Source organism: Phocoena sinus, chromosome 12, assembly GCF_008692025.1.
Source record: "Phocoena sinus isolate mPhoSin1 chromosome 12, mPhoSin1.pri, whole genome shotgun sequence".
NCBI classification, from domain to species: Eukaryota; Metazoa; Chordata; class Mammalia; order Artiodactyla; family Phocoenidae; genus Phocoena; species Phocoena sinus.
Window position 1 is genome coordinate 58,499,386 of NC_045774.1, and position 576,716 is coordinate 59,076,101.

General features: G+C 40.9%; 7 protein-coding genes and 1 pseudogene across 32 annotated transcripts; 5 read left to right on the top strand and 3 right to left on the bottom strand.

Annotated features, from left to right (window-relative positions):
* Positions 1-88,825: 88,825 nt before the first annotated feature.
* PRDM13 (PR/SET domain 13) lies at positions 88,826-97,540 on the bottom strand. Its single transcript, XM_032651695.1, has 4 exons — positions 97,195-97,540; positions 95,529-95,660; positions 95,110-95,230; positions 88,826-91,384 (listed from the first exon to the last, which is right to left on the bottom strand). Exons 1-4 carry the CDS (start codon positions 97,336-97,338, stop codon positions 89,637-89,639), a joined length of 2,145 nt encoding a protein of 714 aa, XP_032507586.1. The 5' UTR covers positions 97,339-97,540; the 3' UTR covers positions 88,826-89,636.
* Positions 97,541-133,761: 36,221 nt separating this feature from the next.
* CCNC (cyclin C) lies at positions 133,762-159,930 on the top strand. Of its 4 annotated transcripts, XM_032651748.1 has the most exons (13): positions 133,762-134,042; positions 139,123-139,229; positions 140,079-140,163; positions 140,365-140,434; positions 143,086-143,137; positions 150,209-150,264; positions 151,172-151,207; positions 151,883-151,974; positions 152,749-152,816; positions 155,610-155,689; positions 156,523-156,641; positions 157,505-157,599; positions 158,141-159,930. In XM_032651748.1, exons 1-12 carry the CDS (start codon positions 134,011-134,013, stop codon positions 157,554-157,556), a joined length of 849 nt encoding a protein of 282 aa, XP_032507639.1. In that variant the 5' UTR covers positions 133,762-134,010; the 3' UTR covers positions 157,557-157,599; positions 158,141-159,930. The 4 variants fall into 4 exon arrangements, with proteins under 4 accessions (XP_032507639.1, XP_032507641.1, XP_032507638.1 ...); XM_032651747.1 differs by lacking the exon at positions 157,505-157,599 and having other exon boundaries at positions 133,886-134,042; positions 158,141-159,385; XM_032651749.1 differs by lacking the exons at positions 133,762-134,042; positions 157,505-157,599 and adding an exon at positions 136,045-136,375 and having other exon boundaries at positions 158,141-159,385.
* Positions 159,931-162,275: 2,345 nt separating this feature from the next.
* TSTD3 (thiosulfate sulfurtransferase like domain containing 3) lies at positions 162,276-171,529 on the bottom strand. The gene is made up of 5 exons (XM_032650875.1): positions 171,033-171,529; positions 167,100-167,302; positions 163,639-163,812; positions 163,383-163,542; positions 162,276-163,080 (listed from the first exon to the last, which is right to left on the bottom strand). Exons 1-5 carry the CDS (start codon positions 171,527-171,529, stop codon positions 163,008-163,010), a joined length of 1,107 nt encoding a protein of 368 aa, XP_032506766.1. The 3' UTR covers positions 162,276-163,007.
* On the top strand, positions 166,606-237,254 carry USP45 (ubiquitin specific peptidase 45). Of its 9 annotated transcripts, XM_032651744.1 has the most exons (19): positions 166,606-167,349; positions 176,089-176,198; positions 179,626-179,798; positions 181,236-181,339; positions 184,023-184,123; positions 186,864-186,948; positions 197,087-197,226; positions 197,660-197,755; positions 200,485-200,629; positions 203,581-203,711; positions 211,196-211,283; positions 217,445-217,526; positions 221,408-221,464; positions 222,169-222,312; positions 223,608-224,280; positions 225,901-225,998; positions 229,336-229,422; positions 232,718-232,871; positions 233,459-237,254. In XM_032651744.1, exons 12-19 carry the CDS (start codon positions 217,500-217,502, stop codon positions 233,587-233,589), a joined length of 1,371 nt encoding a protein of 456 aa, XP_032507635.1. In that variant the 5' UTR covers positions 166,606-167,349; positions 176,089-176,198; positions 179,626-179,798; positions 181,236-181,339; positions 184,023-184,123; positions 186,864-186,948; positions 197,087-197,226; positions 197,660-197,755; positions 200,485-200,629; positions 203,581-203,711; positions 211,196-211,283; positions 217,445-217,499; the 3' UTR covers positions 233,590-237,254. The 9 variants fall into 9 exon arrangements, 8 of the variants coding, with proteins under 8 accessions (XP_032507635.1, XP_032507629.1, XP_032507631.1 ...); XM_032651738.1 differs by lacking the exons at positions 166,606-167,349; positions 186,864-186,948; positions 200,485-200,629 and adding exons at positions 171,161-171,230; positions 219,434-219,525; XM_032651740.1 differs by lacking the exons at positions 166,606-167,349; positions 186,864-186,948; positions 200,485-200,629 and adding exons at positions 171,161-171,230; positions 219,434-219,525 and having other exon boundaries at positions 179,629-179,798.
* A 6,512-nt stretch (positions 237,255-243,766) lies between these two features.
* PNISR (PNN interacting serine and arginine rich protein) lies at positions 243,767-270,107 on the top strand. Of its 7 annotated transcripts, none has more exons than XM_032651626.1 (13): positions 243,767-243,896; positions 250,440-250,520; positions 252,286-252,404; positions 253,849-254,037; positions 255,408-255,631; positions 257,080-257,251; positions 258,570-258,760; positions 261,653-261,790; positions 262,950-263,049; positions 263,779-263,832; positions 264,896-265,066; positions 266,545-267,631; positions 267,878-270,107. In XM_032651626.1, the coding sequence occupies exons 3-13, from the start codon at positions 252,317-252,319 to the stop codon at positions 267,906-267,908; spliced, it is 2,445 nt and encodes an 814-aa protein (XP_032507517.1). In that variant the 5' UTR covers positions 243,767-243,896; positions 250,440-250,520; positions 252,286-252,316; the 3' UTR covers positions 267,909-270,107. The 7 variants fall into 7 exon arrangements, 3 of the variants coding, with proteins under 3 accessions (XP_032507517.1, XP_032507516.1, XP_032507518.1); XM_032651625.1 differs by having other exon boundaries at positions 252,290-252,404; XR_004352572.1 differs by having other exon boundaries at positions 243,795-243,896; positions 252,290-252,404; positions 263,766-263,832; positions 267,878-268,219.
* A 138-nt stretch (positions 270,108-270,245) lies between these two features.
* On the top strand, positions 270,246-312,935 carry COQ3 (coenzyme Q3, methyltransferase). Of its 3 annotated transcripts, none has more exons than XM_032651635.1 (9): positions 270,246-271,375; positions 280,710-280,836; positions 283,744-283,896; positions 286,402-286,501; positions 289,718-289,960; positions 292,904-293,063; positions 294,283-294,477; positions 297,977-298,080; positions 298,166-299,221. In XM_032651635.1, exons 1-8 carry the CDS (start codon positions 271,264-271,266, stop codon positions 298,042-298,044), a joined length of 1,158 nt encoding a protein of 385 aa, XP_032507526.1. In that variant the 5' UTR covers positions 270,246-271,263; the 3' UTR covers positions 298,045-298,080; positions 298,166-299,221. The 3 variants fall into 3 exon arrangements, with proteins under 3 accessions (XP_032507526.1, XP_032507527.1, XP_032507525.1); XM_032651634.1 differs by lacking the exons at positions 297,977-298,080; positions 298,166-299,221 and adding exons at positions 302,140-302,238; positions 312,854-312,935 and having other exon boundaries at positions 271,249-272,246; XM_032651636.1 differs by lacking the exon at positions 297,977-298,080.
* Positions 302,192-388,341, top strand: FAXC (failed axon connections homolog, metaxin like GST domain containing). Of its 7 annotated transcripts, none has more exons than XM_032651632.1 (8): positions 302,192-302,238; positions 307,475-307,596; positions 309,873-309,947; positions 312,854-312,989; positions 329,903-330,099; positions 339,254-339,477; positions 371,374-371,490; positions 380,166-388,341. In XM_032651632.1, the coding sequence occupies exons 2-8, from the start codon at positions 307,490-307,492 to the stop codon at positions 380,453-380,455; spliced, it is 1,146 nt and encodes a 381-aa protein (XP_032507523.1). In that variant the 5' UTR covers positions 302,192-302,238; positions 307,475-307,489; the 3' UTR covers positions 380,456-388,341. The 7 variants fall into 7 exon arrangements, 5 of the variants coding, with proteins under 5 accessions (XP_032507523.1, XP_032507524.1, XP_032507522.1 ...); XM_032651631.1 differs by lacking the exon at positions 302,192-302,238 and adding an exon at positions 306,843-306,999; XR_004352576.1 differs by lacking the exon at positions 302,192-302,238 and having other exon boundaries at positions 307,311-307,596; positions 380,166-385,742; positions 387,449-388,341.
* LOC116763632 lies at positions 356,561-356,973 on the bottom strand (annotated as a pseudogene).
* Positions 388,342-576,716: the final 188,375 nt, after the last annotated feature.

Consider the following 576,716-nt stretch of genomic DNA (forward strand, 5'->3'; position numbering starts at 1 on the left):
TAATTTTTTTAAAAAATACACAATGTTAGAAGCTGAATTAAATAAAGGTTTGGGGGCTTATGTATCTTAACATGTACACAACACATGTATTTGAGGAGTTTGATTACATTGGTATCTTGATTTCTGAGACCTGTCTTAGAATCTGAAGCCGTTAAATTCGAATGTTAAAAAATATAAAAACCAAGCAAGGGTCTGTTCTCTTAAGCAATGGCTTTGTTCTTCCTAAGTTATGTTGTTGTATTAAGCTATATTGTCTTTGCATGCAAGTGGGAAGGAGAAAGAGAGATAGCAATTTTCCCTGGAGTATTTAATACCTATCCCCCCCTCAAAAAAAAAAAAAAGTAACAATTTTAAAAGGAAAAGAATAGGAATTCCCTGACAGCCCAGTGGTTAGGACTCAGCGTTTTCACTGCCATGGGCCTGGGTTCAATCCCTGGTCGGGGATCTAAGATCCCGCAAGCTGTGTGGCCCAAAAACAATAAAATAACAATAAAAGGAAAAGAATAGCAGTGGATTCATAAACTAAATATTCTTAAACACATTCATTTACTTGCATTATAAACATTGCTCCAATAAACTAGATCTGATTGACCGAAGGAAACATAAAGTATCCTTATCATTACTGTATTAAAGGGTATTTTTCTTACAGAAAAACACGAATTAGTTTTATACAATAACCTTAACAAGTTTCACAAACATCGTTCCAAAGTCCATCATCCAATAAGAGAAAAAGTAATTTTCTTTTTCAAGGTGGTGCACATTTCACTCTGGGAGGGGTCAGCAATTTCTGGCTCCAAACACTAAGGCACATTCTGGCTTGTGCCCCAAAAGGCCATGTCATTCTTACACAACTTAATCACTGGCTACACGGAGGAAAGCAACACTGCAATCTTTCTCATCATTTTAATGAGGACCCCTGGCTATTCAGTCATTGAAATATAATTGATTTGCTCCCCTCTTATTTTCATAATAGACACTCCAACCTAGACCACGTTTATTGGCTATAAGAAATGTCAGGAAGAATTGGAACTTTTCTATGTGTCCCCATTAAAACTGAAAATATGCCACCCTGTCTTTTACATGAGCTGCAATCATTTTGCGTTGGTCTCATTATGCAATTCAAGATGCAAATGTTCCAGTCGCCCTTCTCACTGAACTGCAAGGCCAGGAAAATAAGCACACCAAAAATGCCTAGTTCTATCTGTACCTTTTTCTTCCAGTTTAGTGTTACTTGCTCAATATTTTAGAAAACAGGAAATAGGAATAATAAGTATAAATGTTACCAATGTTACTGATTTTTACTAATATTGCAAAGTAGGACTGATATCTTTCTTCTTAATAATTAACCTATTTTTATAAAAATGCAAAATTTTCTTCCTCAAAATTACATAATCTAAGGATTAAATAAATGTCATCTGCAAAATAACATTTATGCTGAGAGTCTGAGTTTGCAAAACTGATGTGCAAAATTAATTACTGTAATCTTTAAAACTATGTGAGCCCTGTGAATTATTATTTTATATTGTGGAGCTTTTAAACTTACATCAGTTAAAGCTTAAACAATCAAAAACTATTTGATAATGTAAAACTTTATATAAATACAAATTTACTAGTTAGTCCACCATAGAAAATAAACCCCTATAAAGGAAGCTAAGCATCTTGCCATCAGAAATGTTTTTCTTAACATGGAATGTTCAGAGTTGAGATGTCATTCATCAGATTAAGTAATAATTATTCCATTTAGTTCTATTTCAGTTAAGATAAATTCCTACTCATTATTGGCAAAAGTGTTGGGGGAAAAAGACTGCCATATTGTTACAAAATTTTGGAGGGGAATTTAGTAATATTGGTTATTTTAATGGTCATTCTTTTTTACTCAGCAATTCCACTTCCATGAATATATCCTTGAGCTGAACAATTGCATACATGCATACACACACACATATACACAGATGTTTGTATACACAGATACATATACACAGATGTTTGTTGCACCATAGTCCATATTTGCAAAGAAAAACATTGATAACAAACCAAATGTACGGGCACAGATATACTGTTAAGTGAAAGATAACGTTGCACAAAGTACATGGAGTGTAGTCTCTTTTCAAAAAATCATGTACAGGGCTTCCCTGGTGGCGCAGTGGTTGGGAGTCCGCCTGCCGATGCAGGGGACACGGGTTCGTGCCCTGGTCTGGGAAGATCCCACATGCCGCGGAGCGGCTGGGCCCGTGAGCCATGGCCGCTGAGCCTGCGCGTCCGGAGCCTGTCCTCCGCAACGGGAGAGGCCACAACAGTGAGAGGCCCGCGTAACGCATAAAAAAAAAAAAAAAAAAAAAAAAAATCATGTACAGGTAAATGTATGCATTAAAAATCTAGAGGAATATACAACACATTGTTACCAGTGATTATCCCTATGGGATTAAATTAAAGAGTTCTACTCCATACTGCTTGAACATTCGTGATTCATTCATTCATTCAACCAATATTTATTAAGCACCTACAATGTGCCGAGTAATTTTCTAGGTGCCAGGGATATAGCAGTGAACAATACAAAGTCATGAGCTTATGTTACTATTAAAATCAAAAGAAACAATAAAAATAAAGTTTAGGAATTTCAGTTATTACAAGAAAATAAAGGGACTTCCCTGGTGGTCCAGTGGTTAAGAATCTGCCTTCCATTGCGAGTTGCGGGGATGAGGGTTCGATCCCTGGTCAGGGAACTAAGATCCCACATGCCACAGGGCAACTAAGCCCTCGTGCTCTGGAGCTCGCGCGACACAACTAGAGAGAAACCCGCGCACCGCCACGAAAGATTCCAGGTGCCGCAACAGAAGGTCCCTCATGCCGCAACTAACACCCAGTGCAGCCAAATAAATGAATTTTTTTAATTCTTTAAAAACGAAAATAAAGAAGTAATAAACATTCATCTCATTATTCCTGTTGAAATTCTTTACCCTTGGCTTTTTGTTGTTCAAAACTTTTTTTCTAATATTAGACTAATTAATGGCCAAATCTTAATAATAGAAGCCATCATTAAAATAATCTCTTCTAGGGACTTCCCTGGTGGCACAGTGGTTAAGAATCCACCTGCCAATGCAAGGGACACGGGTTCGAGCCCTGGTCCGGGAAGATCCCACATGCCGCAACTAAGCCCATGCGCCACAACTGCTGAGCCTGCGCTGTAGAGACCGTGAGCCACAACTACCGAAGCCTGCTTGCCTAGAGCCGGTGCTCTGCAACAAGAGAAGCCACTACAATGAGAAGCCCGTGCACCGCAACGAAGAGTAGCTCCCACCCGCTGCAACAAGAGAAAAGCCCACGCACAGCAACGAAGACCCAACGCAGCCAAAAATAAATAAATAAAATTTATTTTTAAAAATCTATTCTAGGTCCAACAATTTTATTTAAAAAAAGATTGCATAATATTTTATCATCCAAAACTTAAACAGTTTTGTTAGTAAATATCTGAAAATGCAATTATATGAGTAATGAAATACACTTGAGATTTCATTAGAAATACTTTATATGAAAGTGATAGGATAACTAAGATAGATAAATATGACTATGTAACCACACCTGTGAATATTTTAATAAATCTTAAATAATAACTATAGGTATTTTCACCTATATAACCACAAGATAATATTAAGTTTATGGGTCTGTAATATTTCAATACCCCCTTAACTTACCACTAACATACCTTAGAAATTTTTAAGACCGATATTAATATTGCAAGAGTATAGACAATTTTATAAAAACTATTCTAAGTTTATTGTAAAACGTATAAAGGTTTTAAACATATTAATTGAAACATATTAATTCACATGTTTCAATTTTATTAAAATCTAGTAGGTAGTCCCTCAAAATTTTCCTAATGTCATATTTTCCCTCTTAAATTAATAAAAAGTATCTAAAGATTTATTCTCATAAGTTATTTGATTTCAGTGAAAACTCATTACACTTACTAAAGATAAAATTTTTAGAAAGCACCTAGGATTCATATTCAAGATGTTCTAAGCAAATTATAACCAATCACCACCAGAATGGCCTAACAGACAGATACAACATACATAAAGGGGGAAAATCAAAAAACTCTAAATACCTACTAAGCAACCTTGTAATATAATGCCATGGTCCACTGACAGTGAGACTAATAAATGTGAATGGAAAGGATTTTACACTTAAAACAGCATCTATTCAGCAAGCAGATTCATTTGAATAAGACGAATTACCTAGCCATAAACTCCCCTAAATTCAAATACTTGTGCTGCAGCTAGCTGTAATTGAAAGAATTGTCACTAGATGGCAGTGTGGGTCGAATAGCCAAATGTTTACAAGTTAGCTCTTCAAATTTGGTACCAGACTCAGAGGGTAGACTCTTTGTTATCATCAAAATTAGATCTCTTTGTGAATAAAAAACACATAACCAAAACATAAGAAAAATAGTATGTAAAAGAGCAAGATTTTAAAGAAAAAAATACTCTACGCAAGTTGGCTGTGCTGTTTGCCTTTCTTAGTGTCTCAAACTTGAGAATGTTTTTGACAGCCCTGAGAAAACTGTTTAAAATTTTCATTTCAAGTCCCTGCTTCTACCCTTGAGATTCCTAATCAGAGGTCTTAGATGTAACAGAGGCTCCATTTTTAAGAACCATTTAAGGCCATTCTAACACAAGTGATCCATGAGAAACACTGCTCTAAAACTTGAATCCCTAAAGAAGTGGCACATTTGCATAATGAGCTCCAATCTAGTCACTCAGGAGGCCACAATCTCCAGCCTCAATCCCTTCCTGCATTGTCTACACATTTGAAATATTGTATTCAAATGTCAGCAGACCAGAGAAACGACCCTGAAGGGGTTCTCTCTGGCCAAATTAGAGATAATTTGAACATTAAAATAAATCATGATAGTATGGGATTTTAGCGTTCTAAATAATAAGACATCAAAAGTTCCTACGTATTTAAATAAATGAATGAATAAGTTGGAAGTCTGAAGAAGAACAGGATATTTACTTTGGTTCAAAGTTCCTCCATACAAGTATTTATTAATCACAGAGGGGACAAGAGTAACTTTATAATGGATAAGCCTGGCAAACACCACCATCACTGAGTGATCAAAGAGAATGTCACTGTTGGACAGCAAAGGAAACCATAAACAAAATGAAAAGACAACCTACAGACTAGGAGAAAATATTTGTGAACAATGTGACCAACAAGGCCTTAATTTCCAAAATATACAAACAACTCAATAACAAAAAAAAACAAATAACCCAATCAAAATATGGTCAGAAGACCTAAATAGACATTTATCCAAAGAAGACCTACAGATGGCCAATACACACATGAAAAGACACTCAATACCATTAATTATTAGAGAAACAGAAATCAAAACTACAATGAGGTATCACATCACACCAGTCAGAATGGCCATCATTAAAAATCTACAAATAACAAATGCTGGAGAGGGTGTGGAGAAAAGGGAACCCTCCTACCCTGTTGGTAGAAATGTAAATTGGTGCAGCCGCTGTGGAAAACAGTATGGAGGTTCCTTAAAAAACTATAGGGGCTTCCCTGGTGGCGCAGTGGTTGAGAGTCCGCCTGCCGATGCAGGGGACACAGGTTCGTGCCCCGGTCCAGGAGGATCCCACATGCCGCGGAGCGGCTGGGCCCGTGAGCCATGGCCGCTGGGCCTGCGTGTCCGGAGCCTGTGCTCCGCAACGGGAGAGGCCACAACAGTGAGAGGCCCGCGTACCGCAAAAAAAAAAAAAAAAAAAAACTAAACTAAAAATAGAGTTGCCATATGATCCAGCAATCCCACTCCTGGGCATATATCTGGAGAAAATTCTAATTCGAAAAGATACATGCACCCCAATGTTCATAGCAGCACTATTTACAATAGTCAAGACATGGAAGCAACATAAATGTCAACAGACAGATGAATGGATAAAGAATATGTGGTATATATACACAATGATATACAACTCAGCCATAAAAAAAGAATGAAATAATGCCACTTGAAGCCACATGGATGGACTTAGAGATTATCACACTAAGTAAAGTAAGCCAGAGAAAGACAACTATCATATGATATGACTTTTATGAGGAATCTAAAATATAATACAAATGAACTTATTTACAAAACAGAAACAGACTCACAGACACAGAAAACAAATTTATGGTTACCAAAGGGGAAAAGGAGTAGGGGAGGGATAAATTAGGAGTTTGGGATCAGCAGATACAAACTACTATATATAAAATAGATAAACAACAAAGTCCTACTGTATAGTACAGGGAACTATATTCAATGTCCTATAATAAACCATAATGGAAAAGAATATGAAAAAGAATGTATATATATATATATATACATATAACTGAATCACTTTGCTGTACACCAGAAACTAACACAATACTGTAAATCAACTATAATTCAATTAAAAAAGAATTTTTAAAGAGCATATCACCAGTGATAATCAAAATTGTGTGTCGCTCAATAATATGCAGTAGGAAGAACACTGTCACCGTTCTTCAAAGAGTATCTTTGATATTCCTGCCAAAGATGCACAACTTGAATCTAATTATGAGGAAACATCAGACAAATCCAAATTGAGGGACCTTCTACAAAATAACTGTCCTATAATCCTCAAAAGTTTCAGGTCATGAAAGGAAAGACTGAAAAACTATTACAAACTGAAGAAGACTAAAGATACGACACTAGATGCAACATGTGATTCTGAACCAAAGGTTTTTGCTATAAAAGACATTATTGGGGCAATTGCTAAAACTTGAATATTGTATGAACATTCAATGTTGTTATCTATCGATGTTAATTTTATGATATTGATGGTTGTATACTGGTTATGTGGGGAAATGCCCTTATTTATAGAAAATACACACTAAAGTATGCAGAAATGATGGGTCATCAGTTTGGCAACTTATTCTCAAATGGTTCAGGACTTTTTAAAAAAGTTATTTTTACTGTATTTCCAACTTTTATAATTTTGTGATTTTTTCAAAAAAATAATTCATCAATCTTTTTTTTCCAAGAAGAAAATATATGCACATTGTAAGCAAAGATGTATAAAGTAAAAGTTAATCATCTTCCTTGTTCTTTGTCCCTATGCCCCACAGAAACAATGTTACCATTTTGATATTTATATGAACATATATAAACATTGAGAGAGAATCCTTCTTTTAGAAAAAATCTCTAGATCCCTGGAAGTAGCAGAAATTAAAAGATACACAAAATAATCATCATGTACATATCCTATTTAACAAATAAGATGGGCCTTGAAACCTTGAAATGCATAACAAAATTCTAAAGTCTATCTGTGGTTTCCTTTAGGTTTTCCCATTAAGGGCATTGAATTATGGGCCCAAACACACAGAATGACTGCATGGAAGCTCCTGAGATTTGGAAAGGAGAGAGGGACACACAGCCTTCTGAAAATGTGGAAACTGGAATATAAGACATTCTCCCAAATGGGGTCTGGCCAGGGCCATATGGTAAGGTGCTCTCTCTTCCCACTTGCTAAAAGTAAGTGTATTCCTATTTCTATTAATGTGGTCTTCTGCTACTTTCACTTTTTTCCCAGCTACCTCACCCTGCAGATTCAAAACATACTGATTTCACTAAAATGCCTACTTCTTAGAAATACATGCTGCTACCAAACCACCGTACTCAACTCCCATCCTCTAAGCACAATTGGTGCTAAGGATTTTTTTTTCCTCTGTCACGCTTTTTTTTTGGATTCTGATTTTGTTATGCCAGTTTTACATTATCTCTGACTTTAATCAGCGTGACTTCGTCACGGCAATGACAGAACTACTGAAAAGATGGGTCTGAGGACAGAGTCCTGAGGCTTGCCCCTGGAGACCTCCCTTTAGTGGACAGGTAGTCATCCAGGCACGTAAAAGTCCAATAAATGAAAATGTCCTGCAACCCATATTTCTCTATTTTTGATAGCAAGACTTTTTTAAAGATATATTAATGTCAAGTGCCAGGCTAGAAAACAATTAGACTATGCCTGCCATATTTTTTCTGACCAATTTGTGTACTAACTCTAACAAAGTTAAATGAAATAGTCTGCCCCAGCTTATTTTTAATGCAATGCATTTTTAGTGATGCCTCGTAAACCCTGATTCTGTTTCTAAGTGCAACTATGTCAATTTTACAAAAACCTATCGTAAATCGTACCCAATCTTCTTAGTAATTAAAGAAATGTAAATTAGACAAGAAGTGATGGGACTCCCCTGGTGGTTCAGTGGTTATGAATCCGCCTGCCAATGCAGGGGACACGAGTTCAAGCCCTGGTCCAGGAAGATCCAAAATGCCACAAAGCAACTAAGCCCGTGCGCCACAACTACTGAGCCTGCACTCTAGAGCCCGCAAGCCACAACTACTTAGCCCGAGTGCCACAACTACTAAAGCCTGCGCGCCTAGAGCCCACGCTCCACAACAAGAGAAGCCACCACAATGAGAAGCCCGCGCACCGCAACGAAGAGTAGCCCCCGCTCACCACAACTAGAGGAAGCCCATGCGCAGCAATGAAGACCCAACACAGCCAAAAATTAATTAATTTTTTTAAAAAAAGAAAAGAAGTGATAATGCATCTTTCACCTACTAAATGTTCAGAGTTTGTGGTAAATTTCTAGTGTTGTTGAAAATGTAGGGACATCAGACTTCCGTGCAACTAAAGGTGGCCTCTCTTGATGGCAATCTGGCAGAAGTATCTAAAGCCTTGAAAATGTAGATTTGCTTTGTCCAAAAATTTCCTCTTCCCAGAATTTATCCTCAGGTCATCATGGATATGCACAAAGATACAGCTACCAGTACATTTACTCAGCATGTTTAAAATAGGGAATACAGGATGACATGCTAAAAGCCCTAAAACAGAAGATTCGTTAGATGTACGTCTATACAATGGAATACTAGGCAACCACTTAAATTGTGTTGTAAAATGTTTAATATCCTAGAAAGGTGGACACAATTGGGGGAAAAATGCAAAACAGAATACCTAATATGATCCTATTTTGTGTGTGTGTGTATGTGTTTGTGTGTATGCACGCACAAGTGACTAAAATACATGTATCAAAACAGGCAGAGTGTTTGTCTATGGATGATAAAGTTAAAGGAAATTTTTTATTTCATTCCATTTGATTACCTATGTTTTCTAAATATTCAATGCCCATGTATTTTATAAGGAGAAATCACAATTAACAGCCACTGTCTATTGTAAACACTGTCTATTCCTACAGGCATGGCTGAAACTAATACAGGGCCAGTGACCTGTTCCTCTTTTTCTCCTCTTACTATCCCTTGTATTTTGTTCTAACTTTCTTATAGCCCTTTCACATCCTGCTTCATATATACCTCAATATAATTTTACTTCCTTCCTAAATAGAAGAGTCTTTGAAGTCTAAAAATGGATTTTACATCTCTTTATATCTCCACCACCACGAAGCATATTATCTTATTATATGAGAGAAGATACATAAATAATTTCTGGAAAAGGGAATGAATAAATGAATACCTACTGAAGTGCAGATTAAATGGGGTTAAACACTTTTCCAAAAGAAAAATCCACTGGTAGTGTCTATGGTGTCATGGGTGTTTGACATTCAAAACTGTTGAGGGGGCTCAGCTCTCTAGAAAGAAGAGGGTTAAGCAGATCTGAACTAGGGGGCTTCTGGACTGCTAAAGAACAGAGGAAAGGGAAGGGGGCTCTGGCGGTGGGCGTTTTACCTCCAGGGTCTCAATGAGCCTCCCAGCATAACTGCCTGATAATCCACTACAACTCCTGTTTGCAGACAGGTGAGCCACAGACATTGGCCTACTCTTGCCTCAGGTGTTTCCAGAATCATCCCACTGGTAAAGCTATGGACCTGGGATACAACTTCTGTGCATGTGCAGTGAATATCCACACTCTCTTGTTTCATGGCGAGCTCTTGTCAACCCAGGAAAGAGAGCTCCACAGTGAGTATCTTATGACCAAGCACTTCAACTCCCAAAAGATCTCTTTTACTGTAGCTCACCTCTCTTCCACGTTCCCAGCTCAAATTAAAAAAAAAAATTGTAGTTCTTGTTAATTTTTTTCCAGGCACCTTTTTTCTATTTCAGGCATTCTTATAAAAATAAGACTTCAGTTCTAAGGGCAGGCATTTGGTCCTTTCTGGCAGGGACTCCTGCCCTGGGCAAGCACACTTGATGATCACACAGTACATGGTCCCTTCTCTCATGACCATCTGCTAGACTGGCTTTCTGCCCATTTACAAGCTCACTGAATTGTTTCACTAAGACACAGGTGCCAGACTACCATGGGTCTAAATGAGCAGCCCACATAATACAGCAAAATGTTCCTCTCCCCTTCAGGAAGATCCTTCCTCATGAGAGCCTTAAAGTAGTGTCACCACGTGACTTCTGAAGCTTGATTAAAGCCAGAGACATGGGGGAGCCAAAGAAAATATTGTAAGAATCAAACCCTGAGAGATGAAGGGTCACAGAGCAGAGCAACAGTGGCTGTGCCAGCTATGGTGCAGGTAGAGGTATGGGGTGGACAAGAATCCGAGGGCTCTAGAAGGAGTCGCTCCCACACCCACCCCTGAATTGATTTAAAATCAAGGGAGAAAATATGAATTGTGTGTGTGACTGTGCCTTAACCTACAGCAGAGAGAAGAACAAGTATCATGGGAGTTAAAGCCAAAGACATGAGTATGTGACCCAACTCTGCCCCTTGATGAGACTTTCAGGCAGCCTCTGAATCTCAGTGTTCTTAACATTGCCTTTTACGATCTTGCCCTTGGAAGTCATATCATGTCACTTCCACATATGCTACAGGTAGATGTAGTTACAAAGCTCTACCCCAGTGACTCATGTTGACTCATGTCAACAATGAATTATAAGAACATGAGGGATGAAATATAGTTTCTCCATCTTCAGAAAATACAATCTGCCATGCCATACAAGGTGGATATAAGGACTGAATGAAATCATTCACGTTCATTTTATAAGCTGTAAAGCACCGTATAAATGTTAGTTATTTTTATTACAATAGTAGTAATAAAATGTTATATCTTTTGTTTCAGCTTACTACAGGAATTAATTTCTAAAGATGGGGTGAAATGGACGCAGTGAACTTTAATTAAGAGGGAGCTAAGGCAGGGCTTCCCTGGTGGCACAGTGGTTGAGAGTCCGCCTGCCGATGCAGTGGACACAGGTTCGTGCCCCGGTCCAGGAAGATCTCACGTGCCGCGGAGCGGCTAGGCCCGTGAGCCACGGCCGCTGGGCCTGGGCATCCGGAGCCTGTGCTCCGCAACGGGAGAGGCCACTGCAGTGAGGGGCCCGCGTACCACCAAAAAAAAAAAAAAGAGAGGGAGCTAAGGCAGTAGTAATAGCACAGGAGGCATCTTTACTCAAAGACCAGTGGGACATTATTTAATACCAAAATCTTAAAAGAAAGGTTAATACATTTCCTTTGTCCCATTTCTTAAAAAAGAAATCACCTGGCCTTATTTCTATCTCTTCCTTTCCTGCAATTTAGTAGAACCCAAATGCAAGTCTTAGATTTGCTGCTAAATCAACAGGACGCATATGAGGGAGTTGCCTTACTTGGGAGTCCAAATGACCTTTAAAGTTTCTGTAAGTTCTAGGAAGTGGAAGAGTCAGTTGGATTCTCCTTGCTTAGTCAATGCATCAAAATTCTAAGGCAACCATTTATACAGGTCCAAAATTCCAATTTTCTTTTTTTTTTTTGGAAGCATTAGTATAGTAAATCCCCATGAATCCATTAATTAGCTTCAAGAATTATCAACACATAGCCAATCTCATCTCATCTAGATCATTCTCTTATTCCCTTTCCATTTTTTTATACAGTAGGTCCTTGTTGGTTATTTATTTTAAACATAGCAGTATGTACATGTCAATCCCAAACTCCGTAACTATCCCTCCCCAGCCCACCCCTGTAATCATAAGTTCATTCTCTAATTCTGTGAATCTGTTTCTGCTTTGTAAATAAGTTCATGTGTATAATTATTTTAGATTCTTCATAAAAGCGATATCATACTATATTTCTCTTTGACTTACTTCACTCAGTATGATAATCTCTAGGTCCACCCATGTTGCTGCAAATAGCATTATTTCATTCTTTTTCATGGCTGAGTAATATTCCATTGAATATATGTACCACAACTTCTTTATCCATTCCTCTGTCGATGGACATTTAGGTTGCTTCCATGTCTTGGCTATTAACAAAATTCCAATTTTCGACTTACAAATGTCCTTACTGGAAGAGTGGCAACACAGATTAAAGAGGATGAAAGAAAGGAGAGAGAAATATTGCCCATACCCAAATGCTCCCTGGGTGGGTGGATGAGAAGGTTTGCAGGGTGTGGGGTTTAGGTCCCATCTAAGGTGAATCCTACAGAATGGACTGATCAAGGGGCTGGGGGGGGGTCCCATTAAGTGCACCTAATTAAAGTTGGGATCTGATCCCTACCTGAGATCCAATATCCTCAAATTATTCTCCTGTTTCCTTGGTAGTCTCTCTTCCCACCTCAGCCCCCTCAGCAAGATAAGTATTGGAAAGATAGAGGTTTCCTGAGGCTGTAATTATTTGACTGTCACCACTGTTAGCATTAGAGAACTCTGCCTATCAGCTGTTAGTAATCAAAATGACGCAGGTGGTATTTCTCAGTGAAAAAAGCAAGCTTCAGAATAGAGTATGCAACCATTTCTGTACAAAGAAAATAACATATATTCGTATATACATATTTATTCATTCAATCAATAAATACTTGACAAGTGAATGTACATGCGTCCATGTGCCTAGAACATCTCTCTGAGAGGGCACGTAACAAACTGGAGGCAGTTGTGCACTCTAACAAGGGCAACTGGGAGGGCAAGGAGACAGGGGAAAGGAGGGAGACTTTGTTTTCCCTAAATTTACTTTTGTACTTTTAGACTTTGTATAATGGACACATATTACCTATTTTTAAAAACTGTTGGAAGTTACTCTGGGATAACTTGTGACCAGTGTGGTTGCACATGTACTAGCACAGGCCTCCCTGATAGGAGAAAGAACCCCAGGCTTCTCATGCCAAAGTTTTCTCTCACGGTAGTTTTGTACTGGTTTCTATTTAAAGTGCCTCATAAAAAGTAGCATCATAGGGACTCCCCTGGTGGCGCAGGGGTTAAGAATCCGCCTGCCAATGCAGGGGGACACGGGTTCAATCCCTGGTCTGGGAAGATCCCACATGCCTCGGAGCAACAAAGCCCGTGCACCACAACTACTGAGCCTGCGCTCTACAGCCCGCGAGCCACAACTATTGAGCCCGCGTGCCTAGAGCCCATGCTCCACAGCAAGAGAAGCCACTGCAATGAGAAGACCACGCACCGCAACGAAGAGTAGCCCCTGCTCACCGCAACTAGAGAAAGCCCATGCACAGTAACAAAGACCCAATGCAGCCAAAGATAAATAATAATAATAAATAAAGTAAAACACTTTAAAATTTTAGAAAGTAGCATCATAAAGAGTTTTTAATTTGTCTTAGCCTGGGTTATTCTGAAAGCAGAACTTAAAACAAAAGCTTAAGTGTAAGCAGTTGAATTAGGAGGTGATCCCAGGTTGCAGAACGCAGGAGAGGGCAGCTAAGGACAGGAGGGGAAGCCACTCCAACGATGAGCTCCTAGTTGGCCTCAGCTTGGACCACTGTTCTCCGTGACCCTGTGCAAACGTCTAAGAAGCCTTATGAAGAGCATGTGAGAACCAGGCTGGGAGATGAGAGAAGGAAGTTGTTAGCCATCAGCGCTCATCCTTCCTGGTCAAGGTTTGCCCCCAAAGGCTTCCTGTACCTGCACATGGACACTTACAAGCACCTACAGGATTTCCTAAGATTTCCCACCTGCAGGTGTCAGCGAAACCCCGGACAGGAAGCAAGAGGTGCTCACCGCACAGGCCTGGGGTGAGGCACTGTTGGGATGCACCCGAGTGAGGCTGGCTGATGCCCACTCAGAGCTGGTCAGCACGGCAGTGGCTGGAATCAGAGGGGAGGCAGAGAGGTGTCTAATACACTCTTAAGAACCTCCTTCATTGTCAAACTTTGTATTATTTTCATGTCCCTGGCCAAAAAAAAAAAAAAAAAAGCATTAATTTTGTACTTTTGAAGAGGAATATAATATATAAAAATATTGCCAATTGTTCATATACATAAACAGTATTTCTGGAAGCGTACTCAAGAACATTTATACTAGTATTTCCATGCAGGAGAACTGGAGGTCAGGGATGATTTGCACCATGTATCTTCTTACATCTTGAATTTCAAGTCATGTGAATGTATTATCCATATTACACATTGAAAATAAAATTACTTTTAAAAGATAAAAATATAAAACACATAAAATTAAAACATCATATTTTAGAAATTTTGCACAGTAGTAAAAGAAAGAAAAATACAGACTTTTTATTAAAAATGGAAATTTGAATATATACGTTTATCCCCACTCTATCTGAAACCCTATAAAATGAGAGTAAAGCGCTGTTTTAAAGCATAAACCAACAAAACAAAGGCAACAAAAGAGAATAGAACATTAACAAAATTTTGGAAGCTGGACAGTGGATGGATAAATGATAACTGACCTATTCGACTGGAGAAAGCTGAAACCTAGGTTAGCAGAGGGAGAAACCAAAATGTACACAGATTTGCATCATAGAATTGCAGACATACTCAGGAATTAGAGGAACAGATACCAATGAAAGAAGAGTGAAGAGGGGCTAAAACCAGGATAGTGGGTTTAAGTCAGTTTAGGAAGAAGGTGACCTTGGATTCCCCTCTCACTCCATGCAGCTAGGGCTGCACCCTCCCATCCCAGTAGAACAATGGAGAGGACGAACCGGAGGGACTCTGTCTGCTTTGAGGGACACGGGGCAGAGTTGGGGACAGAAATATCTATTAGAAATGAGGGACTAAGTCTATATACTGAAAGGTGAAGCCCCCAAGCCCCTTCCCCCACTCAGCTCTGAAAATGCTAACAACTAGGAATTTCTCTTCTTGAGGCAGGAGACAGGAAGGTTCTTCTCCAGAGAATCTGAGCAACCTAACAGAAAAGACCGAAAGATACTGACAGCCAAAGATTCCTCCCAAGAAAGAGCTGAATTAGATCACCCAGAAGGCAAGCCAACACAGCCACAAGCCCTTCTTCCTCCCTACCCAGAGCTTCTAGTCAGCTTTGTGGTGGCCCTGTTTTCAATATGAGAGGACTGCTAAGAACCATCTAACACTGAGGAAAGCCAGAAACCAAAGGAACTCAGGAGAAACAGACAACACTAAAGAATTCTTTTTTAAAAATGTAAGCATAAAATAAATCTTTAGTATCCTCCGAGAAATCAGAGAATATAATATTGTATCCACAGAACAAGAACATCGTGCTATTAAAAAAAAAAAAATATTCAGAGAAATTTCAAGAAAAGTGTTCTTGAAATTAAACGTTATGATAGCAGAAATGAAATTTTCAATAGAAGGACTGAGACTCAAAAGTTAAGACAATCTCCCAGAAAGTAGAACAAAAAGTCAAACATTTAAAATATTAGAGAGGTTAAATTAGTCCAGGAGGTCCAATATTCAAATAACGGAAGTTTCAGAAAGAATATAGAGGGCTTCCCTGGTGGCGCAGTGGTTAAGAATCCGCCTGCCAATGCAGGGGACACGGGTTCCTGCATTCGGGAAGATCCCACATGCCACAGAGCAACTAAGCCCGTGTGCCGCAAATACTGAAGCCCTTGTGCCTAGAGCCCGTGCTCCACAAGAGAAGCCACCGCAATGGGAAGCCTAGCACCACAACGAAGAGTAGCCCCCGCTCGCCACAACTAGAGAAAGCCCGCGCACAGCAACAAAGACCCACCGCAGCCAAAAATAAATAAACTTTTTAAAAAAGAAAAGAAAGAATATAGAAAATGGAGGGGGAGAAAATTATTATTAATAATTCAAGAACAATGCCCTAAACTGAAGGATAAAAGTTTTCAAACTGAAAGGGCCCACTATGTGCTCAACATAATGGATTTAAAAAAAAAAAAAAACTCAAGGCATATCAGTGAGAAATTTCAGAAAACTAGAAACAAAAAGAAGATTAAAAAAGCATGAAGAGGAAAATAGAGGAAATTAGATAGGCACTAGATTTATTTGACATTAACACTGGAAGCTATAGAGTAATAGAGAAACGCCTTTGAACTTCTAAGAGGAACACAGTCCCAATCTAGGTTCACTCAGCCAAATTATCAATAAAGTAGGAAAGGTAAATAAAATACTTTCATATACACAAGCTTTCAAAAATAAGCCTCCCATGCACTTTCTCAGGAAGCTGCTGAGAGATGTGCTCCTCCAAAATGAAGACATATACTTCTGGAAAGAGAAGTCCACCTCAAGAAAGAAGAGAGGCAGTCCCCCAGGTGAGGATGAAGAGGTATCTGCACACAGGCCTAAGGTCAGTACAGAGGTCCTAGGAGAGAAGTTCTTCAAGAACACAAAACAGAGAAAACATATGATGTGTTTGAAAGTATTGAGAGAAACTTTAGACTTACGGTGAAGGGGTTAGGCATAAATTAGTGAAGAGTACACAGACAGTGAAATGAATGAAAACAGAGAACAATGATCAACTCCAAGAAAAACAGAGTACAACCAGAAAGGAAATATAATCACAATACCATGTATCGTGTCATGGCTCAACCGTGAAAAATATTTGTTTACATGGTCATAATAATATAAACAGTGAATGCTGGCCTAACCAAAAATCTTAAATGACTACATTGGGGCTGGGAGTGGGGGGACTGATAAGTAGCTGAAGGGGTGGCCATTCACAAAATTTAATTAATTAATTGGCCAGATTTTTTTATTCCTCCATGGTAAGACTATAGACAGTGTTTAAGCTGAAATATAAAGATTCTATTCATAGATATAGAGGTAAATATCAAAAGGAAAACAACTGAAGTCATTACCTCCAGACAACAAGAAAATAAAAGGGAGGGGGGAAGATTGAAGAGAACTGATGTTTTATTTAATAAACCTTGCAGAACGTTCTGAATGATTAATCTATTCGTGCGTTAAATTTTGATATATATTACTTTTTAAAAATTAACAGAAAATCTCTATACATAATTCTTTAACTCAAAGACAACTATTACTGTATTTTATGCTTCCTTCCAGCCTTTTTTAATATAGTCTCATATTTTTCACATATTTCACACGTACATGAATTTTGTACTTTTACTTAAAATATTTTGAGAAATTTTTTTCTAATTCATTCTTCCCATTCTTTTAATAACAATTTCAAGTTATCTTACAAATCAAGCAATAATCAAGTGATAATTACAAATTTAATTTGCTTAGGATAGGGCCATGGACTGAATGTGTCCTCCCAAAATTCATATGTTAAATACTAACCCGCAAGGTGACGGTATTAGGAAGCGAGGCCTTTGGGAGCTCATTAGGTCACAGGGCAGAGCCCTCATGAATGGAATTAGTGCCCTCATAAAAGAGGCCAAGAAAGCTCTGTTGCCCCTTCCACCGTGTGAGGATACAGTGAGAAGATGGTCTAAGAGGAAGCAGGTCCTCAGCAGACACCAAATATGCCGGTACCTTGATCTTGGACTTCCCCAGTCTCTGGAACTGCGAGAAATTTCTGTTGTTTATAAGACACCCAGTCTCTGGTATTTTATCATAGCAGCCCAAATGGACTTAGATTTTCAGATATGAGACTTACTGAGTTAAAAGGGTTTAACATTTTTATGGTTGTTACACCATATTTTGCATCAAATTTTTGATGGGAAACCATTTAATATCTAAATTAACAATTTAAATTTTTTTAGCTCAGAGAAAACCACATCTCAATTCTTTCATAGCTAACATGCTCAAAAACACAGCCACAAGGAGTTCAAGAAAGTAAACCATGAAACTTAATCAGAGAAATACAATAAAATTACAGACCGTCCCCAATTTAAGACGGTTTGACTTAGCGATTCTCCGACTTTACAGTGGTGCAAAAGCAATACGAATTCAGTAGAAACCATACTTCGAATTCTGAATTCTGATCTTTTCCCGGGCTAGCAATATGCAGTATAGAGCTCTCATGTGATGCTGTGCAGGGGCAGTGAGCCGCAGCTCCCTGTCAGGCAGACAATCACGAGGGTAAACAACCTATACACTTACAACCATGCTGTACCTGTAGAACCATTCTGTTTTTCACCTTCAGTACAGTATTCAATAAATTACATGAGCTATTCAACACTTTATTATAAAATAGGCTTTGTGTTAGATGATTTTGCCCAACTGTAGGCTAATGTAAGTGTTCTGCACACATCTAAGGTAGGCCAGGCCAAGCTATGATGTTCAGTAGATTAGGTGTATTAAATGCATTTCAATTTACAATATTTTCAACTTATGGTGAGTTTATTGGGATGTAACCCTATCATTAGTCAAGGAAGATCTGTGTAAGTCTGTAGTTGTTACAGAACAGATATTTTTTGCAAATGAATGTTTCAAAAGGTATCAAAATATGTTTATTTTTACTTAAATTGAAACGCATATATTTTTCCAAAAGCAACAAAGGAGATTCGTCATTGTCCTTCAGTAGTTCTCCAGTTTCTTACCAAAGATTCCCTGTGACATCTGTCCTGACCTAGGTCTGTGTGTGGAGCTGCTTTCTGTATGGGAAGAAAGGAGTCTGCTCTCACCTGGGAGATGTATAGGTGATGACAGGTGAGGAATACCGCAGGGATTGGCCTTTCCCTGTCTCTACAGACAGGCTCCCCCCTAACATTGTGGGGCTCCGGGGTAAGAGTACAAATAGGGACCCACATATCACACGTCCAAATACTTAAAACTGTTAAGTCATGCTAACACGTTGCTAAAATGAAATATATTCTATATTCCCATCTAGTTAAATGTAACAGCAAAACAACCTGGAAGGCCAAGTTCAAGTTTAGAATTCTCAGAACTCTGCACCAGAATGTGGTGCTGAAAGGAGAGCAGACACCCAGCCCAGAGCCCACCCTCCTCTTCACCACGCTTTGCTCCTCCACACACCCAGACCAGGCAGGTCTCACATATACAAGGTCCAGGCTCTGACCTCCACCACCCCACACAGTCACCTGGCCACCCTTCGGACTACATAACAGCAGGGACCCACCCTTGGTAGAATGAACCAAAGTAAAGTCTTGTACATACCCTAAAAGCAGGCCCCAGCTATTTAAAAAGGGAATTCCTGAGAGAACCAGGGTCTGGATGATCATCTCCTTGGCCCCCGCAAAACTCCTCATCCTGGCGGGGAGGGACAAGGCCAGAGGAGGACCAGAGCAGGGCTATCTAAAGCACGGGTCCAGAGTACAGAATCCTCTCCTTATGGTCTGGGGACAGTACTGGCCACAGACATGAACTTCTTACCTTGGGAGAGATTTCTCTGGATTAAAATATTGTCCTCAGATAGCATGTGTTGAGGCTATAAGTACCTTCTTTAGGATCAGTTTACCTGACTGATTGCTTCTCATTTAGGAAAGTAGAAAGAGGACTTTGGGAGAGGATGTACAGAAGAAAGGGCTGCCTGAGAAGCCAGGCCAGTGGGCATGGGGCAGCAGAGTGCAACCTGGGCTCCCTGTGCTGCAGGAAAGGAAAAGAGGCTTTGACTACAACTGGCCCTGCCTCACTAGTCTCTTCCTGACCGCCCTGGGAGATGTAAGCCGATTAAAAAACAGGAAGAGAAAAATGAAACTGGGAGGTGGGGAAATCTCCACGCTTGTATCCAGATCTTCATCTCACATCCACCTGCACAGCAGGCTTATCTTACACCTGAGTAAAATACAGGCCGACTACAGTGGTGCTTCCCAGCCGATATTTTTCAAACCCCTAGAGTTTAAAGACAATAATGGCATCAGTTCTGTTTCTATTTTGCAAGAATATCAATACATAAAATATTAATCTAAATCGTTTCCCCAATAAAACAGAATGATTTGAGAGCCTGTGAGTATGCATCAAATGAGCAAGACGGATAGTGAATACTGTTGCTAAAGTCCTAGTTAGCCATTTATCATAGCTAAACACCAACCTTGAGGTTTTGACTATTACTCAGTTTTAGATACTTTCAATCTTAGTCACATATTATTTAATTTATAAACAAAAACCAGTCATTAATAACAAGTATAAAGGATACTGCCATTGAATACAATGTTGATACAAGGAGCATAAAAATGAAAGCAAAATTGTACAAAGATGATTTTTACCCAATAAATAAGTTGCAACCATCTGTTCATAATTCTCAAAACGCACATCAAGATGTCCGTAAATTTTTTGTTTATGTCAAAGGGATAAAACAGTAACTATCAATTTGTCTTTGCATCTGTAGGAAATGAAGGCTAGTCACACCATAAATGTGCTCTTTGAATTGGAAAACTTAGAGAAAGCAGGCTAAAGCATTCTGCCTTATTTTATCTCTCAGAAATAAAATTCAAATTATTAAAAACAGGTTAAATGGTTTTAAGTCCAAAATACAAGAATTTTAACAGTCATAAAAGGAGTTTTACCTATTTTGTTTTTTTATTTAATTTTTATTTTACATTGGAGTACAGTTGATTTACAATGTTGTCTTCGTTTCTGGTATACAACTAAGTGATTCAGTTACATATATACATATATCCATTCTTTATCAGATTCTTTTCCCATGTAGGTTATTACAAAATATTGAGTAGAGTTCTCTGGGCTGTACAGTAGGTTCTTGTTGATTATCTATTTTGTGTGTGTGTTCCAATAAAACTTTATTTATAAATAATAAAATTAGAATTTCAATAAATTCCATGTCATGAGATATTCTTCTTCTTACTCACAGGCTGTACAAAAAAAGTGACAGGCTGTTGTTTGCAGGCTGCTGCTCTAGGGTAGCCACTAAAAGTTTTTTGGTTTTTTTTTTTTTTTTAATTTTATTGGGTTGGCCAAAAAGTTCCTTCGGTTTTAAAGTAAAACTAAAAGACACATTTTCACCAAGAACTTTATTGAACAACGTATTCACCATTTTGTTCCACTACCTTCTGCCATTCTTCAGGCAACTTCATAATTCCATCTTCCCAAAACTTTTTATCTTTTTGAGCAGAGAACTGTTCCAGGTGCCTTTTACAGTCTTCCAGGGAATTGAAATTTTTTCCATTAAGAAAATTTTGTAAAGACTGAAATAAATGGAAATCCGAAGTTGCAATGTCTGGTGAATATGGCGGATGAGTCAGAACTTCCCAGCCAAGCTATAACAGTTTTTGCCTGGTCATCAAAGAAACTTGTGGTCTTGCATTATCCTGATGAAAGATTATGCATTTTCTGTTGACTAATTCTGGACGCTTTTCATCAAGTGCTGCTTTCAGTTGGTCTAATTGGGAGCAGTACTTGTTGGAATTAATCGTTTGGTTTTCTGGGAGGAGCTCATAATAGAGGACTCCCTTCCAATCCCACCATATACACAACATCACCTTCTTTGGATGAAACCTGGCCTTTGGTGTGGTTGGTGGTGGTTCATTTCACTTGCCCCATGATCTCTTCCATTCCACATCACTGTACAGTACCCACTTTTCATTGCCCGTCACAATTTGTTTTAAAAATGGAACATTTTCGTTACATTTAAGTAGAGAATCACGTGTGGAAATACGGTCAAGAAGGAACCCAAACGTCAAAGCAATGAACATAACCAAGTTGGTGCAAATGATTTTTCAACGCTTGATTTGAATATTTTGAGTATGACAGCTATCTCCCGTGTGGTATAACATTGATTGTTCTCAATGTCTCGATTTGATCACTAACAACTTCAACTGGTCTACCTGACCGTGGAGCATCATCCAGCGAGAAATCTCTAGCATGAAACTTCACAAACCACTTTTGACACGTTAGATCAGTCACAGCACCTTCTTCGTATACTGCACAAATCTTTTTTTTGCATTTCAGTTGCGTTTTTAGCTTTCTTGAAATAATATAGCATAATAGGCTGAAAATGTTGCTTTTTTTCCATCTTCAATATTAAAATGGCTACACAAAAATTCAACAATTTGGTAAGTTTTTTTAAATGCACGCTGATATGACAGCTGTCACAATATAATCTACAAAAATTGTTTCAAATGAAGTTAAAGACAACTAAGGGCTACTAGAGCCATCTTATGGAAAAAACTGAACGAACCTTTTGGCCAACCCAACACACTGGAGCGTAGTTGATTAACAATGTTGTGTTACTTTCAGGTGTACAGCAAAGTGATTCAGTTATACATATACATGTATCTATTTTTTTCAAATTCTTTTCCCATTTAGGTTATTACAGAACATTGAGCAGAGTTCCCTGTGCTACATGGTAGGTCCTTGATGATTATCTATTTTATATATAGTAGTGTGTATTTGGTAATCCCAAACTCCTAATTTATCCTCCCCCGCACCTCTCCCCTTTGGTAACCATAAATTTGTTCTCTAAGTTTGTGAGTCTGTTTCTGTTTTGCAAATAAGTTCATTTGTATCATTTTTTTTAGATTCCACATAAATGATATCATATGATATTTGTCTTTCTCTGACTTACTTCACTTAGTATGATAATCTCTAGGTCCATCCATGTTGCTGCAAATGGCGTTATTTTATTCTTTTTAATGGCTGAGTAATATTCCATTGTATATATGTACCGCATCTTCTTTATCCATTCCTCTTGTCAATGGACATTTAGGTTGCTTCCATGTCCTAACTATTGTAAATAGTGCTGCAGTGCACAGTGGGGTGCATGTATCTTTCGGAATTATGGTTTTCTCCAGATATATGCCCAGTTTTATCTATTTTGATGCTTTAAGATAAAGTTAGATTTTCATATACAAGTAAATACATATTCAGTACCTTAAGCCAAAAGTAGTATGTCACTTATTTGTCAATAGATCATCCTTTTGTCACATAATTAATTTAAAGTAAATTTATACAGTTACCACATACAAAGAAGAAAGATGCCAAATTTTTCCTTTACATAACATAGTCATGAGGATTAAGTTATAAATGAACTTTATAATCTAATCTTAAATAATATACTCTTCAAAATTAACACATTTTTACTTAAAATCCTTTCTGTAGAATATCCATGTAATAATAACAAAAAAAACCCTGAAGTTCTTAAAGGGATTTGCCAGATGATAAGTGACTGTGAAAGGGATTCATAAGTCAAAAGTATTCAAGAGACAGTTGTTTATAGGGTTAATGTCAGGGGTTCCAGAGACCCTGCCACTATGTGCTGTCTGAAAGCCCCTTAACAATACCAGTCTTTCTGTCCAGCATTAAAGTCATGTGTGGTCAGTCAGAATTGTGTTCTATTAAACTGTCTAAGCTTCAGATTCTACATTTATAAAATGAGATCTCATTCCCAAGATTGTTATACCCATTAAGCGAATGGAAGTGGCTAATAGTGACTAGGCATATGATCAGCATTCAATAGATTACAAACACTTGTGTGTATAAAACTTATACACATAGATATAGATCCCCAGAAGAAACACACTAACTCAAATTCTCACTATGGTCTAATTAACTGATATCACAACTTTCCTGAAAGAAAAGAAAGCAGAAAGTTAAAAGATAAAGATATTACTCATTGGGAGGAAAAGGCTCAAAAGTGAAGACAAAACAGGCCAAACACGTACTCTTGCCTAAAGAATATTCAGGATAAACAAAATATCTGCAAATAACATAAATACACCTTCCCCCGTCTGAACCAGCATGAACCTGAGGGCCTCGCACCCAGGAAGTAGTCTAATGGAATAAGACATGAGAAGGAAAGACTGAGTCAGCACCAACACCCAGAAAGTTGCTGCCATGTAACCAAATACAATCACTAACTAAAATACAACTAACTAAACACAATCACAGAGCCACAGGATGGTGCAGCTGAAAGGGACCCAAGAGGCCACCTAACCAGCTCCAACACTGCACAGAAGGCAAAATTAAGGGCCTAGGTGACCTGCCCAAGGTCACACCTGATTAGAGGCAGAGGCCAAACCTGAATTAGGATTTCCAGTTCAATGCCCCTTTTTGTTTGAAAAAAAAAAAAGCTTGTGTGTATGCATCAGGGAAGGAGGGGGATAGTGGTGTGGTACAGCTTCTGGAGTGTACAAAGCAAAGGTTTCTAAGGCTGCAAACACCGTGTGCTTGGCTGGCAATAAGGTCCGAGGTTGGCAGGCAGCAAATCTTTCCCCTAAGGACAGAAAACATGCTACATTCTTTGTCCTACAGAATGCAAGACATCCCTGCTGTCAAAATGACCATTGCTTTCGAATATGTTTTCCACATACCCTTTAGAATAGAAATCAGCCCAGATCCCTTCCTCGGAAGAGTTAAGCACAGAATCGTCACTCAAATGGAGCAAGCAGCTTGCAGAATGGCTGCAATGAGTTGGTTCCCTAGTAAACAGATTGAACATTATCACTCTACTTCATACCCTCAATGGAACTCCATCCCATGAATGGAATGGTATATTATAACTGGCAAAAAATAGGCCACCACTTTAGTTACAACACAGGATTGTCCAAATAAACGGGCATTAATCATGCACATTATGTAGAGCATAATGCCTCAGAGAGCTTCTGCAAGCAGCTCCAAATGAACTCGACCAAATTAGACCATCTGACAGCTGTTCCGTGACCTGTGGGAAATGAGTTGGTGGTCTCAGTCCAGTTCCTAGTGGACAGGTGTCCAAAGCACAAAAACTACCTTCACAATTGGGCCTAATTAGCAACCTGGTTGTTGCAGCCGCGGTAGAACCTGGAGCCCATATCAGCGCCGTGCTGTTGAAGGCCCTTTTTGACCTCAGGTGGCACGCGCCAGCAGCTTAGTGCAGAAACGCATACCGCGGGGCCTGCACAAAGCGTCGTTGCTTCAGGAGAAACACAACTGGGTCCAGGACTGGCTCTCTGCCTCTCGCCTGACTTCCCCAAGCCCAAGACGTCAGTAACAGGGCACTGCTTTAATCCATGAAATGAACATGTTTGTAACGCTTAAGTGTTATGAGCTCCCACCTTTCACAAGAGCAAGAGACTCATCTATCACACAAAAACTTAGATCTCACTGGGTTCCCAACCATTCCTCAAAGTCTCTCCCTTCGCCTCTTTGCCTTCATTTAAACCTGCCTGCTTCTGAGGATACTGTCTCTCCCGCAGCCCTCCCAAGCATGCAGTTGCTGTTCTCTAAGAAGAACACAACTCGGTACCACGTATGGGGAAGGATTCTCCTCGTTCCTAAATGTCACTTCCAAGGTCATCCATCCCCAACCCCTGCAAACTCCTTCTCTAACACCCAAAGTATTCGGCTCTGCCCCTATCGATTGACCTTCCATTCAACCATCCCGTTCAGAAAAGATGTTCACTCCTGGCTTAGAGTCTTCCTCTCTGAACCTCTCTTCTGAAATCATTAGTGGTGATTTCAACACCCACTTGGGTGAACCATAAACACTCTGGCTTCTCAGCCACACATTCCCATAGCTGTTCTCCAGACCTTGTCATTACCAGAAACTGCACCACCTCCAAAAACCTCAATTCAAATATTACTCTCTTGGACCACAACCAGTCGTTTCTAGCTCACTGTGATATAGGGCCCTTCTCTACAACTCTCCCACCACATGTAGATCAATCCATTGGTGCATGGCCTTCTCACTATTGACTCCCCCTCCATCCTCTTCTCTCATGTCATTATTGGCGCCTCACTTTCCCTCATCCTTTACATCCAATCTAACATCAAGTCCTGTCAACTTTATCTCCAAATTATATTCACTTATTTCTTAACTCACCACTGTATCCCCAGCTTCTGGCTCACAATACAGACTCAATATAATATTATAAATCAACTACCCTTCAATAAAATAAGTTTCTGGCACCGAAAGGGGATTGATTCCATTTTTATAACATTCTGAAAAAAAACAAAATTACAGGAGAGAAATCAGTTACCAGAGCCTGGGGAAAGTGGGAGAGGATTGACTACAAAAAAGGCACAAAGAAATTTTTGAAAATGATGGAACTACTCCCTATCTTAAATGCATTGTATGACTTTATATTTGTTAAAACTCATCAAACTGTATATCTAAGGGTGAATTTTACTGTAATCTCTCTAAATTCATGTATATTTTTACATTTTCATAATAAAACATTTTTAAAATGAATGCCAGTATCATGCAAATGTTCTTCAGCTTCTATTTGTAACACACCCGTATACTTAGACTGCAAATGCAAGAATGCAATGCAAAACAAGGCACAGATTGGCAGCAAATGTTTACAAAACACATTCTGATAAAGGGCTTGTGCTAGAATATATAACGAATTTTAGGGACTTCCCTGGTGGAGCAGTGGTTAAGAATCCACCTACCAATGCAGGGAACACAGGTTCAAGCCCTGGTCCAGGAAGACCCCTCATGCCACAGAGCAAATAAGCCTGTGTGCCACAACTACTGAGCTTGAGCTCTAGAGCCTGCGAGCCACAGCTACTGAGCATGCATGCCATGACTACTGTAGCCCACGTGCCTAGAGCCCATGATCCACAACAAGAGAAGCCACCACTCAGCACAACTAGAGAAAGCCCATGTGCAGCAACGAAGACCCAGTGCAGCCAAAAATAAATAAATAAATTTATTTTAAAAATAAAGAATTTTACCACTCAATTATGACATATATGTTATACATATTTTATAAGTATATATACATATGTACATGTTTATGTGTATATGAAATCTTAGATGTAGGAAAATGCTCTAATGAAGGTTCGTGGAGCAAGAAAAATCTAGCAGAAAGCTTTTGCTAAACTGAGATTTTAGTTTCAATATTCTCTTTCCATTAACAATAATTCATGATATCCCAAATAATTCCAAGCTTACCCCAGTCCTTATTCAAGAGCTGTGAAGAAGATAAAAACTTTTCAACTTTATAAAATGCATTTGGATACCAAGGCATCTTGAGCTATAGGGAACAATTAAGGAAAATAATTATATGAAGTTCATTAATTTGCATCTGCCCCCAAATTTCCACACCTAGAACAATACCTTATGTACAAGAGCTACTCAGTTACGTTTTTCTTAAAAACATGCATCATATATGAAAGGGTGAGCCGTAAGGCAAATCTGAGAAATTATACACTGTTATTAAGTGAGCTTTAAAGAATTAAGTCTGGGGACTTCCCTGGTGGCACAGTGGTTGAGAGTCCACCTGCCGAAGCAGGGGACACGGGTTCATGGCCCGGTCCGGGAGGATCCCACATGCCGCGGAGCAGCTGGGCCCGTGAGCCATGGCCGCTGAGCCTGCGCGTCCGGAGCCTGTGCTCCGCAACGGGAGAGGCCACAACAGTGAGAGGCCCGCGTACCGCAAAAAAAAAAAAAAAAAAAAAAAAAGTCTGTCAGCTACGAATTGGCATTTTACATTGGTACTCGCCATCTACCTCTACAAGGATTAAATCATGCGCTGCTGCAGCTGCTTTCAACACCCCCGGAAAGGAGCTCAGGGTGGAGAGCAGAAATGAGGCACTGTGCTCTGGGAAAAACTGTCAGAACAGGTCTTCAGATAGTTAGATATTTTCAGGAGCCAATTTTATGAGCCTAATTCTCGTATCTCCTCGTATCTAGAAAAGCACTAAAATCCTTCATGGTGACGTCAGCTCCTCGTGACTAGCAGTAACCCACACAAGACTAGCAGAAACCTTCTGTAAAAAATATGTGCTTGACTGCATGTATTCCCCCCTTCAACAAAATCACATATATACTGACCTTCCCCACTGCCTCTCTGGAGCAGTTTCTCAGAGCTATCTGGGATGCTGTCTCCCGGGCTGCCGTTCTCATTTTGCCCCAAATAAAACTTAACTCGCAAACCTCACGTTGTGCCTTTTTTTAAGTCGACAAGTCTTATAAATGTGTGCCTGGGGCTTCCCTGGTGGCGCAGTGGTTGAGAGTCCACCTGCCGATGCAGGGGACACGGGATCGTGCCCCGGTCCGGGAAGATCCCACATGCCGCGGAGCAGCTGGGCCCGTGAGCCATGGCCGCTGAGCCTGCGCGTCCGGAGCCTGTGCTCCGCAACGGGAGAAGCCACAGCAGTGAGAGGCCCACGTACCGCAAAAAAAATAAAAAAATAAATTTAAAAAAAAAAATGTGTGCCTGTAACAAAAGGTGCCCACTTTCTTGAAGACGTATGTAGTATCTATAATTTTATCTTAGTGTAAAATCATATAACTGTGTCAGTGTAAATAAAATCATGCCCTTTCATAATTTTATTGAACTGTCTGCAAGATTACCAGGGCCAACACATACAGCTGTGTTAGTTGCATCTTCAACAAAGGCATGCGGCCCATGCAGAAGCGCTTTGAAATCTAGTCCTTACTCTGTTGCAAGCCTTGTGTCATCACTGATGGGAAGTGGCACCTTTTTTCCTAATTATCCTCCTAAATAGGAACCTTTATATAATTTGTGAGCTCAGAAGGTACACCTTTTTTAACACACACAAAGGTATTGTGAATACTTGAAGTGGTCCTAAGAACCATTACCCTTTCTTTAAAAAAATCTCAGAATAACCACTCACGCCAAGAATTAAATACTCCAAGTTCTTCTCCATTCTTTCAATATATCATATATAGAATATCTCTGACAAATATAGGTAGAAGAGAACATTAATTTTGCTTAAGAAATGACTGGCAATCTTTAAATTGCCACGTAATCTATTTCATGCCAGTCATTAGCATGAATGACTGCACAAATAAAACCCCTCATATACATACAAAATTCAATCTTGATATAAGATCTTCCCATCTTCCCTAAGGATGGCCAAATTTTTATTGCTGTCACTGAGCTGTGAAAAGTTGATCATTCTGCGTACACAGAAAAAAGCAAAAAGCCTGAACTTGTAGCAAAATAAGATTATACAGAGAATTTGCAGCCAATTGCAATTAATAGTACATTTTGCTTTGGGAGACCAGATAAAAGTATTACAAATATATGTCACCACTCTCATCCTGCCTTCAGCAACTGTGACAATAACTTCTAAAATCTTTTCTTCTGATGTATCTGTAAACAATTAGCATCTCTTTGTTAAACTCTAATTGCTCTTCTTACACAGCTGTGCCACTGTACAGCTCAAGAAAGAGGGTCCAAGTGTTAAGGCAGTTATTAATAAAATAGTGCCATAACAAAATGAAAGGGTTTGGGGAGTTCAAGAAAAACAGATCTCCCTCACACCCTTTGGAAACCCAAACCACAGACTATATCTTAAATGCTGAGTTTCTCTTTGTTCCTGCTCTCTTAAATATATATCCTTTTCTCTTAAATATAAATCCATATTGGGAGGCACAAGAATGTAGAGGTTGACTCCTACAGTGATGGTGGGAATGTAAATTGGTGCAGCCGCTACAGAAAACAGTTTGGAGGGTCCTCAAAAAACTAAAAATAGAATTGCCATATGATCAAGCAATTCTACTCCTGGTGCATATATCCAGACAAAACTATAATTCAAAAAGATACATGCACCCCAATGCTCATTGCAGCACTATTTACCACAGCCAAGATATGGAAACAACTTAAATGTCCATCAACAGATGAATGGATAAATAAGACATGGTACGTATATACAATGGAATATTACTCAGACATTAAAAAGAATGAAATAATGCCATTTGCAGCAACATGGATGGACCGAGATTAACATACTAAGTGAAGTAAGTCTGAAAGAGAAAGACAAATACCATATGATATCTCTTATATGTGGAATCTAAAATATGACACAAATAAACTTATCTAAGAAACAGACTCACAGACATAGAGAACAGACTTGTGGTTACCAAGGGGGAGGCGTGGTGGAGGAGGGTTGGGAGTTTGGGATTAGCAGATGCAAATTATTATATATAGAATGGATAAACAACAAGGTCCTACAATATAGCACAGGAACTATATTCAACATCCTGTGATAAGCCATAATGGAAAAGAATATGAAAAAGAATGTATATATATATATATATATATATATATATATATATATATATAACTGAATCACTTTACTGTACAGCAGAAATTAACACAACATTGATTTCAACTATATTTCCGTAAAATAAATTTTAGAAAAAGAATGTAGGGGCTTCCCTGGTGGCTCAGTGGGAATCCACCTGCCAATGAACGGGACACGGGTTCGAGCCCTGGTCTGGGAAGATCCCACATGCCGTGGAGCAACTAAGCCCATGCACCACAACTACTGAGCCTGTGCTCTAGAGCCCGCAAGCCACATCTGCTGAGCCCATGTGCCACAGCTGATGAAGCCCACACGCCTGGAGCCCATGCTCCACAACGAGAAGCCACCGCAATGAAGAGTAGCCCCCGCTCACCTCAACTAGAGAAAGCCCATGCGCAGCAATGAAGAACCAACACAGCCCAAAAAAAAAAAAAAAAAAAAAATTGTGGAGATTGAGAACATGGTCTCTTGAGTTAGACTGCATGGGTCTGAATTCCAGCTATTCCACTGACAACTGTGTGACTGGGGCATGTTACTCAACCTCTCTGGGCCTCAGTTTCTGCATCTATAAAATGGAGCTAGTGAAAATTCATAATACTGTGAGAATTACATGTCTTAACACCTATAAAGAGCTTAGAAAAGTACCTTGCATATATTAAATGCTCAGTATGTATTAGATAAACAATGTTTGTTTTTATTTATTGATGTATACATTCCCTTTACCAGTTTGTTTGGTTTTTTTGTTTGTTTTGTTTCGTTTTTCAAATTTTTAACTCACACTTGCACACTACCCACATCCTCAGTTACTGGCAAACCTGAGGACTAATATTCAAGTCCACACAAACTACTCATTAGTACTTCAATATCACTATAGCTAAAGCAAAAGAAAAGATTTTTTTTTCTGGGAAATAGTTGCAAAGGGCTGGCAATATTCATTGAAAATCCCAAGTCAGTTCTAAACCTTAGAGTTTTTCACCCTTCAAAGTGATACAGTATAGAATGACAACATTCCCATCCCTTTCTACTTGAGAAACTCCAAAAACTGTTCCAGAAATATCTTGACATGTTGAAGTTTTCAGCTTCAGGAAATGAAATGTTCTACAGTAGAGGATTGAGATATCTGCAAATCTGACATGAAATTACTTCAGTTAGTATAGAAGAGAACTACTCTTCAAGAAGAAAAGGCTGAGATGAAGCCCCTGTATATTTTAACCCACATTTAGTCTCTATTTGTATGCCCCACAGTCACACAACTTATTTGGCAAATTCAGTAACCAACAATATAGTTTCCACACTGAATCACATAGGCTGCCTCTGTGTGCTAGTAACTAAATCCCTAGCCAATAGTGGATTAACAGGAAACATATTTAATTTTTTCACAAATAGGCTGTAAGTAGGTGGCTTACTCCTTCCTCACTTTCTGCCATCCTCAGCAGGCATCTCCAGCCTCAGGTTTGCTGCCTCATGGCCACAAGGTGGCTGCCTCTGCTCCAAATCATGAAATCACATGGCACATTCCAAAAAAGGAGGGAAGAGAAGGAGCCTCCCTTTGGCATTTCTCTATCTTTTCCAGCAGCACACCTCACCCCAGTCCAGCAGATTTGAGCAGAACTGAATCATATGGCCACCCTCTGCTGCAAGGAAATATGAGAAAGTAAATTCCTGGTATTCCCAGCCTTTCATGGGAAGAGGGAAAGAAGAAGAATGGCTATTGAAAAAGCAACAACAGTATCTACCACAAGTGCCTATAATAGTCTTTCCCTGATTTTCCTTCTGGAAAATTCTTATTCATCCTTTAAGACACAGCACATATGCTACTCCTTTGGCAAACCTCCCCTGACCCCATCCCAGGCAGTGCCAAGTGTTTATTCCTTAGTGATCTGACAGTTCTGTATACATGTGTACATAAATTAGAACCACTTTGCATTGTGATTGTCATTAATGTTTGTTTCCTCACCACATAGTGAACTTCTGGAATGGGAAATATATATGGTAACCACTGTATCCCAAATGTCTATGACAGTATGGTTGAAAAAATTAGACCTAATTATTTAAACTATGATGATAAAACTAGTCCCAAATAATCACACATATTTTGTGCTAGATTAGGCAGCATATGAAATCACCAAATAATGCTCTGAAAGACAGGAAAGAAACTAAATGTAAGGGCAAATTGTGTTCATGATCACCCAGGTAATTAGAGTCACTCTTTTTCGATGGGATTTGTCTGGAATAACAGACAAAAGAGATAGAACATCCAGCGTCAGCCCTGGCTCTACCCCAGGAACAGGGCTTTTAGAACTTGAGAATATGGACCACATGACTCTCATAATGCCTGGGCTCATGATACAAGCTTCTGTTACTGATGTCTCAGAGAAGAAATATTAAACACTCCTAGAGCCCCCAAAACAACGACCAAACCAGTAGCACAAAAAATCCAGGACTCCTTCCAGGTCTAGGGCAGGAAAAAAATGTAAGATAAGTCTAGAACCTCTTGTCCTACCAGATAGAAGAGAAGCTATCAGGCACTACTAGGGCCACATCAAGACAACTCAGGATCCAACTTGAAATGACTCACTGGCCAAAGGTGGGACAATTTGAACATCAATAAGAAGAATAATTGCAATAGATTGAAACACATCAAATGTATTTAGAATTACAAACTCCTAATGATACTTTAAATAAGTCATCTTTAGAGGATTCTAGGGTATCACTGTAAAAACTGATGGGAAAAGAATCAAGTATTTATCTTGCCTTTCTTACAATAATTTCTTTACCACTGGGTACCAAGTAGCAGATGAGGGGCAGTTTCTCTTTATAAAAGTATTAGACCCAATTATAATTCCCTTAATTAATTTTTAAAAGATTGATAGGATTAGAATATCACCACTTTGCAATCCCTAATGAACTAACGACCTAGGCATTAATCATCCACAGCTGTTAACATTACAAAGTGAGAGGACCAAACATCACGTGCATCCTAATGGAAGAACACCTCTATGAAATAGTATTGTCACAAAGAAAAAACATTGAAATGGAATCTGATCAAGCCTCTAGATATAACTTCAAAATTTAGCAAAAATACAGAGGAAGAAGGACAAGCTACTTAACACCTTAGAGACACAATCAGCAAAATATAGACCATGGGAAAGTCTATAGGACAAAACAGTTTCTTCAACCAACAAATTACAGGAAGAAAAAGCAATGGAGGAGGAAACTTGTAGATTAAAAATGACTTAAGAGATATATCCACTAATTGCAACGTATGGATCTCATGTGGATCCTGATTCAAAGAAACAGTGTTTCTTTTTATTACATTTATGAGACAATTGAAATATATTTTAAACACTGGATAGATGTTTATCATATTAAGAAACTACCGCTTTAAAATATTAGCTGTTGGGCTTCCCCGGTGGCGCAGTGGTTGAGAGTCTGCCTGCCGATGCAGGGGACGCGGGTTCGTGCCCCGGTCCAGGAGAATCCCACATGCCGCGGAGCGGCTGGGCCCATGAGCCATGGCCGCTGAGCCTGCGCGTCCGGAGCCTGTGCTCAGCAGTGGGAGAGGCCACAACAGTGAGAGGCCCGCATACCACAAAAAAATTAAAATTAAAATTAAAAAAAATAAAACATTAGCTGTTGATAATGATATTTGGTTGTTTTATTTTTTTTTAAGTTCTTGTCTTCTGCACATACGTACTTAGATATCTGCAGATGAGGAGGTATTACGTTTGGGATGTGCTCTCGGGTGATTTGAGGAGGAAGGACGCAGGGGTGGATGGAGCCGACTGGCTGTGATTTGCAGGCTGTTGCAGCTGTGTGGTGAGTGCATAGGGATCCGTTATAATGGTCTGTCTACTTTTGTATATGCTTGGAGTCACCTACAGTGAAACATTTTTAAATGCTTTCCTAATTCAAAATATCAGTAAACAACAACAACAACAAAAAAAAAAAACGATTTAGCTGCCCTAGTTCACTAAGGTAATAGAAATTAGACAAGATTGGGCAAGACAAGGTGTTAGATGGAATTTGACCAGCAGTCTATAAGGAAATGACTCATTTTCAAAGGTGGGTAAAAAATCAATACATAAGTTACAGCATTAGTTTGTTAGGGCTGCCATAACAAAGAACCACAGACCAGACGGCTTAAACAGCAGAAATCTATTCCATTACAGTTCTAGAGGCTAAAAGTCCAAGAGCAAGGTGTCGGCTGGTTTGGTTTCTCCTGAAGCCTCTCTCCTTGGCTTGAAGATGGTGCCTTCCTGCTCTGGTCTCACACAGCCTTTTCTCTGTGCGTGCATCCCTGGTATCTCTCCATGCGTCCCAACTTCCTCTTCTTTTATTTTTAATTTTTAGTTTATATTGAGCATAGTTGATTGACAATGTTGTGTTAGTTTCAGGTGTACAGCAAAGTGACTCAGTTATACATATACATGGATCTATTCTATTTCAAATTCTTTTCCCATTTAGGTTATTACAGAGTATTGAGCAAAGTTCCCTGTGCTATACAGCAGGTCCTTGTCGGTTACCTATTTTAAACATAGCAGAGAGTACATGTCCTCTTCTTATAAAGATACCAGTCAGATTGGATGACGGCTCACCCTAATGACCTCATTTTAACTTAATCATGTCTTTAAAGCCCTATCTCCAAATATAGACACATTATGAGGAAGGGGGGGCGGGGATTGGGGCTTCAACATACGGATTTGAGGGGGTCACAATTCCGCCCATAACAGCTGCCATACGCAGCAATCCTACATCATGAGCTAACATTCTGGGAATTGGTCTGACAAGTCAACCTCCCTCCACAGACCTGAAAAAATGTCAGGCATTAAGTAAAGGGGGTGGAATGCTTCACTTCAATTAGCTCCGTAAGGATTCCAGGCCTCCAAGAAATCAAATCAGGTCTAAAAGATATTCTGCCTAGAAGAAAATAAGAATATTCCATGGAGAAGGATTAAAAAGGAAAGTCTCAAAAATATGGTGTGCAGTTTCCCATCCAAACCCAATGAACCTGCCAGAGCTTGGATAACCAATGTCTTTCTGCCTTTGCTTGAAGCACCTTATCCCATGCAGAGAAGGGAGGTGTGCAGAGAAAACATCTTTGCCTGCAAACAACGCTGCAAATAGTCAATACAAACCCCTCTGTGCACCATCTGCATTAACAGGGAGAGACGCAGGAAACTTCCCGCCACGAGCAACAACAGGGCTTACCCTCCAGCACCCCACAATCCCCCAAATGGCCCCCATACATGTTCTCTCCACCCGGATTCCCTGCCCACATCTTGTTCAAGGGTTTGGCCAGAACAAGCAGGGCATTCTGTTCACAGGTGGTTTGGTTTGTCCCATTCCAAATTTTCTAGGCGCCTAAACAAATCACAGCACTCTGCCCTCTTTTACCCTCTCTCTCCCATCAGTCTGCCAATGAGAGACAAACTGTGATGGTTAATTAAGGTGGCATTGTTTTGCCACTTTAAATTAGGTTACATTTCCAGGGACACACTCCCCTAAGCCCTCCACTTCCCTATCCTTTATAAGAACTTACATTACTCTAAGGTCTTAACTAATCAAACATACTGGCTAAGCTGGCATCATCGTCAGCGCTAAACCAACCACTGAAGCCTGTCAGACCTACCTGCATAGTGCTTTACCTTCTCACATCAGCTGAAATGTAAGAAGAGTTTTTTCTAAAACAACTCTGCACAAGTTTGTACCTTCATGTAAGGACTTGCCCAACCTTGTTCAATCCCTGCTTTCAGATATGCTAATTCTTAGGTTTCTCCTTCGTGGCACTTACTGCCACAAAAGGGTCCTTGGTCCTTCATTCATCAGACTGACATAATAAGTTACATATTCCCCTTTTATAAGACCACTGGCATTCCTGCAGCCAACAACCCCCAATCGTTTTGTATTCCCAAGTTCCCCCAAACTCCTAGTCTAAATCAATCCCACCAAGTAATATCCTGAAAAAGCTAAAATGCAAGGGAAATATGCAATATGCACTGGGAAAAGGCTAGAGCAGAGGGCCTCACAGACAAAGCCATGGGGAAAAGGAAGAAACCTGAAGCCTGCAGTATTGGAGAGAGCCACACATACCCCAGGAGTTCTGCTGGAGGGAGCAAAGAAAGGGTTGTGCAGGAGAGGAACTGGGGTGATGAGCCAGGGGACCCTCCACCGAGGTGGGGCAGCAGAAGGTGTCCTTGTCCCCAACTTCCCCAACCACACTCTGCTCTTGAGACCTTTCCCCCCATGCTGTCCAGATTGGAGCACAGACTCTTGGAAATCAGGAATCTGGGCTTTGATTGGGGCACTATCAGCCAGAGCAAAGGACACCGTGGGAAACCATTACATACCTTCCTTCTGGGTACAGTGGAAGCATGGAAAGGACCTGCACTTTGGAATCAGGCAAATTTGGTTTCCAACCCAGACTCTTCTACTTGCTATCTCTATAGATTTGGGCAAATTACTTAACTTCCCTGAACCCCCATCTTCTTATATGTAAAATGGGATAATACCATCAAAAGGTTACTTAAAGGATTAAATGAGATATGTAGATAAAGCACCTGCCACACTGTATGGTTCAATAAATGATTTCCCTTCTAGAAAATCTCCTGACAGCCAAGACTAAAAGGGAATAATAATTAACTATGATATCTCTCTCATTATCTAATAACAGGAACATATCAATATCTCAGAAGAGACAAACGTTCCCTTAATCCTAGAACGCTGAGATAAATGATTAGATTAAAATGTATTAAATTAGGGGCTTCCCTGGTGGCACAGTGGTTGAGAGTCCGCCTGCTGATGCAGGGGACACGGGTTCGTGCCCCGGTCTGGGAAGATCCCACATGCCGCCGAGCGGCTGGGCCCGTGAGCCATGGCCGCTGAGCCTGCACGTCCGGAGCCTGTGCTGCGCAACAGGAGAGGCCACAACAGTGAGTGGCCCGCGTACCGCCAAAAAAAAAAAAGAAAATGTATTAAATTGAACCAGACATTTAGTTCTTCCGTCTGCCACATTCCAATGGAAGAGTTTCAATAATTGTGGAATCGAACCAAAAGCTTAGTGGGTAAGGGAAATGTAGACATTTATCTTCTGCAGTGTTCTTTGGTTCTAGGTGTCAACAACATCAGTGTAATATAATGCACCAGAACTAAGATACAGCCCAGCTATCCAATTTCTTGCGGTAAGACCCTGTGTGACTGCCATAATGATCAACCATGGTTCTGAACTGTGACTGCACAGGCCCCACCCCAGATCAAATAATTCAGGACCTCTGGGGATAGGACGTAGGCATCAGTCTACTCTAAACCTCCTTAGACAATTCTAATGTGCTGCCAGACTTGAGAACTTCTGGTCTACAGCATCAGCAGAAATGTGGTTGCAGAGGTCCCTGGGAGGCAAAGAAGGCTGTGCTGCTATCTGACACCAGGGCTGCCAAGGGATTGGGTTCTAAAGCTCGAAACAAGTTCACAGCAGAAGAAGGCTCAGAAGGGCTTGAGCAAAGGGAGAGATTTACTGAGAAGTTAACTGACCTACAAAAACACCTTTCTAATTTTATAATTGACACTCTATTTAATGCTAAAAGAAAAGGTAAAAATAATTTTGCTAATGAAAACAACTAAATGTCTTTCAATAGAGAAATTGATAAATAAATTATGATATTTTATAGAAGTTAAAAATGAATGAATTAGATCTCTGTGTGTTAACATGGATAGATCTTGAAAACACACTGAGTTAAGAAAAACTGTTCAACGATACATAAACTATAATACCACTTAAGTAAAATTTTAAACACAAAACAGTATTATATATTATTTTAGATATATAACATATATAGCAAAAGAAAAAAACATAGATCTGACAGGTAAAAAAAAATAAGATATTGATTACTTGCTGGGCAGAAAGGTACTAGAAAGAACACTTTTCATCATAATGCATAAACTTTAACTGGATATTTGTTCAGGGCTGGGGACACAGATTAGCCATAAAAGTCATTCTTGAACAACTAGGGGAAGTTTAACATGGACTGAATGCTAGATAATTCCATCAAGTTACTGTTAATTTTTTTAGAGATGATGTTATTACGATTTATGTAGAAAATAAACCTTAATAATAAATCTTAGGAGATGCATACTGAAGTCGAACGATGTCCATGACTTACTTTCAAGTGGCAAAATATGTGTCATATATATATATATACACACACACACACACACACACACACACACACCACACACTCACACACCAAACAGATAAAATTGCCCTAGGGCTTAGTAAGCTAAAAAGAGTAGACAAGTCCCTATGCGGCTGCCTGAAATAACTACCACAGTGGTTGTTTCTAGGAGATCTGCAGACGCATGTTGATGTTTCCAGACCCCAAATCCCCCAGTAGGAGAGTGAAGGCCAGAAACCCGAGGCTTGTTTCTCTAGTCGAGCCTACGCTTGGATGATTGCTACTACCTGCAGGACCAATCTGTCCTCTCAGCACACTCTGCTCTCTGCCATTACAGCTCCAATTAACACACAGAGCAATTTTCTGTTTATTTGTCTCTCTCCCCAACAAGTCCGGGAGCTCCGTGAGGACAGGGACCATGTCTGTCTTTTTGCTGTTGCCTTTCTGGCACCTAATACAATGCCTGCCACATAGTAAGTACTTAATAAATATTTGTTTAATTAATCATCTTCCAAGGGGAGGATACCCCATCGCTTCTCCTTGTCTACCCATCCATGCCACAAGACACAACAGATTCCATAAACATGCCCCTTAGAGTTCATTTCTGATCAACAAATGCTTGTTAAAGTGCTGTGTGCACTGAAGTCGCAGGTGAAGCTGCCACAATCCCTGTGCCTGCCCAAAAGTTACTTTAAAAGGTGTTTATTTGCAGCTATAGAAAAAGCTTGCGTGACGTGATTTGATTAACCTAAATATTCTTTACTCTCCTGCTCATCCAGAGCATTTACTATCTCTCTGAAGTTCTAAGGACAGTGCTAGGCAGACACAATCATCTGCTCATTTACACATGTAAATTAATTAGATTCAGGAATTTTTTATACCATAAGTGAGTTATAGGCTGAGTAACCAGACATTTCTCCCTTGTAATGACCTAATGCCTGGTGCTTGTATCCTCATTTAGTGTTCACAGTCAAATACTGTATCTTACTGTATGTACTCACAACTTAAGTACACGTATTTCATTCAAAAAGTTACCTGGAACACTCACAGTTGGGTAGCCAGGGGTATTCTCATTCCCTTATAGGGGCTAAGAGAGTGTCCAGAAAGACCAGCCTGGCTGACCAGGAAGGTATTACTAGAGAAGAGATGAAATAAGGGAGAAAAGAGAGATGAAATAGGTCAATAATGAAATTCCCCTAAAAAATTAGCAGGTGAGGAAATATAAGAGCTATATTTCAGCAAGAAATATGATTCTCCAGAAATATGGAAAGACAAAGGACAAACGGAAGAAACAAAAGGAGGAAGTAAAGAATGAATAAGCAGAACTCATGATCAACACAATGAGCAGGTCAAAAATACTACTTTGGGCTTCCCTGGTGGTGCAGTGGTTAAGGATCCGCCTGCCAGTGCAGTGGACACGGGTTCGAGCCCTGGTCCGGGAAGATCCCACATGCCACGGAGCGACTGGGCCCGTGCGCCACAACTACTGAGCCAGTGTTCTGGAGCCCGCGAGCCACAACTACTGAGCCCACGTGCCACAACTGCTGAAGCCCATGCTCTCTAGAGCCCGTGCTCTGCAACAAGAGAAGCCACCCCAATGAGAAGCTGGCGCACCGCAACAAAGACCCAACACAACCATAAATAAATATTTAAAAAAAAAAAAAAAAAAAAAATACTACTTTGAGGGATTTCCCTGGCAGTCCAGTGGTTAAGACTCTGCACTTCCACTGCAGGGGGAACAGGTTTGACCCCTGGTCCGGGAACTAAGATCCTACGTGCTGCATGGCCAAAAAACAAATACTATTTTGAAAGACATGTCAATAGGTACAGGAGGTTGATACACCAGGCCTTCCTAATTCAAACCTTTCTACCTAACACAATCAACGTGTGAGTAAAATCTCTGTCAATTGCATTATTTATGAATGTATGAGTTTACCACTTAAAGTAGTCCTTTTGGTAAACTATAATTTTTTAATAAAGAATCACTCAGCGGGCTTCCCTGGTGGCACAGTGGTTGAGAGTCCATCTGCCAAGGCAGGGGACACGGGTTCGGGCCCTGGTCCAGGAGGATCCCACATGCTGCGGAGCGGCTAAGCCCGCGTGCTACAGCTGCTGAGGCCTGCACGCCTAGAGCCGGTGCTCTGCAGCAAGGGAGGCCAACGCAATGAGAAGCCCACACTCGCTGCAGCTAGAGAGAGCCCGCGCACAGCAACAAAGACCCCACGCAGCCAAGGATGAAATAAGTAAACAAATAAATTTAAAAAAAAAAAAAAGAATCACTCAGCAATTTATCTTCCATGCTGACACATTTTCGTCAATTCATTTTGCTGGAACTCTAGAACACCTGTAATTTCGCTATTCTCTCTGAATTTGTAATCAAAATATCAAAATTCTCTTCCCAGAAATCCTGAAAATTTTTTGAAATTTTCTTTTGGTTATTTGACATGAGGAAATTGACACTATTTAATCCCTTTCTTAAACCACTGAATTACAAACAAGCCCTCTTAAAAGTTAGAGAGATGTAATGTTCTTCATTTTAAAAAATAAATATTGCCCAATTAACATAAATACCAGATGCAACTTATGATTTCCAATAAATCTTCATGGAAATACATGTCCAGTATATTTACTAGCTCCATCACCTGAAAAAACTTTAAATCTCTTATTTTCTATGTTCTTAATTAATAGTCTACTTCCCTTAGAAAATAACTTTTGAAATGTAAAACTAATTACATTACCTAGATTAAAAACAAGAAAGCATTTTTTTTATTTTCAAAAGAGACTTTTGAACATAAGCTACAGTAGCAATAATCTTTTGCCCCCCCCCCCCAAAAAAAGCCTCATAGCTATCAGGCTTCAGGAAAGTTCCTCTGTAGCAACCTGTGGCCTGCCCACGAAACTTAATTAGTTTGAGAGATCATGATATAGAACCTCTTCAAACTGGATAGGAGTGGTAGCTCTCTGTGGAGAAATACAGCAAGCTTTTGTACCAGGTAATTTGAGGAGCAGCAACAGGCTAATATGTAGACAAGAGAGGGTGTAGCATGTGGTGTGTTCTCAGCAGAGCAGCAGGCCTCTAATGAGGCCCAGTAGTGGATAGCAGCTGGTAAACTTGGGGCTCAAAATAGGAGGGTCTGAGGGCCTTTATTTGCTAACAAAAGACTGAAAATTGCTCAAAGGCCTGAGCAGGCAATGAGAACATGTTCATATGGTGAGCCAGTACATAAACTTTCAAAACAAATATTACAATATATGAATTTACATTGCAATGAGAATCAGAAGAGTTCCATGATTGGAGACATTTTGGTAAGAATAGGTACCAAAATTGGCTACTAAATTTTGTATAAGAAAATCACAACCTGCTCTTCCATTTATTCTGGAACACCCAGACTAAAAGGCACTCAGTGTGTGTTGTAACAATTTGTGTAACCACACCGACACTCTGTCTGCTCCCTCAGATGAATGACAGTGAAAGCACGATATGGTTTACAGGGCATTACAGAATTAATAGAATGTATACATGATGGAATTACTTCCCAGTTACCCAATAATAAATTAATAACGTAACAAATCATATAAACCACAAGAAAAAGCTCAAATATCTTGTGAGAAGAGCGGGTGACCTAGACTGACCTGGATCTTAGGAACTGATCCTAAACAGGTTCCTATGGATCCTTCACACAGTTTTCTTTTCTTTTTTTTTTTTTTGCATTTTATTTTTTTAACTTTTTAACATCTTTATTGGAGTATAATTGTTTTACAATGTTGTGTTAGTTTCTGCTTTATAACAAAATGAATCAGCTATATGTATACATATATCCCCATATCTCTTCCCTCTTGCATCTCCCTCCCTCCCACCCTCCCTATCCCACCCCTCTAGGGGGGTCACAAAGCACAGAGCTGATCTCCCTGTGCGATGCAGCTGCTTCCCACTAGCTATCTATTTTACATCTGGTAGTATATATAAGTCCATGCCACTCTCTCACTTCGCCCCAGCTTCCCCTACCCCCTCCCCGTGTCCTCAAGTCCTTTCTCCACTTCGCACAGTTTTCGAATAACAAGCACTGACTTCAACAGTCCTGCTGCCAGGGAAGCACAACCAGGGATTTCCAAAGGAAAACCATTCATATGAATATTAAATATGCTAATTGGGTAAACACTGAACTCTTTCACTTGTCATTTCCTAGCACCACTGTGAGAAATCTCCAAAGTTTGTTTCTACAATTCTGTATCTCCTGAGTAAACATTTTTAAATTTTGAAGAAAAAGCCCCAGTATAAGTAGGAATCATTCTGTGTGTGCTCTTTTAAGTTAAAGGAGAGCACTTCTTGCCTCCAATACAGACCCAAAGCAAGAAAGACTCCTACATAAAAACACTGTCACAGGTCACTCTTCTCCATTCTCTTATAATAACCTGAACTGCCATTAATTGCAGAGAAACCCCCTTAGCAATTCCTACACAGGCCCTCACTGAAGGGCTTTTTTCTTCTTTGGAACCCTATAATTGTTAACTCCATGATTTCTAACTGGTGGTTATTTCTGACTCACATTTTTCCCGTCCTCCCCACATCTAATGCTTCACCACGTTTTTCCAATCCTTCATCTGAAACCTATCTCACGTTTGTAGCCATGCTCCCGTTCTGACCCCACCATCTCAGCTCTGGAGATGGGAGTCTCCATCTTGTCCTCATCTTGTCAATGCTGTTCTGCCCTCGAAGGCCTCAAACTCTCTGCTCTACTCTACTGCGTCACTCCTTGACCAAGGGCTTGCAGGGGCTCCTTACTTCCTGAAGGAGCTGTCTACTATTAAAGCCTTCTCCCAACTGTCCTGGAGTTCACACTTGCCATTTCCTGGCAGGCACTGCTTCCCAAGGAATCCTCTGCTTCCTCGTGTAGTCACCGCATACTGCCTAATTCCACCTCCATACCTTGCCTCAGCCCATCTCCCATGCAGTGGTTTCCTAACTGTTGCACGTGTCTGATATTCAAACTAGGCTGTAGCCAAGAAATTAGTTTTCTGCTGGCACTCAAGTAATTTAACAAACATGTATTGAGGGCACTGAATGAATCAAGTATGATGTTGATAATTCCCAGTAATCCAGATAGACACATATGAAATGCAAGTTACAACCCACATCCTATATCAGATACAATTTTTTTTTTTTTTTGGCCGCACTACAGGGCTTGCGGGATCTTAGTTCCACAATGAGGGATTGAACCTGCACCCTTGTCAGTGAAAGTGCAGAACCCTAACCACTGGACCACCAGGGAGTTCCCTCAGTTTCTTCCTCCATTTGGGATGATTCCTGCACAGCCTCTGTCCATTAGAGAAGATAATTACATTGACCAAACAATGACTAATTCTTTCACCTCACCCAATACACACCCGTTTGCTCAACCCCTCTCTCTCCCCTCCCCTTCAACTATGCAATTCATTAAACCTTATTCATTGTTCACAATATTGTATGCAACAGCCTCATTGGAAAGTATCTCATCATTCATTGGTGAATAGGGTAAGTATTCGATCAACAGAAAATGTAAGCAATAATTAGCTTAGGGGAAGAAGGCGAGGACATGTAGGTTCACCCTTTTCCTGTTCACGCCAGTACTCCCTACCCAGGCAGACACTGCTTCCTTCCAGACAGATCGTGGTGTCCATGACAGACCAGGAGGAAGAATCCTGAGATCCAAGGAGAGTTGACTTCTATACACAGTGCACACAGCAAGCTGCTCTTTCCAACCAGGAATTTTTTCCTGCTTTCATTCATCATTGTCACTAAGCACACAAATTTTTGTTTATAATCTGTGCAGCAGTAAAACTGATAAGACCCCTTGCTTCTGATTTGCTTCAGCAAATGGCTGCAGAAGCAGAGAGAGAAGCCAGCAAGTGTGGTCCACGGCCGCCATCTCAGACCCGTCCCCCACCATCCACTCTCCCTCGTACAGCCCTCTTCAAATCCTGATGAGATGAGCCCATCAAAAGTCTCCAGTGTATGATCCTCATTCAATTATAAAGTCCATTCGACGTTATTATAGATCATAATGAAAATACCTGCCTCGGGCTAGAGGAGTGGTCCGGTCGGAAGTGAGAGAATAGGAGCCACTCGGCAGGGGTCAAGCAGAGCACCAGGCAGCCAGGGTTGGTGGCCCAAGGGGTCAGTCATTTGTCACAGTGAGCTTCTGGCGACATTACCTAACCTCCTTGATGTCACACTGCAGTTCCCCTACTGACAGATGGAGCCCTTGGTTAAAATATTCCTGGGCTTTGGTAAAAAGACTTATGTCTGGTTTTTATATTAGCAACTTGCTTTGACTCATAAAATGATCATTTCTAAGATTGATTTTGCTCCGCGATGGTCTTTTATATGCCACATTTTACTAGGAAATCCCAACATTAATGAGTGTGACCTCAGAGTTATTAGCTTTTACTCCAGTGTGAAGGGTAACACTCAGCTCACGTCTTCTCTTGGGTGTATGAGTGCTCAGACGGCCACTGTTATTTGAGAATAACATTGCTAAGCACACTCGTACTCACATACTAGTTAGAATCCCCTACTGTGCATAACACAAGTATAATTACCTTTATAATTTCTTCCTTCCCTCGTGGATAAGAAACTCCCGGGGGGAAACGGGATAAGAATCACCTGATTTGTTCATCAACATACACACAGCCCCAAAGACAATGCCTGCCCATGAAAAAAGATGTTTGCTGAATAAATGGTTAAACCATGTAAATCACATATTAGCCTCAATCCTCATTTTCTACCATCAGGATATCTGTGTCCAGTATTTGGATATAAGATAATGCCTTCCAGGTGTTCCTTAGCTTAATATCTAGTAGGACGAATCATCACCAGGAAATATACCTTATTCAAATATAGAGGAAAGCCAGGAAAATTCCAGGGGAATGGAGACTCTCACCCACATCCTCTCGACTTTCTGTATTGTTATCTTTTTAAACAACAAGATCGTTTTCCTCCTTGCCACCCTTGGGTTTTGACAAAGATAAGTTGTTCCTACCACCTTTCAGGAAGTCATGCAGCCTTGAGTTGAGTCTATGTGTGAATAGGATACAGAGATGCAGCTTCAGCCTTTCTTTGGCCTCAAAGTTCATACTTCAGCAGTACCAAAGTACCTATAGTTTATACCTCCATGCCTATGTCCTTCTTTCCTCTGCCTGGAAAACCTGCCCTCAATACCATGTCCCTCTTCATCTAGTTATTTCCTGCTTGTCCTTCAAGTCTCAGTTCAGGTTACTTCCTCGAGGAAGCCCTCCCTGACTACACTAGGCTAGGTACGGCAACCCTCCCTATACTTCCCATAGTGCACTGTGCTACCTCTATCATCACACATCACATTATATTAAAATGATGTATTTGCCTGTCTCCCCTAGATTATTAGCTCTGAAAGTGCAGGGATTATGTCTTACTCTTCTTAATTTCCTCAGTTCCTAACACAATGCTGAACAAAACGTAGGTGCTCGATAAATGTGTAATGAATTGATCAGCCCAATAACTTTTGCTTAGGAAGACACAGAGATAATAAGGCAGGGGAATATCCATAGGCAATACACTTAACATTTGTCTAGAGCAGCAGCAGGGCATGGGTAACAGTGAAACTGTGAAGAGGCAGGGCAAGGTCAAAAAGGTTCTGAAGGCCCCAGGGGGCAGTGGGATTCTGAAGAGGGGGAGGAAGAGGGACAGAAGACATGGCCCTGACTTTCATCCATTGAAGGCATGAGCTCAGTCTAGCACATTAAGAAGCAGACTGAAAATATAAACCAATTCAGAAAAATTCATGAACAACAAGAGGTTAGGATAGTCACTCAGATTATATAACTAACTTGTCAAAAAGAACATACTCTTGGGACTCCCCTGGTGGTGCAGTGGATAAGACTCCATGCTCCCAGTGCAGGGGGCCCAGGTTCCATCCCTGGTCAGGAAACTAGATCCCACACACATGCCACAACTAAGAGTTCGCATGCCACCACTAAGGAGCTGGTGAGCTGCAACTAAGGAGCCCACGTGCTGCAACCAAGACCCAGTGCAACCTAATTAATTAATTAATTAATTTAATAAAAAAAGACATACTCTTGCCAAGAAAGACCCCTGGACTGGATGGGCCACAATAAAACACTGTGGAATCTGAAACTTGAAGCACATTTTGATGGTAATGGCACTTTTGTTACTGTGAAACTATGCACCTCAGATAGGAACTTGAACCCACGTGCCGCCGGGACACAAACCTGGCCAAAACTCACGGTCTTCTGACTGAGATCACACACCTGGTTTCAGGACTTAATGAAGCTCAGGTTCTTGATGTCTCATGGCAGAAAGAATTCGGTGAGAGACAAAGTGGTAGGTAAGAAGTGGATTTATTTAGAGAGAAACACACTCCACAGAGTGTGGGCCATCTCGGAAGGCAAGAGAGGCACCAGGGTATGGGGTTGTCATTTTTATAGGGGTGGGTAATTTCATTGGCTAATGAGTGGGAGGAGTATTCCAGCTATTTCAGGAAGGGGCAGGGATTTCCAGGAATTGGGCCACAACCCACTTTTTGATCCTTATGCTCGGCCTTGGAACTGTCATGGCGCCTGTGGGGGCGTCATTTAGCTTGCTGATGTGTCACAATGAGTGTATACTGAGGCTCAAGGTCTAGTGGAAGTTGACTTGCCTGCCATCTTGGACCCATTTGGTTCTAATCAGTTTATGTCATGTCCTCAGGCTCTGTCATTCTTTCAAAGGTTGTGACCTGCCTCCTTCCCTCCTGTTTCCACTGGGTGATTTTCCATTTGAAAGTCCTGGCTTATCAGGAGAGAGTGAGAGCATCTCATTTTTCACTTAGCCACCACCACCTTTATTCACCGCCATAGTCACATTCTTACTTCTGCGTAAACGGGCAGAATAAAGTCTGGAAAAAATTCAAAGCATTAAGTATCAAGATCTCTATCTATTAAGACAACCTAAATCAGAAGTTACATACAACTTACATTATCTCCACGACTATGAACTCTTTTTGCTGACTAATTAGCACCCAGTACAAGAGGTTCATCATAACAACAGAGAGAAAATATGCTTTGCAAAATGTATTTGTTGTTGTTTTATCTTTTTGTTTGTTTGGGTTTTTCTGGCCATGCCATACAGTTTGTGGGATCTTAGTTCCCTGACATGGATTGAACCCGGGCTCCCACAGTGAAAGCGCTGAGTCCTAACCACTGGACTGCCAGAGAATTCCCTGCAAAATGTATTTTATCATGAAAAGAAATAGCTAAGTCAGAATTTTTTTAATGTATTATTTTTTAATACAAATTCCAGAAGATGTTAGGAAATAAGGGTTACCTGTAGGGTTCTGGGGTCAAATAAATTTCAGAAATACTGAATTAAATACAGACAGACAGGCTTCTTTACTGAAGGACTTCTCAGAGTAGTTATTATGTTAACATTCATTATAAATCTCTAACAGGATAGTATCTTCTGCAGTAGTTTGTCAACTTACTTGAAAGCCCTTTTTCATAGCATATACTTTGGGAAACCTAAGCTAAATTTCTTGAAAGGTGACTGGATATTCCTGAACCAGTTAGTTGGCCAGTAGCTAGCAACTCACGATGTAAATGGTAGATACCAGTCTCTGAAACCATATGCTGGCTTCACAGCTGTCAGTTCCCTTACAATACATGATAACCCTGGGCATGGTCTGCTCCCAGCTTCCCGGAAACCCCACAGAGTGGCAGATGCCAAGAAGAATCAGCTGCAATCAAGTGACCTGCATCCTTGGGCAGGAGGAATGGGAAGTTAAGTAGTGCAATCAAACACACTAATATGTCAATATTGCCAAGGAAATCTTAACAGATATCTATTATCCAGTCACCTTTCACTAGATCGAAATATCAAAGGAAAGCAAGACTGCACCAGAATTTTAAATAGATCATCTAGTTTTATTCCAAATGGAATTAAATTGAAATTATGGATCAAAAGCGCCCTAAGGAAAATCTTCTAAAAATTCTGGGCACATAAGTTAATTTGGAGGAAAGAAAAATAAGGAAAGGCAGCAGCACTAGAAAAATCACAGCCGATTGCAGAGCGGGTTGGAAAGTTAGCCAACAGGAGCTGGAGATAAAGCTGTAAGAGACAAACCACGGTAGACTCCACTAATTTTCTGGGTCCTGCTTTACACAGAGCTCCGTTGTAAGAAAAGCAGCCACTGCCGACTGATCGCACACAAGTTGCTTCACACTGCAGGGCAAGTGACCCTACCACAGCTAAATGGACTGGAGATGGAGCTGAACTCAAAGGTGGCCATCTGTAGACCAGCCACAGTGAAGACAGGCCAGGATCGAAATCTTACTCCCGCTTGCTTTCTCATCTTTCGGATGGAAAATCCGATCTTCTTAATGGAAATGCCTCTAACTTTGAGAGAAGCTATGTGAACTGAAAGAATATAGGCATGAATAGAGAAAAAGATTTACCTAATTATACCATTCTACTCTATCTTATTTCTCTTCGAAGTCTAGAAATTCTCAACCACATCTACTGATTTCCTCTATTCAAAATGTTCAGTTAATGCACTTTGTATAATGAAATTCTCAGTTTTCTCATTCCCCTTAATAAAGGGTTAGTATCTTAAAAATGTGGAGTTGTAGAAAGAGACACATTTCACAACTATTAGCCATGGGGGAGGGGAATATTCTTACATGATTTGGTTTCTTATTTATTCTAAAAACAGATAAATTTTTCAAACTCAATTTCCCAAAAGTTTCAAATATAACCATTGATTTCAATTTTCTTCTATTCTTTATCAAGCTTCAAAACAGAAGCTGACTGCCCATCCTATGTCTGGGTGGAAGATGGATAGCCAAAATAAATAGAAGCCATGGATAACCCAGAGCCATATGCATATTCCATTTTTCCTAAAATTTCAATTGTCCATGAAGTTACTCTCCAGGCACAATCTGGTCATTGATACATGAGGTAAGATGATTACAACACTACATCAGTGGAAGCCAAAATTAGACTCGGTGTAACTTAAAATAAAGCATTGTTTGTAATACATCAACCTATATTTTTTTGCATTCTGTAAGTACCATGATAATATGCAGTACCTCCTCCAAATTTATTGGAACTGTGCATCAATTTTCAAATCACATTACATTTTTAAATAGGCTTTCATAAAAATTAGTCATTTTCCCCAATGAGGCTCTTTCTTTATTGCTAATTCATTTCAAAAGATTACGTAAAAATAGATATATTACCCCCAAATTTACAAAATGTTGCCGATCTCCAGATGAGTAGCTGCACACACTTGCAGTTCTAATGCGGCTTCTCTTGCTCTGTCCAGGAACCAGTTTCTACTGTTGGAAGCCAGCTCCAAGCAGCCTTTTGTTTGTTCGCATCTGCCAGAGGCAAGGCCAGAGGGCCCGGATGTATAAAAGTATCTCACATTCAGAAAGAAGCCCTCAGGCCTTTGTGCCAGTAGATGTGCAAAGAAGCTTAAGTAAGTGTGGGAAAACAGCAACTGTGGATCAGAATTTGCCATAAGGCAAGACGTAACACAGTTTTTTGTTGTTGGTTTTTTTTTTTTTTTTCTGGTTTTCCACAGACAGATGGAATAACAGCATAATAGGCTAGGCAAAGGGTCTCCTGAGCTATTCTCTCCATTGTACACACACAACGGAGACAGTAGAGACACAAAGACACAGTACTTAGGAAGGAAGTGTCTCCTTAAGAGCAAAGCCCTCTACTGTTCATTATTTTCATCAAAAAGTTGGAAAGAGGATTGGTGCAAAATGCTACTATGCTTCCCCCTGGAAAGGCAGTACATTTGTTTCTGAGGGTCAAACTTGCCCCATGGGTACCAGTCTTCACTCTCTGCGCAAAGACAGGCACTAGGGAAAGGACAGCCAAGATTTTTGTAAGGCTGTATCTTAGCTCAGTGTCACCTAAAGACCTAAATCATGCCCTTTGGAAAAACAGCTGGATATCAGCCGCTGGACATCATCAAGGCAAAGGACAACCAAAAGAGCCACAAGAAAGGTTTTGGCCACACCCCTCCAGATGAACCATAGCTTTACAAGAAAACTGATTTGTCACCTGAAATAACTGAGAATAAGGACAGAGAAAGTTCCTAAAATATTCTCTATGGCTGCCTCACCAAGTATGTATTTTTTTTAATTTTATACAGCAGGTTCTTATTAGTTATCTGTTTTATACATATTAGTGTATATATGTCAATCCCAATCTCATAATTCATCCCACCACCACCACTCCCGCCCCCCGCTTCCCCACCTTGGTATCCATACGTTTGTTCTCTATGTCTGTGTCTCTATTTCTGCCTTGCAGAAAAAATGGTTCATCTGTACCATTTTTCTAGATTCCACACATGTGTATTAATATACAACATTTGTTTTTCTCTTTCTGACTTACTTCACTCTGTATGACAGTCTCTAGGTCCATACACGTCTCTACAAATGACCCAATTTCGTTCCTTTTTATGGCTGAGCAATATTCCATTGTATATACAAAGTACATTTTTTTAAATCACTGTTAAATTGTGACTGCTAAACAAGTGAAGAAAGAATGGATAGCAGAAAAGACACCCTTTTCTCAAAATGACTTAAAAAGCTGAAATAAGATTGGCCATGAATTTGTCATTGTTGAAGCTAGGAAATGGAGGCATGGGGCTTCAGTATACTATTTTGTCCACTTTTTTGTACATGTTTGAAATTTTCTATGATGACAATTTTTTTATTATTTTATATTTGTATAACTTTTCAGTTTTTCAAACAAAATATAGCATTGCTATACATACATAGTATAATGCTCATTTTAAAGTTTTTTTTTTAATCTGAGGTTAATAGCCTGATTAAAATAAGAATCTACTCTCAAACACAATTATTCCCATAAAATAAGTTGCCTGTAGACACCTAAGAGGGAATAATGTAACTATATTATCCTTTCAGAGAGGTTTAAAAGGAATTTGGGCAGTTCTTCTAAATTTTTTCTAAGTTTTTCTAAGGAATATGATCTTAAGTCAAAATCTGTGATACGGAAAGAAACTAAAAATCACTATACTCCTATCCACTGAGAAGCTCTGCCCAAAAGCAAATGTCTCTAAGAAAGTCATCTGCTTTCTAGTGTCCACTAATGTAGACTGATATATACAAAACACACTGCAGCATAATTTCAATTTATTCTTAGCATAAATGTTTCAGTTCGAAGAGGAAAGCCTTTTTTTTTCTCTTTGCCAGCCTACTTCTATATGTCTGTACATACTCTGAGTGTCGCGTATATGATCCTTTTCTTAATTAGATTTTTTCCCAGCTTTACGGAGGTATAATTGACAAATTTAAATTGCATATATTTAAGCCATACAATTTGATGTTTATACATATATATAAATTACCACAATCCAGCTAATTTTGAAGTTATTTAGCAGTAATATTCAAGCACTAAAGATTTATTTTAAAGCCCTTATTTGTTCAAGCAGGTTCCATTTACATCGTTCAATTGAAGAAAACTTTTATGATTTAATGCTACCAATATATAGTAATGCCTGTGGGCCAGGAACTACAATAACATGGCTTTATATAAGACTAATGAGACAAGATTTCCAGTTAAGCCTAAAAGTGATATTTGGAGTGAAATACATAATAGTTTAGAGAAATGGCTGGATTGGTTTTGCCTAGGTTAATTAAAGTAATGAAATAAATAATAAAATTTTTTCAAGAATAGGTAGTGACAATTTTCAGCACATCAACTTAAACAGTAACGAAGAGATATCCTCCACTCTGTTAAGAAGGGGAGGTAAAAATAAAAATTGTCATTAGAAATCTTATCTAAAACATTAGAAAAAAATGAAAAATGTTGCCATTTACAATCATCAGTACAATAAACGCATTGTGTCCAGCAGAGGAATCCGAACCAAGTATTCAGAAATCAGAAAGACAATACTGTTGCCTGCATAAGTACATTTGACGGTGAGACACTGACAATCAGTGCTCCCTTCATTAAAAATACAAAGTTGGGAGAAGATTGAAATGTAGTTTCCCTGGCAAGCTCCCTATTCATTACTATAAAACTTAATATTTTAAAGTTCATACACCAGGGGTTCTATGATTATGATTTCAATTCTAAGAATATAATTTTAATAAATAATAACATTGCTATCTATTAGTAATGATTTAAAATATGTAATCTATTTGATTTGTTGATTATTATCTGTATTTTCTCATAAAGCAAAACTGAAAAATATTCACATCTGTTTTCATTATAGTCGACTTCATTTTTTCTCACTATATTGAGAGCATCCACACCTGAGTATCATTCTCACCATCTTCTTATATTTTGTAAAGAAGAAAGAACTAAGAAGTGGTCAGTCTAGTAGCTCCCTGCAAACAACAATAACTCCCCGTGGATCCAAGTAGGGGAGTTCAGGGGAAACAGCAATAGATGTACCACTTAGCCACACAGCATCACAAAAGTAGTAATTACCTACGAAATCTGCTGCCTCCTGCTCTTCTTTCTGGTTTTTTTTTTTTTTTTTTTCTGTCTTCTGACATTTCCAGTGGTGTGGACGGTGAAACAAACAAGCCTCCCACTAGACCAAGGAGAATTAAAACAGACTTTTATATTGACATCTAAAAAAGAAGGGGAAAAAACAAAAAAAGAAAAACAAGGTAACATGAGGGGAAGTATTTCTATCATTGTGACACGAAATACAATAATAGATATAACTAAATATATGTTATTAGTTGAGTTGAGCATTAACTTCCATTGGTGTATATAGTGTGTGCTTCACTATATATAGTGCCATTGTCACTGGCAACAGACTTCTGATAAAAACCAAATTCCAGAAGCCTTCTCCAAATGCAATGAAAGAGGTTTCTGAATGGGATTCCAGTATATCTGTATCATTCCTCTCCCCCCAAAATGATGGCCATAATTCTTAATAATAATGGCAAATATTTACAGACAGGATCACAAATATTAATGCACAGTCATCTTACGAAGTAGGTACTACCATTATTCCCATGAATACAATGTTATTACTATGTGGTGTGACAGGTTAAGTGTGGCATCACTCAGCTCTTCCTGGAGGAGAGGAAGGACAAGGGAAATCTCCAGAAGATATACCTTGAGCTGAGACCTGGGGGGTAAGTCAGAACCCAACAGTTAGATGTAGGATGGGTGAAGGACATCCAGTCAGAGGGACAGCACGTGCAAAGACAGAAAGGTACAGGTAGCTACACATGGCTGCAAGAAGTTATGTATGGCTGGAGCAGAGAAGAGCACTGGGGGCAGTGACTAGAAATAAAGTTGAAAAGAATGACAAAGACCTTGGCCCACCAGGCTAAGAAGTTTCAGTTTTACACTTCAGACGCTGGAGAGTCACTGGGGGCCCTACAGACAAGTAGATGATGAGATCTACATTTTAGACAGATCACTCGTAGTATAAAAAACAGATTTAAGTGAAACAAAACTGAAAACAAAATAAGCAATTGAGAGTTTAATAGTCAGTCCAGGGTAGAAATGATGAGGGCTTGACTAAAGTAGGGGCTGGAGAGACAAAGAAAAGAGATCCTTAGGAGACATATGATGGAGAAATTCTATATAATTTCTCCCGTTCTAACATCATAATTGTACTTTAAATGTGTTCACAAAGCACTTTTTTTTTTTTTTTGCAGTACACGGGCCTCTCACTGTTGTGGCCTCTCCCGTTGCGGAGCACAGGCTCCGGACGTGCAGGCTCAGCGGCCATGGTTCATGGGCCCAGCCGCTCCCCTGCATGTGGGATCTTCACAGACCAGGGCACGAACCCGTGTCCGCTGCATCGGCAGGCAGACTCTCAACCACTGTGCCACCAGGGAAGCCCCCACAAAGCACTTTTTTACATATTGTATCACTGATCCTTAAAACAATCCTATGAAATAAGTATGGAAAGTATTGTTATCTGAGTTCTACAGATGAGGAAACTGAGGCTCAAAGAAATTAAGTGGCTTGCCCAAGTTCCCATGGCCAGAAAGCAGTGGAGCTGGGGATGGAATTCACGTTGTCTCCTTCCAAAGCCCCTTTACACAGAAAACTCAAAGACTTAACGGAAGGGCTCTACACAAAAGGGAAAAAAAAAGCATGCCGTTAGAGTTGCGCATCAAAAAAAACTGTCAAATCATCGTGTTAAGACAAAGCACGTGTTTTGTCACAGGGTACAGTGTAAATTGCTCACTGAAATTCTGACCCTGAGAGGTGGGGGTCAAGCCTTTCACTGTCTGAGCACCTTCCTGAGCTTCAGGAAGCTTCTTTAGGAGTATGGTGCGAGCTCTTCATTATCTCAGTCCTGCTAGAAGTGGGAGACACATGACTTGGAAAGCTTAATGCTGGGCTCTCTTGTAATTTCCTCAGACCTCTAACTTGACCATAAACGTGAAAAGGGTTTAATGTCCTATTATTTTTTTTTTTTTTTTTCAGTATGCGGGCCTCTCACTGTTGTGGCCTCTCCCGTTGTGGAGCACAAGCTCCGGACGCGCAGGCTCAGCGGCCATGGCTCACGGGCCCAGCCACTCCGCGGCACGTGGGATCTTCCCGGACCGGGGCACAAACCCGTGTCCCCTGCATCGGCAGGCAGACTTTCAACCACTGCACCACCAGGGAAGCCCTTTATTTTATTCACCTTACCCAAACACAATCTTTTGCATATTTGTGAACAATTCTGCCCTCAAACAAACATACAGAATATATTATACACAGGGACTGATTTCCACCTTTGAAATACAATGTTTAATCTACTCAGATTGTCATCAATCTCTTCTTCCTATATGCATCGTTTCTGCCATATGGGTCACATAAAGACACGAAAGACAACTCTTTTAAATTACAACCAATTGATGTATTTTGTGTTGCTTTCCAGCCTTTGTGATTGATATCCCCTCTTTTAATTCTGAGAAGGGAGGTCTTCCCACTTGGCTACAGATTTCTTCAATAGCTGGGGAGGGGGAATTACTTTTTCTTGTCTCTGTTCATCTCTGTGCCCCACCCAGCAAGCACAGTTTTTGGAAAAAACAGATGATACATATTTCACTTAGTTAAATGTAATTGTCCTAATATTCTTTTCTGACACATAACCTGTCCATGGTAATCATTAGCCATGGAAAACCACTGTCCTGAACTATCAGTAAATATTGTTTTATAATTTTCACCTATATAGGAAAGATTCAGAAAGAAAAAAAAAAAAAAATATATATATATATATATATATAGTCCCTTTCTCAAGAGGAAAGAGCCAAAAATAAATCTAGGTTAATAGCAAACTTATCAGAGCTCGAACAGAAGCAAGAGGGGCTGGTACAAAGCAGACATCTCCAAAACAGAAAGCTCTAAATAAATGTTAAATTAAAAGATTAGGGCTTCCCTGGTGGCGTAGTGGTTGAGAGTCCGCCTGCCAATGCAGGGGACACGGGTTCATGCCCTGGTCCGGGAAGATCCCACATGCCGCCCACGAGGCCCGTGAGCCATGGCCGCTGAGCCTGCGCGTCCGGAGCCTGTGCTCCGCAACAGGAGAGGCCACAACAGTGAGAGGCCTGCATACCGCAAAAAAAGAAAAAAAAATTAAAGATGGATATTTAGGGTACTAAAATCACTTCCATCAGGAAGCACCCCTGATTAGTTTTAGGACCTTCTAAGAGAGAAATAGTATTGGGGGCTTTCATTCCTATGTCAGAGAAACAAAAGGATCAAAAACAGAAAGAGTTTCTGGTCTTAATATTTTTAAGACATTAGCTGACTTAGCGATTTTTACCTTGCATTTTTGCTATGATGAAATTGATTCTTATACTTAGCTTAAGTATAGATTATTAAAGTACAAATATGTATATTGTTTAACAGAGATGTCACTTTCATAGAACAAGCTTAATTGTGATTTATTCATTCTTAATTAATTTTTTATTGAAGTATATTTGATTTACAGTGCTGTGTAAATTCCAGCAAAATGATTTGGTTATACATACATAAACATTCTTTTTTTATATGCTTTTCCATTATGGTTTATCATAGGATATTTCATACAGTTCCCTGTGCTATACAGTAGGACCTTGTTGTTTCTCTATTTTATATATAGAAGTTTGCATCTGCTAACCCCAAACTCCCACTCCATCCCTCCCCCACCCCACCTCCCTCTTGGCCACCACAAATCTGTTCTCTATGTCTGTGAGTCTCTTTCGGTTTCACAGATAAGTTCATTTGTGTTATATTTTAGATTCCACATATAAGTGATATCGTATGGTATTTGTCTTTCTCTTTCTGCCTTACTTCAGTTAGAATGGTAATCTCTAGTTCCATCCATGTGGCTGCAAAAGGCATTATTTCGTTCTTTTTATGACGGAGTAGTATTCCACTGTATATATGTATCACATCTTTATCCATTCATCTGTTGATGGACATTTAAGTTGTTTCCATGTCTTGGCCATTGTGAATAGTGCTGCTATGAACATAAAGGTGCATTATAGGGTTTTTTTTTGAATTATAGTTTTTCCAGATATACACCCAGGAGGATTGCTGGATCATATGGCAACTCTACTTTCAGCTTTTTGAGGAAGCTCCATACTGTTTTCCATAGTGGCTGCACCAACTTACATTCCCACCGGCAGTGTAGGAAGGTTCCCTTTTCTCCACACCTTCTCCAGCATTTGTTATTTGTAGACTTTTTAATGATGACCATTCTGACTGGTGTGAGGTGGTACCTCATTGTAGTTTTGATTTGCATTTCTCAAATAAGTAGCAATACTGAGCATCTTTTCATGTGCCTATTGGCCACCTGCATGTCTTCTTTGAAGAAATGTCTATTTTTCTGCCCATTTTTCAATTGGGTTGTTTTTTGTTGTTGTTGTTGAGTTGTATGAGCTGTTTGTATATTTTGGAGATTAAGCCCTTGTCAGTCGCAACATTTGCAAATATTTTCTCCCATTCCGTGGTCGTCTTTTTGTTCTGGTTATGGTTTCCTTTACTGTGCAAAAGCTTGTTAAGTTTCATTAGGTCCCACTTGTTTATTTTTGCTTTTATTTCTATTGCCTTGGGATACTGACCTAAGAAAACATTGGTACAATTTATGTCAGAGAATGTTTTGCCCAGGTTCTCTTCTAGGAGTTTTATGGTGCCACGTCTTATGTTTAAGTCTTTAAGCCATTTTGAGTTTATTTTTGTGTATGGTGTGAGGCTTTGTTCTAACTTCACTGATTTACACGTGGCTGTCCAACTTTCCCAACAACCCTTGCTGAAGAGACTTTTTCCCATTGTATGTTCTTGCCTCCTTTGTCGAAGATTAATTGACTGTAGATGTGTAGGATTATTTTTGGGCTCTCTGTTCTATTCCATTCATCCATATGTCTGTTTTTGTGCCAATACCACGCCATTTTGATTACTGTAACTTTGTATTATTGTCTGAAGTCTAGGAGGGCTATGCCTCCTGCTTTGTTCTTTTTCCTCAGGATTGCTTTGGCAATTCAGGGTCTTTTATGATTCCATATAAATTTTAGGATGATTTGTTCTAGCTCTGTGGAAAATGTCATGGGTAATTTGATACGGAATTGTAATTTGTTCTTGATTGCCATTGTATTTACATAGAACCAGCTTTACTCTCTGCCTATAAAAACTAATATGACCTAATATGGTATAATGCTATTGCCCAAATTTAAGATTATTCTTTTTTTTTTTTTTTTTTTTTTTGCGGTACGCGGACCTCTTACTGTTGTGGCCTCTCCCGTTGTGGAGCAACAGGTTCCGGACGCAGAGGCTCAGCGTCCATGGCTCACGGTCCTAACCGCTCCGCGGCACATGGGATCTTCCCGGACCGGGGCACAAACCCGTATCCCCTGCATCGGCAGGCAGACTCTCAACCACTGCGCCACCAGGGAAGCCCAAGATTATTCTTTTTTTTTTAATTTTTTCATTTTATTTTATATTTTTTTTATACAGGAGGTTCTTATTAGTTACCTATTTTATACATATTAGTGTTTATATATATCAATCTCAATCTCCCAATTCATCCCACCGCCAAATTTATGATTATTCTTTAAAGGAACAGTCCAAACTGAAATGGGTGTTATAAGGATCATTAGTATTCCCTGAGCTGTTAAGAGATGTTCCTGAAAGAAATGGCTCCATGGTTAAAAGAACTGCAAAATGCTGTTACTCCTTCCACTAAGAAAATCATATTTCAGCTAAGAATTCTATTTAACTATGTTTAACTCAGTGTTTCCCAAAAGTACTTGACCATGGAAACATTTTTGTCAAATAACATCTATTAACATCCTATGAAATCTTGGATAACACAGACTAAAACAATTCCCCCTTATTTTAGTAAGTGATTCAAAGCACAATTCAAGTCAGGTGCCATGTGCAAATAATTGAGTTACCAGAGTTAGGGGGGAAAAACTACAGACATAACTCAAAACTTATGCACCAGATTCAGGCACTCAGGGAAATTGACTTAGCTGCCAAAGAGGCCAGTGAAACACTATGTCTAACTATGAGAGGTAGAAGGAGATCTAGACTCCAGGTAACACTAGTGGAAAGGGAAATGCAGAACTGACCTCAAGTCACTCTCCCTGTACACTAGACAACAATAATTAGGTCAGATACAAAGGAAATCTCCAAGCCTGAAAGACAACTGATGCCAAAAGGACAAGGTAAAGAACAACAGGGTCTCTGTCACCAGGCTAAGCTTTAGGGCTGAGTTACAATTCTACAAGGGAAACCATGGTACTCATCAGAAATCATGACCAACACTGGGTAGGAGAGAACTTTATCTACAAGGCAAAATTAGCACTCAAAGCTCATGGCTAGGATGCCAAGTCATAAAGATGATCAGCAAAGTAGTCACTAAATCCAAAAGCCAGGAAGGTGCACACGATGGCACGGCCACGTTTTTGATAGACATTCCTTGTCTCTGGAAGAACAGGCTCATGTGGTTAAGACTCAGCACAAAACTGAGAGGCATCAGTGGTCTAGCTGTGAGAATATCAAAAGGCAGAGGCAGGAAAAATGAGGTAGAGGCTGGTATTTTGAGATTGCCATTCATTTCTTAGAAAGAAAAGGGGGGAAAAGTTGCTATGATTCAGAAAAGATTGACAGCCCTGTTCCTTTCTTCCTAAACCATTCCTATTCTTCCTTCGCTATTGTTCCCATTCTGCTCTCAAAAGACAATGAAAACGAGAACAAAAACATAACCTTCTCCCAAATTATCCATACAACGGAACAGAACATCTCAAAAGCACTCTGGCATGTGTTATTTTAGCAGAAAACCCTATTCCGTGGAATCACTGGCCTATCATGCTTACCAGGTCACCTAGTTCCACTGTCTTTCATTTAATTTAGTAGTCATTTATTACCTGCTTACTATGACCGCAGCACTGTAAAAGGCACAAAAGGAGAACCAAAGCAAACATAGGCTCTGGAAACTTAGAGACTAGTGACAGTCAAGAATTTATAAAAGACAACTTACAGTCAAGTGCTAAATAGTCTCATCATCATTCACTGTAAAAAGGTGAGGAATTCCTTCCTAAGTAAACATAGAAACCACAGAAGTTACAGTAGAAACTAGATATACCAACAGTTTCTACAGAAGTTACAGTAGAAACTGCTGATACATCTAGTTTTATGAAAACATTGATATATTTCCCCATATTCTATAATCCAAATTGCAAATGTAGGAGAAATAAGAAAATAATAAATTTAAGCTAGAACAATAGGAAAGAGTTTCATGAAAAGTAGTATTTGAGCTAAGCTTTGAAGGAAGAGCAGAAGACATTCCAAGTGGGAGACTGACTTACTGAGTGAGAGACTGAAAGCGCATGGCACGTGCAAGGGACAGAAAAGATATTAGCGGAGGTTTCATTTGGGGGATTATGGAAACAGCAATAGATGAGACCAAATTAGGAAGAACTGTTTGTAGAAGAATGGGGAGTTGGGAATTGAGAGGCAGCACAGTTGTAAGTTCTTAAGGATAAACTCACAGAACCATTGAATCAGAGAACCTCAGGGTTATAAAGGACTTCAGAAATCATGTAATACAATTTTCAACTCAGTGCAATAATAATACCCACACGTGATCATATAGCCACTGCCAGAAAATTTTCAGTGAGAGAAATCAAATGTTCCATCTCTCAAGAGAAAGACTCAAATTGTTAGAAATGTCTTCTTTGTGGAGTTATCATTGTTCTCTTAAATTGATCTATGAAGAGATATAATATTTTTATATATGTCATCCCATTTGCACATGACAGGTAAGTGCCAAGAAGTTGGTACTGGTCAGCAGAATATATTGGATAGTGACTGTCAGTTCCAAAGAGATCCTAGCACACAGCTCCAGATCCACCTCAGTCCAAGACACCACTAGAAATTGGGTCTATTCAGACAAACTCATTATTATCATGAGATAAATTCGTATCCGAACCTCTCCAAGTTGCCCAGAATTAGACTGAGTTTGGTGTCACACAAAACATTAGGATTTTCCCCAAACGTAATCTAATCTCAAGAAGTAAAAGATGTAAGCAGCCTTTGGTCAAAATATACCTAGTTACAACATTCATGGACCATGTAACTTCTCCCTGCTGGTGAAAGAACGCAGATCTATTAAGGAATCTGTTGGTGATTCTGAAGCATGTCAGAGTTTAGCATATTAGTTCCATTACACTTCTGCAACACTAGGCAATAAATGAGTTTCTACTTTAATTATAGGAAGACGGGTTGTTTTACATTTTTGTTCCTTATTTTTTATCCATAAAGAGCCCCCATAGCAGGGCATGGAAAATCCATTTTCTTTGCAATACCAATTTTTCTACTGAATCAACTATTCTCCAAACCATATAAGTAACTGACTGTTGAGGAGGGAGAAGATTAAATATGCCACAGTGGTCCCTTCATAATCATATGAAGTAGGGTTTCTCAACCATGGCACTATCGACATTTGGGGCCAGATAATTCTTTATTGTGAAGGATTGTCCTACGCACTGCAGGACGTTTAGCAGCACCCCTGACCTCTACCTACTAAATGCCAGTAGCACCTTCCCTCTCCAGTCATGAAAATCACAAATATCACCAGGCATTGCCAAATATCCCTTGGGAGTCAAAACTGTCCCCTGGTTGAGAAGCACTAATATAAAGATATGGTCTTGGTTAAAACCCACTCTGGGCTCTGCACTCCAGACACATTTCAAAAGTGATGGTGGCTGCCTTTTCTGGCTCACATCCATAGAAAATCTGCTGTTTATTCCAATCTCTTCATAGAAAAGTGTTAACACTCCGTTTCTTGACAAATGACTTTGATTATTAGATTGCACCACAATGTGCATCAAAGTACAAGGTCAGAGCTTTAGCTCCGCTGTCAAGACAACCGCTGCCTCTTCAAGCAAAAGGAAAAGCAAAGACTTGTAGGATGCCAGTTGAGTCAGAACCTTGAGCCAAAGGCAAGTGCGGTGGCCACGACTGAGCACCTGGCACTTCCCTATGAGAGCTGAATACTCAAGAAAATTGAGACTTCAAATGAGATTCCACCTAACAAGCTGCAATTTTGTTTCATTGGGGGAGAGTCAGGGATGAGTTAGGGGAAGAAACCAGAGGAGAATTCAACATGACAGTCCATTTGCTACTTCAGTGAAGAGGAGTCCAAGACAATCCTCAGAATTCAACAAGACAAAAGCATCATTATCTGTAATTACTGCTTACCAGTAGCACGGATTGATAACAAGCTTCCTCTGCCAATCTTACCCCGCCATTATGAGAAGAGGTGATTAAACTAATTAACAAATCAACTTTTCTGTGCAACAGTGGGTTCAATAGCAGAAAATAATGAGAAAAGCTAGTTATTTGAAGGGATGAAATGAGATAGAAATCTGAAGTTAACAACAATATGGATAGGGACCTTGACTAATTGGCAAACATATACATTTTGACATTAGAAAATCTGCACATTGGGAAATACTGGACTATCTGTTTAAAGCCACAGTTTAAATAGAAAATGCTTTATTTGAACATGAAAAGTATATTAATTATAACAATCATGCACAGCTCTGTATATGTGACACACACAAATATAAAATAATACCTCACTATCGAGAAGTCAGATTGTCAGGAACCTCAGTCACCTTGGTCGTGGATACTAAGTCAACAAGAATCCAAAAAGTCCTTTCAGCCATAAAGTCACACTACTCTATAGGAAGAGGCAAACAACTACTACTCTCAGACCATTTGCTATATTTTGTACTCCTCTCAACTCCCTTATTCCTTTTTTTTTTTTAATTGGAGTAGAGTTGATTTACATTGAGGTAGGCAGGGACACCGTGTTTTATAGCCCTGTCTCTAGTCTAATGTCTTTTATACACCATAGTAGGGGCTCCATAAACATCTTAAGCAGTGTTGACCAATGTGACAGGCACAACTACATGTGGCTACTGAGCACCTGAAATGTGCCTGGGGCAATTTTATTTAATTTTAATTATTTTAATAAAAAACTGATAATTTTCTCATTGGGAAACTTTAAAATGTATTTGGCTATGTGAATCTATTTTTTAACTATAAAGTTTATGAAATCTAAGTAAAGAAAAAGTATCTAATAAAAATTTTAGCACTGGAATGGAGATGTGCTGTAAGAGTAAAATACACATCAGATTTCAAAGATTTGGTATGAAAAAATTAATATAAAATACATTATAATATTTGTACATTAATTACATGTTGAAATGATAATACTTTTTACATATTGGGTTAATTAAAATAAATCATTAGAGATAATTTCACCTGTTTCTTTTTGCTTTGTTTAACTTGACTACTAGAAAATTTTAAATTACAAATTTGGCTATTCGATAGGACTAGTCTATAGAGTGAATGAATGATATACAACATACAGCAGCATAGCAGAAGCAGTAAGAGAATACTCACAGCAACCAAAAATAACATCTACTACTTGAGGGAGACCAAAAAAATCAACCAAGCACAGTTATCTGGAGCCATTTAAAGTTTGAGTATATATCTCAACCTATTTCAGAGGGTCCTAAGGGTTCTACAGTTATTTATGTATTATAACTCAACCACAAAAAAAGGGAGGGATTCTATCTGCCTACTGTGTTTAAGAAGACATGATGCTGAATCTTGTAAATATTTTAATATTTAACAATAAGCTCCATTTATCTAAATATTTCACTAATATTTAACAACTCATCTAATTCCCACAACAACCTTATAAGATAGCTATTAGTATCAACTTTCTCATTTTGTAGGTAAGGAAACTGGAACTTAGGTTAAGTATAATTTGTCAAGGCTATATATATTTACTACGATATTCTATTACCTCTATTACAATTCTTTTCCAGTATTTACATATATCTGTGCTTGACCAAAGTGCTGTTCTCTTCTGTCTTTGAATATTGTTGCCTTTAATGGCCTGGAGAGGTTTAGCCAAATCAACCCTGGGGTTGAAAGTTCTGCCAGATGTCTCATGTAGACCTCCATCACATCCTCAAACATTAGTAAATTAAGTCCTGTTGATGGAGGGTCCATAAGGAGACTGCCTTATAAGGTCTTTCTCTTAATTTCTGGTTAAGAGTTGCAAAATTTCTAAAATTCTCTATGCTTCTTCCACATGGTGGATAATATCCTTAGCAAAGACTTAACAATGACACGTGAAACTGTGAATGTGATATTTGTATTGCATTACCTGGTAATGACATACCAAAAAAAAAGATAAATATTGTGATTTTTTTCAGGTAAGTAAAAATTATCCTTAATCTCTGTGGCTTCCACTAATATATAAAAGGTTCCACTCAGTGAAAGGTTAGTGAGAAGAATTAAGATGCTTTAGGACACCTAAAAAGATAAAAGGCTGATTGAGATTAGAAGAGGGTGACAACTAAGAAGGCTAAATAATTAAGCCAACAGGTTGAATGAAGAGAATCAGGAATCAGAAGGCAAAATGCTACAGAAAGATCAAAAGATTTAAACCCCATGTGAAATACAAGGGAAGTGAAACTGAGCAGCTTAATAAGGAACTGATCTAGAGGAGTAACAGCAGCATGCAGTGGAGAAAATGAAGCACTTTTTAAGTGTGAGCATTGTGTAACATAGTTTATTAGCACAGAATGCTTAATGTGCTATGTGTTGAGCTGTTTAGTTTCTCTATTTTCTATTCATGGCTTTGTTTTTCCTCTTTGATGGTTGTTTTCTTTTTCTAAACAAAAACAAATTAATACACTGAGTCGAATATTGTAATTTCAAGACATGGAAAATTAAGCAGTTGGAATCAAGATTCTTAGTTTTTGTAAAAGGAACATCAGAACATCATCTCTTATTCAACCACTATCTGTTTTTAACCTATTTGATATTATGAAGAGTGAGAAGAGCTATTCAACAGGTTTGTGGACTACTGAATACCCAGGATTCTGTAGATGGTGACCGCTATTCTGCCTTTTTCTGTTGAGTGCCTTGGGAAACATCATCCTATGTATCTTTAATTTTCTTCTGGTAATTTCAGGATCACTTCTGGGGAATGAGCCTGGAGAAAGGAATCAAGTTTCTCTTTAATCTCATTAGGTCCCCACAGTGCAGACAGACTTTCCCAGAAGCTGTTTAGTGATTTTTATTTGCTGTGTTTTTCCAACAGGAGATGCTTTAAAGGAAAGACGTACTGCTGGCCTGTCAATTCTGGACACTCTACCACAAGGCCTGGCTATCACCACGAGGGTTTACCCAGCTTGCTCTGCAGGGCAGGTAACCCAACCAGAGTCACTAAAGAACCAATACCTGAGAGTCCAGCAAACACCATGACACAGAGCAAAATCTGGTATGACCAACAATTCATGCTGTTCTCAGATCCTTTGACAGAAAAGGCTGGAATCAGAAAAAATTGCTCTATGGAAAATTTAACGTAAAGGACTTTTAAACCTTTAACTGAAGTTTTCCTATCTTGAAATGGTATCTTTCTCAAAGTTCTTTTTATTACATAACTTTCACAGATCTCCTTATGGTTTAGTCCCTTGGGAAACAACATGTATCTTTAATATTATATGATTTTTTCAAATCTGTTGTTTAAATGCTAGAAACAAGTTATTAAAGAGTCATGACAGCAACTGCAATTCCAAACAACCTTAACAAAAGAAATCCACAATTAGAGATATGTTTGCATTTGATTATTTGCTATTTCTTGGTGCTTATAAATATTCTAAATCCTTTTCATCTTGTTTCTTTTAAATTAGCTTTTGGGCCTTCAGAAAGAATATACTTTTTTTGCTTTCTTTTGAACATCTTTTCTGGTTTAGAACTTGTCTCAAGGGAAAACCTTGAAAGAAAATCAAACCTTCTTTTTTTAAAGCCCGCATCAATTTATTAATATTTTAAAGCTTTTCAACAGAGTTGTATTCACAAATTGGATTTGTACTGTTTGATATAAAACAATTGTTTTATTCCCACTTCAAGTGCTCCATGGTTTTCAAGCTTGTTAATTAAATGTTTTATTTTAAAAAATGCTGCACAAGTTTCTCAAAACTTCATCTGCACCTGCTCCGTAAATGAAAAGACGTCCTTGGAACAAAGCCAGTTTATTAAGTGGAAAGCCATTTATTTCACACAAGAATTCAGTCTTTTACCTATAAGCTTTAACATGAGTTACTAAGCATTGTATTCTTTCACCTTTTATCTTCTGTCAATTAATACAAGCATTTTCAGTGCATAGAGGGGAAAAATGACATGTCGTTTGGAATGTCACGTCCATTGCCTGATGCTCCTATGTGTGTGCTCAGCTGACATCTCTGTAAAGCTATTTGGTGGATTTATCCTTTGGCCTGGCCCTTTTGGTCTTTCCCATCATCCTTTTCCCAACAAAATTGTGTAGTGTGATCTGATGAGATACAGGGATTGTGTGGAGCAGTAAAACTGCTACAACGTCTCAGAAATTTTCATAGCAGAGCCCAAACTAATGAACTGCTTTCTAGCATAGAAAAGAAATGGGAAAGCTGGAATAATTTGTTTACAGATTGGATCTGGAGCATGAGAGAAAGACAGGAGCTATGGATGACCCCCAAATATTGACCTGAGTATCTGAAAGAAATGCCATTTACTAAGGAAAAATGCAGGAGGAGCACATTTGGGGGCAGAAAATCAGGACCTTAGTAAAAGAAAAAAGAGAGAGAGAATAAAGAAATGAGACACAGTGAATCCTATAGGACCACTAAGGCCTTATGCATTCTTGCCAGAAGCATTTGAAATTGATAAGATTAAACACCACTAAAGACAAGTCCTCAGTGAATGAATTTTTGTCACAGATCAATTTAAGATGTCTGAATATCACAATTCCAGTACCCATCTACCCTTACTTAGCAAAGAAGGCTCAGAACATCTGCTGAAAGAACTGCTAGGACTCAAAAATATCAGCAATATACAATTGTCCCTTGGTGTCCATGAGGGATTGTTTATAAGTACCTTTTAGAAAATGGTATAGTATTTGCAAATCAATTGTGACCATCCCCCCATATACTTTATTTATTTATTTTTAAACATCTTTATTGGAGTATAATTGCTTTACAATGTTGTATTAGTTTCTGCTGTATAACAAAGTGAGTCAGCTATATGTACACATACATCCCCATATTCCCTCCCTCTTGCGTCTCCCTCCCACCCTCCCTATCCCACCCCTCTAGGTGGTCACAAAGCACTGAGCTGATATCCCTGTGCTATGCAGCTGCTTCCCACTAGCTATCTATTTTACATTTGTTAGTGTATATATGCCAATGCTACTCTCTCACTTTGTCCCAGCTTCCCCTTCCCCCTCCCCGTGTCCTCAAGTCCTTTTACTATGTCTGCGTCTTTATTCCTGTCCTGCCCCTAGGTTCCTCAGAACCATTTTTTTTTTTTTTAGATTCCATATATATGTGTTAGCATACAGTATTTGTTTTTCTCTTTCTGACTTACTTCACTCCGTATGACAGACTCTAGGTCCATCCACCTCACTACAAATAACTCAATTTCATTTCTTTTTAGAGCTGAGTAATATTCCATTGTATATATGTGCCACAACTTCTTTATCCATCCATCTGTCGATGGACACTTAGGTTGCTTCCCTGTCCTGGCTATGGTAAATAGTGCTGCAATGAACATTGTGGTACATGTCTCTTTTTGAATTATGGTTTTCTCAGGGTATATGCCCAGTAGTGGGATTGCTGGGTCATATGGTAGTTCTATTTTTAATTTTTTAAGGAAACTCCATACTGACTGTATCAATTTACATTCCCACCAACAGTGCAAGAGGGTTCCCTTTTCTCCACACCCTCTCCAGCATTTATTGTTTGTTGATTTTTTGATGATGGCCATTCTGACCGGTGTGAGGTGATACCTCATTGTAGTTTTGATTTGCATTTCTCTAATGATTAGTGATGCTGAGCATCCTTTCATGTGTTTGTTGGCAATCTGTATATCTTCTTTAGAGAAATGTCTATTTCGGTCTTCTGCCCATTATTGGATTGGGTTGTTTTTTTGATATTGAGCTGCATGAGCTGCTTGTATATTTTGGAGATTAATCCTTTGTCAGTTGCTTCGTTGGCAAATATTTTCTCCCATTCTAAGGGTTGTCTTTTCATCTTGTTTATGGTTTCCTTTGCTGTGCAAAAGCTTTGAAGTTTCATTAGGTCCCATTTGTTTATTTTTGTTTTTATTTCCATTTCTCTAGTAGGTGGGTCAAAAAGGATCTTGCTGTGATTTATGTCAGTGTTCTGCCTATCTTTTCCTCTAAGAGGTTTATAGTGTCTGGCCTTACATTTAGGTCTTTAATCCATTTTGAGTTTATTTTTGTGTATGGTGTTAGGGAGTGTTGTAATTTCATTCTTTTACATGTCGCTGTCCAGTTTTCCCAGCACTACCTATTGAAGAGGCTGTCTTTTCTCCATTGTATACTCTTGCCTCCTTTATCAAAGATAAGGTGAGCATATGTGCGTGGGTTTATCTCTGGGCTTTCTATCCTGTTCCATTGATCTATGTTTCTGTTTTTGTGCCAGAACCATACTGTCTTGATTACTGTAGCTTTGTAGAATAGTCTGAAGTCAGGGAGCCTGAGTCCTTCCAGATCTGTTTTTCTTTCAAGATTGCTTTGGCTATTTGGGGTCTTTTGTGTTTCCCTACAAATTGTGAACTTTTTTGTTCTAGTTCTGTGAAAAATGCCATTGGTAGTTTGATAGGTATTGCATTGAATCTGTAGATGCTTTGGGTAGTATAGTCATTTTCACAATGTTGATTCTTCCAATCCAAGAACATGGTATATCTCTCCCCCTGTATACTTTAAATAATCTCTAGATTACTTGTAATACCTAACACAATGCAAGTGCTATGTAAATAATTGACAGCGTGCAGCAAATTCAAGTTTTGCTTTTTGTAACTTTCTGGAATTTTTTTTTCAATTTTTTTTCAATTTTTCAATTTTTTTTTTTTTTTTGCAGTATGTGGGCCTCTCACTGTTGTGGCCTCTCCCGTTGCAGAGCACAGGCTCTGGACGCGCAGGCTCAGCAGCCATGGCTCATGGGCCTAGCCGCTCCATGGCATGTGGGATCTTCCTGGACCGGGGCACAAACCCGTGTCCCCTGCATCGGCAGGCGGACTCTCAACCACTGCGCCACCAGAGAAGCCCTTTTCAAATATTTTTGATCTTTGGTTGTTTAAATCTGTGGCTGTGGATCCCACAGATACAGAGGGCCAACTCTATTGTTAAGTTTTTAAAAAGTAGATTACAAAAGTACATAAAGTCTATTTTTATATAAAATCACATTTGTCCACATACATGACAGAGAAGAGTCAGGAAACTAATAGACCAAAGCATTAACACTGTTTTTCACCAGGTAAAGTGACACTGTGGGCATTTTTTAATTGTCTTCTTTTTGCTTGTCTGAATTTTCTGATTTTTCTGCAATGAATATGTACTTCTTCTATGAATTAAAAGAATGAGCTTTTTAAAAATGTTTTTTAAAGATGTATTAGACTGTGTTATATGGAATACAAGGAGTATATAGTAGAAAAACTTCTCTATATTATTAACTGAATCAATGAAATAAATCAAGGAAATTCCATTTTGGAAGATATGCATATTACTTAATAAACAGCTTTAAAGATATTTTGATAATCATAAGAAATTGTATTATGAAGTGTTTAAGGATATGAAAATATCCATGTCTCATTATCTTCCTTTTTTTCTTTATGTCATAAGTAACTGATATTGTTTTATAACTAAATGTTTTTTACAACTTGCTAATCCAGATATCTGAACCCATCCTGGACTCCCCAATATCTCTTCATTTTCTATACCATTACATAATCTAAAAAAAAAAAAAAAATCAGGTATTACTTCTTTTAAATATTCTATCTCAAAGACAGATGCATCTTTTCCATTATTAAGTGGGGAGACGATTTTTCTTAAAATTAAGAAAAGAAAAGCTTCATGTGGTCTTCCTGAACTATAACTGATACTGTAGTTCTCAAGGTGGTACTCTTATTACAAGGTGGGTCCCTGTACCAAGATCATATTGCCCAGAGAAAGACTGGAGGGTTTTTTGTTTTTTTGTTTGTCTACATTTTAAATTTTGTGGTTGTTGTTGGAAAATAAAATAAAATGTACCATATAATCGTTTTATTCTACTGTCAATAGCGTTAAGTATAATATATTCTCATTGTTATGCAATAAATAGCCTGCATATCTTTCAGAACTTCTCCATCTTGCTGAACTAAACTCTATACCCTTTAAACAACAACTTTCTATTCCCTCCCCACAGCCACTGATAACCACCATCCTACTTCGTTTTTCTATGAATTTGACTACTTTACATACCCCATATATGTAGACTCGTAAGTATTTTTCTTTTTGTGACTGGTTTATTTTATTTAGCATATTGTCCTCAAGGTTCATCCGTGTTATCGCATGTGACAGTACTTCCTTCCTTTTAAAGGCTGAATAATATTCCACTGTGTATATAAACCATATATTGTTTATCCATTCATCTCATGATCAACATTTGGGTTGCTTCTACCTCTTTGCTTTTGTGAATAATACCGGTATAAACATGGGTTTGTACATATCTCTTTGAGGCTCTGCTTTCAATTTTTTTGGATATGAACCTAGGATTTGGATTACTAGGTTATACGGAAGTTCTATTTTCAATTTTTCAAAGGACCATCATACTGTTTTTCATAGTGGTTGGCTCCATTTTACAGTTCCAGCAACAGCACACAAGGGTTTGAATTTCTCCACATCCTCACAAACAGTTGTTATTTTCTGCTTTTTTTTGACAGCAGCTATCTTAATGTGTACAAGGTAACAGCTCATTTTGGTTTTGATTTACACTTCTCTAAAGATTAGTAATGTTGAGCATCTTTTCATATGCATATCAGCCATTTGTGTATCACCTTTAGAGAAATGTCCATTCAAGACCTTTGTTCATTTCCTTTTTTTTCTTTTAATTTATTTATTTATTTTATTTATTTATGGCCACGTTGGGTCTTCGTTGCTGCGGGCGGGCTTTCTCTAGTTGCAGCGAGCAGGGTCTCGCTTTGCTGCGGTGCAACAGGCTTCTCCTGGCGGTGGCTTCTCTTGTTGTGGAGCACGAGCTCTAGGCACGCAGGCTTCAGTATGTGTGGCATGTGGGCTCGGTAGTGGTGGCTCATGGACTCTGCAGGGGCTCGGCCCTGGCTGACAGGGGGCTGGGCAGCGCCTGGAGGGGCAGGAGCGCCATGCCACCCAGGAGCCTTCTCCTCTCCACCCCCCTCCTCCTCCTCCCTCTCCCTCATTTCTTAATCAGGTTATTTGGCTAATGTTGTTAAGTTGTAGTAATTCTTCATATGTTTTATTAACACCTTATCAGATATGTGATTTACAAGTATTTTCTCCCAATCTGTAGATTATCTTTTCAATCTTCTGATTGTGTCCTTTGATGCACAGCAGTCTTTACGTTTGATGTAGTCTCATTTGCCTATTTTTGCTTTTGTTGTCTGTCCTTTTTGGAAATCATTGCCAAATCCAAAGTAAAGAAATTTTCACCTGTTTTCCTCCAGGAGTTTTATAGTTTTGCATCTTATGTTTAGGTCTTTAATACATTTTTGAGTTAATTTTTGTATATGGTGTAATGTAAATGTCCAGCTTATTTCTTTTGTATGTGGATCTCCAATTGGCCCAACACTATTTGTTGAAGAGACTGTCCTTTCACCATTGAGAGGTCTTCGCATCTTTGTCAAAATCATATACATGATGGTTATTTCTGGGCTTTCTATTCTCCATTGCTCTATACGTGATCCTTGATTGGACCCTGGATCTCTCTATTATACAACAATCACTTCCCTCTTTCTAGGGATATGGGGACAGTATTCTCCAGGATTCTCCAGGATTGCATCAGGTCAACTCCACTTCCATACTCTTGGAAAGCCATGCCATGCCATGCCTCAGTACCACCCTCTAAATCTCCTCCTAAGTGTCATCTGCCAACCGCCAGATCTTTCCTCCCATGATCTTGGCACCTGGTTACTTTCTTTCCTCTGCCTTGGCTCCTTTCATCATTCTTTGGGACTTCAATACCCATATTTAGAAAACAAACAAACAAACTTTTCCAAAGCATGGCCAAAATGGCAGAGTAGGAAGACCTTGAGCTCACCTCCTCCCATCAGCACACCAAAACCACAACTATTTACAGAATAACTATTAATGAGAACAACATGAAGACTGGCAGAAAAGATCTGCCACAATTAGAGATATAAAAAAGGAACCACGATGAGATACGTAGGAGAGATGGAGATACACTATAGTCAAGACCCACACCCCCAGATAGGCAACCCACAAATGGGAAAAACTTCAAGATTGCAGAGGTTCCCCCAAGGATCAAGGGGTCCAAGCCACTCACAGGGCTCTCCAGCCCAGGGGTCCTGCACCAGGAAGATAAGCCCTCAGAATGCCTGGCTTTGAAGGCCAGCAAGGCCTGCACACAAGAGAGCTAGAAGAAGGTAGGAAAGAGAAACTCACTCTTAAAGGAAACACATAAAATCTCACACACTTTGAGACCCAGAGAAGAAGCACTAATTTGAAAGGATTCTGGCTCAGACCCACTCACTGATCTTGGAAAGCCTCCCAGAGATGCAGGAGACAACTAGGACTCCCCCCTGGGGACACAGGTGCTGGCAACTGCCATTTTCGGGAACTTGTTCTACCATGAGAACACTGGTACTAGCCAGCACCACAATGGGGTCTTCCCTCCAGCCTATTAGCACTGGGGGTTTACCCACCCTGACCAGCTAGTCAGCAACAGCCTAAGGACCCCCCAGGCCTCAACAGCCAGCCACACAGGGAGCTGGCCCTGCCACCCCAGCAGGCTGGCAGCCTGTGCAGAAGGAAGGGTCTGGCAGCCAACTGGGCCGGGGGCCAGCCCCACCTACCAGTGCACCCACACAACCCACACAGGGCATACCCCTAGAGCATATAGCTCTGGTGACTAGAGAGGAGTGTGCTGCTGAGTCCCACAGAACATCTCCTATATAAGCCACTTCTCCAAGACTGAGAAACATAACCATCCTACCTAATATACAGAAATAAAAACAAAGAATTAGGCAAAATGAGGTGACAGAGGAACATATTCCAAAGGAACAATATAAAACCCCAGAAGAAGGAATAAGCAAAGTAGAGAGAAACAATCTACCCAATAAAGAGTTAAAAGGTAATGATCGTAAAGATGCTCAACAAACTTGGGAGAAGAATGGATGAATACAGTGAGAAGTTTAACAAAGAATTAATAAATATAAAGAACCAAACAGAGATTGAGAATATAATAACTAGTTTAAAAAAAAACTAGAAGGACTCAAAAGTAGATTAGATACAGAGGAACAGTCAGTGAACTAGAAGACAGTAGTGGAAATTACCCAAGCTGAACAGAAAAAAAAATATTTTTTTTAAAATGAGGACAGATTAAGAGAACTTTGGACAACACTGAGCATACTAACATTCTCATTATAGGGGTCCCAGAAGAAGAAAAGAGAGAGAAAGGGGAGAAGTTATCTGAAGAAATAATAGCTGAAACAAATATACATTTATGACTTACTAAGTTTTCTCATCGGCAAAGTGGAGAATAATAACATTACCTAACTCACAGGATAATTATAAGGATCAAAGTAGTTAATATGTATAAAGGGCTTAGAACAGTGTCTGGTACACTGTTTGCTATTATTATGATTTGTTAAATGAATGAAATAACAAAAACAAAGAGTTACCAACCAGTAGAAAAAACTTTGCCAGAATAACCACATACTGACTCATTAATTTCATTTTTAAAATATGTATTACTTGCCTACTATCTTTCTGTTGCTATAAGTGGCACTACAGATATAAAAAACAATAGGTAGTTTCGGTCCTAGAAGAGCCCACATTTTAGTAAAGATGACAGGTTCATAAATGAAGATTTAAGATGTGTTACATGGGGCTTCCCTGGCGGCACAGTGGTTAAGAATCCACCTGCCAATGCAGGGAACACGGGTTTGAGCCCTGGTCCGGGAAGACCCCACATGCCATGGAGCAACAAAGCCCATGCGCCGCAACTACTGAGCCTGCACTCTAGAGCCCGTGAGCCTCAACTACTGAAGCCTGCACGCCTAGAGCCCGTGCTCCGCAACAAGAGAAGCCACCGAGAAGCCCGCACACCGCAACGAGGACCCAACTCAGCCAAAAATAAATAAATAAGTAAATTTATATAAATAAAAAAAAGATGTGTTACAAATACTGTAATACAGATATGTACAAAAGGCAGTGGGAATAATTACTACTGCAAGGAAAATCCAGGAAGTCTTCACCAAAAAGATGACATTTGAGCTGGACCTTTCTTCCACACTGAGGAAGGAACAAGCATTTGAAGCAGAGGTAACAGCATTAGCAAATATCAGTCCATGCCTCAGTTTCCCTGCACTCCCCATCAGTCCCACTCATCTTGCCATCTTTAAACCCAGTCCTACTCCTTCCGCAGTAATGAGGTGGCTCAGTGACACCACGTTGGGTCCAAGGACACAAGAGACCAAGTGGAACCCTCTCTGGGTCACCTACTCATTTCACACTGAAGCAGGTAAGTGTGTGCCTGCCCAGGCTCCCAAGCACTGTCACCACAACCATGCTGGACCCCTGGGATCCATCCTGCCATCTAATACACGTGGAACAAATGAAAGCCTCTCTCATCTTACTCTGAAAATAAATCAGTATCAACACTAAGTTGAGAACTGGTTAATCACTCCTTCGTTTTGTACTCCTGTGACACTTCGGATTTCTGAAATCCTCGTTTACCTGCCTGGGTCCTCTCCCAAACTGTGTACTCCTTAACAGCCTCCCACATAGCCTTCCTGATTCCACTCTTGCCTCACTCCACAATACTTTCTCCACTCAGCAGCCAAGGTGAATTTTTGACCATCCATGTCTTTGTAGCTTTTGTGACTGTGCAATGCCTGGCATTAACCAGGCATTCAGTGAATATTTCATGAATGAGTGAATCAATGAGTGAACAGAAGAATCCACAAATGAATGAAAGTCAGACTTTATAATACATGTACACATGCTTTTATTTTTACAAATAATAATGTGTATACATATGCAAAGATACTGTAATATATATAATATCCCGCATATCAATATTATTTCACATGAAAAATTAGAAAATATTAGGAAGAATTTAATAAAAATACTATGGTATATGATACCTGAACATACTAAATATAAAAATAAATTATGTTAGCTAGCTATAGATAATAAATCTATGAAAGGAGAAAAAGCTATAAGTTTGTTTTTAATTAAAAGAAAAATTATTACTCTATTATTGCTCTTGCAATGTATAGACAGTAGACATATAACCACCTGATGCCATCACTGAACACGAAAAAAACCTCTGTTTTGTGTCTTCTGCCTTGTTTTCAAAGGATGTTTTATAAAGGATGAAATAACCAATGAAGCCAAAGTTAATGGGAAAAAAGTACATGTTTATATACGATGTGTTATTATCTGCCAATCAGAAGAGTTGCAGGTAATTAGAAATTGTTGGCTTAAAGATACAGTGTTTTGTTTGTTTTTTGTTTGTTTGTTTTTTGCACAGGGTGTTTTTCCCAATTTTTATTTGTATAAAGATACCACGTTTTTTGATTAAGAGTCACTTCTCCATGTACAGACAGATTTCCACTAGTTTGCCCAAATTCTGTTTGCTTGCACTGGGTCTGACAGGCGAAGAACACAGCCAGCTGGTTTCCAGAGCAATACGCTCCCTGGTCTGAGGAAGGCCTGTGAGACATGTCACAAAACAGCTGCCTCTGTCTCCCCAACCAGCCAGAAATAAGCTGAGCAGAACAAAACCTGGAATAAAAAAACCTCGACTTTTCATGCAAGGACAAAAGGTGGTTATTAGGCATACCAGAAAGGTTCTTTTATAGCTGGTAATTACAAATAAATTGGGGACGTATAACAAGAAAAATCATTTCCCTCTTCATTTACTTAAAAATGTGATTTCTGCAGTCATTATATAATTACTGGTATTTTTCAGTAACATTATTAGGAATAAAGGGGCTACTGTTTCTGAAATTATCATAAAGATAAAAATACTGAAACTTCCTTTTTAGAACTGGTTGTTGGATAGGTGGAAAGGGAAAATGGTCCATTTCTTTAAAACAGCAAACTGAACTTTCTTCTTTGGCAAAAGGGATCAATCTGCTATTTTCCACCTTTGAAAAAGTGATTCCTCCTATTTCTCACATATTATTTCAAGCCCTCCATCTTGCTTAAATTCCGCCTTCCAACTTCTTGTTCTTTATTACTGCTGACCTGTAAGGAAAACTCCCCTAGACCCTAGTATCCCTCTGTTTCGTGCTTTCCGGACAACATGGTTAGTCAAGAAGAGAATAGGAAACAGAGTCTTGCTTTTGTTTTCTAGGCTATTTCAAGGGCTTAAGCAGAGTCATCCTCAACAAAAGTACAAAGCAATGATTTGTTTTCTCACATCTTTCAACATTTTTCTTCCCCTGCCTTCGACCCCCTCAACAGTCTTCATCCTTGGAGACCCTCACAGAAAAACCTGAACCAAGCCCCAGGTATGCACAGTATCTGTACCAATGGAAACCTCCTTCCCTCACCCAAGCTAATAGTTCCTTCCATTCCCAGCTATGTGCTCCAGACCCAACTACAGAGATGACAGGTGGTAAGCAGCTAACAATAAGATAAACAAATTCCTGCCAATAGGTTCATTCATGTGCTGGTCCCATCCTCACTCCCAGATAACGTCATACCTTAACCTGGTTACCATTCACGAGTCTGCAGAAGGCCCTTATGGGAGAATACCACTGCTGGGGGTGTCAGACACTACAGCCAGAGAAGAGGAGAATATTTTCATCAAGCCGTCCTTTCAACTCTTCTCAAAGCGTGCCACACAAACATCAAAACTATGCCACGGCATGAAGCTGACACTGTTCATAATTGTCATTACCTCAAAAGTTTACAGTTTTCAGTGAGAAAGGAGGAAGGGAGGAAATCTCCCTCTGACTCCAGGCTATTTCTCAAAGCAGCATCAGAATTACAGCAGCCAGCGTACAGCTGTGCCAAGAACTTAGCCACAGCTCCTAGGGGAAGTGTGAGTGAACTGGCTAATGCAACCAGCTACAGAGACTTGAGATTTAAAAGATAACATAAGAAATAGCACATGCAGAAGGAATGGTAGAACTAGAAAACCACTATTTTGCACCCCTAACGAAAGAATGGATCTAAGCAAGTTTCATCAACGGCTGCGGAAACCATTAGTTGGAAAGATGATGACTACACCTGGGACTTCACTGCAGTGGTTAAGACTCCGCGCCCCCAACACAGGGGGCCCAGGTTCCATCCCTGGCCAGGGAACTAGATCTCACATGCCTGCCACAACTGAGTTTGCATGCCACAACTAAGGAGCCCGCCTGCCGCAACTAAAGGAGCCCACATGCTGCAAATAAGGAGCCTGCCTACCACAGTGAAGAGCTGGCACAACCAAATAAATAAATAAATAAAAATTTTTTTTTTAAAGATGACGACTACACCTAAATCCAATCATCGATCTTCACATCACTAAAAGTGGGACATGCACACATTCCACACCCCCCGATGTGATACAATAAGTATGTAGCATCACCTATGAATTATTCCTGCCCCCTCCCCCAAATAAAAACACTGGACCCTAATCTAATCAGTCCTCTAGCTGTAACTTCCAGTTTATAGAAATTATGGGGGATAGAGGAAGGTGTTAAATAACACACTGGGGAAACAACCCGGCAGAAGGCAGATTCAGAACGTGGGAAATTATAAAGGACAAATGACCTGATTTCTTCAACAAATGAAAGCGATGGAGTGGGGGTGAGGGAGAGAGAGGGAGAGCCATTATAAATGTAATAGGACCATAAAACCGTAAAGCAATGCAATGAGTGGACCTAGTTCAGATCCCAATTCAAACATATTCAACCTTAAAAAGACATCTTTCAGAAAACTGGAGAAATCTGAACATGGACTGGGTATTAGATGATATTAGTGGAAAACTGTCAATTCTGGTGGGTGAACTGATACAATGCTGGGAATTTATTTTAAAATACTCAAAGCAAAAGCAAATGAAACTAGGTTGGTAAAACATCTGAAGGCTCAATTTACCATTCCCTCAACTTTGGGAAATTTTAGAAAACTTCCATAGTGAAATGTTTTCCGGTTGCTTGTTTGTTTGGGGTTTACCAAGTTACTGTACAGCCTCATATCCCTCATTGTCATTTTTTTAAGGCCTGATTTAATTCAGAAGATCCAGATAATCAAAAAAAGAGACAGTTCTTTGCACAAACCATAGAGAAGGTAAATCAACAACTCAGCCAGGTGTTTCAGAGCCAGCAGCAGCAAGCAGAGTAGGGAGGGCTGTGTGAAATCTTAGGACCTTCCACAACTGGCTTGACGAAGACAATGTTTCAAAGTTTCCCACCCTGAGCACAGACCTGCTGGCTGGTTTCCCACTCCTCATTGCCAGCTGGCTGCAAGAGTCTCAGCGCCTGTGCCCCCGGCTCCCGGGAGCAGAGGGCAGGAAACAAGAGGCAGCTCTACTTGCAGATGGAGCCGACCATCTCTGAGCCAGCTGCCCTCCTCCTCCTCCTAGGGCTCCACACAGAGAGGCCCAGAGGGCTGACAGCTCATCGCCCCGAGCCCGCCAGCCTAGGGACACTCACTGCCATGGCACCAGGGGCCTGGGACCCAGCCACTCTCCAATCAGCAGTGAACAATTCCACCAGACGGAGCAGACTGATCAAGTTATTTCTTTTTTAAAAGAAAATATGAATTGGGAAAATAAACGTGTCTGAGTACTAGATATTAAGGAATTAATTTTGCTTGATATGATAGTACAGTTATGGAGGAAAATGTTCTCAGTGCACACTAAACTATGAAGGGGTAATATGTCATGATAACTATAATGGACTTTACTTCAGCAACGAAAAATACCAACATGTTAACAATTATTAAATAACATCACAGAACTAGACTTGCTAAAGTAAAATCAGAAAAGTCAGGGTAGTGCACGTGAGAATATGTATAAGCACAGCACAACTACTTTCATATTTTGCATATTACTTCCAGGCTTTATCTAAACAAATGCATATTCTGTAATAACTGCAATCATAATCATATTCAGCTTTTCTCAGTTAATATTGATATTTTCGTTAAGAGTTTTCCACTGTTTTATCTTAACAATTATTTTTAACATTACTTCATAATATGTCATAATATTGATGTTCCCTAAATAACCATATCTTAATTTGAATACTTCATTGCTTTTTTTTTTCTATAGGATTTATTGTTGCAGTGGAAAACCACATGCATATATAACTTTATGCTTTTGTTAAACTGTTCCTCTAGAATAAATCCTCAGAAATGAGTTCTGAGCCCATATATCGACATATAGCCCTGGCAAATTATCCACGTTGCTGGACCTTTAGTGACATCAGTAAAATGTACATGTATCAGTTTCAGAAGATTACTGGAATTTTCTTAAATTTTTATCTAATTTTTATATTTAAGGAGCTTTTCATGTGCATCTCTGATTTCTACGAAAAAGAACATGTTTGTGCATCTTTGTTTACCAGAAACTTGGTTTATTTTTATCATTTGCGATTTAATTACTGGAATCATGAAGCTTTCTCATAAATTTTAATGAGCTATTTATATATTGCTATTACCCTCAGTTATTGGGAAAACTAATATCTTCCTTGGACTACAACTGCTGTCTTTATTTACAATAATTTATATATTCAAATGCATTGGTCTTTTTTCTTTTCTTTTTTAGGCTTTATTTCTCAACAAAACAGAACACCTCTAAGATCATCTTGACCTAAAGTGAATTTGCCAAAAGCCCATAGACAGTGTGACACTACTGAACACTTTGTAACCGTCCTATCATTAACACTCTTGACTCTCTCTCTTTCTCACGCTCCCCCATCCAGTCACAAAATCCTCCCAATGTTACCTCCTAGATATTTAACTTATCCTCTCCTCTCCATCCCTTTTCCCAATGACCTACATCATCTGTCACCTGAAACGCTGAATGCAACTGCCACCTAACTTGTCTCCCTGCCTCCAACACAGTTCTCTTGCAATGCAAACCATCTGTCCACATGGCTTACATCTTCCACAGACCCTCCTTTTATGGCCCCTGCACAACTGTCCAGTCTCTCAAAAACAATTAGCCAACATGCTTTGAATGTTTACTCTGTGCTAAGCACTTTGCAAACATTACTTCAATTAACCCTCACAAGAACCCTTTAAATACAATGCCGTCGTTGTTCCCATTTTACAGATGAGTACACTGAGGCACATAGAAGTTACATCACTTGACCAAGTACCCATGGCTGGGAAGATGCAGAGCCAGGATTGCAAACTTAACTCTGCCTAACTCGTCCAGGCTCAGCGGCCATGGCTCACGGGCCCAGCCGCTCTGCGGCATGTGGGATCTTCCCAGGCGGGGGCACGAGCCCGTGTTCCCTGCATCGGCAGGCGGACTCTCAACCACTGCGCCACCAGGGAAGCCCCCAGAAATACCTTCTTAACCACTGCACCACACTTCCTCACACATGGATCCTCATCTCTCAGCAATACTGCCTGCTTGCTGCTCTGCCCACCAGCAGCGCTACACTGCCTGGAATTTCTCACATCTATCCGTGCTGCTTCTCCACTCAGTCTCTTCCCTCATGCTATCCTGTCTGTTGGAAATGTCCTTCCATCTCTCTTTACACTTGACCTATATGACTCTTATCCATCTTTTAAGACTTAGTTCAGGCGTCACCTCCTCTGGGAAGCTTTTGCCTATTTAACTCCTTCCCTGCCCTTACCCTCTTCTTTATTTGATCAAAGAAGTGTCCTTCCTCTGTGCTTATCTCCATCAATATGCCCAGAACACCGTGTTATCAATTTCTGTTCCTGCCTTTGCTTCCTCCAGTAGACCACCAGCAGCCTGAGACAATCTTAACCATCCTGTGTCCCCAACCAGTACAATGCCTGGTATGTAGCAGGCGCTCAGTGCTTCAACATAGTGTTCAAAAGAATGAGAAATTCAGAGTATTTAATCAATTAATTCTCGAATATTTGTTGAATATCTATGCCTAAGTATTATACCAGGGATATTTTTAAAAGCAAATGACATATTCTGTGTGCAATATATGCCTTTGACAAAATAAGTGACAAATAAGTCCCATAGAGCACTTGCTGTGGAAGTTCGAGAAGGAAAAGACCACCTTGGGCTGGGACAGTCAGAGAAAACTACAGAGGACAGGGGAGATTTTAAATAGGGGTTGAAAGATGAATGAGGGTCAGAAAGCAAAGCCACATAGCAATCATCTAAGTCTAATGCTTGAGGAAATGTCTAGGTTGGGGACCACGGCTAGCAATGAAAGACACAGCCGAGAAGATGTTCTTCCTCTTGATCCTCTAAGTTCAGCTCTGTAAGTTCAACCATTCCCTTACCTAAGCGCAAGATGCCAGATTCAAGTTTTATTGCAGGACACTTAGCCTTTCGGTGATGAGCATCTCACAGAACTCTCAGATCATCTCCTAGGACAGAAAATCATGGAAATGTTTCTAAATAAATTAAAAACCTAGAGATTGTTAGAACGTGAGATACACCAATAATGATAAAATGTCAGAAACATGTGCAAATCCAGGTAATGAATTCAGCAACTATCCTAAGGTCATGGATGTCTTCCTACAAAACACATGTCATTCTGTTTACATCAAACACAGAAAACTCATTTACAAGTGAATGTCATTTTCATCTTTGTTCCATGGCCAAGTGCATCTCAATTGCCTTCGTTTGTTTCCCTACTGGAGTGCTTGCCACTGTTCTACAGCTGGTGTGGGTTGTGCTCTGTACGTGCTACTTACCACAGGCCCACACTGCAGTCATCCAGTTACAGATGTGAATCATAATCCCAAAGATGGTTTTGCACAAGGTGTTTTTAAATAATACACATCATAGGGAAATCAAAATCTGAGGGTAGCGTAGATAGAAAAGAACTTTAAAGATTCAAATGCAAGTACACACAAACACATGTTTTCCATGTTAGTGTAACATTAGGATTTCCATGTTGCCTGGCCTGAAGAAGTGCAGTCCTATAGCTAAGGTCTCCCACGGATTCTTTGCCAAATTCCCAAGAGAATACAAGAATGGGATGGAAGCTCCGCTGCTGTCTCCCTTTGAAGAATATGGTCAAGAGCTAAAGGTACTCTGAGTTTTCTAACCACGGAGAAAAGGAGCAAGTTGGGCAGTCAGCTACTCATCCATCTCCTAGAGGTTGGTCTGGTTCTGATACTATCCTGGCCAGCTCAGTCCTCACTGACCACCTCCCCACTATAATCAGAGTAGTGACACCTTCTGAAAAATAACTGAGTCACACCTACAAAATCACTTAGCACAAGTTATTCATTGAAGCATTCTTTATAGAAAACAACCCACTTGTCCATCAACAAAACAATGGTTGAATAATCTATGAATGTCTACACACTGGAATACTGTGCAGCAGAAAAGAAAAAAGAATGAGAAAGCTCTCTTTGGACTGCTATGGAAAGACCTTCAGAGTATACTACTAAAAGAAAAAAATCCAAAAGGTACAGGGGAAAAATCTTCAGCTTAAGAAAGGGAGGAAAATAAGAATACATCCATTCTTGGGTGTTTATACTTATAAAAGAAACACTGGAAGTACACAAGAAATCAAGTAAATAGTTACAAAGTAAAGATCCAGATTTCGTACCTTTTTTGGGGAGGGGGATCACTTTAAGAAAAAGAAGACAAAATTAAGTACAAGTCTTGGAAGGAGCTTGCACCAGAGAGCTTCACAATAAATCTACCCCTGAAATTACCTCTAGGACTGGAGTGCACAGTAATGAGGGAGGACTAAGACTCCTAAATATAAACCTATTTATACCTATTTATCTTTGAACATGTGAGCATATTACCTATTTAAAAACCAAAATTAATTTTTTAGAAAATACCGATATCCAGGCTCCAGTCATTCAAGGTCTCACTCCTTCTCCACCTCCTTCATTCTACACCAACCTTCTTGTTCTAGTTTGGTTTCATTCTGCTTTTTATTCTGCTGCCTGTATCTACTGAGATTCTGCCTCAGCCTGGCTCTTTCCAGATGGCAATGTGCCTGACATTCTATTTTGATTTTGCCCTTGTATTTCTCTCTTTCTGATCACCCTTGGTTCTACCATCATCAGAGCAGCTTCAGGGCAGCCCAGTGCCACCCCTGCACCCCGCGTGGCCTAGACTCCCAGGAATCTAGCCTGCTACATGTGAAAAAGTTTGAAAATTGACTGAAGTACACCAGAGGTGATCAGTCCCAAGGGATGCTAGGAGACTGGGAAAAAATTTAGGGACTTACTTGGGAATTGGGTGATTCTCTGGCAGTACATAGTTGGTCCTGAAATTCTAAACAGAATCAAATTATCATACCTTCCTTTCTAGGGTCCTCAGGATCACAGGTGGGACACTCTAGACTCACCTCTGTAGATACATCTTTGTGTTTAACAAGACCAAGCCAGGTTAGACTAAACGGAACCCAGACTTATAGGGATTTACCAGAATTCAAATAATTTCAAATATATAACAAGGCAAAGATGGTCTCTAATTTAACTCTAGTTCCAGCTGAAAAAGTCTAGGCACCATTGTTCTTTCAGCTTACTGCATCACTGTCCTAGTAAAACATTCACTGGATCCAGTTAAAGGATTCAAACTGAATTTCTGGACACTTCCTACAGCAGATGACTGTTTTAAAGAGGACATATAGAATGCTGAGAGTCAGGCTTGGATTCGACAAGCCTAGGAATGCATTCTAGGACTAGTTCTAGCTGGCTGAGCAACATAAGCTTCATTTCCCTTATCTGTAAAATAGGTTGTTACAAAGATTAAATGAGATAATGAAGATGTAATGAAATGAGTTCTCTCCCAAAACATTCTCAAGGCAAAGCTAATTTTTTTTCTCACTTTATAAGGAGACTGCTGGCCAGTATGTATATCAGGAAGTCCCAAACTACCAATTCACGACAGTAATACACACATTGATTTTGGAAACAAACATAAGGCACAGTATATATACAAGCACCTACAGTTGCAAAGCCAGTATCCTGAGCTCACATTTCAGCATGTTAACTTTAAATAATTCAGAAAGTCTACCCTATAAAGCCCCTAATAGATTTTCTTTTCTCTGTGTCTTCTTGGTTGCTAAGGCATTTCTTTCTCCAGCTTTCTGAAAATCACAAATAGGCTTATAAAATGCGACATCCAGCATTGACTCATTTCTCATTGGACTGACTTTTAGCATACCTGAAAGCATTTTGTTGCTCACAGACGTGTTCTGCTATGGTCCGATGCACTCAAGTAAGCTTAAACCTGACCTGGTCATGTCTCATTATACCTTAAGGTGGTAATTCAGGAATCAACTGTTCAGTGTCAAGTATAGAATCTTATCTTTCTGCCGGTTGTCAGGGATATTTAAAAAAAGGATTAAAAACTATCTTTGACCTTCACTACGTTCTTATGTAAAGCCATCTGCTATTGCATCTCTCTTCACTGTATCTCCTGTCACATAAGACATTTCTACCTAAGACTTTCTACTCAAATCACTGGAATTGAGTGTCTCCCATTCAAATACAACTTGCCATGAAAAGCTGGATTTTAAATCATTCGCTACTTAAACTAACCTCCAGGAACATTCCTGTACTGCCAACATCAAAAATAGGAAATATGTATAGAAAGCCATTTCCTACAATACTGAATTATGCAAAAGTGTATGTGGATACCAAAAAAAAAAGGAGAGGAATATTCATGATATTTGGATATCGGATTTATTTTATTTTTAATAAAGTTCCCTCTGTATGAAAACGTTCCTCTCAATCTATTTGATTCGAATTACCAAAAAAATCTTTTATGCTATCACTTTTATATTGTTTAACCAACTTGTGCTTTAATTTTTATCTACTTACATGATATGCTTAAAACTGAAATTATTAAAACATACTGAAATAAAATCAGTCTTTAAAGGGTTTACACGCATACATAGAGTCCACCCAATCTCAGTCACTTTTTGAAGGGCCCTAGGATCGTTTGCAAGGCAAAGGCATTAACAAGTTGTCTGTCTTACAGCGGTTACACCTAATTTGAATTAAACTACAGTCGCAGAGGACAGAAGCGCTGCTTTCATCTTTTGTAGGAAGGTCACCCAGCCCAGAGCGAGTGCCACACTCCTTCTGGAACTAAACACATTGGCCCCGCCGTCTGTTGAGTCCTCCCCTTCACAACCCACACCTGGGTGGCCAAGGGTCAAGGCTGACCTCCCGACGGCGCCAGCGCCTCTTCGCTCTTCCCTTGGGGGAAGCAGCAGATGGCGAGGGCGCGCAGTGCTGGTGCCGCAGCTCCCTGCCACCGCAGGCCAGGGACACCGAAACAAGGACTAGTTCGGCGCCTGCGACTCCCCGGGCCGCCTGCTGGGCGCCGCGGGGTTTTTCCCGCGTCTCTCTCCCTTCTGGGTTCCCGGACTGTACACCCAAACGCGGCGAGACTCACACACACACACACACACACACACACACACACACACACACACACACACACACACACACACACACACACACACACACACACACACACACACACACACACACACACACACACACACACACACACACACTCGCAACACTCACCCAAGCGGCGCCTGGGCCCGGGGTTCTCGCGAGCCTGCCCGGATCTTCGCGCGCGACCAGCCCTCTACCAATAGCAACCCTGGCTCCAAGGGATGAGCCAATGGGAGCGCTCGAACTAACGGGAGCAGTCAATCACCGCCCTCTCGGCTCTGGAACCCCGCAACCAGTACCACTAAGCTCTTCCAGCTCACGCGAACTACAGTTCCAATCTGGAGGCTCGCCGCCGCCTGCCTTCTTCTCTCAATCTAGGCGGTAAATAAACTTTCCCCACAGTACAGCCTTGGGGAATTGCAGCTCCTGCCTTGTACTCCGCTCTCTGCTCCGCTCAGGAGGGAAGATGTACGCACGGTCACCTCCTTTGCATTCTTCTGCTAAAACTCATGGCTCACCGCAAGCACAGCCAAGCATTTAAAAAATTAGTGACAGCAGACGAAGAACACTTTTCTTCCCGTTCACGTAACCACTATGAACCATTTGAACCAGTGTCTGAATTTTAAATGGAAAGATGGATTAATAAGGAGCTTGAAGAAATTTCTCTTTAGCAAAAGTGTGAGTCCTTTACTGAAATTGTTGAGAGTTTATCGGGGCTAGAAGTGAACCAAGGGGATAGCGAGTGCCCTGCAAAAAGATGCTAATGCCTATGAAAGGGCATCTCCCCTTATCTCGTTCGTTGATGTCTTCGAAATAAAACCACAAAGAGTTGCTAGAGATTTGTAAATACTGTTAGAGAGCTCACTGTCAGGCTTGATTCTAAAAGGAGTTTAACTGAATTAACTCATTCAGTCTTCATAACTACCTTATGGCTCATTTCAACCTGTTTTACAGATGAGGAAATTGAGAAAGATTGGCCCAAGATGCCAAGCAAGTGAGAGAAGGTAAGCCTAGAACCCATGTCTGGATGATTTATCCAGCTTAGCAAAACATTTTCATGTCTGAATTAACTAGACCTAAGCAATCTAGAGTCTTTCACTTCTAAAAGGTATGAATTCTCCTATTTTTTAAAATATCTTTTGGGACTTCCTTGGTGGTGCAGTGGTTAAGAATCCGCCTGCCAGTGCAGGGGACATGGGTTCGATCCCTGGTCCGGGAAGATCCCACATGCCACGGAGCACATAGCTACTGAGCCTGCACTCTAGAGCCCACGAACTACAACTACTGAATCCCGCGCGCCTAGAGTCGGTGCTCCGCAACAAGAGAAGCCACCGCTTGCTGCAACTAGAGAAAGCCCGCGCGCAGAAACGAAGACCCAATGCAGTCAAAAATGATTTTTTAAAAAAATCTTTTGTTACAAAATATTCAGTTAAAATCTCAGGAACTTCCAGTGGCTTTAGTGTAACCTTCACAGTTAGCTGTGGATATCAGGATGAGAAGAATTGAGTGTTGGGGGCTGGGAGTGGAGAGAAAGGGATAGGAGACTGAAGGAAGTGACCTGAGAAACATTGTCAGCTGAACCACTTAAAATAAGTAATATTGTTACTGATTGTACATCACTGATTTGATTTCATCATTAAGATAAATAATTGCATTAATTATGTATGATAGTGTGCACACCCGCGGACAAATATAGAGGTTATCTGAGGCAACCTATGGAGAATTATGAATGATCTACGATTGAGAGCCTTTTAAATCTGTATTCAATTTTCATTTTTATGTTGGAATTTATTCTAATAACATAGTAGATATCAATTATAAAGGGGAAAACAGAAGGCTGGAGTTGTTTTATTAAATATTTATCAATTTTAAATGCATTTCCTTTCCAAACTATTTTTAATTTATTTCTTTAAAGGCTATTTTCACACAAAACAAGTTATAGGACTGAGTACTGAGCTAAGAAATGGGAGAAGGAAACATGACTTTTATAGCTGTTAAAACTTCCTGTGTTTCAAATCTGGGCAGCCTTTCTCACTTTCCTTGAGGACTTACACGATCTGATTTCAGAAAAGTTTTCCAATATTTCTCTGTAAGTGTGGATTTGGTTTTAAGCTTTGCTTCAAAGGGCAGGACCATAATACTAAGTAGGCAGTGATAAGCCCTGGGATCCTGGAGCCCAGGCTGAACTGGCAGATGCTTGGGTTCACTTCCAATTCTGTGTGGCAAGGCCATCACTAAACCTTGTTCCTCTGCAGAGAAGAAAGAATTGCAAATAGCATAAGGATCAATGGTAGTATCATTGTCACCATATGTAAATGTTAATCCACACGTATATTTTGTTTCTCTTTGGGCTTTCTTTTACAAAGCAAAACATTTTCAGGTCAGCTGACACTAAAAAGCCTATAATTCCCAGCATAAGTTTTCCCATAGAAGAAATCTTTTTTGCTGATCACCGCCCATAGAACTTAGATGCCCTTCATCTCCCACCCATGCCTCCTGCTGCGATGGGTTAGAGAAAGTCCCTGCCTGCCACCCAGTGACTGAGGCCGTGTTCCCAAATGGAAGACAGCAGGTTGGAGACTGCCACAGTAGTCAGAATGCAGAAAATAAAGGACATTTTTAACTGAGTTAAATCATCAGGGTCATATCCAAGACCCTTTGGTGACCCACTAGATACTTCCCACCAACCTCTGGGAAGAGCGCTGCAGACCTGGGCTGTTAGGGTACCTACCCTTAGCAGAGGAGTGTGACTTGTCCTCCTCTTCCTAGTAACTGCAGTGAAACCCCAGAAAGCATGTGGGGAGAGGGAATGGGAGGTAGAGGAGGTGTTTTCCAATTTTAGCCCACAAAATTATATTCTTTGTGATATCCTTCCATTAGTTAGCATTAATTTTTTATACCCATAAATAAAGTCACTGCTTCTAACTTTTCCTTCTAATTATGGGCCTCCCAGTAGTGACCTTGAAGAGTATACTTTCTCTTCTGTAAAATGGGACCCATTCAGACAGCAGGAGATTGTTGAAAGGTGTACATGGGAGGCGGGGGACCTACATAAAGCAGATAGATCAGCACCTCCAACAAAATAGATCCTCCTTCAGTATTTGTTGAATGAATATTAAAGTGTACAAATCATAAAAGCACTATTCAAGTTTCCTTTTTCTTGCTTCCCATGGGAAGTTCTGTCGAAGTGTACGTAACAAGAAATAGTGATTCTACAGTTCCACAGTTCTTTTTGATGAGAAATATTGTGTGTGGGTGTGTTTTTCCTTGAAGGTCATTAGCTTTTTTCCATAAAGATGAAAACACTTAGCATGATTAACAATGGTTTCAGAAAACAATTGTTTTGCCTGCTAGCTGGGAGCCTGTGAAATGCACGTATTAAAAATTGTATATTTTCCTATTACAACAGTACTTAAAATTTATTTAATGAATAATCAAAGTATTCAAGTGTCCTCTAATTTATTGTATTATGGAGTCTCCTTGAAAACCGTTTTCAAATTAAACGATTTCTTTAAAAGATCTGCTGAAATTGCTAAGTGAACAAACTCTCATTCTTATCTTTATTTTTATTAAAGATTGCACAAACTGGAACCAAGACGAAAATACTGAATCCACTGTACATCATTCATTATAAAACAACATACATCACATTTGTACTCTACCAAATAGGACATTTTCTTTAAAATTATATATTGTGTGCTCTTAGATTCATGCTTTAGATATTTTACATTTGTCACTATTCTCTTATAAATAATTGCAACTTGACCAATTTGTACACCTGCTACCACTATATCTTCAATGCAGCGAGGCGCAGTCCTTGACACGAAAACAGATGAAATGGAAACAAGTGTATGGATGTCACATCTACCGAATTGTGACTACTGTTTTGCCTATGCAGTGAAATGCTAATGTAAAATACACACACAAAACGTCGTTTCAAAAGGCACAATTTTCTCCACAAAAAAGAACAATTTAAAAATACGTGGCGGTTAAATTCGGCACCCTCGAGGGCGCTGTGGCTTCACATTAATGTGATCCTAAACTCCGAGAGCAGACCGCCTGGCTTGGGGGGTGACGGAGCCTATCTGCGGAGTCCAGGAGCCTGGAGCGCGCTGGGACCCGCGGCCCTCGGTATGCTCGGAAGGCAAGATTTCTTTAAGCCACCTCGAAACCTTTGCTCAGAGTTTCAGCATCGGACCAGCGATTTCTCACCGTTCCAAATGCGGCGCCCAACCAAAACAAAACCGGTTTTGTCCGCTGGGCCCTTCTCACCACCAGCAGTTCCTCTTCTCCCAGAACAGAAGCCCCTTTTCTCTCTGTCCACGGCCCCATACTCCCCGCTTCCCAGGAAGACTCGTTACGAGTCGCGCTCGCCACCGCCCCCGGCCTCAGGGTCGCTCTGGTCGTCGGTGAAGCAGACGTCCACGTCGCTGTCGTTGTCGCTCTTGGGCTCCCCCGGCTCCGGGGGGTAGTCAGGCTCCGCGCCCGGGCCGTCGGCCGCCTTGGCCAGCAGGTTCTGGCCGGGGTGGCGGGACTTGACGTGGCGCTCCAGGTCCCGGCGTCGCACCAGCACCTTGCCGCAGAACTCGCAGCGGTAGGGCGTGTTGCCCTCGGCGTGCAGCCGGATATGCTTGTTGAGATTGCTGGGGTCGCCGAAGGGCCGCAGGCACACTTTGCACTTGAGCGGCTTGTAGCCCGTGTGCGTTCGCATGTGGATCTTGAGCCCATACTTGCGCGAATACAGCTTGCCGCAGTAGAGGCACAGGTGGCCCGTCTTGGGCTTGCCCGCGCCGCCGCCCCCGCTGCCGCAACCCCCAGCGCCACCCGCCGCCACGACGGCCGCGGGCAACGTTCCCGCGTCCAGGCGGCCGCGGCCTTTCCCGGCCGCCATCTCCGACAGTTGCTGCGTGTGCATGGCGATCTCTCGGTCGATGGTAGCCAGGGAGCCCAGCTCGGCCGGGCTCAGAGCGGTCGCCGCCGCCGCCGCCGCCGCCGCGGGCCCACTGAAATAAGAGAGGGACTCCGGATACTTGAGCAGCCCGCCGAAGTGCAGTTTGAGCGGGTAATAAGTGGCAGCGGCCGGTGAGCCGTAGAGTAGCTCCCCGTTGTAGACGGTAAAGGCCGGCATGACGGCGGGCAGGTGGCTGCAGTCGCCACCCGGGTAGCCTTTGAGGCCGCCTGCGTCGGGGGCGGGCAGCACGCAGCGCTCAAGGGGCAGCCCGGCCGCCGAGGGCAACTGCGCGTAACGCGCTCCCGGCAGCTCGGCGGCTGCGGGAGGGGCGCGCTCCACGTGCTTGAAGGCGGACGCTTCTTCTGAGGGCCCGGGGAGCAAAGGGAAGCCGCGCAGAGCCCCGGAGCAGGGCAGGCCAGGAGGAGGCGGCGGGTCCCCTGCGAGCAGGCATTTGGGGTGGTGGTGGTGGTGATGGTGCGCGTGGTGGTGATGGTGGTGGCCCGCTTCGCCCGCCGCCGGGTTCTCCCCGCTTCCCGGGCGTCCGCCCACCCGGCCCCCGCCCAGCAGCCTGCTTAAGGCCAGGCTGGCCCCAGGTTTGTCGCCGCCCTCCTCCCGGTAGGGGTCGCAGTGCGCGGCCGCGGCTGCCCTGGCCAAGCCAGCGGGCTTGAAAGCCGAGCGCACGCCAGGATAGAAAGCCAAGCCGCCGCCCCCCGCTGGGGAACCTCCCACGATGCCGAGGAAGTGGCCGTGTCCCCGGGCAGCACCACTCATGTCCAGGATGCGCTCCGGCTGCTCCTTGCCCTTCTTGGACGGCCCCCACTTGGCCAGGGGTGGCGAGGTGGCCGAGGGCGCGGAGGAGGCCTCGCGCTTGTTGCTCTCCCGCGCTCCGCAAGCCTGGAGGGCCGGCGGCACCTGCGGGTGGGCCCGAAGAGTGCCCGCCGGGGCGGCCGCAGCGAAGTCTGGCGCCGGGGGTTTCGGGGAGAGGCGAAGGCCATCCGCGGCCGGGGCAGCGCCTTGGCGAGCCGTGTGCTCGTGGTGCAGGTAGGCGCGGCCCCCGCCGCTGCTGAGCACACAGTGGAAACGTAGGTGCGCCTTAAGGCTGTTGGGGTATCTAAACGTCCTCCAGCAGTACCAGCAAATGTAGCGCTCCTCCCCTGGACGAGAAAAAGTGAAAAAGCGAAAAAGCGACCCAGTGAGAAGCAAGCAAGCGAGAGAGAAAAAAAGCGCCAGCGCGCCCAAGGCAAAGCCCAGGTTTTGACCAGCGGTATGGGAAGAAGCAGGAGTATTCTTGAGTTCCGGCGAATAAGTGAGTTCGGTAGCCCCATTGTAGCGAGGACTCCGAGAAGCCCCAAATGGCCAACTTTGTCACCATCTCCATCCTCTGAGACTACTCAGGGCCGAGAGGGGTGACCTGGGCCTTTCCAACGAAGACTTCCTCCGGGCCATGCGAGCAAATCTTTCTTGAGAGGGCAGCGCTCAGGCAAGCTGGCCAGGGAAGAGCCGAGAGCAGCTGTTGCTTTAAATCAAGTGTTTGGGGCTGTGGTGGGCCTGGGCCCATCTGTTGGCGTTTGCAGAATAGGTGGCGTATGTCAAGGAGTTTGGGTAAACTGAACAAAGGCCAATCTAATGGTCGTGAGCGCCTCATTACCAGGCGAGACAATATCCTGTATGTATGGGCCATATGTAATCATTCCTTTTCATAGAACAATGTCTTTTATGTCCACTACCCACCCTCCACCACCCCCTCCCAGCCTTAAACACTTTGCCTGAGGTTTTCCTGGAGCGTGACCAACTGAAGGACCACATAGGGACTATGATTTGCTATTCTTCAAAATTATTTGTATCTTTATTTCCTCTTTAACCCCATTTAATTTGATGGGAGAAAAGAAAAAGTCTTATGTCCTGATATTCTAAAAACAGAAGGATGATGTTGCATTACCTTGTCAGTTGTTTCACCTGGTAATTAATTAACTCCTAGATAGCTGCACAAATCCAAGCTTAGTAAAGTCCTTATAAAATATATATGGTGTGTGTGTGTGTGTGAGAATAATACACTCAACTTTTGATAAGTGCACCATTTTATATCAGGGACTATATACATGCTTTTGGCATCAAACCTTTTTTGTGTGTTTAATATTATTAACAGTTGTTTTTAAATTTTGCTAGGGTCTATGAACACAATCAAAAGACACATGTATGAAACAGATTTTGATCACATGGTAGAAGTTAATTTTCACTCAAAAAGGTCATGTTACATCCCTACAGAGAACAACGAGCTTGCAATTGGATGTCTTTTTTTTTTTTTTTTTTTTTTTTTTTTTGCGGTACGCGGGCCTCTCACTGTTGTGGGCTCTCCCGTTGCGGAGCACAGGCTCCGGACGCGCAGGCTCAGTGGCCATGGCTCACGGTCCTAGCCGCTCTGCGGCATGTGGGATCTTCCCGGACCGGGGCACGAACCCGCGTCCCCTGCATCGGCAGGCGGACTCTCAACCACCGTGCCACCTGGGAAGCCCTGGATGTCTTTTTAAATATTGTGGTTGATCAATAATACTGAAGGGAAGGATGTCTGTGAGAAAGAAGTTAGTTGAGCCACAAGGAAGTATCCAAAGTAAATGTCAGTTTCATTAAATGTAATGGGAAAGTTAAATTTTTCCTCCTTGCACACAAGTAGCTTAAACTTCTAAAACATTACTACAGAAACAACAATGGGGGGAATTTTCAGATATTCCTCCCTTGATGTATTTTGCTTCTGAATTTGTATAAAGCAAGTAGTCCTCCCAGATAACTAAGGTGGAAGTTCAAGTAAGGAGCAGATTATTCCAGCTGAAGCCAAGGTAGATCAGAACGAAAAAGAAGGGAAGAGGATTTGCCTATGTGCCCTATCCTAATTATTTATGGAAGACTTAAATAAAAATCAATTCAATATTTCTGTTGTATTGAACAGCCATGTAAAATAAATCTTCATAAAAAGAGAGAGAGAAGAGACTACCTGAGTTCTCTTGGTGGGTATGTTGATTTAATATATTAAGTAACCTTCTTCCTGCTAAGTTCAGAACCTTCCTCTCATCACCCCTTTTTAAAGAGGGCATTTTCAGAGGCTGCCCTAGAGTGACTCAGCTCAATGCAAAGCCAAGTAAGCTTTGTTCCTAAAACAAAGAGTCAGTATTTTTGTTAATCTTACTATGGAATTGAAACCCACTGGGGTTAGTCAATATTGGAAGAATAGCAGCCATCCCTACTTATTTCTTCCTCTTTTCAAGGTTTAAGCAAATGTATGTTTTCTGTTTCACTGTGTTCTTCTTGTTTGTTTGTTTATCCTAATGAACTGACATGTTCTCTGGATTCTGAAATCCAACCTATGCCAAAAGTACCAAACACACTTCATAAGTGATTTTGCCTCCTCTCCTGGATGTAACTCTAAGGTGGTCAAGATTTCAAGCACCTCAAAGCTGTGGAAGTCAGGGTTCAAAGTAACCCACACATTCCCCAAAAGGAAAATGGTGTCTCTTTTGATATCTGTGACCATATGATGTTTATAGGCTCTATTGACTGAAATGAAAACATGAGGGCCACCACTCAAAAAAGTTGCTTTTGTACTATTTGAGAGTGTCTAAAGAAGGGTGTTCTGTGCAAAAATTCCTGGCCCCCAAAGGCCAGGAGTCCTTGAAATTGTTCTATAGTGGCAGATTTGAGAGTTTTCCACTATGGGGCTTTTGTCATGTTTCCCTTTTACTGGAAGAAGTTGACAAGAGGATGTAATGTGATGCAAGGAACAAACTAAGATAACTTTTATGAATACTGTACATACAGATCTACCCACAAAATCAATAGAATTAGTTTACAGAAGACAGTGACACTCTGAAGTGAAGTGATTCATCATTTTGAATTAACTTCATTCTCTTATTCATTAATTGTTTCCTAAGTCCCACACTAGTATTGAGATCTTTAACTCTATTTCTGAAGGAATGAGATTGAGCAGGAAATTCAGGAGAATGTGTTAAAATAGTTGACGGCATCCATGATGTTGAGTTTAAATAATATAACTGTGTCTTTAGGAGAAATTACAAACAAAAACAACTGGCAAAGAACAAAGAAAGTCATGGAAGTGTTGTGCAATAACAAGGAGTCTCAAGATCTTAACTATTTTAGCACCTCCCAGCCTTTTTCCACAGGAAGTGTTCCTCAGTGTTCTAGGGAAGGTTTGAAAATGTTTTTCTCTTTAGTTACTGCACCTTAATTTGCATAAATCCGCTCTTGGCTTTGGAAGGGGTCAAATAAATCTGAGAAGAAACTGGGATACATCCCAGTTTCGATTTAAGTAGGGAGAGGGAAATGAATAAATACCATTTAAATGGAAGGGCCTCAGTACCTGCCAACTGACCAGCTGTAAGTACCGTAATGCTTCTAAAATGCTGTAGAAATACATTACTTTCCTCCAAACCAGTGAAGAGATGCCCCTCGCCTTCAAAAGCATTCCAGGTTTGAGTTACACTTTTTGGAGCTCATGAGGTGGTTACCCTAACACTACGTTAAAGCATCTTTATTGATTCTTAGGTGAGTAAATAACTGTCTCTATGGGTATGCAATCAGAAAGGATGACCTGCATGAAATTCACAAAGAGTATTTTTTCCCTGCCATCAAGAGCCAGATTATTATGGTTTGTTTTTATCATTTACTGTTGGTTTGTTTTTACCATTTACTGTTGATTTAAAGGAGGTAGTGATGACGTCGCCTCTGCCCACTCCGACAGGGAGTATGAATTCAGTTTTACACAGCGCAGGAAAAAGACCCTTCAAGTCTAGGGACGGGCCCAAAGACCGGAGGAGGGCTGGACTCTCGCCTACCCGCGCTGACCCGAAGGCTTTCTCAGAGGCGGTACCTTTCTCGTCATGCGTCGGAGTTGCAGTCGTGGGGATGTCAAACCACTGCGCCAAGGAGTTGGAATACCACACGGTCAGCTCCTCCCCTGGCTGGACGTCTCGCAGCGCTCGGTAGAAGATCTGGGACGCAAGGAACAGGACAGCTTGCTGTCATTTCCTGGGTAATCGGTCAAAAAACAACTGAGAGGAAAGGTTCGATTCCGCGCCCTGACTCTCTGTGACGCTGGGAAAACTATTGGACCTCTCTGAACCTCAATTCCCTCATTTTTCAAACCAGGAAAATAATAGTATCTACCTTATAGGGTTGTTCGGACGTTTAAATGAGACCTCTAGCTAAAGTGCTTTGCTCTTAATATCAGTGACTGTTTGGTAGATAGAACTGGCAGTGGGGTGGGGGGGGCGGGAAAGCCCACAGTACCTGTCCTCCGGGAAAGTCTGCAATAGCTTCGAGAGTCTGTTCCTGGGGGTTCCTGGCTGCCCGGATTAACCCTATCCACTCCAGGGGGGAGCCCCCCGACTCGTCCACCAGCTCCCCTCTCACCATGCGCACCTGCAACACAAGCAGTGGTCGTTCTCCCCCGTGCCACGACCAGGCCCACAACCCATCGGGCAAGTGTATCCTCCACCCCCAGCCGACTCAGGAAAATGGTTGTGCTCATGTTGGCCAGACTGCTGTGGGCTGCTGGGAGGAGAGTAAGTCCTTAGGACCCTTGCTTGGGGGAGGGAGGAAGAGGGGAGGCTGGCTACTATAACAGATCCCCCCCCCCGCCGACCCCACCCGTCTTGTCCCACTTTGACAGCACGAGGAGTGAAAGCATCCTGCCCAAGTGCCTGGGCACATCTCGTGCCAAGACGTCTCCCACCCCCACCCCAGCTCTCCGTCTCGCAGCTCTAAGAGCAGACCCGATACCGGGCTAGAGACGTTTCTAAGTCAGTCCCAGAACGCAGGGTGTCCCGCGCCTCTTCTCTTGCCTCCGCATTCCAGCGGCACCGCACCAAAACGCGGAGGTGCCCGCGAGCCCCGCGGCGAAACTGTCTGAACAAAGCGGCCGCGCGCTGGCCGGCCATTTAAAAGCAATTAAAGCGCGTTTAAAGAAGATGGAGCGGTGCACGGCGAGCCTGGCTATACTACTCTGGAGAAGAGGATGATTGCGTCATGAGCCAGATGCGGGTCCCGTCGACCGGGCCCGGAGCAATTCCTTACAAGAAAGCTGTAGTCTAAAGTCCTCTTCCCAGTCACCCCTGCCCACGCCACCGGGCTCCTGCCTTCATTCCTGGTGTCATTTGGTCGACCTTCGCCCGCTGAGACGCCTCGGGGCGGGCGGGGGCCTGTTAGAACCTCTCTCTGGTCGGGGTTCGCGACGCTGTTCGGGAAGTCGGAGCGGGCGGGTTGGCCCTGACGCCTCCCAACTGCGATTCTGGCCCCTCCGAGCCCGGCTGCAGGCGCTCAGCCCCGGTGCCCCTCGTGGCTGGGCGCTCCTCGTCCTCGGAGTCTGCGTTAGAGCCACCACCTGGGGCACCCTCTCTCCATTCACCCCGAACCCCCAAGCAGACACCCGCGGAAGGAAACACCTGGGGTTGTTCTAGGAACTGAGAGTCCCCAAGGATAAATTTTTCGGAGACGATGAGATCAAATTATTTGAAGGCAAATTTAAGCCTCAAATTAGCTCATTGAAGGGCAGAAGGTAAGAAAAGTCCTCAGCGCCTGTGAGTTGTATAAAAGAGAAGAGGCATATTTGCCAAGAGAGGAGAGATGCGGCGGGAGGAGGGGTCGCCTCTGCGAAGAACACCTCAGCGCTCCGGGGAAATCGGGGGTTCCGAGTGGTCCCGGCACGTAAAGAGCCCCACGCACCCCACCCGGGGGCTGTCCCCTCTCAGCCACGTCCTCTCCCCTAGCCCGGCCCACGTCCAGCTCTCGGCTAGTGCGACTTGTGGGAAATGATCGGAGTCCCCTTCCAACTGGCAGAATTGGCAGGTAACGACTCAGTCACCCCTTTCCTCCCCTGGCCCTATCCACCCCTTTCCTGGAGAGGATAAGGGGAGGCGAACGAACGGCAGGGGGCGGAGGTCGGAATGGCTAATACCTTTTTCTTGGGCCCGGGTTCCCTGCGGTCTGACAGGTACTTGCCCAGCTTGAAGGTTCCAGGCACCGGCCCGAGGCGCAGGCCGGCCGGGATGCAGCAATCGGCACTCACGCTGGTGGCCGGAGCGCGAGCGGCTCCGTGCATTGCTGCCGCCGCCGCCAGGCAGGCGCTCGGGCGCACTGGGTCCTCGGCAGGGCGCGAGCGACTGAGCCTGAGCCGCGCGCTAGCTGGCTAGCCGCGCCCCGACGTGCGTTCTCCGCCCTCGGAGTGACGCGGCCGGGCCGGCACTGCGCCTTTTCAATCTGGGCGGGCGCCTTTTGGCACCGCTAGCGCAAGGGCGCGGAGTTTGGTGAGAGAGTTGCGCTGCAGAGCAGCTGCAGAGTCCCACCCGAGAGGGTCACATGGAATGGTTCCCTCAGCCCCCTGCATAATCGAGGCCTCTGAATGGCTGGCGCACAATGGTCCAGGCGACCTTCCCATTCCTAAAAATCCAATTTGTCAAGGGCGAAGAAAAGGCGCTGGTGAATCAAAGGTCCGGCGGGACCATTAATCCTCAGCATGGGGCATTGTCCTCGAGACAGTTACGATATTTTAAGTGACAAATCCACTGTATAATTTCTCCATAAATTTTACTTCCTTTTATTGTTCACCGACAAACCAGTTTTGGGAAATAAGTGACTACTTTAAGTCTACTTGGCTGATTCCTTTGAGCCTTGGTCTACTTCAAAGATTTTTAATTCTCTCCCCTTGGCTTTATTGTAAAGGAGATTAAACAAAGAGATGGGGACTGTTTGGAGGACTTGTTAACTTCTATTGATTTCTGGCGTGTGCCATACAGAAATTAGGCAGGTACTTGATGGGAAAACACCAGAAAATACCTACACTTTTTAAATAACGGCCGTATTACCATTTCAGGGGATTGGGTTCAGGCCAGTCCTCTATTTAGAACCGCTTTACCGTTCCCTCTGTCCCGTTTCGCCCCGAAGTATGAAGCGTCCGGACTAGTTTTGGGAGACGAGGTCAGTTGTTCATCTCTGCTCCCGGGTGCACCCCAGGGCCGCACTTTCTCTGGAGAACGGGAAGAGGCCGCAGGACCGGACGCTGCGGGGGTTCGCGTGCCCTGACCGCACCCGAGGTTTGAAGAGGGGTTCTGCGGGCTGGGTTTTTAATCATGTCTCCCCTGCACACCAACCGACGACTCAAGTCCTGCACGCTTTTTTTGTATTTTTGAATTTTATTTATTTTTTATACAGCAGGTTCTTATTAGTTATTTATTTTATACATATTAGTGTATATATGTCAATCCCAATCTCCCAGTTCGTCCCACCACCACCACCACCCGCCACTGTCTCCCTCCACCCCTTGGTGTCCATACTTTGTTCTCTACATCGGTGTCTCTAAGTCCTGCACGCTTTTAAGTTTAAAACGAGGATGAATTCCTTGGGGCTAATTTCCCCAGAACCAACACACCAGACTTTTCCTTAAAAAAAAAAAAAAAAAGGAAAATACTATAGCAAAGGTCACAGAAAAGAGGGCGAGGTGGGCGTTGATAACCTCTGCCTTTAGCCCAGTTCGTAAGCCAGGAGAACGAGTACTTCGTTAAACTAGAATGTTCCTCGTTTTCTTTTAGGGAAACCTCCGATTTGCGTGGGGACAATTATTTTCATAAGTTAGGCGAGTGATCAAATTCATTAGATATTTGTGACGGTTCTGCCCTCACCTGCCACGTGCTGCTCACCCCGAGCGCCACTTCCCAAATCCAGTGGACCGGGACTCGAGCCCGACGTGGTATTCCTGGAGAGGACTGAATGACTCTGTGTTCGGGCCTGGTGTTGGAGGCCCAGCCACTGTACAGATGGGCAGAGGACTCCCCGCTGCCGCCACGCCGAAATCTCCACCAAGCTCTGCCCGGGAAACTGCGGTTCTCAGGCCACTGGCGTGGATGACTCTGATTAACAACGGCAGCAGAACGCAAGGTGGCGACACCTGTATTTTAACAGTTCGTCCCATGAAGCCCTCAAAGAAGCTACGTGTGGCACCCTTCGGTGGAGACCTGCGTTCGCAGTACTGGACAAAGTCAAGAGGATGGGGGTCATTCAGTCTGTGCTCCGTCACTCAAGCCTCGAGGAATTACTTCAGAGCCTCAGTCTCCTAATCCGTAAAATGGGAATGATGATGCAGACTCTTGGCTTCCATTCTGCGATTCACTAGCGTTTGTGCGAAGGTCAACAGCAATGATCTGTAGAGTGAATGAATTTAGGGCTCTCCAAAACTCGCGGTTTGCCTAATAGGGGAATCCAAGCCAGGTCAAGGGTCTCAAGTCTAAGCATCACAAGTCAGGCGGGGTGGTGACACACGGATGGCCGCTAGGTGGTAACTCCAAGGCCTGTGTAGGCGCGGCAGCTGGAGCAGAAAAGAGCCGCTCGGCGGGTCTGGGCGATCATACGCTGCGGTCCCTCTATCCGTGCATCCACACCGTGCCCAGGGCCACTTTCTGAGGGAGCTACCACTGATTTTTTCCCTTCTTAACTCTCCAATTGCCTCTCTTCGGGCCGCGAAGGCTGCCTGATATGGAGAGGAGGGAGCCTTTGATCCAGCTGCCATGAATGGCAAAAGCCGGGGGAGGGGAGGAGAGGAAGCCGCTCCGAAGAGTTGGAGGGCAATAAATTTAAGCCATGAACATGTCCCTCTAACCTCTGGCCTGGCGACTCCAGGATGACACCCAGTTTAAATTACCAGCACTGCGAGCGGGAAGGGGCGAGTGCGGGGCCTGGGTTCGGGGCTCCTCCCCGGCCCTCCTTAATGAGTGAAAAAGCGTGAACGACACGCGAACAATTTTATCAATAGGGCCATGTAAAGGCCGACTGTGAGGAAAGTTATTTATTAATATAGCCAATTGTGGCTGGTTCCCAGCTCCACCAGAAGAAAGGGACTGCGCCAGAGGCATTCACACCAGCTCGCCCAGTTTTATTCTGTCCTGTGGCTCAGAGTTGAAGTCCCCCAAGTGAAATAAATTGTCCACAAAGGAGGAAAGGAACACATTTTCTTTTATTTTTCCTCCCCTAAAAAGCAAGGGTGAAACCAATCTAATGTGCCCAGTGGAGCAAGATGGGCCGTGAAAGGCTGGGTGTTAAAAGTAAAAGCGGACTGTGCAGCAAATGGGATGGAAAATTAAATGAAATTAAATAGCTTGAACGGCCGTATTGTCCCTTATTAAAAAGACACATTAATTACATGGTCTCAGCCTTATTCAAAGACAATGTTGAGACTCAATCAAAACATTCCACTTGGCTTTTTTATGGACTGAAAATGGACGTCCAGAGGCCCCGTTAAAGCGAAATCCCTTCTGCGCCGAGGTGCGGGGCCAGGAGGGTTTGGGGGCGGCCCACCGCGGAACCGCGCGGCCAATGCCGCCGCGCGGGTAACAGGTTGCCCCTAAACAGGCGTGGGCGCGGGAGAGCAGCGGCCCTTCCGCCACAGGGGGAGCCTGCCTGGAGTCCAGTCCCACCGCGCCGCTGCGCTCAGCGGGCCTGCGCCAGGGGGCGGCCCCCGCCCGCGCCTGCTGGCGTCGGAGCGCCGGGCTGGAAACGCTGCCGCGCCGCGCACGTGTGACCCTGCTGGGCTCCGCCTAGAGGAAAAGAGCCCCAGCAGGACTTCTCGCTGAACTGCAGGTCTCCCGGGCTCAAAGTCCTTGGGCTTCGGATCCCCAATCCCCAGGGCGGCGGAGCTGGCTGCTCACCCTCCTCCGTGGCGCTTGGCCTTGAGGACTCGGGTGTTGGGGAGTCACCAACCTCACCCCACTCCTTGGCCCGCGCGCAGAGTCCCGAACCCCGGGTTGGAGGGAGCGGTGCGGGGTCAAGGACAGCAGGCTAGACCCGGGCGGAGGCAGAGGCCTGGGTCTCCACCGAGTTTGGGCCGGAGGTGGTCTGGCCGCGCCCCCCGATGGTGTCCGCGCCGGCCGGGCGGGCGGGTCAGCGCGGACCAGCTGCGCGGCCCCCGAGGCGCGGGTGGGACATTAAGGCCGAGTCTGAATAGGGCGGCGGCGACGACGGGCTCTGGGAACGCCACCAGATGACACGCCGGCGACGGGGCCATTTTCCCCTTAATTGCGAGGCCGGTGGGTGCGCCGCGGCCGGGAGGCTCCAAACGCGCGCCCAGGACTCAGCCGGGACGCCGCTGGTGGGTTTTGTGGTGCCTTTTTTTGTTGTTTTTAAAGTCCTTCATTGGAAGCGGCTCAATAAAAGTATTCAGAGTCCCTCTCAAGTTGCCTTTTAACCGGAGTTCCCCAACTTATTTCTTGGTTCTTTCGGTTGACATGGTGCAAAGAAAAGTCAGCGAGCTGTGTTGCTGAATTGCAATGTCTCGGGGCACCTTCACATTCAACGCTCCTCTGCCTGCCGCTGCCGAATGAGCCCGCACTCAATTCGATTTTCCTTGCTGTTGGGCACATTTAGGAGCGCCTCTATTTGTGAAGTTCATTTCTAGGCAAATGTATTCAAGAGCTGATGGGAATGAATAGGACCGTGTGTCAGCCGCCCCTAATTGGGATTAAAGCACTTAGGAGCATATGCAGAGAGTGACAGAAATTCTCAGGTTGCATTGTGTTCAGACTTCCACCCGCTTGGACACTCCTCCTCCAAAGGAGATTTATAAAGCTTGCAGGGAGAAACTGAGGAAAGCAAAGCGAAATGGAAAAGAACCGGGCTAATGGCTCAGGATGGGGCTGTGGTTCAGCAAGTGGTGGTGACAGCTTCTGAGAAAAGATGCTGGGGGATAATTGAACGCGGGCGGGGGAGCGGGTCTGAACTCTAATCAGAAAGGCGGAGAGTTAAAAGGCAAAATAAAGATGTTCTTGAGATTCCCAGACGGTTTTCCCCCCTTTCCCCCCGGCCTTGAAGAGCTCGGCTTTCTTTCTCTTTATCTCTGCCTCCCATCCCCAACCCCAAAGAACATACCCTCTCTTGGGGCAATAATAAGAACAATTTGGTATTTGAATGGGGGGGAAGAGTCAAAAGAAACAAAAGTATCTTCTTTTGTATGTTAAAGAGAACTTCACACCCAAATAAGTCAATGAAAATATTTGCTGATGTATGTGTAAAATATACACACACTATGTTAAAACACAGGCATAATGATAAGTATTCTTGTACATTCAGATGTGTATATAGATGTATATTCTCTTGTAAATCTCCACTCCAAGGTGGCCGCTTGGTTTCTGAGCTGAAGGAGACAAGGCCTTTTAAAAGCTGAAAATCAGCCTGAGTTGAGGCTGGGACAGTTGTCTAAGAAGAGAGCAGTGACAGCCTCTTTTAGCCCCTGAGGAGCAGGGAAGCCAGAAATGACAGATGAACACTACACAAAAGAATAGTGAAGGGGAACACAGATTATCTGAATTTCCTTGTTTCTAAGCTCAGGGACAGATGGGGACCTCTCACTTTAGGTGTCATTTTGGTACCATAAGAATGTATCTCCCCCCCCCAAAAAAAGAATGTGTTTCCAATTAAAAATTATTTTGAGATTTAATTTTTTAAAAATCTGCATGGGGCAAGAGAAAAAAGAGGGAGAAAAGAAAAACAGTTGATGTGTGGACCTCAAGAAGGAATAATAACCAGTGGTTTTTGTAATAAATTTCTACTCAAAATTAGGTTCCCAAACTCAATATCTCTAGGGACACTTCCCCCTCCCTGCCTCCTGCCTGGTGGGAAGGTGAGTTCTCCAGTTACAAGGAGGCTGTCTGGGCCGAGAAGATGACCATGTGACAGCTGAACAATCCCCATTGGTGAGCCGTAGGTCAAACATTTTTTCTCTCTTCAGTTCCTCCACAGGTCTAAAACCCCTTCTCCCCAAGCGAGCCCCCCTCCTGAAGAAAGAACACGTAAACCTATGTTCAGGAGACACAGAATTTTCCTTTAACCCATGACCCAGTGGTGCATAATGGGAGGAAACTATCCTAGCAGATACCTGTGTAATCCCTAGGACAACCTGTGAGTGATAGAAGTTCATCAAATGGTCATTATGATAGCAATAGGAAGAGAACAATAAAAATACCCAGCTCAATGTCACAACTAAAAATCAAACTCAGGTTCATAACCAGCATCTCTGAATAACAATTAGTAGGTTCACTAGTAGGATCCTGTGTACTCTCCTAATGTCACCACGAATTATGTGTTTGATTGAAAATGCGATGCCATCGCTTGTGTTATTCGTGCTCACGTTATTGTGTCCATGACCAAATGGTGATACCTTTTAGTTTCCTGAAAGCATGTTTGAATTTTATAGTAGGGACTTCATTTTATGGTAGGGATTCACATTCAGAAAAGCTTTCAAATATATATATGATCACAACATAAAAATTAAGTAAGGTTATGAAAGGTACGTTTTTATACATATATACAAAACATTTTTCTTAAACAGTTTTATTGAGATATAATCCACTTACCGTACAATTAACCAAATTAATTCAATTGTACAATTCAATGTTGGTGGGTTTTTCTTTTTTTAGTATGTGCACAGCATTGTGCAACCATCACCACAATCTGATTTTCGAACATTCTCATCTCCCCTCCCCAAAAGAAAGCCCATACCTATTTCCTATCACTCCCCATACGTTCCCAAATTTCCTAGGTATAGGCAACCACCAGTGCATTTTCTGTCTCCAAAGGTTTGCTTATGCTGTAAGCATAAGCATTTTATATAGATGGAACCGTATGATATGTGGTCTTTTGCAACTGAATTCTTTCACTTAGTGTAATTTATCAAGGTTCATCTATGTTGTAGCATGCATCAGTATGTCATTCCTTATGTATGGATAATATTTTATTGTATAGATATATCATATTTTATTTATCTATTTATCAGCTGATAGACCTTAGGGTTGTTTCTAATTTGCTATTATGTATAATGCCACTATGAACATTTGCACACAGCTTTCTGTGCGCATATATGTTTTCATTTCTTTTTGGATATGTACCTATGTGTGAAATTGCTGGGTCTATGTTAAACTCTTTGAACAACAGTTTAACTGTTTTCCAAAGTGCTGCACCATTTTACATTCCTACCAGTGGTGTATGAGGGTTCAAGTTTCTTCATATCCTCCAACATTTCCTATTATCTACCTTTTTTTACTATACCCATCTTAGCGGGGGTGAAGTGAAATCTCATTGTAGTTTTGGTTTGCATTTCCCTAATGACTAATGCCCAATCATCTTTTCATGTCCTTCTTGCAATTTGTTTATCTTCTTTGGAGAAATGTTTATGCAAATCCTTTTCCCATTTTAACTGTGTTGTCTTTTTATTATTGAGCACACATACATTTTTATAACTTTTAAAATGCCCAACACAAAACAGGCTGTTAGGTTTAACCATCATAATAACACTATGAGATAGATTTTTTTGTGAGGTAGATTTTTTTTTTTTTTTTTTTTGCGGTACGCGGCTTCTCACTGCTGTGGCCGCTCCCGTTCCGGAGCACAGGCTCCTGACGCGCAGGCTCAGCGGCCATGGCTCACGGGCCCAGCCGCTCCCCTGCATGTGGGATCTTCCCGGACGGGGGCATCGGCAGGCGGACTCTCAACCACTGCGCCACCAAGGAAGCCCTGTGAGGTAGATTTTATTATTTATATTTACCAATGAGAAAAGTTCAGAGGGGTTAAGCAGCTTGCTTAGAGTCACATAACAAATAATAGACAGAACTCCTCCCACACCTTCTGAGTTCAAAGCCCAGTCTATTTTCACTTGACCACATTATATTCAGAAGTTTTAATTGACTTCACATATCTGCTCTTCTCCATGAGGATCATTAAATTATCATGGGATGTCCTAGTGATTGAGAGAGTGGGCTCTAGAGTCAGACTGCCTGGATTCAAATCCTGCCTCTGATACTTACTAACCGTGTGATCTTTAGCAAAAGGAAACTTTCTATTCTTCAGTTTCTTCATCTGTATAATATGAGTAATAAGGAGACCTACTTCACAGCGTTGTTGAGAAGATTATGAGATGTTGATGGAAAGTGCTTAGCATAGAGCTCAGGACAGAGGATGTACTCAAGAATGTTAGTTAGTAATATTTTTTAATGATACTTATGGTACTGTACTGCTAGGCTGGGAATTGTACATGATAAATTAAATGGAGCAGGACTTCTGACACCAGAGGCCACTTAGGCAGGCAGTCACATAAGATATAGATATGCATATCTCAGAGCAACAAATAATGCATGAGGGGAAACCTCACTTTATAGACATATTCCACCTAATAAAGGAAGAGTTCAAGAGCTCAAATATTATTGTTCTGCAACCCTTCATGGAATAATGGATGCAGGCAATGATCTCCAATGATGACTAGCATCGCAAAGAGCAAGCCTCCAAATGGAAATATGCAACACTGCCTATGAAACAGACTTGTCAGTACAAGCAAGCAAGCAAACGAAATGAAACCTGTATCTGACTTCTCTGATAATAGGAAATAGAGAAGACAGATGAACTTGATCAACAAATCCTCAGGGATACGGTCAGAAAAACAGACTGTGGAACGCTCTACTGGACAAATGACCTGTTTTTATTTTTCACAAATAGGTTGCAAGGGGAAATAAGAAAGAGAGGGGGAATAAAAAGATTTAAAGAGACTTAAAGGATATAATGGTTTTAAAATATGTCCACAGATTCTTTGACAATCCTCCCCTCTAAAGGTGGAGCCTCGAGTGTGAGTCAGATTTAGTAACTCGTTTGTAATGAAGTGACAGTGTGTGATTTTCAAGACTAGGCCATAAAAGGCATTGCAGATTCCACCCTGATAATCCTAGAACTGACTAAATATTTAATGATATGAGAGAGTAATGTTAATTACAAGTGGAGTAATTATAGTATGTTTAATTTTTTAGTCCTTATTTTTCAGAAATACACACTGAAATATTTAAAGATTAAATATGATGTCTAGGATTTGCTTCAGGTAATTCTAAGGTTGGGAGCAGCGGGTACAGGTATAGATAAGGATTTTTCAGTCTCAGCACTATTGACATTCTGGACTGATAATTCTTTGTTGTGGGAGCTGTCCTGTGCATTGTAGGATGTTTAGCAGCATCCCTGGCCTCTACCTACTAGATGACAATAGAATCCTTCCCCTAATTATGACACCAGACATTGCCAAAATGTCTGGCAATGTCTGAGGGTCAAAATTACCCCAGGGAGAACCACTGGGTATGGATGAAACAAAATTGGCCATAAATTGATAACTGTTGTATTTGAGTGATGGTAACATGGGGTTCATTACGCTATTCTCTCTACTTTTGTATGTGCTGGAAATATTCCAAAATAAAATGTTATTTTAAAGTAAGATTTAATTAAAAGAAAAAACAGTAAGGCAGAAGAGATCAGAGGCAAGCAATGGGTATGTATACGTTGCTAATAGCCCACTGAAATCCGTGGGGAAAAAAATAGGTTCTTTGGTTCTATGATCTTTTAAGAAGCTGTACGAGGGATGAGCCAGAGGGAATGTGTTGAATTGCAGAGTCTGTGATCTAAATGGCCATCTGGAATCTTCACAGCTACAGTGGTGCCCCACCAGGCTTAAGGAACCCACAGGCACAGTGTCCAAAGCTCTCACAGTCAAAAATGTTAATCCCGTGGCACTAAATAAAACTCTTACTCCTACTCTCAGTTGAAACAGAAACCACCAAATATGTTCTGCACTTAAGACAATTATAAATGGCCTACATTCATTCTATTGGTACAAATACCTTCTCTTAAAAGAAATCAGGGGCTTCCCTGGTGGCGCAGTGGTTAAGAATCCACCTGCCAATACAGAGCACACAGGTTCAAGCTCTGGTCCAGGAAGATCCCACATGCCACGGAGCAACTAAGCCCATGCGCCACAACTACTGAGCCTGCGCTCTAGAGCCCGCGAGCCACAGCTACCGAAGCCCACGTGCCTAGAGCCCGTGCTCCGCAACAAGAGAAACCACCGCAATGAGAAGCCTGTGCACCGCAACGAAGACACAACACAGCCAGAAAAAATTTTTAAATATAAAATAAATCAGTGAAGTTATTTTACATCCATCCTTGACCTTTGAAGTCTTGCAGTTCTGTTTTGGAGAGCAGTAGAAGGAAAGAAGGCAGCGGGGAGGAGGAAAGTCTTCTGTATTACTACTGAGTTTGGGGGTACTGTGCCCCTAACGTGATGTCCTAAGGCATACCTTCATCAGTGAGGGTTATGTATTGTCATGGGTTGAATTGCTCCCGTCAAAATTCATACGTACCATAGAATGTGACGTTATTTGGAGATAGGGAATTCACAGAAGTAATCGAGTTAAAATGAGGCCATTAGTGTGGGCCCTAACACAGTATGACTGGTGTCCTTATAAGACGGGGAAATTTGGACAGAGACATGAATATAGGGAGAACATCATATGAACAACCATCTACAAGCCAAAGTGTAAGGCCTGAAACAAATCCTTCCCTCACGCCCAGGGTTGTTCAGAAGAAACCAACTCTGCCAAAGCTTTGATTTTAGACTTCTGGTCTCCAGAACTGTGAGACAATAAATTTCTGTTGCTTAAGCCACCCTGCTTATGGTGCTTTGTTACAACCACTCTAGCAAACCAATCCAGGTACAAACATCAGAAAGCGTGTCTTAGTGGTTGAAGCAGAAAAGGATATGTGGTGGTTTCGATTCTAAGCAATACCAGGAGTCTAGCTTGGAGGCTACTTCCCCAGGAAAACTACCCAAATTAGGCCACTTGGATGGCTCCATTGGAGATACAACAGCCCATACACAGGACACAGGCCCCACAAACTGTGCTGTCAGCTCTTGGTGTGAACCTCTGCCACCGCTGCCTCAGGAAGTGTGCTCTCTGCTGCTACCCTCACAAATGGATTCCACATAGGCATTGGCTTTTACACATTATTTACTTCCAAATTAAAGTCCTGGGTGGTGGTGTCTGACTTAGATTCTAAGCTGCATTGCTATGCCCTATAGATTCTAAGCTGCACTGCTATGCCCTAGATGCAAAAAGAAGGCTGAGAAAGTGAGTTTTGACTTACAAACAGGGAAAGAATGGAGCCACAAAGTAGGATATTCCCGGTCACAGTTTCTCGTAGAAAAAATAATGGTAATAATAATAATATGCAATTTCACTACATTGCCTTATTCATTGTAGCAAAGTCTTCTATTTGTCTCCCAAGTATCCATTCTCTTCATCTTCTAAGAGAACTCTGATTACATTACATTCCAGCTGGTTACAGTGCTGTGGCACAAAGGCTGTGTGTCCCAGCCTCTTTGTAGCTAGACGTGGTTATGTAAAGTTCTGGTTAATGTGATGTAAGCAGAGTGTTATCTAAGACTAAGAAGAAAACTCAGCCCCCTTTTTCCTTTCCTCATGCCTGAATGCAGATGCAATGGCTGGCACTACAGCAGCCATTCTTGTTTATGAAATGACCTTGTGTATGGAAGCCATGTGCTGAGCGTGCCCAAACAAAACATAGAAGCAGCAGGATCCCAGATGACTTAAAGGAACCACCACACCAAACCTGGATTACCTATGTCTGGACTTCATTTAGGTGAAAATGAACACTGATGTCTTTAAACCATTACTTTGGATGTGTGTGAAGGAGGAGGAGAAGGGAAGAGGGTCTTATTACTCACAGCTGAAAGCAATTCCTCAGTGGTACTACGGACAACTGGAAGATGTTGGTTTGTCTCCTTTGGGGTTTGGGCTTTGTGTGTGTGTGTGTGTGTGTGTGTGTGTGTGTGTGTGTGTGATCAATGAATTGCCTTTTTAGATTTACTTGTAATTTGGGTCAATTTTTTTTTTTTTGCAAAGGGACTGCCTTTTTAAATTTTATTTATTTATTTTTGCTGTGTTGGGTCTTCGTTTCTGTGCGAGGGCTTTCTCTAGTTGTGGCAAGCGGGGGCCACTCTTCATCATGGTGTGCAGGCTGCTCACTATCGCGGCGTCTCTTGTTGCGAGCACAGGCTCCAGATGCGCAGGCTCAGTAGTTGTGGCTCACGGGCCCAGTTGCTCCGCGGCACGTGGGATCCTCCCAGACCAGGGCTCGAACCCGTGTCCCCTGCATTAACAGGCAGATTCTCAACCACTGCGCCACCAGGGAAGCCCCTGGGTCAATTTTTATATTCAAGAGATATATAAATAAATAAACCTTTTAAACTGAAACACCATTGATTTTATTTTACTCAAAATAACTGGACAATAAAAACAAAACTTCAAATTATTTTAAAACAGGAACCATTCTCCTGAAAACTGCCACTTAATATTTTTAAATTAAGACATCCTTTGAATCCAGTACCACACTGCCATGCATTCATGGATTTGTGGTCTGTGGTATAAATTATGCACATTGTCAGCTGAGCCAAAGTTTAAATATATTTTAGTAGCTGTTTAATAAAAGACATCTGACTATTTGCATAGCATCTATCTTCCTCAGTTTCTTATTTTTCAAATTTTACTTATTTATTCCTAACATCAAACAGTTGTGTGACAGATTTTAGGCTTCTCAGGGAAAAGCAACAAATGCAAAACTGTGTTAAGTGCAGGACGTAAAAACAGGTTCCCATCAATGAACAATGAAGGAGATACTCTTACTGGTTTCCAAGATCAAACCAAAGGACGTAACTGTATAATTTACCACTGATCGTGACAACAGAGGACTTTATTTAATTTCAGCTGCTTCACTTTAAATCATGTGAAGAATTGAGTTGATTTGAGAGAGAGGAATAATAACAAAGAGAAACTAGGAGAGAGAAGTAGATGATAAAGGGGCAGGAGAAAGAAAACGGAAAGAAGGGAGGGAGCGATGGAGAGAGAAAGGCTGTTAGAAAGAATTCTTTACATTTGAACAACACAGACAGAGGAAATGATGTGCTGATTACCAGGACTGAAAACACGGCGAGAGATGGATTCTGCCAAGACAGCATCTGGATTTAGTACTTCATAAGGAAAATATAATTCAGCAAATATTTTTCTCTTCTATGGTGACTTAGACATTTCAGTGGCCACAAAAAAAGTGGTTTAACAAAAGAACAGCAATCAGAAGCTACTTACTCCCTCATAATTATACCAGAGCAGAAAGGACATGTCTTTTCAGGAAATGTAGCCAGGTTATTAATGAAGTTGACAAATTGAAGACAACTTTCTGGTTCTTGTTTTAATAATGACTTGACTTTCGTTTTCACAACCCAATGATTCTGGGTAAAATAAAACCAATAGACAGAGAATAAATTAGGACAAAGCTTGGTTGCTTTTGTACATGTAAAATATCTAGGAAGATGCTTCATTTTTATCCTGTCCCTGATTCTATTGCCTTCATCCATATTTGAATTCAGTTTTAGATAATTAAATCTTATTAATTTTAAAAATATATAATAAAGCATACATAGCAAAAGTTTTATTCTGCAGACTTGGCCCTCTCATTTCACTCAGTCAGAGCTGAGAAAAGTTGTATAGCAGACCCAAAAGAATGGCTCTTGGATTTTCACAATTCCTCCAGTGATGTTTCTTTTCTCTTCAGTGGTTCATCTCCTGTGCTAAACTGTTACATCTTCATCCCCAAAGAACCAAACCTCCTGGTATCCATACTCTTGAATAGTGTCCTCTCACAAAAACTCTGGGCTTGGCCATGTGACTTGCTATGCTCAATGGGACATCAGCAAATGTGACACGAGCAGAAACTTGTTAAGTATTTGCACACTGGAGCTTGCCCTTTGGGTGCACTGTTGATTACCATGTGAAGAAGCTGATCTAGTCTCCTTAAAAATGAAAGATCACGTGGAGAGAGAGACCCAGCCCCTATCTGCCCACCAACGATTACAGCCACTTGAACAAGCCTAGGTGACACCAGCAAAGGATTCATTCAGATAAGTCCAGCTCAAATTCTGCAGAACTGAGAGCAAAAAAACAGTTGTTCTATGCCACTAAGTTTCAAGGTTGTTAGCTATTCAGCAACAGATAATAGATAAACATCCTGTAAGTGAATACAATTAAATACAACAGAGACAAATGGGGGGAACTGCCTTGAGTCAAATGATCAGCTGCCTAGAAATGTGAGAGCACAACCTATAAGAGATGGCCAAGAAAACGGGGGTTTTGGTGGATCACAAGGGTGGAAAACACTATTAAGACGTCCACCCGACAGCCGTTGTCTCTACTTCTTTTTTGCTAATAGAAAAAGTGGTCAAGTACTTTTGAGTATAAAAATGGTCAAGTACTTTTTTTTTAATGTATTCTTTCAGTCTTTTTTTAAAAATTGAAGTATAGTTGATTTACAATGTTGTGTTAGTTTCTGGTGTACAGCAAAGTGATTCAGTTATATATATGTGTGTGTGTGTGTGTGTGTGTGTGTGTTATATTCTTTTCCATTATGGTTTACTCCAGGATATTGAGTATAGTTCCCAGTGCTATACAGTAGGATCTTGTTGTTTGTCTATTATATATATATATGTATATATATTAGTTTGTATCTGCTAAGCTCAAACTCCTAATTTATCCCTCCCCCACCCCCTTTTCCCTTTGGTGACCATAAGTTTGTTTTCTATGTCCGTGAATCTGTTACTGTTTCATAAATAAGTTCATTTGTGTCATATTTTAGATTCCACATATAAGTGATATCATATGGTATTTGTTTTTCTCTTTCCGACTTACTTCACTTGGTATGATCATCTCTAGGTCCATCCGTGTTGCTGCAAATGGCATTATTTCATTCTTTTTTATGGCTGAGTAGTATTCCATTGTATATATATACCAGATCTTCTTTATACATTTATCTGTCGATGAACATTTACAATGCTCCCATGTCTTGGCTATTGTAAATAGTACTGCTATGAACATAGGGTTCATGTATCTTTTCAAATTATAGTTTTGTCTGGATATATGCCCAGGAGTGGGATTGCTGGATCATATGTCAATTCTATTTTTAGTTTTTTGAGGAACCTCCATACTGTTCTCCACAGCGGCTGCACCAATTTACATTTCCTCCAGCACTGTAGGAGGGTTCCCTTTTCTCCACAGCCTCTCCAGCCCTTGTTATCTGTAGACTTTTTAATGATGGCCATTCTGATCAGTGTAAGGTGGTACCTCACTGTAGTTTTGCATTTCTCTAATAATTAGCGATGTTTGTCTCCCAGTCCATAGATTGTTTTCTTGTTTTGTTTACAGTTTCCTTTGCTGTGCAAATGCTTATAAATTTGATTAGGGCCCATTTGTTTATTTTTGCTTTTATTTCTAATGCCTTGGGAGACTGAGTGGTCAAGTTCTTTAGAGAATGCTATGTCCCTCCAAATCCCAGGAACTAGGATTAGTTTACATCAAATCTTGGAGTGAGTCAAGATTAGTTTACATCAAATATGGCAGTTTCTTTTCTCTTGCTTGTGATTGGTTTAGAAATGTGCATGTGGAACAATTCTGGCCAAAAGGACATGAGGGTAAGTTTTCTAGAGATACATAGGAAAGGTGTATCTTGATCTTTAAAAGGGTGTTCAAAAGATAAGGGCCCCATTAGTTCTGTCTTTGAATGTGTGAGGATGAGATTCCTAGAATAGTTACAATCAATCATGAGGGAACAAACCTGAGGACAGAAACCAACATGGTAAGGAGGCCAGAGACTTATCATTAAGCCATTCTGAGACACTGAGTTAACCAATCTTAGAGCAGTTCTGCTTTTAGATAAATAAATAATATCTGAGATAAGTGCTATGAAAAAAAATAAAGCAAAGCAAATGGTGAAAGACTAATGGAGGAAGGTGTTATTTTATATGGGATGGCTAGGAAAGGTCTGTCTGATAAGATGAAGTTTGAGACTCAAAGGAAGTGAGGGAGAAGGCTATGTGAGGTATCTGGGGGATATGCAAAGGCCCCAAGGTAGAGGTGTACCTAGTAACCTCCAGGTATAGCAAGGCCGGTGTGACTGGAACAGAGTGTGTGAGGGGAAGAGTGGTAAGAGACGAGATTAGAGAGAAAATAATGGGGCCAATTCATATAGGGCCTTTTGAGTCATGTTAGGGACTGTGGATCTTTCTCTGGTGATATGGGGAATCATTATAGGATTTTGAACAAGGGTGTAACACAACTGGAATTTTACTTTAGAAGTATCACACTGGCTGCAATATGGACAATAAGCTAAAGGGGACAAAGGTGGAAGCAGAGACCAATTATGAGACTCTAACAATATCCAGGGGAGATGATGGTGACTTGGACCAGGGTGGTGGTGATGATGAGAAGAGGCAAACTTCTGGAGATGTTTCTAAGGCGGAACCACCAAGATTGGGTTAGGATGTGAAAGAAAGAAAAACCAAGGGTATGTCCTAGGTTTTTGGCATAAGCAAATGGTTAGGATGGATTTGCCATTTACTAAGATGAAAAAGACTGAAGGAGCAGAAACTTGGGGAGAAACACGAGTTTTTATCAAATTTGAGATGTCCAGTAGCATCCAAGTGGAGGAGAAGTTAAGAAGAAAGTTGGAATATACAAATTTAGAAAAGTAGTCAGGCTAGAGATGTCGTCAGTGTAGATACTGGGAAGTCAATGGGGAAGTCATCAGTGTACAGTATGCATTTAAAGTCATGATAATGATAATGGATGAGCTTGTTAAAGGAATGAGTGCATATGGAGATGAAAAATCCAAGGACTGGGCAATGGGGCACTTCAACTTTTAGAAGTCAGAGAGGTGAGCACCGAAGACAGAAGGAACAACTAGTGAAGTAGGAGAACTAAAAGAGTAGTGTCCTGGAAGTCAAGTGAAGTTTCTAGAAAAAAGAATTATGATCTCTTCCAAATGCTGCTGAGAGATCAGGTAAGTTGAGGATTTAAGAGTTGACCATTAGATGTGGCAACATGGTGGTCACTACTGATTTTGGCAGAAGTTTCCATTGGACTGGTGGGGGTGAAAGTCTGATAGGGTGGGGTTCAAAAAAGAATGGGAGAACAGGAAGCAGGGACAGTGACTATAAGCTACTCTTAGAATGATTTTTGCTATAAAGGGAATCAGAAATATGGTAGTAACTGGAGGAGGATATGGGATCAAAGACTTTTTAACAGTTGGAACAGTTGGTAGATACTACAGCAGGCTTGTACAATGACGGTGATAATTCACAAAAGAGGAAAATATTAATGGTGCAAGAAAAAGGAGAGGACAACTGCTGAGTTAATTAAGAATTAGATCAGAATGGTTGATAATATATCCCTGAAAACTTGTAGCATACTGGGAGACAGGCTCAACAATTCAATCCCTAATACTATTCCTCCTCATCTCTCATCAAATCACAAAACTGGAGGCTTTAACCATCATCTAGTCCAACCTCTTTTATTTTATAAAGGGAAACCGTGGCATAGGAGGTAGCCACACTTGCTCAAAGCCATATAACCAATGAGAGGTGCAGCCTGCCCTTTCCATCTCACCAAGCTTCTTCTAGTGTAATTTAAAAGGGAGGAGGTCAGAGAAGCAATGTCCCCTTTTCATCTTGGTCCTCTCATGCCTCCTCTTGGAAGTCAGAGGGATTGACCCTATCCCTTGCAGTCCCCTACTGCAGGGACTGAGGCTGACTGCATGGCCCATCAGCTCTCCTGCAAGCAGCACTGCGGCCCCAGTCAATTTGGGTGATCTAAATGAGCTTTTAGATGCATTCATATAAAAACTTTTGATTCTGGGGTCTGAAACCAAGATAGTTTATGGTCTAGTTTGAACTGATCATTTCCTCTGAGCAATCATTAATTTTTCTCCCAAGCCTTGCTGAACTCGCAACCATTAACACAGCCTTACCAAAACACTGACATAACGTAGTTACTAGGCAACTCCTAAAAGCCATTTATATTGTGTTTCATGAAGCCAAGGATCTCCGAACCTTGGGAGATCTAGAGATTCCAGGTCCCAACCTTCATATACTTTTATGAAATAAAACATATATATAGAAACAAATACATCTCTTCCAGGTTTTAGGTTGCTGAATTAAATAAAAGCCCACAGGACGTCTTGAATTTATACTTACTGATACTGGAACAGGTGACCATCTCAGAGATACAGGTTCTTACTTCTGTTCCCCTCTTCATTCCTCTTCTCTAGGCACATTTGATCTTCCTTGATCTCGATATGTTATGGTCCAAGAAAAGAGAGATACTTCCTTTCTCAGTACAACATTTAAGTTATACCAAAAATGGGGGGAATCCCATGCAAAGTCACTTTAAAGGCATCAAAGCACAGGCATAAATTCAGGACAGGTTATTATTTCCAATAATATCCCTCTATAGAAACACTTCAAGATCCTGGTGTGTTTTAGAGAAAAACAATTTAAAGGCTTAACTTGAAAACAACTGAAATATTTAAAGTTATAAAATGTGACAAAATGTTTACAAATGAGAATACTGAAGATACAAGGTACATTTCTTGAATTTTATTCAATTTTAAGGAACCATAGCTACTCAGTCAAGGCTAAATTGACCAGCTATCCAAAAAATTTTTTAAATTATTGATATTGTTTAAATGTTGGATAGCATTACCCTCAAAATTCTAATTTTGATAATTTTACATGATGTAGATGATAAGAGTAAATAAAGTAAATTCAGTATGTGTGTTGACCACTGAAACCATTCCTACTTCTTTCATACTGTCTATATAATGGAGAATGAATTTTCCAGGCTTCCCATTATTACAATGGAAGGCCAAGGATATAACATATGGAAAAGAAGAGTAAATATTGCTTAATCTCAGGAAGAAAGTTACACCCTCTTCCAAGTTGGAAAGAATCTGTGAACTAAAGATGGTTGTGATTTATTCAAAGCCCTAACCTATTCTCGGCACCCAAGACAAAAAACATGGGAGAAAATGAAAAATAAGAATATACAAAATTGGGACTTCCCTGGTGGTCCAGTGGTTAAGACTCTGCGCTCCCAATGCAGGGCGCCTGGTTAGATCCCCGGTCAGGGAACTAGATCCGCATGCTGCAACTAAAATATCCTGCCTGCTATAACTAAGACCTGGTGCAGCCAAATAAATAAATAAATATTTTTAAAAAGAATATAATCAAATTTATTAATAAATTTACTTATTACCAAATAAAGACTAAAGATATTTAGATCTGGCCAACTGAAATATTCATTTTAAAAGAAGATATTTGCATAAAATGGTGTTACCGTGAAGAGGAAAGAACACCTTTTACTCTCAGCATCATAAACTTATTCCTTCCAAAACATATTCCTAATTAGGCTTGGTAGATTTGTTTTATTTTGCTTGGTATATTTGTTCCATCTGAGAAAATCAAGGAAGGTTTAGCTTAGATATATAAATTTTAACGAACCGGGGTTTCTACTGTTGAAAAGTCCTGTCCTAAGGAAGGTTTCTGCCAAACTATTTAAGCCTAGGCAATTAGACCTCCACATCAAAGAAAAAAGAAATGGGTGTTTGAGTAACTTGGCAACAATATCTGTAATCTATCGAAAAAAAATTTAATTAATTAATTTATTTTTGGCTGCGTTGGGTCGAGTGGGCTTTCTCTAGTTGCAGAGAGCGGGGGCTACTCTTCTTGCCGTGCCCGGACTTCTCATTGCGGTGGCTTTTCTTGTTACGTAGCACGGGCTCAAGGCATGCGGGGTTCGGTAGTTGTGGTTCGCGGGCCCTAGAGGGCAGGCTCAGTAGTTGTGGCGCACGGGCTTAGTTGCTTCCGCGATCAGGACTCGAGCCCATGTCCCCTGTATTGGCAGGCGGATTCTTAACCACTGCGCCACCAGGGAAGTCCCAATATCTGTAATCTAAGTGTGAGATGTGGGTATTTCGCTTTTCTTCTTCCTCTTGCAAACTGGGATTGAAATGAAAGAAAATTGCTGGGAGAATATTTTTAAAGGGGGACCAGTTTTCATTTGCTGTTTTAACTAATTTTTCTAATAGTTTCCCTCCTGCGCTTGCAACTAATTTACCTTTCGGCATTGTTTGGTCTTTCAAAGACTAACTAGAAATTTGTAACAACATTGCAACTCTTAGAAAATATATTCAAACAATCGATTCTACATTCTGGCTATACCAAATGTTACAGTGAATGCTGGAATCTCAAAAAGTTTTTTCTTTCTGGAGCAGTGCATTTAGCCGGATTTCCAATGACTAAATGGGTCAACTCCGACAAGAAATGATTGATTGCTCAAGGCATGAGATTTTACTTTATTCCGTCAAAGTGACGCTCAGGTTCAGAAAGCTCTATACATGCGCCCTTTGACAAACACTGACGTGAGAGTGGAAAGAAACGTGAGACTCCATCAATTCCCCCATGTGGTCCTTCAGCCCCCTGGAAAAACTGACCTCGGGCATCGGCAGAAAAGCAGAGGGATTTTTGGAGGAACGCTGGGGACTTTTGCGGGTCCGGCCAAGGCCGCTCCCCGGCCGCCGAAGAGGGACGCCCCAATCCCTGGTGACCCGAAGGGCTCCACCCGACAGCCGGACTCAGGCGCAGAAGAACGGGAGGTCTGGCTTCTGCCCCACGTCCGGCGCCCCGGGGAGGGGGAGAGCCCTGGTCTCCTCCGGGGCTTGGAAAGGACCGGGCGCCGGAGTCCTTCGGTTCTCCTCCTGGGGTTGGACCCGCCGGCGAGCCAGGCTCTTTTCCGGTGCAGGCGAAGAGGGAAGGCTCACCCCAGACCTCCGCGCTGGACCTTTGCCTCTTCCCGTGGACGTCTCACGCCGCCCTAACGCCTTCTTAGTGGTCGGCTTGCGTCGCGGTGGCCCTGGGACTACGCGCTCCTGGAAAGTCGCGCGCGACAACAGAAGCAGTGGCGGAAGCGCGCGTACCCGCGCGCCTCAGGGCGGATTTCTGGAGCTGCAGGCTGAGGGCGGGCGGAGCTGGGCGGCAGGTCTTGCGGACCCCGCCCGCTCCTTGAGCGGAATCACCGTCCAGCCCTCGCGCCCCGCATCCTGCTCTGCGCCTGCGCACCGCTCGCTCCCCAGCCCCGAGTGCAGCTAACCTGTACAGCGCAAGGCGCAGCAAGCCGGGCCTCCGGGTTCCGCGGCCGCACAGCTCCATGAAGGTTAGGATGGGTTTGGGGGACTTGGGTACCAAAATCGGAGCGAGGCAGGTGCCGCCATGACTGTACCGGGCTGGCGAGGGACTTCCAAGGTAAGAAACCTTTTATAATAATTCCTGTAAATGCTTTTTACTGCTAAAGACATAAATGATAATAAAAGAGAAGCAGGAGCTCAGACTTGTCTGTAAAAGTTGGAGTAACCGTCCTCTTGGTGTGAGCACCCTAGGTTAATTCACGCACCACTCATGCTGTAAAGAGCACGTACCGTGGGGCAGCTCTACTTGTGCTTGACAAGCATCAGCTCCCAGGCCCGTCAAATATCATCTTTCCCCACGTTTTCAGGAGCACTGCAAGGTAATTGTTACATAGACAGTTTTCACGATGTCTGGAGAGCTTCGTGACCATTACAAAGGCACGATCACGCACAGGAAATGTTGTCCAATTCACTTGCAGGGTCCCAGGCTCATGTCTGTCTGGCACAGGGTTTTTTTTTTTTTTTTGCGGTACGCGGGCCTCTCACTGTTGTGGCCTCTCCTGTTGCGGAGCACAGGCTCCGGACGCACAGGCTCAGCGGCGATGGCTCACGGGCCCAGCCGCTCCGCGGTATGTGGGATCTTCCCGGACTGGGGCACGAACCCGTGTCCCCTGCATCGGCAGGCGGACTCTCAACCACTGCGCCACCAGGGAAGCCCTGGCCCAGGTTTTGATACTTCGAAAAAAATGGACCAAAGTCAAGGGCTTGGTGCTGCCTGGAGGAAGACCAGGAATCTAAATCAAAAATGACTATTTTTGTCATGATTGCTGTTTACTTAAAAAAAAAGTTTGAATGTAAAATTAAGTCCATTTAGTCAAAGAATTACAACTACAGCTGAATAAACCTGTAGTCGATATAAATATTCATATCCTAAGGAAAAATACAGAAAATTGATGAAACTGTGATTGTAAAAGGTAGTGATTGGTTTCCTGTGCCCATAGTAGGCAGGCAGTATGATTCTGTATATTAAGCACAAGAAAGAGTGCTTACCAAGACGGAAGACTTTTCTTTTGGAAAATTTTGTAGGTGAAAATGTTGAAATTGTCAGGTGATGTCCAACATTATCTTTAAGTAAGGCACAAGTGGCAGGAGGGTACAGATGCAGTATTCCCGGTGTGAGTTTAACTCTTCTGGTAGTCCTCCCTCCCATTGCCCGACCCCACCCGAATTCACTACACAACAGTGGCAGAGCTGGCAGTGTTTGGGGCTGTCAGGCAGAAGTAACAGGGCTTCAGAGCTCTTTGCTTAATTAAAAGATGGTTAGTACGTTCCCGAGTGTCCGAGGACGGGCAGGTTGGAGACACACATACCGCCCAGCTTTTGGCTGCTGCTACTGCCGTTGCTGTCCCCCTGCCAGCTCCGACGCGGCAGCCGCGCTCCCTCCTCCAGATCTCTTGCAGCTGTTGAGGGTTTAAGACACAAGGGGAATTTCAAGTTCTCTCTGGAATTCCGCCCGTGAGACTGGCCCCTGAGCACTGAGGGTTCCTTTGGCTCCAGCTAACCCTGGCCGGAAAAGGAAGCCGCGATTTGACCCTGCCCGGACCGAAGTGAAAGCACCTCTCGGAAACACCACCGTCCCCTCCCCCCCCGACCCCTTGCACCTGGCGCGGGCCGGCGGGAAGAAGCGCGGTGCGGTGCAGCGCCGCCGCTGCCCTCTAGGCTGCGTCCCACGCACTTCCCCGGGCTTGGAACCCGCAAAGCGGAGCAGGTGAGGTCGCAGTGAAGAATTTGGGGGGTTGTTGGGGACTCCGCCGCTGTTCTGGTTCTCAGCCTGGGGATGGGGGGAGCATCGCTCCCTGGAGTCCCGCAGGCCTGAGACGCAGCTGGGACGACGGGTGTGTGCTGCCGAACCCCGGAGCACCGGGAAGCGTCTGGGAGCGAGAGAGGAACGTCCGGGCGCTAGTCCGTCGGGAGGAATCATCTGGCATTCAAGCAGCTCCCGGGTCCGTTGCTGGAGCTGCAGATCGGTCCGCGCCGCTGGAGCCAGAGGAGCGCCAGGCCAGACCCTGCAGACGCGCACGCCACCCAGCGCCGCCTTGCGCTGGTCTCAGCCCTGAGTTCTTTCCCTCCGTTAGGCAGGACACTTAGCGCGTCTGTTTTTGTTCTCCAGTGCCCGCCTCCACAGGAACCGCAGTGTAGTCGTCACCTCCCTGTTCGTAGCTCCTAGAGTGGTACCGGCACACAGAAGCTCAATAAAATTTAACAAGTATTTGTTGAGCGCCCACTATGTGCCCATGTGCCAGGTACCGATACAGAAGTGAACAACACAAACGAGGCATCTGGCCTCAGCAAGCTTTTATTTCCAGTTGGCTGAATGAATGAAAAAAAAAATCAGGTATCAAGAGCAGCGCCTCTGAACAACCTTCCCTTTGACCATCTGAAAAAGGACAGGAAAGGAAAACAGGACCAGGGAGATAAAACCAGAACTATCCCCTCCCTCTTGGGTCTCTAGGGATGATTGAAGGGATCTTCTTTAATGTGTTCAATGGGCAAATTACCTACTTTCTCATGGTATTCAGTGCTATGGTCTGAATGTTTGCATCCTTCCAAAATTAGTATGTTGAAACTTAATGTCCAATGTTATGGTATTAGGAGGCGGGCCTTAAGGGAGTGCTTAGGTCATGAGGGTGGAGCCCTCATGAACGGGATTGGTGCTCTTATAAAAGATACCCCAGAGAAACCCCTTCCTCTTCTGCCATGTGAAGAGAGACACAGGGAAAAACTGCTGTCTATGAACCAGGAAACAGGTTCTCAACATACATCAATCTGTCCCCAGTCTTGATCTTGGACTTCTCAGGCTCCAGAACTGTGAGAAATAAATGTTTGTTGTTTTTAGGCCATGCAGCTTATGGTATTTTGTTACAGCAGCCTAAGTGAACTAAGATGTTCAGTATATTTTCCATACTGAGGAGAGAGCTTTGTATTGTAAGTTCTAAACATAATCTGTCATTCTAGTCTCATGGAAGAACACCCAAAGAAGACAAAGACTTAATAAATAAGGTGAATAAAAGGGGGGGTGAGTACCCAAGCAGTTCAATGATTAGAAACAAACAAAAAGAATATTGGGGTTAATTAACATCAAGTCCTATTTTCCCTTCTCACAAAGAAGCATTGTGAGTTTAAGTCATGTGAACTCTGCACTGTTTTTTTTCTTTTAACATAGATCAAAATCTGCCAAGTAAAGGAATTAGAATCATAAAATAAATATATCCTGATAACCTTGCCCTGAAGTGGAAGTCATTATTTGATAATACTAAGTACTCTTCTCTTAAGGTACTTTAGCTTCTGGCTTTGAAAAGACCTGCTGGCCTGTGTTCTGTGCCTAGGTCTTATTTATAAAGGGGACTGAGTAACGCCACAGAGAGGTCAGTGCCACTGAAAGAAAAGTTTAATGTTACTCACTATTTCCCTAGAAACAAGAGGGACAGCTCACCACACAGGGCCACAGAAGCAACACCAGATCTTGATCATGAAGCAAAGGCAGGAGTGAGCAGTATGTTTAGGACAGACTTTTTATTAGGGTTCCTGTGAGAAAGGTAAGGCAGGGCAGGGTGAACAATTTAGGTTTGGCTAGTTTGAATAGTTTACTTGAGTTTTAGGCTATAGCTGAAACCACAGAATGCGTTTCTGGACTCACTTGAGCGTAGGTTCTTCTGTGTCGGTGCAGAAAGAATTCGGCGAGAGGCAGAGTGACAGGTAAGGAAAGAGTTTATTAGTATAGGACACTTGTGAGATTTACAAGCAGGCAGGCAATGGAGTGCTGCCCTGAGAACCAAAGGAAAAGTGGGGAGGGGAAGAAGACCACCTTCCTCCTCATTATTTTTTTTTTTTTTTTTTTTTTTGAGGTACGCAGGCCTCTCACTGTTGTGACCTCTCCCGTCGCGGAGCACAGGCTCTGGACGCGCAGGCTCAGCGGCCATGGCTCACGGGCCCAGCCGCTCCGCGGCATGTGGGATCTTCCCGGACCCAGGCACGAACCCATGTCCCCTGCATCGGCAGGCGGACTCTCAACCACTGTGCCACCAGAGAAGCCCCTTCCTCCTCATTATTGAGTAGACATCAATCTTCCATCATCAGTTCCTCCTCCACATCGGGCAGGGGAGTCTTCTTGTCCCTACGTGGTCAAACTGAGACTGTCACGGCACAATGGAAATGACCAAAAAGGCGGTAACATATACTAAAATATGGTAAATCATCTCAAATTTCAGTATAACGTCACCTTTCCCTTATATTTTTGTTTTTTGTGTGCGCAGAGGAGCATGTCCTAGGAATCATTAACTTACTGACCTCGCTGGGCAGGATGGGGGTCTCATTCCACCACTGTTTTATTGTTTTGGGGCATGTCTCATGCTTCTGCTGCACAGGTTTTGTTGCTAAGCAAGTCTGCTTGGTTTTGTTGTTAAGCAAACCTGCTTTCTTGAGTGATCATTAACTTACAGGGGTCTTCCATACTTTTTTCTTTACTTACGATTCCCTAGGGGGATTAACTATTTAATCGCTACTTTGTCCTTTACTCTGCCCCTATCATAGGGGTGGTCCCTAGTTGCCTGGCACCTAGCCCTGTGAGGATTAAGACAGAGGAATATTGCCTCCGGGGGTGTACGGGCCAGATTGCAAAGGTATGATGGCTCTGTATTCGTTAGTTTACATATCAGAGGCATGCGTCTCCTTGGACCCTTTGCATTCTCTAAGAACTGGCTAGACCTGATAGGGGCAGTCTCTCTCCAGCCAGAAAGATTTTTTAAGATGTCAAAATGTCATAATATACTTTCTTCTCTTCAGCTCCAGAAAATGACTTTGGAAAAGAAGCTGATTAGTTTGTGTAGAGAGGTGATAGAATCAAATAAAAAATTCGGAGAAATAGGTTCAGAGAAGTAGAATCCAACGAAGGGATGAAGTTATTAGCTAGACTTATGGTGGGCTGTTGAGCTTGGTTTACACCATGATCAAGTCTGTGTAGCAGTGGTTGAGCTGACTTTTCCAAAGGAGTGGGTTCGCTATCAAATGGGCCTGTTTGAACTTAGAATTTGAGACTGTAAAGACTTTCATTTGTTCAACAAATCACGTTTTCCAAAGATCGCCTCCATATGTGGTCCCAACATTGGAAAGTAGGCCCAGCAGGTATTGTTATTCTGGTTTGTTCCTTCTTGGCACTGTTGGTATAATACAGAAGTCATACCCACTCTAGACTCACAGACTGGTATTGCATCCTGCCTGGCTCCACCATACCACACTTGTAGATCTGGGCTCATTGTTTAACATTCCAGCCCAAGTTTTGCCATCCATAAAAAAAGCATAATAATAACTACTTAACAGGCATGTTAATAGGATTAAGTAAAATATGTACATGTGACTATTATTAACTATGATTTCAGGTAGCTGAATTTGATTTTATTGAGATAGAAGATCAAGAATTGATTACCCGGCAGCTGAATAAGGATTTCTGTATTCAAAAATGTGCATTTAAAAGACTGCTCATATTAAGTGTTTCTAATCATTATTAAATGTACAATGTGTACGGAGAGAGAGCAATAGAGCATGAACTCACCAAATTCAAGTATTTTACGATACTGTGTTAATTTCTGCTGTACAGCAAAATGATTTAGATATAAATATATATCTTTTTTATATTCTTTTCCGTTATGGTTTATCACAAGGAAAACTTTTTTGGCTGCGTTGGGTTTTTGATGCTGCGTGTGGGCTTTCTCTAGTTGTGGCGAGTGGGGGCTACTCTTCGTTGAGGTGCGCAGGCTTCTCATTGCAGTGGCTTCTCTTGTTGCGGAGCATGGGCTCTAGGTGCGAGGGCTTCAGTAGTTGCAACACGTGGGCTCAGTAGTTGAGGCACGCAGGTGCTAGAGCACACGGGCTTCAGTAGTTGTGGCACATGGGCTCAGTAGTTGTGGCTCGTGGGCTCAGTAGTTGTGGCTCATGGGCTCTAGAGTGCAGGCTCAGTATTTGTGAAACATGGCTTAGCTGCTCGGCGGCATGTGGGATCTTCCTGGACCAGGGATCGAACCCTTGTCCCCTGCACTGGCAGGTGGATTCTCAACCGCTACGCCACCAGGGATGTCCCACAAGGAAAACTTTTAAATCAGCTTACCCAAGGCATTTCTCTTACTGGCCATGGATGCCTGAATCTCTTACCTCCAGTGTTGCCACTAATCTCTTATTAAATAGATAGTTTCCATAAGATCATTTAAACCTTTTCACTATGCTTTGTATTCCTTGATTTCCTCCCTCCTCTATCACATTAGAAAGAGAAAAAGGAAAAGAAAAATATGGTAATGTTTTTCTTTCTCCATTTTTTCCTGCTCCCATTGTTTTAATAATTAACATAAAAAATTATTTTCCAAGTTCAGTTCCTACAGTTTTTCTAAGTTGCAAATTTAAAGAGATCATGCTATTTTTTCCCCTTTTCAGCATTTTCAATGTCTTTGAACAGAAAAGTTTTGGAGCTGTTTCCTCAAAGAATATATAAAAAGTATTATAGAGGCCCGCGTACCGGAAAAAAAAAAAAAAAAAAGTATTATCCATGCTTCCTAACTTCAAGTCACAAATAAGTTTTATTCTATTTTCTGAGAAGTAGAACAAATAAAATCAGTGCAGTTTAATGTGATGGAAGTGCCCAACTGAGCAGCTGAACGACAGTTGGAACTTGTTTTGGAGGTCTTCCCAGAGCAAATAAGATTTCAGAGTCAGTACAAGATTGGCCATTTCCTCCTGCCCTGGGAAACTCTGTGCTTACAGCCACACCACATTTTTTGTCCTAATCCTTCTCTCTCCTTCAGTGTCAATTAGGATAATCTTGTCTGTGGATATCAGAAATGGCAACTGAAAGTTGTTTAAACAATGAAGGGACTTATTATTTCCACATAACAAGAAGTCTGGAGGCAGGTTCTTGAGAGTGGGTTAATTCCACAATGAACCAATTTTTTCCCCGTCTTTTAGTTTTGTCATTCTCAGTCTGACAGCCTTGTCCTCATAAGCATAACACACCTGCCACACATTCTTCACTAAGGAAGACATCTCTTTTTACCCATTTACTTATTGAAGTAAACATTTGTATCAGTATGGATTCAGGATATTTACTTTATTCTTTGGGTTATAATAGTACATGATTTTGTTGTTGTTATTGCTTAAATATTTCCGCCTTAGGCTATCGGGGTCTTTTTCAGGTTGACTCCTGTGTCCTTTTGATATATTTCCATCCTTCTGTATTTTTGAGCACTTCCTTCCTTACTGGTAGTGTGACTCAGGATTATCTTGTATTTCCCCTGCTCAGCCTTAGAATTAGCCGTTTCTCCAAGGATCCTGCGTTCCTTTTATTGGAGAATAGTATTTAGAAACCAAGATTTGGTGTGAGTGAGCTCTTTGCAATTGGAGTGTCACTGCTTCTAGCTTCTCTCAGTAGGCAGACTAGGAAATATATATATGCATACTAATCCATGGGTACAAATATGTATATGTCTGTGTATATAATAAGCTAAACAGAGTTAATTCTGTGATCTCTGACTCTCGTTCATTACCATAGAGTTCAGTCTAGCCTTCCTCCCTTGATTGTGTGTAACTTCTTTCTCTGACAGTAAGAAACCTGGCTCCCATTATCTACTATCCATTTACTTATTTGTTCAACCTCAGCATACATGTAAAGCAGGTTCAGAATTGTTAACCTATATTCTTATGAGAAACCAGAGTACAATGTTTCTACAGTTCTTTTGTTTTTAACCTTACAGTTTCCAGTGGAGAACATCTTTTAATCAGAATGTTAATACAGAAAGAGGCCCCACAAAAAATTTTGCCCAAGACCCCATATCTTAGCAGTGGCCCTGTTCTAACTATCCCACTAATCCCATTATCATTTTAATGTCAAAGCATATTCTTCCACGTTTCTCTCCTTGCTCAAACAGGCATATAAATACATGTATGTGTACATTCGTTCTACAGAAGATTTTTGTCTGGAAGTAAAGTTTGAGAAATACAATGTTTTAGAAACCCCCCAAGTAACTCTAAAATACAGTCAAGATTAAGGGCCATCCTCCAAGCCAATCATGGTAATTCTAATCAGGACTGCCCCTAGCTGTGTAGAGTCCCAGAAAAATATTTTGTGTGTGCGACCTCTATCTATATAAACAAACAAATAAACAAAAGAAATAGAGAATGAAGTAGAGTGGAAGTGAAGCTCAAACTTCATGATGTAGAGAAAAGCTGAAGAGCACAAAAATTAAAGTTACAATGAGCAGAGACTAGGAAGTAGACACAGAACGGGGAGATAATACAGGCTAGCTGGGAACAAGGAAACAGAGAAAACATACAGAAAGAAGTATGCCTCCATGAAAATATGTGCAACATTGCTATTATTAGAGAAGTGCAAATCAAAACTACAATGAGGTACCACCTAACACCAGTCAGAATGGCCATCATTAAAAAGTCTATAAATAACAAATGCTGGAGAGAGTGTGAAGAAAAGGGAACCCTCCTACACTGGTGGTGAGAATGTAAGTTGGTGCAGCCACTATGGAGAACAGCACGGAGGTTCCTCAGAAAACTAAAAATAGAACTACCATATGATCCAGCAATCCAAGTCCTGGGTATACATCCAGACAAAACTATAATTCAAAAAGATACATGCAAAAAAAAAAAAGATACATGCACCTCTATGTTCATAGCTGCACTACTCACAACAGCCAAGACATGGAAACAATCTAAATGTCCATCAACAGATGAATGGATAAATAAGATGTGGTACATATATACAGTGGAATACTACTCAGTCATAAAAAAGAATGAAATAATGCCATTTGCAGCAACATGGATGCAACTAGAGATTATTATACTAAGTGAAATAAGTCATAAAAAGACAGATACCATATGATATCACTTATATGTGGAATCTAAATATGACACAAATGAACCTGTCTATGAAACAGAAACAGATTCATGGACATAGAGAACAGATTTGTGGTTGCCAAGGGGGAGGGGGTTGGGGGAGGGATGGAGCGGGAGGTTGGGGTCAGCAGATGTAAGCTATTATATACAGAATGGATAAACAACAAGGTCCTACTGTATAGCACAGGGAACTATATTCAATATCCTATGGTAAACCATAATGGAAAAAGTATTTTTTTAAAAAGAATGTGCATATATATATAGTGTGTGTATATATATATGTATATATAACCGAATCACTTTGCTGTACAGCAGAAATTAACAGAACATTGTAAATCAACTGTACTTCAATTTAAGAAAAGTATAAAATGAAACTTAGCTCAAAAAGGCAATTAAAAATTGCCTCAATCCTGTATAGTTTTCTAGTTACAATTCTGGTGTCAATCCATATTTCTTTTTATATTGAACTGTAGATTTCTGGAAGTAACATTAGCAATCAAAAGCATCTAATTAAAATGTACAGATTTGAAATAAGAATGACTGAAAAGATGGAAGGAAATTGGTCAGTGTTCCAGGGATAAAGGATGTGATGGGAGCAGTTAGGAGAGCATTCAGTCCACAGCCAGATAATGAGATCCATTTTGAGTATCAGTTTGAAGAGAAAAGTATATTAAAGTCAGATTTCAATCATTTGGGAAGACCACTGAGACAGATGGATTTCCTCAGGGTCTGAGGATCTGCCTTTTATTCTTGCAGATTCAGAAACCTGAGCTGCCAGCTTACCAAGTCTAGACCATCTCTTAGGTTTGGACACACACTAATCAAGCACACAGAAATTCATACATTAAAAGGCCACTATATATTTATTAATGTGTGAGGATAATAATAATTACCAAATTGACCAGATACTTCTGTTCACTGCTCAGAGTATTATACTTCTATAGGCAAATCCATGTGAAAAGCCAAATTATTATTGGAAGATTGCTTGGTAAGTATACAGTCAGATCAATAGGAGTTGCTATCAAGCTACATCACTCTGAGGCATTCACTTCTATTCTAAGCACATACCTCTTGAAGAGCCTAGATATTTAACTCTGTGAGCCAGAGCCTTTGAACAATCTGAAGGCACTGCGGAAGTCAGAATAATGCACCCCCTCCAAAGATGTCCACATCCTAATCCCCAGAACCTGCGACTAGGTTAGGTTACATGGCAAAAGGAAGTTAAGGTTGCAGATAGAGTTAAGGTTGTTAGTCAACTGGATTTAAAATAAAGAAATTGGGACTTCCCTGGTGGCACAGTGGTTAAAGAATCCGTCTGCCAACGCAGGGTACACGGGTTCAAGCCCTGGTCCAGGAAGATCCCACATGCTGCGGAGCAACTAAGCCCGTGCGCCGCAACTACTGAAGCCTGCGCACCTACAGCCCATGCTCGGCAACAAGAGAAGCCACCGCAATGAGAAACCCGCGCACTGCAACGAACTGTAGCCCCCGCTCGCCAGAACTAGAAAAAGCCCCAGTGCAGCAACAAAGACCCAACACAGCCAAAAATAAATAAATTTATTTTTTAAAAAATAGATTATTCTAGTTTATCCAGGTGGGCCCAATGTAGTAATCACAGGGTACCTTAAATGTAGAAAAGGGAGGCAGAAGAGTCAGTGTCAGAGTGATGCTATGTGAGAGCCAACTGGCCATTGTTGGCTTTGAAAATGAAAGGGGACCATGAGCCAAGGATTGTGGACAACCTCTAGAAGCTGGAAAAGACAAGAAAAACAGATTCTCCTCTAGAGCTTTTAGGAAGGAACACAGCGCTAGTGACACCTTGATTTTAACCCAGTGAGACCCATGAATTTAGGACTTCTGACCACTGGAACTAAGATAATAAATCTGTGTTGTTATTTACATCACTAAGTTTATGGTAATAAACAAACAGAAACCTTGCCATGTTTGATCTTCCTGACCTCCAGTTATATATTCCACAAATTTCCCTTTCTTAAATACCTTCTTTTTTAAGCAAAGTGATACAATAACTTGATGTAAACTTTTGGTTACAATCACAATTCAGACAAGCTTCCCTAGTTGGTTCACCTTGACTGGGCTTAAAATGTTTATTAATTATTTGGAAATTTTTTGTTCTGGACAATCTTCTTGGAAATGTTCCATTTCCTGGTCCTGGGAATTTTCAGACAATAGGGATATTTGGGCTCTGACTCTAACATTTATAACTGACACATTGTGTTCTCTCAAAAGTCATTCCAGACTAACTGAAACCAGACTAACTGAATTCCAGAATCCCCCAAATTGTTTGGGTGTTCCAAACCTAGGAGTGTACAGGGCAGAACAAATGACTAATGATATGAGTAAACTGGCACATTGTAAATCAGCACATTTGGTTCTTTTCCCTGTGGAGTACAAATGCATTAAAATGTTAAGGGTTAGTGTTAAGAGATAGAGTACATCTTTCTTTGCATCAAAGGAGCACTATTTTCCTTAACTCTGAAAACAAAGTTCTTTATAGTCCAGCTTGTAGAATCTAAACTTTTTTTAAATAATAAAAACTGAGTTTTAAAAAAAGGTAAAGGGCTTTCCTGGTGGCGCAGTCGTTGAGAGTTCGCCTGCCGATGCAGGGGACACGGGTTCGTGCCCCGGTCCGGGAAGATCCCACATGCCGCGGAGCGGCTGGGCCCGTGAGCCATGGCCACTGAGCCTGCGCATCCGGAGCCCGTGCTCCGCAACAGGAGAGGCCGCAACAGTGAGAGACCCGCGTACCACAAAAAAAAAAAAAAAAAAAGTAAAGGGTAAGAGTTATTGAGCTCTTACCATGTACCAGGCACTATTCTAGTTTCATTTAAGGTTCATTTAAACTTCATCAGAACCCTATGACTTAGGAACTACAATTAAACCTGTTTTTACAGATGACGAAACAGGTTAGAGTGGCTAAGTAGTTTGACCAGTAGTAGTTACTTTTATAGACTGAACATATGTGTTGCCCCCAAATTCACATGTTAAATCCCTAATCTTCAGTGTGATGGTGTTTGGTGGAAGGGCTTTGTGGAGTTAATTAGGTTTAGATGAGGTCATGAGGGTGGGGCCCCGTTGATGGGATCAGTGTCCTTTCTCTGCTATGGGAGGACTAAGAAGGTGGCCACCTGCAAGCCAGAAAGGTGGTTCTCACCAGAAACTGAATCTATTGGCAGCTTGATTTTGGACTTCACAGCCTCCAGAATTATAAGGAATAAATGTCTCTGTTTAAGCCATCCAATCTATGGTATCTGTTATAGCAGTCAAAGCTAAGAGAGTTACACAACTAGTTTGTGGCAGAGTTATTACTTGAAGGTTCAAGTAATCAGTCTAGTTTAGAGACTGAGTTCTTAACTAGTATGTTTACCATAAGTTAGAGGTTTAGCCATTGTCTACAAATGCAGATATCCATGAATTAAAATAAAGGGAGGCACAGTGAATGACTAGATAGAGGACATTTTCACAATAAAGACTGTTAGTACCAAAGCAAATTACAATAGTAATTTGGTTAAAAGTGAGCGGATAGTCTCCAATAATAGTATTTGGGAAGAGAAACCTCCACTAAGAACCTGGAATAATGTGGGGGTTTTTTTAATATAAATTTATTTTATTTATTTATTTATTTATTTTTGGCTGCTTTGGGTCTTCGTTGCTGCGCATGGGCTTTCTCTAGTTGCAGCAAGTGGGGGCTTCTCTTGTTGCAGAGCACCTGCTCTAGGCACGTGGGCTTCAGTAGTTGTGGCATGTGGGCTCCGTAGCTGTGGCTCGTGGGTTGTAGAGCGCAGGCTCAGCAGTTGTGGCGCACAGGCTTAGTTGCTCCGTGGCATGTGGGATCTTCCTGGACCAGGGCTCGAACCCGTGTCCCCTGCCTTGGCAGGTGGATTCTTAACCACTGCGCCACCAGGGAAGCTCTTAGAATAATGTGTTTACAGTACTGTTGGTCATTACAGTTTTATTGACGCTGTATAGTTGAGTGAAAAGCTCATTGCATTGGGAATCAGAACTGTATTCTAGCTGTTCTTGACACTAACTAGCTAAGTAAGCTTGATACAGCTGCCAAATTTCTAGGCTCTAGTTTCCAAGAAATAGTATTCATGCTGCTGGAGAAAGCACTACAAGATAAATGATAAATACTTTCTTGTCACAAGATAATCAGTATTAGTACCAAGAATTTACTGTTCACATCCCTATGTGAAAAGCACAAAGCATAAATTAGAAGGGACCAGATTGATTGATTTCCGTGAGTTTAAATTATATAGGTAGTGAGGACTGAGAAATAATACTCCTAAAATCATAAAGAAAAGTTTTTTTAAAAGTATCAGAAAACAAAAAAGCAAACTAACATGGCTCATCATCTTTTGCATCCAGGTAAGCTGAGGTATCTAGGCATTCTAACAGCCTTTGTAAATTGCTCTATTCCACCAGAGATATCCTAAAATGAATTTGCTTTTGGTTCAAGTCAATTCAATCCAACCTACATTTACAGGGTCCCTCAGAGATGATTTACTTTGAAACTAATGAAGCCTAAGCTTCATGCCCCTGACTTGCACAGCCACTGTGTGCACTGCAGGCTGCTGGTCATTTGGAGTTCTGGGTAGGAAGCAGACACCAAGTTGCACACAGGAAGCATTTCTATGTAGCATTTCTGGTAAATTGCCTATAAGTTCACAGAAGGAAGCGACCTGAATCTCCAAGGCTCTAGTACTTTGTTGTGATTTCTTTTTCTTTCATTCTTTTGCACTCACTTTTCAACCTAATTTTGTCCATAATATTATATTCTTTTTTCTTTAAGCACACAGCACCCCACCCCCCATTGTATAAGTCAGGTTCAAATGCCAGTATCTGCTGTGTCTAATAAGTGTTATGCCCAGAACTAATGAAGATACAAAAATGAAGGGGCTCACAGTTTCGTGGGAAGAAGAGTGCAGAATTAGGTATGAAACAGAATGCTAGTCTAGTGGTAGAAACAAAGTGTTACAGGGGCACACAGGAAAAAAACATTGAACAATGCTATTTTGTTGCAGTATCCTTATCTTCTAAAAGACATCAGGCTGACCAAAAATTCAGAGAGTTGAAGAAATTCTGAACTTCTGTAAGTAGCCTGTGGCCTGGCGTTTCTTCAGCTATTGCCTTTCAAACTTTCTTGACTATGATTTGCAGTGTAGCAGACAGTAGTGTTAGCCACGCTTCACGCTCCCTACATCTCTCATCCTACTTTGAAGTTAAGTTAGAGGCATGTGCCTATTCAGGTCAACAGGTCATAAGAGAAGGTGAGTGCGTTGTTTCAGGTTCAAGTCTCTTATCATTGATTAAAAGCCCCACTGAGAGTCCCCTGCACTCTCTCTAGAAAGATTTTAAACCTGGAATCAAAGATCCAAGATGGAGTATTGTTGACCCTTGAACAACTCAGGGGTTAGGGGCCCAGAGCTCTCCCACCCCCAGCCCAGCAGTTGAAAATCAGCATATGACTTTACAGGAGGCCCTCTGTATCCTCGGTTCTGCAACTGAGGATTCAACCAACCTCAAACAGGTTCCGCATCAGAAGCTTCAACAAACCGCAGATCATGTAGTACTGTAGTATTGTTTTTTAAAAATCCACCTATAAGCAGACCCCTGAAATTCAAAGCCCTGTTGCTCAAAGATTAACTGTAGTTGAAAGATGGAAATATACTAGATCCTTGAAGATCTGGAGGAGAACCAACAATGAGAGCAGTCTAATCCACATCAGACTTTATGGGAATGACATGTGACATAAAATACTTTTATGTTAAACTACTAAAATGCATTTCACATCTTGACCTAATACACATATACATATATAACTGAATCAAAATTTTCAAATAATACCCTTGCTATTTCTGACATACCTGATATTTCATTTCATTTAGTAAAATGCGTATCATACTCAATTTCACAACCTAATTGGTTCCCCCCCCCCCAGTGTGGAAAATACTCTTAAGCTACCCCAGAACACTGGTCGTCTGTGAAAAACGTTCAGGTGTGTCAACTTATTAGATTAGCAGCTTTACAATAAATGCAATGTTACGATAATAGAAATGTGAAATATAGATTACATCGCGTAAAATTAAATTACTGCATTTTTGGCTCTATGTTTCTCCATTTGGTACACATATGTGAATATACACACATACATATATATCTAATAAAGGAAAAATGTTTTAGGCTGTTCTGCAAAACTGTTAGTCTCTAACATTAAAAGAAAACATTGCTGCTCTAAAAGTTTGCGCTTCATTCCAAAAGAACTCCATTAAGAACGTATCTGGCTTGGTGCCGGTAGGTTTTGGTAGGTCTTTGAGGCCAAAATAATCTTTATGTCTCTTTCCAAACACAGGAGGAAGAAATGAAGACGGGAAATCGTATATTTTAATACAAAGCCATTGTGCTGCTTTGGAAGCCTGCAACCACGCAATAATAAAAGCCCGAACAGGGCGTCGGCCTTCTCCATTTCATCCCTTCTCAACGAATTGGAGCTGCAGCAGAAGACCGTACTGCGCGGGGTCGCGGCCGAAATCCACGCGAAACTCTCGCGAGAGCCTCCCGATAGCCGCGAGCCTTCGTGGGAGCTAGTTCCCGTCTCCTTTCTCAGGGCTCCCAAGAGCTGTTTCCTCCCCGCCGGCTTCCTCCGCTACCGCGGGGCGGGCCGGAACTTTTATGCATAGGAACTGATTTACACAGTAGAGTGTTGCCGGCCGGCGTCAAGGAGAATAGGGTGCCCTCCTCTTCCTCTCACCGTCGCTGCCGCGGAGCGGAGCCGTGCAGATCAGATCGAGGAGCGCGGTTACCGGGAGGGCTGGGTCTATGGTCGCTCCGCGGGCCGCTCCGCCGGCTGGTGCTTTTTTATCAGGGCAAGCTGTGTTCCATGGCAGGGAACTTTTGGCAGAGCTCCCACTAGTAAGTGATCTTCCGTCTTCTTGTCCGGGGCTGGCTCTTGGGGGTGCTGTGTGGACGGGGCCTGCGACTCCCCTTGGCCTGGATCCCGGCCCATGTCCCGAGCGCCGCGGAGTCTCCCGGGAAGCGGCGGCGGCCGGAAGCGTGATGAGCTTTTTCGGACGACTCCCCTCACCCCGCCCCCTGGCCGGGTTTCTTTGGGGGGAAAATCTGTTGCGGGGAGGGAAGGGGGTTCAGTCTCCGGAGAAGGAAGGTTCGGGAGTTGAACTTCTGATTCTTGGTTTAGCTAGGCCGGGGGGTGGTGGGGGGAAGGAGGAGCGGAGCCGGTGAGGGTTGGGATGGGATGGGCACAGGTATGGGAAATGTGACACAGTGTAGAGTTGTGAGGCTGGCTCTTCAGGACAGTTGTGGTTCGCTTTTGCCTGGTATTTCTAAAGTTGGTCGGCATCGTAATCTTTTGTCATTCATCTTCTGTCTTGTGCGGATTTAATATTACTCCGAGGAGAGGAGAGAGTCAGGCTTGTTTCTGCTCATGAACCGCTTTCTGCCACTACCTTAAACCTAGATAGAGTTTTATGTTTGTAAGGTATAGGACAAGTGCTCTCAACATTAGTCCATTTCGTTAGTCTGTGTCTCATATTTTGTTTTAAAAGTGTATTTTCCAGGGACATTGACAATATCTTTAACGTTTTTTCATGAATTTTTGTTTCTGTCAGTACCATGGAAGAGCTAGAGTAATATTGAAAACATTTCTCCCTAAATACATCTGTTTAAGCAGGTAGGACGGTGGGTGATAGGACTAGTTGAACTTTGGGTAGGCTGTACACTGTATACTTGAAAGATGAACAGAACCTTATAAAGATGATATCTTAGTGTAAATAATTTTTAATGTTAAGAAGAGCATTAGTAACTAAATTTTGAGTGCGAAGAAGATGGATTCCTATATTGTTCATTCGGTTTTTTAGCCTTTTGCACTAGAAAAAAGAAACAATGGGCTTTGAAACCTGTTTTCAGAAAAGCAGGTTTTCTTCTTGCTATAAGTGATCCTGTGGAGATGTGATGCTATAGAAGCTTCACTTCTGATCATATTTTTATTTTGCACTGTGTTCATTCACTGAAATATTTGCTTGGGCAAAATTAAAATATGGAAAATTTCGGTAGTGAAGAAGAGGTATTCTGGAAAACTTTGAAAGAAGCTGAGAGAATTGACAGGTAGCTAGCTGTTGATTATCAGAAGTTACAGCCCTTTTTCAACTTAAGAAAAGGTCCTGCCCTCTTTTGATAAGCATTTTCATTATGCTTTCATTTACTGTCGGCTTATCAAAAGGGGGCCAGGATCTATTTTATAAAACCAACTGTTTTTTCACTTTTCAAATATAAAATACTGTAATATTAAATGTGCTTTTTTGGAAAACTGTCCTTGCCTCCCAATTCAAATAGCCCTGGAGGAAGGAGCCACTTTGCCTTACTCAGATCCCTTGAGAATCACGGAGTCCCTCATCTGCAAAAGGTGACAAATATGAAAGACAAGACAATCAATTCAGTAAAAACAAAAAGATTATGAAAGCCATTGTTTTAGGTGATTTTGGTGAAAGAGGAAAATTGACATGAAATATGCTGTTTTCATGGCTTTAAATTGCCCATTTTAACATTTCTGCTATGAGCATGACAATTTTTTCTTAGTAACATATGAAATAATGGTGAGTCTTACAATCAGTGTAATCTTTTTTTTTTTAATAAATTCTTTTACTTATTTATTTTTGGCTGCATTGGGTCTTTGTTGCTGAGCGAGGGCTTTCTCTAGTTGTGGCGAGCAGGGGCTGCTCTTCATTGTAGTCCATGGGCTTCTCATTGCGGTGGCTTCTCTTGTTGCGGAGCACGGGCTCTATGTGCGCGGGCTTCAGTAGTTGTGGCGCACGGGCTCTAGAGTGCAGGCTCAGTAGTTGTGGTGCACGGGCTTAGCTGCTCCACGGCAAGTGGGATCTCCCCAGACCAGGGCTTGAACCTGTGTCCCTTGCATTGGCAGGCAGATTCTTAACCACTGTGCCACCAGGGAAACCTGATCAGTGTAATCTTAAATTTGGTGATATGTGGTGTTAATTGGTTTATCTTCCATACTGCATGCTGTGAGGAAAAATTTTAAATATTTGTGAAATTTATCTTTTTAAAAACATAAAATGACTGTGGAGAAGAAATTGATAATTCTGGAACAGAGAGAATCCTAGTATCTTCCAGAAAGTTAAAGTAGAACACAACACATTCTTTGATCGTGGTGCAGTAAAGCTAGAAGGACACTAAACATTTGCTGGTCGACTGACGACTGACGTAATGAACAGGTAACAAAAATTAAAACTACAAAAGCAACTCTGGATACTTTATTGTATCAAAGGAAATTGAAAACAGTTACATATTATCTAGGAAATAACATAATGAGATCAATATATATTCATGTTTATGGCAGGTGGTAAAGCCAAATTTATAAGAAAACATTTTGAATAACTGAAAAAGAATAAAAATTAAATATTTTACTTAAGAGTATTAAAAGGAAACAGTGAAATAAACCTATGGAAAGCAGACTTATTAAGTTAACACTGATATTAATATATTAAAAGGGAAAAAATAGTCAGAAATTATAAGAGCTGGTTCTTTGGAAGGGAAAACCAAAACGGTAGACTAAACTATGCTAGCTGAATAAAGGAAAAAAGGGACGATACAGAAATACAAAATTAGGAATGAGAAAAGTAAATAATCGCAGATATACCTTTGGGTTAAATCCATTTAAAAAATAAATTTGAAAGCCAAAACAAAGTTACCAGAGAGTTACTTCTTTGTTTTTTTGTTGTTTTTTTTTTGCGATATGCGGGCCTCTCCCTGCTGTGGCCTCTCCCGTTGCGGAGCACAGGCTCTGGATGCTCAGGCTCCGGATGCGCAGGCTCAGCGGCCATGGCTCACAGGCCCAGCCGCTCCGCGGCATGTGGGATCCTCCTGGACCGGGGCACGAACCCGTGACCCCTGCATCGGCAGGCGGACCCTCAACCACTCTGCCACCAGGGAAGCCCCCATACCAGTTTTTAATTACTCAATTTTATGTTTTAAAATAGCATCTCAGGGACTTCCCTGGTGGTCCAGTGGTTAAGACTCCACGCTCCCAATGGAGAGGGCCTGGGTTGGATCCCTGGTCAGGGAACTAGATCCTGCATGCCGCAACTAAAAAGATCCCGCATGCTGCAATGAAGATCTCGCATGCTGCAACAAAGATCCCGTGTGCGGCAGCTGAGACCTGGTGCAGCCAAATAAAAATTAAAAAAAAAAAAAAAAAAAGGATGGCACAGGAACAAGAAAAACAAATTAAAAATAGGAAATTATAAAGAAGATCCAAATATAATGATAGAATTATATTTCTTGAAATTCTTTGGTGACATTTGGATAACCATTTAACAAAACATTTAGCTGGATCCCTACTCTACCCTGTATTAAATTCCAGATTGATCACAAATTGAAAGAAAAAAGCCTTAAGGTTATTAGAAAATATGAGGGAATTTTGTTTTTAAATCATTTTGTGTCAGGGAAGGCCTTCCCATGTGTGACAAACACAAATCAAAGTAAAATATAGATTTGAATAAATACGTGATTCAGATTTCTGCATTGCAAATCATTAAATACTGAGAGATCATGCTAAACTTGGGGAATGTCTAGAGCATATTTGACAAAGAAATTATTCTTTTATCCATAATGCACAAATTTTAGATCATAAGATTATCTTAATCATAAAATGATGACCATCCCATTAGAAAAATGGTCATGTTAGAGTTAACGATGTACCAAAGAACTATATTTGACCAATAAAGGCATGGAAAAATGTTTAACCTTAGAAGTAAATTTAAAAAAAACAGGTACTAATTTGCCTTTAAGTTGTAAAGTATTTAAAAGATTGGCAGTGACCTGTAGGGTTAAGTGTTTTAAGACACCCTTATGTGTCACTCCTCTGAATGGAAATTGGTGTGGAAGGCAAGCTGACAATGCATATCAAAATTACCAGCAAAACTGACCCATTAGTTCTAGGAAATGATTCCAAATATTAATCAAATGCACAAGGGTGAATTACAAAGATGTTCATTAAAGCATTACTTGTAATAGTGAAAAAGATAACTTACATGCCCATCAACAGGAATTAACTAAATAAATAATGATCCATCCATAATGCTGTGCAGCAGTTTAAAAGGATGCTGAATAACAAATTCTTTGATGTAAAACTTCCAATACATACTGAGTGACAAAAGCATGATGCAGAATATTTTTGGGGATCACGTCAATTACATGTCTGTTTAAAAATAGACTAGACTAGGCAGTAGGTGGAGGCTATTGGTAAAATAAATTCTGAAGCAGCTTTTTTTTTTTTTGGTACGCGGGCCTCTCACTGTTGTGGTCTCTCCCGTTGCGGAGCACAGTCTCCGGACGCGCAGGCTCAGCGGCCATGGCTCACGGACCTAGTGGCTCCGCGGCATGTGGGATCTTCCCAGACCGGGGCACGAACCCATGTCTCCTGCATCGGCAGGTGGACTCTCAACCACTGCGCCACCAGGGAAGCCCTGAAGCAGCTTTTAACATGATTGGAACTTGTGAAGTAGGAATATTACTGTAGTTACTCATGAACATCTGAGAGAAGATATACTTCAAATCTAAGGCATCCTCAGTCAGTGTCAATTTCACCATTATTTATCACTAAGAAAGTGTAAACATTACTGCCCATTAAAATGCTAGGCATCACTGAAGATGCATCTTGATTTCAGTCTTAAAGTCAATGAAATACACTATAATAGTGACAGAGGTCGGAGTGGGGGGAGAGATAGACTGAGAAGGAAGAGAGAAAAGATTAGAGCAGATCTTTTTCAGGGCATATTTACATTTATTAGTTAGGTAATTCTCAGTGTCAGAGTTTCAAGAAATGTGAAAAATATTGTCTTTCAAGGTTACTTGTATTTTGTACTTCTCAGAATATTAACAACCTCTTCAATCTTAGAATATTTCCTGTAACTTTGTTAGTTGATTTTCTGTAGGATGTCTGAATCTTTGCATTTTTTAGTTTGCAGTGGATTTTGGATAAACAAGATCTGTTGAAGGAACGCCAGAAGGACTTAAAGTTTCTCTCAGAAGAAGAGTATTGGAAATTACAGATATTTTTTACAAATGGTAAAGTTTTTTTTTAATTGGTTGAATTGGTACAGTTGGTTACCTGTGAATTAAAACGTTTTTCTTTAGTAATTTGTGATGAACTGTTTTAATCCCTACTTTACATTTTTATTTACATGTGTATTCTTTTTACAACTTATATATCTTTTTTTAAAGTGATTTAAAGTCTTTTGTGAATCTTACGTGTCAGAGACACTCAAGATGGTCTAAAAATATTAATCTCCCTAAGCTTTATAATGCATCATTAAACCTAATTTAAGATTGGCTAAAGCAAAGTACTTTGAGGATAAATGATTCTTTGGATTGACATCCTGTATTGGTCACTCCTATCTTACAAGTTTGCTTTGGATGGAAGAGTTTTAGAGTTAAAAGATCCTTGCTCTGCCACATGGTAACTTTGTCACAGGATCTTTCTCACCCTCAGTTCACTTCTATGCAAACCTACCTCTCTGTTGTTTTGAGGATTCATTTTGGGTTTTTTATAAACTTTATTAAGCAGTAGTTATAACGCTGATAGGGGTCTAATAATAGTAATAATATGAAGAGCATTGAAAATACTTGGAAGATAGAGGGGAAATACCTATCATTCAACCTCCTTGATTCAAGAATAGATTTTACTATGAGGCAGTTTCTGTTTTTTTGTTATTGTTTATGCATACCTATATATTTTTTGACAAATTTGCAATCCTAGTACTAGACCACTGTGATCCACGTAGAGCTTTATAGCATGTGTAGGTTTTTCTCTTTGTTAAAAATGAATATAGTCATGATTTAACTGCATTGAAGTTATTATTAAATGTTAATATAATGATTTCAGAAATACATTTAACTTTATTATTTTTCTTTTAGTTATCCAAGCATTAGGTGAACATCTTAAATTAAGACAACAAGTTATTGCCACTGCTACGGTCTATTTCAAGAGATTCTATGCCAGGTAGGGCTGTGTTATTTTGGGAATATGTTAATGCTTATTTGAAACTCTTATCTCATGTTGATGAACCTTATATAAGTGAATCGTGTGTTTGCCATAGAGTTGTCCTGATTTTTTTCCATATAAATGTTTTCTATATGAATTCTATTTTCATATGTGTTTTTCTATATGAATGACATTTAAGTTTGTTTAATCATATTTTAGGTATTCTCTGAAGAGTATAGATCCTGTATTAATGGCTCCTACATGTGTGTTTTTGGCATCCAAAGTAGAGGTATGAAATAATTTTCTTTTTTTTTTTAAATTAATTAATTTATTTATTTTTGGCTCTGTTGGGCCTTCGTTGCTGCGCGTGGACTTTCTCTAGTTGCGGCAAGCAGGGGCTACTCTTCATTGTGGTGTGTGGGCTTCTCACTGCGGTGGCTTCTCTTGTTGTGGAGCACGGGCTCTAGGCGTGCGGACTTCAGTAGTTGTGGCTCATGGGCTCCCGAGCGCAGGCTCACTCATTGTGGCACATGGGCTTAGTTGCTCCACAGCATATGAGATCTTCCTGGACCAGGGCTTGAACCCATGTCCCCAGCATTGGCAGGCTGATTCTTAACCACTGCGCCACCAGGGAAGTCCTAGTTTTCTGTTCTTTATCAAAGTATAGTCAACGTGTATTGGTTAATCTGCCCCAGTTTTCACATTAACTGTGTAAAAATAATAACGGTGATTTATATAAAATATTGAAATATATACAAAATCAAAGAAATATATACATATTTCTATATATTCAATTAACAAACATGTAGCATTTTACTATGTACCATGTGCTATTCTGACTCCTCTTACAAATTATGACTTAATCCTCATAACAAACTATGGGCTACATAGTTGTAATCTCATTTTATAAGTGAGGAAACTTAGACACAAAGAAATTAAGTTCACATAGCTGATAATTGACAGAGCCAGTATTTAAACCCTGGGAGTCTAGTTCCTAATCCCATGCTCTTAACTGCTTTGCTCTTCTGCCTCTGAGACATTTATTGTTTGGCACTAAGAAGTATTCCATGAATGCCACAGCTTGTCTACTATAACCTGAGAATGTTCTTCCGTCTCCTTCATATGCTTCCTGTGTTCTGCTGTCTTCCCTTCCTGCCTCCTGATGATTGGCTGCCTAGCAAGCCATAGGGAAAGCAAGGGGGAAAGCAAGGATTGGGGTGGCTATAGCAATATATGTTCTAACGAGGAATGGTTTGGGTAGTGAGGGTTGAGAAATTAGGTGAGGGAGAGAAGAGAGATGGGAACTTGCAGCTGAGACCAAATCTCTGTTCACCTTATTTACCTTTTTAGTATTTTTGAGAGAGCTCTGCTAAATCCAGATAATAATAGCTGATATTATTAACTGGTCTTCATAATAATCCGTGTAATCTTCAGTAATATGAATCCTTTGTATTATGTTTCTATTTTTAGATGATGTCTTTAGATTAGTAATTGTATTCCTGAATATTAAATGTAATTTAATTGTAAGTGGTAATTTAAGGAGGCAGAACCAGCTCTGTTGTTTTTAAGTTCTTTAATGGAAAAGAAGGTGTTTATAAAAGGCCCGTATTATGGGGTGGCTTTTCCAAATATTGCCATGTAATTTTATGTATCTGAAGGACAGCCAGTATGAGAAACCAAGACAAAATCTTTATAAACTTCTACTCCTGTAGATTAACTTGGAGTTTTAATTTGTCTTGTGTGTTAAATATCTTTTGTTACGTGATTTACTGAATAGAAACCTATTTTATGATTTATTAGGTGAAAGTTTTTCCTTTAAGAATTTGGGGTAAAGAATTATTCCTGGAAAGAGATGTATCCTTTCATATTTGGTTGTACCATTTTTTAAAATCTTTAACTATGACCAAATCTTTCTGTGTATTGTCCAGTTGTGTGAGAATTGTATTGAAATGGCATTTAAGAAGATGTCTCAGGCATTTAATTTTCAGTGTCAGTTATTATGGTGTGAGGTTTAAATGTAACTATAAATACATACACAGGCATACATATCCCCCACCCCCACAAACACACACAGTTAGATAAGGATTCAGGTTGAAGGTTTTTGAACAGACTGTATTCAGTTTAGTTTCTTCTGTTGGCTAAGGAACCAATTCTTGATTTTTCAGCTTTAAAAAAATTAAGGCTTTGGGGAAATCCCTAGTGGTTCAGTGGTTGGGACTCCACACTCTCACTGCCAAGGACCTGGGTTCGATCCCTGGTCAGGGAACTAAGATCCTACAGGCCACACCACACCACACGGCCAAAAAAAAGAAGCCTTTAATAACTTTATAAGGTTAATCAAATTAAATGAGACTATGTGTAAGGTGGATCACCTCATAAATTTTTACAGTGGCAGTATATTAAGTTCAAAGAGGAAATGGGAACTGACATCCGAAGTCTTATGCTAATCATTCTTGTCTTCCTGTTCCAAAAAGAAAAATAATTGTTTGTACGGTCTTTTGAGTTCTTTTGGTGATATTAAAGTTTATTTTCTTCAGCGATTCAACTGTTTTATTATTAAATTCCCTGAAGTACCTGTTTGTTAGTCCAGGTTCAACTGAAAGGAAGCATACTTAATACTTATTCTGGCAACTAAGTGTAGAATCTAAAAACTCTTGGAAACTAATTTAAGTGCAAAAAACTGGCACTGTCACTTTAGGGTCTGGTTTCTAATTTGGTACCTTCTAATAATATTAAATTATAAAATTATTTAAGCATGTGTGTTAAAGTGTAGTAATTTTAAGGAAAGGTCATAAATTTAGAGATTTAAGTACATCATTCCTCAAGTAGGTAGATAACTGCAAACATCAGAGGAACATAGGAAATGCTCTGTTTTGAATAGACCTCAGATATACTTAGGTTCATTGGGTTACCTAATCTCGTTTACTTTTCTTTTTCTAGGAATTTGGAGTAGTCTCAAATACAAGATTGATTTCTGCTGCTACTTCTGTATGTAAGTGCAAAAAATATATCCTGCTTTAAGATTGTAATTCTAAAGAAAGCTCCGTAGGACATAGATGTTTTTCAGTTTATGAGACCTATGAGAGATTAATTGGGTCTATTCAATCTTCTGAGGTGAGATCACCTTTATGCCTAATGTATTTGGCTAAAAATTTTAAAATACAAAAAATTTTAAAACCACTTAAAGTATTATCTCTAAGACATTACTTTTTTTTTTTTTTTTTTTTTTTTTTTGTGGTACGCGGGCCTCTCACTGTTGTGGCCTCTCCTGTTGCGGAGCACAGGCTCTGGACGCGCAGGCTCAGCGGCCATGGCTCACGGGCCCAGCCGCTCCGCGGCATGTGGGATCTTCCCGGACCGGGGCATGAACCTGTGTCCCTTGCATCGGCAGGCGACTCTCAACCACTGCGCCACCAGGGAAGCCCTAAGACATTACTTTTAATGCTAAAAACGGGTAGTAACTATTGAGCCAAAAACATCAACTCTGTGGCTCTTAATTTTATAATAAGGTTAAGAAAGAATTTTTATTCTTCAATTTTATTGTACTTTATTGCTTCATAATAACTAGCTATTGTGTCATTCTTGTGGGTGCAATAAACTATTTCTTTAGCAATTGTAATTATGTCTTTGATGGGAATTGTGTTTTTTCCCTCTTTATGGAAAACTATGGCACAGAAAAATATTCTGACTCTTTAGTCCGTAGAGCTGATTCTAAGCACCAGTTCTGTCTCTAAGCAGCAGCTGTATAACCTTGAACAAGTTGCTTTACCTGTTGGCCTTAGTTCTTTACCTACAAACATGGGGTTTACGTGCCTATGAATCATGGCATTAAAGGAAATAACATTGTAAAGTAGCAATCGTAAAGTATTGTACACAAGGTAATAATATTATGCTGTGTTCCATCTTCATAGGTTAAGCAAAAAGATATCACCTAACAAAAGATAATTAAAATTATTATTTTTTACTTCTGTGATCTTACACAGAAGAGGCAGAGGCATTTTGTATTAAGTTTCTGAGCCAGAATTTCATGTTTTTGGGGTCATTTCCCTTTCTGAAAGGAGTGTAATAATCTAATTCAATCTTTTTCATGTCATATCTTATTTTGAGGATAGAAGAGTAATAATCAGTTTTGCCATAGAATTTAATATGTCAAATATATCCCATTGGTGAAGTATTGAATTGCCCTCTGGAAAATCAAAATTATTAAAAAAATTGAAAAATGACTGCAAGGAAATGTACCAGAATGTTAGCAGTGCTCATCTCTGAGTAGATTATAGATGCCTTATTTTCTTCTTACTTTAGTTTCTGTTTTCCAGATTTTTTAGAAGGTGTATATTTTTGAAAATGTAAAATACCTATTACCAGGGTTTGTTTTTTATTTCTCATGCAAAGGCTAAAAGGCACACTCATATTCATTTTACCAATGAATAGGGAACTTTATAGTAGACTATTTTACTTATTTCATAAATTTTACAGTGTATTATATCGCCCAGACAGCTTAGTTTTCAAATTTCAGCCCCAGTGCTTTTGACATGACAAATTAAGCAAAATATACTCTCTCTGCTGTATGAGGATATTAATAACATCTATGTCATACGGTTGTTGTGAGGATCAAATAAATTAATATCAATAAAGCTCTTAGAACCGTGTTTTGTCCAGTGTGTTAGTTTGCTAGGGCAGCCATAACAAAATGCCAGAGCCTGCGTGGTTTAAACAACAACAGTTTATTTTCTCATGGTTTTGGAAGCTGGAAGTCCAAGATCAGGGCGTCAACAAGTTAAGTTTCCTGAGGCCTTTCTCCCTGGCTTGCAGATGGCTGCCTTGCTGCTGTGTCCTCTTGTGGCCCTTTCTCTGTGTGTGTGCATCCTTAGTGTTTCTTCCCTTTGTAAGGATACCAGTCCTGTAGAATTAGGCCCCATGCTTATGACCTCATTTAACCTTAATTGCCTCTTTAAAGGCCCTGTCTCAAAATAACAGCCACATTGGGGGTTAGCGCTTCAACATGTAAATTTGGTGGGTGTTGGGGGGATAATTCAATTCATAATACTCAGTAAACTGTAGTGGTTACTATCATTGTCATCAACAACAGCATCATTATCACTGGAAAACACCAGACTGGATGCAGTGGTGGATATAAAAATAAAAATAAAGAATTTAAAGACAAGAAAATAAGACATCAATATACAAATATTAATACAGAAGGAACTAAGTGGCATAAGAGAGTAACAGAGGATGTAATGAATGTTTTGAGTGGGAAAAGTTGATTTGTTAGGTGAATTCAAAAAGGCTTAAATAGAATTTGGTGAAGAAAGAATTTGAACCTGGGGAAATGCAGGGGAAAGATAGTCTAGGAGCATTGAACAGTTTGATCAATATAAGAAAAGCTACTGAGTTACATTCAGTGAATGGTGAGTAAGGAAATAGTGGGAAATAGCCCCCCTACCTGGCTAAGGCCAGATAATGGCCTTCAGTGAGGAATCTGCAGCTTGTTTTGTTGTCAGTGGCAGTACCTATGAAAGCTTTATTTTTCAATATGAGGGGGATGCCAGAGTTGTGTATTAGGAAGATGATTCTGGCAGAATTATGTAAGATGAATTGGAGGAGAGTGTGAGTCGAAGTATACAAAATTTGAAGTTTTTCATGTGATACAGCATGGATGAACCTTGAGGATATTATGATAAGTGAAATAAGCCAGTCACAAAAAGGTAAATACTGTGTGATTCTACTTATATGAGGTACTTAGAGTAATCAAATTACTAGGCATAGAAAGTAGAATGGTGGCTGTCAGGGGCTGGAGGGAGCGGGAAATGGGGAGCTGTTGCCTAATGAATATAGAGTTTCCGTTTTGCAAGAGGAAGAGAGTTCTGGAGATGGACGGTGGTGATAGTTACATAACAGTGTGAATGTAATTAATACTACTGAGCTGTATATTTAAAAACGGTTAACAGCAGAAACTAACACACCATTGTAAAGCAGTTACTCCAATAAAGATGTTAAAAGAAAAAAATAACGGTTAAAGATGGTAAATTATATGTAATGTATATTTTACCACAATTTAAAAACCACCGGGAGTTCCCTGGTGGTCCAGTGGTTAGGATTTGGTGCTTTCATTGCCATGGCCCTGGGTTCAACCCCTGGTCGGGGAACTAAGATCCCACAAGCCGTGTGGCATGGCCAAAAAAAACCCCAAAAAACAATCAAAAAAACTCATCGAAAAAAACCCTTTCCGAAATAGTTTTATATATACGGCAAACTGTAGTGAGTACTGTCACCACTGGGTGCTGTAAGAAGTAAAGCTAACTATTTTAAGGTAGGAAAAAACTTTTAAGTTATTGAAATAATAAGGTAAACACTAATGAAGCCTTAAAATAATGTTTTGGTAGCCAGCAAGGAGAATAAGCAAGCTAGGTTTGAATGATAGAGTCAGCAGGACTTTTGAAAAGAAAAGATTTAAGAAGAGTCAAAAATGATATTTGAGGTTTCATACCTGGGCATTGGGAGGTGAAGGTGGTACTGGAAGAGGAGAATGAGTTGGTTCTGAAAAGAATTAGATTTACTCTTCAACATTCTGAGTGTAAATGTATCAGTAGAACATCCTCTTAGAAATGTGAAGCCAGTGATAGAAATTTGAGACTTGATACCTTTTAAGAAAGAGAGCTGCATAGTGTCTTTCGCTGCACAGAAGATGTATACCAGATAAAAAAACCAGACCTTTGGGTTTGTGATCAGGCAGGAAACATACAAGGTGGACCTAGAGCATCTTATAGTGCCAATAAGTAAGTAAGTACTCAAACAAAACAAAACAAAACAGGGCTTCCCTGGTGGCACAGTGGTTTAGAGTCCGCCTGCCGATGCAGGGGATACAGGTTCGTGCCCCGGTCCGGGAGGATCCCACATGCCATGGAGCGGCGAGGCCCGTGAGCCATGGCCGCTGAGCCTGCGCGTCCGGAGCCTGTGCTCCGCAACGGGAGAGGCCACAACAGTGAGAGGCCCGCGTACTGCAAAAAACAAACAAACAAACAAAACAAAACAAAACAAAAAAACAAAACCCCTCATTAATGGGGGTATGTCGAAGACATATAGGAGCCAACTGAAAGAGCTTTCAATGGCCAAAGCTGGAAGAATTTGAGCAACAAAATAAAAAAGAATAATATACATTATAACCCAAAGTATAACCCAAGTATAAAATAAATATTCATGCATCCATACTGATATAAATAAATGATAGCGTAAATAAATAAATGGGGGGGGGGAGACAAATCTCCCATACAGAAGAATTTCAAATAATTTATATAGCCAACTCCCCCCTCAAGTAGAGGAAGCATAAATTCCTACTCCTTAGGTGTTGGCTATGCATAGTGACTTTCTTCTAATGTGTATATTATGAAAGAAGATGGGAGTATAATTTTACAGTGGAGAAACCTGACAAGCACTGTCTCAGCCAGGTGATCAAAGTCAGTATCAACAATGATAAATGACATTAATAGTATGTACTTTTGCTGTAATATAATGAATGACACTTCCCCTCTGTGGTCTTCTTTCTGAAAACCCCAAACCCTGGTCTAATCATTAAACATCAGATTCCAATAGGGAATCAACCTACGGAATACTTGACTGGTTCTCCTAAAAACTGTTAAAAGTCATCAAAAATAAGTTATGTCTGAAAAACTGCCACAGCATACAGAACCTAAGGAGACATGACAAGTAAATGTAATGTGGCGTCCTGAAAGAGAGCCTAAAACAAAAAGGACATTAGGTTAAAAACTAAGGAGATCAGAATAAACTATGGATTTTAGTTAGTAATAATGTATCTATCTTAGTTCATTAATTATAATAAATATACCATACTAATGTAACATGTTAATAACAGGATTCTGGGTGAGGGGGCGTCTTGGTCTGCTTCAGCTGCTATAGCAAAACACCAAAGTCTGGGTGGCTTAAACAAGACATTTATTTCTCACAGTTCTGGAGGCTGGGAAGTCCAAGGTCAAAGTGCCTGCCTTGATCAGTTCCTTGATTGGCCATGATTAGCTTCCTGGCCTCCAGACAGCCTCCCTCTCAGTGAGTTCTTACATGGCAGCCTACTCAAGAGTCTTACTTTTAAAAAGTAGAGGCATATAATTTGGTAGAGGTTTCATTTGTTTTGCTTTTAAGGGAAATTTGAGCATATTAGTAAGTGATAGGACAGATTTATTGGAGGAGGAATGGTTAAAGGTGCAAAGGAAAAATGTTGACTGTCAGTTGAGTAGATGAAAGCAAATGTACAAGTGGTAGGGGTAGCAATAGAGAGGAGAGATGCATTTTCCTCCAGGTCAGAAGAAAAGGATTAGGAAGTAGAAAATCAAAACGCAGAGCAATTTTATCATGGAATAGGAGAGAAGTTGACAGCATCAGGTAAAATCTAATTCAGTAAGTTAGGTGTCAAGGTCCAGGGGTTAGGGATGTAAATTTGCTTTATATACAGAGATAATTTTACCTTGTTAATTGGTTAACATTATGTAAGTACCTGTTTTGCTTGGACACTTCATATCTTGCTTACATTAAATGGATTTGTGGGGACTTTCCTGGTGGTCCAATGGTTAAGACTCTGTGCTTCCACTGCAGGGGTGCAAGTTCGATCCCTGGTTGGGGAACTAAGATCCTGATGCCATGCAGCATGGCCAAAAAATAAAAAAATTACAAAAGGGGGCGGGATTTGTAAAACTCAGTAACCTTGATGGGTACATTTTTAAATTAACTAAAAGGAGAGGAAAGGAAAGGTTAAGTAGACATTTCCTAATGTCAAGTTTAAATGGCTTAGGTTTCAAATCTTGGCAAATGTTACCTATCTAAATTAGCTGTTAGAATACTTAATTCCGGGACTTCCCTGGTGGTGCAGTGGTTAAGAATCCGCCTGCCAATGCAGGGGACACGGGTTCGAGCCCTGGTCCGGGAAGATTCCCACATGCCGCGGAGCGACTAAGCCCGTGTGCCACAGCTACTGAGCCTGTATGCCTAGAGTTCACGCTCTGCAACAAGAGAAGCCACCTCAATGAGAAGCCTGCACACCACAAGGAAGAGTAGCCCCCGCTCACCACAACTAGAGAAAGCCCGCATGCAACGAGGACCAAACACAGCCAAAAATAAATAAATAAATAAAAATTTAAAAAAAAAAAAAAAGAATACTTAATTCCTACCATTTTTGAGGAGATAGAGGATTAATTAACAGTTTTTTCGTTTGTACTTTCTTAGTGACTAAGAGTGTGTGTGTATATATTTGTGTGTGGTATGAAGAAAGTCCTAGAGACCTTTGCACATATATTCATGATTTTATTAAAATATGTCTTTTGGTAAAGAAATACCTATTATAAAAAGCTTAGAAAGTTCAGATTAGTAAAAATCCTTAAATCTCAGAGATAACTACTGTTAACATTTTTTGGTTGTATTATCATTCCAATATTTATATATATAGTTGACCCTTGAACAACACAGGGGTTCGAGGTGCTGACCCTCTGACTCTCTGCAAAGTTGGAAAATCTACATATACAACCTTGGTTCATGTAGTACCTATTTATTGGAAAAATATGTGTATGCATGGACATGCATAGTTCAAACCTGTGTTGTTCAAGGGTCAACTGTATATATTTACAAATATAAACATATATATATATATATATATATATACTTGTGAACACATATATAACCCATGTTCCTTTTAAGCTAAGTTACTAAATAGAGCAATACCATTCTAGAGCTGGAAAGATTTTAGAAATGATAAAAGCCAGTGGTTTTTTTCCCATTTCCTTTAGTTTTTAAGCAGCAGAACTCTTTCTTAATATATTAAATATATCATTGAAACTCTCTAATTGTAATATAGATGGGGGCCTAGGGCTTTCTGCCACTGTCTTTCCCCTTGCCTGAAAACAAAAAAATCTGCATCCCTAATCATATTCAAGAGCTCCTACTAAAAATTAAAAATGATTTAGCTCTACCTCTAATATTTTACATTGTATTAAAGAAGTTTTGTGTTTATTCACTCCCCATTTTCTCAGTTTAAGGTTTTTTTTTGTTTTGTTTCCTGCAGTGAAAACTAGATTTTCATATGCCTTTCCAAAGGAATTTCCTTATAGGATGAATCATGTAAGTATATTGTAAAAAATAAAACTACTTGTTAAAGCTGTATGTAAACTAGCAACATTTTATATTAAAATAAACTGAATAGTCTCCTAGGAATGGCAGTTTCAGATTCTACGAGAATATGGATTTTATTTCTAAATTAAAGCTAAAGTGCTTCTACCATTTAAAAAAATACTTTGTAGCAGTGGTTATCAACCCTGGGTGCCCATTAAATCACGTTGGGAGCTTTTTTAATAATACTGATGTCAGGGCCTCTCTGGATCAACTAAATCAGAATTTTCAGGCTTGAAACCTGGACACTGGTATTTCCTAAAGCTCCCAGGTGGCTACTAATGTGCAGCTGGGGTTGAGAATTACTATAATGGAACAGAAAGAAAAAGATACTTGAAATTTTACATTATTTTAGAAGATGCATTTCTATTGCCATTTCAATAGGCATGTTTTTCTTTTTCCACTTTGCAAGAGATTTTTTCATTCTATTTAAATTGTATTTTTGTTTCATTTTCAGTATTCTCTTCTATTATTAATTTGTAATATAACAAGAATAACAGTTAAGTAGAGATAATTACATTTTTGCATTTGTTGAGTGGGAAGTATATTGGAAAATCTGAAGCTTATACAGGATTATTTTAAATAAAAATAAGTAATAAGAAAAAAAATAATAATAAGTAATAAGAACACTTATATGAGGCTGGCTTTTCCTTACAAGGATTAAAATGTTTCATAATCACAGTTGCATGCATTGTATAACAAGTAATTGTTTATAGCATATGTTCATTCTGATATAAGCTATTGTGTTTTCTTGATTTAAAAAAATTTTAGATAAATCCTAATTACATTCTTATGTTAGACTAAGTAGACTCATCTAATTTGGTTTCATGTTGACATTTATAATCTTTCTTTTTAACAGATATTAGAATGTGAATTCTATCTTTTAGAATTAATGGTAAGTATATTTCTTCCTTGTGATTAATAGAGTAAAACTTACTTTCAAATTTAGTGAAGTCATAAATTTAAAGAAATAATTGTAGGGAGGTGCATTTTAAAACCATCCAAGTGATATGTGATGGTAAATCATAGTACCTAGTGGCATCATCACCTATATGCTCTTGGAAGCCTGTAAAATAGTTTGTATATACTACTTAGGATGGGAAATTTTTTCTGTTCTATAGTAACTATAATAAGAGGATTACAAGCAAACCAGTCAGGACATTAAACCACTGTAAATTATTTGCACAATTTGTGTATGTGTGTGGTGTTATTTAAAGATAGATTATGTCTTTGGCAGAATTCTGCTCCTCCAGTTGGGAATTACGGATTTATAGGCTAATAAGAGGTTTCAGTGTGTTGCAGATGTGACACTTTGAGTCTCTAAGGGAATGGATGCTGACTGACTGCCAACCGATTTACCAAGGTATATTTCAGAGAGAGCACTGCCTTCACTATTACAGTAGAGTTTAGGGCTGCCATACTGCTTGCTTAAGACAATAAGAGGGAAGCAAGCATGAGTTAGAAAAATACATTTTGAAATACACAATTAAAAATCAGTTGGGTAATGGTAAGGTTTTTGTGTTATAATAAATCTGTTTTTATACATACACATTTTTTAAACTGTTTCTAGGATTGTTGCTTGATAGTGTATCATCCTTATAGACCTTTGCTCCAGTATGTGCAGGACATGGGCCAAGAAGACATGTTGCTTCCCCTTGCATGGTAATTAGAACAGAAGTTATTCATAGTGTAACATGTTATTAGCTAGGAAGGTTGACAATTAAATATGAAGTTTAGTATTTTTAAAGTAATTAAACTAGTGCCCCAAGATATTTTATGTTGAGTGAAATATCTGCTTGTTGAATTCTAATAACTATACTGGTATAAATGCTAAAATGATAGATCTTTAAATTATCTATTTGATGAATATTTCCAGTAAAATTTGATTCTTATGAAAAACAGACTGTTTACATGAAAATTAAGATTGTTATCTTTAAATTATAATGGAAAAGAATATGAAAAAGAATGTAAATATATGTATAACTGAATCACTGTGCTGTACAGTAGAAATTAACACAACATTGATTTCAACTGTATTTCCGTAAAATAAATTAAATGTTATCTTTAAAATAATCAGAATATTTTTGGTGATATTCAACATATATATTAATTCATTGTATAATTTCTGGTTTCCTATCTGATTTTCTAATTTTTGGAAAATTAGAAAAATGTTTATCTTATATTAAAATTTATTGTGAGGTTTTAAAAATTTAAATATATTTAGCTGTAATTTTATTCATTAAAATATGCTTATTCATTGTCACATTCATGTATCCATCTTTTTCCTTTGTTGTTCACCTTTGTTTCTGTGTTACGGTAATATAAAAGAGATATAAATATATACAGATACGGGAAATCTGGCCCTCTCTGGAGGGTAATGTATAGTCATATTAGGTAGTTCTGCTTTCAGTAATAATATGATTTACATTTCTATAGGAGGATAGTGAATGATACCTACAGAACGGATCTTTGCCTACTGTATCCTCCTTTCATGATAGCTTTAGGTATGTAAATGTGGTGTACCTTTAGCAGCTAAATTGTTGTATACCTATTTAGGTCATCCTAAAAGAAATTTCACCCTATTGTACTTTATGTTTTTATGTTCCTTGAAGTAATAGACTATTCCTTGCATGTGAACTTTCAATAATATGAACTGCAATATCACAAATCAGGATTATTGTCCCCCCACCCCCCTTTTTTGGTAAGTTTTTTTTTTTTAATCGTTTAAAATAATTTTAACCAGTGTCTGAATAGAACATTTTTGTTGGTTTAGTGGGATGAGTTTGGAATTAAGCCTTCTAATACTAGTTGTAACTTATATAAAATAACTAGGTCTTTTATTTCCTGAGCCCAATTAGGTCCTCAGCAGTCAAGTAAAGGAGCCTTTTGTGGTCCTTAATGCCTTGCTAGAGGGAAAGTTAGCCACCATTCTATTATCTGTGGAAGGCAGTACTGTCATGAGTTAGAACAGATGGTCCTAGGTTTAAACTTTTCTTTCTTTACAATCGTGGGAAAATTATCTAACCTTTCTGAGTTGGTTTCCTTAATTGTAAAATAGGGGGAGGGTACTAAAAACTCAGTATAGAGTTGTTACAAGAATTAAACGAGTTATCTTTTAAATAATGCCTGCCATATATTAGGCACTTGTTAGTTTCTGTTCCCTTTCTGTCTTGTATTCCTTTCTATGACTCTGTCTTCTTGATTTTCCCCCCATTCTTTTACCCGTCCAGACTAATTTTTGTTGGTTTCTCTTTATTCAGTTACCCCTTAAATGTTAGTGTTTCTCCACCTTCTTACATGAGGGGTGGTAAATAGGTTATACTTTTGTAGTACTGGAGGCTCCCTGGAAGGATTCTGAAGTGTCATCTGGGTTCAGTGGGAAGGAATACTGGCATCTGCATGGGTAGGAAGGCCATGTGCCACATCTTTGTCATCCTTGCTGTTTTTGTTCTTCCCAGGCAGTCTCACTGAGGCCCATGGGTTCTGCTATCTCTTATGTGTTGGAACATTTCAATTTCTTTATTTAACCAAGATCTTGCTCCTGAACTGGCCTTTATATCAATCTCTGCCTTTTGGATAGCTTCCTTTGGCATCTCACTGGCCTTCAGACTCATGATTAGGACTGAACTCATCAGTGTGCCCCCAGATATACTCTTTTTAATGTCTTTGCTATGTTGGTGAATAGCACTAGTTACCTTAGTTGGAAACCCAGTAGTTAGGTTCTTTCATCTTCCTCGATACCTACATCTAGTTGGTAACCAACACCTGTTGTGCCGCATTCTTTAGTAATCTCATAGCCACCTTCTCATTTTTATCCAGGTTATCACAGCAGTCTCCTTCCTGGCTAGTTGGCCTCCAGCATCCCTGTTCTCAGAGAGCCAGTCTATCCTCCACACTTGAGCAAGGCTAGCAATTCTCAACCAGGGATAATTTTGTTCCCCACAGGATTTTTGGCAATGTCGGGAGATGGTTTTGGTGGTAACAACTGGGGTGGGATGCTACTGGCATCTAGTGAGTAGAAGCCAGGGATGCTGCTAAGCATCCTGCAGTGCATAGGGCAGTCTCAAAGAATTGTCCAATTCATAATGTCAGTAGTGCTAAGGTTGAGAAACTCTGAGCTAGAAAGAGCTTTTTAAAATGCAGAATTTGCACTTCAGTTAAAATCTTTCAGTGCTCCTCCCAATTTCTGGGTAAAATCCATAGCTTCTTTTTACCATTTATGTATATATCATTCTCTGCTCCCACTCTCACCTTTTTTAAAGACTTGGCTCAGATATCATCTCTTTAGTGACACTGTCCCCAACTCCGCACTCTCTACATCACCTCAGTCTGGGTTTAGGATGTCTCTTGCCCTAATTTACTCTATGTATGCCCTGTTGTGGCATTTTCCACTGTATTTTTATTACCTGTTTTTATAATTTGTCCTTTAGCCTCTCAATCCTTCCTGAACCTAAGCCCTACTTTATAGCTTTCTTTAACTTGGGGCAACCAGAATGTTCATGCACGTTTGAGTTGCTGTTTGCCTAGAATGTCATTCTTAGCAAAGTCATATGGGTAACCAGACCAGGGAATATAACATTTAACAAGCTTGTGTGGGATCAAGGTAGGCAGGCTGCTTGGGAGGAATTATATTAGGCAAACTTATGATGTAGACTGTTGTCTTTGGGCTTTTTCACTATCTTTGTTAGTTTATGTTGTAAGTAATGTATATAATTACATTGTATGCAGTGCATTACATTTTTTTTCCTCTCAGCTCTGTTTGATTACAACACTGAACTCTGTACTAGGGTGCCCAGTTTTCACCTAACTTGATCATTCGCTAATAACTTTAAAAAGCAGAGGCAACACTGCTTTTAATTGAAATACCAAAACAGAGTAGTGTTGAAATTTATCAGTATATTGATTTGCTGGTTTTTTGGTTTGTTTGTTTTGTCACTCTGACTTTTGGGTGCATTTTGACCACTACTGTGTACTGCTATGCAGGGATCCTTTCCCTGCTCTGATTTCCTCAGTGGACTTCTTCCTCTCTGACGTGCCCTCTCAAGGCACCTGCATCATGACTAGCTCACAGTGAGAGCAGATGTAAGGACCTTAATATATATATAGCCCAGTAACTTTTCCTCCCTGTAAGATTAAGTTGATGGGATGGTCAGTGGTAACTATTATATGAATCTATAGAATTTTTAAAAAGAATATAAGAAAATACACATAAAAATTTAAGTGAATATCTTGTTCTGAGTCAATACATTCCATGTTTGCAGTTAAACATGGACCTTTGTGTCTCATTTTCTCTCCAGCTTGCCTGCATGTAGCCTGTGTTGTACAGCAGAAAGATGCCAGACAGTGGTTTGCTGAGCTTTCTGTGGATATGGAGAAGGTAATCTTTAAGATTCCCTTGACTGAACATAACTTGAACATTTTAAAGTTAATGTCATATTTACTTACCCTGAGCCTAAAATTCTTAGCCAGGCTAAGAATATTTTCGGTAAAGAAATGTTAAGAAATGTGTTGGCAAGAAGAACTGATGTTGACCATTTAGGTTATATTTCTCTTCAGTTTAGGATTAAACAGAATGGTAAATATATGTTTGATTGGTTGCAAAGTCACCTCCAATTGCCAGGGCTATTTTAAAAGCTACCTAGTGACTACTGTAAATTCTGTAACACAGACTATCTCCTGACAAAGTGATTTTTGTCCTTCTACCTTTTCTGCTGAAATGTTCTAGAATCAATCCAAGGTTAGGTCTACTCAGATGCAGAAGAAGGGCTAATTTGGAAACTGGATTTGACAGATTTGTATAGCTGCCGGTTTTTGAGCACCTTAACTCATGTGCAGAGTAGTTAGTAGAGAATCAAAACAGTCTTTTGTGCACTACCTCCCATTAAATTGTTTGAAACAATTGGTATTAGAGGAGTGTACTCTATAGTGACATACTCTTTCATGATTTAGACCTCTATTTCTAGTACCTCACTATTTTGTTTTGGTTTAAGGTATCAGTAGGTAGAAGGAAACCAACTACAGAGATGGATGAGGATAGACTGAGCATACATATACTTTCACATTTATCAGGATTGTCTAACCTAATCTGAAGGATAGAGACTATCTTTTCATTGTTTTCTAAGGGATGTCTAGGATATGATGTGTGTTCCTTGTATACTAAATGTTGCTTGATAATTTGCCATTGAGAACTTTTCAAATATTTTCTTCTAGATTTTGGAAATAATCAGGGTTATTTTAAAACTGTATGAGCAGTGGAAGAATTTTGATGAGAGAAAAGAGATGGCAACTATTCTTAGTAAGATGCCAAAACCAAAACCTCCTCCAAACAGGTACTTTGTAGACTTTAGTTATTTATTTTATTTAATTATATATTTCATATGCATTATCATAATTTTTCATAGATTATGTTGTTTTGTTTTTGTAAAATTTCTTCCGAAACTTCATGACATATTTTTTCTTTTTTCTTAATTTGTGACTTGATAGATTGAGAACATCTCATTTAAAAAAATACATTAATCTGATCATCTGTTAAGTAACTTTTCCTAATGCAATGGCAGGTCTATTACAGGTATCCCTCAACATATGATTATATACTGTACATAAATTTAAACAGAACAGAGAGAGGCAAGTTCATCTAAAATTTAGGGATAAAGAATTCTGTAGTAGTTCCATGTCAGTTTGACTTTTTCCCCCCACTACTGGCTGTTATCCTATTTATAAATTTCAGTAACATTTTTCAAAAACATAGATGATTGATCTGATATTGTAAAGGTAAATAAATAATTTTGGCTTTTGAGTGACTCAAAGATCCATTGCAAACAGTAACATAATTTTGCTAAGTATGAGTCACTTGTCCTAAAAAGGTTTTTTTGTTGTGGTGGGTTTTTTTGTGTGTTTTTCTGTTTGTTTGTTTTTTTTTTTAATAGGATCTGTTCATTTAAGTTCAGTGGTTCTCAGCTCTCACTGTACATCAGATCGTTTGGGGTAGGGAAAAAAGGTCAGAAGGGAAACAAAGAAATGCTACCCATCTTAATCATTTATTAAGAAAAATAAATAAGTTATATAACATTAAGATAGATTTGTAGATCTGATATGTTAATGTTACCATTTGGAAAAAATTAATACTTGACTTATACAAGGAGCTGTTTAAGGCAGTCATTCAAACAGCTGCCTTTGGATGCATTTTTTGCAGAAATTCCCTGAGTGATTCTTCACTAGTGGCAGGGCCTGAAGCTGCAAGATGATGATGGACAAGATAAGGCAATAATCCTATTGCCACAGTTACTGGTATCTTCAGTTTTAGTTTTTATTTTAAATATTCAGCGTTTTCCAGGAAATTACCATATTTCTTTCTGACTTTTAATTATAAAGGTTTGCTGTACTTACATATGGTTTTATTACGCCTTTGGACAATAATTTTTTTTGGAAGAACACTTCTTGATTTTCATAATTAGTAGGAATAAGATTTTCTATGTACGATTTAATTTTATAGGAAATTTGTCTAGAAGAAGCTCTAATCTCTATGTTGAGTGATACCTGTAATGACAACAAAATCCCATACCCTAATTTAAATTTTGGAGTGTAATGGACACTAACTTCCAGAATGCTTGTTATGTGTGAGGGCACTAAGTTACATAAGAATAAAAACATAAAACCAAATGTTAGTCTTCTGGATTTTAATTTTTCCACATCTGTGTCTTATAATTGGGAACGTCTTTGTTTTGTAGAGTTGTAGCGTGGAATAACTTTAAAAATTAGTAGGTTTATCAGGGTGTTGAAAACGAGTCTTTTAATTGGTGTAAAATCTCTTTCTTCCCCACTTGAACAGTGAAGGAGAGCAGGGTCCAAATGGAAGTCAGAACTCTAGCTACAGCCAATCTTAAAACATTCCGAAGAATTCTGTAGTGGACCAGTTGGAAATAAACCATTGGACAGATTTCAATAATGTCTTCAATGGAACACAAATGAAAATGAATAGCTTGTTTCTGTCAAGCATGTTGGGAAGTGATTTTATTTTTGCAAAATAAGTTTTTCCTTACTGAATTTGATTCTAGTACATGATTGATTAAAATCTATTGTTTATGAAAGTTTGGAAAGGTTCTAAGGGGACCTACAGACAGACATACATAGACATTTGAAAGTTAATAGCTTTTGATTAGTATAATTTTTCTTAATTTGGATAATAGAAATTGTTGCTTTTTATTAAGCCAGGAAAGATGAAGCATAATTTGTTTAAAATTCTCTTTGGTCATTGAGCGACCAAAAAAGGAAATAAAAAGTCAAATATATGAGGGTTTTTTTTTCCCTCCTTAAGTTAAACTTTGAAACTGTATTTAAGGAATCAAATCTTACAAAATCCTGGAAGGTTTTGATAATGATGATGATAATTTCAGGGAAATTAATCAAGTACCTATTGATTTTAAAGCATATTTTATTCAATAGTTTTGGTATCTTGCCATGGAGGATACTAGCCCAGCCTAGCATAAAAGTGCAATATGTATAGCATATTTTGACATTTTAAAAGTTATATTCCATAACCATTTTGAAATGCTGGGCAAACATAAAAAAAAATCCTATACAAAGTTATTTGCATTTAATTCAGTTAATCAGGCATTTTGAAAGCGAATTGGATAAAACACCGTAATATGATTGAAATTTGGTAACATTTTTATGTTATTTTTACTCTACTGTGAAAAGTTTTTTATATGACATACACACCCTAGTTTATTTTTGTGTCTTAGTGTGGACTTACAAATTTACTACAGGTATCCTGAGCCAGGAACACAGTCAGGTTGCAGGCCAGTTTGATACTGGCTATTCTTAATTCTCATATGAGTGTAGGACTTCAGACTAAATGTTATGTCAGTGGGACTGTGCTGTCTGTGGAAGTTAATCAATTACGTGATCATTTTCTTCAGACTTGAAGGAGAGTGATAAATAAGATTTGGAATCATAGGATATTGATGTACAATTTAAGGATTAAAATTTTTTATAAATCAATTGTGAACAATGGATTATTAAATGTTGACTTCCTAGTATAAAACTGCAAGAATAAAAGTAAATTCTCCAGCTATATTGACTAATGTCTTGAATTTATCTTTTTGAATCTGCCTTATGTTGTCTTCTGGGTCTTTCTTCCTTTGGATAAGTATTAAAGCCTTCATAGTTTATCAAGTAGGTAATTAATTTCAAATGGTTTATAACCAGACTTTTAGAGTTCTGCTTCCTTGTGGATAGTATCACATAAGCTGGAAAGAGATTATAAAGTCAGTACCAGTGACAGAAGTAGGTCTCCTAGGCTTATGAAATAAGAAAAAAAAGCTCTCCTCAGGTCTGAAGGAATTAAGATTGGGCTTGGGTTGGAAGGGCAGAGTGATTATATATTGTAATCATTGACTTAACCCTAATTTTTCCTTTAAGCTTACCTATATTTCTAAAAAAATTTTATTTTGAAAATACATATGCCTAGTAGTTTTATTTTCAACCTCTTATTTAAGTAGAAATTTTAACACAACATATACAAGAGTAGATAAAATATTGTAATGAAAAAAAAAAAAAAAAAAATATTGTAATGAACCTCCATATACCTATCACTCAACTTTAACAATTATCGACACATGTCCAATTTCATTTCATCTAAACTCCTACCACTTCCTCCACATGCATATTATTTTGAAGCAAATACAAGATATCATTTTGTCCATAATTATTTCAGTATGTATTCCTAAGAGATAATGGCTCTTTAAAAAACAAAACAAAACCCCCCAAAAACCCAATAGAAGTCTTACTGTACCCAAAAGAGTTAGTCAAAATAATTATGTAATATCAAATATCCAGTGTTTACATTTTCAGTTATCTCAATATCATAAATATTATTAAATAATTCTACTTAGGATCTAAATAAAGACCACACATGCAATTCATTGATAAATCCTTTAAATCTTTTAAGATTCATGGATTTCTCCTTTATTTCATTAAAAAAATTCCCCATTTTGGTTTGCTTGTCCACTAAGAATCTCCCACCATATGTATTTTGCTGAGTGTATCCTTGAGGTGCTACTTAACATGTTCTTTTCTTCTCTGTATTTCTATAAATTGGTAATTGAATGCAAAAGCTTGATCAGGTTCAGGCTCAAATTTTTTTTTTCCATTATAGACTACTGTATAAAGTATCTCCTCTCAGGAGGTATATAATGGCTGGTTGTCTCTTTCTGTGATTTAGCAGCCATTGATGATGTGTGTTCTTTCTAAACATCAAATATTACCATAGGCTGCACTGTCCAGTGAGATAGCCACTAGCCACACGTGGCTATGGAACACTAAAAATGTAGCTAGTCTGAATTGAAATGTGCTATAAATGTAAAAACACATTGGATTTCAATACTTGGTACAAAACAAAAGAATGTAAAATATCTAATTTGTTTATATTGATTACATGTTTTAAATGATGATTTTTTAGATACATAGGACTAAATAAAACACTATTCAAATTAATTTCACCTATTTTACTTAAGTGTAAGAAACGTAAAAATCACATAATGGCTTGCATCATAATTCTTTTGGACAGTGTTGCTATAAGATATAAGGAAGATGTTAGGTCCCAGTCCCATTTTCCCTGCTTCTTATTCCTGCTCCCCAGAGCAACTTTTAGTCATTTCTCTGCTGTTGTGTTACTTCCACACTTCCAAGTAACAAACTTATAATTATAGCATTTATTGAGCACTTATTATGTGACAAGTATATTCCAAGCGCTCTACATTATGAAGTCATTTAATTCTCAGAACAATCATTTCAGAGATGAGGAAACTCAGGAACAGAAGGTTAAGTAACTTACGCAGTCACAAGTAAGTGACAAGAGCTTGGATTAGAATCTTATTAAAACCTGGGCATCTGGGCTGCAGGTCCCAGGCTCTTAAACACTTTACTATACTCCTCTTCTGCTTACCCTCCAGTTTCCTTTTTTTTGCTTTGCTTTTTTTTTTTTTCCACTTGTAAATATTATCTCTTAACTTCCTACTCTGGAAGATGAAGATTTTACTTTCTCACACACCTGCTCTCCACTTCCAGCTCCCACCCCCTCCCCACCCCCAAACTTGTTCTACCCTGGGACTTATACTCCCATCATCCTCCCAATTTAATTGCATAATTTTTGTTAAACTCATATTCAGTATATATTACATATACATAGATAATGTTGTGTTCTTTAGTATTTCCTTTCTTTTAGAATATTTTTTGTCTTTCCGGAAAAGCCTGGTGTGTTTCCCTAGACTCTATACCCTGGTGTATTTACCTGTTCCTGGTTGGGCCCAGTACTTCAATGGTGGTTCACTCTCTATAGCTTTTCTTCTCCGTGAGCTTGTGGCTCTTCAGATCCTCACTTCCTTAATATATATGCCCTAGTAATATTTGTTTATATAAATATATAAATAAATATGTAATTCTTTCATGCCTTTGTTTAAAGGCATGAAAGAATTACAGAGACAGCGAGGATTTGAAGAGTCATGATCCTGGGAGAAGGAAAGCTGTAGAGGATGAACCAACATTGAAAAGTGTGTGTGTGTCTGTGTCTGTGTCTGTGTCTGTGTCTGTATTATGTGTATTTTCCAGCTTTTCTAGTTCTTGTAGGGAGTTTGCTAGAAAGTAGACTGACATATCAGAAATCGAAGTTCAAGGTGATAATATCACATACCTACCACAGATTCTCCAATGGCTTAATAAGTCATTTAGGACAAAACCAAGTCCTTATAGTTTACTTGCCAGGCCTTCCATGTTCTGAATGACTATATAAATGAGAGTAAAAACAGATGGGTCTGAAGAGACATGGATGGAAGAAAGCACAAATTTGTTTTACCACTCACCAGTGCACTAGTGTACTAACAAGTGTAGGACTTAACATTCCAAAGAAATATGCTAGTGGGAGTCATTTGCATTTAAACTTTTTTCTATTTTCATTATTTTTGAGATGTAATTACAGATAATGTATAGTTTTAAAGTGTTCAATGAGTTTTGGTAAATGTATATACCTAAGTACCAACGCCTCAATCAAGATATAGAGCACTTCCATCACCCTAGAAATTTTCCTCCTTGATTTTCTTGTTAATTTCCTTCCTTCAACAGAAGCAACCACTGTTCTGATTACTTTCCCCATAGATCATATTACTTTTTTAAACTGCAAATTATATCACTACCATGCTGGTCACAGTGCCATAAGTCTTTGGATATTGCTAATGTTGTATTTTCATTGTTCATATTTCACCTACTTTTCTGCACCCCAGATTCTTGGTGTTTTAAGGTTAAGTCTTAATTGACGGGTCTAGTTCATAGCCTCTTTGAAGAGTATAGGCACTATATTAACAGAAGTGGTCACACATTATGATTAGGTAATACAAGTAACCAGGTCTTTTGGAATACTATTGAACTATAAACTATTTAAAAATTAATTTTTAGAATCCCAACCCTTATGTTTCCATGGCAAGTCACATACATTATAGCAAGCCTCATTAGCCTTTGGAAGTAGGCAGGGGGAAGTGGTATTCCCAATTTATAGGTGAGAAAAAGATTCAACAAATAATTGACTTACACAAAGTCCCCTTCCCATTAACCAGTGGTTCCAGGGCTACATTTTGATTCTTTTGCTTATTCCACTATCCTAGGCTGCACGTACACAAGGAAAGGGCCTGCTTGTATTCCAAAATTCAATTTCCTTGTTTCTTCTCTGAAAATTCATAGGTTGCCCATTCCTTCCATCCTCCAGCGTAGTGTTGAGCACTAAAAACATACATCAAATAATTAGTTCTCCTGCTTTACAGCACAAGGTTCATAGGAACTTTAGAGAGAAGAAATTTAGAGATTTAGAGATGCAATGGCTTCTCACCATACTATTTAGACTTTGAGCCTATTTGAAAGATTGTAGGATGAAAAGTAGAGACTCAGTCTATAAGAGTCTATAGTCTATCCTGCCATTGCTAACATAGTAATTATAAGAAATTCTTCAGTAGGCCAATAAAAATATACCCATGAAATACTGCAATACATACTCTTAAACCCATTTTTATCCTTCATCTACACACCTGTTAAAGCCCAGAGATATTGCTGTGTCCATAGCCTTCTTGCTTCTCACTCCAGCTAAACAAGAAAACACTAGACTGTCAGATTTGGATGGCTTTACTTCATTGTACTTCTCTTTGAAGTCTTTTGGGTTCATCTGTAGAGCTTCATCTACGTTATCCACTGAAAGAAAATGTTAAGAATTTCGATTAAATTTTAGATACAGTCAGTTACTGGATATATATTTCTAATGAATCAGTTAAGACACATGTCACTTACATGGTATATTGACAGACCCGGGGATTTTTCCATACTCAAGAATTTCCCATGGTTCTCTAACATCAATTAACATAATTTTTTTGGACTTCAAGAGGTTTTTAAGTTCCATATAAGTGACATCTTTACAAATAGCAGTACAAAAATTGTTGCAGCTTCCTTTTAGTGACTTCAAACCTGGAAAGAATAAAATAATTTAGGTACTTTCAAAATGACATCTCTATTAATATCTGGAAAGAGTAGGTCAAAGGAATTTTCCCCATTGTTCCGGTCAGCTAACCATATTGATCTTTTGACTTTACTAAACTGTATAATCAATGTATATATTTTACATACAGCCTGACTGGACAGTATAAGATGCAACCCTATCCTCCTGCCCTGCATACTTATGGCTGGTCTTGGGCCACCTCCAATATTCTACTCTCTCCAAGCCCTTTAATTGGAGGGAGAGTTTATAAATACACATTCAACATTTGGTAACTGAATTTTGCAAATAGTTTGTAAATCTTACCCTAATCTAAGTTTTTCTTGTGTAGTAGAGTCATATTAAACCGACGTTTAACTTTCTCTAATTCAGCAAGGAGTGGGGTGGGGGGGAGGTGTGGAGAACGGGAAGAGTAATCAGTAAGACTGGATTTCCTGCCTTTCCACTTGGTAAGCAAAAGCCTGAAGCAAGCATGGTCCCTTTAAAAAAAAAAAATTATTTATTTATTTATTTGGCTGCACCGGGTCTTAGTTGTGGCAGGCGGGGTCTTCATTGCCGCCTGTGGGATCTTCACTGCGGCATGCCGAATCTTTTTTTAGTTGTGGCACGTGGAATCTTCGTTACAGCATGCGGGATCTTTAGCTGTGGTATGTGGGATCTAGTTCCCTGACCAGGGATCAAACCCAGGCCCCCTGCATTGGGAGCGCGGAGTCTTAGCCACTGGACCACCAGGGAAGTCCCAAGCATGGTCCCTTGATGAGTCTCAGTTCCCCCAAGCCTCTCACGGTATGAGTCTGTACTCCACACTAATTATTTAAAGCTATAGTGTGTGTGTGTTTTTGTACAACATGGCCTCCACTTGTAAATTAACCACTTCATCTGATGCTCAACCAAGGAAACAGTGGACTGCTCCTACAGTGAAGAAAAACTGGCTGTTTGGGAAACACTGAGAGATGATGTGTGGTTCTCTTGAGGGATTTTCAAGAGTAATACACGCTATACCTAATTTTCACTTTTTGAGCTTAAACTTTGAATAAACTCCAATTTTGCTGTTTCCACACTGGTAGATCCAACCTCACCTGGTTACTCCCTACAGCCTACATTACAGGATTCACAGTCCAAGCTTCTTAGTATGTTCTATAATGTCCTCCAACCCCCCCCCTTACCAATATAACTTACCAAACCTCCTCCTCATTCCTTCTCTGCCCCAATTATCCTACCCTCCAGCAACATAAAAAGTATACATGTGCTCTAATCTCATTTTTATAGTGGAAAGAGCAGGAATTTTAGAGTCAGATAAACCTAGGTTAAAATCCTGGCTTGCCCACTTGGCTCTGTGACCCTGGGCAGATTACTTAAACTCTGTGGTACTTAGCTTCTTATTTGTAAAATCAAATAATATTATTTAACCTTTTAGAGTTGCTGTGAGGTTTAAATACTCTATACAGTGCACAATAAATATCTATTTTCACATTTCCTTCATGATATATGGACATTGTTCCCTCTGAAGGGAATACCTTTCTCTCTCATCTCTAAGTCTAAGTCTCATACTCTAAGTCTCTTTTATGACCCTGTTAAATGTCACTTGTCATCTCCCCTTTGATACAACAATTCCACTTCTAGGTATCTATTCTTGTAAAATACTTGTACATATGCACAAAGAAGCATGTACAATGATAATTATTGAGAACTTTTTATAATAGCAAAAAACTTGGAAACCAAAATATCCATCAATAAGGGACTAGTTAAATAAACTGTGGTAATTCATAGTAGGGGATATATGCAGTGGTTAAAAGAGTTATATGTGCTGCCATAGAAAGCTTCTGAATACCTAGGTGAGAAAAAAATTACAGAAAAGCAAGCACAGTGTAGATCACATTATATATAGATATCTATAGTATATAGTATATATATATCTATGGTGTATAGTATATATACAGACAGATAGATACTATAGATATCCATATATATACTAATCTATTATATATATTAACACACATAGTATTTTCATGTGTACATATATTTATGTATACTCATATCTGGGGAGAGTGCATAAAGGGGACTCATGCTGTGCTTTATTGTTTGTTTTAATATAATGAGAATATAATCATGTATTACAAGTAGAATTTTTTAAATGAAACAGGCACCTTTTCTCTAACACCTTCTCCAACTCAGTCCTTTCCATTGCAGTCTCATTCGACTGGGCTGTGTGTGGTGATGGTTTGTGTGTGTCTAACCCCAAAATGGTGAAGTAAACTGTATCCCCAGCAGGACGTCTGGCAGATTAGGAGCTCAATAAATGATTGCTGATTAAAGGTAAAACCAAATAACAGAATTTGCAGGAATGACACCTCTTCAACTACAGAGGCTGTACCAAGAGTTAAAATGGAATAACTGGGGCGGGGGCGGGGCGGGGAGAAAGTGTTACGCTGGGGCCCCTGTATCTTTATCCACAAAGGTTGTTGCTAAAGGAGAGGCAGCACGTAAAGCAAAGAGAAGGGACTGGAGGCCTGCTCTGGGTTCTAGACCCACCTCCTCCACTGACCACCTTCGCTTCTCTGGCTTCTGTTCCGCCAGCTGTAAAATTAGGGGTGGTACTATTACAGCCCTAACGTGGCAACTGTAGGTTTCATCAGCCCATGAGTGCTGCCCTCTAGTGGGTCACAAGTATAACTCGCAAGACTGGGTTCCTCATTGCAACTCTCCCCGGCAGGAACTGGCCACTGAGCTCACTTCACTGAGTCGCGAACTGACCTTCATTGCTCAGTCAAGCACCCATACATCTATAACTGCCTTCCCACGCGAGCTCCCTGGAGCAGTTTGTCCCTCTCCCTCTCCGTGCGTACCCCGAGAGCAACCCCAGTAGCCCGGAATCTGAAGGAACAAGAACCGCAAGTGGGTGTTACATTCCCAGGTGCCAAGTGTACTGGGTCTGACTTTTTTTTTTTTTCGGTACGCGGGCCTCTCACTGCTGTGGCCTCTCCCGCTGCGGAGCACAGGCTCCGGACGCGCAGGCTCAGCGGCCACGGCTCACGGGCCCAGCCGCTCCGCGGCATGTGGGATCTTCCCAGACCGGGACACAAACCCGTGTCCCCTGAATCGGCAGGCTTACTCTCAACCACTGCGCCACCAGGGAAGCCCTGGGTCTGACTTTTAACTGGAAGCCTTTAAAAAAGAAGCGATCACCCTCACCAACGCCATCCCTTCTCAGGGGCCCGAGGTTAGGCGTTCTCCCTTTCCCCGGGAACCCCGAGCTCACCCCAGAGAGCAGCCTCTGCGGACCCGAGGATCGCCAGGCGCCCACTCAAGTGCAATAGTTGCAGCAGCCTCATCTCCGGATCGAGCCTCGGGGCTACTAACCACTTCCTCCTCCTGGTCCTCCTCCTCCTCCCGCCGCCCGGCGAAGCGCGCCGGGCTCTCGAGCGCCCTCCAGCCAGGCTCCGGCCGAACCGGGTAGTGCCACTAGGAGTAATCGCGGACGGAAACGTGCCCTGCTGTAAAACTGCCTGGTAAGAAACTAAGGGTTGGGTTTGCTTTTTTGCTTATGATTATTATTTTTTTAAGGAGAGACAAAGTTTAAAAGTGGAAAGAGAATATAACAAAGATAGTATTTAAATATATAAAGTAAATAAATTTCTCCAATTTACTTCATAACAGGATTCTCATGCATTGAATTAAAGCAAAGCACATGTGCACTTTTCTAAGAATTGCTCTTCACTCCCATAGCTGGTTCAACTGATGTCAGTATTAATCTCATGCTGTCATCTTTTCCCCACAACTTGATGATATTTGACTATATTTGATGATAACTCAGAGTCAAGTCCAACTAATTTATAAAATGTGTTAGTTTCCAATTGCTACTATACCACAAACTTATTGACTTAAAACAACACAAATTTATTATGTACAGTTTTGAAGGTCAGAAGTCACTAGGCTAAAATTAAGGTGTCAGCAAGCCCGTGTTCCTTCTGAAGGCTGTAGGGGAGAATTTCTGTACTTAAACTTTTCCATCTAGGAGAGGCTGCCTGCATTCCTTGGCTATTGGTCCGTTTCCCCATCTTCAAAGCCAACAGTTTGGCATCTTCAGATCTCTAATTCCGACCTCTGCTTGTGCTGTCACATCCTCTTCTCTTCCTCTCACCCTTCTGCCTCCCTTTCATAAGGACCTTTGTGATTACACTGGGACCACTGGGATAATCCTGATTTAATCATATGCACAAAATCCTTTTGCCATGTAAGGTAACATATTCATAGGTTCCAGGAATTAGAACACCTTGGTGTGTGGTTGTGGAGGGAGCATATTCAGCCTACAGCATATAAAGTTTCTTATTACCTTGTTTTTACTTTATTCTCAACTTGGTTCATTACCTTATTTTTAATTTATTCTCAATTTGGTTCCCAAGGATAATGAAAGCCATATTTAACTGCAAATGGATTCACAGTGAAATTTTTTAAAATTAGTTTCCAAATGGCATTATTAAAGTATGTGTTCAAGGAATAATTTCATTAAGCATGCACTTTAAAATTATTCAGCTTTCAATAATTTAATAATAAAATGACTTCAGATTTCTATACCAATGACAACGTTTACAGTTATGTTTTCCAAGTCATTTGAAGTTTAACCATAGTCTCTGTGTAATCTACTTTGTGGATTGACTTTGAACTAAGATGTCATTAAATATTGTAGATTATTGTAGATTCATGTACTCTCTGTGGCATCCACATCATAAACCACAGGTAGTATGGACACAGATATGGAAACAATGTACTTGGCCTCAATGAATCACATTTGATCTAATTTACACTTTTGCAAGAGCACATATTACTAAACAATTCTTTTCAAGTGTTCATGACTGATTATTTGAGAAATATTTTCCTGTAGGATTTCTTTTTCTGAAAAGATGAATGTGTCCTCCTATAACTAGCACAGTGCCGAACTCGGTTTATTAAAGAGGGCTTAGAGCAAAAAGATCTTGTCAAACAGGAGTACTGATCATTGCTCCTTGGACAAATGTCCAAGTTCTTCCTTCAGAGTCAGTGTGACCGAGGGAAGTAAGGCTTGAAGTGGAATGAAAGGCAGAGAAATAATGTAATGTTTTCTGGGAAAGGTCTACTAGTGCTGAGTTGATATGAGTCATTAATTCTCAAACAACTCATTTTATTTTTCACCACAATGCAAGTGAAAGACAATTGGAAAGGAGAGGATTTTTAAGAGACTTGGGATTTTTCCCATTTCTTTCTAAATCCACATCAAGCCCGCAGATTTTAGACAAATCAAATGAAGAATTAGGAAATGTATTGCCTTTCATGCAACGTTTTTTCCAAAAGTTTATCAAAACTTGAACATCTTTTTTTTTTTAATTTATTTATTTTTGGCTGTGTTGGGTCTTTGTTGCTGCACGCGGGCTTTCTCTAGTTGTGGCGAGTGGGGGCTACTGTTCGTTGCGGTGCGTGGGCTTCTCATTGCGTTGGCTTCTCTTGTTGCGGAGCACGGGCTCTAGGCACGCGGGCTTCAGTAGTTGTGGCTCGCGGGCTCTAGAGCGCAGGCTCAGTAGTTGTGGCGCACGGGCTTAGTTGCTCCGCGGCATGTGGGATCTTCCCGGACCAGGGCTCGAACCCGTGTTCCCTGCACTGGCAGGCGGATTCTTAACCACTGTGCAACCAGGGAAGCCCTTGAGCATCTGTTGACTCAGCATTTTCACCGCCAATAGTTTATCTACTGAAAATACCTGCACAAGTAGGCAAAGATAAATGTACATTAACAGGGGACTGATTGGGAAAAAATGATACATCCATTCACTGGAGTTCTAAGCAACAAGTAAAAAGAATGAGGCTGGTGTGGAGATATGTCCAAGATATACGATCCAGTGAAAAAAAATCAAGTTGTAGAATAGAAAATAGACCGTAATTTAACCTGACTGTGTTCTCTTTTAACAAATGGTAATCATATAAAAATGTAGTACAAAGGCATAATGTATGTGCAAAGACAATTCCTGAAACTATACACAAGAAACAGAAAATAGAGAAGAGGAAATGTTACCTCTGAGGAAAGCAAATGGGAATGAGGGAAGGAGGAAAAGGTGAGGAACTTTATGTGAAACTTTCATGTATTACTTTTATAATAAAGAATGTATCTTTTAAAATACACGATAAAACTTAATATATGTATAGTCTATAGCTTAGCAAAGTATTCCATACATTTTCAGACAGAACAATGACGGTAAAATTAAGATACTTAACATTATTTGAAATGTATACAGAGCTGATCTTAAGCACATTTATATTTCTATTTGATGTTTTGTCATAATGTCTTTGCAATAGCAGTAAAAATATACTTACTAGGTACCATTTAAAAATAATTTCCTTCCTTTGAAGAATCCATCAAATAGGAATCCAAGGTTCTTTCCATAAGGCCACACCTGTCCCCTGGCTGAAGAATTGTGAAAGATTACAAGAATCGTAGAGTTTATCTGTAACTAGTGTTGATGTCTGCAATATCATTCAAACAAAGTATTTTTCAACCAATTACTTTTACTAAACATATGCAAAGTGCAAACCACTTTAACGGGTAATCGAGCTTCGAAGAGGTCTAGGTATAGGTCAAGAAATTTTCTAATAAAGAAGTGAAGGAATTCCCTGGTGTTGCAGTGGTTAAGAATCCACCTACCAATGCAGGGGACACAGGCTCAAGCCCTGGTCCGGGAAGATCCCACATGACGGGGAACAACCAAGCCCGTGTGCCACAACTACTGAGCCTGTGCTCTAGAGCCTGAGCTCCGCAACAAGAGAAGCCACCGCAATGAGAAGCCCGTGCACCACAAGGAAGAGTAGTCCCCACTCGCCACAACTAGAGAAAACCGGAGCGCAGCAATGAAGACCCAATGCAGCCAAAAATAAATAAATAAAAATAAATTAAAAAAAAAAATTAAAAAAGAGAACGACAGGTAAGACAACAGTAATGAGAAAAAACAAGAAAATATATGATGTCTGATGTGATTTTATTGCACAGAAGAATGTGACGGCGAGAAGTCGGAGGCTGTCCGGGCACGCTGTCCGGCAACAAGTGGGACTTAATCCTGACTCCAAGAACACCTCAGCTGCGCGAACTCCAGGCCACTATCAGGATCCAATTAACAGTCCACTTAACATTTTTCTAAGATTGGCCGGGGCCTACCTAGACCTGCAAACTTACAGGACGCAGGCGCGACGCGAGTCGGCCCCTCCCTGTCCACGCCCAACTCCGGGTGCGCGGCCACGCGAGGGGCGGCCCCAACCCCCCACCCACCGAACGTGGGGGCGGGCACACGAGGCCCCGCCCCTGCCAGCGGGAGGGGCGGACGCGCAGGCGCAGTCTCTTCCAGTTGTAGAGGCGGCCGCCGGGCCTGGCAGGGTGAGTTGGGGCTCGGTGCTGGGGTCGCCGCAGTTTCTCCGTCTTCGTTTCCACAACCCCGAGCCCTTGTGGCTTGACTGGCCTGGGAAAGAACGCCCCCCGCCCCTCCCACGCTCCCTCGCCTTCCCGATCCTTGGGGGCTCCAGGCGATCACCGAGGGCCGCGTGAGCGTGGCCGGGCTCGCCGGGTGTCCGGGCTGCGGCGGGAGGAGCCGGCGAGGTGGGGCGGGAGAGGACCCGCCTCACCTTGACCAGGGTCGCGGCGACCCAGCACCCTTCCGGCCTCCTTTCCGCGCTCATCCTCACGGCGCATTTTCTCTTCAGAAACTTGGGATGTTTTTGTTAGAGACGAGAGGACGAGTCTTACCGCGGGTGTCTGGGAGCATCGTGTAGTATTAGGAACCCTGGAGATGGACTGCCTGGGTCCAAATCTCCATCCACAGCTTACTGGCTCCTGGCTTCTGCAAGTCACCTAACTACTGTGTGTCTCAGTTTCAAGTATAAAATGGGAGAAATAATAGTAACCTATCTCATAAGGTGGTTGGTGGTTGGGAGGATGAAGTGGGTTAGTATCTCTTCAGTGCTGAGAACCGAGTGCGATGCACAAAAAAGTATGTAAGTGCTGGTCATCTTTTTGAGCTTCTAAAAAGAGAGTTTTGTCTCTTTCTTCCCTCCCCCGGCATCCACGCCGAAAATAATCGCCCAAGAGTAGGGAAAAAAATTTTTTTTCTTTTTTGAGAATATGGGCTTTTGTATGCACGGCCTTTTAAAAAAATCAAACATTTGTAAACAGTTGCACATCCTATATTAGAGAAAAGACAGGTGTAGGTAAACGCGGAAGTTGAAAACGAAAGTTTTGTTTGGGAAACCACGTGAGAAAAATGGCCAGAATTTATTTGTGCTGAAAACACTTAACATAGCGTGCCTGAGACTGCTGTCCTTAGAAAGGTTAGCCCTTGCTTGGCATCTGGGGACAACATGTTTTATGTTGTCGGGTACAGTTTATGCAGAAGTTTCTAGCCCCCTAAAAATCTGCACCAGTGAGTCTGTAATGGGCTTCCCTGAGCAGAAACGTTTCATAGACATTACTGGATTTTACTTATTGGGGGAAGAGTGTGGTGACCCCTCTTGGGAGGGAGAGAATGATAAGGAAGCCTGCACTTGGATTCCTCTAGACTTCACCTGTGTCTTTTTCATTATGATCAAGCTGTACGTCCATACTACATTGCTGTAATAAGTGTTAGCCATGAATACAACTATATGCTGGGTTTTGTGAGTCCTTATAGTAAATCTCCAAGTGAGAGGGTGGTCTCGGAACTCCCCAAACACAATATTGATGATAGACAGTATTTGAAGCTCCAATAATCGGATTTTAATTTTGTCTCTTTTTGCCTGAATGGGGAATTGAAGAAGAAAGCTATACAGATAGGTGACTGCTAAATAGTGTGTTACCATCCAAAATGACTCTGTATGTTTAGACATGTACATACATGTGTCAGAAAAATCACTGGAAATTGACTCTACATTGCCAAGTTAAGTATGAGTCAGTGTTTTTGAAAAAAGGCATAGGTGTTTTATAGATTCTAGGTCAGCTACCTGGTTCTTTTGGTTATTCTGCCAGTATTAGCTATGTGTTAATGCTCAACTTTATCAAGAGTTTACCTGTGCAGGGGGTGTAAAAATATGACCAATTTCTCATGGGCCATTTTTCTTGGATTCTCTTAGTTACGCCTATCTCTTTCCAAGACATCAAGTTAAAAGAGTTGGAGGTAAGTTTGTAAATTGGGGGGTAGAAAGATCCGATTTGCTATTTGATTACATCTCTTTTCTCTCAGTCAAGTAGAAGATCAGATGATAATTTGGAGGAGTAGGGAGAGGAGGAGTTGGAGGTTTGGGAGAGTGAAAAAGATTTCAGAAGGCTGTGTGAGGAGTATATAAGTGAGTTGGCCAGAAGGTGTAGTAGATAATGGGGTGTCTTGATCCGTTTGTGGTCATGATTATGAATTTAGTGGACCCAATCTCCTTTCTTACAAGACTTTCTCCAGCCTGATTGGATGCATTCATGGAGAAAGTGGTTAATTGGATTTGTCTAGGATTGGAGTTCTGTTAGAGGGGTGGTGTGGTAAGTCATTAAGGCTGTGCACACATATTCTGTTCTTTCTGGGTACATGTTAAGGTTGTACTCTTTGTACACTACCCCCCGTGCCCCTCCCCCTTTTGTCTGTTTGAAGCTAAATGTGGCCATATGACTTGCTTTGGCCAGTAAAATACACTTGCAAGTGAAACTTGAAGAACCAGCACTCGATTTGCCACTTCCCTTTCTTCCTTCCCTGCTACAGTGATCATGGAAGCACTTGTTGAGATGCAGCCTCTTGTCAGCCTGGGCACTAAAGGAGTATTGGAGTGGCTGATGGAAGCAAGCCGGCAAAACTTGAAGTTGTGATCAGAGAACAGAATACTTGAATTAGTGATTTTGCAAGGTGGAACTGTAGGGATAAGTGGATGAGGCAGTCTGGAGGGTGAAGGCAGTCAGAAATGAAGTAGTCAAGGAACTTGGAGACCTTCTGCATCTCTGTAACCCCTAAGGCCTTAATTTATTGCAGCCTTGTTCAATAGTGATGATCCTTGGACTTAAGGAAATGGCTCTTAAAATGGTAAACTCAAAAGCTTCCTTATGTGGAACATAGTATGACTAAATCAGGATTCAGAATTTGTTATTGAATTGAAAGATTCTTCCACCTTGATCAATGAAAGCAAATAAACAACCACAAAAATTACAGTATAGCTTAACCATGGAGTAGCATGGTATTAAGTAGGATTTAGGATATAGTGGTTTAAAAAAATGCATTAACTTGTATCTAAAATCTTTAGAATTAACTTTGAGTTTTTAAGAAATAGAAGGGATTTCTTAAAAATATATTTAGAGGAGCTTCCCTGGTGGCACGTGGTTAAGAATCCGCCTGCCAATGTAGGGGACACGGGTTTGAGCCCTGATCTGGGAAGATCCCACATGCCGCGGAGCATGGAGCAACTAAGCCCATGCGCCACAACTACTGAACCTGCACTCTAGAGCCAGTGTGCCACAACTACTGAGCCCGTGTGCCACAACTACTGAAGCCCGTACGCTTAGAGCCCGTGCTCCACAAGAGAAGCCACCGCAATGAGAAACTCGCACACCGCAACAAAGAGTAGCCCCCACTCGCCACAACTAGAGAAAGCCTGCGCGCAGCAACAAAGACCCATCGCAGCCAAAAAAAAAGTTTTCCTCATGATAAACCATAATGGAAAAGAATATAAAAAAGAATATATATATACACACACACACACACACACACACATATATATATATACACACACACATATATATATGTCTCTGAATCACTTTGCTATCCACATTTTAACAAGATCTCCAGTTTGACTCACGTACTGGCCTGATATCTTAAAAAAAGCCAGTGTCTTAGGAAAGTAAGACAGTATTAGTTCTCCATTTCTTATGGGAAGAACAGTTGTAGATTAAAAGATACTGACATAACCAGTACAAAGTGCAAACCTTGATTAAATCCTTATTCAGAAAACCAGTACAGATGATACTTTGGGTCAGCTGAAGAAATTAGAATATGATAGGATATGAGATGATATTAAGGAATTACTGTTAATTTTCTTAGAAGTGATAATGATAGGACTGTATAGGAGAATCTCCTTAAGGCAGTGGTCCCCAGCCTTTTTGGCAGCAGGGACCGGTTTCGTGGAAGACAGTTTTTCCATGGGAAGAGGGGGATGGTTTAGGCGGTAATGCGAGCGAGGGGGAGCAGCAGATGACGCTCTGCTCGTTCGCCCCCCACTCACCTCCTGCTCTGTGGCCCAATTCCTACAGGTCGTGGACCGTTAGCAGCCCAGGGGGTGGGGACCCCTGCCTTAAGGGATGTATGCTCTCTGCAACTTACTTTTAAATAGTTCAGCAAAAACAAACAAACATACAATGTGTATACATATGTATAGATATGTCTATATACACATTGATATTTAGATAAAACCAATAGGGCAAGATATTTGAGATGTGGAATCTAGATAGTATATGGGTGTTCATTATCCTGTTCTTGTAACTTTCTTGGAAGTCTAAAATTTTTCATAATAAAAAAGTGGGGGAAAAACTCACAAAAAATGCTTCCCTGGTGGCGCAGTGGTTGAGAGTCCGCCTGCCGATGCAGGGGACACGGGTTCGTGCCCCAGTCCGGGAGGATCCCACATGCCGCGGAGCGGCTAGACCTGTGAGCCATGGCCGCTGAGCCTGCGCGTCCGGAGCCTGTGCTCTGCGGCGGGATAGGCCACAGCAGTGAGAGGCCCGCGTACCGCAAAAAAAAAAAAAAAAAAAAAAAAAGCAAGAGCTTAAAAAGGTAGAAATGTATTTCTCTTTAAGTTGTCCAGTGCTGGGCTGCCCAGTGCAGGGCCGCTCAGTGCACGTAGGGCGGCCCTGCTATGCTTGGCACTAGGCCTCCACCCCTGGCCCATTACGGCTCTTGCAGCTCCGCCTGTCTTCTACCTGGTGAAACGAGAGAAAGGGCAAGGGAAGCACAGGAACCAGAAGCAGCGTACACTTCAGGTTTTTTTTATTCACCTGGACATCATACATGTAGGGAACCGTTGGTAAAAGTCAAATGTAGTTTGACTTTTTGTATAAAAAAAGTTTATTGGTTTAATAAAGATTTCTTTGGTTTCAGCTGGTGCTCCCTTCTTCCTCCTCTGTTAATTTACTCGGCCCGTTAAACTTGAAGTCATTTCCATTTTAATATGCGTTAAGTAAAATACATAAAGTTTTAATTTTGAGGATTAATGTGTATTTTTACCCCCAACCTTTTCAGTAACTAACAGATGCGGGTGAAAGAGCCATCCAAAGCTTTACCTGAGAAAGCCAAAAGAAGTAGAAGGCCTACCATACCTCATGATGAAGACTCTTCAGATGACATTGCTGGTAAACTATGATGTCTGGCATCCTGAATAGTGTTGCAGAAGAGAAATAATAATATATGTGTGTTTTTTTTTTAATATATGTTTTTAATGACCGTTTTCTGCATGAACTGTAAAATCAGCTTGTCTAGATCCTGTGGGCATTTTTATTGAGATTTTGTTTATTTTATACTTGACTTAGAATTGGCATCTTGTTGTTGTTTGTTTCTCCTGGCTGTGAAAACCAAGCCCTCAAGCCAGTGAGGTTGGCAGATGACCCTGGGGAGCTGCTAGCCTCCTGGCTTGCTTTTCTCTTTAGCCTCATGTCTTGGGTTTTAGCTTCTGAGGATTTTCCTTACTGACTTACCAGTTCAGTTCTCCACTTAAAAAGAGGTTTTTAATATATTATTTCCATTTTTAAGTGTTTTTAACTTGGATAATGTTTCAGGATAGATTGCTGTATTGAAGGAAGTCTGAATTATGTCTTTAAATGTTTGTTCTATTCTGTTAATAAGGTTTCTTCAGGGATTCTTATTCTTATGTTAACTCTTTTGCCTATCTTCCATAGTTATCATTTTTTCTCAAATCCTCTAAAACTCCTATTCCCTTTCCCTTTGCGTGCTGTTTTCATTTTTAGTTTGTACTGTGTGTTCAGCAGTGTTGCTTTCACCTTACACTCTTTTTAATTTTGCATTCGTTTTTGTGGTGTTATTTATTTAGTTTTTGATCCTAAACTCTGCTAGTCACTTCCTATTGCTCTGCCACCTGAGCCTAAAGCGTTTGCTTCTTTTTTGTGGTTTTATTGCGTGGCAGCGATTGCTCTGCCATTTTTCCTTTTCCTTCCTTCCTTTTTCTTATATTATCTTAGCAAAGAATTTGTGGCTTTGATTTTCTTTGATGTAGGGTTGCTTTTCTTGGACTAGTTCGTTTTAGAATATTTGTGTAAGAAGGTGGGCCAGAGCACTGTTGAGACCTAACTGTTCAATTTGAGCTCATATAGGCTTTACTTCTTTCCAGCCACCAGGATTATGCAGCCCTGGGTTTTTTTTCAGAATCCAAATTATCTCTTCTTTCCAACTGCCATAGAGATAAGGCTGTTCCCTGCAATTATGGCTTGCTTTTTTCTTTTCACTTAGTGAATGAGAAATCCCCTTCTTTCGATTCTTCTCAAAACAAAATTGGATAGAGGGGTGCTCCTGCCACTGTTGTTGCAGCACAGAGATTTAGGTTTTGTTCTATGTCTGCAAAGCATGCCTTGTTCTCTGTGAAATCTACTGCTGCAGTGTTCTCTCTGCTTCCTTCTGTGCGCACCCCTGTTTGATCTCTGCTGCTTTGAGGTGGGAGGCTTTCCACTTAATTTGTGACTTGGGGCTTCAGCTGTCTCCTGGTTTCTCTGAAAATGAACTCTATTTCTTTTTTCTGTTCTTTTTGCCCTTGGATAGTTTTGGGGAGGAGAAAGGGGAAGTGTTAATTTTATGCCACCATTTGCAAACTGGAAGACTCCTTGTAAAATGTTTATTAATATTTAAAGTAAAAAATATGGAGATTTTGATTATTGTTTTTGATTTGTTAATGTGAAACAACTCTAGACTTTAATACATTTTTTATATTTTTATTTAGGAATCTCTAGAGGACCTATTTGCCAAATGAAATTTAGACAATTATATGATTAAATGAATTGCAGAAAACTGAGGAAATTTACTTATTAACATAGAGGATATTTTTCACATTTTCCCCCCACAAAAGATAGTGAATACTGTTTAAACATTGGTTAGCTTTTGTAGGAAAACCTCAGACTTTTTAATTTACTTATAAAAAGTATATATGGTTGAGATATTTAAAAGCTAATAGATTTAATTTAGGGGCCTAGAAGCTTTTTTATCTTGAATTCACTTATCTCTGAATTCATTAAGTTTCAGTTTCATAAGTCTAAATTGTAGAATCAGAGAATGGTTAAGTTTTACTCTGGCCAGATCCCATGCCAGAGATGATATAGAAGGTGTGTGGAATGATTTTTCCCTTAGAATTTTAAAATATAAAAACTCAAAGCAATGACATTTGGTAAACCATTTCTAGGTCCTGTACTTGTGTGGTCAGTTTTGTCGGTCTTGCCCTGAACAGCCCTTTCTTTAATGGCATGCATCCTTGCTTTTCAAACATAGGACTTCAGAATTACTCCTTTTATGTCTATAACTTACTCTTGGTGTAAAATTAGAAGTTTTAATCTTTTATCAGATTTACATATTATTTTTGTTGAAAGTATTTATTATAAGTAATTTGTCAGGAATCACATTCTTTATCTTCAGAATGAAGTGGAACTAATGCCTCCTCCCTAGTTAACCAGTAGGTGAAAAGGAATGCTTTGCATTCAGAAAGGGAAGTGGAGAAAGTTGAAATGTACATACTCCTTTTGTTTCCTTCTTCAAGGTATTCAGTCTCTGCTTTTGTTGTTTGGTTTTGGCAGATAGCTGTAGATTTGGTGTTTGGGATATTTGAGGGTTAGAAATTGAAGTGTTCAGGTATTTGGGAGGAATGGAAGTGTTATTGAACCCTTGAGAGAAGAATATGGTTATTTGATAAATTAAAAACATATTTGCTCATTTTGGCCATTTGTCTCCCCACAGTGCACACAGTAAGAATCTGTTATAAAGGATAATGAAGGACCATGCAAAATCATTTGTTATTTGGGAATAGTCATTAAGGAGAATTCTGAGAATTCTTGTTCCTGCAAATTATGCCTTTGTTTGTTCTTCTCTTTTCTTTCTCGCAACAATGGTGAAAATAGTATCATAGCAGAGCTAGCCCATGAGAAGATTTTTACTTGTGTATCTTAGTGAAAGAAAATACATTCAAAATGCTTGATACATAGTAGCTGTTCAATAAATAATCTTCTTATTTATTAAACTTTTAATTTTTGAATTAATCTTAGATTTACAGGAAGGTACAACATGTATACAAGGAGGTCCCATTCAACCTTCATCCAGTCTCTCCTGATGTAACATCTTGTATTTCTATAGCACAGTACCAAAACCAGGAAACTGACATCGGTACAATCCTTAGAGCTTATTCAGGTTTCACCAGATATACATGCACTTGTGTGTGTGTGTGTGTGTATATATGTATGCAGTTTAATTACATATGTAGCTTTCTATAACCACCAGTCAAGATACTTGATTACAGTATCACCACCTTGAGTGCTAGTTATTCATAGCCCCACCACTGCTCCCCATCTAAAGCCCCTGGCAACTGCTAATCTGTTCTCCAACTCTATAATTTTGTTATTTCACAAATGTTTTGTAAATGGAATCATGCAGTATGTATCCTTTTGAGTTATTTTGTTTTTTGAATCTCTGTGCTTTTTAGTTATAGCATTTTAATACTGTTGACTTTTGCTTGTTAATGGTATCACTTTGGTTTAGCAAAGAAAATGTTCAAATTTTTGTCTTATTCAGTAGGTTTCACTTGCCAACATGTAAGTAATGCTATCAGTGTGAATCATGTGAAAAAAGCAATAGTTGAGAATCTATGGTCAGTTTGCTTGGAATGTTTAAAAGAAAGAAAATTCTATGATGGACAGCCAGTACTTCCTTCTGATATTTGGTTGTGCCTCAAGTGTGGTTTTCAGGTGAGAAAAGTCTCTTTTATGTGAGAGTTTGTCTTAAATATTTTCCTTAAATCTTACTGTGAGCTCTGACTGTTGGTAATGCTTAGAACTTAAGATTAATTTATTCTGTGTTTAGATATAACTCTCCAAGGCCGAGCTTAGAAATGTTTAAGGTAAAGTAAAATGTGTGTATGTTCAGAAATTAATCATGTGTGGTTTATAAATACTTTGAAAGGGAATCCAGCCCACTTGCAGTAGTTCTTATATGTGGTCCTGCCTTTACCTATTTGTATTTACTTAGGAAATGGATCCAAGTTTTGAGGTTTTTTAAAAATCTTTTTGGATTCATTTTTTTCTCTATGAAAAGTGATTATTCTGTCTTTCTTTTTTTTTTGCAAAGTAACTTCTCTTCAGAGCTTAGAAGCTATTGGTATCTTTTTTTTTTTTTAACTGGAGTATAGTTGGTTTACAATGTTGTAGAACCTATTGATATCTTTAATAAAGGAATTTTTTTTTTTTGCGGTAAACGGGCCTCTCACTGTTGTGGCCTCTCCGGACGCTCAGGCTCAGCGGCCATGGCTCTCGGGCCCAGCCGCTCCGCGGCATGTGGGATCTTCCCGGACTGGGGCACGAACCCGTGTCCCCTGCATCGGCAGGCGGACTCTCAACCACTGCGCCACCAGGGAAGCCCAAGGAATTTTTAAATAAAATTAAAAGTATATATGTATTTTTTAGAATAAGAAGCATATTTATTATCTCACATAGAAAGCCAGAAGTAGGGCCACTTAAAGTTACTTGCTTCAATGGAAAGAACATTAAAAACTGAGATTTCTTCCATTTTTCTGCTGTGCCATCCTCAGTTTCATGGTTTCAGGATGGTAAAAGACGTTTCATGCATGGTGTATCACACAGCAATCCCCAAAGGCCAGAAAGAAGGCAAAAAGTACATCCCTTCCCTGTGTTCTTTTTTAAAATACGTAAAACTTTTCCAGAAACATCCATCAGACTGCCCCTCATGGGACGTTGACTGGAATTGAATCTCATTTCTTTACTTACCTGGTGATTGGTCACTGTGATTGGTCTGAGTCTCACTAGTTTTCAGTGGAGTTGGGTGGAGGTGTGTAGGGTGTTAGGAGATGTGTGTATAGGGGAGGGGCACCACTGGCCTGTGAGGATGCTCAGTGTCCCACCATGCATCAGACAGAGAGCGTGTACACTTTTAAATGGTATGGAAATTAGCTTGGCTCATGACTGTTTTTCTATGTAACAGAAGCAAGTTAGCCTTTTTGCAAGAAATTGAATTTAATGAGAATCCTATTGTTTTCTGAAACTTTTCCCTCCTGCTTGAAACTAAAAACAAAACAAAACTTCTAGTGTGTTTGAGTATGATTTAAGTTTTGATTAATTTGAAATAAACTTGTATGTAAATCATACAAAGAGTGTTCTGTTCATCTTTAGGGATGTGGTAAAAACTCAGAAAGCCAGCATTCACTGAAGCACTTCAAGAGCTGGAGAGCACAGTTTCACTGTATTATAATTAGTCTGAGCACATGGATCATTTGGTAAGTTAGATTTCGTTAGTACTTGTGTTCACTATAAAAACTGTCTTTGAGTTTTATAAGGTACGATATTTAAAGATGATATACCAGCTCGTACTTTTTAGCCTAAACACAACCTATGGAATCATTTAAGAAAATTAACAGTATCCATGAATATAAAATGTAAGTAAAAATTTTAGTCATCCCTGTAGTTTTCTTTAACACTTTCTTTGTACAGTAAAGAAAAATTGTTGCTAGTTGACATTTTGGTAATGAACTTGCTAAATTAGAATGTCAGAGTTCTAGTGGAGGAAGGTACTTCAAGCAGTCAAGCCAGTTGGCCATTCTCTGCAGGGGACAAGGAAAGCCTAGGCATAGATAGTTTGTAAAAACTTCTCAGGGGATTCTACTACTTAAGCCTGGTTGGGTACTAAGTCCAGTTCCCTCACTTTATGTGTAAGGACACTGAGTATCATTTATTTACCTTTTTGTGGTTACAAAGTAAAGATCCAGGCACTAAAACAAGTCTTTTTGATTCTTTAGTCCCTTACCAGCATACCACACTGCTTCAGTGGTTTAACTGGACACTGTATTGAAAAGCTTTTCCTATATTTTACAGCAAAACTTTTCTCATGAATTTATAGACTCCTAGGGTTATTCAGATGAACTTTCAGGCGTTTTCAAGTTTTAAGACAAAAATATTTTAACTTTGTGCTTCATTTCAGGGTTCTAAAATTAATATAAGGATATTTTGGTTTGTAAGAGAGACCATCATCATATAATTTAACTCAGCCACAGGGTTGGATGGCTGCTGCATTTGTGTTTTTGTTGTTGGCCCCAAGTAATAAAATTGGGGTGAATGAGGAAAGAATTGCTAGAACTTAATATGTAAATGAAGCATTGGAGCCAAGGGAGAGGGGAATGATCCCACAGTGTGGCAGCTCAATAAACATTTCTCTGTAGTCTGAATAGAGCAGTGGTCTGCAGCGATAGGGTGTATCAGAATCACTGGGAGGCTTGTTGGAATAGATTGCTGGGTCTCAGGCTTAGAGATTCTGATTTACTAGTTCTGGGGTGGGGCCTGAGAAGTTGCATTTCTAACAAGTTCCCAGGTGTTGCCAGTGCTGCTGGCCTGGGACCATAGTTTGAGGACCACTGAAGTAGAAAAAGATGGTGGGAGAATTGAGTGGCATCTGGTAAAATAGGTTCATCTCAAGTGAATCTGAAATGGAACGTCTGTTGTAGCTCTTAGGACCCCGATTATGGTATGAATCATGATTTAATTTCAGCAAAAAAGGCTTACCTAGCATAATCAATTAGGGTTGTTTTAACTTAATTGTTTTTTAAATTTTATTTAAATTTATTTTAAAAATTTATTTTATATTTAATTGTAATTTTGATTTCATAGTTATATAGAGTTACAAGGATGGTGAATTTATTGAGTTTTGTGAGATTATGGATTTGTGAGATTTATATTATACTGAAAATAATTTTAAGTCACATTTGGGGGTCCATAGAATTACTTCTCTTTCAAAGAAAGAAATTCAGGTTTGTCACATGCATTTATAGAAATTTAAAGATTGTGAGTATGTAAGGTCATGTTGGTATAATGCATTACATTTATAAAACACTTTCAATATGGTCAAACACTGTTCTTATTTGATCATTGGATCTCATTAAGATGAGAATAGATAGAAGAAACCTTTATTAACTATATGCACTAATGAGTAAACTTAGTGGAGGGTAGTTTTCTGAAAAGGAATGTGCTTTTCAAAATCTCTTCTCTAACCCCCTCTTCACAAATAAACTCCAAACAAAATAAAACACCTCATCCAGTCTTCCCTGTCTCTGTAAGTGGAACCTCCATCGCTTAAGTATTTAAGCCAGGAGCCTTGCAGTTGTTTCCTTCCCCTTTTTATCTTATTTTATTTTTCAACCTTTTAACAAAAGTAAACATATGGTATAATGAATTCCTCTGTATCCACCACCCAGCTTTAAACACTGTGTGCTCACAGGATATCTTGTTTCATCTAGACCAGGATTTCTCAGTCTCAATACTGTTGTCATTTGAGTTGATAATTCTTTGTTGTGAGGGGGACTGTCCTGTGAGGGGACAGGATTAGCTCTGGCCTCTAACCACTGGGTGCCAGTAGCAGCTTTCCCAGTTGTGACAACCAAAAATGTTTCACAATTCTGCCAAATGTCCCCTGGGGGACAAAATTGCTCCTGTTTGAGAATCACTGACATACCCACATCAGCTTCTCCCTTTCCTCTTCCTTATCTTTTATATCCAATTCGTTAACTGCTTCTACCTGAAAATATATGTCTGTTCATTTCTCTCCAGATCCACTGCATCTGCCCTGATCTCTCTCTATTCCTGATGCCATCCAATCTGACATTAGTCAGAGTGATGTTTTCAAAATGTAAATTGGATCTTATCACTCGCCTGCTTATTAAGCCTCTCATGGCACTCCGTTACACCTAGGATAAACTACCAAAACTCTAATTTGAACGCTAAAGCTCTGTATGAACTGTCCCCTGCTTATTTCTGTAGACTTATTTACCTCATTTCTCTTGCCTCACCCTATGTATCCCCCTTACCCCATGACTTAAAGACAAAAGTAGATAAATACCAACTTTATTACCTGATGTGCAAAATTATTGAAGATGCTTTCATAATATTTGCTTACATTGTATATTTTTTCAGGTGTTATGAGTGCGATGAAAAATTATCAACACATTGTAATAAGAAGGTTTTGGCTCAGATAGTTGATTTTCTCCAGAAACATGTTTCAAAAACACAAACAAGTAAGTTAACAGCAGTTGCTAAAGAAATTTGTATTAAAGTATCATATTTTTTAATTCTTATAAAGAGATAATAAATTCATAAAGAGTACTTTGGATTTTACTGTGACCTCTCAGTATGAGTGCCATGAATTCTTAGGTAGCAGTTTTGTGATGTTATCTTGTGTTGTATTTACATAACTAATAATGAGAAGTCGGAGAGGATAGTGACTGGATTGTGGGTTTTTGAATCAAACAATGCTGAATTTGAATTTAGGTTCCACCTAAATTACCTACTGCCTGTGTGACTTTGACTCCTTAGTTTCCTCATGTAAAAAATTAGTACGATAATTCTATCAAGTGGGAATGTTGTGAAGCTTAGGGATGTTTTCTAAAGATTTAGAAATAATGTGTGTAAAAATACTTGCATAGTCCCTGACACATTTATGAAATGATATCTGTTATATCATTGGAATACTGTTCTGACGCTAACTACCTGGAATTAGGCTAACCTTGCAGATTAAGGGCTCAGTTCCCCCAAAAGATTGCCCTTACTTCAGACACCATTCTCAAGCTAGGTGTTCTCAGGACGCCCCCCCCCCCATTTCCGACCAACTGGCTACAGGGGTTCCCACTGTCCTCTTAGTTCAATAATTTGCTAGAATGACTCAGAAAACACTGGAAAGTGCTATACTTACAATTACAGTTTCATTATAGCAACAACAACAAAAAGAAATAGAAATCAGGACCGGCCAAAAGAAAAGACATGTAAGGTGAGGTCTGGGAAGGTACCAAACATGAAACTTTTCTGTCTTCTTCCTGTGGGGTCAGGATGCATCACCTTCTCAGCACATTGATGTGTAACAATACACACAGACTGTTGTTAACCAGGGAAGCTCACTGGAGTTTTGGTGTCTAGCGTTTTTATTAGGGTTTCATTGCATAGGCATGGCTGACTGAATCATTGGCCACATGATGGAACTCAGTCTCCAGGATCCCAACCCTCTAATCACACGTTTGGTCTTTCTGGCATGGCTGGCTCCCATCCTGAGTCATCTCATTCGCATACATTGTCTAAGGTCCCACAATGATTAAAAAAATACTTTGTTAACATAAACTATCAAGTGTGGTCTGAGGGGTCCACCATGAGTAAAACAGACACTCCTGTCACTCTGGAAATCCAAGGATTTAGAGGGGGCTTCTCAGGAACCTGGGACAAAAGACAGCCAAATCCTTTATTATACAATAGTAACGTATTATATATTGTACTTTGTTGTCTAACATATAAGCAGTATATAATACACATTAATATAAATTACGAATATATAGGGAAGGAGTTTCTTCATTCAAAAATATTAAGTGCCTACCACATGCCATGCTTTATGCTTTATTTGATATGTAGTGGTAAAGCAAAAATAGTTTTTATGTTGCCCTCATGAAGTTTAGAGCATAGTGGGAGAGACAGACAGAAACATAACACATATGTAACTTTGATAAGTGCTACAAAGGAAAAGAACAGATTGCAGTGATAAGTAATAATCTCATGGTCATAGTGATCAAGAAAGGCCAATATGGCTGGAGTGTGGTTTGCTGGGAGAAAGCAGAATGTGGTTAAAGTTAAGATGTAGGTGGGCAGGTCATGAAGGATACTGTAAGGAATTCCATGGTAAAGAATTTTTATTTTATTGGCAGTGTAATGGAAGCTATTAAAGTGTTTTAAGCAGAAGAGTAATAGTCATTTCATCTTTTTAAAAATAAAGATAACTCTACCAAATGGAGAATAGACTGTTGTGGGTTAAGATTGGAGGTGGGGAGATCCTTAAGGAGGTAAAAGGAGGTTATTGTGGTAGGGCGGGTGAGAGATGAGTAGGGGTTCTGGTGGAGAGTGGGTGGACTAGGTGTAATGAGTGAGGGAAAGTAGGAGGAATCAAGTACATACCTCAGGATTTTGATTAACTAGGTGAATGGGAATAAATGGCCATGGTAATTTGGAAATGCCTTTAGAGCAGGAATTGAACTGCTTAGTAGGTGGCATCAGAAACTGAAAAATTATATAGAAATATAGTTTTCAGCTGTATTTTCTGTAGCTCAATATAGAATGATTTTTGGTAGCTGTTGCTCTGAGACAGTAATGATGAAGACATTGGAGGAGGAACTAGAGGAGGTAAACTCAGGTTCTTGGACAGCAGAAGAAATGATTAATTTTATCACTCATTCATTGGAAAATATGGTGGTTATAGGCATTTAATACTTATAGAACAGAGGCTGGTCTTAATGCTGTCTCCTGAAAGCTGCCCATTAGTTTTGTTGGCCATAAGAAAAAATGTAGGGGGCTTCCCTTGTGGCGCAGTGGTTAAAATCCGCCTGCCAATGCAGGGGACACGGGTTCGAGCCCTGGTCCAGGAAGATCCTACATGCCGCGGGGCAACTAAGCCTGTGTGCCACAACTACTGAGCCTGCGCTCTAGAACCCGTGAGCCACAACTACTGAGCCCATGTGCCACAACTACTGAAGCCCACGCGCTTAGAGCCCACGCTCTGCAACAAGAGAAGCCACTACAATGAGAAGCCGACACACTGCAACGAAGAGTAGCCCCCGCTCGCCGCAACTAGAGAAAGCCCACGTGCAGCAACAAAGACCCAACACAGCCAAAAATAAAATTAAAATAAATTAAAAAAAAAAAGAAGAAATGTAGGGGTATGATGGCAAGGGTGGCAAAAGTACAACTGTAGAAATTATTTTCTCTGGATTTTTTACGTTACAGGTTCCTTGAGGTTAAGAACAAAGCCAGTCTGAATCCATTCAGTTTTACAGATTTCTTGAATATTTATTATCACAAAGGATGTAAGGTAGGGAGCGTGGAATGGTATGGGAGAAAAACCATGGGCTTTGAGTCAGGGGAGTCTGGCATTCAAATTTGACTCTTTCAGTCACTAGCTCTGTGACCTGGGGCATATTACAGTTTGTCTGAGCCTCATTTTCCTCAGCACTTTCTTCCTCTTTCCCATGGGAAAAGAGATTGATAAGACCTTTCCTAAAGAAGTTTAAAAAAGGTGTGAGATTTAAAAAATGATGTAAGTCGAAAAGAATTTGTTTGTATTTTGAGTGATGTTCAGAGTCCTTCAAATATTCAAAGCGGGATGCAGTGTTCAATTGAAAGGAACTCAAAAGGAATCGTGGAGGAGCTGGCTTCCAAGCCGACCCTTAAAGGATGAACTTGAGTAGGTAGAGAGGAGAGAAGAAATCATTTCAGGTGCCGGGAAGGAAACACCAATGGAAGCTTTAATTGTGTTTATGCAACCATGGGTAGCACCTGGAATGGGGGAAACAGGTTCTTGAAAGAGTTTGAGAGTGTGTAGAGCCTTTAAAGTTAGGGTGAGATAGGGCTTACCTGGTGGCGCAGTGGTTGGGAGTCTGCCTGCTGATGCAGGTGGACGTGGGTTCGTGCCCCGGTCAGGGAGGATCCCGCATGCCGCGGAGTGGCTAGGCCGTGAGCCATGGCTGCTGAGCCTGCGCGTCCGGAGCTTGTGCTCCGCGGCGGGAATAGACCACAGCGGTGAGAAGCCCACGTACTGCAAGAAAAAAAAGTTAGGGTGAGACATAGTTCTGAATCCAGGGTTTCCAGAAGTTCTAGGGCAAAATGGTAGTATCTTTGTGTTCCAAGTTACAGTAGCTCTCAGGCAAGTTTGATTTAAAATAATATCCCTTGGTATTTTAGAAGTAAGTTTTTTGGGGTAGTAATATTTTTATAAGATACTTTACAAATCAAATATGAAAGTTGCTATTGAGGTTTGTAAGAATGCTGGATATGATTATATAGCTATTTTAAATGATAATCGTGACGATTGTAGAAATGTCTGTATATGGTAATTCAAAAAGACTATGAAACTGTATATATTGTGTTCAGATGGCAGGATGAGAGTGATTTAAATGGAGCCTTTTTATATTTTGCATTAAGTAAATATAACTACTGAGAGGAAAGCCTGTACCTGTACCTTAAACATGTTTTTAAGTTATACGATGCCTGGGCTAATTTCATGTCTGATACATCTAATTCAGCTTCTCTGCTCAGTGAATCTCAACTTTTGTTCCCAGTAGCCCTTTAGACTCTTAAAAAATTATTGAGGACTTAAAGAGCTTTGGTTAGGTAGGGTATATCTATTAATATTTATCATATTAGAAATTAAATATAAAAAATTAGAATATTTATTAATTTACTGAAAAAATAGCTGTAATTCCATTACATGTTAACACAAATAACATATTTTTAGAAAAGATAATTGTTTCCAAAACAACACAAACCTAATGAGTGGCATTGTTTTACATTTCTCCAAATCTCTTGAATGTCTGGCTTAATAGAAACAGCTGGATTCTCATATCTACTTCTGCATTCAGTCTGTTCTGATATCACATGTCCTGTAGCCTCTGTAAGACTGCATTGTATAATTGAGAATGAACAAAAGTAAGAAAACCAAATAACATCTTGGGCTTATTATGAAAATATCTTGGAGCTTAAGGACACCCAAAAGGGGGGGCTTGTCTTCAGATACACTTTGAGAACTGCTAAACTAGCACATTTCTGTCTTTATAGTTTCTGTCTTCAGTCTTTCTTGCCTTAAGGCTCAGCTCAGATCCTACTTCAGTGACACTTTCCCAATCCTTTGTTTTATCTCTTCTTCTATGTAGCATACTTTAGAATCTTAACACTTGATTTTGTGGCGTTCAGCTTTCATATGTATCTGTGTCTTGTTTATAAAACTGTACATGCCTTGAGGATTGTACCCTGGCCTATATTCTTTTTGATTCTCATATATCTAGGTAGTAAATACTGCTGAATTGAACTGAACTAGCATGTGAGCAGTTTTTACTGAGGAAGTAGATACGCTTGGCATTTTCACCAAAACACCCCTGAATATTATCAAATTATTTTATTTATTCATTCAGTCTATTAATATACTTGAGTTTCTACCTTGTGCCAGACACTGTGCTAGATATTGGAGATACGGTGGTGAATGAGACAGATCTATTTCTCAGTTCCTGCCATTATTGATCTTTTGGTTAGTGAGGGATATTGACAAATCACAATTATAATTGCTGTTTAAATAGTGCTGTGAGGAGCAAGAACAGGGGCCTGTGAGAGCACTTCGGAGTAGTATCTCCTCTGGACTAGAGGATCCAGGAAGGTTTTATTGAGAGGAAGAGATTTCTAAGCTGGAATCTGAAGGATAGCTAGATGTTAGGTAGGCAGAGAGGGAAGGGGTGTGTGCTCCAGGCAGAGGAGATAGCTCATAAATGAGGGAGCCTGATACGTTCAGGGGATTGTATAGAGCTGCAGGGTTGAGTTTTGTGATGATGCGGGGGTGGTGAGAGGTGAGACTCTGGAGGTAAGTAGAAGCAGCTGTTGAAGAGCCTTGTAAGTTTAGAGTTTATCCTGGAGGCAATGAAGAGCCACTTATAGGTTCTAAGAGGAGAAGTGGATGATGAGTTTTGTATTTCAGAAAGATCACTTGCTGTACTATGGAGGGAGATACAGAGGAATGCCTTAATATGTATACCTGCCCATTCATATGTCAATATCAATTTATTATATGACCAAATAAAGATTTCTAAGGCTAATGGTTAACTAGGAGTTAGTGGAATTTTGAGAACAAACATATGAGGTAATTCTTAGTTGGTTCCAAAGTAGACAAGTAGTGGAATAGCAAGTTTTTCCTTTTTACTCTTTAAAGATTAAACTTCTTTTCAGCTGTAGAAATGGGCAAATTACATTAATACTACATGACTGGTTTAGGTAATTGCATTAAGCAGTTGAGGGAATCCCAGTGCTGGTTCCCAGAAGAATGTTTACAGCTGTGTAGATGCCACATCTGATGCTAGGATTTGCTTTTAAAAAAAATTCTCTCCACACTCTCCCCCTCAAACATGTACAAGAAAACTAAAAACAACAAATAAAATCCCCATATAACGAAAAGGTCATATAACACAAGATTGAAAAAGAGCAAGAAAACTTTCTTGTGAGACCCACCCAGAAATATGTGTTGTTAAAAGTGGGCCAATATTCTCTGAAGGGTTTATTTCTCACTTTGGTAGTCTAGTAAATGTCATGCAAGTGTTCTACAAACACTTATAGAATACGGGAATTCCTGTTGAAATTATATCATTGAATATTGGTTTGCTATGTGTGAACTAGACAGATGATAGATAATCCCACATTCTTTTCTAAACCAATAAATTTGGCCCATAATTTTAATACTGGTGGGATGCCATTTTCAAAGAACTTAAAGAGAGCATAAAATATTCTGTTAAATTCATTAAGCTTATGCTCTTGGTATAAAAAGACTTGTTATGTTGGTTCTTTTGGTTTTATTAAGTATAAGTTTGCTGTATCTTTTTTTTTTTTTGCGGTACGCGCGCCTCTCACTGTTGTGGCCTCTCCCGTTGCGGAACAAAGGCTCCGGACGCGCAGGCTCAGCGGCCATGGCTCACGGGCCTAGCCGCTCCGCGGCACGTGGGATCTTCCCGGACCGGGGCACGGACACGCGTCCCCTGCATCGGCAGGCGGACTCTCAACCACTGCACCACCAGGGAAGCCCTGCTGTATCTTTTTGAAATAAGAAAGTATGGTACATTTGGGATCTGAAATAATGTATCTGAGAATAAATAATATTGTACCCTTTTACAGCAACAGTTTGTAATGTAATACTTTGACTTTTCTTTATAAAGTAATACATTTTGTTCTACTATAAAGTGACAGTCCATATGCCTAAGAAATTTGCATTTTCATAAATAAGTACTAAAAATAGTTATTTCCATATATAAAAGGGGTTAGGGACAAAAAATGTTGAACACTTCAAAAACAATTTGTTTTACTTGTAGGGATGTAAATCTGTGGTTCCTCATCCGAACTACAGAACACAGAGTTACTTGAATGACTGTTTTCTGAGCTCCCCCGCAAAATGGCACTAACTTGTGGATATATATAGGGAGAAGTTAATTGGGTACAGTGGGTACCTATGGCATTAGGGCTTAATTTTTTTTGAGGAACCCTTTGAGAAGGGCTACTATAAACTTTAATAAAACTGTAAATTCGGGCTTCCCTGGTGGCGCAGTGGTTGAGAGTCCGCCTGCCGATGCAGGGGACGCGTGTCCGTGCCCCGGTCCGGGAAGATCCCACATGCCGCGGAGCGGCTGGGCCCGTGAGCCATGGCCGCTGAGCCTGCGCGTCCGGAGCCTGTTGCTCTGCAACGGGAGAGGCCACAACAGTGAGAGGCCCGCGTACCACAAAGAAAACAAAAACAAACTGTAACTTCACAGACCAAAGGCATCCAGTAATTGATTACATCCAGCTTTTGCTTAAAAGAAGTGGTCTTTTCTTTCATATCACTACTAGCATTTCATTAGTGTCTTAACTTGTCACACGTATTAACCTTATCATCCATTGTTATACAGACAGATAGCAGATCATAATGGTTAGTGTGTGGATTCTGAACCCAGACTACCTGGGTTTAAATCTACTCCCTACACATAGCTGTGTGCCTTCGTTTGATCATCATCTTTACAGTGGGGAAGGTTATCAGAGGAGATGATGCTCTCAGACTTTTTCCTTAAATAAGCAAACTGCAAAATAAGTTTGCTTTTCCCGTGCCTGTGAGAGACTTAGGATGTACCAGTGTTCCGTTTCTGGTTTAACCAAGGCAATTCACAAATATTTATACCTTTGAGAAAAGAGAGACATTTAATATTACTTGGCAACAAATCCACTATTGGTTGTTTTCAGTTTTTTCCAAGATGAGCAAAGCAGCATCTCTGTGTACTTATTCTTCTGTTTCTGTAGGTTAAATTTTTTGGAATTTCTGGCCAATTTATAAACACATCTTAAATTTTGATTACTGTTGTTTAGCTGCCTCCAGAAAGATTATACAAAGGGTATAGTTGACAAGAATACTTGTTTTTCCATGTTTAACTTTGTTTATAGTTTTTAGGTTTTTTGGTTTGGTTTTGGGGGGGCAGTAATGAAGTTTTTAGTGTCATTGTTGCCAAGTCCATCAGTCTTTTCTGTAATGGTTTTTTAGCCTTTGGGGTCATGCTTTGAAAGTCTTTTGTACTCCACGTTTATAAAGATATTCACCCACAGTTTTCTGGTACATTCAGGGTTTTTTAAAATTTATAACTTAATATCTTTAAACTTGGTTTAAAAAAGTAATCAGAGGATCTTTGTGTTGGAGTCGTTTTTATGGTAGAAAAACTTGACGTTCTTAAGGTTACTTTTTAGATATTAGATAGCCTTAGTCTTAGCCAAGTGTGGAAACGGTGTTTTGCTTCTCTTTATTTTGGCTTTGCTGGTGCTTCAGCCAGTTTTATGTCTTATGAGACTTGAGTTATGTACAAAGCCCATCAGTTCTGCTCAATTAACCAGCTACTCTTTGAGTACTCAGATTATAGGCTTAAAGATATATAAGACCTATAAAAGACCTATGAAAAGATAGGAATATAAAAGACCTATAAAAAATTTATCTAGAATGCCTGAAGTTTCCTCTTAATGTTCTTTGCATTCTGGGGTCTCTGTTATATTATTACATAAGTGCAATACCTGATGACAGTGTTGGTAATATAAAGGAGATAAGTAAGGTGAGATAATGATATATATATTTATATATTTTATTATAAATATATCTTACATATATTATATTTATATATGTGATATATATTATTAATAACCTTCTAACCCTGAAATTCTGTGAAGATTTCTTTTAATTACAGGCATTTCATGGGTTCAGGTAAAACTTGAGGAAAACAACAAATGATCAAAATTTTGTATAGTTTATCTTTTTTGTTATTGCTGTAGCAGCTTTGTCCTTTTAATTATATCATACTTCAAAACATCTTGAAAGGGGCTTCCCTGGTGGCACAGTGGTTGAGAGTCCGCCTGCCGATGCAGGGGACACGGGTTCGTGCCCCGGTCCGGGAAGATCCCACATGCTGCGGAGCGGCTAGGCCCGTGAGCCATGGCCGCTGAGCCTGCGCGTCCGGAGCCTGTGTTCCGCAACGGGAGAGGCCACAACAGTGAGAGGCCTGCATACTGCAAAAAAAAAAAAAAAAAAAAAAAAAAAAAAAAAAAAAAAAAACATCTTGAAGTTCAGTCCTTAGTGCATTCATTCTGTGTTTGTAAAGGAAGAGTTCTTAAAGTGAATATGATCTAAAATCACTGCCATATTGAGAAAGCTTTGTTGTCTCTAAAGACAAAATGATCAATAATTATTCTTCATTGGAAGTAATAAATTGCATTTTATTAAAATGCATACCTGTTTGTAGGTCAGATAATTGAGAGACTGATTCAAACATGCTTGTTTTAAACTAGAATCTTAAACTCTCAGCTGACAGTTTCTTAGTGAGCAAATGTACATAAATACTTAGTTTCTAAAAGTTTTACCAAGGTGTTATCATGAATTTAAGGCTTAATATCTCTATGCTGTTCACTATATGTCCTTATACTCTATTCATAAATCATAGGCAATTAGTTATAAATAATTACAGATAGTGGTTCATATAGTACCTGGTACACAGTGGACATTTGATAAATCAATTTTATTTGAGTTGTTACATTTTATAAACATGCTACTTAGTATTAAGAAAATGAAAAAATTGCACTTTAAGATACATATAAATAGTTCTTAGAAAATGTCATTCTATTTTCTAGTTATATTATCTGATTTATTTAATATTCAAGTCTAATAGCCTAATTAATTTTGAGCATATTCTCACAGACTTAATAAATGTAAAAGTCAACAAACAGACTCTTGCCACTTGTGTGAAGTGGCTATTTAACCATGAAATAAACTATTTTTATTGCCATTGCCCCGTGGATATGTTCTTTCTGGCAGTGCTGTCCATATTTGGTGGCTATATGCATGGAGAGCCAGGTGGTGCTGAAAAGCATCGCACAATGAAGCGTGGATATATCTAGGTTTGACATTTGTCATCCCTTACTGCTGAAGGGAAGGGTAAAATCTGTTTTTCCATATGCTTACGCTTTTTTTTGCCTGCAGTTTTGACCAGATGGTCTTATGAACATTGTTTACTTTAGGATGCTATCCCAGATGTTTTGAAAACTGATGGGTAAATGTGGTACACAGATACATAAATCATTTGCATATTATGGTTTAAAAAATGCTATTTGGGCTTATAAGACTAAAATATAATTTATTTCTGGAAGTATTTTTCCAAGTGAATAATAAATATATATTTATGATATATATTATATATTTATATATAGTTAATATAATCTATATAGTTTATTTTCCCCAACCACTCTGTTTTCATATTAATAAGCTAAAAAATATTATGGCAACATTTATTAAGGATGTTAACGAAAGGAAATACTTTTGAGAAGGCATGTTTGTTTGTGGTTGCATATACTCAAATCTGTAAGAATCTTTCCTGCTAGTTTTTGTAATTCTTCTCATTGTGCATAAATCACTGAAGAGAAATTACCTGGCAAAATGACAACAGATTTATAATCAAAAGATTATCATTATACCTTTGGGCAAATCACTTAACCTGTTGGAAACTGAGTTTTGTTAACGTAAAATCAGAGTAACAGCCTTGCCCCAAAAGATGGAGCGCTGCTTGGATTTAATTACTCTTTCATCTTAAATCTCTTAAAAATCACTGTGAAACCATCTAGTGGCAACAGCTATAATGTGAGCCTGAAACCGGCTAATTCTGGGCTTTAGTTAGAATCTCAGATATAATTAAGAGGTGGATTGCTCTTGTTTGCAAACCCAGCCAGGATCTGTATGGGGCTTCCTCTTGTTTGTGTAGTGCTTCTTACGCACTGGCTGGCTTTTTTCATTTGCTTTTACATTCCCTTGTAGGTTTGAATACTGTCTGGCCTTTTCCTGCTTTTCCTTTTTTCTGTGCCTGGACTCTGCACCTCAGTGACCTTCTCCATTGATTGTACCAGCCTTTGTCCCCAAGCTCTGTAATGGGGTTTAATTTTTATCACTTATTTTAATATCTGGAGGATAGGAGAAGAGATCTATTTTGCTAGTTCTTTTCTCTGTTAACTCAGAATTCTAGGGTTGGGCGTTAAAAACAGCTCTTCATTATCTAGACAACAGATATCCAGTAACAACCAATAATGTTTAAAGAATAAACAAACAGGAATAAAGGGGAAAAACAGGTAATAGAGTTTATGATAAAATATTGCATCACAGGATAAAAGTTAAGAGTTGAAAGAAAATCTTTTTCCTTGTAATAGATTTGCTTAATGAAAGAAACATCTGAGAAACCACCAATTTATTTCTCTCAATGAGAGGTTTCCACGTGTCAGAAAGAAAAGCCACGATCATGAAAACCACAAAGTCAATGTAAAAGGCAAAACTCATATTAGCAATTCAGAAAATCCAGTTAGAAATGAGATAAACTTGAGGGGAACACCCCCAGAAAATATAGGAAATGATTAAAGAGAGAAAAGTGAGAGCAGATAAACAGGGGACATGAAGGATAGTTCATGAAGATACGGATTTTGGCACAAATAATTTCGGGGGCCTCTCTGGGCTGTTTTTCACACTCTTAAATAGTGCTTAGCATGCCAGGTGCTTTGCAAAGCAAATTTAACTCATTAGGGCCTTCCCTGGTGGCACAGTGGTTAAGAATCCACCTGCCAATGCAGGGGACACAGGTTTGAGCCCTGGTCTGGGAAGATCCCACATGCCTCAGAGCAGTTAAGCCCGTGCACCACAACTATTGAGCCTGTGCTCTAGAGCCTGTGAGCCACAACTACTGAGCCCACGTGCCAAAACTACTGAAGCCTGTGTGCCTAGAGCCCATGCTCCGCAAGAAGAGAAGCCACCGCAATGAGGAGCCCACGCACTGCAGCGAAGAGTAGCCCCCGTTCGCCACAACTAGAGAAAGCCCGCATGCAGCAACGAAGACCCAATGCAGCCAAAAATTTAAAAATAAATAAATAAATTTATTTTAAAAACATTTAGCTCATTTAATCCTTATGAAAACCGTGTGAGGGCTTCCCTGGTGGCGCAGTGGTTAAGAATCCACCTGCCAATGCAGGGGACATGGGTTCGAGCCCTGGTCTGGGAAGATCTTCTTTCTATTAGTTGGCATTCTCTTGTAAGGAAAACTTTTTTTCTTTTATCCTCATTTTAAAAATCTATTATCAGGGCAGACTCATTCTCATTTTGTTCAGTGAATAATAATTTATCAGTACCCTTCTTTATTTTGATATTCAAATTGTTCCAGATTGGACCACTGGGAACCTGTTTAAAATGACGCCTGTGTGTTTTGATGTACCTTTGTGTTTTTTTTGAGCACTTCCTTATTTTCTGGCATAACAAAAATGTTATAGGCTCATTTGCCTCTTTTGCTGCCCCAGGTTTAGAATCAGCCTTTCCTTCAAGGGGTCTTCATTCCTTTTAGTGGGAATGGTGTTTAGAAACCAAGATCTGGTCCTTCCTACTTTTTTTTAACTTCATTTTAAAATATTTTATTTTATTTATTTATTTACTTTTTTGCGGTACACGGGCCTCTCACTGTTGTGGCCTCTCCCGCTGTGGAGCACAGGCTCCGGACGCACAGGCTCAGCGGCCATGGCTCACGGGCCCAGCCACTCCGCTGCATGTGGGATCCTCCCGGACCGGGGCACGAACCCGTGTCCCCCGCATCGGCAGGCGGACTCCCAACCACTGCGCCACCAGGGAAGCCCCTAAAATATTTTATTTTTAAATTCATCTGGAATTTATTCTACAGTGTGGTCTGAGGTACGGATGTGTATATTAAGATGAATTAAAATTAACTGCTTTAGCAGTAGGATACAAAACAGGAGATGCTTCTTTGCGTTTGTATTCTTGCCCTTCAGGAACATTGATTCAGAGGAAAATCTTATTTAATTTTAAATAATACATTTAAATTATGTCAAATGATATGTATTTAATTTTAAATCTCGTGTCCATTATGTTTTCTCTAACTTAGATGCATTTTCTAGAATCATAAAACTTTATGAAGAAAAATGTGAAACAGGTGATAAAAAGGGAAGAAAAGACAGCAGTGTAACATCTGTAAAAGGAATTACAAATTTAGGAAATACTTGCTTTTTTAATGCAGTCATGCAGGTAAGAGCCATGAGAAAACTTTGTAAAATGTAATTAATATTATATTATATTAAAATTAAAATAATATATTAAAATTATATTAATTAATTTGTGTTTATTGGCACGCCTGTGGACTGTCACATGACTGCTAAATGTTCGTCTAGAAGTCTGTCTGTTTTCTTTTTGATTGGTTAAGCTATCTTTAGCCATTGTCATACACATACATACACCTTCTTTTTCCACAGTGCTTCTGAAAGATCTCTGTATTTTACCATGGCTCTGTCAGTAGTAGTGACACTTATTAAATGTAAAATGCATTCAGTTAAATTTTCTAAAACTTAAAAATATTTTTGCTAGACCAGATGACATTTGAAGCTTTGGGAGAGTATTTATTCTGTAAAATCAGAGGCATATTATAACTGAATCAAAACATGTTGCTTTTGTTTTCTTTCAGAATTTGGCACAGTCTTACATTCTTACTGAACTGATGAATGAGATCAAAGAACACGGTACAAAACTCAAGATTGTTCCTTCCTCAGACTCTCCACTGGTGAGAAATATAATTAGCTGGATAATAGCTCTGTTTAGATAAGCCAGTGATGTTGCCAAAACCTATCTTTCTTATTTGTCACAACTATCAATTGAGATGGTAGTCAAAGAATTTGAAAAAATAATTCAGAAGCGTTTTGTAAAAATAAACGATAAGATTTAAAACTTCTAAAGTTATAGCTTTAAGGTATGTTATAGTTCAAACGTATCATGGGTCAGACAGCACAAAAAATGTTGAGGCAGCTTTCAAACAGACATACTAGAAAAGACAAACGGTTTTGCCTTTTGTTGAATGAAATGTCTAGGATTCCTGTTTCGTAGTTACTGGTGACAACTACTTAAATACATCATTTTTGCTCTTTAAAGGTAGATTTAATTTTAATAGTGACCATCTAAAGGTTTTTTGGAGCCTAATTTGACATTGGGTTTTTAAACTAATGAGAAAGGGGAAAAAAGGCAGCCTTTGACATTCAGAAGCTAGCCTGACACCCCCAGTTAGGCCATGTTATTCAAACAATCTCACAGAATACCAGACTCGAGCTAGGTTACTCCAAGACTGTTAACAATGAGACAGAGCAAGGCCACTTCATAATTTTCTCTAAACACAAACTCTACCACTTAGAAAATCCCAAACACCCTCTTTTGGCCTAAATGAGTCACTGCGACTTTTTTTTTAACTAGTTACAGCTTTATCCTCATTCTAGCCTCCTTTTATTGATATCCAATTGTAGAAATACCCTCACTTTCGGACAGCATCCAATTGAGAGCAGACCTCTGCTTCCTTAGATTATTTTCCTTAGATTAACTTCTTCCCTAAATCACGCAACTAAAGCCCAAATTCTACAATAGTTCTTTTGAATACCCTCTGAGAGACACTCCATGGTTCCCCATTGTGTGTGTTCTCCCTCAGTAGAACAAGTAATAAACCCACCTTGTTCAACTACAGATGTGTTCCTGGTGGTCTTGGGCTGGAGGGCATTTACACTAATAGTTATGATTTCAGTTAGAAATTGATTTGTGTGTGTGTTTTAGAAGAACAGAGAGTGAATGTATAGCTCATGATCTGGCTTTTGAAATACTTAAGAAAGAGGAATTCTAAAAGTTCTTAGCCCAGTGTAGTAATCTTAGATTTTTCTTCCAAGGAGGCAATTTTTAAAGACAATATTGTTGTATTTTTTTGTTGAAAAGGCAGTCTGTAAACTCATTGCCTGTTCAGCCTCTTAAAATATTTATGTTAGAGCCCAGTGCCCTCTTCTAGATTGTAGTGAGATAGTGAAGACTACTTTACTAAATGGGAGTTAATGCTAGTCATTTGAAAAGATTTCTTATTAACTGTGATTGGATATTAGGTTGAAGTATTTCACATGTGGAGCTGTGAAATTACTATATATGGCAATCATATTACAGCTGATCACTGTAGGTTTGTGTCATTCTAAGAGGGGAATTTTCAATCTTAGGTCTTAGTTTTTTAGGACATACAGCAGACCTGGGCTGTGGGACTATCAGTGTAGATCACTACTCTTTCAGTCACCAGTTTTATTTGGTCCTTCGTAATCTGTATGCCTTTTCTTTCTTTTCCTTACTTTATTGTGCTGGCTCGAGCCACCAGTAACATGTTGAATAGAAGTGATGAGAGCAGACATCCTTGCTTTAATCCCAAAATTAAGGGAAAAACACTCAGTCCTTCATTATAAAGAGTAGGTACAGGGACTTCCCTGGCAGTCCAATGGTTAAAACTCTGCACTCCCAATGCAGGGGGCATGGGTCCTGTCCTTGGTTGGGGAACTAAGATCCTGCATGGTGAGGCCATAAAAAAAAGAAAAGAGTAGGTACAAAATAAGCTACAAGTTATATTGTACAACACGGGGAATAGCCAATATTTTATAATAACTATAAATGGTGTATAACTTTTAAAAATTATGAATAATAATATTGTACACCTGTAACTTATGTAATATTGTACACCAATATACTTCAATTTAAAAAAAAAAGAAGAGGATTTAAGACTAGACACTGCAGGGGCTTCCCTGGTGGTGCAGTGGTTGAGAGTCTGCCTGCTAATGCAGGGCACACAGGTTCGAGCCCTGGTCTGGGAGGATCCCACATGCTGCGGAGCAACTAGGCCCGTGAGCCACAACTACTGAGCCTGTGCGTCTGGAGCCTGTGCTCCGCAACAAGAGAGGCCGCGACAGTGAGAGGCCCGCGCCCCATGAAGAAGAGTGGCCCCCGCTCACCACAACTAGAGAAAGCCCTTGCACAGAAACGAAGACCCAACACAGCCAAAAATAAATAAATAATCTCCTACCCCCAACATCTTCTTAAAAAAAAAAAAAACAGACTAGACACTGAACCGAAAAAAAAAAGAATGAACTTTTTAATTAATTAATTAATTTTTTATGTTGGGGGTAGGAGTTTTTATTAATTAATTTATTTTTGCTGTGTTGCGTCTTCGTTTCTGTGCGAGGGCTTTCTCTGGTTGTGGCGAGCGGGGGCCACTCTTCATCACGGTGTGCGGGCCTCTCACTATCGCGGCCTCTCTTGTTGTGGAGCACAGGCTCCAGAGGCGCAGGCTCAGTAGTTGTGGCTCATGGGCCTAGTTGCTCCGCGGCATGGGGGATCCTCCCAGACCAGGGCTGGAACCCGTGTCCCCTGCATTAGCAGGCAGATTCTCAACCACTGCGCCACCAGGGAAGCCCAAAAAGAATGAACTTAACTGTAGGTTTTTCACAGGTGTTCTTTATAAGGTTGAGGACATTCCCTTCTATTCCTAGTTTTCTGAGCGTTTCATCATGAATGGATGTTGAATTTTGTCAAGTGCTTTTCCAGCATCTACTGAGATTATCATAGTTTTTCTTCTTTATTCTCTGTTAATGTGGTAAGTTACATTGATTGATTTTCAAATGTTAAACCTATCTTGTATTCCTGGGACAAACCCCTGTTAGTTATGATGTATTCTTCTTCTTCTATGTTGCTGGATTCAATTTGTTAATATTTATATGAATATCAGCAGTGTGCTTACTTTTTTTTTAACATCTTTATTGGAGTATAATTGCTGTACAATGTTGTGTTAGTTTCTGCTGTATAACAAAGTGAATCAGCTATACGTATACATATATCCCCATATCCCCTCCCTCTTGCGCCTCCCTCCCACCCTCCTTATCCCACCCCTCTAGGTGGACACAAAGCACCGAGCTGACCTCCCTGTGCTATGCGGCTGCTTCCCACTAGCTATCTGTTTTACATTTGGTAGTGTATATATGCCAATGCTACTCTCTCACTTGGTGAGCTTCCCCTTCCCCCTCCCCATGTCCTCAAGTCCATTCTCTACGTCTGCATCTTTATTCCTGTCCTGTCCCTAGGTTCATCAGAACCTTTTTGTTTTTTTTAAATTCCATATATATGTGTTAGCATACGGTATTTGTTTTTCTCTTTCTGACTTACTTCACTCTGTATGACAGACTCTAGGTCCATCCACCTTACTACAAATAACTCAATTTCGTTTCTTTTTATGGCTGAGTAATATTCCATTGTATATATGTGCCACATCTTCTTTATCCATTCATCTGTCTGTGGACACTTAGGTTGCTTCCATGTCCTGGCTATGGTAAATAGTGCTGCAATGAACATTGTGGTACATGTCTCTTTTTGAATTATGGTTTTCTCAGGGTATATGCCCAGTAGTGGGATTGCTGGGTCATATGGTAGTTCTAATTTTAGTTTTTTAAGAAACTTCCATCCTGTTCTCCATAGTGGCTGTATCAATTTACATTCCTACCCACAGTACAAGAGGGTTCCCTTTTCTCCACACCCTCTCCAGCATTTATTGTTTGTAGATTTTTTGATGATGGCCATTCTGACCAGTGTGAGGTGATACCTCCTTGCAGTTTTGATTTGCATTTCTCTGATGATTAGTGATGTTGAGCATCCTTTCATGTGTTTGTTGGCAATGTGTATATCTTCTTGGAGAAATGTCTATTTGGGTCTTCTGCCCATTTTTTGATTGGGTTGTTTGCTTTTTTGATATTGAGCTGCATGAACTGCTTGTAAATTTTGGAGATTAATCCTCTGTCAGTTGCTTCATTTGCAAATATTTTCTCCCATTCTAAGGGTTGTCTTTTCATCTTGTTTATGGTTTCCTTTGCTGTGCAAAAGTTTTTAAGTTTCATTAGGTCCCATTTTATTTTTGTTTCTATTTCCATTTCTCTAGGAGGTGGGTCAGAAAGGATCTTGCTGTGATTTATGTCATAGAGTGTTCTATGTTTTACTTTAAGAGTTTTATAGTGTCTGGCCTTACATTTAGGTCTTTAATCCATTTTGAGTTTATTTTTGTGTATGGAGTTAGCGAGTGATCTAATCTCATACTTTTACATGTCGCTGTCCAGTTTTCCCAGCACCACTTATTGAAGAGGCTGTCTTTTCTCCACTGTATATTCTTGTCTCCTTTACCAAAAATAAGGTGACCATGTGTGCGTGGGTTTATCTCTGGGCAGCAGTGTGCTTACTTTTAAAAAACTTTTTATAAAAGTATTCACACAGAGGAGTGTACATCATAAATGTAGAGTTGATGAATTTTCACAAACTGAATACACTGAACTGAAACTAACCAACATTTTTCTCAAGAAACAGAGCTTTACCAGCTGCTAGAAGCCCCCTTCAGGTTGCCTTCCATTCCCTGCCTTCCTGCCTCACAAGGAGAGCCACTAACCTGGTTTCTAAAGGGCAGATTAGTTTTGCCTGTTTTAATATAATATATAAATGAAGTTATACAATATGGACTCTTTTACATTTGGCTTCTGTCAACATGTTAGTGAGATTCACCCATATTGCATTCTCATCAATAAACTTGCTTTTGTTTTCAAATTTTAAATATACTTTTAAAAACAGGTTATTTACTCACTCAGTTCTGAAGTTTTTAAACTGTCTCAAAATACTTAAGTTGGGAGCAGGGGACACTGCACCTTAGTGCTTGAGCTTTGAAACTGCCTTAGATTTCACTTTTGACCCTTGAGGTAGCTTTCAATTTACTGAACATTGCAGAAATCACTTATGATATTCAAAAGCTATAGAAAATTATAGCCTGTCTTTTCTGTGGTTTTAGCCAGATGGCTGATTTTTAAGGATAGTTGGTATGAAATATATATGTAATTTGTATTTCATGAGTTTATGAATGAGACAACGTATGTGATAGTTGTCTTAGAAGATAACATTCTATAGAGTCTGAGGATTATATTTGGGATCTGCTTTTTATTCATTGTCTGTAAGGAGAGGGGTTACTAGCAAGGATAACATTTTAGAAGATAAAACTTGATGGGGAAAAAATTCTAGAATAAAGAGTGTTGCTCCTTCACACGGTTGTAGCTGCTTTTGTCAAACTGTATGTCTCTCTCCTTTAAAAGAGGGAGATAGTGTACCAATTTGTGACATAATTTCTCATTCCTTATTTTGTTAGTAAAATATTTGGGGAAAAGAAGAGTATGGGGTTTTGCTCATAAATTTAATTTGTGATTATTTGTGAATTTGTACAAATTTATGAATTTGTACAAATATCAAGTCGATGAGTAATTTTATTTTAGGAGAGCACATTAAGGGACAGTTACAAGCTGATTTTTCACTCTTAAGCTAATAGTTTGATTAAGTAAAGGGCAGAGGATATGAAAATACCTGTATTTTTCAAGGTAAGGCATTTAATTTCATTTTTTATATATTCATCTTATATACACTTGAGGTGATTTAGTCATCATTTAAACAGAGTGTAACTTTGATTTTAAAAAATATTTTATTTAAAAATTGTGTATTTCTGATATAGAGTTGATCATGTTTTTAAAGGACCCATTAGTGGTGGAACTTTCAAGCCCTGGACCATTGACCTCAGCCTTGTTCCTGTTTCTTCACAGCATGAAGGAGACTGAAAGAGGACCGCTTTCTCCCAGAGTTCTTTTTAATCAGCTTTGTCAGAAGTGGGTACATCTACATTCTTAATATAAATAATCATGAGTTACAAAACACTAATGTGTTTATCACTTAATATGAGTAGTTTGACTCTGACTGTGACATGGCTGTTATTGCCTAGACTACCAAGAGAAAGAACTAACATTCGTTTAGTTGCAGCTGTGTGCCTTATCTAAATTATATCTCATAATACTCTGAAGAAGTGATTGTTTATCCCCATTTTATATATAAGGAAACTGAGACACCCCCCAGAAGTTGAGTAGCTTACCTTGTTTCATGGTGACAAAAATAGGGTTTAAATAGATACCTGTCCTGACTCAGAAGCCCATGATGTAATACCATAAAGTGAGAAAATTATAGAATTATAAAATCTAAGAGTGCTATAATAGATCATCTAACCTAGTTTTCTTATTTTTAAAGATGAGCTTTAAAAAAAAAAAAAAAAAAGATGAGCTTTGAGGCAGGCAGAATTTAAGTAAATTTCCCAAGATATCACAGTATATTTAAAAACAAAATACTTGTGTGCCTAGAAATAAACACATGTCATAAGGGACCTGACGTTCATTTATTCCTTTATAGAAATTTGAGATCAACTACAAGTAGTTGCTAGAGTCCAGGGGTACACAGCTTATAATTTATTAAAAACAGACCCTTTCAGGAGCTCATAAACTAGTCCAGTCCACAATTAGTAAAATATGTAGAAACAAAATTCTTTAAATGTGAACTTGCATTTTTGTATATCTCCAGGTTTTAAAATTTCATTTTAATTTAAGCTAGTTACCTAAGCCATGGTATTGTATTATATTTTATTGCATTTTATTTTATCTCATAGTATTGTACCAATGTTAACTTTCTTTTTAAAAAAAGTTTATTGTGGGGCTTCCCTGGTGGCGCAGTGGTTGAGAGTCTGCCTGCCGATGCGGGGGACACGGGTTCGTGCCCCGGTCCGGGAGGATCCCACATGCCGCGGAGCGGCTGGGCCCGTGAGCCATGGCCGCTGGGCCTGCGCGTCTGGAGCCTGTGCTCCGTGGCGGGAGAGGCCACAACAGTGAGAGGCCCGTGTACCGCAAAAAAAAAAAAAAAAAAAAAGTTTATTGTGGAAAGAACACAACATGAGATCTACCCTCTTAAAAAAATTTCAAGTGTACAATGTGTTATTGTTGACTGTAGGTACAGTGTTGAACAGCAGATCTCTAGAGCTTATTCATCTTGCTTGACGAAAACTTGTTCATTAATTAGTAACTCCACTTTTCCCCTCCCCGCTTTCTAGGTACTTCATATAATTGGAATCATGCATTATTTGTCTTATTGTAACTGACTTATTTCACTTAGCATAATGTGCCATGGTATTTTAAATGTAGTCCAAAATATGGAGGGTTTATTATATGTTTCATTTGGTTGCCAGGTGCTGTTTTTTCAAAGCCTAAAGAACAAAAAAAGCCTTTAAAAGTCTCAGAGACCTGGGTGCCTCATAGAGTTAAAAAGTTTTTAGGACATTATGTACTTTAGAAATTTGTTTTTGACTCTCCCCAAAATAACTTTGTTTTGTGTCTTTTTTTTTTCTGGTTTTATAGAGATTTGTAAACATTTTCTAATTATTATTAAAATGATAAGTGCTCATAGATAAAAATTCAGACTACTGTTATCTGTTTTCTTTATGCTATCCAAAAGTGATTATGCATACATAGACATAAAAATAAGTTGTTTGCAACTTGCTTGTTTTGCTTAATGTGTTTTATACATCTTTCTATATTAGTACATGTGGCTATAACTTATTTGATTTTACATATAGATATGTGTGTATATGTGTGTGTGTGTGTGTGTATATCATTGCACTTATGAGAGTATGTCTGTGGGATAAATAGAATTACTGGATCAAATGTTATTTGAAAATATTTTTAAATTGCATTTTCTTTTGCTTTATTGTATTTATTTTAAAAAGAGATATGTATATATTAACAAAAGTGATTAAAAAGAAAAAGTCAAGTGAAGATTTAAGCCATATATGTTGGGTCTATTTTTGGACTTTGTTCTGTTCCATTGATCTATATGTCTGTTCTTACCCCAATACTGTACTGTCTTGATTACTATAGCTTCATACTAAGTCTTGGAATTAGATGGTGTGAGTCCTCAAATTTTCTTTTTTTGGGGGGGTGGGTTACTGCTCTAGGTCCTTCACTTTTTTGTGTGACTTTTAAATTAGTTTGTCAGTTGGGATTACATTGAAAGTGTAGATCAGTTTGGAGAGAAATGACATCTTAACAATGTTGAGTCTTCCAATGCATGATTATCAGATACCTTTTCATTTATTTAGGTCCTTGATTTTTCCTCATCAAAATTTTATGTCTTTCATCCTATGAATCCTTCACCCATTTTGTTAGATTTACCTTAAGAATTTCATGTTTTTTTTTAATGGTAGTTATTGTAATTTGGTACTTAAATTTTTTTTCAATTTCTAGTTGCTCATTGCTAATATAGAGAAATACAGTTGATTTTTGTGTATTGACCTTTTTTCTTGCTTCCTTGCTCAGTTCACTTACTGGTTAGAGTAGCTTTATGTAGATTCTTTGGGATTTCTTATGTAGACAGTAATGTCATTGGTAAACACAGACCATTTTATTTCTTCTTTTCCAAGCTGTATCCTTTTATATATTTTTCTTACCTTATATTGCTGGCAAGGATCTCTAGTGTGGTGATGGAGTGATATAATAGACATCCTTGCTTTGTTCCTGATATAAGGGGCAGAGCATTCAGGCTTTCACACATAAGAATGATAAGAGCTGTAGGTTTTTCATAGATGCCTTTTATCAGGTTGAGGAAATTCTCATCCCTAGTTTTTTCTGAGAGATCTTATCAAGAATGGGTATTGGTATACCTTGATTCCTGGCCCAGAGAAAATGAGATAATAAATGTTTGTTGTTTTATAAGAAAAAAGAATGGGTATTAAATTTTACTGAGTGCTTTTTCTGCATCTATTAAAATAATCATATATTTTTTTAACCTGTTGAAATAGTGAATTGTATTAATGGATATTCTGAATAGCTTTAGTGAACATATTTGATTTGCAATAAACTGTATGTATGTAAAGTGTAATATCACTTAAGTTTTAACATATGTATACACTTGTAACACCATTGCCACAGTCAATATGATGAATGTATCTGTCACCCCTAAAAGTTTTCTTGGGCCCCTTTGTAATCCCTCTCTGGACTCCTTCCCCAAGCGCCGCCCCAGGGCTACCCCTTACCTATTTTTTGCCACTATAGATTAGTTTGCATTTTTTAGAATTCTGTATACAGTTGACCCTTGAACAACACAGGGTTTTGGGGCACCAACCCTCCCTGAAGTCAAAAATCTGCATATAACTTTACAGTCAGTCGGCCCTCCAGATCCCAGGTTCCACATTTGTTGATTCAGCCAACTGAGGATCGTGTAGTACTCTAGTACGTATTTACTGAAAAAAATTTGCATGTGAGTGGACCCGTACTGTTCAAACTTGTGTTGTTCAAGGGTCAACTATAAATAGAATCATACAACATGTACTCTTTTTTTGGTCTGGCTTCTTTCACTTGGCATAATTATTTTGAGATTCTTCCATGTTGTATGCATACGTTGATTGATTTTTGAAAGTTGAGCCAGTCTCTTGAAGATTCTGTTATAATGGTGATTGTCAGACACTTTGACCACTTGTGATGAATCGTTGGGAGCAAGTTCTTCAGCTTTCCTCTGGCTTTTTTTCCCCCTTCAGTATCTTATTTTGCAATAGTTTTGAGACTCACAAAAAGTTACAAGAAGAGTACAGAGTTCCTGTGTACGCTGCATCCAGCTTCCATCAGTGATAATATCTTATATGATAGTAGTGCATTGTCAAAACCAGGGAATTGACATTAACATAGTACTATCAACTCCGGTATAGATCTTATTTGGGTGTCACTAGTTTTTACATGAACTCTTCCCTGAAAGGTTCAGAGATGCTAGAGTGATTCTATGTCTCCATTCTCATTCATGCCCATTTAAAAAAAATATTTATTTCATTGCATCGGGTCTTAGTGGCTGCAGGCAGGCTCCTTAGTTGAGGCTCGAGGGCTCCTTAGTTGTGGCATGCAAACTCTTAGTTGTGGCATGCATGTGGGCTCTAGTTCCTGGGCCAGGGGTCGAACCCAGGCCCACTGCATTGGAAACTCGGAGTCTTAACCACTGTGCCACCAGGGAAGTCCCTCATTCACGCCCACCTTTTTGCTTCCTTTATTCCTTCATGTTGCTAACTAGTATTGATGTGCTGAGCTTTCTTTGGGTTTTGTCCATGAAGAAATTACACACACACACACACACACACACACACACACACACACACACACATATTCCTAGTTTTGTGATATTTTGTGGTGTGTCACGTACGTTAAGGATGCCATCAAAGTCTCAAAATAAGTTGAAAGTTCAGGGACTTGCCTGGCCAGTCCAGTGGTTAAGACTCCTCGCTTCCACTGCAGGGGGCATGGGTTCAGTCCCTGGTTGGCCTGGTCGGGGAACTAAGATCCTGATTGCATGGCGGCCCAGCCAAAAAAAAAGATGAAAGTTCAGTGTGCTATATAGTATTCTGGGTATGTTCTTCAGTATTATCTTCTAATTTACTAATTTACCCTTCAACTGTGTATAGTTTAGAGTTTATCCTATTTTTTGTATTTTTATGTCTGTAGTTTTATTTTCTTATTTCTAATATTTTAATTTGCTATCTTATATCTACATGTTCTTATTTAAATTTTTTTCTATTTTTTGTAGTATCTGGGCTTTTATTGGCAGTTATGCCTTTATTTTATGCTTTTGGACATTCTCAACATATTTATGGCAACACCTTTGGGACGGTTCTATACAATTTATTTGGAGTGAAGTAAATTCATTTCAGTTGTTTTTAACATTAGATTTCTTTATGTGTTTTATAATACTGGATTGTAGTCTTCTTTGGAGTGAATTTTTTGTTCTTCTGCTCCTGTCTTCGACTCCTTTGCTTTCTCCCATCCTCTCCCTTCCTCATATCCACCTCCTCTTTCTGCCTAAAAATTTTAAATTTTATGATAGCCTCACCCCTTCCCTCCAGGCTGGCCTTGGAGATCCAGCTCTCTTAATGATTCAGTTACCATGCTGCCCTGGTTAGCAGATGGGAGAAGAGTCTGTAGAAGGTTTGGCTCAGGTTCACGTCCCTAGGCTGTGCCTGTGTTCTGTTGTAGCCTTAGGTAACACTTGCCTAAGGGCTTCCTTTCAGGCTCTTGGTAAGATCAACCATCCTTAAACAATGATCCTGGCTCTGGTCTCTGTCTGAAGTACTTTTAGTTTTCTTTACCCTTCAGGACTGAGCTCTTTCAGGCCTAGAGCCTGTCAAGTCTGTTTTTTAGTCTGCCTACAATTTCATGTTCTAATATTTTTGTTCTGTGAGACTTTTTTGTATTGAATCCCACTTAAGCCTTTTTTGTTTGTTTGTTTTCTCTTTTTATATTTTGTTATGTTTGGAGCAGGGAGTTTTTGGATTATGAACAGACTGATTCATCTGCACCCAGAAGACATCTCCATGAAGTCTCTCTTGTCTTAAATTTCTTTGTCTTGGCAGTCTGTTCCTGTTTTATGAGTGTGTATACATTTTCCTCTTAGAATTTGAGATTTCTGAAAGTTCTCAACTCTTTCCCACAGTAACGCTTTCACTAAGGCACAGTTCCTGTGAATGTTTAGAGTTTCCCTTGTTTTGAATAGGGTGAATTTTTTCATATATTTAGTGATTTTTCTGTGTTTATCCTTTAAGTTTGAAGGTCTCTTTTGGTATTTATTGGTAGAGATTCTATAAGTCATCATATGATTTGTTCCCCAGCCCTAAGTAAAAGAAGAAAGAAAAAAATCTAGGTTTATTAAATTTTCTTCAGTGGTTTAGAAGGCAGTAAGTGCTTTGTGCATGGTTGAGATGGAGCTATAGGTAGAGACCTGGTGAAGACAGTTTCTCCTTTGTTTGGGAACTATTTCTGCCTGTGTGTCTGCTTCGAAAGCCATAAACTATCTCCTCCTACCTGCCGCCTGGCTGTGAGGCTCTCTGAAGGATCCCCATTTCCCCTCCCAGTCTTCTTCTACTTCCCAGACCTTTCCTGATACCTACAGCCTAAGTGTAGTGTCATGCAATTTCTGCCTTTATGAATTCCAACTGGGGAGGCCCTAAGGGGGTTGGAGTTTGTATCCATCTTGGTTTCTGTCCTCATCTCCGATCTAGGAGGTGGGCACTATCCACCACACACAGAAAGGGAAGCCCACCAAGGGCGTAAGTGAAAGTGTTCTCTACATCATGCTGCTATTTGCTACTTCTTAGCAAGAGTAACTGAAATGATGGTTCCTGTTTCAGGCTAGATTCGCCAGTAGTTCAGAGAGTGTTTTAGCACCAGGGACTCACACTAGTACATTACTAGGATGAATAATCATCGTGAGATGATGAGGAATAATGCTTAAAGTACTGGACTCAAGAATCAGAAGACCTGGATTTATGTCAGTGGCACTCAACTTGTTCTTCAGTTTTCTCAAGCGTAAAGTGGAGTTTGTATTACAGTTGTCCCTTGGTATCCACAGAGGATTGGTCCCAGGACCCCCGAGGATACCAAAATCCATGGATGCTCAAGTCCCTTATATAAAATGGCGGAGTATGTATTTATGAATTCCTTAACAGCATTGTTGTGTACATCAAATGAAATATGTGGTATATGTCATAATAAGACCATTGTAAACTTGTACTACCATGAGATAGTCTTACTATTTTGTATTATTTTGACAAAATTCTTTCTTCATCTTAGCTCAGAGCACTTTTTAAATTTAGTAATTGTTTGCATTTAAGGCAAAAATATTCATTTTAGCATTGAGTTAATTGTAGTAAATATTACTTTTTAAAGTTACTGAAATCAGCTAAACATTTGCTGTGCTGATTTCTCCATGAATAACCCCTTATTCTTTTATTTAATTAATACACAGGAAATCTGATTGTCAAATTCATAAAATGAAAACCTTCATAGAGATAACAGTTTATAGTTCTTTATATTAATATAAATAATCTCTTGCTTTTCTTTTGGTTATATAAGGTAGGAAGATAATAGATCACAGTAGCTTGGGTTTGAATACTGCTTTTTTACGTGCTGTGTGACCTTGCAAATTAAATAGTCCCTCTGAACCCTCATATATAAGCTAAAGAAAATAGTACATTCCAAGCTTGTTTCAGGATTATGTGAAGCTTAACATATGTACTGTACTTGGCATGTAGTAGTTGCTTAATAAGTGTTTAGCCATATTATTCTCAGTGTACTGAAGATCTCATCCTAATTGGAACAGTAACCACATTTTGTCTTTCTATTTATAGAAAAAGGAGTAAATTGAATCTTTGAATATATGTTATTTCAAGGTGATTTTAAATAATAATAATATATTGTTGATAAAATGTTCTTTTTTTCTTTCCTGTTTTGTTTTTAAATCATAGGGCCCCTGGATTTAAAAGTTTTCAACAACAGGACAGTCAGGAACTTCTTCATTATCTGCTTGATGCTGTGAGGACAGAAGAAACAAAGGTCAGGTTTCTTTGTGTTTATCACATATTCTCTTTAAGAAGAGGGTACAAAACTGAAGGAATTTTTACCAAAATTTTAATGTACGTTTGAGAGTAATTTGATTTTTTTTTAAACTTCTATTTACTCTTCTCTTCCCCCCACTTTTTTGCCCCTTCTACCAGAAGATTATTTTTTCACTCTTTCGCAACTCTGTTACCCTTTATTAGTTAATGCCCTTTGGCTATAAATAACAGAAATTAATTAATACTAGCTTAAATAAAGAAAAGGAAATCTAATAATCCAAATAAAGGGGGATATAGGACAGGAAGGTTCTCAGGAATCCGGAAAGTATTCTCCTTTTCCCCCCAGTTTCTATGGCTCTATAGATTTTCTTTACCCATCTCTCTGTGGACAGAATAGTTTCTTTGTTTCCCTGTCTGAGTGGTAGCACCTGACCACCATGGCTTGCTGCTTGTGAATCCCAATTCTAAATTCCCAAAAGAGAGAAGTCCCATTATCCCATGTTGGATTGCAGTCCACTCAGGAACCAGGAAATTGGGGTCCCAGCCTCCTGGATCAGGGACTGTTTCTGAGTAAAAAAGGACTGGTTAGATTTCCCAAACAGGGTTTATTGTAATCCTGTCCCTTAATTGATTGGCTGTCGGTTGACTTTAATATTAAGTTATATTCACTTTTTTTGGTGGGGTCGTATGCAAATAGTATACAATTTTTCAGAGAAAATACAAGATATTAAAGATGCAAGATATCAAGTACACAGCACATATCCTCCACTTCCTCCCTTTCTCTCTCATAGCAGACCCTGCTCATCATTCATAACAGTTCCACTGAGTCAGCGTTCAGTCTCAGAATCATTCTCAACACAGCACTCTGGGCAGCCCCTGCCAATCATAATTGTTAATAACAGGTGAAATCCTGTTTTCTGTTCAAGGTGAATACCCTTCTTAATCTAAATATTAATATGGTAGTAGAGCAACCAGGTGAAAATGAAGTGCTGATATGTTTGTGGTAGGTGTTTACTATGTTACTAGGCAGGGTGGACCCTCCTTTTTTTTTTTAAATTCTACTTTGTTTGAATTGTACATAACATTGTAGTGTTTCTTTACTCCTAATGGCCAGTTTTTAGTGAAGAGAGAGTTATGGTTCTAATATTTTTTCGTAAATTATCTTAAAGAATGAGTTAAGGGCGTCCATGGTGGCACAGTGGTTGAGAGTCTGCCTGCCGATGCAGGGGACACGGGTTCGTGCCCTGGTCTGGGAAGATCCCACATGCTGCGGACAGCTAGGCCCGTGAGCCATGGCCGCTGGGCCTGCGCGTCCGGAGCCTGTGCTCCGCAACGGGAGAGGCCACAACAGTGAGAGGCCTGCGTACAGCGAAAAAAAAAAAAAGAATGAGTTAATTACACCCTCCTGCTACCAAACAGTGTATATTACAATCCTATCCTTAATTGGCTGTTGTTAGACTTTCATATTAAATTAGTTGAATTCAGCTTCTGAAGGTGTCACTCCTTTTCTGCCATCTATTTTTATGTATTTTGATTATGAACCCTACTACCTTCTATTTAGATTTACGTCTATCATCTCTCTTAGATTGTGGTCTCCTCAAGGAATGGTATCCCATGTGCCTTGCACACAGTAGTGCTCAGTGAATGTTTGTTGAATATGTTGCCTGTGCTTACCCCCCGCCCCACGCCCTTTTTTTTTTTGTTGGTCACGCCTCATGGCTTGTTGGATCTTCATTCCCAGACCAGGGATCAAACCTGTGCCCCTGGCAGTGAAAGCACCGAGTCCTAACCACTGGACCACCAGGGAATTCCCTGTGCTTACCCTTTAAATGGACAGTATTTCTTGAGAATTTGAATTGGGAAGAAAACAGTCTCTTAAATGATTTATACTAGCTAGTTACTTGGGGATTTGCAGTTATTTTGAATATGTTATAATTTGGATAAACTGTTAAATTGACAGGGTAATTCTGCGTTATGTTTTACCTGTAATTTGTTTTGAAAAAAGTCAGTAAAGAGATTTGTAATTAGTTAAGTTTTGGGACATTAACACAATCCCCCTGAGCTAATATTTGATCACATTTTCTTAGATCTAGAAACTGATATCAAGAATGGAGATTCAAACTTAAGTCTTTCTGACCTCGAAACTAATTATCTAATTTTATCCAATACTGCTTATTAAAGTTTAATTTTAATTCTTGGTCATCAGTGACTAGTATAAATCACCCATTTTTTAAGCTTGCTATTTAAAATTTAACCATAATTATTTCACTATTTGAAAAAAGTATTAACTCTGATTTAATAACTATGATATATTGATACTCTTATTGAAGGGGTCGATGCAAGGTAGTAAGGTGGAAAGAGATGCTCTGTCTTTGTGTTATGAGTAGTAAATGCATTTTGACCTTCTGAGCCTACAGATGACATAGTAGTTACTTTAGGATTAATTCAAACCATCAGTTGCTAGAATAATATTTTTTCCCCTATGATTTGCAGGATACATTTGCTACATGGTGGTCATGTATCATTGTAAATGGAATTAAAAGTCACTCTTTACAATGTTTTTCTCTGCTGATATTACAAATAAAACAATAATCTATCCCTGTAATTTTTTTTCTGTTTTACTTGTATTACTTGATGGCATTCTTTGTTACAATGAAATTATTCTTTTGTCATAATGATACATTATGATGATTCACAGTATCTTGAAAACTCAGGCAGTACAGCAGGAAACATTGGTTTTTGAAAGCTCTTATCTTTCTTCCTTTATTTGAGGGTTTTAGATGGTGTGGCACAATTAAAATGTCAAGTCTGTGGATCTATTCAGTCTCGTAAGCAAGGACAGTCATGCCAGTCAGTTACAGTGAGTACCCAAGCAGGAGCTGCATTGTCTGGCCTGGGAACTCCGCAGCTGTTAATCGGGCTGCTGTTGTAGTTTGTCTCTGCCATGTGTTTTTTGCTTGAAGGAAGGCTACAGCGGTATGTCTGCCACCAGACTCTTCTAGTGATGATTAAAAACTACTGACCTCTTTTCATATTGTTTCATTAGGGTCTTTTTCTTATGACTCTGAAGTCGAGGAATATAACTCGCTGAGTAGAGAGCTAAAGAAAGGGATCATTTGTGCAAAAATTCTAAATTTTTTATGTGTGAAATAAACAAAATAAAATTCACAATAAGAACTTCTTTTATAGGCAACCTTTTTACCCTAGAAATATATGCTTCTTTACTTTTTTCCTTTTAATTTGAGCTATCTCTAAATTAATGGTAATTACATTTGCATTATCAAAGCTATATCGCTTTAATACATTACTGGGTAAGATTATTTTAAAGGTAGAATATCTCAGCTAACTTAAATTATGAGTGTTTGCATTATTTTTGAAAGAAGTTTAACATGGAGGTTTGAACTAGTCGAACATGGGTACTGCTAAATGATTTATGTGCTGTGGTTGTTAGTCACTCCCTAACCAAAGTCTTTTTTTTTTTTAAACCTAAATGGTTCAAAGCACAACAATGAAAGGTTGGAGATGGACCTAAGCCTATTTATTTTATTCAGCTTGATGAACTACCTATTAACTCTTTAACAATTTAGAGCAGAGAATATAAATTTGTGGCTAGGATAAAATAAAAAAGCAAAAGTCTAATAGTTTAAAAGTCAATAATTTAAACAGCTTAATTGTTTTTACTCTTTTTTAAAAGTGTGATATCATAGCTTACATTTTAGAGTATGGTAAAGGCTCATTAAATTCTATTGAAAGTTGTCTGAATGTTCAAAATTGTAGAATAAATTTATAGACTTCTAAGTTGAATTAGAGGCTTTATCTTCAGTGGCTGGAGAGGCTTTTTACAGTTATATTAAATATTTATAGGTGAACATGGGTATTTATTGGCATCTTTCATTTAAGTCCATTAAAAGTTTCTCTTACATGGAATTCACACCATTCTAATTTTCATATTTTAGTTTAATAAGTTCTCTGTTCAAGGTATAAAAGTCAAGTTTAGCTTGGACAATATCCAAATTATATAAACTTTCAAGTTTATTGAGTCTGAATTGGAGATTATTTCAATACTTAATAGCTTCTGGGACACATTATTTCAGTTTCCTTCACATATAAGTATATTTCAGGAGAGTGTGACATGGTATGGATTGCTGTATGTTTACTTTTCTACCCTACTTTGTATATATGTAAGGTATACATTGCATTAACTTTCAAAACAACACTTGAAGAGAATAGTGAGCAGTTCTAGGAAATAAAATGTGCTGATCATAGGCTAGTTAATAAATAAAACTCACTTTCCTAATTATTGGGGGAGGGTGTTAAAAACTTATTGTAAAACATATCACACATACAGAAGAATGTGTACCAATATACATATAGTTTAAAGCATAATATTATTATAAATATTATTAGCACTTCTCCCTACAACCACCCCCAGAGTTAAAAGAAAAAGAATGTTATTAGTACCATAAAAACTACCTACTTCTTTTTTTCAAATACTTCTTCCTCATCAGAGGCAACCACTATTTTGACTTTTACAGAAATCATTCCACCGCTTTTTCTTATAGTTTTTGAGAGCTACCTCTGTATGCTTAAATAATATATTGTTTAGTTTTATAAAACTGGGGGTGCTTCCCTGATGGCGCAGTGGTTGAGAGTCTGCCTGCCGATGCAGGGGACATGGGTTCATGCCCCGGTCCGGGAAGATCCCACATGCCACAGAGCGGCTGGGCCCGTGAGCCATGGCCGCTGACCCTGCGCGTCCGGAGCCTGTGCTCCGCAACGGGAGAGGCCACAGCAGTGAGAGGCCCTCGTACCGCAAAATAAAAAAAAAAGAGTCAGCTTTCGATTCATTTATTCTCTTCAATTTCTACTTTTATCTTCATTAACTCTTTCCTTATACTTTTGTTTGGTTTGATGTCCTTTTCTAAATTTATAAGTTGGCTGCTTAATTCATTTGTTTTTATTCTTTTCAACTGATTTAAATATATAAAGCTGTGAATTTTCTTCTGAACGGTGGGAAGTATCTTGGATTCTGATATGCAAAGTTTTATTATTCTCTGGGAAGTCTGCAGTTGGGTTTAATTTCTCTGACATAATAATTTTTTAACAGCAGATTTATGTATCATTTTCACACCAAGAAGTCCAGGTCTAACAGTGGTTTCACATATATGAAAACCTGTGATTAAGACTTTACTTAAAAAATATATTTTGAAGAATAATTAATAAGCTTTCCCCTCACCCCACTGTTAAAATGTGAATTAAAGAAGATTAAATTCATCCACTAAGTAGGACCATAATTAGTGTAAAAGATGATAATTTATTAGTTTAAATGTCTTTATTTTTGGAATATATATAGTTTTATTCTGAGAGTTTTTTGTGAGGTTGGATCTTTCCTAAAACACATGCAACAGATGTGGAACCATAAACTTTATCATTTACTGAGTTGCTAATGACTTTAACACATGATTGTTATTGACAACTAAATTCAAATAAAACAACACTTAAGATTTGGGCTCTTGCTGTGGAGGATATTCTGGACTTTAGTCATCTATGTATATAAGTAAAATAATCTACATGGAGGTCATAGTGACCAGTTTAATAGCTTCTTATATATTTATATTAAGATTTTCTTCACAGGTAAGAAATTTCCTATGGTCTATTTGTTACTTTTTGTCCTAATTAAGGAGTAAATCATTTTAGGGACAGAGTGGGGGAGAGGAAGAGAGGGGGCAGGAGACGGGGAGAGATAGGGGAGAGAAGGGAAAAGGAGAACTTACTCTAAACCTATAAGCAAAATGAAACTAGGCTGCTTGCTTTTTGTCGACTGAGGAAAATGCTTTAAACCCAAGAGAGAACCTAAACTTGGGAATCTTGACTTTTGTTTGGGGGAGGATTTGGCATTAGAGCATTATTCATTAGTGGAATTTTAGAACTAGAAGAAAGGACATATTTGATTTTTTTAAAAATTCAGTCATTTTATTTTACTAGGGAACTGAGATCCACTGTACCTTGCTGTTTGAAAGTCCTCGTCTTATTAAGAGGATGAAGCTTGAGTTGATTGGCACTAAAACCAGATCCTATTTACAGGAACACAAAATAATGCTTTGAAAGAATATATTCTAGTATAGATTCTTAATAAATTCTTATTACTTTGTTTTATAGCGAATACAAGCTGGCATTCTCAAAGCATTTAACAACCCAACTACTAAAACTGCTGATGATGAAACTAGAAAAAAAGTCAAAGGTATGTTGACTATTTCACTATTAAAACTTTTTTCTAGAAGAAAATATTGTAAGTTTCTTTTTGGGGCAGGGGAAGGAACTGAGCATTATGTGAACTAATGGCCTTAAAAGGAGGGTGTACTTACTCCTGTGGCTGCAAGACAGTCTAATGAGTCATCGAAAGAAAATGTTAGAATCCATGTGAATTTTAAAAAATAAAAATAATATCAAATATACAGATTGACACTGATGCCCTTAAGTGAAGTATCTTATGGGAGACTTGAAAGGTTGTTGAAAGTAGCAACCTTGCTTAGAAGTTCACTTTTATCACATTGTATCATTTTGCAGTTGAAGTGTACTTAGATAGGTGGATTTATGGATATTGTCTAGTCTTAACTAGACAAAATGCTTCAGTGCTCCAAAAATTCTCCAAAAATTGCTCCCAATGCAAGGAAACCATTATTTATGAGAGTACTATTAAATCAAGCTTACATGTCTACTCCTAATGTTGAGTCTTCATCAGCCAAAATATGAGGCAGAAACCGTGATTAACTAATCAAAGATGATCATTTACAGTGATCAGTATTTAAGTGTGGATTTATATCCCATGTTATTAACGATTTACCTTGTCTGGAAAGTATATTCTGCCTTGAGATAGTAACCAGTGGTAATGTGTAGTCATCATTTATAGAAAATGTTTACAAATATTATTTGTATTTTACTCTCTTTTTTAACATCTGGGTTTTTTTGGTAGCATTATGTGTACATACTACACGTCTGTAATTTATAAACAAATATACATACATTATGATTGTATATTACAAAACTTTATGTGCAGTTAAAAGTTCAAGATTTTGAAAAATACACTCTCAAGTATACTTGTTCTCTTGTTTTCAGATAGTGCCATCTAGTGCATGTTTAGAATAACTGCTCATTTATTCCTTCACTTCTTTCCAGTTTTGTAATCTTAACTATTTTCAATCCCTTGTACAATTTTTGTTAATGAAACATCTTAGTTTAACATAACTTCTAAATAGTTATCATCATAATTAATAAATAGTTATTGATATATCCAGATAAAAGTCTGCTCTGTCATTCAGTGCTTCAAGTAATGTTCTAAAATGATTTAAAATGTTTTCATGAAATTTGAAGGTAGAGATCAAAAAAGGATAGAAGAAAAGTTTGAAAGAGGAGTGAATATGTTTTTTAATATGTTTTTCCCCATGGTTTACTATGGAAAATTTCAAATTTCCATTAGAGAGACTAGTATAATGAAGACCATGTACCTGTGTGCCCATCACCCCACTTAAATTACATTCAATTTATGGTGTATTATGTTTCATCCGTTCTCCCCCAACTACATATTATTTTGAAGCAAATCATAAGTATAATTTTCTTTTATTTATAAATATTTCCCAAAGAGAATAATTTAAACATTTTTATGTAACAGGAGTTACATATATAACTGAGTTAGTAATTGCCATGTTAGTTCTTTATCCTATGCAGTGTTTACTTGTCTTTTACTACTCTGTTGTTTCCATAGTTATGGTCCTGGCATCTGTAGTCCTAAATCATAATCTCTTTTCCCATCCCTCTATCTGCCTCTAGGATAGGCACAGAGGCTTTAAAGGGTTTGGTTGGAGCAGTTGAGTGTGGTATGAATAGTGGTTAATACTCTAATTATTTTACTTCTTAAGTTTAAGAACAGTTTGCTATTTCTTTGAGACTACAGTAGTTGATAGTCACATTTTCTCTGTGGAATTGTAAAGGAGAAAGACATTATAACATCATATAGTGAAATATATTATTAAATATGGTCCTGGAGATCTGCCTTATTCAGATTTCTTTTGATTCAATGGGAAAAAAGCCTATTACATTGTTAGGTTAATGGCTGACATGTTTTTTGCATTAAAAGTATTATTTTTACAGCATATGGAAGAGAAGGTGTGAAAATGAACTTCATAGATCGTATCTTTATTGGTGAATTAACTAGCACAGTCATGTGTGAAGAATGTGCAAATGTAGGTACTTTGGAATTCACTTCAACATGGAATAGATTATGGTCACATTGTTTTTATTGTTTTCTTTCACATGTAATCATCTGCAGTCATTTATTTTTATTTGTCACACATGACTACATAGTAGTTTTAAAAAGTCTTTTAAAAATATATCCTTCACTCCTAGAAAATAAACATAATGTATAATTTTTTTAAGTAAACGTGTTATCTAATTTTTCCTCTTGACACACCTGTGAAGTTCATTTAGCCTATTTTAATATGCTCCAATGTGTTAGCTACTCATTTGGATTGAAAATGAAAGAGAAACTTCTGCGAAGAGAGTAACTATGTTAATATAATTATGCATTGCCCTAAATTGTAATCCCAATAGGAATAACTTAATGTCATAACACAATTTAGGCTGATCTACTTTTTTTTTTTTTTGCGGTACGCGGGCCTCTCACCGCTGTGGCCTGTCCCGTTGCGGAGCACAGGCTCCGGACGCGCAGGCTCAGCGGCCACGGCTCACGGGCCCAGCCGCTCCGCGGCATGTGGGATCTTCCCGAACCGGGGCACGAACCCGTGTCCCCTGCATCGGCAGGCGGACTCTCAACCACTGCGCCACTAGGGAAGCCCCTGGCTGATCTGCTTTTAAAGTTTACATTTATTTGATTTGTTGGAGTTGTTTTTAAGCAGACTTGACTCATCTTTGAATTTAGTGATAATTTTCATTTTGAATGCCGTCTGTACTTTAATAACTTCTTAAAGAATGTATAAATTTTTATAGGTTTCCAGTTGCTTGGTAAGGAATATTTCTGAAACCGTGTGACGTATGATAGGTTTCAACTTCTGTCAGATTTTAATCATAAAAGAGTCTTTATGTCCATCTTCCTGTCCCAGATTATGGAGTACATCTCCCCTCTAGTTTTATAAAGTCAGGATTATATATTATATCTCCTTCTAGCCTGTCATACTGAAGCACAGAATGTATCATCATGATATTACGGTTGACCCTTGAACAACATGGGTTTAAACTGCAAGGGCCCACTTATACGCAAATTTTTTTCAATAAATGCTATCAGTACTGCAGTACCACACAATGTGCATTTGGTTGAATCTGCAGATGTGGAACCCTGGATACTGAGCACCAACTGTAAAGTTATACTGTGTTTTTTGACAGTTGGGTGGGATGGGGGTCAGCATCCCTAAGCCCCGCCTTGTTCAATGGTCAAACCCCACTTAAATTTAGTATATTCAATGTAGAAGTTAATTTCTTTTTCACAAGCTAGAGAGTATCTTTTTTTTTTTTTTTTGCTGTACACGGGTCTCTCACTGTTGTGGCCTCTCCCGTTGCGGAGCATAGGCTCCGGACGCGCAGGCTCCGCGGCCATGGCTCCCCGGACCGGGGCACGAACCCGTGTCCCCAGCATCGGCAGGCGGACTCTCAACCACTGCGCCACCAGGGAAGCCCAAGTATCTTTTAAAATAGAATTATCCTAAGGAATCTACAAAACACAGTCAAGCTCTCTGGCTTTTTTCATGGCTTTTTCTTAACATTTCATATTTTATTTATGTTATGGCCATAATTTCACCAAAAATATGTTTATATCTTCAGTTAATCACTTTTATTAAACACAGTTTATTTTAGTTACTTTATGTATTACAGGTTAGTCATATTAACAGTATTATAAAATTCAGCTGGGTTGCATTTATTGACGTTTTGGGATATCTTGTTTTGATTAACAATATGTGTTGCTATACCCAATTAAATTACTGTTTGTTCCAGGAACGTTTTTTAACTTAAGATTTTAGTTGCCTGGGAAGTTTGATTTCTTTAAGACTTTACAAAACTACATTGTCTATATTAGAATTCTAACTGAAGTTCTCAATATGTTTTCTTTTTAAGATCTCCACAGTAAAAGATCCTTTTATTGATATTTCACTTCCTATAATAGAAGAAAGGGTAAGGAGAAAAAAACTTAAGTCTTTTTGTGAAGAGCATTTATAAATTCATATATTTAGGCATTTGTTGAGTATATTATTAGACATCTGAGCGTCATTACTTTTTATATACAGTAATTGAGTTTGTACAGTGTATGTGATATTGGAGTTTGTATATGTATGTGTAAAGTATGATATAGTTCTTTTATATATATATAAATTTATTTATTTATTTTTGGCTGTGTTGGGTCTTCGTTGCTGTGCACAGGCTTTCTCTAGTTGCGGCGAGCGGGGGCTACTTTTCATTGCAGTGCGCAGGCTTCTCATTGCAGTGGCTTCTCTTGTGGCAGAGCACGGGCTCTAGGTGTGCGGGCTTCAGTAGTTGTGGCACACGGGCTCAGTAGTTGTGGCTCGCGGGCTCTAGAGCACAGGCTCAGTAGTTGTGGTGCACGGGCTTAGTTGCTCCGCGGCATGTGGGATCTTCCTGGATCGGAGCTCGAACCCATGTCCCCTGCATTGGTAGGCGGATTCATAACCACTGTGCCACCAGGGAAGCCCCTATGATATAGTTCTTATTCTCAAGGAATTTAAACTTTTATGCTTCATATTTTGAGAATTAATGTTTAGGAAATTACATTTCAGATGAATTAGAAATTTTAAAAAATAGATGATATCCAGAATTTATTTCCTAAAGAAGCTTTGTGTTATATATATGGTATCTAATAGGTTTCAAAACCTGTACTTTTGGGAAGAATGAGTAAATATAGAAGTTTACAGGACACAGATAATGGTGAATACAGTGGCACTATTACTATAGAAAATACTCATCAACCTAGAGCCACCAAGAAGCATTCTTCATCTAAAGATAAGGTAAGATTATATGCATTTGTGAGACATCTGTTTTTTAAAACATTTTATTAAAAAACATTTCAAAAGTAAGGAAGTATGATAAACTCCCATGTACCCATTTCTCAGCGTCATAGTTATCATCTCACAGCTAACCATGTTTTATCTGTATCTATCCCACATTTCCTCCTCACCATCCTAGATTATTTTGAAATAAATCCCCAATATATCATATACTTAAATGTATATCTCTAAAAGATGCTTTTTAAAGACATAACTATTGTATCATTACTGTACCTAAAATATTTAAAACTTCTTAATAGCATAAATATCTAGTCATAATTAAAATTTCTGCAGTTGTCTCATAAAATACTTGTTTTTGCTTTTGAAAGCATATTTGAATTTAGGATCTAAAAAAGATCTATAGATTGCCATGTCTTTTAAATGTCTTTTAATCCACAGATTCCACCTTTTTTTTTTCTTTGCAGTTTATTTGTTGAAGTGATCATATCATTTTTTTCATCAGTCTCTCACATTCCCACATCAATAGTGTTTCATTTTGCATGCTATAGTAATTCAGTTTGTATGTTGTGGTAATTCATTTTGCATGCAGTAATTCATCTGCATGTTGTTAAGAGGTGCCTCTGTTCCTTTTGTTTCCTCTCTAAGGCAGTTAGGGCCTTATTAGGTTTAAGTTTGATTATTTATTTAATTTTTGGCAAGAAAACTTTTAAGTGGTGGTGTATATTTCCATCAGGAGGTGCACATCATGTTTGATGTTTCTCTTTCTGTAATGTTATCAGTCATTGATGACCATTGTCTAGACCCATTATTTCTCTAGGGACATACCTGGTTGATGAATTATGCCGTATACATTTAAAGACATCAATCTGAATTTGCACCTCATTAAAAAAACACTTTTTTACATGATATGATTTGTACTAACTTGGCAAATTGATGTATTACCAGATTTAACTTACTCTGTTAGAAGGTCCTTTAAGGGGCAAGACTACAGAGATTATGCAAAGGTTTACACTTGAAAAGCCTCCTTCATAGCACTGTTCTACAAAAGTCCTGTTCCCTCTCCATGAATAGGTAACCATTATTGTCGGTTTCTTGTGTAAAAGTTTATTTTCAAATTAGAGCTCTTTGTTAGCATATCTTCTATCGATTGTACTTTGAGTAGATTTAGGAAATGGATTTCAGAGGTACTAGAAATAGTATTTTAGAAATTGTCGAATGTTTAAATAAGACTTACTGGCATTTATTTTCAGTAAGGTCACAAGATTCTTTTCTCTGAAAACACTATCAACTTACAGAATCAACTAATTCATGGCAGAAAATGTACAAGAAAATTGTCACCTGGAGAAGATAAAGCTGTTGTCATATACCAGAAAAATGAAAACCTTGAAATGAATAGAGACTCCTCATCGTTTGCAAGCATCGTGCACACTGAGTCGGCTCTGACTGAAAGCCCTACCGACGGCAGTGAGAAAGAAGCCAGCCTTTCTGAAAGTAGTGTTGGTGCTGACAGCGAGGCTTCAGAGTCTGAAAGTGCTCCTAAGCAGACTTCGTTGTTGAGATCCAGCAGTGGATACTATGTGCACACAAATGGACACCTTCGCCATCCGTCAGAGAGTGAACCACTCACCAAGGAGGGTGACGGTGGTGATGAGGGAGTGGCTGGAGCTATTTCTGAACTTCGTCTGAGCAGCACTGGAACTGGAGATAGGGTTCTTGACAGAGAAAATCAGCCACTAAACGTTTCAAATAATTTGTGTTTTTCAGAGGACAAGCATATGGTGTCTTACAGCCCCCAAAATGCTTTTCAGACCCTTTCTCAGAGCTATATAACCACTTCTAAAGAATGTTCAATTCAGTCCTGTCTCTATCAGTTTACATCTATGGAATTACTAATGGGGAACAACAAGCTTCTGTGTGAGAACTGTACTGAAAAGAAACAGAAGTACCCAAAGGAAACCAGTTCTGCAGGTAAATATTTAGCTTAATTTTTTTTAAGCATTCATGGATTATCTGATAAACAGTGACTAGTGGGTTATAGATCCCACAAAGAGGAGCCTAAGAACCTTGTCTGCGTACTTTAGCTGCTTGGAGGCAGGGGTTGTCTTATCATATTTGTACCTCAACACTGAAGACACTGACTGGGCAGAGTGACTTTTCAGTAGATTTTTGTTGAAATAAATTGAAGGACAGGAAGTATCCATCTCTGCCTCGAAAATGCAGACCCACATAATCTTATTTCAGGAAACTAGCTATCTGAAATCTTTCCAGAAAAAAATTCTGTAAAACTTAAAATTACAACACTAGTGAGATTAATGTTCTTCATAAATCCCATCAATCTAGTGTAAAGTCATATCATAAGATATAAATTTGAAGATTTTAAGTAACTGTATGTTATAAAGCTAGCAATATAATAACTACTTTGTTGACCAGAGAAAAGTAGAAAAGGGATTTGTCAAGTAAAAATTTCTGGTGTACCTCTAGCCTTGATTAAATGGAGAGAACACTCTGATTACTTGGTGACTAGTTGTTTCAAAATGCAGGTTTTATTATTCAGGTATGATGAGTCTAACAGATAAGGAGACGATTGCCACTGAAAAGATAGTTTATTACTTATAGTTCCCAAGAGGAGGCGGCATGCTGAGCCACGCCACACAGGGCCACAAGGGGAAGCACCAGTGTTGGTCAGGAGACAGAGGGAGCAAGGGGGAAAATGCAGGCAGGAGCCTTTGTTGTGGTTTCTAAGGGAAGGAATGGATGCGGCAGGATAGACAGGCTTAGGATTGACTAGTTTTGAAATTTTCAGTGGACTCTGCAGTATAGGGGCTGTCCCTAGCTGTCTGGTACCTGGCTCTGGTGTGATTAGGGCAGGTGAATAGTGGCCTAGAGTTATTAGAGCTCAATAAAGGAGGTGGTTGGGATATGGGTTTTGGATTGGTTGTTTTGCATATGAAAGGCACACTTAAGTTGTTTAGTATCTAGGAATTAGCTAGATCTGGGAAAGGCCCTTTCCAGTGTCAGCAAGGCTCCAGATGTCAAAGCATCAGAATAAAGACATGATTAATACATTAGTAATTAAAGAAATGTCTATATGGGAGAGGAAGAAATGCCAGCTTACATTAATCCCAGTTAAATATGCAATTAGCCATATTCAAATCCTATCACAAGTCTTTTCTAAAAACCTCTTATTGAAATGACCCATCATTCCCATGATACATGATCTCTTTTCACTGCAATGAGTAATGACCCAGTTTTTTCAACTACAGGTGTGTTTCTGTTGTTCTTTGACTGGCGGTCATTGACATAAGTCACTACTGGTCTATTTGCTTTCCAGTTTCCAAAGTTATGTTGCAAGTGTCACCTCCCCTATTCTTTCTCCTTATAAGTGTGTGCCTTAAAAAATACTCCCTTTCATATTAGTGGAGTTGTGGGGACGAGTAGAGGCTCCCTGTAATCAGAGGTCTAATTTCTTTTTTAACATTTTTGAAAATGTGGTATGATGCTTCTATTTAAATGTTTACTGTATTATAGGGTAGATAATGTATAAGATGGAAATTTACGAGTAACTTTGTTATCTTGTATTTTATGCAGAAAAGAAAGCAGGAGGGGTTTATACTAATGCCAGGAAGCAATTGCTCATTTCTGCTGTTCCAGCTATCCTAATTCTCCATCTTAAAAGATTTCATCAGGTAAATTCCCTTTAGTAACACTATATAAATTTTCATCATATGTTTTGCAGAGCCCTAAGTCTTGTAAATTACTGTCAAGGATTAGACAGTAATTTATTGAATTTAAAAATTTGTCATATGAGGGACTTCCCTGGTGGTCCAGTGGTTAAGACTCCGTGCTCCCAAGGCAGGGGGCCTGGGTTCCATCCCCGGTCAGGGAACTAAGAGCCCACATACTGCAACTAAAGATTGCACATGCCGCTGCAACAAAGACTGGGCAGCCAAATAAATAAATATTAAAAAAAAATTTGTCATATAAGATTTATTGCTTTTTCATCCATAATAGCTAACAAGACTTTTCTAAATAAGATTAATTCACAATATTTGAAGACTTAGGTGGTCGGAACCTCAGTGGCATGCGTGCGTGTGCACGCGTGTGTGTGTGTGAATGGAAAATAAGATTTATTAAGAACCCTTAGAAGCAGAGAAATAACAAGGTGCACATAACTTTCTGAGCTTTCATTCCAATGAGAGTTGTACGTGGGCTGGGTGTGGTTGGCTGGGACCAATTGCAAAAAGGGCTGCAAGGCAGGCCCCACTCTTGTAGGACTAATGGGAGAGAACCTAAATATAATGTATCAAGTTTTTATCTAATTGTTCACAGTTTTAATTCAATGCCTTGTCTCTCTCTCTCTGTTTTTTTTGTTTTTTTTTTTTTTTTGCATTTGATAAAACGATTTTAAAGTTTCTCTGGAAGAAACTTTAATAATTAAAACAGTATGGTCAGAATTGTCAATAAATAAAATTTGAGTATAATTTAAAGCTCTTTTGTTATGATACAGGATGGATCTCAAATCAGTTGGGGAAGAGGCTAGATTACTCAGTAAAGGACTTAGGAAAGATGGGTGTTTGAAGAAATAAAAATTTAGAGCTTCCTTCCAGACCATATATATCAATACTATTTTCAGATAAATGTTTTTTAATTGTATGAAACAAATTATCAAAAGACTAGAAGAAAACTTGATGAAAATTATTAACCTGACCTCTGTGTGAAAGATTTTCTAAGTATAAAACCCTTGAAAGAAATCTCAAGGGAAGAGATTGAAAGCTTTGAGTATATATTTGCAACATTTCAGGTGGGCCACAGATGGGCAGGAAGAGATTTTTCTCTATACCCCCATCCCTATCCATGGAAATTCGATTAAGTTCTTGATTTTCTATAGCCAACATTACAGAAACCCAGTGGAGATGAAATGGCCATGGAGAGCAGAAGCAGATGTATTGAGTCTCATTACATCAGAATGTGAAATAGAAGGTGTATATCTGCAGTGACTCTGTGTGAATGAGATAGGGTCATGCCAGATCTGAGAATGATGTAGCACAGTTATTTTATATTTGGTACTTGCATCCCTTTTAGGAACAACTTACAGAAAGAATTCATGCCCTTAAAGGGAGATTTTTATAGATATCTCGGTCCCTTCTTGTTCTCAGCCTAAATGTAATGTCTGCAAAGCCACGTTCTCATTCTCTGGGACTGTGAATTTTACGGATCAGATTCTCTAAGCAATGTCTTTGCTTCTAGTTTTTCAGTGTCCCTGAAAGCCTGTTTCCCTGTAGTAACTTTAGAGTTGTATATCAGAAACATCCACAGCACTGAAAGGCAAATCTCAACAAGATAGAGCTCTTTGTCCTAAATATGGCAAATGATTAATATTGTAAGTATGTAAAGAGCTCTTAAAGATCAATAAGAAAAAAAAAAAAAAAAAAAGATCAATAAGAAAAATATCAAGACTCTAATAGTAAAATGGTAAAGAACATGAATTGACAGTTCATAGAAGAAGTAAAAATTCCAAGAAAGTATGAAAGGTCCACTCTTTCCAGCAAAACAAATGCAAAATAAAATGGCAGTGAGATTCCTTTTTTAGCCTGTCCAAATTGGCAAAGATCATAATAGTGTTGATAGAAGTCTCTTCTAATAAGGGGTAATTTCTCAATAGCAAAGTACCGTCTGGGGAGGACACATTAGCCTGAAATGATCTCAGACAGTGCTGGTACCAGCTGCTTATAGAGGTCACCTGATGAGAAGAAAGGAGGCAAACAAATTAAATACATATTAAATAATTATTCCAGACATACGACTTCATAATTTCATGTCTGATATCATGTTAAGACTTCTAAAGATTACTTGAAAATACAAATCACTATGTGGCTATATTTTGGTCAAAAAATGGTTTTTTTTTTTTTTTTTCTTTAAAGGTAAAAAATAGGCAACAGAACTGTAGTAAAAGTTATGTGATTAGTATGCAAATAAAAAGACTAGTCGTTGAAGTAAGTCATGAAAGCTTTGCATAAAAGGTTGCATCTGTTAATTTTGTCGACCCAAACAACTCAGATTTAAGTATCTTGTTATTCCAAGAGAGTCTGTTTCTATTTGTGGGTTTCTTATCCAATATCTTCAGTGGTCTATCAGCAAATTTTTATCATTACTTAAATGCAAAGTGTACATTTTTCAAGGCCTGCCTTTGGAAACTAAAAGTAGGGAAAGAAATAGAGCTTGCTTAACAACATGAATATTCATTTTGATTTATATAATATGTAATGTTTACTTTTACTGTTAAAATGATTTGAGTGTTCAGATTTTTCTCTTTTTAATGAATGAATATCACTGAATTTTAGAACTGAAGGGACCTAATATGATCCATTTATACCCGTTTTCTGCCTTGATCTAGATGAGGTTGTCTAGAGTCAAGACAACGGTTAACCAGTCGTTGAGTTAGGCCTAGAACACCAGACTCCTGACTCTTCAGTTGAGTACATTTTTATGATAGCATATGTATCAGTAGCTGAGCTTTTATCACATTGAATTTATTTTCCCGTAAGTGTTGAAAGGCACAGTGAAAGCGATTATTTTCATATTGTTTGTGGTAAAAATACCCATGTAAATGAATGATCTTTGCAATAACAGTTTATGAAACCTAATTGAGAACTTAGTCATATATCAGTTTTGGACTGTTCATTAGTCATATTTTTATATCTATGAAAAAAGGTCAAGGATTCCTCTTTTTTTTTTTTTTCTTTGCGGTACGCGGGCCTCTCACTGTTGTGGCCTCTCCCGCTGCGGAGCACAGGCTCCGGACGCGCAGGCCCAGCGGCCATGGCTCACGGACCCAGCCGCCCCGCGGCATGTGGAATTCGCCCGGACCGGGGCACAAACCCGCGTCCCCTGCATCGGCAGGCGGACTCTCAACCACTGCGCCATCAGGGAAGCCCTAGGATTCCTGTTTTGGTTTTAATTAACAAACGCAATGATCTAGATTAAGTTTGTTGCATTAAGAAAAATTTGTTGTTGTTTTTTGAGGCTGGCCTGAGTCTTCGCAAAGTAAACAGACATGTAGATTTCCCACTGACGCTTGACTTAGCACCATTCTGTTCTGCTACCTGTAAGGTATAGTATATTATTAAGGTATTTAATTGTCATACAAATAATATGCTTCAAAATATCCTATATATTGTTTATTAGACCATGTCTTCCTCTCTCCCTCCCACCTTCTCTCTCTCTCCTCCTCGTTCCCTCCCTTTCTTCCTTCCATCCAACATTTAACACACTATCACTTTTGTCTTTTGGGAGATAGAATAAGTTGAAAAGATGCATAAAGCATGAGCGGGGCACGATGTTCATGAAGATCAGAGCTGCTTGTAAATGCTGCTAGAATCAGATAGCTGCTGAGAGAAGTAAGCAGATTTTGTGCCCTCTCCTGTTCCTTGTGAATGTTGTGCTTAATTGACAGTAGTTTTAGCAGTTGAAGAGGTCTTTATCTTTTGTAAATCGATATACTAGTGCACTGTTTTTCATGCCATTTCATGTACACTACTGAGAATAGTGTACTTGTGAACTGAGTATGATACTTTACAATTACTAATACTTTAATACTTAGATATAGAAAGCAAATTGGTTTATAATTGCTCGTACTTGTATGTAAGAACTCTGTAGGTGAAATTGATGACTTTGCTTTCCGTGAGGGAACTGCACAGTTCTAGGGTAACTAACATGTTGTCCTGCTCACAATTACTGGTTAGCAGTCTAGGATTTGTGATACATAAACTTACTGAACTTAATACTTTCAATACATTGATCAATCAAAGCGAAATATCTTAAATGCAATTTGTCAGTGAATCCAATTCATCTGCTATGGAATACTAGCACTATCTGTCAATTATTCACATTCAGTATTCACAGAATTTGATAGTATGGTAAACAAAATATCTAGCAAGCTCTGTATTAAACTTACAGAAACATATTTTTTAGAAGTACCTATTATGGAGAATTTCCAACATACACCAAAGTAGACAGAACAGTACAATGAACCTCAAGCACACATCACCTTGCCTCCAAACCTTAGATATATGGCCAGTCCTGCCCCATGCACATGCTCATCTACTTCCTCCTCTTATATTATTTTTTTTCTCTTACGTTATTTTGAAGCAGGTATCAGACATCATTTCATTCATAAATCTTTTCCTATACGTGTCTCTAAAAGATAAGAATCACCCCCACCTTTTTAAACGTAACCACAATACCACTTTCACACTAAAAAAATTAACAATTTTTTTCATATCATCTAGTGTATATATTTCCAGTTGTCTAATAAATGAAATTTTCAAAATGCATTAGTATCAAAGTAAGGACTACACATCATGATTGAAAAATATCTTTTAGTCCCTTTTAATATACAGTGTCCCTTTCGCATCTCTGCCCCTTGCAGTTTATTTGTTGAAGAAACTGGATCATCTTTCTGGTAGTTTCCTATAGTTTAGATTTTGATGATTATTCCTCTATCCTCTTTATTTCCTACAGATAGGTAGTTGGATGAAGAGAGGCTTGAACAGTTTCAGGTTTGATATTCCTCCCACTCCCGGTAAGGCTATTTCATAGGGAGTGTTCTGTTCTTTCATCAGGTGGCACATAAATGCCAGTTACCTTTCTGTGATATTAGCAACCAGCGTTGCTCAATGAGTTCATTAAGAATTACAGAATTGTAATCCTGTTATTCTTTCTTCATTTATTTGCTAGAATACTTCTATATAAAGAGAAATTCCTTTCATCTATTTAGTTATCTTATGGTATAGTTCTTACCGAAAAGACAGAGTAAATGCTCAGTTCTCTCCCCCTCCCCCTTTTAAACCAGTTTTCAGAATAATGAATTAATTCACTGTCATCCTCAAACTGTGATCAGTTAATTTATCATTATGAATTCACGGATTTAAACACATTAATAATATTTCAATTTACTGCACTTTTCTTTTTTTTTTTTTTTTTTTTGTGGTACGCGGGCCTCTCACTGTTGTGGCCTCTCCCGTTGCGGAGCACAGGCTCCGGACGCGCAGGCTCAGCAGCCATGGCTCACGGGCCCAGCCGCTCCGCGGCATGTGGGATCTTCCCGGACCGGGGCACGAACCCGTGTCCCCTGCATTGGCAGGCGGACTCTCAACCACTGCGCCACCAGGGAAGCCCTATTTTTTATTTTTTGCGGTACGAGGGCCTTGCACTGTTGTGGCCTCTCCCGTTGCGGAGCACAGGCTCCGGACGCGCAGGCTCAGCGGCCATGGCTCACGGGCCCAGCCGCTCCGCGGCATGTGGGATCCTCCCAGACCGGTGCACGAACCCGTGTCCCCTGCATCGGCAGGCGGACCCTCAACCACTGCGCCACCAGGGAAGCCCTGCACTTTTCTTTTAATTCGTGGTCTAATACGTTAGTCTAATGGGTCTATTGTTGGCTACTGAGAGCCACTTCAAGTTGGCTCCTGGGTTCTTTTGACATGACCCTTGTGGTCGCTCTCTGAGTGATTATGCCACCAACTGGATATTCATTTGCTTAATTTTAAAATTTTCATTTTTAGGGATTGTTACTTAAATTAAAATTTTTTTAATAATTACATAAAATATTTATGTAGTTCCAAAGTCAAATGTATAAAACAAGGTAAATTCAAACAAGTGTAGTTTTTCTCCATGTCTGTTCTACCTGTTTCTTTCCTCCCTTTTTAGATAACCATTTTTTCAAATTATTGTTTATTCATCTATTATTTTTTTTAAATGTAAACAAATAGGTATATATATCTGCATCTCGCCTCTTTAATAATTATAGCTTACAATATGTATCCTTTTTTCTACCTTATTCTTAACATTGTATCCTGGAGATTATTTCATAGTAGTATTTAGAGATAGTCTGCCCTCCGTTTTTCAAATAGCATAGTACTCTATTGTATGGATGCATTATAGTTTATTCAACCAGTCCCCAATTTATGGACATTTGAGTCTACTCCAGTTTTTTGATATTACAAATAATCCTGCAATCACTAGTATGGTACATGTCTTTTTACATATTGCTCATGTTCCTGTCCTAGAAAAAGGATCGATAAATCCAAGAGTAATACCTGTGTAACTTAGCTAGATAACGTGAAATATCCCTGAATAGGGGTGTACCCCTTTGCGTTCCCATATGAGAGCATTCTTTTCCCTACAGCCCAGCTAACAGAGAATGTTGTCAAGCTTTTTCATTTTGCTGGTCTAATACAGGTGGGAACATATGCCAGTGTAGTTTTAATATGCATTGCTCAAAAAAAAAAAAAAAATATGCATTGCTCTTATTTTAAGTAGGACTTGCATTTGGCTTAATTTTCCTTATAATAAGAGTTCACTAAATATTACTAATTAATTTGAGGTTTTTTTCTTTGTCTAAAAGAATGTAAGTGTGGGAGATAAAGTCCTCTATGGTCTCTATGGCGTAGTGGAACATAGTGGCTCAATGAGAGGAGGCCACTACACTGCTTACGTGAAAGTGAGAACACCGTCCAGGAAATTACTGGAACATATCACTGGAAAGAAAAATGTACCTGGTATGCCATCCTAAGTTTATTTTATTCCTAAAAACAAATGAATTCATTCTTCCTTTTCTGGAAGAGGTAAGTTCTTTCATGGATACTTCAAGTGGATTCACTTTAAGTGAGGAAAACTTTTAAGAGTACCTAGATAATCTTAAATATCATAAAACTGTACCCTTCAGGTCATGTGAAGTGACACCCAGTTTTTCAAGGTGTTAAGTCATCGTGTATTGCAGTGGCATAGCATTTTATTTAACAATATCAATAGTTTTTAAAGACATACCAGGTCCTCAGACTAGAGTTGGAGTTGAAAATTTGCTTCAGCAAACGAACTGTGTAATTTCTTCCTTCTCTTTTAGTGCAGATGCCCTTTTCCTTGAATAAATAAATATTCATAAGACTATCTAATATTTCATAGATATTTAAAGTAAATGATACTAATATTAACGCTTTGAAAGAGTTCATTTTGGAAGATGTTTAGCCCAAGAAGAAACAGCCTTATGCAATAAAGTCTAGCATTAGAGTTTGTGATAAATGTGTTGTCTCTAATGTAAAGTCAGAACATACTTATTGTAAAATTATATTTCTTTTTGTTTTGTTAGGTTTGAAAGAACCTGATAGTGAGTCAGCAGGCCAGTGGGTCCATGTTAGTGACACTTACGTGCAGGTGGTTCCAGAATCAAGAGCACTTAGCGCACAAGCGTACCTTCTTTTTTATGAAAGAATATTATAATTATTTGTTAATTGTTAATGGTAATGATTATTTAGATCACTTTTATTTAAATGCTGCAGCGACAACCATTATATGCAATGTGTCTTTGTAGTCTTTTCTGTAGGAATGGCATGTCCCTCAAATGCTCCTGGACATGTTTACCATTTTGGTGAATCCTTTTAAAGTAAATTAAATTTACTAAATGCTTTCAAAATTATATTCTTAAAATAAATGTAAACACATGTTTTTAAAAACATATTTGTCCTGGCCAAAAAAACCACAGAATTTACAGTAGTAGAGGAAACTCCTTTATAATGTGGCTTATTACTACAAGCATTCAGAAATGATGCTGGCTAAGTCAAATCATTCCTTTAAAACAGTGTTTCCCAAATGTGAGTCAATACCACCTTTCTGTTTTCATATATATATGTATATATATCTCCTATGCCATTGTTTACTTATTATTTTTAAGCTTATTTTTTTAGCCTTTTTAAGCCATAGTCTTATTTTGAGCATATTCTACATTTTATGTGCTAGTTACATTTTTTCCTAATAAACATTAAAATAAATATATAACTAAAGAAAAATTGCTCATTCCTGTAGCACTTCACTAAAAATCATCTCAGGGCTATCCAGTGGTATATTACACTGCTGTGTGGGACACATTGCTATAACATATACTTACACAATTGGCATACTGACCTGGTCATATTTTGTATGATTCAACCATATAAAAAGGTACCACTGTAGCTTCAGTAATATGGATTTACAAATAATATACTGGTTAGCTTATTGCTTTGAGGTTTTGAGAACTGGAAAAATACTGAAATATTTTATCAACATATTATTTGCAGCCTATTCATGATGGAGTTGAGAATAATTTGCAAGTGATTAGCCAGTCAAAATATATTTATAGATAATTTTTACATGCAGAATTGGTAAATAGAAGTTGTTAATCCATATGGGACCATAGGATACCTTTGAAATGTAAATTACCAAATCATATTTGTAAATGATAGAGAATTCTATTCTTATTATGCTTAATAGGAAAATGTAATACATTTTCTAGTTCTGTAGATCAGTAAATATTAATCATAGTTTTGGGGTTTTGAGATCACCTTTTATCTTCAGCAAGCATCATCAGTAAGTTCAAAAAGGTTTAGTTTTTATTTTAATGGAGCATAAAGTTGGCATTTTGGATTTTCTTTTAAAATAATTAATAGCAAACATATGGTAGTTTTTCTCCCCTAGAAAACAAATTATTAAGCTGTCAAAACTTGGCATGAAAATGTTACCATTACTTAGGCTTAAATTTTTAAAAAATGACTACTTTGGTGTTACATTATTAAATCAAAACACATAACTGCATGGTTCAAGCATCCTAATCATTAGGGCTAACGAATGATAGTACAGGCAGATGCTGGGTAGGTGCCTGGTCCTAGTTCATTCTCCTCTTGTTAAGGAAGGATAAGAATAATGGCTGTAGTTAATGTGTGGAAATATTTCATGAAGACTCTCACCCTTCTTAATATTTAAGTATATGTAATATTATCAAGGTTACCAGTGCCGCCTTTTGATATATGGATGAATGGAATTGTGATTAGTGTTAAAGATGGTAATAATGTACGAAATTCAGAGCTTAAAAATGTCATTGCATAAATTGTATTTTCAAGCTGTTGAAATTTCAATAATAGTGGTTTTCTTGATTTTTAACAGTGAAATGATGGAGAAATGTATCTTTATAAGTTAACCTGTAAACTCAGGTTGTGTCATGTAAAAGGTAAACAGTGTTTAAAGTGTTTTCTGTTTAATTGTAATGCATTAACATTGAAGACTTCAGTACCAGAGCAGTGAAATTTTTTGAAAACTATTAGTTAATCCTCTTTATTCAAGTCAACCATCTTGGTAATGACAATTACCATCCCCTCCCCCAAATGTAAATATTAAATTGTCTCATTTTTCTCCTAGAAAAGATACCATTAAGAGGCATGAACTTTTCATTGGATGGTCACCTGCTTCTTATTTCATTGATAGATGGATAGATGAAAGAGAGAGAGAGAGAAAGAAAGAAAAGAAAGAAAGAAAGAAAGAGGGAAAGGAAGCAAGAAAGGAGGGAAAGAAACAAGACCATTCTTTTCTGTTGCCTCTTGGCTTATCCCTTACAGAGTTAAGTAGAGATGATAAGTGATAAGTGAGGGCAAGAATCAAGGAAAGTGCCTAGTTCCTCTTTTCATTGGATGCCAGGAAATGAACTAGTGCTAAATTTATCAAATTAGGAGATCTTTTAAGCTTTATTCTGAATACCAGTTAAGACTGATTTTTCATTAAGTGAGTGATACATTGTAGCTTCAGAACATTACCTCAGTACTCAAATACCACAGTAGTTTTTATGCTTAACTTTACATTTATTCATTAAGTATATATTTATTGAACATCTACTAAGGGTCAGGCCCTGGGCTGACACTGTTTTAACATGTTTTAAAATGAAGAGGCCTATGTAAGTTTTAGACATTATTCTAGAAGTAATAAGATACTTTTATTTTCATTGCCACAGTGTTAAATGAGTTAATTCTGAAATCTGTTTTTTTGTGGCCTAAAGTTTATGAATGCTTTGCTTGTCCAGGTCTGCTGGTAATGGAATAAATTTGATTTTGAGATCTAAGACTTTCCTAAAGATAGCTTTTGTAATAGAGAAAGTATGTTAAGTTACACATGGATCTACATTAAAATTTTTGTTTTTATTTTGAATATTTCCAAAGCACATTTGCAGGGGTACTAAATTGTGAGCTACTTTAGTAACAGTGGCTTCCAGATGACCTCAGGAAACAGTACAAATCAGTGAGAATGTTTACAGATCCTCAAAAAAACTACTATAGTGTTTGGCGAAATGAATTTAAGAAGTAAAACGGGAGTTTAACTAGCTTTATTTAGAAACTGGTTTATATCTAACCTCGGGTTCCCCTAGTTTTTCCATGTTTAAAATGATACATTTTTGACTATATGCCAATTATGTGAATATTTTTGACATAACCAAATGTATGTTTATATTTAAGATTTTGTCATTTAATGTTTTTAAAACTGATGTGAAGGCCATCTTTTTGAGTGGCCAGGGAGAGTGGTGTCAGTTCTAAGAGCAGTTGATACCTGTTTTCTTATTGTAAATGTGCCAACAAAACTATTTTACTATGATACGTATTTAAGAGCTCTTAGTTCGCATGTTTGACTTTAGTCAATGATTTTATATGATATCTGAATAAAATTTCCTGAGGATTAAGCTGTGAAATATATAACCTTCATCTAATTTTTGAGGTATAAAATAGTATCTTGCCTACTTTTATTAAATTCATACTCATAATTTGTCTGCGTGCTACCTGAAAAAATAAGCCTAAACCAGATATGTTATGTGCAATAAAAGTGATTCTTTATATATTATCTGCTGCATTAAGAAAGACTATTTTTAGATATTTAAAATGTTCTGGTTCATGTAGAAATCCATCAATTCAAATCTATTTAAAAGATAGATGACTATATTTTTTAATTTTGAGTAATAATTGATTATATATATCATTCCTACCGTTTTATCTTTTTTTTGCAGTGTTTTTGGAAAATAGCTGTGTAACTTATGGAGCATTATTTTGATGTTACTGTATAAACATGCATAAAATATTAAATTCATATTTACTTTATGTTTCAAGATTGGTCCTGGAGTTTTTTTCAATGCATATTATTGACAGAATATTTTGTGTACAAACACTGTATTTACTTACTTAGCTATATTCAAAATATCCTTCCTATTTCAGAAGTTTATCGTTTCCAAATAAAATATCTCATGGGCCTCTTTCATTCATATTTCAGTGTCTGCCAAGGGTGAGTCTTCATCCTTTCAGATGTTTCTTTGAGTTTTTTAGGCAGGATAATTCATTAGGAAACATTTTGTCTACCTTTTTGTATTTAACCTTTTTTAGGTTATGAAGCTCTTTGAGATTATAATGAATGTTATAGACCATCTTTCATATTTATCGAATATCTGCTGTGTGGTAGGCATTGGGGATACAGCATTGACCATGGGAGATAGAAATCTCTCTAAGAAGTGAGGAAATAGACATTCTAAGAAGTGAAGATTAAAGAAAAGATATTTCAAATGGTAAATGATATGGAGAAAAATCAAGCAACATTACCCACAGAGCCATATGGAAATTAAGGTCCATGGGATGAAGGATGTTCTAGGGATAAAAGATGTATGATATTAGTCCTGATAGTCCCAAAGAGAAGCTATGAGTGTTGGAGGAAGTGGAGGGTTTTAATTCTGGGGCCCTCTCCTCACTCCTGCTAATGGCAATAGAGAGGCTGGGAAGGGAAATCTTGGCACTTACATCTTCTTAGAAAAATATATGCCCCAGATTTTTGTATGTAATTTCAGAGGCTCACAGACCCCCTGAAGCCATTTTCATACATTTTTTTTAAGTTGCACTCAGGCAGAAATATCTAAAATGTTTGCATTCCCATATGTATTAGAATAGGCTGGGTTATGCTGCAGTAACAAATAACTTCACATCCCAGTGGCTTAGCACAACAAAAGTTTATTTCTTCCTCACCCAAAATCACTGTGAGTCTGGTCAATCTGCAAAAGCAACTGTTTTCCAACTGGTGACTCTATTCCTCTGGCTGATTGTCTTCTGGCTCTATCATTTTAATGCCAGGCCTCTTCACTGGCAGGGGAGGAGAACACTAAAGGTCTTGCATCAGCAATGAAATTCTTCATCTTGGATGCGTTGCGCACAACCCAGTGGCCAGAAATAGTCACATTGGCCCTGCCTAATTGCAAGGAAAGATGGGTAGGAAAGAGTAAGTCTCCCAGGGCTCAGAAGAAAAGGAGAATGGAATAGAAGTCTCTCACAGTCTACCCTCTGGTCACCAAATACTCAGCTCTTCTTTCTACACGTGGAACACAGTGACTCCCTTTTCAAGAGAAACAGCCCCAAAGGACCATCCACCATTCCAGAACCAGGCTCTTTGGAAGTGCTATGTCAGGTCTGAGTGTTGCTCCCACTGGTCTGGAGACCCAGGAGCCAAAAGAATATGTTCTGTTTTCCACAAACTTACTGTACAGTGGTGAAACCAGTGGAACTATAACCACAATCAACATTCTAATTCAGAAGGGGGAAGAAGAATGGAGATATTGTCAATCTCTTACCCTGGGCATGGGGAATGTTCATTGTTAGACCTTTCCTCTATTCCCTAAGAATTCCCTTCTCCACTGTTCTCTGTGACTCCAGACTTCACCCCTTGGAAGAATCTTTTTTTTTTTTAATTATCCTCCTTGCCTACATCTGAATGGCCGTTGAGGAATATGCCATCCTTGGAAGTTGCACAGCTTTGTTTCAATCTGTTTCCTAGATAATTGGGGGCTGAAGTTGTTTGTTTGTTTGTTTCAAGTTTGGAATAGTCACAATTTCTGTTAGCCAAGGCTTATGGTTTCTTTTCCAGTACCACTCTTAAAAGCTTAGTAGCCCTATTTGTTGACGGTCAGATTTATATGTCAGTAACCATACCATTTTTTTTGAGACAACTAGTTCTTGGGTTGATTGTATTTCTTTGATTTCCTACCTCCCTACTTCTCTCCTGACCTTATGGCAGGTACCTTCTGTCTATAAGCTTTGATGGGAGAGCCATCCTCTTAACCACATTTCCATCCTTAGTTTTATTTTTTTTTCCAAGTGAGAAAAAAATTAAGGTTACCTTAATTACATCCTTAATTAACCCACTGAAAATTTCCAAAATAACTATGATGTTTACACCCTTAGTTACGATCTTTGCTGCAAGGCTGAGTTTTAATGATCCTTTGTCATTTAAAGGCTTTCTCAAGTTTATCTCCTACGGCTTGGAGGTGAAAAACACAAACGTGAGGCTCAAATTTTGCTTGCCTCTATTCCCTCGCGTCAGCTTCTACAAATCAACCGTTCCTCTCTGAGCTCCACTCTTTCTCATAATACCGTGCCAAATACATCCAATAGTACCCAACACACACTTATTTTTCAACTTCTTCCCCTAGCTCAAAAGTCAGTAGGTACATTTTCTGCCTCTCAGGTTATTGGGGGTGACAGTTATATTAAATTTTTTACCATTGCATAATGTGATGTCCCTGTTTCTAGCCTCCAATATTAGTTTCCTATGTATACCAACCAACCTCTAAGCTAATGCCACATATTTTCAGTTCTTTGAGCAGCACCCAACTCCTGTTACCAATATCTATATGTGTCAGGCTAAATTAGGCTTGTGCTTTATTAACAAATGTCTCCAGAATCTCAGCAACTTACTTTGTGGTCATTGCAAAGTCTTTCGCTGATTTGGGGCTCTTTCTGGCCACTGTTTCCCATAAGGCAACTCGGTGATCGTGGCTGACAGAGAATATACCAACCTGTAGCTGCCCCTTTATCTGCCTGTAGACTTCTTGGTTGATGTGACAATGCTTACAGTTCTTGTAAGCTTAGGTCCAGAAATAACTGTCATCACTTAACCCACAGCCCATCGGCCAGAAGTAATTCACTGAGTACTACCTAAACTTTAAGGAGGCTTAAACCTTCTGTGTGCTGTAAGTCAGTGGAGAATCCGATATTGGTGAATACTAATAATGTCTACTACATCATACAAGTGACTTAAGTATAGAAACAGTAGTTTGAATCACAAAAGATTTTTAAGTAAGAATATGCCAGTCAGTGAACATAGTAGGTGTACCTTACTTTCTCCAACCTGGTCTAAATGGTCATTACATGCATAAAGCCCAGTTTGGTCCATTGTTTTTTTGGGTTTTTTTCTTAATTTATTTTACTGAAGTATAGTTGATTTACAGTGTTGTCTTATTTTCTGCTGTACAGCAAAGTGATTCAGTTATATATTTGTGTAAATTCTTTTTCATTATGGTTTATTACAGGATATTGAATATAGGTTCCCTGTTCTATACAGTAGGATCTTGTTTATCCATTCTATATATAATAGTTTACATGGTCCATTGTTAAATAACTGAATTATTATTGTATGTTCTCATATTTCATTATGACACATATTCTCACTACTTTCTAGGAGATGCTTAAGTAAGAAAAGAGTTGTAATTTATTAAGAATCTAAACAGTTGTCTTAAGAATTATTATTTAAGAATTAAAACAGTTGTAATTTTTAATAATTTGCTTGTAGCATATTAGCTTTATATACTTTTTAATCCTCCATTGTAGTTCTACTGTGGTAAAGTAGATGTAACATAAAGTTTACCGTTTTAACCGCTTTTAGGTGTACAATTCAGTGGCACTAAGTACATTCACAATGTTGTACAAATATCACCATCTCTAGAACCCTGTCCTCATCCCCAACAGAAATTCTGTGCCCATTAAATAATAACTCCCTATTCCTCTCTTCCTCCAACCCCCAGCAACTGCTATCTGTCTCTATGAATTTGCCTATTCTAGGGACCTCATATAAGTGAAATTATACAACACTTGTCCTTTTGTGTCTGTCTTGTTTCACTTAGCATAATCTTTTCAAGGCTCATCCATGTTGTAGCATGTATCAGAATTTCATTCCTTTTTAAGGCTGAATAATATTTGATTGTATGTATATACCACAGCTTTAAATAATTTTTTATTATATAAGTTTCATATATACAGCATTATAATTCAACATCTGTATACACTACAACGTGATCACTACCACAAGTCTAGTTACCATTAAATAATTTTTATTCTTAAATTTTAAGATGGATGTGATATGGAACATAATAACACCTTAAAGGTTCAGATCTCAAGAAGTAGGAATATTTATTTCTGTTTCTTTTCCACATCTCATTTAACCTTTTTCCACTTTACCTTAAGGATAACTTGTTTTCATAATAATGCAAAGTACTAACTTGAATATATCCTCACCTTCAAACACTCTGCAACGAGGGCAAGTTAATAAAAAATTTAACTTACGAAGCGCCCTGATTGTTAGTCATAGACAGCAGATTGCTAAGACTGGCAAGATGGCAACTGTTACTGCACTTTCTAATCAAGGTGCAGAATGACTGGACCGCAGCAGCTCGTGTACACAATAGCTGCTCAAATAGACACTTTAATACAAAAATACATTGTGAGAAAGTCTGGTGTTGAAATACAAGTGCCTGATGATGTCTCCTTCGAATCCTAAAGTTACAGGGAAATCCTAGGTGAAAGTAATGAGGGAAAGGGAACTATGGGACTGTAAAACTCATTTCCTGGTCTGGCAAACAGTGATTGCTGAGAGTGCCTCGTTAAACTGGCAGAAGGAACAAACGTGAGTTATTTAATAATTCTCTCATTCGACAAATGGAGAACTTTCTGTATGCTAAGCAGTATGCTGGCCAGCTGGAGAACAGAGATGGGAAAAACAAAAAACAAAAAACTACCGGAAAACTGCTTCAACTTTACTAGGGAAACAAGCAAACAAATACAAGATGATTATAGAAAGTGGGAACATATGAAAGTTTCTCTAGGGCAATCAGGTTTCACAAGGAAGATAGAATGTTTCTCTGATTAGAATGTTTCTCAGAGAAACTTGAAAATCAGGCCCTGGGCAAAAACTTGGAAAATGATCACAGAGCAAAATCAGAGACGACCACTGATAATATGTGGTACATTTCCTAGTTTTTGTTCCATAAAGTGATTTAAAAAACCATACTAGGGAATTTCCTGGCGGTCCAGTGGTTAGGACTCCGTCCTTTCACTGCCCTGGGTCCAGGTTCAATACCTGTTGGGGGAACTAAGATCCCACAAACCGCAGGGCTGGCCAAAAATACCCCAAAATAAATAAAAATCGCACTAGACTGTTGTGTCATCCTTTTGTGTGTGTGTGTGCGCTTTTTTTGTGAAATTATGGAAAGGGTCAAAGGAACCAAATTTTCTTTTTGCCTCCAGTAATACTATGCCCTCACATTATTGTGTTGGTAGAGGTGTAATTAGTTATCGTTTCTCCCAAGATGAAGTTGTATTTTGTGGGCCACTTGGATTTGAGGACCAGCGAATCTTTAGCTATTGAGGACTTTGTTCTAACGCTGATGCAGGAGAATCTGGGTTTCAAGTGTTTCTTCAAGAAGACTGGATTTCATGCAAACAGGATCTATTCTCACGTCTATCTTTATCTTCTTTATCCATCTAGATGTATTCGTAATATTTTATTTCTACTGTTATTTGCTCTTTCTTTTGCACAATTCCCAATGAAACAATTTAGATACTTGGTGCGCAAAAGTTTCATGTTACTCTCTAGAAAGGCACTTTCCAATATTTATTTCCAACATTTATTCTCCAATGTATCTTCGGAACAGTTTTATTTTCTTTGTAGCTTCTAGCCTGGAAATCGATACTTTTGATACCTGAACGTCGTTCATATTAAAACACCATGGAATCAAAGTATTCCATTCGAAGAGCTGAATTGCGTAAGTCCTGTCGGGAGGCCATCTTGTGGTTGAGAGAAAGGGGCAGCAGGATGGAAACGGGACGTCTCCGCCACTTTACCCTAAAGGTCCTGGGGAGGGAACGAAACAACAGGACTAGCAGGGCGAGGCAGAGCTGAGCAAGTGTCCCCGGAAGGGGGCGCTATGTTTTCGAGGTTAACAAAGAGTGACCGCTGCGGGGGTCAGCTAAGGTCTCCGCTATAGCTACCATCTACACCGGTCACTTCACCAACGTCCCGTCTCCCTGGAGGCGGAGCCCTCGGAGGCGCTCCGTGAGACCCAAGCCGGGAGTATTCCGGAAGTTCGGGCCAGACTCTGGTCGGTGTGAAATACGGTTAAGGGCGCACCGAGCAACCCGCCGGAGTCGGTTCATTTGACCCTGGGGCCCCTCCGTAGTCTGAAAGGAGTGCCGCGAACTCAAGCCACCTTTTAGGAAGGGAACATACCTCCCCTTGAAGGAGGATCACGTTGCTAAAGTAAAAATTTTGAGCGCGCTCTGTACAGAACACTCAAACTCTTGGCTTTCTGCCCACTGTAAAGATAAAAGTGGGTCGGGCATGGCGCTGGCTACGTTAAAAGGTAACGTACAGGAATGTCCAGACATTTGCATGGTGCTGACTACATAGTCGAGCTGGTTTTGCCCATAACAAAAATGGCGTTGAAACAATGTTAACCGGGTACAGTCACGTGGTCAAAGACCTGGCTGGGGGACAGTATGGCTTCAAATGACAAACGGATGTTATTATTATTCACTTCCGGGTGAGACTAATCGGGCGCCATCTTGTCTTGTTCGCGAAGAAGTAGAAGCATCGAAAGGGTTGGAGAGGTATTATAGGAACGGTGGCGACACGGTGTTCCGGAATCAGAGTGGGTAAGTGGTGGAGAACGATTAGGCGTGGGGACTTTCCGGTTCATTAGAATCTTCTTGGTTTCTGTGGCGAAGGTAGTATAACTTAAACACGTAGGCTGCGTACGCTGCCTGGCGCGACCGCTGGAACCTCATCTCCCTTAAAGCGGTGGCGTCCGCTTGACTTGGTGAATCACGGCGCTGCTCCCGGTTTAAAGGAAATGTTCGTATTAAGGAGAGTGCTCGCGACCTCTCCCTATAACTGTGAGAGTTCCCTCTAGGAAGAGAAGGGAGTGATTGTTGGGCTCCCGACCGGCCGTTAAGCACTGCGCGTGCGCAGTGGGAATCCCCCCCCCCCCTTCTGGGGAGGGGGTGCAGGGGAGCAGAGGAGGAAGGGGCCCGGACCTGGACCTTCTCTGCTGTTCACCTCCGATTCCGCAGGCGCAGCGAAGGGCAACGGTGTCCTTTTAACTAACTACAGTTAGGTTCCTTAGTTTGTATTAACCTTGTGTTTTTAAAGTCATAGACACTGTGTTAAGTAAGGTTCGGGAAAGAAGGAGGTAGCTTCCAACGTTTCAGTTTTATTATCCTGTGATGGATATTATTGTCATCTGAACATCATGGGTACTCGACACATTTTGGTTGTTGGTGGTTAATTCATGGAACAACAAAATAAACTTGGAATTTCTGGTTTGAGTGCAGCAAGGCAAACGCAACAAAAACCAGAACCTTGAAGGTGTTTTGTAAGGTGTTACGTGGCTGTAGGTAAGGTAACAGTAAATCAGTTATTTTAAGATGGTGTTGATTGAGACTGTATGTTAAAATTTTGTTGTTGTTAATAGACTTTGCTTTTTTAGGACAGTTTTGATTTACAGAAGAATTGAGCAGATAGTACAGAGTTACCATATGAACTACCCCCCAACCCCCCTCAGAGAGGTTTTCCTATTGTTAACATATATTAGTATGGTACATGTACATTTGTCACATTGAATGGACCAATATTGACACATTATTGTTATTTAAAGTCCATAGTTTATTCACATTTCCTAAGTTTAAACCTAATGTCCTTTTTCTAGCCCAAGATCCTATTTAGAGCACCCTATAACATTTAATTGTCATGTGTTCTTAGTCTTCTTTGGTTGTGACAGTTTTTCAGGCTTGTTTTCTATGACTGTTACAGGCTGAAAATTCTTACAGTGAAGACCTAACTTCAGTGTCTCAGAATGTGACTGTATTTGGAGATAGGGTCTTTAAAGAAGTAAAATGGGGTCATTAGGGTAGGCCCTGTGTGCTATAATGGTGTCCTTATAAAAAGAGCAGTACACAGAGGGACGACCACATAAAGACAAAGGTAGGAGACAGCCATCTACAAGCCAAGAAGAGAGGCCCCAGAATGAAACCCACCCTGATGACAGTTTGATCTTGGACTTCTAGCCTCCAGAACTATAAGGAAATAAATTTCTGTGGTTTGAGCTACCCAGTCTGTGGTACTTTGTTATGGCAGCCCTAGCAAAGTAATACAGTGACCTTGACAGTTTTGAGGGGTACTGGCTAGGGATATTGTAGGGTGACCTGCTATTGGAATTTGTCTGATGTTTTTCTCATGATAAGACTGGTATTAGGGGTTTTGAGGAATAAGATCACAGAGGTAAAATGCCTTTTTCATCACATTCTATCAAGGCTACATACTATGAACATGACTTATCATGTTGATATTGTCCTTGATCACCTGCTTGAGGTAGTATTTGTCTAATTTCTCCACCGTGAAGTTACTCTCCTCTGTCCACTCCCTCCTTTCCATATTGTACTCTTTGGGAAGGAAGTCCCTTTGCACAAAGCACACTTAAGGAGTGGAGAGTTAAGCTCTCCCTCCTTTAGGGTGGAGTATCTACATAATTTATTTGGAATCCCTCCGCATGGAAGATTTGTCTCTTCCCTCCAATTTATTTATGTCAGTAAGGATTCAATAGATATTTATGTCATAATTTGTGTTATAATCCAGTACTACTTTATTTTATTGCCCAGATTGTTCCAGTTTTGGACATTGGTAGCTCCTTCAGTTGTCTACTGTGCACCTTTGACATGCCCCCATCTTCCTCCTCCCCCCTTTTTTCCCCTCCTCCTTTTTCTGAGCATCTTCTTACTTCCTGGCACTACAAGGTGCTCCAGGCTCATTTTGTGTATTTCTTGCCCCAGTTCTAAGAATCAGCTATTTCTCTAATGATCCCTGATTCCTTTCCTTTGTTAGAGAATGGTATTAGAACCTAGACATGTGTTCTTGTTGCCACTGAGGGGTTGTTTCCTTTAGACTTTTTACATTTCTTTTTTTTTCTTCCAAATTTATTTTTCAATTATCACTTTTTTTTGGTATCTATAACCAAAGTATTCAATTCTCCAATATTTTTTGACTACCTTTCTTGAGCTGCAGACTACAAAGTATTTCAGTATATACTAAAATGCATGTCACATCAAGTATCAAAAAAGGTTACTACCTTTCAAATAATTACAAGATTAACTTTGTTAGTGCCATTTCCACCTAATCTGAATTGATCCAAATGATTTCTTTTTGACTTTGAGATCCATTACCTGGAGTGTAAGACTGAAATGGCAGGGGAGAAGAGGATTGTTGCGTTTTGTGGTTTCTAAACTTTGTGTTTGATGTGAGAAACATTTCATTATATGCACCAAAGGATGGGTGTGTTACTGTATTTCTTTGATTTTGCAATTGATGCTTAAGGGCTTTAAAACAAGCACTACAGTTTCATTCTCATTTATCTGTCACATGGTCTAAGGGATGACTTTTGCAAATATTGATGTTTGTCATTTAAGCAAGTAATTTTAAGAACCTCAGAGCAATGAATGTTCTAATATAGAGTCATCTAAGAAATAAGATAAATGACACTCATTTCTGGCTGTGTTAGTTTCTTAGGGATGCTGTACCAAATTACCACAAACTGGCCTTAAAAACAACAGAAATTTGTTCTTTCACAGTTCTCCAGGCTACAGATATGACTGAAATAAAAGTTTTGGTAGGCTCATACATGTGTGCTCGACAGCCCTCTCTCTCTCTCTCTCTCTGTCTCTGTCTCTCTCTCTCTCTCTCTCTCCGTTTCTTTTCTTTTCTTTCTTCTCTCTTCTGTCTCTCCTCTAGGGGAGGATCCTTCCTTGCCTCTTTCTAGTTTCTGTTGGTTCCCAGCAATCTTTGGCTTTCCTTGGCTGTAGACACTTTATTCCAGTCTCTGCTTCTGTAGTCATGTGGCATTCTCCCTGTCTTGTGTCTTCTTCTAAAAGCACTAATCATTACTGGATTAGGACCTGCTTTAATCCAGTATGACCTCAACTTAACTGGACTACGTTTGCCAAGACCCTATTTCCAAATAAGGTCATGTTCACAGTTAATGGGAGTGGAGGTAGGACTTCAACATATCTTCTAGGGGGACACAAGTCAATCCATAACACTGGTCAAATTCATAAACTAGATTTTTATAGCTCTGTGCGATAATGTGCATAATCTGCAGCAAATCCTGGTTGTTGATCTTTCTGTTCTTCCCAAATCCCAGTTGTTTCCAAGGAAATAGCAATTAATTTAACCCTGTAAAGGGAAAGTCTTGTAGCCTGGCTCATCAATTATCACATTTCTCTAAACTTGAGAAATGGAGCTTAAGAATCTTTAAAATTAAAGCTAAAGGAAGAATAAATAAATTGGAATTGATTTTTGATGTTATAAAGTCAGAGTAGCAGTACTAGAGTTTCATCTTCATTGTTGAATATTAATATATTTACTTGATAATAAATTTCAGTGAATGAGTAAATTATTTTACCACTTAATATGGGCAAAGCACTTTGGAGAATTCAAATAACTATTAAGACATTTCCACTGCCCTCAAGAAGATTCTCGTTTGAGCCAAGACAAAATACGTGAAGATTTTCATGACCAGCTTCCTGATTCTTCGTATCTTTAAAAATCTGTAGTAGATTTATTTTAAAAAATACACACTCATGGTTAAATAATTCAAAGAATATAGAAAGATAGTGAATAAAAAATTAAAATTAACTCATCTCTGTTTTCCCTTTCCAGAGCTTACCAATTTTAAGAGGTTTTTGGTAATTTAGGAATTTTCTATACTAAATTGTGTTCTTCTTTAAAAAAAAGGAACTTCAAGTGGCATCATTATTCATCCTGTATCACATGATTTTTTTCACTATACAATTCATAATACAGTTCGTACATCAGTGTATGTCAGCATATAAAAGTCTACTTTATTCATTTTAATGGCTGAATAGGAGTCCACTGTATGGTTCACTCTTATCTCACCTACTGCCCTTTGAGTGTCTCTGAAAGCAGATGTTCACTGTTACAGACATGCTGCAGGTTTTTGAGTTACATGGTGTGTATGCTCATCCATGGTTTTAAGTCCTTGAAGTGGATTGCTGGGTCAGAGGGATGATTATTTACAATTTTGATAAAATACTTTAATGCTAACTTGTCTTCCAAAAAGACTGAACATTTGGTGTTTTACCTACACCCTTGTTCAATACACCCTCTGTAGCCAAATAAAGTTTCTCAATTGCAGATTTAATTGAAGCATTTTATTAAATAGCTTCTTACTTCTTACTTCCTTGACTTTTACTGTTACCTTCTTTGCTGCGTTTTATTCTGCTCTGTTTCTCACAGTTTCATATCCTTTCCATATTTTTCTCAGCCTAAGTGTATCAATCATTGTATTTGAATAATAGCGTCTATAAAAACTTTAGGGGGAAAAGAGCTTTGGAAAGCATAGTAAAACTAGAAGCGGTTGGTTTTAACAAACAGAAAAATGGCTACAAATAATACAGATCACTCTTGAAAATATGCAAGTAAAAGCTCTTTGTGCGTAGGAAAACATGGAAGTTTTTGTTTTGTTTTAATAAAAGCTGCAACCTATGATATTGTGAGAAGTAGGGACATTCCAAAGATAAAATGAAATCTGGATAAGTCTTAGATTGCTTTAAGAGAAGATAATGGAATTGAGTAGAAGTGGATTGGCTTGATCACCCGTCCCCACCTCCAGTTGTAAACTTGAGTGCTATCAAAAACAATACTGAGAAAGTCTTAGTGGTGATATTGACCACTACTTATTGAAGCTTTCTGTGCCAAGTTTTTATATGTTTCCCATTTAATCCTCACAGTAACCCTATGAGGTAGACATTTATTACATTCACCACTTTACAGATGAGAAAACCAAGGATTAGAGAGTAGTTAATTTGCACATATTCACACAGCTAGTGAGTGGTATAGGCAGGCATCATGAACCAGGGCTTGTGTTCTTAAGTCTAGGTGACAAGTGGTAATCAGAAAACTTAAAAGGGGAATTGAAAACGTTGGTCGTGATAACCATTAAACAGGAGTAAGTAAAAGAAACTTAGTTTAGAGTGATTTCTAGAAAAGTAAGTCTATGTATTGGAAAGGATGATAGGGAGTCAATATACATCATTTTCATCATTAAAGTGGTTTTATTGTGTGCACATCTATTTGCAACTCCAGTACGCACTGTGTAGCGCTAGTTATAATGCCTACATTGTATGAGTTTACAACCTGCGACAGAAAAATCTATGCACTGAACTCTGATGTGCCATTAGAGCTTTGGAAAACATAGCAAGCTCTGCTTACACCAGCTTTTTTGGTTCTCCTGTATATAGTCAACAGCTTTCTTATCATTAACCTTTAAAAGTAAACAGAGGGAAAGAAGAACCTATAGACCATTCGTTTATTCATTTGCTGCTTAGTGACTGCTGGTCACTTGCTTTAGGGCAGCAAGAAGCTGTCTGGTACCTTTGGAAGGTAAAAAGATGAATGCATTTGTCTTTCTATCAGCTTTAAAAAGGTATTAATCTGGGTATTAATCTGGAGACTTCCCTGGTGGTCCAGTGGTTAAGACTTTGCCTTCCAGTGCAGGGGGGTGCAGGTTTGATCCCTGTTGGGGAGCTAAGATCCCACATGCCTCATGGCCAAAAAACCAAAACATAAAAACAACAGAAGCAGTAATGTAACAAATTCAATAAAGACTTTAAAAATGGTCCACATCAAAAAAAATCTAAAAAAAAAAATCTAATGGGAAGAAGATGAAACCGTTTGAGGGACAAGTTGTTCTCACCTTGCTGATGTAATTTTTAAACTTAGAATTCCATAGAAAAATCTGAATTTATTACCTTATTTGTACCATTTAAGTTCATATCAGATGGATGAAATCTTTTAAAATGTTTGTTGTTCCTTTTTTTCTCAGCATATATAACAATTCCTAAATTGCTTGACATTATTTTGTATTGTTAATGAATTGTTCAAGTAAATAAAAAAGATATTTTTGAAAGAAAAATGTTTTTAAAGCTTTGCCTTCTCATTTGTGATGTACCTGTTTCCCTTAACTTTATAATGGTAAATCTTTTCTCATTATAAAATTAATGGAAGAGAAAGTTCAAATTAATTTGGAGATGATCACACTTCCGTGTTGCAGCTCTAGAATTTATTTTTATTAGTTCAAATAGCTCTTCATAATTTAAGTGCAAACATACACTTTTTTTTTTTTTCAGGGCATAAGTAATCTTGCTGCTATGCTTCCAAGCTGTCGTTCTGAATCAACCTAAATTTTAAACAGAAGGTGAACCTCTGAGGTCAGTCAAAATAGCAGTTGGTATTTCTTCTGGGTGTTCCTCTTTATTTATTTAGTTACCTTTTAATTAAAGTTAATTAAAGTTTTCAAGAGTGCTAATGAGTTATTGGTCTTTAAAGGGCTTTAAAGGTATAGTAAGTATTTTTAGCTTGGAATTGATACCCAGTACAGTTGTTGGCCTCAGGTGTGGTACTATTTAGTGCCTATTTTGCCGTATTCTAATAATCCCATTATAATAGAATATTGTACAACTAGAAGATAAGTGCACTTGACTCATAAGTAAACAAGGTATAACAAAGGAATGCATCTTTCCTAATGTACAGTGTTCTTCAATTGAGAGGTCAGGATCTGCCATTGACAGAACTATGTAACATTCTGAGAATGCTGCAAAGACTGGTTGCAAGCTCTAAGAGCCTGGATTGTAGTAGCCAATTGTCGTATTAAACTTGGTGTCTGTTACTTCCTTAATATCTGGCTTTCCCACTTTTTGTGACCCTGCAATAAATACTAAGGCGTAGTTTTGTATTATTTTTAGAATAGAGGAAAAGGTCAGTCTGACAGGATTCATTTAGTAAACATTTATTTAATGCCTGCTATGTGCTAAGTCCTGGGGTACAAAAATGAAGAAACATACTCTGCTTACTATGTGTGTCATTGGTTCTTGAATAGGGTTGTATATCAGTGTTGGATGAAGTACAGAAATAAAATGACTGTAAGCATTTAAAACTTTTTATTATGGACGTTTTCAAACTAGTTTACAGATAAGTAAACTAGTGATGAACCCCCCTGCCCCCATACTCATCACCTAGATTTAATAGGTATTAATGTATGTTTTTCCCCTCTTCTTTTCCATGTTAATTATATGTTAAGAAACCTGGTCTTGGGTAGTTCCCTGGTGGCCTAGTGGTTAGCATTCCGGGCTTTCACTGCAGTGACCGGGTTCAATCCCTGGTCAGAGAACTGAGGTCCCACAAGCTGTAAAATGCGGCCCCCCACCAATAAAAAGGAAAGAAAAGATACCTGGTTTTGTGGACTGTCTCACCTTCTAGATTTGTCTGATTGTTTCTTTTGATACTATTTGGCCAGTACCTTTGTCCCCTAATAACTCCTTTACATTGAAAGTGAGAGCTGAAAGCTCAATTGGATTCAGGTAAACATTTTTGGTGAAAATATTCATAGTGGTTCTGGGGATGTAATTTTGTATCTCGTGAGGAGACACTTAATCTGTAGGGATGATATTTCGGCAACCTTTGAATTTTTGATTTCCCATCAACTTTTCTTCAAAGACTGCCTGAATCAGCTGTTTTTATTAGGTTTGACAATATGGCAATTTTCTAAGTCTTTTCTACCTTATGCATTCATTAACTATAATTTATAAGGAAGAGTTTTCCTTCATTAGCTAGAGCTATTTGGTTACCCTCTTCAGTGAGCCTTGCTTTGAGGGAGGCTAAATCACTTTTTTAAAATAATCTTCAAAATAATTACATTTCCAGAGAGTTATATTGGGAAAAATTATATTTTTCCCCCTTTTGAGCTAAATTGAATAGAGCTGTGCTTGCCCCCAAACTCTTGACATCAGCATTAACATGAAATTTTCTACTCTTGCTTGCCAACTAAAAAATTCCAATTGCCTTTGGCAACCTTTTGAGCAGAATTTTAGAGCTCTGATCACATAAATGTATCATCATATAATAATTTCTGATGTGTGAGCTTTAACATTAAAGAACACTCATTCTCATTTTTAAGCTATGTTTATTTTGTTGAAGACAGAAAACCAGATACACTTTAAAAGTCAGGATGTGGGATCAAGGAGGACAGCCTTGGCAGCAATGGCCCTTGAATCAACAACAATGGATGCAGTCATTCCAGCACCAGCAGGATCCAAGTAAGGAAACAAATTAAATTTGGGGAGCGGGGGAGGGGTGTGTATAGAGATGAGTGGGACATAGGCACTGGAATTAAGGGAGGTAGAGTTGGGATTGGTTTATTGGATCATTTTATGGTCAGATTTTAATTTTTTCTTGTAAATAATCTTACCTAGCATACATATTAGGGAATGGATTTCCCTTTGGAAGATTTCCTCAAAGAGTAGAAAGCTTTATGTAGATTTTAATATTTTTAAAACTGATTTAGTTCTTGTTTTCTAAAGAAAGAGGAAAGTCTTAAATGTGTTGCTTAATCATACTTTTGTTAATTCGGTATCTTAAAATTCTATGTAGATCATAGTCAACTGATGGTATGCTGTATCATTTTTAAATTTCTCTTTAATATGGAATATTTCAAGCATATACAGATGTAGAAACGAGTATAGGGAGCCCCCATTTATTACTTAGCTCCTGCAGTGGTTAATTCATAGCCAATTTTAACCTGATATGACCCCTTCCACTGTCCTGCCTTGACTGGGTTAATCTTATCCTATTTCTTTTTTTTAATAGCTACATAGCATTCTGCTATAGGACTGTACTGTAATAAATCCACTTTTAGATGACAGATTGTCTGTGACTTTTTGCTTTTTGAAGTCATTCCCATAATTTTGTATATGTACCATTATTACTTGTCCAATTATTTTCTTAGGAAAAAAAAATCTAAGAGCTAGGTTTGATAGATCACAGTTGTACATTTAAAAGTTTTAGATGTACATTGTCAAGTTTAACTTCATTTTCATCAAAAGGTATGAGAATGTATTTATTTAATCTTTGCTAAACTGAGATGTAAAAAACTGTATCTTAATCTACTTTGTTTACTTTATTAATAGAATTAGATCTTAAAATGTTAACTATAGATATATGATGAAAGGAGGAACTTTAAGATAGCAGAAACAATGAATTTTGAATAAAGAATGGCTAAGAAGTTGTTAAGGAGATATATTTTGACTAGAGAAGGGAGTTAAAGATGCTAAAGAAGGGTGACTGAGAAGGAACGAGAATAGCTATCTATATTCACGTGAGGTATATAGGATCCAGAGTAGACCTGTTAGAGAAAGAGTGAGGTTAATCATTTGTTTTCATAGTGGTTTAAAAAAGGAATAAGAGTTTTAAAAAATTCAGTAAACTTAAGGTGCAGGGAATAAATTTTCTTATGAGTTAATATTAGAAATTGGTTAAGTGTTTTTGTGGATGTCTTAAGTAATTTTCTGAATGTCTTAAGTAATTTTTATTATTTTATAGCCTGAGTATGGGTTATTTTTATGTATTATTTTCAACTATAACATTGTGTAATATTTAAAATCTCTAGTAAGGAATAACTGAGAAGCTTGTTTTACATAGAGGCACTGTTTTTTTAGCTCCTACATTCTGAATGCCAAATTCTGCTATGTTAAATTATGTTAGGCCAGATTGACTGGGCTGCATTGGCTCAAGCTTGGATTGCCCAAAGAGAAGCTTCAGGACAGCAAAGCATGGTAGAACAACCACCAGGAATGATGCCAAATGGACAAGATATGTCTACAATGGAGTCTGGTCCAAACAATCATGGGAATTTCCAAGGGGATTCGAACTTTAACAGAATGTGGCAACCAGGTTTGTTGTTTATGTTTTCCAAATTTTAGGACTATTTTTAAAATAAAATGAGGATTAAAATTAAATTGTTTAATTTGCTTAGTTTTATGACTTCTTGAAATTAATGCTTCTTAAAGACTAGGCAGTTTCAATTATATTTGACCTTGAAATTTTGTGGTTAAAATTATTCTATACTCATCTGCTAGCATTGTGGCACTCAGTTTGATTCTTTTCTTGGTTCTTCATTCCTAGGCTGACAGGGGCTGGGAACACTGGAAACCTCACTTGGCATCTAGGGAAGAGAGCATTCTATGTCTCTCTGTTGCAACCTCTGGCCTTTTCAGCAGCAGCACTGGCAGAGCAAAACATGTCTAGTCTCTAATTAAAGAAAAATTGTGTCACTATGTGACAAATTAGTCTGTCAAATATACTCTGCCCCTACCATGCACCCATCTCTCTCTTCCCTTTTTTTCAGATAGTGAAGATCTTCCATAAGTTTTTATCTGTTTATTTTTTTTTGTTTGTTTGCTTTTTTACTTCGCAGTATGACTAGGTTCCTTGATGCTAGTTCAGTTTTCTATGACTTGTGTTATTAATTATTTAACAGTCACTTCACATTTTTATAGGTGAATCTTATTTTGATTATGCTAATGGTGGAGTCATAGCTCCTTTTCTTTATTAGTACTTATTGTTTCTCAATGTAAGAATGGAAAACTCAGGAAGTAATCCTCTAATAACACTTTTAAAAGAATAACGAATATTCTAATCTTTAATACTGAGAAGTAGTTCATTTCTAGTTTTCTGGAGTCTGTGCCAAATTTTCCCACATTTGAAAATGTTTTGGTTCCTAAGTTCATCAGTGATTCACCCTGGCATTCCCACTTCCCCAACTTTACTCTGCTGGTGTTCTTTGTGTCCCAGGCAAGTGATTTACCTCTGTGTGCCTCAATTTCCCTTCCTGAAATTGGCAAAAATAGTACCTGATTTCTCCCTACCTCACAGGGATGTTGTGAGGATAAATGTGTTCATGGAAGAAAGGAATTATATAAAAATCTCAAGGTATTATTTTTATGGTATTGTTACTGAACAGAAATAGAAAAATTCAACAGAAGATTGCTTTGGATTTTGTTATGTTCATTAAAAATAATTTTGGGCATTTGGTTTCCATTTGTTTAGGATATGAATTAGAGTGGAAGTTAGCTCATTCGAATTATTTATTAGATTAATTCATTGCTTATTTTTAAGGTATACAAAAGAAATTGGACCAAGAAGTCATAAATTTTTTAATGTGTTTCTTTACTGAAAAAATGTAGCTTTCTTGAGATCTTAAAGATGTGTGCTGATTTTGTTATAACCCCTGTTGAATGTTTTTATGCCTAAATCCTGAATAGAATGGGGAATGCATCAGCAGCCCCCACACCCCCCTCCAGAGCAGCCATGGATGCCACCAACACCAGGCCCAATGGACATTGTTCCTCCTTCCGAAGACAGCAACAGTCAGGACAGTGGGGAATTTGCCCCTGACAACAGGCATATATTTAACCAGAACAATCACAACTTTGGTGGACCACCCGATAATTTTGCAGTGGGGCCAGTGAACCAGTTTGACTATCAGGTGAAAGATATTTTGTTGCTTTAATATTGTAGATGTGCACGTAATCCATTCTTTGGAGGTGTCTCATCAAGAGTACCTAAGATATGTGTTTCACTTTTCAGTCTTGTACAGATAAGCACATATTATGTCTCAAAAAAAGTTATCAGTTTTTGAGTATTAAAATCATTAGATTTTTATTTTCTGGTTTTTGATTTGCTTAGGAAAATGGTATAAAGGATTGTTAGGGAAAAATTTGGATAAATGCAAAATGTGTAAGTGCAATAGCTATATGATGTTTTGTTTTCTAATTTCAAGATGGTACCTTTAAATATTAAATAAAGTTTAGAAAATGCACGGTAGTTGAATACATTATTTACCAAAAATTATGGTTAAGACATGAATAAAATACATGAAGAACATAGATCATCTTCCTAAATGCAATTCCTTCGGCTATGTAGAGTTAAGACATTTTCTAGTGTTGTCGTTTTTTTTCCATTCTGACATGACATGTTAATGGAATTGTACATAATTTTCTTTGTAGCATCTAATTCATTCCTAGGGACATAGAACTCTATGGGGAATAGTGTCGTTAAGAGGGGCTATATTTTCTCTAATCACTCTGCCAGGGTCCACCCTTAAATTATAGTGCTAGGTGTCATTTTGAAATAATTGATTGCAATCGTTACCTTTAAACTGAGCTATCATTTAAAATTTTGGAAAAAACTCATTTCACTAATTGTATGGATAATGGTCATAATCGTAAACAGTATTCACCTTGAGACAGTAATCCTCTTATTCATTCAGATACTTTTTGTATATGAATATTTGGTATACAGATAGGACAGTTTCTCTTTGTTTTGAAAAAATGTAGTAGTGGGGAGCTTCTACTTACACAACATTTGCTTGGTAGATCCCCATGCTAACAAGACAAAGAGCTCTGCTGGCATCTGGCTTAGAAAAGCATCTGAAAATGGCAAAGTTACAAAAAAAAAATATAATGTTATGATTCAGTAGCTTTTATCTTAGCTTAAAATAGATATTTCTTGCAAGATGATAGAAATAAGTTCATAACTAGGAAGTTGGAATTGATTTAAAACTTTTTTTTCCTGTGGTTTTCTAGTTACAGAAAAACTGGCATTTATTTGATTTCTTGGTAGTGGAAGGATATAAATGGATTCAGAATGAAAAAGCTCATTTATATATCCTTTTTTATACTTCTTGAATATAGTATATTATCAGCTGGATTTTATATGGCTCTTTGCATTTACGTAGGCAGAAAATCTTTATCTTTCTTAGGAAAAGTAAGCCTAGGTTCTTGGGGCTACAGAAATATCGGTGGATATTAGAACCATGGAATTCTTGGATTTGCTGCACACATGGATTTCTACTGTCCCAGTTCATAACACACGTGTGTCCCAGAGAGTATGTTGTATTAATGTGAAGAAAAATAAACTGCAATACTCTTTCAGCATGGGGCTGCTTTTGGTCCACCGCAAGGTGGATTTCATCCTCCTTATTGGCAACCAGGACCTCCAGGACCTCCGGCACCTCCCCAGAATCGAAGAGAAAGACCATCATCATTCAGGGATCGGCAGCGCTCACCTATTGCACTTCCTGTGAAGCAGGAGCCGCCACAAATTGGTAGCTATTTAAGTTTAGTGAACCACAATTGGCATGATTTTTTGATCATGTAAAAAGGATGTTTTCTTTTCTTAAATTGTTCTAATACTCTGATATGTTAGGAAATGATACTTTAAAATCCTATCTTTTTATAGTCATAAACCTTAAAATTACAAAAAAGATGCATGCTATCTAAAATCTTTAAAGTTTTGAATATGTTTCTTTAAAATGAATCTTTACCTTAAACTCCAGGTTTTGTGATGAAATTTAAATTTATTGTGACCATAGCATGTTGATATTTCTTCAATGTTGCTAGCTACATTATGCCAGTATATGATCAGTTCCCCCTTTAAAACCTCCTGTTTGTTCTCTATGGACTCTTTGCACTCTCAGTTCATCTGATATTACTGCTGTCAGATTAATTTATTTCACTTTCCATAGTGTTTGGCAGAAATTTTTAATTTTTAAATAACAATAGAACTAGTTTATTGCAACTGACAAGTTACATATTTATGTTCCTTTTTATCTGGACATCCAAATCTAGCACTTAAGTCTTTCTTTTTTTTTTTTTGTCACAAAGTAGACATTTTAGAGAGATTCTAACTTCTGTTTTAACTTAAGGAATAATATTAGTTCAGATGAATTCTTACTGTGAAGGCTTGTGGTTTTGTTTAATTCTGTTCTGTTTTTACATTTTAGGAAGCAGCATAGTATAACAGTTGCCTCTGAATTAGCCCACATCACTACTTATTGTCTTTGTAACCTTGAGCACATCACTTAATCTCTTTGAGCCTCGGTTTCCTCACTTAAAAAGAGATGGAGTAATAGTAGTGCTCTTTTAGGGCTTTTGGGGATTAAGAGAGATGATGGACTTCCCTAGTGCCTTGGCACATTATAAGCATTAAGGCAGTGTTCACTCTTGCTATTAAAATTGATGATTTTAAAGAAAAGCATTATGTTTAGTGGATTTTTTTATTTTTGGCGGTACGTGGGCCTCTCACTGTTGTGGCTTCTCCCGTTGCGGAGCGCAGGCTCAGCGGCCATGGCTCACGGGCCCAGCCGCTCCGCGGCATGTGGAATCTTCCCGGACTGGGGCACGAACCCGTGTCCCCTGCATCGGCAGGCGGACTCTCAACCACTGCTCCACCAGGAAAGCCCTGGTGGATTGTTTGTATTACCACTGCCTTGCTGGAGAATGATAGTATTTGTCACTAGCACTCAAGCGGCACCAGAATTATTTTTTAAGTTACAAAGATTGTAGAAATTTAAGAATAAGGAACTCATGCATTTACAGTTTTTACTTAGCTGACTTACGAATATTTCGTCCCACATGAAACAGATGCAGTAAAACGCAGGACTCTTCCAGCTTGGATTCGAGAAGGTCTTGAAAAAATGGAACGTGAAAAGCAGAAGAAGTTGGAGAAAGAAAGAATGGAACAACAACGTTCACAATTGTCCAAAAAAGAAAAGAAGGCTGCAGAAGATGCTGAAGGAGGAGATGGCCCTCGTTTACCTCAGAGAAGTAAATTTGTAAGTAGACACTCCTGACATAAAACTCCTTGTGACATCTGTGTGAAAAGTTAGTTGACTTTTTCTGTCTTATTTGACTTGGTATGATAATCTCTAGGTCCATCCGTGTTACTGTAAATGGCATTATTTCTTTTTTATGGCTGAGTAATATTCCATTGTGTGTATATGGAATATTACACATGCACACCACGTCTTCTTTATTCATTCATCTGTCAGTGGCCATTTAGGGTACTTCCATGTCTTGGCTACTGTAAATAGTGCTACTGTGATCATGAGGGTGCATATATCTTCCTGAATTAGATTTCATCTTTTCTGGATATATGCCCAGGAGTGGGATTGCTGGATCATATGGGAACTCTATTTTTAGTTTTTTAAGGAACTTGCATACTGTTTTCCATAGTGACTGCACCAATTTACATTTACAAATATCATATGATATCATTTATATGTGGAATCTAAAAAAACAAGATACAAACGAACTTATTTATAAAACAGAGTAGACTCACAGACATAGAAAAACTTATGGTTACCAAAGGGGAAAGGTGGGGGGAGGGATAATTTGGGAATTTGGGATTAACAGATACACACTACTATAAGTAAAATAAACAACAAGGACCTAGTGTATAGCACAGGGAACTTTGTTCAATATCTTGTAATAACCTATAATGGAGAAGAATCTGAAAAAAAAAATAGGTATACTGAATCACTTGCTGTACTCCTGAAACATTGTAAATCAACGATACTTCAATTTTAAAAAAGTATTGAAATAAATAGATACTAATTTAGCTTATAAAAAAGTATTAGAGTAATATCCTTGAGATTACTTTCAGTAAGTATATTGGAGATTGTTTTTATGTATGTATTGTTGAGGGTAGTAAGGAGAAAGGGGACAGCAAATTTATAAAACATTTCATTCCAGAGAGAAATTATTCATTGGGGTGCTAGATAATAGGCTTTACCTTGACAAACAAGTCTGTGTTCTTTTGTTGTAGTACAGCTAACTCCTTAGTGATGGACTATAAAACAAAACTATACTTACACCAAAGGATGTAATAGCTTTCATAGTTTTTGACATAGGCGCTGAAAGTAACATAAAGTTTTAACTCTTTAAATCTCCATCAGTGGGCTTCCCTGGTGGCACAGTGGCTAAGAATCCGCCTGCCAATGCAGGGAACACGGGTTTGAGCCCTGGTCCGGGAAGATCCCACATGCCGCGGAGCCACTAAGCTCGTGAGCCACAACTACCGAGCCTGCGTTCTAGAGCCTGCGAGCCACAACTACTGAGCCCACGAGCCACAACTACTGAAGCACGCCTACCTAGAGCCCATGCTCTGCAACAAGAGAAGCCACCACAATGAGAAGCCCACCTACTGCAGCGAAGAGTAGCCGCTGCTTGCTGCAACTAGAGAAAGCCCGCATGCAACAATGAAGACCCAATGCAGTCAAAATAAATAAATATTTAAAAAAAAAAAAAAAGAATTCCATCAGTTAGATGGCATTGAGTGGCTTAGAAATTTTTTTGTTTAGCAACAGTATGCTCCTAGATGGTATGACAGCCACAGCACTGGCCAGTAATGCAATTCAGGAAATGGTTCTTCCTCCCAAGGCCATTTTCTGCTTCAGCAATAAGTCTCAAAGACAGCAGATTAACTAGACTTAAGCAGATTGGCTTTGCTTAAATTCCATGAGTGCCATAAATTACTTTTATTTTTTAACAAAAGAACCATGACAAAGATGTGATTTTATTCTGGGTGTTATACCGGTAAGAAACAACAGGCTGCCACTATTAAAGTTCACCTTTAACAAAGAAAAAAAATTTTTTTCAAAAGACATGAAATAGTGGATTTTCAGGTTTGATGTTTTTTTTTAAGTGTCAAAAAAACTGGAGATTATCCTCCCTCTTCTCCCAGATGCTTTTGGACTTGTGTCACATGTGTCTTCCCCTGGTTCAAATAGTCTTTCCATAGTTGTATTTAGGTGATCACCTTGTCTTTTACTTAGTAGGATTGTTAGAGTGACTGGAATACTTCTTTGCCTGAAGAAGAGTCCCCTTTTTAAGGTATGCTCTCTGGATACTGAAAACCTAAAACCATTCAGAGAGACAAACTGCTGGTATTTCCTCTATCTGAAGTAGACCTCATTTCTTGCTTATCTGTCTGTTACGTAGCTAAAAAAAAGCAAATTTCACTAGCTAGCTGATATCTGGAAACTGACTTTAGATTTTTAAGTCACATGATTTTAGGTAAATAGCTTACATTTACAGCTGTAAAAGTTACACTGAGGGCTTCCCTGGTGGCGCAGTGGTTGAGAGTCTGCCTGCCGATGCATGGGACACGGGTTCGTGCCCCCGTCTGGGAAGATCCCACATGCCGCGGAGCGGCTAGGCCTGTGAGCCTGCGTGTCCGGAGCCTGTGCTCTGCAATGGGAGAGGCCACAACAGTGAGAGGCCCGCGTACCGCAAAAAAAAAAAAAAAAAAAAAAAAAAAAAAAAAAAAAAAAAGTTACACTGAATAATATGACTGTGGTGCATTTATCCAAAATTCTACACGCCACTCATGTCAGGACCATCATATATAATGGATATTAATTAAATCAGTCTCTGGGCCTGATGTGCTTCTAGTTATTTATAAAATAAGGTAAAACTTAACTGAGGAAAAAAATTGAAAAATAATTGAAATTGATTCTCATAAGTCATCTTGTAGTCTTAATATTTCTTCTCAGGTAACATTTTAAATGAAATCTATAGCACAAAAATGTAATTTAGAGAAATTTCATTTTTATATATCTGTTTCATAGACTTTAATTTGGGTTTTAAAATAGAATATATAAGATAATTATTTTATATTATAAGCATGAATTTGGGCTACCTGAAAGTGCTATTACTTTTTTTAGGATAGCGATGAGGAAGATGAAGACACTGAAAATGTGGAGGCCGCAAGCAGTGGAAAAGTCACCAGAAGTCCATCTCCAGTTCCTCAAGAAGATCAAAGTGAACCAGAAATGACCGAAGAAGAGAAAGAGTATCAAATGGTAGAACGTTAAATTTCTTACCTTTACCATGTACAGGCTTAAAAAAATTTTTTTTTAATTGAGGTGTAATTGACATGCTACATTATATTATAGGGTTTATCTTGTTTATAATTTTTTTTAATTATTGGTTGGCTATCAAACTTGAGAGAGAACTTGTGGAACAGTTATAAAATGTATATTTCCTGGGTGATAATGTCCGCAAAATCCAAGTAACATAATAGGAAATCACAGCTTATAAAGCAGTTATTTAAGCACATTTTTAAACAGTGTTTTACTACATGAGACCCAAGAGAACATTTATTATTTTTCTAAAATGTGTTTTTTGAATACTGAAAAAGATTAAAAGGCTGCATAGACATATAAATTTAGGAAGCACTGGATTGAACACAGTTAAACATATTTCTTCATTGCAAGATTTCTCAAAGACTTCAGTGCCTATAATGTGTATTGTCAGTTTCTGAGATTGGGAATATAATGTGCTGCGTTTCTCATATTGAAAGACCAGTGATATTTGAAATGTCTTTAGATGAAGCTGATTCAGTATACTCTTATTTTAGTAGATGAGTAATCTGAATCCCAGAGAGGCCCACATTTGAAACAGCTGTTGGTAGCCAAACCAGTGCTAGAATCCAGCTCTTATTTCAAGTCGATTGTACGCTGTGCTATAGTAATCAAGAAAAAAAGGACTTCATCTCACAGAATGGAATGACTGCCTTTTTGTTATTTTCCTTGTTTTTTTCCCCTCAAATTTTACTTTGAGCTGAGGGTTAATGTAAGTTCCTAAGTGACATAAGAAACTAGTATTGTGCTGCTTACTAATAATATTATCAAATGAAGGGATGTTCCTCTCAAAACACTTGTGGAAACTTTTATTAATAGGAACTTGAAAAAATTACTTTGTCTCTAGAATTAGAATTCAGTTTCTCTACTATACAGATAAATTCATATATATATTTTTTAATCCACATGATTTTAAAATTTTTAAAGTTTTGATAATACAATAATTTTCAAGATACTCTATTCCTTGGAATAGCTGGTCTGATCTCTTCTCTAAAAATGTTTTATAAAATGGCTTTGCCTTTTAATTTTTTTGAAAATGTCAAACTGTATCAGTAGCTATAATAAATTAGAAAAAAACATATAAAATATCCTTCCTTAGATGTTGCTGACAAAAATGCTTCTGACTGAAATTCTACTGGATGTCACAGATGAAGAAATTTATTATGTAGCCAAAGATGCACACCGGAAAGCAACGAAAGGTATATTGTGGGTGTTCTTGGTTCTCTTTTTCTGGGGGTCTTTTGGTTTTGGTGGCTACTTTGGACTTTTTTTGTTGTCCTTGTTGAATTACTAGCAGATTTTGAATATTCTCTTGCATGTTTTAACTCTTTGGGAAAGGTTAGATTTGTAGACACCATATTAAAAACTATACAGATATTTTTGTTTTATCCAACCTACCTGAGGACAGATTAGCAGTTTTGCTGTTCTATAAAATGTATTGTGGAAAATTCTTGATGTTCAATTTCACCTGATTTTTTTATATATATATAGATACCATGGTATTGGTATATGATTTCTAATATAATTAGTTTGCCTAATGAATTATGAACCTTCAGAATTTTCACAGTTTACCACTTATAATTTTTACAGAAGCAGCTAATGTCCCCTCCCCCCCATATTTTTAGTAACACTTAAAAAGTATATTGAAAGAAAAATTTGAATTATGGGCCATACCTAAAAAAAAAAAAAAATACCACTGTACTGGTCAACATTTTTCCTCATTATCAACCAATTTCAGCTCACATCAGAATTATAATTTCAAGGCCAGACATGCTACTGGTTTAAAATGAATGTTATGTTTTTAATGTTTCTTCTCTCCCCAAAAAGCAGCAATAGTAGTAGATTTAACAATACCATAGACTCTCATGACTATGAAATCGTGGCTATTTGTGTTAACATGTTGTTCCTGTTGTTGATGTGATACAAAGCTCCTGCAAAACAGCTGGCACAGTCCAGTGCACTGGCTTCCCTCACTGGACTCGGTAAGTATTCTCCTTATTTGTGAGAGGGCCTTAAAGGGAAAAATGACACCTGTCTCTCTACGTGTTCTGTTTTGAAACTGTACTAGTCCTACACAGTTTATAAAATTTAGGTTTTAGGGTTATAGCCTCTAAAAGGGTTTTTTTTTTTTTTACTAAAGCATTCACAGTGGGATTATTATAAATGTGGTGGCTAATTCATAGTTTATTAGTACAAGTTATAATAGTTCATAATTTAGCCATGATAGCATTTAAGCTCACTTTCAGAATTATTACATACATGCCATAGGGAAAAACCTATCCACTATTGCTCTTAAGGACCTTTATTTAGATTGTGTTGCAGCAAGTCAAGTTTTTACATAGAGGAAAGGGTTTATCTTACAGCATGATAGTACTGATGTGTTCGTAATTTGCAATTTGCATGATATATTATCAAGTATATAAGAGCTTGAATTTGCCTTTTCCACATCATCATTTCAAATTAATATTTGTGAGGGTCAACAGAAATGGGTAAAACCAAATGCCCATGTGATTTTGTTATGATTACTATTTAGATCACTTCAGGGTGGGGAGCAGTTTTAGCACCATGCCATTTCTGTATCAGTGAGAATTACAGTATTCCAACTTTGTTAGGAAAAAAATATTTAGCATCCCTTGGATTTCTAAGCTTTGAATAATGAAAGAGTTAATTTTAGAAATATTTTCAGGATCATCATAAATTTGAGTAAGGTAGTTTGAATTGATTATGCTTTAGTAAGGCTTTGTTACTGCCCTATTAAATGGCTTTGTTGGTTAGCATGGACAGTAAGACAGTCATTTTCAAGATTCCCTTATGGTGAGAAATATATGAAATATTCTTGAAAGAATAAGATACTAAGTATCAGTTTTCTTGAGGATTCTGTGTTCTCATTAAGCATTGTAATTTATACTCCTCCCCACCCCGAATAAGCATATTCTTCCAAGAAAAAGCAATGAAAAAAGAAATGAGCTTTCTTCTCGGACCTTAAAAAGTTTTTAGTGCCTAGAATAATTTTTACATATGATAGACTGGGCTTTATGCACACAGGTGGACTGGGTGGTTATGGATCAGGAGACAGTGAAGATGAGAGGAGCGACCGAGGTTCTGAGTCATCTGACACTGATGATGAGGAATTACGGCACCGAATCCGGCAAAAACAGGAAGCTTTTTGGAGAAAAGAAAAAGAACAGCAGCTGTTACATGATAAACAGATGGAAGGTATATCTTTTAGACTCAATGTTTGTACAGTTCTGTTCATATTTCTTTTTTTGAATTTTATTTCTTTTTTTTGCGGTACGCGGGCCTCTCACTGTTGTGGCCCGTCCCGTTGTGGAGCACGGGCTCCGGATGCGCAGGCTCAGCAGCCATGGCTCACGGGCCCAGCTGCTCCGCGGCACGTGGGATCTTCCCGGACCAGGGCACAAACCCGTGTCCCCTGCATCGGCAGGCGGACTCTCAACCACTGCGCCACCAGGGAAGCCCCATATTTCTTTTTATTTTGTAACCAACTTAAAAATACCAAACGATAGAATCAAGGCTAGATTATAAATAATATGTGATGTAACTGAAACTAAGGTGTTTTGGCTCATTTGCAGTTTTTATCAAAGTTAAAGTCAAAATTGATTGTAAAAAGTTATAGTTTATAAAAGTTTTTTTGTTTTGTTTTGGGAGACATTAGTTCCATTGGCTGTAAGTTAAGCTATTTAGTGTATTTTTATTTCTTATTAAAGTTCTTAACAGGACTACCCTCGTGGTCCAGTGGTTGAGACTTCACCTTCCAATGCAGGGGATACAGGTTTGATTCCTGGTCAGGGAGCTAAGATCCCATGTGCCTCAAGGCCAAAAACCCAAAACATAAAACCGAAGCAATGTTGTAACAAATTCAATAAAGACTTTAAAAGTGGTCCACATCAAAAATTCTTTAAGAAAAAAAAAAGTTCTTAAAATGAAAAAACTTTTGAAAGGGGAAATATATTGTAAACTATTGAAAAGTAATTTGTAGCTAGCATATTTAAGGATAATAGAGGACTTTTTAGAAGGTTTTTTATGTAAAATGCTGTACATGTATACAGTTTTAGTTTATATAATGATACTAGGAATAATGAAAGAATATTTATTTAGAATTTCTTTTTTGAAAAGTCTTATTTGGACAATTTGAGAAGTAATTATTAAGAGTTAACAGCCAAAAATCTCCTATAAATTACTTACTTACCTTCAAGTTGCCTTACTGTACAAAAGGGAAATCTTTTCTTACTTGCTTTACTGTACCTCTACACTTTGGTACTCTATTGCTGTACTGTCCAGGAAGGCAGCTAACTGCATGTAGCTATTGAGCATTTCAAATGAAGCCAGCCCAAATTGAGATGTGCTGTAGGTATAAAATACACACTGTATTTCAAAGACTTTACATTAAAAAAAAAAAAGCAGAATATCTCAATATTCTTTTTAACTGATCACATGTTGAAATGATAATATTTTTTATATGTTGGGTTAATAAAATATGAAAATCAGTTTCACCTGTTTCTTTTTACTTTTTAAATGTAGCTGTTAAAAAACCCTGAATTGCTTATTGCATTCTATTTCTGTTGAATAGTGCTGCTGTATTTTTGTAGTCTGATAGCTTGAAATTTGGTAGCATGGGAGTGTTTTCATTGCACGTTTGCCTTTCTTACTGTTTTTGTCTTTTTCTGTTTCAGAAGAAAAGCAACAAACAGAAAGGGTTACAAAAGAGATGAATGAATTTATCCATAAAGAGCAAAATAGTTTATCACTACTAGAAGCAAGAGAAGCAGATGGTGATGTGGTTAATGAAAAGAAAAGGACTCCAAATGAAACTACGTCAGTTTTAGAACCAAAAAAAGAGCATAAAGAAAAAGAGAAACAAGGAAGGAGTAGATCAGGAAGTTCCAGTAGTGGTAGTTCCAGTAGCAATAGCAGAAGTAGTAGTACTAGTAGTACTGTCTCTAGCTCTTCGTACAGTTCTAGCTCAGGTAGTAGTCGCACTTCTTCCCGATCTTCTTCTCCTAAAAGAAAAAAGAGACATAGTAGGAGTAGATCGCCAACAATTAAAGCTAGGCGTAGTAGGAGTAGAAGTTACTCTCGCAGAATTAAAATAGAGAGCAATAGGGCTAGAGTAAAGATTAGAGATAGGAGGAGGTCTAATAGAACTAGCATTGAAAGAGAAAGACGAAGAAATCGAAGTCCTTCCCGAGAGAGACGTAGAAGTAGAAGTCGCTCAAGGGATAGGCGAACCAATCGGTCCAGTCGCAGTAGGAGTCGAGATAGGCGTAAAATTGATGATCAACGTGGAAATCTTAGTGGGAGCAGTCATAAGCATAAAGGTGAGGCTAAAGAACAAGAGAGGAAAAAAGAGAGGAGTCGAAGTATAGATAAAGATAGGAAAAAGAAAGACAAAGAAAGGGAGCGTGAACAGGATAAAAGAAAAGAGAAACAAAAAAGGGAAGAAAAAGATTTTAAGTTCAGTAGTCAGGATGATAGGTTAAAAAGGAAACGAGAAAGTGAAAGAACATTCTCTAGGAGTGGTTCTATATCTGTTAAAATCATAAGACATGATTCTAGACAGGATAGTAAGAAAAGTACTACCAAAGACAGTAAAAAACATTCAGGCTCTGATTCTAGTGGAAGGAGCAGTTCTGAATCTCCAGGAAGTAGCAAAGAAAAGAAGGCTAAGAAGCCTAAACATAGTCGATCGCGATCCATGGAGAAATCTCAAAGGTCTGGTAAGAAGGCAAGCCGCAAACACAAGTCTAAGTCCCGATCAAGGTAGTATACTTTTTAAAGTATTTTGTCTGATTTTTAAAAAAAAAAATTTGACTGAATTTATGCAAAGTTGAAAGTGTCCTTTCTCTCTCTCTCTTTAATAAACTCAGTTTGGTACTTGATAAATGATCATAGTCTTAAGTAATTTTAGAAATCCTATATAATATTATTTATTTGAAAATTGCAGATTCTTTAGTATAAAATACATTTTTATTTTTAAATTTTATCTTTTCCCTTTCTTTTTTTCAGATCAACAACCCCTCCCCGTCGTAAACGCTGAGGAATGATGTGGCAAGAATGCCATGATGTTTAAAAAATTCCATGAGTTTTAAGGGCTTGTCTCATTATAGAGGCACATTGTGGCTGTGTAGGTGAAACCAGAATTTTTTTTTTTTTTTAATCTGTAAATAGGTGTACTTTTTCCAAATGCTGCTCCAAGTTACTTAATAGGATTTCTTTGTATTACATTTTTTCAAAAAATAGTGCATAATAAGACTATAAACATGCCATTCTCTTTCAGCTGTAATGTTCTTAAAATTATTCTTGAATGTACTGTGATGTCAATAAAGCTCTTTAGTTCATTTTTGTTAACCTCTTGCACATTAATTTTATGATTTTAATCTAAGGAACGTACTTTTATAAAAAGGCAGCTGGAGTTTTGTATAACAGGTTTTAAAGGTACTTCCTCTCATCTCCCCCAAAGAAAATGGTTTTAAATTAATAGTTTGTCAAAATCTGTAAATTGTACCCATGGATTTTTGTCAAATTTTAACTATAAGGGTGTAGAAGAGGGCCAGAAATAGATCTTTACGTTCATTTGACAGCTTTCTAAACTTTTCTTCCTGTTTTGGGGATTTTCAAGTAATATGTTCTCTGTGTGTATAAAGTATGGTTCACTCCTGTAAAATGAAATTGCTGGAATCAATCAGAGCAGTGCACCATTAGAATTATTTATAAGGAATTACTGTGTTTGACAGTAGCAGCAGTGCAAGTCTGGAACTATGTTCTGCAGTTTCCCACTTCTGTTTTAAAGCATATTTTAAACACTTTGGGGTTACTATAGAACTAAAACTCACAATTTGATATATTTATTTATATTTTTAAAGTATAATATGACCTCAGCCCAGTGGAGGAATACTGTATTATTCAGGTTTGTGTCAGTTTCATAACATTAAAATTTGGTTTTGTCAGTTTCTTAAAATTATGATCAGTGAGTGGTCTAGCAGTTTAAGGCAGTCATAACTTACGAGTAAAACGAGGCTCTGCAGGCACTGAAATGCTCAACTGAAATGCTTTTAGGGTCCACTTTATATGATTAATCACTTACGCCACAAAAGATAAATCTTTGAAAACAAATGCTTTTAAATTTTAAGTTAAAAAGGAAAAAGCAGGTTCAGGTCACAAGAGTTTTAGAGTATGCCTTGTTACCAGCAGTAGTTCATATTAAAGTAAGCCAGGTTTTTGCCAAGATCAGTGTTTCCTCAAAATGAAGGTAGAAATAGACTTATAATAGTGTGCTCTTGTACCTCTACATAGGTTCTTAAATAATTTTGAGCAGTTACGCATTTATCTAGAGGAAGTCAACTGTGAATAAATGCATGTTTACCAAAATGATTGTTTTACAGTGCATTTAGTTCTGATATTTATTAAGTTGACATTTCACACAATAACTTTTAAATAGTTTGGAATTCTATATAGTTTAGAATCAGTCACATCTGAGATAAGTAAAGGAAAATGTGCAATATTTTTTATGTAGGTGAGCTAACACAGTGTACCTAATTGCGGAATTATCTGATTAATTTGTAATAGATAAGTTGTATAACATTTTCATATCTAAAAATGTTTTTTAGATTAATCTCAAGTGAAATAATATTTTCAGAATAAAATTCTACAGAAAAAGTCTACTGGCTATGATATGCACATTTTTAAGCAAGATATGAACTAGAGCCAAAAGTAGCATTTGACAGTTTGATTTACTCTGCCATAATATGCAAGCTTCTTATCTGTAGATATTTTTTAAAACATAGTCATGATGTATGTGATTATTAGTAAATACATCAGTATTATAATTAGATATTTGGGTTTTCAGTTTAGAGAATTCATCATTTCACTGACATTAATGGAATATGTTTACCTTGAATGGTAAGATTTTATAAATAGGGCTTCCATGATTTGGGATGTGAATGCTAAAACTTATACGTAAGTTAATTAGATGTGTAATTTGGTTATGAAGTCTTTTCTAAAATGATACCACCAGAAAATTAATAGATTAATTTTTTGAGACAATCATTGGTCTGGATTGGTTAATAAAAACTGTCTTAAGAGGTTTTCTTTTCAAATATTTCTGGTGTATTAATCATACTTGTTTTTGTGGAGTGGGGGTAAACCACACCATTAAAAGAATAAAATGTAATTTGGAAAGAGGTAATTATAAGATTTGTTTCAGGCCCCAAAATATAAATAAAGATTGGTGTGGAATTTCAGTGTATATGTTTCCTGCCCTTGTAAAATGTCTTTTTAAAAAAGCATCTGTTTCTAATGGTATAACACAATAGGTGAACTTTCCAAACATCATCTTTTTTTTAATGTCTGAGTTATTTTGTTTCTTCAAAGGAAGACATGAAGTATAAATAGTATTTTTAATTTTTTGAAGTTTCTAAAACGTGCAAAGCATGGTTTAGTGGAAATAGTATTAGATTCATTGGATTGTCCTGCCTCTGCTGTTTGATATATTTTGGGCAAATCACTTAATCACAGTGGAACTCAGTTTCTTCAGCTCTATAACGGTGGAATTAGATTATCTCTAAGGTCTTAAGTTCTTCAGTTTTAAGTAGAATTTGGTTGTAATGTCTAAACCTTATATGAGAAAATGGGCTTAAAGTAACTTAATAGCCCTTAAAATAACTCATGTATGAGTTACATTGATACCATGAAGGTTTACTAGGTGTCATCCATAGAGTTTTCCTATAAAAACACATAAATCTGCCACATTCTGATTGTGGTAATGTTAAGATAAAATTATCTTAAGTTTCCAATTTATTGAATATATGGAATTTTGTAAATACAAAAATTTACCAGTTAAACCTAAGTGGATGTAGTCGTGTTATCATTTCAAAGAGGTAAAACTGTGTTAGCTATAAGGGAGCACTTAATCCTTAACTTTAATGAAAAAAGTTTATATAAAATTGAATTTCAAAGTATTAAAAAGATTTTTAGTCTTATAGCAAAATAAACTGTAGACTCTGTAACACGTTTATGGGTGAGACCATGGGGATGATCTGAGAAAGATCTCACAACAGCCATACATCGCATTATAGCTGCTGTTCCTCCAGTACAACTTGGGTTTAAGTGTCATTGAAAGAGCCTTTTATTGATATTTGTAGAGAAAAGTACTGCAGGCTAGTTTTGCTTTTCTGAGCCAAACTAGTGGGTATTTAAGAGGCTTTTGTTTCCTATTGGTATTAAGGCAAATCACTGATTGCCTTTGTTGTTGAACTGAAAATGTAGTGGAGAGGCTCTGAAGCCCAGTGAGGGGAATCATTCAGAGAAAGTACATGTAAATCAAGCTCTTAGAACTTTAATCATACTTGCACTTTGCTTTTTCCTGGGATCTGTCACTCCAGCAGATATAACACATGCTAAATGTTCTTTTGTGCAGAGCTTTCTGCCTTCAGTTGGAGAGATGGTCATGCATCTTGAGGAGCTCTGAAGACAACTTGAAAAATCTGCAACCACTCTTAGGAGGAGGTCAATATTTTACTAAGAAGCCATAAGGGAAAGACCGTTACTGAGCAGTAAATTTGACTAATTCAAAGAACCCTTTACCAGTCTGATCCTGCCTGTTAAAAATGTATAATGATTTTGTCTTTGATGTTGGACATTTATCATTGTTTGTACCCAAGGAAAGGCTGTTACACATTTAGAAGTAAAATGTTAGGTTGCCTGTTCTAACCCTTAAGTGAAGTTTGCCTAGCCTGAGTGATCAACAGTTTCCTGCTATGTAATGTGTGCCCTGTCGGGAACATTATCAGGTCACTCACAGAAAACAAAATTTCAATATAGATTTCTGGCCCTCTGACATTTGAGTGCCTTGAAATGGGAAACAATTCTCTTAGGGAAGAAGTGCTTCGGATCTTTTATAATTATAAGTTTCGGTCAGTGTCTTACAGGAGTGTCCTTGGGAGACATCTGTTAAATATGAAATAATTAGAGCTATACAGGAATAAAAGCTAGATCACATAGCTTGAAGTGGTATCATTACTGATGGCTACTTTGAGGTGGTCATACAGGAATAGGCGTAATGGAGGATCTTGAAGTTAGTGAATGACAACAGAAACATTCTATAGTTTAACTGCATGCACAATTTGACATGTTGAGCGTTAAGAGTAACGCTACAGTCACACATCTGTAACACCCGTCACTGCGGCCATGATTAGTTTGGCTCTCGGAACCTTTCTGTAGGGGATCATTTGCGGGAGGGACCGGAAGAGGTGGATCCTTTATGTCACGATGTTGGGAGGCCGCAAGCTGAGCTCCTCCGGGAGTCGATTTTTAGGAGCGCATAGGTCGGCGTTCCGGGGCACACAGGGTGACTGTCCTCGCTTAACGACGTCGGCGGGTGAGTGTGTGCGTGGGGGTCGCTCGCACGCAGCCCACGGCGCGGGCCGGCTGTTCTGCGCAGGCGCGGTCGGCGGGCTGACTCGGGGCTCCGCGCGGGGTCAGCCAAAGACCTGTACGTTGGGTCCTGGCCCTCGCTGTCCGTAGAACGCTCGGCCTGGGATCTTACCGTCCCTTACCCAGAGGCTGGGAAAGATAGCTGAGGACTAGAGGTCCTGGCCGAGGAGAGCGCAGCCTGCGGGCTGTCGCCATGTATCCAGTGACCTTTGTCTTAGTTTCGTTGAGCTCCTGCAGGAGCCCGCCGCCACTCTGCCGGCTGGAGTCTCAAGGTCATGTGCCTTTTTCCTTTGCCTCGGCGGGAAAGGACACCAGCTGTCTCATAGTTATTGGTTCACTTTTGTTTGTGTTTTGTTTGCACGTATCTTGCCATGTTTCAGAATTTAAGGCAGCAATATTATTTTTTGATGAATAGGTTAATTCAACACACTGTATTGGCAAATAAGATCAAGAAAGTAGCACACCGAACCTGATCCTTGTAGAAGACAGTTTGATTATTTAACTCCCAATATTAACCAGAACGTTAAGTTCATTTTTTACATGAAACTCATTTAACAAATGCTGTTTGCCAGGCACTGGGAATTTTTAAAGAAGTGATACCTAAGGGTCTCTTTAAAAAAATGTCAGGATGGAACTAAGATCAGCTTATAAAGAGCAAGAACTGGGAAACTTAAAGGCCTCCAATAGAATTGACAAGTTGTGGGAGTTCCCTGGTAGCCTAGTGGTTAGACTCCTGGGATTTCACTGCGGTAGCTGGGGTTCAGTCCCTGGTAGAGGAGCTGAGCTTATGCAAGCTGTGTGGCCTGGCCAAAAAAACAAAAACAAAAAAAGAATTGATAAGCTGTTACTCTTAATAGAGTGAAAAATAGTGCAGCCAATAAACATGATTTAAATCAATGTGTAGCCACATGGAAAATGATTAGATGTAGTGTTAAGAAGGTAAGTTACAGAAGACCTAAATAGACATTTCTCTGAGGAAGGCGCACAGATGGCCAACGGGCACATGAAAAGATGCTCAATATTGCTAATTATTAGAGAAATGCAAATCTACAATGCGGTATCACCTCATACCAGTCAGAATAGCCACCATTAAAAAGTCTACAAATAATGCTGGAGAGGGTGTGGAGACAAGGAAGGCTCCTACACTCTTGGTGGGAATGTAAATTGGTGCAGCCACTATGAAGAACGGTATGGAGGTTCCTTAAAAAACTAAAAATAGAGTTACCATATGATCTTGCATTCCCATTCCTGGGTATATACCTCGAGAAAGCTCTAATTTGAAAAGATAGATGCACCTCAGTGTTCATAGCAGCACTGTTTACAATAGCCAAGACACGGAAGGAAACTAAGAGTCCTTTGACAGATGAATGGATATAGAAGATGTGGTATATATACACAGTGGAATATTACTCAGCATAAAAAAGTGAAATAATGCCATTTGCAGCAACATGGATGGACCTAGAGATTATCATACTAAGTAAGTCAGACAGAAAGACAAATATCATATCATTTATATGTGAAATCTAAAAAAATGTTATAAACAAACTTATTTACGAAAACAGAAATAGACTTACAGACATAGAAAACAAACTTACGGTTACCAAAGGGGATAGTGGTGGTGGTGGGGAATAAATTAAATTATGAGTTTGGTATTAACATATACACACTAATATCTATAAAATAACAAGAACCTACTGTATAGCACAGGGAACTCTATTCAATATCTTGTAATAACCTGTAATGGAAAAGAATCTGTCTGAATCACTTTTCGGTACACCTGAAACTAATGCAACATTGTAAATTAACTATACTTCAATTTTTAAAAAGGTAAAAAAAAAACCTTACAAATCAGTTTGTATTATGAACTTGGAGATATATAGTGAGAATAGAGATACATCAAAATTTTAACAGCGATTATCTGAGGTAGAGTTGGTGATCTATCATTTTATCATTCGTTATATACTCTTCATAATTTTTTTCAGTAAATATGTCTTTTATAATCAGAAATTTAGAAAAAAATACAGTATAAATATTTCCAAATTTTGGAATTGAACATAGAAGGAATAAATATTTGGGATGAGGGAAACTTCTTAAACAAGATATTTAGGAAGCTGTCTTGAAGTTGTCCAGTTTTAGAAGAAGTTGGAGTGGCCAAAGGACCAGCTTGAGTATCAATGAGGAGGTTTCTAGGAAACTGTGAGGTGTTCCTTGAAAAGTACAGTGTGGATGGAGGGCTGGAAAAGAGGGCAGAGAATGGCCAGGGATAAGACAGACTTTTTAGGCCATGACAAGTACACGAAAGACCACGTACACCTCCTGGGATTGACTTTATCTTCAAGACAGTGGGAAATTACGGAACAAACAACATACTCAGACTCGTCTTTTAGAAATAACACTTGGCAGCTGTGTAGACAGTGGGATGGAGGCAGACAAGACTAGGCTCAGGGAGGCCTTAGAGTAATCCAGACAATAAATGATGAATGCTGGAACCACGCCGTTGGCACAGTAGAGGGCTTGTTCACTGTCAGCATGGTACCTGATAGGTGCTGATAAATGACTTTTTGAATAAATTAAATGAAAAATTTCCCCATTCCTTTAAAATTTCAAATACCAGAATGATCACAGATTCGAGGTAAAGAAGGAATTGGTAGCATTCTATTAATACAAACTTGATTAGTTTCTCTCAGTTATGGTGAGGTAGATTTTAAGGCCCTTAAGAATTCTGGCCATACTGATGACTGAGGGACTAATTTTCCAGAAATAGGGGAGGTGAGAGGGAGATTGGGGTCATCACTGACCAGAGAGCAAGGACTGTGTTGAAATCTTTGTGGCTCAATTTCATGATAATACCTTACACAGTTGACCCTTGAACAACACAAGTTTGAACTGCACCAGTCCTCTTAAATGTGGGGAGTTTTCTCCCTATAAATATGTACTACAGTACTACATTGCCTGAGGTTGGTTGAATCCAAGGATGTGGAGCAGCAGATGTGGAGGGCCGACTGCAAAGTTATACCTGGATTTTTGACTGCATGCGTGCCTTGGCGCTGCTAACCGCCACGTTGTTCAAGGGTCAACTGTAAATCCTTATCTGTGTATCACAGTCTACATAATTCTCTGATATCTCATTTACCTACCTAAAGTCATAAGGGAGGTGATATTTGACCTGGGTCTTAAAAAATAACACAGATAGAAATGGTGGAAGAGAGAATAACTTGAGCTAAAGCCTAGAAGCACAAACTTTTTTTCTGAGGATGTTAAAATGAATTTTGGCCAGGCTGTGAGGTCCTATTAAACAAAACAAAATTTTAAAAACATAAAAAGCTCAGGAGAAAAATGTTCAGAGACTATGAAAAGACAAGACATGAAAAATGACCATTTGTCTTAGTCCATTCCTACTGCTACAGCAAAATACCACAGGCTAGGTGGCTTATAAACAAGAAAAATTTATTTCTCACAGTCCTGGAGATTGCAGAGTCCAAGATTCGGTGTCTGGTGAGTGCTCACTCCCTGGTTCATAGGTGGAGCCTTTTTGCTCTCTGGGGTTTCTTTTTATAAGGGCACTAAACCCAATCATGAGGGTTCCACCCTCAAGGCCTAATCCCTCTCAAAGACCCCCACCTCCTAATACCATCCCCTTGAGGGTCAGGATTTCAACATGTGAATTTGGGGGAGACACAAATATTCAGACCATAGCACCATTAAACTTAAAAAAAGATACTTAACTTCACTCATGATAAATTAAAACTATAGTGAGATACCATTTTCACCTATTGGATTAGCAAAGATAAAAAAAGTTTGATAATACACTGCATAGGGGACTATCAAAGTATTATCAGTGTGGGGAAACCAACACTAGAAACTCATAGTTTCTAGTGAGATTGCAAATTGGTTCAACATCTAAGAAAGTAATTACAAATTTATAAATGCACATGCCAATTGACACAATTCTTGCGGTTTTACATACAGGTACTCTCAAAAAGAAATTACCTATGTAATTCAATCTTATGTTTTCAGAATAGCAAAAAATTAGAAATAATTTAAATAAATGTACATTAATAGGGCACTGCTTACGGCAGAAATAGAGACACATGTAGAGAACAAATGGCATTTACCAAGTGGGAAAAGTGGCGGGGGGTGGGGATGTGTGTGTGATGAATTGGGAGATTGGGATTGGCATGTATACATTGATGTATATAAAAGGATGACTAATAAGAACCTGCTGTATAAAAAATAAAATTAAAAAAAAAATAGGGCACTGCTTAAATAAATGATGAGTTACAGCCATACAATGGATTACCTTGCAAACCTAAAAAAAAGGAAGTTCTTTATGCTCTATTATGAAAAAAATCTCCAAGATACATTGATAGGTGGAAAGAGCAAGGTGCAGAACAATGAGTATACTGTGCTACCTTTTGTATAAAATAAGAGAGAAATTGATACACAAAAATGAAATATGTATAAAATATCTGGAGGCTTACATGCAAATCTAGAAACATTGGTTGCTTGCAGAGAGGGAAGTTGGATACCTAGAGTCAGGGGGAGGAGAAGCACTTTGTAGTGTCCACTTTTATACTTTTTAATTAAAAAATTTTTATTTTGAAATAGACTTATAAGAAGGTGCAAAAATAATACAGAGAATTTCCATATGCTCTTCACCCAATTCCTCAGTGATTACATCTTACATAACCATAATACATTGTCAGAGTCAGGAAATTGACGTTAGTATGATACCATCAACTAAACTACAGTCCTTTGGATTTCACCACCTTTACATGCACTCATTGTGTGTGTGTGTGTTACCACACATAGAGATTTGTGTAATAACCACCACAATCAGGATATGGAACTGTTCCACAATCACAGTGAAACTCCTGGTAATACTCCTTTATAGTCAAACCTTACCACCAACCTTAAACCTTGATCTATTTTCCATTACATTACATTATTATTTCCATTATAATTTTGCCATTTCACAAGTGTTATGTAAGTGGAATCTTACAGTATATACCTTTTGAAAAAATGTTTCTGCACTCAACATAAATACCCTTGAAATCCATCCAAGTTTTTGCATGTATCAGTAGTTCATTCCTCTTGATTTCGGAGTAGTATTTCATGATATGAATATGCCACAGTTTGTTTAACCATTCATCTATTGTAGGATATTTTGATTGATTCCAGTTTGGGGCTGTTATGGATAAAGTTGCTGTGAACGTTGATGTACAGGTTTTTGTGTGGACGTAAGTTTTCACTTCTCTGGGATAAATGCCCAGGAATGCACTTGCAAAGCTGCGTGATAAATATATGTTTAACTTTATTAGAAACTGCTAAACTGCTTTTCATGGTGTCTGTACCATTTTACATTCCCACTAGCAATATATAAGAGATCTAGTTTTTTCATGTCTTGGTCCACACCTGGTAATATCAGGGATGGTTAAATTTTAGCCAATTTGATAGGTATGTAGTGGCTTTCATTTGCATTCCTCTAATGGCTACTGCTATTTAACATCTCTTCATGTGCTTATTTGCATCTGTATATCTTCTTTGATGAAATGTCTGTGTCTTTTTATAATACCCACAGCCATTTTAAAATTGGATTGCTTATTTTGTTTTTCTGTGGGAGGTTTTTTGTTTTTCTGTTTCGTTTTACTGTTGAGTTTAAAGAGTATATTTATATATTCCAGATACAAGTTCTTTATGGGATATATGTTTTACAAATATTTCCTCCCATTCTGTGACTTGACTTTTCTTTTTCTTAACAAGGTGTTTTGCCGAGCAAAAGTTTTAAACTTTGATTAAATCCAATTTAATCAATATTTTCTTTTATGGATTGTGATTTTGGTGTCAGATGTGAGAACTCTGTGTGTAACCCTAATTCAGGAAGGTCTTCTCCTATATTTTCTTCTAAAAGTTTTATAGTTTTCATTTAGATCATTTTGAGTTCAGTTTTGTATAAGATGTGAGATTTCGTTCAAAATTTTCTTTTTTGTCTATGACGTCTAATTGTTTCAACACCATTTACTGAAAAGACCATTCTTCCTCTTTTGAACTGCTTTTGCACCATTGTCAAAAAAGCAGTTGGGTGAATTTTTTTTTTTTTCCTCTCTCTGGACACTCTTGTTGCATTGATATTTCAGTCTGTCTCTCCTCCAGTACCACACTGTCTTGATTACTGTAGCTCTATGATAAGCCTTAAAATTGGATATTTGATTTCTGCAGTTTTATTCTCCTTTTTAACATTGTTTATTCTGTCTCTTTTGATAGAAATTGTGTCAAACATATAGATCAATTTGGGGAGGATTTATGTTGACTCTTCCAATCCATGAACATAGTATGTTTCATCATTTACTAGGTTGTCTTTGATTTCTTTCATCAGCGTTTTATATAAATTTTCAGCATACAGAATCTGAACATGTTTTGAGGGATTTATACAACAATGGAAGTATTCTTTCTTGGACTGATTTTAAATAATAGAGCTTTTTTTTTTTTTTTTTTTTTGCGGTACGCGGGCCTCCCGCTGTTGTGGCCTCTCTCGTTGCGGAGCAACAGGCTCCGGACGCGCAGGCTCAGCGGCCATGGCTCACGGGCGCAGCCGCTCCGCAGCATGTGGGATCTTCCCGAACCGGGGCACGAACCCTGGTCCCCTGCATCGGCAGGCGGACTCTCAACCACTGCACCACCAGGGAAGCCCAATAGAGCATTTTGAATTTTGCTTTCCAGTTGTTCATTGTTAGTATATAGAAACAATTGACTTTTTTGTGTGTTGAATTTGTAGTCTGTTACCTTGCTGAACCGACTTATTCCAGGAGCTTTTTATTTTTATTTATTAAAGATTTCTTGGGATTTTATACATAGACAATCATATCTGCAAATAGGGACCGTTTAATTTCTTCCTTTCCATTCTGTATGCCTTTTATTTCCTTTTCTTGCCTTATTGTACTGGCTAAGATTTTTAGTAGTACATTGAATAGGAGTCATGAGAATGGGCATTCTTGCCTTGTTCTTGATTTTAGGTGTAAAGCACTTAGTCTATCACCATTAAGTACTTTGTGAGCTATAGAATTTTTATGGGTGTTCTATCAGATTGAAGAATTTCTCTTTTATTCTTAGTTTGCTGAGAGGTTTTAGTCGTAAGTGGGTGTGGAGTTTGTCAAATGTTTTGTCCACATTAATTAGTAAGCTTATGTGTGTTCTTCTCTCAACTATTAATATGGTAGATTACATTGATTGATTTTCTACTCTTGAACTAGTGTTGCATAGCTAGAATAAATCCTACTTGGTTATGCTGTATTTTTCCTTTTATATGTTGCTGGATTCTGTTTACTAATTATTGAGAATTTTTGTGTCTGTTCATGAGAGAAATTGGTCTGTGGTTTTCTTTGCTGTACCATCTTTGTCTGGTTTTTGCCAGAGTAATTTGTCTTCTTGGTGGATTCTCTCTCTCTCTCTTTTTTTAAATTGAAGTATAGTTGATTTACATATGTAAATGTAGATTTATATATAGATGTAAATCTATAGATTTACATCTGTATATGTAGGTTATTACATGTATATATAACCTATATATCCTTTATAGGTTATTACAAGATATTGAATATAGTTTCCTGTACTATATAGTAAATCCTTGCTGTTTTATCATAATGTGATGTCCCTGGTAGTTTTCTTTGCTCTAAGGTCTACTTTGTTTAAATGTTTATTGAACAACTGAATGTTCTGCAGCAGAGTAACTAGTTCATAAAGCAGGTCCCTGTGTAAGTTGGAACATATAAACTGAATGACTATTTATTTCAGGAGATATATATGTCTATAAGTGCACATTTTTTTCCTCTGTAAAATGTGTTGAGCATACATATAAATCCATTTCATGTAGCTAACATGAAAGTGACATAATTTGAACTGGTTTTGATAAATAATCTCAAAATTAATATTACCCTAGTTTGTGGGAATTCCCTGGTGGTCCAGTGGTTAGGACTCTGCGCTGTCACTGCTAAGGGCTCGGGTTTGATCCCCGGTTGAGGAACTAAGATCCCACAAGGTGTGTGGTGTGGCAAAAAAAAAAAAAATGACTCTAGTTTAAAAGGTAATGTAGTTTTAATTTGAATATCATTTTTAATAATTTTGTGCAGCATAATGTGTATGTAAAAACAAATGGCATGAAAAACGTTACCATAGGCATTACTTATTTTTGATGATTATTATTTCAGAAATGTCTGATTGGAGTTAGATGGCAGAATGCAAGATATTTACTTTATAATTTAAAGTAAAATCTAAAATTAAGGGGAAAAAACCCTTTTGTTTATCAACTGTAATATAAGATTGCTGTATAAAATAGTTTCTTCAATTACATGCACATCAGGGATTCATACTGTGCAATGCTTTCTCTAGACATTTAATTTTCTTTTCTCAGCTTATTCAAAAAATCAGCTCAGTTGGACTCTACAAATTAAACCATCGGTTTTCAGTGAATACAGAATCATGTGTTTCAAATCCTATAGCATGACTTTTGCGTGCCTGAATAGGATGAAAAGTTACAGGTAAGTTTATTCATTATTGTGGCAAATATTCACATAATTATGTGCAAAAATAGTTTAGTATTGATTGTGTTTAATAAACTTTGTCAGTAGAGCTCATGTGGTTTGATTAAGGTAGCTTTTATTTATTTAAATATTCTTATTTTTCCAACAGCTTTTAAATTTGGGAAATTTCAAACCCACAGAAAATTTGTAATATAGTGTACATCCAGTGCGTGCCTTTCATCCATATTTAGCGATAGCTTTTATTTTATTTTATATATATATATATTTTTGCAGTACACGGGCCTCCCACTGTTGTGGCCTCTCCCGCCGCAGAGCACAGGCTCTGGACGCGCAGGCCCAGCCGCTCCACGGCATGCGGGATCCTCCCAGACCAGTGCACGAACCTGCGTCCCCTGCATCGGCAGGCGGACTCCCAACCACTGCACCACCAGGGAAGCCCCCGATAGCTTTTATTTTTAATGCAAGACTATATTACTCAGAGAACTACTTTTTACTTCCTCATAATATCCTTATGACAGGACACAAATAACGCAGTGCTTAAATCATAAATGATTTGGGTGTAACATAAATATAAGGTGGTTAAGTATACATTCTAGATAGTAATATTGAATCAAAGTAATATCTTTATGTATTCATATATTAGAAACCAATTTCTAACTTTGTGAAAAATATTGCATTGTGTTAAGGTATGAGCTCTGTTCTCCAAGTGCATGCTCATAAATGAACTGGCTCTTTTAAGACTGGATGTCTGTAAAATCATTCTTAGTCAACTGAGCAACCACCTACTGTTAACTATTGTAAGTTAGTCCTTTTTTTTTCCGGTACGCGGGCCTCTCGCTGTGTGGCCTCTCCCGTTGCGGAGCATAGGCTCCGGCCGCGCAGGCTCAGTGGCCATGGCTCACGGGCCCAGCCGCTCCGCGGCATGTGGGATCCTCCCGGACCGGGGCATGAACCCGTGTCCCCCGCATCGGCAGGCGGACTCTCAACCACTGTGCCACCAGGGAAGCCCAAGTTAGTACTTTTTAAAAAAAATTAATTTTATTTATTTAATTTATTTTTGGCTTCGTTGGGTCTTGGTTGTGGCATGTGGGATCTTTCGTTGCGGCACACAGGCTTCTCTCTAGTTGTGGTGTGCAGGTTTTTTTTTTTTCTCTCTAGTTGTGGCGTGCGGGCTCCAGAGCACATGGGCTCTCTAGTTGAGGTGCGTGGGCTTAGTAGTTGTGGCAAGGGGGCTTAGTTGCCCCATGGCATGTGGGATCTTAGTTCCCCGACCAGGGATTGAACCCGCGTCCCCTGCGTTGGAAGGCAGATTCTTTACCACTGGACCACCAGGGAAGTCCCTGTAAGTTAGTCCTTGATTACTGAGGCTTTGCATGAAGCATGAAAAAGAGGGTAATATTCATAAAATAATATTAAAGAAGAGTGATATTTAACTCTTAAAAGGATATTAAGTAATCAATATAGAATGTACTCTATGTAGCTTAGAAAAACGTAGTAAAATTTAAATGGCATTACCTATGCTAATGTAGCAACCTATTCTCTTTTACCCAAAAACCTCTGAAGGATTTTCCTATCATGTACTTTGACATGGGACCTGGTGTAGTGTCTGTCTGATCCCCATTTAGTCCCTGTTTGATTCCATTTGATTAAAAAATATATTTACGTGAATTATATACTTTTCTGGGCCTTCTCCTTCAGACTATTTATTTGACACATGTTTCCCGAGCACCAACTGTGTTTTAGGAACTGTGCTTGTCACTAGGGATAAAATGGTAAGCAAGACAGCTTATGTTCCAATGGAGAGACATGATCAACTAATCACATAGGCTCACAAAGAAGTACAGAGTTGTATAGGAGTTAAAATAGGACAGTATTAGATGACATTCCATTTAAACTAAGGTCTAAAGGATGAGAAGAAATTAATTAGGTGTGTAAAGGAGGGAAGGGGGAATGTGAGAACAATGTTCCAGACAGAGGGAATGACATGTCCAAAGTATCTGGGGAATGAACAAGCATTGCCAATTCAAAGAACTTAAAGAAGGCCCATGTGGCTGGAGTGGGGAGGATGAAGAGAGGAGTGGGAAGTGACTTTGGAGAGGGAAGAAACTGGGGACCAAATAATTCAGAGTATTGTATGCTATGCTAAGGATTTTGGTCTTTTTCCCAATGTCACTGGAAAGCCATGGAAGCATTTTAAGTGGGAAAATAGCATGATCATATTTATATTTCAGAACAGTCACTCTGGGTGCATTGTGGGGAACAGATTAGAGGGGGATGAAGTCCTAAGAAGGCCAACTAAATAGAAGGCTAGGACAATAGTTCAGGCAAGAGATGACGGGAGCTTGGATTAGTATGATCAAGCAGTAGAAATGGAGAGAAGGCTGAGGCATCTGAGTTCAAATCCTGGCTCCACCACTTAATCTCTCTGAGCCTTCCTTTTCTTGTCTGTGCACTAGAGATAATAATAGTACCTACCTTATGGAGTTGCTGAGGATTAAATAAGATGACATATGACATATAGGGATTTCTTAAACAAGCAGTACCTGGTATTTAGTAAGTATTCAGTAAATAGTTACTACTACTACTACGTGACCCAAAAGGCCAAGTTTTATAAAGTTTCATTTTTGTTGTAACTTACTTCGAAAGCAAATTGATTTGTTTCATCTGTGACTATATATATATATATATATATATATATACACACACACATACACATATACATATATATATCTATTTATAAGCAATGTGATTATAAGAAAACTTGTTTCGAAGCATCAAAAATGAGTGATACATATATTTAGAGTCTAGTAAATTGCAAATTAGAATATTTTTCTACTTAATATATCCCATGTTACATTTTTTTAAATGGCAGTTTTTGCCTGGCTCTTCCTTCTGACCTCTTAGACTCCCTTGGACAAGACTGTACAGTACTTCCCGGACCACTGTAGACAGCAGTGAGGTGAAGACCTTCCTGGCCTTGGCGCACAGGTGGTGGGACGAGCAAGGAGTATATGCACCTCTTCACTCTATGAATGACCTGAGGGTGCCGTTCATTAGGTAACATTACAGAAATTCTAGATCTTTTAAAATACAACTCTTTTCAATAATTCATTTTCTTTCGAGTTCATTTTTCTCTCGGTTTATGCCTAGGTTCAAAATGCTGCATTTTAACTTTGCTCTAGAAATTAGGGAGATTCTCTTCAATATCCATTGTTTGACACTATTAATTTTTTTTTTTTTTTTTGCGGTACGCGGGCCTCTCACTGTTGTGGCCTCTCCCGTTGCGGAGCACAGGCTCCGGACGCGCAGGCCCAGCGGCCATGGCTCATGGGCCCAGCCGCTCCGCGGCATGTGGGATCTTCCCGGACCGGGGCACGACTCCGTGTCCCCTGCATCGTCAGGCGGACTTTCAACCACTGCGTCACCAGGGAAGCCCTACATATTTTTAAAAATTTGTTTTATTTACTTATTTTTGGCTGCATTGGGTCTTCGTTGCTGCACACGGGATTTCTCCAGTTGTGACGAGCAGGGGCTACTCTTCATTGCAGTGCACAGGCTTCTCATTGCGGTGGCCTCTCTTGTTGCGGAGCACAGGCTCTAGAGCACAGGCTCAGTAGTTGTGGCGCACAGGCTTAGTTGCTCCGTGGCATGTGAGATCTTCCCGGACCAGGGCTTGAACCCATGTCCCCTGCACTGGCAGGTGGATTCTTAACCACTGTCCCACCAGGGAAGTCCCGAAACTATTAATTTTTTAATAGCATCACTCGAGTTCTACACTGTTTCATAAATTAACTTGAAGTATTTTTGGATATTATTGAGTTAATTAGAATTAAATCCATATGAAAAGGAATTAGGGTCCTATGGCATCAAGGTCATTTCATAGCATCTTTGGCCTTTTAGGCAGTTCTGATAAAGGGAATAGTACTGAGAAAGTTCAATTCAACAAATATTTTTTTGAGAACTTACCTTGTACAGAGCGTGGGGGCTGGAATCTGTAAAAGCTACTGAGATATTCATCATTCAAAACACAGTCTGTGTGCTTCCGGAACTTAGAGTTTGCCATGGGAGATAAAGGCAAGGGTTCATCAGACTCCACTTATCAAGACTCCACTTATCAATTGTTCATTCGTTCTTCTGTCCATTTATTTATTTATTTATTAAACATTTTTGAGCAGCCGACATGGGCAAGGCAGTGTGATAGACACAGAATATCAGATTCAGACTGCCCTCAAGGAACTTCCTGATTGGTTTTTGCTGGTTTTATCAGTGCAGCAAAAAGGAAAATATTGGCACATTCTTATTACCACTGAATTAGTGGATCATTGAAACACTAAGGCAGAGCAAAGCAGAAATGTCATTCTGTTAGGCTAGATCAGTGGTTCTCAAGGTTAGCCCTGGACTAGCAACATCAGTATCACCTGTGATCTTGATAGAAATACAAAATTCTCAGGTATCACACTGGACCTACTGCTTTGGGGGGTCAGCAGTCTGTGTTTTCCTTCCAGGTGATTCTGATGCACGCTCAGCTTGAGAACTACTCTGTTCTAACTAATGTGACACTACTAGTTAGACATCACACTAGAAAAGACCATCCAGGGCAGTACAAATTATGGTTAGAAGCTTAGATTTTATTCTGATCATAATTAAAACCATTGAAAGGGAGCAATGTGATCTAAACTATGATATAAAGAAGTCATTTTGGCCAATGTGTGAAGAATGGATTGGATTTCATTTGAAATGGGTCCTTTCTGTATATTATAACGTTCTGAAATTATCTACTTAACCACTATCTAGGTTTTTCTTAGAAGTCAGTTAATTTGAATAGCAATAAAAGATTTCCTAAGATGCCCTTGTTATATATGACATTTTAATATAAGTATAATTAGAATTTGTATGTAGCCCAACTTAAAAGTTTAGTTTACGATACTGTTAGCTCTATATATCTGTGTGTGTATATGGGTGTGTGTGTGTGTGTGTGTGCTTACATTTGTGTATGTGGGAAAATATTGCTATGATTATCTTAGAATTAAGTTTACTTGATTTGGGTGCCTGTTTACATGATCATGAAAACACCACTAAGAAGATGAAAAGTGACTCAATTTAGAAGGGAATGTAGGCAAATTCTGCAGATATAGATCTCCAGTCTGCTTCTACCAAACCCTGTAAAATAACCTATTTGTTGCTGATATGAAATGGGTCTAGCAAGTACTAGCAACATAGCTAATAATACCTCAGGTGACATGATATCTCAAGTGAATAAAATTAGGTTAATCTAAACTAGATTGTTTTTAAAGTTTTTCTTTAGATTATTACTAAAGTAATAGTTAAGTCATAATTATTAGTAGATTATTTCAAGAACTTTAAACCTCCTGCTTCTGACTACTAAAAATATCTTATAAATTAAGAATAATGTCATTTTATGCTGAAAATAAAAGTTTTTTTACCCCCAAAATCAAGTCTATTTAAAAAGAGAGTTTAATATTTCTTTGAAAATTATGCACTTTTAAGACTTTATTGATAAAATTAATGATTTTTTAAATATATTTTGAATTTTTTTAACAGAGACAATCTTTTAAAAACAGCTGCTGATCACCAGCCAGGAAAACCTTTGTCTGGGATGAAGATTCTTGATGTTGGCTGTGGTGGTGGATTGTTAACGGAGGTAAGTGATTTACAACTTTCCTGACATTTTTCTTTTATTTTTTTAAAAGGGAACTTTATTTTTATTTATTTATTTATTTATTTCTGGCTGTGTTGGGTCTTTGTTGCTGTGCGGGTGTTCTCTTGTTGCGGTGAGCGGGGGCTACTCTTCATTGCGGTGCACGGGCTTCTCATTGCAGCGGATTCTCTTGTTGCGGAGCATGGCCTCTAGGTGCACAGGCTTAAGTAGTTGTGGCACGCGGACTCAGTAGTTGTGGCTCTCGGGCTCTAGAGCGCAGGCTCAGTAGTTGTGGTGCACGGGTTTAGTTGCTCCGCGACATGTGAGATCTTCCCGGACCCGGGCTCAAACCTGTGTCCCCTGCATTGGCAGGCGGATTCTTAACCACTGAGCCACCAGGAAAGCCCAGCTTTCTTGGCATTTTTAACTGGGGAAAAAAAAAATTGAGAAAAAGTGGGCTTATGCCTCTTTTATCCTTTTAACAAATAATATTGTTCATTTTTAAAACAGGAAGTGTATAATGTTTTTAATATTTTTATGATTATAAACTAGTACATGCTTTTTACTTTCTTAAAAATATATAAATATTCCATCTTAGAATTTAAAAAAGACATGAAACCTCAGATGGGCCCTAATGATGCCAAATTAAGGCACAAACATACATATCATGATGAATACCAGAGAAAAAGAGAAAACTCAAAGAACTCCTAGTGAGGAGGATAGATTACTTACATGGAAGAAATAATTAAACTGATAGAAGACTCTCTGTTGACACTATTAAATGCAATATTATTAAAGACAATAAAACAAAACAAAAATATATATATAAGTATTTCAGAAAATTATAGTGAGGATTTATTTTTTTTTACACAAAAATGGGGCACTGGTATAAATAAATAAATGGGACCTAATTAAACTTAAAAGCTTTTTCACAACAATGGAAGCCATCATCAGAACAAAAAGATAACCTACTAAATGGGAGAAAGTATTTGCAAATGATATGATTGATAAGGGGTTAATATCCAAAATATATAAACAGTTCATACAACTCAACATCAAAAAACAAACAACCAGGTTAAAAAACGAGCAGAAGACCTGAGTAGACATTCTTCCAAAGAAGATATACAGATGGCCAATAGGCACATGAAAAGATGCTCAACATTGCTAATCATCAGAGAAAGGCATGTCAAAACCACAATTAGATATCACCTCACACCAGTCAGAATGGCTATCATTAAAAAGTCTACAAATAACAAATGCTGATGACGATGTGGAGAAAACAGAACCGTAGTACCCTGTTGGTGGGAATGTAAATTGGTGCAGCCACTACAGGAAACAGTATGGAGGTTCCTCAAAAAACTAAAAATAGAACTACCATATGACTGAGCAGTTCCACTCCTGGGTATACATCTGAAGAAAACAAAAAAACTAATTCGAAAAGATACACGCACCCCAATGTTCATAGCAGCACTATTTACAAGAGCCAAGATATGGAAGCAACCTAAGTGTCCATCAACAGATAAGTGGATAAAGAAGATGTCACACACACACACACACACACAGGAATAATAGCCATAAAAAAGAATGAAAATTTTGCCATTTGCAACAATGTGGGTGGACCTAGAGGGTATTACACTTAGTAAAATAAGTCAGACAAAGACAAATACTGTATGTTATCACTTATGTATGGAATCTTAAAAATAAAGCAAACAAATGAATATAACAAAACAGAAACAGATTCACAGATACAGAGAACAAACCAGTGGTTGCCAGTGGGGAGAAGGAAGGGGACAGGGGCAAGATATGGGTAGGAGGATTAAGAGGTACAAACTACTATGCATAAAATAAATAAGCAACAAGGATATATTGTACAGCACAGGGAAATATAGCCATTATTTTATAATAACTTTAAATGGAGTATAATCTATAAAAGTATTGAATTACTATGTTGTACACCTGAAACTAATATAATATTGTAAATCAACTATACTTCAATTTAAAAAAAAGCACTGGTCATTTGAATAGCTTTGGAAATTTTGTTGTCTTTTCTCTCCCAAGATATTAGGCAATTTCCGCTGGTTTAAATGCACTGATAAGCTGTCCTTTTGCACTTGCTTCAGTATCAAAATGTAACAGAATTTTGCCTGCTTTGGGGGCTCTCCCCTTCTTAGGTGCTCTAGAGTACTTCTCCCTGTGAACAATACTTGCTTTAGCTGACAGAATATTTATGCCCTACAGTTCTATTTTGTAATATCCTATCAACACAATAACTTTTTGTTTAAATGCTGCATCATAATCTTTGCTTGAAAGATATTTTAAGCAAACAGTACAGGATACAAATGTAAGTGAAGATACGATGGTGTGTGTTACTGTCAAGATCATAACAGCCAAGTTGACAGTGAGGTTAACAGAGGCCTTTGATACATAGCTAAGTTTCCATATGCACAGAAAATGTGTTCTTCATATGGCAGTGCGCTGGTTTCTCTTGACATCAATTATAAAATTTCAGGAAATGTAAAATATGTGAAAATACATCCCTTAGAATCAAGAATATGAGGTGTATCAAATTGTAAATTAGTACAATTTTACTCTATGTGTTCTATGATCTTCTCCGTGTATTATTACAGATTTATGTCTCTAAAGTTAAAATAATTTGACTTATACTTTTAGCTTATTAACTAAAGAGTTATAAAATAAATGCTATGCAGTTTTGATCAAAATAAAGGCTGTGTTTAAAAACTTGGGCATGTCATGGGAAGTGACTGAATATAAAGGCTGAAAGAAGTATTAGCTACGAAGAATCGTTTTTAGTCACAAGAGAAACTATGGAGAAAAAAATGTGCTTCAGAGAATTTGAGTATTAGAAAATTTTGCTCTTTTTACAATGACATGTTACATTTATTGCACTTTAAATATGTTAATACTGTACTGTGTGCCTGTGAATATATCTAGAGAATGTAGACAAAAATTTCCTCACTATCTTAAGCAGTTCCTGATAAGTTTTGTTGTGATTATTGTTCTCACTTTTAAGCTTTTTATTATGGAAATTATCAAACGTGTACAAACTAGAGAAAATGGTGTATTGAACTCTCGTGTACCCATAAATGATCTCCAACAATTAACACCTCGTGCCTAATCTTGTCTCCTTTTTGAGAAGCTTTTTATTGCTGACGTGCGTTCTATTTTCTTCCTGAGGGTAATGATTTCTTATGCCATTAGCCTCTAGGGCGGCTTGGGGCTTCAGTTATTGGAATTGATCCTGTGGATGAGAACATTAAAACAGCACAGCACCATAAATCATTTGACCCAGTCCTGGATAAGCGGATAGAGTACAGAGCGTGTTCCCTGGAAAAGATTGTGGAAGAAACTGCAGAAACCTTTGATGCTGTTGTAGCTTCTGAAGTTGTAGAACATGTGATTGATCTAGAAGTGTTTATACAATGCTGCTGTCAAGTGTTAAAAGTAAGACTGGCAGAGTTTACTTATTTGTGTTTTCTTTTGAGTTTGTGTATGTATCCATAGCAATAAATGTTTTATAATACTTGAAACCAGGAAGACAGGATGAGGGGACAGCATCTCTACTGGAGATTACTTCTGCCTCTCAGCCTGCTCTCGATATCTGGGGTTTTCCAGATCTAGTATCTTGATGTCCAGGGATCTTGAAAAATGTTGGTGCTGAACACTGCAATACAAACAATAGATTTATAGTGGTATTTTTCTTTGGTGTAGTCTGGATTAATTACCTAATAGGCATTGAATGACAATTACTAAGAAATTGACTTGGATTAATACTTAAAAATAAAAAACCATTATTAGCATAAATTGGTTAGCCAGCATTTGTTAAGTCACTCTGTGTATGTGATATGTGTAACAGTTATCAGCTTATAAAAGAATACTTCATACAAATGATCTCATCAGATCTTACCTACAACCAGGTGAGGAAGGTAAGGCAGGCATTATGACCTCCTTTGACCCAATGAAGATCAGAATCTGAGGTGTCAGAGGTCACATGGTCTTTAAGTCACAGGTCACTAGGCACTTAAGTAGGGCTTAAGGCTACATCTTTTTATCTGCTCAGCGGCATGTGAGATCTTCCCGGACCAGGGCTCGAACGTGTGTCCCCTGCATTGGCAGGCGGATTCTTAACCACTGCGCCACCAGGGAAGTCCCTACATTATTATGCTTATATAATTTGACACAGTCCTCTGAAGGTGGTTCCAAATTTTCTTTTAATAAATATTTCCAAAGTATTATTATTACTATATCAACTCTGTTGTTTATGTATTCAAGAGGTAACTCCCTAAGGTCAAGAGCTAAAAGAATTAAATGCTTAGCCTTTATCTAAATAGAGCTTTTAAAAAAATTTTAGATTTATAGAAGAGTTGGAAAGATAGTACACAGTGTTCCCACTGTGAAGGGTGGTGAAGGGTGCCCTTCAACCAGTCTTCCCTACTGTTAACATTCTACATAATAAGGGTAGGAACTGGGGTGAGGCAGGTGTGGCAGAAAGTCAAAGGCGGCACTCGCTATTCTGTGCCAGTCCTGCATTTGCATGCCCCAGAGAGTGAGTGCCTCCTTGGATTCTGTGTCCTCAGTACCTCACTTGCCTCACTGTACTCCTAGCCCTGTATGTAGCCCATGGTATATTTCTCAAAACTACAAAATTAGTTGACATTATACTATTAACTACACTACAGACCCTGTTAAATTTCATTAGTGTTTCCACTAATGTCATTTTTCTGTTGTAGGATCCAATCCAGTATTCCATATTGCATTTAGTTGCCATATCTCCGTAGTCTCCTTCAATGTGTATAGTTTCTTGGTGGTGTTTCCTCTTAAAAACAAATTTTATTAGGTATACCTCCTATTTTCCAAGGAAAATTCCTTAATTATTTCTTTTTGGGTAGTGTCTCAGTCAGTGTGTATGGATGGAAGTTCTCACATATATTAGGGATACTGGCATCGTGGAATTTAAAACTAAGTTTTGCTTTAATGGAAAGCCTATTTTAAAAAAAATGACCAATGTTCATCACTATTTCCTTAGAGTAAGATTTTATGAAACACAGATTAGATATTTATAAGTAATTTTTCCCCTAGCTCTACTGAGATATAATTGACACATAAGTGATTTTTTTTTTTTTTTTCACGGTACGCGGACCTCTCACTGCTGTGGCCTCACCTGTTGCGGAGCACAGGCTCCGGACGCACAGGCTCAGCGGGCATGGCTCATGGGCCCAGCCGCTCCGCGGCATGTGGGATCTTCCCGGACCGGGGCACGAACCCGTGTTCCCTGCATCAGCAGGCGGACTCTCAACCACTGCGCCACCAGGAAGCCCACACATGAGTGATTTTTAATGAGATATTTTAGAATACTAGAGTTTTACAGAGAAAAGTTATAATGTGTAATGAAGTCGTGTCTGATATTTTAGTCTTAAGGGCACATCCCAATATTTCAGGGCCTTCTCTTATCATTTTTATTTCTGGTTTAGTGTTATTTGAGATATTTTCATACATATATATCTTAATATGATTATTTTGGAAGGGGTCTTAGGCATTTTATCTCCATCAGGTGCTAATGAGAATGTGTGGAAGAGACATTAATGTTCTTGCCATTTGTGGGAGTACATACAGGAAACACTATAAATATAGTCACTAAAACATGGCAGACTAAACAATCCCGTAAGTGGTTTGCATTCACTGAAGTTCTTATCTTGATCTCTTTATATTCTTTATACTAATGAAATCAAAACAAAACAAAACACTTTCATACCTTAATCATTAAGGCTTTTGTCAGAGAACACTTATTGGCCTTGCCAGCCTGCACAAACCATGGGGCAGTGTGCGCTGTACCAAACAAGTTAGGCAGACTCGGCACCCAAAAAGAAAGCAGTGTTGACACATTAAGACATCAGTGTGGACATGTAACAAGGAAGAGCAGCCGGATCTCATTTCTATATTTTTATTACAAATTATTTGCTATGTACAAAAGAATGTATAAATATAAACATAAATCATAGTAATGTATGATTTTAGGAGTTAGTTGTAAGCCCTGTTGCATAAACTCAGTACAAGCATCTTTAGTGGACTGCCCGTAACAATGAACTTCCCAAGAGAAAAAAACCCTCTATTTTGGTAGATTATATTTTATTCACACTTGTGGGTTTGTGGTTTTTTTTGACCGTGCGGTGTGGGATCTCAGTTCCCCGACCAGGAATCGAACCTGTGCCCCCTGCACTGGGAGCACGGAGTCTTAACCACTGGACCCCCAGGGAAGTCCCCATACTTGTGTGTCTTAACTGCACTTAAATTGTTTGGAAGGAGGGAGGAGGGTGGGGGAAGCCAAGCCTTTATCTAACTGTTACTCCTAACATTTAAAATTTTACTTCTACACATATTTTTTTTTAGCCTGGTGGTTCTTTATTCATTACTACAATCAACAAAACACAGCTGTCCTATGCCTTGGGAATTGTATTTTCAGAGCAGATTGCAGGTATTGTACCAAAAGGTACTCATACATGGGAGAAGTTTGTTTCACCTGAAAAGCTAGAGAGCATTCTGGAATCAAGTAAGTATTAAAATTTTTTCCAATTTCCAAGGGCTAACTGAACTTTTAATGTGCCTATAATTATTAATCACATAACCTAGCACTTAATGAAATAGGCCACTATTCTTTGGATGTTGGTTTTCTCTCCTCAACTAGATCATAAACGCCTTGAAGTTAGGATTAAGTATTACATCCACTTTTCTCTCACCTATGGCACCTAACCCAGGGCCAAGCAAATCATAGATGATCAATGAATACTTTTTGGCTGTTTAGTCCTCACCTGTTTAAGGATGAGGTACAAATGTCTTTTAGTTACACATCCTCAGTTTGTCCTATTGAGGCCGTGCTTGAATCAGCTTATTTTACGTATTACTTCCTTCATAGTCAGATATATTTTGAACTTCCTTGTCACTTTTTTTTTTTTTTTTTGCGGTACGCGGGTCTCTCACTGTTGCGGCCTCTCCTGTTGCGGAGCACAGGCTCCGGACACGCAGGCTCAGTAGTTGTGGCTCACGGGCCTAGCCCCTCCGCAGCATGTGGGATCTTCCCGGACCGGGGCACGAACCTGTGTCCCCTGCGTCGGCAGGCGGACTCTCAACCACTGCACCACCAGGGGAGCCTGTCACTTTTTATGTAGTGTTTTATGCTAGTTATAGCATGCCTCATAGTACGGTTATTTTAGTGTTCTTAACCTCTTTCTGGCTTGAAGGCAAGACTGTCTCCTTTTTATGCTCCCCACAGTGCCTAGCTCTGCTTTACACCTCGTGAGCACTTGATTTACCTGTTGAATTCCTGTCAAGTAATAACACTTGTCAGTTCATTTATTTGGCATTTGGTATTCCTCTTAGGCTCATGTGTGTCTCATGCTTTTTGTTCGTGTAACAGTATATCAATAAACTTGATTTTACTTGGAATAATATTATCTGTCCAATGAAATGTGGTAATTTCTTCTCTGCAAGTAACTTTGTTGAAAATAGAGTAGAAAAAATATTTTAAAGATGATTGGAACAGTCAGTTGTTGGCCAGATTTTCTAACATTTATTGAGTACTTACCAAATTCCAAATACCGTGCTAGAGTTTATGTTCTACTGCAGTAAAGAATGAGCTGTACATGGCTACAAAGTATTTGTGCCTATTGAGTTAGGAATCCTTTTTTAATTTGGAGAGTTGCATGAGACTCTTGGCATGTGGAAGCTAAATATTTATTAAATATGCTCTGTCTGATTTTTTTCTTTCTCAGACGGTCTGTCAGTTCAAACTGTGGCAGGAATGCTCTACAACCCCTTCTCAGGTTACTGGCATTGGAGTGAAAACACCAGCCTTAATTATGCAGCTCATGCCGTGAAATCCAGCATGCAGGAACACCCAGCTCCTGCCGAGTTTGCTTTAAAGGAGGAAACAGAAGAGCTCCGCATTGAAACCTCCACCAACTCAGGTGTGCATGAAGCGCTGAAGAAATGAATTGTTTCTAAGGACTGTAGTAAAATGGCTTGAAAGTCTGATGTTTACAAATACACAAAATATACCATTTGTCTTTTGAGACAGGATCATAAAGAAAAGAAAGTCAAATAGAAAGGGCTAAAACCTTAGATAAAAGCTCTTGTTGTTTCATCTAATAGCTACCTTCAAGGGATTAGTCTATGTGATCTAGGAGTTTAAGTTTCTCAGCCTTTGTTATATAAATAGGGTATACATATTTCACTTCATCTTACAGATTATATATTTTTCCCACATGTATGCACATACATATATACTGTAATGTTTTAATTTAAGTAAATTTGTATCATCTAGGTTCTTCTTTATTTGGTTTTAGTTAAAGGCAGTTATGCTTCTGACTGGTTTTATTTTATACCACTTATATTTAGGAAGATAAAATGTCTTTTTTCCTTTAAATTTTGGTTTTTGGAAAGCAAATTGATTGTTAAATATATACTGGGTTTGGTCAAACATTAGAATCAAGAAATTCAGATTATGTTGGACATTTTTCTCTGTACAGTTCTATAAATGTTTTGTGGTGCCTTTTTTAAGTAGAAAAGATTTTTGAACTCAATTTAAGAGTTTAGTTATGGAAATTTTCTTTTTCGGCTAACATTTTGTAATTAGAGGGACTGACTTGAAATATACTTTCACGCCTCTTGAAGTATGTGATTTTTTGGCTTTTTCTGAAAGTCCAGAATGTATAAGGACTTTGATAGAGGGTGTTGACCAAATATGAGAAATATAGGTTGAACGCCTGTGACTCATACAGAAAGTCAGCTTTTATTTTCTAGCCTTTTTTTTTTTTTTTTGGCTGCATCCCACTGGACCACCGGGGAATTCCCTAGCCTTACTCACTTTTAAGCTTATAAGCTTTCTGTATTTCTTTGTCAATGCCTGTTGGATTGGGCTCACCACGCAAACAATTCTCAACCATCTTAGCTTATCATTTGCTTCTCAGTGGCATTCCAGGGAGGAAACTGACATTTAAAGGGTTAAAAGAAGTTTTAACTTCAGTTGCTAATGTCTAATTAGGACACTAAAAATCAGGAGTTCCCACTGGGTTTCATTTAAAAGTTTGATTCTTAGTCTGAATTCTAGTAGTTTGTTACCAAAGCAAAGCTTCTTCATTCTATCTGTTGGGAAAAAAGAAAAGTGTTGGTATTAGAAATTAATCTAAATGGAAAACCAGAAACTGTAAAACTCTTAGAAGAAAACATAGGTGGAATACTCTTTGACATAAATTGTAGCAATGTATTTTTGGGTTTTTTTTGGTCTCCTCAAGCAAAGGAAACAAAAGCAAAAATAAATGAATGGAACCCAATTAAACTTAAAAACTTTTGCACAGCAAAGAAAACCAACAACAAAACAAAAAGACAACCTACTGAATGGGAAAAAGTATTTGCGAATGATATGATTGATAAGGGGTTAATATCCAAAATATATAAACAGCTCATACAACTCAACATCAAAAAAACAACCAGATTAAAAGATGGACAGGGCTTCCCTGGTGGCACAGTGGTTGAGAGTCTGCCTGCCGATGCAGGGGAAACGGGTTCGTGACCCGGTCCAGGAAGATCCCACATGCCGCAGAGTGGCTGGGCCCGTGAGCCATGGCCGCTGAGGCTGCGTGTCTGGAGCCTGTGCTCTGCAACGGGAGAGGCCACAACAGTGAGAGGCCCGTGTACTGCAAAAAAAAAAAAAAGATAGATGACCTGAATAGACATTTTTCCAAAGAAGATATACAGATGGCCAATAGGCACATGAGAAGATGCTCAACATTGCTAATCACCAGGGAAATGCAAATCAAAACCACAATGAGGTATCAACTCTCATCTGTCAGAATGGCTATCATCAAAAAGTCTACAAATAACAAGTGTTGGCAAGGATGTGGACAAAAGAGAACCCTTGTACACTGTTGGTGGGCATTTGAATTGGTGCAGCCACTACAGAAAACAGTATGGAGATTCCTCAAAAAACTAAAAATAGAACTACCATATGACCCAGCAATTCCACTCCTATTTATCCAAACAAAACAAAAACAAAAACACTAATTCAAAAAGATATGTGCACCCCAACGTTCATAGCAGCACTGTTTACAATTGCCAAGATATGGAGGCAACCTAACTGTCCATCAACAGATGAATGGATAAAGAAGATGTTATTTATATATATGTATTGGGTTGGGCAAAAAGTTCGTTCAGGTTTTTCCACCCAAACAGTTTTTTTTTGCCACCCTAATACACACACACACACACACACACACACACAATGGGATACTACTCAGCCACAAAAAAGAATGAAATTTTGCCATTTGCAACAACATGGATATTGTTGGAGGGTCTTAGATGCTAAGTGAAATAAGACAGAAAGATAAGGTGAAGGGGCAAGATACAAGAGATACAAACTACTATGAATAAAATAAGCTACAAGGATATATTGTACAGGGACTTTCCTGGTGGCACAGTGGTTAAGAATCTGCCTGCCAATGCAGGGGAGGTGGGTTTGATTCCTGGTCCAGAAAGATCCCACAGGCCGTGGAACAGTTAAGCCCGTGCACCACAACTATTGAACCTGTGCTCTAGAGCCCGTGCACCGCAACTACAAAAGCCGGCAAACCTAGAGCCCGTGCTCTGCAACAAGAGAAGCCATTGAAATGGGAAGCGCGCGCACCGAAACGAAGAGTAGCCCTTCCTCGCCGCAACTAGAGAAAGCCCATGCACAGCAACGAAGACCCAGTGCAGCCAAAAATAAATTAAAAAGTTAAAAAAAAACCCGATTAATCTAAGGACTGTGTAATGAAATTGATTAAAAAGCAGCCCCCAAAGGGCATTTATTTTAGAAAGAACACTTTCAATTATTAAAAATATACATTGTTAAGTGATGGAAAATCAGTATGATTCAGTAATAGCCCCATTAGGTAGGGACTACCGTCCACTCCATTTCACAGAGATGTTAAATGTATTCAGCCTCTCACAAGTAGTAAGATGCAGACCCAGGCAGTCTGATTGCTGAGCTTGTGCACGTCACCACTTTGATACTTGTACCTAGTATCTGTACCATCATATGGTCATCGTGGTAGCATAACCACACACAACTGGATTATTATCACGTATGTGAATTGTCTGTATGCAAGGTAGCACCTTCAAAAGCATTTAAATCAAACAGCATCACAAAATCTAGAGTCTGGGCTAGTTGCCTCAGTTCTCTTAGAGCTTCTTTGCCTTTCTATGACGGAAACAATTACATGCTACTGATGGCAACTTAATAAAATGCTTTAAAGACCCCAAATAAAATTATAGCCTTACTTTCTATTATAGTTACAGGTTTTACTATTGTATTAATTATAAATTGAAGAGAAGTATTGAATTCAAGTACTACACAACAAAAATATCTCAGTCAAGCAAAAAAGTAAAAAAATTTGACATCATTTGAAATGTCTTTTTGATGTGTGCTAGGGACACTCAACGAGGGCTTCCGTGCTACAGTTGACCTGGAATACACAATATTGAGAGGCATCAAGTAAAGATTTAGAGAGACTGCTCGGTAACGAGGCATAGGAGTAAGTCATGCTTACTGGAAATATTTTTTAAACCTGGATTGGCAAGGTCCCTGCAATTCTGTAAAACATATTTGTGTAATTACAGGCTTACAGACATTGATCCAAAAATCTACGAATCATAAGAAAGTGTCAATGGAGAAATAAAGACAGAAACGAAACCAAATGAAAGTGTTAGAACAGTCAACACATAATTGCTTTTATTAACTTACAATGCGACTGTATCAGAAGGGAGATTCCTACTTGACTATTACTAATGAGATGCAAATGACATGCAAGTCTTCCCTGTATCAAAAAAAAAAAAAAAGCCAAAAATCCTGACACTGATGGTTTGCATGAAAATCAAGCAAAAGAATTTATTGTGAGATCAATAAACCTCTTGTATCCCAGCAAGAAAAGGATGCAGCACATATAAACGAGCCACTGTCTAGGAACTAAAAGCCACCAGTTGGAACCAAAGGAAGAAAATACGTTCTCAAGATGATGTGAACAGAGCTGAGAATGGGGGTGGAGAGTTACAAAGTAAATATGGACACGAGATGTTTCCACTCTGATAGATTTGAATCTTTGTTTCCCGTTGACAGATGGGACCCAACAGACATAAAGTCACTGACATCATGTAAGATCTGCACATGTCTTTCTGACTAAAACAGGCTCTGTATCTGGAGTCCTGATACAGGCTTCTGAGGTTCTAGGAACCCCCTGAAACAGGGAAGAAAATTTTGCGTGTGTGTGTATTTTTCTGCCGAGAATGTCCCATAGCTTTCATCAGAGTCTCAAAAGTTTCATGACCCCCCAAAAAGGTTAAAGGTGACTATAGTTAAAATACTGCAGTAGGGAAATATAGTCTTTACTTGACAGAATATGTCAGGAAAAGAAAAATACGGTCACTCTGTCTTCTGCTTATATTTTGTAAACGTGAACATGAAGGGTGTCAATAGCTGTGAAAGGTGAAAACTGGATCATGATTTAAATTGCCTCTTTTTGGTCATTCTTTTGATATTAAATTGAAGAGACATTCTGGGATTCTGTTTTTAGACTTAGTTTTGTCAGGATTGGATGGTAGAAGTCTAGATTAATTAACAATCAGATTTATGCAACGTTTAAAGAATTTCAACTCATTAAAAAAAAGGATTGATTTTATTATTTATGTATTTTTTGGTCGCACCCTTGGCAGTGAAAGCACAGAGTCCTAACCACTGGACCGCCAGGGAATTCCCAAAAGATTGATTTTAAATAGAGATAAATAGTTGGATTAGCCACCTAGGTAGCAGGCTAGGTGGGTGGATGGATGAGAAATACGCAACCCAATGTTATCAAAGAGCCTAAGGGAACTGCCTTGTGCGGTGGGATGTCCCAGCAGCTCTCCTCATCTTCATCTGTCCCCATCCTCACACGCACCACCAGGTAGCACCCAGACTCACCGCATAGTAACGAGGGCTTTGCGCTCTCAGGCCTCTGCTTGTTTACCTGAGCACCCACAGACCTGGCAGTTTTGCTCTCATTTTTCCCTGAGAACCAATCAATGGATGCTGAACCTTAACGCTTCCAGAGGCAAATCTCTCCGTGCTCTTGAGATGACATCTTCCTCTGAGATCAATTAGTTCAGGCCCAGGTGACTGGCACTCTACAGACCTGCTGGGGCCAAATGTTTTTGACACTCTTGTAGCCTGATAAGGATCCCTGCAATCCCTAGTCGTTGCCCAAGATTCAGACACCCACACTGATTTTTTTCTATAATCTCTCCCTAAGACTGTTTCTTGAATTTGTCTTCCCTGACTCAACCTCCCACTTCTCCCTTCTACACTTTTCTGCTGTGACCTCTATAAGCACCAGTTCATGATTTATCAACTACCCTACTTCTCAAGTCTGCATTGAAGTTTCCTTTACTTTCTACCTTAACTGAAACCTGGCTTTCCTCTGAGGATATGATTTCACCTGCAGCCATTCTGAGAGGAAGTTTCATATTGTCTGTGAACCTCAGAGTTGCGAGATGGGATCTGAGTCCTTTTCACTCACAGCCATTACTCTTTTTTCTTTTTTTCTGGTTTTTACAAATTCTTTTACAGAGGTGGACTCATACTACATATGAGGTTTTATAAATGTACTGTTTCAAATTTATTTATTTATTTTAGGCCCCGCCATGTGGCATGTGGCACCTGGTTCCCTGACCAGGGATTAAACCCGCACACCCTGCATTGGGAGTGCAGAGTCTTAACCGCTGGACCACCAGGAAAGTCCCACTGCCATTACTCTTTTTTTTTTTTTTTAATATTTATTCATTTATTTGGCTGTGCCAGGTCTTAGTTGCGGCATGTGGGATCTTTAGTTGCAGCATGCGAACTCTTAGTTGTGCATGTGGGGTGTAGTTCCTTGACCAGGGATCAAACATGGGCCCCCTGCACTGGGAGCGAGGAGTCTTAGCCACTGGACCACTGCCATTACTGCCATTACTCTTGAATAAAAGCTCTCATGTCTCCAAGCCTCAAGTCTAGCTCTCCTAACCTCTACTCCCCGTTTATTGCCAAACTCCACTTCTGGCCACAACCCTCAATCACAGTGTCTTTGTTCTTACCTAAGTCCTCCCAGCTTCCTGAGTAACTCCAACGTCTATGTGGATGGTTTGTGCATTACCTCATCAGCAACAGAACCTTGTCTCTAGAGGCTTCTACCATACCTTTATGGTCAACACCTGAGGTTACCTAAGAACATCTGAAGCCATAGATTGGAACATCCCACTCAGAGGAGAAGGCCTCTTTGAAACTATGATAGAAAACCAAGAAGTCGTAGAAGAAAAAATTGAAAAACAGCAAGCTGGGGAAAATGTTTGCAAACTAATTTACAGAAAAAGAATTCTCTTTCTCAATTAGGGCCTCATATAAATCAACGAAAAATACTAATAACCCAGTGAAGAAAATGAACAGTTCATAGAAAAGTCAATACAAATGCATCTTTCAAAAAAGTGTACTCAACCTCACACGTAATAAGAAACACAAATTTAAAACTACGAGACTGCTTTCTCGTTGACAATTAGGAAGGATCAAAATATTTAAGAATATGTGTGGTTAGGCTATGTATGAGAAAAGAGACACTTTCAAAACTATGGAGAGTGTGTATTGCTCTTTATGGAGAACAATATGGCAACATCTATCACAATTACAATGCATGGCTCTTTTGACCCAGAAATTCCATATATATATATATATATATATATATATATATATATATATATATATATGTATCTGTGGTAGTCTATGAAGAAAGAAAGGAAGAAAGAAAAAGAAAGAAAGAGAAAGAAAAGCTTGGAAGTTCTACGTTTAAGATAAAAAAGAAAGTAAGGTGCAGGACAGGCAGTTAAATGATACAATTTGTGTAAAAATAAATAGAAAATGCTTTTATAATGCATAGAATATCTCTGGGAATAAACACAGAAGCTGATGGTTGTATTTGTCTCTGGGGAGGGGTCTGGGGAACAGTTAGGAGGAGACTGTATCCTTTAGCGTCCCAGCAGGAAACTGAAGGCACATGCAAACTGGATATTTTGAGGACCATTTAATAAAAGGACTATTTACAAAAATGCAGAACCCCAGCACTAGCAACAGCAGGAAGCCATTGCCAGCCCTCTGGCTGAAGGAGAAATGTGTGGACTTAGTTCCTGAAACCCACAGAGGGAGCCACGTGAAGAGAGACACAGCATGGGGCAACTCTGCAGGAAAAGATACTAAGGATTTGTCATCCCTTCCTTACTCCCCTCCAGTCCTCTGATCTCCGTCACAGGCAAGCTCCATGACGGCAGCTTGGGTACCCACAACCGCTGCTGTCCTTCACAAAGGTCAGCATCTGGGGCAAGGAGCAGGGTGCATCTGGAGGCAACATTGGTGTGTGTGTGGGGATGTCTGGGTAGAAATTGACTTTTCATTGCATTCTTCTCTGTAGCTTTTGAATTTTGTACTGTGTTTATGTATTAGTATCAAAAATAATGCATGTGATCCCTTTTTAAAAAGAATGGAGAAATACTTATTCCCCTCTCTGACGATCAACCTTTGCTTCCTCCTTTCACAGCCAAATTCATTGTGGGTGTTTTCTGCACTTACTATCCCACCTTCATTTTTCAAGCCTGGCTTCTGACCCCCTGACACTTGAAAGTGCTCGCCTGCCAAGGTCAGTAATGTCTACACTGCTGGGCTAAATTTATTTTACTTGACTTGTTAGGAGCATATGATGCAATTGATCCCATCTCACACTTTCTTGAGATGCCCTCTTCCCTTGGCTTCTGCGGCCCTACATCTGTCCGGCTTCCCTCCTGGCTTCTCTTTCCTTCTCAGTTTCCTGGTTGGTCCTATCTTCCTCTGGCCATCCTTTAACTGTGGTGTTCTCAGGGCTCTGTCCTTGGCCCCTGTCTCTTCTCACTTAGCATTCACCCTCACATTCTCATGTCTACCCTTTAATGACCCCCACCTGTCTCATTCCCAGGCCCGAAGCTCTTTTCTAAACCCACACATTCTGTTGCCATTGGGCATCTCCATTTAGGCATTCAATAGGCTGTTAGGGGTTGAACTGTGTCCCCCTAAAATCCATATGTTGAAGTCCTAATGGTCCAGTACCTAAAAATGTGACTGTATTTGGAGGTAGTGCCTTCAAAGGGATAATTAAGGTAAAATGAGGTCATTAGGGTGGTTGTAATCCAATATGACTGATGCCCTTAGATAAAGAGATTAGGACACAAACGTACAGAGCAAAGACCATGTAAAGACACAGGGAGAAGATGGCCATTAACAAGCTAAGGAGAGAGGCCTTAGAAGAAATCAACCCTGACAACAGCTTGATCTCAGACATCTAGCCTCCAGAACTGTGAGGAAATAAATTTCTGTTATTTAAGCCACCCAGTCTGTGGTACTTTGTTAGAGCAGCCCTAGCACACTAATGCACTGCCCAAGCTGAAAATCTTCCAAACACTTTCATGACCCACCTTCCTAATTGCCCCTCACTTATCTGAGCCTGGTTATTATTTGAATATCTTTTCTTAGCATCAAGTCAATCTTCAGGAAATGTTTTCTGAGTGTTGCATACTGATTAATAAAATGCCCAAGTCCAGTGGATCAGAAAGTAGATAGGCAAAGTCACCTTATGGTGACAACAAGCTTCCAGCTATAACGTTGGATATCTGGGTAGGGGAGTATTAGATCTCTTCTCCACAAGTCAAGCCAAGAAAGCAGAAGCTTTACAGTAAAATTCAGGGTAACATTATCAAGTAAACTTTATTTTTTGAATAATACAGAGATATTTTAATAAAATAACATTAAATTGCATTATATAAAACCAGCAATAATGCTAACATCACATCCACCTTTTAAAAAAATATTTATTTATTTATTTGGTTGCTCTGGGTCTTAGTTATGGGAGGCAGGCTCCTTAGTTGCGGCAGGCGGGCTCCTTAGTTGTGGCTCCAGGGCTCCTTAGTTGTGGCATGTATGTGGGATCTAGTTCCCTGACCAGGGATCGAACCTGGGCCCTCTGCATGGGGAGCGTGGAGTCTTATCCACTGCGCCACCAGTGAACCCCACATCCACTTATTACTACAAGAGCAGGATCTTAAATCTCTTAAGCTATATTTTGAAGCATGAAGTATAACATTCTTGTGAAAATGTTGTCCAGGATAAAAGAAACTTATAAAATATTTTATTCACTTGTTTATGCTCTTTGTGTTGGTTCCTGAAAAAAGGTGCCATGATGTCACTACTCTCCCAGGATACTCCGTCTTCTCCCTCTTCTCCATCTAAGGCCCTACCCCACCTCTCCTGCCCCATGGCTTCTGCCCTCAGCTCCTAGAACTTGAGCATCAGATCAACTTCTCATAAGGCATATGCATTATTCTCTGTTCTAATTGCTTTTCTTGAGTCTTGATTCATTTTCTTTCCATTTCCGATTCTACTGCTGCCCCAACCCTTTTATCTGTGTGTCTAGTGTCCAGACTCAGCAAGAATGGTGACTTAATTGGGTTGGTTAGGAACCATCCAACATGGGGTTCTGTCTCTTTGGGGCAGAGTTTTTGTTTTTCATTTTTTTGTGTGTGCTTCATTTTTTTTCTTTTTAAAACATCTTTATTGAAGTATAATTGCTTTACAATGGTGTGTTAGTTTCTGCTTTATAACAAAGTGAATCAGCTATATGTATACATATATCCCCATATCTCCTCCCTCCTGCATCTCCCTCCCACCCTCCCTATCCCACCCCTCTGTGTGGACACAAAGCACCGAGCTGAACTCCCTGTGCTATGCGGCTGCTTCCCGCTAATGAGCTGTTTTACACTGGGTAGTGTATATATGTACATGTCACTCTGGGGCAGAGTTTTTTTTTTTTTTAATGGTACGCAGGCCTCTCACTGTTGTGGCCTCTCCCGTTGCGGAGCACAGGCTCCGGACGCGCAGGCTCAGCGGCCATGGCTCACGGGCCCAGCCGCTCAGCAGCATGTGGCATCTTCCCGGACCGGGGCACGAACCTGTGTCCCCTGCATCGGCAGGCGGACTCTCAACCACTGCGCCACCAAGGAAGCCCTGGGGCAGAGTTTTTGATGCCCCTCATAAGCTAGTGTTCTAGACCACTGATAATCAAAGTGTGGTCTGGCTTCACCTGGAAGCTTGTTAGAAATGCAGAATCTCAGACCTCACCCCAGAACTCCTGAGTCAGAATTTGCATGTGAACAAGATCCCCAGTGATTTGTATACACAGTAATGTTTGAGAAACACTGATCTAATTGTCCCTTTTGATCATTGTGGCAGATTCTCAGATGATACGTATACAAAGTTTGGGAAGCACTGATTTATTTGTCCCTTGTTATATCATTATGGCCAGGCTGCAGAGTGACATGACACAGGCATAGCAATATCTGCGTAAAGGAACGGCCTAAATCTACCTTTCTCAAAAGGTGATAGCATAACAGGCAGGCGTTTGAGGCTTTGTAGTCATTGGATTTAGACGTGGTTCAGAAGACTGAGCCACAGACCGATGGCCTAAAGAAGAAATACCATAGACAGCACTCCAGCACTGGTACCTGGGATGAGAGCCATTGTAGGTGGTAGAAAGCCCAAAGGGCTGCTGGTGTGGGACACATGGGGTTTGAATCCTGGCTCCATCATTACCTAGCTCTGGGACTTGAGCTTGTTAACTTACCTCTCTGAGCCTCAGTTTTCTCATTTGTAAAATAGGGATGCCAATAGTTATTTAACACAGATTGTTTTGGCGAGTTACTGAAAAATGTATCATCACTAGACAGACAGGTGTTCAATAAATATTAGCCCCCCTTTTTTTTCTCTTGTAATACCTCAATAGTTAGTAAAACAAGGTTCTTGAAAAAATAAAAATAACAAGATGCCTCTAGCTTGGAGCTAATGTCATGGTTATGACGCCAAGGCTTTCAGAATTGGCGGTGGTGGTGGGAGGGGTGGAGTAAAGACGCTCACTCTGGCTCCCCAGGTCTTCATACCATCTCAGTAGGTCCTCATGGCTGGACCTAGACACTCAGGCCAATAATTAGGTACAAACGGATATTCTTTAAATACTGGCTCAACATTTAAAGGGAGCATAGGCGGATGCCATGGGGGAAGAACAATGGAGAATCCCTGGTGCCAGTGCTTCTTGCCCCCTCTCTGCACAGAGCCTTTAGTTCGGATCCCAAACCTGTCCACTCTGCTTCCTATGCGGCCTCCTGCTCTCTCTCCCCGGAAGACAGTCTGGTGACCACCTCTGTCTCTGAAGCAGGCCCTTGGGTTCCACTCCTTGCAACCTGCCCGTGGAAGGTTCACTTCCAACCGCATGCTCTGCTTCTTGCTGAGAGGTCCCATAAACGTCTGCAGGGGTGTTTGAGACCCCTCATGTGCTGGTGCTTGGGCGCCAGCCTGGCTGCCCTTACCTGGTGGGGGCTGGCACCGCGCCCCACATTATTAGCTGTATGACCGCCTTCACTGCCTGTTCTAAGGGGCTAGGGCGGCAGGGGAAGTAGAAGGGCGTGTAACCCTTCACTCCAATGTCGGCTCTCTCACGCAAACGCGTGGAGGCTTCCTATATCCATCCTCTCACCTTAAGAGTGATAACCGCCGACCCCCCCGCCCGCCACTTGAATTTTTTTTCAATTCCTTCAAACGATTTTAAACTATCCATGCTCTTGCTAAAATTTGTGTGTACATCATGCACTTGTATGAAGCACGGCCCTATTCTTTGTACGTAGGAACTATTAAAAATGATGTTAAAGGGAATAAAATTGATCACACAAACACACACATCCACGTTTGACAGATTTTCTGCACCGAAAAGGAAAGGAAAAACAACAGCAACACCCCACATTCCCTGAGTTCCCTGGTAATGATTTCCAAGGGGAAAGACTAGGACTTGGGCTGCGTCTGTCGGAGGGGAAATCGCTCTAGAGTACATTTTTGTTGTTATTTATCAAACCAGACATCCCTCCGTGGGCACACTGCCGAGACTTAGGTAACTGTGTAATGTGATAAGTGTTTTTATGAGTTATGCAAAGACACAGCGCTTTCCTGACGGCCGGAGCAACGTAATTCGCGACCTTGTCCGGGCCCCGGTTCCCGGCTCGCGCTGGGCGGTGTCTCTGCCCGAGCTCTGCGCGGCCGCAGGTGAGTCCTGCGCGCGCCCCGCTCTCGCGCCTGCGGGAGGGGCTGGAGCGGAGGCGGAGGACGGGCCGGGGGTGGCGGTGGGGGACGGAGATCCGGGCCCGACTGCAGCTTCCTCCGGGGGGAGCCGCATTTCCAGCCACGTCCGCAGCCCTGCCCTCGCGCGCCGAGCCGTTCCCGGCCGTGCCGCCTGGAGGCGCGGAGCCCGCCCGGCTCGCCCAGCCCTGCAGCTCCGGCCGGGGCGGAGGCCGCCGGACCGCGGAGATGCGGGGCGGGGGCAGGGCGCGGGGTAGGTGACTTTATCCCGCCTCTGTTTCCCTGCCCCAGGGAGCAATGACATCACGCGGCCTTCTCCCGGCGCCGACACAAAGAGCGGCGCGGAGAGGCCGCTGCGGGGGGAGCCGGCGGCCGCCGCTGCCGCCCCGGGCCCCGGGGCCCCGCCGGCCAGGCCCGCCGCCCGCGGCCCGCGCCCTCCTTCTTCCTCCGCCGCCGCCTCGGTCGCTGCCGCCCGCGCCGCCCGCACCGCCAGTGCGCCGCTGAGCCCGCGCCCGGCCGCGCCGGCCCCTTCCCATGCGGGCGGCGCGGGCCCTGGGAGGGGCGCCCGCAGCCAGCCGCGCAGCATGCACTGGGGGGTTGGCTTTGCCTCGTCCAGGCCGTGCGTGGTGGATCTGAGCTGGAACCAGAGCGTCTCCTTCTTCGGCTGGTGGGCCGGGTCCGAGGAGCCCTTCTCCTTTTATGGGGACATCATCGCTTTCCCTTTGCAGGATTACGGTGGGATCATGGCAGGGCTGGGCTCCGATCCCTGGTGGAAGAAAACCCTTTACTTGACCGGGGGAGCTTTGCTGGCCGCAGCTGCGTATCTGCTCCACGAACTCCTGGTCATTAGGTGAGCCGGAGAGAGGGCCCCGCGCAGGGGCGCAGAGAGGGACACCTGGCCAGGGCAGGGTTGGCGCGAGAGGGGAGCCGTGCCAGCCCCTCGGTCACAACGCCCAAACGCCCGAGTCCTGTCCTTCCCTTTCGCCAGAGGCAGTCCGTGGTCACCTGGCCGTGAGGGGCAGTTTGGAGTTGACAGGAGAATTAAACTGGTACTGGGAGGGAAAAACACTTGTCTCCCTATCATTCGGTGCTAAACGCAAGAATTCTCTGGGCTGTTATGGAGCATAATAGTCTGATCTTAACTGCAGTGTGTTTGCAACAATAGAATTAGGTCCTGCAGAAATACTAAGTTACATTTTTATGCAATGCCCTATTTGTTTATAGATGGTAATGCTGGGATATTAACCACTAACCTTATCTTTTACTTAAAGGTTAGTTCTCCACTGTCCGTCCCCAAGTGTCAACATCATCAAAAGGCTGAAATTGCAAAAGCTTCAGAGACCTCCGGGTCCCTGTTAGGGATGCACAGCGGAGTGTGCAATTTTGATGCAGCCTTAACCCGGTTATGTGCTAATCTGGTATCTAAAGCTAAGCACCAGCTTCAGGTTTAAATACCATTGTTGTGCGAACAGGAGGAGATCCAGAGGACTGAACTAGCACGTGGGCCTGCATGGGAGTTGCCCCAGGCCCTAAACAGTTGCCTCTGCTGCCTGCTGCAGAATGTTTACAGGATTGACTTGGAAATACCAGAAAATGGAGGCCCCTGCTGTTGGTACATCCAGCCGGACACGAGATCTTTGTTTGAGTAGAATAGTGCCATAGGCTGCCGGGACCAGTGGTTTGGCTAATTGATATTCCAGTTTACGGTTAAAATTTTCATGTGTTTGAGCCCTCTGTCACTGGGGGGAGGACCAGCAAAGAGCAGTTTTCAATAGCTCAGAATGTCCCTCTTGGCCAGTATTTTCTAAAGAGTGAGAAAATGTGTCTTCATGTCTTCTTCCCATGGGGGAGGTTTATAAACAAAGACAGTGAGAGGTGACCTCTAACAGGCCTGCAGGGATTCCAAGAGGACACTGTAGCAGCCTAACAGGTATTTTGAATATTTTTAGTCTCCGAGAGAGTGGAAATCATTTAGGTCTGGGGAAATGTATTGTCTTTCATAATTGGGAAGTTTCATTTTAAGCTTATCATTGAATTCTCTCACTTAGCACAGTGTCTTGAATCTAGTTGAACCAAATTAGAAAAATTAAGTGAATTATTTCTCTAGATTATTTTATGTATTTTCCAGTTTTAGAACTCTATTTCAAGCTAGGTTTCAAGCCATATGGAAAACGAAAACATTTGTGCAGTGCTTGAAATGGTAACCCAGTTGTTCTGAAATTCATATGCCAGTCCAAAGCCTTTGGAGGATTCCGAACCATGTGGCTTCTCACCAGTCTTCCACTTTGAGGAGGGAGTGAGGCACAGCTTTACAGGACTGAGTCTCAAACTTGCTTAAATGACCTTGCAGAAATGGGGAGGTGGGTGGGGGAGCTCAGAGTTGACCTTGGGAGCAGGCCACGCCCTGGTAGGTGTGGTCTCTGCGCCCAGAAGAGCCCCTTGCCCACTTGGACACTTATCTGAAAAAGTGTTTTTAATCCTTGGTTTATTCACTTTTGTTTCTTGACAGATGTTTACACTGAGTTGGGAAACCCTGTTGTAATGCAAATAATAACCAAATGGCTGCCTGTTTTTGAGCCCTTAATAGGTGGCTCTGCTTAGAAGTGCTTTACCTATGTGATTGCATTTAACCTTCGCAACTGCCAACTGCCTTTGAATGCTTGATCTCCATTTCTTAGATGAGGAATTTCAGGCTGAGAGAGGTTAAGGAATTCACCCAAGATCCCGTAGTAATAGTAGGATCCAGATTCAAATCTGAGAATGTGTGTCTGCGGAGCCCGCACTTCTACTACTTTCTCCTAACAAGTACCAATTCTGGAATAAGTTTTGATGGCGGAGAGGAAGCGAACTGGGGCATTGCTCAGGGAAGACAAGTCTGTGGCACAGACCTGAGTTTTTGACAACCGCTAGGGGCACAGAGGGAATAGGGGAAGAAGACCAAGGAAAATGTGGCACTGGGATTTGCAGGCTACACGATAGAGACCTTCACTTGATGGGACATCTAAGTTTCAATTGTCTGTGTAGTTTAGGCAAAACACAAAACAATCTGAAATATGTGGGATGGAAAATCCATCTTGAAATGGCTACGCTGTCTGAGTTCACTGGCAATCATATTCTTCACCACAGTACTTGGATTTCCTGCTGCGTAGACTTAACCTTAATCTATGGGTACATCTCCAGAGTGGAAAGTAAAGTTGCCAGGTAAGAATTATTTCGGAAGTTTAATTAATGAGTATAATAACCAAAGTAGGTATTTTGGATTTTACTCATATATTTCCCATCACAGTATTTTTAAAGAAATAGAGTCCCAGCCCTTTACTTTATCCTCCCCTAGTGGAGAGAGCCTTGCAAGCTCTCTTTAATTCAGTACAGCATTTGGAAATCTGTTGTTTGTAAATTGAATGACCCAGGAATGACTTGATACCCATAGCTTGTTTGTACTTTAGGCACATGGGCTCAGCCTGCCCTAGAAAACTTAGGGAATCAGAGCAGCCCATGGGTCACGTGATCTCTATAAACTAACAGCCCATCGACCGTACACAGAGGCATGGTCATCTGTGATGTCCTTCACCATGGGCGTAGGGGTTAGTCTTGCTGCTTGACAGGTGTTCTCTTAGACAGTCCTCACTATAAGGGCACTTTATAAAATGTAGCTGTCCAGATTACCTGCTCCTCTGGTCTTAAATTACAGAGAGAGCTTCCTGACCTGGAGGGAGGGCTCTAGAGCCAGATTGGGTTCAAATTCACTCTGCCTTTAACCAACCATGTAACCTTGGACCTGAGAGTAAGCTTGGTTACTCAGTTTTCTCATCTGTGAAATGGATATAATAATAGCAGCCTTCCTCACAGAGGTGACTGCATGAGTTAACACATGTGAAATGCTTAGCCAGAGTTCGACGTTATAGTAAGCATTCAATAAAAGATGGCCATCATTAATTATTACAGACTTTCATCAGAAAGTTCCAGGTTTGCGTGGTCTGAGTCAAACCAGCTACTTTAATAAAATTAACTGAGGTATTGCCCACTTTTGTTGTAGTCGAAGTGCTTAAGAGCTTGGGAACTAGCGTTATTAACAACTTGATCTTAAATTGGTATTCCTTGGGCAAGTTATTTAACCTCTCTGAGCTTCAGTTTCCTTGTCTACTGTAAAATATAAGTATGATATAATATTCTAAATTTAAACTATAGCAATATCTGCTCTGTAGTGGTACTATCAGAATGAAATAATTTAATATGTATGAGGTACACAAAGTCATTGGCATATGCTGGTCACATCCATTCTTATTATGACATGGCCCAAGTTAACCATCAGAATTAGATTGTTCTGGCCAGTGGAGCAGGGGATTTTACATTTATCTCCTCTCTTTCAGTTCTTAAATTTTTTGCCTGGCTAATTTACATGAAATTACCACTCTGAGTTGAATTACTTGACTGGACAAAGTCAGTTAATTGTCAAAGCTACAGTTTGCACTTTTTAGAAACATAGTCCAAGTGGCATCTTAATTTTAGTATCTGACCTCCCAAACATTTCATCTAAGTGAAAACCTTTGTTTTATAACAAGTATTGCCAGAAGGTGGCAAATATTTTTATTCTTTTGACTGGTATTTTCAAAATTAGTCATTCTTAACTCTGTAAGTGGAAAGGGCGCTCTGGTGGTAAACTTCTCCAAAAGAGTGTGCTTTACTGAATGGAGTTTCTGCAGGAAGTGGGCATCGTTGTGATGATGATATGAAGAGCTTGCCCTTGCTTGCTTGGGTAGAAGGAAGTGTGAGATTACACTAGGAACAGTGTGAAGGAACCAGAGGCTTAGGGAAGGCCAAGGAGGAAGAGTGAGGTTTATCTGACTGGGAAATGGTTGGGTAGAGTGAAAGATGGGAGTTGCAAAAGGTTCCGGAATGTGGTGTATGAGTGCCACTGTGTGGAATGAGATTTTGTAGTTTAAGGAGATAAGACCATGTCTCTTTGAATGAGAATAAAGTCCACCACTTAATGCGTGAAAGCTCACCAAATGTTTACAGAAATTATCTTATTTAGTTCTCGTGATAATTGAGGCAGAATTGGTACTGTCCTCACTTTCCAAATGAGAGAGGAGGAGAGGTCTTGGGTGACGTGGCCAATAGGAAGTAGGGCTTGCACTTGACCCCAGGTATCCATAAGTGTAATCCAGTGTTTGATTTCCTACGTGGTGGCTATTGAAGAACTCTACCAGGGAAGTCCTCACCACCCAGAAAAGTAGCCAAAGGAAAAGATAGATGTGTGGCTGAGACAGAAGAAAGGGAAAAGGCAGGGGTACTGGGATATATGCTGTGTGGTGAAAGTGGGGAACCTGTGAAGGTAGAGAGGAGGAGAGAGCACCAGAAGCCAGGTTCCTCGGCACCACAGGTGAAAGGTCAGGTGAGGGCATGGAGAGTTTGAAAGAGGGACCAGAATATACAGAGCCTCAGATTCCCTGCAGACTTGAGTCGTGGCAGAGCAAATCTGCACTGTTATTCCGAGGTCCTGTGGACGAATAGACTGTTTCATGGTACAGCCTCGTGGTCAAGAACATAGGCTCTGACTACATGCTTTAGTCCAAGTTCTGCCATTTACTAGTAATGGGACTTTGGGCAAGTTTATTCTCTGTGCCTCGGTTTCCTTATCTGCAAAACATGGATAACGGTAGTACCTACCTCAAAAGGTTATTGTGAAGATTAAATTAGATAATACCCATGAAGCCCTCAGAACAATGCCTGATGCACAGTAAGCACAGAATATCTCTTTTTAGCCATCCAACTTGTCCCTGGCAGGTAGACATAGCCAGCTGGAGAAGAGGTGGACCTATACCAGAAAGTACACATCCTGCCCATAGGCCACAGGTACCAGAAAGAGGTTGACATGTTATTCTCCTGAGCCCTTGCAGTTATGGTAATAGCAGAGTTTGTGAGGTTCTCTTGTGTTTTGACCAAGCCTTCCCCCTCTAAGTGCTTGTTGGTGAGGTAAGCCCCTGTGACAAACAGACCTGCTTGTCCATTGAGGAGCTACAGCCCAGCAGGGGCCTCTAAGGAACTAAGGGAACTGCATGTGTAACACGTGGATTGTTCTTTTTTTTCTGTTTTGGTTTTGACAGGAAACAGCAAGAGATTGACTCCAAAGATGCTATTATTTTGCATCAGTTTGCAAGACCTAACAATGGTGTCCCCAGTTTATCTCCTTTCTGTTTGAAAATGGAAACTTATTTAAGGATGGCTGACTTACCCTATCAGGTACTTTTGTGCAAATATGTTTTATCCTCGTGGCAGCAATATTGGCTAGGGGGGGAAGTACTTAATCTCACAGGGTGGGAAGGGCTCGCTCTTGGTGCCAGAGGGGTGGGTATGAAAGCAGTGGTGCCCAGTCCTTAGTAGATACTTAGGAGATTTGATCCCAGTCTGTTGATTTTTACATCCAATTTAATGAGTGATCACAAGGGTCTGGGCTTTCGTAGTGTTCAAGGCCATGTTATTTTTTCCTGACATAGAGTATTCTTTGGTTAATAGTTTGGCCTACTGGGAACCTATAAATAAAGGTGAGCCTGACGTGGTTCTTTCCTTTAGGTTTCTATTTGTTGGAAGCATTATATTTATCTCTAATGAATCCTGGGGACAAACGTCCAGCAGGCCACCAAAGAGATATTTGTAGATTTTGTGAGAGTTTTTCCTACTGCTTCGTTGTTCTGTTTGGGTGACTTTCAGGGAAGCACTTGCTCATTTCAGCCTTAGAGAGGGAACAGAGGAATGAATGCGTTTAAAATATAAATTTTTCTCTGAGTAATGCTTGAGCTGTGTCTCACAAATTTGACAGGTTGTGTTTTCATTGTCATTCAATTATATTTTTTAAAAATATTCCCTTATGTTTTTCTTTTTCACCTAAGTTCTAGTCATAGACATTAAAAAAAACTTTGATTTTTGTTATTGTTTTTGAATTTTATGGTCAAAGCAGGTAGTCTTTGTGATATTAATTCCTTGGAATTCACTGACATTTTAGCCTAGTATATGGCTACTTGTTTATAAATGTTGAAAATAGAATCATATTCCCTGGGAGTAGAGCTCTCGCTTTATCTACTTGTTTGACCGTGTTTAGTGTATTGTTTAGACCTGTTATATGTCTGTTTTTTTAAATTTAGTTTTTTAAATTAAAAAAATTATTTTATTTATTTATTTTTGGCTGCATTGGGTCTTCGTTGCTGCACGCGGGCTTCCTCTAGTTGTGGTGAGCGGGGGCTACTCTTCGTTGCAGTGTGTGGGCTTCTTATTGCGGTGGCTTCTCTTGTTGTTGAGCACGGGCTCTAGGCGTGCAGGCTTGGTAGTTGTGGCACACAGGCTTAGTTGCTCCACAGCATGTGGGACCTTCCTGAACCAGGGCTTGAACCCGTGTCCCCTGCATTGGCAGGCGGATTCTTAACCACTGTGCCACCAGGGAAGCTCCTCTCTTTATTTTTTGTCTGCCGCTTCTAGCAGTTTCTGTAAGGATTGGGTTGAAATATTCAAGTGTATTTGTTGATTTCTCTCTTTTCCTGTCATTCTGTCAGTTCTTGCTTTAGGTAAGAGTATGTATCTATTCGAGGTTATATTGTTAGGTCCACATACTATGAAAGATCACATCTTTTACTGCTTTATTTCTTTTTCTGGTATATAATACCCATCTCTGTCCCTTATGATTTTTTTAACCTTGAATTCTATATTATCAGATATTCAGATCGATCCTCTAGCTTTCTTTTGGTTCATATTTGTTTGGGATATCTTTCTTCATCCTCTTTCTCTATTATTATTACTTTTTTTTTGTATTTGTCTCTTGTAGGCAATGTGTTAGTTATAACCAATCGGAGAGTCCTTAATTGGTGAGTTTAATCCATTTCACTTGCAATGATTATTTTATTAGGACATATTTCTAACATGTTATTTAATATTTTTCTCCTTACTATACTTTGTTTTTTATTTTATCTCATTTCCTGCTTTCTAATAGGTAAAAATGTTTTTCTTGTTATTTAAAAACAAATTCTATTTTTGTTGTTATGGCGGTTGCTCTTAAGATCCAAATTTGTGTTTATTTATCCCCACTCACTTCGTATATGGGTCAAAATCTGTGCTTTCCCTCTAATACTACAAGTCTGTTAGTAGGTTTGCGTGAACCTTGGGTCTCTTTCTTCTCAGGGCTTATCCCAGGTGTGTTGCTTTTATCTGATATTTTAATTCTGGAATTTTGGAAATCCTTTCTCTTTTTATGGTCCTTTTTTTAGGCCAGAAAACTTACTAAGTTATTTGACTAGCTTTATTTCCCATGTATCTTATCCTACAGGATTTATTTATCTTTTTTATATGAGTACTTCCTTGATGAATATTTTGAATGAGCCTTTATGGGGCAAACTTGCGGTGGCTTTGCATGCCCAAGAACATCTTTATTATGCCGCACATTTGATACTTCTATGTTCAGAGTTCATTTCCTTCAGTGCTTTGAAAATATTACTCTATTGTCTTTTTGGTTTGCTGTTGCTATTGAAAAGTCTGATGTTAATCTGGATCTTTTTCTTTCGCTCTGGAAGCTTTTAGAATTCACATTGAATCTCAACATTCTTTTCTTTTTTTTTTAATCTCAGCATTCTTAAATGTCATCATAACTGGCTTGGTGTGGGTCTTCATGTATCTTATTTGGTCCTTTATAAACTCTTTTCACCTGAAGTCTTTAATCTCTTTTTGATTCTAAGAAATTATCAATGTTCTTCACATTTCCTTTTTTTAAAAAAATTATTTTTTATTTATTTAATTAATTTATTTTTGGCTGCATGGGGTCTTTGTCGCTGCTCACGGGCTATCTCTAGTTGCAGTGAGCAGGGGCTTCTCATTGCGGTGGCTTCTCTTGTTGTGGAGCATGGGCTCTAGGTGCGCGGGCTTTAGAAGTTGTGGCATGAGGGCTCAGTCGTTGTGGCTCGCGGGCTCTAGAGCGCAGGCTCAGTAGTTGTGGCGCATGGGCTTAGTTGCTCTGCGGCATGTGGGATCTTCCTGGACCAGGGCTTGAACCCGTGTCCCCTGCATTGGCAGGTGGACTCTTAACCACTGTGCCACCAGGGAAGCCCTCCTTTTCTTTTTTGTTTGTTTGTTTCTCCTTCTTCTTTTCTATTCCTGATTATCTGGATCCTGGAATCTCTGCTATTATTTTCTGTGTTTCTGAACCTATCTCTTTATTCTTTTCTTCTTCCTTCTTGGAGAATTCGTCTTTCTGAGCTTCCATTGCATCCCTCTGTTCTCTTCTTGTATCCATCCTATTATTTATCTCATCCATTGTGTTTAACTTCTACATTTTTCTTCTTAATATTTTCCCTTGGTTTGTATTACAATCTCTTCCTTTATCCCTTGGAGGATATTTCTTATGCTAATTAAATTTTTCGGTCTGTCCCAATCATTCTGCCTCATGTTGTATATATTATCTGTTGCCCTTCTCTTACAGTAACTGTACCCCTCAGATGTCTAGTTATTTTGGTTTGAGGTCTCCTTTTACCAGGGACGTCAGCTTCCCTGCCCAGGAATTTGCACTGGGCCAAGGCTAAAGCTTAGGACACAGGTTGTGTACCTCTGAAGGAGTTTAAGAAAAGTAAGGAGGTGAGCTCCAGGCATCCCCACACCACTGTGGTTCCTCCAGTTTGCTGCCACTCCTCCAAATGGCTCCCACTGGTCAGGGGTTCACCTTAAAGCTCTTACAAAGAAGCAGCATAGGGAGGGGTGGTCTTCTTAGCAGGAGGCAGAGAAGCTGGGAGGTTGGAGGGGGAAGGTTCCTCACCCAGCCAGGGTTTTGGCGCCCTGCTAATGATATTACCCCCCAAGTCCTGCCTCCCCATGGCCTGTGCTTTCTGAGCTGGTTTCTGTACAGAAGAGGGCATGGGTGTGGCAGTGGTGCTCCTAAGGCAGTGCTGGGACGGTTGAATGACATGCTTAGCTTGGTAAGTTGTCCTCTGGGAATATGACACTGAATCTGGACTTCAGTTAGGGGATCTGACAGGCATGAGGTGTTTGGAGAACAGAAAAAGGGTCTTTATGACGGGGAACTGGAATGCAAGGGGTCAGTCTGGACAGAGAAGCAGGGAGATTATTCAGGACTTTCTAAGCCAGCAATGGAGGAGAAAATAGCAAAAGACCAGACAAGGCTTGAATCATCTACATACATTGGATCGGATTTGAGAGATCCTTGTTCAGCTCGGCGTTGGCTGTCAGCACTTGAAGATGTGTGTCACTGAGGGACTCACGTTGAGGGAAGAGACTGCTCCCTGTGGCTGCCTGTGTCTGGGCCGTTGTCACTCCCCACCAGATCGCTGCATTTAGCCAGGACAGCTTTGGGGCAATTAGGGCCCCAAACCTGAGTTTCGTGCTCTGCAGCCTCTGGTGGCTTTCTGGATCTCCTGTGCCCCCCACCCTTGATGAAGTCCTCTTGCAGTTGGCAGCGGCTGCAGCAGCTGCCAGGCTGTGGTGCCCTTTCCTTTCTTGCCTTCAAGCCATCAAGCACTGATTGCCCCAGCCTTGTCTCTGCCAGCAGCCTAACACCTTTGGTCATGTTTCAGACCATACTGTTACGCAGTAACAGCGCATATACTGCTTTTAGTTAGTATAACTGGAACAACTGGATGCATGCCTTGCTATGCAGCCTGGAGAGGCTTTCGAGAAGGGGACTGCTTACCCGCTTCCAAAATTAGTATTTCTTGTTAAGTATATTTTTTAGGAAAGGAGTGATATAGGAGTGTTTTTTCTTCTGTGAGATCTCTATGGAAAATAGATGAAGGGAGTGTTCAGCGGGGTAGGTAACAGGAAAATGGTTCTATGGCTTAGAAAGGGATGCCCTGAGCCCCCGGGGAGGGGAGCGGGGTGGGGGGTGGTGGCGTTGGGGTGGGGGGAAGGACGGTGCCTTGAGACCCGTGTGCCATCAGCGAGGGTTTGTGTGCATGTAGGTGGTTCCTGGGAAATGCTGGTGGGGCTCATCGCTTGGAGGATCAGTAGAGAGGTATTCTGTCATAGACCCAGGGAGCTCTACCCTCTTCCCCTTCTGTGCCCTGTACCTTTTAAAAGAAGATTAAAATGTCATCTTCCTAAGAGCACGACTTTAAGTACCGTTTTTTTTTTTTTTTTTTTTTGCTGTATGCGGGCCTCTCACTGTTGTGGCCTCTCCTGTTGTGGAGCACAGCCTCCGGACGCGCAGGCTCAGCGGCCATGGCTCACGGGCCCAGCCACTCCGCAGCATGTGGGATCTTCCCGGACCAGGGCACGAACCCGTGTCCCCTGCATTGGCAGGCGGACTCTCAACCACTGCACCACCAGGGAAGCCCAAGAGCACGACTTTATATTTAAAGCTTTTTTATTTTTTAACAGAAATGAGACGGGGATAAGAATTTGATGACCATTAGTAGGAACTCACAAGGGTTTTCTTAAAAAGCTTGATGCGTTGGTTACAGTTATTATCTTTTTAAAATCAGAATATAAATATTGGTGGGTCAATTTTTAAAACTTTTCATTTTGTTATAATTATAGGTTCATAGGAAGTTGCAAAAAGTGTACAAGGAGTCCTGCAGATATGGCTAATTTTTTTCAAACTAAAAACGGATTTACCATTTCTTTGTTTTTTCCAGATTACATATAGATGACATAAGGTCCTTATAAGAATTTCAAACACTGCAGAAAAATGTAAGGGGAAAATGAAAATCGCCTGACATCCTGCTAGCAGGAGATTATCATCACTAACTCTTCCGACCATCTTTCCATACTTGTCTTTAGACATACATACATAAAGACATCGTTTGCCATAACTGGTTGTAAAAGAAGCATGTATTTGACACAGTCATTCTTTTTAAATACGAAAGAGAGAAAAGAAGGAAAATGGCTCCTTTGGAACTCTCTGCTTTGGCTCTTAGCCCTAACTTCTTTTTTTAAAAATTTATTTATTTTTTTAATTTTTAAATTTTATTTAATTAATTTTTTTATACAGCAGGTTCTTATTAGTCATCCATTTTATACACATCAGTGTATACATGTCAACCCCAATCACCCAATTCAGCACACCGCCATCCCCACCCCCCCACGGTTCTCCCTTCTTGGTGTCCATACGTTTGTTCTCCACATCTGTGTCTCAATTTCTGCCCTGCAAACCTGTTCATCTGTACCATTTTTCTAGTTTCCACATATATGCGTTAATATACGATATTTGTTTTTTTCTTTCTGACTTACTTTACTCTGTATGACAGTCTCTAGATCCATCCACGTCTCAACAAATGACCCAGTAACGTTCCTTTTTAAGGATGAGTAATATTCCATTGTATATATGTACCACATCTTCTTTATCCATTCGTTGATGGGCATTTAGATTGCTTCCATGACCTGGCTATTGTAACTAGTGCTGCAGTGAACATTGGGGTGCATGTGTCCTTTTGAATTATGGTTTTCTCAGGGTATATGCCCAGTAGTGGGATTGCTGGGTCATATGGCAGTTCTATTTTTGTTTTTTAAGGAACTTCCATACTGTTCTCCATAGTGGCTGTGTCAATTTACATTCCCACCAACAGTGCAAGAGGGTTCCCTTTTCTCCACACCCTCTCCAGCATTTGTTGTTTGTAGATTTTCTGATGATACCCATTCTAATTGGTGTGAGGTAATACCTCATAGTAGTTTTGATTTGCATTTCTCTAATAATTAGTGATGTTGAGCAGCTTTTCATGTGCTTCTTGGCCATCCGTATGTCTTCTTTGGAGAAATGTCTATTTAGGTCTTCTGCCCATGTTTGGATTGGGTTGTTTGTTCTTTTAATATTGAGCTGCATGAGCTGTTTATATATTTTGGAGATTAATCCTTTGTCTGTTGATTGGTTTGCAAATATGTTCTCCCATTCTGAGGGTTGTCTTTTCATCTTGTTTATGGTGTCCTTTGCTGTGCAAAAGCTTTGAAGTTTCATTAGGTCCCATTTGTTTATTTTTATTTCCATTACTCTAGGAGGTGGATCAAAAAAGATCTTGCTGCGGTTTATGTCAAAGAGTGTTCTTCCTATGTTTTCCTTTAAGAGTTTTATAGTGTCCCATCTTACATTTAGGTCTCTAATCCATTTTGAGTTTGTTTTTCTGTATGGTGTTAGGGAGTGTTCTAATTTCATTCTTTTACATGTAGCTGTCCAGTTTTCCCAGCACCACTTATTGAAGAGACTGTCTTTTCTCCATTGTGTATCCTTGCCTCCTTTGTCACAGATTAGTTGACCATAGGTGCGTGGATTTATCTCTGGGCTTTCTAACTTGTTCCACTGATCTATGTTTTTGTTTTTATGCCAGTACTATATTGTCTTGATTACTGTAGCTTTATAGTATAGTCTGAAGTCAGGGCATCTGATTCCTCCAGCTCTGTTTTCTTCCCTCAAGACTGCTTTGGCTGTTCGGGGTCTTTTATGTCTCCATACAAATTTTAAGATTTTTTGTTCTAGTTCTGTAAAAAATGCCATTGGTAATTTGATAGGGATTGCATTGAATCTGTAGATTGCTTTGGGTAGTATAGTCATTTTCACAATATTGATTTTTCCAATCCAAGAACATGGTATAGCTCTCCATCTGTTGGTATCATCTTTAATTTCTTTCATCAGTGTCTTATAGTTTTCTGCATACAGGTCTTTTGTCTCTCGATGTAGGTTTATTCCAAGGTATTTTATTCTTTTTGTTGCAATGGTAAATGGGAATGTTTCCTTAATTTCTCTTTTAGATTCTTCATCATTAGTGTAAAGGAATGCAAGAGATTTCTGTGCATGAATTTTTTCTTTTTTTTTTTTTTTGCGGTACGCGGGCCTCTCACTGTTGTGGCCTCTCCCGTTGCGGAGCACAGGCTCCGGACGCGCAGGCTCAGCAGTCATGGCTCACGGGCGCAGTCGCTCCGCGGCATGTGGGATCTTCCCAGACCGGGGCACGAACCCGTGTCCCCTGCATCGGCAGGCGGACTCTCAACAACTGCGCCACCAGGGAAGCCCCTGTGCATTAAGTTTGTATCCTGAAACTTTACCAGAATCATTGATTAGCTCTAGTAGTTTTCTGGTGGCATCTTTAGGAGTCTCTATGTATAGTACCATGTCAAATGCAAACAGTGACAGTTTTACTTCTTCTTTTCCAATTTGTATTCCTTTTATTTCTTTTTCTTCTCTGATTGCCGTGGCTAGGACTTCCAAAACTATGTTGAATAATAGTGGCAAGAGTGGACATCCTTGTCTTCTTCCTGAGCTTAGAGGAAATGCTTTCAGTTTTTCACCATTGAGAATGATGTTTGCTGTGGGTTTGTCATATATGGCGTTTAATATGTTGAGGTAGGTTGCCTCTATGCCCACTTTCTGGAGAGTTTTTATCATAAATGGGTGTTGAATTTTGTCAAAAACCTTTTCTGCATCTATTGAGATGATCATATGGTTTTTATTCTTCAATTTGTTAATATGGTGTATCACATTGATTGATTTGCATATATTAGAGAATCCTTGCATCCCTGGGATAAATCCCACTTGATCATGGTGTATGATCCTTTTAATGTGTTGTTGGATTCTGTTTGCTAGTATTTTGCTGAGGATTTTTGCATCTATATTCATCAGTGATATTGGTCTGTAATTTTCTTTTTTTGTAGTATCTTTGTCTGGTTTTGGTATCAGGGTGATGGTGGCCTCATAGAATGAGTTTGGAAGTCTTCCTTGCTCTGTAAGTTTTTGGAAGAGTTTGAGAAGGATGGGTGTTAGCTCTTCTTTAAATGTTTGATAGAATTCACATGTGAAGCCATCTGGTCCTGGACTTTTTTTTGTTGGAAGATTTTTAATCACCGTTTCAATTTCATTCCTTGTGATTGGTCTGTTCATATTTTATGTTTCTTCCTGGTTCACTCTTGGAAAGTTATGCCTTTCTAAGAATTTGTCCATTTCTTCCAGGTTGTCCATTTATTGGCATAGAGTTGCCTGTAGTAGTCTCTTAGGATGCTTTGTATTTCTGTGGTGTCTGTTGTAACTTCTCCTTTTTCATTTCTAATTTTATTAATTTGAGTCCTCTCCCTCTTTTTCTTGATGAGTCCAGCTAATGGTTTATGAATTTTGTTTATCTTCTCAAAGAACCAGCTTTTAGTTTTATTGATCTTTGCTATTGTTTTCTTTGTTTCTATTTCATTTATTTCTGCTCTGATCTTTATGATTTCTTTCCTTCTGCTAACTTTGGGTTTTGTTTGTTCTTCTTTCTCTAGTTCCCTTAGGTGTAAGGTTAGATTCTTTATTTGAGATTTTTCTTGTTTCTTGAGGTAGGCTTGTATAGCTATAAACTTCCCTCTTAGAACTGCTTTTGCTGCATCCCATGGGTTTTGGATCATGGTGTTTTCATTGTCATTTGTCTCTAGGTATATTTTGATTTCTGCTTTGATTTCCTCAGTGATCTCTTGGTTATTTAGTAACGTATTGTTTAACCTCCATGTGTTTGTGTTTTTTATGTTTTTTTCCCTGTAATTCATTTCTAATTTCATAGTGTTGTGGTCAGAAAAGATGCTTGATATGATTTCAATTTTCTTAAATTTACTGAGGCTTGATTTGTGACCCAGTATGTGATCTATCCTGGAGAATGTTCCGTGCACACTTGAGAAGAAAGTGTAATCTGCTGTTTTTGGATGGAATGTCCCATAAATATCAATTAAATCTATCTGGTCTATTGTGTCATTTAAAGCTTCTGTTTCCTTATTTATTTTCATTTTGGATGATCTGTCCATTGGTGTAAGTGAGGTGTTAATGTCCCCCACTATTATTGTGTTACTGTCGATTTCCTGTTTTATAGCTGTTAGCAGTTGCTTTATGTTTTGAGGTGCTCCTATGTTGGGTGCATATATATTTATAATTGTTATATCTTCTTCTTGGATTGATCCCTTGATCATTATGTAGTGTCCTTCCTTGTCTCTTGTAACATTCTTTATTTTAAAGTCTATTTTATCTGATATGAGTATTGCTACTCCAGCTTTGTTTTGATTTCCATTTGCATGGAATCTCTTTTTCCATCCCCTCACTTTCAGTCTGAATGTGTCCCTAGGTCTGAAGTGGGTGTCTTGTAGACAGCATATATAGGGGTCTTGTTTTTGTATCCATTCAGCAAGCCTGTGTCTTTTGGTTGGAGCATTTAATCCATTAACGTTTAAGGTAATTATCGATATTTATGTTCCTGTGACCATTTTCTGAATTGTTTTGTGTTTGTTTTTGTAGGTCCTTTTCTTCTCTTGTGTCTCCCACTTAGAAAAGTTCCTTTAGCATTTGTTGTAGAGCTGGTTTGGTGGTGCTGAATTCTCTTAGCTTTTGCTTGTCTGTAACGGTTTTGATTTCTCCATCAAATCTGAATGAGATCCTTGCCAGGTAGAGTAATCTTGGTTGTAGGTTCTTCCCTTTCATCACTTTAAGTATATCATGCCACTCCCTTCTGGCTTGTAGAGTTTGTGCTGAGAAATCAGCTGTTAACCTTATGGGAGTTCCCTTGTATGTTTTTTGTCATTTTTCCCTCGCTGCTTTCAATAATTTTTCTTTCTCTTTAATTTTTGCCAATTTGATTACTATGTGTCATTACTATGTGTCTTGGCGTGTTTCTCCTTGGGTGTTTCTCCTTGCTGCGCTTCCTGGACTTGGGTGGCTGTTTCCTTTCCCATGTTAGGAAAGTTTTCGATTATAATCTCTTCAAATATTTTCTCGGGTCCTTTCTCTCTCTCTTCTCCTTCTGGGACCCCTATAATGCGAATGTTGTTGTGTTTCATGTTGTCCCAGAGGTCTCTTAGGCTGTCTTCATTCCTTTTCATTCTTTTTTCTTTATTCTGTTCCTCAACAGTGAATTCCACCATTCTGTCTTCCAGTGCACTTATCTGTTCTTCTGCCTCAGTTATTCTGCTATTGATTCCTTCTAGTGTCGTTTTCATTTCAGTTATTGTATTGTTCATCTCTGTTTGTTTGTTCTTTAATTCTTCTAGGTCCTTGTTAGACATTTCTTGCATCTTCTCTATCTTTGCCTCCATTGTTTTTCCGAGGTCCTGGATCATCTTCACTATCATTATTCTGAATTCTTTTTCTGGAAGGTTGCCTACCTCCACTTTATTTAGTTGTTTTTCTAGGGTGTTACCTTGTTCCTTCATCTGGTACATAGCCCTCTGGCTTTTCATCTTGTCTGTCTTTCTGTAAATGTGGTTTTTGTTCCACAGGCTGCAGGATTGTGGTTCTCCTTGCTTCTGCTGTCTGCCCTCTGGTAGCTGAGGCTATCTAAGAGGCTTGTGCAGGTTTCCTGATGGGAGGACTGGTGGTGGGTAGAGCTGGCTGTTGCTCTGGTGGGCAGAGCTCAGTAAAACTTTAATCCGCTTGACTGCTGATGCTGGGGCTGGGTTCCCTCCCTGTTGGTTGTTTGGCCTGAGGCAACCCAACAGTGGAGCCTACCTGGGCTCTTTGTTGGGGCTAATGGCAGACTCTGGGAGGGCTCACGCCAAGGAGTACTTCCCAGAACTTGTGCTGCCAGTGTCCTTGTCCCCACGGTGAGCCACAGCCACCCTGCCTCTGCAAGAGACCCTCCAACACTAGCAGGTAGGTCTGGCTCAGTCTCCTATGGGGTCACTGCTCCTCCCCCTGGGTCCCGATGTGCACACTACTTTGTGTGTGCCCTCCAAGAGTGGGGTCTCTGTTTCCCGCAGTCCTGTTGAAGTCCTTCAACAAATCCCACTAGCCTTCAAAGTCTGATTCTCTAGGAATTCCTCCTCCCCTTGCAGGAACCCCAGGTTGGGAAGCCTGACGTGGGGCTCAGAACCTTCACTCCAGTGGGTGGACTTCTGTGGTATAAGTGTTCTCCAGTCTGTGAGTCACCCACCCAACAGTTATGGGATTTGATTTTACTGTGATTACACCCCTCCTACTGTCTCATTGAGGCTTCTCCTTTGTCTTTGGATGTGGGGTATCTTTTTTGTTGAGTTCCAGTGTCTTCCTGTCGATGACTGTCCAGCAGCTAGTAGTGATTCTGGTGTTCTTGCAAGCGGGAGTGAGAGCACGTCTTTCTACTCCGCCATCTTGGTTTCAATCTTGCAATCCTCCCTTTCTTGAGCAAGGATTAAATTAGCGTTTTACATGTTAAGATTGAACAATCGTGATTTATTTAACATTTTGAATATAGAAGCTAAAAATAGGTATTGTGAGGTTACGAGGTTAGGAAACAGAAGCTGGTCTTTCCCCTAACTTCTGATGTTCTATTTATTTGCTGTTTTTGTCTGTACACTACCTCCACCATCTTTTTGTTTTGGAATTTTTCTAAGCTACAGACAAGTTAAAAGAATAATACAATGAACATCCATATACTCTTCACGTAGATTTGCCAGTTGGTAGCATGTTGCCTTCTTTATTTCTCTTTATATATACCTTTATGAACAATTTTTTTGATGCAACATTTGAACATAATCTGTAAGAATCATGACAGTTCGCCCCTCAATTCTTCAGCATGCATCTCCAAAAAAGAAGGACATTCTTCTACAAAACTACTTGTAAAGGGAAGTACTCAGATTCTTCCTTTCTGTGTAGGGAAAACCAGTTCCTCCCTCCGGTGTGTTTCTCCCCATGAGTATCGCTTACTACTCACATGAAACACTTCATTTCTGACACTTATGGTCAGATGTGTGGAGTCTTTTCCCCGCACCAAGTGATTCACTGACACCAGCTGGACATCCTACAATTTAATTCAATTCTGACACTACCCAGAGATAGTATCAGATCTCACAGGTTAAGGACTCAGTCCCACAAGACTGCGCGCGCCCCCCCCCCCCGACCCCCAGATGCCAGTTGCAAGCCCTGATTGTCACCTGTGCTTCTGACCAACCGACTGTAGATCAGAGGTTTTAATGACCCCTCCTTAGGTCTGATTAATTTGCTAGAACAGCTCACAGAACTCAGGGAAACAATTACTTACATTTACCTGTTTATTAGAGGATATGATAAGAGGTACAGATGAACAGCCAGATGAAGAGTGAGGTTTGGGAGGGTCCTGAGTGTAGGAGCTTCTGTCCCCGTGGAGTTGAGGGTGTCACCCTCCCAGTGTGATGGTGTTCACCAACCTGGAAGCTCTCCAAACCCGATACTTTGGGGATTTTGTGGAGATTTCCTCATGTAGAGACGATCAGTTGATAACTCCATGTCCAAGCCCTCTCTGGAGGACGGGGGAGGGGTTTGAAAGCGCTAAGCTTCTAATTGCGACTTGGTCTTTCTGGTGACCAGCTCACCCAGGCGCCTCCTCAGACTCACCTCCTTAGAACAAGCGGTGCTCCTATTGCTCCTGTCACTTAGGAATGTGTAAGGGCTTTAGGAGCTCTGTGCTGGGAACCAGGGCAGGGACTAATGCCTGTATTTCTTATTCACAATAGTGGTTGCGTGAATTTATTATTATTATTATTATTTTTTGCGGTACGTGGGCCTCTCACTGTTGTGGCCTCTCCCGTTGCGGAGCACAGGCTCCGGATGCGCAGGCTCAGCGGCCATGGCTCACGGGCCCAAGCTGCTCTGTGGCATGTGGGATCTTCCCGGACTGGGGCATGAACCCGTGTCCCCTGCATCGGCAGGCGGACTCTCAACCACTGTGCTACCAGGGAAACCCGCGTGAATTTTTTTCATCGTGTTATAATCCACAAAAGTTGCTCAAATTATCTCAAATTTAGCCAGTGGGAGACCTTTCAAGATGGTTCCAGAGGTGCAGTGAATGTAATGGATATAAGTTAAGCTGAAAAGTTGGGGGCGCTGTGGCCAGTGTAGCATGTCAGTTTTCCAAGACTCTGGGATTTTCTTTTAAGGCCTCAAGTTCTCCATTTTGAAATGGTGATAGTGATGTTAATACTTCTGACGAAGGCACTCTGTCAAACACTTGGTGTGCATTTTCTCATTTAATTCAAGCAACTGTTATTATCCCCATTATATAGATGAGCCCAGGGGGGATTAAGGGAGACCAGGGAGGTCCAAGGTCACAGAGTGACTAAATGAGGGAGCCAGAGTTTTAAACCCAAAGCCTATTGCTTTCACTGCTGTGCTAATAATGTAGTGTAAGTGTAGATGCATTCAACTCATCTAGGACAGACTTGCAGGGGGAAACATCAGCTTGGAAAAGAGGTAAAGAGGATTTACCTCTTCATCTTTCTTCTCCAAATTACTTTCAGAAACTACTCTTGGTGGGCCAGTCAGACCCCAATTGCTTAGATAAAAATAGACCAGGAGTTCTTTAGTATATTTAAGGAAGTTAAGGAAAAGTATTATTTAAAAATTATGCCTATTTATTTAAAAAGTAATATAACCACATTCAGAAAAATTGAAATTCATGGAAAAAGATCACCTGGCTCTCACACATAGTTTTGATAATTACTTTGGACATTTTTATGTTTCTTTTTAAAAATATTTTTTGAATTCATCTAATTTTTAGATATACTCATAGTATCTCTAAAATGTTGTCTCCTGCTTTTTTTTTTTTTTTTTTGCGGTACGCGGGTGACCTCTCACTGTTGCGGAGCACAGGCTCCGGACGCGCAGGCTCAGCCGCTCCGCAGCACGTGGGATCCTCCGAGACCGGGGCACGAACCCGTGTCACCTGCATCGGCAGGCAGACTCTCAACCACTGCGCCACCAGGGAAGCCCTCTCCTGCTTTTTTTATCCAGTAAGGAAAAAAAAAAAATTTTGATGATGAAAACCTAGTAGAACTTTCATTCCCATAAGAGTTCATCACTGATTTTTATTACCCCAATTAAAAAAAATGGTCTAGATAAAAATGTACCAGATCCTCAGGGAAGGAATGGACTAGAGGGAAGGGCAGATGTATAAACAGCAATTCTGAAAGGGGAGGGGAATATACACTGCACAGTGGAAGCATGGAGGAAAGGCAGATAATGGTTGTGCCTTGAGGAAGTGGTTCACCAACAAGGTGAAATTAGAACTGAATTTTTTAGGATGGATAGGACTTGCAGAGGATGGGCAAAGGGATTCCTGTACAAGGTACAGGAGTGTACAAAGTCAGAGAGATGGCAGGACTTTGACTTGGTTAGGGGTGGGCAGTTGGAATTCAGGAAATCAGAGGCACTGGCAGCAGGGAGGCTGGGCAGGTGGGTGGCGATTAGATGGTATGGGCCTAGACTGCTTTGTGAAGGGGGTTAGACTAGACCCATTAAAGCCGTTGGGTAATTTTGAGCAACAGAGGTCCTGCACCTTATTTGCACTACAGACAGCTCCCTCTGATGTTGGTGTGCAGGATAGAATCCATCTGTGAACGACAAGAGTCTAGAAGGTGATGTGGAAGGAGGGTATATGGGTGGTATCAAGAGCAGTCTGAAGCAGATACTATGTTATATGGTAAATTCACATCTTTAGTGTACAAATTATAAAAATGTCCGATGTACCAGCAACTTTTAAAGCTTGACATTTCTCAACTTCAGGAGTAATGTCTAGGGCTGCCATGTATAGTTGTGCAGGTTGTTCACTCCACAACAGTGCCTGGCCAAGGAGTGGGGGCAAAATCTTGACCCACCTCTTGCCAAGCTGTGAATCCTGGCATGGACTGTATCCACCCAGAGGAAGCTCCATTTTCCAAATTGCACAAAAACAAGGTGGCTAGCAGCAGCCCCAATAACTCCCTTTTCCAGGCTTAGGCCTAGAATGAATTTCTTTAGAATAATCAATGAGATAAGAAATCAAGACACCAAGAGTCAGAGAACAGTTAAAGTCCCCATTGTTCTCTACCAAATTCATTGTGTGTGTATCAATAGTTCATTCCTCTTTATTGCTGAGTAGTATTCCATGGTAAGGTTACACCAGAATCTGTTTATTCATTTACCTCTTGATGAGCATTTGATTTTTTTCCCTGGTTTTGACAATTGAAAAGAAAGCTTCTATGAACATTTGTGTACAAGTCTTTGCATGGACATATGCTTTCTTTTCTCTTGTTTCTTCTTTTTCTTTCATCCGTCTTCTGGAGTTTTAGCATCTTTCTGTACACTCCAATAGATAAGAGACGTTTTCTCCCTAGCCACTTTACCTAGGAGTGAAATGGCTGGATTGAGTGGCAGGTGTGTACTTCACTTTTTAAGAAACTGTCACATGGCTTCAAAGTGGTTGTGCCGTTTTACTTTCCCACCAGCGATATTTGAGAGTTCAGTTTCCTCCACAGGAACCAACACTTGCTATTAGCCCACAGTATCTGAACTATCGACTTGTATGAAGTATGAGGAAGAGTTTGTAATAATCTGATTAATTTAGTCTGTGTAGACCACCCCAAAATGGATTCAGATTTAAAAGTCAACTTTGGGTTCTACACAATCCAAATTTACTGAGAAAAGGGATTGAGTAAATGCAATCATTACCACAGAATCCCCTCCATCAGTGTGGTTAAGATCTTTTAATATAGTGAGAAGATGTTACTCTGTCATTCTCAGTGTCTATGAAGTGTGTGACTCCACCTCCACCTCGCCACCCAACCCCATTCTGGGATCAGAATCCCCTCTGAGACACTGTAAGCTTCTAGTGTGGGTGTGAATCAAAGGGAGCTTGTCAAAAACACAGATTTCTGGGCACTTTTCCCTGGATTCTGACCCAGTGATCTGGGCGGGGCCCAGGAACCTGCATTTTCACAGGCACTGGAGTTAAGTCTGTTGGACACACTTCGGTACACCTAACATAATTTCTGGGACCACTTGTTTGCAGTGTAGTGGTATTAAGCATGTTCAAGTGTAAGGTACTGGGTTTCAAGTGAGGCTTTTGATCAGTAGCCTGGTCAGTACAAGCCTCCTCATGGTTTATGTTTACTTTTTGCATTTTTGGGTTGTTCATATATTATAACTAGACTGACTCTTACCAGGATCGGGATCATTTCAACACTTCCCTTCCTCCCTGCTCTTTTTTTTTTTTTTTTTTTTTTAAACAGTAAGCCAGAACCCATGATAAAATCTATGGGAGTAAAGTAATATTTTCATGTGAGACAAACCTTTTTTTTTTAAGAGTAACTACTTATTCCCTTAAGAGTTTATATGCTGAGTTCATTCACTTGAATAGTGCAGTCACCATCAAATATGCCATGGGAATATTTGTTTCTGTTAATCATACAGTGAAGTTTAAATAAAACATTGTTTTTCTCTTTTTAAAATTTACTTTGCTTAGAACTATTTTGGTGGAAAGCTCTCTGCTCAAGGGAAAATGCCTTGGATTGAATATAATCATGAAAAAGTTTCTGGGACAGAATTCATAATTGACTTTCTGGAAGAGAAACTTGGAGTGAATTTAAACAAAAACCTTGGTCCTCATGAAAGAGCCATCTCCAGGGCAGTGACTAAGATGGTGGAGGAGCATTTCTATTGGTGAGTCCCCGCGGGCGCCTGGGTGGGTGTCCAGGGCCTGTCCCTATTGTTTGGAGTAAGCTAAGTTGTTTCACTTTTCAGACACTACCCCCCGCCTTTTCCAAAGTGTTCTACATTCTGACTGACTTAGGGGTCAAAGTTACGACTGTTAAGTTTCTAGGTATCTAGAGCAGGGTTGACATTTTCTGTGGAGGCCCAGCTAGTGCATATTTTAGGCTTTTCGAGCCATATGTGTCTGTGGCAACTACTTAACTCTGCAGTTTTAGTGCAAAGGCAGCCGCAGATTGTACACACGTGAGTAAGTGTGACTGTGTTTCAATAAAACAACAAAAGCACTGAAATTTGAATTTCATTTAATACGAAATACTATTCTTTTGATTTTTTTTCCTCAACCATTTACAAATATGAAAACTTCTTAGCCCATGGGCTGTATAGTTGGCTGACCCCTGATCTAAGTCACTGAGGTGAGGGAGATATTTCAGTCGACTGGGCTTTTTACCAGTACAAACTGCTGAATTAAAGTGATAGTACATCAGATACCCAGAAGGAACAGAAGACTAAGGCAGGACAGAAGTCTCAGGTGACATGAATTAAGCAAGCTTTGGCAGAGTATTGTCAGTTTTCCTTGGATGACAAGAGCTTCTCTATGATCCAGAAGTAAAGCATACTACTATTTTCTGAGCAACTTTGCCCTGATTGGCTGACTGCTAGCCTGTACTTTGCTCTGATTGGCTGACTCCTATCCTGTACCTTGCCTTGATTGGCTGACTCCTAGCCCGTATTCCCTGAGTACGAAGCCTAACACACACTGTGTGGATGAGGTAGGTACCCCTGTGCTGCACCTGGCGTGCTGGCTGTGACATCACCTGAGTTAAGCAGACTTGGTTCTTCTTGCTTTACAAGCTCATTGATATGTGGGTTTCTTCTTTTTCTTTCATCCGTCTTCTGGAATTTTAGCATCTTTCTATACACTCCAATAGATAAGAGACGTTTTCTCCCTGATTTCTGCACTTTATCTTGTTCCAAAGATTTAATAAAGAATTGCTGAGCCCACTTATTTTGGCATTAATTGTTACTCCTGGGTTATTGCTCATCGAGTAGCTTTTACCTCTTCCACCAAGGGATTCACTCGCTGTGGGGTTGATTGTAGAAGGTTTTTTGCCATCACATTCCTATTTCCTCCATTCAGCTCTCTTTCTAAATGGAAAACTTGTCTCTTGGATTCTGTGACCGTCTGTTTTTCGTTTTCTTTTTCCACTTTCAGTTCTTGCTCACTTTATTCCAGGGCTGACCTGAAGCACCACTTTCTTCCCCTTCTCACTGCAGAGGGTGGGAGGAAGGAGGGAACCAGACAGAGTGGAGTCAGGGGTGCAGAACAGCCTGGGAGTGATCACAGACTCCGTGTGCCCAGAATGAACTCGGGTCTGTTCCTTATAGTACCTGTGGAGAACTGCTGGCCCTCCCCTCTCAAAGAGTGCAGGGGTTGCAGTGTGGACCAAAATGCATGAGTGCAGGTGACATGCTTAGTCTCAGGGAAGAACCTTTGAGGGACAGAGTCGTCTCACCTGCTTGCCAGGTTCCAGTCCCTGCTTTGCAGCGATCAGGGATATGAAGAACCAGCACAGGCACCCAAAAACCCTCGGTGTCTTCCCTTGCTGAGGCCACCGTCAAAGTGCTATATTTTTTAGTGGATGGGCCCATTAATGTGGAGAGCTAGCACTTTGTCAGCTGCCTGAAAAGCCGGAAGTCTTACATTTAAGTTGGTATTTTTCTACACTCTTTGTTTTCTGTAGTGGTTCATAAAATTTATATTCAAGTTAGAAAGATTTTGATCCAGCTAGATTCCCAAGTACCACCCATCACTGCTTCTTGCTCTGGGTATTAGTGACATTTTATATATGTTTACTCTCTGGTAGAGGTTCATCTCCTGCTCTTCCCTTCCATTCTCTTCCTAATGAGAGGGTCCCTGCTAATGAGATGGGGTGTGGTGGGGAGGGGTGGGAGAGAGAGTTGGGAGGTGGTACCCTGGTGGGGAAGAATCTTAATTTTACAGACTACAAACCCTCAAGTGCTTGGGAAGTTGCTTAGATCATTTGTAGATTCTTCTTCTTTTAATTAAAAAAATACTTTTTTTGGGTTAGCTACTGTTTCTCATTTGTGTCTCAAGGGTTAATTTGAGGAACAGATAGTGAAGGTGGGAGGTCAGGTCTTGACTGAGATATAAATATCCAGTGAACTTTCAAAAAAAAAAATCCGAATTCCTCCCATTTCTTTTAGTCTCTAGTAGTGGAAGGAAAAACAAACTTTCTCTGTTTCATAAACTTTCCAAACCTTTAGCCAACTTCTTGCTTTGGGGAGATCCTGAACAGGCTTTCCTGAGAGCTCTAAATCCCAGGGGAGAGAAGACACCCCCCCCCCACCCCCCACCCCACCCCCCCCCACCCCGCCTCCCAGCCCCCCACTGCCCGTGCAACCCATGGTAAGAAAATGTGTACCTGTGGAAACCAGGGGCCAGCATAGGGAACTGACCACAATATGTAAGAAAATATTACGAGTATGAGCTTTCCATGAGAGCTTGTTAAATTCTGACCATCAGCGTGCTCTAAGGTTGTGTTTGTACTTAACAGAAGTGGAAGAAGTGGAATCAATTGTTTGACTCAGTTGATTCAATTATCTGGAGTTTCCAGATATGTTTATTTTGGTCTGAAACTTTAAAAATACTCCACTTCACATATGATTTTCTGAAAAGCGAAGACATTGGACGGCTGTCATTATATAACATCACATAATTCTGAAGCTCTCAGTTAGGTCTGTTCAAATAAGCACACTCAGCTATAAAGTGGTTTTTCCTGAACTTGAAATCCATACACTTGGATTATACAGCTATTATTGAAGACGAGGGAGATGGGTTTTCATTCCCTTTGTTCCACTGGATGCTCAAGTTAGATCTAATGCAGGGAAGCCGGTGTAAAAGCGAAGTCTGATTACTGGAACGAAATTGAGTTTTGGTAACAGAAGCTATAGCTGCTTCTGTGTGACATACTGCCCCCTTGTGGACACTACTGAGTGTCTTGAGCGCCTTCCAACCCCATAGGGACGTGTGCAGGGCACCGTTGTCAAACTATCTACAGCTATAACAGTTTTACCCATAAAAATATAGGGGTTAGAATAGAGGATTCAAATTCATTTTTAGGTTGGCCATAATCTTTAAATTTTGATTTTGGCTTTTGGTGAATGGGAGAGTTGGGATGCTTTAATAAAACGACTTACCCAAGATCTCCTTTTCTAAAAGCCAGGAGACACTCTCTCCCTGATTACAGCTCAATTGATGTGGTCCCTTCTCCTTTCTTTTTTTGTCCCCCTCCACCCTTACTTTTAGATGTAGTGAGGACCCCTGTTTGGAGAGGCTAATCTAATGCCTGTGAAACGTGGTGAAATTACAGAAGCATATCACATGCTCTCGCACCCTTGAGCATTTAGAGTACAAGTGAAAGATGGCAAGGATGTAGCATGACCCAGAAAAAGGCGTTCTCATGGTTGGGAAGGCCATATGCTAAGACTCATTTGTCAAACAGTAGTTTGCCATGGTTTGCAGTTTCTCACATGTGTACTAATAGTCATTTCTGCTATGGGCCAGGCCTCATGTTAGGTTATAATGAGGGATATTGTCATTAAAACATCAGAGATCTGCTTTTCTTTCCCGCCTTCCTAATCTGCTTTAAAAAGGTTTGAGCAGGGTTTACTCTTCTGTTCTAAGATAATCAATATTGAAAAAAGAAAAAACCTCTCTGACCTCATTTTGTAGGAGAGACCAGATACATCAGTTGCGATAACGAAAATGAATATCAACTTCCTGAGAGAGGCTCTCAGAATGAGAAATTATTTTAATTGCTCCACCTGGTCTAGTTTCCAAATTGGCCTTCCCCGTCCTCTCCAGTTAATAATTCATGATTCCTTGTGCAGTGGGCCTCTTCCCAGTGGAGAGTGAAGAGGCAGATCCTAGAAGAGAATGGTGGCAGCCCCTTCTTCATTCTCCATAGACATCTCTCTTTCCATTTCTCTGTGTAAATAGTGTCAGCCCTTAGAAACACTACTTAGCAGAGGCTGGCTCAGAAGTGAAGGCTTTTCATTCAATCGATAATTCATTCTTTCAGCAAACTTAGTGAATGGATGACTACCAGTAGCTGGCATTGTGCTGGATGGGGTCGGGGAAGCAAGGTGACGAGATGCCGTCCCTGTCCTCAGGTGGCTCACAGGGGAGGGAGGCCCCCAGCTTGCATAGTGGCCAGCGCCGGGGGAGAGTTTGAAGAACCGAGGCCAGGCAACCAGCACCTGCCGGAGCAATGAGGGGAAAGCTTCCTGAGGAGATGGTGCCACAGCAGAATCTAGGGCCAATCAGGGTGGCAGGTGAAGGGGCCAGGTGAGAGGGGAAGATGAGACACCCCAAGAAAGGGGTGTCTGGGGGGGGCATGTGTAATTCTGTGTGGTGGGTGCACGGGAGGTGATGCAAGTGTTGGGGTCCGGCTGCGGGAGGGGTGGGAGGCTGGCGTGCCAAGCTAAGCAGCTATGGGGAGTTAATGGATGACTCTGAGAGGCAGCGCGGTGCCATTCGATTTGTGTTTTAGGAGGCTTTTTCTGGCTGCCTCAGGGGAGATGGATTTCTGGAGGGCCTTGAGGGGCTGTCAGGAGACCTGCAAGGAGGCCACTGCCCTCAGGGTTGAGCAGTGGTGCAGCCTGCACTGCAGTGTTAACTGAGTTGGAGAAAAGGGCAAAGCCACAGGGTGACTGGCTCTCAGGAGTGAGGCGTGGGGAGCGGTGAACAGGAACTCCTGGGGTTCTTTCTGGTTTGGGTGAAGAGTAGCAGAACTGGAGGAAAGGAAGAGGGTGAATCCAACTTTGGAAATGTTGATTTGAGCTCCCGAGGCTCCTTCACATGGATCCGTGGACCTCAGGGCAGAGGTCTCGTGGGCAGTCCTCACTTTGAAATCATGAGTGTGAAAATTAGATCACCCTATGAGTGACGTGTAAGAAGGTGGAAGGAATAAAGAGAAAAATCATGGCAACATGGAAGAGATGAGAGATAAAGCAGTAGAGGCGTAAGCTAAGGGAGAATTCTAAGAGGATGATAGTGTTGGCTGCTGCAGAGAGTTTAAGAAAGATAAAGATGGAAAGAAAATGTATGTGAACTTTGCAATAAGAAGGGATTGTTGACTCGGACGAGAGTGGTTTCGGTGGAGTTGTGGGGATGGAAGACCCACCACGTGGAGAGTTTTCAGGAAGCTTGGGTGTGGGAGGACATGGATTAGTGGTTGTTATGATATGGAAGCATGCATGAGTGATGTCTTTGACCTGTAGAAGTTGACCTGACATTGTCGTTTATACACACTTTATGGGGCTTGACCCTGGAAGAGCCTGCCTGGCCCTCATTTGCTTCTCTTCCCTGATATTGGTCTGTAATTTGGGGCACAGGGAGTGAAAGAGAGGAAAGAAATAGAGAGCAGGGTGGGAAAGAGAAGGGAAGAAGGCCAGACAGTTTCTGAGGTTACTTTTAGCTGCAAAATTCTGAATCAACCCAGTGTTTCTTCTCTGCCCTGCATCTGACCTGCTAACGCAGGTGGAGAACCTTACACCATTGCATCGGGGCCGGGAGGCGTTTCTCGTCCCTGCTTAGCTGTGTGGCCCAGACAACAGCTGCCTCCTCCCTCCCCGCCTGCTCCTCTAACCCGTTGGTCTTCTCAGACTCTCTTCTCAGTGCTCCGTCCTCGTCTTCTGCCTGCGCCCTCATTTCCTGCTCTCAGAGGAGACCAAGTTCATCAGGCGGGAACCTGGAACCTCTCTGCAGCCCCTCACATCTCCATCTCACAGAGAGCGGTGTCCCTACTTCTCTCCAAGCTGGCCCTTCCAGCCTGGCCTTCTGGTCTTCTCACTTACCCTTGAACTAGGTTTCTCCCAAACCACTCCTTACCCTAGAAACTTTCTTAGGTGACCTCAGCTCCTCTCACAGCCTTGAAACTGCCACCGCCATGCCCCTGCCCATAAATTCTTTCTCTTGAGTCTAAACCTGTCTTGTGAATGCGCAACCTTCGGGACATCCTCCCTTGGAGGTTCCATGGAACCTTCAGATGCAACAGGTTAATTCATCTTTGGTCACCTAAATCTGTCCCACCTCGTGTATGCTGGTACTGGTTACCATCCACTCCTACCATCAGCCTGGGAGATGACTTCCTCTGTGGTTTCTCCACTTCCGGTCCTTTCCTCACCTTGCCACACATCTGATTATGTTTCTCGTCTGCTTAAAACCTTTTGGTGGTTAAACTTTGCTTTCTGAATAAATCTTAGCACCCTTTGCATCAGACCCCTCCTGACCCAATTCTTGCCCACCCTTCTAGCTTCAACTCTTACAAGCTCCCTCAGGCATCCCGGACCCCACCCGCCCGTCCTGAAGTTCTTGCAGTTCATAGAGCAGCCAGGGCTCTTCGTGCACATGCCTCTGCCTCTGCTTCATGCTGGTGAACTTCTGCTCATTTTTCAGGATCAGTTGTGCTTGTGATAAAGCCCGTGCAATTTGTCTACAAAGAATGTATTCTTTTTCACATCAACCTGTCCGTTTAGAGCCACCATATTGCTCACTTTTATGCTTTAGATGCTTCCTGGATGCTATCATTACCTGGTCATACTTAACTTAGGATAATTTAGTTTTATTCTCAGATCACTGACTTCCAAAATAATCAAGGATGGTAGAGGCCTTTTATTGTGAATTTAGATCTAGTACAGTTAGAATCAAAGTGCTGATTGTTCCGAAGAAATTTGAAAATTGACACCCTCATGACTGCAGGTATAAAAAGAAGAGGAAATAGAAAAGTGTTTTGTTTGCATGTGTATAAAGAATCTATTAGAATAAATGAAATCTTTTATATATTAATTAATATATAAAATATACATATTAATATTAATTAATATTAACATATAAAATATACATATTAATATAAATACATAAAATATACACATTAATATTAATTAATATCAACATATAAAATATACATACTAATATTAATTAATATTAATATACACATTAATATTAATTAATATTAATATATAAGATATATTAATATTAATAACATATTAATTAACACATATTAATTAATCACCATTGCAATGTACTTTTTCTACATATTAATTAATCTACATATTAATCACCATTGCAATGTACTTTTTCCTCTTTTCAGTCAAAATTTCTTTCCTCCTCAATACTTTATTTTGAGATCCTTACAAAAAGAGGTACACAAATATTTCTAACAAGATTTGTAAGCGTCTTTTAAAAAGCTAATAAAGAAGAGTTGTGGTTGTAGTACAGAGTATGTTGAAATTGGTTGTGGGACTTTTCAGTAAAAATCAGGAAGGCTTAAAAAGATGAGAGAAATCTTTTTTTTTTTTTCTTATTTTCATACTCAGGAAAGAGCACTGAAAAGAATAGAACTATATAAAATGATCAGAATTTCAGGGCCTTATTTTCTGCTTTTGTTTCTTTTTCTTGAGGTGGAAAGTAGCTACAGTTGGCTATCAACCCTTGCGTTCTCTCTGTAAAAAATATTTTCATTCCTCTGATGTTTTCCAAGTGACCATTACTGCTGTATCAACCAACAGTGGGAGTAGGGATGACTCCAGTACAGCTTTTATTGCTCACTGTGAGGAAAAGCTAAAACATCTTCTGCCTGTACGCCTACAGCTATGTTTTTCTTAGCCTTCAGTAGGAAAACCTTTTAATTTCTATCTACCAACACTATGAACCATAAAAACATTCCTACGATTGCCCAGGTTCAGAGAACAAACTCAGCAAAGGCCTGGGTATTGCAACCAGCATAGCACATGAGCAGTGAATAGCTGCTTAGCTGTCCACACATACTACGCAGGAGCCCCTGGACGGGTGGGTGTTTGCCATGAGCACCACCCAGATGGGAAGACTGATCCAACCAAGTTCCTTTGGTGTTCATTCACACTCTAGGGTCCTGGAGAGCAAACCAAAGCAGAGAGCTGCCTTTCTGGAGAATGAATCATTTATGTACTATTTATAATTTATATGGTTATAGTAAACATAGACAGCTATACCTATTCCCTGATCCTGTCAAAAAGGCAAAAAGATTTTTCTTTAAAAAATCCTTTCATATCAGGAAATATAAAATGCATACACAAAGTGTATAAGACAAAAATATGCAGCTTAATTAATTAACACAGAGCATAAAAAAGAATAATGCCATTTGCAGTACATGGATGGACCTAGAGATTATCACACCAAGTGAACTAAACCAGACAGAGAAAGACAAGTATCATATGATATCGCTTATATGTGGAATCTAAAAAAAAATGATACAAATGAACTTATTTACAAAACAGAAATAGACTCACAGACATAGAAAACAAATGTATGATTATCAAAGGGGAAGAGGGATAAATTAGGAGTTTGGCATTAAAATACACACACTACTATATATAAAATAGATAACCAACAAGGACCCACTGTATAGCACAGGGAACTAAATTCAATATCTTGTAATAACCTATAATGGAAGAGAATGTAAAAAAAGAATACATGTATATAAGTATATATATATATATATTTATAAAACGGAATCACTTTGCTGTACACCTGAAACTAACACAACATTGTAAATCACTGTAAAAATTAAAAGAAAAACCCCACAGAGCACAGACCTTTATAACCATTACTTTGATCAAGAAAGAATGAAGCCAGCACCCCAGTCCTTGCTGCCTCCTTCCCGATGCCCCCCACCCCGCCACGTAGGTACTCACTGTCTTGTCTAAAAGCCTTTTAAAGTGGGTGTCTACTTGTTTTCTGTGGGGCTGGCTGAGAGAAAGCAGAAGCATGGCCTTGGGGGCTGGGGGATCTGTGGGCAGCTGCAGTTCGGTGGGATGGTAGCATGGCAAGCTGTCTGCGTTTGTCACTGTTTCTCCCTCAGGCCCTAAGTCCAGGCATGGACTAGAGTCTGTTGTAATATCTGCCGTGCAGACTGCTCTTTGGAAAAGCTGATTCAGTCCTCCAGAGTGTGCTAAATTCCCAACCCCTCACTGGAACTTGACTCTGTGGACCTGCTATGTATCTAACGCACAGTAGTAACTTGTTTCCACACAATTGCAGGACCTTAGCTTATTGCCAGTGGGTGGACAATCTCAGTGAGACCCGGAAGATGCTCTCTCTTAGTGGTGGCGGTCCCTTCAGTAACCTGCTGAGGTGGGTCGTGTGCCACATAACGAAAGGAATCGTGAAACGCGAGATGCACGGCCACGGCATTGGCCGCTTCTCAGAGGAAGAGATTTACATGCTGATGGAGAAGGACATGCGGTCTTTAGCAGGGCTTCTGGGTAACGTACCATGTCTTGTATTCTATATTTTCTCTCCTTACTTTTTGCATGATTAGTAAAGCACTGTTAGTTTACTGACTTAAAGTTTTATTTTTGTTCGTTTCTTTGCTTCCACATGTAGGTTGCAGTCGCACCACTTAATCAAGTCTCCTAATTTTCAGGAGCACATGTCTCTCTCTCTTTTTTTTTTTTTTTTTTTTTGCGGTACGCGGGCCTCTCCCTGTTGTGGCCTCTCCCGTTGCGGAGCAGAGGCTCCGGACGCGCAGGCTCAGCGGCCATGGTTCACGGGCCCAGCCGCTCCGCGGCATGTGGGATCTTCCCGGACCGGGGCATGAACCTGCGTCCCCTGCATCGGCAGGCGGACTCTCAACCACTGCGCCACCAGGGAAGCCCACTTGTCTCTCTTTTTAATCACTAGAGCATGACTGTTTCTAGTGTGGCGTTGCCTCGTGTAAAGAGAACGTGGAACATGGTGTAGCATTACTAACTAGCTGTAAGTGATGCTGGCATTTCTGAATGTGTCGTGAGCCAAGGGGGATTTTGAGCAAGGAAGCTCTTCTGTTTATAAACAGGTCAGGGTAAAAGGCTGTTTATAAACACATCTGCTCAGAAGATGCGACTGGGTACTGTCAGCATCAAGCTAAGAGAGATGCTGACCCAGCCCAAGTACACGTGCAACATTTGACATTTTCTCACCTCTTTCATTTCCCTTTGTAATCCGAGTCGTCCTCTTATTAGCATGTTTTAACTCTTCTGATTTTGTATTTACTGCACCCAGTGGGTTTAGCTGTGTTGGGAAGCCTCTCAGAGAGAAGCACAGAGCGGCATCTGTTCGTGGGTGGGTGAGGATGCTTAGCCAAGTGACACTCCCTTGCTCACCTGGTCGGCTGGAGGTGGCTGGGCTGATGTGACTTTGTACTGGACAGAGTTTGCGTCTCAGCTCTGACAGGTCACAAGCAGATCATTCGAATTCAGGAGCTTCAGTGTGTGGAATGACGGCCTCTCCTGGGAACAACTAACGTATATGGAGCCAAGGTCATAGGACCTAGTCCTTCGGGGCTGCTGATTTTGTCAGTGAGTTTTCACTGACCCTCTCTCAGTACCCTCATTATCCATTCTGGATACTTCACCTCCTCCAGGAAGTGGGGTTTGGGATTTGTTTTGTTGAAACCTACCTGGTGCCGAGGAACGGGGGGCTGTGCTGTGTGTAACCACCCCTGTGCAGGGTGGCCCTCTCTCATGGGCTTCCTCGTGCTCTTCGCTCCACTTACTGGACCTGGAGTCCTCCCCTGAACCTGGCCTGCAGGGGGAGAGCCCAACAGGGCATCCAGCTCTTGGCCAGCCTTGTCATGTGGGGGGTTTGACGCCGCTGGGCTCCTGCCCTAAATAGACACTCAGGAGCCCTGCCTGGCTTGGAGGTTGACGCTGTCTGGACCTCCTGGTGCTTTGCCTCCCTGGGCCCAAGTGGGCCTGCCTGATGTAGGTATGAATGGAATTTGCCTCGAGTTTGCCTCATTTCTTTGGAAACTTAGTATCGGACTCTCGGCCTCACACAGAGCAGGTGCACAGAGGGCCATTTCCTCCTAGCAGCGGCTCTATCTGCTCCTGGCTTCCTTCCCAACTCACGCTGTTGGGAGCCCCAGAAAGCCAGGAGTGGAGACCCTGAAGTGATGACAGCTCATCTCTAACAACAGTGTTCATTCCTTAACTAGAGTGGGGTGATCGTCTCCCTTCTATAGAGCATTTTTGGTTGGGAGAACCTGGGGGCAGGGTGATAGCAATAATAACGATAACGCCAGTGTCCCTCTGGTATTTAATGACTCAGAAGAATGCTTCTACCCCAGTGATGGTGAGATGGGAGACAAATGAATCACTGATAGCTAGGCTGTCAGTGGCAAGTATTCACAACAGCATCCCAAGTCCAGGTGATTTTCTAGGGTGAGAAACTGAGTGGGTTACTTGCAAAGCTGGATTTTACTAGAGTTATATTCTGTACGGGGGCCCAGGGAGCAGTCTAGCTTTGAACTCTATCACAGGAGAAGCACTTTTTCTGCATTTGGGGAGGGAGAGCCTCTGGGGCTGAACATCATAGTTTTTCTTACTAAATGAGGCAGAAAGCAGCTATTTCTCCCTTCACCCAGGGTTATAGCTTACTTTTTTTTTTTTTTTTTTTTTTTTGCGGTACGCGGGCCTCTCACTGCTGTGGCCTCTCCCGTTGCAGAGCACAGGCTCCGAACACGCAGGCTCAGCGGCCATGGCTCATGGGCCCAGCTGCTCCGCGGCATGTGGGATCTTCCTGGACCAGGGCACGAACCCGTGTCCCCTGCATCGGCAGGAGGACTCTCAACCGCTGCGCCACCAGGGAAGCCCTGTATAGCTTACTTTTAATGTCCAGCTGCCTAAGAGACTCAAAATGCAAAATGACTTTTTATTGAACTATTTCAAGATTTGGGGAAATTGTCCAGGGATGTATTTGACTCATTAGGATAAATTAGTTATTGCTGTTTCAGTTCAACTGACTTCAGTGATTTGACACCTTCTATGTGCCAGGAGCTGGGAGATTGATTACAAAGATGAGTTAGAGCTTGTTCCCGCTCTCAAGTGCCTATAGTCGAGTGGGAGGGATGAACCTATAAGCCAGGAGCAGGCAAATTACAGCCCATAGCTGGTGGCCTATTGTTGTTGTTGTTTTGTTTTTTTAAATGGCCTGTGAGCTAAGAATCATTTTTACATTATTAAAATGTAAGGAAAAAATCCAACAGAGATCAATTGTGGCCTGGATAGCCTACAGTTTTTACGATCTGACCCTCCATTGAAGAAGTGGTTACCATGCACAAGTGCACGAGTCGGGCTGCAGTAGGGCCCGTGATAGAGGTCTGTGCTCCCAGGGGCAAAGAGGCAGGAGAACCGTGCAGGGCTCTAGGAGAGGTGGCAGCAGCTGTGTTGGCTCAAGAAAGTAAACAGTTGTCCCCATGCAGAAAATAAGGAAGGGTCTCCCAGGCAAATCACGAGAAAAGGAGTCCTGGGTGAGGGGCATTTTGGGATCATGGTTGAAATGAAGATCAAAAGGTAGTTGGGGCCATATTATAAAGGGTAATAATTATCATGCTCAGAGGTGTATACTTTATCATACAGGAAACACGGAGGTGGGAGAGCCTGACAACATAGTTGGACAACATGAAAAAATGATATCTTCATGTCGGAAAGGAGGAGTCAGAATTATTATTTACTGAAATTAAGAGATTAAGTGGCTAAAATAATGGAGAATCAACTAAAGTTATAACAGCTAATGGGAGTGTCCAGTAAGTCTGCAAAGGTTACAAGCATGCAGACATCTATAGTTTTCTTGAGTACGCCAAATAAGCAATTAGAAAATATAATTTAAAAAATCCATTCACAATGGCAATAAAAATTTTAAATATTAGAAATAGAATTTGTCAGAAATATTTAGTATCTAGAGAAATAAAAATAAACAATCCTAATAAGAGAGAGGATTTTTAGAAAATGGAGGGTGTACCTTGATTGATTGATTGACTCATTCGAGAGTGATGACCCGAGAGCCAGAGGCAAACCCCAGCTTCCTCACTAACTAGCTCTGAGACCCTGGGCACATTTCTTAACTTCTCTAGGCCTCAGTTTCCTTATGTTTGAAATGGGGACAATCACCACGAGAAGAAAAGTAATACATGTAAAGTGCTCAGAATGGTGCGTGGCATGTTGGAGGCAATCAAACAGCAAGCAAGTTAAAGTACAAGGAGAGGAAATTCAGGAAGGAGAGGTTCAAGGTGCTGTGAGAGCTGATAAGGGGGTCGCCTAGTGGTCAGTGCCAGTCCCTGTTTAGTTCTGCGTGGTCTCCTGACCCCTCTTTTTTTTTTTTTTTTTTAATAAATTTATTTACGGCTGAGTTGGGTCTTTGTTGCTGCATGTGGGCTTTCTCTAGTTGTGGTGAGCGTGGGCTACTCTTCCTTGCGGTGTGCAGGCTTCTCATTGCGGTGGCTTCTCTTGATTCGGAGCACGGGCTCTAGGTCCATGGGCTTCAGTAGTTGTGGCATGTGCGCTCAGTAGTTGTGGCTCGCGGGCTCTAGAGCGCAGGCTCAGTAGTTGTGGCCCACGGGCTTAGTTGCTCCGCAGCATGTGGGATCTTCCTGGACCAGGGCTTGAACCCGTGTCCCCTGCATTGGCAGGCAGATTCTTAACCACTGCGCCACCAGGGAAGCCCGACCCCTCTGTTTAAAGCAGAGATACCCTCCATGTAGTAGGTGCTTGATTGTCACCTCAGGCAAGAAGGGCACACATTGTCTATTTCCATCCTCCGCCCCAAAGGGTAAGAGTCTGAAGAGAATGAAAGATGTAAATATTAAAAACAAATGTTAGGTTTTGGGAAGCAGTGTGGGTGGAGGCAGGCAGCTTCGTGGCCGCACAGGAGGGAGTTCTGGAGTCAGATCCCTGGGCTCAGACCTTGGGCTCCACCACTTGCCAGCTGTGCAACTTCACATGAATAACTTGTTTTTTTCACCTGTAAAATGGGGGTCGGAAGCTAGAGAGTGTGAGGACTAAAGGTGCTAATTTATGCAATATACTTACTACGATGTCTGGCACATAATAAATGCCAAATAAGCTATGACCATTATCACTTTTACAGATTTTGTATGTAATACAAGTTCACTAGGAACATTGTTTTCTGGGGAAAAAAATGTTTGTGAAGAAAACCTTTTTTCTGATTTTTAAATTTATTAGTTAATTATAGAAATTTGAGGGACTTCCCTGGTGGTGCAGTGGTTAAGAATCCGCCTGCCAGTGCAGGGGACACAGGTTCAAGCCCTGGTCCAGGAAGATCCTACAGGCCACAGAGCAACTAAGTCTGTGTGCTGCAACTACTGAGCCTGCGCTCTAGAGCCCGCGAGCCACAACTACTGAAGCCCACGTGATACAACTACTGAAGCCCGCATGCCTAGAGCCTGTGTTCCACAAAAGAAGCCACCGCAGTGAGAAGCCCGCACACCGCAATGAAGAGGAGCCCACGTTCACAGCAACTAGAGAAAGCCCGCGTGTAGCAACGAAGACCCAACACAGCCCAAAATAAATAAATAAATAATAAATTTATAACAAAAAAGTTTTAAAAAATAAAAATATCAGAAAAGTATTTAAAAAAAAGAAATTTGGTAAGGTTCAGAAAAGCATAGAGAAGGAAGATTAAGTCCTTCATCTTATAATGTACTGCTCACCACAGTTACCATTTTGGTGTGTATCTTTCCAATATTTTTATGCATAATTTTGAGTCTTATATATGATTACCTGTATTATATGTGTGTGTATTTGTGTACACACATATATAATCTTCCAACCTGTCTTTTCCCTGTTGAATATATTGCACATATTTTCCTCTATTATTAAGTATTCTATACCATGCAATTGTGTGTGGCTGGTATCATATTTGTTGCCATAAAAGCTGACTAAGATTCACCAGTAAAACTCTGTTGTGCGCTCTGCCTCGCTCATATTTCTGTCCTATTATTAATCCTGAGTCTACAGGTATGCACATGAAGTGGAGGGAAAATAAGACAGAATGAACAGAAGAAATATGTAGCTGTATCCCTCATTAGCATAGAGATCCCCGGCTGTGGCCATTAGAGGTGAGATTAAAGTAAGAATAGAGGATGGAATCTGGTATAAAGGAACAGCACCCATTTGGCTGATGAGGAAACCGAGGCACAGGAAGGTTGAGTGACTTGTCCACAGCTGCGCCAGTCGTAAAAAGTGGAGGCAGGAATCAAATCCAGGCTGTCTGACTCTAGTCCCCTGCTATTTCCTGGCCCAGCAGCTACCCTGCAGTTCCTTGGGAGCTGAGACTTAAAGTGGAGTGTGTGTTATGTTATGTCAGGATGACTCCTTTAAAGCATTGTCTGAAGTTGCCAGAACTTTAACTGGCAAGTTAAAATGTAATCTCCAAGGTAATTTTACAAGCTGTTTTATGATGCTGATCTTGGAGGCTGAGAGCAGCACAAACTATGGAGTCTCATCATTGATGTCCATTTCCTGGGCTTTGTGAGTTGAAGTCACCCCCATCCTGCGGAGGCTGGCTCCCAACAGAGATGTGTTAAAACTCCAGGCTGAAGTGTACAAGTACTTGAGGAGAAAAGGTCTCTTTTTTAGGAGCTGTTATTGAAAGAACCAAGTAATAAAGTGGAATTTGTAAATGAAAGTGAGAAAAACAAGCTGATTTCCAGCCAACTATACTTGATTAATATAAAGTGGAATGCACTTTCCCCTCCTGGTCTGAAGCCTTTTGTTGAGTCATGAAAATGGCTTGGGGAGTCTTTATTTTTCAGAGTGTTGCCATTGGGTTGGCACATGTCAAAGAGCCAAATCTGGGCTTCCCTGGTGGTGCAGTGGTTGAGAGGCTGCCGGCCGATGCAGGGGGCGCGGGTTCGTGCCCCGATCCGGGAAGATCCCACATGACGCGGAGCGGCTGGGCCCGTGAGCCATGGCCGCTGGGCCTGCGCGTCCGGAGCCTGTGCTCCGTGGGGGGAGAGGCCACAGCAGTGAGAGGCCTGCGTACCGCAAAAAAAAAAAAAAAAAAAAAGAGCCAAATCTATTGGTTATTTTAATAAACACCAATGTGTGATTTTGGCTATTTATTAAAGAGGAAAGGGATGCAAAGTAGTGCTTCCTTTCAAAGGCAGCAAAGTAAGTCATTTGCCACATGTGCTTCATGTCACCCTTTTCAGCGTGTATAGTTACAATGTGGTATAATTTTTCAGAATGATTGTATTTTGCTATTGAACTGAAAAATAAAATCATTTAAAATTTATTTGTTTATTTTTCAGGTTGTAAATAATTTCGTTTTTTAAATGCATAGATATTCAACTGATCACTTAGTTCTTTAGTTAAATAATATATAGAAGACTAAAACTGGCTTTGTGATTAGTAATAGAAAATCTCTAGCCCATTTTTAATCAGAAATGCCTTTGGGGTTCCATCCCTCCAGACTGAAAAACCTTGCTATGGAGCAGAAGTTGTGATGTGGTATATTAATTTTGTATCCTGCAACTTTACCGAATTCACTGGTGAACTCTAGTAGTTTTCTGGTGGCATCTTTAGGATTTTCCATGTATAATATCATGTCATCTGCAGACAATGACAGTTTTACTTCTTCCTTTCCAATTTGGATTTCTTTTATTTCTTTTTCTTCTCTGATTGCTGTGGCTAGGACTTCCAATGCTTTGTTGAATAAAAGTGGTAAGAGTGGTTATCCTTGCCTTGTTCCTGATCTTAGGGGAAATGCTTTCAGCTTTTCACTGTTGAGTATGATGTTAGCAGTGGGTTTGTCACATATGGACTTTATTATAAGAGAGCTGGTCTCAGAGAGCTGGGACTCCAGAGCAGGAAGCCGGGATCGGTAAGAAATAGATTAGGGGTCTTGTAGCTACAGCACGGGAGCTGCTCTCTTTGGGGAGTGTGGCTTAGGTTGTTGCCCAACTTTTTCTGCATTAAAAAAAAAAAATTATCTATTTACTTTTGGCTGTGTTGGGTCTTCGTTGCTGCACGTGGGCTTTCTCTAGTTGCAGCGAGCGGGGGCTACTCTTCATTGCAGTGCACGGGCTTCTCATTGCGGTGGCTCCTCTTGTTGCGGAGCACGGGCTTTAGGCACACAGGCTTCAGTAGTTGTGGCATGCGGGCTCAGTAGTTGTGGCTCGTGGGCTCTAGAGTGCAGGCTCAGTAGTTGCGGCACACGGGCTTATTAGTTGCTCCACGGTATGTAGGATCTTCTGGGACCAGGGCTTGAACCCGTGTCCCCTGCATTGGCAGGGATTCTTAACCACTGTGCCACCAGGGAAGTCATTTTTCTGCAGTTTTATGCTCCATGTCTTGTGGTTCTCAAGCTTCTCCTGGTCACAACGTAAGATTGCAATATGATGCTTTTGGAAAGCAGCTTTTGTCAGGTGGACCGGAACTAAGGGTTATTAAGGAAAGTTGAGGTGGCAGCTCCTTGTGTGTGGGCGTTGGGGGTGGGTTGAGGCTGGATCTGAATTTCTTCTCTTGTCTCTAACTCACCCTCAGGCTCAGGCTGGGGAAACAGGCCGCAGGATGGGTGTGTCGGTGGTATTGATAGTTCAGACTGTTACAAAGGGGTCTTAAAGAAGCTGTCCATTTACCTGATTGTGACGAAGCAGCACAGAGGCCTGAACTCTAATGTTTGTTTGCTTTTGACTGGACTTTTATAGACCCTGCATGGTGACATAGCACTTATGTCATGGGAAAAGCAAATGAATAATTAGCAGCTAGAGTTGATTTGGGAGACATACTCATATGGGGGAGAATAATAAAGGTACAGTTTCAGTTATGAGGCTCAGCTGGGCACTGTTGGTGGGCAATAAATAACTGCTGGATGAATGAAGGAAAGAATGAATGAATGTCAGGACACGTTTAGCAGGTAGCCAATGTGGCAGTCCAGGATCTGTGGATCTGAGAGTACTTTCTGAGTAAAAAATTGAAATTTGTGAATGCTTTTAAGAGCATTCATTGTTTGAGCCCAGAAATAGTGCTGGGCTCTCTAGGTGGAAACTGCAATTTCCTATCAAAGAATGTTCTTTTCAGCCATGGCTAGAGACCTTAGGAGGGAGAGTATACTTGTAGTAATTAGAATGCAGACTGAAAGATAATGCCTTTGACTTAGGACTGTATGAGTCTGACTGTATGGGCACACATGCATTCAGCTCTTTGAGAGGGGCTGTGAGCAAGTTGGGGACAGCCCTGGCTACTAGAACTGCCACCTGAGGGAGATCTTGTAATATTTATAATAGCAACACTTGTGAGAAGTGCCACCCTGGAGGAGTACCAGGTGCAATGAGGGCATTTTTTGCAGGGGAAACTGACATGGTCAAGAATACTTTGAGGGGGTGACATTTAAGCTGGGCTCTGAAGATAAGCGGGGGTTAGGCAGGCATGTGTGTGGGGAAGAGGAATTGGATGCGTCAGGGAGGAGATGAGCGTGGAACGTGGAAGGAACTTCGCCCGTGAAGGCTCTGAGTGGAAGAGCAGCTGGGAGCCTTCAAGGAATGAAAAGATGGCCAGTGTATCTGGAAACTGTGTGAGAGCAGAGGTGTGGCATGAGGTGGAGGTAGGCAGGGGCTAGATCATACAGGCCTTCCACGTCACGTAAAGAACGCAGGCTTTGTTCGAAGAGCAGTGAAAGCCATAGGAGGTTGAAAGTAGGGAAGAGGCGGGACCTTATTTATGTGTAACCCGCTGGAGGGGCCAAGGGTGGATTCGGGGCCCAGTGAGGACGCTGGTGCAGTCCAGGAAAGGTAAGATGGCGTTTGGACTACGACCATGGCCATAGAGTTGGGCATAAAATTTAGTGATTTTAAATGTGTGTGGGGAGGTGGGAGGTGGTGATGGAGAGGGCAGGGGTGAGGAATAACCAAGTTCTCAACACGAAAATTGAGTAATAAGCAAAGTAGCCATTCCCAGAGCTGGGGATCACTGGAGAGAAGGGGGCGATCACGAATTTCAGTTGTGGATATGCCGAGTTTGAGATCCCGGGATACAGGTGCTTGAGTGGAGAGGAAGTATATGAAAATGGCAGCCTTTTGAATCGGTGGAGAAAAGATAAATTAATTCAGTGAAATGGTGTTGGGACAGCTGGCTAACCATCTGGGACAACCTAAGTACAATCCAGACTTTGTCATATACCTGAATAAATTCCAAATGGATTAAGCACTTCAGTGAAAAAAATAAAACTGTAAAGATGCCAGGATAAAATACAGGAAACATTTATATAATGTTAACTTGGGAATATTTTTCTAATAATGTCACCAAAGGGAGAAACTATAAAAAGAAAGGTTGGATTGGTGGATTACGTGAGAAAAAGAAAGCAAACATCACCATAAATAAAGTTAAAATTGAAATGGTAAGTTGGAAAATGTTTGTGACATGTGACAAAGCAATATTACTGAACTTGTGAAGAACTTCTGCAAGTCAGTAAGAAAAGTGAGTGCCTGAAAGGGAAAATTGGGCAAAAGACATAAAAAGGTAATTTGCAAAAATAATACAAATAATAAACACATGAAAAGTGTTCCATTTCTTTAGTAATCAAAGCAGTGCAAGTTAAAAATCAGGCACCACTCTGTCAATCAAACTGGCAAAGTTTTGTTTGTTTGTTGTTTTTTTTAATAGTGTGAAGTAGCTGCAGGGGTGTGGAAGAGGCACTGACCTCTGTTGGTAGGAATAAAAACTAATACTTCGGGCTTCCCTGGTGGCGCAGTGGTTGGGAGTCCGCCTGCCGATGCAGGGGACACGGGTTCGTGCCCCGGTCCGGGAAGATCCCACATGCCGCGGAGCGGCTGGGCCCGTGAGCCATGGCCGCTGAGCCTGCGCGTCCGGAGCCTGTGCTCCGCAACGGGAGAGGCCACAACAGTGAGAGGCCCGTGTACCGCAAAAAAAACCAAAAAACAAAAAAACTAATACTTTCTGAAGTTGAGTTTCACAGTTTCAGAAGTCATAAAATTGTACATATTTATCAATACAGCCGGCTGTCTTTATCCGCCTGGGTTCCGCATCTGCAATTCAACCAAGCGTGGCTCCTGTACTGTGTTTAGGATCCGAGATTGGCTGAATCTGCGGATGCGGAACCTGCGGATGTGGAGCGTCGAGTAATGGACTTGAGCATCCGCCGATTTTGATATCTGCGGGAGTCCTGGAACCGATACCCCGAGGTACGACTATTTACTAAATAATTAAGCCTGTTGGGGTTTTTCCTAAGAAAAATATTACAAAGATTTTTATCTATAAAGAAGATTATAATACTGAAACATTGAAATCTTATGGTTATTAATAGTATGAATTTTTTTTTTTTTTTTTTTTTTTTGTCCAGAGTGCTCGGTTTTTGTTTGAGATGGCAACAGGAAACAAGTTACTAGGCACTCACAACTCTCTCTTTCCCCACCCTCCTCTGCCCCCCTTATATTGTCAACTTTCCCTTCTTTTAGGGCAGCTCAAGGTTTAACCATGGCAGAGCACATAAAGATTGGTATATCCTTAGGTGCCCACTTGTGGACCGTTTGTGAGTAATTTGCATTTTTCTCTTTAGAAAGAGTGATGCATTTCATCAGTTCTCTTTGGTCACAGGCATACCCAAAGAAATTATTATTACTGCCAAGGGTGCTCTATAGAGCTGAGCAGAAAGCTGTAATGTCAGGAGATTGAGGTTTGTGGTTTGTAAGAGAGCTCAGGACATTTAAAGTTTTTTTAAGGATATGAAGTTAAGTGACAGCAAGGATGAAGTCTTAACACTCAACTCATAATTTGCTTCTATATAGAATGTTGAATTGAAATCTAAACTAGGTGAGAAGGTCAAAAGAGAGCATTTCAGTATTTTTTAACAACTAAAGACTAACAAGCAAACTATTTGAACATTATTTTTGTATCAGTTATGCACTGGGTGCTATGCTAGACTCTTGGGAAACAAAGACAAATAAAAATGGTGTTTACTTTTAGGAAGCTTATAATATAGCAGAGCTCACGTTTCTAGGCTCAAACAATATCCTTGTATGTGAAGAATTTCCCATGTGATCTTGGAACTCTGATTGTAATCTTTCAGAAATGAGGAGGCCAGGAAAAATGTCAGAAGATGGAGATAGGAAATCATCCCTGTTTCCAAAAGGGGATGGAGAAAGTAGATTCTCATAATTAAATAAAACACTAGGATGAATTATTGAATAGATGGCTGGTTTTCTTGAAGGACTATTATTGGTTCATTGTGAATAAATCATACCAAAAAGGACTGTAGTCATCCCTCGGTATCCACTGGGAATTGGTTCCAGGACCTGCCGCTGATACCAAAATGCTCAGATGCTCAAGTCCCATAGTTGGCCCTTTGTATCTGCGGGTTCCACGTCATTGAATTCAACCAACCTCGGATCACGTATGTATATAGTGTATTTATTGAAAAAAATCCGCGTATAAGTGGACCTGCAGCAGTTAAAACTCAATGTTGTTCAAGGATCAACTGTACTGTGTTTTCGTGACTTGCTGGACCTACTAACTGGATAGACGATCCCTTGATTTCTTCAAATCACTGGAGACTGTCTCTCATGATACGCTTGTGCAAGATGGCTGGTTTTTACAGGGGGCTTCGTGGATGCATATGGTGCCACCAAGGTTTCTTGAGAGGTCTGGTTGGGGGGGTGGGGAGAGCGAGCCCTTGATGGCTGGATCTTTCCACCCTTTCTTCACCTAGAGCAGCTCCTCTGTTATCTGTTTATGTATTGGGAATCTCTTTCATTTTGTTTGATAGAGAACTTCTCCTACCAAAGAAAAAAGTTTGAAAGCCCCTGGATTAATTGGTGGTGGGTGCATGGTTGGTTGAGTATCTGTAACCTCCACAGTACCCATTAATGGACTGATATCACCTGAATCTCCAGGGACACTGCTCTTGACTTTTCTCAAAGACCTGTTGACAACTTCAAAGACAAGCTTAATGGTTTTTGAATGACTCCACGTGGAAGGATAGCTAAAAATTGGACAGAAAAATCGGGAATCAAAGCTGTCAACCTTAAGAAGAAGAAACCTAATAGGGATAAATGTCAAATGCTGTACTTAGGTCCCCAAATTGAGTTGCACAGGGTGGGGAGAGGCATATGAAAAAAGATTTAAGGATTTTAGTTGACTTCTATCTCAGTATGTCACCAGCCTGATGGGCTTCCAGAGGTGCTAATAAAAACCTAGCCTGTTTAAACAAAGCATAATGTCTCGGCTTAAAAGTTGTTTCTGGGGCTTCCCTGGTGGCGCAGTGGTTGAGAGTCCGCCTGCTGAGGCAGGGGACACGGGTTCATGCCCCGGTCTGGGAGGATCCACGTGCCGCGGAGCGGCTGGGCCCGTGAGCCATGGCCACTGAGCCTGTGCTCCGCAACGGGAGAGGCCACAGCAGTGAGAGGCCCGCGTACCGCAAAAAAAAAAAAAGTTGTTTCCTCAAGGAAGCCTTTCTGGAACTTTCTCCCAGGGTGTGTCAGGCAAACCTGTTCCATGCTCCCAGGCCCCTGGTACTTTCTTCCCCAGAGCACTCCCTGTACCTTCTCTGCATGGTAGGCTTGACTGTCTCCTCAGCTGGACTGGACACCAGGCCTGGTGGGTTGGTTTCTGCCTCTAGGGCCTGAACAAACGCCTGGCACATGTTAGGCTTTCAGCAAGTGTTTGTTGAACAAAGGATGCAATTTTCAGTTCTGGGAGCCATCTTTTAAACGGAATGTGGCCAAACTCGGGTGTATTCAGAGAAGGGTAGTTAAGAAGGTGGTTAGTCTCAAAAAATTTTCCTATGAGGAATTTGAATATACTGGGCATGGATAATGTGGAAAAGTGCAGATATAAGGGTCATAAAGTAGCTCTTTTCAAGTGTTGAAAGTGGGTAGTGACTTAGCTGTTGTTGCAGGTGATGGGCATGTTTGGGCAGAGGAAAGGAGGACAGAGGGGGACTGGGGTGTGTATGAGGTGAAATAACAGATTGCAACTCAGGGTAAGACAGCACTGTAGAGCAGACCCATCTAAAGTTGGGAGGGCTTGTCTTATGATGTGGTCGGAGCTGCCGTTTTCTGCAGTCATACCCTGAGAGTGAGAACCACTGTCAGCATAGCTGAGGAGTCTTTTTACAGGCAGTACGATGTTTAAGTAGAAATGGTCTTTGGGGGTCCTATCAGTTCTAATGATTTGGTGATTTTATATTCATTCTCTAGAGAGAAGAGCAGAGACAGTTTTCCAAGTTATAAAACATATAAAATATGTTTGTCATTTACTATAGGGCTGGTGTGGGTGCTGGAAGGAGGACAGGTGGGTAAAGAGCCGTGGAAGGGGCCACATGAGGGAACTGTCTTGGTTAGGGTGACCCTGGGTGGGTCTGTCTTCATGGTTCTTAGCCCAGTCCTTCCTTCTTTCCGTGTCACAAACCTATTACGCAGACTGCAGGGGTTTTTTGTGTGTGTAGATAAATTTTAGACACTGTTTTTAACAGCATCCTGAAGATGTTGTAGTCTTACAGCACCCCTGAGAGATAGTTATTTCACAGAAGGGAAAGCCAAATGAGGGTCAGAGAGACGAGGGAACCGGTCTCGGGCTGTGCAGCTAATGACAACGCGTTTCTTTTGCTGCAGGACAACTTTTGTATATTTGCATTGGTGGTTTGTTAAAATCACCTGCAAGAATAGTAATAATTTGGCCTGGAAACCATAAATTCTATTTTTACCTGTATTGATTGGGTCCCCGTGAGTGCTTAAGCTTTTTACAACTTCATATCGGAATCCGATGCTAACTGAAGTGAACTGATCTACTCTGAAAGATCCTTACGTATTATTCAGTAACTCTAAATTGCTTGTAGTTGCTAATGGAGAGGACCATTAGATCAGATGCTCAGAGAGCAGCAGCTCTTCTCTTCAGGCATCCCATCCATTCCAGACTTCCAGAAAGAGGGAGCAATGGAGGCCTGGGGGCCTGGCCATCTTAAAGAACCAGGGATTGGGGGAGGTCAAGCCCTGCTCATCCTAAAGTGTTTGCAGGACTTCCCTGGCGGTCCAGTAGTTATGGCTCCACGCTTCCATGGCAGGGGGCACGGGTTCCATCCCTGGTCTGGGAGCTAAGATCCCACATGCCCTGCGGTGCAGCCAAAAATAAATAAATAAATAAAGTGCATCGTTATGGGGAAGAGGCAGTTGTGGCTCATTTCTTTTCCAGGTTCACTGTTGCTATCTCAGTTGGTAAAAATATGTTGATTATTCACGAAAACAAAAAGAAGTGACTTTTAGCAGATTAAAATGAAATGCTAATCAGTGCTGAGTTCTTGGAAATCTTTGTGGCTTATTTAGCAACACAAATTGGTTGATGCAATTCTGACAGAAGCAGTCTGTTTTTTGCTTTATCCTGGGGGTGTTCCAGCTGTTTCTTCCCTGAGAAAAGTGACTTTGTGTTTAAATTTTCAGAGTTCCAATTCCTGAATGATTAAAATAAAAGAAAAAAGGAAAAAGATTCACAAGATAGTGCCATGTAGACAATAGATTCTGAAATCTTATGTAGGTATGTATGTGTTAGGGATGAACACAGAATGAGAAGGCTCAGTGCTTTTCCTGGGTCGCCAGATATGGAAACCCTCCGCATTTGTGTCGTGGGATTGGGGAACTTTCCCTTTCCACTCCTCTCTAGTTCTTGTGGCTGGACTAACACACAAGACAGTTACAGGAGAAAAAGAAATTTTCATTTGCGAACATGCAGGTCTGATAGAAATGGTACCTAAGAAGTGGCCAAGGAAGGGAGCTTTTATATTTTTTAGACAAAGAAACAATATGCGAGGAATTGACAGGACAGAGAAACTTGGGTTTTGGGTGCTCAATTAGTGAAGAATCTAAGCAGGGTTTGGGCTTGGGGTAGTCAATTAAAGACATAATGAGGTTTGTTTATACAGGCTTCTCAGCCCTGAATTCCCTGTCTCCGAGTGGTAAGGGTGTCCTTCTACTTCCAGAGGCAGGGAGTGCACCTTCCACATGGGAGATTGGTTTCCTGTTTTCAGGAAGACAGGGAGGAGGGTCAGAGTGTCCATCTTGCATTGGCCATTTCTTAAGTGACTTTAATTCAAAATAATCGATATGCCACTGTGACATGTTTTGAGTGGCCTGCCCTGAGTCCCAACAGTGTTCTTTTGGGCTGATTTGACTGAATTTGACAAAATTCATTGACTAGACTGCCTAACTCGGGAGGAATTATAATTAAATGGTGACTTGATGTATCCTAGTACATTAAGTCAGTTGCTTGGTCCTTGGTGAACCAATCAACATATCTTAGCCCACCTCACTCCCACACTTGAGCATTGATGCCTCCAGACCTCAGGCTTCTTCCTTCTTCCCCTTCCCCCCACCCTATTATTTCATTTGCTCCTTCCCAAATTTACTTCCCTCCCACTCAGCCTAGCCTGAGATCCATCAGGGAAGCTGCTATCTCCCCAGGGTCCTCCATCCCACAGCCCAGCCCTCGTGGTCTGCATCCGGCAGTGCTCCGGGCAGCTGGGAGGCCTCCCTCTCCTCGCTGCACTCAGTTCCATCCCCTCCACCCCTTCCCCTCAAGTTATCTCTTCCCTCTTTCAACCCTTATTTCTTTTTTTTTTAATAATACGTTTTATTTTTAATTTTTTTTACATCTTTATTGGAGTATAATTGCTTTACAATGGTGTGTTAGTTTCTGTTTTATAACAAAGTGAATCAGTTATACATATACATATGTTCCCATATGTCTTCCCTCTTGCGTCTCCCTCCCTCCCACCCTCCCTATCCCACCCTTCCAGGCGGTCACAAAGCACCGAGCTGATCTCCCTCAACCCTTATTTCTTTACAGCCTCCTTCTACTTACCATATAAGTCTTCCCTGTCTAAAAAAGATACCACTCCATACCTCATTATTTTGTAATAACCTATAAGGGAAAAGAATCTGAAAAAGAATATATATAACTGAATCACTTTGCTGTACACCTGAAACTAACACAACATTGTAAATCAATTATACTTCAATTTAAAAAAAGTTAAAAAAAATACCACTCCACTTCTGTCCTGTCTCTTGCCTTCCCTTCACACAGAAGCTTTTTATGAAATGAATCAGTAGTCATTCTCTTCACTTATCTCCCATTTACATCATGAACCACTGTATCCTGACCCCTGGCCCCCAACCCACCTGTCTGCAGAGCGCTCTTGAAAGGGTAAATAACACCCTGCCTTATTGCCAGATCTTATTAAAGCCAGATCTTATTGCCTGCCTTCTTAAAAGACTTATTTTTCTTTTGGCCTTTTAGTTATTAATTATTATTATTTTTCAAGAGCCAAGTTTTTTTATTTGTTCATTTCTTTTTTTTTTTTTTGCGGTACGCGGGCCTCTCACTGTTGTGGCCTCTCCCGCTGCGGAGCACAGGCTCCGGACGTGCAGGCTCAGCGGCCATGGCTCACGGGGGCAGCTGCTCCGCGGCATGTGGGATCCTCCCGGACCGGGGCACGAACCCATGTCCCCTGCATCGGCAGGCGGACTCTCAACGACTGCGCCACCAGGGAAGCCCTATTTGTTCATTTCTTGCATTTGAAGTAGTTCTCAGTGACATCCTCGGCCTGACTGAGACTCTTTGCCTTAGTCCTTGGCCACCACGCAAGTGCAGCAACCACTTTACGGAGCTTCCCTCTCTTGTCAGTTTTACAGAGGCCCCCTCATTCCCCTAGTTTCTTGTTGTCATCAACTTGAATTAGGTTGATTTGGTGTTCAGTACAAACAGCCTCCACCGGCTTGACCCACACAGGCTCATCACACGAAGATGGACGCGAGCACACAACGATGGGCTTGGCGCTGGTCTAAGGCTTTGGCAGCTTCCCGAATTCCACGTGCGAGGCCATCGGTGGGTGAGGGTGGTCTTCGGTACCTCCCGTAAAGTGTTGTTAACATCCGTTACGCTTTCCAGCAGCAAATCAATGCCTTCCTCAGCCATGGCTGTAGGTTACAGGTGGAGCTGAAACTGGAATACACCCGCCAGCTTGGTGGCAGCAGGGAAAGAGAAACTTTTCTTTATTTTAGTTTTTAATTTTGGATTTTTAGAAGTAGGAAACTTTTACCTGAAGGAGAGGCTTTGAGGAGTCTCTTCCCTGCTGTAAGGCTGATGGAAATGACATTTCTTGGGTGTGTTGAAGTACAGAGGATTCAGGCTTCCTCTTCCCCCGGAGGCTTCATCCTCCACTTCAACTCCATTTCCGGGCATGAGATGAGGAGGCATTAATCTCCTGCTGTTTCAGGTGTCGTGGGATTGTTGGCTGTGTGTGTGTGTGTGTGTGTGTGTGTGTGTGTGTGACCTTCTAAAACATGCAGGTGCATACTTTCCATGTATTAAGTCATTTACTACTCACAGTGATCCTGTCCGTGGGGAAACTTAGGCACAAAGAGGAAACTTGTCTGGGAACACCCAGCTATCATGGATTTGAATGGAAGTAGTCTAGGAGGACCCAGAAATCATTGCCGAACACTTTTTAGCCTTTATCTTACTAATTGGCTCTCTCTGACCCTTTTTCCCTGCTCCCCTTTTTAGGTTCCTTAAATGTTGATTGGTCTCAGAAGTCAAGCCCCCCACCCTCTATTCATCTCCTGAATCCAGCTGTTTTCTGTATCTTCACTTAGACGTCCCACAACCACGTGAGATTCAGCACATCCCCAAACAGAAAACCCCTCAGCCTCCCACCGAACCAGCATCCCCTCCTGTGGCCTCTCTCTGTGAATGGCACCATCCTCCATTCAGTTATTCAAGCTGGGTGCCAAAAGTCCTTCTAGATTTCTCCTTCTCTGTTGTCTTCCACCTGGCTTTCAAAGCCCTAGACTGCCTGGGCCCTGCCTTCTTTCCAATCTTATTTCTTAACCCTCACCTCTTGCCCACTGTGGGCCAGCCATCCTTGTCTTCTCTCCGCTTCACAAACACACCAAGCTTATGCTAACCCTGGGGCACTTGTCTTAGCTGTTTCCCTTGCCTGGAATTCCCGGTCTCCAGATCTGTGCATCGGTAGATCTTTCTCGACATTCATGTCTCTGGGTAAATTTCAGCTCCACAGAGAGGCCTTCGCTGACCACCCAGTCTAACACAGCTGTCAGTCACCCTCTATCACATCACCTTACTTTAATTCTCTGCATTGCACTTATCACTGGCTGATGCTTTCTTATTTATTGATTGATTTGTTTATCATCTCTCCATGGGATGTAAACTCCATGAGAGCAGTGACCTTGTCTGTTCTGTTAGTCCCAGGATCCCAGCACCCAGAGCTGTGTCTTGCCTATAGTCAAAATAATATTGATAACAGCTGACATTTGTGGAGCATTTCCAGTGTGCTTAGGCAGATAGTAGTACAATATATAATACCCTCATGTGGTAATATGTACTTTCATAATAATATATAGCGTGTATTATATATTAATTATATAACATACAATATAATACATATATATTACACATATGATATATGTGTACTATGTAATATAAAATACCTACTATGTACAATATATATCATATGTACATATATATGTGCGTGTGCATGTATATCCTCATGGTAATATAATAACAATACCTGTCCTCATATGGTTTGGTGAGAATTAAATGAGGCAGTATTAGTAACATCTTATTGTGATTATCATTGTCATTAGTATTATCATGCCTGGTTTGTAAATGAGGAAACTGCGGTACACAGTGGTTAACTACCTTCACAGGATCACGTGGCTGAGACGGGGTGGGCTCAGGCTTGGACCCAGGAGTCTCGCTGTAGAGCCAGATGCTCAGTAAGCTCGCTGGGACCCCACCGAACACCTTAACCTCTTAGCTCCTTTCTGCCCCACAGCCATAGGAGGAGCGCCCAATGTCTGTTGCCTGGATTTTGCCACAGATTCTTAGCTGATGTCCCAACCTCCAGGTCTGCTTTTGAATTCTACTAGCGTGGTCAATCTAAAATGTAAATCAGAACTGTTAGGCTCCCAGGTCTCTTAGACTAAAATCCAAACTCCTTTTCTTCATAAGCTGAATTCTCTTCACATCTCTGCCCATATTTCCTACTTCTTCCCCATGTGCACCTTTATTCCTAATGAACCAAATTACCCTTGGGTCCCTGAACACACTGTGGTGTTCTGCAGCTTCCTGCAAAACAGAGGCTGTTTCCCTTGCCTTGCTTAATTTGACAGATTCTCAAAGCTTGTTTCTATTACAAACTTTCTTAGTGTTCTCCCTAACCTCCTCCAACCCCATGGGGCTGCCTGCATTGGGTGTTCTCTTCTCTCCTGTTTCACTTTGTGCACAGTTCATTCATGGAAGTACTATATTGTACTCTTTTGGGCTCCTGCTGTGCTCCCCTACCCCCCAACCTCCAGCCTTCCCTCAACCTTTCCTGTGGACGTTATCATTTTGACTGGCTTCCCTCCACCCCTGGCACCTAAGAGAAGGCCTGGTAAATATTAGGCACTCAGTAACTATTTGCTGAATGAATACTAACTTCCAAAAGGAATTTGAGGCAATCCTATATAAGACAGAGCATTATAATATATTCAACATTAATATAAACATTTCAGAAACCAACTAGAAAAAAGTTATGTTCTTGGAATGAGTTTATTCCTGGAATTGGGCACAATTTAACTTTGAGGTTTTTGGCTACCAAGATAAAAAGGGAGGTGTGTGGGGGCAGTTTCATCTTCATTTTCTAGGGAAAGGAAAAGGTTCTTCCACTGAGACAAGTTTTTTCATGGTCCTGAATTCTAGGAAGAGATTCTTCCACGGAAAGGAGATTGGATTTCCTTAAGGACAGTATTTTTGAATGTAAACATTTGTAAAAAATTTTTCTTAATAAAAGCTCAAGGTTTAACGTTGAAATGCAGCTCCAAAGGCATTTGTTTGGGGTCCTACTTTAATACAGTGCCTGTAATTTTTTTTTTTTTGCGGTACGCGGGCCTCTCACTGCTCCGGACGCGCAGGCCCAGCGGCCGTGGCTCACGGGCCCAGCCGCTCCGTGGCATGTGGGATCTTCCTGAACCGGGGCACAAACCCGCATCCCCTGAATCGGCAGGCGGACTCTCAACCACTGCACTACCCGGAAAGCCCAACAGTGCCTGTATTTTTTATTTGGATATATTTATTATAGGGGTGGAGCTTAGAGAGCCTAGAGATTTTGATAACTTACTCAACAACCATAGCCCAGGCACCTCTTATCAATAGATCCACTTTCCAATGTAAGTTATTTTTTGGGAGGGGAAGTGTGTGGGTTTAGGGCAAGCTTTGGCAAGTCCTGAATCAGCTATTTTACATTTGGGTCTTTGGTGACTACCAGCGGTTTAGCTTTTCCATGTTGTTCATTGAAGAGATTTCTTGCATTAGACACCAGGTGGTCGGTCCACCTTTGGAGGATCTCTCGTCAGAACTTAAGGGCCTGCACAACTACTGAGCCCGCGTGCCACAACTACTGAAGCCCGCGTGCTTAGAGCCCGTGCTCCGCAACAAGAGAAGCCACCACAGTGAGGAGCCCATGCACCACAACAAAGAGTAGCCCCTGCTTGCCACAACTAGAGAAAGCCCGCATACAGCAACAAAGACCCAACACAGCCAAAAAAAAAAAAAAAGAAAAAAAAATTAATTAAAAAAAGAAAAGAAAAAAGAACTTAAGGGCCTGGCTTGTGCTGCCTGGTTCGAAGGCCATCTTGCCTTCATGAAACAGTGAGCTCCAGCAGTGTGGGGCAGGGCCACAGTAGTTCTTCACAAACTATTAGCTCAAGCACCTATATAAGCCCTGGCTGAGCCTCAGAGTGGTACATCCTAGAGTTCTGTGCCATCAAGTATTGGGAGGGATAATTTTGTTCTAAAAGATTTAAGAACAAAGTATTATAAAATGGTCTGCATTCACTGAAAAATATATTTACTGAGCACCTGTTGGGCGCCGGGCACTGGTGGGTACCGGGGGATACAGTCTTAGTACCCAGGTAGAGCTCACCGTCTAGTATGATTTCTGTCTTCACTGATTTTATAATCTAGACAGAATCATAAGAGAACCATTCTGATGAGACTGTCAGGGCATCCATGTACCAAATAAACTCCTAGGTAGCTGAGTTCATTCACCTATTAGATGAGGATGATTTAGGATTGTCCTTTTAAACATTGGGAGGGTTTCTGCCAAATGTTATCATTTGAGATTTAGCATAGTCGATACAGTCTCTTCCCTTGGCCCCTTGTCAGTGAACAAGATCAGGTATTTTTTTGTTTTGTTTTTCATTATGAAAATTTTCAAACACACAGAAAAGTAGAATAGTAGTCCAATGAACAACTTTATAACCATCACCTCTATTCAATAGTTGTTAACATTTTGTCATATTTGCCTCAACTATTTTTTTTCTTGATGTGGGTGTGTTTTAAAATTAGTTACAGATATCATGACATTTAACCTCCAAACACTTTTGAATGTAGCGCTGATATTTTCGTCATGTGGTCAGCAGCCTCCAAGGTGGCCCCCAGTGATCCCTGCCTCCTGGGATTCATCCTCTTCGGCAATCCCCTCCCATTGAGTGTAGGCTGGACTTATTGATTCGCTTCTAAGAAATAGAATATGGCAGAAGCAATGGGATGTCCCTTCCAAGATTAGGTTATAAAAAGATTGTAGCTTCTGTCTTGGGCATCCTCTCTCTCCTGTTCTTGATCTTTCACTTGCTCTGATGCAAGCCAGCACGGTTGTGAGCTGCTCTATGGAGAGGTCCACGTGGCAAGGAACTCATCTCTGGCCAGGAGCCAGCAAGGACCTGAGGCCTGTTAACCATGTGAATGAGTTTGGAAACATCCTCCCCTAGTCAAGGCTTGAGATAACTGCAACCTGGCTGACATCTTTTTTTTTAATATTTGGGATTTTATTTTATTTTTTTAATTTAAAAAAATTGAAGTGGGCTTCCCTGGTGGCTTAGTGGTTGAGAGTCCGCCTGCCGATGCAGGGGACACGGGTTTGTGCCCTGGTCTGGGAAGATCCCATATGCCGCGGAGCAGCTAAGCCCGTGAGCCATGGCCGCTGAGCCTGCGCGTCCGGAGCCTGTGCTCCGCAGCGGGAGAGGCCACAGCAGTGAGAGGCCCGCGTACCGCAAAAAAAAAAAAAAAAAATAGAAGTATAGTTTATTTACAATGTGTTAATTTCTGCTGTACAGCAAAGTGACTCAGTTATACACATACACAAATTCTTTTTTTATATTCTTTTCCATTATAATTTATCCCAGGATATTAAATATAATTCCCTGTACTATATAGTAGGACCTTGTTGTTTATCCATTCTGTACGTAATAGTTTGCATCTACTAACCCCAAACTCCCAGTCTATCCCTCTCCCTCCCCCCTCCCCCTTGGCAACCACAAGTCTGTTCTCTATGTGTGTGAGTTTGTTTCTGTTTCATAGATGAGTTCATTGGTGCTGTATTTTAGATTCCACATATAAGTGATATCATATGGTAGTTGTCTTTCTCTTTCTGACTTACTTCACTTAGTATGATAATCTCTAGTTGCATCCCTGGCTGACATCTTCATTGCAGCCTGTGAGAGACCCTGAGCCAGAGGCACCCAGCTAAAGCTGCCTGGATTCTTGACTCACAGAAACTGTGAGGTAATAAAATTTGGCCTTTTAAGCTGCTAAATTTTTGAGGAAATTTATTATGCAGCTGTCAATAACAAACACACCTACATAGCTCCAATCCCATTAATCCTAGTAGGCGCCTCTTTGAGCAGCTGCTGAGCTGTGAAGGGTACAGCCAAGTTGTCAAGAGGGAAGAGTGCTTATCCTGCTATGATGGGCGGCAGGCATCGACTTTCAGTTGCCTCAAGTTGCATAGATAAAAGGTTTTACATCTTTTAGAAGTAGAATCTTATCTTTTAGTCTCTCAGGAGACTATTATTACTACCCATTCTGATTTTAGCAGTGTTCTTGTCTTGGCTCTGAAGAAACCTGGATCTATTCCAAGATTGTAGAGCTTGGCACACAGGAGGTTTCTGTCTCTGGATTCAATGATCTTTGAGAAAGTAGTGTGCAATGGGGAGAGAGTTATGTGGGACATTCTTAACCATCTAATGGTCAGGATACATGGACAAGAATGTTCAGTAGGGGAGTAATAAGGCCTCCCACAGAGTGGGAGCTAAAGACTCAGTCCTACACTCGGAAAGAAGCATCACACAGAATTGTATGTGATATCCAGCATACTCATGCGCATATCATTTGAGAAGGTATCAGATTCCCAATTTTTTTTTTTTTTTTTTTTGGCCATTCTCAGACCAGGGATCGAACCCAGGGCCCGGCAGTGAAAGCGCTGAGTCCTAACCACTGGACCACCAGGGAATTCCCCAGATTCCCATTTTTAAAGATGAGGTCAATAGCAGTTTGGTTTCATCCAAAGGGATCTATGCCTATTGTGTGAATCTGAGTAAGGTCCACCACTCTGGGCAGGTGCTAAACAGTTCTGGTGGTTAAAGGTTTGCACCGGTTTTTGGTGATTGCTCAGATCTTTGAAAATGGTTGAAGATCCTGGATTCCAGCTAAGGTGAAACCTGGAGTCCATAAAATGATGACAGATCCTCCAGAAATGTGGAGTCTGCTTGCAGGGCCCTGATGGCCAGACAAAAAACCTGCCATTAGAATCTGCTACTATTCGTCTTTCTTAACAGAAGGATAAGTTCCTTATAAAAGGATTTGAATTTAAATTTCAGCATGACATTGAATTCAGTCTGATGTGTTGTTTCATTAATTAAACCATACTTAGGGGCTACCAGATAGTCTTTATTGAATAAAGAGACAGAACAGCTGGTTCCTCTGATTACCCAAATACAGAATAGCCAGGGCAGAAATGAAATGAAGGGGAAAGCCTCTCTTGAGATGTAGTTTGAGTTGGGTGCTCTATATTCTTTACCCTCAGAAGGTGTACTTGGGAGAGTGAAACAGGGGAGACCCATAGAACTTTTATACCCCTCAAATCTCACTGTTTCAGTTGAATGTCTAGTCATATTCGAAAGCAGCAATATATCAGCAACTTCAAGAAAAGAGATAAATAAGAAGGCCGATCATCAGTGAGTCAGTAACGCTGCGTCATCATTAGAGATGTTAGCTATGGTTCTTGAAGACTTCCAGAAGCTGCTGTTTAATGTTATTAAATTATAATAATAAGTGAGTTGGAGCAGGCGTCTGCCTCCTCCTGAGAAATATTTTCCTAAACTGGATTTCCTGTGTGTGAAATTTTTCCACAACTGGTACAAATCCTTTATCCAAATTTCCTAAAGTTACAGTATATGTGCAGGAATGCCTTGAGTGCATGGAGTTCAGAAGGTGCTCAGAAACCTTAATAGGAGGACTGAAGTACAGAAGAGCAAGTGCAATCCCATCCTTATAGTGGGGAGTGAATGTTCATCCTTGTCTCATCCATAGGGAATTTTAAGAGCTGGGACATCAACAAAGAGAAGATTGGGAGGAAGAGGTGAGATGATTGATATTGGTGGTCATTGGGGAAGGGGTCAAGATAGTTCATACTCTCTGGAAAAAATTTTCTTGTATGTTCTTCTAGAGAATTTTGTAGAAGATTGGAGGAGTATCTAGTTGCCTTCCAGAATGAAATCTGAAGAGGGATTAAATTTAGGGGCTCCTTCTGGTATCCCCCCCCACCTTTATTTTTTTCCAGAGTGTGAGCCAGTTGGTGCAACTAGTAAATGTCAGAAAGTTGTCAAAGTTAATGGTTTTAATTCTGATATTTACTCATAAGGACCATTAATAACCTCATATATAAGATAGCACCACCCCCCTCGTAGTTGAAAGAATCACATATTCAGTGATTTTAGAGTATGCTGGGAATATGAACAAGAGCTCTTTAAAGGAAGTGGCCTGCCATATGATTTCTGACAAAGAGAGGTCTGACCAGGAGTGTAAGAGAGACTAGAGCATAGATTTCCTTCAGCTTTGCCCTCTGGGAGAGTCACATGCAGGAAAAAGAGCTTCAAGGATGTGTTCTTTGAAGGTTGGCTGGTAAGATTACTGTGACCTGTGCTATCCTTGGGGAAAGCACTCAAAGTCTTTGTCTCTCAAGTGTTCTTTAAGTCCCAGTTAATTAAAGGTTGAGAGAGGGACAATTAGAAATAGGAATGATATCAACATTGACTTCACTGGAGTTATCTGCTTATAAACCCATCAGTGCTCAAGTATAGGGAACGCTAAGTAGGTGAAACTCGTAATTACTCTTAATTCTTAGATTAATAGAAAAATGAGTGCTTGAAAATCTTTTGACTATTCATCTTTAATTTCTCTCTAGAACGATATTCTCTCCACAGCCAGTCTTTTATCTTCTGCCACTTATAGCATTTGGAAATTTAGCTAAATGGCAGGAATGGAGCTGATAGTGGCCAGTAAAAGCCGGGAGCAGAATTAGTAAGGGAATAAGTGGATATAATTCAGAGGTTCATTTCTATAGCTACTTCCGGTGCTCTGAAACAAACATCCTGCCCACTATCCCATAGTGATATATGTGAGCACAAGTCATCGGTTTTTACTTAGAAGTATGTTAGTGGAGACTTACTTTCCTAGGGTGTTGTGCAAAATAAATATGGCCGTAAATTCTTTGTGTGATTCCAGAGGAAAGAACTGGGATCAATGGTAGATGTACCAAGGGGACATATTTTGTCTCAGTGTAAGGAACTATCTAACCAGAGAATTGCCTGCCTTGCCCAGGAAATGAGGGAGAAGTCCCTAGAGGGGCTGCAGTTGGGGACTATCTGGTAGGGAAAGGGGAGAAGGGATTTCTTCACCGCGTGGGAGGTTAGACTGTTCTGCCCACAGCTGTAGTACTTGTTCTATTATTGTCGACGAGCGTAAAATAATTCCTTATGTTAGCATAGCACCTTCTAGTTTGCAAAATGCTTTCACATTATTACATTTTCCAATCCTTATGATAGTTCTCTAATCTAACAAAAGACAGATCAAACATACTTCAGGCTATCAACACCTTGACTGATGATTTCTACTGTGATAGGTACCAGATGGACAGAAAAGTAAAGCAGAGGGTTACCTGCCCTCAAGGAGATTAAAAACTACTTGAGGAGATAGGACACACACATAAATAAGACTGTGAGATGACGTGTGAATTCCTAATGAGTGATCTAGACCAGTGGTTCTTAAAGTGTCGTCCCTCAGCAGCATCAGCATTACCTGAGATCTTGTTAGAAAGGCAGATCCTTGGGTGCCACTCCGTACCTACTGAATCAGAAACTCTTGGCTTGGGGATGCATGGGGGATAAATCAGTAGTTTTAAAAAGCCCTCTAGGTGTTGCTGTTGCATGCTCGAGTTTAAGACCACTGACATACTCTAGTCTGGACCAGTGGTTCTCAAACTTTAGCGTGCGTAAGAATCATCTGGAACAGCTCTATTCAAAGTGTGGTCTAAGAACTGCAGGCTCTCCAGGGAATTTTTATGCCTCTAAAGTTTAAGAAACACTGACCTGGAAGCTTGTTGAAACACAGATTTTCTCCCAGTCTCACTCCCAGTCATTCTGATTCAGTAGATGGGACCTGAGCATGTGTGATGCTGATGCTGGCATCAGGCTATCCTTTGAGCAGCCCTGCTCTAAGCAGTTGTCCCTCTGGGGTTTGGCAGGGGAGTGGGCAATGAGAGGTGCTAGGGGAGTGGACAGTGCAGGTAGCCTTCCTGGACTGGAGGAGGGAGAACTTGATCTGAGTCATAAGGGAAGGGTTGGGTTAGACAAGTGGAGGTAATTTGAGACAGGAAGGATGGGATGAAGGATGGTGATGGGATGAGCTCCCGGCATATTTGACTGAAGTAGAGCTCTCACATGAGGTAGACCTTGTCTTGTCCTGCCAGGGCCTGGAGAGACCTATCTGCTGGCAGCTCTCATGCATCCTCCCCGAGGAAGAGGCTGAGAGGCAGACAGGAGGCAAACAGCCTAGACCAGGAGTGCTTCCTCATTTGCTCTGTTTTGCGGTCCCTTCCTTGGTGGGACTTTTAAGATCCATGTTGCTCTCTATTTGTCCTCTCCTCATCCCTTAGGGAGTCCCATGTACCCTGGGTCCCTCACCTCCCAGTGTTTCTGATATTTTCAATCTTTATTTGCTCTCACCAATGGTTCATGCTCCACACACCAAATCTGGGGGCTGGTAGGGAGTTACAGGTGCTCAGATATCCCTCAGCTCCTTCTGTCCATCTCTACAGAAACTGGGGGGGTGGTTTACCTACTGAAAATGAGGCTTGAGTTGCCTCGTCACCCAAGCCTGCTCCTTCAGTGCCCTTCAGAAGAGCCCGTAATGTTTTGTTTTTGCTAACACCCTCCACTAATGAAAAATGGGCTCACTTGGTGAAGCCTGGGCGTGCTGCAGACTTGAGACTTGGGCTTGTCCTCTTCATCTCTAAGCAGAGTCTAATCTAAATTCAGTCTCCCTCTTAAAAATACTTCCTGCCAAGCTCAAAAGGCCAAATCCAGAACAATTTGAACAGCAAAAAGAATAATGAGAATACTGGATTATAGGCCATAGAATAAAATATATATCGACAAGTGCACACTTAAATAAATAATGGAATATGTCAGTAAATGGGGGATGAAGGGAGCAGTAGTATTTGGATCAATACATGTAGAAGGATTGAGAGAAATAGAAAATCCTGATTAGGCAAACACCACAGTAATAATTGTTTCAGATGACATCTACTGATGGATGCTAAAATTAGTGGGCCAAAGTTTGAGGAGAAACAGGATATTTATACAGTCTCAAAGTTTCTCTCCCAAGGCTATTAATTGCAAAAGGAAAAATAGTGACATTACAGTGAAGAAACCTTATAGACACCACCTTCACCGCATGGTCAAGGTTAACATCCCCAGTGATATGGACATATGGACATTGTGGACCCCCTGATATGATGCCCCGAGAAGGGGTATTAGGGTTCTCCAGAGAAACAAGCCAATAGGAGATCCAGATATAGATATCTAGATCTATCCATGTCTATTTCTCTTCTATAATAAAGTTATATTGACTCATACAACTATGGAGGCTGACAAGTCCCAAGATCTTCAGGGTGGGTTGGCAGGGTGGAGACCTGGGAGGGCTGATGGTGTAGTTCCAGTATGAACTGGCTTAAGACCAAGAAAGAGCCAATGTTTCCATTTAAGTCTGAAGGCAAGAAAAAACCCATGTCCCAGTGCAGAGGCAGTCAGGCAGGAGGAATTCTCTCTTACTCCGGGGAGAGTCAGCCCTGTTGTCCAATAAGGCCTTCATCTAATGGGACGAGGCCCACCCACATTAGGGAGAGCATTCTGCTTTACTCACTCTACCACTTAAATGTTAATCTCATCCAGAACACCCTCATAGAAACACCCAGAATAATGTTTGACCACATAACTTAGCACCCGTAGTCCAGTCAGGTTGGCACATAAAATAACCATCACAGAAGGGTTCATAAAAATCATGACTACTCTAATTATTAACCACCTTAGACAAACCCAAGTTGGTGAAAATTTTACAAAATAACTGACCAGTATTCTTTAATAAAGGTGTCAAGGCTATGAAAGACAAGGCAAGCCTGAGGACATTAGAGGAGACTAAGGCAAGCTGATAACTAAATGCAGTGTGGGATCCTAGCTGGTACCCTGGAACAGAAAAGGATACTAGTTGAAAAACTAATAAAATTTGAATGAAGCCTATAGTGCAGTTAATTGTATTATATTGATGTTAAGTTTTTAGTTTTGGTAAACGTAGCGTGATTACCTAAGATGTTAATCTTAGCAGAAGCTGCTTGAAGGGTATACAGAAAGACTGGAGGATTTCTTAGTAACAGAGGGTATTTTTATATTCTTTAAATTTATAACTGTCTTGTGTGTATATGTACATATAATTGTGTATCTACCATGAAGGCTAAATTCTATCCTTTTTTTGGCAAGTTCCTTTAAAAACCCTTAGACTTTTGTTCTTTTTTTCCTTCTGTTTTCTGTGTTCCCTCCTGACTAAAGCATCCTTTTGTAAACGTCCACAGCTCAACCCTCTTGCTGTTGCATGGAGGGTCTTTATCCCTGAGGTGGTTCCCCTCACGGCATATTGTACAGAGCAGAGAGCATCAGGCTGGGAGTCAGGAGGCCCGGGTGCCAGCACTTTTAGTCTGGTTCTGTTACTGACTCAGTATCCTTCCAGTTTTAACATTCTGAGCCAAGTGGCAAATTTGGGCTGAACACTACATGCGTTAGTTGATGTATGCATCCAAATGATTATATTTAGTATTTTTTCCCTTTTATCAAGGTCTTAAGTGCTCTATTTTTAGGTTTCCTAAGTTTATTTTTTTGCGACACGGGGGCCTCTCACTGTTGTGGCCTCTCCCGCCACGGAGCACAGGCTCCGGACGCGCGGGCTCCGGAGGCGCGGGCTCAGCGGCCATGGCTCACGGGCCCAGCCGCTCCGCGGCATGTGGCATCCTCCCGGACCGGGGCACGAGCCTGTGTCCCCTGCATCAGCAGGCGGACTCTCAACCACTGTGCCACCAGGGAAGCCCGATTTCCTAAGTTTTTATAAACTCATGTACGTTTTTTCCTCTTGCCCCCCCAAAGTCTTTGGAGTCTACAACAGAATTCACAGTTTATTCTGGCATTTCCCTTAGACTCTTTCCTTTTAGCATTTTAAGGAAATCAAAATTCTGGGGGGCCAGGAAGCCAGTGTAGCTCTCCTTTAACTTGTTTTCTCCTCTCTGAAACTGGGTCATATGTGTAAAAGTGAGATTTGAAACAGGGCTGTCTGAACTGAAAGCTTCTATTGCCCTGAGACGGCTTTGAAAGGAGGCTTCTGGTGGAAAGATGGATAGAATCTACCAGATGGAGAGAAGTGGGGGGCACATATGGGTTTTGGGGGGCAGAGGTGTGGCAGTGGGAAGCATGAAGCATGCTGGGGAGTGGAGCTGTTCTGGGTCTGCTAGGGTAAAGGAGGATGAGGGACAAAGCTGGAACATGGGTGGGAACAGAGTGCGATGAGCCTTGGATTCCAGGTTGAGTTTGGACTGTATTTCATCACCCATAAACCACTGAAGGTCTTTGTGAAAGGGAGTGCCACAGTGAAAAGAGCGTCTTAGAGATTTAAGTATGGGTGGGATATGGAATGGACCAGAGAAACAGAGGGTCTCTCCTCATGAGTGCTGGTGTTTGATGAGTTAACCAGATACGGCGCTAAGCGCTTTAGATGTGTTATGTCATTTAATCCTCACAGTAGCCCTAAGAAATACCCTTAATATCATCCCCACTTTCCAGATATGAAAGCTGAAGCTTTGCGAGGTTAGTTAATGACCAGGCTTTCCGTAGTGAATAACAGTGTGGCAGGATGTGAAGTAGGATGGATCCGTTTCCACCTGGGCTGCCTCTTTATCCTGCAACACAGTGGCCTGGAGACTACCTGGGGCAATTGTAGTAGGTAAGATGTGATGAGTCCAGGTGATAAGGCCTGAACTAGGTCAGCCGTGGTAGAAAAGGAGAGCTGGGAGCGGCAATGTGAGACATCCCTGTATGGGAGCCTGATCCCAGGGCTGGGTCTCTGCAATTTTAAAGCTTCTCTTTATGTTTGTTTCCTGCTGGTGCTCAGTGGTGGGAACTTTGCCAAGACCATGGAGACATCATGGAAAGCCTTGCCTCCAAACTTCCTAAGTAGCTTAGGCTTCTTGTTTTTCCCGAGGAAATGAATTAATTTAATAAAGTAAGTGCTGAGGCTGGGTGTGCTTGGCTGGGGTTACTAGAGATGGTTTAAGCAAACTTCCAGGTGTTCTCAAGCACCTCAAACTTTAATGGCTAGAGTTGGAGACAAGGAGGTGCCTCTGGGGGTCTGGGGGTGATCAATTCTCTCTTTTTCCCAGGAACCCCCTCTCTCGTCCACGTATCTTGATATGTTTCCAGTTACTTCCCTGCTTTGCTGTTGTATGGGTTGTTATATCACAGAATTGTTTAATTTGCTTTACTTTTGTTTCTAGTTATAAGTCAAAGGGGGTACATGCATTTGGTTTTGCAAAGCTCTTTTTTTTTTCTTTCTTTTTTTTGCGGTACTTGGGCCTCTCACTGCTGCGGCCCCTCCCGCCGCGGAGCACAGGCTCTGGACGCGCAGGCCCAGCGGCCATGGCTCAGGGGCCCAGCTGCCCCGCAGCATGCGGGATCCCCCCGGACCGGGGCACGAACCCGCGGCCCCCGCATCGGCAGGCGGACTCCCATCCACTGCGCCACCAGGGAAGCCCTGGTTTTGCAAAGCTTTTGATGCACACTTAAACGGGCATATAATGGGTGCGTGCTGAATGCTGTTGCGACGTAGTGGGATGGTGAGGGCTGGCCCAGTGACCTCTCTCTGCTCCGTCTGCTGCAGGTGATAAGAAGTACATCATGGGGCCCAAGCTTTCCACTCTAGACGCCACCGTCTTTGGACACTTGGCACAGGCAATGTGGACCTTACCCGGGACGAGACCTGAGCGGCTGATAAAAGGCAAGCCCTACAAAGCTCTTCAGGTTTGGGGAGTTGCCAGGGGGTGGAGGGTGGGAGCAGCACAATGGAGAATTCTAGGCCAATGCCCCTGAGCTTGGCTGTGCTTTATGGAGGCGCCAGGCCGTGGTGTCTGGGGCCAGGGTCGGTTTCCTGTGCTCAGGACATGTGGAGGCCGAGGAGAGACCCGGCTTCTCACCTGCCATCTCGCTCAGACCACGTTCTTTGCAAAGCTGACACAAATCCTGCCGTGTTCTACACCAGGGCTCTTCTTCCAGCTCCTTACGTAGTGGACTTAATACTTGTCACTGAAACAGGGCTTGCATCCCCCCTAGTGCCCTTGTTTTGTTGGTCTCCCTTACTTTCCTTTGGACTGTGGTGGCTCACCAGTTTCTGGTTTATCCAGCACTGGCTGGGGCTGATGAGCTCACTGCCCATCTCACATGCTCCTTTTGAATCTGAACTAGTCTCAGATATTTCACACGTGCGTATAGGTACATATGATTCTGCGTCATTTGAGTTCAAAGCACTCCTTCTCCTATTCCAGCGGGGTGTCTGTAGATCATACGCTGAGAGTAGTAGAGCTGGAAAGTTCAAGATAGTGGGAAAATGGGGAAAGTGTCAACAAATACTTGGTAAGTCTAGTGCTATGTGAGGTGTTATTATTGACATTATTATACATGCATTTTGACCAAAGAAATGGTATCTTTGTTGTGTGATCTTGATGTAAGGCCCATGAGAATTACAATTCTAAACTGGAGGGGTCGAAGTGGGATGAGTGGGACCGGAGCTAGAGGATGCACATATGTGTGGGGTAGGGATGGGGGTGGTTGCCAGGAGTAAAATTGGCAGTGGGGCAGGGAAAGTCGGCTCAACCTGGGTTGATGTCAAGGGACCAGATCTTCATGTGTGTATGTGTGTGTGTGTGCATGCGTGCGTGCGTGTGCATTGGAGTGGGGTGGTGGGATATACATGGCAGCTGGGGCCTCTGGGAGAGGCTTCCTCTGCCTTGATGAATGGGAACCATTTTGAGTGTCTCTGGTTTTAAACAGTACCTAAGCAAGTGCCCGGGGCCTAGGAATGTGGGCATCAAGGTTCCATATTTCGATTTGGGGAAGGGGATTGACAAGAGTTAGTCAGGATTTTTATACCCCAGCTGAGAGACATGAGATCACCAGTGAATAACATATAGAGTACTCTTAATTAACGTCGGATGGATGGATGGATGGATGGATGGATGGAACCAAGCAAGAGAGAGTCATACAAGAAACTGAGGCAGGTGAGCAGTCATGTGTGGTAGTCGTGGGTGGGTGGGTGGGGAGGTTGGTGAAGTCTATAGGTGTGTGTGTGTGTGTGTGTGTGTGTGTGTGTGTGTGTGTGTGTACACTCATGTGCATGCCCAGAGATTCAGAACAGGCTAAAGGCAGCAGGAGTAACTCTCCAGATTGGTGGGGATGGGGCTCTAGATACGTTACCAGACTTGGTTGGAATGGATCAGGCATTGACTGAAGATTTTTAGAACAATAGCTAGGTGGGGACAGGGATAGTATGGACTTATATTTAATTTCCTAAGTGATCAGCACGGAGGTGCTCCTTGTCTTGTGATGTGTTGGAAGTTATGTAAATTGAATATGTTATCATATTGGTGATGTTTGTAGCACTTAAAGTAGTTTCCCTTTATTTTAATCAGGTTTTCCATGGTGGTCTAAAAGGTAGTGATTCCTTTTCGTTCATCTAGGGGTGTGTTTTGTATTTACTCTTGCTTCCTGTTTCTTCGTACTCCCTCCTTCCCTACCACACCACCTTTACACACCTATGAGTACACACACACTCACATCTACTCATATGCTTCTATACCCACATGCTCTGTACACACTCACTTGTACACATACATTTACACTTCTACCCAAGCACATACACACACACACCCTATGTGCACACACACACACACACACACACTACAGTTGACACTCAAACAACACAGGTTTGTACTGCATGAATCACTTACACGTGGTTATTTTTCAGTAGTAATGACTACAGTAGCACACAGTCCATCTTGGTTGAATCCACGAATGCGAAGGAACCTTGGATACAGGGGACAGACTATAAGTTCTTTGCGAATTAACCCCCATGTTGTTTAAGGGTCAAGTGTATTGAGGTCATCTGTTGTTTAGTCAGAAAGATTTAGGTATCCAGTGTCAGTAGAAATCTCAGGTTGTACAGAATCCCTTCTCGAAGAAATGAAGCATCTTTTGTGAATTTGTTTATGACTTGGCCCTTTCCTCTATTACTTCCTGGAGGGACTTGAGGCATTTAATGTTCTTTTTAAAGAAATGATCAGTGTTTTTGGAGAATTGATTTTGAGTCCCATGCGGAGACGCACACACTTGGGGGAATCTGATGCTGTCACCTGCAGGGCACTTTGGCACGTAGATGCAGATCCTTAAAATAAGCCGGTAGCTTCCAGCTCTCCATGGGGACTGGAGGAGAACAAATCATTCAAGTCCACAGCAAACCTCTAAAGCTCATTTCAGTCATTATTCTATGCCCCTTTCTAACCTTTTGATCGGAGCTGCTAATGCAGGCAAACTACTGATTTGATCTCAACTTCTTTCTCTGCCTTTGCTCTTTTTGTGGTGGAGACCTTCAAAGGAGAAGTAGAAACAACCAACCAAGAGTCTGGATAATTTAGAACTGGCTCACATCCAGGAGTGGAAGTGGCTTGGATCTGACAGTTTTCTGCCTTAGCTTTGGAACAGCCAAGCCACTATTGTCCTTGCCATCTGTGTGAGTGTGTGTGTATCAATATTAGCTTTTTGGTCCTAGATATTATTTAAAATAATCTAGCCACACAGGCTACTCCGGGAAACATCCAGAATCATGAGAACTTTTCCTTAATTTAGGTGAGTAGGAGGACAGACTTTGAATACTCAGCAGTTCTTAAGATATACATAATATGTTTGTGTATGATATGAAATGTCATTTCCTTACTAGAGAAAATTTAGAAAAGATAGAAAAGTTTAAAAAAAATAAAATTAACTTGTGACCCCATCACCTGCAGAGAATATCTGTTAATATTGTGGTATGTTTCCTTATCTTTTATCAAGTACATGTATATATGTATGTTTAAAAGTTGGGATCATTATGTTGATATAGTTATAACCTGCAGTTTTAAAAAAAAATTTATTTATATTTGGCTGTGTTGGGTCTTCATTGCTCCGCGCAGGCTTTCTCTAGTTGTGGCGAGTGGGGGCTGCTCTTCCTTGTGGTGCATGGGCTTCTCACTGCGGAGGCTTGTCTTGTTGCAGAGCACGGGCTCTAGGTGTGCGGGCTTCAGTAGTTGTGGCACGCAGGCTCAGTAGTTGTGGCTCACGGGCTCTAGAGCACAGGCTCAGTAGTTGTGGTGCACAGCCTTAGTTGTTTTGCGGCAGGAGGGATCCTCCCAGACCAGAGCTCGAACCCGTGTCCCCTGCATTGGCAGGCGGATTCTTAACCACTGTGCCACCAGGGAAGTCTGTAACCTGCAGGGTTTTTTTTGTTTGTTTTTTTGGGTTTTTTTTTTTGCGGTACGCGGGCCTCTCACTGTTGTGGCCTCTCCCACTGCGGAGCACAGGCTCCGGACGCGCAGGCTCAGCGACCATGGCTCACAGGCCCAGCCGCTCCGTGGCATGTGGGATCTTCCCGGACTGGGGCACGAACCCGTGTCCCCTGCATCGGCAGGCGGACTCTCAACCACTGCGCCACCAGGGAAGCCCACATTTGATATTTTGATCACAGTATCCTTATTAGAGAATTGCATGTGGATTTGGCACTCTTTAAAATAGACATGGAGAGTTGGAGAGCCTAGAAAAGTGAAAGTAAAGCACAAAAGGGAACGGGTTCTGTCGCACAGCTGCTTGCCCTGGAGAGCCGTACCAAACCCAGAGAACCTAACACTGCTTTTCTGAATTTGTAAGGAACACAACCTTCTGTGTTTTAAGAAAAACACACTGTTCAGCAGCTCTTTTACCATCATTTATTGTACGTGGATTATTTTTTTTGGCTTATTATTTGATAGATTAAAAGGTGGAAAAAATGCTGGATATCTTTGAAAAACATACACGTGTATGCCCACCCCATACTCTTACTGTTCTCCATTCAAAGTGTTTAGGAAGAGGTTGTGGGGGAATTCAGGTCTCAGGGAAGGGCTGGCTCAAATGATCTTTGCTGGTCTTTGTATCCTGAGATCTGTGAACAAGCTTCAGTGAGACTGGGGAAGGTGGGGGTGTCCTCATTACCGCATTCAAGTTTGCTAAGAACTTTTTTTAAAAATATTTTTAAAAAATTTTATTTACGTATTTATTTTTGGCTGCGTTGGGTCTTCATTGCTGCACACGGGCTTTCTCTACTTTCGGCAAGTGGGGGCTGCTCTTTGTTGCGGAGCACAGCTGCTAGGTTGGTGGGCTTCAGTAGTTGTGGCACATGGGCTCAGTAGTTGTGGCTCGCGGGCTCTAGAGCGCAGGCTCAGTATTTGTGGCACACGGGCTTAGTTGCTCCACGGCATGTGGGATCTTCCCGGACCAGGGCTCAAACCTGCGTCCGCTGAATTGGCAGGCGGATTCTTAACCACTGCGCCACCAGGGAAGCCCTGCTAAGAACTTTTCTGAAGAGGAAATGTTCAGCGTCCTTGCTGCCTGTGTGACACAGCGTTATAGGGAGCAACCAAGGACACAGCCAGCACCTACCACAGGCGTGGAGCCGGGAGGTGCTGAGTAAATACCTGGAAGCCAAAAGAATGTGTGTGAGCGCCAGCCCTAGGTTTTCCAGATATTGGCTGATTAAGAACCCAGGGCTGGCAGTGGTGCTGGGATGAATTGGAGAAATATAGGAAAATAAAAGGAGTCACTTTTTTCAAAGAGCCATGGGGAATATTTCCATTTGAGGAACTCCAAGAGAAAAGCTCTCTATTCTGTCTGGGAGTGTCCTTGGGGTAGAGGGCCATTTGGCTTTCTGATGAATATCCTCTCAAGTTGTCTGAGAATATCAGTAATCACTCATTAGTCATTTTACTAATTTATTTTATTGGATTTTTAAATTAAAAAGGTAATACACATTGTCACAATAAGTTGAATTAAACAGGTGTATTTTACAAGATTTATTACCTTCCCCTCACCCATGTCCAGTGTCACTCCCATAGAAAACTAATATTAAGGATTTGGAGTGAACCCTTCGGTGCCTTTTTTTTTCTTCATATACAAATTTACATACATGTATATAGCTGTTTTGGTTTGTTTGTTTTTATTGATTTAAAACTAAACAGTGGAATTGCATTATACACATTACTTTATAACTTGTTTTTTTCACTTAATAGAATATTATGTCTTTTTAACAGTTGCCCAATAGTCTATAGAATTGATATACCAGAATTTATTCAATCAATCCCTACTGATGGACATTCAGGTGTTTCCATCTTTCTTTTCTTTCTCTTTGTTTTTATTGACATAATACTGCATCTGGCATCCATGCTCATCTATCTTTACATACTGATGATTTTATTTTAGTAGAATAGAGTACTAAAAGTGGAGTCCTGAGCCAACAGATAACTGAATTTAAAATTTCAATAGATAACATCAGATTACTTTCCTAAAAAGCTTATAGCAATTTATACTTCCACTAGCCATGTAGTATAATGCCTGACCCTCCACACTGGATGGTATTAGACTTTCTTACCAGTCTGATAGGTGACATTATCTGATTGTTGAGTACACTTTGAAAGAAACCCTGCAGTTTTAAAAAAATTATTTCACAAAGTTTACATCTTCAGTATAGGCATTTATGTTAACATGGGCATCTCTCTCTCTCTCTCTCTCTCTCTCTCTCTCTCACACACACTGGGTCAGCTGGTGGAGAATCTCGGAACAAGCAGGGATTGGCAAAACCAGATAAACAGAGAACTCAACTGTAAATGTTCACTCTTTGTTTCACTCTTTTTATCAGGGGCAGGATATGAGGATGGGCATGTGAGCTCGCAGCCCTCGCTTGTCAAAAAGCACACCCTTTCTTCACTGTGTGATAGAGGGATCTCTTCTTGATGACAACCCATTATCTTTGAGTGACAACACCTGTCTCCTCAAAATTCTTGAGACTCCAGAAAGAATTACAGAAAAATAGTCTGTAACAGGTAGTGGGAAGCTATTAATTCCCAGGCCAGGCTGTCAGCTCATCAGGAGAGAGGCAGAGTCCAGTCATGGTGAAGGGAGTGGAGTCTGGAGACTGCTTGTGTCTGAATCCTGGCTCAGCCACTATATAGTTACGTGACCTTAGGCAAGTTAATTAACCTCTCTGTTGCTTCAGTTTTCCTATTACAGATGGAGATATTAATAGCTCCTGCCTCATAGGATTGTTGCCAGGACTAGGGATGGGAGTTAATATAATTCAACAATAAATAAAGCACTTCAAGTAGTGCCTGGTACACAGTAAGGCCTATATACATGTGTGCTATTATTAATTTTTATTATTGCAGACTGAAGGGGTTCTAATGTCATGCAGTCATGAAGGGGGCAGCTCTCCTGGAAGAAAGGTAAAGAAACAGGCTGTAGAGAGAATGGCTACAAAAGAAGTAGAGACAGTCATATATTGTGTAGATCCCATGGACATTGTGACTAGATTCTTACTTTCTGGGAATGGACCTGATTGAAGCAAGCAGGGTTGTCCCCAGGGCCTGCTGTGAAGTGACCACAATTTATCTTTGATATTCCCTGCCCCCAGTGGCCCCTTGCTGCTGCTTCTGCGTCTTTATCTAATTTTTGGTTACCAGCAATACCTGGTGAGGCGTTTCGTAACTGCTTCCCTGAGGGAGAAAATAAGGGAAAGTTTTGTGTGCGTCTGCCCAAAAAGGAGCAATGATGTTGGCTTCTTAGCTTCCGAGCACGTACAGAAAGTCTTCGAGTTGGGGGCAATCAGAATGGACTCATATAAGCGTGAGTTGAACTATTTTGATCTGAGAAGACTGAAAATGGTGACCTGGAACCAATACAAATCCACTGGTTTACAGGATCCATGAAGCGGGGGGATTTGCCTTATTATGTTTTGTAACGGATGTATTTAAGCAGAACAGCAATCAAGTTTTGAAAAATTTTAGTGGGAAAATGCTTATAATGTTACAGGAAGTGACAGGTAATGATAATAATGACAATAAATAAATAGAAAAAAATACTGAAAGAAATCACACCAAAATGTTAATTGTGATTACCTTGGATTGGTGAGATTATAGGTGCTTTTGTTTTCTTCTTTATGTATATATATATGTATGTATTATGTATATTTATACCATTTCTATATACAGACTTCTAATTTTCCAAAATGAGCATATATTATTTTCTCTGGTAGAAAATAAAATAGAGTAGTTAACAGGCTATAACCACTAGAGCTGTTAACATAGAAACAGCCTAAATGGCTATAATAGGGGATTGGAAAAAACAAAATGAAACCATGGTACATCTGTATAATGAAGTACTATGCAATTATCAAGGTGGTCATGGAGTGGAATTAAAAGGTTTACATTATATGTTGCTAAGTGAAGAAAGTAGCATAGGAAACAGAATATATAGTAAATGCTATATAGCAAATGTAAATATATGTAAATGCATATATAAATATGTAAATTTCAGGAAGAGTTTAAATGAAAATGTTATGGCAAATGGGATTATTGGTAATTCTTTTATTTTTTGCTTATCTGTATTTTCTAATTTCCTGCAATAAAACATGGACTACCTACACAAGTGAATGTTTATATAACTTAAAAAAAAATAAACATCCAGAGAATATTCTTAGGGCAATAAAGTCCTATAAGAGACAGTGACAAATTATATACTTATGAGGAGTGTTGCCATCTGGTGGATCAAAAGCAAAAACTCACCCTCTTTCTACATTTTTCATTTGGAATTAGGAAATGAAAGCCACATACCGTGCCGTATTTCAGATGAATGCCTGGACAATTTTAGCAACTTAACGAAAATGTTCCTTTGATTCACAGGAAAAAGAAGTAGACCAACGACCAAGCCCAACAAACCCAATCGTGGGTGCACTGTTGAATTTTATTTAAAAAATAAAAAAATCTCTGTTTTACGAAATATGTTTACAGGCATGCTCATCCATAAAGACAATTCCGAGTTACCTATTTTATGGATGATTCAGAGCAAAATTTCCATCCTAACCTAATTTTTTTCGACTAGTTGGCGTACTGACCAGCCCATAATGACACTACAAATATTTGTGGAATGAAGGATCACTTCTGGCTGACTTAATCCAACTAACAGTTGGTGTGTTTTCATGGACTATAAATTAATTTCGATATGAACCAGTCGAAGCACTAGTTCTCTTGATATGCAAACATAAAATGATAAAATACTTCACAAAGCCAAATGATGGTAGTTTAGCTGCCATTTTGGATAAGCTACCCCCTCACTTCTCACCATCAGACTCACTCGGAAATTTCATTGAGCCCATTCACTGAGTTTAACTCTTCCCACTCACCTTTCTCCTTCTGTGTATAAAAATCTAAACATTTTGACAGTGCCTCTGTGGAAAAACATGCTTAATGCCTACTCTACCCCATCCTTCTAAGTTGCCCAGAAAGCCAAGTGGCTGGTAGATTGTTGCCTTGAGAACTAACCCTCGCTTTCCTCACCACCCTGCAGGTGAGCTGATCAATCTTGCCATGTACTGTGAGAGGATAAGGAGGAAATTCTGGCCTGAGTGGCACCATGATGATGACAACACCATCTATGAGTCCGAGGAGAGCTGTGAAGGCAGCAAAACGCATACGCCCCTGCTGGATTTCAGCTCTTACTCAAGGACAGAGACCTTTGAAGATGAGGGAGCAGAGAACAGTTTTTCCCGAACCCCAGACACGGATTTCACTGGACACTCGCTCTTTGATTCTGATGTGGACTTGGATGACTACACAGACCATGAACAGTGCAAGTGACATTCAGCCCTGCTGACCCTCCTCTGTTGGAGCTGCCATTCCCTGGGGTCAGTCCAGTTTCCCAGGTAGAAGTCCATCCGAGCTGGGAGGAGATCTTCGTGCTTGACACAGTTCTCACAAGCTAACTGGACTAGAGCAGCCTTATTTCTTTTTTGTACAAACAAGACACAGAACCATTCCGATGGCTCCGTTTAAAACAAACAGGCAGAAGAAAAAGTCAGCATGGTTCCTGAAACCCACTTTTGTTTTCATTAGAAAACTAAGATGGTGTGGTAGAGCAGGTGCAAGAGCAGGTTGTCCACAGATGGTGTGTACATCGATCCCCTGCAACCCGAGGGCTTAGGTGCAAGATGGATTCTTGAACATCCTTCATCCAGCAGGGTTCAAAGTCAGGAGAGATGTCATCAGAAGGAATGTAGGAGATAAATGTTCTGTGGTGGCTGCTTGTTATTTCCTGTGTGTATATTGTATGTTGAGATATAAGTCAAATAAAATCCATAGGTATTCAGTGAACACCTACTATGTGCAAAGCACTGTGCTAGGTGCTAGCCAGTATGAGTTTTATCCTAAGCCCTGCCAGTGGCTAGCTGTGTGATTCTGGGCAAGTCCCCTTAATTCTTGTGTGCCTCATTTCCCTCACCTGTAAAGTGGGGGTAACAATAGTCCCCGCCTACCTACCTCACAGGGGTGTTGTGAGGATTCATGTGGTAACATACGGCGCTTTAAACCTCTCAGAAAAGGTGTGACATAAACACATTTTATTCTTTAATGTGCTTCGTGTGTGTGGAGATTGGAGGGCAAAGGAATTCCACATCTAGGCAACAGCGGCCACAGTCACTCGCCCAAGCGGAGCCAGTGGAACACACACCAAGGCACAGTTAGGACTCTGTCGTCATCCTCTTTGTGATCTTGCTTGAATCGAAATCTTTTGTTCAAAGAACCTTGGAAATGTTTCTACAGATCATCAACTGCTACAGACAGTCTTCAATTCTACTGTACATTTGCAGAGAAGCCTTTCTTTCGTTGCCTGAACGCACACTGGAACCTTGTCCTTTGTTGATTCTGGAGTGTTAAGTTGCCTACGTTTGGTTTACTTGGGGGAATAAAGCTCAGGAATAGGATGGATTTAATAGTGGTGAAGGGGAAAGGATTTGACTGATTTTTGTAAGCAGAAGCTCGCCAGCTTGTAATGTCTTTTTTGAAAACAAACCTTGCGAGATGTATTGGAAAGATGAAGTAGGAAGAGGATCATTGTAACGGGTAGCAGAGCACTTTGTGCAGTGTGGACCCTATGCAGTTTTATTAACGCAACTTTTCTGGTGTTCTCAGCCACTGTCCGGCGAGGGGAAGGCAACGCTGAGGAAAATCTTAATGTTTCTTAAGGATTTTTCCTCCCCTCCCCGTCCTCTCTCTCCCTCCCCATAGAGCCCCTGAACTCTTGCCGTTACTGTGTTGACTGAGGCACTCCATCTCTGAAGACATAGTTTTGGTTGACTTAGAACATTTTCTAGTGAAATATGGGTTGAAGATCCTAGGGTGATGGCTGTGGATTTGGGCTTCTGACCACAACTGACTGGGGAAGGGTTATTCCTTATGGGGTTAAAGAGGAACTTCTTAAAAGACAGCGTCTTCTGGTAAGTTCACGTACTTTACTTGAAAAAGACTCTTTGAATATGGTTTTGACAAAATAGTCCTAAAATGCTGTGGATTCACAAAGAAATAAAGGGGGAGAGTTTTTGAGGTTATTTACCATTTAAGCAACAGGGTAGGGCATATGTAACTGGGAAGAAATGCTGAAATACCCTAAGCTAGACATTTTTATTCCACAGAAAACTCAGTTGTTAATATCTTATTAAAGCCCTTCATCTTTTGAGAGGACTGTTCGATGACTAATAAGAGTGTGTTGGAGGATGTATGAATGGTTAAGCCTGTTTTGTTTCCAGCATCATTTGGACTGTTCACCTCTCCTCTCTCTAGCTTAGTGGTGTTGCAAGGCCAGCTGGTGGTAGTTCTGTGTGACAGGGAAGCTCCTGGCCTGAAAACGTGAATGTAGTGAACAGGTAAACTGTGGACCAATCTCCACAAAGACTGAGTTCCCCTTTCCCCACCCTCAGCTGGAAAGAGTTGTGTTTGAAATTTTGTCTACAGTTTATTCTTCCTGTATAGCACCAAGTGTGCTGTATCTTCAAGCCACGAATGATTAAGTTATGAGTGTGTAGAAGTCACAGATATTTTTTATTGTGTGTTACTTGGAGGGCAAGTCCATGGAGAGCCAACATTCAAAGTGAAGCTGTAAGACCTTCATTCATTCTTTTCAGGAGCCTCCCGCAGGGACTTGAATGGACATTGCTGGAGTCCTGGGTACTCCCTGACAGCTCATGACTGGGTATTCAGCATTTTGTATGGGTAGCTTGATCAGGAACCCTAGAGTAGACCCAGGTTTTACTTTCCCAAAGTTGGTTATGGAAACAAAATGACCAAGACAAAACCCACTGTGGAGTGGGTGACTGATGCACTCTTGATTGTGAAGGCTTTAATTTTCTGTGCTTCGTTCTAAAGCTATCCAGGTTTGAAGTGTTCTCCAAGTTGATGAACAGGTGCTACTTATAAGAAAAATAAGAAATAAGGGGATATTTTGGTCATCTGGCTTACTTGTTCAAGTTCTGTATTTCTTTTTTACTGGAAGGTAACTTAAGGAAATGTGATCTTTATTGGTAACAGATGCTTTTGGATGGACAGAAGACCCACGGGCTACCTGTTCTTTTTCTTACCTCTCACTGTAAAATTAAATTCTGCCCTTCTCTCCACTTCCCTTTGCCTCACCCCACCCCTGTCTCCACTCATCAGGATGAAGGAGCGGCATCACGCTTTGCCCTGCATATGCCAGAGTAGATACAAGGATGATTTAAATTTTCACAGAAGTAAACGATATTGTCAGAGGTTCCCATTTCTTGTTGTAACATCATGAGTTGTGAATAGTGACACTACCAAGGCCAAATGCTACCCAGATGACTGATCACAGACTTAGAGCAACTGGACTTGAATCAGAACTGCAGTCTGGTCCTCACGTGAGCCCTGCCTGTGTGCACTGAGGTATGAGGATATGTGTTTGTGAAACAACTGGGGTTCAGGGAAAGGAAGCGTTAAGGGTTATAGCCGTGGGGGTCTTGCCCAGGTTATCTGAGAGAAAGTATAGACTCATAGAAGTGGATAGCTGGGCCGTGGATTCACTCTAGAAAGCCATATTTATTTGGAGGACAGGCCCGGAACGGAGGTCTTTCACCTTGCCTTTTACAGGGTTCTTCCCATTACATCACCTTGACTTGGGTTCTTTTTAAAACCCACCTCCCCAAGAGGTCACTCCATGTTCATAGAACCAGCACATCCCTAGTCTCTCTCTGACAGTGCTTGGAATTCTCCACTCTTGTCCCCTGTATCTCTTCAGCCTGGTGTAGGCCAATTCAAAGGATCTTTCTTCGGTATCTACTCTGTGCAAGGCGCTGCTGGTCTCAGTGAATGATACCCAGAGGATGTCCAAGTCACCAAGACTCTTCATTCTCGGATTATATCTTTTAAGGAATCCATGCCCATATGGTCTCTCACTGGATATTTAGTTACTCACTGGTGAGTTGATAGCCACCTACCCTGTGCCTGGCCCTGGGATCCACACTGGATATAGATACAGTGGTGAACAGAACAGACATGGCACCCTGGTTTTAGGGTATTCTCTTTTACCTAAGCTTCTGTGTTAGCCTCTTTTACGTGCTTAGCCACTTCCCCGATCCATTCCACTCATCACCACTAGATTAATATCTCTAAAAAGCTCTAATAGGGCACCGTATTGCTCCAGGCTGCGGTATTCCTTAGGGCCTGGTGTTCTCACCTCTTTCTTCACCTTGTTTCCTGGGGCTCCTCCACGTGGTCCATCCAGTGCATCCAAGCTGGTCCATTTGCCATTACCTAGACATGCCTCATGTACCTGTGCTGTGCCTGTGCTCATGCCAGCCCTCCCCTGAAATGCCTGCCCTTCCTCTCCACTGGCGCAAGTCGTGTGCACCTCGCAAGGCCCAACTTGGTCAGTTCTGCAAGAAGAGGTCTCAGCTCATTATGATCTCCCCTTCCTCTAGAGATACAGCTCCCATCATTTCCTTCCCTGAAGGCTGCATGGGAAAGGTTTGCCCAGAAAGTGGGCCGTACACTAGAAAGTAATGGTTTTTAATTTTTTTGTCTCCATTGATAATCTGATTCAAGTCCTATGCCCTAGTCCAAAAAAAATACGTATATGCAGATATATGAAATTTTACATGTAAGTTCAGAGATTTAGAGACATCTTGACGTTATCTGTGGATTCCTTAGGGGGTTCATGGACTGCAGGTGAAGAAGCCTTCTTCTAAGAGTCTTTAAAAGTCACTGTTGTGGCTTCCCTGGTGGCGCAGTGGTTGAGAGTCCGCCTGCCGATGCAGGGGACACGGGTTCGTGCCCCGGTCTGGGAAGATCCCACATGCCGAGGAGCGGCTGGGCCCATGAGCCATGGCCACTGAGCCTGCGCGTCTGGAGCCTGTGCTCCGCAACGGGAGAGGCCACAACAGTGAGAGGCCTGCGTACCACACACACACACAAAAAAAAAAAAAAAAAAAAAGTCACTGTTGTTTAGTGTTTGTTCTTGCTTGCTTTTTTCACAGCCAGACAGGAGACAGATTGGAATGGGATGTGCAAGCAAAAGTGATCTCTGTCATTATCCCTCTGGAGAGTGTGCTGAGTGACAGGGGAGGAGGATAAGGCCTCTCACATTAGTTGAGAAAATATCTTTGTTTTGACAAGTGTGGCATTTTGAAAGTGACAGGATTTCGTTGTCATCGTCATTGTCATCTCCCTTCTGACCACCCAAAAAGTTGATTTCGCAAAATCAATTCAGGGCCGGGGGGCTTCCCTTCAGCCCTGAAACCCACCACTTCTGCTGGCGGACCTGGGCTTAAGGTGGGAGAGAAGACGCTGGATTTTTCCTTAGAGGAAAAAGTTCTACACAATCAGGTTTTTCTGCATTAATTAAGCAATTAATTAATTCATAGAACAGTTGAGTGTATTTTCAATAAAAGGATGGTGCCTTTTGTTGATAGGGAACGACTCAGGTTCTTCCTCTTCTTTTCCTTCCTCTTCTCCTTTCTCCTGACCCTCGCCCCCCCCTTCTTCCTTTTTGTTTTCAGGGCGAAGCTCCTTTCGTATGACCCAGAATCCTTTGTTCTCCTTTATATGTAGTGCTGTTTAAGATGAACACAGACTGATGAAGGTACATTCAATGACAAATACTTCTTGAGTCTAAATGCTGAACTCTGGCAACCCATTTCTAACAGGTCCGGGATCGACGGCTTGACCTTCCTTCACTTGCTTCTGGTGGTCTGGATGCAACTTGCAAAGTTCAAAAGGACCCCTTGGTGGGTGGGACCCCTCCTCTGGCCGGCAAAACCCTTGCTAGTGCCAGGAGTAAATGCAAATGGATGTGAGGCTTTCCTCATTTAAATTTCTTACCAGAAATTTAGGTTTTTAGTCCCTGACTTTAAAGAATATCTTAAAGATATTTAATATTCTTTAGTCTTTAAGGTAACTGGAACCAGCAGCACGTTGGCCTTGCACCTTTGAGAAGGTTACAGAGAATATGAAAAATAGTGTAAAAGGAAGCAACTCACTGTTCGGGGGCTAACAGTGTGACCTTCTCAACCATTCTGGCTCTTGCCAAAGCAGGGATCTTGCCCCCAGACCAAAGCTTCTCTGAAGCTTCTGCTGCTGGCTAGACCATTAGGATGATCTCAGTGTTCAAGAGGATTATTGCCCCTAATTGTCAAATTTGTAGACAGTAAAGGGGACCACTGCAATAATAAGACAACTTATGAATGTGGTCCAGCCAGCACCAGCACTCTTGATTATTTCCATGGGGAAACAAGTTATCTAGAGCGAAAGGTTGGTACAGTACTTTTCGTGTTCAGTACACAAATCATTTCAGCAATTAACTTGATGGCCTTCTTGAATATTTTTCAATTGCTGTTGTTCCTAATTACAGCTTTAAATATTTTGAAACAATTCACTAACTATAGAGCAATATATATTTATGATGATATTTCATTTTATGAAAAGTAGTATTACTAAAGGTGACCAATTCATCTCCTTCGCCCCATCCATTGGCAAGCATCCTTCCCCCCCCACCCCCACCCCCGCTTTTTTTCTGTTTTACTTTTAGCTCTAGAATAGAGTAACTTTTATTTATCAGTAAAATTTAAACCTTCTTTAGCATTAAAAAAAAAAGTTACCCCATGGCTTTAAAAACAATAGGATTTAGCTCCTGAATTGTCAAGTTAATCAGCAGTGGCTAAACAGATAGCAGAGGGAATGTGATATAATTGGAGGCTAGAAAAGAGTAATGCTTTGGGTATTTACTACCTCCCTCCCTTAAAGAAATACGGCAATCTATGGACTTTTCTCTTTAATAGTTGTTCAGAATTGGAAGTGTTCTCTCGTATTTGCTTCTAGCCCCCGACAAGAGATCACATTTGGCTTATTAAAACATCAGCGATGTCCAAATGATTGTATTTTTACCTTTAACAAATTATATCTGAAATTTTTTGCAGCAATAAGACTAAAGATAATGCTCAACTTTTGGAGGGATCTCTGCTTCGGTAGGGGCAACATGTTTGTGTTACTTCTGTCAAAATGATTTTACCTCGGGCTTCCCTGGTGGCACAGTGGTTGAGAGTCCGCCTGCCGATGCAGGGGACACGGGTTCGTGCCCGGTCCGGGAAGATCCCACATGCTGCGGAGCGGCTGGGCCCGTGAGCCATGGCCGCTGAGCATGCGCGTCCGGAGCCTGTGCTCTGCAACGGGAGGGGCCGCAATAGTGAGAGGCCCGCGTACCGGGGGGGCGGGGGGGGGGGGCGTGAAGATTTTACCTCAAGTGATCATTCTCACAGGATCATGCTTACTGTAAACATGTTTTTTTCCCAGCGATCTGTATCCTGCTGAGTGTCTGACAACTCCACCGTTGATGAGGGTGACGGTTCCTCGATGGTGGTGATTGAAAAGATGAGGGTCCGAGTCCTTCATCTGGTGGTATTTGAATTTCACTGAGTGGGAGGAGAGAAGGAATGATGAACAGATACTGGGGCTTCAAGCAACCACGAGGTGTGGCTGTGTTAGAGGTGTGTCAGGCACACTGAACGTTTTCTGGGTGGTGGCATCTTACTAAAACCATCCAAGGGACTACGGGTTTAAATCAGAAACAAATGCAGTCTGTAGGGAAGGATTGTCTGTGAATATCCTGTTCATCTTTGTCCTGGTTTCTGGCTTGTTCTCCCGGTTTGCCCTGCCTGAGGCTGGGCCTGGGAACTGGAGGAGTGGTCCCAGTGTGTTCACTCCTTTGATTCTGGAACTTCCTTCTAGTCTCTCAGAAGTGTTTGTGGCATATAGTTGCCATTTTATGATAGAAAATGTACAGAGTATATTTGTATATTCGTTTTATAGAAGACCTTTAAATGTTTAGAGACACCCCAAAGGATCCCTGTATAGGCAGTGGGCGCCAAACCTTTGTGCCACTGACCTCGTCAGTAAAACTATCTGAGCATGCCCCGCAGCTTATTTATTTATAAACACACACACACTGCTCTACTGATATGTTATATACATTAAAAACCATAGCAAACATAGAAATGTACAAAGAATAGTCTCTATTCAATAGAGTTTAGAGTATGGGGCCAGGAAGTCTTAGGCGTAGCACCCAGAATGTGGCAGTTGGTAACGTTGGTGGGAAAATGGATGTAAAATAGGCATGGACGCATGCTTTTAGGTCAAGGTTATTCATTCAATCTTTTTTTTTTTTTTTTTTTTTTTTGGCCATGCCGCACAGCACGCGGGATCTTAGTTCCCTGACCAGGGATGGAACCCGTGGCCCCTGCAGTGGAAGCGTGGAGCTAACCACTGGACCTCCAGGGAATTCCCCATTCATTCATTCTTAAAACAGGCATTTTTGGTTAGGAGAAGAAAAGAGTGAATAATTAGATATGACGTTTACAAGAGCTCTTTTTTTTTTTTTTTTTTTAAGAGCTCTTTTAAATTCTGTTTTTGGGACCACTTGATCTAGAACGTCTTGTCAATTCCTGCAAGATTTCCCAGGACACTGATTTAAGCAAAACGAGAGAAGAAAGGAGGGGAAAATCTCCATTAATGCAGATGCTGGCTCTAATGCCTGAGAATTTCTGAATCTGAAAAGCAAGTTTTGATAATTCCTGGTAATCATCATCTCACTGATTATGTGTCTTTTTTCTTTCCTTCTTTCTTTTAATAGATCTTTGTTGGAGTATAATTGCTTCACAATACTTAGTTTCTGCTGTACAACAAAGTGAATCAGCCATATGCATACGTATATCCCCATATCCCCTCCCTCTTGCGTCTCCCTCCCACCCTCCCTGTCCCACCCCTCTAGGCGGTCACAAAGCACCGAGCTGACCTCTCTGTGCTATGCGGCTGCTTCCCACTAGCTATCTATTTTACGTCTGGTAGTGTACATATGTCCACGCCGCTCTCTCGCTTCGTCCCAGCTTCCCCTCCCCCCACCCCGCACCCTTTCTTCTATTTGTTTATTACCCTGTGTCTCCAAATGTGTGGAAGATGTACAGATTTATTTTCAGATATCTGAGATAGGAAGGACCAATGTTGGTGTGATTCAAACCCACATTTCAGCTGCTAGAGGGCTGATGGGTGGACACTGCCTGGAAAACATTTACCTGCCCCATCTGTTTTGCGAACACAATGAATAGCATCTTGCTGAACGAGGGCCTCGACGTGGAGGTGTTTATTTCTGGACCTATGAGTTACTTTAGCAGTTACTGTTAGTAGTTTATAAAGCCATATTAAACTTGTACACTTGACTGTAAGATAGATTTGAATTGTGCACTATGTTGATTACTGTATATAAATGTGGAAATTCTGTATATTTGGTCTCAATGCTGTATGTATTTGATGTGTAAATGATAACTAATGGATATGAAATAGCTGGCTGTGAATGTCTTTATTCCAATTCACTTCTCTTTTGCAAATTTGAGTGTTTAAACTTTACACCCATGGGGAAAATCTGAGATTTTTGCATCTAATATACTGTTAAGTGGTGGTCTCAGATGATTGGGAGAATGTTTTAGTTGTAAGGCTCTTGTATAATTAGAACAGAGGTAATGAATTTTTTAGGCATTATGACTTTCTGATAGAATTTTAAATGAATGTTTTTTAAGTAGAAAAACAGGTCTCTGGATGACGTTGTCTTTACTCTCCTGCCTTTGTTTCATGTCCGGTGTTCCCGTTGGAGCCCTGTAAGGACTGATGCCCACTGGCAGAGAGAATAAAAATAGGTAGAGAGACTGGAACACGTGTGAACCTCTACTGTGGCGTCTGGGCCTGATGATAGACCAATTTTCCTTCTATATAAATATGTCTCAATTAGTTTTCCCAACTGTTCAGTGAAGTAATTCTGATTCCCATTTTGCAGATGAGGAAAGAGGCTTGGGGAGGTAAATTAGGACAACGTGGCTGAGATGCTCAAGTTATATATATTGGGATCAGAGACTCACAGCGAGGTTTTAGAAACACAAATCTTATTTCTGTTTCACACACACGTGCCTGGCAAGGAACCGCAAAGGATAGCTGGGTCTGTGGGCATTTCAGGATGGGTAGAGACATCCGGGATGTTTGAAATCCGATCTACAAATTTGACCAACTATTATTCAAATGTTAGCTTCTTACCATGTAGAACAAATTACATTAAAATCCCCAAATCCCAAACTCCCCCAAATACGGGGATATCTATTAAGTAACAAATGAGAGGACCCCCTAATCCTACATTCTAGAGATAATGGTTTGGTTTTTATCCTTTTAGAACTCCTTTCTATCTTGACCTATAAATCCTAACTATTCAGCTCTGCTTGTTAATAACACAGATGCTGACTGGAAATGCTTTGGGGCAAATCTATTGTATATCTACTTCTAGAACATGTGTGGGGTCTTACCCTTAAGCTTGGTGTCTGTACCTTTACGGAAGCTTTATTCTCCTTGCTTTCAGGAGGAAGAGGGTTGTTTGCCCTTCCAACGCGCAGTGCTCTCAGAAGTGTTAAGAGAAGTACTTTGTGAACAGTTGTACCGAATATTGCATGAAGCCATTTTTCACATTTTTGTCCTTCTTTCCTTTTAGGGCAGAGACAGCATGGTCGGCCTCCTGTTCTCTCAGGGGCTACCTGTGTTTTTTGTAGATGGTGCCACTGTCAGCACCCATTAAACGCTGCCCAGCTGGGCCGGTACTCATTAGCAACAGACTTTTAAACTCTGCCAAGGTTAAAGTAGCTTATCCTCCGGATGAAAGGGGACTTTGGAAAACAAAGAGGAAAGAGAACCAGATTCCTTCCTCACGGGAATGACTGCATTGCTGCCCTGTGTGGCTAAGAGGTACCTGGTCAGCTTCAGTGATGGCGTTCTTATTGTGAAGACATGGGGGTCATCTCCGGGTGAGGGACCATCGGGGCTGGAGTTTACCTCCCTGTGTGTTTGGCCTGGGGGAGCACACTGGGTAACTCGTGCTCCGCACGTATCCAGGAAAACCCTGATTAAAACAGCATCCCAGGCAGCCTTGAAAGGGAGGAGACTTGAGGAAAGGTCTGAGTGTGGGAGACAGCAGCCCCGGGCCTCTTCCCAGCCCTACTGTGTCCTCGGGTTTATTGTGTGGAAGCCCGGCTGCTGCTTCTCCACCCTCACAAGGCTCCTCCAGCTTTAGCTGGTGCATTCCAAGGAAAATAGCAGAAATTTTATGGGCTGCTCAGGGGTGTCAATGTCCCGATTCACCGGTGGCACAAAAATGGGAAGGGGGGTAAGTGGGGAGGAAGGACTCGGGGCCAGACTGTTTGGAAAGTCATCCCTTGGGCGGTACGGAGGGTTTCTGAGCAGGGGACTAGCGTGAGGAAAGAATATTTAAATAAGATTCACTAATGACAGCCTGGATGCAGGACCGGTCAGAGAAGAGGCTGCAGCAGAGCGGCTGGACCTGATCTCAGTGGCTCAGAAAGAGGTTATGGGTGGGAAATGAGGACAGGGAGGGGAAATGTGGGTGTGGGGAGAGCAGCCACCATGCACAAGGACACACTGAGAGCCCCGGATGTGGGGAGCCCCGGGGGAAGGTAACGCCGGGAGATTGGGTTCGTGATGCTGCTGCTGCCAGATATGGGAAAGATGGAGGAGGGGGAACTGATTTGAGGGAAAAGCAGCGTTTGGTGTTAGCCACCTTGAATTTGAGGAACCAGTAGGAGATGCAGGACGGGAACTTGTGAAGGGGTAAAAGTGAAAACACAGCCCCCGAAGGGATGGCTGAAGCAAACGGGCTGGAGAGAGAATCAAAATTATTGGCACCTTGCATTTGCATAATGTATATCTTTGAGATACTGTTAGAGTCAGTAACACCCGGACCGCATCACTTACCATCTTCGTTTACAAAATGAGGATCTTACAGGTTGATCTTTAAGAGAGCTTCTGGCTCAAATCTCCTTTTATCCTTCCCTGAGTCTGAAAACCACTTTTCTGCCAACACTGATTCCACCTCCTTTGCTGATTCTCAAGCGCTAAAGAGAGGAGTTTTTTTACCAAATCAAATAGTAATAGCTAATTAATTAATATTGATAATGTTAATATCAACTCTAACAATATAATTATAATGTAATATTATATATAATTATTATACTATATTAATATTAATAATAGCTAATTAATTAGCACCGTATTAATTACTGTGTACCAAGCGCTGTGTTCTTAGCAGCCTACTTCTATCTACTCATTTGCTGCTCACCACAACCCTGTGAGGTTCTGTCATTCATCATTATCCTCATCACCACACCTTCATCCTCGTCATCGCCATCATGACCATCTCTAGTTTACAGATGAGGAAACCAAGGCAGGGAGAGGTTAAGTAACTTTCTCTAGTCTCTGCCAAGTGATCGGCAGAGCTGTGGCTTAAATGCAGAGAGTCTGAGTTTGAGTCCAGCTTTAACCTAAGTGTCCATCGACAGATGAATGGTTAAAGAAGATGTGGCACATATATGCAATAGAATATTACTCAGCCATAAAAAGAAGGGAAATTGAGTTATTTGTAGTGAGGTGGGTGCACCTAGAGTCTGTCATAGAGAGTGAAGTAAGTCAGAAAGAGAAAAACAAATACCATATGCTAACACATATATATGGAATCTTAAAAAAAAATGCTTCTGAAGAACCTAGGGGCAGGACAGGAATAAAGATGCAGACGTAGAGAATGGACTTGAGGACACGGGGAGGGGGAAGGGGAAGCTGGGACGAAGTGAGAGAGTGGCATGGACATATATACACTACCAAATGTAAAATAGATAGCTAGTGGGAAGCAGCTGCATAGCACAGGGAGATCAGCTCGGTGCTTTGTGACCACCTAGAGGGGTGGGATAGGGAGGGTGGGAGGGAGACGCAAGAGGGAGGGGATATGGGGATATATGTATACATATAGCTGATTCACTTTGTTATACAGCAGAAACTGACAACAACAATGTAAAGCAATTACACTCCAATAAAGATGTTAAATATCCATACTACAAAAAAAAAAAAAAAAAGAGCCCAGCTTTGGGGACTTCCCTGGTGGTCCAGTAGTTAAGACTTCACCTTCCAATACAAGGGATGCGGATTCGATCCCTGGTCAGGGAGCAAGGATCCCACATGCCTTGCGGCCAAAAAACCAAAACATAAAACGGGAGCAATATTGTAACAAATTCAATAAAGACAAAAAAAAGTGTAAAAAAAAAAAAAGTCCAGCTTTTATACCACCGTCTACCACTAACTCTACAGCACTGAAGAGGAGAAGGAGGCAGAGGTATGGAAAATGGGCTAAAATGGACACAAGTGCCTCTGTGGTGGCAGCGACAAGGTTTTGCTCAAGAGACACCATGCCAGTTGCTTGGAGGCAGGTGGTGTGGGCAGATTGGGTGTCTGTGCCTTATGTCTTAGCATCAGTGAAGTCAACCCCTTCTCCTTAAAAGCAGCCTCCCCAAGTCACTGGGCAGCTTTTCTCTGTGAGCGGAGCCCAGGAAACTACTTAGACAGAGCCCCAAGGATTGAGCACTCGGGGAGCCCCACTGCCAAACACCTGTGGTCGTAGCTTCCTTAAACATTTGTTTTACTTCTTTGTTGCTGTTGATGGGTATTTACTCCCCAGGCAGGGCTCTGTAGCTGGCTGTAGGATGTGTTATTTCAGGTGTTGGATAACTTTAAGGGTTTAAGGCCTGCAGCAGCTGGAGGCCCTCAGGGGAGAGGCACATTGCAGCTCTCCCCATAGCTCAGTGCGTGTAGTAAATGATCAGTAAAGGCTGGTTACAGGAACAGACAGGTTCTCAGGTAAAAGACAAATCAAACTGCAAAGAAGTATCCAAAGTTTGAGGTTTGACAAGACAGACTGTGCAAAGGCGGCCCGTAAATTACTCATAGAACAAACCGCATGTGACTGAAATATGGGGTAGTTATTTCTGGAGGCTCAAGTGGTTTATGCAGTTCTCAGGATCCCTAGATGGAATTATAGCCCCATAATTCAAACAGCTCCCATTTCCTTGACACACAGATACCACGCATCTGAATCCCAAATCCTGCCCATGGTTGGCACTGTCTTCTTCTCCACCCCCGCACTCTTATGTTGCCCAATAAATTCTTTTGTTAGAGCCTCTGGTGTTAGGTACATTCACCTGCTCTTTGTCTTACATTGTTTCTATGTATTATAGGATATTTAACTTATTAATGAGACTGCATACATTAAAACTCTGTGTATAGCTTTATTTTGGGGTTTTGGAAGCTTATGCCTTTTAGCTCTCAGTGTTTGCATCCTATAGGAAGCAGAGCGAGGTTAGTGATGCATTCTTTGGATTTAGCTTGAACTCTGCACATAGATAGAGGGAGAAGCTCCTGGTAGGTAGGAGATAAATCTTCTTCTTCTACGTTTTTCTCCTCCTGCTCTTTTTCTTTATATTAGGAATTTGAATTCATAGTAATATGCCATTGTTCTTAGCGCTATTTCCTATACTGTCTCATGAATATGTAACTAGTACCTTAAAAGCAGACATGTCAGGTACAATTATAAACTATTATTATTATTATTTTTTTTTTTTTGCGGTACGCCTGCCTCTCACTGTTGTGGCCTCTCCCGTTGCAGAGCACAGGCTCCGGACGCGCAGGCTCAGCGGCCATGGCTCACAGGCCCAGCTGCTCCGCGGCATGTGGGATCCTCCCGGACCGGGGCACGAACCCGTGTCCCCTGCATCAGCAGGCGGACTCTCAACCACTGCACCACCAGGGAAGCCCCTAAATTATTATTTTTTTAAATAACTGCCCCTGCAAAGCCACTCCACGGTGCTAGTATTTCCCCTAATGTTGGATGAAATTTTAGGCAGGTCTCATTGTTTCTCTGCTCACTGTTAGACAATTGAAAGCTGGGGATCCCTCTAGTCCCTCAAAACAGTTGCAGTTCTATTATTAATATGTATAGTCAAGGGCAATAATACAAATTCCGAATTGCATTTAACGCTGAAGCTACTCCTCTGCTTAGCCTGAGTGTCCATCAGAAGAGGGGCATGGTCCTTTTTTTTTTAATTTTACACAGGGCCACCTGGGAAAGTCTTTTTATTTTACTTATTTATTTTTGGCTGCATTGGGTCTTCGTTGCTGCGCGTGGGCTTTCTCTAGTTGCGGCGAGTGGGGGCTACTCTTCGTCGCGGTGCACGGACTCTAGGCACGGGGGCTTTGTGGGCTCAGTAGCTGTGGCTTGCGGGCTCTAGAGCGCAGGCTCAGTAGTTGTGGCGCACAGGCTTAGTTGCTCCGTGGCATGTGGGATCTTCCCGGACCAGGGCGTGAACCCGTGTCCCCTGCATTGGCAGGAGGATTCTTAACCACTGTACCACCAGGGAAGTCTGGGCATGGTTCTTTTATCTTCTTTATTCTATCAACTTCTCCCTCTCTCCTCCTTTCCCACCCCGTACATGCATTGGCCAGCTGCAGCTTCTGACCCTTCTAGGGATAGACCAGAGAAAGGCAGAGGAGTTTACAGAGTTTAGAGGTCTAACTCGGCTGCCGCCAAAATGGTTGTAGATATTTGCAGGTGTTTAAAGATGACTCTCTTGTGGGCACTTTCACGGGCCCTTTGGAGACCTCCCTAGTATCAGGAAATCTTTCACCTGGATGATCCCATGATACAGGCAAATGCCTCTCCTCTGCTGAGCCCTTATGACTCTGCCGTTGCCCCACGGCTGGGGTTGGAATTCTAACACTCTTCCAGAAGGCCTCATAAGCAAAGTCTCTCTTAGATGGTGCCATCATCTCTGTTTCTCTCTGTGCTAAAATGTAGACCTCTCCACCGAAATGTTGAGCTCTCCACCAAGCCCCACTCACAAAGCCTGAGGTAACTGGAAACTTCCCCTACCCCCTTGCCCACCTCTGCTTATGTGTCTAAGACCCCACTGCAGAGTGGGATTAGTTGATGCCTACTGTCTTGGGGCCTCAGTGGAAGGTGAGGGTGCAGTCCTGTAAAATGTAGCATGTACGTGTGAATGAGAACCAGATAATTATTTTATTTTATTTTATTTTATTTTTGCGGTATGCAGGCTTCTCACTGTTGTGGCCTCTCCCGTTGCGGAGCACAGGCTCCAGACATGCAGACTCAGCGGCCATGACTCACGGGCCCAGCCACTCCACGGCATGTGGGATCTTCCCAGACCGGGACACAAACCCGTGTCCCCTGCATCGGCAGGCGGACTCTCAACCACTGCGCCACTAGGGAAGCCCCAGATAATTATTTTTAGGCGAGTTTAATGGTCATGAGTCTGTGAATGTCCTCCACTGATGTCCTCACCTAAATGGGCGGCATTCTGGCGTCTCTTCTCAGGCTGGTCACGGGAGGCTCTTATCACAAGGACTCAGGGAGGTTATAATGATTTGTGTTTTTATTATGCCTGTGTATGAGATTAGGGTTAATCTAAGACTTGTCAAAAATAGTAGAAATCCATGCTTTTAAAGTCTGGGTGTTACGTGCCGTCGTGCCCCTGGTGACAGCAGGTACAACCGGGAACAAAAACCCACATTAAGTGCTGAATTTGTTAAAAAAAAAAAAAAAAAGTTAAAATTTTTTGACATCTTAAAATTATAAATGATGAATTATAATAACAAGATGAGTGGAAAAGATAATAAGTGCAGATGAGCTCCTAGTAAGTGAAGCCAGCATGGGCAAGAGATATCACTGGTGACCGTGGGGAAGATGTGGACTCGAGCTTCTTCTGCATGAATGGGTAGGATTCAGGCAAAAAACAGTGGAATGGGTGTTCCATTGGACTGTGGGTCTTCCAAAGTAGCACTCTATTTAATGACCCTTTCATTTTCACATCTAGCACAGAGCTGGGCACAAAATGTGTGACCACATATGTTTGTTCATAATGAACTGTGCGTATGTTGGAAATAGAGAGCAGCAGGTTGACAGTGGAAAGGTCTTGTTTTAAGTAAGTGGCAAATGAGTCTGTAGTAGATCTGTGCAAGGCCATAGAGCCTGGCAGGTACCAAGAGGAGGACTTCGGACTTTGTGTGGGATGCAGTGAGGACTTTCCGGTGGAAGATTCGTAAGATGATGAAGGAGGATTAATCCAGCAGTAGCGTGCATTAGAAGGAAAGAGCAGGGCATCCTGTATATTTGTTCCTTCCTTTCTGTTCACATTGTTGCTCTCAACTTGAGTCCTTCTTGCTTCTTGTCAGAACTTCTTGCTCAGGCACCTTTGGTGGCTCTTCCCCTTGTACAGAGTAGTCTCATCTCTTTAGCCTGCTTGTCAAGGACTTCCTGTAGAGTTCCCCCACTATCAGAAAGTATGAAAACTTACATGAGCTGAAATGTTATAAAACAAAGAAGCAATTACCTTAGAACTCATCTTGCCAATGGCTGCAAAAAATAAAATGAGATAAAGCCCAGATGCTCACAGACACAGTTCAAAGTTATGGCAGCTTGATGCTGTGAGGACAAGTGTAGTTCCCAGGGAGCAACTTGGGGGAACCCCCCCCCCCCCCCACCGCCTCTGTAACAGCTCACTGCAAAACAATCACTGGATGCTATTTTCTCTTTTCTCCTTTTTTTTTTTTGTAAAAGTGAAAATCCTTTTTGGATTTCTTTTGATTAGTGGAGATAAGTAGGTCTTTCTTAAAAGCGAAGTCGCACAAAGCAAACTTTCAAAAAAGGGGAGATTCCTATATTTTGGTCCTAATGATTTCATTTTCCTACTCTTCCATGTGAACGCCGTCTTTTACCCAGAGAGCTGATTGACTCAAAATTGTGTCAAACTCGTGGCCACTTTCATGCCTTGGCTCATGGGATTTCCATCCTGTCTGCTCATCTGTGCCCTGAAACCCATGTATTATGGCCATGTCAAACTCATCCTTCTCTGCAAGTCTTCCTGCTTTGAGAAATGGCCCTTTCTTCTTAATTTCTGAAGCAATCCTTGTTCATCTGTTCACCGATCACCTAGCATATGCTTACATGCTCTCCTAGTCACCTCTTGTTGTATACCATGTCCCACTTTCTAGATTATAAACTTCCAGAAATGACGCCTGAGTTCTCGTGTTTTGTAAAATTTCCGTTGAGGCTTCGTGTTGTCCAAAGTGGGGACAGTGGAAATAGAGGGGAAGAGATAGAAGCATGAATGATTTCAAAGGAAGAATTCACAGAATTTTGTGATTACTGCCTTATCTAAATCCTTCTTGGGGACTTATTTTTATTTGTATGCTGTTCAAACTCTTGAGGTAATAGGCTCCATATACATCCACACGCCTGTGTAAAGAAATTCTTCCTTTTATTTGTCCTAAATTGCCCTTTATACTGATGATCCTATTTAAAGCATAAGGTCTATATGCCTTTTAAAGGTTAGGGCACTGTTTAGCCAGACGCCCAAATATTTATATACTGAGACCTACAGGAGTGTTGTCTGATTAATACCTGTCTTCTTGGGAAAGCTGTGAATAATGTCAACATGAACTACATTATTCCTGCTCAAAATTCATCCATTTAGTTTCACTTGCATGTAACTGACACCTGAAAGTCAGGAGCTGTTTGCTGAGCGCATTTGCAATCCTGTTGTAGCTCATTCATAACAAATGGTGATGAAGTCCCTTCAGCATATGAAATGGGAGCTTCAGCATAAATTGGAAATTTAGGGGCTCCTGGAAACCTTTAATATGTAATGAATGTAAAGGGAAAATGCAATGGGTCCCAGAGAAATCCTTGTTTTGGGAAAAAAAGACGCCTTTAGTAATAAAATTGAACTGGGTATTAAGACGATGGTATTAACCACATGCTTTATGTTAATGCCAGTGGAAATTTATCAAGACAGCTGAACAATAAAGAAGGTGGAGATGGGGGTATTAAATAGAGCTAGGAAGGGCTGGGGAAGGCAGAACCTCTCCGTCTTTTCATCTTTCTCTTTCCTCTTTTTTGATTTCTTCTTTTCTCTCCTGTTACATGGTTCTGTTTATGCTTTTTCTTCCCTCTTGAAAGCTTTTACTTCCCTGGGTCTTTCATCAGCTTCACCTCTTTCCTCTAACTGCAGATTCCTTTCTCCCCTCCCACTTCTTTCCTACTCTCTGTGAATCTACCCTCCCTCCACTTCAGATGATCTGTTCCCCCTCTGTTGTAAATTATGGAGGCTTGCAATGAGAGGGACCTTGAGACCATGTAGTTTAGTTTTCTCTTCTTACAGATGAGCCTGAAAAGCCCAAGAGAAATTAACTTGCTTGCTCAAGTCACCTAGATAGTGAGTGACAGGATCTATACAAGCGGTACCACATCTTAGTATTGAAAGGGACTGGAATGTCATCTATGCCATTCTTCCATCCGATGCAGAAGCACTTTCTAAACTGTGTGGAAATATTTAGCTTGTTTGTGAATATTTCCAGCAGGACTGAGAGCCCATCCCTAGGTAGATTGACCCTTGACTTCTCTATAAGAATCTGGTGGCTTGACTGAGGTAATAGGCCTTGGAGTTATCCAGCTTGGTATGAGTGAGGGGAGAATAAGGAGAGGTTTAGATTTAGTTTCCAGAAGCTTCATGATGGAGAGTGGGGTGTTCTGATCTCCCATTCTCATCACCCTGTGTTTCCACCATTCTCCCATTGGCTGCCTGCTTAGGTGTAGGCCCTGGAAGAACTCAGACAGTCCTTAGGAATAATCAGACCCAAAGCTTCGTTTGATAAATGAGAAAACAGAGAGGTTTTAACCTCTCACACAGCTAGTTAGGGCAGAGCCAAGCATTTGACTCCAGGTTTCCTGTTTCCCAGCTCGATTCTTTTTCTCCAGATCACCCTGACCCTGAAGCTAGAGGAGGTGTTTTTTTTTTTGAGAACTGTATTTCAAACTAGGGTGGGATCAAAGCTCGCATTTATTTAAAAAAATAATTATTTAATGAAATTTCCAAAGATACAATTACTGTTATTAAATAAGAAAATATTTTATAATCAAATATATTATGTATTAGTAAAAGATATTATTAAGAATAATTAATAAGTTACAAATCTTTTATAAAAAATAAACAGCTATGGAATGACTCACAAGAGGCCAATTAACTGTCTAGTTGTGGGGTGGGGTAAAGTAGATCATGGAAAGCTGCAGGGAGGAGGTGACATTTACCCTGGGTTTTGAAGGATGAGTAGTAATTCACCAGGTTGTGGGGGTGGGAAGGACAGGGGAGACATCCCAGGGAGATCAACATAAGTGATGAGTTAGGGGGCCATGTAGTGGGATGTTTGGAGGAGTGGCCAGAGAGGAGAGTAAGAAGGTGGTGGGACCAGGCTGTAAAGGGCCTTGTTTGCCTTGCCAAAAATTTTCAACAATATCTTATAGAAAAGTTCTGTTCAAGAGCCCCTTCTGATGGACAGGGCCATGTCAGGGGGTGTGTTTTGGGGTGTCTGTGAGCTTAGTATGACTTTAGACAGCCTGTCTGCAGGTGGGTGGGGCTGTGTTTCTGTCTTGCTCATTGTTTGGCCTGAGGCATCCAGCACTGGAGCTTGCAGGCAGCTGGGTGGAGCTGGGTCTTGGTGCAGAGATGGGGACCTTGCAGAGCTCAAGCCGATTAATATTCCCTGGGGCCGGGAATTCTCTGGCGGTCCAGCATCCTGGTACTGGCGATCTAACCCCAGGGCCCCAGGCCCGACACCCCGCTGGGGGACCAAGACCCTGCAAGCCAAAAAAAAAGGAAAAGAAAACACACAGTCGAATAAAACCCAAGACAAATAACAAAAACTAACAAGCAAATAAACAAGCGAGAAGGCCCCTTCTGTGATCTTGGAAATGTTTGTCGTTTGTATTGTCCAATATGGTAGCCACATGTGGCTACTGAGCGCTTGAAATGTGGTTGATACAATGGAGGGGCTTTAATTTTAATGAATTAAAATGTAAATTTAAATAGACACACGTGGCCAGTGGCTACCATATTGGACAGTGCAGCTCTACAATATGTGGGACCGTAGGAGATACTAGGTAGGTGAGATGTATGTTTAGGGCTTCCTCCATTTGAGGAATCATGACTATGAAGCAGAATTTATGCGATGCTAGGACAGTCAATCAAGTAGGAAAAAAAGAAATTCATTGATCAAGTTCTGCACAGACCAGCCTCGGAATGAAAACAACAGTGATCTTGGGATGGAGGATGCTCATAAAACAGGCATGAATTCTCATGGGATCAGAACGAATGCTGCTTTAAAACCACAACTCCAGCAATGGTATCAGTAGCCTTTGTATTGTGATATACCAGTAAGGAGATAATAGAAAATAAAACACTGTTTTATTAAGGTTCCCCTCTTTCCTTAGATTATTAGACTATGCGGCTGCATTTCTATAAGATTTCTGAAATTTCATGTATACATTAAGAATATAATAATTAAAAACTATTCATTCCGGTTCATTTATCCGTCACTAGTTAAGTTGCAAGCAACGAGTCGGCAAACAAGGGAATCTTCAATGTTTCATTAGCACAGGTAGTCTCCAGAGAGACAGCAACTTCAACACACATTCTGGATATATTCTCAGCTAGGGAGTATATCTTTCAACAGTCCTAAAAACAAAAACAATTTTCTGAGCTCCTGATGGGCTAAGGTCTTGTTTGGCCCAGTGGGTATAAGACTGGGGCTACAGTGAGTGTATAGCGCCCGCTTCCCGCCCAGGCTGCCTTCTGTGTGGATTCACCTCCCCTCCAGCTCCCTGGAGCCTGGTTTGGTTTCATAGTTGATCTAGTCCAGGATTTCATAATGGGCCTAAGCCCCTGACTTTAGTTCCATTCCCCCCCAATTACCCTTGGCTGGACCAAGGTTGGGCCAAGAGCCCAAATCCAGATTGTAGCACAGGAAAATTATAAACGCTGTAAGTCAAGACATTTTATTGTTTCTCCACCTTCACCTTTCCCTCCAAGGCTAAAGGTATATCCAGACTTCCCTTGAGTACACTGAGCCTTGGCTAGAACTAGACCGATTTCCAGACACACATGGGATGGTTGGGAGCAAGCAAAGGTACAGTTTTTCCAGGTGCTTTGCAGAGGTGAGCAGAGCTTTTGGACACCAAGTCTATCTATGTCCCTCCTTTTTGCCTGTGTCTCATCTTGGAAACTGGAGGGACAGGATACCAAGCCACCCACAAGAGGGCAGCAAATGATTTCCATTCTACTTTTGTTTCCCTTCCACAGAGCTTCTATTTAATCAAGAAATAAAAATTCGATGCTGTTGGGAGGAGCGGGACCTGGGGCTCATTTCCCTTCGCAGCTTTTGCACATTTTCCCGGGTATCCTTGTTAGTACAGCTTATTGCTGGAGTGTGGCAAGTCCTGGCTGGAGGTCCCCCGGGGCCAGGCACGCAGGATGGGTGGCCTGTGGGGATGGGGCCTTGTCTCCACTCAGTTTTCGAGGTCAGGGTTTATCCCTGAGGAAAGGAACATCACAGCCCGGCATTTAGTAGAGTATTCACACATTACCTCGTTTCACCTTCCCTTGTTCTGAAAGATACCTCAGATTGTGATAATTTGTGGACCAAGTTATCAGATGCTGCTCAGTTGCCAATTTACCTACACGGGAGACTGAACTCGGAGGGGGAGTCTGGAGGGCAGAGGTCTTTGCCTTGGTGGTCATCGTCAGGAATCCACCCTGCTGGTGATGAAGTATGATAATTACTGTGTTCCCACCACGTGAGGCGCAGACAAGCCTATGCTGAACTGTGAGAGTGACCCCAACCTGTCATCATTTGATTACCTCCTTCTCTATGCCCCTGTCTTGTGGGAGGGGTTTTCTATAGTCTCCAAATTCAAATCGAGGAAAATTTATTAAGCACCTCCACTGGCAAGTCACTGGGTAGATGCAGAAATGGCCATCAAATGACACTAATAGTAACTTAATTATTAAGTGTGTATGCTTAGCTCATTTCATGACTGCCCTAAACAAACCTAGCAGGTAGGTATTGTTCCCAGTTTGCAGATGAAGAAATTGAGGCTGGGAGAAGTGAAGCAGTTTGTCACTTAGCTGGTCAGGGGGAGGAACAGGAATTGGAACCCAGGCTTGGCCAACTCCAGGACCCTAACTGCACCGCTATATTGGTTTTCTTCCTAGAAAGGCCTTTAGTCTCAAAGACCTTGTAATTTACTGCAATGGGTTTTTAAACTGGGGTCTACCTCAGAATCACTTAGGGAGCTTTTAAAATTCCCAATGCCAGGGTCTTATCCCAGGCCAGTTAAAGCAGAGTGTGTGTGTGTGTGTGTGTGTGTGTGTGTGTGTGTGTATGTCTTGGGTGGGGGGATGTACTAGGCATCAGCCTTTAGAAAATCTCCCCCAAGTGTCTCCCTGAGCAACCAGATTTGAGGAGCCCTAAACGGAGGGGGAGGGATGGGTGATATAAAGCCCAGGCACCAAAATAATGAGCAGAATATATTTGTTTTCGCTGGGATTGCCTGTCTGTGTTCCTGCAAAGACGGGTACCTGTGTCCAGAAGGAACTCCCAGTTAATAATGGTTATAACTAATACTGGTTTGAGTGCTTGCCCCTTGTGAGGCACCTATATTAACTCTTTTAATCCTCACAAAAACTTAATGCAGGAAGTCCTACATTTTCAGCGAGTCTAAGAGGCCAGGGTTCCAAGAAGCATCATCATCGTATGTACACTAAGAAATAAAGAAAAAAACCCACCAATTCATTGTGTCACCAAAAATGGTGACTTTTTTTCAGAGATGTTAAAATGTGGGAAAACATGCATCCTAAAATTCATGGAATAAAAAGAAACGAAATTGAGTTATTTGTAGTGAGGTGGATGAACGTAGAGTCTGTCATACAGAGTGAAGTAAGTCAGAAAGAGAAAAACAAACACCGTAGGCTAACACACATATATGGAATCTGAAAAAAAAAAAAGATCATGAAGAACTTAGGGGCAAGACGGGAATAAAGACGCAGACCTACTAGAGAATGGACTTGAGGATATGGGGCAGGAGAAGGGTAAGCTGGGACAAAGTGAGAAGTGACATGGACATATATATATACACTACCAAATGTAAAATAGATAGCTAGTGGGAAGCAGCCTCGTAGCACAGGGAGATCAGCTCGGTGCTTTGTGACCACCTAGAGGGATGGGATAGGGAGGGTGGGAGGGAGGGAGACGCAAGAGGGAAGTGATATGGGAACATGTGTATATGTATAACTGATTCACTTTGTTATAAAGCAGAAACTAACACACCATTGTAAAGCAATTATACTCCAATAAAGATGTAAAAAAAAATTAATGGAATGTGGTTGTATTTCCACTTATATATGAGGAAACAGAGGCGCAGAAAACTTCAGTAAGGTGTCCAAGGTTGCTCGGCTAGGAAGCATTGTAAGCATTTACCATGTCATTAGTATTCTTCCTAGACATTTTTTTTTTTTTGGCCACACGGTGGGGCATGAGGGATCCTAGTTCCCCAGCCAAGGATGGAACCCGTGCCCCCCTGCAGTGGAAGCGCTGGATTGCCAGGGAATTCCCTTCCTAGACATAATTTTTAATGGCAACAGTAAGTTTCATATAAATAAACCCTAATTACTCCCCTAATTTTAGTTGATTGTATCTCAATGTAGGTTTTTATATGTGTCTTTTCCCAGGGCATTGCCAACCATGCATTGGGTGCTGACTATTTTATAGCTGACGGTTCAGTTAAGTCGTCCCCACTGGTGTGAGATAGATGCTGGGACAGTGCAAGCCTCCCGCAGAGCTTTCTCTTTTTCACCCGACTGAGCTGCTGCTTGGCTACGCATTGGCTGGTCTCATCATGCGGCATCTCTAGTCCTCTAGCTTCTGATTGGTCCTCCCCTCTGGACTGAGCCAGTTAGTTGCTCTTTGAGACTGACCGATAATGATTATACGGTAAATCAGGTCTTGGGTGCATTGCTTTTCCTGCAGTTTTGGGAAGTGAGTGGATGATCTCCACTTGAGGGTTGAGCAACACTTGATGATCAGGAAAAAGTGTCTGGGGCTTTCTGATTCCGGGAGATCCAACCCTCTTTACTGCAAACCCCTGTAGACATTCCTCCTGTGTGATCCGTGATGAGACGTTGGCACTTCTACGAGAAGCCTGACCCATCTTTTGTAGAGTCTATCCTTTCCTCCAGTAGTGTGCTGCGGTCTGGAGTTCAGGCATTGATGAAAGCGACATAGTTCGTAGCTTATGGGAGAAGGTGGCAGGTTACCTCAGCTGGTTGAGGGTTTGGTTGGTGACACCTGAAAGCAGGTGTCTCACTATGAAGAAAATCAGCCAGACGCCCACTTCCCTGTCTTTTCTTAATCGCCTTCTTTTAGCCAAGTGTTACAACGTTTGTTCCCCGCGCACTGGGATGCAGGTGATGTATCAGCTGACCGCTTGTCGGTCATCTGGAAGTGTTGGTTATTTTCTTTCACCCAGGGTAGATTTCTGGTAGGTAGGGCTAACTTCTTGAGATCCCAAGACTATTTCTGATTTACCAGAACTGTGTGGCATCAGTTATTTATTATTGTGTAACAAACTTCCCCAAAACTTAGGGGCTTAAAACAACCACCGTTTTATTATTTCTCATTTGGTTCTGTAGGTTGACTGGGCTCTGGGCTCAGTGGAGCAGCTCTGCTTGCGTCACTTGGAGTCTCTTTCGAAGAAGTGCAGTCCGATGGTGCATAGACCTCGAGTCATGGGGAGGGCTACCCTAGCTACCCTCAGTGGGAGGGCTGAGCCTCCGTCCCTCTCCACAGTCTAAGGACCTCTTCTGTCCATGGGGTCTCTCCATCAGGAGAGTCAGTTTACCTGCATGGTGACTCAGGGATCTCCAAAGAGCAAAGGTGGAAGTTGCCAGGCTTTCTTAAGGCTTAGGCCTGGAACTGGTGTGGTGCCACTTCAGTTCTTTAGGGAGTCACATGCCAGTCTAGATGCAAGGGGAGTGGTTCATAAATGACTTTTGAAATTTTTGATTTTTTTATTAAAGTAGAGTTGATTTACAATGTTGTGGTAGTTTCAGGGGTACAGCAAAGTTATATATATATGTAATTTTTTCAGATACTTGTCCCTTAAAGGTTGTTACAAAATATTCAGTAGAGTTCCCTGTGCTATACAGTAGGTCTTTGTTGGTCATCTATTTAATATATAGTAGTGTGTATATGTTAATCCCAAACTCCTAATTTACCCCTCCCCCTCTTTCCACTTTGGTAACCATAATAAATGACATTTTTATGGAGGGAATTACAAAGAATTTGAGGCCATGGGTACTCTGCCACTTATGTTCACATTTGGTGGTGATACCGGCGAAAGTAGGCTAAGAGAGGGATCTGACCCCAAGGGTTTTAGGGTGTGCAACTGCTTCCCTACTGTTGCTTTGATGAAGATGCCAGATGGGTCTTGTGTGCATTGGCAAATGTCTTATTAGGAAGAAACAGGAAAGTGTAGTGAACAGTTAGGGTGCCTGGTGGTCTTTCTGCGTTGGGCGTTGGCCGTCTCATCCAAGTACAGAAAGGAGAGTTGGGCACTTTTCCTAATTAAAACTGAATTCTTACCTCCAGATTTAGCTATAATTTGTTTGTTGTCATGTTTGCTCTGTTTTGGCTGGTGAAGCTCTTCTCTCAGTTGTTTGTGGCCTTGGAGAGCTCCCAGCAGAGCTGCTGCTGGGCTGAATGCCAAGAGAGAGTCTAGCTCTCCCCGTGTGGACGTATCTCCTGGAGGACAGGCCAGTGTCTTTGCTCCCTTTGTAACTATAGCACCTGGCATAGGGTAGACAAGCAATTGATTGGTTTCAGTCGAGCCACAGGTGTTAGGAAGGAGACAGGGCAAACCTAGGTAACGTCAGATAATGAAAAGCACAAGAGACAAGTAAAAGTACTGTCTTCCTACACTCAGCCTCATATATGGGCGGAGATGGGACAGGATAGCAATAGGGACTTGAGGCTGAAATCAGGACAGGATCACTGAGAAAACCTTTAGGGGTGTTAATCAAAAGAGGGAGGACTCAGGAGGGCCAAGTGGGTTGAGGAATAGAGAGACTATAACGTAGCACAGGCTTTTCAGACTTTTACGGGCAAGGGGATCACATGGAGGTCTTGAAAAAAGAGAAATGCTTGTTTAGTAGTTGGAATGAGGTCTGAGAGTCTGAATTCCTAACAAGTGCCCAGTTATTGCTGATGCTGTCCGAGAAAGATGGGGTGGAAAGGAGAAAAATGAGACAAGTTTTCAGGATGGAGAAAAGTAGGTGAAGCTCGGAGGTGATGCAAAGGGCCCTGCTAAAGGAATCCTTTCCTCTGGACGGCTCTTACCTTGGAAATTTTCTCTAGCAGGACTGTGAAAGGACATGTCCTTTCAGAAGGCAGGTGTGTGGGAGGCAATGGGGGAAACCATGTCAGGTTTTTTTCTATTTATTCTGTGCCAAATAGACCTCAGATATTTTCTTAAACATTCCTCACCTCACACTCCCCTCCCTCAGGTGTGCTGGGATTCCATCTTTCCAGGGTACCTGTAAAATGGGCTCAGAGATTCCTTCTGGGGGAAATAGGGAATGTACTAATTTTGAAACTGCTTTGAGATATGGACAGATGCCATGATAGCCCACAATACATTTGAAGATCAAAGTGATGTTTGAAAAACCTCAGACGGTCAACAAAGATGAGAAATACTTGAAAAATCTATATCTAAAGACTCTTTGCCACTTAAGGATATTATTTATTTTCATTCTTACCCGGCAAGACTTTCATTTTCCCAGTTCAATATGGTAAACATTTTAAGCAGTGTGGGGTTACTTCTAATTCTAAGAATATGCTTCCAGGTTCCCAGTAAAATGCTGTTCATCCTAGGAGTATTCAGTACTGACTGACTAAAGGGGAGATTAGACCCAGGAAATCTCTGGCTTCTGCTGTAGCTGCATAGAGAGTTCAGTGTCTCCATTCCATCTGAGACACATGGGCCCAGGACCACCATGCCCTCCATGGTGAGAGCTGTTACGGACTGTAATGGGAAGTGAACACCTCTGCAGGTTTATGACCTCCAGCCACCCCCCGTGACTATCCAGATAGACAATATCTCCTCTTATCACGTCCCTTCTGTCATAACCTGGGAGATAGTGGTCAGGGTCCAAATAAATGATACCACTGGAGTTCAGCTGGTGATTTTTGTGTCACAGCAGCGATTTCAGGTATATACTCCCAGGCTCTATGAAATGCAGCCTCATGTCTTTCCTGTAGAGGAACTGTTGATTCTTAACACTAATTTTCCAGATGATTGTTTTCTTTGGTCTTGTATTGCTGCAAACCACTCCCTAGAAAGCTAATATTGTATCTTCTTCTTCTTTTAAAGTGGTCCAGTTTAGATAAGGAAACATGCTTTCAGATTCTTATCCAAAGCCTATGCAAACCACTTAGGTTTAGAAAATTGGTCTGTAAATCTTACAGGGTCTGGGATATTCTTGGGCACTTACGTGGTTTCAGGTGGGTCAGAAATTGATGCAGTGTGTCCTTGGAACTACAGCATTACTGTCTGAAGCCAGCCCGTAACGGCAAATACTGGGCAGTGTTACGAAAGGGAAAGGAGGGGTACCTGGATGCTTTGAACTCTGGAAAGGACTTCTGTTTCATTTCCATTTCAGCTTAAAGGTCAGTCCTCTCCAGTGGCAAAGCTTGTCCTCTGGGGCTCAGCTCGCCTCGATAAGAACAGTCTGCCTGCTTTCCAGGGGTGCCAGCTGAAGGCAGCCAGATCGGAGTGACGCTGCCTCTGCCCTGTCTGCTGAGGTTGAGCTGTGGGTGGTACTTGTGGTAGCCAGTGACAGAGACAGTAACAGCGATATGCAGGTTGCTGGTGCGCATGGCTTGTCCGGGGAGAAAACAATGATACCTGCTACCGTTTATTGTATGCTTACTGCCTGCTGGGCTCTGCACGTCCATTATATCATTAATTCCCTCAACAGCCCCGTGGGGTAGGCATTGTCATTCTCCAGTTTTCTGCCAGGATGACACGGAAGGGCCTGTCAATACAGCTAGCTTGCAATATCTTAGTTCCCTGACCAGGGATTGAACCCCCTGCAGTGGAAGCGTGGAGTCTTAACCACTGGACTGCCAGGGAAGTCCCCAACAGTGGTGAAAATTAATTGGGTTGGTCTCCACTTCCAGCTTTATCCATCCCTTTCTTTGTCCTGCCTCCCTAACCCTGCTTTACTCCTTAGGGGATCCAAGAAGGGTGAGAGGGGAGGAGGAGGGAGCAGAACAAGAGGATGGTGTTAGTGGTTCAAGCTAGGACAAGCTCTCAAGGAAGTGGAAGTGAATGGAATAAAGTTGCTCTGTCTTGAGTTCCAGGCCCTGACACACATGAGAATTTTTTTCACAGGAAGGAGACATGAGTGGCCCAGCCAAATTCTTCTTTGAAAGAGCATGGAGGGCAGGGCTGGAGGAGCGGTTCCCTGGGGTAGGATCTCCTGGGCATCATTGCCAGCACCAAGGGTGCTGTGGTGTGGAAGATACAGGCATCTTCCATTAGCACATGGGGGTACTCTCCTATTCTCTAATGACAGACCAGTGACTGCCAGCTTATTAACATTCAGAATTCAGGCAGTTTTTTTCACTCTTCTCAGTGCAGGGAGCCAGACTTTAGGGAAGCACTTCCTTTCCTTTGTTACCGACGCTCTGCTCCAGGGGTAAGGATGCTGCCGCATGGCGCTTCACAGAGCTGTGGGATGAGGTCCCACAGACCCTGGTTCTGGAAAGTCGAGTCTTCCTTCTGGAATCCTCCATGGCGGCTCTGGGTTTACAAGGCAGCTTGTCCCTCTTCTTTGAAACGAGGGTTATTTGCTAAGCAAAGGCAGCAGTATCACATCTCAAGGACGCTCCCAGCAAACGATCCTCTTAAGCAAGTGCGAGGGGCTGGAGGCAATGCTGGGGGCGAAATATATGGAATGAAAACCCAAACAGCTGCTCAGCCTATGCCACTGCACATCAGAGGACACCTTCAGAATGCCGATGTGGAGAAGGCTCCTCAGAACTGCAGGTGGAAGGATGGGAGAAGGGGCTTCCCTCCATAAGAGCAAGCTGCCTCCATCCCGGGGCACCGAGTCAGTGACCTCAGCTCTTCAGCTTTGCCTTTTTGGCTGGAGAGAGGCTCAGCCACGGAGGCCAACTTGGATGAGGGCATAAGAGGACTGGACCTGGGCTGGAAAGGGAAGTGCCTTCTGCAGACTGTGGCGCTTTGATTGCAGCAAGTGGTATATCTGTGAGTCCAAATGGACCGTTCCCATCAATTTTATTTTTATTTATTATTTATTTATTATTTTTTTTGGTACGCGGGCCTCTCACTGTTGTGGCCTCTCCCGTTGCAGAGCACAGGCTCCGGACACGCAGGCTCAGCGGCCATGGCTCACGGGCCCAGCCGCTCCGCGGCATGTGGGATCTTCCCGGACCGGGGCACGAACCCGTGTCCCCTGCATCGGCAGGCGGACTCTCAACCATTGCTCCACCAGGGAAGCCCTATTTTTATTTTTTAATTAAAAAAATTATTTTTTGGCTGAGCGGCAGGGATCGAACTCGTGCCCCCTGCAGTGGAAGCGCAGAGTCCTAACCACTGGACCGCTAGGGAGGTCCCTCCCATCAATTTTAATAGGTGGCAGAAGTCCCTGCTGCTCGAATGTACGGTCTCTGTTTTGATTTTGGAAAAAAAAATCCTTGGCTATTTTTCACATCATCTTTGCTCAGTCTTACCATTCCTGTCATCAGTTTATTCTAAATCAAAGGAATTCCCTTTCCTGATAGAAACCTGGGACAGGGCTCTTTGCACAGAAGAGAAGTCAAGGAATATTAGTGGCTGGTGGCGCTGGTGTTACCAGGTTACTAGAGTAATGGCGGCACATAGAAGTGGGACCACATGAGGATTCAAGCTCTCAACCACAACGCTGTTGGTCTGCTTTCAGATGACTGTTGGGAAGGTCCGTGGAATTTGATGTTTGCATTTTTCTGGAACTTCTTCTCAGTTCTCCTTTCTCTTCAGTGGAGTTATTAGGGTCCTCTTGCCTTCCCCGGTTGTCTGATTTCCAGTCACAGTTGTCTCTTCTCCCCAAGGCTGGGTCTTCCTGAACACACCTGTAGTCTCAGCTCTGCCCTGGGCTCAAGGACTAATCCCACTTGCAAGCAAGAGGGATTTAAGGAGTTTCAGGTTTGAGCATCCAGTGGCCTTTGGTGCTGGTACAGCTTTGACCTCATGCGCTGATTCTGATAACTGAAGTTGTGTGCCAGTCCTGAGACATCCATCTTACCCTGTGCCTTATGTCTGATAACTGAGCTTCTGTCTAGCACTCAAGACCCAATTGTTGGCATTTTCATTGGAGAGTTTAGTTTTTGTATTATTTGCCTGTTACAAATTATTGTTTCAACAATCTCCCATTTATTTTTCTTTCTTCAGGGTGGGGATTCTCTTCATTCTCTCTCCCTGAATACCTTCTATCTGCAGATGGATATCTCTGATGCTGCCTGCCTGTCAAGGCTGCTGGGTTACTCCTGTGTCCCTTTTATCCCCTGATTAGCTGCCTTTTTAGGTAGCATGCTATCTCTTTTTGGATTCTGAATCTGAGTGCCCATTCGTCCATGCATTCATCCACCCATCAACCTCCTATCCACCCTTTCATTCACCCTTCTATCCATCCACCCATCTACCCATCCTCCCACCCACTCATCCATCCATCCACCCATCCATCCATCCATCCATCCATCCATCCATCCATCCATCCAAGTGTACCTACTGTGTGTCAGGCATCATCTTCTCTGACTATACCCTTTAGAGACGATATTGCACCTGTCAGGCTGTGTTTCCTCCCAGCGCTTATAACTAGATCTCTCTTTCAACTCCATTGAGTGGATGTAGGTGTGGGGCATTCTTCCCTGATGTCAGACCCTTCCAGTCACTCTGTCTAGTTGTACTTTACTGAGATTTCTCATTTGCCCACATAAGCCAGAGGCTTCAATTCAGTTTTTTATTCTTTCTTTTATGATTCTGATCACCATTATGAAAATATATAGTTTCACATTTTTAATCCAATTATTATTAACTCCATAGTATTCTTTGAACTTTATTAAGACTCTGGATCTGGTCAATGTAAACATAATTTTATTGTTTCAGATATGTTCAGATTCCTTTGAAGTTGTACAATTGGTTCATATTAATTCTACTCCTACTTTGGTCTTGATAAATATTAATGTTGTATTCTTCTGAGAAATTTTGTATCATTCTATCAAAATCTCTCATATTTTCAATACACTTATGGAAAACACTTATGGAAAAAACAAGGTGCAAAAGAGTAAATTTCTTGCCCAACTCAGGCAACCTCAGAGAGCGGCAAGCCTAGAGAGAAAGCCATTCCGTGTTCTCTCTTCACACTCCTCAATGGGTGATTATTGTTCAGCTTTGCAAATGACTTGTTTAAAATTATTTCCTTTGAAGTGGCAGATTTGCCAAACAGTAAAGTGGTAGAAAGAGTTAACTTAAGAAGACATAATAAAATGATTAGGTTTAAAGGAGTATGAAAAGACATTTAAAAATTTGAAAATATGGCGCAGGAAAAATTGTTTTAACTTAGAAATTAGTGGCCTACCCGGATGTAGACAACAAATGTATGGGCACCACGGAGGGAAGTGGGGTGGTGGGGTGAATTGGGAGATTGGGATTGACTTATATACACTAATATGTATAAAATAGATAACTAATGAGAACCTGCTGTGTAGCACAGGGAACTCCACTGCGCTGTACAGTAGAGACTAACACAACATTGTAAAACAACTATACCTCAATTAAAAAATAATTAGTGACATAGGTAATAAGTGAGTCCAAAAGCAAGTGCTAAATGCAAATTAAGTGCTAAACTCAGCGAGTGGGTAGAATACATAAATCTCTCAGGGAGAGGAGATTGGTCCTTTTTGAGGAAGATTGTTGGAATCTGGGTGACATACTCAGGAAGGTCAGAGGTTCCAGGACTGGGGTGGAGACATTTAAAGACAAGCAGACCCCACCGGAATCCTGGACACTTTCATTTATGCTTCCAGACCGTGTGTTCTGAGCACTTGAATAGTTCCTCTGGGCAAAGCCCTTAGATGTGGTGGCTGAAAGGCAGTCCTATTATCTCCGTAGTTGTCCTTCTCGCTCTTAACTTTATAACAATTCACTTGATTCCCAAATGAAATGTTTCTCACCCGTCAGAGTCTTTGATCTGGCATGTCAGCGTCACATCAGATTGCGTCACCTGCTCCCTTCTCTCCTTGCTATATCATCTTACTCTGTTTCTTCTGAACTGCATGTCCCTTCACATTTGCATGATTATGTTTGAAAACGCTGCCTCGACATTTTCCCTATTGTATCATGTGTCTCGTGCTCCCACTCTCTGTTGGAAATGAGAATGCAGTTAAAAGAAACCCAAACATTTTAGTTAACAAGATAGGATGGAAACCTCCCTATGTGTACTACACACTGGAATACGTCTGAAGAGACACCCTTGAAAAAAAGCACTCTTCTTTAAAGCATTGCACATAATTCATTTAAGAGTAGTTAAAGTTTAGCAGTCTCTAAATTCTGCATAGACTCTGATTGGTCCATTCTCTTCTGCATTTTGGCAAATTAAGACCTACCTGCTGAGTTACTCGGTTCTCTCTGCTCTTTATACAGCATAGTATATATTATTTATTATAGACTAGTATTACAGTATGTTATATTGTTACTTAAGCATGATCACGGTCATCTGTATCCTCATCAAGTTTATAATAGGTCCTACTTATTAAGCACATACTGTACGGAGTAGCGGTTTTCAAGCGTGGGTGCACCTCAGAATCACCTAGGAAGCTTTTAAAAATCCCAAGGCTGGGACTTCCCTGGCGGTCCAGTGGTTAAGACTCTGTGCTTCCACTGCAGGGGGCGTGGGTTCGATCCCTGGTCGGGGAACTAAGATCCTGCTAAGAGCCTGCGTGCCATGCGGCATGGCCAAAAAAAAAAAGGAAAAAAAAGAAAAAATCTCAAGGCTCAGGCCACACCTCCAGATCAACTAAATAAGAATCTTGGGGCTGAGACCCAGTCATCAGTATTTAAAAAATTTCCTTGACAAGGTGTAGCCAGGTTTGAGAACCAGTGATGTAAAACCTTGCTCCTCAAAGCTTGGTCTGTGTACCAGCAGCGTTGGTGTCACCTGGGAACTTGTCAGAAACCTCCTCCCAGACTTAATGAATCAGAACCTGCATTTTGTCAGGATCCCAAGAGGCTTCCTTATGCACTTTAACGCTTGGGAAACACTGACAGACACGGAAGGGCACTCTGCTAAACATTTTAAGGCCATTCATTCACAGACAATTTATTATGCTTCCATAATATGCTGGACACTGGGCAAGGCTTAAATTCATCGCTACCTCGCAAAGTAGTCCTTGAGCATTATTTTATGAGGAAATTGAGGCTTAGCCAGGCTAAATATCTCAAAAGACACTCAGGCAGGATTTGAATCCAGGCCTCTGTTACTCTAAAACACAATTTCTGCCCACAACACCAAGCAGCTTCTTAGTTCTTGGATACTTTCTACAGTAAATCAAATAAACAACACTCCCTAAATCTTTACGCTATTAATAACATCTTTAATCTGTTTACCAAGGACAGAATTAAAGGCAATTTCGCCTGGCGAAACGTGTATTTCCTCGCAGGGAAACAGGAAGGTGATGAGTCGTTTGTTAGTCACTGATGCAGAAGCAGGGGGCAGGACAAAAATATTCGCCTTTGGTTATGAGGGCGTCCCAGTGGACACACTGAATATTCATTTTAAAGATGAAATATCCTCAGTTTAGTTACGTGGGGGCTCTAGTGTGCCAGACTTCGGGTAAGAGGTCTGGAAGAACCAAAATTGCCTGTGGGGTAGCTTCGAGGAATTCGACATCCATTCTTGTCATCTCACTCAGTTGCTTGCCTCAAGGGGATCATTGTGGGGTTAGCTGTTCGAAGATTTTGTGTAAGCAGTTCACGGGGACTCTGGTAGCTAGGATGTGAGGGATATTTGATATGACTGAAAATGTGCTCAGCGATGTATATTGTATGTATGGATATTATTTCAGCTAAATAATAATAATGATGATCTGCCACTGTCATTCTCTTCCACAAGTCTAATTCTTGGCTATCTTGTGTCAGTTTCCTTCCCAAATTAGAGACGGTTTTAGTGGGACATTTCTAAGTTATATTAGATGTGATAAAATGGAATAGGTAAAATAAACCCTACCTTTTCACTTAAACCCTACCTTTTCACTTAATCACCCTATCATTAAAAACCATAAACATGCAACAGCTTTTCAAAATTACTGTTTAATATTCTAATCTATGGATACATCTTAATTTACTTCACCATAATCATACTTTGGCTATCTCACTTTTTTCTATTTTATATGAACATTTTTCTCCACAGACTTTTCTTCAGCATTTAGATCTTTTCCTTAGGATGTGTTTCCTAAGTGGGGATAGTGGGTTAGAGAGCATAAACATTAAACTCAGAAAGGGAAGGTGTTGATTTACAATGAAAAAGATAATTATCAAAAAGACCACTCATCGACACATTCTTTCCTTGTCCTAGGAAAGTACAGATATTTTAAAGGCTCATGATCCATATTGTAAAGTTCCTTTCCAGAAGCTTATACAAGTGTGCGTCTGCACCAAAGAGGTGGCATTTGAATACCAGCTGCCCCTGCAGGGCTTGTGATGGTGATCAGCCTGGTGGAACAGTCGTCAGAATGGGAGCCGGTACAACAGGGAGCTAAGCCAAGCTCTGCCACTGGAGATGCACTGGAGACTTAAAATGGGGGGTCAGACTTTGTCTAGAGAATTAATTAAGCTTCTCCAGGAAAGTGATAGTTCTACTGAAACCCAGAGGATGAGCTGCCTAGAGGAATGATGGTAGAGACTCTTTCAGGCGGAGGGAATAGCTTATGGGAGACATAGGAAGAGCTGGGGTTGAGAAGGATCACAGTCCATATAAAGAAGTCCAGGGCTTCCCTGGTGGCGCAGTGGTTGAGAGTCCGCCTGCCGATGCAGGGGACGCGGGTTCGTGCCCCGGTCCGGGAGGATGCCGCGGAGTGGCTGGGCCCGTGAGCCATGGCCGCTGAGTCTGCGCGTCCGGAGCCTGTGCTCCGCAACGGAAGAGGCCACAACAGTGAGAGGCCTGTGTACCGAAAAAAAACCCAAAAAAACAAAAAAACAAAGAAGTTCAAAGTGGCTGGAACAGAGAAAACAAGAGTGGTGCAGGCCGTGGCTGGACAGGTGGGTAAGGGCCAGATCATGTGGGTCTTGGAGGCCACGGTAGAGAGTTTGTGTCTTGTTCCAAGGACAGTGGGGAACCACCTTAAGGTTTAAGCAGAAGAGGGACATGATTATATTTGCATTTAAAAAGATCACTCTAGCTGAAGTGTAACTAAGAGACATGAGCAAGACTGGGGAGTGTGGAGTCCATCAGGAGGCTGCGGCAGTGGTCCAGGAAGGACAGGGCAGTGTCTGACCCAGGTGAGGATGGTGGAGGTAGAAGAAGGGGGAGAGGTATCAGAGACGTGGGAGACAGAATCAATAGGATTTGGATGCAGGGGAGGGGGAGGAGGAAAGGGTGCATTCGCTAGAGTGTCCGCCTAGATGACGTGCAGAGTCCTTTGTACCTCTGAGGTGATATTCCATGAGCCGGGGGCATATGCAGGGTCACATGAATTTGAAATTTTGTTTTTGTTAAGAAACACACTTGGGGCTTCACTGGTGGCGCAGTGGTTAAGAATCCGCCTGCCAGTGCAGGGAACATGGGTTCGAGCCCTGGTCCGGGAAGATCCCACATGCTGTGGAGCAACTAAGCCCACACGCCATGACTACTGAGCCTGCACTCTAGAGCCCGTGCACCACAACTACTGAAGCCTGCGTGCCTCGAGCCTGTGCTCCGCAACAAGAGAAGCCACCGCAATGAGAAGCCTGTGCACCTCAGTGAAGAGTAGGCTCGGCTAACTGCAACTAGAGAAAGCCCGTGTACAGCAACAAAGACCCAATGCAGCCATAAATTAAAAAAAAAAAAAAAAAAAAAGGACTACAATTTCATAAGTTTTGACATATGTACATGACCATAACACCATCATTGCAATCAAGATAGTGAACATACCCATCACCCCAAAACGTCTCCTGGTGCCCCTGGTGGTCCCTCCCTGCCACCCCATCCCCAGTCAAACACTGATCTCCTTTGGTTACTATAGACTAGTTTGCGTTTTTTAGAGTTTCATATAAATGGAATCGTATAATGTTGTACTCTTTTGGGGGGAAGTTCTGGCTTCTTTTATTCATGAAACTCTTCTATATACCTTATCTGATTATTTAAAAAATGACCCTTTATCAAAGAATGGAGCTTCAGAGAGGCTAAGTCCCAAGTTCTCCCAGCTGAACAGCGGCAGCGTTGGTCTTGGAGGCCATGCTTTCCCTGTTGCCACACACAGCCTGGCTGGTGCACCCCTGCCCCCGTAGCACGCATAGTCTCTGAGGTGCTTCATCTTCATGGCATGAGTCTAGGAGGGGGGGCCTAGCCCACATCTCATGGATTTGGAGGTTGGAATCAGGACCTGGTGAATCTGAAGATGAGCCCCTTACCTTCACGACAGTGTACCTGGGAAGAATTCCAGTGGCAGAGAAACAGACATGGGTGGCCTGAAGTTTTGTAGGATCTTCATTTGTGAAGGACACCAGAAGCCTGAGCTGGTGGAGACAGAAGGGATTAGAAGGGTGGGACAGATTGTCTGCTCCCTTGGTTTTGAAACAGAACCCAGTGCAGACCTGGGTTCAGCAAAAGGTAGCGGGAGGGCTCTGGCTGCCCACCTCTGCCTCAACCATAGCAGCTCTGTTCTACCTATTCCATACATGTGCTTCTGGGAAAGTTTTTTTTTTTTTCCGGCCATGCCACGCTGCATGTGGGATCTTGCTTCCCTGACCAGGGATCGAACCTGTGCCCCCTGCAGTGGAAGCACGGAGTCTTAACCACTGGACTGCCAGGGAAGTCCCCAAGACTTTTTTTTTTTTTTGACAGGAGACCTTCATTCTTTAAAAAGTCTGAAAATCACTGATCTAGTTTAATATTCCATCTAGAGATGAGGAAACTGAGGTCTCGATAGAGCTGCCAGATAAATAGCAGGATGCTCAATCAAATCTGAATTTCAAATGTACAAAGAAAAATATTTTAGTATATCAAAAATATTGCACGGGAATACATATTAAAAATTATTCATTTTTGCTAAATCTGATGACCCTAAGCCTGGAGAGCGTAACTGCCCTGCCCAGGAGAAGGTCAGGGCTGGAGCGTAGGAGAGGCGTATGTGGCTGATACAAATGAGTAGCCACCTGTCCGGATGTGGACCTTGGTCAGAACATGTTGTTGTAGGAGTTCAGATCTTCCCATGCTGGAGGCCTGGAAGTTGTTTTCAGCAGAGCCACACCCCTTTCCAGGCTGGAGTGAGGGAGGTTAGTGGAGACAGAGCTCTGGGGATAGAGCAGCCCACGACACTTGGGGTGGTGGAGAGCCATGAACGGCTCCAGCACTGGCGCCTGCGGAAGGGGGCGCGCTGAATCCTCGCCCTGAGAGCGCCCAGCTTTCTCTGGAGCGGGGAGAGAGGAGAGGAGTGCTGGGGGAGAGAAGGGGCTGAAAGTTAACAAGCAAAGTCACTCAAATGATCTCCTGTCTTATTCTTCCCTGACTCGGCCTCATTAACACAAGGAGGCTAATATTTGGCTCCGGAGCGGAGGCAGGACCGAAGCTCTCTCCAGTGGCTCTGTTAAATGTCATAAATTGCCAGAGCGCAGCTTGAGGAGTTTGTAAATGGCATCTGAGCCCGAGGCCATCTAGTAATATTTATACTGTGGAAGTTCAGCCTTTTCCCCCTTTAGAAAAAGTTTCCGATTTGTTTCAGAGGATGTCCATCTTAATCACTGTTTCGGGCGCTCTAATGGGCAGGCTTCTCAGTTCCCGGCTGCCAGGGGAAGGGCGCGGAAGACGCAAGACTCCGCACTGCGGCTGGCTGCTCGGTGGCGCTCAGATTGCTGACCTTTATTCCGCCCGATGCCGTCTTTCTCTTTGGGGTACAGTTAGGAAACAGATGTCTAGCTGTCGTGGGCCAAGAGAATCATACTTATTTTGTCTATAAAATCCAAAGAATGAATTAAATATGCCTGTTTAGCCATGTCCAAAGAGCATGAAACTCCTCAGGTGGGTTGATGAATCTCACCAAAGATAAGAAAATAATAACATACCTAAAACTTATTACTTGCCAGGCCCCCTGTTCTAAGCTATATAATATATCATATTATATATTAGCAGTATATATACATATATACTGTATATATTAGCTTAGATATATAAGCTATATAAATGTATGTATTTTGATATACATATAATATATATTGTATATACATACATGTATATATATTACCATGAGTTAGGCACTGTTATTATGCCCATTTTAAAGGGTGAGAAACTGAGGCTGAGGTCTTAACTGCTAATCTTTGTTACACATCCAAGTAGAGGGTCATGCTAGCTGCTCACACTTAGGCTGGCTTCTGAACCCCATAGTCTGGCATTCTAGGCCCCTCACAGTTTGTCCCTAACCTGTCTTTTCAGTCTTATTTTGCACAACTCATCTCTGGGTACAGCTCAGATGTGGCCCTACTGTCCCTGAGGTCACCAGGCACACTCCTCCTCTGAGACTCTGTGTCTACTGGGCATGTTGTGAATGTTGGCTGCCCATCTCTTCATAAAGAAAAAAATTCCATCCACCCTTGGATCAGGTCCTACCTTCTACCCAGACATCCTCATGGCCACTCCAGACCATCGAGATTTCTCTCTTGCTCTGAATTATTGGAGAACTGCTTCTCAGCCGGTTAAGCCTGGACAGCCTTGACGTTGCTTTGTGCTGCCGCCCAGGTCTGATGCTGTTTCTTAATGACTCATCTCTTTGTTTTGTTCCCAAACTAGATTATAAGCTTCAGGAGGGAAGAGGCTTTGAATGAACGAAATGGTCCCTCGGTCAGAGATACTGAAGGAGAAGGGGCTGAGTGCTTTGTTTTACACTTGCTGACTCTTAAAAGAGCCACAAAAGAGGTAAGTGGTTCTCTTCATGGGCAGGTGGGATGCTGCTGGTGTCTCTTGTAATAGGCAAGTTCTGAGACTTAATACTGAATATAAGCAGACACTTATGCATTTCTGGTCTTACCCAAATTCTATTTTCCTCAAATAATTCTATAAAGCCACAGTAAGATTTTAGAGTCACAGAGAGTTAGGGTTCTTTCAGGAACATAGAGTCAACAGTCACAAGCAGCAGCCGCTCTGAGCAGGGCTTTCCCTTTCTTTCTGGGATGATGTGGGTGACCACGGGAGAGTTAGCCTGGAGTATGTCAGTGTTATCCGTGTCATTGTCCTGTCAGCTGCCATGAGTTCCCGTTGATCGCCTCACTAAGTGCAGAGCACCGACTCTGGAAAGGCTTGAGCTCTGACTGCAGACGTAAGGGTGAAATCCAGCGATGCGAGCACCCACTTTGTGCCTAGTCACTGATGGTTCAGTAGATTCAGCTCATGCTTATTTTTATGATGTGAAAGTGAGCTCCGATGGGGGATTGAAAGGAAGAAAAAATTATGCTGAAGTGTTTTTGACTTTCACAAAATTTGAGTTTTGCAGGACTTTTGCTAACTGAGCATTTGGGTGTCTTAGGGAGCATTTGTCATTTGTGCATCTGGGTGAGATAAACCAAAGGTGAACTCTTTTTTTTTTTTAATTAATTAATTTTATTTTTGACTCTGTTGGGTCTTCATTGTTGCACACGGGCTTTCTCTAGTTGTGGCGAGCGGGGGCTACTCTTCGTTGCAGCGCGCGGGCTTCTCACCGCGGTGGCTTCACTTGTTGCGGAGCACAGGCTCTAGGCACGCGGGCCTCAGTAGTTGTGGCTCACGGGCTCTAGAGCGCAGGCTCAGTAGTTGTGGCTCACAGGCTTAGAAGGTGAACTCTTTCTGGAAATGTGTAAGCATTTTGTGCCTGTGCCCTTTGCGAGGTCTCCAAGCTCACACCCCTGGTTCTTCTGGCCTCCAGGCTTTTCCTCAACTTTGCTTATTGCCCAGAGAGAGCTGTTTGTCCTCATGCTAAGGGGAGGAGACCTGCTGGGGACAGAGAGTGATGACTGCTTTTCTTCTGTGTTCATCCTAAAGATCGATAATCTGCATATAATTTCCACATTGGGCATAAGGAGGAGTAATCATGAAATAATTAAATGTGCTAAGGGTGGCCAGGACTGTTAAAAGAGCAATTTTGGGGCTTCCCTGGTGGCGCAGTGGTTGAGAGTCCGCCTGCCGATGCAGGGGACACGGGTTCGTGCCCCGGTGCGGGAAGATCCCACATGCCGTGGAGCGGCTGGGCCTGTGAGCCATGGCCGCTGAGCCTGCGCGTCTGGAGCCTGTGCTCCGCAACGGGAGAGGCCATACCGCAAAAAGAAAAAAAAAACAAAAAACAAAAGAGCAATTATGTAGCTAACTCCTCTGGGCTGCCTTCACTCCCAGTCAAAATGAAATAATTTGAAACATAACATCAGGTTTCAGAGTGAACATTTCAGAGTCCTCTTCTGTTACACACTGTTTACCTGTGTGTTTATCTGTTCATTTACCTAATGAACAGATACCAGTCTTAGGACGTCAAACCAGGGCAGAGACAAAGGGAATTCAAGACTGTGCCAAGGTAGGGCCATCCCTACTGCATTTGTTCATGCTGCTACTAGCAGCCTGCCAGTCTTTCAACATGTAGTTCAAATACTTTGTCTTGAAAAGATTCTGTGATTTGAATTATCTTGAATCCCTCCCTGACCATAGTACCTCCACTTCTATAGTAGAACTCTGTAAAATCTGTCTTATTTTATGGCCTTTTGGTAATAAACATAATAAAAACCTTTCTAAAGTGCTTTGTAATTTATATAGCATTTTCACATATCTTATCTCATTTTTATCCTCATAATAACCTGTTAACTATACAGAGTATTGCAGATTTATAGCTGAAGGAACTAAAGCTGACATGACTTAAAACTTTAAAACTCAAATGCCCATAGGAGCTAAGCAAATACAAACACAAAATAATCTCTTCAGGTATGTATCAGTCAGCATAAGCTAAAATATGGGCAGTAACAAAGTGATCCCCCAATCTTGGTGGCTTTTATCAACAAAGGGTTATTTCTCAATCAGGTTTTGTGTTCATCACAGGTTGACTGTGGTCCTGCTCCATATATCTTCAATCTGGGATCAAGGCTGAGCAGCAGGGGCATTGCCGGGAGTGAGACAAGAGGTAATATGGTACAGCCGTGTGATGGCGTCTAAAGATCCTACATGGAAGTGGTACACATCTCTTCTGCTCACTAATTAAAACGTGTCCTTTTCCTCAGGCTTCTCTAGTAGATCTGTATGAACCAGACATTCATCCTACATTCTGATTAATGCTCATGGGCCGGATCTGGCCCACTACTCGTTTTTGTATGGCTTGTGAGAGAAGAACGGTGTTTAGATTTGTAAAAGGTTGAAAAAAATCAAAAGAAGAATAATATTTTGTGAGATGTGAAACTTACATGAAATTGAGATTGTAGTGTTTTTGTAAATAAAGTTTTACTTAGACAAAACTACTCATTTGTGTATTGTCTATGGCTGCTGCCACACTGCAATGGCAGAGATGAGTAGTGGTGGCAGACTGTATGGCTCACAAAGCCTAAACTATTTGCTGTCTGGTCCTTTACAGGAAACGTTTGTTGCATCCTGTCCTGTATCATTGGTCAGAAATCCACTTGGCCAGGTAGGAACTCAGACTAAGTCTCATCTGGTTTTTTTCTTTACAATCTCTATGGACAGTGTGTTTGGAATCCAGGACCACTGCATACCTGGTGGGTGCTGTTCAAATCACTTCCAACCTAACTAGAGCCCCTGAACTTGTGTGATGTGGTGCCTTGCTCCCATCAGTGGATGTTAGGGTCTATATGTAGAAAGTTTCTTACTTCTTACTTGGAGCACTTTCAAAATGGCATATGAATTATAACTAAGTAAATATCCTAAGTGATATTAAAAAGCAAATGTTAGCCTGTGGGAAATCCTGGCAACAAGTATGGTAGACCAAAGATGGATATTTTTAATGCATAAAGAGCTCTTAAAAATAAGTAGGAAAAGATAAATACCATAATATAAACAATGAATAAAAGTTATAAATATTTAAGCAAATATCCAGACAGCATATGATAAAATGTTCAAGCTCACTAATAAACAAAGAAATGCCAATTAAAACAGTGTGCTCTCAATTTCACCTATTAAATTGGCAAAAAAATGGAAATGCCCCCTATTGGCAAAGGTACAAGGAATAGAGCATAGACTACAAATATGTACAATTTTTTTTTTTGCGGTACGCGGGCCTCTCACTGTTGCGCCTCTCCCGTTGCAGAGCACAGGCTCTGGACGCGCAGGCCCAGCGGCCATGGCTCACGGGCCCAGCCGCTCCGCGGCATGTGGGATCTTCCCGGACCGGGGCACGAACCCGTATCCCCTGCATCGGCAGGCGGACTCTCAACCACTGCGCCACCAGGGAAGCCCAAATATGTACAATTTTTGACGGGCAACCTGTTAATATAAACCCAAATCTTAAAAACATTCATACTCTCTGACTTTGTCTACTTCAAGGGATTTATCATAAGGAACTAATAAGTAGAGATGCACAGAGAGGTTTGTGCATGAGAACTTTTACTACTGATGTTATTTCTAATAGAGAAAATTAGAAACTACTTAAATAGCCAACAGCAAATATTATACAACCATTAAAATTATGTTGTAGAAGAAAAATTAATGTCATGGGAAATTGAGATATTAAGTAAAATAAACAGAATATACATAGTCTATACAAAATGTTTCCATTTTAGTAAAAAACAAAAAACTAGGTGAGACAAATGGACACGCACAGAAAAAACACTGGGATGTATTCACTAAAATGTTCATAGCAGTTATCTCTGAGTTAGTGGATAACGATTGATTTAAAGTTTTACCTTTGTGGTTTTCTGTACTTTTCTAATTTTCTGCTATAAATATATACTTGGTAATCAGAAAAAAAATTAAGCATGTTTGGACTGAGGAAACTTTGTACTTACAGGATTCTCATGACTAGATTGAGGACCATATAATCCTCTTCATTATTTCCTTCAACTGGGAAGAAATCATTTTGGAACCACCTTTTAGGTGAATCGTGAGCTTTGTCTTCCTTGATACTAGAAGATGTGTGAGTCCTGATCACACCGGAAAAGGAACGTCCTGATTCAGTCTCTCTTACCTGGGTATTAAGATGTATTAAAGAGGAAATATTTTGTTTGGATGCTCTGAGGTATTTAGAGAATTGCCTCAGTTCAACAGACTACTTTATTAAAACAGCTATGGCTTAAGACGGTTGGAAGCCAGGGTGCTTTCTGAGATGCAGTGATCCAGCTTTGAACAGAAATGCTCTTCTAAATGGGGGTAGGACCTTGCAGCCTGTGGTTTTCATCGAGAGTCAGCAGGCTTCCCCACCTCCCGAGATGAGTGGGCGCCTGCTTGCCCAGCCCAGGCACGCCTGAGCATCAGGGGGAGCGGCCTGACGGGGCCTCCCTTTGGAAAGGTTGCCGACTATTACTCAGGAAAATTGCTTTTGTTCTCCAGCTCTTGTTACTGCTAGTCTGGCCCTGGGTGTCTGCAGTAAATGAAATTCTGCGTGAAGTTTGGAGAAAGTTGAATACTTTTCTTGGGTCTGAGGCTAGAAATCTAGAAAGTTCTGGGCAAAAGCCTGTTCATTTTTATTTTGGAAGTCAGCTTTTGCTCGACCTCTTGCACGTGGTGCCATCACAGAGTCGATTACCTGCCATCTCTGGTGTCCTGATGTTTCCTGTCCTTTTTTGGGGATTCACACTGCCCTGGATCAGGGTCTCACAGGCAGATGGGGCAGATTGAGGGAAACTGGGAAGAGGCCAGGAATGGCTCTTGGTCTGCTTGCAGCAGCCGAGGGAGGCTTGGTTTGGCCAGAGCAGGAGAGATTCCAAGGAGCAGGGAAGTAGCCTGGCAGAGTTAGTCATACAGCCAGCAATGGGAATCCAAGACAAGGTAGCTGGGGGCCCCAGCAGAGAGGCAAATCCCACCAGAAGGAGTTAGTCAGTGATCTGAATACCCAGTAAGCAGCCGGTCGGTGGGTGGCAGGGCACCAGACACCAGGTGAGGGCTCAGAGACGCTGGACCCTTAGCACAAGAGAGTGGTATAGTCCAGCATTGGCCATGTGGTATGGCTGAAGGGGCATGGGCTTTGGGGTCAGACAGACCTGGATTTAATCCTGGCTTCACCACTGACTTACGATTGGTAAAGACCTCAGGTGTCTTAGCTTTGAGCTAATGCCAACCTAGCTCTGGGGGGTGTTGGGAGAATTAAGTAAGTTGGTATATATTGTATAATGCATTCAGAGCAGACACACAAAGGCGACCTTCTTAAGTTCTATTGCCCCAGCTCAGGATTAGAATTGGGAGGGTCCCTGAGTTTGCAAGCGGAGAACCAGTTGTCCCAGGCAGGAGACCTGTTGTGCTGACGCTGAAAGCCAGCCTGGGTCTCACACTTTTGTTGGGAATTTTAGGAAAATATTCCCGCTGGATTTTCCTACTTTCTTTTCTAATGGCTTCTCTTTGGAAAGCCAAGGACTTTGATTTTATTTGATCATCATCTGAGATGATTAGAAGAAATGGGGGTGGTCTGAACAGCAACTGAAGCTGGACTTGTGGAGAGAATTTCAAGACGCAGCGAGAAATTCCTGCAAAGAAATAAAATTATGAATGTCTGTGGAAAGGGACAATAAAAATGTAAAGATTATTGTTTATCTGACACATTGCTTTCCAATTTCAGTGAAAGAAAATGAGTATGGACCTATTCTTATGGTTTTAAACTCTTTGCAAATAATCTAAGAAGAGTTATTGAGGTCAATATTTTTTTTATTAGTTTGTAAAATTACTACCACTGTCACCCTTTCAGCACTGCATTAAGGAACTCCAGCTTTTCTATAGTCATGACATAATGCCCACTATGACATTCAGTGAAAATAAAATAAGGATGTTAACTCCTTGAACCTACAGGAATGTGCCACATTCACCTCTGCCTCACTGACTCATTAGCATAGCGCTTCTCGCTTCCTTGCAGGCTCTCAATAAAGGGTTGAGCTGAAATGAATGAAAAACAACATTTTAGGGCTTCTCTGGTGGCGCAGTGGTTGGGAGTCCGCCTGCCGATGCAGGGGACATGGGTTCATGCCCCGGTCTGGGAGGATCTCACGTGCCGCGGAGCGACTGGGCCCATGATCCATGGCCGCTGGGCCTGCGCGTCCGGAGCCTGTGCTCCGCAGCGGGAGAGGCCACAACAGTGGGAGGCCCGCGTACCGCAAAAAAAATTTTATTTTATAGCTTTATTGAGGTATAATTGATTTACAAGAAGCTGCATCTATGTAATGTATACAGTTTGATGAGTTTGGACATATGTATACACCTGTGATGCCTTCACCACAATCAAGGTAATACACATACTCCTCACCTTCAAAAGTTTCCCAATAAACATCATTTTTAATTGAATGCTCCATTCTAAGAAAACCCAAAGAACATTGAGATTACCAGACAGATACATAAGATGGTGGTTTGGATGTGAGGAAAGTTAAAATTCATACTACAAATGGTTTCTTATTTTACACAGTAAAAACAACTTTAAAGAGAAGGTTCCTGTGTTGAGTTAAAAATAAGATTCAGCTTTGGGAAATTCATCTTTGCATCCCATTTTGGGGACGTGTTTAGTTTCATGAACTAAGGAACATAGATATTTATTTTTCTATTAAAGTCATTTTTTAAGAAAGCTTGATTTGGACTTCCCTGGTGGTCCAGTGGTTAGGACTCCACACTTCCACTGCATGGGGCACGGGTTCGATCCCTGGCTGGGGAACTAAGATCCTGCATGCTGCATGGCCAGAAAAAAAAAAAAGAAAGAAAAAGCTTGGGGCTTCCCTGGTGGCGCAGTGGTTAAGAATCTGCCTGCCAATGCAGGGGACATGGGTTCGAGTCCTGGTCCAGGAAGATCCCACATGCCGCAGAGCAACTAAGCCCGTGTGCCACAGCTACTGAGCCTGTGCTCTAGAGCCCATGAGCCGCAACTACTGAGCCCGTGTGCCACAGCTACTGAAGCCCACACACCTAGAGCCCGTGCTCCGCAACAAGAGAAGCCACGACAATGAGAAGCCCGTGCATCGCAATGAAGAGTAGCCCCCACTCGCCACAACTAGAGAAAGCCCATGCGCACCAACAAAGACCCAACGCAGCCAAAAAAAAATGGTTGATTTCCCTTGAGGTGTCAGAGAATACGTAGTCTCTGACCCTGATGAGAAAAGGAACTTTCCCATTTCTGCTATGGGCCTAAAACCTGAATTCCTAAGACTGAGATTCTAAACCCTTCTCTAAATCACCCACTGAAGCCTCTACCCCAGATCTGTGTCCTTACACATGTGGTGGAACAACAATCCTGGGGACAGAAAGTCCCTGGACAGGAGGTGTCGGTGTGTCAGAGTCTCTTGGCCTCCCAGCACTGGTCATTCTTGGCGTGGGAATTCTCTGCAGAGAGCTGAATGACGCTGTGGGTGCTGGGCTGTGGGGAGAGATTCTAGTTCCAGAGTAGCCAAGGGGCAGAGGCAAGACCTCAGTATAATGGTGATACACTCAGAGAAGACGATTCCCAAACTTTAAGGGAGGAAGTGGGTTATTTATGGTTCGGCTGTAAGATTCAGCCTTGTTTATATTGCCCTGAAGTATTTGGTTACCAATGCTGAGAGCCATGCCCCTGACATATTTTGAAGCATCTTCTGTGGGTCATAAAGATTAACTGTAGTTCACCAGCAAGAGCACTTCATAATCAATATTTGAGGCCACTCAAAGACACAATTTTAGCCACAAAGACAAGGTATGTTCAACCTGAGCCTGCCTCTTGGTCAAGTCAACCAGTTTGCCATTGAGATAGAGTAAGGTTCTTTATGCAGGGATTGAATTTTTTAAATGTCATCTATATTTCTAAAATTATTTCAAACTATCCACATTACATATTGATCCTATAGCACGTTGATGTATAATCCAGCTCTCTCATACCTACCCTACTGCATTTCTCCCAGCCCCACTATGTGTTATCCTGAGGTCCAGATTTGCTGAATTATTCACTATTCCCTTTGTACAGCCTGTGGTTATTTGCCTCTGTGTCTTTGTTGAGGCTGTTCCTTCACCTGAAATATCCCTGCGCTCCGCAAGCCAAACACCGTCTTTCCTTTAAGACCCTGCAATGGGACTGAATATTTGTGTCTCCCCAAAATTTGTATGTTGAAACCTAATGCCCAACGTGATGGCATTAAGAGGTGGGGCCTTTGGGAGGTGATTAGGTCATAGGGGTAGAGCCCTCATGGATGGAATTAGTGCCCTTATAAAAGAGGTCTGACGGGGCTCCCTAGTCATTCCCATGTGTGGTTGCAGTGAGAAGATGGCTGTTTATGAGCCAGGAAGTGGGTTCTCACCAGATAACAAATCTGCCGAGAACCAGCCTTGATCTTGGACTTGCCAGCCTCCAGATCTGTGAGAAAACATGTTTGTTGTTTATAAGCCACCCAGTTTATGGTATTTTTGTTAACAGCAGCCCAAACGGACTACGACAGACCCTGCTCAAGTACTGATTCTCCCTGAAGACTTTTGGAGCGCAGGCTAGATGCCCCACCCCATTCCCTTACGCCATCCAGAGGACCCGCAGATGGGTCCTGTAAACACCAGAACTTCCTCTGGAGAGTATTCTCCGGCCACAGGCTGGGGTTTGAGCTGCCAGGCAAAGAGAGTGAATGTCCTAGGAGCTACCTTCAACCCTGAGCGATGAGAGTTGAGGAAAAACACTCCAGCTTCTTCCTCCCTCACTGTGATGATTCTCAGGTGTGTCCAGGGCTCTTCCAGTGGCTCCCCATGGAGGTGAGCCCCAGCTGCTCATAATAGTAACCTACTCATTACAATATCTCGTTTTGGTCTTCCTCATTTTGCTGCCTTCTACTCCCTGTGCTTCCTGAGATCCTCTCCCCCACCAATAAACTACCTGCACTCAGATCTTTGTCTCAGGGTCTGCTTTTGGGGAAATAAACTCCCAGACAACTTCCCCGATATTCCAAATACCAGTAATGTCTTTCCATTCCCAGGACACATGCCACTCTACTTCTTCTTTTATCATTGCAACAATTATATTTTACCTTATCTTCGAGAAATTATATCTGTGACTTATCTCCTCTATTAACCTTTTTGAGGGCAGGATCCTCTGGTGAGCTCTCCTTTCATTTTCCACATCGCCTAACACAGTACTTTTCACGGAATAGATATTCAATATCTATCTGCTGAATAAGTGACTGATGAATGGATGAACGAATGAATGACAAAGCTCCTTGTGCCTTGTCTGTATCGGTGGAGACAGAACACATTCCAGAGGCTCTGCCTCCCCACTCTTTGCACATGGGAAGAACTCAGAAGGTGTTAGTGGCAGGAAAGAAAAGCATATTTGGCAGAAACAAAGCGATCCTCAGGAGGGGCCAGAGTATTTTACCAGGCCCGTGCCCAGCTCGTGGTAACTTGATCCAATGGTATTCGAGAAGCCTGCAGGTTCTGCAGACTCTAGAGGCCATTGGCAGCCAAACCCAGTTTGCTGGGGCCTCACAGAAACAGCCAGAACGGTCTGTCTGGGCTCTGTCCCTGTCTCTGTGAATGAGCCTCAGGACTGGCCGTTGGCAAGAGGGAGGCTTGCCTCCCTGACAGCTGTCAGCTGCCCATGGATGGTAGGAAACCAACTCAAGTGGCAGCCTATAAAATTCAGACTACTCTGAACCACTGAAGGGAAGACTTAAAACCCCTCATAGTGCCCTAGGGCCTGATCTCAGCCTGAAGAAACCCCTGTGGGGCTGGAGCTTGGCTGGACTCCCCTGGGATGAATGGGAGAGGGAGCCCAGAAAATTCTTTGGCTTTTGGGAGTGTTGAGGAGACACTGAGGCCCCAGTTCAGACTCTCAGCTGCTGAAGTTTTTCATGCTGGTGGACTGTGTTGATACCCAGGGTCCAGGGTGGTAGAGAGGTGACACCTACTTCCAGTGTGAAGGGAATTGCTTAGTGTGTTAGGACAAGACCTCACCAAGGGCACTGAGTGACCGCCCAACGTCACCTCTTGGCAAGGAGTGGACTTTGGGAGTTGAAATCACGGAGGGACGGTAGAAAAAGACAGACCTAGCTCTGCTGCTCGTAAGCCCCGGGCCACGTGCAAGTCACATAAACACACTCAGCCACAGTTGCCTTCCCTGTTACTGGGAACAGTAATGATGACCTAGGACAATTAGGAAGGACAGGTATGTAAAGCACCTGGTCCACAGTAACTGCTCAAAGCCTATGTCCTTTCTTTTCAAGCTCTCCTCTCCTCTCCCCTTTCCCCCATTTCTTTCTCATTTCTGTCGCACCTTGAAAGAATAATAAACTAGAAAGTATTCTTGAAGTATCTAGTATTTTATCCTTATCACTAACAAACTGTCAGTTGACTTGTGTGTTTTTTGAACACTGCAGAGACTCATGCAGGAACACGTACATTCCAGTCACTTGTCAAGAGCAGCCCCAGGCAGGGAGCCCCTTGTTTGAATTCTTCTCCCGGCCAGTCTAGATCCAGGGCTTTGGGTGCCACCCTCTCCTTCCACCCCCTGTGCCTTGGCTGGGCCGGTTCTGACCTGAGACCCCAAGCATCTACCTGAGAGATCTCCCGGGAAGCTGATGCTCCCAGGTACATCTGAGTCACCTGAGGCAGGAAGCTTCTAAAAGTGGAAGAATTCAGAAGCAATCTGGTTGATGGAGATGGTCTTGCATATTCCTGCCTCCTGAGAGGAAGCAGAGAGATATACTTAGTTAAAAAAAAAAAAAAAAAAAAAGAGAGAGACAGAATCCCCTGGGAGCATCCCACACAACTTAGAAAAGACCTTAAAGGCGTCACATTTCCCATGTTAAAAAAGCTTATAATTTAAGTACCTACTTGATAACAGAGAAACAGAAATGTTACCTTGATAATAAACTTTAACACTTTTATTTTTGTTGGGAGATTGGGAACAATGAGGGGAAAGTGAAAATGTGTAAGCCAAATCTGCTTTGTTAAGGAGAGAAAACAAGTTTTTAAAAATCTCTTGTTACAGTACTTCCCTGGTGGCACAGTGGTTAAGAATCCACCTGCCAATGCAGGGCACACGGGTTCGAGCCCTGGTCCGGGAAGATCCCACATGCCTCAGAGCAGCTAAGCCCGTGTGCCACAACTACTGAGCCTGCGCTCTAGAGCCCGTGAGCCACAGCTACTGAGCCTGCGTGCCACAGCTACTGAAGCCCGCGCGCCTGGAGCCCGTGCTCCACAAGAGAAGCCACCACAATGAGAAGCACGTGCGGTGCAACGAAGAGTAGCCCCCGCTCGCCGCGACTAGAGAAAGCCTGTGTGCAGCAACAAAGATCCAACGCAGCCAAAAATAATAAATAAATAAAAAAATAAAAATCTCTTATTACAGGTGAGAACTCTCTTCTGTCACAGCTTTGTTTTTAATGTTGGTAGCTATACTTTCTATTACTTTATTAATTTCTCTATATCTTTTTTAAAGGATTCATATTTCAGTAGAGCAGCAAAAAGCTTTGTGTTTCTATAGATCTCTGTCATTTATGCTGAGGTAAAATACATTTTGATATGAAGATTGTGTTATAGCTCTATCTTGTTATACGCATCTACTAATCAAATGTTATGGATTAGATTTGTGCATTTTACTGTCATAAAGTTCCAACGAAAATAATTATGTTGACATTCCAAATACTCTTTCTTACTTTGGACAGTGAGATGATCTTAAAATGTTTATGTATTTCTCATGTATCTGTGGGGAGGAAGGTGATCTCCGCGTCTTACTCTTCCACCATCTTCCCCCTCTCCCCAAACGTTTATGTAAAAGAAAGTGAGATGTCCAGAAAAAAAATTATTCAATCTCTTCCAGTGTCATACATGTGAATTTAGTGATTGCTTAAAGCTATCTACCATCTTGAATGGGAGATGGATGTCTGTACCTGTGGTTGCCAAAGGGGCTTCAGTTGGTCTTAGGGGGAGGGCAGGAGGGGCTGGAGTGGGTATGCAGATAGATGGGCAGGGGCCGGGGGGACGTTTCCATGAAGGTCATTAGAAGGTCAAGCCAAGATGAGGGAAGCTTATGTCTCCATTGTTGTACAGAACAAAAGATAAGTGCAGCCTCATGCAGGAGGAGCTGTAGGGGGACCAGGTTGGTCCAGTCTAATCACATGGATTCTTAAGAGTAGAGAATCTTTCCTGGCCAAGGTCAGAGGGCAATGTGACTACAGAGAGATGCAGCATTGCTGGTTTTGAAAGATGAAGGAAGGAAGGGGCCACAAGTTAAGGAATGCAGGTGGCCTCTAGAAGCTGGAAAAGGCAAGGAAATGGATTCTCCTCTAGAGTCTCCAAAAGGAATGCAACCTTGCAGACACCTTGATTTTAACCCAGCGAGACCTGTGTCAGACTTCTGACCTACAGCACTGTAAGAGAATAAATTGTGTTGTTTTAAGCCACCCAGTTTGCAGTAGTTTGTTACAGTAGCAATAGGAAACGAATACAGTAGTAGAGAACTAATAACTACAGATCTCTCAGAGTGAGTCCAGTTCTGGAATTCCTTAATCCAAACTCCTATATTATTAGACAGTTCCTCCTATATGAATAATTTCCCCATCAGCCTCCCATATTTCCAGACAATGTGACAGCATAAAATATTTAAGTCAAAACAAATAGACAATGAGTTGACTTATCTTGATTTTATAAACATTTTCTCATTGATCAAAGATAGTCTTATTTTTTTTGGCTGCGTTGCGTCTTCGTTGCTGTGCGCAGGCTTTCTCTAGTTGTGGCGAGAGGGGCTTACTCTTCATTTGTGTGCATGGGCTTCTCATTGCGTTGGCTTCTCTTGTCGCGGAGCACGGGCCCTAGTCGTGCAGGCTCAGTAGTTGTGGCGCACAGGCTTAGTTGCTCTGCGGTATGTGGGATCTTTCCGGACCAGAGCTCGAACTTGTGTCCCTGCATTGGCAGGAGGATGCTTAACCACTGTGCCACCAGGTAAGTCCCTTTTTTTTTTTTTCCAATTCCGTTCACTCAGAAGAGTCCCATCCAAATACACTTCTTCTGAAATGAGTTCACATGCATATCCCCTGCACATTCCCAGGGTTTTGTGCTCTAGGACCTTAGGAGATTAACTTTTACGTGTTACCTTTTAGATAACAAGATGGGTCACTGACACCTTAACAGACAAGATTTAATTAAAGCTTAAATGAAAATGTACCAGTGTGCTACTGAGAGCAAACCAGTCTTGGCTGAAGGTGGCTCAGGACAGCTCTGATTCTGAAAGTCAGTTAGGGAGAGGAAAGAACTCGGGTATTGCAGACCAAGGGGTCACATTGACCCCAGTCTCACTGTGCCGCAGACACCACAGGATTGCTCTAGGAAGGGATCTCCCTTTAAAAGCAGCCATTAGGCAAAACATCCTAAAATAATTTTTAATTGAAGTGTAGTTGATATACAATGATGTGTTAATTCTAGGTGTATAGCAAAGTGATTCAGACATATATATATATATATTCTTTTTCAGATTCTTTTCTATTGTAGGTTATTACAAGATATTGAATATAGTTCCCTGTGCTATACAGTAGGTCCTTGTTTTTTATCTATATAATTATTGGTTTTTAGGATTAAAATGAACATTTATATTCAAAAGACTAAAAGATTCTGAAAAGGTCACTGGGGTCTGTCTTATCCCTTCCTAGAGTGTTCTTGCTGTGCCATCTTGCAGCTCAGGAAGGAAGAGAAGGAACAGCCATGCAGAGGCATCCACTTTCCAAAGAGAAAAACAAATTAAATTTCCACTTTTCTACAGGTGAGAGGATCACAGCCACTGAATCACAAACTTTTTCAAACCACAGTTCCTTAGACCCTTTTCTACCTCAAAGCTTTCTGGAATCTCTAGACAAGAAGATACGTGGAGCGCATACCATTCCATTCTGTTTTATTCCATTTCACTGAATTAAATTCATGTTTATTGAGCGCCTGTCATCAGTCAAGCATAGTATCAAGAGTTGAGAAAACAAATCAATAAGATACAATGTTTACCCTCAAAGGACTCACTCTTGAGTGGGGAAAACAGCCAACAGATTTCAGTTGAGAGGTTAGTGCTACAATAGGGGTAAATACAAAGGGTAGAGGAAGCAGATGAGGTGCCAAGCTGGGCTGCTTTTGTGGGCGTGGGACCTATGTAGCCCCCCCAGGGGCCCACGCTTGGTTTCTGCTGTCCAGTCTTGACATTCTTAACAGTTTTTAAACAGAGGCTGCTGCATTTTCATTTTGCATTAAACACTGCAATTTACGTAGGTGGTCTTGGTGGTGGGGTTGTCTTGGGGGCAGCCTGTCCCTTCTATGCCATACTCCCCTCTTGCCCAAGGACTATGGGATCACACCCCTTCTTGAGGCCCTTTCTGGCGGAAGGGCCAAGGCAGCACTTCCTATGTGTCCCCAAGATTCCTGGTACAGTGCCGGCCAAAATCCCCTCATCCACCAGCTCATCTGACCCTATTCTGGGGTGTTCACAAAGGTGGATCTGGCATAGCCTCTGCCTCAGGCGAAGCTCACATGCTAGAAGTTGGAGACCAGTGTATATACATAATCAACTACAGACTGATATGGCCAGTGCTAGAAGCAGGGATGTAGATGTTCTGGGAGCCCAGGGAAGGATGAGCAGGGATCACAGTGTGTATTGAACATTTATGACCTTTGTGTGTGGTTTCCTTCTCCTGCTTCTCTTGGGAGAAAGAGTAATTTTTCTTCTCATGATTTTATTTCCATGAATGAGGGTCCGGAGAAGGGAAGATTTGGTAGTGCAATTCTTTTTTTTTTTTTTTTTTTTTTTTTTGCGGTACGCGGGCCTCTCGCTGTTGTGGCCTCTCCCGTTGCGGAGCACAGGCTCCAGACGCACAGGCTCAGCGGCCATGGCTCACGGGCCCAGCCGCTCCACAGCATGTGGGATCTTCCCAGACCGGGGCACGAACCCATGTCCCCTGCATCGGCAGGCGGACTCTCAACCACTGCGCCACCAGGGAAGCCCGGTAGTGCAATTCTTAAAACTCAGAAAGGCACAAAACTTGGACTTGTTTGAGCAGAGGCCTTCTGCCCCTGAGATTGCACAGCGGGTCCTGGAAGCCCTACTCCACCAGACTGTGTGAATGGCTGTGGGTAACTCTATAGTCTGACAAACAGTCCTCTGTAGCCAACAGGGCCTTCATCATAAGGTCCTTCAACATATTTTCTAATAACTTGTCCCTGGGTAATCTTATCTTTTCCATAATATCTCCCTCCTCATTTGGAAATGTCTTGAGTGGTACCTTTGCTAGAGGTGGAAGGATTTTAAAGAGGAATCTTCATCCAGTGCTCTCAGTTATAAAATGTTTTCATTGGCCATCCAAAGAAACAATCTAGGGGAGATTTAGGGTTTTTTTCTCCCTCTCTGACAGAAGAATTGTAAACAAATGTCTAGATTAAAAGATGGCTCCCAATAGAAAAACTGCTCTCTCTTGGTACTGAGCTCAATAGAGGCAGGGCTCCTGTCCCATTGATCTTTGTCTCTGCTGTGCCTAGCACAGTGCCAGACACCTGGTCAGGGGCTCAGTCAACAGCTGGTGAAATGAAACAATAATAACGGAGTGAGAGTGAATGCTCTCTGGAACATGAATATCCAAAAGCAATTTTTTTTTTTTTTTTTGTGGTACGCGGGCCTCTCACTGTTGTGGCCTCTCCTGCCGCGGAGCACAGGCTCCGGGCGCACAGGCTCAGCGGCCATGGCTCACGGGCCCAGCCGCTCTGCGGCATGTGGGATCTTCGCGGACCGGGGCACGAACCCGTGTCCCCTGCATCGGCAGGCGGACTCTCAACCACTGCGCCACCAGGGAAGCCCTTCAAAAGCAATTTTTAAAAGTATAACGGAGCTTCCACAGCTTAAGTTGCTGAAAAGTAGCCAACTATATGGCAAGATCCTGGTCCACTCAGGATTCTGGACTGTATCTACCTTTAAATACCACGGTTATGCCTCCTCGATGCCGAGCAATTAGAGCTCTTTTTTCTCTTCAATGACAGTGTACCCGAGCAGGACCCTATGGGGGCCTTCAGGGACAGACCCCTCCCCCATATCCTCTGTTGTAGCTCCTCTCTGAAGTACCTAGATAATAGCATCTCATGTATATTACCTGACTTTTTCAGGTGCTGAAGCCCACCACCAAATGGAAGAAATTAACTGCTTGATGATTGCGACCGTGCAGCCCCCAGACCTTCTGGCGCCTAAGGGTTGATCGTGTTAACCTCCCTGTTACCTCACCATCAGCCAATCAGAGATTTGCGCACGAGCTGATCGCATATCCTGCAACGCCCCTCCCTCACCTGGCCTTTACAAATGCTTTGCTGAAACCCTGTGGGGAGTTGGGGGTTTTGAGGGCAGGAGCCCCCCGTTCTCCTGGCATGGCCCTGCAGTAAACCTTTCTCTGCTCCAAACTCTGACATTTCGGTATTGTTTGGCCTCACTGTGTGTCGGGCACACAAGCTTGCATTTGGTAACAACAGAAATGGAGTCCTGAGCCGCTTTCCAGAAGAGTTCCCAGCTGAGTTGCTTCAACACATCGCATGAGCGTATTTAACCAAGTGCCCTTTCCACGCAGAAGCACCAAACCTGGAGTCACTTACAGCCAAGGCACGGACATGCACGTCTCTAACGGAGCGCCGAGCTCTCTCAGAGCCAAATCCCACCTCCGGAGACTGACGACGCTCCGAAGTGACCAGGAGCTGGAGCCCATCTCCACGCACATCAGTCTGCGTTTTGATTCCAGTCGTGTTCTCCACCAGCCGAGGGAAGCGTTCAAGGTGAACAGACGCTCTGGGGAGCTGAACTGCTCCTTATTTCCTTATGAGAAGACCTAGGGTTTCTCATAAAATAGCACCTAGCATTTGTTTTACTGGATGAGGAGGGAGAAAGAAAGCAAAACCAAGTAAAACAGAATACATTTAAAATAGAATATCTCTGTAGTTGAAAATCTGAGATCAGACTCCTGCCCTGGGTGTCTTTCTCCTCCTTTGTGTGAGAAATAGCAACTCACTGTTGATGAGATGACCGCCATAGCCATTATTAGTATGTGTCAGTCACACAGCTCCAGAAACGTGCAAAGTGACTTACTCTCACGCTTTACAATTTATTAAAGAGAAAATAATTCTTTGAAGCGAATTGACTTTTCATCTGGGGAGTGTCTACTGATCTCTGGTTCACTTAACTCAAGCAGCCAAAATACATGGCTCATTTTCACTCCTGAATCTGAGCACCTTTGTACACAACCTCCAAGTTTCAGAATTTAACACTTTGGTGAAAAGTAAAAGCCAGGTACAGTTTTTGTGAAATTTTTTTAGCCTTTTATAAAGATATCCCTTTGGCAGGACTTGTAATATTGGTAGTTAGAGTGAATTAAAATTAAAAAGAGAGAAAATAGGTTAGAAGGAAGAAGAGAATGACTTGAGTTGGAAGCAGATGTCGTCACCTGCACTACCGCGATTCTAATGCGGCATTTAGATTACCTTGTGCTGTCTCCCCTCCGCCTGTCCATCCTCTACAGCGATGGGCTCATAGAGGTGAGAATGTCTTCTCTTGCTTGAACTTGTTGGTGGCTTTGCATTGCTACCCAGTGTCTGACACACAGTAGACAGAAAGCAAACACAAGTTGAATTTGTTTGTTGAGATTCCCATTTATGATACCCCTAGGCCTTAGGGAAGGAGGAGGGAAAGAGATTTTTGACTGATTACTAATAAGGTGGGATGTTTTCCCTGTGCTTGTTGAACTTTTGTATGCGTGTGTGTGTGTGTGTGTGTGTGTGTGTGTGAATTTCCTGTATATTCCCTCATCTACTTTTCTGATGTAGTGCATATACTTTTCTTTCTTGATCTCAACATACACTGTTTAAACAGTTTCTGGTAAAAATGTGATAGGCCAGCTCTTAGCTCTCTTGGCCATGAATGTGTACTCGCGAGCACACACACACACACACACACACACACACAACTGTTCTGTGACCTCTGCTTTGCACCATCATTTGGTAAATTGTGCTTAAACTGCTTCACTAAACAAGTCCTAGACTCATATTCTTTTCTTTAAAACCTTGCCTTTTCTCCCTGTCCCAGACCTAAAGCACACATTAGCAGTACTAATATTGTCTAGGTGTTTAAGTCTCACCAACGTCGTCTTTTTTATTTTATTTTTAAAATTTATTTTATTGAAGTATAGTTGATTTACAATGTGTTAATTTCTGCTGTACAGCAAAGTGATTCAATTATACATACATATATATATACATTCTTTCATATTATTTTCCATTATGGTTTATCACAGGATATTGAATATAGCTCTCTGTTCTAGACAGTAGGACCTTATTGTTTATCCATCCTATATATAACAGTTTGCCTCTGCTAATTTAAACTCCCAATCCATCCGTCTCTACTCCACGCTCCTCTTGGCAACCACAAGTCTGTTCTCTGATAGAGAACGTAGTCTTAAGTACAGCGTTTAAATAAATTCCTTCACTAGGGAGGCCTAAGCTGTGTTCTGGAGTGAGCACTCTCCCCTTTGCTGGGAATCCTTTCCCAGGTCCCCACTCTGCCCATTGGCCCTATCTGCAGTCTGTTCCTTTTCCCATAGCCCTGAATGCAGCTGGGAATGAAGGATTAGGAAAGGAATTGATGTTCAATGAATGCACTAAGGAGCACTTCCTGCACCCTCATTATTGGGCAACTGGTGCAGAAAACGCGTTCCCTTCCCATGCCCCCACCTCCACCCCTGAACTTGACCAAGTTAGGTGGTTGTGCCATAGAGACAACATACACTTCAGTTGTGAAAAAATATGAAGTGGTTAAGAATTTGAGGAACTGGTTTAGGTAATAAGTGCCATAGGAATCAAAGAAAGGTGAGATCCATGGGAACTAAAAGGATGGGGAAATTTTCCTAGAGAAAATGGGACTTGACTTGGAATTTGAAGAGTGGCTAGTTTGGATTGCAAAGATGCTCCAGGTGAGAAAAGACAGTCTGAAATGGGGTTTCTATTGCAGAGAATGGGGAGGTAGGTGGATTCATTGGGTGGGGCTGGTTATCACGTGGCCTGGGGGACAGGTAAAGCCTGAGCTCTGGGCTGAGGACCTGCTGGGGACTTCCAAGCAGGGCCGGTGGAATCAGAGTTTCAGGAAGATGACTGCTGGCAACAGTGGGTTAGCAATGAAGAGGAAAGAGCCTGGACGGTGGAAAACCTTCTCCTGGGCCCAGTAGTCCAGCCGTGCTGTTGGAGGAGGGTTTCATCTGAGGAGGGCAGCCAGAGCGGACAGGCTTGACCAGATATGGGGTCTGAGAACTGATTGCACATAGGTCAGAAGTTTAAAATGTGACTGTGTGGTGGGGTCCCTGACAATGGCACGCAGAATAGGAGGGGACTCTGTGTCTGGTCTTTGGTGAAAGAACCAAAGAGCTGGTTCAGTTGTAAAGCTTTGAGGGAGAGTGTGCACTGGTCCTCCGAGGGCCAGGGCCTCTGTCTCTCAGTCACTTCCCTGCTTTCACGATCAGCCAGGATTGCTTGGCTGTTTGGGTGGCACCCTGGGCTGGAAGAGATTTCATGAGGCCATCAAAGGGCCTGTGACTTCCATGCCAATCCTGACACTGATTTGTCCTGCTGCTCCCATGCTTTCTCGGGAACTCGGTATGTGTGATGAGGTGCTTATCAGCCTAGACACAGCGTGTGGCTCTTTCCTCCTTGGGCATAGGGAACTCTGCATCACTCTGCTGTTTCCCGGAGCTCTGTTCAGGAAGAGCCTAGGTTCCCTTTGCTCTCCATTTTTTCCAACCTATCATCATACTTCATGCTCTTCCCCAGCACACACACACTCACATACACACACACACACACAGACACACACACACACACACACACACGATATGAATACGCTCTTTACTTTTCTGCGTCTCCTTCAGCTCTTCCTTGATCCAGGCAAGAAGGTATTTATCTAACCCTGGGGTAGGGTATGTGGGCGGCTTTGCTCTTCTTCACATCGCATCTTTCCAATTATTTTGCCTAAGCCAAGGCAGAGCATTTGAATCAAGAACTGACTCCTGTGTTGTCCACTTTTTGCTGTGTCATCTCTTCCCTGTGGTAATTAATAACACATCAGGAAGAGTAGGAGCAATAAGAAATATTATGGAAAAATCCTGACTAATAATTCAATATATGAAGCAAATTTGGGGATGGGAGTGTATCCTGCGATTTTACTTAAAATGGTATTTTCATTATTATCCTGTCTTATCAAATATTTTTCTAAGACATAATTTTTTTTCATTCATAATTTGTTTTTAATTTGGCTTTTCAGCATTTACCCATCCCCCCATGCCATTGTTTTCTTTTTCTTTTTTCTCTATTTTTTTAACGTCTTTTTTTTGTTTTATACAGCAGGTTCTTATTAGTCATCAATTTTATACACATCAGTGGGTACATGTCAATCCCAATCGCCCAGTTCATCACACCACCACCCCCACCCGCCCACCGATTTCCCCCCTTGGTGCCCATACGTTTGTTCTCTACATCTGTGTCTCAATTTCTGCCCTGCAAACCTGTTCATCTGTACAATTTTTCTAGATTCCACATACATGCGTTAATATACAATAGTTTTTCTCTTTCTGACCTACTTTACTCTGTATGACATTCTCTAGATCCATCCAAATCTCAACAAATGACCCAATTTCGTTCCTTTTTATGGCTGAGTAATATTCCATTGTATATATGTACCACATCTTCTTTATCCATTCGTCTGTTGATGCGCATTTAGGTTGCTTCCATGACCTGGCTACTGTAAATAGTGCTGCAATGAATATTGGGGTGCATGTGTCTTTTTGAATTGTGGTTTTCTCTGGGTATATGCCCAGTAGTGGGATTGCTGGATCATATGCTAATTCTATTTTTAGTTTTTTAAGGAACCACCATACTGTTCTCCGTAGTGGCTGTATCAGTTTACATTCCCACCAACAGTGCAAGAGGGTTCCCTTTCTCCACACCCTCTCCAGCATTTGTTGTTTGTAGATTTTCTGATGAAGCCCATTCTAACTGGTGTGAGGTGATACCTCATTGTAGTTTTGATTTGCATTTCTCTAATAATTAGTGATGTTGAGCAGCTTTTCATGTGCTTCTTGGCAATCTGTATGTCTTCTTTGGAGAAATGTCTATTTAGGTCTTCTGCCCATTTTTGGATTGGGCTGTTTGTTCTTTCAATATTGAGCTGCATGAGCTGTTTATATATTTTGGAGATTAATCCTTTGTCTTTTGATTTGTTTGCAAATATGTTCTCCCATTTTGAGGGTTGTCTTTTCATTTTGTTTAGGGTTTCCTTTGCTGTGCAAAAGCTTTGAAGTTTCATTAGGTCCCATTTGTTTATTTTTGTTTTTATTTCCATTACTCTAGGAGGTGGATCAAAAAAGATCTTGCTGTGATTTATGTCAAAAAGTGTTCTTCCTATGTTTTCCTCTAAGAGTTTTATAGTGTCCAGTCTTACATTTAGGTCTCTAATCCATTTTGAGTTTATTTTTGGGTATGGTGTTAGGGAGTGTTCTAATTTCATTCTTTTACATGTAGCTGTCCAGTTTTCCCAGCACCACTTATTGAAGAGACTGTCTTTTCTCCATTGTATATCCTTGCCTCCTTTGTCACAGATTAGTTGACAATAGGTGTGTGGGTTTACCTCTGGGCTTTCTATCTTGTTTCATTGATCTATGTTTTTGTTTTTGTGCCAGTACCATATTGTCTTGATTACTGTAGCTTTGTAGTATAGTCTAAAGTCAGGGAACCTGATTCCTCCAGCTCCGTTTTCTTCCCTCAAGACTGCTTTGGCTATTCAGGGTCTTTTGTGTCTCCATACAAATTTTAAGATTTTTTGTTCTAGTTCCGTAAAAAAAGCCATTGGTAATTTGATAGGGATTGCATTGAATCTGTAGATTGCTTTGGGTAGTATAGTCATTTTCACAATATTGATTCTTCCAATCCAAGAACATGATATATCTCTCCATCTGTTGGTATCATCTTTAATTCCTTTCATCAGTGTCTTATAGTTTTCTGCATACAGATCTTTTGTCTCCCTAGGTAGGTTTATTCCTAGGTATTTTATTCTTTTTGTTACAGTGGTAAATGGGAGTGTTTCCTTAATTTCTCTTTCAGGTTTTTCATCATTAGTGTATAAGAATATGTATAGTGTATAGGAATGTATAGTGTATAGGAATGCAAGAGATTTCTGTGCATTAATTTTGTATCCTGCAACTTTACCAAATTCATTGATTAGCTCTAGTAGTTTTCTGGTGGCAACTTTGGGATTCTCTGTGTATAGTATAATGTCATCTGCAAACAGTGACAGTTTTACTTCTTCTTTTCCAATTTGTATTCCTTTTATTTCTTTGTCTTCTCTGATTGCCGAGGCTAGGACTTCCAACACTATGTTGAACGATAGCGGTGAGAGTGGACATCCTTGTCTTGTTCCTGATCTTAGAGGAAATGCTTTCAGTTTTTCACCATTGAGAATGATGTTTGCTGGGGGTTTGTTGTATATGGCCTTTGTTATGTTGAGGTAGGTTCTCTCTATGCCTATTTTCTGGAGAGTTTTTATCATAAATGGGTGTTGAATTTTGTCAAAAACTTTTTTGGCATCTATTGAGATGATCATATGGTTTTTATTCTTCAATTTGTTAATATGGTGTATCACATTGATTGATTTGCATATATTGAAGAATCCTTGGATCCCTGGGATAAATCCCACTTGATCATGGTGTATGATCCTTTTAATGTGTTGTTGGATTCTGTTTGCTAGTATTTTGCTGAGGATTTTTGCATCTATATTCATCAGTGATATTGGTCTGTAATTTTCTTTTTTTGTAGTATCTTCATCTGGTTTTGGTATCAGGGTGATGGTGGCCTCATAGAATGAGTTTGGGAGTGTTCTTTCCTCTGTAATTTTTTGGAAGAGTTTCAGAAGGATGGGTGTTAGCTCTTCTCTAAATGTTTGATAGAATTCACCTGTGAAGCCATCTGGTCCTGGACTTTTGTTTGTTGGAAGATTTTTAATCACAGTTTCAATTTCTTTACTTGTGATTGGTCTGTTCATATTTTATGTTTCTTCCTGGTTCACTCTTGGAAGGTTATACCTTTCTAAGAATTTGTCCATTTCTTCCAGGTTATCCATTTTATTGGCATACCATTGCTTGTAGTAGTCTCTTAGGATGCTTTGTATTTCTGTGGTGTCTGTTGTAACTTCTCCTTTTTCATTTCTCGTTTTATTGATTTGAGTCCTCTCCTTTTTTCTTGATGAGTCTGGCTAATGGTTCATCAATTCTGTTTATCTTCTCAAAGAACCAGCTTTTAGTTTTATTGATCTTTGCTATTGTTTTCTTTGTTTCTATTTCATTTATTTCTGCTCTGATCTTTATGATTTCTTTCCTTCTGCTAACTTTGGGTTTTGTTTGTTCTTCTTTCTCTAGTTCCCTTAGGTGTAAGGTTAGATTGTTTATTTGAGATTTTTCTTGTTTCTTGAGGTAGGCTTGTATAGCTATAAACTTCCCTCTTAGAACTGCTTTTGCTGCATCCCATAGGTTTTGGATTATGGTGTTTTCATTGTCATTTGTCTTTAGGTATTTTTTGATTTCCTCTTTGATTTCTTCAGTGATCTCTTGGTTATTTAGTAATGTATTGTTTCGCCTCCATGTGTTTGTGTTTTTTACTTTTTCTTTCCCTGTAATTGATTTCTAATCTCATAGCATTGTGGTCAGAAAAGATGCTTGATATGATTTCAATTTTCTTAAATTTACTGAGGCTTGATTTGTGATCCAAGATGTGATCTGTCCTGAGGAATGGTCTGTGCGCACTTGTGAAGAAAGTGTAATCTGCTGTTTTTGGATGGAATGTCCTATAAATATCAATTAAACCTATGTGGTCTATTGTATCATTTGAAGCTTCTGTTTCCTTATTTATTTTCATTTTTGCATGATCTGTCCATTGGTGTAAGTGAGGTGTTAAAGTCCCCCACTATTATTGTGTTACTGTCGATTTCCAGTTTTATACCTGTTAGCAGTTGCCTTATGCATTGAGGTGCTCCTATGTTGGGTGCATAAAAATGTATAATTGTTATATCTTCTTCCTGCATTGATCCCTTGATCATTATGTAGTGTCCTTCCTTGTCTCTTGTAACATTCTTTATTTTAAAGTCTATTTTATCTGATATGAGTATTGCTACTCCAGCTTTGTTTTGATTTCCATTTGCATGGAATCTCTTTTTCCATCCCCTCACTTTCAGTCTGTATGTGTCCCTAGGTCTGAAGTGGGTCTCTTGTAGACAGCATATATATGGGTTTTGTTTTTGTATCCATTCAGCAAGCCTGTGTCTTTTGGTTGGAGCATTTAATCCATTCACGTTTAAGGTAATTATCTATATGTATGCTTCTATGACCATCTTCTGATTTGTTTTGGGTTTGTTTTTGTAGGTCCTTTTCTTCTCTTGTGTCTCCCACTTAGAGAAGTTCCTTTAGCATTTGTTGTAGATCTGGTTTGGTGGTGCTGAATTCTCTTAGCTTTTGCTTGTCTGTAAAGCTTTTGATTTCTCCATCGAGCCTGAATGAGATCTTTGCCGAGTAGAGTAATCTTGGTTGTAGGTTCTTCCCTTTCATCACTTTAGGTATATCATGCCACTCCTTTCTGGCTTGTAGAGTTTCTTCTGAGAAATCACCTGTTAACCTTGTGGGAGTTCCCTTCTATGTTATTTGTCGTTTTTCCCTTGCTGCTTTCAGTAATTTTTCTTTGTCTTTAATTTTTGCCAATTTAATTACTATGTGTCTCGGCGTGTTTCTCCTTGGGTTTCTCCTGTATGGGACCCGCTGTGCTTCCTGGACTTGGGTGGCTATTTCCTTTCCCATTTTAGGGAAGTTTTTGACTATAATCTCTTCAAATATTTTCTTTGGTCCTTTCTGTCTCTCTTCTCCTTCTGGGACCCCTATAATGTGAATGTTGTTGCGTTTAATGTTGTCCCAGAGGTCTCTTAGGCTGTAATCATTTCTTTTCATTCTTTTTTCTTTTTTTCTTTCTTTTTTTTTTTTTTTTTGCGGTATGTGGGCCTCTCACTTTTGTGGCCTCACCCGTAGCGGAGCACAGGCTCTGGACACGCAGGCTCAGTGGCCATAGCTCACGGGCCTAGCCGCTCTGTGCATGTGGGATCTTCCCAGACCGGGGCACGAACCCATGCATCGGCCGGTGGACTCTCAACCACTGCACCACCAGGGAAGCCCCCTCATTCTTTTTTCTTCATTCTGTTCTGCAGCAGTGAATTCTACCATTCTATCTTCCAGGTCACTTATCCGTTCTTCTGCCTCAGTTATTCTGCTGTTGATTCCTTCTAGTGTCGTTTTCATTTCAGTTATTGTATTGTTCATCTCTGTTTGTTTGTTCTTTAATTCTTCTAGGTCTTTGTTAAACATTTCTTGCATCTTCTCGATCTTTGCCTCCATTGTTTTTCCGAGGTCCTGGATCATCTTCACTATCACTATTGTGAATTCTTTTTCTGGAAGGTTGCCTATCTCCACTTCATTTAGTTGTTTTTCTGGGGTTTAATCTTCTTCCTTCATCTGGTACATAGCCCTCTGCCTTTTCATCTTGTCTGTCTTTCTGTGAATGTGGTTTTTGTTCCACAGGCTGCAGGACTGTAGTTCTTCTTGCTTCTGCTGTCTGCCCTCTGGTGGATGAGGCTATCTAAGAGGCTTGTGCAGGTTTCCTGATGGGAGGACTGGTGGTGGGTAGAGCTGGCTGTTGCTCTGGTGGGCAGAGCTCATTAAAGTTTAATCCGCTTGACTGCTGTTGCTGGGGCTGGGTTCCCTCCCTGTTGGTTGTTTGGCCTGAGGCAACCCAACAGTGGAGCCTACCTGGGCTCTTTGTTGGGGCTAATGGCAGACTCTGGGAGGGCTCACGCCAAGGAGTACTTCCCGGAACTTGTGCTGCCAGTGTCCTTGTCCCCACGGTGAGCCACAGCCACCCTGCCTCTGCAGGAGACCCTCCAACACTAGCAGGTAGGTCTGACTCAGTCTCCTATGGGGTCACTGCTCCTTCCCCTGGGTCCCGATGTGCACACTACTTTGTGTGTGCCCTCCAAGAGTGGAGTCTCTGTTTCCCGCAGTCCTGTCGAAGTCCTGCAATCAAATCCCACTAGCCTTCAAAGTCTGATTCTCTAGGAATTCCTTGTCTCATTGCCAGACCCCAGGTTGGGAAGCCTGACGTGGGGCTCAGAACCTTCACTCCAGTGGGTGGGCCTCTGTGGAATAAGTGTTCTCCAGTCTGTGAGTCACCCACCCAGCAGTTATGGGATTTGATTTTGCTGTGATTGCACCCCTCCTACCGTCTCATTGAGGCTTCTCCTTTGTCTTTGGATGTGGGCTATCTTTCTTGGTGAGTTCCAGTGTCTTCCTGTCGATGATTGTCCAGCAGCTAGTTGTGATTCTGGTGTTCTCACAAGAGGGAGTGAGAGCACGTCCTTCTACTCCCCCATCTTAGTTCCAATCCTTTTTAAGGTCTTTATTGGAGTATAATTGCTTTACAATGGTGTGTTAGTTTCTGCTTTATAACAAAGTGAATGAGCTACACATATACATATATCCGCATGTCTCCTCCCTCTTGCGTCTCCCTCCCACTCTCCCTATCCCACCCCTCTACTTGGTCACAAAGCACTGAGCTGATCTCCCTTTGCTATGTGGCTGCTTCCCACTAGCTATCTATTTTACATTTGGTAGTGTATATATGTCCATGCCACTCTCTCACTTTGTCCCAGCTTCCCCTTCCACTTCCCTGTGTCCTCAAGTCCATTCTCTACGTCTGCGTCTTTATTCCTGTAAGACATAATTTTTAATGGCTGCATTATTTATTTAACTACCTTTCTGTTGTTAGGATTCATTGTGTCTTAGTCTGTTAAGGCTCCTGTAACAAAAATACCACGGAATGGATGCCTTATATAGCAGAAATATATTGTTCACAGTTCTGGAGGCTGGAGGTCTGAGGTCATGGTGCCAGCATGGTCAAGGAAGAGCCCTCTTCCAGATTGCAAACTTCTCTTTGTATCCTGACCTGGTGGAAGGAGGCTAGGGATCTCTCTGGGGCCTCTTTTATAAGAGCACTAATCCCATTCATGAGGGCTCCACCCTCATGACCTAATTACTTCCCAGAGGCCCCACCTGCTAATACCATCACTTTTAGGGATTAGGATTTCAGCATATGAATTTTAGGGAGACACAAACATTCAGATGATAGTACTTTTGTTTCCAAGTTTTTCTTCTTTATTTCAATTTCAAGTAAGTGAGTGATGAAAAACATTGCACGTTAAGTCTTTGACTACATTTCTCTTTGTTTTCTTAACATGGATTCCTACAGAGGAATTGCAGAGTCAGAGCACATAAACATTTGAAGGACTCTTGATAATTGTGTCTAAATTGCCTTCCAGTTAAGTGGTTCCAAACCCTCCAAACCACAGCACCTATTTATTCGCACTGTCAGCAGCCTTATTATACTGAGTATCATCAGTTCTTAGAATCTTCTCTATTTTGAGATTCCATATTTCTGTGTAGTTTTAAGTGGAATGTCTTTATTTGTAGTCAGGTGATATTCAAAAAGTATTGGGAAACTCTCTGGAGAAGTGTGGGTTTGGGTTTGTAGGGGAAGAGGGCAAGCACCTTGATAGACTCAGGAAGGGATTACCATGGGTACCCAGGAGGGCAGGTGAGAATGTGGGGTGAGAAATGGGAAAATGAGAGCTTGGGCATGGTGGTAGGGTGGGAGGTCTTCCTGGGATGAGGGGATGGAGTCAGGATACCCAGGTGCCACCCAAACCTTCAATTACTTGAGAATCTCAGCGTAGTCACACTCACTTTTATTTTGCAGCCACCGTATTAAAAAAAATGAAACCTCCCTGTTTTTTTTCTAAGTAAACTAGAAGACAGGAAAACTGTGAGGCTGACATACAGCACATTCCAAGCGGGACCCATTTGCTGGATAAGCAGTAGATCAGCACAAATTATGAGCATTTAGACGTGTTAACCTCCCTAGATGCCCTTGATCTTCCCCCTCCTGATTCCTGAAACACCAATTAACACTCTCAGTCAATACCAGAAAACATATGGTGAGGATAAACACTACCCCATAAAGAATCTCACCCCTGCTCTTCACAGGACATTAACTGACCCATACTGGCACCCCTAGGGGGAGGCAACAGCAAATTGTAATGGAAAAGTTACTATCTTCTTATTTAACTTTCTATATGAGAAAAAGATCCTTTGGATGTCTAAGAACAATAAGAAAGTGCTGTGTATGTGTGTGTGTGTGTGTGTGTGTGTGTGTGTGTGTGTGCTGGGTCTTTGTGTTCTATCCCTTTCTCATTCTCATGCACACGTGATGCTCTGACTGTTGTTGCTTTGGTATAAGGGCAGCCTAATTGCGAAGGTGGGGAGAGGAGTGAGTACCTGGTGTATTTTGAGAATCATCCAAATAATTTCCCAAATGAAGCCTGAAATTTCACCATTGGTCAATCATCTCCCTGTGTCAAGTGGTGCCCCTTCCTCAGGGAGTGCCTGTGTCACGGGAAGACTTGGGGAGTCTCTTAGCATGGATTAGTTCATCACTTCCCACTCTTTCCTCAAAGAAGAAGCCACCTTAGAAGCAGGGGTGCTCTGATGACCTCCTGGGGATGGATGGCAGCACTGGCCCTTTGGCCGAGGGCTCTGTGCAGACAATGTTCTCTAGTGCAGGCCTTCCATTCTCCATCCTGAGCGAGTGGTTCCCAGGACTCGGGGACTTTGCTTTCCTGTTCTGCCTACCTGTGGTGGGCAGAATGATGGCTGCAAATCTGTCCATGTCCTGAGCCCTGGACCCCATGAGTGTGTTAGATTACATGGCAAAGAGAATTAAGGTTGCAGATGGAATTAAGTTTGCTAATTAGCTGACCTTGAGTTGGGAAGAGTACACTTGATGATCCAGGCTCAACATAATCATAAGAGCTCTTACTAGTGGAAGAGGGAGACAGAAGAGAGAGGACCAGAGAGAAGACTGAGTGGGAAGGGGTTGGCCTGATGTTGTTGGCTTTGAAGTTGCAGAAATGGGACCATGAGTCAAGGCATGCTGGTGGCCTCCGGGAACTGGGAAAATCAAGGAAGTGAATTCTCCCTTAGAATCTCCAGAAGGAATGTACCCCGTGACGATACCTTGACTTTAGCCTAGTTAGACGCATTTTAAACCTCTGAGATCCAAAACTGTAAGACAATAAACTTGTGATAATTTGTTACAGCAGCAAAAGGAAATGAATACAATGCCCAAGATATCTGTTCTCAGCCTGGGACCCCAGTCGGGACATTGACTGAGTTCCCAATGTCACAACCCATCTAAGGTTGTCCTTAGTCTCTTGGCTGGTATATGCTGGTTATTTGGTAGAAGCTTATAATTGCCAGGAATGGGACACCTGGGAAGATGCTGCAGAATATCTCTAAACTGGACCAGCTGGGTTAGTGAGGAGATGGGAAAGATACAGGATGATACTTTGAGACCCGATGCATTTTTAAACTCATAACTAGTATTTTTGTGGTCCCTGTTTAAATCACTCAGATCTGCTGTCCACTTGAAATCCTCCTTGTGTTCTGTTCAGCCTAGACAGTTACTCCAGGAGGTCTGTGCTGTTCAGAATGTGGAGAATCATGAAAAGAAGGTTTTTGTCTTCAAAGCATTGGGCTGACTGGAAACATGTATTCATTTATTTATTCAATGCAAATGAACTTAAAGTTTTTGGTGTTTAAGCTGGCATGAGAATACATACGTCTTGCTCAGGAAAGGCAAACTCATGGGAAGGTTCAGCTCAAGGACATGGGATCTGCCCTTGAAGTACTTACCCTCTAGTTGAGGAACTGAGACAGATTAAAAAAAAAAAAAACAACCCTGGTGCCGTTATAAGGAAGATTGTGACAACTCCCCAAGACAGGTATTAGCAGGGGGCAATGTGAGTTCAGGCGATCAAAGACAAATGGAACCAGTCTTTAAAATGGGACAGATCATTTACTGCAAAGGTTCATCTTTCTTCAAAAGGAATTTAGTATTCAGGGCAAGTTCGGTTTGAGAGACAAAAGTCTCAGCGCAGCCACAGGAGCACGCCAGCATTTACCCTGGGGGCTAGAAGAGCTAGACACATTTTTAAAATGGGTTTACTTTTTTCAGGTTTCCTGATAATGATGCAATGTACAATAGCAGCGTACAGTTCTTGAACAAAGGATCGGGGCTCTAAATACACATGGTCAGAGTGTAACAGTGTCCTAAGGAGGTGGATCTTAGGAGGGCAATTCCAGAGCACTTACAACTGAGTTGCTTTGTTGTCTAAGCTCAAGTAATGAGCCAAGCAAGTATCTGTGAGTCATCCCACTTCTGTTTCCAAAACAGACTCGCTGACCTAATTTAAGAGGCATTAAAAGGGACGAAGTTGACATTTGCAAATATATTTAACTTATTTGTCTTGCAGGCAGAGAACATGTTGGGACAACTTTCAACTGCATTATGTGTGGTCCAGGAGCTTTGATCTCTTTATGCTTGCTTTATGTTGAAAAAAAGCTTTGAACTATTCTGCAATAATGAATATAATAGACGCTTGTTGTAATGGGTTGGTATGAAATTGATTTGACTCTACCAAGGGTCAACTCTTGTCTCCTGATGAATCCCTCACGTGCTGTAAAAGCCTTTTGCCTCCCAGTAACCTAAGAGAAGAGTGTTAGTCATTCTTCCTATTTTCAGCTCACGGAGGGATATTTTCCATTTGTTTCTCCTTCAAGTCTTTGATTAGATAGGGTATCTGTGCCAGAATGGCTGTTGCATTGGCTAATGCAAGTGGAGGTGATGTGATTCCCATGCATCTTCCTCTACGTGATGTTTTTGAGTTGTAAATGAGCTTTTTGAGCGACGCTGGTGATTTTGACATGATGCTTTTGCTTATGATTGATCAGGGAAACTAAAGCGAAACCTAAAAATAACAGTCTCTTGGATTTGTATTATCCATGGATCACAGATAGGTTTAGTTTGATTTTACTTGCCACTTCGGAGCACATAAAAAGTAAATCTTGTGTTTGATCAGCTGAGCATTCCTTTCTGAGCTCTTTGCCCAGGCTTTCTAAATTGGCTCAAAGAACTGGGAGCTCTACAGCCCCTGAGATCCCACCTTTGCTGGGCCTTGGGACTCAGAGCCAAGAGTTCCTGAAGTGGGGTGGCATGCACCAGGGGTCACTGTGACCCCTTGCCATTCTTCAGGAGATGGAACAAGCCTGGAGAGCATATGTGTGCTTCCACTAAGCAGGGAGAACTTTCCTTTTTCTCCTTCTTCCTTTCCTGCCTCCCTCCTCGTCCTGGTCCTTTCATATTCCCAGGCTTCTGGCCGTGTGGCATCACCCTCTCAGAAGTAGAGAGGGGTATTTGGAAACAGAGCGCTCGTGGCTCCAGGTTTCTGTCCCCATCTACACTGAGATGGCCCTGTGTGGCATACAGGACTCTGCCTTGGTTTTGCCAAACACTTGTCTCTCTTTTGAGAAACGCTTATGCCGTGGGATGGGTCATGCGCACCCACTGGATTTTCCATCTTCTGAGTGAGGCTAACCCTCTACAGTTGGTGCTGTGTTGAGAAGGGGGTGAGGACGAAGTGATGCGCCTAGGTAATAAGTGTCTCCCCTGTGCTGGGTGGGTGGGTGGGCATGTGTTTTTATGATTTAGGGAGTGTGGCTGTAGACATAAATGGTGAAGACTGGAATTCCAACAATGAGACACTGGTCTTCAATAAACTCCAAACAATCTCCTCTCACTGGATTGACTTTCACATCAGGAAGATCGGTTTGGGGCCTGAAATCCATTCACAGTGCTCCTTTAATGAGAAAAACAGGGACCTGGGATGAGGGAGGCCTGTTTCGAGCACAAATAGCTATTATTACAATTTTAGATAGCCCAGTCTAACAGAAAGAAGGCCATGTGATTGAAAGGAAAGATGATAGAATCTCAGTATGAGCAGAGCCTGAGAATGCCCTCTTTCTTCTAGTGCTGACTGTCTAGTTGTGCTTGTTATCTAACCCTGTAATTAGGATGGCATTCAGAAAATATGAGGAAAGTTGGTATTCTTTTCATAACCCCCAAATCTTTGCATTGCTGCATGAAACTTTTGGCTTCAGTCTTTCCCTGTTCATTAACCATGCCAAAATTTTTAATCTAACACCACTGTTAAAGAGTGGCAGGCTTCCAGGGAAATATATCAGCCAGGCTTATTAATTTCATGCCAAGTGCTGGAGGCGTGAATGTAGAGAACGCTGTTTGACTTTGGATAATAGGAATCAGGCAGCTTAAAGGCAAGGGATAAAGATCAGGAGCCCTGGTCTCAAGAGGAGAAGCAGGTGCAGGCTTCAAGCAAGGCCTTCAGGCCCAAAGGGGCAGCCCATGCTTAAAACAATCTGCAGTGCATTTTTTTTTTTTTTTTTAATTTGGCGTGTGCCTCTCACAGCTTAACAGACCGCTGCTCCACAAAGAGGGGTAAACAGAGAAAGGGAAATTAAAAAGGGAAGTCCCAAGGTAGACAAAAACAAATTAGGGCAAACAAATTACACAGAGTCAACAAATAAACAAGGGAACATCTGTGAATATATTTCTTGGATTTTCTGATTCTGAACGCAACCTGAGAGATGGTAGCGGGAGGTGAGGATTTTAAACTGGAGCAAAGTCCTTTTTTGGAGGGAACGAGCGAGCTGATCACAAAAAGAGAGAGAGGTACCTGATTCTTGGCAGGATGCTGCTGGGGGAGATCAGAGATTCCCCCGGGGCGCCGAGCAGCCTAGAGCAGTGACCCCCAGGTGAGCTGGTCTCCTATCTCCCTGCTGACCCTCTCTCTCCCTTGGAGGACTGTTGATGCTGTAGTTTCTGCTGAGCTTCACATAGGAAAGGGCTGTAGAAGTAGAAAGAGGTTGCAGTCCACTCACATCAGCAAGACAAGGTAAAGCAAGCCACATTCCAATAGTGGATGTGTGCTCACCTAATCCATTTTCCACCTCTATTCCACAGTTACCTCTACCAACCACTAGACACTTGCCGGGTGTTGGCCGGATAGTGGGACGTATTTGAGCTGCTCCTTCTGGCGGTTTGGTTGCTACCGACACAATTTCCCTTTTACCCCAAGGCTGGTGATATGGGCTCAATGTTATAAAGGAAGTTCAGCATATTGCATGCTGTTAACCAAAAGTGGAAACAGCGTTACTGAATTTAGAGACTATGTCTTTATCTAAAAAGTGGAAATTGGTTTACAACATTGACCATGGATCTTCTCACTGTGGAGAGCAGGCAGTTATAATACAGGAGTCAAGAAGTGATAAATATTTAATTTATTCGTTGCATAAACTCAAATGATACTCATGTAATTTCTAAAACTTCTCCGTTTAGATTTTTTAAGCTTCGTGAAGTTTGAGGTTGCATGGGATCTGAACTACTTTTTTTTTTCTTTTGGGGGCTACGCGAGCCTCTCACTGTTGTGGCCTCTCCCGCTGCGGAGCACAGGCTCCGGATGCGCAGGCTCAGCGGCCACGGCTCACGGGCCCAGCCGCTCCGCGGCATGTGGGATCCTCCCGGACCAGGGCACGAACCCGTGTCCCCTGCATCGGCAGGCGGACTCTCAACCACTGCGCCACCAGGGAAGCCCTGAACTACTCTTTTTTAATCTTACTGTTCTAAAAGCCCTCTTTACCTATCCCATCTTTTATCTTCATCATGCAGGTGATAGTAACCTACTGGAAACGTTCAACAAGGTGGAAACTTTTCTCGGTAAATGCAAGAAGGAAATGAGAGCCCAATTCTCTCACTATTCCTCACTTATATAATTTTGCTATATTGCTTTTTCATAAATGGGACAAAATGAGTGTGAGCTGTGCATTAGAAGAATTATACCAGACGTTGTTAATTTGCAGACGTAAGAACGGTACCACTATATTAGAAACAGTCTAGCAGTTAGGATTTTGTCTATGAAGTAAGCAGTGTAGGGAGTAACAGTAAGCAGAAAATCAATAACTCAATTGATGGGTAGTGGGGACACCCAGGCACTTGACCTAGCTGAGGTGGGCATGTGATGTGACCTTTGTTGAAATATTTGATTTCTGTGCTGTAAAATGGGCAGAGGCATATTTGTTTCTTCCTAGTCTTTCAAGAAAAGGTAAGAAGTCCAGACAGTCTCTATGAGACACTTTCAATTCTGGTCGGAAATTGGCTATAAAAATGCCAGCCTCCATTTATTATTAATTCTCAAGTCACAGGGCTGCAAGGGGCCTTATGAGGGCAACCTATTCTCACCCAGCTTGTGGTGCTCGTTATTTAGAATCTTGGAGAAGCGTGATGATGGATTATTCCAAATTCCTTTGTGTCAAGGAATTAAGATGAGGTACCCAATTACTATCAAAGCCCCACTAAAAACTCATCCTAGGATGCAAGAAATCAATATCATCAAATATTTATTGTGTGTCTATTGAGTGCTTTGTGTTTCATTTGTAACTATTTACTATGATTTAGAGCTCAGGTCTACAAGCTCTTACTAGCTTATTTAGTAACTTTTCTCCCCATTCAGGTTTCTGGTTATTTTTAACCTTTAGATTTTTCTATAAGCTGAATATGCTTCTCTGGAAAGAATTTGTAAGAAATCCAGGTTTAATGCCAATTCTGGAGAGAAGGCATGGAAAAAACTGCAACTTCATAGGAAAAAATATCACTTTAAAGGCTACTGCTACAGTAAACCTGAAAGGATAAACAGAATATGGTTTGTAATACTGTCATGGCATCACTTACATGAGAAACCTGATTCTGAATTAAACTGCAGTATTTGTTGTCCTATAAATCTTATAGAAAATCATTTCACTGTAACAGACACACCTCGTTTCCTTATGCTTTGCTATATTGTGCTTCACTGATACTGCGTTTTTTACAGATTAGAGATTTGTGGCCACCCTACATCGTCAGAGGGTGGTTAGAATTTTTTTAACAATAAAGTACTTTTTAAATTAAGCTGGGTACATTTTTAAAAGACATAATGCTGTTGCACACAATAGACTACAGTGTATTGTAAACACAACTTTTATATGCACTGGGAAACCAACACAAATCGTGTGATTCACTTTATTGTGATATTCCCTTTATTGGGACGGTCTGGAACCAAACCAGCAATATCTCTCAGGTCTGCCTGTAATTATATTTTTAAAAACATAATTTGAGTAGCCTTGATGCAACCTATATTTACTCTGCTTGATGAAGTATCCAAACAAGCACTTAGTACATGTTACATAAATTCCATATCCCTTTAGGTCACTAGAGGTTATGGGGAGTGACATGCTTAATATGAACCGTGGTGTACTTGAGGGGAATCTATTTCCTAGGATTTCAAAGCACTTCAATGATTTTGCCAATCAGCATGTTAGTACTGTTTTTTTATCTAATTTCTCTGAATGGCTATGTACCTGGAAACTTGTTATTTTATCCATTATTCCATTTAAAAATTATAAATTAGAGCTGGAGGGAACTAGTAATGGTCCTTTTTTAATGTGTAGAAGTGCTTTGAAATCCTTGGAAGAATGGTGCTGTGGAAATTCAAGATGGTTATTAGTCTAATTAGCCAAATAATTGAATGAATCCAATTAGTTCTTAACTTTGTATTGCTTATAGCCTATTAAAAAGTAATTACCACTCCTGCTTTCGATTAAGATTGAGTAGCTAGTATCAGACTAACCTTCCTGCTAAGAGCAACTATAAAACAGATGTTTGAAGGCAACAAAGGGAAATCGAGGCAGCCAGGACTTGACAGGTCAAAGATCCAAAGAGAAGGAAAACTCACTGAAGTGAGTCCTACATTCACTATCAATTTTTCCTTATAGAGCAATTGCCAATTGTAGGGCAGGGCACAGAGTCTGGACAGAAACTTTGCAGCAAGTGTGCTCATTAGGCTGGGAGTCAAATATTAGAGTTCAAGATTCCTGGGGCAGCCAGGGCTTGAGGATCTTGGAGATCTTAGAGGAAAGAGTGCTGTAGGATATTGAGCCCAGTATCCTGCCTGTAATTTCTCCTTGGGTCATTTGTCACATCCTAAGAAGTACACGCTTGGAATGGGATGCTGATAAACTAGGTAGAAAGTAGATGCAAGAGGCTAAAAAGCTAAGCGGAGAGGGTGGTGTCACAGTGCTAAGGAGACTGAAATTGGAATTCAGGAAGAGGGGGGCTGGTAATGAGCTGTAGCTTTCAGTTGGGACTCCAGGAGGGTCAAGCCCTGGGACAAGGGGAAATCAGAAATAGACTCACCTAACCTGGATCAGGACGATCTCCCAGTTCTCTGTCTTCCAGGGGAAAAAAAAATTAAATCCTTCCTGTGGAGTTATACACAGACAGGATTTCTCACACATTAAAATAAGAGATTACCAGGCATAATAGGAAACAGGACCCAAGGACCGAAAAAAAAAACCCCAAAACAAGGGAAAACGATAAAAGAAACAGACCCACAGGTGATTCAGATATTGGGGCTCTCAGACACAGGCATAGTTTAAAATAACTATGACTAATGTGCTCAACAAAATGGAGGAAACAATGGAAAATTTCACCAGAGAACAGGAACCTATACAAATGAATCAAATAGAAATTCTATAACTGCAATTACAATTAACTGAATTTAATAATTCAAAGGTGGGTTTAATAGCAGATTAGAACACATGTAAAAGAGGATTATTGAACTGAAAGGTAGGTCAGTAGAAAATATCCAGATTGGTGTGCAGAGGGAGAAAAAGGATGAAAAATATGCAATATGAGATATATATGGAAATGATGAAAAACTCTAAATGTACGTAATTGGAGTCCTAGATAGCAAAAAGAGGGAAAATGGGTCTGAAGTAATATTTGAAAATATATTGACTGACAATTTTCATAAATCCATGGGACATCAAACCACAGATACAGAAGTTCTATGTATTATAAATTAGGATAAATGCAAAGAAAACCGTACTTAGACATACCACAATAAACTGAAGAAAAGACAAAATCAGAAACAAAAATTTAAAAGGAGTCAGAAAGAAAAGAAACATGCCCACGAGCAAAAATACGACTAACACCTGACTTTTATGAGAACTAATGGAAGCTAGATAAAAATAGAATGGCGTCTGTTAAGTGGCAAAAGAAAGTAACTGTCAGCCTAGAATTTTCTACCAAGGAAACATTCTTTAAAATGAAGGTAAAATAAAAATGACATTTTGAGATAAACAAAAGCTGATGAAATTCATCTCTAGCATTTGGACATCAAAAGAAATAATAACAGGAGTTCTTCAGGCAGGAGAAAAATGATCCCATGTGAATATTAATGAAATTAATATCAGATAAAGTAGATTTTAAGGCAAGAAGTGTCACTATAGAACAGGGCTACTCAATTCAGCACTACTGGAATTTTGGACCGGATAACACTTTGTTGGTGGTGAGGGGTGGGGGGAGGACTGTCCTGTGCACTGTAGGGCACTTATCAGCGTCCCTGGTTCCTACTCACTAGACACAATAGCACCTGCCACCCCAAATTGTGACAACCAAAGTTGTCTCCAGACATTACCAAATGTCCCCAGCTGAGAAGCACTGTTACAGATAAAAAGAGACACTTCATAATGGTAAAAGAGTCAACTTACAAGGAAGATAAAACAATCATAAATTTAAGCTGTACTCTTCTTCCAACATAAGCATTAAGGTTATACATTTTTCTTTAAGCACAGTTTTACTTAAGTTTTATTGTGAATATTTCTTTGATTTGTGGATTAATTAGTATTATATTGCTTAATTTCCAAATGTTTGGTGATTTTCTAATTATTTTTCTGCTATGGATTTTCAGACAACAAAATTTAGTCAGCACATAAAAAATAGAGACAGCATGATCCACAAAATTTACCTAATTGCATATAGGGACTATTGTATTGAACGACTGCAGATATACACTTTCTTTTCAAGTGAATGTGCAACATTTACCAAAATAGAGTATATGAGGGGTCATAAAACGTCTTGACAAATTTGAAAAAATAAAAATCATACAGAGTATATTCTCTGACCATAGTGGAATTAAGCAGAAATTTTAACAGAGTGAAGGAGAAAAAAAATGATCACCTCAATGAATTAAGAAACTACATTTGATAAAATTTAATACCAACTTACGAAAAATCCTTAGCAAGCTAGGAATAGAAAGTAACCTTCTTTTTTTTTTTTGTGGTACGCGGACCTCTCACTGTTGTGGCCTCTCCCGTTGTGGAGCACAGGCTCCAGACGCGCAGGCTCAGCGGCCATGGCTCATGGGCGCAGCCGCTCCGCGGCATGTGGGATCCTCCTGGACCGGGGCACGAACCCGTGTCCCCTGCATCGGCAGGCGGACTCCCAACCACTGTGCCACCAGGGAAGCCCAAAGTAACCTTCTTAATTATAAAAGGAATCAAACTCCCCTCCCTGCCAAATCAACAGCAAACATCACTCTTAATGATTAAAGAGTGAAAATATTTCCCCAGATATCAGGAATGAGGCAAGGATGCCTACTACCACCACTTTTATTCATTATTGTACTGGAATTCCTAGCCAATGCAATAAGACAAAACAAAATATGTAAGTATTATATAGGAAGAAATAAAACTTTTTGTTTGCAGATGACAGAACTGTGTACACAGAGGTTTCAAAAGATCTACAAATGAACTATTAGAATCAGTAATAGTTAATTTAGTAAGGCCACTGTATACAGTAAAGTCAACATATACATATTAATTATATTTACATATATCAGCCACACCAAATTGGAAAGTAAAGTTTTAAAAAGATGCCATTTATACGAACATCAAAAAATATTAAGTAGTCAGGGAATATGTAATAAATGCAAGGCCTCTACACAGAAAACTATAAAATATTATTGACAGAAATGAAAGAACTAAATAAATGGAAGACTATAACATGCTCATGGATCTGAGGCTCAGTATGGAAAATATGTCTGTTCTCCCCAGATTGATGTATAAATCTAATGACATGTTAATAAAAATTCCAGCAGTTTTTAAAAAATGGAAAATGACAAATTGATTCTAAAATGTATATGTAAATGCAAGAGTTAAGAATAGTGAAGACAATCCTGAAGAACAAAGTTGGAGGCTGTAGACTTTCAGATACCAAGACTTCTTATAAAGATGCAGTAATAAACACTATTGGACCAAGGACAGACAAATTGACTAAGGGAATAGAATAGAAAGTCCAAAAACAGACCCACATATATCCCTGGCCACTGGATTTATGACAAATGTGCCACAGCTGTACAGGGCCAAAGGCTGTTTTCTTTCTTAAATAAATGGTGCTAGATCAATTGCATATAAATATGGAAAAAAAAGAACTTTGGCCCCTATCTCAGACCGTACACAAATATCAATTCTTGGTGGATCATAGACCTTAATGTGAAATAAATATTCTAGAAGACAACATTGGAGAATGTATTTAAGACCTGGGAATATGCAAAGATTCCTTAAATAGGACACAAAAAGAACTAACTATAAAGTGAAAGTTTGATAAACTGACTTCATTAAAATCAAAAATCTCTTTTCTTACCATTAAGGAGAGTGAAATGAGAAGCAACAGAAGAAGATACTTACATTAGACAGGAGAAGATAGTTACATCACAAATATTAAGGATTAGCACCTAGAATTTATTTTAAAAATTCTACAAATCAATAAGAAAAGAAGAAAATCCAATTAAAAATGGACAAAAGGCTCAAATCAGCCCTCTTCAAAAGGGAACATCTCACTAGCCAATATGCATACAAAAAGGTCCTCATCATCAATAGCCATTAGAGAAATGCAAAATAATACCCTAATGAGTTATTCCCAACCACCATGAGAATGTTTAAAATTTTACAAACTAACAATGCTAAGTGTTATAGAGAATGTGGAGGACTGGAACACATATATATTGTTGGTGGGAGTACGAATTGTTAAAATCAGTTTGGGAAACTGTTTGGCAATATCTTCTAAAGCTGAACATATGCATACCCTATGTTGCAGCAGTTCTACTGTTAGGTATAAACCCAATAGAAATTCATAAATGTGTGTACCAAAAGGCATGTACAAGAATTTTTATAGCAGCATTATTCATAATTGCCCAAACTAGAAACAAACCATATGTCCATCAACAGTGGAATGGATAAATAAATTGTGGTAGACTCATAAAAGGGAATACTATACAGCAACGAAAAAGAATGACTTAACGACATCCACCACAACATAGATTCACCTCATGGACATAATATCGGAGCAAAAGAAGCCAGACATAAAAGAGCACATGTGGTATGATTGCATTTATATAAAGTTCAAAACCAGGCAAAGCTCATCTATGGTGATAGAAGTCAGAATTGCACTCACATTTGAATGAGTTAATGTCTGGGAGGAGCTACGTGGGAGGCCTCTGGGACACTAGTAACATATTTTGCTCTGGGTGCTAGTAACACAGGCTGTTCAGTTTGTAAAACTTCACTAGCTGTACCCTTAAAATTTCTGCATGCTGATGTATATCAATTGAAAATTTACAAAAATAAATACTCTCCAATAATCTGGATAGACCATGGGCTGCTTCTCCAGGGTAGTGGAAAAGTACCTTCAGAAGACTGAATCATGTCAGGTTTTTAACTGCAGCCTTCTAAGAGGGAAGATTGTCCTCAAGTCCCTCTGATCCCTTGTTTACTGAAATTTACCTGGTGATTAGATAGTTATGCTAAATACAAGGGAAGATTTTTTTTCTTTTAACCGTTTAGACTGATCAGTTGAGTCTGGTTGTTCAAAGTGTTGTTTAAAGCTTCTTGAGACAAAAAACACACTTGGAAATAACAAACTTTTTTTACTGCCTTCTCTCTAGAACTGGATGCTGAGACTGAATTGATAAAGCTTTTCTCATGCTTGGATTTTAAATCAAAGGAAAATTACTTCCAGTCTGGCATCTTTCAGGGCAAACAAAAGGAGACATGTGGGCAAGGCTAAGGGTGGTAAGCGTGGGACTGTGGATTGGGGATTGAGAAGGTCCAAGAGAGCAGGATTCAGAGCAGGTAGGAGAGAGAGAAAGGGAATGTCAGAGGCCGAGAGTTAAGAGGCAGCGAAGGAGCCTGGAGTGAATTGGCATTTGTTCATTTGGATATGTAAAGCACCTAAGGGAGAGGGAAACAGGTGCAATATGAATGCATTAATGAAATGAAAAATGAGGCTTGACCTATGAATAAATATTCAGGATAAAAGCATTTAAAAATGTATCTTAGTTTTAGGGCACTTGCTCTGTCTGGCGGCTAATTCAGTTTTCATGGTCACACACACATACATGGTTTGTTAGCTTCCTGTCTGCCTGGGACAAACTCACTGCAGTTCCCGGTGTCTGTGTGCATCCTTCTTCCTGCTTTGCAGCTCAGTGTTGTTTCTCTTATGAACAGAGTCTGTCTAAATTGTATGAAACAAGATTCCTTATTATATAGACTCAGGTGGTCAAATTATGTCACCAAAAATCATGAGCTAGACCTAAAGCCCAACAGCAATCCTAACGGCTGGTTGGTTGTTCCATTTTCTCCGGAAGAGCCTTCAATGTCAGCTGCATCAAAATCTCACCAGAAGCCAATGAAAGGAAAGGATATTATAAGTTATTTCCCCCTTAGAAATGTGGCCGGTGGCAGGTTGGGTGGAGACTCCCATAGTTCATATCTGTGGGGAATATCTCTGAAACACAAGGAACTAGGCTTTCAGAATGCTTTCCTCATCCTGGAGATGTGCAGGGACACCAGGAAATTGAATTCCACCCACAGCTGTCCCTCTGGCCTGAGACGTGAGCACAGAAATGGGCCCTTCCACAGTTTAAAGGGCTCTACCCCTCAGCCCAAACATTGAAAAGTTTTCTTCTGACTCAGCGGGCACCCTTCTGTTAGGGACAAGCTAAAATCCCTTAGGGCAGCCAGGCTTCCATCTTCCCACCTGGAGGCAGTACTCAGCCTTCTCCATCTACAGGGATGCCCACAGCTGCCTCCCCTGTGCTTTGTCCCATCTTATCCTACCTTCTCTGTGCTGGCCTTGAAGATACTAGCCAGCCTCAGCCTCTTTAGAAGTTCAATATCCTGAAGATTATAATAATTTTGATTTTTCCTGCTGTTATTAGATAATATCTCTTTTTTTTTGTCTGCACCACACAGCTTACAGGATCTCAGTTCCCCAACCAGGGATTGAACCTGGGCCACGGCAGTGAAAGCCCAGAATCCTAACCACTAGGCCACCAGGGAACTCACTCTTTTCTTAATAACAGTAATAGTGATAGCCAACACATGTATTAAGTCATTTATATTTACAACAGCTCTATGAAGTAGGAACTGTTATTAGCCCCATCTCATAAAAGAGGAAGCTGAATTACAGAGGTAAGTGACCTGCCCAGGGTCACCAGCTGGAAAGTGATAGAGCTGGCGTTTGAACCGTTGCTCTTAACCACTATACTGCTTCTTTAAGAAGAGTCCTGAGCTTATCTTGATAAACTACAGGCCATGGAATCAGATAGGGCATAGATAATCTAGCCATAGAATTTGGAAAGCTTAACTGTCTCACTCCTATATTGTTTGGTTGATTAATTAATTTATTCATTTAAATAATGAGAGTCCACTATGTGCCAGACATTGTGCTGGGTGTGGGGAATTCAGAGATGAATGAAACAGGGAACCCATCTTGTAGGAGAAGATGTATGTTTACAATTATTTACTAAATAATAGTACACATGTGAATGTGGAGAAAAGTAGAGCAGGCTTTTGAATCATCCAGGAAAAGGCAAAGGAAATCAGGGGAAGGTTACAGAGTTGACATTTGAGTAATGCGTAGTAAGAAAACAAAATAGAACAAAGACAATTATTCAAGAGATACATTTGCTGTATAAGAATGCAAACTGTGTATAGAGTGTATAGAATAAGAAGGGAAAAACTATCCCCCTTCCAGAGGGATCTATTAAAAGTTTAATATGACATTTTTCTATATATTTACATAAATGTACACATATGCTAATACAGTTAGGACTAAAACAAAATGGGTGCATATTATACATACTGTCTGTATATTTTCCCCCCACCCCAACTTGATAATATCTTAGAGATTTTTCCATGTCATATCACGTAGGTTCATCTCATTCTTTTCATTGTTGGCTAATAATTGATTAAATGGTTAGAGCACAATTTGTTTCCCATCATACTGCTAATGGGCATTTAGATTACAGTAGTACCCCCTTATCCGTGGTTTCACTTTCTGCAGTTTCAGTTACCTGTGGGCAACTGTGGTCCAAAAATATTAAATGTGAAATTCCAGAAATATACAATCGTGTAAGTTCTGAATTGTGTGCTGTTCTAAGTAGCGTGATGAAATCTCATTCCGTCTCATTGGGTCCTGCCTGGCATCCCCAGCCATTGACGTTGTCTGCTCCTAACATCAACCATTGACATCATCATGACTCAGGGATTCAGGATCCCTGGAGCCAGATGATCTTCCTTCTGACATATGGTCAGAAGATCGATAGTAGCTTAATGCTACATCATTCACCTCGCTTCATCTCATCAGGTAGGAATTTTATCATCTCATATTATATTATACAGTACAACAAGATGTTTAGAGAGAGGTCACATCACTTTTATTGCAGTATATTGTTTCAATTGTTCTACTTTATTCTTAGTTCTTGTTGTTAATCTTTTACCATGCCTAATTTATAAGTTAAACTTTATCGTAGGTGTGTATGTGTAGAAAAAAACACATAGTATATATAGGGTTCTGTACTATCTGTGGTTTCAGGCATCCACTGGGGGTCTTGGAATGTATCCCCTGCAGATAAGGGGGGACTACTGTAGTATTTGAGACGTCTACCTGCCACACAGATCTCGGCAGTAAGCTATCTGTAAGTTAAGTGATGGATGACATTATATGTTTTGTCCTCTCCTCTCCTCTCTCCTCCCCTCCTCTCATCTCCTCTTCCATTCCCCTTCCCTCCCCTCTAGTTCTCTTTCTTTCTCTCCCTGTCTTTGTCACTTTCATGTTAGCTAATTTAATGGTAGCTTAAGAAGGGATAGTTAGCCAGACCCCATTTTAACAAATATATTTTGACTGTTTCAACTGTGAGACACCTTAGCTGTTTCCTTTGTGCCTTGGCATCTGGATAAAACAATTTTTTGGTTTATTTTTATTTATTTATTTATTTGCTGGGAAAGCCTTATGGCCCCAAATAAGCACTGATCCCAGTGTTACTGGACTCTCAGTGTTGGCTGGACACTCTTGAGCCTCTCAGTTTCTCTTGCCTCCCAGTTTAGATTACCATTGAACTAGGTACTTAGAGTAGCAGCATGAGAAGGGTGGAGTGATGTGGTACTGGGGTCAGTGGTGATGTGGCATTTTAAATAGAGGAAAAAAAAGTGTGCAATGGGGTAAAGACAGGAGGAACAGAGTGCATGTGGAGAGTGTTGAATTGATGAGACTATTTTAGTCCTAAGAGTCTGGGTTTTATTATTAGTCCAGCTCCATTACTTATGCTATGTGTGAACTTTTACAGGTCACTGAGACACACTTCATTTTCCTCGTCTGTAAAATGGGGAGGCTAAGAGTAGCTAGCTCATATGATTGTTGTACAGATTAAGTGATATAGTACATGCACGCTAAGGACTTAGCACGGAGTAAATGTCAATACTGTAACTGTTAGGTTCTGTTACTGCTGGTATTACCATTCATGTTTAATTGTGAACTAAAATGCAGTTGGAGCCATAGGTGTGGTCAGAGGATGACCCATGGTCAGAGCCTTGGTATGAGAAACCAACAAAAAGAGCAGGGACAGTGACATGACTGGATTTGTGTTGAAATGTCTGTCTGCTGTGCTTTGAAGAACAACTTGAGTGCAAGAGACAAGGGACCCGGCTGTGGTGTGTTGGAGAGGGTATGTATCAGATGTGAGAGCCAATTGTTACGTTTTCAGGAACTTTCTGAGTGGGTTATTGAACATGGATGTTATTAAATTATATAAAGTTACTACTAAGTTATACTGAAAACAAAGACAATACACGCACAAAGCGTATCACTTCCTAATTATCTTGCTGCATTTTACCATTACCTATGCTCTTGAGGTTATCTATGTGCGCTGTATCTGTATGGTGGAAACACTATATAATGGTGTGCTGCTGGGCTTCTCTCCCCAGCACTGTCATTGTGGTGTCACACTTGTAGCTAGAAATGAGCCAGGGTGGGAGTATTTATACTATAGAAATCAGCAAATTCTACAAATCAGGGCCTTTACTAACCTCCCACTGGGCCAGAGAGACCCATTTGAAAGCTATGGAGACCGTTCTGTAGAGAGATGTTGAGTGTTTGAATCTTAGCATTTGGAGTGGAGAGGAGACAGATTTGAGAGACACTTCAGTGTTAGAACGAGTAGGACGTACTGACTGACTTACTGAATGTGTGGGAAAAGAAGATGAAGACTGAAGCCTGAGTGTGTGGCTTGAGCGACTCTTCCTTGCAGTCTGATGAATCGAGCTGCCCTATTGTGATCAGACTTATGGAAAGGCCCACATGGAACTGAAGGAGGCTCCTGGCAGATAAGCCAGCAAGGAACTGAGGCTCTCAGTCCAACAGCCTGCAAGGTGCTAAATCTTGCCGACAACCATGTGAGCTTGGAAGTGGATCCTTCCCCAGTTGAGCCTTCAGATAAGCTTTGGCTGACATGTGATTGCAGCCTCTTGAGGTAGAGGACCCAGCCAAGTTGTGCCCAAATTCCTGACACATCAAAACTATGTGATAATAGATGTGCGGTGCTTTGAGCTGCTAGGTTTGTGGTAATTTTGTTCTGCGGCGGTAGATAACAAATCCAAGGTCTTTAACTACTTACCCCTGGGGAGCACCTTTCTGCCCTGGGAGTTGAATTGGCTGGAGCCTGGCCTTCCAGTCCACTGAGCAGAGTTCCACAGTGGAACCTGCAGTGGGCTTTGTTCTGGGTGACAGCTGACTTGGCTCAGAGCTCGTCATGCTGGACTCTGCTTTTCCTGTGTGCACCGAGTGAAGGCTTCAGGCTCTGGAAAGTGGTCAGCGGTGCCCTATTGGGCAAATCTGGGTAAGAGTGATAGCTGACCTGAGTCCTGCATTGGCAGGCAGAGCCACTCACTGATCCAGCATCGGCCGTGAAGAATTCCTCTCTGGTGATGAAGCCATAATCCTCCCTTTGTGGATGACCTCTGGGCTGGCCAGAATTCATGCTGGAAGAGCTGTTCAATTTCCAGAGGTGGGAAGGGCCCCTTAAGAGAAACATGGGTAATTTTTAACATTAATTGTTTGACATGAGAAAGACCACATGCTACCAGACACTCTTTTTTTTTTTTTTTTTTTTGCTTTTCAGCAGAGAGGACTTCAAAAACTTTCATGAAGATTTTGTTAATTTAAATTGTGCAGCATAGAGGAAAACAGAGGGTATACATTTTGAGATGACGCCAGTCATAAAGGGATCTTTGAATGGGATTTGGAAACTAACTGGCAAAAGTGTGGGTCAGCATCTTGCTGCTGATCCCTGAGGCTGCAGAGAAGTTGCGGTTTGACTTTGTGCCCCAGACATGAGGTTTAAGAAGGACCATGGTCAAAACAGGAGTCTACCAAAGAGACATCTTCCCAGACTCTCATTTTTAAAACAGCAGTCTAATTGCCTGTGGGAATTTGAATAGCAAAAAATGTAATTTATTTTAAAAACTAATTACCGACATTTCAAAGGCTCCTTCTGTAGGATGTCAAGCCGAACCCCTCATTTAAACGGACCCCTTAATAACACACCCATTGATTTTTTTTGCCTGAAACAGACTAATTTTAAATAAGTATTTTTGTTTTTTAATTTTTATTTATTGATTTTTTTTGTGGTACGCGGGCCTCTCACTGCTGTGGCCTCTCCCGTTGCGGAGCACAGGCTCCGGACGCACAGGCTCAGCGGCCATGGCTCACGGGCCCAGCCGCTCCGCGGCATGTGGGATCTTCCCGGACCGGGGCGTGAACCCATGCGCCCTGCATCGGCAGGCAGACTCTCAACTGCTGCGCCACCAGGGAAGCCCTACATAAGTATTTTTTAAAGTAAGATTCATTTATTTATTAACGAAATATTTACTCTATGGCTACTTGGTGCCAGGTACTATTCTAGGCACTGTCTTTATTTCAGTGAGAAAGAAAAACAATAAGTAGACAACATATTATATAGTATGATAATATAATGATATATTATCAATAAAATGTAACATATACAATATGATGTTAATTTTGAGTAAAATATGTTTATGACATAGAGTAAAATTAATCAATATATTGGCAGCAACTTTAATGGATTAATGAACAATAAATATAATTACAGTAATTAAATAACATAATGTCAGGTAGTGATAGATACCACTAAATTCATAAGCACACAGACTCTAAAAAATGTATTCCTTTGTGGTACCATGCTGAAATGGAAAAAAAGATAATTTACTCTTCAGGAAAATAAAGACTATTAAATAAAACCTCTTTCTCAAAGTGGGAAAAGGATGAAGAAACTTTTAAAGGTAGCTCTGGCAAGACATTTGGTGGCCCTGTATGTTAAGTAGGAATGTTTTGGCCTGCATGTGACAGGAAACTCAGTTTATAGTGGCTCACGTAACAAAGGGTCAGGGAAGCAGGCAGCTGCTAGAGTTGGTTCAGCAGCTTGACAGTGTCACGGTCAGCTTTCCGTTGTACTTGTTGCCTCCTAGCCACAAAATGGCTGCTCCAACATCAGATACTGCACTTACCTTCAAAGCAGAAAGATGGGGGATTGGGCAAGGCCAGCTATATTTGCCTCTCTTATCAGGAAACCAAAAGCTTTCCCAGGACCATCCTCACCTCGGCAGACTTCGACTACATCTTATTGGACAGATCTATGTTACATGGTTAACCCTACTTGTAGAAAAGCCTGGAAAAGTGCATACTTACTCATTCCATGTTCTATAGTAGAAAGGACCAAAGGAGCAAGAAATTGGGTATGGATGTTGCATCAGCCAATCAGCAGGGTTTGCCACAGGAATCTCTGAGTTGGGGCCAAAAAATGCATTGACTTGTTCTCAAAGCTTTCCCTGCATCCCATCCTTATCTTTTTTCTTTTTTTTACTAATCTGTTTTTTTTTTTTTTAACGTTTTTACCATCCTTACCTTTTGATGTGGAGAAACGCAGCAGTTGCGTAGCATCAGCCTCAGGATGAACTATATACTTATTTTGGTGAAAGGGTTTTGGAGAATCGTAACGATGGCATAAAATGAGAGGTTTTGGTTTAAAATGATAAACATAGTGGGGAACTGACAATAATGGCCTGGCTCCATGCTAGGGGTGAGGAAGACTGTGGATTAATGGGATTTTAAGAAACAAAACAAACTGCTACTCCTTGTCAGGAAAAGTGGAGGGAGGGATCATCTACTTTTAAGTCTGTATGATATGATACAGCAGAGGTAGTTCAAAGAAAACAACCGGTTGTGGGCAATACAGAAAGATGTGATTTGGATGAGAGAACCCAGTGCGGGGGGAAACCAGGTTGAAAGAGTTTTAATGTTGGGTTGAAACTGGGGCTCTGTGGATATTGAGGGCTGGTGGAAGTAAAGCAGGAGAGATGCCACCCTTATTTATTTATTTATTTATGGCTGTGTTGGGTCTTCGTTTCTGTGTGAGGGCTTTCTCTAGTTGTGGCGAGCGGGGGCCACTCTTCATCACGGTGCGCGGGCCTCTCACTATCGCGGCCTCTCTTGTTGCGGAGCGCAGACTCAGTAATTGTGGCTCACGGGCCCAGTTGCTCTGTGGCATGTGGGATCCTCCCAGACCAGGGCTCGAACCCGTGTCCCCCGCATTGGCAGGCAGATTCGAGATGCCACCCTTTTTTAGGTCATGGGCAGAACACCTGCTTGAGTACCAGGCTAGGAAACAAATACAGAAAGACAATAAAGCAAAATGCATCAGAGGATGTATGGGTCACACCCTATATGCTTTTAGAAACAAAGTAAGTGGAAAAAATCCCACTATTATTCTTAGTAGAGTTAGATTTATATTGGTTCACTACATGCTTATTGAACTAGTTTGAAATAAACTTGGGTCACTGGCAAGGTCTGGCATGTGGGGATGATTCCCTAGTGTTTGCATGTAGGATAATCTTTGTTATTCAGAGATAATCTTTACCAATTAGCCGAGAAAGTGTTTGTCATGTTGAAGGAACCCCATCCAAACTCTAGAGAGAGGTTTACTGACTGACATATAAGAGTGATGACCATCAATCCCTGACTGGTGGGCACAGATACCTTGGTTGGAAAGTAGGCTCTTTCTTTGGAGGGATTACAGGTGTTTCAGCTCAGTTGATGAAGGTTAAATATGATCACCATTGGGAAAGTTAATCTCCTAGGTTCAGAAGTAGAATTTTAGGGCACTTTGTAGGGTTATTGAAAGAATAAGCATTTTGAAGTATTAGAACAACTAATATGATGGGAACCCATGTGGCTTGCCTCATACTTTAAGAAACAGTCCAGCAACCATAAGAAAAAGTAATTTCAATCTTCACTTGTATCTCTTCAAGGGTTAAAGAGAGATTACATTTATAATTTAGAGTACTACTTATTAAGATCTTGAAAATTTCTAAATCTCTAAGTTTCTAAATCTCTCTTTTAAAAAAAATTTACTTTATTTATTTATTTATTTTTGACTGTGTTGGGTCTTTGTTGCTGCGTGCAGGCTTTCCCTAGTTGTGTTGAGCAGGGACTACTCTTCATTGTGTTGCGTGGGCTTCTCATTGCAGTGGCTTCTCTTGTTGCGGAGCACGGGCTCTAGGTGCGCGGGCTTCAGTAGTTGTGGCTCGTGGGCTCTAGGGTGCAGGCTCAGTAGTTGTGGCACACTGGCTTAGTTGCTCTGCGGCATGTGGGATCTTCCAGGACCAGGGCTTGAACCCGTGTCCCCTGCATTGGCAGGTGGATTCTCAACCACTGCACCCACCAGGGAAGCCCCCCTGCTCTCTTTATCATGACTTTCTCCAACATTCAGGACGCTTTGTTCTTCTGTCTTCCTCATTTCTTGAGTTCTTCAGCATATATCAGGCAGATAAACTTAGGATTCTTGTTTCATTTCGTTTTCCTACCTCATGGACTATTTCCCTAGACTTTCTACAACCTAGGAAAGACCAAGAACTGATCTAGCAAGTAAGTTTACATCCTCACCCCTTGAAATTTGGGATATTTGAATTTCTTTCAGCTTATAAGCCATGAGGAAAGTAAGACACTCAGAAACATTGCCTTGAGGCAGTGCCTTTGGTGATTTTATATGTCAAGAAACTGTACAAGGGCCATAAAACTAGGTATTCTGGCTTTGTCTGAATCTCTTGGCAGAAGGAATCACATCTTATGCTGGTGGTGTAGGGAACCGGAGCAGGGGGAGGGGAGAAGAGTTTGGTAACTTACCAAGTTCAAGACAATAAAAAAGTGCTCTATTTAGTTAATTTGAACAGGAAAAGCATAATATAAAGAATTATTGATTTCAATAGGGGGTTGGAGCAATGAGGGATTAGCTAACAAGTGTAAAGAGAATCTGAAGAAATAGGAGTAGCAGATACCAGGAGCAGCTATCACCTCTCTTCTAGGGACGAGAGAGAGCATCTCAGGAAGAACCCTGCCCCCCAACTCACCCCTCCGCAGGGGGCCTGAGTTCAAGACTTGTTGGCGAGGGCTCCGAGGATGCAGGGCAGTTGCTGAGATGCTCTGTCGTCAGAGTGTGTTGGAAATCCTTCTTTCGGAATTCAGAAGAAAGCATCCACAGCGAGGTACAGCGTCTCAAAACTCACCGTGAAGCCACCTGAGGGGCTGCTGGGGGACTGGGCAGGAGCTCAGCCCTGGAGAAGCCACGTGCGCTGCCCCTCGTTTTATTTTTCTGCCAAGAAAGTACACTAGGTCTGAACTTGATGGTTTGTAAATCTCAGCTTCTCCCTTGTTGAATAATCAAGCAGCTGCTTTCTGCCAGGTAACTTTTGAGTCTGTGGAGAAACAGCAAAAAAACTCATTGCAAACTGTTTTCATATGTTCACATTCATAGGGGTTTCCCTTTGGCTTGAGGTTTTAGACTCTGTTAAAATGCGAATACCCTACAGAAGAAGTGGCATTTTAAAGCTGTCATTTATACCTTAGTGTTCATGAAGGTACTGTCTCCTTTCCAGAGAGCCAGGTTTGATGTGATAGTTGGGGGTGGAAGGGAGATGAGATGATCCTGGACTTTGGAAAGGGATGCTCCCAACTGGAATGGACCCTGGGGTACCAGCCATGACTGAGCCCACTTCACAGTGTTTGGGACTTCTGTCCTGACTGAGTTCCATCCACACATCAAATGCAAAATCCACTTCCTTTGTAGAACATTTCCCTTATGTTTCTTCTCTTTTCTTACTTGCTTCGGGGAGGTTTATGGTTTGAAAAATTAAAGTGCGGATCTATTTTCATTACCAAAGGATTTGCAAAACTGAGCTGGGCCTGTCTGGGCTCACATTTGCATTTGCCATCCCGTAAGCTGATTTTCAATGCTGAGCAGCTATTTTAAATGTTGTCAAGAGCCTCCTTTTAAACTCTTTTCCTTACTTATGTTATCTAGTTCTGCAGTTAAAAAAATTCCATTGCATGGGGATATATGTATACGTATAGCTGATTCACTTTGATATACAGCAGAAACTAACACAACAATGTAAAGCAATTATACTCCAATAGAGATGTTAAAACAAAATTCCATTGCTGATTCCAGGTGGAAAATCCCCATACGAGATGCCAAGGAAATGACTGGGCAGTTGGAGCAAACATCCCAGGGGTGGCTTAGCCCAAAAGCCCTGCTGGGGGTGTGGCTGGCAGCAGATCTGGAGTCTCAGAGGATTTAGATGACTTCAAAGTTTCTTTAAGGCCGGAGCAGTGATTGGCCCAGAGCTGGGACTCAAAAAATATTTGCTGACATGAATGGGATAAAGGAGGAAAAAAAAAAACTGCTGGGGAAATGAGGAAATTATCCATTGTTCAATAATGCTAGGTGAATGGCTTATTGGCTTCCCATTTCCTACAGGATAGACCATGTGAAGTTCCCCATAAGGCATGACGCTTCCTAACGTGGCTCTTGCTTGCCTATCCAGCCAAGTCTTCCCCCTCCCTGCTTCATATTTTGTGCTTTCACCTGAAATGCTGCTGAGGCTTCTTTGTGAGGCCTTCCCTGACTCTTCTATGGCGTGCTGCTTCTCAGCTTTCACCACACCTTGTACATCTCCCATTAAAATAATGGTCGTCCTGCTTTTATATACCATAATTGAATTATAAATTTTGCTTATCTGTCTCCCCATTAGACTAAAAATTTGTTGCTTCTGGGCGTCATGTCTTTGTCTTTGAGCCCTTCACTATGTGTTTGTTGAATGAATATGTGAACTTGCAACCATCAACTACAAGCAGATTAGCAGAGCTGTATCTAAGTAGCCAGGATGCCTATGGCTATGGAGTTGGCCCCTGGGGCAGTTGGTGGTGAGCCCTGGTGCTTGGTAGTGAAAAGCCAGTCAAGGAGAATTATACAGCAGAAGGCCAACCCGATGCTTATTCCAGGACCAATTGCTAGCCCCAGTCTAACTGTCTGTGAGAAAATGATTATGGTTGCCTTTTTGTATTTTTTTGTGTACCATTACTTGTGTAAGTTCATTTCCTTTTCAAATTTATTTTTCCTTTTTGGGTAGTAGCAGAAAACTTTATTTGTATGAACTCGTACTTGATAACCCAACCCTAAGAGAGAAAAAGGGGAAAGTCTCTGGTCAAAGCAGGGACAGATCATGTAGAGCCTCCAAAACTGGTCCCCCTTCACTTCTGTGTGTGGTAGACCCTCAGACTCCAAAGGAGCACAATTTGAAAATCACTGATTTGGATTAAGGAATAAAGTGAACACATGGGAATAAATCATTTCCTGTTATATTAAGTAGAAACCCTTAATATACAACCCTTAATATACAACCAGGTTATATATTTACCAAGCCTTTCATATGACTCAAAACTCTGTAACTCCGAGTCAGTTTTTACAGCTTAAAAATTGGTATTGAAATTTTTACTTGGGTTTAATTTTAGAAAACTCAGGTCAATCAATATGTATGACTTTTAAGTTTAATCCTTCCTTTGGGGATCATGGAAGCTCCTTCCAGCTCCAGTGCTCTTTGATTTTCTGATTGTGAAGGGCAAGGTGGGAAAGAAATAAACAAGGTGACGAGGTTTCAAGGGCTAGCTTTCTTGGCATGAATGAGTAATTGGAAAGCCAGCATAATCAAAGTAATTTCATCCATCATGTACGGAAAGGGAAAGAGAATTCAGGTTATTAAGGTTGCATGAAACTGCTTTTTAAATGTATGTACATATTTCTTCCTAGGGGCTAGGTAACGTTTCCCATTTTTATTTCTAAAAGGAGTTATGGAAAAAGACAAGTGAAAATAAAACAGGAGCTGTAGTCTCAGTGCAAAACGAGAATCGTTCATTAAAGAAAAGAAAAGGGTTTTAAGTTTCTCTTTTGAAAGAACAACCTCGCAAACCAGAATACCTGTTTTTAGTTCCTGAATGTCCCCTAGGCCATGATTCAGCAATGTCATTTGTGACTCCTGCCCAGGGTGGGAACCGGTCTTGAGAGGCTAACAAGAAGCTTAGTTCTTAGTTCCTCAGACCCTTGGTCTGGAGGAAGGAATCATGTAACTGACTTTTGGCTTTCACAATTGCCTAGGTGTATGACCTTTTGGAGTTTGGGGAAAACAAACAAAATGGGGGAATCGAGGAAAAGAAAACCTCTATTGCAAGTAAGAGAGATAGAGAAGGGGCAAGGAAGGCCAGATCCAGAAAGCAGAAGGGTGATTGCTAACTAGAGACAAGGAGGGGTCTTCCTGAAAAAGAAGCTGCAGGCAAAGGCTACAGATCTAGACTCAGTGTCAGAGAGGTGGTGTAGGATAGATTAAAAAAAAAAAATCTAGGTTGACTTTCACTAACCCATGGGGAATGGACCTAAGTTATATTTGAAGCTTTGTTTATCTCATTCTTTTTAAAAATCATAAGATGGAGAATTGTTTTTCGCATTGGCACAAAAGCTCAAAACTGTAAGAAATTTGTTTCTTTTGTTCACAGCTGTGTCTCTAGTACTTAAAGCAGTTGTAGTTGCTCAATAAAAAAATTCTTATGTAAACAAATAAATGAACTTTTCCCCTGTATTTCCCCCTCTTTCGATTTTTCTTCCTTTTTTTTCTTTTTTAAAAAAGAGATTGGTATCGGTAGAGAAAGTGCATTCCAGGACCTATGATGGTTGCATTCTGGGCCAATTCGGGGTGGGTGGATGAGAAGAGTATGGTTGTATTTTCTCAGTGTTAAAAGGGCCCAGACAGTTGAGCCTTCAGGGTTCTGCTTCATCCGTTATTATTCGTAGTTGCTACTCTCTGGTATCAGCTGGTCTAATTACAGCAGCCTCCCCATTTTTCTCCTACTTACTGTTTCAAGTTTGCTGCTTCTCCAAATCTAGGAAGAACTGAAGATTGTCTAAGAACATGTCACTAAATCTGTTAAATCGTCAACCTCATTTTATATACATTTCTAAGTCATGGCCAAGGGCAAAAAGTCTCCATCTTTTTTGTAAATTAATAAAGACAAATAAAAAGAGGGAAAAAGAAAACCATAAAGTTTTTTACATACATGTAATTCCATGTACGAGTACCAATTCTTTCACTTGCATAACCACGTGAGACTAGTTCTGGTAGCATCCTTCAAAGCCCAAGTGCATTAATTCCATGAAGTCTTTCCCAATTAGTCTCATTTTAGTTCGCCTTCTCTGAACAGCTATGACATTAATTTTTTACTTAATCATGAATTATGGCATATAATTCCCTAATTGATGTTTGTGGATTTTTTTTCCCCAGCTATATTTTAATTTCCTTGAGGACAGAATCCTGCCTCATACAGTGTTAAGATACCTATCTCCCTCAGCTCCCAAAACAATGCTCTGTGTATAGAGGGTACACGTTGGTTTGCCAATTTGTTCATCACACCAAATGCCCAGGGAGAGCTTCTACAAAATTTTTTACCAAACCAGGAAAGGACAGACTAGTTTCTCTGGCCTGCCAAAACCCAGCATATACACTGGTCACCACAGCTTCCTAGTCTGTTAAGTCTTTCAATTTGTTCCTGATAAGAAAGGAGAGTAGGGGAAACTTATCCTCTCCTTGAGAGAGGCAAAAATCATGTGTGGGACCATCTGGCCCTCTAGCTTAGAAGTTAATGTTTTGTCCTACGTCAAGTAACTTTCCCTTTACTCAACTTGTTCTTAGAGTTTTCCAAATAATAGTAACTTATCCTTAAAAAAAAAAAACCCAAAAAACAAAAACAAACAAAAAAAACCCCAACTCTGGGATCTAATAATACAAGAAGAACTTGTATTATTGTTATTTAACCATTGCTATTAATAGTTATATATTTTGCATCTGTCCCCTGGGGACTGAAATTAACCCTAGACATCTTAATTACATATAATGTCACTCTCTCTAACCTGTTACGTTCCACAGGGTCCCTAAATTCTATGTAATGAGACTATTTCTGGCTTCTACATGTTTCTTCTTTCATCCTCATATTATATCTGGGCTTGCAAAAGCAGGAAATTTAAACAGCACCAAAGTGAGAGAGAGAGAAAGAGAAAGACACCTGGCATTGTTCCTAAAGACTGACAAGCTTTTTTTGAAATTCTGTTTTTCCAGCAAAAGTTTCAGATTCCCTTTGACTTGATTATTAATACCCCGAGGGTTCATGCATGATGACACAAAGATGATGTAGCCAAAATATAATTGTGTTTGAAACTTTTTAACTTAGTTCCTCACTTTTCTAATCTGTAAGCCTCAAAATTATGAAAAAAATACCATGAATTTTATTTCCCTTGTTAATGTTATTTTCTCTTTAGTTACAAGATTAAAATCTAATATAGAACATCTGGGATTTTCTTTTCATTGAATTTGGACTATAGTATTTATGGGGAAATTGTCTTTTATTTGTTTGGTGTAAGATACATTGAAAACAGTAGAATATTAGAGCCGTAAGCGGTTCTGGTTGCATGTTAGCATTACCTGCAGAGGTTTTAAAAAATCTGGAGATTCTGTCCCAGTAGATCTGTGATGGGGCCCAGAAGTTTGGAATTCTAATATAACTGGTCTACCTGTAGTTTGGAAACACTGGTTGAGATTTTACTTTGTGGGATTCCAAACACTGGTGTAAGATACTGATCAGAAAGAGCTAGGTTTTTTTCCCCTGGATCTAAGTGACCTGTTGGTTTTAACTTCAACACTTTTGGGGCTTACATTAATGACATAAAACAAATAGCATGCACTCTGGGTGCACAGAAGCACTCCTGCCTGACTATTGTTAAAAATCACTGAAGCTCCTGAAGGTTTTTTTTATATACAACCATAGCGTAGATAGCTGTTGTACTGGGAGAATCGTATTCAGATTTTCTTGTTATTTTTCAGCAAAAGTAGTCAATTCATTCTAGATAAAATAGACCTGGTTTTGCCAATGAGGGAAGTGTGAATTGTTTAGATTTTTCAAAAACCTTGATATTTTATTTTATTTATTTATGTTTAAGCCTTGATATTTTAATAAATGTTCTAAGGGCTCTGGACAGGACACCTTTCAGGGAATGATTTTCTCAGAATAGCTGAGCTTCCAGATAACTGAGAGTTACTCAAGACAGCCACCATCTCATTCTTTCTCCTTTATGTTTTTGTGCCAGGCACATTGCTGCTCCTCAAGAAATACCGTTTAAAGAATAAGTGGATCAAGCCATAAGTCTCCTCTTATTGTTATTGTATATTATGAACATCTCTGCCTTTTAGACTATAAGCAAATGTAATTTAACTTTTTTTTATGAGGGCTTATGCCACCGTGCTGAGCTCTAGTGCCGTCAGGGGTCTGCTGTAGTATGCAGAATGTTTTTATTCTACACTAAATGATCCTAAAGTGCTGTGATTTTTACTTCTTTTGTTTGCCTTCTATAGTTATTTTCCCCCCTATTTCCATCCTTGCTGTTAAGCCATCAGCTGTCACTGGTTACTGTTATCGATGTGCCTCTTCTAGTCCTCTTTTTCTTACAATTTGCTGCTCTTATTGGGCTGTTTATTTGGAAATCATATCACCAAGCCTATTAGAATTTCCAAAGAGGAAAAGTAGACCTCGAGTAAGAACCCTAGGAAATCCTTTCTGATAAAGCTCACTAATGAAGGTGTGTTCTGGGGTGTAGAGGTGGCTGTTAGAGGTCTCTTTTGTTCGGTTCTTGGTTCTCAGCTGTTTTCCAATAAAGCAAGTGCTGAGTAAACAAAGTGACACTGTGTCTTTAAAGAGGAATGAGGTTCCCTCTACTCAATACTCTGTAATGACCTATATGGGAAAAGAATCTAAAAAAGGGTGGATGTATGTATATCTGATTCACTTTGCTGTGCACCTGAAATTAACACGACATTATAAATCAACTAATGCTCCAATAAAAATTTTAAAAAAATAAAGAGGAGTGAAGTTCCCTTCTTCTGCATTTCAACTTCTTATACTTCTTGGCAATTAGAGATGGTTGGCAAGCATTTTTGTCTCCAAGCCTCTCCTTTCAGAAAGGAATTAGCTTGAACCCAGCAAAGCAGTTCAGGGCAGTTTGAGGTTGAGACCCAGTCTTCTTAGGCTCAAGGTGGTGGAAAGGGCTGGCTCCTCTACATTCAAGCCTTTATGAAGCAGAGTGGAAGGGGACGGAGAATTTCTAACCCTGGCAGGAAAGCAGTGTGGGTATTTCACACTCATTTATTACTCTCATTTTACAGATGAGGAAAGTAAAGCACTTGCCATAAAGTGGCCACTGGGACTCAACTTTAAACTTCTGCTAACATTAAATTCCACTGGTTGTAATTGCTTTACCTCATGGGCATCTCGGCCCTCCCGTCATATGGTGGCTTTCAAGACTGGTGAGCATGTCCACTGGAAACTTCCCCTTTCCTGGGTTTTCCAGGAAAAACTGCCTCTCCTCTTTCTCCTCCTCCCTCTCAGGCCCCTCCTTCTCAGTCTCATGGCAAACTCCCCTTCCCCTTCCTGTCATCAGAACATGAGTGCATCCGAGAGCTTCATCCTTAGTTTTCTTCTTTCCTTTCTCCTTACATTTGCCCTGGTGATCACAACCTAACCATGGCCCTGCCTGATTTGATTTGCTTCTTAAAATCAATGACAATAACAACACAGAAGAAGACCCCCTGGAGCAGTTACCTAAGCACGTGGAGTCCCTGAGAGACCAGCAGATGGCTTCCTCAGGCCCCTTTCCCATCTGCCTGCTTCCATCCTCCGTGTTCGTTGGCTACCATGGTTACTCTGTCTCCTTTGGCTCTAGTCTTTGGCTCCCACTTTCTGTCTGGCCCTTCAGATGTGGCCTGTTTACCAGGCTTGACCCTTGTCTTTCCTTTGGTGTTAGGTCCTTATATCCAATAGAATTCTAGACCTGGCCACCTGAATGCCCTATAGCAAGTTATAGCAAACTCAACACGTCCAAAATAAAACTGGTTATCCACCACCTCAGCCAGTAACTTCTGAGTCATTCTTTCACCCACATCAGCTCAAACTCTACTTCCTGTCAATGCTTTCTTCTGAATATACTACTTATTTGTCTCCTGCTATGTATATCTGTATTTTTTATATTGCTGCGTGAAAAACTGCCACAAATTTAGAGGCTTAAGACAACACACATTTATTACCTCACAGTTTATATGGGTCAGGATTTCAGCTTGCTGCCTCTTACCTAAAGGAGCCTAGAGGCTCCTGCAGATCCTCGCCATGTGATCCTCTTGTAGGCCTTCTCATAACAGAGTAGCTTGTTTCTTCAAGGCCAGCAGGAGGGTATCCCTGATGGTTCCAGTCTCTGACCTCTATATACTTTTTTTAAGGGCTCACCTGATTAGGTTGGGTCCATCTAGGATAATTTCCCCTTTGAGTAACTCACAGTCGACTGATTAGGAACTTCAATTACCTCTGCAAAATTCCTTCACCTTTGGTGTATCACAGAATGAAACCCATCATATTTTTAGTCCTCCCTCACACTCAAGGGAAGTGGGTTTCACAGGGAATGTGCACCTGTGGGTGGAAATTTTGGGGCCATCTCAGCATTCTGTCTGCCACAATATCGCATGACCTCCTGCCTGCCACAATATCTCATGACCTCCTGCCTGAAAACTGTAGCCCCTTCCATATAGATCTTCCTGCCTCTTCCTATTCTAGTCTATCTAGCCTCAAATCCACCCTCTCCACTATTAGCACAGTGATCTTTCCAATGGGTAAATATGATCAAATAATTATCCAGCTCAACTCTTCAAATGTTTGCTAAAAAAACAAACAAACCCCCAAATCCACAAAAAACTAAAATAGGATAAAACAGATTCTTTCAGGTAGCATGTAAGACTCTTTATGATCAAACCCTTACTAGCTTCCAGGCTCATCTCTTACTTCTTTCCTCCCAACATCAAATATTGTGCTTCAGCAAGCACACAAGCAAGCATGTATTTCCCTGAACGCACAGTACTTTTTTCATTCCTCTAAGTCTTTGAATTGGCTGTTCCTCTACTTTCCTGAGATTCCATCCTCCGACGTGCACAATGATGGTCTGACTCATGAAGTGCAATGCATTTCTCAAATCTTATCTCCTTAGTGACGTTTTTCAGACTCAACTGCTTTTCCTGTGCCCCACTGTACTTCCTCCACGACTGCACTGGTGCTGTCCTCACTGGAGCCCAAGAAGGAGTCATACTTGTCAAGATGTGTCTGTGATCTGGTGGGAGAGACCCCATAGAAATGTGTTGCCATTGAGGCTAAGGGACTTCCTGGGAAAAGAAGCCAAGCTCTGTCCTTTTCCAAGATTCAGGCAGGTTTGGTGATGTCTGCACAGCCAGTAGGGTGGCCTGGCTCAAGGTCTTTCCAAGGAGCCTCTTGGAGGCTTGGATTTGTCTCCTGGCCAAACGCACATTGGTCTCATTCCGATGAGTCTGAATCCTACGGGTCTGCAGGTGCCACTTCACTAAATTCTGTAAAATTTCTTTAGGGTCTACAACAAGGTGAAACACAAACAGGAGAGGGTTATATCCTCTTAATCTGCCACAGGCTGGTCTTGACTAAGGAGATTTTGGGCAAGGGGAGATGGGCGAGGGTCATAGAGGTGTGCAGGAGCAGTGTGCACTGCCTTGGTCACAGAAGCAGCTCTGGTAGAGCGGCAGGGGAGACTCTGTCCTACAGGAGGGGTGGCAGCAGCAGCTGTGTCTGATGGGAGAGGAAGCGTCGCGGCCTCAGTGTGGGGAGCCTCAGTGATGAAGCACACAGACGGTCAAACCGGGGGAAATTTTGTTGCATACCGATTCTCATTTTGAGCCGTAATTGTTATCACGTTTTGTCTCTTCACTAGACAGTATTCGTTTTTGAGGAGAGACACTGAGTTCCCACTGCTTGGTATACCTGAAATTTAACATATGCCGTGGATGAATGAATGAATGACTTTTCACCGTATGGAACTGAGCTCGTTGCCCTCTTAGGAGCACTGTTTGCATAGAACTTTGAAAACAGATTGGGCCTGTGTATTTAGTCTTAGGTGAAAGCCTTTGGGAGGTGTACTGGATTGTCTATTGCAAACGTTAAAAATTGTCATACAACGGTGTGTGTTCATGTGTTCCTGATAGAAAATAATAATTTTATCGGAAATAATAATAATAATATTTTATTATCTGTTTCAGAGATACTTAACCTCACTGGTCTGGCAGCTTATCCAAGGAGACTTCTTTTTCTCCTGTTCGCTATGGAGTGCATATTAGGCCACTGGAGGGAGAAGAGTGGACAACGTGGTGAGTAGTTTCAAAGTGGTTCTAGATGATTTGAAATGATCTCCAAGGCCCCCTTTCTGTTTCATGTGTCCCCGGCAGCTGTATCAAATTGATCCTATTTGACCATGAAACATGGAGTACTTGAAATCACCAGACTCTTCTATTCCTACCCAGGGGAAGAGAAAACAAAAAGGAAAAAGATTTCTCTTATTGGACTCAAAGTTTGGCCAGATTACAGATGTGATCAGGAGCTCAGGACTGGATGTACAGAGACATTGGTCAGCAAAATTGTCTATGATTGAATGGCTGGTTCCAATGTAATTCCATTAGCCTCATTTCTTTCTTTCTTTCTTTTTTTTTTTTTTTTGTAGAAACAATTAGAAAATTCAAATGCTGTATTCGTAAATTGCATTTGGGATTTAATGGTGGTATTCTCTCCCCAGCTGGAATGCCTCTGAGTTGCCCTCTAATTCCCATTTATTTTTCCTTTATGCTTGAGCCTAATTCACATGTGGCTCAGAATAAAAGCACTTTGTGCAATCTTTTAACTGTTAAATTTGCCATCCATAGAGGTCCTGGGGTCCTGACAGAATGCCACTCTTTTGACTGCTAATGTTAAAAAAGGAGCTCTCAGGAAATGTGGCAAAAGGGCTAACATTTGAATGTAGCTGTTCTTTTAAAATATATATTTCTATTTCAGTTACAGTCATCTTGCTATTGACTTAAGCTATTTATTTTTTGATCTTGAATGGAATCTCCCAGTGGTTATCTTGAAGCTAATAAACATATTTATTATGTGTGTTTGTATTAAAACAGCATTATTTTCTAAATTGTGTGAATTACATACAAAAACACAGGGAAATTTATTTACAAAGCACAAGATGCAGGAGATGCAGTTGGGGATCTGAATGTAGAATCATTTGCTCTTTATATGTGACGTACACATACATCAGTGCAAAGAATATGGCAGTTGGAATTAAATAGGGATTTCAAATTCTGACTTGGCTGCTTATTCTGAGTTACCTTTGTTAAGTCATTCAATCAACATGAGACTCTTTTTCCATTTGAATTATATACTGACGACAATAAATACCTTCCTGGTTGTTGTCAGTGTTAGAGATAATGTATATACAGTACATTGCATAGGGCCTGACCTATACGGAAACTTAATGACAGATGATAACATGTAAACATGTTGGAAGTGGAGTTTCACGATTTCAGATAGCCTGAGAACACAGATCCACGTTGTTTATGATTGCTGATATTGTCAGAGCCCTTCTTCCAATCATACACCTTGATGAAAATTGTCAGCAACAGCGTTCTTACAAAAGCAATCACACCCTAGCAAGCCAGGGAAGTTCTCCTTAGATGATCCTCCATGTCTCAAAAGACGAGTAGTTGTGGCTCCTTGAGGTGCCAAACATTAATTCATACTGTTTTTTTTTTCTGAGAATTTGTGCTTTGGACAACCAGAAATCTCTGCACACTTGCCTTGCCGGGGGAGAAAGCGGGGTGGCCATTCTCTGGGAGGGTAGGCTGGCTGAATCTCACCAAAGGCACGTCTTTCTTGGGAAGGAGCAGAGGACGTTTCCCCAATCCTTTTTGTCAACACAGTGGGAGTTATCTGAATTTCATTTGGGTATTACGTGCTGTGTGAGTTGGGTTTCTCTCTGTTAGAAGAGCTGCTGTTATTGGATTAAAACCACAGTTGTTGGGAAGCACTTAAGACTCCATGGGGGATTTCTCTAGCAAATAGCAGGGTCAGAGTTTTGTTTTTATCTCTTTTCTAGTAACCCCACTCACCAGAGATTCCTGTTTTCGAGGTAACTGTATCACATAGCTGAAGACCAAGGAGAGGCAGAATTTCTTTCTTATTACCAAGGTGGCAGACTAGTCAGCCCAGAAATTATCCACAGCTTGACTTGGCCCCTGGCTGTGGGATGGGACCACAGCCTATCTGGGGACACAGAATTCAACCGTAGGGGAGAATTTCATAAGCAACAACCTCCAGGTAAAGCCACACATTCTTACGTTGGGTAAAAAGGCCACCTTATGAATATTATTAACTCACTCCCTGATTCTCCTGTGGTTTACATTCACTGTAGATTTTATCTTTCAAGACAGCCCCTGGCATTTACCAGAGCGATGTTCTCCTTTAGGTAAAAGCTAGAGGCCAATGCCAGAACCACTGGTATGTGCAGGGTGATACCTGCCTGCCCACTGGGCCAAGAAACTGAAAGCCTGCGTTCCAGCCCCAAACCTCGTCTGCCAGCGCTCAGCCAACAAATCTACCCGGTAAGGAGAAGTGCATTCAAATGCCTTCAAAGTTTAGCATCTGCTTCTCTTTGGCTCCTGCTGCTTTAGAAAAACATTCGGAAGTTTCTGCTGGATTTGGATGAGACCGAGAAGGTGTATTTTCCCCATCTCCAGAAACCTGCATCCCACTTGGGGAGCTTCATTTACATGCACATCGGGTGCTGTCTGACTGCCTCGGACTGTACCTTTGAGCAGATCCGATGGGATCTCTACGTGCATGTAAATGAACCTCCCTTAGCCTGAGCCTCGCTCCAAAGAGGCAAAGAGCAGGCTTTTCTTGAAACTTGTTACCGCGACAATCTCAAACCAGACTCCACAATAAGGAATTTTTTTTTTTTTCTTGCTTGTATGTGTGCCAGGAGGATGCCACATAACTTGGTTTTCCAGACCGAGGTAGTTTATTTAAACATGGATTATTTGAAAAGGGGGAAGGGATACAGGGCTTGATTTTAATCCCTGCTAACACAGAGAAAAGAATGCTCGTGTCACAACTCAGTGAGTGTAAAAATTAAAAAAGGCTGAGACTATTGTTTGAAAACAGGCAAAATAATTTAAATTATTATGGAATAATCACATATCACACAACAACCTCCCACTCTTACGAGCAACAATCCAAAACAGCTCCTCCAAAGCGGGCCCAAGGGCAGAGGTTCTGTATATCATTCAAAGACCATCTGTCGTGCAATTCCTGTAGCGCCTTTGCCCTATTCTGACGGCAGGCTGAAATTTAGTCCTGGCAGTTCTCTTTCCATTTGCTAACAAACCGCAGTGATGGCAGATAAATACAGCAAACAATAGGCGTTTGTAATGAACTGGAAAGGGATGGGGAGTTCTGCATCCAGCACCAGAATCAGAAGTTTTGGGTCCTGTGCTGGGCTCCTGAGACCCCCAGGGCTTGTTCTTGCCATGTGGCAGCTCAGACAGACATCTGCGGGCTGAGGGAGGTTTCCACGCGTTCAGCCAACCTGCTCAGGGCCTGATTTAAATAAAGTCCTTTTTTCTTAAAAAAATTAATAATCACAAGGACTCAAAGTTAGGGTTTGTTTTTGTTTCTTCCGTCATTGCTGTTGGTCCGGGAAAGTCAAACGTGGCACATGGTTCCCAAAGTTGACTTTTTAGTTTGCAGTCTGTATCTTTATTCGGAGGCCACATCACCGTCCGTAACTCCCCTCACTCATGTCTTCTTGTATCCTGTCTCATTCTGTGGTTTTTCAGAGCTGGTTAGAGCATAATCTCGATCGTGGTGCTCCATGCGGTGTTAATTTTCCTTGTTTCAGAAGTATCAATTTTGAGATTTGATTGTTGGATGTTGAATCAGGAAGGCAAGATATTGTTACATCAACCTTCAATAATTAACAGTTTTAAGTCCCAAGTTAGTAAGACCTGAGAAACTCTACACTAACGCTGTGGTTTTGAAGGTTCAGAGCAAGCTAGAATTCTGACCCAAACCCTCTTTTAAAATCATTTGTTGGTCACTTTTCTGTGAACCGTATCTATGTACACACAAGCTCATAGGCTCATATACCCAGCTCTCCATACCCTATTTCTACCCCATTTCCTCCCCCCTCCCAATCTCTCTGTTTGTCTGTCTGTCACACACACACACACCCACACTCACACACAATTCATTAGGCAGAAGTTTCTGGAACAGTTCCCAGCAGGTTCAAGAATAGATCACAGAATGAGTAGAACAGTGTTATTTGCAATAGGCACAGAACTTTTAATAATTTAATTTCTAGTTGGAGTAATAAAAAGGTTGTTCCAGCTCATCTTGTAAAATTAGCACTTCATGCCACAGAGACCCTTGTCTGTATTGATAAGGAGCCCATGTGGACCTTGTGTAGCAAGGCCGCCCTAGACCTGTGAAGTGGACTCTGGGAGGGGTTGCATTTGTGTAGTCTGCGGTTCAGGCCACAGAGGAGCTGCAGTGGGTGGGTGTGGAGAAGTTCAGAGGCAAATCCCAGTCCTCCATGACTGAAATTACTAAAAGGCAAGGAGCTGATATGGGGAGCTCTTCCCACACTGCCCCTGACTTGGGTTCTCACTGACAATTCTGTCAGAATGGTGTGCTCAGCTCCCGTGCTAAAGCCCTAATGACACTCAGGTTGTAATTCATGCAGGTTTTTATTTCCACTACTACTTTGCAGCAAGCATAGTTTTAAACTCAAAACAACTGAGTGATTAAAAAAAATAAATTCCACTTGGAAGCCTAGGATTTTAGAGTCGTAAGGGACTTTAGGGGATTATTTACTTTATAGATGAGGCAAACTGAAACCTAGGAAAGTTAACAGATTTTCCCAAAGTCCTTCAGTAGAGCAATAAGGACTCTATTTGGGGCTTTCCAATCCTAGGTCAGTGCTTTTTGTCACACCACACTGTCCCTTTAGGTCTTGGTAGCATAGGTCCCTGAATCATGCCGTGCTTGGTGATTTAAACTGACGTACAAGTGGAATTTGTGGAATCACAGGATTGGAAGACCCCGACCTTTAGACCAATCCATGCCAGTATTACGATAGTATGGCGGACAATTGAGACATCTCTTCAGTCTTTGTGAACTAATTACCAGAGCCTTCCTTCGTGTGCAGTCCACTGTGTCATTTTAGTTGGTTCTGTATGTAAAAGATCTGTTTACCTATCTGGCTTTTGGCAAATAACTATAATTCAGGTTACCTGACTTCTAGAACAGTGTTTTTTTTCCCCTTCCCACTCCGCCATTTTTTCCCCCTACAGGGTGGGGAAGATCCCATTAGTTGGATACTTTCGCCACATGTGATTTCTTCCCTGCCCAGTGGTGTGCTGGTGGTGCCACTCTTGAGAGCCAATTTTTGTCAGGAATTTTGCAAGTTAGTTGTTAAATGGCTGACAGCTTTAAAAGGACCGCGGCGGATTATTTACACCACAGAAATTGGCAAACATTACAAGTCAGGGCAACCCCTCCCCAGAGAGCTGGTTGTTCAACAATTTACCAGCGCACGATGGCTCCTGTCCTTCCTTTCCTATCTTTCCTAAGACCAATAGGTGAATTAAAAGATTTGTTATGTATAGCAAATCTGTACTAACCAAACAATAATCTGACAGCACTATTGTTTTCATTATTGGTACTTGGAGCGGTGACTTAATTGGAGACACATAGAAATACTTATTTCTAGATCTTTCTGGAACTGTCTCACTGCTCATATAGACAGTATTTCACAAGCCATATCCATGTACGCTGCCAGAAAGGAATTTGTTCAGACTACTGAATAAGTTCAACACATCTCCATTTAATGTCTGTGGATTCTTACCCTCTCCTTGTTTCAGATGAGGAAATGAAGGCCCTGGGTTATGCTAGCTCTTACTGGGCTTCCAGGGCAAGTGCAGTCTTTGTCTCTGCCAGGATTAGTCAAACTGGAACACGTGCTGAAGGCAGATGCTGCTAAAAACCATACAGGGAGTCGAGCTACTCTGGTACTTCTTGGGTGGTAGAGTCAAAACAGCGAAGAGAGAGTTTCAAGCTCAATGTCAGGTCGACTCCTAAGTCACCAAACCTGGTTAATAAATTAGCCATTTTGTGAAAACCTATGTGTGCATCTCTGGATAGTATTCTTTCTGGTGAGGCTTCCTCTTCTGTCCTCCTGTTTGAACTCGAGTGACTACAGTAGGTTATCTGAGCACCACTTTTCCTTGAAAGCGATCAAGTGTGAAATTTCTTTCTCTGTCCAAAACAGTGCATATCCTAACTGCTGGCAATGTTTTGCACTGGAAAACATAGAATAGAGGAGAACTGAAATTTAGTTCTGGTCCGTTAGTGCTAGACCAGCCCTGTGGCACTCGGCAAATGGCCCAATCACTTAGAGCCTACGTACACTCATCCCTAAATGCGATTAAAACTACTGGATCTGTATGTATACATATGACAGCAGGCTGGTAATTTTCTAATGCAACCACTTGGGATCCCCTCTTCCCATCCTCCACATTTTCTTCATATAACTCATCTATTCTTACATCTCCCATACCTCTTGTAATATTCTAAATGAAGTCCTCTATCTTTATAGCCGTGATTCTTCAAGAGTGGTCTCCAGACCAGCAAGGCCAACATCACTTAGGAATTTGTTAGAAATGCAGTTCTCAGGCCTGACCCTGGATCGGCTGAATCAGAAACTCCTTACGTGGGGGCCTAGCAATCTGTGTTTTGACAGGCTTTCCAGGTGATTCTGGTAGACAGTGTCAGGCAGCCAGGTCGAGGGGTGGACATGAGGAGTGGCATGATATGTGTGGGGAGCAGCCATCTCAAAATCCCTCTGGCGGGCTTCCCTGGTGGTGCAGTGGTTGAGAGTCCGCCTGCCGATGCAGGGGACATGGGGTCGTGCCCCAGTCCAGGAAGATCCCACATGCCGTGGAGCGGCTGGGCCCGTAAGCCATGGCTGCTGAGCCTGCGCATCGGAGCCTGTGCTCCCCAACGGGAGAGGCCACAACAGTGAGAGGCCCGCGTACCGCAAAAAAAAAAAAAAAAAAAAAAAAAAAATCCCTCTGGCGATCAAGGCCAAAGTTTTCTCTAAAGCTGGGCACTTTTACCCAGTTTTCAAAAAGCATACTAGGTACCAGCTTGCAAAAGTGAAGAGTCTGAGATGACGATCGTTAATCGTAAAAGCAGTAATGATGTGTGTGTAGTGCTTTTTACATTTCAGTATTTTTACCTCATTTTCTCAGTTGGGGCTTGGAGCTGGCAGCTAGAAGAGTGATGGTGAGAGGCTGTGATACTCCGCGTGGAGGCCTAGCATCTTAACAGGCTGATTTCCATTCAAGGAGCAATGTGGTCCCTGCTCCCAGGCCACGTTCCCTGGAGTGTGGTGATGGGCAAAATGCCACTGGTGTCACACACAGATTCTGCTGCTCTCTCGGATTTGGATCAACAATCTTTTCTGGGGAATTGTGGATCCAGCAGACCAATAATCACATATCTCAACCAATGACAGATACCACAAGGGAAATGATTTTCACATTTAAGTCACCCAAGTCCGTGACCAAACAAGTTACAGTGTAGATGGAAAAACTCTTGTTTCTGCAGCTCGTGGGTGAGAAGAGCCTGCTGACTGGGAATTATTTACACCGCAAGTCAGAAGGGGCTGCAGAATCGGGTGACATATGGCCCTCGGGCCTCTCACTCCTGTGATTGGCAGGTCACACTCTCTGGTTTTTTGACTAAGGCCTGTCACAGTTGAAAAGACAGCTAGTGAAATGGTTTTCACTTCACTGAGGGCGATGCCACAGGTCACCCAACGCTGCTACCCCAACAGTGAAATGCTGCAGTGCCTCTCCATTAAGCACGGTGCTCAGAGTAGCTTCACTCTGCTGTGTGTTCCTGCTGGATGAAATGGTTGCCAGATGGACTAATGGAAAGAAGAGGAAACACTGTAACTTACACATAGTTGCCAAAGCCGACAAGACGATGTATTATTTATTAACAGACTTACAGGGAAGTTAGAATCACAACGGAGCAAATATGAGAAGGAAGTGTCCAAAATAGGTTGTTTTGGACAAGAATTAAGAAACAAACAAGAAAACACCACAGCAACATCCTGATGAAGTAGGAAATTTATAAGGAAGATCTAGAAACTCAAGAGTGTCTTTCAAGGGATAAATTTGATCTGATTTGATAGAATCTGAAGTACAGTTGGTGGCAAACCTCTGCAGAGTTTCCCTGGCTTGTACACATCACACAAAAGCATATATTCATTAATGCAAATACATATTTAATTGTTCTTAAAATGAAGTTATATAGCATTTAGAAATGAATAAATGCATAGCCTTTGGGATTGTTCATGGTGACATCTCTCGTTCATTTTGTATGTGTGTGTGTGTGTGTGTGTGTGTGTGTGTGAGAGAGAGAGAGAGAGAGAGAGAGAGAGAGAGAGAGAAAGAGAGAGAAAGAAAGAGAGAGAGGCCTCATTCTCATCAGTGATGGTCTTCTATGGTTTCAGAGAAGGATATGGTTCATTCTGGACATTTGATAGAATTTGAAATGATAGGGAGCCTGGACCCTGTGTGCATTTTTCTAAGCAACACCTCCCTTCTCTCTTTCTGTTTTTTCCTTTCTTTAAAAAGTTTTTCAATCTTGAATTGGTGCTCAAACTCATCATGGGACGTGATTAGAAAAACAGAAAATAACGTCAAATCTGATAACACTGGTGAAACATATCTTTAAAGGGATTAAAAAATCTAAAACCACATGAATGTATGTATCTAGCTTTCACATCTTTGCTGCACCCTATTTCAGAGAGCACGTTGATTTTTGAGTGTCGTCCTTGGTGCAGCTGTCGAGATCAGGAGATACAGCACAGTTTGTTCATCACAGGAAGGGCGGGTTCCCACAATGGTTAAAGAGTAAATTGCACTGAGAGTAGTATATATTTGGTCAAAATAAAACAATTCTGTGGAAATGAAGATTTCTCCTTTTGTCTCGCCTTGTCTGTCTGTGGTTTCTACAAAATTTTTCAACTCTTATTTTTCTTTCTCACAACTACTGACAGAAAAAAAATTAAACTTTGACTTCGATGTTTTAAACTTTCTGAGTGAGTTGATTGTACACATCATAATTAAAGACCAAACATTGGCTAATGTCCACCTGGTAAAAACCGATGGGGAATTAATTAAACAGGGTGCTTTTTATTCTATATAATCAAAGCTAGTTAGTCATTTCTGCTATTATGTGAATAAATGTGAAAACAGTTAATCTGAAATCCATAGGTAGGTTTAAATTTAATTCCTATTGTAGCTGACAATAGGAACCCAGGCTCAATCAGTGTTTTTTTTTTACAGTGAGACTTTTTTTTCAACTTAAAGGAACAAATGATCATCCTTTATGTTAAAAGTTTGAACTATATCCACAATTCATGCATGATTGTTTCCTGCCATGGATGTTATGATTAGATGTTATTATAGTGGTTTTATATGTACATGTTTGACGATACCTGCTAATTTATAGGGTTTATCACCATCTGAAATCCACCCTCCCCCCACCCCTTTAGTCAGTTGGTGGTCTTTATTCAGAATGTCCTTTGCTTGTTGTACGCCCAGGCTGATCCTTTAGTAGCTGTTTTTTCTTGTGTTCGTCCTTTCTCAGACATTTTGGTTTTGGCTGTTTGCACGTGAGGTCAAATGACAAATTAAAAATCCTGCCGTCAAGTAAGCAAATGCCCTGGTTGACTTACTGAGTAAATTTGTTTTTGTGTAGTTGTGCATGATACAGCCTGACTGTAAGACATTGGAGGGAAGATGTGTCTATACTTCTAAGAGATATATTTCACCTTGATCTTGCGTTCGAAGATCATTCAAGTTGTGACTCGCTCTTTCCTTCAGCAAACCTGTGTGACCCAAAAGTAGGCAGACTGGGGTAGGTGGCGAATTCCATCACCTGCCCCTTTGGCTTTCATTCAATTAGCAACAAGGTCACTTTTGCCCATTTCTGCCATAGAGTTCAGAGGGCAGGTTAGATATTCACTTTGAAGGGTCTTAAAGAGTTGGGTACATGACACTCCCGTTTTTTCACCCTCTCAGGATATCTTTCATTCTGAATCTCTAAGCAAACTGGAATAAGTTGAAACAGCTTTTGTCTAGTGAGTAGTGTTAAATAAAAATTATTAGCAATTCCTGACTTGTATTAATTTCAAATATTAAAAGCTCTGTAAGCCTTTGCTTTTTGGTTATATGTAACCACTCTATCTGTTTTGGTGAATAGTGTACTGGTCTTCCAAATTCTGACCTAGTTCCTGAGATAGCTGACGATGTCTTTTTTCTCCATTGGAAGAACTTTTTGAAGAACGGTACGTGCATCTTAAAATATTTTTCTTACTACAGAATTAAAGTTTATTGTAGAAAATATAGATTATCGAAAAGAAGACAATAAACATCACCTTTAATTTTACCTTCTACAGATAAGCACTCCGTAGTATGAGGAATCTACTTCTAGACATTTTCCTCTATGCATATAAAAAAAGAATATTATTTCCTTATCAGGGCTTAAGGGGTTAAAAGGGAAAGAGGATTATTTCACTTCTTGCTTACATTTTCAGCTCCCTCAAGGTCCCCTCTTTAACAGACTGTCTCTGGAGTGATTCAGGATGCCGAAGCAGTTGATCACTGAATAAATCTTCCCTGACTCTGAAAATGTTACAGTATAATGCAGTGCACACAATGCAGGTTGCAGCTGAGCTGCTCTGTGGCCAGAGATGATCTCTGGGTAAAGAAACTGCTTGGAATTACCCAGGGGAGTTTGCATTTCTGTAGCGAAATAGTGAGCACAGAAATGGAATTGAGTAACTTGCTCAATATTTTGGCCATATAAACACTAAGCACTGGCTGGGGGAGCAGAAGCTAAAAGAAATCTCGGTACCTTTTGATTCAGGGAAGAGAAGGATACCTTATAAATGTCACTCATTTGGAGAGCCCCAGAAATGGGCATTTCAAATACATCATCAGACGGCTGGCAGGATGGAACGTCCTGGAAGCCCCATGTCTCTTGGTGCCACCGTGAACAAGAGAGCCATGTAGCATGAGGTAACGTCTGCTTCACAGAGCCTCGGAGCTTCAGATGTCGGCCTGTCCTCTGTGTCGATGTAGGGATGTGAGAGGCGGGGTGGGCAGTTGCTGGGGAGGAACACTTCAAATAGATTTTCTGAGAGATCGGTTTTCTCAGCCTTCGGACAGTGAGCAATCAGTTCTTGCACTTGGATTTCAAGGAATATTTTCATGCCATTCTGACCATCAGAATCATTTTGAAACCTATCCCTCCAAACTGTGAGCTACTGGTCTTATTCAATTTTTGTATTTCCTGTGCCGAGGCAGGTGCCTGAAACATACTAGACGCCCAGTAAATACTCACTGAATGAAGAAATGAGTGAATGTGTGTTGTCAGCAATGACTTAGGATTAGCTACAATGTGTGAAGGGCATGGCCATATACAGCAGAAGATCCTTTTGTGCACCATCTCTGCTTCATGTACCAAGAAAAGTAAACCCTTAAGTACAGCCACTGTGATCTAGTCTACGGAGGCTGCAAACTGTCAGTGTCAATTCAGTACAGAGACCTGTTTTCCAGGGGCGTGAGGTGGGGCGAAGGGTGGCAGAGGTGTCTCAGAGTATTAAAAAATATTCTCAGTGTAAATGCCTTTGGAAGAAATACTTATTTTCTTAGACACACACGTGTGTTAAAAGACATTGCCCCATACCCCAATTTACTTGCCTTTCTTGTGAAGACATGTGAACTTGACGGCCTTGGTGTGGTGCAAAGCTTCTCCATAGACCAAAATGTACTGAATCTGACTCTCCAGGGGTCAGATTTTATAATCTCCAAGAATTTATAATTTCAAAAGCTCTCCAGATAACGTGGATACAGGTGGTCTGCACACAGGCATTTGGGAACCAGTGGTATAGAGGAAGGGCTAATGTGGCTTCTCCATTTTTCTATAATTTATGCGAACCATTTAGTCTTAATGTCCAATTACTATGCAGTGCCATAACAATTACCACACGTATGTTGTTAAATGTATGCCTGATTAACTTTATTACAGGTTGTATCTGAAATAGCAGTAACTGTACCTACATGGGGTCTCGGTCTTCAGAGATTTTATGAGCAGAATATTAGAGACATAAAGGGAGCACAGTTTAGGGCCCAACTTTGTAAGTTTTTACGTGTATCTCTGTGTGGAAAGTTAAGTTGTAAACACTTTGTCATCATTTTTTAAACATTATTTTTAATCTGTAGAATATTGTTGTTACCTCTTTCATGGTACTTGGACTTTCATTTCCTTTGTGATGAATTTGGGAGAAAGGAAAAAGATGATCTAAAAGTATGCAGCACAAGCAAAATTTTGTTGTGATGGCAGTCTCCCTGTTGATCTAATATCAGACCATCCAGCGGTACCCACCCGCCCACCTGGTGACGGGGGGACAGGGCCGAGAAAGCTTGAACCAGAAGCCATATTGAATTCAAAGATCCATTCCAAGGAAAGAAAGAACATTTTGCTCAGGACAGACTCTATAAATGACTGATATGTCCCTCATTCTACCACAGAACTTTACTACACCAGAAGTTGCTGGCCGCGACTTGTTTATAGCACCCATGACACCAGATATGACCTTTTCTGACAGTGTGGTCTTGAAGTCAAATTTCAGCCAGTTACCACCATCTTGTCCCCTTCTGGTAAAAAAAAGAGGGGAAAAAAAGGCAAATTGAAAGGATTATATGGATGAAATAAGTATACAACAAAGCACATTTTTGGAGATGGGTCATTCTTTTACCTAACTATTGAGGATGGTGGATGGACAAGAAAAGCCCCTTCCCGAGTGCCACAGGGAAGGGCGTGGTCCTCACTTTCAAGAGTTCACAGTGTGTCAGGCTTCCTCTGGGTTTAACCATCACGGGAATCAGCAGGAATATCACTTCCTGAATCACCCGGCCACTCATTGACACCAACCCCCTTCAGGTTTAGTGAAGAGCCGAGCTCTGACATAAAGGAGCTGCTCTAGCTCCATTTCCACCTTGAGTGACCCCCCAGGGAGGCCATGATGATTATTCAAGCCTGGGCTTTGGTGCTCAGGACCACCTGGCTTCACATTCCAGCCTTAATACTAACTTCTGGTGCATGCATGGCTGGGTACGGGAGCCCCGTGAGCCTTGTTTCTGTAGGTGATAAACAAAGAGGATGATATCCACCTTGCAGTGTTGCTTTGAGGATTAAGTGAGCTTGTGTAGGTACAGTGCCCCATCACATAGTCATTACTGAGCGAGCGGTGCCATTTTCCTATGCAAGGGGCTGTGGAGCTGGCTTAGGGCGTCCGGATGCCACAATGGAGGGTTCAGACTCTGTTCCAGTGTGGAGGGACCTATGTGGCTTTCCAGGGGAGGGGAATCTTCTGCAAATCAACCCTCGCCCCCAACCCCAGAGGCTAACTGGGCAGTTGTCTGTAACCAGGAGCACTAGTTTGGATCTGGGGACCAGGTCTTACCAGAAACATGTTACCAGTCTCACAGTTGCACGCTCTGTTAAAGTGTCATACAGAGGCCTGACTGGCGCCAAAAGGGGTCAAGAGTGAGCTGCTTTCTGCGCATGCGAGGGAGAAGGGGCATCAAAAGGGCCAGAGACCGCTATGGGTCAAGGTTAGGAGGTGCTTTACGATTCTTTTAAGAACCTGCAGTTGTCTACAGCAGTGAATTTGAGGGGTAAAGCAGATTAGTCAGAGATATCTTACTGCAACGGGACTGTCGTTTGAAGGCCTGCTTTCCCCTCCCTTCCTCTTTCCTCCTCTCCTTGTGACCAAGGCTGTTGACCCAGAACCATACCCCTGTCCCTCGCTCTGGGGAAACGTTCAGAAAAACCACCACCAGCCAGATCCTCTAGCTGTGCTCACAGCACAGGAATAAGAGAGTCTAACCACAAGAAAGCTGGTGCAAGCTGGTTCAGCTCCAAAAGTGGGACCAACCTTGCCCTGCAGCCCGTTACCATCTCGTTGTAATAGTAAGATCTCCGCCTGCCGTGCCATGATGGTTTGACGGGCTCCTGACCAGATGTCAAAGGACCATACGAGGACAGAAAAGAGGTGGCATCCCAGTGCCCGGAAGAACCCTGCCTATTCCCAGAAAACCAATACTTTTGCCTCCTTTCCATTAGCCTTGCCTTTAAACCTTGTCTCAGTTGCACCCCGGCTGAGAAGTTGATTTTTGAACTAAGTTCCCTCTTCTCTATACTCTGGCCCTCGAATAAAGCTTGCCCTGCTCGATCTCAGCTTTGGTTTCATTTTCTGGCTGTGTGATTCAGAAGGTTAAAAAGAAACTCCCTGGCCAAGACAGTGGGCTCTCCGCTCAGGCTAGGGCCCCAATGGGGGCGTTCATACCACCCAGTTGGTGGCACCTTCAGGCTTTAACAGAGCCTAATGCAAGCATCCCCTTGGCTGAAGGGCATCTCCTGATGCATCCTATCCACATTTGGTCTTGTTCTTTAGTTAATCCTCTGACACTTTGTCCTACCGGTGATTTGGTGTGATATTTTGCAATGTCTGCTAATTATTTAACACGTTTACTTCTTATCTCCTTTAAGGAGGAATACACTTTAAGGATTGTAAGCTTCAGAAGGGTAGAGAAGAATTTTCCATTTCTTTTGTCATTCTTTCGGCTCCTAGTCAGGGGCCCTGTGCATACTGGTAAGTGTGGCAACAAATAATCTGTTGCATATACAAGCGCTCATGTTTCTAAAAGGTTGTCGGATGCAGTCAGTGAATTCTTATCATACGACAGATTGGAATTCATTGGGAAAGGGATATTCCTTTATTAACCCTCCCGGTCACCTTAACTTAGTGCAGAATATTCAACATGGTTGAACGTCACTTGCTAATCAAGGAAGAATGTCTGGAGTGATGAGTGGCACAGACCCAAAGTAATCCCTGGTTTTGTTTTCAAGAAGAGGTGTAACTTTTCAGACAATTCACTTCAGCATTTACTGCTTCAGCTCCCTCACCTGAGTTGAGTGTTGAACAGATAATATCTAAGTTTCTGGTATTGTCTAAGACTTCGTTATCTTTAAGTGTTTTAAGGTTTCTCTTATGATTGTGACTGCTCCGTGTATCTCCCATAGCTGTCTTAGAAGACGTAGAAGCTGAATTATTCATCTTTTAAAAAAATTACATTTCCAATGAACAATTTTTTGTTGGTTTTGCTTACTTTTGATAAAATTACAAAAAATTATCTGATAAAATGAAGGTTTTACCCAAGATGAGGATTCTAAAAAGGTATTTTTAAAAAAATCAAGAATAACTTTCTAGTAATTTTTATGAAAATTATTTTATAGCGTTTCTATAACTATATTTAAAAATTTTGTGTTTAATTTAAAGACTCAAAACTCAATGCTATAAAGCTGTGAAAAGTAGAGAGACTAAAAAAATCTAATATCTAAATAAATTTTTTTTTCTGGTAAAATTATAGGCAGTATTATGAATGTTCTGCCTGATTAACTTCCGATTACAACATTCTAATTGGAAAAGTCCTTCAGCTAAAATAGGACAAGCTGTAGTATAATAATAGGCTGAGAAACATGGCTTCATGGACACAGTCAGGCATCAAGTATTTAGCTGCTCCTGGGGTGTTGCGTTCTGGGCTGGAGATTTATAGCGAGACAATACATTTTGGTAGATTCTGTCCTCAGGGCATACATTCTGATGTAGGATTTGTATTTCCTATACAGTATAATATCTATGTCTTATATGTACCTATCTCTTTATTTCTATCAACTGAGTAAATAAATCCACCCAACCAAACTCTTACTTTAAAAAGAAAACAAACAGACAGAAAAAAATCCCCCCAAAACATAAAACAGTAGTTTTGCAGTTTCTTTTCTAACATAATTTTCAAAGTTCTACTTTGAAAATTTTACATTGGCTGTCTGCACTTGAACCCCAGTGACTGACATTCTGATAACCCCTGGCCTGCCCAGATTCTTTTTCTTAGCTGAAAACACAGCATTTGCCTGAAGAAAACATCTCTGAGTTATTCTACGAATATGAATTCCGTTAAAAACCAATCAGAAGGAAAACACAAAAGAGACACACATAAATTATCCTGATTTCTTTTAGGCCCTGGACCTAAGTTTATTTTCAGGCCCATCTCAACATTTTGTATTTATTTATGCAGAGTCTGCTTTGTTTTAAAAAGGACTTAAGGTTACTCTGTGTTCTCTAGTATTAGTTCTCCAGCGGAACTAATTTGAACAAATCCACCAGATAGTACAAAGTGGGTCCTATGTTAAAGATGTGGCAAACACCCAACTGTCACTGAGAAATTAGAAGGGTGCTGAAAAGCCTTATGAACCTAGAATATTTCCCCCCTTTGACTTTCTCATTATCAGATTTCATTAGAATCACTTCTTAGGAATCTTCTGTAGACAGGCATTTTAACTGGGTGAAGATGTTACCTGGGAGAGGCGCCAAATAAACTAATCTGTGTTAATGTGTTATATATCTGATTAATTCATGGTTGCAAACACAGTGCCTCAGGCGCCAGACCAGTAGCTTGCGAGAGGGTTGCTGACTGCGGTGGCACTGGACAGGAGCGGTGGGCCAGCTGCGGCCCAGCCCCTGCGAGTGTGTAGGACTGAGGTCCAGGCAGCCGTTTGCCTTCCTTTTGAAAAGATTAATGCCTGAAATAGCCTGATGTTTAAAATGTTGATAATTAATTCAGAATTTCTGGAAACACTGCATGGTCTTACAAAATCTCTATGGCCACCCTGATTTGGGCCGGGCTCACGGGCCTCCAGTTTGCCACCTCTGGATTAGCGCATTAGTCGTGTTGTATCCTAATGGCAGGTCCAGAATCAGGTGACCGTTCTAAATGTTCTGTGAGGGCATGAGTGGAGAAGGAGGTCTGGGGATAATACCCAATACCTGGGCATGGGATATGGGGGGCGCTGGGCAGGGCTCGGGTCCCATAGACCTGACTGGAGTCAAGTCTGAAGGAGGATGAGGGGCTGAGGAGGGTTGGATGGGGGCCACATCCTCATCTCTTCTGCCTGGAATGAGACCCTGAGTGACTTGGAGGCTTTTGTCAGCTTCAGTAAATGACACTTATTTTCCTTTGATGTGGAAGCTGCCCTTGTCCGGTGTTCAGAGAGCTCTGCGTGTTCTTTGGTTCTCAAGGTGCTCCTGAGCACAGCAGATACCAGGGTCCTGCCCCATCAGTGAGCAAACAACCCCCGCTGTGAGGCTTGCTGGCTGCTTCTCAGCCAGAGGATTAGCGATGATTTAAAGGAACGCAGGAGGACACTTAGAAGAGTGTCTTCTTGGCACTGGAGTCAGCCAACAGCTGGCCTTCAGGAGGAAGGCAGTCCTTTAATTCAGGACCAAAACCATAATTTTTCAAACAGCTCCCCTGAGTCCACTGTGACAGTCTGGCATTTATGACAAGGAGACGCCTTCAGAGCCAGGTTCATTGTGAAAGCTCTTCACTGCGCCGCAGGCATGAGCCTTACTGGGGGACACGGGCACCCCACCAGGTGGCCTTGACAAGTGGGATTCTAACACACAACCTGCTGGCGATGGTATGGGAGTTTGTGGGTGGAGGTGAGAGGGTGCAAAGAGGGCAAGATTATCTTGAACAAGATTAGCATTTGAGAAGTGGCTTGCTTTGTTTTACGTTTTTGGAAATACAGGACTGTATGAAACTTCCGGTTCTCCGTTTTATCCGCTTCCTGGGCCGGCCATCAGGGGGAGCTCTGCGCTTGACTAAAATGCATAGATGGCTTAGTTCCGCGGGCATCTGAGATTTTCAGAGAACTCAGTCCTCATTTTCTTTTCTTTTTCATGCTATGCCTTTGTCCTGCAGCAACAAGTGATGACTTTAGGGTATTATTTCAGCAATGGATGTGAGAAGGAACTCGGGGTGAACAAAAGAGAAGTAGTTGGTGTTGAGTTTGGTATTTTGGAACAAGAGGAAGTTCTGTTGGAGAAGTAGTGTGTGTGTGTGTGTGTGTGAATGAGAGAGAGAGAGAGAGAGAGAGAGAGAGAGAGAGGGAGGGAGAGAGGGAGGGAGGGAGGGAGAGGGAGAAAGAGAAATTGTTAGTTATTATGAGACTGTATGTGAGTTAAGTGAGTCTTACAGGGGCTTTTGGTTTTCATTGATAGGACCACAGCATTTCCTTGTCATAGACACTGATTAGACTCCTGAGTTAATCATCACAGAGCAGTTGACCAGCTGACCCATAGATCAGATGGAGCTAAGAACAATCTACGATGGAGTGCACTGCTCAACAGCAGATAAGTGGTTGGAGCGTTTGCACCCCACTAAGATTGTATGGTCCATTTCGGTTTGTGCTGCTGGCTGCAGTGCATTGATTTAATTCCCAGTCAAGAATCTGGAAATACATGCAGGATTGGTAGCTGTTCTGCACCTGCACACACAGAAACACTATGCGTGTTGCCTTTCTTTCTTTTTTTTTTTTTTTGTGATACGCGGGCCTCTCACTGTTGTGGCCTCTCCCGTTGCAGAGCACAGGCTCAGGACGCGCATCCTCAGCGGCCATGGCTCACAGGCCCAGCCGCTCCGCAGCATGTGGAATCCTCCCGGACCGGGGCAAGAACCCGTGTTCCCTGCATCGGCAGGCGGACTCTCAACCACTGCGCCACCAGGGAAACCCGCATGTTGCTTTTGTAATAAGGAGGAATCTAGTCTCCGACATTCTCTGCCTGGCTCCCTTCTTCCTCCTCAGCGTCATCTTCCTGCGCTTGCTGTGGGTGGACTCGCTACTGCTTCATTCTCACCAGTTAGCAGGGAATGGAAGAAAAGAGGAAGTCCGTGAGGCCGACTATGTTAATTTACCAGCCTTTTTTCGTTAAGCAAATAACAACAAACATCTTTGGCCAATATGAAATACGGATTTTGTGTAGGGAATTTGATGATCCAGATAACCCTAGGCTTTCACTAACATCTATAAGTATATTTCCTAAATAGCAATATCAGCAAAACATCACAGGCATTAAGGTGGGTAATAAGATTTCTTTAAAATGCTTAGGAGGGGAGCTTCCCTGGTGGCGCAGTGGTTAAGAATCCGTCTGCTAATGAGAGGACACGGGTTTGAGCCGTAGCCTGGGAAGATCCCACATGCCTCGGAGCAACTAAACCCGTGCACCACAACTACTGAAGCCTGCCCACCTAGAGCCTGTGCTCCTCAACAAGAGAAGCCACTGCAATGAGAAGCCCGCGCACCGCAATGAAGAGTAGCCCCCGCTCGCTGCAACCAGAGAAAACCCATACGCAGCAACAAAGACCCAACATAGCCAAAAATAAATAAAATGAATTAATTTATTTAAAAAAAGTACTTAAGTCAGAGGCTTCTCTGGTGGCGCAGTGGTTGAGAGTCCGCCTGCCGATGCAGGGGACACGGGTTCGTGCCCCGGTCTGGGAGGATCCCACATGCCACGGAGCAACTGGGCCCGTGAGCCATGGCCGCTGAGCCTGCGCGTCCAGAGCCTGTGCTCCACAACGGGAGAGGCCACAGCCGTGAGAGGCCCGCGTACTGCAAAAAAAAAAAAAAAAAAGTACTTAAAGTCATTTCAAAGCACTTTAATTACCATGAAGTGATTCCACTTCCCACTTAACTTTTTCTGCCTCAAGGTCCCCTTTACTCAGACTAAGGCGTGATTTAGGTTTTTGGAAGCCCCTGATAGTGGCATAAATCTGGCCAGACAGGGAGGGCGCTATGGAACTGGCAGTACACTCTGCTGGCCAGTATGCCCTAATGTCACAGGAAACACTCCAGAATGAAGCAAGCAGGGACTGCTGGGCACCCTGACCAGCGCAGACAGGTATATAGCTGCCCTGGTATCCACGAGGGGCTGGTCCCAGGACTTCCCCAATACTGAAATCCGCGGATGCCCAGGATTCCTTATATAAAATGGCATAGCATTTACGTATAACCTACGCACATCCTCCGGTACACTTTAAATCATCTCTAGATTACTTATAATGCCTAATACAATGTAAATGCTATGTAAATAGTTGTAAATACAATGTAAATGTTATATAAATAGCTGTCTGTGTACATCAAGTTCAAGTTTTGCTTTTTGGAACTTTCTGGAAATTTTCTTCCCCCGAATATTTTCGATCCATGGTTGGTTGAATCTGTGGTTCTGGAACCCGCTGATAGGTAGCATCTACTGTATAAGGAAAGGAGAAAATGTTGGGTCACGTGTTTAATTTGGAGAGGTACAGTTCGAGAGTAGTTTTGGCCCCAAGAGGGGCAATGCTAGAAAGGCCTTGGGCAGTGTTCCCCAAAGTGGGTTTTAGAAATTGACCAGTAGTGGGACTGCAGGCGTTTCAATCTCACCTCTGACCTACTGCACCAGGGCAAGGGAATGTTTGCTTGACAAAGTGTCCTGGGTGATTCTTTGCACACCAATGTTTGAGAACAACTGCTTTAGGGACCCCAGGGCCACTATTCTGAGAGGAGAGAATAAGGAAGGGAGGGTGTGGGTCAAATACATCCCAGGCCCTTTCACCTGCATCCTCATGTATCCTCAACCGAGAGTAATACCAGTGAAAGTATGGAAGCACAGAGAGGTTAAGCAAATTGTTCAAGGTCACACAGCTGGTCAGAGGCTGAGCCAGCCCTTGGTTTGGAAGTTAGTGTTCTTTTCACTAAACCATGAAACGTAGAAGATTTTTCATTTCCTTGTCAAAGAGTCCCCAGACATCACTCATTATAACCAGGCATGAAAAGAGTTTAATTCCCATTTCTTTACATTTGTTCAGTTACTTCTCCATCTCCTGAGAGAGGAATCTTGACATCTGCCAGCTGTGGAACAAACCCAAGCTGTCCCTCACACTTCAGAGCAGCCACGCTTTTCCTTGGGGCCATTCTGGAAACTTGGGAGAGAGGAAAGATGCATGCCCTCTCTCCAGGGAGAATTCAGACCCAACACTCCTGAAATTTTGTATTCTTCTAGCCAATGTGATGTAGCATGTCTCATACCAATCTTTGGTTTTCAATCATTTGTTGAAATAGAGATAAAGGCTCTTAGGTGAATTTTAGGTGAAACTACTCTCTTTGGAGGTTTGGCAGGATTCACTCTTTTTCAGAAGATTTTAATTTACAAAAGAAAAGCTCACTTTGAAAGCGGTTTTTCCAGGAGAATCTACCACCAGTCAAGGACCTGGCCTCTTATTTTTTGAGATCCTGGTTTTAAAGCACCTGAGAAATGTTTCTCAGTGAAATCTTGCCTACAGCCTTTGTCTTTCAGATCAAGAGTGGAATCAGCACAATTTAGTGAAAAGGTTCGAGGCTCTGGAGGCAGACAGAAGCAAGCTATTGAACAGTTGTGGGCCCTTGTTTCCTCAACCATTAAATAGAGATAATAAAACCAACCTCACAGAGAGGCTGTGATGATTAAATGAGATAAAGGGTGTGAAGGGCCAATCCCAGCATCTGGTGCACGGAAGGAGTCAAATGCCACTTCCTTCCTTGTTTCTGGAAGGTCGAAGAGACAAGTGATGACCATGGGCTGGGAGCCAGCAGCAAGGGAAGCTGAGGTCAAGCACAGGTGGGGCTGTAGTGAAGGGCGCCAGCTGACAGAGACCAAAATGTAGGTATTTCACATTTACAAGACAAGGGTTGTGCTCATCTCAGCTTCTTTGGCTCCAGGCTCTGCAGCCAGACAGTGCAACTCTTGAAGAGTGCTTTGCAGTATGTAAAGCTCTGTCAAACTCACAGTTGATTCCTTGGGCTCTTATTCCAGCTTTGCCACGTATTCATTGTGTGACTCTGGACAAGTTACTTTCTCAATTTCTTCCTCTGTAAAGTGGAGGTAATAATGGTGCCTACTTTAAGGGTCATGGTCAGGATTAAAAGTGAAATGCTTCCACAGTGCCTGGCATTCAGTAAGTGCTCCATAAATTCTATCTCCTTGCTTCCCATGCTGTGCAACATTTACTTTTATTATCCACAGAATGCAGTTGGAAAAACTGCTTTAACTCACTGAGGTCCTCTTTCTCTCCTTGGGGGTGCAAAGTTATCACTTAGTGTTTAAAGGAGGAAAAGTGTGAAGAAGAAAGGTCACTTGCTGATTAATGGACTACATTCTTCCAAGTCTTTTTTGTTAAGGCTAAATTTGCTTCTATGTCTATAAAAGTCCTATCTTTAACTCTTTTTCATAACTGTCCTACTAAGAAAATTCAAATTTCTCCTTAGCCAAGTTTTGTATCCTCCTTTGTCCCCTTAATAATTATATTGACACATCCAACAATGGCAGACCATCTTATTTTAGCCCCACTCTCCTGGTGAGAATGACTAGAACAGGTGGACAAATGTCACAAATCATTTGTTTGCAGGCACTGGAAAACACTGAGGCAGCAAGGTCTTGAGGGACCAAGATCCTGCAGGGAGGGGAAGTCCAGAGAGGTGAACCTGACACTGAATGCCAGGCACTTGCTTACTGAAGTGGCAGCTAGGAGGCCGAGGGGCTGAGCAGAAAGTGGTAGCTGAGAGCTCAGGAAAACCACAGCAGGCTTTCACAAGTATTGGGGAATAGTTTGGTGTTCAGGACCCACCAGCAGAAGGAGCTCTGGAAAACACCCCAGGACTTCAGCTGGGTCCCCTTAAAACTAATCTTTTTACTTGATTTTCTTCCTTTCACCACTCAAGCTGCAATGAATAGGTGTTTGTAATAGGTTAACCAAATCCCGCCATTCTTTTTTTTTATTTTTATTTTTTATTGGAGTATAGCTGCTTTACACTGCTGTATCAGTTTCTGCTGTACTGCAAAGTGAATCAGCCATACATATACATATGTCCCCTCTTTTCTGGATTTCCTTCCCATTTAGGTCACCAAGTAGAGTTCCCTGTGCTGTATAGTAGGTTCTCATTAGTTATCTATTTTACACATAGTAGGGTATATACAAATCCCACCGTTCTAAACAACTGATACGGGGCTGAAGAAAGCTACTATGTTGGTGAGGAGGAGGTGCTTCCTGGGAACAACAGCCCCTTCCTCTTAGCCTAATTGGCTGCAACTTTTCTTTTTTTTGCGGTACGCGGGCCTCTCACTGTTGTGGCCTCTCCCGTTGCGGAGCACAGGCTCCGGACGCGCAGTCTCAGCGGCCATGGGTCGTGGGCCCAGCCACTCCGCGGCATGTGGGATCTTCCCGGACCGGGGCACGAACCCGTGTCCCCTGCATTGGCAGGTGGACTCTCAACCACTGCGCCACCAGGGAAGCCCAGGCTGCAACTTGTGGTAAATCATAATCTCTTCATCAAATTGTGAGATCAGGAAGAGGTCAAATAGAAGTGCAAGATTTTTATTCAGACACTATAACCAAGTAAAAGTTTAGATTGAGTTGCCAACTGCTTGGATATTTGTGGGCTGTTCGTAGAGAGATATTACAAACATTGTTAATTAAATAAAAGAGAAGTCATAATATAACTTACAATAATATGTTTCTGCAAACTGTGTTGTATATCTTAGGTTGAATATTTTCAGAATGCCATCTATTGGATACTTTCTTTCTGTGTTGGGATACTACAGGAGGATATATTTGAGCATAACTGGACATTTCTAAATGTACAATAGAATTGCTTTAGAATCCCAATGTTGAAAAGTATTTGGCTGAAGGTAGCACGCAGTTTTGCTTTATCGTCTTTCGTTTATGCATGAAAATTTGTTAGGACAATGCTTTATCGGTCAGTGATTGGGGAAGATTTTGAGTCGAGGATATGTTGCTTCTGGTAGAACAGATAAACTGCAAGTAAGTAAAACGCACCAACGCATCTCTGTGTAATTTCCTGTGGTTTGAGCATCTATTCAAATGAAATAAGCAAGGAAGATGCAGTGCTGACTTGAAGGCTTAAACATTAAAACAAATCTTTTTATTTGGAAATAATTTCAAACTTACAGAAAACTTGCAAGAATTAGGATAGTATGAAGAGCACCATAAAGTCTCTGGCCATAGTTACCTATTGTTAACATTTTATCCCACTTGCTATATAATTTGTGCTCTCTCTCTTTACATGTACATATATTTATACTCTCCAATATGATATATGTAAATGTATATATGCTCAGACTAGTTTTTCTGGACCATTTAAGGGTAATTTACATATATTATGGTCCTTTATCCCTAAATACTTCTGAGTGTATTCTTAACACAGGGATATTTTCTTACGTAACGACAGTACCACTATCAGCTTCAGGAACTTTAACGTTGCCACAATATTTTTGTCTAAGCTAGTGTCCACATTTTAATTTTGTTAATTGACCCAATAGAAGCCGTTATAGCATTTTCCCCCTCAATACAAGATCCAGTCTAGGGTCAAATATTGCAATTAGTTGTCATATCTCTTTAGCCTCCTTTAATCTAGAACATTTCCAGAACCTTTCTTTGTCCTTTTGACATTGGCATTTTTAAGGAATACAGGCCTCCATCTTTTTTTAGTGGAACATTTCTCATTTTGTCAGATGCTTCCTCCTGGTTGGAAGCAGGCTATGCATTCTTGGCCGAAATGTTCCCTGGGGGAAGTTGTGGTACGTCCAGAGGCAAACCATGGGCACCTCCCCTCCTCGGTGATGTTACTTGTGGTCACTCAGTCAAGATATTTTCTGGTTTCTCCATTTTATAATTACCATATTTCCCCTTGCAACTAATAAGCGTTCTGTGGGTAAGCATATTTTTTTTAAACATCTTTATTGGAGTATAATTGCTTTACAATGGTGTGTTAGTTTCTGCTGTATATCAAAGTGAATCAGCTATATGTATGCATATATCCCCATATCCCCTCCCTCTTGCGTCTCCCTCCCACCCTCCCTATCCCACCCCTCTAGGTGGTCACAAAGCACCGAGCTGATCTCCCTGTTGATGCGGTCGCTTCCCACTAGCTAGCTATTTTACATTGGGTAATGTAAATGTATATATGTCCATGCCACTCTCTCACTTCGTTGTGGGTAGGCATTTTAAGATCATGCAAATATCTTGCCCAGCATGGAAATTTCCTTTAGATTTCGCATCCATGGATGATTCTTGCCTGATCCGATCTTCACTCTAATGATAATACGCAGGCTTTTTAATGGTAAATATTAGGCAGTGAGCAGGTCATTAGTTTTAGAATGTGTGTAGCCAATAGCCAGCGACAGCTTTGAAAGAGTAAAATCCCTTTTTCTTTTCTTTACAGTCCAGGACACCAGATCCTGTGGAAGTTAAACCCATTTTTCCTGGCCAGCTAACACCACTCAGATTTAGATGAACGGGCTACCTCTCTCTCCTTGCGTTCCACCTGTCTTTCACTGCCTGACCTCAGGCTTGGTGAGGGTGGCATTGATGGTGACTCATTACAGAGCTCAGAAATGAGTTTATTACCTGTTTTCTCTCCTCCTAGCCCCATCACAAAGGATTGATCTACACCTGGGATTCTCAGGGTCTCCTTTGCTTAACTTGGTAGCTGGTTTCTCCTCCCTTGACCCCTCACCCTTGGAAAGGGAATGGGGTGGGCGGGCAGAAACACCAACTTGGCAAGTATTGACAGAACTGCGTGTAGACAGGATAAATAAATACATAAATAAAAGGAGGCAGGCAGCCAGCTCGGAGGAGCTTGCAGTCCTGCCCCCTGCCGGGACTCTGCACTTTGGGGCCCCCAGTTCGCACATTACAAGTAGATAAGTGGGGAGATAGAGATGCTGCGCCTCTCTGCCTTGGGGGTAGTTGCTTTTCCTGAGGCAGAAACTATCTGTGCTCCCCAGTAAGTCCAGGAACAATCTCCACTTATTATACCAGCTCCAAACCCAGGACTGTTTACAGCCTCACACTGACCAGACACTAACCCTCACTCATTACTGTCACCGTGGGGATTGATCTGCACCATGCTCGCCTTGCATGGGGCGCACATTTTCATCCAGTAAAATCACATGTTGTTAACTCAATATATACAGCGTAAATGGCATGAGTAATGGACTCTTTAATCCTTACTTCTCAAAATTAGATTTCCATTTTATCCTTCTCCCCTTCCCTCTCTTTTAAAACAATTTCTTCCCAGCGCCAAGCAGAATAGATGTTCTCCAAACCTTAGCTCTAAGCAGCTTCTGTGGTGTTTCCATTCCACTACCAATTTCGGGGTGGATTGATTGTATTTCTTCCCCTGGTCACTTCACACGTGACTCGGGAGAAATTAATATCATCCCTGGCACAGGGAAAGACATGGGCCCGTTGACACTGAGTACGGAAATGGAGTGAAAACTTCATGTCTGATTAAACTCCTATCTGTAATATCAGAGCATGAAGACACACTCACAGCCTGGCCCTTTTTCTCAGTCTTCCTCTCGAAACAGATTTACTGGGTTGGAATTATTTTTGGTATTAAATCAGAAACCGGCAATATTAAATCAGCTTCGAGGATGGAGTTTGTCAAAGACTGGTGTGGGGCATTAAGAAGCCTTTGTTAATATGCGTAGTTTTTTTTTCTGTTTTTGAGATTTAATTTATAAACAGTAAAATACAGAGATCTTGGGCTTCCCTGGTGGCACAGTGGTTGAGAGTCCGCCTGCCAGTGCAGGGGACGCGGGTTCATGCCCCGGTCTGGGAAGATCCCACATGCCGCGGCGTGGCTGGGCCCGTGAGCCATGGCCACTGAGCCTGCTCGTCCGGAGCCTGTGCTCTGCAACGGGAGAGGCCACAACAGTGAGAGGCCCGCGTACAGCAAAAAAACAAACAACAACAATAAAAAAACAGAGATCTTAAGCGTACATGATGTATTTTGACAATTGTATGCAACTATGAAACCAACATTTAAATAATTATAAAGAATATTCACATTATCCCACAATGTTCTCTCTTTATCTTTTGTCAATCTCCTTGTGGAGAAAACCAACAACTCCTCTGATTTTTTTCATTATATATTCCCTTTGCTTGTTCTTGAAAACACTTGTTAACTTATGGTGGAAGTCAATAAAATAGAAAACAAAGAGGAAACAAAGCCAAATTTGATTCCTTAAAACGTACAGCAAAATTCTCAAACCAAGGTTGAGGAAAGGTGACAAAGCATAGGAGTTCAAGAGGGAACATTGCTACAGATCCTACACGTATCAAAAGAGTAATAAGAGTAATAAGTTCATAAAACATTATGAACCCCTTTATGCCAATCAATTCGATAAGCTAAATGAAAAATATACGTAGTTTTATACAGCATGCCGACAAATACACCTAAGGGTCGTACCGAGGAGCTTCAGCTTGTGAAATTTTCATTATTCCAGATGTAGGCAAGTAAAACCAAATGGACCGGACCTGCGTTGGCTGTTAGGATGGTCAGCCTGCAGACATTGACTGTTCCTTCTTCCTGAAGGTTTAGAAATGGTCACCTACATTTCTAAAGTACCACAGCTCTGAATACACACACATACACACTTTTGCGTCCTATGGATAACTGGATTCCACGTGCGCATCCAGTCCTTACTCTGCCCCTACGTGCTAGGTAACCTTGGCTAAGGTCCTCATTTCATCATCTGTCAACTAGGGTCAATCATGAACCCTACCTTGCAAGGCTGTCCTAGGCACTGAATGTGTTAATGCATGTGAAGTGCTAGCTTGGTGCCTGGCACATATACTAAACATGCAATAACTGTTAGTTGTTGTTATCAGAGAGGAAGTTTAGTAAAGAGTGGATGAATTCAGCTGTGGCTCAGATCTGAAACCACAGTCTTAAAAAAACAAAACAAAACCCAATTAAAAGCTCTAGATAAAACCAGATTGATCTATATCAACTGTCAAGGTGGCCAAGATAATAGATTGGTTAGCCTGTGATCCATTCATTTCATGAATTTAAATCTATCTTAAGAATTTCTATAGAAATACCTTAACAATGTATCTCTTTACTGTCACCCCCCAGATCTTAAAGAGTTAGATGCAATATTTTCTCTTCCAGATGCTTCTTTCTTTGGATGGCTTATTTTTTTAACAAATGAAAGCCTTGATTAATGTGTTTGGAGAGATGAAAGCCTTCATTAATGAAAAGTTCTTAATGGGAAATAAGTTGCAGCTCACTACTGTGTGTGCCTTTCCATCGTACCAAGCAGGCCTTCGGAGTCCTGTGTATGAGGCTGTCTATGCACTGCGGCGGCCCTGGTCCTCCTGGCTGCAGCATTTGCTCCTGGCACACACTGTCACATGTATCTCGTCCTCATTTTAGTGACAGATTATCTGTGTAGAAGGGAGAAGGGCATGTGAGCTGGTCTGGTGCCCGGGGCCAAGCAGAGCCCCCGAGGGCACCACTTCCGGGGGAGTGGGAGGCTGGCCATGGCCAGGCTTGTCTGTTCCTGCAACATGTTGTCACTCCAGCAACACCTGTCACTTTGCACCGTCCAGGCGTTTTTCAAACACGAGCAAAATACCTTTGTCAGAAAAGCAGATGTTCCTATCCTCACTTCGTACAGAAGGAGATAAAGGTGGGAGAAAGGAAAAGATTCACCTCATCCCCAACCCTACCCGTGCTAGCACTGGCAGAGGAACCAATTTCTGGATGTGGAAGGGGTCCATTTCGGCATTTTCCGCACCTGGTTGCCTAAGCCTTCCTTTGTGAGTTTATTACCTGTCAATCAGTTTATAACCAAGTGACAAAGTGACCATGTCCAAAAAGAAACCCTTTACATGCGTATGGAGTCTTCTGAGTTGCAGTTTCAAAATCTCCTATGTGGCTCTGTTAGAGCAACAGGATCACTGAAGAACAAGTGTGTGCCCATGACCTTAAAGAGCTGTGTCCATCCATGAAGGACCAAACAAGAGGAGATCCAAGAGGGGCCAGAACAAGATGGAGACAGCTGCCCATCCTGAGGTTCTGGATTTCCCAAAGTTTGATAGTGTTACAGCATGACTGGTCACCTGTGGTGACCTCTCTGGTCTTTAGAGAGACAATGACTATAAGGTCAGCCTTGGTCTCCTCATTTGCCTTATTATTATCACATGCGCTCTCCCCTCCCCTTCTCGCCCTCCCTCCTTCCGGGAGCACAGGCCCCGGATGAGGTGAGTCGCCTCCCAGGACACTGTGGAGCTCAGGGCCGCAGGGGCGCGTTAGCAGACGGGCGGCCTTACAAGTGGCGCAGGACTTCCGTCCTAGTCCGTCCACTTCAGACCCTGCAGCAGATTTAATGACTGGGCATGTGATGTGTCATTGTCCAGCAATGTGTCATTTTCTCAGAAACTAAATTTGGTTTAAATGAGGGTAAAGTTTCCGTAGTTGTCGTCCAGGGTCTTGTCAAAGTGTCCTTGTCCTGAAGTCAAGGAAGATGAATAAAGTGTGAAATTCATCCAGTTTTTATTAATGGGAGATATGTCTTCTCTGTATCTAGACCACCGCTCTCTCTCCCTCAGTGTAGCTTGTACCTATCCCTAGGGTCAGTGCCATCTGGCTTATAACTTCAGGGCCAGGGGCGAGGTCCATTGAAATGGAGCTGAATAGCATCTTACATGCGGATGTGATTATTCTGATGAAGTCCTAGCTGTGGCTCCTCTATGGTAAGGATGTAATAAGGTGAATTCTCCCTAACTTCAGTGAGTTTATATTTAATTCTGTACCTTAACTCCATTTTGGAAGTGGGAAAAATAGATACAGAAAATGTCAAAATTCTAAAAAATAGAATACAGTAGTTAAATAAGGGTTAAGTAGTTTAAAAAGTGAAATTCGGTGCTTGTTTCTGAGTATGTAATAAATTTAGTGCATATCATGACTCTGTAGGTCAGAGGTGTGCTGAAATTCAGTTGGTTTTACTTTGGACTTTAGGAAACACCTTTTTAACAAAGGAAATTTGTCCTTTAACTATGCCTTAACAGCAAAGCATTTGTATTGATATTGCAAATATGGGTTAGTGCCAGATAGTCCCAATAATGTCGATGCTTGAAAACACAAACCATAACGTGGCATGGTTTGGTGACTGAAGAATATTATGTCAGGGGGTTAGTCAACTGATGCCCATGGGTTGAATTGATTTCTTGTGTGTGTGGGGTGTGTGAGCTGCATTAATTTAAACTCCCCTACGGTTTATCCAGCTTTGATTTTCCATAAAACATGTGCTATTCCCTCATAAATTCAGCAGACCCTGTAAGGAAGGGTAAGCCGCTCAAAAGGTACAGAAGAGAGTCCAAGTTTACCCTTGGTGTGGTCACCTCTGTGCTGTTGTGTTGCCTCAAGATCTGGAATAAATGAAAGGATGCGACCAAGGCCAGTGCCTTGTAATTTTATCCAAACTGCTCATAGTGACAAGTCTCCGGAACCGTGAGTAAAATACAGCACTCATGTAGGAAATAGGAGGTGTGGCAGTCCTTTTTTAAGGTACCTAATTTTCAATTCCTTCTTTGTCCAGCAGGGGACAGTCTGACACCAGAGTTGTTTATAAAAGGAGCAGGAAAAGAGCTCTCAATCTGTAGTCACTTAGCTGTCTTCACTGGAGGGAGAGCCCTCCAAACCCAGACAGATCTTGCTACCTTGGTGAATCAGACCTGTCACTCAAACATAATGTTAAGTGGTATTAGCACAAAGGCAACCATTTGGCTGTTTTAAATTGTCTTAACTGCAGGTAAAAGAAAGATAACCTTAAGTCTCATGCATGAGCATCTCATGCTCTGACAGATCCACGTGTCTCTACTTTCCAAGTGTGTGTACACTTGGGAGCCTGTCCTTTAAGGTTAGGATGTTGGCCCCAGAGCCTTCACTGTCCAATCATTGCTCTGATGGGGGCTGTCACTACGGCAATGGAAAGTTTCCCCACTCCTGCTGTCTTCTCGGTGGCTGAATCCAAGATTGGACCCCTTTTCTAGTTAAAGACAAGATGGTTTCCAATGTGCAAAACTGTTCGTAGATGTTAGAAACTTGAACATGTGCAGCATCTACTGATTCCTAGAAAACAAAATGGTCTATGTATAAACTTGAGTGTCTAGATTTGTATTGTCCAACACGGTAGCCACTAGCCACGTGTGACTTTTAATTTAAATTCATTAAAACTAAATATGATTAAACATTCCCTTCCTTAGTCACACTAGAACATTTTATTTAATTAATTTATTTTTACACTAGACACATTTTTTTAAACTTTTAATTTTATTTCATTATTTTTTCTTAATTTAATTTATTTATCTATTTATTTATTGGCTGCATTGGGTCTTCGTTGCTGTGCGCGGGCTTTCTCCAGGTGTGGCAAGTGGGGGCTACTCTTCCTTGCGGTGCACGGGCTTCTCATTGTGGTAGCTTCTCTTGTTGCGGACCACGGGCTCTAGAGCACAGGCTCAGTAGTTGTGTCACATGGGCTTAGTTGCTTCGCAGCATGTGGGATCTTTCCGGACCAGGGCTCGAACCCGTGTCCCCTGCATTGGCAGGCGGATTCTTAACCACTGTGCCACCAGGGAAGCCCCCTAGACACATTTTAATGTTCAATAGCTATGGGTAGTGAGTGGCTATCGGATTGGACTGTGCAGATATAGAACGCTTCCATCATCTCAGAAAGTTCTGTTGAACTGAACTGGTCTGGAGGAAATATGTGGGTTCTTATTCTGGGTCCTGAAATAGAACAAAACAAAAGATCGCCCCTCCACGCTACTATTTCCATTAGCTACCTCACCAGGGTAAGTGCTGGAAGGGGACTTTTCCTTTGTAGGGGGATCTAGTCCAGCTCTCTCCATATGGACTTAAACTATTGATAGTGTGGTGAAAAATGTCTGTGTCTACAGGGAGGGACAGTCCCTAAATGCCACCTTCTTTGCGACTGCTTTAGTGCAGTCAGCTAAATACGGGCAGCAGAGAACACTGGCCTTTTTTATTAAAAAATAACTGGAAAGAAGAGAGAAATTAGACTGTAAGTGAGCCTCGTGCAGTCTTTTCTCCGGCAGCATTTCTTCCACCTGAAGTGTTAGAAAAGGAGACTGACCTTGGGAAAGAAAAAGGCCGTCAACCTGGTACACATTTTTGTAGTTCCTACAAACCCTTCGCCATGCTCATTTTTTCTTTTTTTAACTTCTCTCCTAGTTCCTTATCAAAAACGAAGTGTTTTTGTAACACTTGGACAGTGTTTAAATGAGAACACTTATTTAAAAGACCGGAAAACTGATTTCTAGGCTAACTGAAAAGAACTGAGAGAAGTACAATTAGTGTAACGATTAATGGCACTGCCTTTCTCTCTCAAAAATGTCCCAGTTGGGGTGATAAATTATACGGTCATGTGCATGTTGTGTAACAAATCCTAAATGTTTACAAATTGACTAAATTTAGGAATCTCGTTCTTTATATTTTAGTTTGAATTTTCCTCTGAATTGCCATAAAGCTGACTTTCAGCATCTCCAGGTCTGTTTTCCCCTCTCTGCTCTGATCAAAAATTTATCACCCCAGAAAGTCTCCCATCTCCTTTCAGACCCCATTCTTATTCCTCTTTCTTTTCCTTCGGCATCATCGTAGAACTCCGAGAGGATTCCGTGATTCTGTTTGGATTTACATACGTCTGAAAGAACATCAGTCTTACCACCGTAAAACCGTGCTTTTGTTGTGATGTGGAATTTTTTTTTTTTTTTTTTTTTTTAACCCACTTTAACCAGTTCTGTGCTTTTGTGCCGCAGTTTTTCCATGTGTTAAGCCGGGATGTCGATGCTTGAAAACACCTCACAAGAATGTGATGGGGAGAAACGTGGTCCGTGTTTTCAAAAAAAAAAAGTGCTTTGAAGTTGCTAGATGAAAGATATTGCCACCATTCAAAGCATTACTTAAGAAAGACACCAAATTGTTTTACATATGTATATCGCTTAACATCTTGAAAACACAACTGTTCTGAAAATAATTTGCCCTTCCTGCCTTATTATGAGCCACCACACTAGTGACTTAGGAGACTATCCGTGGACACGCATGCCCTCATGAAGAGCTAGCTGTGCTGGTTATAGGGTCTTCCCTTTCCTCTCAAATACCTGCAGATAGAGAAAGAGGGGCAGATTTTGTCGGGGTACCCTAAGTCAGCAGCCTGTGATAGAAAGACAGCTGCCGAAAGCCTTGACTGGGGTGTGCGTGATTTCATTTGCATTTTGATTTCTGCGATTTCACTGAAGGTACAGATTGTCTATGCCGAATATCCCTGGCCTACCAAGGGATGCCAGGTAGAACTGCCCAGGGCAGCTTGCCTTATGAGGACTACCATGGCAGCGCAACCAGTACATCCCTAAACATTCAGTAATAAAAAAAATCTGTTGTTCTTTGGTCGCCAGGATTTAACAAGCCTAATCCCTAGGAGAGGCGATAAAAATTCATTAATCTAATTAAATACTTCTTATTGCCAAAGTGACTTTGTTGAGTAGCTTTGCTGAAGGATAAGTGCAAAGTAAAATGGGGTCCCAGCAGAGAAACAAACGTTAGACTTGAGCAGGCTGGTGCACGCTTCATTAAACTCATAATTATCCTTTGGTTCTAAGTAGCTGCTAATACTTAATGAGTATCCAAGATAATTTAAAGAAAATGTTTACTAATGAGGTACAAACAGTGCCATGGAACACGAATACCTAGGGTGCCATAACTGTGTATCTTCCTGCTGAATCTTGTTCATTGGCTATTGGGAGGGAGACCGCAGGCATTGTGACAGGCGTTTGAACCCAGTGAAATGCATTCGATGGTAAAAACACATCGCTAGAAGCCAAACGTGTCAAAAGTTCTAGAGACAGAGAGAATGCTGAAGAGATTTATTGTTGGAATAAAGAGTTGGAGAAATAAGATTATCAAGAAAAGATCAAATGCCACGCTATGTGAGAAATAGTTGAAGGGCTTGGGTGTTTCTGATCTTTGCGGAGCTGTCCCATGGAAAACAACTAAATTTGTCCTCATGGACGAAGCACAAAATGAGGACCAATGGGTGGAAACCCCAAGGAGATAGATTTGTAACCATCTTAAGGAACAATTTTCTAATACTTATAACTGAATGGAAGTAGAATAGTCTTCTTTAAGGGGTGTTAAGGTCCTAAGCATTGGTTGGATGACCATTTTGGGAAAATGATGAAGGGAATCTTTGGAAGTTTGCTAAATATCGCAATCCCCTCTCTCTACAGGAGAATCATACCTCTCTTGACCCACTCAAGAGTGATCATATGACTCGTTTCGGCCATTGAGATGTGAGTACATGTGACATCTGCCACTTCCAGGAAGAAGTTCTAAGTGAAAGGGCATGGTTTGCTATGTCTCTTTTCTGTTTGCCATACAACTGTCAAGGTGTGGTCAGCCTGGGCCCTGAATGAACGTGGTGCCGAGCAGAACCACAGCTGACCTACAATAGACATGTAGCATGAGCAGAGACAAACCCTGGATGTGTTTTTAAAACCATTGGGATTTCGGGGATGTATGTTACTATAGCCTAATAGCCTATCCTGACTGATACAGATTATATTCTGGATGAAATGACCTTTAAAACTACTTCTGCAGCTGAGGTGTTATAAAGATTTTCATTAAAAGCACTTAACTGTGTGATACCATCTATGGTATCTTTTACTTCTAGCTATTTAATTCCTTTACTTCTTTTGTCACAGTTGAAGTGTAACTATCAGAGGTTATAAAGCCAGTGAAAAATTATGAATTGTCAAAATTACCCTTGAATAATGAAAATGTCCATAAACAGCAATATATATATAATCTTCTAAGTGTTAGGTATGCATTTGCCTAAAGTGGTTGGGTTGCCTTTAAGGATCACCTTGCATGACAATACGTACCTTTCAGTTCTAGAATTTTGCACAGTGTAAATTTGCACAGTGTAGAATTTTATATTTTGAGAGGTACCAGGAAACCAAGGCCAAACTAACTGAGGAAATAGAAATTAATGTCTCCCATCTCATGCTAATTGAAACATATGCTGACTGAGTGGAATGGCAGGTGGAAACATCCCCATGACTGAATGTTCTCTCTTTGTCTGTACCCTCAGCTCTGTGCATTAAGTCGAATTCAGGTAAGTTACATGTGCTCATGCTGCCGGGCTGTTGTACTGCACTTCCTGTCTTTTTATTGCAGTGTGGGTGTTAGAAAGCAAGGCTAGACCCTGAATTCAAATTTCAGGTGGTCACAGGTTTTGGGAGATGACCATATGTGGACACTATCCTTTAGTGTTTACTCTCTACGGGGGATTTTCTGGGGGGAGAGGTAGCCTTAAATTGTCTCCTGGCCCCAATCCTCACCTTGGCCAGGAGCTGGCAGAGCAATGGGCAGCCACATTTTGTTAGCCAAGTTCATCTAAGAATAAAGAAGAAAGGAGACAAAGAGGGAACAGACTATGGCACACAAAAAAACCTTTTTTGTTCCTGAAGGCAGTGGATTGAGAGTAAAGCTAAATCATTGCGGCCTAAGGATTCTGTGAACTGTGCTTCCTCTTCTTGCCTACTTACTTTAAAAGGAGACAAGTGAAATAAAGGGATGAAGTGCTGTACACATTCCCCTTCTTGGCAACAGAGCAAAGTCAGTGTGTTGGGCAAAGAGAAGGTGATGGAGAGCGGATAAAAGTGAGTGGCAGGATTGAAGGGAAGACAGGGAAGGCCAGATGTCTTCACGTCTTCTAGCACCAATGCACCAAAAAAACCCAAACTTTTGGGCACAGATTAGAGGAAAATGTTAAATAAACCAACAACGTTGTGTCAATCAGCAGGTGTGCCAATGACCCTTTCAAAACCTGTGGCTACTCAAGGATTAAGGCATTGGGTATTGCTATCAAATTCTAATCCCTGGAATTTGTACCTTATTTGGAAAAAGGGTCTTTGCAGATGTCTGTGGTAAGAATCTTGAGATGAAGAGATTATCCTGGATTATCTGAGTTAGTCCTACAATGCCACCACAAATGTCCTTATAGGAGAGAGGCAAAGGGAGATAGGACAGACAGAAGAAGGGCTGTGACCATGGAGGCAGAGATTAGAAAGATGTGGTCACAAGTCAAGGAATGCTGGTAGCCACCAGAAGCTGAGAGATGCAAAGAACAAATTCTCCTTGGAGACTTGATTTCTGACTTCTGTCCTCTGGAACTTTCTGGAAATTTCTGTTGTTTTAAGTCACAAATTGTTTTGGCAATTTGTTACAGCAGCCCCAGAAAACAAATCCAGATTTCAAATAAAAATGTGAGAGAATTCTTGGACCACCATTTCATGAATGTGGCTTTCTGGGCATCCAGCCTCCTAGGAAACAGGCAGAGATTTCCATGAAGGTTTTGCTGAATGCTTGCTCTTAATCAAGGACTCTGGTTTCATTACAGAAAACCTGCTCTAAAAGTTCATCCTCTAGGAAAAAATGAGGTGCCCAATTCCTGAGGGTAATATTAAGCATAATCCAGATGGACCCTCATGATTCTGGTGGGCTGCTGGGTAATGGGCTAGGGAGACCGACTCTGTACAAGAGGCAAATGGGTTGGGAATGGAAAACGTTTGATGTTTGCCACGTTGAGATGTCCTCTTCTACTAAAATGAATGTTTCTGGTTAAACTCTATATGCATGCAAATTTCAGCCTTTTCCAACCCAATGGGAGACTGGTTGCCTAATGTGGGAATTAGGGGGTCTATAAGCTGTAATGGTTTGGTTTCTGTTGCTTCACAAGAGGTGGAATCCTTGCTAATAACAGAAGCCTGGCAACATGACTTGATGATATTTTCAGAAGACTACATGTATATATATAAAGCTCATCAACAGGGATCAGGTAAGATGACTTCTTAATGGTACTCGCAAGGCTCACGACTGGGGGTGGTTTTAATGTAGGAAGAGTGTAATTTTAACAGCTGCCTTTCCTGCTTCTGAGAGCAGTTTTGCAGATGTGTTACCTATTGTGTGGCACAAAAGGTGCCAGCATAGTAAGCAGTCGTCAGTACGGAGTCAGGAGCTGCCTGTTCATATCCTGGAAACATAAGCACATGATAATGGCCTGAATTCTTCATCTTGTAGACACAGTGAGGTTCCTAAAACTGTCTTTTAGCCATTTTAGAGTTGAATCTTTCTCACCCTCCAAAGCACTCCTTCAAAAACTAGCAGGCATTTTACAGTTGAGCGGAGAGGCTGATCCTTTTCAAACTGCTTTAAGGGGCTCTTAACTTCAGACCAGCTGGGAATGCAATCTCCATTTTACATAAAATGAAATGATACCTGGTTAGCTTTATTTTTTAATACTCACCTTTATTATTATTTTCCTGAAGTTTATGGATGCTCTTGAAATATTCCACCTACAAAATTATACCCCCAACGTTAAGTTATGCAGAATATTGTATAAAGCCGTTAGAAACTTTCGCATTCTCAGTTCACTCTTAATTCACTTGTCTCCCTCCCTCTCCTCCACCCCCATCAGTAAATAGCTTTGCCCGTATCTATATTCGTAGCATGAAATGGAAATTTAAGGCAATTTTCTGGGTAATTGAAAATGTAAAACCTCATTCGACTCAGGAAATACTTTGTTTGGACTGATTATCCAAATACTAGTTCCTTAAGTTCTCACTTTTTCAGTGATGACCACTTCAGTGCTACACACCCAAATTTCTTTCCACCTGCCTTCCATCCTGCTAATCAAAAAGTACCTGTGCTCTATCTCATTCTCTTCAGATCTTGTTCTCCACCTTCCAGTGTGGCACCTAGGGTTTTTTTTGCTGGAAGAGATACTGCATTTTGTACTTATTTTCCGGTGTCTGTTTAGAGAGAAAAGTCTTTCCCTCTGAGCTTTTATTTTTTAAAGTATACTCTATTTGGAGAAACTATGTTATACATATATCCTGATATGGAGTAAAAAGCATGGGTAATCTACTCTCTGTTGTTTTAGATTTAAAAAGAAGTTTGGAAGCCTGGTTCTGAGCTTCCCCAATCTTTACATGTAATATATTTCTTAAGAAGCACGTCTTGGCTGGGAACATGTACATGAAAAAGATATGTTTCCATCCCAGGCAAAGCAAGTGCTTTCCCTGGAAGCTGTCCAATGGTGAGGGATGGGGAAAGAAGCAGTGTATACATTTCCTCTACCTTGAGTGAGAGGGTACAGTGATCCAGGCTGTAAAGAGCAAGATGAGATGAATTTCTGCAACGTCTGTGGGCTGCAGAGACCAACTCACACCATTTAGAAAGAGGAAGTAGTTCAGGGTGCCTGTGAGAAGAGCTTACCTATATTTACTCAAAAAGGACTACCATTCCTGAGTATAGATCCACTGGCTTTTGTTTTCTGGACATTCAGTCCTCCTGCATTACTTGAATTTTTACATTAACATATCCTTTCCCCACTGTTCTTGGAGAGTCATTTGACTTCCAGCAGATCCTAAAACAATTCCACCCTGTGCCATCAGCATGGACTGAAATGCATGCCTCATACACACCATACTATGCTTTCAGCTTTTGACTTTTTGATGTGGTTTTCTATTTCTTTTTTCTGATATGGAGAAAGCTCATTCTTTTTTATCCTTTAGGAGCTTTATTGAGATACAATTAACATATCACATGATTCACCTATCCAAAATGTACAATTCACTGTTTTGGAGTATGTTCTCAGGGTTGTGTAACTGTCACCACAGTCAATTTTAGAATATTTTCATCTTCCCAAAAGAAACCACATATCCATTGGCAGTCACTTCCCGTTTCCCCTCAACACTTCAGCCCTAGGCAGCTACCAATCTACTTTTTGTCTGTATGGATTTGCCTATTCTGGGACATTTTGTATAAATGGAATCATAAAATATGTGGTCTTTTGTGACTGGGTTCTTTCACTTAGTATAATGTTTTCAAGGTTCATCCATGTTGTAGCATGTATCAGCAAGTTATCGTCTGTTGTAACTGAGTAACATTCCATGGTATGGATATAGATGTGGTTTTCTACTTATATGATCCCACATTTTGTGTGTTGTATGCAATACCCAGCAGAGTTTGGCACTTTGGGCAGAACTTTTTGGTATAGATTAAATCTCATCTTAGAAAGGTCGTTTTTTTAACCTGCTGACTTGGATTCATAATTTTTTGCACCTAGTCTTCCAGAGCATAGTTTTTGGTGAATAGTTTAAGTTAGTTAACATCTTGAGTCTATGATGCTTCTAGACTTCCAGATTATAGAATTCCCAGAAAAGCTAGAAATGCTATTCCCTATCAGTTCTTTTCAAGCTACCTTAGGCAGGGCCACTTCAAGCAGAACAACCAGATATAGCTAGATTTCACTATTACATTTAGATCGGAGCTTTTTGGGGTCACTGACTTATTTGAGAAGCTGATTAAAGCTAAGGATTCTTTCGCAGTTGGTATAATTTGCACATATAAACAACATTTTGTGTATTAAGCCATCTATGTACTTCGATGAATAACCCAGGTATTAGAGATATTGCATTTCAAAATGTGAAATGAAAAGAACAATGTATATCCTACACCCGCATTCTATATCTACATCTAGTGGCTCAAAAATTATGACCAGAGGGTGATTCATTATCTAAGAGTTACCTTAGCTTAACAGACTGGGGGTGATAGGGATAGACCAAGGATTCCTGACCCTCTTTGTTACACTTAAAGCAAAGGAAATGGCTATGCTACATTTAGTGAACATACAAATATAAGGTCCTAACCGACTGGACCTTTGGTGAACCATTTTCTGTTTCTCTTGTTTTAAGAAAGATATTGATGGAAATTTCTACTTCCTTTGCTGTGGTTGATATTTTTATCTAATACTGGACACCAGGGGTATTTGTGCTATAGAATATAAAGGCTGAGAAGAACAATCTGGAACATGGTATATAGAAATTTAAGATTGATTATTTCTATTATTTATCAATTCAACAAGTACTTTTGAGGACCCCCATGTGCCCGGCCCAGCTTGTTGCTGGGGATATGGTAATGAACAAGACCGAGATGACTTGGAATAAACTTTGTGATGTCTTTAAATAAATGGAGTGAGTTCTCCATTATTTAAAGAAAAGTTGATTATGAGGAGCAAATATGTATTTTTTATTTTTTTTCTTTAAAAAAGATCAGCAGCTGATTTCTGAATTAGATGAAATGTGCTCTAGAAGAGCCCTTGGGGAAACTGGGAGAGGGAGGCCCATGTGATGAATTTAACTGCCAAAGTGGTAATGACTGATGTCAGGAATGGAGATTCGTGGTGCAGGTTATTAGTTAAGAGAAGCCAGCATAAAAAAGTGAGAGAGGGGAAGCTTTCCCCAAGTCTGGAAAATTACCCTACTGCTTGAATTGCGAGAGAAGCTTACAATCGTAATAAGTGATAAGGTGAGAAGCTTTTTGAAAGACCCGAGGAAAGTCTAGTGAATCAATTAACCCCACAACCATAAAAGAGCCTCCTCCTTTGTAGACAAAGATGAGAAGAGCAATAAACACGTGCAAGGAGCCGAAGCACCAGCTTCCAATAACATGCCTGCCTGTCTTATGGAAAAGGCTGACTGTAGATGATAAAGCTGTCAGGGTGTAAAGGACACTTGCCAGGACTACAGAGGGGACACGTGGTGCCAGGGCCTCTGGTATGATGTACTTAGTGACAAAAATAAGGAAAGGAAGGTTTAAAAATTGCAAGGCGAGCAAAATGACATCAGTTGTTCTTCTGTATATAGTAAAAGTATGACTGGGAAGGTTCTTGTTATTAATGTTGTTATTAAAATTAGTTGTATTTTCCTGGATTTCCTCTACCCCTTGGTGTATGGGGTAGCTAATTTTAGAGGTGGGATGAAAATAAAGTAATGAATTACAAGTAAAAATCAGTGATAAAATTAGGTTTTAAGCCATATATTTATTATGTGTTTCAACAGCTGCTCACACGTTAGGTTGGCATCCTGAGAAGTTTAAAAATAACCGATTATGTGAAAGTAAAATATTTTTCCTTATTTTAGAATTTAAACGTCTACATCACCTCTAAATTACCTTACCGAGCAGTTTGGTACAACAACAGGGTCGCCAATTTTACAGGGGAAGAAATTCAGACTGGGAGGTATAGAGAACTTCTGTCAGTCAGGGTTGCCCAGCATCTTTTGTGCACGAGTTTTAATTTTGATGGTTTCCTATATTGTGAGAATTGTTTTCTCAAGAGAGAATCCAAAACCTATATTTCCCAGCTGTTCTCTTCAGCTGGGGAACAGAGATGTCACTTAGACTTTGTTATTCAGATGCATAAGAGTGAGACTTGAACGCAGAAGTGAGCAACACGAGTTGGTGTCCAGGTGAGGGATCCACTGCTCAGCGTGGTAGTGAAGGCATCTGGCTCTCTAGATGTCTGTGATGGAGCCCTTAGATCCTTGGTTAATCGTGTTGATCCTGCTGTGTGGTTCATGACTTTTGAGCCTGAAACTAGCCAGAGCGGATTCTGTTGTTTGCAACCAAGAACACTAACCAATGTAAGAAATGAAACAACTGTCTTGCAATTACCTGGTAAATTAGAGAAAGAGTCAGAATGGGCACTAACCTGTCTCCTTTCCAAGTTTCAACCCCTAGATGGAGTTAATATAATACAGTGATTGCAACTTTGTGTCCCCACCCTTATCACTTGGCTGAGATGCAGGCTTGGGCCTTTCTCCATTCAGTACTCTAGGCTGGGAGTCAGCAGACCAAACCTAGCCCACTACCTGTTTCTGTAAATTACGTTTTATTGAGACACAGTTGTGCCCACGTGTTTGTGTATTATCCGTGGTCGCTTTCGTGCTATAACAGCAGAGTTGAATAGCTGCCATAGAGACTGTGTGGCACGTAAAGTCTAACATATCCACTGCCTTGTTCTTGGTAGTCGGTCACTACCAGTCAGCAGGGTCTGGCAGGTGAAATGAAGCCTGTTTGGCATCCCTGGTTTAATGTGTACTGTTAGTCATGCACTGCTACTCTCGTTAGCAGCGTTAGCTTTCAACACGGGCTCTGACCAGAGGCTGGTGGAGATGAGGCCTGTACAGAGATAACAAGGGAATGCACCCACACATAGGTTAGAGGGTATGTACGCTATTCACTCTTCTGCCTCTCCATGTCTTTTTATTAAAATGGATAATTTAGCAAGCTGTGCTTTTTCACTTAAGTAGGTTTTACCTCTGTAGATGATTAGACTGATAGATTTCAACTAGAGAAAAAAAAAAAGAGAGAGAGACCTGCTCAAGATTGCTTCCTTTCTAAGCTGGCATTTAGTAAATGTCTTCAATCAACCTGGACATTGGCCACCCTTAAAAATGATTGATTCAAGTCCAAGGGGACCTTGGGGAAAGTCCATAGGTCATGGCTTCGGATCCAGAAGATCAATATTGTCTTGATGCCAGTGCCTCCACTTCTGATGCAGATTGATCCAGATAACAGACATTTGGCTTCTCCAAACCTTAGGAGGAAGTTACTGAGTTGAGCACATCTCCGGTGGATAACCCCGTTTGTGGCCGCAGCTGTGTAAGATGACTGGCAGGTCCTGAATCTGCCAGTCTGTCTAGTGCTGAGGTTTTGCTCACGCTGCTGGCTCTTCTCTGTGGCATGTGCATTCTTCATTGCCTAACTAGGTTCTCGCTGTCCTTTGAGACTCAAGCCCAGTGCCATCCCCCCGCCGGGAAGGTTTTCTGATCCCTGTCCTCTGGGCTCACTCCTGTCATGGGCTTTTCATACCACGTTGTCCATTTACTTCTCTGCCTCCCGAGGGTGACTGTGCTGGCACTGAGTGGTTTATCTCTGTTCCCTGCACACGGCCCAGTGCTTAGCACACAAAAGGTGCTCAAAATATGTTTATTAGAAGAGATGGCATCCTTTTTTGGGGTCCAGAGGCAGGGCCTGGTGCGTGAAGCTGAGCTTTCCTTTGTGGCTTCTTTTTCAGCAAAGAATTACAGGGCAGCAGGGGTTTTAATTGGATTCTGAGCCAACTTGTTGATTTACTGTAAAACAAATGGAGAGAGAAAAAGAAGAAAATGCATCAGAATGCAATGCTATGCAATTCGAGATGGTGGGATTCTCAGTGATTTTGTTTTATTTTGTTTTTATGCTTTTCTGTATTTTCTAAACTTTGTATATGGGTGTGTGTGTCTAGTTTTACAAATAGAAGAATAGACATTAAAGGAATTAAAAAATAAAATAACCAGAGTAAGATGTCAAATAGATTAGTTATTGTTTATTATAAAATTAAAAATTTTTACCAAGCATGTTAGCCAATTTAAAAATTCTAAATGTAATATTGTAACCAGGAAATAAAAATAACCTCGGTCTTTTTTTTTTTTTTTTATAAAAGCTATATGATATGTTGAAACATTAAGATGGTTAGAATGAATATCTAGGATTACAAGCTTTGGTTTGGCCCTGGGTTAACTCTAGAGTGGGATGCTATGTTCACCTTGCCTTTTCCTCATTTATCCCAATGAGCACAGATGGACCTTTTTTGTGAAACGTCTTTATTAACAGGGCTTCTCTATCCTATAGAAAAAATATAAATGGAAAGGTTAGGTTTCCAGGACAAGAAGGGGAAAAAGTCATCGTCACACAGACCCAGGGAAAGCACACACTCAGGCAAGGGTTGTGGGTTGTAGCATTTGTAGGTCCAGCCGTCAGCTCCAAGGGCTCGGGAGTGAAAATACCCAGGGCAAGCGACCAAGGGTTGGTTAGTCAAGTGTTAAAGTTACTTACAGGCAAGGCTAAAACAAAATACTCAAATGCAAAGCCTGTTATGAGCCTGAGTGTAGCACACTGAGAGAAATCTTAAAGGGGAAGTGCCGGTGAGTCTGATGAAGGCCAAATGTAAGCTTGCAGGCACCCACTAAGATGGCTTGGGGTGCTCAACCAGGGGGTCATGCTTTATAAAACCCCTGCATCAGAGCACTCAGACAATAGTCAAATTGGTAATGGTTTATGTTTACCCCAGAAAATCTTTCAAATTGTTTATAAACTCACAAGTTTATAATACTGTCATACAATGACTTTAACATGTATCGAAACCTCAGTTCTCAACTAAGCTTCTAGACTGAGATTTTTGAAATTTTATTTCCTCTATTACGTGTTAATGCATGAATAAGCACATCTGAAAGCACAGATGAAAAATATACCCACATCAGGAATTCCTCTAGGTGCACATTATTAAATGAAGGATATGGCAAAATTTTGGGGAGAAGATATTCCATTTCCCATTATTCAAATTTAAGATCTAAATTTTAAGTGTGTTGGAAAAGCCATTGACTCACTAATAATATCTCCTATATTAGAGATAATTCAGTTGATAATTCTATGATCAAATCAAAAAATCCCTTTTATACCTGAGCAAAACTACATCGTAGAGTTCATGTGCTGTTTGCAGTAACTATCACCGCCATGCCACTCTGAACCTTGGAGCATTTGTCACTGTGGTATGGAAATTATTATGATGATGATATCAAAGGTAGAATTTGAGGGAGTATTTCAGACAGCACCCTTTAAAAGCAAGTATATAGAAATCAGTTGAGTAAATTAGATAGTTGAAACTCCCTGCCTTTCCTCACCCCCAATTTCATAGCTTTACGATGATGTATCCTGAAAATGTAGGCTGGGCGAAGCGTCCTTAACTCCTGTTCAGTTTTCAGTTGACGCTAACCCCAGTTCTGTTACTCAGCTTTGCTGAGGTGTCATGACTTTAACATTTTCTTCCGTAAAATTGTGACAAAAGATAGAATACTCTTGTACTGATGTGTGGTTACATTGTTTCTCCTTCTTAGAAAAATTTCACATTTTAAAACCTAATGCTTTTTCATCTCCAGGGGACAGGTGGGATGACCTCTTCTCATCACTGTAGCGTTCTCCCCTCCTAGGCTGGAAGGCATCTTGGTGTAATTTCATGGATAGCTGCATTTGTCTTTGGAAGTTTTCTGCGTCATCACCAAACTACACTGCTTGTTAGTGTTCCAAGCCCTCTTCATCTGCAAAGTGCTCACTCTTCACGGTAGCTGGGGAGGTAACTCCCTATTACCACATTCCAGATGAGAAAATGAAAACTTGGGGATTAAGTAACTTCCTCAGATTTAGACAGTGTCTGTCCGGGCGTTGTGGAGTGGAGGATGGATGGGGCAGCAGGTGTGTTCAGAATAGACCACAGACCTGATGATTCATTCAGACATTTGTCTAGTCACCCCTCCCAGCCTCCTTAAGTCTCTCTTCCTGTGCCCCCTTGCCTCAATAAGTCTTTTTTATTTTTTTTGGCTGCGGCTTGCGGTATCTTGTTTCCTGGACCAGAATTGAACCCGTGCCTTTGGAAGTGAAAGTGCAGGGTCCTAACCACTGGACTGCCAGAGAATTCCCAGTAAGTCTTTTTCCATGAGTTCCCTGGTAGTGTCCCAGCCTTCCCCTCCCTAATATTTCACTTTGCTCTTGTGAACAGAGGCTTAGAGAGCTGGAGATGGTGGACAAATTTTTCTGAGTTCTGTGTGATTTATAATCCATGGACAGAGAATCTTGGGAAGAAGTTGGACACTCTTTCACTCTTGTCATTGGGCTTATGCAGGGTGTCTTGCAAGGAGCTCCTTCAGCCCTACTGTTTCTTATTTCCTCAGGGTTTTTTGACTCCATGAGGATGAGGTTGACAAGGTAGCTTTGGGGCAACTATCCTTCACTGGGTATCATTGTGCCCAGTCCCCTGTAAACACCATCCATCCATCCATCCATCCATCCATCCATCCATCCATCCATCCATCCATTTCCTCACTCAATAAATACCATGTTCTAGGCATTGCCACAATGATATAATGGCTAAGAAGAATAAGAGCTAGTGGGACTTCCCTGGTGGTGCAGTGGTTAAGAATCCGCCTGCCAATGCAGGGGACACGGGTTCAAGCCCTGGTCTGGGAAGAGCCCACATGCCGTGGAGCAACTAAGCCTGTGCGCCACAACTACTGAGCTGGTGCTCTAGAGCCCGCGAACCACAACTACTGAGCCCACGAGCCACAACTACTGAAGCCCGAGCGCCTAGAGCCCGTGTTCTGTAACAAGAGAAGCCACCACAGTGAGAAGCCCACACACCACAACAAAGAGTAGCCCCCACTCACTGCAACCAGAGAAAGCCTGCACACAGCAACGAAGACCCCACGCAGCCAAAAAAATAAATAAATAAAATAAATGAATAAATTTATTAAAAACAAAGAATAAGAGCTACTGTGCTCATGGAGTTTGTTCTAGAGGGAGAGACAAACAATAAGGAAGGAAACAAGACAGTTCCACCTTGTGACATATAATAAGGGAAATAAATGGGGGACTTGACAGACAATAATCCAGGAGGATGATTCCTTTAAATAGAGTTGTCCGCAAGACCCCTTTAAGGGGCTGCCTTCTGCACTGATGCCTGGCAGAAGGGAAGGGCTCAGCCCTTCTGGGACCTGGAGAAAGACCATACCAGGCACTGGGAACAGGAAGATGCTCAGAGGTGGAGCTGAGTTTGGCTTGTTCCGGGGGTTGGAAAGGGGCCAGTGTGGCTGGAGCATAGGGAGTGAGGGGGTGTGTAAGCAGTGGGGTAGGGTCAGACCTTGTTGGGCTTTGCCCGTAGCAGTGATTCTCAGACGGAACACACAGCACGGTCGCACTGGCTGTTTCCAGCGAGCATCCACTTGGGCTGTGCCTTGTATTAGCTATTTAGACTCCTGCCCCAGAGATAGGCCATGGCAAGGACCACTGTACTGTAAAAGCATGTGTTTCACTATTTCCTATTACTCTTCCCAGGCTGTCAACATTAGGTGAGCTGTTGAGAACTTAGGAGCTCAGCCCCCCAGAGAGGCGACCATGTCACCCCCTGAGGACACACGCGGGAGCAGAGCACAGGTTGCCCTTGTTCCTGTTCTGACCTTCCTGTTTATCCAGAATCATTCTGAGACACTTGCGTTTCCTTTGGCAGCCCACATAGCACTTAACCTTCACCATGCAAATCAGCATTAATCTATCAAGGATTCGAGGCCAGCCTGTTTTTGTCCCCATTAACCTCTGGCTAGCCCTACACTTCTCCAATAAAAGAACTCCATTTCCTAATCAATGGTCACTTCCCGATGGAAATCATAATTATGGTTATGCAGCATTTGCTTTGCATACACAGCTTTTATGAGTGTGATTCATAGAAGTGAGGCAATGGGACTGAGTAGGTTGCGTGCCCGGTTGTTTCGCTCATCTTATTTTCCAGTTCTGTAGGGTGGCCATATACTTTATTGTCCAAGTAGGGGTGCTTTGGGGGAATGAAAGGAGGCTCCATTAATAATTACATCATGAAAGTAGACATAAACTGGGGTGTGTTGTCACCCTAGGTTTTCAGTATTTGGATACCACACACTGCTATGATATTTTCTAGGTTTTTCACATAACAATGAGTGACAGTCAGTCTTTCTTGCCCCGATATGATAATCAAGTACATTAAGTCCATCCATTTTATGGGTTTAAAGAGGAAGTCATAAAAGTGACTTTTATTTGTGGCTGATGCCAAGCGTATGAAGGAAGTAGCTGAGCCTAAGCTTGTAACCTCAGTACTGCCCTGAGGCTCTAGATGGTTAGGAAAATGGCAGAGAGGTCTGAAAGCTTTTTGCTTCCCTCTCTTCCTATCCACCTCCCGGCATGAGGAGAGCACCTCTTGAAAGGGAAGGGGTAGAGGTGGCAGGCAGATCATTTGCCTGATGGTCTCCGGTCAGACCACCTGCTAGTGACAGCGAACGTGGAAAAGGAGTGATTCCCAAAACAACGAATCATTTACCACAGTGAGAACCTGGTGTGTGTGCCAATAAGCAAGGAACTGTCTCAAGGGGAAGGAATGATTCGGGTGAATCGAATTGATTACTCTTGGCAAAATAGATAACGCTGCGTATCCTCAATTGGCAATAATTTTTTATTATTCTTCAATTTATTAGAAAATCTTTAAAAAGGGTCTTGGCTGAATGTTTGCTAATTTGCTTAAAGAGCCCAAAACCGTGAGATCAATTTAACACTGTATCCTGTCCTCCCTCCTCAACCCATACGTAAGCCAAAGTCTCTCAGTCAAGGTAAAGGTTTTCTTCAGATACTGAGTCACAGTGTATCTGCTGTTAAGAGAGTCTTTCGACTGGGATGACATTCTTGAAAATGCAAATTATTCCTAAACAGGACTTGATGGTTTGTTTTTTCCAAGGACAACTTTTCTTCTTTAATATAAGAACGAACTGAGGCCTGCTGTGAAGAGAGTATTTAGATCAGTAATTTAGACTAAAGTATTTATACCACAATTCCCCACGAGGGTTTTAGTAAGTCAGGTCAACCCGCTGAGATGTTGACATTTACAGGGAAGCTCACCTAATCCTCCAAAGACCCATCTCCTCCTCTTCCTCCTGCACACTCTTGTTCCTACCCTTTCCCGCTGTAGTTTTGGAGCCTGCAAAACCTGAGCCTCCTTCTGTACCGGGAGAGCTATTCCCTCTAACCCGTTTGTGCTCAGTTCAGCACAGCTCAGCCTGGAAGCAAATATTTTTGCGAAACAACTGGGATATAATTACGTGACTAAGAAATAAGACAGGGATGGGGTTGTGGTTTGATTCTATGGAAAAATAACAAATTGCTGGTGTGAATCCATGGATGCAGGTTTAAGGATGCTTGACCCTTGAGGTGTTTTGCCATCTAGACCAGTGTCCACAAAAATATAACGTGAGCCACATATGCAATGTAAAATTTTCTGGTAGCCACATTAAAAACAGGTGAAATTAATTTTAATAATTTATTTTATTTAACCCAATATACATAAAATATTATCGTCCTAACATGTAATCAATTTGCAAAGTATTAAGGCGATATTTGACATTCTTTTTCATGCTAAGCCTTTGATGTCAGGAACACGTTTCAATCCGGACTAACCACATTTCACATGTGCAAGAGTTACACGTGGCTAGTGGTTACTGTATTGGAAAGGACAGTAGAGATGCAGATCATTGCTACTCAAAACGCCCATGCCAAGGAAGATATACAGATGGCCAACAGGCACATGAAAAGATGCTCAACATCACTAACTGTCAGGGCAATGCAAATCAAAATCACAATGAGATATCACCTCATACCTGTCAGAATGGTTATTGTCAAAAAGACAAACAAGTGTTTGTGAGTCTGTGGAGAAAAGGGAACCCTGGTACACTGCTGGTGGGAATGCAAATTGGTACAGCCACTATGGAAAGCAGTATGAAAAATCTTCAAAACATGAAAAATAAAACTACTATATGATCCAACAATTCTACTCCTGGGTATTTATCCAAAGAAAATGAAAACACTCATTTGAAAAGCTATAAGCACCGCAAAGTTCATAGCAGCATTATTTACAGTAGCCAAGATATGGAAGCAACCTAAGTAGCCATCAACAGATGAATGGATAAAGATGTAGTATACACACACACACACACACACACACACACACACACACAATGGAATATTGCTCAGCCGTAAAAAAAGAATGAGATCTTGCCATTTGCGACAACATGGATTGACCTGGAGGGTATTATGCTTAGTGAAATAAGTTAGACAGAGAGACATATACCGTATGATTTCAATTATATGTGGAATCTAAAAAACAAAACAAACAAATGAATATAACAAAACAGAAATAGACTCACAGAGAACAAACTAGTGGTTACCACAGGGGAGAGGATGGGGGAGGGACAAAATAGGTGAAGGGGATTAAGAGGTACGAACTGCCAGTTATAAAACAAACAAGTCACAGAGATGGAACGTTACAGCACAGGGAATATAGTCAATATTTTATAATAACTTTGTATGGAGTGTAATGTATAAAAATATCAAATTGCTATGTTATATACCTGAAACTAATATAATATTTTGTGTGTGTGTGTGTGTGTGTGAGTGCAGCTGTAACTTTTTTTTTTTTTTGGCGGTACGCAGGCCTCTCACTGTTGTGGCCTCTCCCGTTGCGGAGCACAGGCTCCGGACGCGCAAGCTCAGCGGCCATGGCTCACGGGCCCAGCCGCTCCGCGGCATGTGGGATCTTCCCGGACCGGGGCACGAACCCGTGTCCCCTGCATCAGCAGGCGGACTCTCAACCACTGCGCCACCAGGGAAGCCCTAATATAATATTTTAAGTCATCTATACTTCACCTGAAAAATATGTGATCCATGGACACATGTGAGCTGTTTGCTACAGGTCCACAATGAGATAAATTCAGGAACTGAAAGGAAGTGTTTAAAAACTTCGATAGCAATGTGAAATTGCCGTGACATCCAAGCATGTGATCGTTTAAGAAGTAATCCACCCTTATTGTATTTTAAAGAATATTAGTCTGCAGTTGATAGGGGGTGAGAACGGAGGAGCAGCTTGGACCTTCCTCACAGAGAGCTTGAGAAGCCTTGCTCTGGGGCTTCCACTATTCCTGCTCTGCATTTCTCAACCTCAGGTTAGCCCAGCAAGTTGCAGAAATGGATCCCTCAAGGGTCACTAGTACGGCTCACTGTGGAACTGTGGTGTCATTCGGGTTCTCATTATCCTTGATGTTTCGTGATATTTAACTGTTGTTCATCTCTTTTTTTCTCTCCCTAAGATTAGTGGTTCTCTTATCTGATTTCTTCATCACCCTCCTACCTTCTAAATCCAGGTTCATTAGGGAGTAACATGGTTGGAAGTGAGCTAATTTAGAAAGAGTAACTTGTCCATTGAGCCTAGTATGGTGAGAGTGGGAAGCTGAGAGATGGGTCGGCAGGGAGAGAAAGAGTACATGTGTTAGGATTCTCCAGAGACATAGAACCAAAAGGATATATTTCTCTGTATAGATATATCTCTGTTGATCTAGTTATCTATCTATCTATCTGAGAAAGAGAGAGAAAGAGAATATAAAATATTGGCTCATGAGATTCTGGAGGCTGAGAAGTCTCAAGACAGGCAGTCGGCACGGTGGAGACCGGGGAGAGCTGGTGTGTAGTTTCATTCTGAGTCTGAAGGGCTGAGAACCAGGAGTTCCAATCCCCAAATCTACAGAGTCGAGACCCAAGAAGAGCCAAAGTTCAGTCTGAGTCTGAAGGACTCAAATGTCTCAGCTCAGAGCAGTCAGGCAGGGGGAGCTCCTGCTTATTCTCGGAAGGGTCAGCCTTTGGTTCTAGTCAGACCTTCAACTGATTGGACGAGGCCCACCCACAATGGAGACAGCAATCTGCTTTATTCAGTTTACTGATTCAAATGTTCATCTCATTCAAAACACCTCACAGACATACTCAGGATAATGTTTGACAAATACCTGGGTGCCTTATGGCCCAGTGATGTTGCCACATAAATTAACCATCACAGAGCATATGGAATTCAGATGAGAGGTGGTAGAGCCTGCATACAGGCAGTAGTCAGGCGGTAGAGAGGAGAGGAAAGGACCAAGTTGGGAGACCCCGGAGATGGACAATGGCAGGATGCGTGAGGGAGGGAGCAGGTGAGGCTGACTCCAGGCTTGGTAAAGGGATTCCAGGGAGGGCCACATCCACTTTCCCCTGAAAGTCAAAGTATCCACAGTGGAACCCCTTCCCTCCTCCTCTCACAGTCCCTTCCTCTCAGCTGCGTCTCCTGAAGGCCATTCTGTGAATGACATCACCAGTCTCCCAATCACATGGGCTCAAAACCTGGAGTCACCTTTGCTCCCCTTATCCTTTTCTGTCCCATCACTTGTGGCATCCTATAGACTATTTCCACAGACCCTCTTTTTTCCAGCCTCTCGTTTCCCTTCACATTCCTTAGCAACCCGCTAGACTAGACTCATTACCTCTAGCCAAGCTCTTGCAGTATTCTCCTAACGCGTTGTCTTGTTAGCAGCCTCTCTGTGCTCCAAACTACCTCACGTGTCACTGCCAAACAATCTTAAGAAACAGCTTCAAGGCTGTCTTCCCTTCCCCCAGTGTCCACTCACTGGCTGCTAATGATGTCGAGTCTCCCTCCTCAGGGATCCCCCATGCCCCGGCGCTAGCAGATGTTTCAAGGCTCATCCTCCCTGTGTTACGGAGCTCCCTGGGCATTGGGCACTGTGTTCCTGAGGGTGCAGCCCTAATGGGGTGAGAGGTTGTGGAGGGAAAAGCAGGCCTCACTGGGAGCACATGGTAAGGGACTTTAACCTGACTCAGGGTTCTCAATAAGCTGAAGCTTAAAGAATTTTTTGGAATTAGCCAGGAAGAGGAAACCATACATGCTAAGCCCTGGACATTAGAAAGGATGTGATGCATTCGAGGACCTAGAAGAGCAGCACATGGCTGGATCCACAGAGGGAAAGGACAAGCTTAAAATGATGCCAGGGAGGGGCATAAGACAACTCTCTTAAGCACGTGGGCTTAATTCTAAGAGTAATGGAAAACCGTGGAAGGATTGTAAGCGGGGGTGTGTGAAATGATCATATTTGCCTTCTTAAAAGTTCACTCTAACTGCTGTAGATTTTAACTATTGGTCACCTCTTTTTCTCACCCTAAAACTTTCTCTAACATTTTTAACCCTGGGTTAATGTCTCCACGTAAGTTAGGAATTCCAAAATGTATTTGTCCGAGAAGCTATTTCATGTAACATCTCTCTTACACTCCCCGTGCGCTTTGGAACACCGTCTGAGAAATGCTGACTTAGATAACTTCCTCTGCCCGGGATGTCTCCTTGCCCTATTGCCCCAATGAAACCCAGTGCAGCTTGCCAGACCCAGATTCCACCCATCTTTCCAGTCCTGGCACAAGTGGCTGGAGGCTCTCCCAGATCCCACTGTCAAGTGTCAAGTCAGTTGTCTTCATCCCTTATGTCAAGGCTCCTCTCAGATCTTAAAAGGCTGCAATTCTAGGGTGTAAGAGAGCTCGGTCTTTTCTGAGGTCCCGCAGTGCATTGTTGCAGTATCTCTTGAGCACTCACCAGTCGACTGTGCATTAGTGCGGAATGTGTGTCTGTCTTAATTCCCCATGAAGGCAAGGGTTGGGGGTTATTAGTTTCTGTATCTCTCTCATATCCCTACTACCTTGTCCAGGGGAGGAACTTGATTGCTATTTCATTAATTCTCTGCCCTCGAGAAGCCACGTTCCCACTATTCTAGGCCACATATAAGTACAGCTTCCCTGTGTCTTGGGCAGCACAGCAAGCCTCCCCACCTCATCCGGGAGTCAGTCTGTCAGCACCTGTGTCTGCAGGCGTGCTGCCGGGGAGAGCTTTCCCCACGTGCAGTCCACTGGGAGCCTGAAAGCCTTGGCAAACTCCTGCTACCTCCCCTCTATTTTTATCCTCAGATTGAGGCTCTGGAATGCTTTCCAGAGATCCCCAAGGACACCTGGAAAGCACAGACCAGGACAGGCATGCGAAGGGCTTGCTCATCTCTCCACCAAGCGCTTTCTCAGCTTCCCGGTCCATGAACCAGAGGGGAAAAGGTCTGCTTCCTGTCGTGTCTTTGGGTGTTTCTCAGCTTGCGCCTCAGAACAGGCATCCTTTGGTCCAAAGGGTATCACAGCTGCGTTTCCCCTTTTGTGATGGCATGTGTGTGGTGAAGGCAAGTGGGGAGTAATGGCTTTTGTCAAAGAGTCCATCCTCCCCCGCGTCAGTGTCGGCTCCCCTTACCCTGGCTTGTTCCTCTCGCTCTTTGTGGGAAGGACTGTCAAAGGATGTCAGGATAAATTCTCTGCTCCTGCTTGTGCCTTTTCTTCCTCTCTCCCTCCTCTCTTTTGATTCTGTCTTGATGTCATCTCTTCAAAGTATACTACCTGTAAAATATTGATTCACAGCAGGCTGCATCTGCCACGATCAGATTTCTCTTCTGCTGGCAGCAGTAATAAACTACCACAGACACTGCAGACCCGGTGCCAGCTTCACCGCTGCTTCACACGCATCCGTCTGTCTTCTGCCTGACTCTACATAATGAAACAGCATCCGGAGACATTTCAGAAGTAGAGAAACCAAGTAACAACCAGTGGGGACATAAAAGACCCAGAGGAGCCTGCAGACGGAAGTTGTCACAGGTGTCACCCCAAGCAGCAGATGAATCACAAGCTCTCTGGTTTCCTGACGCAACTGGAAAAGCAGCAAATGGAAAGCAAAGCCGCCCAGTTTACTGCTCACGGGAGCATAACAGCAATGGTTCTCCACCTCCTTCTGACTTTCTCCCTTTCCCCCAGCGTCTTGGGCCAGCTTGTGGAATTGCACCTTCAAACACTGATAACTTGTGAGCCCTGCTGGGAATATCAAACCTAGAGGAAGCTCTTATGTAACAGAGACGTGAATTTAGTTTGTGTAGAAAAAGAGAATTAACGGCGCAGCGGGCTTGGCCTTGAAGAGCTTGGACTCTGGAGCCCAAGCCTGGGTTGGGTGCCTGGCTCTGCCACTTACCATCTGTGTGACGTGGGCAAATTACTACGTTTACATCCCAGTTTCCTCGTTGGTATTATAATGGGATTGTTACTGTGACAAGTTGCAAGGCATTTAGAATAGTGCCAGGCTTATAGCACTTTTGAAATGTTTATAAAACACACTCACAGGGCTTCCCTGGTGGCGCAGTGGTTGAGAGTCCGCCTGCTGATGCAGGGGACACGGGTTCGTGCCCCAGTCTGGGAAGATCCCACGTGCCGCGGAGCAGCTGGGCCCGTGAGCCATGGCCGCTGAGCCTGTGCGTCCAGAGCCTGTGCTCCACAACGGGAGAGGCCACGGCAGCGAGAGGCCCGCGTACCGCGAAAAACAAAACAAAACAAAAACAACAACAAAACACACTCACAAATTTCCCTGATGAGGAGTCAAAATCCCAGTTGGTGGGAACAGTGTGGGCTTTCCTCTTCCCTTTGGGGGATGTAGGTCATCATCCAGAAAGGCTTCCAGAGCAGACAGGCAGCTGGAGGTTGAGCAAACCCCATCCCCTCAGGCTGGAGGGGGAGCCTGAACATTCTCCTCTTGCTTTGTCTGCAAATGTGCACTTGTTCCAAGGTGTCCCACTCTCTGAGAAGGTGACTCTTTATTTTAAAGCACAGCAATTGTGGGAAGAGTTTTCTGAATCTCAGTGGCGTGTGTCTGTGTCATTCGCATCCTGGCTGGGGAGGAAAGTATTAAAAAGAGAAGCGGCCATCCAAAGTCAGTAAATCCGTCATCAGAGATGACAGCTTGTGTGTCTGCATTCTGGTTTTACTGCGACTTTGAGCAAGTTGGTGAAGGTGGCAATGGCATCCAGCTCTGGCCTGTGAAGAGTTATGATTTTCTACTGTATTAGCTACTGAAGGGACCCTACCACTTAGCACCCTCTGGGGAGCCTTCCCTTTGGCAGTACAGGGAAATTTACCCCTTGTGGCCAGCTGTTAAGCTTCCTTTGAAACCTCTCTTAATTCAGATTTGGTTCAGCTCACGACGGCTTCGGAGTCAGTGGGGAAAACGTTTACGATATGACAAACTAGCAACCTGTATTTTTTACGTACCGTTAGAGAAATCATGGGTCTTTTATTCTTGCGTCCTTCTGCTTTTTTGGGGAGAGATGTCCTCTGAGAGCCCTCAGGTCCTCGCTTTATATTCTTTCTCCTCTTCAAGCCTCAAAGCCTCTGTGCAAAGTAGCAGGGTTCCCTTTGATGAGGCAGGCTGGAGAAAGTTTCATCTGAAGCCCCCCAGAGCCAATGGTCTGCGGGTCAAAAGGGAGACTGCTGAGTCAAGTGAATCATCCATCCCATCCCTGGGGGTTTAGTTCCTCCGACCAAGGGGGTTTATTTCCCTTCCCCAAAGGCCTCGAAGGGCACTGTGATCTCATGGGCTACGTGTGGTCCCAACGTGCCCAAGCTGTCACCCTCACCATGGCATGCTCCCAGAACCGTGCTGTTCTCCATTATGTCAGGATCCTGAATTCCCGCGTGTGTCCCTTTTCGGAGATAGAGCAGGGGATTTAGTACTGTGCAAAGCACCCAAAGGTGGAGCTGTGGGAGAAAGAATGACTGAGCAAAGAGTGGCAAGCGAGGGGCCAGCAGCAAGACACGGGCCCTCAGTCTTGGCCTTGAGCCAGGGTTTGCTGAATATATGATGTGGAGGCTGAATATCCCCTATGAAAAAGGGAGGGAGGTCAAACCACAAGGAGGGGTACAGTGGTGTGATTCATGGCCTGGGCGTGGAGATCACTTCTGCAGTCACGTGGCCTTGGGGAGAATGACTACACCTCTCTGTCTCCAGCTCATTTTCAAAATGGATTGTTAGGAGGATTGGATATGATAAGCCATGTAAAAGTGCTTAGCGCAGAGACCGATACATAGTAAGGCTCAGAGGAATGTTAAAACATGTTGATATAAAGAAGTATTGAGAGTAAGGGGCTCCTCAGGGTATAACCCCTTGGGAACACAATGGGAAAACCATGGAGAAGGGATTTTTTAAAGGCCATTCAGTAAAGAACTTAAAAGTCACCCTTGGCTTTATCCATACTCTTCCTCCTAGTTACAGCCTCTGGTAAGCAGTAGGCACTCAATAAATATTTGTTCAATATATGAACAAATATTCAGTCTCATATTCCTATCCATGAGTTCAGCGATCATCAGTAGTCTAAAAAATTGCACCTGATTGCAATTGTATTGTTCCTGTCAATTAGAAAGAAATCTTCCTGTTGTCTATTTTGTGCTTTTTCTGGTCTGAAGCTTAGGAGTCTGTGTTAATTTGTATATCTGGGTTAACCTAATGTTAACGGTTTCCTATGCATTTACCTAGCCAATATTTATTGAGAATCTTCCATATTTCACTAGGTGCTACGGTTTAGTTTCCACCTCGACATCTGAAGTATATACCTTGATAAGTGTTAAGACAGATATAAATAGAAGCTGCTATGGAAATGCAAAGGGAGAGAGCTTTACCCACCTTGTGAGTGTGTGTGCATGCAGGGACGGGGGAGCTCAGGAAGGAGATGGTGGAGACGGTGGCTTCTCATACTCTGAGAGTGATGCCTTACATTTCAGTGAATAGGTGGATACCATGTTGAGAAAAAAATGTTTGGAGACTGACTAAGCATTTAGTGAAATATACTCCAGTACAATGGGATGAAAATCTTTGGATGTGGAAATGTGACTCTCAACATCCAGCCTTGCAAAATATAAAAATACCTGTACTAAACTTCCCTAGTATGAGTCTCTTAAACACTTATTTGTTTGTTTGTTTGTTTTCCAGCTTTACTGAGATATAATTGATATCTTTAACCTTTAAAGGCATTTAGCTCTGTGATTGTCCTCCTGGAAGGTCAATGAGAATGTGGAGCAGATTGGTGGGGAGAAATGAGTCTTTTATGACGAACTAAATTACAATTCCAGCTTCTGGTGGCAGGAGTTAACCAAAAAAGGCAAGGGTATTGTGTAGGACATTTCTTTCATAGTTTCTGTTCCTGAAGGGAGAGAACAAGAGAGCTTTCTTTTATATTGACTAATGTCTCTCAAAGAAGAACAATGCCAAGTGTTAAATAGAAATATCAGTCGATCACTTTTACTAATAACATTGAAATGAGACACGGACTGCCTGCCATATTACTTAGGAAATTGCTTGGATAACGGAAGCCCTTGCACTTCATGAGTAAACACAGACAAGGGTACAGGAGTCACAGGGAAGCTAGTTCAGGTAATGGCCTGGCATTCACAATGGTAAAAAGAAGTGATGAAGGGTTGAAAAGCAAAGGGAAAACTCATTTGAAGAGTGAGGATCAATAATGTTTGCTAGCATATTTGCTCATCTGTAAAATGAGGAGTTTGGGACTGGATCAAGTCCAAGGTTCTTGCCATCTTTGACACATTATGGACCTATCAAGCTGATGCTCCGATCATGTACAATTTTCTCTGTGAGTGAGGTATATGGAAAGTTCATGAAATCTTCGGGATATTGAAGAACTTTTAGTGCACCATTTCTTCGTTGTGCTGAAGAGTATCCCCCAAACCTCAAAGAGTGGAGAATTTTAGAAAAATTAAGTAACTTATAATCATGGTGTATTGATATTGAGAGAATCTGCTTCAAAATAGAATATGAGAGGGCTTCCCTGGTGGTGCAGTGGTTGGGAGTCCGCCTGCCGATGCAGGGGACGCGGGTTCGTGCCCCGATCCGGGGAGATCCCACATGCTGCGGAGCGGCTGGGCCCGTGGGTCGTGGCCGCTGAGCCTGCGCGTCCGGAGCCTGTGCTCCCCAACGGGAGAGGCCGCAGCGGTGAGAGGCCCGCATACCACAAAAAAATAGAAAATAGAATATGAGATCAGTGCATGTCATTAGTTCATGAAAATTTCTATGTTCAGTTAAACATTTTGGAAGAGCGAGATGTTCACCAAAATAAGTGCTCCCTAATCACAGAATTGTCACTGGAAAGTGTCTGCCCAATCATGGACATCTTTGCCAAACTCCTTGCTTCTTGGTAAGATCACATGACTATTCTTGTTGGTGGGCTATTAGTGGAAATGATATACGTTTCTTGGCCCAGGGTATGGAGAATAGAGTGTGCCTTCACCAAAGTCTGTGTGTCCTTGTGATTGGATGTAGGGAACTCTGTAATCCTAGGGAACGGCAGAACCACAGGATGGAGGAAGCCCAGATCTCTTACTCACTGAATGCAAGAAATCTGCCCACCTACCAGGAATACTGCATAGTGCTGTTAAGTGAACAGGAAGTAAACTTCTATTGACCTTTTGGGGTTTATTTGTTATAGCAATTACCTGATTGATATAGGCACCAAATCCCTTGGTCTTCTACAGGATGGTAAATGAGTTCATTGGAGAGAAACACACACACTCTGATTTATGAGTAATGGAGCCTATTGGAAATCCTGACACGTTCTGTGGTCTAAAGCTATGAGGAAAGAGAAATCAGTAATCCTTTTTCTTTTCTTTTCTTCTTTTTTTTTTTTTGGTGATGTTAAGATCTTGTAAAACAACTGGAGTTCTCTGGCCTTTTCCTTGCCTAAATCAAGGTGGGATATTTTGCTTCAGCCATTCAAAAGCATCAAAGTGTTGCTTCTTGATAATTTGCCACCTTGATTTCAGAGAGAAGCACAAGTTTTCTTTGGCCATACTTGATGAAAGGGGACAAGTATAGTCATTATGAGGTAGGCAAAAAAAAAATATGGTTAAGACTTGGGAAATAGCAGAAAATGCCATTTATTTTTAGACTTAGTCCGTGAGCGGAGAAAACGAATCATAGAATCTTCAAGTGTCAACAGCCGCATCACATTTTTAATGTTATTGCTAGCATTAAAAAGCACAATGGACCAAATAACATGTGTGATAACTATATCTGCTAGTCAACGGAATTTCCTATTAAGACTCAATCTTCCCTCTTTCAGTCGGTACTCACTGGTCTTTGTAGCGGCTAGTAGTCAGTACTCTTTAAGTACTGAGCTAACGGAAACCCAAGAGTGAGATAAACAGTCTCATACAGTCTTAAAGACAAAACTCTATATTCTGGTAAAGGTTAAGAATTGACACCATTGTAAAAATTGGTAGAAACTGATAACATCTAAAACCTGGGCAAGGGAAAATGGATCACTGTAAAAAAATGTTGTGGGGTAAAACAGTTTAATTGGTATGATGACAAGATGAAAGAAAAAGGGAATTGCAGTCAAACTGTTGTATTCACATCAATATATTAAATAAACCAGCTAGTTTGGGCAAAACCAATAGGAACCTATCTCCTAGGACAGAGATGAATGTTTCCAGATACCTCTGTGTTTTGAACACCTCAAAGAGTCCTGCTCTCTCTGGGATGACTGGTTTTGTGTATAATTCACAGAAAGGCTTTATCAGTCAATGTCTGCTTCACTCAACTCCCTGTTTGTGTGAAGATTAAATATTTAATCATTGCTCTTTGAAAGTTTCCAAAACAACTCAGTACACATTTTGGTAGACTATTAAAAATTTATTTTCATTTTCTTTTTTAATGATCAGGGATTACTTAGAAATAACAAGTTCCACCAGGGCCAGGACTAGGTTGAGGGAGGGAGGCAAGCAGGGTATACAGTTTAAGGAGGCACTCATCCTCACCCTTTACTTGCATGACTATGAGAGTGAGTTCTTCCTTAAATGTGGTGCCCTAGGCACCTCACTTGCCCCACCCTAATCCCATCCCTGAATGCCACAGATAAACTATCCTGAAAACGGTATATCTGAGGTGTGCAAGGCAATCTGGGACTGCTTAAACATAGTTTATGTCTGAGTTTGGGTACCTGGTAGTAATTTCTTAATGAGAAATTCAGGAAAATCAGCTCCAATGTCAAGGTGAGTTCCTGCTGAGCAAATGACACCAGGAAAGAAAAGCTCCTCTTTTGGTCTTTGCTTGAATAATAATAATAAAAAAAAAGATCTATAATTGGATTTCCTTAAAGGCATGGAGAACTCACATCTTTATAACTTTTCAGATTGCAAAGTAGTCCTTTTGAATTCTATTAACTTTGCAGCCTACATTTTTTAGAAAGTAAGATTATGTAGCTTCTGAAGGAAACCAGGAACAATGAAGGGAGCAATAATCGCATTCACAAGTTATTCTGTGTTGGCAGATTTTCACCTTTTGTAGAAATATCACAATTTTTCAGAAGGACCACTTTGAAGATAAAGAATTATATTTAATCTTTTTTTTTTGGTTGTTGTTAATAAAAAGTCATTTTGAATGCTCACTTTACAATCGAAGATCCCATTGCCCTTTAGCATGGTGCAGCCCACTTCAGGTAACCGCACAGCAGTCAAGGGCACCATCCCCCCTCTCATCTTCAACTCTGAGAGAATAATAGCCCACACGCACACCTCTGCCACTTAAGTTTCTAAAGATTCCTGTTAGCAGACGAATGAGAACCCGGCCATCTAGGAAATTTTAGTAGTACAACATCTAAAGAGATGGCAGCTAATAGCTACAGTAGAAAAGAGTAGCTAGCAAATTTCATGCATGGGTCACAATTCTGTGTTTTTAGATTCCCATCTTAGTTTAAATTCCTAAGCCTCCCAAACCTGTAACATGTGAGAAAGAGTTGGCTACACTTGGGTCACTGATGAGAAAGCGAGATCTCCGGAAAGGTTGCCCTCTTATTACTGACAGAAGTTTCAAGGGATCGAGATTGGTGGATTGAATCTCCTCTCTTAGGAAACTAGATTTTCACAACACATAAAAGATGGTGGCAGTTGTCATATATGTGATGTCACAGTCAGGGCTCAGGAGGTGACCATAAATGTAACTGCTGTGCTGAATGCATGGCTTCTAGGATATGATGAAACCCTACTCTGCATTTGCTTCTACTGCTCCTTTAAAATTTAGGCAGGGAGGAGAAACTTTCTCTGCCCCTGGAGAGATGATCCCATGATTTTTATGATTATTCTTAGATAAAAGATTGGTACAGGATCCCTTTAAGCTGAAAACAAAGTCTCAATTCAGAAATTAGATTTTCTGGCCCAAGCGGTAAACTCTTGCTTTCATCCTCTTGCAAAGGGAAGACTTCAGCGCTGAAGCCCCACCCCCATGTTAAGGCCTGTATTGACGTCTTTCATTTTCTACTTGTTTCCTGCTTCTCATCTCCACGAGGGGGAGGGAAGAGAAGTGAGAAGCTCTTTCCTGGAGGGTGCTTTCCTGGTTCTTCAGAGAGTCCCATCACCGGGGCCTCTCACCTGCAGTGCCCGCGGTGTAGGTGGGGTTCACGTGGCCTCTTCCTGGGCTCCTGGGCAGTGGTGGATCGGCTGCAGACTCCTCCTGTTGGCGTCTAGGACCCGACAGAATCTCGCTCCATCGTGGCCTTCTTCGGGTGCAGGGGAAACACGGGCGCTGCAGGTGCAGACTGACCAGGCACCTGCTCACCCGGCCATCGTGGTCCTCAGCATGTTGGGCGCAGCTCTCAGGGGCTGCATCCCAGAGGATGCCCTCACTAGGCGCCAAGTAAAGGAGTCACACCCCTGCTGAGGATCCTCACACTATGAGTAGGTAACAGGTAACGGCTAATGGCTCCCTCCAAATAAATCTCTTCACCAAGTCCCTTTGCTCTTCCTTCCAGCCCTGGTCCTTGTGCGTAGCAGCTCTCATGCTAGGGCCTGTTGTATTAATGCCTCAGTCAAAACTGCAGCTGGAGGATTCCCATTTTAACACCGTGCTACGTAAATGAAACAGAATGATCAAGAGATTTTCTGTTAAACATAATTTATAGAATGTCTAATGATTTAATGATTTTTATCTGCTTAATATGATCTATCTGGTAAAAATCCTTCGCTGAAGCCTGCTGTGTCCCGGCTATGGTACCGGTACAGTTAGGTGATGTGTAGTGTGAGGATCTTGCTCATGTGCTTTGACCCAAATGCTCTCGAGCACAGAGATATGTGCTCCTTATTCACCAGGGCCAGCCAGGATGTGGGTCCTCCCCACCTCAGTCATTCACGCCCTGGCTGACTTTAGACAACCATGCCCACTTTCTCCAAAAATGGAGGTGCTTTCTAAGTGCCTCTTTCTTTTAAAAGGCAGTAAATATTTCCCCCATCTAGACACTATACTAAGTCTATAACTCACAAAGAATAATTTCATAACATATTGGCCTAACACCCCTTACCTGCAATTTGGCGTCCTCAGGAAGGGTTCTTGTCAAGCATCAGTGACATAAATACACTTGCTAGATCACCAAAAGCTGCCATACCCATGTTTAGAAAAGTAAACCCTGGCTGTCTAGGGGGCGGGAGATGCAGGCTTCTTTCCCTTATGGGGATCCGGGACCCACTGATGTTTGAGAACGCAGCACTTCTGGACAAAAGAATTATCTAGGAAACCTGAAGGAGCTACTTAAATAGCTGACACCTAAAGAACTTTCCCTCTTCATACTTTCCTTCTTGTTTTTCCTCTTAGTTTTGGAGCTTGGAAGATGGCACTCAAAGAGTGTGTCAGCACTGTGGGGAGAAGCTGAAGCTGACTCTTCAGCTTCCAGCAGGCAGTCGTTGTTTCTGTCTAAGTTGTTCCCCTCAGCTCACCAGGGTGGGAAGTTGACAGGTACTGCAAAAAACACACAGAGAGAAGGGAGCCTAGCATAGAATACAGTTTTAAGGAAAATGGTAATTCACCCCATCAGTATTCAAACCGCGTACTTTCTGCTCGTGAAAGCTTTAATGCAGGGAAAAATCTTACGTAAGCAAAATATTTGCCTTGAAAGAAAAATATGAACAACCCAAATGAGGTCATTTCCTATAATTTTCTATTCTTTCCAGTAGACAATGCAACACATTTTACTGAATATCTTCTCTACGCTCACAATGGAGACATAAATTTGAATAGGTTGCAGGCCCTGCCTTCCAGGAGCTTACAATGAGGAGGAGATTAACTGGTATTTGATAGTTAACCATCTACTGCTTTAAATCAAAATTGATTTTCAGAGCAGCAGTGAAACTACCGGTTTTCTACTATGTGACAGTCATGACCAGGAAGATATTTCTAATGTTAATAATGTCTCCTACCCAAGGAACTCAGGGGATGTTCACAGCACAATGGCATCTAAAACCAAAAGCCATAGAGCCTGTTCTTTTATTCATGAGAAAAGACTGAAAATTTACCTGAGAATATGCGTGTCCCCTCTTTCCAGGGACTCTTATTATTATCTTCTAATTCCAAAAGGATACTTCCTGTCTCTGTGATTTAAGCAAAAAGTTATTCCTTAGAGCTCATCCTCAGGGCTTATTCTTTCGTTTATTTGGTGAATCTCATTTCGTGGCCTATCGTGCAACCCTATCATCCATTCTATAACTTAGCGTATCATTTTACTCTTAGCTTATCCAGCTTACGTGTTTGGTGTAGAGCAAATCCATCTTTTTCTCCAGCATAATGAAAAAACATGAACCTTGTGTTCCAATCAAGTGAGGCTCTTCCTTGTCACATTGTTTGGAGCTTTCTTATCTCCATGCTTTTTTCTCTCTTCTCTTTTCTCTCCATCTCCATTCATTTAACTCCTTCCCACCTTTCATGTATAACCCAAATGCTCTCTTTCCTGGTTAAACCCAGTAGGTCTCCCCTGACCTTCCCACCAAAACCAAACATTTTTGTTGTGAACGCCCATCGTGTAAGGCATTAATGCTGTCCACTGCATTTGTTTCTCTCATTTAGGGCTTGTTAGAAGATTGTTCCTCTCTACTCTGAGCTCAAGTGTGGTTGTGGTGCGTTTTCAGCCAACAAAATGTGAATGGAAGTGATTGTGTCACCTCCATGTGGAAGCTTTACGAGCCAGTATGTGCTTTGTCGTATTCTCTTTTCCCTCTGCCATGACGACCAGTGATAATCCACATGGTGCCACATCAGCCTGGATCGTAGATTGACAGTGATCGTGATGTGGAATAACGTTTGTTGTTTAAGCCATCGAGATGGTGAGGTTGTTTGTTACTGCAGCAAAACCTCGTGTATTCTGACTGATAATGTGAATACATAATGCTGATGTCTCTTCACTCAGTTCACTTCTCAAATGTATGCTTGATATTCAGTCCAGTTGAGACTTCAGAGGATGGCAGCTCCAAGCCAGTATCTAATTGCAACCATAGGAGGGACTCCAAGGAAGAGCTAAGAAGGAAAGCAGGGTTTCTGGTCACCTATTTTCTCAGTGGCTATGGAATTTCTTTCCAAAGGAGTCCTTAATACATAAGGAGTGTGTACAAGTGGGAAGTGAGTAAGACAGACCTTCCTTGGCTGACCCTGTGAAGGCTGGTGTTCCCAAGGTTCTGCTCTTGACCCTCTCTATTCTCTGCACATTCTCTCTGAAAAATCTTATATTCCATGATTTCAATCACAAATTTTATGTCTATGACTTCCATGTCTGTATTTCTAGCCCTAGAAAGACCTGCCCAACTGAGCCCTTTCTAAGTTTCTACGATATCATGAGCAACATAAAATGTTTTTTTTTTTTACCACTAATTTTGGAATCATTTGTTATGCAACAAAGTAACCAGAATAGTGAATTGCCTTCACTGCTCTTTCCCCTTCCCTCACTAGTGCCACTCCTGCAGCCTAGGGATGGGGCAGGCATCCTCCTTGACCTTATCCCACAGCCCCTTACCCATGGCCTCATCCTGACATGGACCCATCCTGACCTCCCCACGCTTGCTGAGATTCTGATTCTGAATAGGCTGAATGGCATCTCAAATGTGGATGAATCTAATGAGTCCTTTGTGTTCTCAAAGCTCTTCAGAGTGGTGATGTACAATTTTGCTTCCTTTCAGTGGATTCGTATGAAAAGAGGAGAGGTTTGGCGTAGGGAAGAACCTATATAGTCTCTGATTTTCCTTTGATTCTGATAGTAAAAAACTTTAGGAAAAGTTTCTGAGAATCCATGTTCTGGACTGAATATCAGCATTTAGGAACATGGCAGCATGCCATTGCTGGATAATGAGCTTGCCTTGGCCAAGTATCAATGCTGGTGGATAGTGGGAAATGGTGTCAAGATAGGGCTGTGGTCAGGATGGGAAGGACCTTGAAGACCAGGCTAAAACATTTTGGCTTCATCCTGTGGGCATTTGGGAGACATCAACATTTTTTAGGCATAGAAGGCATGATTATATGATTATAAGAAAGCAGAACTGGAGTTAGTGTGCAGGGTGGGGTGGATTCTAAGGGTATCAAGACTGGGGTCGGGAGACTATTGCAATAGTCCAGGTACCAACGTGAAGGGAATCTGTAGTAAGACTGGTGACAGGATAAAGAAGAAGGCAAAGACATCAGGGACTCTGACGAGGACTGAGAGGACCTGGTGGCCACCTACATTAATATATGGGACAGAGAGTGGTGGAGAAGAGATCCAGCATTAAACCTCCTCAATATATATAACTATTCCTACAATTAAGCATTTGTACAGTGTGTACTATGTGCTGAGAACTTTATGTAGATACTTATATTAATTGTTACAATAACCTTGGAGGCAGGTACTCTCAAGATCACCATTTTACAGAAGTAATTCAATCACAGAAGTCAATGCCCAAAGTTTTATAGCTTTGGATAGAAAGCTGGTAAGTGGTAGAGTCAGGATTTGAACCCAGGCAGTTCACCTTCACAGCTGGTGCTATTCACCATTATTCTTTATCCCCTCTATTTATTTTCAGAACTCCCAGTCTTCTTTCTTTTAGTCTGATCACACTTGGAGGGCTTCATAAAACGTTATCTGATGCTGAACCTCATTTTTCAATTGCTAATAAATGACCATCCTTCCCTGACCGAGGAAATAAATCAATTATATTCCGGGTCTGTGGAAGCATTTTCTGAAATAGAGTCTGTGTGGGTCAGCCAAGAACATATTAAGTGGTATAACAGTATCATTACCAACTCTTTCACCAGTCTGATTCTGTATTGCTAGATATTTGCAAAAATAATTGCTCTATAAATCCACATGTGAAATTTGCTAAAGAGAGAGAGAAAGAGAGAATGTCAAAAAATGTGACTTCCATAGAGTTATTTATATGTAGTAAACACTTATGTTTCAAGGTGACCTACCCTAATAATAGAAATATCATTCATGGAAAAGATGATCAAAAGCACAACTACAGACAGAAACAACCTGAAAACTGCATTGTTAAATATAGTACAATGAAATACATTTCTATTGTTCCCTGAAATTTGTGAGATGTAATCCAATAAACCAAAGAACTTTAATGATGAAAATGTATGTGTTTTTTGGAGGTGGAAACAGGCAGGAAGTGAATTTTGAAAATGATTTGTATAACTGCTTTACATATACCTGGTACCTTTGCTGCCAGGACTTTCACATACTTCAAGAACGACTTCTCAAATACACATTAATCATCCCAGGGTCCTCAGAGAATATGTGAGAAGTAAACAGTGTTTATCAATAAGTTTTGTTCTCTTGCAAAAAAGGAACCCAACCTCGGTAACAGAAAGGTGATAGCTCATTAACTGTGGACACAGCTGGAACATCTGGACTGAACCTGCCAGGTTCGATAGACATTTGAATGAAATGGGGGGAGGGGAGTCTTCTCCCTCCCTCCCTTCCTGCCTTCCTCCTTTTCCCTTTTAGGACATTTTCTGAAATGGCTCAGATTCTGACTAAGCACTGGAAAAAAACTAGCTCTTGCTTTTTCTCTTTTTTCTTCCTTTATACTTAATATGAAAACACAGTTTCATCATAGTAGTTCCTGATTTACATTTCTGCTCCATTGGTGGATTTTTCCCTCTGTGTTCAGCAACATCTCACTCCCAATGACTATTTATAGCCTCCCAGGGTCTCTGTGGCCCTAAGTATCACCGTTGAATTTATCAGAGTTCTTGCCTATCCTGATTGCCTAGGTGCACCTGCTGTGGGATTTATAGCCTTGAAAATAAGTACCAAACACCTAGTGGCTTCTAAACTTTTTTAAAATCAGTCTTTCAAGATAGGTTGTTTCCCACCCTTTGCCTCCTTAGGAGGTCCACAGTAGCTGTTTCTACATGATGTTGAATCATCCAAATGAAAAGTGAAAATTTTGCCAATCTCCTGTTCTCAGTTGTAGTTTAATGGAAGAGGCATTTGTGTGATTTTTGCAATGAAAACAAGGTTTCGAGGAGGGGAAGGAGTGAGATCTCTGCCTCCAGACCCTTGTGTCTCTCATCCTGAATTACTGGGTCCCTTCATCCCACCACCAGCACCTGGTGATCGCCTCAAAGAGGCGCTGTCTGCTTTCAAGACCAAATTCTGGGTACCAATGTCTTCTGTCCCCAAACCTGCTGTCCTGTGCCATGCACCTTGTCCTGCCACACAATCCTTCTGTAGTCCTTTGCAGAAAGGCTGAATATTTGTTACATGAATCTACTCACTTTCCATTCACAAAGAATGAGGATCATCTCAGCTAAAGACCATCTGCCTGTATATGTTCTCCTCCATCTGTCAGTTCAGAGCAGGGCAAATATGAAGAATGAGGGACTTCTGATGAGAGATGGTGGATATGTTGTTTAATCAAAGATCGTCTGCTCCATTTCTGATGTGGAGATGTGGGAGATTAAATGCATAAACCCTCAGACCAAGCTGGTGAAGGGGCTAATGTGGCAACTTGATGGTTTAAGAGATGCCAATGAGATCAACTCTGCTTTTCCATGTAGCCCCAGGACCAGTAATTCTGGCCATGGTCAGGCAGTGTGGCTAGAAGCATTTGAGAACTCACTTCCACGCATCACCTGTGTTTCTTTTCAAAGCAGCCACAAGTCTGCAATCATATTCCAAGGACCGAGGGGCAGGCTCTACCATTTTTCCTGTTGGGCTGATCTTTGGGGCCTCATTATGAGCTGAGGGGTCAGGAACGCTTGATTTGATGGCCCCTGCCTATGGAAGGGGGACCCGAAAGCAGCATGACTGTTAAAATCTGAAGGTCCCCTCCTTCTGTAACTCAGACCTAATGGGAGCCTCCTGTTACATTCAAGTTGACATGACTTAGTCTATAACCAAGATCATCCCACCTGTTTTTGTCTTAAATAGGCAAATCTTGAGGTCCTTTCTGTCCCCATTGGCTTCTCAGTCCTTTGGAGCCCCTATCATATTTCTCAGAGCAAGTTCTTGCCATCTTGGGTATAGGCTTAGTCCTTTGGCTTTAGGTCACTGCATTCCCTACTGGAAGTACAGCCTGGCTCCCGGCACTTGGAGAAGAAGAAGGCTTGTCAGTGTCTCGTGGCTCAGCAGAGGCAGTGCCTTAATTCTATAGTCTGGGATTTCTTTTTTTGTGTGTGTGGTACGTGGGCCTCTCACTGTTGTGTCCTCTCCTGTTGTGGAGCACAGACTCCGGACGCGCAGGCTCAGCGGCCATGGCTCATGGGCCCAGCCACTCCATGGCATGTGGGATCCTCCCGGATTGGGGCATGAACCCGTGTCCCCTGCATCGGCAGGCGGACTCTCAACCACTGCGCCACCAGGGAAGCCCTGGGATTTCTTTGCCTCTAGTATTTAGGGACATTTTGTTCTCCCCACTGTCTATGTTTCCCTGGCCCAATATAAGATTTGCAATCTCCCTTAATGCTTCCTGTGAGTTCTGCTTTGCTTTATGTATTATGTCTATTTGAGCTTTTCTACAATACTCAGTGTAACTTACAACTGACTCTCGCTACCCAAGCTAATCCCTTTCACCATCCCCAAGCTCTTCCCTTCCACTCTGCTCTGCCTGAGCAGTCCTGGCTTATTGCATTGATCCTGTGTTCTGTATCCAGGTAAGTGTCATCATCAACAAAGACAGTCACCTTTACATGAACCATGAATAATCGTGTGTGGAGAATTGGAGTTTCTTCACAAGTCTTGTAAAATGCATTAGCACCAACACACGCCTAAGCAACCACTGAGGACCATCATACCAGAGGAAAACATCTGGCATGTGGGCTGTTGGCTATTTTTTTTTTTTTTTTTTTACTGTTTGAAACTTTTTTATTGAAGTATATTTGATTTACAATGTTGTGTTAGTTTCTGGTGTACAGCAAAGTGATTCATATATGTATATTAATTTTCGTATTTAATTTTGGTATTTTAACTGCACATTTAGTGCTGTAAAGTCATAGACACAGTAAACAAGAACCCGTCCAAATCTGCCTACCTGGTTTGCTTTTGCTTTATGGGCCAGACAATGACAGCAAATGACACCGAGGAGAAGGACATGTTGTGCTTTGGACTCTTTAAATAAGCTGTTCACAGTGATTTCACTTCTTACTTTCCTTCTAATTACAGAAATATTTCTGAAATGACCATTCCTGGTGGTTTATTCTCTTAGGTTGCAACCTCCTCTACTCTGGCTTTGTCGCCCCATCTTGCATTCTTTTCCTGAAAGATCTGAGATCTAGGAGTAAGCAGTCATCACATGCTTCTCACTCATCTTGAAAGAGGTTGGGAGCGCTGACATGGAGGGCTTTCTGCATTCCAGTTAATCTCTTCACCATTTCCCCTGCCATTTCAGCCAGAGTAGAAGGCTGGTGGATGTCTCAACACCCTTGAGGATGTCAACATGTGGTCTTGAAGTTGGCCAGACCTCCCATACAGTCTGCACACTTTGCTTATTGGTAACATTCCCAGAAAAGGCCCAGCAAAAGGGCTTCTAGTCCAGTTTCTTTTGGTAAGATACACCCAAACAATGGCATTAAATCTGTCAACAGATATGTACTGAATACTACCATGTGCCAGGCACTGTGCTAGGAGCTTGTCTTGAAGTTGATTCTTCTTAGAACTGCTTTTGCTGCATCCCATAGATTATGGAGTGTTGTATTTCCATTTTCATTTGTCTCAAGGTATTTTCTGATTTCCTCTTTGATTTCTTCATGGACCTATTGGTTTTTCTAGTAGCATGTTGTTTAGTCTCCACATGTTTGTTCTTCTCCCATTTTTCTTGCTGTAATTGATTTCTAGTTTCATACTGTTGTGGTCGGAAAAAATGCTGGATATAATTTCTATATTCTTAAATTTGGTGAGACTTGCTTTGTGGCCTACCATGTGATGTATCCTGGAGAATGCTCCATGTGAACTTGAAAAGAATGTGTATTCTGCTGTTTTTGGATGGAATGCCATGTAGATAGCTATTAAGTCCATCTGGTCTATTTTGTCATTTAAGACTACTAGCTCCGGGCAAGACCAACAGACTTTTGATTTGGGGATCTCTCTGTGGAGCTGTTCATTCCACATGTGACTCAGTTAACTAGTTCACTGGAACTACTAATTTGGATAATTTTATTGGTTATTTGGATGAATTGATCAAATGCCCATTTTGGCTTCAGATAACCAGAGTAAACCTTAACCAGTTTCAAGTACCAACTAATATACTGTGCAGTAGTTAAACTTCTTCTGACTTTTTAGTTTTTCAGCAAAGTAGTGGAAGTCCTAGATACATGAAAAATGCTTTGGGCCTCCTGGGATATTTCAACAGAATGATTAGCCTATTTGGAATTAATCTCTCGCCCTCCACCTCCATTTTGTTTTATAAAGTCAGGCAGGTGTGAATGTTGGGTTATATTTTGATTTGTATTGAAGACGGGTAACATGACACTTTGAACTTTCTGCTTTCCCCAGCAGTTCACTTTTTGCGCTGTTTCTCCCTTTCACTGAACCTTTCTGCCAAACACTCATCCTTCCCTTTTGCAATGCCTGATTCCTGCTCTGTCCTTGAAAGCATTCTTTGATCTTTCTTCTTTTTGTCAGCATTTCATTTTGGTAGAGTTGCTTAATGAATTACTGCATAAATGCTCTTATAGGAGTCTGAAATTATATCCCTGGAGATCTTTGTAGTTTTCTGGTTTCAATGAATATTCAAGTACTTGTCCAAGAAGTCTCTTTCCTACTGCTGAGTAGTTTACATTTTTGCCATATGTAACTCAATTCCAATTATACACACACACACACACACACACACACACACACAGTGTCATTGTTAGTGAGAGGGACACTATCCTGCTGTTAGCTATTGGCTTCACTCACTCATTGACAGACTCTTAATTCATATACTCACATTCCAATATAGTGGATGAGCTACTTCAAAAGGTGATTATAGCACCATATTCATTCAATAGGTAATTACTAAACATTCCTTAAATGTCAGGCCTTTGTTAGTCACTGGGGGTAAAATGTTGATCAGACATGATAAATGCCCACATTATTAGAAAAGATAGAATTTAATCCAATAGTTACACTAATAAATATAAAATTATACCAATAGCTGGAAAGTAGCAGTAGGTGTGATAGCCGGAAAGCCTGTGAGAGATAATATGATCTAGCAAGGATGTAAGAGAAGGCTTCTCTCTAGAAGCATTGGTTGAGGTAATACCTGAAAGAAGAGTGGTTACCACACAGGTGGACAAGGTAGGAATATGTTGTAAGATGGGAGAAGAGCATGTGCAAAGGCCGGGGGTTAGGAGGAAGGGTGGCACGTTTGAAGCCTGAAGAAGTGGATTAGATAAAACAAAATGTGTTTGAATGCATCAGAGAGCCATCAAGGAAGCCCAGGTTTGCAGGACCAAGGTCCAAGAGTGAAGGGAGGCACATTCAGGTAAGCCTCACTTGTGCATCTATTTTTACCTTCCAGGATTTGCTGATCCAAGAAATGGAGAAAAGAAACTAGGTAGATAGGGGCGGCCTGAAGCTTTCTGCAGTTTCACTGGACTGAAAGATAAAAGTTGGAGTTTGGAGTTGCCAAGGTAGCCAAGACTTGAAAGGCTAGGAGAGGAGGCAATTACAGAGAAGTGGTCCAGAAATTCTCTTTGAGGCATTTGCTGAGTTAGAAGCTATGAAAATGTAAGGAGAGATGCCCAGACACTTGACAAATAGCAGCATCCAGGAAGATAAAGAGCTGAGCAAGATGTAGAAGCAATTTCCTGGGTCTGGGAAAGCAGAGGGGCCCACCAAGATAGAGGGACACTGGGAAAGAACCCAAGTTTTCAGTTGAGACTCTAAGAGGACTACACTCTAGGGTAAGTATATGATAAGAGCAGGACTAAATCAGAAACATATCAGCCCTAACAAAGCTTGACACTCCCCTTTGACTGGATCAAGGTGGTCTGTCTCTATTCTGCTTGCCAAAAGAAAATTAAGACTTTCCTGAAAAAAAGATACCACCTAGAACCACTATGATAATTACCAGGCATACCAAGAAACTAGATCAAATGTCCAAAAACAAAAAGAAAAAAACATTAGAAACAGACCTACAGCTGATCCAGATATTAGAATTATCAAGTAGGGACTTAAAAATAGCTATGGCTAATACGTTCAAGAAAGAAGATGTAGGGAATTTCACAAGAGGACTGGAATATATTTTTAAATATCAAATGGAAATTTACAACTAAATAATAGAAGAAATTAAGAACTCAGTAGATGGTGGTGTTAGTTTAGGTCCTCCTAGAAGATGACACCAACACAGTGATAGATGTGCAGGAGATTTATTGGGAGGAACACTTATGCAAGAAGTAGGAGGGAGCAGGAGAAGGTAGAAGGAGGCTTCCAATCACAATGCAGGTCTGATTCCTATGGAAGGAGAGGATGAGCAATATAGATAAAGTCTCAGGGTTCAGAACAGTTCCAAGAAAGTTTCAGTCAGGTTGATGAGGAGTCCTCAGGTCAAAGTTGCTCTTTTGAAGAGTCCTGCATTTCGCCGGAATGGACCTGATTTAGTAGCTCTCTGCGCTGGTCATTGGCTGGGACTTGCCCACGGAAAGTGTTGCCTCTGTGTAGACACAGTGGTGGATTCAGAGGGCAGCAGCCGGGGGAAGCCGTCAATTATGGTCCGCACAACAGGAAATCTGACTGGTATATTTTCAGTGCCATTGCATTCTACCCATCGGGCCACAGAGCTCTACTTCTCCATGCAGGTTCAAGGAGCAGCTCCTTCATGATTCCTTGGGCTTCTTTTCCTGAGGGGAAAATTAGACATGGGAATTAATGGGATAAACTATAGACCTCATGGCTGCAATTGGTCTTGGGGTGTAACTGGCGCTTACCCTAACCCTTCCATGATATCTTTTCTAAATTACCTTCATCCTCAGGCTATCACTTCAGCAAGTCCTTGTGGCTATGTAGCCTCTATCTCTGTCACTAAGGCCAGTTCATTTGTGTGCCCACCATGCCAGTTTGGGGTTAGCTGAGGATGAAGGCTGACCAGTGTCGTTTTGTCTACTTGGTTGTTCAGTGCCTCTTATGTGGTGGATTCTTTCTGGGGGGCATTAATATGTGATAAAAAAATTCTCACTTTTCGGGACTTCCTTGGTAGTGCCGTGGTTAAGAATCCGCCTGCCAATGCAGGGGACACGGGTTTGAGCCCTGGTCTGGGAAGATCCCACATGCCGCGGAGCAGCTAAGCCCGTGTGCCACAACTACTGAGCCTGCACTCTAGAGCCCGTGAGCCACAACTACTGAGCCTGCGTGCCACAACTACTGAAGCCTGTGCTCCTAGAGCCCGTGCTCCGCAACAAGAGAAGCCCATGCACTGCAACAAAGAGTAGCCCTCTCTCACTGCAGCTAGAGAAAGCCCGCACAGAGCAATGAAGACCCAGCGCAGCCAAAAATAAATAAATAAATTTATTAAAAAAAAAATTCTCACTTTTCATGTTCATGTCCCTATATCCACCCATATGCCTTTACCTCAGACTTGTCTGTCTCTAAACTTTCAGGCATATTCCTTCCAAGCCCCTAACCAGCATCCAGGTTGCTAGTCATTGCCTTAAACGTATACAGTGTCATATGTCAACTATATCTCAATCAAGGTGGAAAAAAGTAATAAGAAAATTTTAAATAATGGAAAGGATATATCATGCAAAGTTAAACCAAAGAAAGCTGATATAGCTTTACTCATATCAAAGTTGGAATTTGACCTATCCAGTGCTGACTTCAACACTCAGAGAAAACCAAGTTTTCTAACACTGAACTGCCAAAATAAGTAAATGCATGTTTTTCAAAAATATCTTGAAAATTGTTTTGATGGATTGTCTAAATAAAAGATCAAATAAAATAATTTGAAGCATATTAACTATTTGAAATGCACATTGAGTAAATGCTGATAATGTTATTCATGGTGTTCAACTTCGAATGGGAGATTTTTAAGTAGGGAAGATTTGTGAAAGTTTAATGATTTAATGTCCAAGTGTGCAAATAAAGGTAAAATTATAAAGCATGCTCTATAATTGTTTCCCAAAGCACTTTTCAAGTTTTAATGTTAATGCTGTATATAGTGAAACCTCACATTAATTTGGAAAGGAGCATAAAGCTTTGGAAAGCTCTGAATGAATTAGATTTAGACTATCTAACACTTTAGTAAAGAACAATAGTCCATTTACTTCGTTAGGAACTAGCAATTGCTTCGACTTTATCCTGTGTTTTAACAAATCATTATCAGACTAACAAGGTGTAACTTACCTTAAGTAGCGATTCAACAATCAGTGCTAGTATTTCAGAATTTGTTTCGAAAGTTAAAGAAGGTTGGGACTTCCCTGGTGGCGCAGTGGTTAAGAATCTGCCTGCCAATGCAGGGGACACGGGTTCGAGCCCTGGTCTGGGAAGATCCCACATGCCGCGGAGCAACTAAGCCCGTGCACCACAACTACTGAGCCTGTGCTCTAGAGCCGGAGATCCACAACTACTGAAGCCCACGCGCCTACAGCCCGTGCTCCACAATAAAAGAAGCCACTGCAATGAGAAGCCTGCGTACTACAACGAACAGTAGCCCCCGCTCGCCGCAACTAGAGAAAGCCTGCGTGCAGCAACGAGGACCCAAGGCGGCCAAAAAAAAAAAACAAAAAGTTAAAGAAGGTTAATGAATATGACAAAGGAGGTCAGGTCAGTGTTAGCTTGAGATGATCCTCAACTTGAAAGTGTTTTATCAGGCGCAAGGATATTGGCACATTTTATACATTTGTTAATCTTGTGCGAAGACTATATTCTGTCATAAAATAGTCTTCATTTGAGTAAAATGGGCAAGAGGCACAGACTCTTATGTCGGGTCTTCACAAAGAGAAACACAAATAAGTCAGAAATGGAGCTGTGTCACCAATGCTTTAGAATTTATCAAGTAGATGAGACCGCATGTATAAGGTGGCCAAGAGTATGGGCTCTGGAGTCAGACTGCCTGGCTTGCCATTCTGTTCTGCTACTTGCTGTGTGGCCTTGAGTAAGTTACCTAACCCCTACCTTCATTTTCTTACTGTAAAACAGGGCTGATAAAAGTAACCAATAAAACTTTCCTTGATCAAGTTCTAGGACAAGATTTTAAAAACACAGTGTCTGGCATTTAATAAGTGTTCAATAAGTATTAGTTCACTGTTATTAGAAATACCTGGCATGGGACTTCCCTGGTGGTCCAGTGGGTAAGGCTCCGCACTCCCAATGCAGGGGCCTGAGTTTGATCCCTGGTCGGGGAACTAGATCCCACATGCATGCTGCAACTAAGAGGTCACATGCCCCAACTAAGACCCACTGCAGCCAAAATAAATAAATAAATATTTAAAAAAAAATACTTGGCATATGGTAGACCACTAAACATGCATCTACACACACAATCATATATATATGTATATCAGTTAATTTATTAATCAATATATTAATATATGTATTAAGATATATTGATATATTAAATCACATTGTATTATATTATACAATATCTAACATTATATTAGATTTACATGGCATTTTTATATACATTAGATATATATTAGACTAGATTAGCTCTCCAGATGTCTTTAATTCACAGCAAAAATATGAAAGTCAAAGGATATCCATATCTGACAGTCCGTTAACATGCCCAGCTTGAGGAAAGATTTATCCCAATAGTTTCTTGTACTATTTACTGAAAATCCCTGTAAATCTCTACTAAGGAAGACTCAATTTTATTAGGAAATTCAAGAATCTAGATGTGCAAATGTTACCTTTTCTTGTAACTATTCACATTGTTAAAGCTTCTCTATGTTGGGAAAAGAAAAGTAAGCAACTCCGCTCATATAAAAATGTGACCCACAGGCTATGTTTACCCTCATGAAAATCTCTGGATAGTTCAAGGGGAAAAATGAAGTGGTCTCAAGTACACATAACAAGAATTACATAGGTAACTGCTTCAATTTTCTATCAAATGTTTACTAAAGGCACTTTCTAAAGCCTTTCATTATTCCTTAATAGATGGCCCTTTGAATAGTGCTTTTGTTATAGAGATTCTTCTGCAATGAAGTTTATAAATGTCATATGGCCTCACTCCCCAGTTAATAGGACAATAGCACATTTTATTAACCTATTCTTTGGGTGTTCCCTTGGAGAATCTTCTCATTCAATTTGCTCTCCAACTCTCAGTGATACAGTAGTACAAAGGAGAAAAAAAGGTTACCCACTTCTATGGGTAATTAAGATTTTATTTTAAAACTTAAGTAAGTAATACATCTTTTGTAGTATACATGTATGGAAAACAGGGTTTTCCTGGCAGAAAATGAAACTGGCCTGGTAAAGATAGATCCAGAGAACCATATATCTCTAGTTGATACTTTACAAAATGCCTGGTACACAGTAAGTGCTAAATAAATAAGTCAGAGCTCTGAGATTGAAATTTTCAGAAACATTCTCTTCAAACCTTTCAATTCTCTCTCTTCAGGGTCCAGCTCAATGTCTGGCTAATTTAACTGAGGAATCAATTTTTAAAATATGCTAATGATTGACAATTCTTTTTTTCTTTCTTTTTAAAAAGATATTTGTACCGTTGTGGACTTTCAGTAACAGTGTAGGAGGTATAATAGAATGGTGCTCAAAAGTCCAAGCTCTGGAGTCAATACGGATCCTTTCCAGAGCATTCACTTACCTCAGGTTCTTTAACCCTAAAATGGGGAGAGCACTGTTGCCTCAAAATGAGATAACCCATTTAGAGCACTTAGCTACATTATCATGACCAGTGGAAAATCTATGAATTGCTGAGATTCAGAAATCCAGAAATTTAGAGATATTTTAGAGCAATGGAACAATTCTAGAGCCCACAGATCATGCCTCCTAAGAAGTCATCTGGGCAGCCACTGTTCATGCTGGCCTCAAAACTACTATAATCTATGGCTTCCCACCTGGTTCCCTATTGTGATTGCACTGGAGATGAAAGAGTCTGACATTCATTCACCAACATTTATTCAGCACTTACTGTGTGTCCAGCATTTTGTAAGGTACTAACTAGAGATATAAAAATGAATAAGACAAGGAGTAGGTAATTTGCAATTCAGTGTGATTAATGCTTTGGGATCCTACTTCCTCTCTTCCTGCTGGACCAGATTTATTCACTGAGAGAGTCCCCTGGAACAATTTACTTGGTTTAATGTAGACATTTTTCTGTAGTTCCTTTAGGGCTGAATTTACCTTAAAAGAATCTAGATGCATTTCTTTTCATTTTTCCAAAGTGGCAAAAGCTTTTTCTCATTTATTCCCAAGTTGCTGCTGGAGTATGACCCCTCACCGCCCAGCAGAGACCCCTAATGAGGGCTGAATTGGCCATGTCTCATTCTGATGAATAATGGGACTCGTCATCCTTCAGTGCCCTCCAGATTTACTCACAGGTCCCTGGGGACATTGCCAGCAAATAAATCCCCTGATCTGCTATAGTATCTTTTTCTCCCGCTGAGGCCCTTCCTGGGGCTTTTCACTGACTCCTTAGCTGGGTTCCCTCAGGCTTATCCAATCCAGATGTCAAACCCAGCATACCCTCGGTCCCCCAGATGCATGTCTGCACCAGGCAGATTTCTAGACTCTTTGGTCTGCTGTAGGCAGAGCCATGACCCTGTGAGTTTCCCCTTTTCGCATCAGTGTCTCCTCAGTCTGTGATGTACTTGTTTGTTAACCTGCAAGAACAAGTTCAATACCCACACGGGCTGGCTCTTCACTTTGACTTAGGCTCAACGGAGTCAACTATGTCGCCATATATGCAGTACGGTGGATTGAGCCCTCCTGGCCCTTCTGAAAGCATCCCTGGTCAACCTTGACCTCGAGTGTTGCTGTTTCCAGACACAGCCTTGGGTCCGGTGTAAAATGGGAGAAAACTGAATAAATCATGGCAGCAGGGCTGATGAGTGGCTTTTTCATTGCTTAGGGTTGTCTCAGGGGCTCTGTGAAAATCTGTTGGTGCCAAACTCTGCCACTGCTACTGTCAGGCCCTTAGCAAGTAAATATTTTATCCTATTACTTTGGAAGATTACTTTTGTATTCAGAGCAGACGTCTACTGAATAAACCAGAGGTACCCTAAAGAAATCACAGAACGTTCCTTCTTAGGTTTGTTAGTTGTTCTGTGGCGTACCATCCCACGCCCTCTTACAGATGATCTGAGAGCGATTTTTGGCTTTCAGTGCAGTAAGATCAAAGAAACGCCTATCAACTGTTGCCTCTAATCGCTTTAGACAGTTCAAGCTTCTGGAATGCCCCGGCGTATCAGTTTAACATTTACTGTTGTGTGCCTTGTGCAAATAGATGCAGTTGAAATTTAAGCCTGTTATAATGGGGGGCTGACCACGTGGAGCAGGGGGAGGAAGATTTCTACCAAAATTTGAAGTGGCCAAAGGCCAGCTCCATAGTTTGCCCTGGTCCTCCTGGCTAAACTCAGGGTACCAGCTCCCATGCGCTTCCTTCCGCTGCAAGCCTAGAAGCTCCCGTTCGCAGTGACTACAGACTGGATATTATCTAAACTCTCAGTGAATCACAGCTGACAGTGCTGCAATTTCTAAGCCACAGAATCACTCTTTGAACAAAATGCAAGCGCTGTGTCTTTTCAACCTGTTCTTCAACGGCGGAAGCAGCAGGATTCCAGCACTGTATATAATAACTGTCAGAAACAATTTCTGCTCTGTAAGTGAGGTGAAGCAAAATGTCAAAATATTTGAATACATTTCATTGAGGATATCTTCTTTTAAATTAGTGAAGGCTAGAGAAGAAGAATCCCATTCTCTCGCATAATAAATATGCATGGAACCGGGGAGCCACGGGCATTCTAATAAAGCCGAGTCCTGTCTGGTTAATACGTTATAGGTCCACAACAATCAAACACAATAATTACTAGTTAAAGAGATGCCAGTGTTGGCCTTTTACCAACATCCCTGAACATATAATTCATAATAAATTTAGTAAGGCTGAAGTTGGCCTGTTAATTAACCTATTTTCCGCAATGACTGGGATGGAGGAAGCCATCGTGCCATTCAGCACGGCGCCCTCCCAAACGCGCGCATCTTGTTGCTGGTTGGACTCTGCAGTTTGGATTCACCAGCCTCACCACAGGATCCTTGCTTGTGTTCATACAGGTGAGAACGCTGTGGGAGAAGTGCTAAGGGAATATCTTACTCTGTAATTACCATATTTGAAAAAAGAGATTGCAGGATGGTATACACACTGACTGGTGGGTTTAGGAGACTTTTTTGGGAGCTAACAGTTTAGGTAGGAAAACCTGAGGAGAGGGGCTTAGTGACCCAGGGGACTGGAGTAAGATGATGGACTGAGGACATACATTTTTCCATTTTTTTTTTTTTTTTTTTTACTCAAAACCATTAACATGACAGAAAAGATATAAACATGTCATAGTGGTAGTAAACAAGAAAGGGTATCATTTTCTGGCAGAAATTAAGAAATTTCTGGACTATGGAAAATAGAAGGGATAAAACTGGCCAGAGCAGAGAGTGCCACAGTCTAAGATAAACCAAGAAGAAAAACACCCCGAACTTACAGTTTTCTGAATCTGCTATTACTCCCTAGTAAATGAATAGGAAGAGGAAAAACAGGTCCTGGGAAATTATCAGGAATTTTTTTCTTTCTTAAAAACCTGCTTTAGAACATTCCCCCTCCTTGCTCTCTCATACTGAATGGTACATAGCAGAGGTACTTGCCACCAGCCTCCAAGTCAATAACTATTCTCTAAGGAAAATGCTGGAATTGGGTGTAGACCTGAGGGAACACTAAATCCCATGACAGATGTCGGGTGGGAGGCGAAGACATTCATGTCCTCGAATAATATACTTCTTATTTTACCAGTGGAGAGGAGGGCTTTGGAGTGTGTGGGCATAAACAGGCAGGCTGATGGAGACTCCTCCCGCCCTGCAAAGCAGGAGAGAGGCATGAAGGAGAAACAGAGGAAACCTATTCTAGTTCCATACATTCATCAACCTCACTCATTATTCATAAAAATGATTGGGCAAATAAGGATAACAAGACATTGGGTAAAAACTAACAGTATAAAAGAGAAAAACCAAGTGAACCAGAAGAATGACTGGAAACAGAGATAATTGAGAGTGAAAACATTAAATCAGAAAAAAACATTAAATCAGTCCTAATTAGTATCATCAGTGAAATTCTAAAGTTTATTTATCCATAAAAGTAGAACACACTGCTATGAAAAAGGAACAATCAGAAAATGAAGAATTTTTGGAAATTAAAATTTTCATTGCTGGAATTTAAAAATTAACAGAAGGCTAAATAATAGAAAGGACTTAGATAAAAATATATTACTAATCTGGAAAATAAAGTTGAGGAAATGTCTTAGAACATAAAGGGCGTTAGAGACAAACATATTGTAATAACTGAGTTTAGGCACTTGTAAGATCAATATCTAAGTTCCAACATCGATCTAATTGGTATTTTTTTATAAGAGTCAGAGAGAAGTGAAGAAATAATAGAAAAAATATTTCCCCCAATGTAAGTCACAAACTTCAAACTGAAAGAGTCTATTGAATGGTAAAGAAATTGAATGGGAAAACGAAATATCTGAGCTAAGATATTTCAACAGTAAGAAATTTGTTAATAAAATTTACTACTTTAATAGTTTAAAAGCTAAAAGCTGTGTTAATAGTCAAAATAATATGTTTGTACATATTCATCATTACTATTCACATTATGTAGAGTGGCTAAGTCTATAAAAGTAATTAGTAGATATAAATATTGGTGAGTAAACTTAAGATTTCAACCTGCTGTCAATAGGAAAAAGCAAATTAAAACCACTCAGTTTGAACACGTGTTCTTCCAATGAGCATTTAAAAGTTTGGAACTGGGGAAGTAGGCAGTCTCAAACATTGTTGCTGGGAGTGTAAAATGGGAAAGCTTTGAGAAGGTGGAACTTGGTATATTTACTGAAACTTAAAATTCAGAGATTTTTAGAGAGAAGGTATTTTTCTAGATATTTACTGCAGAGGAATATTTGTGGGTGTGCATGAAACTTCACGTGAAGGAGGTTCATTGCCATATTGTTTATCCAAAGAAGAGAAGGGCAGCAACGCAAATGTTAAAAACAGAGAAATGGGTCAAAGAAATGAAGATTATAACTACTGAGACATAGGATGTAGTTGTAAAAAAAATTGAAATGTGGTTCTTTGAAATCCCCAGAGGAACAACAGCATGATGTTTGGAAAGGAGCAGGAGAAACACTGGGGTTGTGGTCACCTCCTTCCCCAGCCTGTCTGGTCTGTAAGTTGCTGCTGCCTGTGGTGGGCAATGGTGGCCATCTTCTGTATTCAGAGTCACCCCAAATTCAGAATTCCAAGGGAAATTCCCCTGGGTACCTCCCGCTTCAAACATCACCCCTCCCGCCAACTACAAAGCTCCCTCGAAGAAGGGACAACACAAGTTGTTCTTACCTTCCTTCTCACATTTTGTCTCCATGTTCTTCTGCCCGCCTTCAGCTCTCTCACCACTGTGAAGCCTGGGTGCTGTGAATGGTACTTGAGAGTGTACTTCCTTGAGCTTAGGATCTAAAGAATTCTGTTTTCATCTGTTCCCCTCCCCCACCCCTCAACTATGAACTCCCTCCACAGTAATCGATGCTCCTCCTGTTTAAGAATCAGATGGAGGAAGGTCCACAGGACAGAGCATCTTTAGTTATTTATTTATATCATCTCTTGCAGGAAGCAGGACTTAAAAGAATTCAGTGAATGAGAAATGAAGGAAAAAATTGAGATGTATAATGAGCAGCTTGCATTGTTAAAGTGTTTTTCTTAAATAAAAATCTGCAGGGACCTGTGTTTTTGCAAGTTCCCTGGGTGAGTCACTTGATGACCACGTTACGAACGGCTCTCCTGTTGAGCGTGTTCTCCTTGGTAGCAGAGCAATAGTGATGGACCAACAAGATGGACACTCCTGATTCCAGAGCATTTGTGGACATCTGGCGTCTGGGTGGCTGCTTGCTTAGAGTAAGAGAAGCAGAAAGGGAAAGATGGGCAGAGGAAGCTCAGACAAGAGGTGATGGAGCCAGCTGTTGGCTGAACGCCTTTGCAGTTCTTTTGAAGCCTGGCTGCACTCACTGTCACTGTGGGAGTTTCTCCAGGGTCTTTATGATGATCCCACTTTCCTCATCTTGCTTTGTTAGAATGGGTATCTCAGCCTTAATCTCACCAAAGGGGTGAATGTTCGTTCTTGGGAGGGGAGTTAAAAGAATCTTAGATATAATAAAATCTTATTCCTTAATATTTAATTGCTCTCATTAGGGAGAAACTTAATCTAAATTTTAATTAATTAATCAGAATGATTTAATTTAAATTCATTGATTAAAATAAGGTTTTCTCTTTAGGGGAATGATAGAGAAAAGGAAGGTTGAGAAATATGCAACACGACCTGACTGGGACAAGTACACTTTTCCCTAAATATTTAAAAAACAAACACAAAGGAGAAAAGAAAAGTAATTCTTTCCCTCAACGTTCCTAAGGTTCTTTTATAATATCCACAAAAGTGAATGTTAAATTCTATGATCCCAGTCCATTCTTAGAGCAGCAGGAAGAAATCCACATTCACATCATCCTGTTAGAGAAAGAGAACTTAAAATTGTCTTACGTCCAATAATCAATGAGCCATCTAGCATAGGTTCAAGTTACCCAAACGTTGATTGCCACTTCTCGGTTTTGCACTGAAAATATCATAGGATCAGCAAGCTGATATGACAAGAAATAAAAATTGACTATAAAAATAATAAGCCAATCCCATAACTATTTTATAGCTTTTGGGGGTGTTAGGAAAATAATATTCTTACTCCCAATATTGATAAAGCTTTAGAAAAAGGGACTTATTTCTCCCTGTGTTACCATAATTTTACATGTCATTCTCCTCTGACTATGAGAAAATTATCTGCAGGAGTTTGAAGGTTCTGTTAATGTGTGTGTTGATTTAAGGTAATATAGCCTTTTATAAAACCAAACTAAAGAATATACTACCTATGGAAGAAAACAAAAAGAAATTGTTTTGTTTGGACAAAACAATAGGACAACTCTCTTCTCTACATTATAATGATGTCCACAAGAATCATTTAAATTGGAAAATAAACCAGGTAGTGAAAGCCATTCTTCTGCCTCATTAAAAATCTCCGCCACTTGAAGGGATATTGGTCCTATCTACTTCTACATAATCTTAATCATTTTATTGTTGTTCCATTAGAACTGTTACCCTCTTATGCATTTAAATAGCTGCAGAACCTCTTTAATGATATAAACGAGACTCTACTTGGATCCTCTCACATGTCTGGGTAATTTTAATTCTAAAGTATATTGTGGTCTCTTGGCTAATTGATTAAGAGGCTCTTTTCCCTTCCATTCACCTCTTTTAAAATTACCTTGAATTCTGAAAGCAGTAAAGGTGATCTTTCAAGTTGCCTTGTTCACTCCTCTTGAAATAAACTATAAATACTTACCTAAAAAGACCCTGAAATATGGGATATTTTGAATTTAGTAGGAGACACGACAGGAGTGCTGACGGTAGGTAGACTTCTTGATTCATTGGCTTATCTCATCTATCCAAAATAAAAATATATCTAACTTTTCATTAAAACTTTCACTTCATTATAGGGTAAAGTCTGAGTCCTACGTGTACTTATCAGTATTAGGTAGCATAAATGTCACAGATATTTATTTATAAATCAATAGGAAATATTGCCAGCTTAAGAAAAAAAAAAAAGGGAAAGCTTGATTCAAGAACAGAAGAGATAAGAATATTGAATATTTAGGGTCTTTCTCTGACATTACATATCAGGAATTGCAATTATTATCCATCACCCATGCCATAGGTAGGCATCATTTTTGTTCATAATAAGATTCCTTCCTCAGTAATGACAGGATTAGGATGGAGAGCCTATGTCATACCCATCTGAATGAAAAGGGTCTCTTTCAGCGGCAAGTAACAGAAAATCCTAAAGTGTAAGGAAATTTATTGGCTCCTGTAAAGCCCAGGGGTGGAACTGGCTTCCAGGTGCTTTGGGTGGAAATTTCCCTTTGTCTCTTAGCTGGGCTCTGCCCTCCTTTGTGAGCTGACCTTGTCTTCTTCAGGCTCTATTCTGTGCCAAGAAGACTAGAGAAAAGAATCTGAACCATGCCTGCCTGGACCCACAGCACTTGTTCACTGTTCCCCTGGACATGCTTTGACTCCTAGCAATGTGACTTTACACTATGTCTGTTCAGACTTGTGGTACCTTCTGGTCCCACTTAGCTGGAATCCTAGACTATTTCTTATTGACTAACTTATTTTATTGCTTTCTAGACATCAATGTGACATTCTATGAGCACCAAACACATGGTTATTTTATTCTTTAAAGATCCATGATTCTTGATCCTGGTTGTATAATTAAACACCCAAGGAGTGTTTAAAAAATACTGTTGTCCAGGGCACACTCCAAGGCAAATAAATTAAGACATCTTGGAATGGGGCTTAGGCACAGTTATATTTAAAAAGCACCCCCAACCATGATTCTAATATATGTCCTTAGTCAGTGTTATGTTGGTAAATATTTAACAGTCAGCTCTCTGGAGTGGAGGGGTGGGGAGGAAGAGGCCCTGATTTGTAGGGTTTGCTGATTTCCATGGTGTAAATACTCTCACCATGGCCAATTCAAGCTATGAGCATGTGAAGATGGGAAGAGATGTGCACATCTGGCTCTGGTGAGTTGTGACCGATTTCCAGCACACGATACACACTGATAGAATAGGTTTGTTGATTAGTAGCTAATTCTTTGCAGCACTTAACACTGTTGACTAATTCCTTTTTCCTGAAAAGCTGTTTCCCCTTGGTTTCTGGGATACAACATTTCCTAGTTCTCTTCCTGTCTCCCTGGATGTTCTTTCAATTCCCATTTCAGAACGACCATCTTTTAACTGAACTTTCCATGTTGGATCTCCTCAGTACTTGATCCTGGGCTCTATTCTCCTTACCCTAAGTTCTCTCTTACACTTAATGTCTCATTCCTGCCCTTGCTTCAATTCCTATCCATGTAATTCATGACTGAGTATTAAGCCTTCAGCAGTGACCTTTCTCCTGGGCACACCCCAATATCCAACCGCCTACTCCTCAACTCCACATGGATGGCTCAGATCTCCCTGAAATTCAACATTATAAAAATGGTGCCTGTGGCTCTTCCTTCATTTCCTAAATCCCATAGCTCTCTAGTTTTCTCTAGTGAGTGAATGGCACCACCATTCACACCGTTGGACAAGCCAGCATCCAGGGAGTCACTGTTGACACCTGCACACCTTCATACCAAACGATCACTATGTCCTGCTGATCTTTAGTTCCTTAAATTGTTCTTGAAACCATTCATTTCTCCCCATGTTCAGTGCTGAAATAAACCCTAGAGGAGAGAGAGGCTAACTTCCAGAGAGCTGCATTTGAATGAACGTGAAGGGTGAGTAGGAAATTGATGAAGAAGAGGAGGAAGGTATTCTGGGCAGAGAAAGCCACATACTTACCTTCACCATGGCAGACTCCTCAATGCCATTTTGCATCTCCACCTGCCTACTAGGCATCTCAAGTTTAACGCCAGTAAAGCAGAAACTTGATTCTGCCCACATCTCTATAATTTGAACTATTCTTCCCTATCTCGGGAAATGGCCCAACTCTCCATCCACCAGTTGCTAAATGCAAACACTTAGGAATCATCCTGTTTTCACCCCCACATCCAGTTCCTCAGCAAGATTTATTTGCTCTTCCTAAAAATATGCCCCGAATAGGTCTACTTTTTCCAACCTCCGCTGCTACTACCCTTGTCTAAGCAACTGCCTATGCTGCTAGAATCATAGCAATGCCCTCCTAAGCAGCCTCCCTCAAATCCTTTTTTCAACATAGCCCGATGGCTTTTATAAAAATAATCAGATCATATTTCCCCTTAAAGTCTTCCAATTGCTTTCCATCATACTTAGAATAAATTGCAACTCCTAGCCCAGCCTATAAGTCTCTGCACGACCTAGACCCAGACCACCTTTCGTGCCGTGTCCACTGCCAACCTCACTCCAATCTGCACTGGCACTGGCTTTCTATCTGTTTTACAAACACACAAAGCTCCCTTCCCCCTCCACAGTTCCCCTCTCTCCAGTCTGAGGAACCTTCATTCTTGCTGTTCCTCTCCTAGAATGATGTGATCTCAACTCTTCATCTCCAGGGAGGCTTTCCTGGGCCATACAGACCTAATTAGTCACCAGCTTACCCACACATCTTACTGGCCATCATATCACTCTGTTCTGTTTTCTTTACAGCACTCTTCATTATCTGAACACTTATTCATTTATCTGTGTACTCCCCATTCTCTATGAGAATATGTTCCCCCTTCCATCTATAATAATGGTCTCTGTGGGTGCAGGGATCATATCTGTCTTATTTATCCCTATTTTCTCTAGAAATGTGCCTGGAATGTAGTAAGTCCTCAGTAAATACTTACGGTTGACAAATATTTACTGTTGAAAATGTTTTCAAAGACGGGGACAAGAAAAATGTAACCATTTACTCTAAATGTGTCTTGTTCAAATGACTTGTGTGACCTCAGGCAATCAGTTACATCTCTTCTTTATTTGGTTCCTTACTCTGTAAAATGCAAATAATAATTTTCCTATATATTTGCTAATATAAAGAATTTAACTATGACAATACAAAGTACCTTTGTAGCATAAATGTATGGTAACTAAATATGTGGTAGGGACACCAACTATTAAATAATGGTTGTCCACAGCCCACATCCCCTTTAGCTTCTAAGGAGCCCAAGTCTTGGCCTGATCATGTAAATCAGGGTAAGGAGTGAGGAGGAAATTGAAGAGGAAAGGCGGTTAATGGGATTTATATTTTATTATTATTATTACTTTTGCGGTACGCGAGCCTCTCACTGTTGTGGCCTCTCCCGTTGCGGAGCACAGGCTCCGGACGCGCAGGCTCAGCGGCCATGGCTCACGGGCCCAGCCGCTCAGCGGCATGTGGGATCTTCCCGGACCAGGGCACGAACCCATGTCCCCTGCATCGGCAGGCGGACTCTCAGCCACTGCGCCACCAGGGAAGCCCCAATGGGATTTATATTGAAGATGGAGAGGATTACTCATTGAAAAGGGGGAAAAAAGAAAAAGAAGGCCAAAGAGAGTGGAAAAAAAAAAAGAGCTAGAAAGACGCTCTGGCTAAATCGGAGGGTGAGTTTTGGAGAGATGAGAAGGAAAGAGCAGTAGGATCAGCTCTGGCACAAGTAGCTCTCATGGGAAGGCAGGGGTGCGGAGAGGGAAAGAGGATTTCACAAAGATTTGCTGTGGCTTATGAGTCCTTTTGTTGGCACTTCCAGATGACAGTAAAGGCTTAATTTGATTTCCAATTAATTTTTTGGCCACCAGTTTGTTTTCTTTACTGTAAACCCACAGCCCCTTTCTGGGGCTGACCTTGGGGAGAGAACAAGCCAGCCTGGCTTTGTGAGGATTGTAGAGGGAAATATAAGTGTCACCAGCTGGCCCCTGGTCATCTTCCATATGACACATCCCATAGACTTAGCTGGGAAATCGTGTCTCAAATGCAGCAACTTGCATGTGGAAGAATGGGAAGATACAGACAAAGAACTCAAATAAATGAACTTCTTCAATGTGGAAGGCACTGGGACATAGGGACGGTTATTAACTTGCCACAAGGTTATACAAGCCAGGATTTTACTGGGCTCAAACTGACTCCAGAGAAGCCTTATGACACAGTGCCTTCCGGCCACTGATAATGTTAAGAAACTTTAGTCTTGGCACTGGAAAGCTGGGTGATGAATCTGGCTTTGGCTTTTACCAGCCATGCAACTTTAGGAACAACATAGAAACCATATCCTCATTTCTAAAATAAAATGTTGAGCCAGGTCAGTGCCTTCCAGACACTAGTGTGAGAGGCAGCGTCAGTCTCTAAGGAATTTTTCATTGGTCAGTGAGTGTCGAATTAAAAAAAAAAAAAAGATAACGTTACATCATTTGTAACTGGAAGATTGCTAAGCGCCTTTTCTTGGAAATGAATGTTCTATTTTTTATTATAAAGATAATTGTATTTTATGATAGCATGGTGATATAGATAGTATTTTTGAAGAAAACAATTGCCTTGGCTTAACAATATAAAACGTTCCAACCCTTTTATTGGTCCATCAACAGCTGTGAATTCATTGAATTAGATTATTTCTTTAAAAATTTTTTTTTAAATTTTATATTGGACTATAGTTGATTTACAATGTTGTGTTACTTTCAGGTATAGAGCAAAGTGATTCAGTTATACATATGCATATATCTATTCTTTTTCAAAGAATTAGATTATTTCTAAAGTGCCTTCTAGCTTTGAAAATCTTGACTAGGGAGGAGAGTTTCAAACTCAAATGCTTGAAGAGTTTATTCAGGTAGTTAAATATTGAGTTAAGCAAGGTGTAGAACAACAGGTACTAAGCTGTTTATAGCAATCCCACTGTAAGAGTTACTAGTTACACTGCCTTTTAGAAAGCATTGCCCATCTCAAGCAAGTAATAGCCAAATAAATGTGTCAGTGGCTAGTACGTGACTGCTGGCTGCCACTTTGCAAACCCTGCTTAGTTAATTTCTAACAGTTTTCTTGCAGGTCTAATAGTCTAAATTCCTGGTTTCAATCCCCCATAAAAATATTTAAGCACATAATTATTTAAAAAATTTTATTCATTAGTTAACCTGGCAATAAAATTACATTATATTGTGGCCTATAAGTGCTTCGTATCATTCAGGAGATTGTTTGTCTTTATAAGCTATTATATGCAGGCTTTTTACTTGGGTAAAGATGTGGAGTCGGGGCCTATTGAGAGTGTTTGAAAAAACATAAGTTGAATTTCTGTATTGACGATATCACAGCATCTGATTGAACTGCTAGGTCTCATTCTTTACATTTGTCTTTTACGGTTTCTTCATGAATATGATAATATCATACCCCCAAAATTAATGAAATAAGCAGTCGGGCTACTGTCTGCATTATGAAATCTCAAAAGCAAGAATTGAAGCTCCTCTAACAATTTTCTAATTTCAGGAAGAGCAATGCAAGCTTTTTACTATTTTCCAAAAGTTTTAGCTTTGTAGATTTTCAACTGTATGAACTATCGGAAAGTATCCTGTCCTGTAACGTAGCTTTAATCCATCTTCCTTTCTCAGGGGGGAGGAAAAAAAAGAATCAGCTACAAAAGAAATGATATCATGGAGGTATGTAGAATGAGAAGATGCCATCAACCTACTTAAGTCTTTGTTTTGATATATGATTGTAGACTAAGGGGAGCTTCCAGACACGGTAAGCATCCAGCTCCTTTGGTGTTGGTTCCCACAAAAGTCCAATAAGGGAAAAAAAACGTGATGGGTTTGAGCATGATTTGAGTAACACTGAGAGACAAGAATAGGAAGCTTTGAGAGATAAGTGACCCTGAGTCTCTTGTTTAATGTCGAGGTCCTCCTAGGATAGGGGTTCTCTGGAGGTCCCCAGGGGACTAGTGGCAGAGCAAATATGAGAGCACTCATCTCTCTGCCTTGTTAGTGTTCTCTCTACTACACCAGATTCATCACTAGACAATAGTTGTCCTTAACCATTTTGGCGGGTTTCAGCCCCTTCTAGTCTTTAGTCTCCGCTGTGATTATCCTTAAAGTTTTATCCTTGGTCCTATGCCCTTCGATCCATCTTTTAGATTTGAGCCTCTAGGAGAAGCCCTCTCTAGCTGTGCTGACTCCCCATCCTTACCTTAGCATTGCTACAATTTGCAGAGCTACCCATTGATTTATGTGTATTTGGGTATTCTCAGTTCTGAACCAGCTTTCCTTTTGTAGTCTCGAGGCATGGCGATCTTTCCCTGATTTTTCTCTGAGTGTCCAGAAGCAAAACATATTGACACTTAAGGCCACATTTCCCAAAGTGGGGTCCACAGAAAAATGAAGTTCCATGGGGTAATTCCATGAGCTTCTGTTGTTGTGGAGAGTGAGTAGAAGTATTCCCTGATTGAATACATCTAAGGAACACTGGATTCAAATATTTTCAGACACTTTTTCCTGAATGATTTCCCAAGACATGAATTTCCAAGGGGGTGATATAGTAGGGCTGCCGGTATCTATTAATATTTTACTTTGGAAACTTTTTTTTTTTTTTAATTCCAGGAATTTATTTACGAAAATTCTAGTTTTATGACAATGGTAGCCAAATACTAGGGCATAGGGTATAACCCGGGGAGTTTTAGCAAACGTTCAGATTTGTAGGCCTCATCTTCTCAGTAAGTGATTCAATAGTTCTTCCAGGGAACTCAGGAATCTGCATTTTATGAAGTATCCCAGAGCAGTGCTTCTCAAACTTTAACTTGAATGGGAATTACCTGGGATTTTGTTAAATACAGATTCTGATTCCATAGACCTGTGCTGGGGCTTTAGATCCTGCATTTCTAATAGTTTCCAGGCGAAGCTATTATTTACTGGTCCGAAGTCCACACTTAGAATAGCAAGGCTGCAATGATTCTGACCATCCAGTGTTCTCCACTTCTGTTATTATCACAAATGTCACTGTCTTCTAAGATTTCTGTCACTTTCAACTCATGAAGCCTTACTGGTCATTATTAATTTCAGAATTGTAGTTTCCTTCATTGCTTATTCTACCATCTGAGAGGTAGAACAGTTAGCAAACACATCAAGATTTATCAGATGCTCTTGTTCTAACCTAATGTGACGTGCAGATAGCTGCAGTCTTCATAACTCACTATTCTATCACTAATCTGTGTCAGGATTTTGGTCTGACTCAGGTATTGCCATCCAGTCCTCCAGTCCTACTGATGCTGGGAGGAAAAAATTTTCCTCTACCCTTCTAGGTTCTTCTAGCTGGTCTAAGAATTAAAATGACATGAGAGAGATTAACGGGAGAAAATCAAACAAAGTGTAATAACATATATAAATGGGAGAGACCCAGGGAAACTGAATAACTCTCCAAAACTGCTGAAACCCTCACTTTAAATAACATCTTCAGCTAAAGATAAAAGAGGTTGTTGGGGGTAGTGGTTTGGGACTTCAAGGGGGAGGAAGGCAATTCATGTGGAGATGGAAAAGCAAATGTTTGGTAAACAAATACTTGGCTGGGCCATGCAGAGACAATGGGACACAGAGTGGGCTCTGATTTCTAGACCCTGCCAAATTTCCCCCACCACACCTAGCCCTTGTTCTTTACAAGTATCTCTGGTGATAGCTCTATTTTGGGGACAGGACCTCTGTCTAAATTATTTTAGGCAGTTAGGGGGATAGTCAAAGTTTCTTCCTGAGTCTTTTGGGCCTTGATCATTTTCAGTTCGAAATAATCCTCATGTCAGAGAGATATTTTGGGGTGGCATATTTACTACTACCTTTTTTGCTATTGTTGTTATATATTTGCCTTCTAGATGTGTTATTAACTCCATAATCATTATTAACGTTTGTGTTTGTAACAGTAAGTTGCTTTTTAAAGAAATTAAGAAATTCAGAAAAGAGGAAGATAATCTTTTATATGTGTTCACATATTTACTATTTCTGGCCTTCTTTCTTCCTTTGTGTATATTCATATTTCCATGGTATTATGTCCTTTTACCCTGAAGAACTTTCTCTGCATTTCTTGTAGTGTGGATGTGCTGCTGCAAAATTCTCTTGGCTTTTGTTTATCTGAAAATGTCTTTATTTAACCTTCATTTCTTCCCTTTGTTTCTTTTCTTTTGAAATAATTACAGATTTACAGGATGTTCCAAAAATATATATACAAGGTAGTCCCATGTATCTTCCCCCAAAATCTACCTTCATTTTTTGATGTTATGTATGTGAATACATCCAGAACTTGAAGTCATGTGTGTTAGTCCATTTGGTGTCCTAGAAGTGACTAGTGCTCTGTTGATTCTTCTTTAAGCCTTTTTCTTTTTCTGACTCAGTTTGAATAATTTCTATTGACCTGTCTTCAAGGTCGTGGATGTTTTCTTCTGAAGTGTCTGATCTGCTGTAAAGTCTGTCCAATGGCTTTTTTAAAAATTTCAGATATTGCATTTTTCAATTCTAGCGTTTTCCTTTGGTGTTTAAAAAAGTAGTTTTATTGTTCTCCTGCAATAATGCTTATCTTTCTCCATTATATCCATATTTTTCTGCAAACTCCTGGTATATTTTATGTTGTTTTAAAGTCTTCTTCTGGGGACTTCCCTGATGGCACAGTGGTTAAGAATCCACCTGCCAATGCAGGGGACATGGGTTCGAGCCCTGGTCTGGGAAGATCCCACATGCCACAGAGCAATGAAGCCTGTGCGCCACAACTACTGAGCCTGTGTGCCACAACCACTGAAGCCCGTGCACCTAGAGCCTGTGCTCCACAACAAGAGAAGCCACTGCAATGAGAAGCCTGTGCACTGCAATGAAGAGTAGCCCCCACTCACTGCAACTAGAGCAAGCCTGCATGCAGCAATGAAGACCCAATGCAGCCAAAAATAAATAAATTTATTAAAAGAAAATCTATAAAGTCTTCTGCAAATTCCCATATCTGTTTTTTTTGTTTGTTTCTTTTTTTGCGGTACGCGGGCCTCTCCCGTTGCGGAGCACAGGCTCTGGACGCACAGGCTCAGCGGCCATGGCTCACGGGCCCAGCCGCTCCGCGGCACGTGGGATCTTCCCGGACCGGGGCACAAACCCGTGTCCGCTGCATCAGCAGGCGGACTTTCAACCACTGCACCACCAGGGAAGCCCCCCATATCTGTTTTTATTGAATGTTTTTCCTTTTAATATAGTTCACATTTTCTTATTTACTCTCAAGTCTTATAAGTTTGTATTGTACTCTGAACATTGTATATAATAAACAGGGGGAACTGAGGTAAAGTTTTCTTGTTTCTTTTACTCATTTCCCAGAACATTTGAAACCTTTCCTCCACCCGTTCCTTAGACTGAGGCCAATTCACTCATATTTCTCCCAGAGCTGAGTTGAGCAGGAGCCAGGCTGCAACTTTTAATTCGATTGAGATCACCTGTGATTAGCCCACGCCCCAGACTCCTGTGCCCCCACTGTGGTTTACATCTTGTCAGTATTTAAGCAGGGAGGGAGTTGGGCAGCAGTTTCAGATATTTTTAGTTGACCTTTGGATTCATCTCTGGTGGGGCAAGTGCAAGACTATGTGATTTCTCTGATTTCAAGCCCTTCTTCATTACATTTCTTTGCATAATTCAGAGTAGGGTTAGGTAGGGATGGGAAGAGAAGAATTGTCAGGCAGTTTGCATTTGAGTCTTTTTGAGATTCGAATCCTTTCTGCCAGCCCAGACTGTCAGAATGTCCCTGCGAAGTCTCCTCATCTATGGTGAATCTATGACAACTTCTCCATCTATCGTCCACAGATCAGGCATCTGCCCCCAGAGGTGGAAGCGTCTACCATTCTCTTCTCACCCTTGTAGTGCGTGTTTCTCTCTGGAGCTCAACTAATCCAGGCTTCCTTGCTTCCTCTGTTCTTTGCTAGCCCCATTGACAAGTGTAATTTTTAAATTTTCAGGTGTGTTGTTGTTTTACAATGAGAACAGAGGTCTTTTGCTTCCTTCTTTATCCTAACCATTTTAAGTAATCACAAAGCAAGTGAATACTCCCCCCACTTTTTATTTGAAATAGGTGAACCTAGAGTACATTTAATTACTACGTAAATAATTCTTACTAGCAAACTTTTTGAATAAACTCCATGACTATGCACTGGATAATGGTTACCATTCAATTTTCCTTGATTTCTAGGTAACAGCTGAAGTCCATCTTGAGGCATATGAAGTCCTTGCTGGTTACATTGGGTGTCTAGGGCCATTGTTGATTCTGTGTGGGGTGGCTGGGTACTTTAGCTGGGATAATTTCTGTTACTACTTCCTTAAGAGCTTTCCAAGGAAAGAATTCCCTTGAGTATTTTCCCCTTTACCATTCTTCCTTTGCTTTTTCTGTGTAACTAAAGCAAAAAGAGAGATAACCTAAGATAGAATCTCACCCCAAAGCCACTTCCCATGACTATCAGAAGCCTTTAATTTCTTCTTGACTTTTGGGGAAAAAGGTAAATATCTGTCTTCCTGTAAGTTTCCCAGCTGGAAATGACTACCATTAATGTCATTAAAATTCATTGATAATTGCTCTGTTGGCAGATCTTTAGTAATAATTCTTCTAGCCTCAAATTCAAAACTTCCATAGGTGTTTTCTGAAAGAATTTGTAACTCTTTTAAAAAGTATACACTGAATGAAATTTAAATCTATGTTTAAAAAATTAATTTAAAATGGCTTTATGACATTGCTGTTTGAATTATAGCCATCATTGTTATCTTACATTTAAATTGACTATTTATGTTAATATCATTCAATTTCTGCATACTACGAGAAGTGATTTAAAATGGAAATCACACCCAAGGATATATATTAATGATAGTTGTTGCAAACAGCAAACCCCACTGTTCTCTATGACCATGAGAAGATGATTTAGGGCTTTTCTTCCTTCCCTTCTATCTTGAGTCCTCTTCCGGTTGTTGAGCAATGCTTACAATCATGGCCCCATATATTTTTCCATACTCTATGTCTCACTGTGGCCAAGGAAGAGGCAACAAAAAAGGAGGACCATGACAGAGGGGAACGAAGGTTTTGTGGCTGCCTAGTACCAGGAGTCATGGGATAACTGGCAAGATTCTCTTTTGTTTGCTCCTCCATACTATCTCCAGCCAAATCTTTCTTTTTGCACATATGTTTATACTCATTGCCTTCTAAGAAATAGTCATACATTACACAGACTAATGAGACCATGGACATCAGCCCATTTCTTCTTTTAGCTTGTCTCTTTGACCTTCACTTCAGCCTCTGTCTTTGTTACAACCAAACCATCCTTCTTCTGACAATTACAGAGAGGATTAAAAAGAATTTGTTAGTTTCCAAGTAGACTATCAAATGTATCATCAACTCTGAGTGTTTGGTATATACCAAGCGAGGGTGTTAGCTGAATACAAGGTTATATGGATTATCACACAAATCAAGAAATTTATCTCCAAAACAATTGATTATATATACTTTGATTATATGTACTTCATATTTTTTTTTTGTTGACAGGTCATTCTTTTTGTCTGTTAAGAGTTTGTCATATATTGAGGCAAGATCCTGGTAGGGCAGGAATAACTAATAATTATTCTCTATTAGCACTCTTGGGTATGACCCCTGTATCTCTTAGGAATTGCACTAAGCAATTA

Coding starts and splice junctions, on each gene's coding strand:
- PRDM13 (XM_032651695.1), bottom strand. CDS start 97,338: ATGCACGGAGCCGCTCGCGCTCCGGCCACCAGCGTGAGTGCCGATTGC. Junction 95,231..95,528: donor CAGACTTTCCCGGAGGACAG/GTACTGTGGGCT, acceptor CTTGCGTCCCAG/ATCTTCTACCGAGCGCTGCG. Junction 91,385..95,109: donor TCCGACGCATGACGAGAAAG/GTACCGCCTCTG, acceptor TTTCTCGTCCAG/GGGAGGAGCGCTACATTTGC.
- CCNC (XM_032651750.1), top strand. CDS start 134,011: ATGGCAGGGAACTTTTGGCAGAGCTCCCACTA. Junction 151,208..151,882: donor TCTATCTTTTAGAATTAATG/GTAAGTATATTT, acceptor AACTGTTTCTAG/GATTGTTGCTTGATAGTGTA. Junction 151,975..152,748: donor ATGTTGCTTCCCCTTGCATG/GTAATTAGAACA, acceptor ACATTTCTATAG/GAGGATAGTGAATGATACCT.
- TSTD3 (XM_032650875.1), bottom strand. CDS start 171,529: ATGAGCGCGGAAAGGAGGCCGGAAGGGTGCTGGGTCGCCGCGACCCTG. Junction 167,303..171,032: donor TCGCGTCGCGCCTGCGTCCT/GTAAGTTTGCAG, acceptor GATTACTCCTAG/TGGCACTACCCGGTTCGGCC. Junction 163,081..163,382: donor ATATCTCTGGGCTTTAACAG/GTGTGTAGATGA, acceptor GTATGTTTTTAG/TGCTCAACACTACGCTGGAG.
- USP45 (XM_032651738.1), top strand. CDS start 176,099: ATGCGGGTGAAAGAGCCATCCAAAGCTTTACCTGAGAAAGCCAAAAGA. Junction 211,284..217,444: donor TGAGGACAGAAGAAACAAAG/GTCAGGTTTCTT, acceptor TTTGTTTTATAG/CGAATACAAGCTGGCATTCT. Junction 221,465..222,168: donor TTCCTATAATAGAAGAAAGG/GTAAGGAGAAAA, acceptor GGTATCTAATAG/GTTTCAAAACCTGTACTTTT.
- PNISR (XM_032651626.1), top strand. CDS start 252,317: ATGTGGGATCAAGGAGGACAGCCTTGGCAGCAATGGCCCTTGAATCAA. Junction 252,405..253,848: donor CCAGCACCAGCAGGATCCAA/GTAAGGAAACAA, acceptor AAATTATGTTAG/GCCAGATTGACTGGGCTGCA. Junction 267,632..267,877: donor AAGTCTAAGTCCCGATCAAG/GTAGTATACTTT, acceptor TCTTTTTTTCAG/ATCAACAACCCCTCCCCGTC.
- COQ3 (XM_032651634.1), top strand. CDS start 272,138: ATGTTGGGAGGCCGCAAGCTGAGCTCCTCCGGGAGTCGATTTTTAGGA. Junction 283,897..286,401: donor CTGAGGGTGCCGTTCATTAG/GTAACATTACAG, acceptor TTTTTTTAACAG/AGACAATCTTTTAAAAACAG. Junction 286,502..289,717: donor GTGGTGGATTGTTAACGGAG/GTAAGTGATTTA, acceptor TTATGCCATTAG/CCTCTAGGGCGGCTTGGGGC.
- FAXC (XM_032651629.1), top strand. CDS start 307,331: ATGCACTGGGGGGTTGGCTTTGCCTCGTCCAGGCCGTGCGTGGTGGAT. Junction 312,990..329,902: donor TGGCTGACTTACCCTATCAG/GTACTTTTGTGC, acceptor TACTTTGCTTAG/AACTATTTTGGTGGAAAGCT. Junction 330,100..339,253: donor GTGGAGGAGCATTTCTATTG/GTGAGTCCCCGC, acceptor ACACAATTGCAG/GACCTTAGCTTATTGCCAGT.